The sequence below is a fragment of the Xiphophorus maculatus genome, chromosome 15 (assembly GCF_002775205.1).
Source record: "Xiphophorus maculatus strain JP 163 A chromosome 15, X_maculatus-5.0-male, whole genome shotgun sequence".
NCBI classification, from domain to species: Eukaryota; Metazoa; Chordata; class Actinopteri; order Cyprinodontiformes; family Poeciliidae; genus Xiphophorus; species Xiphophorus maculatus.
Genome location: NC_036457.1, coordinates 6,019,394 through 6,517,786, shown reverse-complemented (window position 1 = coordinate 6,517,786; position 498,393 = coordinate 6,019,394). Strand labels below are relative to the sequence as shown.

Below are 498,393 nucleotides of genomic sequence, written 5' to 3'. Positions count from 1 at the left end.
AAAGAAACATACAGAGACTGTGTTTTTGTCTTTTGTTGTAATTTCCATTGAGACAATAGTTATTGTGAAATTGTGCTGTATAAAAAATGAAGAATTTAACCTAAATGATTTAGGTCAGTGTAACTCCTTGCCAATTTTTACCAGTGGGTTGCCACCTTGTCCTTTCATACCTACATTTTGTAGTTGTAAACAAATCAATTCATACTCACCAATGCATGTAAGATTTTTTCTCTCTTGGTAGGAAAGTGTTTTTGGCCAGTTTTGGAAATCAAGAATCATAAAAATGCTTAAAATATCTCATACAATTTCATATCTTTGTGTGTTCTTTTCTGAAGACTTTATATTATGCTCTATTACCACTGATTGCCATTCTGACTGCCCTTTGGGCCTATTTCCTTTTATGCTGAATGACAGGATGGTCAAACCAAAATAACAACCTCTAAAAGCTTCAGTTTGCAACTTCTACAAAAATATGTTATTTATTTTACTTATTTGTCTAAACTATCACCATGTCATGACAGTATGGTATGAGACATATAATCTGTGAAAAGCTCATACTCCTCCACCTCCTCCAATACTACTACTGCTATCTGCAAAATGCACCAAAAACAACCAATCAGAGCCAGGGTAATGGTCTTAGTGCTGTTAATCGTCCGCATGTACGTGCTGCTTAGAGTGCTAAGGAACTTAAGAACTTACCATTTCAGGAAAATTGTTTATCCACTGACTGGGAGCACAGGGAGAAAGTAGAGAAACTAATTTTTCTCGCAGATTATCTGTATCAAACAATACTGTCACAACATTGTGACAGTTTAAACAAATATTGAAAAAAATACATTTTCCAACAAAGGTACACACTGCAGTTTTCAATCCATGGGTATGAAGTAGTTCGTTTACAAAATGGAAGGAATTAATCAAATGACAGTGCATAGAAAATGAGGATAGGTGAAGGGGGAAAATGAAATATTTAAGAACAAAAGGATTAAGGAACTTATTTTTGGTCAACTGTATTCCAGTGGTAGCTTTAGTTGGACCCACTAACCAGATAAAAGCTCTAACAAGAGTATTTATAATCCCAAACACAATGTGGAGTCCCTGTCCAGCTCAGGGCCCCTTAACCATTCAGCCAATCCACAGAAAAGGGACCCATGCTAATGCTTCAGAAAAATGGAATACAGTGGAGAGCAGAAAAGAGAAAGAAAGAATAATAGAACTGAACCATATCTAAGTCAGACATGAAAAGACACAGCCATTGTAAATTTCAAAGGGAGAACGTACCCAAAGTCAAAAAGCCATTGTTACAATGTGTTTGGGTTAGTGTAAAATTGTGTATATTGAACTCATCCACAGAACAGAAAGATTAAGCAGGAACAAATTCTGTTGAACAAAAATGATGCCTGTGAGAGACAGAAACCAGAGCAGTAAAGGATCTGCAAAGTCATCAGGATGTACAGCCAGAAGCTGCTTCCATTTGATTTAAAAGAAACCTTGGTGAACTGTAACCATTGCTGAATGATTTCTTTGTGTGAGTGTGTGTGTGTGTGTTAAGAACCATCCTTTCTAGAGTGATTTAAAAGGACTGCAACACCCTTGATGACCTCTCTGTCCACTATTTCTCTTCTCAGAACTCATACTTGGAGAACTGCTTATACCACATTAATTTGCAATTAGCTTTATGTTTCGCCCATCCAATCACTTACTCATTGTTGAATTATAAAGTACCAAACTTGCAAGTGTTAACAGCAGTTTTATCTTAGCTGCAGTTTGACTTAAAAACTGCATTTGCCCACATTTCACCGTCTGCCACCACTGGTGACAGCATGTCAGAGTGGGAATGGATAACATCATGACAGGCCTGCCAAATAGACAAAATAGATGTTTTGATTTGGTACACAGCTCTGCTATAAATACAGTAGGTGTTGTGGATAGAAATGTTAGAACAAGGAACAGGCACAGATATTCTCTCAGTGTTTGCTTTGTCTCTCTTAGTGCCACCTCTACCACATGAAAGGTGCAAAAAATCTCTTTTTCTCTGTTTTTGTAGAGCAGGAATACGCAGAATGTTTTGCTGTTTGGAGGAAAAATACATTTAACGGTAACTTTTAAAGGGTAGCTCAATACCGTTTTCCTTATTATGCTAGTGTGAATGTGGCTACATGAAAAAGTTTTCTTTATATTAACCTTTTTTTCTTGTGATCAAACGTCACAGTCATGTCTCAGAACATGAATTTGTTGTCGAAACCCAGCGCTCATGGCTGTGTGGTAGTAGATAGCTATGCTTATTTACTTTTGCAAAGTTGGAGATTGCAGGCTTCAAATGTTTATTTGAAGCAATTTCCAAGTAAACTGCAATCATACATGAAGACAGCCCTATGTTTGTAGGTTTGTTGACAGAAGGCTAAAATTATCTGAACACACATTCACTTTAAACTGAGATGTGATTTTGTATTGACATCTACAACCAATGCAAAAATTGTTTTTAACTACAGACAGACTGTTCAGATTGTACAACATTACAAATATTTTGATGCAATTATTGACAATCACTTGATCTTTGAGGCTAATATGCATTCTGTGCTAAGGCCAAACAATAATATGTATTTTTTATCAAAAATGGCGAACTTTTACTGATGACACCCTTTGTTTTACTCCTTTTTCAATTAGTCTGTTAATATTTATAAACTTGTCTTTTATTTGTTGGTTTGAGTCTCTCACTCTGAAAAATAAACAGTAACTAAACAACATTGTAAGGATGTGCAACAAAAATATAAGGATAAATCTGGTAGATTTATCCTACTGGATCCACAGATCCAGAATCATAGGGAAGAGTTTGACATCACTAAGAACTTTTTCTTGGCTCTGATTGGTCGTTTCTGACTAGGAGCTGTGTGTTTCTGCAGATGACAGTAGGACCACAGAGACAAAGCAGAGTAGTTCAATTTTTTTTTTACAGATTTTCTTTCTTATGTTATGTCTTGGAATAGTGACCGTTTTAACAAATAAGAAATATAAAAGTTACCTACTTCAGTTTTAAAAGTAATTCTTTTGTATGTTTGTTTGCAATCTTTTCTGATTGCAAAACAAACTATCCTTGGTGACATAAAGTTTGCCTTATCTTTGCATTTTTACAGTTTGGAAGTATTTCATGTGTAATGTTAATGTGCAATTCTTTTTTTTTAGCTCAATGTATTAATGACCTATGAACACAGTGATAGTGGTCATTTGCACAATGCATCACTTGACAAACATACAGTGGCAAATTTTAAAAAGAAGCAATTTTTATTCTGCCCAAATTCAAAGGATAAATACTGGTTTGTGGTGATTTTAAAACCTATTTACCTTCATATCAAAGAAAATTACAATGCCACGCCTCAGGAGAGAAAAGATGACAGGTTGTCATTGCTCTGAAATAGCAAATCTTATGTGCTGAAGGTTTGATTACAAAACTCCCATCATGGCAAAGGGAAGGATAGAAACTGTAAATGTATGATCCTTTTCAAAGGCTGTTCATTTAGAGGAGAGTTTTGAATGGTCTAATATATTATTGGGATTGAATTTCAAAGACCAACACACAGTAGCACGTAGTTATGAAATTGATTATATTTTTTACAAACAAAATAAGTAAAACTGTGATGGCCATTGGTGCCCTGTCCATTTTACCACTGTAATTGATCTCAACATAAATGCAGTGTTTCTATTAACCCATCAGACGTTCATGGAACAACATTAATAAACTAAGAAGCCTAAAAACCAAAACACATGCAGGGTAGGTAAAGTGTTAATGTAGTTTAAAGAAGGATTAGATATCTAATAGAGAGCTGTAAAAACCATGAAAGTGGAAAAATAGGCAAAACTGCAGCCCCAGGAAGACATATATCCACTCTGACTCTGCAAAAATGCATAGCTCAAGAGGGAGAATGTGGTCGATAGAACGGTTATTGGTTGTGCACTCTACACCTGGCCGTCTGGAAGATGAAAAAGATGTCATTGTTAAAAAATTAACCTTAGGAAGTCTGATCTAAAGTTTGCCACAAGCCATCGCACAGCACAGCAAAAATATAAAACAAAGTGCCCACATGTAAGTCTTATCTCACCTATTTATCCAAAACTCCACCTTGGAATTGTAGTCCTCAGCCGAGTTTAGTTCCCAGTGAATTCCTCCACATGCCTCCCACATTCTGTTCCTCCAGACTAGTGGCAGCAAAACTAGAAGAAGCTGTGTGTCTGGAGAGCTTATCATACTATTCTCCTAAGAATGGAGGAGTATTGTTGTGATAAAGTAGTGAAGAGTGTCAGAAAGAGTAGGTGCTTCCTAAGAGACAGAGGACATTTCAATTGCCAAGTCATTTTTTATATAAATACAGCATTTTCTATAACAACTAAAAGTATAATGATTTCTTGATTGTGGTATAAAATGGCACTTTGTGAATAAAATCTACATAGAACCCTCCCTCAGCAACTTCTGCTTTAAAGTTCAAAATCTTTAAAGAAATATTTGAAAATACCAAAGATACTAAGCTATCTGTCGTACTACTAGTTTTGTCAAAGAATTTATTTCTGTCAATACAAGGGTTTATTGTTGCAAAAGAAAAGATGTGATAAATTAAAAAAAAAAAATCTGGATTTAACTGCCACGAATAGCTTACTTGTAAAAAAGAAACTAAATAAAAGTTAGCAGAACTGGAGGCCAACTAATTTGATTTTTTTGCCCTAATCTATTCAGTATGAACTCCTTTTGAAATGTGTAACCTTCACTCATCAAAGGGTCCTTCAAAAAATCTTTAAATTTTCCCAGGGAGCACTCATGCCACAAATGAACTTCATTTTAAAACTGTTACTACAGTGAAAATTATTTGTTCCTATATTCAATATCTTGACAATTTGACAAGAAGCAACAATCAAACAGATAGCAAAATACATTTCTGAAATGGCTTAAGTTAAGAGTGAAGAACCTTGTCATAGCTAAAAGCTTAAAATAAGTATTTTGGTATTATTTTTCCTCAAATAAAAAGACAGCCATATTTCATTTCTGTATAGTGTTTGACCAATGCAAAGAAATGCATAATTCATGGTAAAAAAAGAAAAATTGCTCAACTGCTCCCACAGTGAATATCATTTCCAGTGTTGCCACCACACCAAAACACATGCAAAACACATGAAATCAAAAGTCAAAATATCTAGAGTAATGCTTATTACTTTCTATCAATTCAAAGTTTTTTCTAGGAACCTAAAAACAAGGATTATCTTGAGCTCTAGAGTCAACTCTATCTAGAGCTGTGCTGATAAGTAATCTGAGACTATACTATTCAGAATGGAAATGAAATCGCTAGTAAGTAATTTAGCTTTTAAATATATTAGAAACATACCGCACAGTTCATGAAAAACATGTGATGAGACGACATCTTCCTTCAAGTGCAGTGCTTTTCTGAAAGCATAATCTAAGTTATAATTTTACTCACAATTTAGAAGTGCCTGTTTAACCGAAACATAAAAGTAGTTGTGATGTTCCAAGACTCCTCCCTTAAAATTATACTCCACTGGCAGAAGAAGACAATATTTTTTATTATTGTCTAAATGGATTAATAGGCTATAAGAAATCAAAAAGGAAGACGAAAAATAAAAAAATGGGGTTCAAAGGCCAGATGCATAAAAAGCAAAGCAAACAGAAAAAAGGAAGACTAATAAAAATAGATCTGTCAGAAGAAAAAAAATGAAGACAAAACACCTGAATATTTGAAGAACCTTGAGAACATGAATACGTTCAATAAAAAATAAGTAATTGGGAAATGCATAAGGCATAATGCATGACCCTTGAAAAAAAGCTGAATTTCTAAAAGGTTTTCACACCAAAAGAAAATCTGAGGTATTCGGCTTTTCATAATGCACATTCAGCCATTTGTAAGAAGGCACACAGTATGTTTGCACATCAAAGACACTTTTGAAGATGTTATTCTAAGTGATAGAACTGAGTTTAATCTGTATGGTAATTTCCAAAAGCAGCAACTCTGTTGTGGCATGTGTCAGTGAAGCCTCAGGTCAAGTAAGTCTACTCTCATTACCAGGAGAGGAAGTAAAGGGAGTAAATGGGTAAAAAAAAGAATATAGGTACATACAAGTACCTAAAGCACCAAACTACTTCCAACAAGAAAGACAGCAGAGAAATAGAAGATGATAATGTTTTGAAAATTTTAAAACAACTTGGTTTTGCCTATTCTTGGCAAAGAAGCTCAAGCTTGTGTTACCCTGCAACCTCGGATGGCTGAGGGTAATGTAGCAGATGATCTTCCCTCAACGTGTGATGCTGCGATATAGAAAAGACGAGACACACACGTTGAGCTCCTTTTACCTTCAACAGGAAGATTTATTCTTCTTATGATGACCGTACTCCATATACAACACTACATATGCAATACTTCATATCAAATACTTCAGGTATCACTGTATAACTTCAACAAATAACCTTTCGATTCATTACATTACAAATGACTGATATATCCCTTTAAACTGAACGAGAATTATTTTAACATGCTCCATCATGAATTTTATTGAATGACAAAATATTTTAGATAGCTTTTAATTCTCCAAACCAATTAGCTTTGTTTTAACTCAAATATCTTGTCCCTTTTCCTCAGGCCTTTTGTATTTTTAACTGTCAAAAATAAAAATATATGGATTTGCTTTTAACTATTTCAATAGCTTTTACAATTTTTATTCTGCACAACATATACTTTAATATTTAAGCAACGTAGCTTTTAACTGTATCCACTGTTTTAACAACATTACAGTATTTTATCTCTTACACAAAAAAACTACAAACTGCTCCGTTAATACTGTGTCTTCATGCAACCATTTACTCATTGAGTTTGACAACAACGTTGTTTCTGTTATTGAAATAACCCATAAAGAAAAGACACCAGAAAAATATCTTTTACCATTTCAAAAGTGAAAAATACAATAAGTTCAAAATGAACTCAATCTCTAGTCCTTCAACTGTTTCTCAGCTAGCTCAACACATGTACAATGTTCGCTAGCATTAGCATTAGTTAGCCTCCCGAAATACGTCCCGTTTTCTACACAGTGTCCATCCAAAGTTGTACAAAGTGACCCACCAGTTGACTCTCGAGTCTATAACCTCTTAATTCTTAAAGGACACCACATTTATGTAAAAACATACATTTTTACTGACCTGCGATATAGAAAAGACGAGACACACACGTTGAGCTCCTTTTACCTTCCACAGGAAGATTTATTCTTCTGGTGTGCTCAATCTTTTCTTGGTCACTAACGCGTCAGCGCCCCTAGCGGCCATGTGTGGAACTGCACGGACTAACTGAAATAACACTACAGAACTTATTACGATGAGAAATTAAAGATACAAAATGAAAAATTATGTTGGGGTGCCTATTTTCTTACTTCTTGGTTTTGTTTACTAGCAACTTGTTTTTCACCCCTCTACACTTGGTTAGTCGTGTAGGCTATTTACAAACAAGGCTTTTTGGTTTTCAGTGACTCTTTTCACCCTGCCATTTAGGATAGAGAGTTGGGAGTGTGTGTCTAAAAGTTGTTGTGTGAATATATTGTCCCACCTGAGCTGTAGATCTCTTAGCTGTTGTAGAGAGTTGTTGTCTGACTAATTGTCTTTGCCTGGCCTTGATAACTTTATGATAATGCCATTTACCTTTTCATTCAAGTTTGTGGTTGTAACATGATCAATGAAAAAGGGTATGAGTAAAGCACAAATGGGTAAATCAGCAAAAGAGTGGTGAAAGAAATTGGAAAAAGAACCCGAAAATGTCTATAGTGCATGAAAAGAAATACATAAGAAATAAACCATTGTCATTATTTAGATTGAAAATAGACCAGACTCTGGACAATGACAGATGGTGATGTTGAATTTGGGGACTAAAATCTTGAAACTGCTGTAAGTCTTAAGACAGCAGAGAATGATTATTATAATCAGAGGTATCTGAACCCATAAAATTCAAATAGTATGACAATAAATGGGATATTTTCTTGCTGAGTGCGGCAAATGTCTAATCTCCGTTAACAGATTTTACTTGGTAAACAAATGTTTTAAGAATCTATGTTTGTTCTTTTCTATTTGTTCAGTAATACATTCTTTTATAATCAGATTTAAAAACATTCTCACACAATGCAAGAGGAATGTTTCATTACAGAGTTGTGTCTCTTGGTTTCTGCCTGCTGTATCAAGATGAGAATTCATAATATGAAGTTCCCACAGCAGGTATAAACTTGCCCAAATGTCTGACTGGAGCTTGAAACTACAAAGCAAATAAATGTTCATGAAAACAGGAATAAAAAGATAGAAAAAAAGGAATTTGTGTTTGGAACATTTTGTTCACCCATGTTTTTAAGGACAAGAATGACCTTTCTTTCTACAGTTCAAGCTAACATGAAGTCAGGTAGTTAGTTGTGCCACAGCACAAAGCTGGAGTCGGACCATTTTTGGGCCTGTGTGAGAGGTCGTGTTTTTAAAACACTACGTCTGTACTTGTGTGTTGAGAGTTTGTTTATATTTGAAAAAGATAGATAGGCAGGGAAAGTTGGTATGCTTTACTTCTCCGGTGTAATCGCAGGTCTCAGGTATGCAAACTGGTGTGGGAGTGTGTAAACACTCATGCATGGAAATATGCTCTGCTGGATGCTTCACACACACACTTGGACACATACTTGAAGCCAGTTTTTCAGCTTAACACTCAACAAAGCGAAACAGTGTATTCTGCTCACTGATGCACAGAAATGTTGCAAATTAAGCTAACCTGGAGCTGAGAGCAATGTGTATATCCCTGTTGTTTCAGATATAATTGGCTCCTAAATTATTTTTGAAAACCTTTTTAGTCTTCCAAAAATAAAGTGCAAGCACAGGTCTTGATTGTCGTAACAAGTGTGATGAATATTTTCTAAGAACATATGATTTACTCGTGTATACATGTGTACTTCTCATGTTGCAGAACTGATGTCACGTTGTTTTCAGGTGTTAATTTCTCAATAATCAACAGTCAACCCCTTTTTTGTCTTTTATAAAACGCTAATTGCAGTCACTAACGTATAGAGGGTAATTTTCTCTTTTGCAGTTTGTAAGAATGTTCATCCCTTTGAACATTTTCACAACTAGAATCACAACTCCAATGTGATTTGCTGGAATTTTGTGTGGCAGACAAAGACAAAGTAGCAACAAGAAAAATCATGTTTTTAAAAAAACCTTAAAATGGAGTCTGAAAACTGTTGCATTCTTTTGTTTTCATTGTCCTGTACTGTAATCCTTCTAAATAAAAACTAGAGCAAGCAGTTGCTTGAAAAGTCACCTGAACTAATAGATGGAATCCACCATACTCCCCATATCACTAAGTGATGTATTTAACTGTTGCAGCCCAAATCAAAGGGAATTTCTGTGGTTGCTTCCTTATAAGCACACATTTGAGCCACAGAAATAAAATCTGATTACAAATAATAATAAAAAAATGGATATATTTTTTTTTTCTAGTACTTAGAAGTTCAGATAGATTAAAATATAGGATTAATTAATATAAATAATTTAGAGATAGAAACGTCTCAAGCTAAAAAGATTGGTCCACATTATGCACAGTATGGGGGCCTTGAAAAAGTTTTAAAAGTTTTCTAGGTAACACTACTAAAGTTAAATTGCAACTAATGTATTTCAGTGTTCCCAAACATATAAAAACAAACAAAATCTACCTTTTTGTGCTACATTTAATGATATACATATGAAAACAAAAACTTAAAATGTAAATGGTGTTGAGTTGTGAGGTTACTGACCTTGTGTGACTGAAGATGTGGCCATCACATGCACATAGATATGTACACAACTTCATACACCAATGTGCAGATTGATATGCAACTTGGGGGTAAAGGGCTTTGCCCAGGGACACATCAACATGCGGTAGGACCACCAGACTATAGCCCAGAACTTTCAAACTACTTTTCCTACTGAGCCACACACCTAAAAAAAAGGGCTCTACAAAGTGAGTCATTATAAATAATAATCATAAATTATTTTGTGTTCAATGCTAAATTTTCTTTTCAGTTTCACCAACTTTGTCACTTCAAATGCTTTCATCTCTTATGTGAGTCTGTCTGTGTGGCTGTGAAAGGGTAGGGCTTTCAGACTTCAGCTGCAGCCTTGTCTCCCCCACCCTCCTCATTCTGCCCACAGACCCAGCCAAGGCAGACATGGTTGGTCATGGAATATGGCAGTGTTTGGCTTTGCTAAGTGTTGCAAATTTGAAAAGTATTAAAAGTTGATTGAGAGAGCTGCATAGAGATTGATGTCAAAACTGATACTAAATGACATGGTACCAAAGGTATCAAGCAATATCAAGGACAGTTTGGTGCTTGCATGTGTGTATGTGGACCATATGGTTGGCACTGGTCAACTCTCTGCTCTGCTGTTTCCATGACGGTTTCAACCATGCCAGGCCATCCCCATATGGTTGCTATGGTAATCCTCCATTTTTTATTTATTTTTTGGCTAATGCCAGTGAGCCAGGTATATGTGCCAGCTGGTAATGGCAGGTGGATGGTGGGAGTGTGTTATAGAGTATGTTTCTGCTCCAGAGCTGATAAACCCAAAAACACATAAACTAAATGCACCAGAAAAGAGCATAGTGAAATGTATTCATAAAAAATTATTCATTCAGATCCAGCGCAGCAGTGTATGTGTTAACAAGACATTTACATTTACGTGGATCTGTAAAACTGCTCTCCATAGAAACAGAGTGACTTAAGAGGTGTAATATATCTATGCCCAGGCAGACAAAATAACCTATCTCCTTTCAAGAGAGTGAGTCACAACACAAAGTTCATGCTGAAACTTTGTTCGCTTACATTGAAGCCATCTGACAGAAAAATGTACTTCATATTCCAGTGAAATGGCTGGTCTACTTCAGATGTGATATAACAGGCCATCTGGTTTTAAAAACGCCAGTCATTTCAAAATTGGACATGATGATATAAATATTTGAATTATTATTTCTTTAATATACAAGACTTTAAGGGTAGGTAAGAGCAAGAAGTTGTTGAACTTCTTGGGGAAGTAGCAGTTGACATGCCACTAAAATGTCACCTGGTATACTTAGAAAACCCCTTTGTGTGGCAAGGTTATGGTCCCAGTTGTTAGGAATGAAAAAGCCTGTTTCAGCTTTCAATAGACTTCTCAGCAGGTTGATACTAGGGAGGACAGTCTCCAACCCTAGTCATTGAGATCCTGCAGATTTCAGTCATTTTATTCAGCTGTGTTGGTGCAGGAAAATATCCAAAACCTGCAGGATGGTGGACCTCAAAGACTGGGGTTGGAGACTCCTGCTGTAGGGTGTTGGAAAGGAGGAACCTGTTGAGCTGATTGATGATTCAAGAGAAGCGGTTTGGTTTTCATGGTAGCTGAAAACATGAAAACCAAGTAAAGATATTTCTTCTCACAACATTGCTGAGGGGCACGTTAGAGTTTAGTTGGCCTCATGTGCTTCTTAGATCTGGTATTCTGTGGAATGGAGGTAACATTTAAGATATATCTTATCCTTGTGTAGCCAAAAAATAAGTTGTGTCTGCACTCTTTGGACTTGTTCTTTACCAATAAAAGGTTAACTGTTCCATCCCGAGTGAGGAAAGGTATGTGCCAAGTAGAGAAGTCTTAGTGACTTGTTAATAAATGTTGGCAGATTTAAGCATAAGACAAATGCAGTAATATGGACGGTGTTCTGATCGGTTCTGTTAAAGACAGACATGAAACAACATAAACCTGTCTATTTATTAATCTGTTTGGACCATCACTTATTGTCATTAGATATAGATCATGACTGAAAGTGTTCCTGAAAATGTTTCTGGATAGAAGTGACTAAAATGAACTTCCTCCTCGGGCTCCTCACTTTCAGAAATCTGTGAGAGGTTAGAGTAGAGCCGCTTTGCATTCACAAATAGAAGGCTCAGTTGACCCCTGTTATGTACCTTTGAGGGCAAACTGGGAAAACACCATCCCTGTTGTACTGGGAACACACTGATCACCCAGAATGAGCTGGATTGTCACTGGGGACAAGGATATCTGGACTTCAATTCTTAATCTATTATCGAATCCTGGTCATGATGACAGGATGAAAACATGACTGTTATTTAAATACAGCAGCATTAATTCCAGCCGAGAGCTATATCAGAGTTTTTACTTGCTGTCATCATTTGTTTGTAGAATCCCTCACAGCAAGCAGCTTATTTAACAGCTGTGCATCATATCAAGAGCTATTGGCTCTTATAAGCACTAAACTGTGAGATGAATGGTAGATGAAAATGTCATCTAGTCCAAACTTTCAAGGAAGTTAGCTATTTTAGATTCCAGTTCACAGGACAACAATTCCAGTTAAATTAATTTAACTAAACCATTTTTCTTCATGCATTAGCTGCTCAGAGAGTCTAGGTACTTGTAGTTAGTAATTAATGATGTCTCATTTCCCTGGAGTGTAGATAGGATGTAGCCCTTTTCACTTAGCTACTCTTCAGGGTAGGAAAAGAAGACAAGCATGTCAGTCAAGAAAGGCTTATGTCTGTCGATTTGAAGAAAGCTATTCCTTAGCTAAACTTCCTAATTTGCACAGGGAGAGCAACAATCAAAAAGCTTAAAACTAGTGGAACGTTGACAAAAAAGACTAAAACAACCTGAGGTAATCTTTTCATCCTGTCTTATCACTCTGATAAAACAGGGTAAAAGATCTCCAATACTTCTTGTTAGAGAATTTTGGAAAAGAACAACATCATGTGGTCACAGAGTCTCAAAACCCCTTAGACCCCCCCCCCCCCCCCCAAAAAAAACAAAAACAAATTACTCTAAATATTTTTTACGTATATCTGTTATATAAATAAAAAAAATACTGTGCATAATTTGTGAAACTTCCTATTTACTACTGGAGGTTAAACAATTTCACCCACTTTATCAAATTTAATGTCAGAGTCTGATTAAAAAAAACTAGCTAATATCACTTTTGAAATATTTGAACAGTAAAAATTATGTTAGCGTTTACAGGAATTGTTTTGTTTTTCTGTGTTGCATAAGTTGGTAGTCCCTCCCATTTCATTATTGTACCACGATGGTTGAGGTCTTCTCAATGATGTTAAAATTGCATTCCCACTGAATTGTGTCTAATGCATTGTGTCTATTTTTCCAACAGACACAATTTTGTTGCTTTCATTCTTTTGAAACTCAAACTTTCTATTGATGATGAGCAGTGCTTAGTCCCTGAAATATCTCCTAGACTCTGTCATGTTTGCCTTTGTAAAAATGGTCAATGTAATTCTTAAAGGCTGATAAATATGTTAAATGCCTTTCTATATTCATCATTTATTTTTGAATAATTCAAATACTAGGTTGTTTCCATATTTTACTCATAAAGCGTTGAAGCAGTGATAAAAATGTATTTAAATGGAATTTCCCCTGGGCTTCAGAGGTTTTTGCATATGCTGTTGCTCATGCTTGCACTCAATAAAGCCAAAAGGGATCTTAGTCAAACAACTTCACTCCACAGAGCAAAGTGGTTAGAATCTCAACAGTCTATTGTTACTCAGTCAGTGTGTTTGTGTTGCAGCTTGATGGCCAAATTCTGCACCAAGGTTTTAATGGGAACTGGATGTGTACACTCAGTAGGAAGTGTTAGCAGTGAGAGTCAACAGAGGACACAAGATTTCTGCATTGTTGAAATTCTTCCATCTAGTATGTGGCTGCCTGCTTTTCCTGTTAGTTTAGCTAGTTTACATTGGTACTCAGCTGGAAATATGAAAGTGTAAGGCAATACTATACCTAATGCACATATGCTGGTTTGCTTAGAAAGTACATTTTCCACCTGCTGATATTGATCTACTAAACTGAATTGTATCTGTAACTAGAATTTGATGTCATTCTTGGGCTGTATTGTATTAGATTGAATGGTATTATTTTGGGCCTACAGTTATTAGCGGTTGTCTTGGAGTAAGGTCTTGGGTTTGAATCCTGGCCTTAGGTCTTTCAGCATGGAGTTTACATGTTCTCTTGTCATGGGATCTTTTCCAAAGTCCAAAAACACGATTGTTACATTAACTGGTCTTTCCACATTCCTCACAGGCATGAGGGTGCATGTGTGGTTGACTGACTTGTGCTTCTCTGTGCTAGCCTGTCCACAGTGTAACCCATGTCTCAACCAATGGCTGTTTTAAATTAGGAATAGTACTAGCAAATTTGGACTTTGTTTTTAAAACAGTTTGGGGAACTTAATTATATTCTAGTCAAATACATTGAAAGTCTGTAGTGTTTCCTTACTAGATCAATATTAAATTGGAACATAGAATCACTTTAACTTTATAATATCTGCATTATTATAAAGAGCTTCTATAGCTTGCAGGTCAAAATATCCTAATTGCAATCTATATTGCAATTATTATTGTTTTTAAAGTTTTTGATATTTGTCCAACCTTGAAACACTTCTTTCTTTGCAGCTTCACAACAGTGGTCCAAGTCAAATTGCAGATAAGAATTTGGAATGACCATAATGTGTGTATATTTTAAAAAAATAAGAAAACTTACAACACAAGGACAACAGGACATGCATGGAGCATCAGTGGATTAAGGGTCATGACAAAGGAAAGATCCAGTACTGAATGTCAGAAGCTGAAAGAAATTTGATTGTGGACAAGAGGCAGGTGGTTGATTACTAACAGGGTGCAGCTGGGACAGGAGGCAAAGAGGTAGACTGAGGAAAAATGAATAATTAATACTGGGAGCTGAGCTGAGAATTCAAGAAACAACATAACAAGAAGGGAAAAAATCAATATTAATCACAAAGAGCAAAATCCAATGAGCATAAATAACAAAACAGAACAATAAATACAGAACCTGAACAAAAAACTAAAAGGGTAAGACCTTTAGAACAACAGTAGATAAGGAGGTAGGAGTGGGTTATTGTTTCAAACCGCTGCTCCGTCTGTCTCAGTTGTTGTGTCACTGGGTGATACCCTTCACCTTCACCCGCTTTGCCTGGGTCAAAGGGCCCAGTGGTGCCAGTGTATGGTAGCCCTGGTTCTGTCATACTTATCCAGGGCAGCTGTGGCTACAGTTTAAAGCGTGTTGGAGTCCTCTGGATTAGATTAATGCTTCACAGGCCATTTACCATTTTACCATATACTATTCTAGCAATCATGAATACATAAAACGAACTGAATTTAGCAAACTTTGCAAGACCTCGTCAGATGTAAATAAGCAACAAAGAAGAAAAGACAAAAATAAGGAACCCAAGCCCAAACCACCATTAAAAAAACCCATAAAACCAAAAATAACTCTTATTAGAACTGACTTGAAAATATGGGAAAGAAATGTCATTTTTTTGCTCTATAAGTGCTAGCATTACACACCAGTTATGTTGAATGACTCTTATTTTATGTTATAATATATGTTAAAACAGGCAAAAGTTATAATGCATTCACCCATTTACATGAAATTCCAACCAAAGCAGCAAGAAAATCTGAATCAGACATCCAGTTATGTTTAGGTTTTCCTTAAACCCAGGTAATGTTGATGCTTACTGTGAGTAATACAAAACATGTATAAATATTTTTTTTAATACAATGAGAAATAAACCTTTCACTATGCACTATGAGATATACTTCCAAACTTATGCTCATAAACCCTTCAGTGGACATTCTCTGCAGGCCAGAAAGGTCCAAGAACGTTGAAAATAAAATAACAAGAAAAAACTTCAGTGCCTGTCAGAGTTTGTTCTTGCCAAAGGAGAAAGGTGTGTACTGGTGTGTGCTTCCTATTATCTTTTGTGTGCCATAGATGTGTGTGTGCCAATTTTAGCACTTTAAGCATCTGTGTGGTGTTAAGGCGTGTGCATGCGTGTGTGTGTGTGTCTTTGCCTGCAGAGGACAGGAGGTAAATTCATGTCAAAGTGTTTTTGCTACAGGGATGGTAATTATGCCCGTTTTTAATAACAGTGCTTTATAATCATTTAGCGCTGATGATGCACACACACACAAACACCCGCACACGCAATCGCACAGCCTCTCGAGGCTCTAATGAATTTAGATGTGATAGGCACTGAAGCTGAACTTAAGGAAGGGGGAGTGGAGAGAGATAGATGGATAAACAGTGAAGAAGGCCAAGAGACAGAGAAGCTGAGTATCTCTTTTCAGAGTAACAAAATAACTCATCTGTGAAAAACCTGTAAAATTATCATTTTTTATCTCGTTTCCATCTTGTTATAAAAAGATTTCTCCCTGATTGACTTTGGATACTAAGGGACTTTGGAACTCCTGGTGTGCAGCCTGGAGGAGACTCTTACACCAAGAAATGGGGAGAGTATTGTTGACTTTAGAAGTTGAGGCTCAGTAAGTTTGATAACTTATAACACACAACATATGAGCCTCAGGGAGAAATAATAACCATGTTTTGAATGATCTCTGCAGATAATTTTTGCAGAGACCAGTCTGCATAAACTCAGAACTTAATTTGCAGTAATGTTACAGGGATAATATATGATATTTTTCACCCTTTCGGCAGAAGCTAAAAATATAATTTTATATGAAGAAATAAGAGGCTAATGGTGATATTGTTAGATCAGGCAATGTGCTTTGCATTGTGTCATTTGTAATCTCTTCACAGGTGACTGAACCTACAGAAATGGCTCTATGTTTTAGTGCATGTCTTTGCATGCAAGAGGGGCTTTAACTTATTCCCTTCCCAAATAAACGTATTCTTTAACAAATAATTCTCTCAAAAGCCATCATCAAACTTTGCTCCAAATTGCTCAGTTTGATTTGATATACAGAGAAGTATTTGTGCTTTGAAGGGCTACAATTGGAATTGCATTTTTAGTTTGCCTATATTTTCTTTGGTCTTCTAGTTGGACAGTGGTACAGTTGACAAAATTCTTGTCTCACAAACACAACAATTTTCTGGGGTTGCATATTACTCATTTATTATAAATTGGTATAAAAAGTACAAATCACTGGAGACAAAAAAAAATCTATTTGTATTTGGAGCAAGTTTGATCTGAATTAGATCATGAAGATGGAAGAAAAGGAGCATTTTCATTACAGGAACCTACTGTGACCATTATTACCCTAAATGCATTTCCATTGCATTTAGGGTTAAAGCTAATTAACAGGGTGAAACATTTCCTCAGAAAACGCCCTAGACGGATGGGGTAGTACTTTTTATTTACTAAGGATTTTTTGACATAATTTTGTGGAATGGAACTATTTTGAATCAGTCATAAAGCCAGAAAGATGATCACAACCCCTGTGAATTCCTAGTTCACCTTTGCGAATCAAGCTGTTGCTGCTGCTGCTGTGTGTGTGTGGTAAATACCCATTTGGGACACATGCCAGGCCGTATTTATTAAGTACTTGTTGGATGTTATGAACTTAAAATGACTTTGATATTATTAGTATTTGTATTCAGTGTATAAACACTGAGAAATTCTGACATATTTAGGCCGAAACAACGGGTTTTAATCCAAACTGTCCCTTCGTCACTTGGATCAAAACCTCTAGAACACGGAAGTCTGATTTGGCAAAATATCTTCAAAATTATTTTCTGTTATGATTTTCCATGGACTTTGTTATGAATCAGACTCTAGGTTTATTGGTAACAATCGCAGCCTTTATTTTGTTTTGTTTTTTTTACATTTTTTTACTAAAACTTTCCTCTAATACTTAGCAGCTGGTGAAACCTTTGTCATAATACTGCAGTGGGAGGTATTAGCACTCAGAGTCTGAACATAATCCTATAGCACAACATCATTTAAACCCTAAGGGTTAAGAATGGAATGGAATTCAAGTTCATAAATGTGTGAACGCAGATGAGCAAATATTTTGGCAATATAGTGTGTGTTTTAAACAGTTCTCTTGATTAAAATCCACTTAGGTTGCAGAAAATGTTTATAAGCATTTATTTAAAAAGGCAAAAAGTGTTTGCAAAATCAGCCACTGTTTTCACTTGCTGTTTGTTCTAAGTAGATCAGATGGATTTAGGATATTTAAAAAAAATAAGTTGGACCAAACAAAAAGCTGAGTAGGGATAAAGGAGGATCATGAATCGAGACAGTCCTTTTCTCAGCTGCCTGGTTTGAGAGTGCACCAGAGAAACTGTAAGCACTCCCCTGACAGCAGTTCAAAATAACAAATGACAGTGTAAAAATGACCAAAACTAACAGCATAACTCCGATTATTGCTGGTTAATCCTTTACACCGACCATATTTTAAGAATTAACAGGTTGTATTGGAAGCCACATGATGTTCTCCAAATACTGGAAAATATAAAAACCATTCCTTACACAGTATTGGTAAAGTGCTTTTCTTTCCCCTGTGAGCTGCAACCAATGCAATTTTGTCTTGTTCGCTGTTTCCATCTTCCCTATAATAATCTAGAACTAGAGCCTTATGTGTGTCTGATTCTCTATTCTCCCAGTCTGTGAACAGAAGGTAAAAGCTTTTTAGATAAATAAACCAGCCTCGCCTCCTCTCCTCGCCTTCCCTCTACTCTTTCCTCATAGGTTTCGACAGGTACTGAGTGTGGCAGAGCTGAGTGAATTGGTTGCTGAGATGGGTCATTAGCTTTTCGCCCTCGCCATCGATCCGAGGCAGAAGAGACGGGGGGATAAAGAAAGCGATAGACAGTGCACAAGAGAGACAGAAGCGTGGCAGGGCCTTTAAATTGAAACAATTGGAGAGAATGAAACACTGAATGAAGTGACTGCAACAGCATTGGTCAGGTTAAATGGATTAAACTGTCCAGAATGCTTTGTTTTAATGTTATGTCACAGGTAAAGTAAATGGGTCTGATAAGGCCACCATTTTATGCTCAGCTGTGTACGAATGTGTAATAAGCTTCTTTGGAAACACAAAATGGTGAGAACCAGCAGCCTTCTTAAAAGAGGAACGTTTTTGGTGAGTAATTTGTTTATTAAAGCATCTTTTGTGTGGATTACTCATTTAATTGTAAAGTGCTTACATTAGCTGAAGTTCCATTTTTCCAAAGCATATTTTGACATCCGCGAGGTTTAAGTTCTCAGTTGATTCTGTTTGTGCATTTACAAAAAGAAAGAAAAATTAAAAATTGTCACAGAAAGGTGGACACTAAACTTTTGATCTTATGATGCACTTTGGGATATACAAAAATGCATCTCATGCAGGTTCAAGCAAGAAGAATTTGAAACAAATCCTTTTGAATCCATGCAGCATGTGAATCATTTATGATGTGTCATTAATCAAATAAATTGTGAAGTGCCATGAAGGGGTACAATTCACTGTGTGCTAATGTCTGAGGATACAGTAAGTTACTTTTATTGTGGAGTCTCCTTTTCCATTTTCCCCCCTTTTTTGTACAATCTTGGGTGAAAGTCCAATGCTCTACACACAGTCAATTAGTTCCCCCAGTTAGGATGCTTAGGTGTTGTCTTTCTGTCCAGTAGGATCCTTTCAGACACATTCATGCCTGAGAGTTCATTCCAACGATTCATCTAACCACAAAACATGTGTGATGCAGATTTTATCTTCTTCAGCTTCCTGCCAGGTTCCAAGAGGAAATCCAGTCCAGACTTGTGCAATTCCTTCCTGGCAACAACAACAACACAATTCCTGGACAAAGGGTGACACCAAACATACAATAGACAAAGAAAATCACAAGTAAGGCTACAAGCAGAAGAGGAAAAACAGAAGACACTTGGTTTAACAAATAAATGATGATGTGAGCTCTTTTGCTTTCCCCATTTTTGTAATTATTTTTCAAGGAGAACAACAACACTAATTCTGCATCAATATCCTGGTAAAAAATCGACACTGTGATTTAACTAACCCTAAATAGCATGAGCATTATAAGGGCACATGAATTTTCAACAGAAAATAGTTTCTCTGTCTTGTATTGTAAGACTTTAAGTTTAGCTGTGATAATCGGTGTGTATTGTTATGTGTCTATGTCTATTTTAGACTCATTTTTTGAATTCATGTCATCAAAGACTTTTCGTATGATTCTGCCTGCCTCCTGTCTGCGTTTGGGTCTGCCACACAAAGACTGAAGACTAGACGACTTATTACTTCAACCTCACATTCAGATGCCTTTTTAATGCCCTTTCTAAGCAACTAAACAAAGCAGATCTCTGTGCTACACATTAAACTAAATTAGTAAACATTTGTCAAGGGCTTGTTGAAATGTATTAATGTAGGCATCTCATTTTTTCATCAACTGTAAAGCACTCCTACCCTGGAGTAGCTCTTTGCACACGTGGCTGTAGATTTTATGTAACCTGTCCAACACCCCCTTCTTCTCTCTCCACCTTACCTCCTCCAACAGCATTACCATTTCTTCTCCTTGCCAAGACCATGTAATTACCTTGCATAATGGGCTGTGTTTGTGTTTCTCTCTTTTCGCTATTCTTGCGTGCACCAATACACTGTGTACTGAAGAACAGACGTGAAAATTCTTTGGATTCTGCTATATGCATCTCCATTTTCTTCTCTCGTCCTCTCCACCGTCGTTACGATGTGAACAATCTGTGACATCACTGCCTCGCACTTTTAACGGACTGTGACATCACTGCTGTTGTGTTTATTGATTAAAACGCTGGCAGCCTTCAGGAAGTGGAAATAAGATCCCAATCCAATCACGGCTCAACTTAATGGCATTAGTAGCTGCCATTGGCTCACTGGTTGCTCAGTAACCTGATTAGTACTAAAGCATTTTGATGATAATGAGATTTGCTCTTATTGGTGTCTGAACAAATCACATCAGCGATGTATGTGCACAAATACCTAAAAATACACACATACTCCGAAAAAAATTGGAGACTGAACAGAGTGAATGTATTTACATGTTTATTTAATTAAGTAAGTAGAAACAGGAAATAATAGAATAATTCTTTTACAAAGAGACCCTGAAAAATATATTACTCTATTCTTTTGCTACATCAAACAAATAAACAGAAAACCAAATCTCCAAAAATGAGCAGGTACAGAGAAGAAGGAGAGAACATCAGTTAATAAAATGATGTCTTCAAAGTTCGGTTATAACACCAGGATCCACATTCAAGATGATTTTGTAAAAGTTTCTGAATTTTAGGTAAAACATTAAACCAGACAATAGAGATAAATTGGAGAGGATTTTCTATTTTTTGAAGTAACCTTAATAAAATGAATCCAGAACTTCATCAGTCTATCTGCCTGGAGCTATGAAAGAAGGATTTTACATTTTCCAGTTTGTTACACTCTCTCTTTTTATTTGTCATGATCTGGCAGTACCCTATGACTGGTGACCTATTCAAAGTCTACCCTGTCTCTTGCCCAATATCAAGTGGAGATACACACCCATTCAATAAATTAGAATATTATTGAAAAGTCCATCTATTTCACCACCAACTGAAACACACCTAAACTGACAAACAAGACTCACTGGGACGTGTATTGTAATGTACTGAATATGAGTGTAGACACCTGCTTGCTCATGACCATGAAAGAATTGAGGATAGAAAATAGATGGCTGGATGGATTATTCAGGGTTAGTTTTGAGTGGTCTCCTGTCCTCTCATGAGCTCATTCTGCAAATAAAGACCATTAGGAGTCTCCAGACTGTTGGAAGACCCATCTACACTGCTGCAGTCCAGTGGAACCCTTTGATATATTCTCAGTTTTTGTTTTAATTAAGCCAGTGGCTCTTTCACCATAGCGTCCCACAATCTTTCAGTTATTCTCTGGCAGGATATACGCCTCCTTTCATTGAGCTCATCCTCTGTTTTTGTGCTGTAACCACCTACCTCATCTTGCCTACTATGCCTTTTGGCTCTCACATTAACTGTATGAGGGCCAATAGACCTAACAGTCTACTTAACCAAAGCAGCACAATCTTCAAATTCCTTGCCACTTAAGGATATTCCGATAAAACACCCTTTCCAGAATCTACAGAGTCATCCTGTGATTCATTCAGACTTCCCACAAACTTCCCCCTGAGAATACAATTCATATTTGCCAATACCCACCGATTTCTTTTAACAACACTGTTTCTTGCTCTAAACAAATCCAACATCTGGTTGCAGTACAGACTTGTTCGAGTTCCTACTTGACTCATCTCAACACACTAAACAGTTTTTAAATACCTCATCTATGAGTGGATAGCTTTTTCTTCAACAAATTTTCACAGACTGTGTGTATATGTCATTTGACATATCAGATTAAATGCATTTTACTGTGCATGCAGAGTAAAACATACAATTTAACATACAGTACTTATTTTTTAACACTAGCTATGAATACGGAATAAAACCCAAGCATATAATTTGCTTAAAAACTTTATATTTTTGGACAAAATAGGCAAAAAAGCTTCAAAATAAAAGAATGTTGAGTCCTTCATTCAGGGAATACTAATCATACACTCTGGCTTGTCCAAATGCAATCTTCTGATCATTAAGTATTAGTTTTGATGGCTGCCTTGGCAAATGGAGCGTAGCTCATGACAGTCCGCCAACTGGCCAAGACCTGATGAATGAATATTCATGAAGGAAGCAGTCATCTGTGGAGATTTAGATGGTTGAATTTGAACTTGCATCCTTTCTAATTGGGTTTGGCCTGCTATCCACCATAAACCTGCAATTTTTTTTAGATGTTACGGTTCTGCTGAATTAGTGTTTTAGTAAAACTAAATTCTTAAAAAGAATCACTTGGTTCTTGAAACATTCCGTCTTTTGGGTTGATATACATAGGGGATATCGGGGATGATAAAACATTTCTTGTTTATAGTGTTTATATATCCTAACCATATAGTTGGCAATAGTCTTTGTGCAGCGGGTTACCAGGAAAGGCCTAATATTGGCACATATTTAACAGAATTTAAAAAATGTAATAAAATATGAAACAACCCTGTTGCTGGTGGTAAAAAATGATTGCCATTGTGAAAACCATAACTGTAAAATTTCCCATATTAAGTTTTAATAGATTAAAATCGATAGTGTTTGTTTGCTCATACTGATGCTTATAGAGTGCCATGTTATAGATTCTCCTGTACTTCTCTCATATCTCCTGATCTAAATCTTTAAAAACAAAAGGCTACATGTATTTGCATTCCATGGTGGATTTTAATCGGTTTGTAAGCTGAACCTCAAAATGCTAAAAGAAATAGAATAGAATAGAATAGAATTCAACTTTATTGTCATTGCACTGTCACAAGTACAAGCAACGAGATGTAGTTTGCATCTATCCAGAAGTGCTCTACGAGATATAAATATTTATTTACAGATGTACAAGACTATGTATGTATGGACTATAAGGGGTTATAGCAGATATTGTGTATAAATATAAATATGAGAGCTATATGCACAGATTATACAGAATATACAAGAATGTTAGGGAATGGATTATAGATAAATAATGGCAGATAAAATTTAATAAAAAAAACAAGGGATGACCAAATAGATAAATAAAAATATTTAAACCAATTTATAAAAACACATTTAAACTCAAACAGGCTGTTCATGAGCTGAGCAAAGGTGGAAAACAAATAAACAAACAAATCTGAACTGAAAAAGACTCAGCAATGTGTAGTCGCTACTTAAACTGTGCTTAAGCATGCTTGATGTAAGCAGTAGTAGACTTGTGCAAACATTGCTTCATTTGTTGAAGATGGTGTCACGGTCTCTAACCAATTCCATTTTTTTTGTGTGTTTTTTTTACCCTGTGACACATCTTTCTTTTCTGTTTAAATGTCGGTACTGCTTTGCAAAGTTCAAAGGGATTTTTCTTCTCTATGCCCTCCTGTGATAGACGCTGCCTCATGGTTTTTTGGTTGCAGTCAACGTGCCAGCTGTTAAAGGGATTCATATAAATTACTGACACAATTTCAAGCTCAGTTATTAGCAATGCTGTCAGATAATCTCCCAATAAGACCTGCTGAAGTTTGCGATACTCTGTTTGAAGCATGTATGTGTGTATGCACACATGAAAAGCTAGAGAATATCTGCACAAGCCCATACAAAGGTAAAATTTCTCTTTTCGGCGTTTTTGTGTGTGTGTGTGTGTGTGTGTAAGTGCCTCGATGTGTTTGTGTAGGTGCCGGGCTGATTTCTCTTTGTAAGTTGAAATGCCAACGCCTCTTTTCATTCTTTCTGATTCCCTTATAATTAATCAGCCATGCAATTACAGTGTAGAATGGAGAGAGAACAAGAGAGGGGAAAAGAGAGAGACAGTGGAAACATGGGGAGAGAAAGTATAAAAAAAAATCTTCTGTGAGTCTATTGTTAAGGAGCAGGGGAAAAAGTACGGGAGAGAGGAAAAAAGAGCAGGTTTCTAATGAAAGGTGATAATAAGGAACCCTTAAATGAACAAATGAAAATGTCATTTTTCTCTCCACCCGTCGCAGCCTCCCTCCCCTCTGTCCTGGGGAGGGATAATGAGGGGGAAAAGGAGAAAGTGAGTGTTACTCAACAGGAAACCTTTTGTTAAAACATCTCCACACTCTATCAGTCTCTCCTCTCTGCTCCTTGTATCTTGACAACTTTCCTCCTTTCCCTCCCCTCCACTCAGCCCACCTTTTTTTCTCCCTTCCCCTCGCCACCCTTTTATTGTTGTTTCATACATTTCGACAGGTCCTCCACCACCCAGAGCCACCCCCCCTTCTACTTTCATTCATTCCCTTTTGCCTTCACCCAATTATTCTGTGCACTAATTTCGAGTCGATTTCAAAATGATAGATTTAGATTGGGCCAAAGCAAAGGCTATGTCCCTCTCTTCAACCAGTAAAAGGGTCAGGTATGATGATAATACGGCACAGTTCCACATTAGAACTGGCCTCTTTGTTCTACATGAGTTTCATTACTCTGGAGAAGCTCTCATTACAAAGAACAACGCCTCACAGTGGTTCTCTTTTGTTCAGAGGATAATACAAGAGGCAGGCGAATGTAAAACACTATCAATTTGCTATAACAAAATACCATTGCCATGTCCTCGGGCAATGTAATTAACATTTAACTGGTTAATTTGCATAGCTTTTCCCCTGATATCTGTGAAAACATATTTTTGCTTTTGCAAAATTTTGAAACATTCAAAATCTTACGAGAAAAAACACAAGCCCTTGAAGGCATTCAAGTGTCAGAACAGTGCTTTTAGTGCTTCAATCTAAAGGGCTCCTCTGTTTGGTGCTACTTCACCCTCTTTGAAGGCTTTTTGTATCATAAGATGTGCCCATTGAGAGATCAGCCTTCTCCAGCAAAGGTGACCGTGGACCTGTGGGCAGCTTGGCAGGCATAGTAACAAGCAGACTTCCTCATAGGAACTTCCAGGAAACTGCAGGGGAATCATGTTGAGCTTTTTCTTTAACCCGTCGGCACTCAGTTCTCCACTTGACCGATGACATGACAGACCTGATTCCTCTGTCAGAGAAGAAAAGCTCATTTCTGCTGTGCATGGTTCTACTCTGTGTGTGCCGTGCAGGAAGCTGTCCAGAGTCCTAAAGTGTCCAACTCCTTTAGCGCCAATTTAAGAGTACACAGTCAGAGTTTTGCCTGCACTTATCAGCAAGTGGTCATTTTAAGTCACGATTTTCTTTGTATTAACATTTTTTCATTTTGACGTACATTAACATAAGAGGTCAAATTCCTACCCATTCCTTACCCGCACAAAATCAAAAGTTTCTAAGAATTTATTTTAGCAATTGTTTTGTTTTTGGGGTTTTTTTTTGGTGGGAGGACTTTTAAAACAACATGCAATTTAAATGGTTTGTAAAACAATAATTAGTTGGGTTTTTTCTCAATTACAGAATAAATGCTGTAACGCTGCACAACATCTGCATTCTTTCTGTGGCCATCAAAATGCATTTGGTAGAATTCTGGTTGGTTATTCGACAACTCCTACCATAAGAACATCCTTGGCAGATGTTTTGAGCTTAAATTACTTTTTAGTGTTCAAAATTCCTGATTTCTACTTCTGCTACATTTGGTTGGTAATATTTTGCCGCAAAAAATAATTATAAAAAGTTATTAAATTAACAGTAGACATAACTCATATTCCAGTCGACTAGCTTAAGGGTGGAAAGAGACGTGAGAAACATTCAAATGAGCAGACATGAATCAGCAGATTGAGGATGTTAGGTGTTCTGCCTTGTATGATTGCATGAATATTACATCTTCCTGAACAAACCCTACAGCTGTTTTTACAGTCACCTCCATCTATACGGAACGGCATACCGGAGACGGCATATTGGCAGAAGGTGTGCTGCCTAGTTTGTAATTTCTCATGTACCAAAATATGACTCTATTTATTATTTTTCCTTGCATCTCATCGTATTTACATATTAATACATGTGTTAAGATCTTATTAGAGCTACTTTCTTTTTGTCAATCTCATTTTTTTTTATTTAAATGATTGTCTTAAAACATTTTAAAAGGTTGCTGAAGAAGTAACAAATAGTCAATCTTAGTTTCTGTGACCTTGGTTTTTAGGAAAGTATGTAGCATAAATAAAAATGATGCCATTTCAAATATCTACTTTAAAGCCAGAGTATCAGTATTTGCAGTCAATGTTTTAATTTTATTACCTTATTCTCTATTCAAATTTTAAAGTAATATGACCGATTTAACAAGTTGTATTAGAATGAACTGAGCGGAGGCCTGCTTTCTTCTTCTCTTCAGTGTCTCTCACTTTTAAATGTATATGATATTCCTGAATTAATAATAAACTTTATGGCTAGATTGATGTTGAACATAAATATGCTTTAAAAAAGAAAATTGCATGTAGTAGTTAGGGTATTTTAAAGTGTTTTCCATGGGTTTAAGGAACTTCTATGATTTCTGAAGGTTTTATGTGAAAACGTCTTTGTTCTTGAAAAGATTGACCAAAACATGACCTTGAATGTCCCCGGACATTACACTGGGTCGCCTGCTTGTGTCTTCTCCTTATTAGAACAAACTCTCAGATGAGGCAGAAAATTTTGTAATTGGAGGAGCCATGAGAAGTGGTCTGATGCGTGAATCTCAGATTCATCCAAGGGAAGTTACCTAGTCTGATCATCTTTGTCTAGCGTACTGTTACAAACCCTTTGTTATGTTTTCATCGACTTTGTCTGTTTGCCTGCCTGTAACATTCCTTAAACTTCGAGGAGATTGTTCAGGCACTGTGTTCTCTTGTCCTCCACTGGGGAACCTAATTTGATGATCTGTGATGTTATTGTTACACGGTTTGACTTGGATCCAAACAGTCCTGCTTCCAAACATTGAAGTCGTTGGTTACAAACCTGTTGCCTTCTGTCATTTCTCAGAGCAGTGCAGGCTGGTTCCATCCATTACAAAAGAAACAGGGCACAGGAGGCAGGACAACTTGCATAAACTATACAGCCATTTAGCAGCAAGTTCTTTATTTGCCCATAAGCCAAAAAACTGTTTATTTTTTACTTTCCTCTGCATGGAATCACATCCACAGCTGAAAAATAGGTTTTAAATAGCTTTTCCTCTCATTGTCCTTAATTCATTTATGACTCTGATTTGCAGTTATTACATGAGGCGTTTCTCATGAGAAGAAGAATTAGCAGCAAAATGTCAGATCTTAGTTTCTGTTTGACCTTAACAAAAGGATGCACAGGCTTTGAGAATCAGAAAACCCATACAAGATGCTGGAAAATATTCACTTGAATTCTTCAAATAAGAAATAAAAACATCAATGTTTTTTTATTTGTTGCCAGAAATAATGTATTGATTTCTCTTTGAAAATAATTGCCTAAAGTTCCATCCATCCATCCATCCATTTTCTGTTCACCCTTGTCCCTAATGGGGTCGGGAGGGTTGTTGGTGCCCATCTCCAGCTATGTTCCAGGCGAGAGGCGGGGTACACCCTGGACAGGTCGCCAGTCTGTTGCAGGGCAACACAAAGACATACAGGACAAACAACCATTCACACACACACACTCACCCCTAGGGAGAATTTAGATAGACCAATTAACCTAACAGTCATGTTTTTGGACTGTGGGAGGAAGCCGGAGTACCCGGAGAGAACCCACGCATGCACAGGGAGAACATGCAAACTCCATGCAGAAAGACCCCGGCCGGGAATCGAACCCAGGACCTTCTTGCTGCAAGGCAACAGTGCTACCAACTGTGCCACTGTGCAGCCCTAAAGTTATTTCAAGAAATTACGCTACGCACTACAAACATGTCAGAACTTATTGACGGTCACTAACTTTTGATTTATGTGCCTTATATTGCGTTACATCAAATAATTTAAAGTTTCTGCAAACAATGACACCAGCAAATTTACAATTAATAATTTCACTGTCGCTTCAGACTGGATGCTTGTTTGAAAACACCTTCTGCTTCCTCCTTTCGGATCCCCCATGGAGAAACAATGATGTCACATTGATGTGGCGTGGGTCTGCAGGCAACACTCAGCTTATCTTCTCTAAAGGAGTTTAGGCTGATTCTGTTATGCAGCCGCAGGGAGGCTGACTCCTGTTGGATTAGACTGATCACAGATCTGCGAAACACACCGTTGTATCAGACAAGACTATTACTGAAAGACAGAGAGGCTTTGTGGGTGTGTGTGTGTGTGTGTGTGTGTTGGTGCAGGAGAGAGCCTTTGTGCTTGTCTTGTTCTCACTCTGTCCAAAACTGACTGGTGTGAGTAGGGGTGTGTGTGTGCGGGTGCCTGTGTGTAGACAACAGATGGGCAATAGAGGAATCAGTAAATTAATCCTCAACACATCGCAGAGGACTAATTACTGATTAACAACTACTGGACTGCTCTGTCTTTTTCCCATACAACACACACATAGAGATACATGCTCACTCTTTTAGCTATAAAGAAAATAATTCGGAGACGGTTGAAGGAAGTTCAACAGTATTAGAATCAGATCAACTGAGACAATGTGGTGGGTAACAATGACAGGACAGCAGGGTTAGGGACAGGGAGATTTTGTCAGAAGGACAAGGCAATGGATGCAGGGAAGGGTGGTGAATGAAAGTTTATTGTCTTTCATCAGATTACTCATTGTTACTAATCCACTTACGCTCACACACACAAACACACATCGCAGATAGAAAGCTACCGCCGACCAATAGCTCAGTATTGTGAGGAGATGAAGATACAAGAAAGCTGCTTATCCACGCTCCTTCTTCTTTTGAATTTCTCTCTAACATAAAAGGTTAGTTATATAATCTACATTGACTGTCATTGTATGTTTTGCTTTTGTTGTTTGTTTTTTTCAGGCAGACATTAAGCCAAATGATTAAACATTTTCAAAGAGAAAAGAAAATGAACTGCTATAGCCTCTTGAAGCAGAGGATAGGATAGGAAAGACAAACTGGGGTCTCATCTGCAGTAATCAAGGAATTGCTCAAGTTTTTATGGTGAAGAAAGACCAGAGCAAGAAAATGAAGCTGTCTATTTGTCACAATTCATCCTTGTGACTATATCCTCACCAATGGTCCTGATATGTGGATTGTGAGAAAAAGAGCAAAATACAGAGGGAGCTTAAAGTATAACCGCTGCTTTTTCCTCTTGAAATGAGTTGATTGAACAGGTTTGAGCACCTGACCAGGATGTTTCCTTAGTGCCTAGAACATCTAGAACTAGCTGGAGAGGCTAAACATCCTTTGTCACCTTGTAATGACCTAGAGACTGTTGCTAAGGAGAAGGGTGTCAGGATTTCTTTCCTGGACCTGAAAGCCTCACAACCAGATCCCAGATAAGATAAAGCCAATTAATGGATGGATGTTTACTTCAGCTCATAGAGTGGTAAGGTTTTTAGGACCAATGCACATTAATGTGAGCACTTGGAAAAATGAACTTGCTCTGTTCCCTTTGTGTCTGCTATCTGCATGCAAAGAGTCTTTTTGGTTGGAAATATAGAGATTTAAAAACTCTTGTTTGTTTGTGTATTATTGTAAATCTGGGGAAATTGAGATTTTAAGAAACAATGATGGTCTTTTTGTTTCTGTCTGTGTGCTAAAAGTTACTGTAGCATTGGAGCGAATGGGAAATGTCAAGGACAAGGCTGTCTTTATATGTTTTGTTAAAATCCATGCTGAAAATATTTTTATCACACCTAGTTTGCGAGTCATTGTCGACATCATCACTATTGGGCAACAAGACTTTTGAACATTTTAGTTAACAGTTCCACTCCTGGTCTTAAACGTGGAAAGACTTTGATGTCAGGAAATTGGGGAAGTAACTGCAATACATACAGATTATTTATTTCTTAAACTTATGTAAAACAGAACAAAACATGGTCAAGTCTTCTGGTAATTATCACAAACAATTTTTATAGACCTTGACTAGGAGCAAAAGTGACTTCCTCTACTTTACAGTTTCGAATGATTCACTTCACGAGTATCTTCTTTTAACTCTATTAAAGTATCTATCTAAGTAAAGTTTTACAAGCTTGAATGTGCAGCTATCCATAAGAAATAAACATCAGGCACAGGGAAATGTTTTAGCATACCAACATGATGACTATACCAACAAAATTTCACAATTATTATTTTTTTTACAAGCATTAATTTCATAGCAGCATTTTTAATATCTACTAAGTCAGATTAAAGTGAAAGTACCCAAGAGATTCATTACATAGAGATGAAAGGTGAGCAGTATTTTTGGTCTTTTTTGGGGGGGAAAAAACATTTCATATGGACAGATGGAAGCTTCTTTTGGAGATCAGTTTGATGTAACAAAATTGTTACTAACATGACAGATCACAGCAGCTATTTTTATTTTTTTATAATTAAATAAATAAAAATCTGGAGTGACAGGAAACAAACTGTGGCATTTTCTTCCCAGCCTTTTTATTTGCTTAAAAAGTAAAAGAAAACATTTTTATTTATGAAGCAACATGTTAAAAAGTTCTCTTTAACCAAGGATGAAAACATTACTTGTTGAACAATACAGAGAGAGGTTGAGGCTTCTCGCAAACTAAGTTTCACAACTAAACTCATTCTTGGCTGGACGGTTTTGTGATCACTTAGCATTTGGTGTTTTTCTTTAAGAGAACAGTGAGTACTGGATGTAGTAGAAACAGAGCGCTCATTACTCATCATAATAGACAGGCAGAGAGAGGGGAATAGAAAGAGGGTGGCAGACGCAAAGGGAGTTACTGAGAGTGAGGGAGAAAATGTTCCACGCTTGATCATGCAATATTACCTCTCTAATAGATAGTTAAAATTGCTGAGTTTTGATTTTCCCACCTTTCTACTGAACAATCTATTTTACTAACTGCTATAGTCTATGGAAGCTGCTATTCCTACAGGAAATTACCGTAGAGCTTTTCCAAAGATTGACCGTGTTAGCCTTATCTCCAAAAGAAACTACAGTATGTGGAAGGTTTTTTTTTTTTATTGATGAACTTGGATGTAGACTCTGCGCTCCCGAAGTGGCCTTTCCTTCTTCTGAAAGGTAATTGAAAAAAGATAATGGAGAAAAATATGCTTTGTTTGCAATAATACTTAGAGACCCAGCGATTTAGATTTAGAGAAATGTAGTCACTTTAAATGCGCCTTAAGAATTATGCATCTTTAAAATGGAGAAAAAAACTTTTACCCTGCAGAAAAAACTCTGTGACATCGCCACTTCAGTGATTTATAACCTCCCACTTTTAAAATTTATTTCAATGAGAGTGTTCACTCCCTTTCATACGTATGCACCCAAAGATCAATACACACGGTAATCTTAAGCTTTGCTTACATAGCATATCATTTAAAAAAACACCCCAACTGGGGCAATATCAAGCATCTTAACATGATAAATTCACTGTAACATAAGACCATCAATTTAGTTGAAAAATATTTCAAATGAAGCACTTTTTCTTTTTACTTTACGTTATTCAGAATATCTAAAAACACGATGACTTTTTTTTATGTGTGTATAAATTAGACATAACAGAGAAGCTAATTTCTCTTAGCCATAAGCCATTAGACTTATGAGATTATTAGGTCATCACGCATCAGCAAGAGAATAGTAAGAGGGAAAAAAAACAACTAAAGCATAACTTCAGAAAACTGCATCAAAGAGTGACATTTCAGAGGCAACCCAACAAAAGCCTTTCCTCTGTGAACATCACAAACATCACATAAAGACTACAAGACTTTAACTGGATCTTGATCTGGCCAGATCTAAAAGAAAAGGACAAATATGTTGGAAAGCCTCTAATGCCCTCTGTTAAATATGGTAAAAGATTTAAAATGCTGTGTGGCTATTTCTTTTTAAAGATCCATAGAATCTCATCTACATTGCATCATGTCACCCAAACACACTAGTCACAACCTTCGACCCCAGGACATCATCACTGTGTTCCCTCGGTCTGTACAGAATTAGGAAAGACAGCCTTCTCTTTTTCTGCACCATTAGCCTGGAATCATCGCCAAAAGGAACCTAAACGATCAAAACTCATTCCTTTGGGGGAATTTAGTGTGCTGCTCAAAAATATTCATAAAATGGCAGTTAGCTCTGGGATTTGGTCTTAGTCATGCTATTTGTCTTAATCATTAGCTTGAAATTAGACAAATGTTGACACTCTACTTTAATATGCACTTTTACTTTTGCTTTGTATGCTGCTTTTATGATCTTCAATGTTGGAACTGGTGTCGATTGAAAATGAGAAGTTATTTTCTTTAATAACTTGTTATTCATAAATGTCAAATAAATAAAAAAATATATATGTACATATTTTTTAAGTATCAGGGGTCTTTAAATGAAATAATGATCCAGTTTATGCAGGCTCCAAACCTAAATCTAATAAAGAAAACTTGCAGTTTCAGTTGAAGAGACGACTGCATAATAATACTCAGGTCCTTTTTTGATCTAGTGAGAAAGAGCGCAAAGAAAGATGATCAAAGATCCCTCTCTATGTGCTCCAAGCTTGTGAAATGTTACAGGAGAAGACTAAGTGGTGTACTATTGATAAAAGGGACCGTATCAAGTATTACCTGCAGAGATGTCAATAAGTATTGCAATGGTTGCCATACAAAGGAAGTATATATATGAATATGTGGACAAAATTGTTGGTAGCCCTCTGTTAATGACCAAACAAACCACAATGGTCAATAACATTAAACTGAGGAACATTTATGGAAACTTTTACAGTGACAATCAAATGCTGCTTTAGAAGTGTGGTTCAGTAAAATCATTAAAAAAATATATAAACTAATGAAATAGACCTAAACAAAAATCATGGTATGGTCATGTTCTTACCATATATTATTCCTTTAAGCCATACCATTAGCTGTTTATGTAAGTATGGTGACCGCTGGACCCAAATGCAGAGAGGAAGAAGTGGTGAGTATTTGGTCATTCTAATAAAGAAAAGAAGAACAAAAACAACGGGGAGCCAGAGCAGAACAAAAACAGGAATCCAGGTGCAAAGACAACAAGTTATAACGGGGAAGTAACAAGAGGAATCACCGAGCGAGAGAAGGAGATGTACTGGGAGGCCTGACCATGCACAGCCCTAAAACATAGAACAAGATGCTTAAGATGAAGCCTGAATATTTTTTGAGATACTTTGTGATTTTATCTGTGAAAGGTGCAGTGCAAATTAAATTGTACCTTTTAATATATGTATCTGCCATTGGTTACTGTTAACAGAAGACTCTAAAATGTGCCTGGCTGGTTTATGCACATTTAAGAGTTGCTAAGATGTTTTTATTTATTTATTTATTTCATTTAAGAGCAGAAACAATCAAACTAAATGAAGAAAGAAAATTGTTCGTGGTGCAGTTCTGAAAGACTAAGGTTCAGGGGTGTTCCCCATTTCCAATAAATCAGAGCCACACATATCATCCCATATCCTGCTGTTGAAACAGATCAGATTAACAGCTGCTGAGAACCAATATCACTAATGACTGACCCCATGATACACTCTAAGTACACACACACATACACATCAGAATTGCCAAGTGCAGTGTGTATGAGCACATGTACAACGCAGTATGTCTGCATACGTCTGTGTCAGATGTGGGTCACTGTGTTTGTGTGATCTGTGTCAGATGATATTAATTTTAATCAGCATCTGTCTGTCCACATCACAGCTGCTGTGGCATAGAACAGGAACAACTAGAGAAGACTGGTTTTAATGATGTGATGATGTCAGCTCAACTCAGTGTTTATTGCAGTTGGCCTGAAAACGGAGACTATATTTTCATGAGAATCCTCCCTTTGGGCCGGATGGGTGGAAATGGGTGCATTTTCAGCTGCTTCCACTAATCAATGAAAAAAGACTGAATCAGGGTAAAATGAAAGCACGCTTCCAGTAGCCGCCCATCAATAAAGAGTACCTAAGTGCTTCTTAAATGGGTTTCAAGGATGTTGCTCTTTCTCAGATTTTTTTCGACTGCATTATGTTCTAATTAAGCTTTGAAAAGCACATGAGAACACAACCGACCCTGAGTCTTAGTTCAGGGTGCCGATCCATAGCAAAGCAAAAACAGTGGGAATTTGTTACATCTGTATTTCAAAATAATCATTTTGTAATTAATACAAGAGATGGTGGAGTCTTCCCAATAATTTAATTGTAACGTAATAATGCCTTAATAAAGGCCGCAGTTAGGTTGATAAAAGATTTTAGCTTGAAAGAAAAGATGTAGAGAGCATCACTAATGTTTAAATAAATTAAAAAAATCTTAACCACTTGAAGCCTCAGTGTGTAACTTTTTTTAAAAATATATATGTTTTTTTTACATGTATGGTTAAATTGTCTTGCCTTGTTCTAGTTGCAAGTTGGAAAACCACTGAAATGTGCTAACAATTGTGCTCACTTCCATCTTAGTTTTTAATTTTGTTTCCATTTAACCTTTATTTAACCTGAAAGTCTTTTGAAATTTAATTATCTTTTTCAAGGAGCATTGTTACTTCTGCAGAAAGTAAGTCAGGATCGCTTTTTTTTTCATTGCTTTTTTCCCCTCCATGTTCCCTTTCAGGCTTCATACTAAACAGTCCAATAAAATAAAGTATTAAGAATGCCACATTTATAATTTGGTCTTTGCATACCTAACTAATTTTGAAAGGCCAATTATTAAAGAACCAGAAGCTAAAAAAATCAGGAAACAAAGATTTAGTGAAAGCTGCAAAGTGTACCCTTTATGTTTAGTAAATATAAATGACATTAATTGGAAAATATCTAGGTTAACATGGACTGTAATCACAACCTATTCTGAATATCACACAGAAAATTGTTGTGCTGTTTCTGTTTATGGCATTTCCATAATGAGGCATCATCCACATCTGCTGACCCCAAACTCAAAGAGATTAAATATGACCCAGGCTCATTAGGATGTTTAATTATCATAATGCTCTCATTATGCTAAAGTACAGCTAGTGACACAATATTAACATTTAATTATTATCTTTGTGTAACCTTCTTAATTGAGACACAAATTCATATTTCCACTAACAACACCAAGAAGCAAATCAGATATTAAGTTGTAAGGAGGAGATACTATAAGACATCTACTGTATGTTGGGAAATTATATTGACAATAAATAGATTGCTTACTGCAGTCAGTACATTAAGTCTACTGTTATTTCAGTTATAACTCTTCAAATGGTGGCGTGATGGTCGTTGCACAGAACCCATTTCCAAGTGGTATAATTTTGCTAGAAAACAAATCAAAATCCAGTAATTTTGCCATCCTTCAGAAATTGCTGTAAAAGTAAAAAAATGTACAATTGTAAGGATCCTGAACGTGACGCTGTGGGGTAGTTCTGATTGTTTCTGAATGGTAATGCAGCACGTTATTGTGTGTCTTAGTTAGTGATTCTGGCTAGCTTGATTCAGGCAACATGTTTTTATCAATACTGAGATGTGAAATTGACTGTAGATTTAACCCCACTTGGACTGACAGATATTTATTTTACCATCACATCCAAATTCAAAACCACTGTGCTTTATTTGCAATGAGTGCACTGCATGTTTGATTTTAAAAAGAACACATGGTATATTATTTACAATTAGCATAATTGGAACATTGTTTAAAAAAAACAAACAAAAACAAAACAAAACAAAAAAAACGACTCGAAAGGACTTGAAATTCCAAGCTCCCGACTTGAGACTTGACTCGACTTTTGCCTGGCATGGCTTGAGACTTGACTTGACCGTTTTTACTTGAGACTTGACTTGGACTTGAGGACAAAGACTTGAGACTTACTCAAGACTTGCAAAACAGTGACTTGGTCCCACCTCTGCTTGAAAGTACATAAAACTCTTTTGACTCACTTGTCTTTAAGGGATTTGGCTGGGATCAAGCCAAGGGTGTCTTGCTTTAGCGAGGTGGATGAGAGAGAGAAGGAAATTGCCAGAGCTAATGGAGATGTGGACTGGTGAGCTTAGATAAAGCAGTTTCTTGCCAAGGATGGATTTGCAGATGAGTTGCTGTGATGAATGAGGCAGTGCAGAACTGATAGACTTGCAGGAGGTCTACCCATAACTCCTTAATATCTCTGACAGTGCCAACTGACCAAAGTGGTTTTCTAATAATGTGCAGGCCAAGTCAAGTACTCACCTAAAAACTTCACAAAATCCCTGCAGCTTTATTCATCCATCCATCCATGCATCCATCCATCCATTCATCTATCCATCTTCTTGCATCATCGCAGAGGGGTGCAGGATACACCTAGGACAGGTTGCCAGTTCATGTTTACAAGAAGTATTTGTTTTAACCTGTTAATCTCTTAAAACATACAGTTAATCACATCCCTGTGCTCAGAGAACTGGCAACTTCTGATCTGCCAGTTTCTGACACTGATTTAAGGTGACGCTTTGGTCAAGGACAGTTCAGCTGAAATACATTTCTGAAAATGTGTGTCTGGACTAAACGAGATGACCACATTAGCCTCTTCCTGACCTGCTTGCAAGTGCTGCAATTTGAAGCTCCTCTACCTGACATGTTACACAGAATTGCATCATTTGAAGGATACCAGAGTTCACAATGCAAATCTTTTGATTATTTACTGACTTTATATTCAAGTTCTGGTTTTGAACAGCACTTTATGAGAAGTTTGCAGCTGTGTATTGTGGAAAACTGAGCTTACCTGAGTAAAACATCCTTGATTCCATCTATAATGTATACCTGTTTATCCTCAGAGGGTTGGGGGAGACTGGTGTCCATCTCCAGCGGTCATTGGTGGAGAGGTGGAGTCTGCCTGGACAGGTAGCCAGTCCATCACAGGGTCCTAAAATTACTTAATAAGATTGTGATTATGTAACATTGAACAATGAACTCAATGAGAATTTATAGTTTATATAATTCCTTTAATGCTTTAAGTCAGGATTCAGAAGCTTTAGCCGACACAACACAAAAAAACAGCAACAGAAAATCTTACCTGATATATTGCTATTCCTACTGATAAAATATAAATATTAGTTTGTCATTAAGGAAACAGATGGTCTTTTTTTTTTTTTGGAAAAGATCATATATGATTTTCATTTTTATAAGGAAATACAGGTCAGCCAAAGAAAATTTACATTTAGGAAAAAAAACTTAACCTTTATGCATGCATATATTTCTATTTTTATGGGGTTCAATTCCTGATCTTGGGATGTTTGTGTCTTTCCATCTTCCTTCTCTTCCCATTTGCTATATTACTACTGTCAATATATGCCACTCGCACCATAAAAACATCTTTAAAAACTGCTCAAAAATTTTTCAGCAGTAAGACAGTGGGGGACAAAAACATTTTCTTCTAAATGTCATAAAAAATAACGCTTTCAAAGGGATATGAAGTGTTTATTCCCTACTGACGATCCTCCAAAACAAGCCAATGAAGCTTAAAAGTAGCCATGGGCTGCTTTGGTTCCAGTGTGACAACTTCATCAGTCTGAAAGCTGGTTGGCACTGAAAGCACACGCATATACACATGCATACACACAACATAAACATACATTCATACGCATGCTCCCACACTCAACATATGGACTCCTGCAGTGACATATGACCATATGAGAGCTGATATGCAGACTTTCACACTCAAAATGAAACGCTCGAGCTTGTATGCTGCCCTACAATGGCACTCCCACATACATATACAATCACTGTCTTTTCCAGCCAGATGTAAGTAGGATTAGTGAAATTGGCAGAGAGTACAGAGCTCTTTATCCACTGCAGCTAATTCGCTTTACTACAGTAGCGATTCCTAGCTTTTTCATCAGTAATCAGCTTTTCTGTCTTCACCTTTTGATTTCTCTGTTTGTTTCTTTTTGTGTTAACATTTCTCTTATATCTGTCTCTAATCTCATCTCTTTTATTCCTTACCCATTTGCCCTCTGCTGTCTCTGTTGATGCAGCATGCAGGGAACTGAGAGCAGGTATGACTGCAGGTTTATGACTCTGGGATTTAAAGTTTTGAGGAGATAGAAGAGCTTGGATGGGTGATACTACTCCTGCTACTTTTGTCATTAACAAAAGTTGAATGACGAAGCAGTAATAAACAAATATTCAAGGTCATTTTAATGTTCTTTTTTTATGGTAAGGCCCGGGGTTATATTTCCATCTGAGTTGAAATGGTTCAGACGTGACCCCAATTCCAGTTTGTAATGTCTGACATGAATACCTGGTCACAGAGGACAGCGTAACAGTAAAATGCAAAAGTACGTGAAATTGATTCCCTGCATCCTTACAATATAGTTTTACATACTGTTAGATCTCAGCCATGAAGGATTGAGCTACCTACAGAGAAAAAGACTGTTATAGAAACTATTAATCTCATTCACTACCCCCTTTTCAGGAGCAAGAAGAGGAAGAGTTTCAATAAAGGAAGTAAGATTAAACATCTTCGAAGTAACCCTGGATACAATGTAAATATTTAGTCTACCAGAATATTGGCTGAATTCTGACCAAAGAATAAACCTTGACCCTAAGTTGTTTGAAATTCTGCAGAAAGAAACTTTGAATTATAAATTCCCCAAAAAGAGATGCTGTCTGATTCCATCGCTGCCACAGTTCTGAGAGAAAAGAACTGCAGCGCTACAAAGGTGTGACAGCCGAGCGTAGCTTTCCTCAGCCACACGCTGCAACAGCCCCTCTGATGGCGCTTGCCCCAGGCCGGAGAGTGACGCCCGGAGCCAAAAGAAAAAGAACCTCAACCCCTTTCATCACTAGCGCAACAAGTCAGAGTCAGGCCGGGGGGTGGGGCTAATGAGCGGGCCCTTTATACCCAAATAATAGAGCTCATGATAATTTAACTTTACAACATAGACATGCCCGCATCAGTGGAGCTTACAAGTTTTACCATCACAGAGAGCGACTATGTCATTCTGAAAATCCATGTATGACATGTTAAAGAATTGTCTTTTTGCCCTCCATCTTTGTCCGCATGCGGGGAATTTCCTCATGTAAACAATAACATTCAGGGGGTCTGTATTTGTAAATCTGATTACGATTAAGTCAGTGCCTCGCCAGCTATAAATCTTACCTGCAAGTCACTGCAGGATACACACCTCAGCGTTGAACCGGGTACGCAGAGGCACTCACCGCATGCGCAGCGTGTCAGCACCTCGTGCACCTCCATTTTTGTAACTCGGCGCACCGCAGTTCACACAAACTGGACGATCTGGAAGATGCTCTTCCAGGCAGCTCCAATGTAAACCTTAACTATAAACGCCATACTGCTGTCTTGGCCCAAAACGCGCCCTACTCGAACTGTTAAAGCGACTGTAACTCAGCCTTCAGTCCCAGACGACAGACCGACAGATAGAAAGGGGACGTAAGCTCGGCGGCTGGGCTGATACAATTTACAATCAGTCTACAGTTAACTCGCACTTTGTGAATAATGTCAAAGTTGCTACCTGTAACTAGTCCGGTACGGAAAAGGATTAGGGCCACCGAAAAAAAAAAAGAATTATGAGATTTTGAGACTCAGAATTCTGACTTTAAACTCAGAATTCTGACTTTAATCTCAGAATTCTGACTTTAAACTCAGAGTTCTGACTTTAAACTCAGAGTTCTGACTTTAAACTCAGAATTCTGACTTTAAACTCAGAGTTCTGACTTTAATCTCAGAATTCTGACTTTAATCTCAGAATTCTGACTTTAAACTCAGAGTTCTGACTTTAATCTCAGAATTCTGACTTTAATCTCAGAATTCTGACTTGATAGTCAGAAAGTCAGAATTCTGAGTCTCAGAATCTCAGATTTTTTTTTTAAATTCTGACTTAAAAAAAAAGAATTCTGACTTTAAAGTCAGAATTCTTTTTTTTTTTTTGGTGGCCCTAATCCTCTTCCGTAAGTCCGGCTCCTTCGCTGGGCTAGCAGTTTTGGCGGGTCCTAATCGCTGCCAACAAAAAAACTCCAGTTCACCTCCAAGACGAGGAACAAAATATGCATCCAGTTTTTAGCTTTTCCTTGCTCTCTTTTTTCCATCCTTTTCACTTTGCCACTCCATGGAGCTCCACTCGTTAACTTATCTTAGTCCGTAAAATTGCTCTAGCTAGTTTTCCATCTGTTGCCAAGTGACTGATGATGATGACGGCTGGTGACAAGCTTTACCCAGAATACACTTGGAGACATTATGGACGATCCACTTGTAATTTTGTGTGTCATAAAGTTAAATGTAAGAGTGGAAATAAAGTCAGTCATGTAGCACAACATTTTATTCAATATTTTACACCCACTATGTCACTAAAATTACTTGGTCTTGTAAAGTTTTTAGCAATCATAAGTAAACAATGACTGGGGCAGCCTATATAATCCTACATAGACCATACTCAACAGGAGAGGGCCCACTTTCACCAGCTTTCATCAGACATGATAGAGGCTTGGATCCCTGAAGTCATATTCTGCCTCCCATCCGGGCCCCCTCTACGACCGGGCCAGGGGCCCGCTGCCCCCCCCTGCCTTACATATTGTTCGCCATGCCGTTTGGTAGCCGCAGCTATTTTCCGGTTTTGTTTATTCATCTGGGAAATGCTGAAAAGACTCCACTTTATCCAGCCACCGCAACAACTTTTTTCTTTGTTTTCCCCACTTCTGCATCAAACTGCTTTTTTGTTCATTAAATATCCTTCAATTGCTCTCAACAACTGTCATTCTATCCCCCTTCACTAACCAAGTGAAAGGGGTCCATAGAAGTTTTCAATTTTTTCCCTTCATCTCAGATTCTAAAGGTGAAAGCTAAGCACTCTGCTAATGATAAGCTAAGGTAGCTGTTGTTGATTCCACTGTTTACAAAATAGCTTTCTGCTTTTGTGCACCTTCTTTTATCACCGGTATTATTTCAAGCAAAAATAAAAGGTGAAGCGAAAACAAAGCGCATGAACTGCATCATTTATCACAAAAGACAAAAGAACAAATAGCTCCAGCTGGTTAATACATTTTGGGGATGAGTACAATAATAGCTGGTAACAAGGTATTGGGTCTTTGTGATTAATCAATATCTTAAGGTCACCATCCTCAAAACCCAGTACAGGTTATAGAGTAATAGTTCTTTATACTCTGGTATCATACATATAACCAGAACATATCCAAAATATTGTTTTTTTTTGTAATCTGTATGATCTGCAACAATGATAAATAATTTCAAAGGATATTTTTGGAAGTACAAAATGCTGAATATCTTTGTTGAACGGTAAATTTAATTTGCTCCAATGGAAAACAAAAACATAATATAAAAGCAATTCTTAATTTACCAGTCCACAGTGAAGTCGAGGATGAATGTCTTGCTTATGTGGATGGGTTCATATGTCTCTGGACTTTGTTCACAAGTAAAGAAGTGAGTGATGTGAAGATCTAGACATTTGCATGAATAGCAAACTCTTGTAACCAGTGCTTAAGAGGAAACAGGGAAATCTATGGCAACATTTGGACTTCCTATGCAGTCTATTTTCTAAGCATTGCTACTAGCAAAGAAATGTTAGCTTTGACCAGGCCGATTGCAGATTAGTTCAATTTACATTTTGTCTGGGATGAGTCCTGAAGATATGTATGGCTAGAAAGAGCCTTCATCTGTCTGCACTGAAAGGAGAAATGTTTCAGGCATCTGATAACTGACCATGGAGTATGAGAAAAATGACATCCTGAGATTTACAAGTACAATATATTCTTATGGGACTCATTGTAAATAGATAAGTTTATTCTCTTGGACATTGCACATCACGTCTGAATTTCCAAGCAATACAAAAACCCTTTTCAATCCTTATGAAATTTCCTCCAAATGACACATCAAGGCAGAAAGACATCAGCAATACTGGAAAATTGCCCATCTATATATGAAGGTAATTTCCTATAATCTTTCAATAAACCCAAACATTTTAAACTACTGCTAATCTTTGAAAAAGTGAATAACCCTGAAAGGTCACCTGAAGGTCTTACTTTGAAAAGCTGCTAAAAAAGTTTGTCAGTTTTTACATTCTTCAATAAGAAAAAAGAAATGTGAAGGACTGTGGCATTAATAGTTGAGACGAAATAAAAATCTATTTAACAAAGTAATGCTTCAGTAATGCTAGCAAAATTGCATCTGAACAAAGAAGAAACACAAGGTTTTGTCAGAATAGTGTCTCTTGGAAAAAAAAAGAGTCCAATTACAAATATGAGCTGCAATCCCAAGTATTCACACTTGAAAAAATATCTTCTGTGTTTATGTTTCATCTTTGGAAGTATTTGATAAAACTGGCTGTGGTACGGGAGGATTTTTATCAAGCAGAGGCACAGTGACCTTCTGTAGTCATTCAGTCATTCACCAATTGAGAACCACCATGACATCAGCATTGAATTTTAATTTGCATGAGATCTGACCACCAGGTCAAGATTTATTACTTTCAACATATCACATAGTAAACACACCCTGACAGTTTCGCAGACTTAATTTAAAGTTGAATTTATAGATTTTATTTGTATTTAGTGATTTGAGTGGTACACCAGAGGTTTCGGGATAATTCTTCTTAGAATGTCTTCGTTTTAATATCATAAATGTATTCCCTTAGTCATAAAAATATTATTTTTTCTCAATAATTAAACCTCCCAAATGGAGACCGTAAAGGCCTATGTTTGTATCCTGACTGTATCATGAATGTTGTGGCTAGTTTTTATTTTCTGGCAGTGGCATTTATACACTTTGCATTTGTTTCTTTGGTGGCTGAAATTATAAACAAATACAATTTGGCTCTTTGCGACAAAGTTGATCTTGGCAATGCATCTTAATGTATCATATCATATCCTAATGTACAGTATTAGGATATGATATATGATTCCATATGAATCATATTTGAGCTGTCTTAGTCATACTACATGACATCATGTGAAAGCAAAGCAGCATGTTTTTCAGTGCACTACCAGCTTTGTGACAATCTCTTCGTTTTCAATATCAACTTTAACATCTTCAACACATAAGAGCACGAGAAAAGAGAGTTTAAAATTTCATTAGTTTAATTAATGAAATGTCACATTTCTTCTACAAGGACACACAGAACACAGTTGGCAGGAACATAGTTGTAAAGATTATATTTTTTCTTAGTGAAGGTTTACATCTTCAACAGACTTAAGGGCAATATAACCACAGTCTGTAATCTATTTCCAATTATGTACATTATATGTAGAGAAAAATATGTTTCTCTACATATTTTCAAAATAGAGTTTTTGAAAATTTAAAAGAATCCCTTGATCTCCCACATTAATGGTTTGAATTGTGTCCTCACCAGCTGCAGTAACCTTTAACTAAAATTGGTTTGTTCAAGCAGTGGAAGAATATTTTGGGTATTTCTGTGAAGATGTTGACCCCTGAAAAAGAACTCAATCTAATTAACAAAAAATTCAGTACATAAAGAAACGGTTAATGGTGTTAGGCACCAACTGTGTTATAGAATAATTTTTTTGTATTTGTACACATTAAATGCTATTCATGTAGTAAATACATGACGATTTCATACTCATTTACTCTCCAGTCACATATTTTGCCATAATTTATGTCAAGGTTCACCATTACGCACAAGCTTAAATTTTGGTGTGTTTTAGCTACTCGGTTAGTATAATGTATTCTGTTATATAAATACAGTATTTTCACTTATTTACAGAATAAACTATATTTGAGAGGTTAACCAATTTTCATTAAAAATGTTCCATTTTCCTGCAGGGTCTGTTTAAATAGTCCTTTCTGAATGCACACGATTTCTTTCAAGGGTTTGAACAACTTTGACCTCTAGAGAAAGAAAGATCACTTTCCATTTAGAAATAAAAAATATGGTAAAACAAAGTAAGATTGGTAACATAACACTCACAAAAAAACTACCCAAAATTACCTGTTTAATTTATTTTCTAACTTAATTTAGTTAAACATCTTAAAGGTCTCCCAACATTCTTTTCACTGAACAAACCACACCAGCAACACTACATACAACCCCCAGACTCAGAATAGACATATCTATCAGTCGGTCCTGCACAGTGAGTCTTCCCCACCGCAGCTTGAGATGAAACAGACATGGAAGTATGAGTGTCATCGCTGCTCCAGTCACACTCCCTGTCAGCCCCATTAGCAGGGAAAACCTGGGCACTAGCAGGGACAGCAAGTACGAAGACAACAACAAGGCGCCACGAACCATCAGAGTTGGACAAGAGACTCCTTGACTTCTCTGTTTGGAAGAAGATGAGAGGGAAGCATCTGGAGAGAGATCGAAGGAGAAAGGTTGGAAAGAGATCTTTTGCTAGTGGCAAGCTCTGTTGACCATGCAAGGAACTTTTGCCTGTGGTTTGCTCAGCAATGACTCTTGGTTTTCCAAACTGTTTAATTTCATAAAATTTGAGGAACTACTAGATCATATGCATATCTTTTATTAACATTTAGGAGAAGTAGCTCCTACATATGGAAGTACTAAACTAAACTTTCAGTAAGACCTAGGTGTTAACAGATGATGTAATAGATTAAATTTTTCTTCAAATGTTTCAACATCTTTAATTGTTAGTTGATTATCTTCTTATGCTACATTAAACTTCAGACAACTAATACTTATTGCTAAGCTGAACCCATTTTTCTTTTACAAGTTTATGTCAGCATACAAATATGACAATATTGACCTGATCTACAAAACTACTAATGATCTTATCTTCTAACAGAAGTAGTTGTAATCTTAAGTTATATTAATTGAGCTGAAGACCAACTTATATTGAAAAGCCAACCACTAATCCTGGAAACAAGGGTGGAAACTATCAACCCCCTTTGACCACATAAAGGTAATTTTATTTTAGTTAAATTAAGCTCACAGACAGAGTGCCTGTAATCACAGAATGTCATCTTAAATCTACTTTACAAAAACGGAAAAAACAAACAAAAAAAACATCTATTTTTGATGCATAAATATATTGTCAATTCAATCCAATTACATAAATAGATTTAAAGTCAAATATACATATTTCAATCCAATACCAGCTGCTTAACTCTGCTGCAATGGCTTGAAGCTCACAAGGCTGTTGCAAACACCATTATGAGTTGAAGAAGAACAGATTAGCTTTGTGACATTACATTTATGGTCTAAAACCTCTAAACTTTCTTGGGAGCAGCCGAAGAATTAACCTGAAGTTAAACATTTGTTTTTTATGAGACATGGAAAAGAACCACAAATAATTAGTTACGTGGCGGGCTAGACTTTGTCATCTCTGTCCCTTGCTACTCATTATTTTTGCCATTTTTAAATGAACTTTTTTGGAGTAATTTCTGACAAAACTTTCAAGTAAACAGTAAAGACATATGGTGAAAAAAAATGCTATAATTGAGCTTTTTTTATGTTTTAATCAGAGATCATAATCTCTAATATTTGATAAGAATTAACATAGGAACAAACCGATGAGGAGTGTTGTGATCTGTATGATCTTGGTTTCTTGGTCAAAATGAATGACCATGTTCATCCTCACAACTAGATGTGGAACCTTTAAAATAAAACCTTAAAACATTTTTTGAAATTGAATATTATTTTTCTGTATGACACCAGGAATTGCTGAGAGAAGCAATCTGGGTAAGTTTCTATCAATCTCACCTCTAAGCAAACATGTTTGAAGAATTTCAGCAGCGGAGTAGAAGGGCAGAGGGTAGGACAGAAGAGCTTTTGCAAGAAGACACAGATTGACAACAGGTCGAAGGTTAGGGGGCAGGTTGTCAGTGATGACTTCACTGGTCTCTGGTCCCCAAGTCAACACCGCCTGCAGGGAAGAAACACTTCAAAAAATGTGCCTAACCCAGTGTGCCTTGTTTTCTGTCCCATCTGTATCACGCATGCTGTCTATAAGAGCTGTACGTGAACGTGCATTTGAAACTCTGTCTATACCCCGTTTCTTTGTCAGATGCCCCCACAAAATGCCAAATAAATAAATACAAGGCATCAAGTCTGAGCCATCCAGTTGTACCTTACCAGTAATGAAAAAGTAGTTTTCATGATGCATGCAACTCCATGGGTCCACCCCAGCATGGTGTCAAACTGCCTTCTATTCTCCATGCTCCCCTCTAATGCAGGGAGGAAGATCTGCGAGGTGTAGGAGAAGATGATGACACCTACTGAGACAATGAAGTCTTCTGGGTCCACAGAGAGGGAGAGGAAGGACCAGGACCAGTTGCTGGCACAACTCAGACAGTACAATATGACTAACAGGCTGACAAAGAGACAAGAGATAAAGAAAAAGATATAATCTTCTTAAATAATAGTAATAAAATTATTTTTAAACATTTGGGAGACTTTAATTGTTTCCTTTACTGTAACACAGAAAAAACACACTTGAGAGTGGTGCTGGAAAGTTTCCTATCATCAGTCATTCAATTTTTCCTGCCTTAATTCCAAATTATTGTTATTTCCTCAGCTTGCAATTACTCATTAGGCCTTGCCTTTGATTTCTGATTTTGATAGTGGCGTTGTTATGCATAAACTTACTAACCTAACATTGTTCTTTCAGAAAAGTAATGTTTTGAATTACTGACTTTGCAGAATTATTTTTCAGTCGACGTTTCAGATCAACTAATAACTAGGAAATGAATAATCATTAGATCAGTTGTATATATTTAACAGCTTAAACTCAGATTGTGATGAGTATGTCATTTCCATACACATCTTTGTTAATTTCACGTGCCTGTCTTGGTACATAACCTACGTTCTTCAAATTATTTTTCAAAAATATCACAGAAAACTCTTTGGCGAACATACTGAGTGACTAAATGAAGACGTCCTTACTCAGATGTATTTTTTAAAATCATGATGCTGGAATAATGCTAGAATTCCAGGAATTTCAGATTGGTTGATATTTCTGTATTTCAGACTGTTGTAGGTCGACATTTCTAGCCCTTATTCTGCTTAGCTTCCAGGTCATCACACCATTTATTAAACAATTGCTGCTGCCAGTACTTATAAACATTTTGCTGCTGTTGTTTTTAATGTCTTGCTGTCCATTTTTGCCTAGATTTTTTTTCTTACTGCATCCTGTTGAATATCCATTTCCTGTCTGCATTCCTCCATTAGTCTTTTTTACACACGCTTTTATTAAAGGAGGGTTTGGTTGATATGCTCAAACACAGAGTTTTTTTTTCTTGCAACAAAATGCCTTCGGCTATATTTTGGGTTCAATATAAGAAAGATTTTTTAATAACCCCCTGACTTCTCTCTTTGGTTTGTTTATCTGTTTGATCAAAATTATTCAGAAAAATGGGTAACCTTTCAAGCACCACTTTAGTCATATTGAGATATACTGTAGTTGCATGCTTTCGTCCATTTTTTTCTTTGCTCCTGCAAGTTAATTAATCAAATGGTGCAGCAGAGTGGACTGAATAGATTAAAAAAGTGTCTAGAATTACCATAGTCAGAACTAAGATGTAATGTGCCGGTCCACAAGATTAAAAAGCAAAAAAGGGACCAGACAGCTCTCAGAACTCCTGAAGCAGACAATATCGACCCTCATCTTTGCACTTCTTGGCTCAAAACAGGCTCAAAAAGGCATTAGAAATAAATCAAGCAAACAGCAAAAGTAGTCAGCAGCAGGTGAGAAAAGCGCCGACCCAGCAGCAGCTGCAACAAGATTGCAGGAGTGAGAATAAGAGCATATTAGACTGTCCACCTCACATCTTAAAAATGATGCATTGGCCTTACATGTGTGTGGATCACTTTTTACTTTCCACAGTTCTGCGGGAAAAGTAAAATATGTCTCTACTTTATTTCCATCACCTTATCAGTATGTGAGCCAGGGAGCAGAGCAGGCTGAGCATGGAGACTGGTCTGAGATCAGTTAGCAGCAAGCAGGGCAGAAGGAACATCAGCGACATCAGTGAACACGCTGATCTGGGAGGAGCCACTGCTGACAGACTGTCACACAGCAGAGTGGTGGAAACAAGCAGATACAGGGTGCAGGTCATCAGCAGTTCAATTACCTAAAAACAGAGATTTTCCCCATGTACAGTTACTGAATGTTGTGGGAAATCAAGAGGCTATCGTGCCTTAAATTGTCACTATAGTCTTAGGATTAATGCAAGCTTTTTTTAATCCAACAAAGAATAATATTTATTTATAAAACGCTGTACATGATTCACAAAGACACTTTGAAGGTCGGCTAAAAGACTTTGAATTGAATTGGTTGATGGAATGGAAGTCAGTGGAGGTTTTTCAGATATGATCTCTGGTGTGGGAGTGATTGAGAAGGTGTGCTGCTGAACTCTTGGTGTACTGGAGTTGGTCGTGGATTTTGGAGAGTGAACCCCAGATGAACCTGTCACAGTAAACGAATCAAGAAATGATAAATGTGAAAATGGAAGTTTCAGAGGTGAAGAAGGAGACTGAAGGGTAAACGCGAGCAACGTTTGACAGATAGAAAAAGGCAGTTGTGAAGATATTGCTGATGTGGTTCTCAAAAATCAGATTAATGTCAAAAACTAATCCAGGGTGGAAAACCTGTGAGGAGTGTTTTCTGTGGATTGGTGAAGCAGAAGTTCTGAGCAGATTCAGTTTTACCTGGGCTATATTGATCATCCATCCTCCAACTACTGACCAGTTTGGCCACAGTCCTTTACAGCAGGCGTCCATGATATCCTGGTAGCTGTGTCGGACTCTGACTTTTGACACAGAGCTAGATTTTCCACAAAAAATACAGAAAACAAATTCACTATGCATTGCTGTGTAATAAAACAATGTGATCCCAAACATAACATGCAGTAATGTTAGGACCGTGAAACTAGACTGGCTCTAATTAAAATCTTAAGCTGAACAAGTGTACCGTAATAGAAAGTTTACCTGAGTTCCTCTTCGTATAAACAGGCCACCAACCTCCTTCCTGTGTGGTTGCAGACCCAGGCTGATAGAACAAGCACCATCAACCCCATATAACCTGATTGAACCAGAGCAAATGGCAATCCCAATACAAATATACCCTGAGGAAGTAAAAAGAGTAAAAAAAAATTAAAAAATTAATTAAAAAGGAATTTCTGAGATTGAAAAGAGCAAGTAGTCATAAGGCGATTCTAAAACTCTTTGTAATTTAAAGGTTGCAACAAAGCAGATTTAACATGATTCATAGTTTAATTTTCTTTGTCCTTGTTTAAATTAAAAATGATGTAGTTTTTATGGTTTTTGTTACTTTTATGTGTTTGGCAGTAAGAAATCTTTGACAGATGTGTAAAACACAAACCTGAATTTAAATTGTATCCATGTTCATTTTAAAATTCAAACTCAACAAATTTCTGCCTTCCACAAATTTGTGATCACAGTGCAGAAGGTTTAATAATCAAAAATATGGAAAATGAATTGAAAATATATTTTCCTCCTAAATGGTATGGTTAACATGCAGCTCTAAGCTATTGAAAGATTAAATTACTTTGTATGCTGCCATTTCCTTTATCCCCCTTGTTTTCTATATAACAGAATAAAGATATTGCTCTGCAATAAAATGTTAACAGAATGTCCCTTTTTTTTTTACTTCACCTGGTTAATTAGTCTGTAGTTTGTTAATAAAGCAAAATATTGCAACTCAAGCCAAAAAGAAAGTTAAAGGGATCTACAATTTGCTGTAACAGTATACTTTATTTGAGAAATACAGGCTGTTTGGTTTTTTATAAATTTAAATAAAATATTGTCACACGCCATGTTGTTTACACTGCAATGCATTCCTGGTAAATTACATGCTAGGCCTGATTGTGCTAGCTCGTCAAAACAGCATGACGAGTAGCCTAATGTCCTGAAGCCTTTTCAATTTGAACCGGAAATTGATGGATATGTAAAAATCACAAAGGGTAATGAAGATGAGGAAGGACCAAACGGGGGGGGGGGGGGGGGGAAAGAAATAATTTGCTGGTGTTTGTGTTGCTGCCGCCACCTTCAGCTTCATAAATTCAACAATGAATAATACATATCTCCGGCTGGACTGCGTGAACAGGTAAGCAGTTGATGTGCTCTGTGGCTTGTCCCGTAACATCCGGTGTCAGGTCCGTGATTGGAGAAAGTGTTTCTTTATTCTTTATTTTTCTTCCGTAACCGTTAATGCGGCTCATACCGCTTGGTGCACACCTACAAATGAGGTATCAAAACCTGCAGAAAATTCACGCCATTCCAGCTATTACTTCTGGTGGGATTTGGGCTTAACGTGGCGTTCGCAAAAAACTACGAAAAAAAACCCATTATAAGTCAATGGGAAAAATCCTAGAAATACCCTATTTTTGAGGATTTTCTGTGTCGTCACAAATTCACCTAGAAATGCCATTCAAATTTCATTTTGTAGATACGTCTGTGATCTCTTCGAAAGTGAAGACGGCTCGTCGATACCAGTTACGGTTTGTCCACAATTTGCCTCTAAGCGACCCAAAGTTTCTCATTTTTCCTAAAGTTAGAGTGCGTCTCCGGCTGCTTAGAGTGAGAGATGAAGACAACTTTTTCAGCCCAAATCATTTTTGAAATCGCCATCACGCCCACAAATATCGCACGATTAGTATCACAATCGGTCCTGACATTGATACGCCTGTCTGCTCCGGTAAAATGTTTTCGAAATTTATCTAGACCGTACGGTTTTCTGTCACGGTGCTTCAGAGCAAAGTCATGCGACAGGATTTTCTGAGGCTGTCTGAGGCTCTCTCCCATGTATTTGAATAGAATTTCAGATCTGGGCACAACATTTCTTTCTCTCATCACTGTAAATGCTCTGAGTGAGGTACAGATATGAATCTCGGGACTATCGCAGAAGACACATTGACCTCTCATACGCTCGAAACGCTTTTCGAATATGTATTACGGTTCCCGAACAAGAAGGATTTGTTTCCAATGCTTTTTTTCAGTAAACCGTGTTGGCTCAAACACACAATTGTGTGTTTGAGCATGTATGACTCACAGCTCACACCTGCTGAGACCATTATTTACCATGGCAACGGAACTCAAGAGGCTATTGGCTGCTGATTTGGACTACGAATACGCATCGCTGTAGTTCTATCTATCCTCAGTTGAAACAGATCAGGACTGAGAACTGGCCTTTAGAACTACCTGCTGCTATGGGCTGTATATAACTGATTTAACTCAGTAACTGTTACACATGGGATTATTTTGGAACTTTAAAATTAAGCATACTGAAAATTTCAAAATAAAAGCCTTGAATATTTTACATGACGTAATTGCTCTTTTTGGCCGTATATGACTTTTTCATCCAAAGCAATGTTACACATGGGATTAGTTCGGAACTTTAAAATGGAGCATAATAATAATTTCAAAATAAAAGCCTTGAATATTTTTACATCAGGTAATTGCTGTTTTTGGCTTTATGTGACTTTTTCATCCAAAGCACTGTTACACATGGGATTAGTTTGGAACTTTAAAATTAAGCATACTGAAAATTTCAAAATAAAAGCCTTGAATATTTTACATGACGTAATTGCTTTTTTTGGCCGTATATGACTTTTTCATCCAAAGCACTGTTACACATGGGATTAGTTCGGAACTTTAAAATGGAGCATACTGAAAATTTCAAAATAAAAGCCTTGAATATTTTTACATCAGCTACTTGTGTTTTGAGCATTATATAACTATTTTAACCCAAGGACTATTACGCATGGGATTAGTTTGGCCCTTTGAAATGAAGTTTAACAAAACTTCCAAAATAAAAGCCTTGACAACATTTTAAATCGTACTGAATGGTGCACGTCCGCCTCGCTTAACGTTCTTGTGGTTCTCCGCGTGCCACTGATTACGTTGCGGCGTTCTTTAGCGTCGACGCCAATTTGTGGCGTGACGACGCCGGGCCCAAGCCCGACGGGCGCGCCTTGGCAGGCCCCGGCTAAATTTCTTCAGAAATTTTGTTTTTCTAGTTTCACATTTGGTACTGGGGACATTAGTAATAGCTTCATTTTCCTTAAAGAGAGCTTCCAGCTCTTAAGTTTCAGCGTCTTTCGCTTGCTAGCCGCGGCAGTTGGTTTTAGTGTATGAGGGTAACGACCACCTGTTAGATCTTTCATCGGTTTCGCTTGTACAAATTAGTGATGGGTCGGTAACGATTTGGCTCTAGAGTCGTAAACAACGCCAACTGCTCCTCATTATAAGGGCGGGGCTACAAACACAGCAGCTCAACGAGCAGACCCTATGAGAGGTAGAGACATCGCCCCACCTTTTTTGTATTTCGCTGCTCAGCTCTCACTCTTTCAGTGGCTCTACTGAGCGGAGCCCGCTCTGCTCACTTTGTTTTTATTAGCATGGCAGCCTTGTGACCAATCACAAGATTGGCCACAAGGCTGTGATTGGCCACAAGGCCAAGGATTTAGGATCATACCATTATGTGAAAACACTAGAGGGGGACAAACAGGTGAGCCCATCTCCTCAGTCAATAGAGAGTGTTGAGGAGTAGAGAACAAAAAAACATAAATATAACTGTAAGAGAAATAGCACGTGAATGGAGACATGTAATAAGAAATTATTATTATTATTATTATGGGTCTGTTTGGTAGATTTGTTTGCAGTATCTTGTTTGTTTGTATTTCTTAAAAAATAATCGTTTGATTGAATTATCTGCAGATTCCAGTACAGAAAGGGCCTAACTGCATCATTGAAAAAAAATGTTGACCTCCATGGGTGAAAAATATAACAAAAGATATAAAATTTTTGAAGTAACTATGAGTTTTTACATATTACAATCAACAATTTTTAAGTTAATAGGAAAATTACAATGACCAATATGTTTGACTAATTGTGGATCCCTTCAAATACGAAGTCAATTTACCAAATTGAAAAAATCTGCCTTCAGCTAAATTAAACCATAGTTCAAAGAAATCAGAATGAAGTAAAATAAAAGTCTGGGGTTGTGTATTACAAGGCTTTACAGAAATCTGTAGTAGAACACTTAAATTTCACATATTGTTACAGCACAGTCGTGTGTGTATTTAGAGAAGTTTGTTGTGATTTATAAAATGTGCATTCTTATGTCTTGCACAGGCTTGGAATTAAATCTTGGCTTTGACTGAGCCATTCTAAAACATAAATATGGATTTATTTCAGCTATTCAAATTAAAGCAGGTGAAACCGAAGTTTAATTTCTTATCTTTGTGTCATTAAAGCTGATTTGCATTATGATTTAACCTTCAGATCAGTCTCAAGTCTTCTGCCTTCTACACGTTTTCTTTCAGGATTACTTCTATTTACCTTCATCTGTCTTCCCATTAACTCCAACCTGCTGTCTTGTCCCTGCTGAAGAAAACAGTCCCTACAGCATGATGCTGTCATCACCACAATTTCTCACTATGGAGACAGTGTGTACAACTAATCTGTTGTCTGATCCAAGCGATCATGCTCTCCAGGACAAGGACCAAACAATTAGTCTTCACTGTACTGTTTAGTTAAAAGGAGTTCTTAAACACTTTTATAACCCTTCAATTAAATCCCAATTTAGGAACTGCAAAATAGACTATTCCACTTGATCAACCAATCTTCTTTTGATTTGCTGGTTCTCTGACTAAGACTCTTTAACCCTCACTTATTACCCTGCCCTATATTTTTTTTCTTCCACATCGCAATAATGCAATATTGTGTGTTGATCTTTAAAAATACCAGTAAAACATATTAAGTTATATAGTTGCAATGTGACAAAAAATGAAAAGGTTCTGTTAGTAAGATAACCTTTATAAGTCTGTATTTTGTACAGAGACCCATGAAATTATATTAAAAAAATAATAATAAATCAAACTTGCATGGACTAAGGACAGCTGAGCTGGAAAGGAAGAGAAAAGAGATGAAAGAACTGTTCATGATTGGATGATGAGAAGGCGAGAGGAGAGTTTTGGCGAGACGCCTGGAGAGTCTGAGGATGCAGGAGACCAGCAGGAGCAGAAAGAAGAGGCGAGTCGAGCTTTGGCCCGTCACCAAGACAGAAATGTAAGAGACTGCCAGAGAGGGAAGATGGAGGAGAGGGATGGGAGGTGAAAGTGGGATACTGGGGGCTGTGGGGGAAGGGCAGTGGAGGACGAAAGAAGAAGAGGCACAAAAGCAAGAGAGAGGATGGAAGGAGAGGTGAAGCCTCGCTGTAAGAGAGCACAAGGTTGGATGATGAGAGATCAGAGGAGGCAACAAGCTACTTTGATGGAGTTGTTGTGTTTCGAATGTTGGAACATGCAGATACACAGGCTCACTGAGAGATCCGTGGAAGCACATCACACACCGCAGACTCAAACACACACTGTGGATACATAAACAGACAAGTGAACATTCTCCCTTTTCAAGTTTCTATTTGGTAACTGCTGTCTGTTAGGCATATGCTGATGGAGCTTTGATGTTCAAATGGAGCGGCTGGGGATGAAAGCAGTTTGAGAGAAAACTGACACTCAAGTATTTGATTTCATCTCCCCTTGCTCTTCCACGGCACTTCTTTTTCTCTCTGTGTTTTTGCCAGCTAATTGGTTACTCTGAGCACAACCTGAAGCAGCTCCCAATCACAAAGGGCCATAATATAGGAAAGAAATACATCCATGATTGGCTCGAGAGAAAACAAATGGTTGTTTTTTTATCATCTTTTTTCTCTCCAGTCTTATAACTAAGACATCATTTTTATATAAAGCATTCAACGAAGTGTGCACAATCGTTTTCATGTATTACACCTTAAAAGGTTAGAATGGTAATTTGTCAGCACTTTTGCTACAGCTGGACTGTCCCAGTGAAAAATTCCTAATGCTTCACCCTTCAGGTCATTTCCAATGTTTTATGCAGGCACATGTCTTTTCCTTTAAAAAAAAGTGACAGGAAAATGTCTTTTCACTATCATGAGGGGATTAGGTGGAGCTGGTATGAGTAGAAACCAGACAGGTTTGACATTTAAATAACACAAAGTGCCATTTTTTAAAATCACAGTGAAATTCCCATATCCGAGTCCTATCAAAGTGTGTTGCTATTCTAGAGTCAATACAAGACAGGAGGAGTTTCTGTCAAGAGAGACAGGCTTACTTTCCTAGACACTGTTTGAAAGTTAGGATAATTTCTCACTAAATATGAAAAAGAAAAATGTTGCCTTAACAACCTTTTTTTTTACTATTCAGCTGCCGTCTTATTAGGTCAATGGTTAATGAAAATATTAAGCACCAAATTATGCAGGATAAATTGCTAGGCTCATTATTCTTAGTGGTGACAATTACACTTAATCACTTTTTGCAGAAAAAAAAAACCCATGAAAGCTTATTTTTAGTCCCTTGGAAAAGCATTGATACTCCTTGAACTTCAGACTTTGTGACATTAGTCAGATCTTATTTAAAAAACAAACACACATACAACATGCTTGTGAAGTGTTAGGAAACAGATGAATGGTTAATAATTTCTTTTACAAATGAAAATTGTAAATGTTGGTGTAAATTATTTGTATTCAGCCCCTCTTGTTTTAAAACCCCTAAAACAAATTGAGTGTAAATGCCATCAGAAGTGAACAAATAAGTAAAAGAGAATCCACTAGTGTGACATTTGTCTTTAGTATAAATGTAAATTGGTGCAACCAACAGGACAATAGGCTGACTATTTTAGTTTGCCTTTCAAACCCCATGGAAAATTGCACAACAACCTTATCACACAAATCCCAACCAACTTGGCAGTGGCAGAATCATGCTCCCATGTTGCTTCTCTTTAGCAGGGAATAATCTGTTCATGGTTGATGGGAAGCTAGATGAAGTGAAATACAAGAAGATACTCAAAAAAACCCAAAACCCTCTTTCAGAGGAAGCAACAGACTTTAGACAGATCCATCAGTTCACCTTCAAGCAAGACAACTCTAAGCAGACGACCAGAGAGCGGCATTCACACATTTAATGTCAAACACATTCATGTGTTTGAAAGCATCAGTCAAAGTCAAGCCCTAAATCCAGTTGTGAATCAATACAAGACTTGAACATTGATTTTAGCATATGCCCTCCATCATATCTGACTGCTGGTTTGCAAATAACAAACGGGGTCAATCTCTAATTGTGCATAACTGGTAGAAACATACAGTGTGCACGCCTACATGTAGCTCTAACTGCAGCACAAAGTAGTTATTCTAAGACTTTTATAAATTAAATATTCTTTCCATGCTGCTTTACAATTATGTGTTTTTTGTTATGGTGTATTATGTAAAATCTCAAGAAAATAGAATTAATTATGTGGCTGTGGGACGGCAAAATGTGAAATATTTAAGCGTTCTGAATATTTTTGGGAAGCACTGTACAGAGGGCACATTTTCAAAAATCATTTTCAACATACAACTACCAAAACCAGTGAAATATATTTGTAAATGTGTTTTGAAGCAGAAGATTCGCAAGGATAGAGATAGAACAACTGGACTGATTACTGTTGCAAAAACAGGGTTATCTATCCTCACCAACTTGCTTCTGAATTAAAGAATCAGAATTAGCTCAGTTTCTGATTTTTCAAAGCAATTTAAAGAAAAGTATCTCCTCTAAATAGAAAGGTGGTTTTTTTTCACCGACTATCAAATTAATTTCAACCTTTCTCACTGCAATATAAATAAATAAAACAAAAATCTTCTCACAGGCACACGTTCTAGTGCTCCCTCATTAACAATTGGGTTGGATATCAAACTGCGTTTCCAAATATTCCCACCCCGAGAGCGCTGAGAGATGCAGTTGGTTTTTATGCATTTTTTAGCAGTAAATTTGCCCTATAATAAAAAAGTCTATTATGGTGGCAGGCATTTAATTATAAGGGCATCAATAAATAAATCAAAGAAAAATGCTTGATTAAAGGTGAAACTTTTTACATAAGGAGATCCTCAAATTACCTTTATTGTGGCAGAATTCATGAAAATATACACAAACCTTTTGCAAAAAAAGATAATTTTACTGTATTTTTATACAATTTTCTAGCTGCAACAATTAGGAGTACACTATTAGTTTTAATAGGTAGTTTAAAGAGGTAAGATGAAATGGTAAAATGTTTTTTTTCTTTGAGCACGTGCATCTTTGTCTGAACTGGCACAGAAAACTCTCTGATAAGGAAAAAAGAAAAAAATCCTGGCACTCAGATAAATATACTCATATTAACAAACCATGCACATACTATACTTGTTTATCTTGTAATCATTATTTGCTGGATGATAACTGTATTAGGAGCGACTAAAAATAATTTTTTCATTAAAAACACAGACATTGAATGCATATTCCCCCATCTCCTAAAGGGATGTGCACTGTCAGCATTTGTGTGTTTTTTTTTGTGTGTGTGTGTTTGTACGGCTGGATATTGATGCCCTAATGTCATAATGGATTCTCAACGGACCTAGTGACACTGTTCAATTACACTACAGCCATTCATTGAAAGAGTACATTTACATGAGTGGTTGAATACAGCCCAGCATTTGCAGCATAATGAGCTATTAGTTTTACTGCAATGCAGACTCCGTGTGACCAGGAGATTTTTTTTATTTTTTATGATTTGATTCACACTTAATTTGATAATGAAGACGAGAGAGTGTCTGACAAACAGCCTCTGAGACTACAAAGCATTGTCTGGTAATGTATAAAAAAAATACACGCACACACAATAAGAGCAAATTAAATACAATGCAAAATGCTTGATGCTTTTTTAATGCAGTGAGCAGCTTAACACCCGCAGCATTTGGCATTTACATTTTGCATTTGTCTTTTAGAGAAACGGCTTAAAAAAGGTTTCCAAGAAAGAGGGGGAATGGTGTGAAATGTAGTAATCAGAAGAAAAACATTAGGGCTCTTAAAAGTTGCAATTTAGTCTTTAAAGTAGCACTAGTTTGAAATAAATAACTCAAAAAGAAAGGGAAACACTGTACAAATTGATCATTCTGAAACACTTAAGAAACTAGATGAAGGTAAGTTGACCTGAGTGAAATCCTCCCCCACCTCCTTCTTCAAATCAAACAAAATTAGAGTCAAACGTTTGTGCTGGTTTATGCAACAAAAATGTTCTTTTTAAAGATATTAATAAATATTTCCAGAGCTCAACGGTCAACTAGCCCCCCACATTTTCAGAATCAAACAAATAGGGTGTCAATCAACTATGCTACAAAAGGTTTGACACCATCTTTGTTTCATTTGAATAAGGTGGGAGGGTTGATGGCTGGGGGTGACTTCACTCAAGTTCCTTTCACTGGGTGTTGTTGGTTGACCTTTACTAATTTGTTGCCTACAGCATCCGGTGATTTATCTTGGAGGTAGATGATTAAAGCTGTTTGCATAAATAAATATTTGCTACTTTTAATGTTTTTGTTCACAAAATAATTGCTTTGTGTTAGTTTGGATGTTGATTAAATTTGAAGGGAAGGTTTTTACTCTTACATGAAATAAAATGAATTTAAATTAAAATTTTGGGGGAACATGCAACCTGCTTCCACATACCTGGATGGCATTTGTGACGTTCCAGCTCGCCTCCCAGGCCGTGATGGTGGGGTGGGAATTCAGAGCTGTGGCATCAGTGCCGAGGCTCTGAACTGGAGGGGCCAGATTTGTGGTGACATGCTCTTTTTGAAGTGAAATGAATAGCTTATGAGTGCTCGTCATTTCATCTTCTTCATTTTCCTTATTTCTATCGCCAGAGAGTCTCCCTCTAGAAGACCTATGCACCATGCAGAAAGTACTCTTTTTCTCTGGATTCTGGTTTAAACTTAAATTCTTCTCCCTCTTGTTACCTTGCATCTCAGACAATTGTTTTTCCTTGCCAAAGCCTTTCGTATTTTTGATGGGACAGGAGTTTGCGGAAGTGATGTCAACAGATGTGGAGAGTACATCAGCTCCAGTTTCTTCATACATTGGACTCTCCAGCCTGGGATTAACAGTGGATCTTAGACTTTTGTGTTTATCCTTCAAGGTTTTGTCATCTTCATGTGTGAAAACCTGTCCATTTTCACCTGTGGATGATTGGCTTTCTTTGGTGTCATCACTCTGGGGATTATTCCTGCTTTTGACGCTTTTAATAGGCGATCCTTCACCCTCGGTGTAGGTTCGATTCAATTCATCGTTGCATGTCAGAACCAGCATCTCTTCATCTTCTTCATAAAGCCTGTCCAGGAAAACCTTTCAAGTGAGTTCCTCCAGCAGCGTCATTCAACTGATCATAATAAAGAGCCACATTCTTACACTATGACCAAGCTCAGAAGTATTCAGAAAATCTAGGAATCCCCAAAAATTTGGTGAGTAAAATTATGCTAATGTTTATAATTTATAATTTATAGTTTATAACTCATAATTGTGAAAAAGTAAGACATACTATTCCTAATTGAGAAAATAAATGTCCATCAAGTTGTGACTTACCTTGTTGTCCGATCCCGGAATAATCTTGGCACGGCCCGTCCCAACAGAGACCAAACTACCCTCCAGGGCTGCCCAGGGCTTCGACCCCAGAGAGGGGACCCCATCTTCAGCCTTGGCTCCAACACACTCTGCCTTCATGTGTTGTGAGGTTCAGAGTTATAACCCCACTCACATTTGAATAGATATGTTCAGCCAAACACACACACACACGCCCACACACACACACATAGCTGCACACAATGTGGGCCCAAAAGTTTTCAAATAAGGCATTCATACACAGTGATTGACAGGTTGTTGAGCTGTAACTTTATAATATGCCTGTGCTTTCAGCAGTGAAGGACTAAACAGCTTTAATGGCCTTCACAGCAGGTTTGTTTACACTCAAAGAGGCAGTCGATGGAAAAAACCCTTTGCATGTGCTCCTGAAAATAGTCAATCATAGTCTTATATTTTAGTATATAAAGATGTGTGCAAAACTTTCATATCATTAATTTGTTTTCTAAATTATGGTGCTAAAAAGTCAAATAAATCCTTTTTGTTGGTACTATTTTTTTTAAACTGAGAATTTTTAAAAATTTTTTTTTTTACATAATTTTTTGTTGAACTACCAAATTTGGACCTTTAAATCTTTGAGACATTCTTAAGACTACTAAATTGTGTAGTAGATAACTTTGCAAATAATTATTTTGTTACCATTTCAAATTAACAGAAAATACTAATAATACCACAGCTTGACAGAAAAATCTTTTACCATATAAATACGTTTGGTAATTCTAACTTTTGGTCTGATTTAAAAGTATCTTTTTATTCAGTCTATGTAAACTTCTGGTTTCTATTGTATGTGTGAACAACCAAAGTGTCCAGAAGAGCGCAGTCCTAGGAACAGCTAAAATATTTCTTGTTTTATTTTGGTGGTCTGATTTCTTTGTGCTCTGTGTTTTGTTTACTTCCTGTTTTCTGGTACTTCAGTCTTTTGCTGTCTTAGTTACATTTTCGTTTTACTCTTTGAGTTATGCTTTTGTTGCAGGGTATAATACTCATTTTATCTTGTTAATATTAGATCTAATTGTTTTGATTATCTGCATTAATTTAGTTTGGTTTGGGGTGTGCAAGGAATGTAGTTGGGTCCTTTGTCTGGAAGAGGGGTGCGTTGGCGCCATAATCAAAAGAGTCCACTAGGGGGACTAGTGCGCTCTTCTCTACACTCAATAAAAGAGTAAGTGAAAGCGCACTGATTTCATCTTGTGATCATTTCTTCTCTTACATTTGTCCTTTTATAAGTTCTATCACTTTTGTTGAGTCATACTCTGCTTAATTATTATTTTGTTTTCTTGTTTCTCCGAGCTAGTTTCTTATTATCAGGCCTCACATTAAATTCCATCATTTGATTGTCATTTTCAGCAGAAATTAATTCCACCAGTTTTCAGCTTTAGTAATCACCCTTTATATCACTTTTTGCTTCATTCTCTCAGTACTGGATCTGCCAGGTGATCTGCTTAACTGTTGTTGGATTTGTGGTGATAGTTCGAATCTGAATTTTGGACTTGTATTATTAGTAAGTTTCAAATATTGTCATTAAACCTTTTTAACTTGTGTTAACTCTGCCCCTGCCTCTATTTTGGTAATCTCAAAACACCGTACTGACACTGACAGTATGGTTAGTGTCAGTATGGTGACAGTATGGTCAGTGTCAGCATCCCTGGGACTGATAAACCCACGTAAAATCAAAAACTTTTAAAGACCTTCTGAAAGCCTGGAGAGGTAAAGATGCTTTAAAGACTGCAGGAAAGTCTTTCTAATTGGAAGCAAAACAAAATTAGTGTGCTTCTTAGCTCTGGGCAGAAAAGATCTCCTGCAGTGGTCCGTGCTGAATAAACTTCTCACAGAACGCGTTGTCGTCAGATCACGATGCAAAGTGAATGTTGAGTGTTTTCTATAATGGCTAGCATTTTGTGAACCATCTTTCTGTGATTAATCACCTCTCCCACAAAAGAGCCAATCGTCTTTACTAGCTTGCTCAGCATTTTTAAGTGACTGATTCTGATGCTGCTGCTTCCCCAGATGACTGCAGAAAAGTCTGCACTTTTACCAACGGAGTTACAGAAAATGGAACGTTCTTACTACAGATGCTCAAGGACCTAAAGCTTGTTCAAGAAATACAAAAGTGCTTTTGCTGAATTGCCGACCCGTTGACCACGTCACTGTTGCATCTTATGCAATCTGTTCTCCAGGTGAATAAACATTGATTTTTATAGTCTTGTATGCTGCTTTGCAACATAAATACATTAATATCTTTTGTGCAAAACACAGAGTGCTTGGAATTCATGTTTTGAGCTACATGTATAATTTATGCTGTACACACAACCAAGCTGTTTGTTGTTTTCCTTCACTTAACACTTCATAGCAGCATCCAGCTGTGTTTTAATAGGTGTCCATGTTTTGCCCCAGAGTGTGGTGAGTTGTGCAGGGCAGCAGGAGGAGCCATAGAACAGTAGTGTATGTAGCTTACAGGACTCAGCAGGGCAAAAACTTCTCTCATGTTTCAAAGTATTTTTGCGCACAAATAGATTTTTTTCCACATCTACTTTTCCCCCATTGTGTGCTCTGTTTGTATTAACCAGGACGGAGTTGATGTTATATTTTATTTGCTTTGTAGTATTGAGGCTTTTATCTCCAAGCTCTGTTTCAGGGGAAAAAAGCGCTGATGTACTTTTTAGGACCCTTTTAGATGCCATGTTTTAGTGCCCGTCTCACCTTGAGAGGTTTTTATGTCTATCCATCTTCATATCCATCCATCTCTCTGCACTATTTTTGAAGGAGGAGGAGGAAGGAGGAGAGAGAAAAGGAGGAGGCCTGCAGGAAAAGTTTGGCTCAACTTGTGTGAAACTTTTCTGTGTCATTCAACACCAAAGCGCCGGAGAGGACGGCGCGCACTCCGCGGCGCGCAGCAGGGCATCAAACTACACAGCGCGAGATGGATCGAGTACTACTTCTTTCCCTACTGGTGCTTATCGACGCGTTGCTATGGCAATGCTGCCATACCCAGCAGAGAGGTGAGTCATCAGAGAACGATAGGTAATCGATGCTCCAATAGCCGCCGCTGTTGTCGTTTAAGAGTGACAACCAGAGCTCGGTGTCGAAAAGAAAGGTCCTTGTTCATGCCCCGAACTCTACTTTACAGCTAAAAGACCGACTCAATATCTGACACAAACCTATGAAAAACACTTCCTCTGGTCTGGCTTTTCCATTTGTGTGTAGCCGAACCACATCTCGACGCACACTAAGTCCCACGGAAAAGTTTTAAATGGGATCAGATGAAACTCCCGTTATCGATGAACACAGGAACGAACACATGTGAGCCAGAAGGACTTGCAGAGAGATTTTGGCCTGCTTGTTTGCTCTGTTTGAGAAGTCGGAGATTACAGACAGACGTGTTATTTCTAAAGCCATAAATTATGTTGAGTGCTTGAACCTTTCTACATCATGAACTTTTAAAGATCCTCTGGTGTTAAGAGGCAGAAAAATGTCATTTGGCTACTTTGGACTGCAGCAGGAAAACGATTAATCAGTCTTTCAAGTTTAACTTTTTAATACTATCAATCATTTATCCTGCAGTATAGCATAAGATAAAAGGCACGTGTTATTTAGTAAGTTATGTTTTTTGTTAAATGTTGGAGTGTTAGACGTCTTATGTCATTGTGATTTAATACTGATATCAGAATCTTGTCTGACACCGCAGTAAAAAATCTTGAATTTATGTTATATACTTTTTTAAGGATTCAATTCAGGGTATCTAAAGACTCTTTACAAAAATAGTCATTTTTATTCAGCCATATATAAATTCCAGATTGTATTCAGTCAGACTTGCAGCATTCACATTGACATTACAGCAATCTCTAGTACTGAGCATGCATGTGGTGACAGTGGAGAGGAAAAAATTACCACATATTTTGGTGCATCTAAAAGTATGAGTTTTATATAATCTCCGTCTAAATGTACAGAGAAAAAGTGGATTTATAATGTTATAAAGAACAAGTGTAATAGAGAGTGGTATAATGGATGTAGACCCTTACATCCATTACAGTGTTACAGTGTTGTTGATATGTTATCTTGTTTTTCTTCTCGATACTTTATGACCACCTGAGCATGTAGGGAAGAAATTTCAGTGTTATATATACAGTCTAAAACAGTCTTAACCACTTGAAGTAATCAGAAAATCTGACTTTTACACTGACAGAGCCACTTTGATCCTTTGGCAGACCTTGAATCTTCATCACTGTAGATGGAGCACACGCAATGAGCAACATAAAATTAATTAGAATGATGCTATTCATAAGAATAGATTTAATGTTGGTACAATCCACACAAATGTGTAGAGCAATGAGATTAGATTCATAACTATACACACATAGACTCTATTGTGCACAAGTACTATGATGTTTGTACATATTAGTCAATGTTTTTTTTATTGCGTTGGTATTGACTAAAACTAATGGACAGAAGTAAAATTTTGTGGTTTTGTTGTTTGGCAGTCAACATTGTATCTTAATATAGAGCAGTAAATGCTCTGGGGAAAAAACAGCTTTTGAGTCTGCTTGTGTGGGTGCAAAAGGCTTTGTAGCATCTACTTGTTGGCAGTAGTTTAAAGAAGTGTTGGCCTAGGTGGGTGCAGTCCTTATGTGTTCCTTACTGGGTAATTCCTGTGATCTTTGTCCATATTCATACTATTGTAGGGTGATATGAACTGCAACCTTTCAGACATATAGTTTCAGTGCAATTAAATAGGGGTCAAAGTCTCTACTGGTTTGTCAGCAGTAGAGAGAAGATAAAACTTAAAAACTTAAAAAGGAATAATGGGATTTCTCAACATAATGTCAATCCAGTTTATGTTGTCCATGAAACATATACTGTAGTTCTCTGTCTGCAAACTTTAATTATTATTTAATCCATCTATACATACTTTCTGTCCCCTTTTATAAAGAAATGAATAGTATTCATTTCTATTCATAAACCAGACTAATCTAATCAAAGAAAGATAATATGAGTAATATTAATTTCTTTATAAAAACTCAAAACAAAACTAAGGCGCAATTGATGTTTTCCAGATATTTCCAGTTTTATGTTGTTAATAAAATGTACATGCAGCCTTTGCCTTGACTTTGCTGTATTTGTTTCTTGGCACTATCCTTATATATATATATATATATATATATATATATATATATATATATATATATATATATATATATATATATATATATATATATATATATATATATATATATATATACACGGTATAAATATATATATATAAGAGGATAACAGTTTTTCTTTGCCCAAGATGCACAGATCCTTACAATAAACAGCTCTCTGTGTCATGATGAGGCTATGGAGGCTGTACTGGATCAATATGTAGGGAGGCTGAGTTATCAAGTGAATCTGAAGATTTTAATAAAAATGATGAAAATATGAACTTTTAAAAACCATGGGGAGCCAGGGCAGAACAAAAAATATTTTCCACAGAGAAAAACCAGCAAGGCCCCTCGTGTTGCCCCACATGGCGTGAAACAGGGAAGTACGGGAGGAACCAGCAAGGAGTAAGACGAGAAGAGGTGCTTAAGTACTGGGGGATTGAATGCTGAACAAAAAACCTGGGTTAATGAGCTAACAGGCTGCAGGTGTGAGGGGAGAGACAGAGGAAGTGACTTAAGGGGTGAGGAAGAGTACATAGTTAACTAGAAAATAAATCTAATACTAAAGAATAACAAGATCTACGAAACATAATTAAGCTAGAGTAACCAAGAATAACGAGAAACAATAAATAAACTAGAATGTCTAAGGACTGGACTAAAATTAGAAAAAAACAGACAAATCTAAACAAAGAAAGAGACAGAGGAACATAGAATAAACAAACCCAAAACCAACTCAAACAACCCAAGATCACGACACTCCAGTATTAAACGTTTCTTCTTTACGCACTTTCTGTTTGAAAAAGATAGAATTTTTAGTACACTTGGGGGAAAAAAAACAAAACGTGTAAAGAATTTGATAACCTCAATTGAGTAAGGAATGAGACTTGAATTGATTAATCTACTTTTGGAACAAATCGTGCCATGAAATGAACCAGAAAGAGCGACTGTTCTTTTATAGGGCGTGTGTTGTGTGTATTTGTGTGTGTTTAGGTTGTGACATTGTCAACAATGAAAAATGAACAATAGAGCCTAGTTAAAGATGAGGACTGACAGCCGAGATGGAAAAGAAAAGAAAAAAAAACACCAAATAGCATATCAAGAAATTCTGTTGTGTGAAGGTCATATTTTTAATGTGTTTCCTCAAGTAAAAATCAGATACGGTGTTATAAAATTTGCCTAATATTGAGTTGGATTCCGCTTTAGTTTTCAGAAAAGTCCATAACTATCTGAGCGAGCATGGCAGAAAAATGTCACCTGTATTTGTGTTTTCCTGTTTCTGGGATAAAATTCTAGATCGCTGTCGCAACATTGTGGTCTGAAGATGGAGTAGACATCTCTGGTCTCAAAATGTGCAATAAGACAAAAGAGACTTCACTAATTTTCTCAAGCAAAATTGTATAGGAAGACAATGGCAAGTCTGGGTTCCTTTTGAAGGTAATATAAAAATGTGCTAAGCAGGCAGTGGCTTGAACCTGATTTAGCACTGCACATGCTTTGGTCTATCCCCCTCTGTGCATAAGCCAGGATCTAAGTTTTCCCAGAAGAACATTATTTTCTAACTCTACTTATAACTGGTCATAAAGATATAATTGATTATTGAGTTTATTTCCATGCTTAGGGAGAATTTGGTGGTGTTATCTGTCTCCAAACTGATTAGAACAAGGTATTGCTTGCCATGCCTTTTTCTATTTATCTTCTTGAGAACATCCCCTGTTTGTGTTTAACTCAGGAGTGCTGTGGACCTCCTGCGGAGGAAACGGAGGGGGGCTGCCATCAGTATGGGAGCGTTTCTGCATACTTGTGTGTGTGTGTGTGTGTGTGTGTGTGTGTGTGTGTGTGTGTATGAGATAGAGAGAGAAGAGAGTAGAAGAAGGCGGGAGAGGCCATCTGTGTTAGCAGCCTCATTACTAGGCGTGTCAACCAGGCATGCTCTCTGTCAGCAACGGAGCTCAGACAGACACCAGGAGATAATCAGTAGAAGAAAAAAGGAGGGGGAGGAGGCCCAGGTCTGAAAGAGAAAGGAAGATGTGGTCTTCAAGAGTTGTTAGGCATTGGGTGAGATATTAATGAAGGATAGATGAAGTGGGTAGATGGATGGCCCAGAGGAACTAAGGGAGAGGATAAAGTTTTTAAGAGAGATGATGACATAGAGATAAAACTTGTGGTATAATAAAACTGCAAGAGTCCAAAATATAATGAAAGCTTTCCTAACTTTTTTCTCTGTCATGTATTTGCTCTGGTTTTGTTGGCTGATAATTTATTTATTTATTTTTATTGGTGGTGTTAAATGTTCATTCAAATTTACTAAACGTCTTGTTTTAATTTCAAGACCAGATATTCCAACTTTGATATCTGTGGGAGGAGATTTACGTACAGTGTGGTAGGAAACTAGAAGATCCTTTAACCGTCCTACAGTCTTAAGAGATGGGATCATTAAGCCTTTTACTCTGTCACAATGACCCTGCATGCGCTTTTACAAGGCTCTTTTTGTGTGTGGCTTTGAGAACTGATGATCTGATGGGACAAACCCCCGCTTCCCTGCTGTCTGAACACAACATTTGCCACGCTCCTCCTGAGCTTTGCACTAACATTGCAGGAGGGATAATCAAAGACTGTCCTGTAGGGTCTCTACTTAATCCAGTGTGCTTCAGTCTTATTGAGTTTACTCTTTCATTTACTGACTGTGTGTGTGTGGGTAGACCTACTTCCACAGTTTATTGGACTTTTTCCATTGCAAGTAGGTGGGAGGACTTGGTTAGAAAATGTGGGATTTTCCTGGGTTTATCATCATTTTAACCAGAATAGGTTTTTGATTTTCTCCTGATGCATTGGTATTTATGCTTAAGTGTCACTATTTATGTTTTTTTTCAAACTGTAAGTGGTTCAAATGAATGTATATGTCTGTATGTGAAATGAATCTAGATTGTGAATCAACTGGGAAATCAACATTTTATTTGGCAAAACCATGTAACTTACTCATAATATCCACTTCCCTCAGAAGCCTTATTATGCAGCTTTAATAGGCAAAGAATTAGGAAGGCTGGGAAAACTGATTTCCCTGTTGACGTTTATCATATGTTAATATAATCACATCTGCAGAGTGATACGATGATTTGTTGTTTTTTTCCTTCTATCACAGAATTTGCTTGGCAAAATTGACCTTTCTGTGGCTAAAACATCTTTAAGTAACTGCAGGTTATTTTAATGTTGATTTACCCAAATTGGGCAGTGTATGATGTGATGAGACGTCAACACTGGTCATGCAGTGAACATGATGTAAATCCAGCTTAGTTGTATTAGAGATTTTTTTGAAGGTGTGTTAATTTCAGTGTATGTTTCTAAGATGTGAATTTAAGAACAGTTGAGAATTGGTGACTGAATTTGAATGCATAAAGTAGTTGATGAGCCCTTAGTCTTTTTCAGCATTGTTTTAACCTTTACAAAAAAATAAATATGGGAGACAGATTGATCGTTATGTCTAAATGCAGAATTCAGATTTCTGTGAACTCTCTTTCTTCCACCTTTGACTTTGTACTGCAATGATTAGTGTGATTGTTTTGCTACCTTTAACCCAATTATATAAGTTGTAGTTACCAGCATTCAAACCAAAAGTGAATAAAATTGAACAGTCACAACATTTTGAATTTGTATGTTGCATGGTTGCTGCACAAACAAGTCTTACTGTTTCTCCTTTGCTTCAAGGCAGCAAACATATCACCAATGACATTGTGTCAAAGACATTGATCGCACAAACACCAACAGGTGTTTAAATGCTTGGATATTAGAGGATCTTTTTACCTGCTAAAATTAGCCAGGTGCTAATTTGAACTGGTGCTTTACGTCTGCTGACAGTTAGGTTGTGGTCAGGACGAAGGATTTGATTGTAAAGACTTCAAATGCAGTTAATTATCTTGATTTTAGTTTGAATATTTGTCCATACTAAAGGACACTGGACAGATTATGTAAACTCATGCAGTTAAACTTCAGCTGCATGAGTCTATTATTCAGAGCTTTTAGAAAGAAAAATAGACCAGCAACTTTACTGGTTATTCGGATTACTTGCCCTATGTGTATAAAGGACCCTTATAACATCCTTTTCTTCACTCCAGACCCACATGGGGTGTTTACTGCCATAAAGTTCAGTATCAGTCATCGGACAGCAGCACATGGGTTCAGTTGAAGACCTATTCACAGTTAGCTAAATTCACCTTTCCATTTTTATGATGGTAAAGCAGAAAATGTTTTTCCTATTCTGCTTCCCATAGAACTGTTTGGCATTGGGATGGTGTAACTGGTGACCCTGAGATGCCACTCTTTTCTGCAGTTCTATTTCAGGCAGCCATGGAGATTTGTTTCCCTCTCCTCTGCCTTCCATGCATTGTTCGAAAATAAGTTTGGCACAGTGTTTTTTGCTTTTAACATTTTATGTATTGTTTTGACTGTAGATATTGACAAGTTTAAATGAACAACTATTTTCTTGTGGAAATTTTCTGACTTTTACAGTAAGCACACTGGCCATCTACTCTAAGTGACAAGTTTTCGTTTCTTTTCCTATTTCGAAGAGGGGATTAGATAAATGGTCCTCTTTGTCAAATCATATTTAGAAAATTGCTTTAATTGTGCTTTATACATTTCATATATTTTAGCAAAACATTGTCCTGGTTTAGTTGTTGATAAACAGAATGGAATATATCTTAACTATATTAACTTTTGTTATTGCAACTCTATAAGAGGAATACAGTTAACATAGTTTGATACACAATCATTTTAGCAGCCTATAGTTACTATTTATATATTTAATATTGATTTGGTAAATTTAGTTAAAGCTGCTGGAAATATTGTTTTCTCAAATGAGTTCTGAAATTAGATTACTAAAATCTAATATTCAAGTACTTTAATGTAATTAGTGTAAAGTCAATGCAGCTTTTTAGAGACTTACAAATACAAATTTCATCTGATTGTAGTTTCAACTTGTCATACATCAACTGTCTTCCATTTTGAAGGGCTTTGTTGTAGCCCTTCATGTATACTACAGCTATTAAAAAAGGTTTGCTGCTGTGTGTTTTGGAAATGTGCTTATTTGCTTTTATCAATGTGTGGCAGATTATTGGCTTTATTGCAACATCATGGTGTTAGTTGACTTATGGCCTTTTTCTGGTTAAACAGTTCATTCTCCTAAAAACCAAAATCTTTTTTCTTTTTCTTTTGTAAATAAAATCCGGGTCTGTGTATGTGTGTGTGCTACTGTGTGTGTATCCTGGCTGTCTTGTTGTCAGAATAGCATTGATAATGCTGAGGAGAAAATCAATAGTTAATTCTACCAGGGACACAATAGCTGCTCTGCCCAGCTCTATTCCACGATGGGCTTAGACACAGAGAGAAACAGGGCATGAGTTGATGAATTGGTAAGTGTGAGGGTGTGTGTGTGTGTGTATGGGTGTGTTCTTGTGGGTGTGTTTTTGCGAGTTCATATAAGGGGGTGTGCATTTGTGTTGTGCAAAAGACTGTTTGCTGTGAGATATGGATTTGCTGGGAACAATATTGAACTTGAAAAATAAATTTAATGAGTGTTTTCAGGTGAAGGTGCAACATCCAGGTAGGTTTAATTAGATTCCAAATTTAGGATACATATGGCTTATAAATTATTCCATGTGTTTGCATAGCTTTTATAAAGAAATAGAAGGTAAACAAATTGTAATGTTTACCCAGCAAAACCTGCTACCTTCGCTAAAACATGGCCTTTTACGAGGTCACCCCGTATTATGGTTCTCCAACCTGTACTTGACATTGCTGAAATAGATAAAATTACCCATCTTCACTCTGAATAACTGCAGCAGTGGAGTGTGATGGTTTCGTTCCTGTGACCTTTTCAAATTTTTTCACACATCTTCAGCAGCTGTATTCCTAAATTACTTTGCAGCAGAAATTTACTTTTAGTTTACTTGGTAGCATACTTTGAAAAGTAAAGCACAAATCATAAAGAAACTTCTTGGAACTTTTAAGGCCAAATGCCTTTGCAAACAGTTAAAACTTGCTGAGCATGTACAGAAACCAATCAGATGAAAAATTTTGCAGCACTTTATGTCCCGAAGGCAATCATTGTCCATTTCACTTTTAGCTTCAGATCATAATTTGACAGATAATGAGCTGTCACATGGTTGCAGGACATTCGTTTTCAAGGCACACCAAGTTGAGCTCCTGTGAAATAACCTCCTCATGATGTTTTGTCATATGTGTGGTTTACAACAGTATAGTAAACACCGCAATCATGGGAGACATGACTGTTACTAGTTTTGAAGTTCAGAGGAGGAAATAAATTTTAATGAGTTGTAACATTTTATTTTCCATGTTATCAGAAGTAAAGAAAAACAAAAAGAATGCCAGGCATCGTTGGGACGTTTGCCTGCTGTAGTGGACCAGAACTGAAAAGGGGGAGTTCAGTGTTTTAGCATACTTCCTCAGAAAATAGTTCCTAAAAGACTATCCATTCTGACTGAAAAACTGACTTCTGGAAGTTGAGTAGTTGGGGAAATAAACAACATTTTGTCCAATCGTAGTTTCACATTGGACAGAATTTTCGAAACGTTCCCTGGTTGGAAAGTTGAAAAGGAGAAGCAGAAGACATGAAGTTGAGAACAAAATGACTCAATTTTCGTCACGACTTTGGGATATTGGCCCAACTATGCAGATCCCTTCAAACTCTGTCCCAGACAAGTAAGGGTGAATCATCTGCCACTTGAACATCTGCTTTGTCTGATCATTATTTTTATTCTTTTTCATTTGAGTTGCTCTTGTCAGGAAAAAATTTCAGATGGGCTTAATGAATATGCTTCTGAATTTAGGAATGTGTCAAAAGTCATTCATTGGCCACAGTATTTACTTGCTGCTTATGTCCATTCTCTCTATTGGATATTGTCATCATTGTCTAGTGTAAATTCCTACTGTAAATTGTGATGCTAGTTCTTTTCTCTTTTTTTGGAATATCTGAAATTCATAGCAAATTAACAAAATTAACATTGTAATTGTACAATTATTGAAATGTCCTTCAAACTAGAACCTTTATTTATAATTTTTTTATTAATAATGCATTGCTAATCACTTTTAGTTAATCTGTAATAAGCAGTTGCTACATTTTCTGACTCTTTGCAGACTCTTTGCTTGCATCATTTGTATTACAACAAAATCCGCTCCTCGCAGAAAAAACAATATTTAACAGATGTTGGTTGTTAAGTCTGTTTGCAGAAGCTGAGCAGATCTACTCTCAAAATCCCATCAAGCCCAGCAGACTAGAGGTATTTTAAATATTCATATGCCTACAAAGGATGGAAGGTTTGTTAGACAGATAGACAGATCTTTATGTCGGCTGTGGGATTTGATGCCGTGAACTCGCTGCTGCAGCGCAGTATGCCTGACATACAGATGTGCCGCTGAGAAAACAGACACTGCTGACCCTTACACACATAAACACACAAATGTCTGCAGCTGCAAAGAGTTTGGAGTGACCTCCGCCTCTTCATCTTTCTATGCCATTCTCTCATCTTACCCCCCTGTCTGATCTTTTGGGGTGCTTATATTTTCCCAGAGGGCTTCCTGTGGTAACACATGGTGCCAATAATGAGCCCCCCTAGAAAGACGCACACAGACATACAGATACCCCTCCTCTGCATCGCCAAATCCTTTTTTCCTCTCATGTCTGACTCTTTCTTTCCTATCACTCATCTCTTGTTTTTTTCTTCTCCCCTTTCATTCCTTGGCCTCCCGTTTGCGCTCATTTTCCACTTCTCATTTATTCCCCTCAATTTCCTCCATGTTTTCTTCTTTTCCTCCCCCTCCCTTCTTGCACCAAGAACATGTTAAATATTGAATCAGACAAAAACAACTGACAGACGAAATTGTGATTGGCATAAATATTTTTATTTTCTTTAAAAGTGCACTACGTCTAAAAGCATGCAGAACTTGTACGCACTTTCCCCCCATCCACTACTCATCCTTCCTCCTTCCTCCTGCCCCTCATCTCCACCACCCCTTCACTGTCTTCTTTTCATCCTGTGTAGGAGTAACGCTGACAACCTCTGCGGCCGTAGCCGAGCTCCGTGCCTAGCCTGGGATTGTTTGCCTTGCTCCTTCTTCCCCATCAGTTCTGGAGGTCCTATTGTTTTGTTCTTACTTAAATCACTTCAGTTCAAAACCTCTGTTTATCCACAGTGAGCACACTGAGAGCAAAGCTGTCTTTTACAGGAGAAATCTGTCTGACCCAGACAATTCAAAGGGAGCCATACAGCAAGACAAACACCCCCCAGCTTTATTTTTTATTTTGTTTTTCTATTTGTTGGATTTAGTTTGGACTAACTTCTTTTTCTGGGCTCGAGAAATTCAGAAGTTTGGGGAATAAAGCATAGTTTTTAGCTTCCATTGTAAGCCAAGTTGGTAAAGTGCAGATACAAACTGGCTTAATGGGAAGACGTAAACCTGATAAGTATTTGTGATAAGTAGCAACAAATCTTCCAATGAGGAGGAATTTTGACCCACTCATCCTTGCAGAATTGTTTTAAAGGTATTCATAACGAAGGGGTTTTGAGCATAAATAGCTGGTTTTGGTCACACCACAGCACTGAAGTAGATTAAAATCTGAACTTACAGTATACCAGGGCACTCCAAAATGCATATATTTTTTGTATCATACATATTAATCCTGCTTGCTACATGGTGCAGGACTTGAATCTTGCCAATATACATGGCAAGTTGTAGCTTAAATTTTCTAATGCTATATGTGTTGTTAATTTCTGGAGTTAAATTAGAAATTATTCACCATTTTTTGAGCCTGCATAATTTGAGTCAGTTGTAGATGTTGAATGAAAGTGGTCTGCCTTGGGCAGACATAAGGTTTTTATGATTGCTGAGATATTTATCTTTCAAATGAGACAAGTTCAGTCCTGTTTCAAACAAGTTAATTGCTCTCATAAGTTCTATACAAGTTTCCAGTCAGTTAGGATGTGGTTTATGATCTTAATTAAAAGGTAGTAGTCAATTTCCAAACATAGAAAAGCTGCCTTTTGCTATAAACCACCTAACATTAATGACTAACCGATGCTGGCTTTGATAGACTTTCATATATATAGTTTTATTTCTGTTGGCTACCGAAGCTTAACCGTGTATTTTAAAGAAGAAAACTAAACTTTAAGGGGTTATAGTTAATTTTTATTTGATTGGTTTATTACGGCTACAAGAATAAAAAGAAAATTTAGCTGTAATATTTTCTGTGTGATTAAATTGTGACTGAAAAATTTCGAAGGCACATCTCTGTAACAGATTATACCCTCAGACATAATTAAAAAAGTGACTCAACCAGACTTTCACCAACATCACACAATTTTATGGACTGCCTTCCAAGAGAGACATTCTTCTGCGCTTGTTTGCATGTCTGCTGTGGGCCACTGTGTTGTAAGAATGTTTAAGCTGCGGTTTGTTCTTAGAACTGGGTTTCCTCCAAGTCTGTGAAGTTGTGTATTGATACCAGCTGGCTTTAAACACTGCTGGAAATGACCATTTCCCTTGCGTACAACATCCGTGTTCAACACATGGTTTCAGTATGCTTTAAACAATATGAGTTTGTCTCCAAGAAACAGATATCATAGAAGGATGCCTTTGGATATTTTTTGAAGCATTTGTTAGTTTCTTTCTGTGTGTACAGCTGCAATTATTTGGTGTCCTGACCTTTAGTATTAGCCAGCCTCTAACCTGTCACATTTGTGAACCTTGACCTGTCAAAGGTCACGTTACACTGCCTTGTGGTGTTGAGATTACACCCAACTATCTTGCTGAGGGCAGCCCCCCAAATTAACTTGAATTGTTCTGAAGATATGTCTTACAAAGATGCAGAAACTACTTTTTTGTCTAAACAATGAGAAAATAATTGGAAACCTATTAATTACTAAATGGAATTGAAAAGTTGTTTTAATTGACCAAATAGTTTTAAAATTGTTTAGGATAGATTTGGACAGAACAAAAAAGAATAGAATTTTAATGTTAATGAAAACCACAATCTAAAACAGCTATAAAAAAAATGGTTGTTAACCGTTTGGTGTTTGAGCATTGAGCTTTAGTTTGAGAAAACTACTGTAGAACTACTTTCTAGAGCATTTTAAAAATATTCTTAAAGGTATTGGTCACTTTATTTCAAAACTAAGCCTGGGATGTAGGAAACAACTGAAATATAAAACTCTACACTGCTTAAAGTAAACTCCTCAACCATATGGAATATGCATTAAATATTTGGCACGTATGCAAGTCCTGTCACTGAATGGGACCAGTTTCAGCTTGAATGGGTTCCCTGGTGAAGGATCCGATATTCTTAACAGTTTCTGCCTGTGAATGTAAATACTTACAAATATTTTTGGTGTTGGTTGTGAATGCACCATGGTAATTTGTGACATTTCCCTCCTAAGACTTGTGGAATGCTATTAGTTTGATTTTAGTGACACAAACCTAGAAGCTATACATGATACTCTGGTATGTTTGTTCTCATTTTTGCCCACATAAAACTTTGTTTAGATATGCCAAATGGCAAGAGGAGAAACGGTGAAAGCAGCTTTAAAATTTTTTGTCACGTTTAAACATATAGGGAATGTAATTAGGCAGTTGTTTGATTATGCATGATGTTTGAAAATGATCTCACAGTAAAGACTTAAGGAACACAACACAGGTTATTTATGTTTGCAGAGATGCAGAGTTTATGTAGAAATGTGTATATCTTTCCAAGACAGTGGAGAATTTACTTTTTATATTTCTAGTGGCAACACAGATCTTGACAAAACCAGGTTTGAGAACCGCAATCATTGGATCTCTGACCTCTTGCTCGACTGAATAAATTTGACTCAAAGATAAGTTGGAATTAGCTTGTACCTAATATGAAAACATTTTCTCATTGGTAGCTTAAAATGATATTTAGATCTATGCAGTCAAGTTGACCGACAGTACATTAAATAGAAGAATTTAAAAAATTGTTCTTCAAAAACCCAGCAAATGCCATTTCTGTCCTTATTGACCGATTTGTATTCGGTGCACATGGTCTGGGCAGCACAGCTCTGAGATAGAGGGGCACACACATGCACACACCAAGAGGCAGCAAACAGAAAGGCCATTATTTTGGGGCTGAATGTTTGTGTGATTGAGCTGATAAAGCGTCAGAGGAATAAGAGTCTATTAGGCTGGCCTGGTTAGCTATGGATTTAACATTTATACGCACCTCTGTCACCGTGTGTGTGTGGGTGTCTGACAAAAAGAGAGAAAAATGCAGGCAGAATGAATGCATGTGTGGTGTATACACTTTTTGCTTTCCCGTTATTCCAGTTGTTTTTCTCATCAATAACTGTGTGTGTATGTGTAGAACGACATTCTGTAGGTAATTTCCCATTTCTATTATACTTCTTGTATTTCCATTATTCTGGTTCAAGGCAAATCCACAGAGAACCCAGTGCAGAGCAAATGTGTACATGTGACATGAGATGAAATATGTAGAAATATGATGTGTGTGTATGTGTACATGAATGTGTCGACATGACACCTTTGCAGTCCTGTAATAATAGACTAACAACACCAGGGGAATTTTAGGTGCTGGCATGTGATTGGGCAAGACTAAAATGGATAGAATTATTTCAGTCTAATTTCCTGTTAGGCCCAGAAGTAGCCTAGTAGTTTGTCTTGCAAATAACATCATAATGGCTGGAGTTATTTAGCGCTTGTATAAAAGCGCTAAATAAAAGAAAGGATTCTAGATGCCATGTATCAAGTAATGAAATACCAAGACTGACCAAAATTCTGATTGATAAATCTTGTGTATGTAACTGCTAAGAAGAGTTATCTTCTTTTCTTTGTTCACTTGAGTTATTTTATCCAGAACAAATAAATATCTGAAAAATTTGGCTTGTTGAACTCAGGGGTCTGAAATTCTAGTCCTCAAATGGTTTACTTACGTCCTAAGTATGTGGTCAAGTTCTCCAGAGTCCTGCTAATTACTTGATTATTTGGCTCAGGTGTGTTGAAGCAGAGACACATCTAAAAGTTGTAAGATGCCAGGGGCCACCACACATGCCTTTTGTGTATGACATAAAAGTTGCATTAATGGGGCACTACTTTCCACATGCTTGCCGTTTTCCTTACATGGTTTGTGGACTGCAAATGTGAAATATGCCTAATTTTTCTGTTTCCAAGTATAAGAATTGCACTATGCTTTGTTTTACTTTGACTTTTTCACTTCTCTACTTGCTCTATCTGGATGAGTGCTACAGATACTGTTTACCGTTAGAAATTCATACAAGGATGTTTACACCATGGGCAGTAGGGTGCCAGGCAGGAGGGAATGGCACACTCTTAAAAAGTCCTTTGCAGTACTGTTCCCAAGTTGTTACATGTGCCAGCATGTAAAGCGACACTCTTGGCACCCCTCAGACTTTAGCATGATTTTTTTTTGCTATATCCTTTGGCACATTTTTAGATGCTGACTCTATTTTAAAAATATTTCATTTAAATGTTTATTTTTGTCATCTGCATGTGTACAGCAATTTTTTAATCTTGGTTCACATTTGTCTTGTGTGAGAAAGATTAAGGGAAAAGATTCTAGATGTCATGTATCAGTTGCTCATCATGGATTATGGCTTTGCTAGGTTATACAAATAGACACTCACTGCTACATGTGCACATCACAATGTTAAAACTGTGCATTTTATTGCTTTGCTTTTTTCAAGACATCAAAAATATTAATATTAAGCCTTTAATCAGCTGTAGCTTAGGGAATAATGAGTTCCAACCAACAAGAACGTCCAAGAGCAAGTAGCTCCAATGTTATCAGCTGCACTGGCATGTCTACCAGTGCTGAGGCTGTGTGTGAGTTGGAGCACAGGATGGTTGTGAGTCATCTGAAATGTCTCTACTCCAAGTTCCCTTGGGTCATAAAAGTAGAAATGAGCTACTACTTCAGACAGCTCATGTCAATGTTTTTGTTTAAGGATGCTTAATAACTTATCAAAATTCTCATCAAAGGTAAAAACATTTAAAAAAAACCAACAGGTTGGTCAAATAAAATAGTAGTTGACAGAATATAGTCGCTCAAAACTCTTTGACTTTCACACATCTGCATTTGCATAAATTGTACAAAGACCCATATTGGTAAAAAAAAAAAGTTCAGTCTTTTTGTGTTCACCTTATGTTTGTCACTCCTCATTACTTTTAAGATTTGACTATTGGGAAAAATTCCTAAACCAGAAGAAAGTGCCACATTCTCAAATGCAATGGGGAGTTGTTTTTCCACAATGTTTCCCCTATTAAGACCGAAACATTCATCTTTTTAAGATCTTTGGGATTTATACTTTGTTTTTTTCTGCTGACCTTGTTTGGCCCCACAGAAGAAAGCCGACCTAAGCATTCAGCTGCGCCCGAGGCTTGTTCTGGCAGTAGGTGGGAGGTCTGTCAGCACAGTTATTCCTACAGGAGCCCATTGCTATCTTCTTGGTACTCAATTGACTCATTGTCTTCTATTGGATAGGGAAATTCTAACAAAGACGTTGTTCATTTGAAATACATGGAATTTGAAATATTCTCAAATGAAAAATTAGATTTTCTTGCTCTTTTATTACAGGATTTTTTTTTAAGTTATAACTGGAGCTAGTTAATTGGATCTGAAAAATAAAGTTTGCTAAAGATTTTCATTTCCAAGTACACGCTTACTGTTTTGTTAAACTGTAAGCAATACAACACTCTGTAGGCAAGTGATTTTTTTTTTAAAGTTGCACATGTGTGACCAGATGTTGGTTACATAACTTCCCTTCTGACCTTCAGATTTACAGCCTGTGCTGTTAAACTAAACAACATTTACTTTTGTAAAGGTATTGACAATAAATAGAAACTTTCTATATGAAGTCTTTTCCAATGGCCGAAATAATTTTTCAAGTTTGAAAAAGATGTCTAAATGTAATTAAGAGATTTGACTTGATGCATTAAAACAAATCAGCAGAAAATAGATTTGTAAGGAAATCTTGAGTTTTCATGATCTTAATATTACCTTCAGGACCATTATGAGCATGAACACAGTCAATTATAAAAATAGTTTGAAGTAATTTTGTGACTTTGCGGCTTTGCTTATTGGGAATTTAGCAAAAGATTTGTACATAGAGTTGTTAGTCAGAGCGGAGATGAAACACTAGTCATACAATTTTAAAACGTTCAAAGCAAAGCAATAAATCAATGACACTGGAGAACAACTTTTTTAAGAGTTTCTACACTAGAATAACTGGAACTGCACTGAAATATGTTGTGATTCGAATTATGAGTTGTATTTAAATGAAGAGTAAGCTTGCTAAAACTAGCCCAACACCTTGGTAAACTGCTCCGTATGAAATTATTGTTAGGAAAAGCAAGATGTAATATTTGTGAAGTACTTATGTGTGTATTAGACATACTGTATGTTTAGACTCCCAGTAGAAATCTCTGCAAAATATCAGTCACTGTCAGGAATGGTAGATAGGACATGCAGCTACATCTTGCATATCTTGGAAGCAGAGCCAACATACTTATGTACTGTATGTGTGTGTTATTTTACAGAATTTTAAAACTTCTTAATTTTTCAAGTGGATATACTGTATGCCTTTAATTTTACGGAATCATCAGAATAGGACTCGGTATGAAAAATGGCTATTTATAAAGAAATTTCATCAGTGTCTGGGACAAACAATCCTGACTGAAATGTCTTTATGTAATACATTTGTACAATCATGATCTATTTAAACTAAATTTGATTTTTTGATGTACTTTAGTTACCACATTCCATTGGGTATGTAACAAATTCCTGACAATTAGAACCATAGATTGATGTATTTAAACAGTCTTCTTCACCTCTGAGGCGCATCCATCTTTACTTTGAATGTTGTGACTTTTCTCAGTTTGACAGTTACTTTTATCATTTCTTTCCCATGTGCCTCCAATTCTTTTCCTCCCATAAAATTGAGTATTCCTAATGCATAAAATGATCCATCTGTTTCACTGCAGACACGCCTATGTTGTGTTTGTCATATTATCAGCAGCTGTTCACTGACTCAAAGCAATGGGAAAACTTTGAAGCTGTCTATGTTATTGCAGGCATATTTTCTTTTAGAACTTTGTGTATTCTTTTTTTTATAGCAGCTTATTCATAGCTAATATTTCCTTTTCAAGTGACTCAAGACTTTTTGTGTTTTCAGACTAAAGAATGTGCTCATTTCCTGTGACTTTTAGCAATTATGTCTCTAACTAATGTCCCTAACACAACTACTGGAACTAATGATTTGTAAGTAAGATATGAAGAGGGGATTTGAATTGCATGATACAGAAAATTCTTATGATGGCAATATCAGGAGATATTTGCCTTTTTTTCCCATCCATCCATCGATTTTCTTACATCCTTGTCCCAAGTGGGGTTGGGAGGTGCTGGTACCTATCTCCAGCTAACGTTCCGGGTGAGAGGCAGGGTGCACCCTGGACAGGTCGCCAGTCTGTCGCAGGGCAACACAGAAACAGACAGGACACACAACCACACACACAACCACACCTAGGGAGAATTTAGAGAGACCAATTTACCTAACAGTTATGTTTTTTGGGCTGTGGGAGGAAGCCGGAGTACCCGGAGAGAACCCATGCATGCACAGGGAGAACATGCAAACTCTGTGCAGAAAGACACCGGGCCGGGAATCGAACCCAGGACCTTCTTGCTGCAAGGCAACAATGCTACCAACTGCACCACTGTGCAGCCTGTGCAGCCATTCTTTGATATCAAGTCCTTCCTAGACTCCGCGACCTTTAGCATTTTAGATTTGTGTGCCGTGTCACGGGACATTGTTTGTATCTCATGTGCATCTACTGCTGTGAGAGGTTGTCTAAGGTAAAAGGTCTGAAGTGCAATAATTGATGTACATTCATTGATAGTTAATTCTGGATTAATTTAATAAAAAGGAAAAAAGTTGTTAACGTTCATGATCTTGTAACTTGTCTAAGAAAGTCTTTCATATAAAAAGAAGTGATATAAAATAGTTTGGAATGTAAGGAAAATATTTTTTTCAGACTGATCTATTGTTTTCAGAAAGATGGTTTGTTGGAGGTGAAGTAACACTTTTTTAGACTGCATAAGAGAAATTAGCTGGTCAGATGTAGGTGAGCAGAAGATCAGAGAATTTCAAATACTGCATACACAAACTAACTTAAACCAAAGCAAAAACCCCTCCAGGTTTTTTTTTCTAAAGCAATGCATTTCTCCATAGTCCTCTGCTGATGTCCATATTTTTTTGTGTCTATTTGCTGACTCAGCAGACCTGTACACTAGTGGCAAGCTTACACTAGTACACAGCACTGATGATGCATAGAGAAGTCAGAGCTCTAACAATGTGCAGAATCAGCCTTTAACGTGGTAATGTGTCATTTAGGGCCCATTCATTTAGCTAACAACTTGCTTCCTTTTGAAACCTATTAGCAGCAATGGTAAATAGCGTCTCCAGTTTCCACTCACAACTGATCTAGTGCTTGTTTTTCCCTTCAGCTTCAGTGTCCTTGACTTGTTAGTTTTTCATTTCTTAAACTCTCCCCATCTTTTGTCTTGCATACCTTCTCTCTATTACTAATTTCTTAATCCTTCCTCATTTTTAACTTTTTACTCAATGATGTTACCCTTTGTCCATTTGTTTTGTCTTTTTCTTTTTCCCATCCACGCCACACTTCCGCACTTAGGGGCCCATTCATAACCTGTAGCCATTACCCACCAAGCTATTAGGTTTGCTAACAGCCAGATCCATTGGGTGAAAATCAATGTCTATCCAGGGAGCAGTTTGTCTGTAGTGCCACTGTAACAAATGCTGTACACCCAACACACACTCAGCGATTTCCCACTTTCTTTCATTCACACTAAAGTTACTACACACATACAGACTCAAACGAATAATGTAAGCATGTGTAACAGATACTTTGGTCAACCATGCATCTAAACTCAATAGACAGAGCATTGTAGTCGATGCTGTATTGTATTCACTCAACCATATATTAATGTTATTTGAGACCCCTTGTCGAAATTGGCAAATTTATGTTCTTGCTGTTATTCTAAACCTCTCAACACACTCACTGAAGCTGCCAGTTATGGAAAAGGCTAAGAGTGAGTGTGCTGATTTGCTCTGGAAAAAAACAACAACATTGAAATTCCCAATCTCATTAAGCTTAAGACCATTGTAAAGCTCTGTAGACATGGATACACAATCTATTAGTGTCCAGTGCGTATTTTTAATGGATTCTGCGTTTCTGCTTCTCTTAATCTAACCTGAACATTTCCAGTGCCAGAGCTGTTAGCAGTAGCCAGGGGTCAGCTAATAGCAGATGCGAATTCATTAGCTCTTGTTAAAAGTGATGAGGCAGCAATGTGCTGTTCAGATTCAGTTATATCCATAGCATTGTTTTTAAGATCTGTTTGTTCCCTGAAGGGAGCGTCTGTGTGTAAAACAAAAAATGTAATAAACATAAAAAAACACAAAAAGAGAACCTCATTTTTTAAGACTGACAAATAATAGGAGAAATTCAAATGGGTGTTGTTTTAAACAACAGCAGATTTGGAGTCATTTATGAGAAAAGACCTTACAGATTAATATGTTTGTGGACTCAAACATGTTAAACCTAAAATAATTCAGCATTTTGAAGTTGTAGGAAGATGGTATGTTTTTAAAATGTTCATGAATGAGAAACAAAAAATGCTTCAAGCATTTCAGTCCCTTAAACAAGTATTTTGTTGAACCCAAGTTCAACTGCAAGTTTGTTCTAATATCTTGCACATGTAGAGGCTGATAATTTGAGCACATTCTTCCTTACCAACTGATTAAGCTCAATCCTCAAAGTCATATAGTGACCATTTTTCCAATCAGCTTTCACTTTTTCTATCCTCACTTCAAATGTATTTAATTTTCTTGCTTTTGCAAGATGCCATAGATTTTATCAGTTAGAATGAAATAAATTAACCTGATGAATTTTGTTTTTGGCCCATTTGGTTCACAGAACTTCCTTTGTTGTACACATTTCCACAATCAAGTCTTAACATGTGTTTTCCATCTTTATTGGCATGCAGTGATGTTTTCAATGCAAGTTTCAGCTTGCTAGCTTTAAGAAGTTTTGACATCATCTAAATTGCTGCCATCAGAAAAACTAAAAGCTGAGACCTTTGGTCTCATCAGGCCCTTTCTAAAGGTTTGCTACCCACAAGTACTGATTCTTACCCGGATAAAGAAATTGCTCCTCAACAAAAACAATGGAGATGATGTTTGGGAAATATTCCATGTGATTAGTGTGAGTTCCTTTAGGACATATTTAGTTGATTGCTCCCTCCGGATCCACCCACTCACCTTGGATTGTATGTGATTTCCTGTCTGGCCCAGTGGCACTCATCGGTCAGCTGAAGAGCTGACCGATGGATGAAGAGCACAGGAGAAGAGAAGAAATGAGGGCTGAAATCTTGAGGAAAATTGGAAGACCAAGGGAAAAGTAAAAGAATAAGAGGGGTACACAGACAGAGATGAGCAACATTAATGCTTTGGAGCATGTTCAGTTTGATCTCCGCAGCAACCGTCTCTTCCTAGAAGCTCATGCTCATCCATCTGGATTTCCAATTACCCACAATCCCTTGTGACCCCACTGGTCGCTTCTAGAAAATGTTATTTCCTGGCCAGACAAATAGAAAACACGGACAAGTTGAGAAGCTCAGCACACTGGTGCGGAGTACATCTACATGTATACAGCATATTCTCCATTTGTTGCATATTTTTTAAATCTGAAAGTATCTGAAAGATAGTTCAAATCTATACTCTGAAAAAAGTAATCTATCTGGTGTAACAAAAATAAACTGCTATGGCAAAAAACATTAAGTGTTTATTTAATCTAATTTAATTTTATTCCTAAAACCATTTTAGTATACATACTGTCTTATATCTTCATTTTAAAATGTCCGTCTTCAATTATTATAAGTAGCATTTTACATATATCTTATTAATTATATACCGGTACTTAATCAAATTAAATTTTACATTTTGGTCATATTATCGTAATATGGAGATAATTTACTGTTATCAACATACTTTAGCTGTTTACAGAGATTTTCTTTGATGTTTACATCTTTGCTTGTCTTACAACACTAAGATAAAAGCAAGACCAATATATATATATATATTTTTGTGTTACAAAGGACTCAGCATAAGCTCTTCATTGTTGTTGTTGGGGCTCATCTTTAACTCTGGCTAAATGTTCCTGGTTCATCAGTACATTTTAAATTTACTGAGATCCATCTCTAGATTCTACTCCAGAGATGGATGAATCATTTCATTTTTTAGACCCTTCACTAGACACAAGAACACTGTCTTTGGGGAAATTAGAGTTACAAGTAAGATTTTGCAGCATGTCCAGATGGGGTACTGTAAAGCAAACTGGTTGCTTTACAGTATTTCAATCAAGCAATTCATCTTTCTCTAACTGCCTTATGCTTAAATTTATTTTCTGGGGTTGTTTGCCATCAAATAATTCTTAAATCTTTCTGTCTTTCTTGAGGTCCGTTCACTATTGGAGACTCTACCAGGGTCTGAACCTGGACACACAGCCTCTGTGGTTTTAGAGGTATTCTGTGGAAGGCTTGTGTCCCTGTGACCTGTTTGATTCTGATTAATAAAACAGTAACAAATGAATAGGTTCCTGTTTTACTTCCAGATTATTTCGAACTTGAAAGGCATCAACTTCAAGACCAATTCACCTTCTGGGTTTGCTCTGGGGTTTTAATGTAATGCTCATATTTCCATTGTTGTCTCTTACATCTGTGGACAGAGGTCAGCGTGAGCATCCCGACCAGCATGCATCAATTTAGCTTGTACACAATATACTAGCATTCACCTTTTTCAGAAACTGTCACCTTTCCTTGAATTATACAAAACATTTGATCCATGCAGGCACCAATAAGCCTTGACCCAGCTGACTGTGTTACCAGTTCATTCTTTTCCTTCCATCAGACAATTTTGTTAGGTCCTGACCAATACCAGTTGGGAATATCCTTCAAGCGCTGTGGTTGTGAAGAGACAATGAGCCTATCATTTTCTCTCCCACAGCTTGCCTTAATCTAACCTACACATAATCAATATACAATTGAAGCCAGCTGTTTACATACACTGCAAAAAAGACTCTAAACCTTCCTTGTATTAGGTGAGTTAGGGTTACAAAAATAATTTCCATTCTCTAAATGCCACAGAACAATAAGAGAGATTTCTTTAGAAAATTAACTTGTTTCAAAGTAGTAGTTTATATATACCTCTTTAATATTTTTTTCTATAAATCTTATCAGCTGTGCCTACATTTTATTTTCCTGGGGTTGAGATCATAGCTCCACTTCAAAACATTGACCCTGTTCTTCTTAAATTCCTCCCTGGCTGATGTATCAAGACAGTGTTTGCTTAGTGCTCTTTCCTCATTATACCGTCTTACACCAAAAAATTCCCACAACATGACACTGCCACCCTCTTGCTTCACAACTAGGGTGGTGTTTTCAGGCTTGTAGGCATTAAGGTTTTCATTTAAATTATTTTTTCATTTAAAAAATCTCCAAAGACGTAGGGCTTTTTCCCTGTGTGAATTTAACAGTGTAATTTGACTTTTTATCTGCTGTTTTTGGAGAAATTGCTTCTTTTTTGTGTTTAAACTTCCATGTAACTGTTTAAACAGATTAACTTGGTGCCTGAGGCCATCTGCAAATTGTGCACAAGAATGAACTGGTCTTGTGGAGGTCCACAGTTCTCTTCCTGATATCTTGACTCATTTATTTGGATTCCCCCAGGATGTCACACATGGAAGCAGTGGGTTTGATGTGTTCCCTGAAAATACATTCATAGGTGGGCTACAGTTTAATTGACATGTTACGCATTAAGATGTAAGAGGCTTACATAAAAAAAACATCACATAGTTTCATTTTGAGAACTCCATAGCGTATGCTTTTTTATGGCATATTTTATTGAAAAGATACTTAATTCTGGTGACTATAGTTGTAATATGATGCCATGGTTGTTCCATTTTCCTCTCTCCACATCTAACTCACAGATCTTCAGCCAGAGTAAACATAGGGTTTTTGGACAAATTGGTTTCCAAGGTTCTTTGCCCCAGTTGCTCAGTTGGCCAGTGAACATGCTCTGTGAAGAGTTCATGTTTTTCTCCACTTTAAAAGTTATAGCAGCCACTGTGCTTTTGGTGGTTATTAGTAGAGCATTTTTCCCTTTAAAGGTTTTTTGAACTCAAGTCCCTCAACGCAGTCCTTTCAGCCAAGAGACAATTTATTAAACTTCACAGATTGGCTTTGCATGTTTTCGCTTTTCAAAAGCACCACTGGCCATGAAACCGTGTTTGATATTCATATTTTCACACCTTTCAGTTTCTTTTAAAAATAACAGCGTGTAAAATAATCAAGAGTCTGAAAGATTTGTCAGTACCCGATATTGTCCTACTTTTATTTTAAAACTCTGCGAGTTTGAGAAAGATGCTTTGTCTAACCAGCTGCGACTACAAAATATCTAAATAAGCACATATAACAAATTGAAATATTTAGTTATTTTTCCCCCTCTGTGGTCATGTTAGAATTTTAATTTCTAAAAGGTCGAGCAGTGTCAGCGTTTAAGCTTTGCAAGTTTTGAAAGTCTGCGCCCACTCTCTTCTCTCCGAGTAGCATTTAAACTTAAAGAGTAGGAGCAATCAACAGTTTTAAGTGTGACAAATGCAAATCAAAATATAAAAATTTTTATTCTCCCAAGAGAGTCATTCTGTTGTATGTTATTGGGAGGTTGCTGGAGAATATAGTGCTTGTAGCCATGAGAAGATTAGATCGTTTGTGGGATCAGAGGTCAAGTTGCTCTCTCCTGTAAATCTACTCACTGGCATGTTTTCATTACGCGCACCAACATCTCCACTTTATTCCCTTGAGAGTGTGTAGCTGTGTGTGCACGTGTATTGGCCTTGGCTGCAGGTCGGAGTGTAAGTACATACTAAGGCTATCACCAATAGCTCCATCTTAAATCATACACAACCACAAGCATACACATTTATTCGTCCGAGGTGCTTGGGGATGATTTAACTAAGCTCTCATCACTGCCTCATCAGGTATGGATTGGGTGTGAGTATGTGAGAGAGCAGTTGGACCATCAGAGGATAGATTTACTGCCGACTGATCTGAGCTCAGCTAAATCACTTCAAACACTTATCTTGGAGTTATTGCACATAAACATTCCCTCCCCTCGTCTCTGACTTTTCCTTTTTACTTTTTATTTTTGCTTTACTTGACAATTTCTAGATTGATTTTTTTTTTCAACTGTAATTTTCACAGTAAAATATGTTTAAAACAACATTTTTGGTAAAAAGAAAAAAAAAAGTATCCAAACTGAAAACAAGATGTATCTTGTCTAATATATGATGTAAAATATAGACATAAATAAATTATCTTTTCGTCTTTTAATCTGCTTCGTGCTCTCTCAGTTATAAAAAGGGAGAACACTCCCTCTGTTTGAATAAATCTGGTTTCATTCAGACAGCGCCTTTATGCACCCACAGTCAGTCCTTCCTGCAGATTGACCGACACACAAGAATAGGTTGACGGCAGACTATAGAAACTGGCAGGGAAATGTTTCCTCTAATTTCATTGGATTCTCTCGTATTCTACAACTCCAGTTCAGCAGGTTTGCAGACAAAAAATGTTTTTTCAGTATCCCTAATTAAAAAAGCTGCATTCATTACCCCAGCTGAGAGAAACATAACAACTGACGAATGGCGCTTGTTGCTTTTCAGTTCTGGGTCTTCTATTGCTAAACAGTAACAATAGAGAATTATAGATCACTCTAAGTCACTTTATTTTTCTTCTGTCCTGCAGAACAGTCCTTCTGTACCTGCAGAAGGAACCGATTATGGATTTCAGACTTTGATCAGAATAATTAAAAATATGAGTACTGGAACAAATTCGGGGCATTGCATTTAGTAAAAGTACAATGACACAAAACGGAGTGTGATTTAAAATGATTGTTGCATCACCCGTCATCACAATTAGGAAAATGGGATCCAGTGTGTCAAAGAACAGAGATTTTTATTGTGTCAGAGTCATTTTGCCTGAGACCTCCCATGTTGTTTTTATATGTCCATTTAGGGCTTCAAAATGAATTTAATTACTACTAGCAAAACCAGATGCGTCTCTGAGAGATAAACACCCTCCCCAGTTTGCAGCACATTAGTGACTTTAGCCTCCAGTTGAAATGTCTAGGTCCCAGTTTGTGTTTGTTTGTGTCTAAGAAGGGTATTAACTGTCTAAAAGTTAGCTAATTTCCTGTTTAGTCTGAGATTGAGTGTGTCTGGAAGGCGAGTGTACAGATCAAGAATTACACACGATGTGTTTGATGTGTCTCGCAGTACGGGTCATTTGGGAAAGAACAACATGTTAGGCTCTGATTTCCTTCCAGTGAGTATATATCCAGCTAGAAAAATCTTTATTCTATACTCAAAGTGTATTTTTCTAAAATTTTGTATAATTGGATTAATAAACATCTAAACGAAAGAATGTCTGTCAAAGCAACCTTGTGCAGTCATACTACAAAAGTGTGTAATGATAGGACAGAAAATGGTTTTGTTTTCTTGAAATCATTAACACTTTTAAGTGAGATTAATAATGTGATTTCACTTTAAGCCTTTGATCTGACTGTGGTTCTCTTTCCCTTGCTTTTTTAAGCAGTTTTTGATCTCTATTTACTTTGTTGTTTCTTTTTACAAATGTTTGCATTTAATTTAAAACCTCATTGCTGCGAGTAACCCACAAAGACACACACTGCCGGGACAGGAAGTCTTGGTGAGAGCAGGATGTTGACTTAGTTTTCATTACAATTTTCCATGAATACCCCCGAGGTTGACAAAATAGTGGTCAGAAGATGTAAAGACAGATGGATAAAAAAAAATTGATTTATATTCATGTTGGGTTTTTTTTAAGTCTGAAGAAACAAAACCAAGAAAGAATGTTTATCCTCTGCCGTTTGAAGAGGGATCACAAGGAAGAAACAGGCACAGAAAGTTCAAAATCTTAAATGCGAAGTTCAGTGGATGTCGTGTTTCTGTATTATCTTTTAGAGAGGCAATGACCTTTTCAGTAAGTAATTACAGTACAGCACAAGAGCAAATCTTGAGTAGCTCTTCTTTTACATTTTACTTTTTAATGAGCCAGTCTTTCTTGTAGTTTTTAAAAAAGATTATCTGTGGCAGTGGGTCTCCCAGCTTCTTCGCTGTCTTTTGCTATTTTATTTGGATATTTTTAGATTTTGCTTTTTTCACCCAACTGAACTAAGAACTATAAACTCTTAAAGCATAAAACAGGAATAAACCCAAGCGATTAAGTTTTGTGTGAGACATTGACAGTTTGATAAACAGTGTTCTTGGAGCAGTAACTTTATAATCATAAGATTAATTGAACATTTCTTAAAATCAAATGATATTACAATAAACTCTGGCTTCTTAAAATTGATACATAATAAAATATTGGACGGTTCATAAATGTTTTACACTCAGAGGGAAAGCCTTGTCACATTCACTGTGTTGGAGTAAGTATACCTCAAGAAAAGGGCTGAAAACAAGAATGTGATTATGGATCAAAACTGACAAAAACTGTTTAAAAAATTCAAACCAAAATAAAAAAAAAGGTATAGAATAATTAGGCATTCCACATGAATTTGAAAGTAAAAGTGTAACTATTGCAACATCATTCATAATGAAGCTTCATGGCCTACCACATGATTGTGGTTATGAATAGATATCAATCTAATTTTGCAACACATTATCATTTCAACAAGGCAATTTTCTCTGCCTGAATTTAAAAGCAAGCTGGATATCTGAAGAGAATAAGATACTTATGTAAAATATTAGGACTGTGAACGTAAGCGTAGCTGCAGTTTACCTACATGAGTGCATTTTCAAAGATTTGTTGAAGATTTCAGCATGCATTATTTTTTTATGCCCCAGGGCTAACATTCCTTTTCCTGAACTCCAGTAATATGAAAGGAGAAAAGGAAATTGTTTTTAACTTGGCTAACAATGTTGTTTTATGGTATTTTTTAAAGCTAAGTCCATAGGAAGTTGGTGTTTATGTTGCTTTTACTCAAAGAATAGAAACCAATGTTTAATCAAGATCCGTATTCTCCTCTGTGTCTGAGTCTTGTGATGCACCATTGTCTTGAATTCAGATCGTCTTCTGAGTGTCTCTATCCAGGATGTTGCTCTGCATCTGTGTGTTAACATGCATACACACATCAGTATGTTAATACCTGTGTAAAAGGGTTCTGAACGTTGGTGTGTGAGTATTACAGGATTATGGCAGCCTCATCCCTCATTCCTCTCCTGGGCCTGACCCTTTTAAACAGCGCTTTATCTTTCTCTGGGAATCCCTCCATCCATCTCTTGCTCTCCATCAATCTTTTATTTATTTATATTTTTCCTTTCATCCATATCTCTTTCTCACAGCCCAACACTAAGGGAGGAGGGCGAGATGGAAACTTACACAGGGATACAGAGAGAGATGATCTTGTCTTTTTCAACCGTATTTTTATTCCATCAAGCATACATCTAGCCTCAAAACTCCACAATAACACATCCATCACACATGCAATACGTGCGCACGCACACTCACAGAACAAAGAACGCCCTGCATATCATCTTCGACCATGACGGAAAAAGTAAATAAAATTCAGTTCTTAATGAAATAAGAAATCTTTATAGGATGAAACAGAATATGCTGCCACCTTGAGTTTGTGGAAATGTGAAGAGTTTGTCCTTAGATTTAATGGACACTGGACATGTTAATAAATGACTGTTTTCAATGAGATAAAGATGACTAAAGGGTATCAAAATCTGATACGTAGGACGATTCAGTGATCCTATGTTTTCTGTTACCTGTGTTACCATTTAAACACATGGACTGATGTCTGAATGTTGTTGAATGGTGCTTACTGGCAGTGGTTCTTGACCATGAGGACATCTCCTTGTGCTTCACCCCGTAACCAATCAAAATGCAGGAAATATTTTAAATCTTTTAATGCAATAAAAAAAAACAATGTATTACTGCACATAAAACGTGAAATACTCCATCTATGCTCAGCAGCAAGTCAGGGATGCCAACTCAGCATTGATTACACTTGCGTTAAAGGAATAGAAAGCTACTTCAAGGCACAACTGACAGATAAGTTGCATATTTTTATCTGGTGCCCATACACTAATCATAATGTCATGGTTGTCAGTTGTCAGTATTACTTATTTCAAAAACTGTCACTGATGCTTGTGTTGTGTGTCTGATTTTATTGAATAAAAGATAAGGTCTGCTCATTCTTAAAACTACCTTCAGATGAAATGAAACAGCACGTTCTTTCATGATTAGTAAGAAGTTCTCTGTATGGATTTAATTTTTATCTTTAGACAAAGCGCTCAAGAAATGAAAGTCTCCTTTAAGCTTTCATATATTAACAGTTTGTGATACAGCGTATCGCCACTATAAAGGTAACTAAACTGCAAGTTGTAACGTAGTAGTGTTGATCTTCTCACATTTTGGCTTTCATTTAGTAGAAATGTTAGGAAACAACTGATAGAAATTCATTCTGATCCAGAATCTGTTTCTTCACTTATCTGGTATTGGGTCACAGAGGTAGCAGGTCCAGTGTAGACATCGAAGGATCCCAAGATGTCCCCAGATCTAGAGAGATCCCCTTACAGGGGGATAATTCACAAAGTGAGTATCCTAAACAATTTGCTGAAACACCACAACCAATTTACTCTGACTTGGACAAGAAGAGACTCTACTTTGAGTTCTCCCTAGTTAGCAAGTCTAAAATTGTAGCCCTCGAGAGCACGTGTCCTTCAACTTTTAGATGTCTATGATCCAATATACCTTAAAAAGCTGAATTGTCATTCTCAGCATGCAGTCAACTTTTGCACTGTCCTGCTAATGACCTAATTATTTGTTTCCTGTGTGTTGTATCAAAAGATAAGGACATCTGCTATTGAGGACTGGAGTATGACAATCATGCTTTAGATGGAGTTACTCAAATTATCTCTTCAATAAAGCGTTGTCTGGAAGCTCAGTCCAGATCTTCCTGATCCATGTTGTTTATTATGATGAGTAAGATTTGGAACATAGAAGAATAGAAGAATCTAATAAAGGGAGAGCTTTCCCTTTTGTTCCAGGTCTTTCTTCACTGCCTCAGACTACATGAAGGCTCTAATTACTGCTGAAACCCCCTTGTTCCTCCATGTGCGGTGCCATGCTGACAGCACTCCTGAACAAGCCACCCAGCTTTGTAAACTCCTTTACATGCTGTAGACAATCCCCCAAACTGGACGGAGCATTTCACCCTTTTCTGCTAGAAAACCGTGTCCTCAGACTAGAGAGGAAATGACTCATCCTTACTGCTGTACTCGGCAGCAAACTGCAAACTTGTAATCTAGATCCTACTGAGAGAATAAATCTTATTCATTTGCATTGATCGAAATGGTTAATATTGTTAAGAAACATTGCATTCCTAGTTGTATGATCTCATAATTTACCCTCTACAATCCAAGCAAAACTTTAAAATGTTTGGGTTTTCAGCCAACAACCCATAACCCTGCCCATTAATTGGACAATGATGTTTGGACAAATCAGTGTCCTGTGCAGTGTGAAGGTGGACTTTATGTTACAACAATCACCTGTTTGTTTTCTTAAAGCTTTGGTCATCATAATGACTGAAGTTAGTTTGTGACTTTGAAGGAGAAGTGCTTTTTGTCTTTGACTTTACATTTTTGCTCATGGTGCAAACATGGTGCATTTTATCAAAAATGCTCATTACTTTTCTTGTAATAATTGCTAAACAATATACTATTGAATGTTCAATAGTAATACTTCTTTGAATGTGTCTCTCCAGTTTTTACCGTACTTATAGAGGCTAACAGTATTATAATTTAGATCCTTCATAGCAGTTAAGCCTCTGAGACATCTGCTTAACAGAGCGTACAGGTCAAGAAAAAAAAGGCCATCAGACAGACCTACAGACAGGTTACCATGGTTATCAGAGCAAAGAGAAGAGAATGGAAGGTGATAAACCTGAGCTATGTGTGTGACTGTCATAAAACTATAGTCAGACAGCTCTTGTGTCCCTCGTCATTCAGCGAATATGAAACATGAATTCATGTCCTTTCTACACATTTCCCATTTCTCGGTTGTCTTGCCTTGCAAAGAGAAGACAAATGTCATTAGTCTCAATTTAAATCATGCAAATATTTATTTTTTTATATATAATTTTGACTTCTCAGAAGTTGTCATGGTACATGTTGCACAGACTTTAGAGCCAGCTGGTTAGGCCCACAGTTCTCAAACTGTAGTAAGAATACCACAGGAAGTATTTGAGCTGCTGTTGCTAGTAGTAACTACAAAGTAAAGTACAGTAAAAAAAACAGCGAGTTAGTCTGTGCTTTGCTTCTTCAGAACCATCTCAAAGAAAGTGCATTGAAGAAGTATTCCGGATATCCCAGTACAAATGAAAGCATGTGACTGTGAACCAGGAATAAACTCTCTTGGTTTTGGTATTCCGTACCTCTAACGACAGAACTTCCAACTGTGAAAACTTTTGTTGAATAGTGAAGAGGAAATATGATCTTGCCTTCTAACTAAAATAAATAAAAAAAACTGTCTCCATAAAAATACATTGATGCCTAAATGTGGTTGAAGTTGATTTTACAAGCTAACTAAGTCTATCTTTCTGTGTCTTTGTTTTGATCAACCTTGATTGGACATTTAAAAAACAGATGCTGGTGGTCTTCCAGTGTTTGGAGAGTTAAATCTGAAAATGTTACTAAACCAAGATCAACTGTGTCTAATGTTCAAGTTTTAAAATAATGTTGATTTTCAAATTGACATGGCCTATGATCAGATACGCAAGTAGTAGCATACTAGATAAACTAGTACGCTAATATGTATCTATTATTGTAAACCAATAATTGGCTTACAATAAGCCAATTATTGTAAGCCAATTATTGGCGTAATGTAAGCCAATAACCCATATCTCTACATTTTGTATTTTCAAAAACTGTAGCAACATGTTTCCCAAATTAAGTTGGATAAAACTGTATGTGTAAGATTTGATGACATAAAAATTGTCAATAGTGCAAGTAAACTTTTTTTTTTTTACTCTTGCTGTTAAGTTGCATATGTCAGGCAGTCACGTTGCATTTTTAGGAAAATGTTTTGGGTGAAATGTCAAACATTCCAGTTTTTCCAATAATGCTTTCTGCAGAAGCAGGAGAGATGCATCAGTAACTACTGACAGATTAGGAAAATGTAACCATTTGAAAGCTAGTGCAGCTAATAATTAAATCAGACAAGTTGATTTGGTGCATTGAAATGGTAATTGTTGTTAGTGTAAGGCTGCTACATTAACAGGTGTAAGAGGTGGAACCTAGATTATTATTATTATAAAAATTATTATTATAAAAAAAAATAAGTGTTATGTAATGTGCACTTTTTGACTCAACAGGTTAATGTGAAATGAGATACATCTTTAGAGAAAGGCATAATCTAAACATGGGCTTTTAATATTTTCACCTCTTACCACAGTCAAACAAAAATCATGCCACCATCTTTTGATACATTGATTTATTTTTCCCAGCCAGTTTGACAGAGCAAGACTAACCAGATTTATTAATAAGCTTAAAATATTAGCTGACTCAAATGAAGGTACCATAATTCTTTTAAGCTTTTACAGTCTACCACGTGTATTAGTAAGCAACGTCTTTTCCAGATTTTGAATCAAATCTCAGAATACATAGGATATTGGCTTGATTTCCTGGCACGGTGTATAGCAGAGCTATAAAAATAAATCCATGGGAGAAAGTATTTTGATCTAGCGTTAAAGTCTCAACTAAAACTGGAGTTTGAATTATCTGTTTGTCATATGACTAAAAGACAGAATGTCTTTTATTTTATTTGGGATTAAAAGTCTTAGGTGTGGATAGAATTTATCTTTAGAAGACATTAATGCAGATTGTTTGGCTCTTAAGAGCTAAAACATCAGACTGAAACTGTTCAAATAAAAAATATGTCAGCATCAGAATGATGTAAAGAGCAGAGCACACTCTTCTCTGACAGGCGTCTCTAGAGGCTTTACAAATATCAGTTTTAAAATCTTGAGACACCCAAAAGAACAGTTACAATAGATAGATGCTGAAAGGTTTGTGATACAGCATTTAAAAAACAGTTTATTGTTGTGGGCGTGATCATCAGTGAAAAAGGTTGACTTTTTCTCATCTTGCACTGGTCTTACAATCAGTCTGCCCTGCATGGTCAAATAAAGGTTAAATAAAATAATTAAAACATTTATTTTTTTAGATAAGGCTGTAGAAATGTGTGTTTCCTTTTGCTTCCCCGTGTTTTTTGTACTTCAAATAGTTTCCAGGACAGTTGTTGTTCTTAACCTCCCGCAAACACTGGAGGTCCACCATAAACATCTTTATTTCTTTTCATAAAGGGATTTCACATGCAGTGAAATGTGGTTTGCTTCCTGATGCTTGCTTGTCTTTCTTTGTTAGTCAAACAGATTTAGTTAATTCATACTGAGCCATTTACCAATTTGACCAATTTTATCTAAATATTTTGTCATTTTTCAGTGGTTAGTGGTAGTGCTAACATCAAAACCAATATTCTCCTGTCATCACCCATTTACGAAAAGTAGTGACAACCAAAATGATCAGATTCAATGATGATCTCATCAATTCTGGCTCCCTATCTTTGAAAACACTCTAAAATGTATCCAGTCATTGACCATTAATAATGGAATTTGGAAAAGAAAATAAAAGGTTTTGTGAAATATTGTCTGTCTAACACTCTGAATACCAATGCTGGACCAACACTGTTAATATCACTGTTGAAAGACTTGGATATGGCCTGTTTGACTGATTGTGTTCATGATAAGCTGTAGTTAAGCGCATGAGAATGTTTGTGGAAGAGTCTTTTGGTGTCTCAGATGTTCACAGCACATCAGTATTGACATCTGGCCGAACAGCTGGACCCGTCTGGACAAACACACAGAATGTCTGCAGATTGATTTTTTTTTTTCTTCTTCGCTTTAGTTTTCCTTCTATGTAGACATAAGGGACTATGATTTCCTATACATGCTAATTAGCCATAACAAATCAGTTTTATCCAAACCAGGAATTTCTTATGCAATGTCGTATGCAGTTATGTATGTTTCCCAGCTAAGAAATTTGAACCATGTGTATGTTGAGAGTTCCAGTAGATTCAGTCAAAGCATTTCAATCTGGATTTTACAATGGGAACCGAACAGTTGAGCAGCAGTTGGAGTTCAAACTCTTCCACATTGTCCATCTGCACCTGGGTGGTGATGATGACTGGTATGTGTAAATAATCATCAGCCAGGGACCTGGGCCTTTTTTTCCCACTGGTTACTTGCATTTAACTTTATTTTCAAAGATGCTGTGGTTTCATTCAAAAGTTTGAGATCCTCATCTTATTCACTTTGGCATCAGATATTTGGACAGGAATTACAAATTAATATTTGGAAACAGAAGAATTCAACATGAATACATTAAATAGTGCACGATTAGAACATATTGGAGGTAGACCATTATATTGTCTTGAGCTTGATCTTATATTTTTCATTTCCACTGGTAATTCTTTTCTAAAAGGATTAAATATGTTGGTAATTTTAAGGTTAAGACCAATTGCATTTTGGCTAATTCCTAACAATGGTTTTTACTTATTGCTCTAGTGGGACCACTTCAGCAAACCCCTCCTTATGCAGAATATAAAGTGTCTTAAATGTTTTCTCCTTTCTCTCTAGTGCCCTAAAATGACCTGTATGCACAAAAGAAGTACTTCACCTGAGCTTTCATCCTTTAAATAAAAAATAATGATAATTGTGTTTTTGGCTTAATTGTTTGAGACCAAGAATACTTCAAGCCTTAAGAATAAAATGTCAATTGTACTTGACCCAAGTTGGCAAAATTGCAGAAAATTATGAAAATCTGTGCACAAATGTTCTTTGGCATAAATCACTTTTATTAATTCTTAGAGTAAGAGCTATGTTTTTAAGTCAGTAAATTATTATGGACTTGTGATCATAATTTTTCTATAAAAGTGGGATATGACAGTTTTGCAATCTCAACCTGCTCTATTGGGCAAAAGAACATCATATAAGTGTTGCCTGTTAGCAACAATTAAATTATGGAAGTATTTTTAAAATTACCATCAGTTCGTAAATGAAAAAAAAAACAGATAGAAATCTACCCAAAAAATGGCCCAGGTGTGGAGGTTGCCGTTTTTGAATCGAACTCTGAACTAAAGATGGACCTTTGCAGTGGGAGAATGCTACACATTCATTGTCCCCAGCATTTCATGTTAGTCATATCACAGTTTATAATTGTCTGTATTATTTGTTATCTTGAAATTCCAACAGGAGTTCTTTATTGGTATTTGCCAACACAATATTAAGCATACATTAAAGCAATTACTAATGTCCGGTATGCTTGAATTTTAGATCCTGCTTTTGTTTTCTGCACCTTAGACAAAATTTATTTGATCATTTTACTTGAGTTTTTGTTTTATTTTGAAACATGAGATTCTTTTCTTTACGGCCAACTTGTTTTCCTGTCTGTGTTTCACAACTGGGTTCAATCAGTAAATGATCTTCACCTGTTCCTAATTAGTTTTTAGTGTTTATCTGGTTTGCTCTGGTCAGAATGAGATTACTGTTTCTCCAGTTTCTGGGTCCTTTCAGCAGATGTTTATTTCCAGCTTACCTACTCTGCTTTACCTTTAGTTTTGTTCCGATGGTCTGAATTAAGAAGTTAGTTTTTATTTCCATTTTAATTGTTTCCTCTCACTTTTCAGCCTGAGTTTGGAAAATTTATTTTGAAAATTCTCGAAACATGTACTCTCCATACAATGTTTTTAAATAAAATAAAATATAAGATGTAAGCACTGTGATTACCGTGGTTGATAGCGTTACTCTTTGTCTAATACCAGCTAATTCAGGACACCGAATAAAAATCATGTACATAATTTTTCATAGTTAAATCTTCTGTAACTGATTCAGTCTGTGGGGGTAAATGAAAATAATTGCTTTATGCTGTTAGGAGAAATATAATTCATAAAACCCTCAACCCCTCTCTGTTCTCGGCTAATTACTCTTAAACTCGGTAATAGAGAAATTTAGGTGTTATTTTACCCTTGGAAAACTGGGGGAGGAAAATTATTTTATTTATGATTTATGATTTTTTTTTATATGAAATGCAAACCCAGCTGTGATACAGGATGTGCTGGAAAATCCTAATGACTCCAATAGTAGCATGCTTTGATTAGTAATTATCTGACAATACAGCTTCTGTATTCACTGGATTATTTGTTCAAATATCATATTCATTAGTGTGACTGATAAATTAAGGATACTTCTGCCAATAAGTTTCTTTTCTTTAAAAATGTCATTGTTTATCCAAGCAAGAATGTTTCACTTGTTTTGTAGCAGTGCATATAGTTTTTTGTTTTGTTTGTTTCTATTCATCTATTAGTTCTTGTAACCAGGTATGTCTTGCTTTTCTGTTTCTCAGGACTGTTCCCAGCGGTGCTGAATCTGGCTACAATGGCAGACATAACAACTAATGCTACCTGTGGCACAAATGGACCAGAGATGTTCTGTAAGCTGGTGGAACATGTTCCTGGTCAGCCTGTGAGGAACCCGCAATGTCGAACCTGCAACCAACGGAGTACAAACTCATTTGGTGAGAAAGATTCTCAACCCACAAGAGTTCTAGTCTGAGAGATCACACAAACTAATCATGCTGCTTTGACTAATTACTAGATTTTTTGGCAGATGTTAATCAAATTTTTGTTAATCTAAGATTATGATTATCAAATCAATTGAAGAATCAGTTGCTAAATAAAAAGATGAGAAAGGAAAACTACCTTAAAGTTACTGAATAGTTTTTACAGACAACCAGAGTGTTTCAGAATAGATCAACTATTCAATAAGGCATTCAGCAAATCCTGCAGCTGAATGAAAAATAAAGACTTCCTACCAATCAGGCTAACATTATGACCAGAATACACACACTGTCTCACCACCTCTCTGCAACTGTCCACCCCATTTTGCAACAAACTGTGATGCACTGTGTAATGTAACACTTTTCTTTATCAGTGACACTTCTTTAACCTGCTAGTTCTCATAATGTTATGGTTACAACTGTATATGTGAAATAGCAAGTTAAGAAAGTGGAAGAAAAAAAACGTATTTGTCAAATTTTTATCTTTTACATTTCAGGTCTTCAAACAAACCATTTCATCATCATGTACTTAAACCGTGATGTATTGATTTTTTTAAAAACTGTAGATAAGTAGTATGGAGGGTCAAAAATAAATTGTCATAAGATTCAGCTATGTTTACAATTTAATGGTATATTGTGAAATAAAGACTAGATACTGTGCTCCTTTTTTGCTTCTAATCCTCATTGAGCCTGACTAGTTGATTATGACCCCATACAAAATTAAATGGAAAACGTGTCTTGCTGCTGGTAGATATTACATAACCATATTTCCTTATAGCAAATATAGATGATCACATTCAATATTCGATTGTCAAAATGTGTGCAATACATAACCCTGGAAGATAAATTGATACAGTGAAATGGCCAGCATCCGATTATTTTACATTCACTTTTAGATTGGTTTTATATTCCCTGCTTTAACAGCATGCTTTGCTTCTTGTCCAGTATATTTGTCTTTGGGCTTGTGATTTACCTGTACAAAGTCTGAGTTCAATTTAAGGTTATCAGTCAGATATTTTTCATCTTTTTATCTGTTTTCTCATTTTTGACTCAAGGTATTGCCATCTGCACATTCCCAAACAGGTCTTAAATTTGTGCTTTTTATGTCATAAAAAGGAAAGTTTTGAATGGTGTTTGTATTTTTCTTTTCATGATCAAAAAGGAAGTTGAAGAAAAGCTTCATTTGATGCATTCATCTATAAAGTAAACAATTCACATGATCTTTCAGAATTTTGTAATTTACTGCATCCATATTTATAGCCTTTATTCCAACATCCTCTAACTAGAGCTTCATTTATTTCCAAGGTTAGAAACAATCAAGGAAAACAAAATTAAACAGTAATCTAGAAATAAACTAACCATAGGAAAAATTGCAGTTATTAGAGAAAACTCATATCTTACTCCTGCTATTTTAGCAGGAATAAGATACGCAAGAGCGATAATACAACAACCATGAGCCAAAAATGAAGACGGCCAGGCTAAGCTCCTCCACAGGCAGGGTATTGTGAACAATATGTTTTAATTGGCTGTTTACATGACTGTTATGTTGAATATCTCTTGGTACTGTGCAGGGACTTAATGGTGTGTTGTTGCAATTAATTTAGCAGACACTAAAACCAAGATCTCACTTCTAAGACAACTTGAATACATAAGGAAATACTGTCACTTACTGGAAATCGGTGTTATTTTGAAAGAATATCAAAGTCAGGGTAAGAATTGAAAAACTGCAATGTAATAGCAATGTTAGTGTATGAAGACTATGCATTTTGAATATGAGTCAGTGCCACAGAAAATGTGGATGGACACAGATTGCCTTAGCTTTAAAGGTATATGAAAAAATTAAATCCACAATATGCCAAAAATGTTCCTCCATTTGCTTAAACTCAGCCAAAGTTGTGCAAAATAAAGTGAAAAAATAATGGAAGGTTGGGTGCTTTTTTTGACAATCTGACCAAATATTTATTACTGTATTGAACAGATTCTGGTTGTTTACTAAGTACACTGTGTGCACAGTTGTTTGGCGACTGGGGTTAAGTATTATTTTTTATTATTTTACCACAGTACTCTTAGTAAGCAGGAAACATAGACATCTGAGAAAAGTAATATTTTTTTCATTATTTTTGCATGTTGCTCACATCAGTTTTGCAACTATTAAAGTGTATGTTGAACATTTTTTCCAGCTCCATTTGTTGTTATTTTTTCTCTGATAAAGTTAGAATAATAACTTATGTGTTTACAAATAAACATTTCAGACATAATGTCTGACATATGGATAAAAATAACAAAAAATCTGTGCCCAATATAGTCCTTCCGAACTAAACAGGAAAGCTGCAGTTGTGGAATATCTCTTCCAGTGACAGCACTGTAGGAAAGTTGGTTCCTGGAGTCTTCATGCTTGAATCACCTAAAATCTTGGCCAGTTAATTTGTGTGACTCTGCACAAAATGGTTGTTTGTTTTGTGTCTCGACAATTTCAGAGTGCTCCATCTTTGAAAGACTTTTTAAGGTGTTTACCTGATCAGAGTCAGATAAATCTCTGTTTTTACCTTAATATAGGATGCTGGTGCTTGAGCCACATTGCACGAAACACATTATTGCTGATGTGCTGAAATCCAATAAATATTCAAGTTTATACAGCCTGGAGTGGTATGATATAGATAAAACCATGTATATGGTGAAAATGTTAATTTGCCTATTAATTATGCGCACAGTTTAATTTAATCTTTCTCTGTATTTCATGAAAGAAACTGAATTTTGAGGAGAAACTTTGAGGAGAAAACAAGCATGAGAACTTTTTTAAATGCTGTTTTCTTTGACTATCAGCAGTTGTCACGTTTTTCTTTTTTTTTTTGGAAATGTTGAACCTAAACTTCAATTGATTGACAGCTGCCATTCCAGCCTGAAACTACACATCTGTTTGTTTCGTCTGCCTTCTACCAGCACAAGATTCATCTGTTTGGTTTTTTTGGATGCAAATTTCACTGATAAAACATCAAAACGTAATTTAATATTCTACCTTTTTCTGTATGTGTGCAGAGCATCATCCTATTGAATATGCCATAGATGGAACCAACCGTTGGTGGCAAAGTCCTTCTATTATGAATGGGATGGAATACCACTATGTGACAGTCACATTGGACTTGAAACAGGTAAAAAAAAATACCACAGACATTTATTAATTTGACATTCTACATCTCTGAGCTCATTAAATTACAAGTATAGTTAAACTAAACTAAACTATTCAGATTTTTTTTTCTATTTTTGTTGTCTTTAAAAGGCATAAGTGGAAAACAAAACAGTGACTTTTTATTTAGAATGCCTGGCTAAAAAAATCTGAAATGTTTTAGCTGTATGTTCAAGGTTGTTTTCTGTTGGAAGCTTCATTTTTGAGAGGGGAGTTGGAATCAGCTTTTATGTAAGTTTTATATAAACACTTGTATGTCACAGACAATACAATGGGTCTTTCTGCATAAGATAGTTGAAAACAACACAGTTTGCCAAACTGCTGTACACAAAAACACATCAAAACAACAAATAAAACATTAAAATCAGCATCACAAGCAAGCCAAAAGTCAAAAAAGTTTTGTTTTTTTTAGAAAACATTTGCAAACAGGACATGCATATGGTTGTCTGACTTTTAAAGGAAGATAATGTCTCTATATTTATATTTTAAATGGCTTCATTGAGAGAAAAGCGAAACCAAAGTCAAATTTCCTCTGCAAAAACTTAGCAAAAGAAGCTGATTCTGATCTTTACTTCAAAATAACACTGCATTAAAAATGTCCTAATCCCCTCTTAAACTGTGATTATCAATAGGCTGCTAAAATGGTTGTGCAAAGCCTCTTTTCACGTGGTGATAATTGTAGTTTAAAATAGCTGGAGAGAATGTTGGTGGTGACCTTTCATTTTTAAAGAAAATTGCAATTAAAGATGTAGAAATTCTGGGAAAGCATAACCTCCAGAGCACCTTCATTTTCACACAATTTTCTTCCAGCTTGTCCTCATCAAAGTCAGTCATTAAAACGGATGAAGCATATCTGGATCCAAACTATTGTCTGTAATAAAGGACACTTTTTCTGTCTTTCCTGCTGTGGCTTTTCTAATGTACATATTTCACAAGATGTTGTTTTTCAAGCATATTAAATTAGTTATTGCTGTAGTAGGAAACCCCAGAGACATGGGGAAGGCACTTATAGAAAACTTTACAGACAGAAAGCCACATGTATCAGTCTGCAGTTACGTTATTGTGAGTGTCTCTGTTAGTGTGGGAGGAAGCAGACTTGCACAGAGCAAACCTACGCAAACACATGGAGGGATGTATGGCAACTTGAACCGTGGAACTTTTGGGGAGTATAATGATAGCATCTTTCAGTAGCCATATGATACCTTATTGTGTCATAAGCCCTGTTTGGGGAGATTACGATTAGTCTTCCTCTAACAAGCACAAGTGGGCTTTATGATGTTCCGTTTAATGTTGTCATCACCAATTCAACCTAAATTACATGTTCAGTTTAACTGAATCCCATGTCTAATTATTGTTATAGTGCGACACAGTCCACACTTAATGCCATCCGTAATAATGCTGCGTGGGGAAAAACACATTTGTTTTATTGCAAAAACATTTCACACAGAATTCTAACATTTCCTTTGGGGAACATTTATGGGAATGGGTCCAAAATTAATCATATCTGTTGTCGGATTAGAAAAAAAATAATTACTGAGTTCTGATGGATTTCAATGTCACTCGCCACTTTCAGACAATAGGGACAGAATTAAAGAGGACGTAGTATGGGAAATTCACATTTTGCATGTTTTTGTACTTGAGTTTCAACTGCTTCTAAAAGCAGCCCAAGTGCTTAAATAAAACCACCCAGGATTTTTTCCAATAAGTTAATATTTTCTGGTGTCTGAAAAATTACCCATTTCAAAACCATCCAGAATGTAATATCACAAGTTAGCAGGGACTGCCTTTCACCTAACAGCCCCAGCTGAGCTCCAGCACATTTGGTCAGCTGGTTTTACCACTGTATTTGTTTTGTTGTTCACTTGCCATCCAGAAACCACTTGCTGCATTCTTGTTGGTGGTCCAGGAAGCTCTGCTTGTGCTTTTCAAAGATGGATGGTTGTATAACAGCACATTATACAATTGCGACAGTAAATGTTGAGTTGAGTGGCGTGGCCAGCAGCAGCTTGGACTCCCAAGACAGCTCATTCTTAAAGCTCAGAATCAGCAGAACTGACCAGACTAAAATCTCATTATCTAAGAATGATTTTGTGTAATAAAAATAAAAATTTAAATGATTTTATTATGTTTAGCCCACAGAGCTATCCTAACCTGTTCAAGGAGCATAATGGGTCACCTTTAATCAATATGCAAGCTGCCCTGTATCAGTGATTCAGGGTGGAGTTGGTGGTGTATTGCTGTGAGGGTTTATTTCTTCACACACTTTGGACTCCTAAGAACAGGTTGAGCATTGTTTAAATAGGACAGCCTCCACACACAGTCCCCAGATCTCAGTCCAATAAAGCATCTTTGTTATGTGCTGGAACAGGAGATTTACTGCAGCAACTAAATTATATCATTTCAATACGGACCAGAAACTGAGGAGTGTCTAAAGACACAAAGGTCCTGACGATGAGCTAGCAAGATGTGAGAAGGAAAGTGGCTGAGTGTGCATCTAAACAAGAGATGTTTAGATACTCTTGCTTTAAAGCCCATTAATTACAGCATTCAGTGTGGCAATGTTTCATCCTCACAAATAATCATCTTTCCAAATGTGAAAAAAATGCATGTAGACATCTTCATATCTCTTTAAACTCAGTCACAGATTCACTCACTTATTACCTTAATAGTAATTTGTGGAGCTTGTGCCGCATACACTAGTTCCTGACTTCTCTGTCAGGAACTAGACATGTTTTTAAATATATGTGCCCACATGTGTGCGTGTTTTCAGTAGGTGTTTTATGTATCTGTATGTGTGGTGCTCAATCAGTCCAACGAAAAGCTATTTACCCTCCAGTGCACAAAATTTCCCCTGTGACTACAGTCATCTCACTCAGAAAATGACAGTGCCCTTGTGTGCAAGTATGTGTGGTTTATCGTCTATGACATCAGCACTCTCATTTCCTCCCTTGTTATTGTTGAGCCTCTCTGGACAGAAAGACTAAATAATGAGAGAGAAAGTGGGAGCTGAGGGGCCACGTGTGTTGGCGTGTGTACGTGAACGAGACAGTTGATGTCTGTTTATGGTCCTCGTCAATTTTTCAGATGAATTCTTGAACTGTAATTGTGCCTGGAAATCCATCAGACCCGAAAATACACTGGAAGTTATCTAGAGCGACCTGCGGAGGAGGGCTGTGATTCATTTAGCACCTTTTGAGAACTTAAAATTTGGTGATTTTTAACATTTAATGTAAATATTGCATTTGTTATTAGATGTCCCAACTGTTCAATATGAAAACAAAAAATGTGCAACTACAGCAGATGTCTAAAAATCTTTCTACTATTATAGAATTTAATGTATTTTCTGTAGATTAAAATCACATTTAATAGGACTACTTTACCATTGGTGACATAACTTGGTTTAAAATGTGAAAATCTTTTCTCAGCCTCAGACAGAAGTCATTTACACTGCAGTTGTTATGGAAATGCAGCGATCAGTTTGATTGATGGACGGCGGTCAAATCACGAACCGGCTCTGCTCTCTTGGGAGGAAAAGAGAACCTGGTGATCGGGGTCCTGAAAGAGGCTGCCACTCAAAAGATGTTTTTATCCACATCTCAAAAATACCTCAACATACACACACACCTGCAGCCAATTTTGAACATTTGGAAGCTTCCACAGAGTAGATGGACATGACCCACGTTTAGTTAACTTCATTATGTATGCATTAGTGGAAATAGCTTTTATAATTGCAAAATGCTCAGATAAATGACTAAAATTTTTATTAGAGAACACATTAACAATCTTTTATCAGTTGACTTCGAAAAAGGACTCCAACCTGAAGATGAGCATGCTTGGAGGAAAGAGTAATTAGAATTTCTTTTTTCTTGAAGGGCTTATTTTGCCCTTTTTACATGTTTATAATTTTATTTATTTGAATTGGTTTATTTTTTTGTGAGGAAGAAAAAACATTATAGGAGTTCTTCATTACAGCAATTTATCACAAAAGGATCATGGACGGTCTTTGTTAATGGATGGGCTACAGTGAACTTGACCTGTTCCTTTCTCAGTTTGTACCTGGATGATAGGTTTCCATGAGAACACAGCTATTAAGTCTACCAGCTCCTTATTGAAGAGTTCAATGATTATTAATTAGTCGATAGATGTGGTAGCACAAAGTAGGCTTAATGCTCTGCATCAACATGTTTGAAGTGATTATTTCATTTGGCCACATAGATAATCTTTGGAGAAATCATAAAAGCATAAACACACTGTTGGTAATTGAAACATTCCATACAGACCAGCTTCGTAGCTGTCAACAGATTTCCTTAGATTAAATATGGATCTCTGCAGCTCCTCCAGAGTTTCCATGGTAGCTTTTCTGATTAAGCCTCTTCTTTCTCAGCTTATTTGCTTATTTTTTTCCAATTTTTTCATTTCCAGATAATGGATCTAACAGCGCTCCATGCGATGTTCTAAGCTTGGAACATTATTTAGTCTCCAAACTAGTGATAGGCAGATGAGGCCTCACTGGGTGTGTAGCACATTTCCCAAACTGCGTCGACACTGTGCTGAGATTGTGTTGCTTTGTCACTTACAGTGACATCTTCTGGATTTAGAAAGTCATTGCAGGCAAATTAAATAAAGACGGGAGTGTTAACCGGTTCATCATCCCTCATGTTGTGCACGTTGTTGCCTCAGCATTGTGGAAGTGCTCTGGTTACAGTTAGACAAAACCTGGGAGCAAATCCTACATTTTTCACCTACAATATAAATAAAAGTTAATCCATGTAAACTAACTCAAATATCCCATGGAAAGGAATTTGAATAATCTGAAAGAAAAATGATCAAGAGTGGAAATGAGAACTGAATAATTATTTTCCGTGATAAGATCAAAATGATCCCACCGGTAGTCATATACGACCCGAAAACCAACGCAAAGCAAAGAACACTAAGTATCTCCATCCAACAAAACTCACAAACCTGTTGACACAGTTTCTCCCTCATCAATATAATTTGGCGCGGTCACATCCAAACGACACAGAAACTGTCAGTCATGTGGTTTTTCTTAAAGTGATATGCGCACCGACGCAGGGTTTCATCTTGTTTGCTCAGCGCATGTGCCGAAGTTTCGGTGTCATTTGGCCCATCACCACTCCAAACCCTGTTTTGAACTTCTCCACAATTTTGTTGCTGTCTTGGTTGTAATTTCTTTTTTTTTTTTTTTTTTTGCCTGAATTTAACTTGTAGAGGGGTGGACCATATTTGCTAATTAGGTGGCATTGTTGTACTGGGTGTTATTTGAGGTTATTGAAGTAAAGGAGACTGACAGTCCGATAAATTTCCTTGTGCTTTTGCTCTACTTTGCGCTGCTAAATCACACAAAATCACATTAAAACACAAACACATGAGACTGGAGTTTTAACTTGGTAAGTTGTAGATTTTGTAGATTTTAAACAATGCTGAGAAAAACAAATGTACAACAAGCTTATGACAGTCATTTTTAGCACAGTTTGTTTTTGGCGGTTTCATTCAGTAAACATTGAATACACAGAGCCAGAGAAAAATATCAAACAAAAACATTGTTAACTAAGCATCTGTTGCAGCAAATGTAACTTTGTTGGTATAAAGTTGCAGAGTAGATTACGTGGGAGAGTGCGTAGCATCTGGTGCTATGTGTTTGCTAAATAGCATTTAAAAGCTTTAAATGCCAAAGTAACACCCAGTCTCTAGACAATGAATATGCACTTTTTATTGTATTTACATTAAAATAGCGTTTTTTTGTAATATTGATAACAAATTCACATATGGAGGATTTTATAGGTGAATTTTTAACATATCTATTTTATGCCTTATCAAAAGGCAATGATTCAAAATACAGCTGCATCGAAAGTGTCTGCAAATTATTTTGTTTGTCAGCTCAGTTAAAAAGCGGGTAGGCAGGATGGTTGTACTGAATATCTGCTGCTTGCTTGCATTCAGTTAGTTTAGCAGTGGGCTGTAATTCTGGATGATTCACATAACAGAGAGCTGTGCCAGCGCCTGCTTTATTAGTCCAGTGAGATGTTAATGCATTTCATCTGAAGTGATGGTAAATTTTAACAAGCCTGCATACCAGTTCCACTACTCTGACACAACATCCAGCTGTGACACTACAAGGTTGCATCTGTGTTTTACACCTGAAACCGAAACAACAATTTTATACGTCCTTAATCATATTCAGATTTTTCTTCACCTTAATCAGTCCTTTGTTCTCTTGTGTGCAAATTGCGGAGGAAAGTGCAATCTGGAAATGAAAGTTAATGCCAGTTTGTCGAGCCAGAGAGAATTTTAACACGTTTCCATTTGAGTGACCCGTAAACACCAGCTGTTCAGTTTAACCGCTGTAACTGTGTCCAAAGCAAACTGAGACAAAATGAATTTTTCAGCCTAAGTGTGGGCAACCCAACCACGCTGGCCACGAGGCTTAAATGGATTGATATAGCACTTAATGTTTTCATTTGTGTGTTTTACACAAATGTTCCAAAAACCCAGATCACTGATGTTTTATGACTATCAAGTTGAAGAGCTATAAACCCCAAAATGCTTAATCTGTGTGTGAAGGATTTTTTATGCTTTTGACATGTGAATACATCCAAGAGATAAAACCATTTCATATTGGGAAGTACAATCCTGTTCAAAAATATTCATAAACTCACCAAAAGCATTATTTGGATATTGATTTGAATGGTGTATAATGATGAAAAGGGTGTTTCTTAAGGTGGATAAAAAATCGTATCCTATAATTCAAACTTTTTTTTAACAAGTCTTGGATTTGCAAATTAGAATTTATTGTTCATTTTCTCTCTATTTATGTTCATTTCTATGCTAACAGGCATATACATGTACATGCAACCCCCCTAATATAGTTTCCTCTGGCTATAGTTTCAAATAAATTGCATGTTTTTTGTTGCTAGAACACAACTTCTACAGTTTTCAACTTCTTGGTGGCTATGAGATATGTCCTTTGTTACTTGAATTTCTCCAATGAACGACAATACTTAATTGGTATTTGAACAAGTGCCACAAAATGGTATAGTAGAACATTAGTTTAATCTTTGCCTTCAAATTGCCGATTCGGATTTTTTAAAATATTTAAATCTTAGTTTGTCCTTTAACAAGATCCATTAAAACTTGATTGTTTTCACTTGTACATTCCTCTACTTTGTGTTTTTTGTGCACCAAAGTCATTTTGTTTGCTTTATTGTGAGTGGAAGTAGCAGAGCTTTAAACTAACCCTGATGAAACTCCCAGACACCCCGCTGCTATAAGCTTGTACTTCTTGCCATATAAAAGAAGAGAAATATAAAAGAAACATATTTTTTTTAAAGTAGTTGCAGTCTGGCCAATTAAATTTGATCCTGGTAGAATCTCAAATTAAATCTCTAAACTGTCAGTAAATATCCTCAGTTTAAGTGACATTTATCTGCCATCTGTGTGATCTGCAGCAGGACAGTTATCAGCCGTTTATTTGTTGATGCTGTGTTGAGCTTTTGAGGCAGAAGAATTTCCTCGTTTGATCTACATTTGATCAAAACTGAGAATGTGACTCACTGAAACACCCCCTCCCAGCTAAATAAAAAGAGAAAAAAAACACATACACTGTATGAGCTAATTCTGTTTATCAGGGCACAGCTGAAGAGCTGCTTGGCTCTATCAAAGAGTCGTCATATAACAAGATACAGCTGAAAACTTAAATTTTGTCTTTCACTCATGCACACTTTTACACTCTTACTCTATCTCTCAACACACACACACGCACCCCCCCCCCCCCCCCTACACGAACACACACATCCATCCTGCACTCTGGTAACAGTGACTCTTTGTAGGTGGCTTGAATCACTGGTTTAAGGTTACCCCAAAAGACACTTTCTCACACACACACAAACACACTCGGCTGTTTCTCTCCATTCTAATTGCTGCAATATGACTCTGCTTCCCACATCATGAGAAGAAAGAGAGATGTGCCTGCAAAGGAAAAAAAAAATGTGAAGGAAAAACAGGGTGGTGACAGGGAGACACAGGGAGTCCACATTTGACCTACATCTAATCTTTGTTTTTGTTTCATGGTTTGAGCTTTGCCTGCACATCTTTCTGTGGTTGTGTTTTACTTTTTTATTGTCAGATCATTAAAAAAAAAATAAAACAAAATCTGTATTAACTATACTTGTTTTTTGGGCACCAGAGTAATTTTATCATTTTTTTCTTGTCTGCATTTTCCAGGTTTTCCAGGTTGCTTATGTGATAATCAAGGCAGCCAACTCACCTCGTCCAGGTATGAATTCTGGATGCTAATAAGGTGCTGTGGCCACATGTTTATTAAGTCGGCAAAACCCTATTTTGAGTTTCACAGCTTTTGATTATGAAGCAAAGAGCATGTGATTAGAGGGAATGTCGGTAGCATATTTTCAGCCTTTGTCTCATGAACAAATAAATCCTCTAATTACAACCTTAAGAGCAAATGATCCTCTAAGAAGAATTTACATTAATTAAATGATTAGACCGCCATTAAATTATTAGTGGTTTTACTCTAGAATGCATTAGTAATGTTGTGTAGCCTTCTTGGAGTCAAGTCTGCTACAAAGGTGGAATATAAAAGGATCTAACTTTCTCAAACAAATCAGATCTTAATTTAATTATGTTATCCTTACTGACAAAATGTAAGGTTTAACACTTCCCAGGTATCCATACGTAGATTTATTTGATTCATAGATGTGCTGCTTCATGCTGTCTTACCTATTCTTTATCTAGTCTATTTATTTTTTCCATTAACTACACTTCCTTTACTTTGCATGCAATTAGTCAAATCTTGGAACAGTTCGCCACAAGCTACTTTGCTAAATATGAATTAAACATTCTGTCAATTTTTAATGTATTATAATCAGCATGGACCTAAACAGTAGTTTCGGTCATCCATCATTGTTTGTATCGATTCTTTTCTCATCTTCACGTCACATATTTGATGCATTTCATCATTAATATTTTTGTCCACAGGTAATTGGATCTTGGAGCGCTCAATAGATGGCATGACCTTTGAACCTTGGCAGTACTACGCGATCACAGACACGGAGTGTCTGACGAGGTTCAACATATATCCACGAACCGGACCGCCATCCTACACCCGAGATGATGAAGTGATCTGTACGTCGTTTTATTCAAAGGTTCATCCACTGGAGAATGGAGAGGTGAGGGTTTAAGTTACATCACATTTAACAGCCATGTTCATTGTTGATGATCTTTCAGATTCTTTCCAAACACCCCTTCCTGCTCAGGAACCCCGGAAAATGAAATAATTTACACTGTGTTTTAGTGCACACGTAAAATTACAAGGTGTTATGACAAACAAATGGATGGTGAAAAACAAAACTGTTTTTTAACTGATTTATAAACACTGATCTCCTTTCCAGGAACTATTTTAGAGTGAAGTAATCTAAAAATGAATAGGAAGACATTTTCCTTTTACTAGCTAGAACAGTCAGTGTTGGTAGTTGCTCCAAAGTGTCACAGCCAACTTCAGTGTAATACTTCCCTACTTTTAGGAAACATCCGACTGGCATGAAATGTAAAGCTTTGTTAACTTCCATAAAAAATATATAAATATATCAAATTTAAATCTATTGAAGTTTATTTGAATTGTATTAGAAACACTTGGGTGTTTAAGAAAAGTCCGTACAAATGTGACTGGCAATGGCAAAAACAGGAACAGATCTGTCCATAAGCAGAAAGTGTGGATATTTATCTTACTAATAATGTCAAATAACCTGGAAATTCTGTACATTCACATTATTTTTACAACATCCCCTCCCTGCAGCATTGACTGTCAACGGATATGACTGGGACAGGTGTGCAGACAAAAGTGAGCTTTTGCCTTGGGATTCCCCTGAGGAGATAGTTGTATATTTTCTTAAAACGTAAACCTGACTTGTATGTTTTCACTGATTTAAAAAAAAAAACATGGTAAATTAAATCAAAAGTAATAATAGCTGTTGATGTGTGAGTATTATAAGCAAACAAAGTTGTAAAAAAAGAAAAAAAGAACAACAACAACCCTCTAATTATTTTTTTCCAGCAGCCTGTTACCAGTGTCTGGTAGGGTGATGTTGGCCATGCAAATTAGCCATGTGTGTTTTTCAAACGGTTATCTTATTGGCTGAAATCATTAACAAAAGTGTTTAAACATCCATTAAAGCTGGTATGTTAATCAGCTATGAGATTCCCCCACACCCTGAAACAGCTCAGATTTACTCTGCAAACAAATTGAATTCAACATAATAAAAAAAAAACAACTGAATGGGGTGGTTTCTTCATGACTTGGACTAGAAAGCGAAAATCAAAATTTTTTCTGAAATTGTTTTTTTTTTTTTTTCCCACTGCTTCTGTTGTACCAACGTATTCCTGGTGCATCACAAACAACTGCAAAGAGCAGTCAACAAAACATAGAAAATAATATATAATCATAGAAAAAAAAGGTCTGTGGCTATGACACATCAGCTAATCTGGTGTACTAGTGGCTAATTGGAGGTAATTACATGTGCTGAGAAGTGAATGAGGAGACAAGTGATGCTCTGGTGACGTGCATAACCATAAAACATTTTAATCAGTAACAGAAGTCTCATCATTCTTTTTGCTAGGCTCAGACTTGCACAGCTTGAGTTTACCAGTGTTTACTGTGATGCCGTTTTGATCAGCTTTGTGTGATTGCATCCAGGATGAACAGAGGAGGAAGTCTGCAGTAGCTGACATTAATGAAGAGAAAAAGGACTGCAAAACACACAAACATCTTCCCATACACACGAATTCAGGGTGAAAACAAACCAATGGAGTACAAAGGCTTCTAATTGTTGATGCTTTTGTGAAAACCTGTGTGTGAGTACATTTTACGTGTGCTGGTGTGTGCACATTGTGTTTGTGCTGTTCGTGCTTGTGTCCTGCGGGGGAGCGCTAGAGGGGGTGTGAGCTGGGAGATGTCAAGAGCTGCAAGTAACGACGGAGGTGTGTGTGCGTGCGTGTGTGTGTGGGGGGTTGACAGCTCCCTAGCCGTCTGATCACAGTGAAACCATAATGAGTCGTAGGCGATGTGTCACTGCATCGCACACACATTCACAATGTCATCTCACCGCTCAACACACATGGCAGCACACACACACATATATATATATAAATCATCTTCTTCGTTACTTCCAAGTGTGCAGCTTACACCCATCAAGTGTTCCCCCTTGACACACACACGCACACATGTGGGGGTGTACACACGCACGCACACACTCCCGCACGCAGTCAGCTCTGCGTTAGACTTTTTTTTTTACAGATGCCAAATGTTGCTTTTGGCCACATTAACAAGACAGACAGATGGACAGACAGACAATTAGAGCCTCACCCTGCTTACAACATGGCTGCTTGTTGAGGATTGGTTATCTGTGATAGAAACTAAAGCAAAAATCACCTTTCAGGCTTATTTTAAATATAGGTTATGTCAACAATATATGCTTTTGGTTTCCTAATCTGTGTTATCCTGAAAATCCCTTGTTGTGAGTTACTGTGTTTTATGAAAACTTGGTTTCAAAAGTAAGATATAAAACAAAAAACAGAAGTGGAGTTTTTTGAAGCACCCATCTTTCAACTGCTGTTTAAAATGGTCTATATTTTCAAGGCTAAAACTGTGAATATTTATATGATTTTTATATCTATATTGCAGTTTGTCAAAATGATAAGTTTGTAAAAATTGAGATTTCAACTGTTAAATCTGTCACCGTTTCATCTAATTACATGGTTAGTCAACGGTTATTCTACTTCATGTCCACTTTTGTGGGCTCTTTTCTCAAAATCATTTTCTTTTTGCTACAACTTGCCTGCACTCATTTAAATTGAACTCTGACACCTCTATTCTGTAGTATAAATTTGTGAATTGTGAACTTACTTATTTTATTTTACTTAGTTAAATAAAAAAAAATCTTCAGATATTTTGAACACAAACTGGATTATTCTTGACTGATTTCTGTAGTTTTTTGGTAATCTGATTTAGAACATGAAATATGCAAAGACACAAAGTTAAACTGGATTATTCTATGCACGCTTCATTTATGTTTTAACAAACAATGTTCAGTCAATTGTGCAAGTTTTCTGTTGGACTTGCATTGAATTGCAAACAGATGCTGGTATTCAAAATTAGTTTTCTATATTCTACTTGGACTCCTAAAGTTTGGGTAAGATCAGAGAAACTTTCCTCTTAGCACAAGAATTTTAGCTGACCAGTAAATGGGGCACACAAATTCTCATTTAAGTTAGATATTTGAGACGTGTTCTCTTTCTGATTTTGGCACAAGTTTAGTCAGACATGTGTTTATGATGTGTTTATGCACTGCAGGGGCAGGGGGTTATTGTTGGTTCTTGGCAGCATGTTTTTGATTAGCTCTATATATGCCTGTACTTTCGTCTATAGATCCATACGTCTCTGATCAATGGGCGACCCAGTGCAGATGATCCCTCTCCCACCCTGCTAAACTTCACCTCTGCCCGCTACATCAGGCTGGTGTTCCAGCGAATACGAACGCTGAATGCTGACCTAATGACTCTGACACTTAGCGACCCCAAAGATATCGATCCCATTGTGACAAGACGGGTGAGCCTCAAAAGCACAACAATATTTTTGTTTTGTAGCTTTTAATTTTTGCCTCCAATCACTGTAAAATTTAAGATACAGAATCACCATTTTTTAAAGAAAAAATATTCTAGATCTCAAGTTTTATCCTTAGGAAACCTTTATTTGTTTTTAGCAGTTAGTTGTTTTTCTTTCCAAAATCCTTATAAAAACTAAACGATCAACCCTTTATCTGATCGGTGTACTTTTAACATAACATGTTTCTCTTTCTCTTGTCAGTACTATTATTCCATTAAGGACATCTCGGTTGGAGGAATGTGTATCTGTTATGGCCATGCCAAAGCCTGTCCACTCAACTCTGCTACGAAGGTACAGCACTCCACTCTCTGCTTCTAAGTCCAGTTAACAATACCATGAAGGTAATGGAGCACTTCTATAGTACTAAACGAGAGCAAAGAGAACCCTGAGGCTGCACCTTTTTTATGACCTCATATCAAACTTTCTGAGTTTATGTGTCTAGCTGCCTTCAGGGACTCAGGTGACACTGCGAAGGATTGTCTCTCATGTCACTTCAAACACAGGTGTGTTTGATACCAGACATCTGATCTTTCTTTCTTTCTTTCTCTCTCTCTTTGACCACATACACTCACACACATAAGCGTAATCGTGTGTGATTTTCAGATGTCCTGAGGCTTAAATATGCAGTGTAACTCAGATGTGACACTGGTGTCTGGTCCCTCTGCGATGATCTCAGTGAAAAGAAGTGATATCAGTAAAGTGTGTTGAGCTCCAGTTTCCTACTTTCTTTTCTCTTTCCAGCCTTAAAGGTTACCTTGCAGAAGTGTTTAAACTGACTAGGGAAGCAGTGTCAGATTGAGCCACACTGATGCTGGTCTTTAGTTGATTTTTTCCACTGTAAAGCTGTTTGTTTGCCCTGAAAGTGGCATTTTTACATTAGCTTGCAAAAGTATTCAGCCCCCTGGACTTTTTATTAGGATTTTTATAACATAGACCAAAATTTAAAACACTTGAAATGCAACCAAATTGCAACAATTATCAAACGGCTGCTGGTGAAATAATACAGCGTATTAAGTGTAATTATAGTACTGTGGTCTGTTACAATTTTTTGCATCTAAGAACATAGCTCAGCATGTTAATATTTGGTCACCTATTTCATGTATTTGTGGCAATGCAATACAAATGATTCTTAAGCAAATCAATTGAAAAAACAACATCATACACTCTTGAGCCAATCTATCTGATGTAGATCTGTTTTGCCAGAAAGAATCTACAGTACATGAATTTGTGATAAAGTATTTAAGTTTACATTTGTGACTTGACAAACATGAAAACTTTCTCTGATGTTACTTGAATGTAATAAGAATTTTTGTAAGGGATATACGTTAGTGATATTACTGTATTTTAAGATCTTAACATAACTTTTTAGGCCAGTATATATCTAGATTGCTTCCACATTATTCTTAATCCTCATTATCCTAATTTCTTTGACACAACTTCAAACAGCCAATGCAGGAAATTTTGGGTAAGCACATAATGGAACTGTAATTTCTTGAGTGTCTCAGATGAAAGCTCAGCACAATGGCCGCTGAATGTTTTCTGTTTCAGATAAAAAGGGGAAATTTGCCACTGCCAACAAATCCAAACTTGGCTTTCGCCTTTGCTACTGCACTACAACTCCTTCCAGTTAAATCCAACACCCTCACAGAATAACCCAATTCACAGAAAATCCTCAGCTGAATTGCTGAACCTTGGAATTGGCCAGCCTCCTGTTACATTCTGCTTTTTACTGGCCATGTTTTAGCTTAAATTGTATTTCTCTCATGGGGGAATAATAGAAAACCAATTTTCTATTTACTGGCGAGCTGGCAAATTTTTTTAGTGCAACTCGCTCTCCTGTGGATACAATGTTGTTTGTTAGGCTTTTAACAGGTCATTCTTGTTGTGATTCACTGTGTAGAGCTGTCGTTCCTTTTTTTTTTTTTAGATATGTACGACTATTTTTAAGAAAAAATAGCTTATCCTCACTTAATCTGATCTGTTAGATCATATCAGATTTTATATTCTTGCGAAATTTACAATTTTTGTCAATATCTTCAGACGGTTAATAATGGGGGGAAAGACATTTAATTTCAAACATTTGTATTTGTCATTATTTAGTCAGAGTGACAACAAAAAACGCTGAAATAGTCGTGATCAAAACAGGACGTAAAACAGGAATGTCCAGAGTCGATCTTCAAGGCCTGGTAGCCCGCTAGAAGTTTTGAAAACCTTTGTAGCCATGGTTACTAAAGCCAGTGTTGATACTTTTGGCATCGTCCTGCATGTCTTACATGTTTCCCTTACATGTGCTTACATATGCTTCAGCACACCTTACTTCAGGTGATGGCTGATCAACGACTGTCATGCCAAACTGCAATCACCTGAATCAGGTGTGTTAAAGACATGTAGGGCGATGTAACTTAAAGACCAATTTTCTGTTGCACTTTGTCCTTCCATTTAACTTTCCAAGTTGATGGCTACTGGCCAGTGGAAGTACAGTAAGGCAGAAAGAAAATGTTCAATAAAAACTAAATTAATACCAGTCACGCTTGAATTATGTATTTTTCTGTTAACTAAGCAATCCTATTTGACTTACCGTTTCAAAATTTGGATTTAGTGAGCTTGTTCATTTGATTGATATACCTTTCAGACAATCAAAATTCAAGTCTTAATTATTTTAATAGCAACTCAACAGACTCTGGTGAGGAAGTGACATGAGTGGTATTTCAGACTGTGCCTATTCTTTCTGTTCAAATTTGCAGCGATCTTCTCATAATCAGCTTCCAGCCTGCAGAGGACCAATAAATCAAAACAGCTTCAACGTCTGTAAAACACATAGTGACTGTGTTTGTATTTGTGTATCTCTGTAGAAGTTTAGCTGTGAATGTGAGCACAACACATGTGGGGAGAGCTGTGATCACTGTTGCCCGGGTTACCACCAGCAGCCATGGATGGCGGGAACCTTCCTCACTAGACACGTTTGTGAAAGTAAGGAAAAAATTCATATTTTATTTTCTCATGGGCACTTTAGCTTCTATGTTCATCCACAACATGTCAGCCGGTGTGGAAACAAAGCTCTTAGATGCTGTGGTCACTCATGTTATGCTACATAATGTTTCCTTAAACCATATTGAACCATATGAACCAAATATCCTGATGTACTTCAACCTTACATTTGATTAACCTGAAATGACTCTAAAAAAAAAAAGTGTTCAGCACTGACTCCATCCAGCCAGGTGGAATTGGACTTTGGTTTATATTAGACTATCAAAAGTCACCCCTGCATCCTTGATCAACAGCCGTAAAGGGACAATGTCAGAAACCATGATCATAAAACAAATTACGACATGTAATCTTACTTTTATTTTACACAGGCAAAGTTGTAATCACTTTTTGTGCCTTGATACTGACATAACATCGCTTCTATAAAGAAGGTTGTAACTAGAGCGAGCATTGCAGAATCAATCGTTAAAGATGGAGCAGGGCCAGAATGTCTTATTGCTAAACTGTCAATTTAAAAAATTACAGCACCATGCAAAAATATGAATGCATCTTGGACTTGTTCATATTTTGTCACATAACAACCACAAGCTACATTACGTTTTATTGGGACTTTTTGTGATGTATCAGTTTTATTCTTGTTATAATGCAATCCATTCAAGTACAGTGTATTATGCCATTGGTACAAAGTCATCCAAGGAATCTTAGCCAGTGGCATTAAATCAATAACTTTGCAGCAAATTCTCATTTCACAACAGAACAACATACTTTTAACCTCAAGAGGGTTTGAGAAATTGAAATTTATGTTGAAGAACACAGTCCACCTAATCCATCCACTATTAGAAGCCAAGGCGTCATTGTATCTACTTTAATTTAAAGTCAATTCTTAGGTTGTGCATCATATTTTGAGATAACAGTGATCTTACAAGGTGAGAGACCCATTTATAATATATAGCAAATTATATTTTTTTAAATCAAAGTTTAAGGAATTTTGCTTCTTTATAAATTGAACTGGAAGGACCAGAGGATCTGCTGAGGAGGTTGAGGTCTTGTGGAGAGCAAGGGGCCCTCCTGAGGAGCTTTCTTTGACTCCATGGTGGCATCAGCCATCTTCTATGCTATGTAGCATGGTTTCTACAGCTGAGAAGAAGCAGTTAGATAAGCCAATCAGGAATGGTCATGGGTGCTCACTCGGCCCAGTGCAGCTGGTGGGAGACAGAAGAGTCGTGATAAAACTGCATCAGTGTTGGACAATGTCTCCCACTCAGTTCATGCAGCGGGTGTTGCTGAACTGAGAGCTCCTCCAGAGATGGACACCTGCATCTCAAGTACATAAAATTACTGCAGATTTTTCCTCTGTAAGACTTTATAACAGCCACTGCTCCCTTCAAACGCAACAAGTTTTTATAAGTCTGCTTTTATTTGTACATCCCTGTTTGCATAGTTCTCTCACTTTATTTAAATAGTCTGTTTTTTATACACATATATAATCTATCTTGTACACTTTTATCTCCAAATTAAGCTACTCAGCTGCACATTACTTTTAATCTAAGCCTTCTACTTTAGAATAACTGCACAGTATTATTTTTCTTATGTTGTTAATTTGTACTTTCTGTACAGTCATTTATTCTTGTTTTTATAGATTTATTTTGTACATTTGTGTGAATATGCATGTCCCCACTTACTTTGCTGTGACACCTGAATGTCCTCACAGTGGGACAATAAAGGATATTTTATTTCTATTTTTGTTACTCAAAAACCCTTGGGGACTAAAAAGTGGAAAATATTTTTGTCCCAGCCTGTGAACATAAAACCCAAATCAGTGAAAGTTACTCCCGGCTGCATATATTGTGCTGTACTTTTTTTTTTTTTTTTTGACTTTGTTCATGTGTGTTTTCAGAGTGCAACTGCAATAATAAGGCAGAGGAGTGCTTTTTTAATCAGACTGTAGCTGACCTGTCCTTAAGCCTCAACACTCACGGTCAGTACCGAGGTGGTGGCGTCTGTATTGGTTGCCGTGACAACACAGCTGGAATCAACTGTCAAAGCTGCATTCCTGGTTACTACAGACCTACAAAGGTGGGTAGGATATACACAGATATTTACAGTAGTGGTATTATTCCAGTTAAAAATGGTCTTTTTTGCCATCCAGGTGGGTGCAGATGAAGAGGACCCCTGCATCCCTTGCTCTTGTGATCCACATGGTTCTATTAGTCAGACTTGTGTTGCAGATGAAAGCCAAGCTTCGCCCGGTATGCAAACGTTTTCTTCTCTTTGCTCTGACGTCTGTCCATTTTCCTCTGAGAAATTTAGAGCACACACATTTCACTTTTCTTAATTGAGCTTAAAGTGAGACTTAGATCTGAATGTGACACCTTGTTAGTCCAAATGATGTCCTGTGGGATTTATGTTACTGAAGATCTTGTAGAAATGGCTTTGACGAAGCCAGACTATTTATATTAAGAGGTAATTTTGCTCCTTTGAGTATTTTCATTGTTTTTATATCATAGAAGTAGATCTATTTTAGTTTCTGTGAGACTTTGTTTCCTTTTTTTTGTCCTGCTTGCTCATAGTGTCTTCTAAGATGTGTGTCCCTTTGTATGCGTTTGATTGGCAGGTCAGCCAGCAGGGTCATGCTGGTGTAAGGAAGGTTTCGGGGGTCTGCAATGTGACAGGTGAGAGACCCACATACTCACGAACTGAAAGACACAGAAATGTAGTGACAGGTGAGCAGAGCCTTTCAGCTCCTGTCTGCTCAAATTATTGTTTTAAAATTGCCAGAAAGCCATTAAGATCTGAGATAATGATGTCACACTGTGATCGTATATTATGTATGAAAGTCACATAATAAATGATCATGTATACCCATGAGATATGTGGCTCTGCATCCTGATAATTGAAAGTTTCGAAAAATTTATATTGACTATTACATTTTATTCTTAAGCCATATCCATTAGAAAGGTGATTTTCAAAATCTATGAATCTATCCATTGAGGTTTATCATGTTATTTTATTCAGCTTTATCAAGTTAACGTTTCTATATTTAAATACTAGTTTTTGAATAAAAAATGTAACCTAAAATGCAACAGACATTAAAAAAATTATAAATTCAATGTTCTAAAAACATACAAAGAAATGTACATAATTTCTGTCTTTCAGGGAATTAGTAATTCATTGCAAGCTCATTTAAAAAGAATTTTATAGACTTAGTTTTAAAAACAGAGAGCAAACAAATTAAATAAAGAGGCCTGAAATTTAAAAGAGGGTTGCCATTTTGGTGTTGGAAATGCATGTTTTTCAGGTGAAAGGAAATCATGGCCCTCTTTTTTAGTGGAATTAGAGTTAGAGAATATTTTTCAACTTTCACAGATTTTAAGCTGTTTTTGGAGTTGTTTAATATGATGGCTGAAAAATAAATCCTGTTCAAAAACAGGAAACAAAAACAATTCCAAGGTTTTTTTCACAGTTATGTTACAATTTAATCAAAGTTGACTATTTGACTACATAGTGATTCAGAGTCTTTTTAGAATGAAAACAATTACTATTTCAGTTTAATTTTGCTTATTTGTCTTCAACACATCTTTACTTTCCACTGATTACATCCTTTAGGTACCATATAAATAATTTAAAACCTCATCTAGTGAAGAATTATAGTTTATGCTGGGAACGGTTGAAGATGCGTTACTAACTTTTACGAACATGAATCTCAAAAATATGATAACAAATCCTGTTCTACAACCTTGATCATGTTTATTATGCTAAAGTCTTTGTATTACTTTGTAGTCAATAGTGTGAAAAGCTACACTGTGGTCTAGCCAGATTAGCATGCTCAAAGTAGTTGTGTTGTTAAAATCTAATAGTAAAATTGTTGCTTTATCTTCACTACTGCTATATTAACTTAATAAACTTGCGTGTTATAAAATTTCCTACAGATATTCCAAAATAATGAGATTTAGCAGTAATATCTTTAGGATGCAACACATTTTTAAAGTCTGACCTCTTAAGGGAGGCTAGGTACACTTTGTCCTGTTACACTTTGTTTTTGTTTTGTGACATTTTCTATGCAAGCCATGCCATGAGTTTGACGTATTTAATAAATCATGGGCAGACAAAAGTATTTGCACGGTTTATGACGACAACCAATAAAATGATTTGACAATTTTAGAAAGTTTATAGATACACAAAGCATAAAAAGATTTACTCAAACCCAACGTTAGTGTTTTCTCGTTTTGGGAGAGGGGGGACAATTCAAAAATAGGTTATACTGACTCTTTATGATGGTTTTCTTTATTGTTGTTAAATTCATTTGTCTCCAGATGTGCTGTTGGTTATAAAGACTACCCAACGTGTGAGCGCTGTAATTGCAGAGTGGAAGGAAGCATCAACGCTGACCCGTGTGTAACACCGTGTATATGCAAGGTTGGAGACAGACTCACACACACCCTAACACACGCATTCACACTCATTATGCCAAGTACTTTGTGTTAACCTTTCTAGCCTTGTCATCATTATTTTCACCACATTAACACTGCAATGGCATGCCTTTTGCCCATATCTGAGTACAGCTCATAAACTCTGTTCCATGTACCGTACTTCTTTTCTGTGTGCAGGAAAATGTTGAAGGAGAGAACTGCGATCGGTGTAAACTTGGTTTCTACAACCTGCAACAAGATAATCGACGTGGCTGTGAAAAGTGTTTCTGTATGGGTATTGCAAGTCAGTGCTCTCCTTCAACTTGGAACTTTGAGAATGTAAGCAATTTTGCATATTCACATCCTTCTCTGTTTAATGGATGAAGAATATGATGAAATGACCTTGCTAGGAGCTAGGAACAAGTCTCTTCTTTAAATAAAAAGCACCAGAAGGGTGTCTCCTGTAAACAAACAAACAAAAAAAGCACATCCCGAAAGGGAGACTTTTAAGTTACCTTTGTCCCAAAAAAGACTTTGCAGAATGGTGTTGTCCCACTATTAAAAAAAAATATAACTTGAGTGGAAATGATTTTGAAAAAAGCTATTTTTCAATCTGCTCACATTGGTCTAAGCTTAATTAAAATGTAAAAATTACATTTTAATTAAATGTAATTTAATTAAAATTACTTTGAATACATTGTATTCGGAATACTTTAATGTTTGAGTGAAGTATAAAAAAACCAAAAACTGTTGAAGTATTTTATTCTGACTATCTAGAAGCATTTTCATTGTATATATATAATTATACACATAAGACAATTTTATTATTATTTTTTTACTAATGAAATGTTGCATATTAAAGTCGAGGTGCAGAAATGATCACTCTTCTTGGTCCATTTGTGGAAGTCAATTCCCAAGCAAAGATTAAATTGCAGCTGACGTAATAGCATTTACCGAAAACATGGACATTTTCCAAAATTCTGAGAAGATTGCATTTTGTTGTCAAACACAGAAGTAGATCATAAATCAAGGCCAATATATGGGTAGAATGTGGACCTGACAGTTCAAAAGGCTGCTGAAGTTTTGCAGTGCCTAATTAAAAAGTCAAATTGAAAATTGTTTTGTTTTTGTTTTGTGTAAAGCATTTGTGCATATGTGTACTTGCAATTTCCCTTTCTCCAAGCACAAGACCTGCTTATGCCAGCATATCCTAGACTGAGTTAGAAGCACAGGTCTTGTACAGTTTCTTTATGTTGGTGTCAGAATCAAGCTTCTGATATGGTTAAATAAAGCTAAAAAAATCAGTATCTGTAATTGTTAAAATGGTAAGTACAACTGTCCAGCAAACCAATCTATAGATTAACTAGAAATCTGTTTGCAAACTCACTTGAGGAGTATATTAATAATAGATATTATAACAGAATGCATGGCTTCATTCAATATTTATGGTATTGGCAGATGAACATACTTAAAAACATGTTGTTTGGGGAATTGTTTGCAAGCAATGATGTGTAATGACAAAAAGGTAGGGTTGAGGTCAACCAGGGTCAACCTTAACCTTGTTGTCACAGAGGTAAAATACTTACCCTAGTGACAACAAAACAAAACCAGAATTAGAGGAATAAGACTCAGAATTGTTAACTCTGTTAAGATTTCTAGATTCTGGGGAATTCAAGGTCTAAAAGAAAGAATCAGTCATTAGAGTACAGCAAAAAAAGGGGGGGAGTGTAGGGTGCAAGTGAAAGGCAAGGTGAAGTGCAGAAATGTTGTGGGAAGAGTTTAGAGAGGTAAGACAAGTAGACAAGTCTGGGAAGGAGAAGACAAGAGGCAGCAGGGAGGAGAGGGGTGAAGCAAGAGCAAAAGAGTTTTAACTGACAGGTGGGGTGGGACAGGGGGAAAGAGGAGATGCTGACAGGATGACAGCTCTGATTTAGATACTGATAGTGAGTGCGTGTGGGTGTGTGGGTGCCTGTGAGTGTGTTCCAAAGGGGAAACCAAGGTTAGGTTAATTGTAAAGACACGTGTGCGTTTGGCTGGCTCTGGCACTCACACACACACACCGAGATGCACACCATCAGTCAAGGATTTGGGGGAAGAAAAAAAACTCTTTCAAGGTGTCAGTTTTTAGCTGACATGTGACAGATGTACAAAACAAATAAAGGTGTTTCTTATTTATAGCATGCACTGTGCAAATGTGCATTAAACTGACACAAACAAATGGAATATATTTTTGCAGTATTGACATTCTTGTCGCAGTTTGTTTTATGTCGGGCTGTGGAAACGGAGCTCGGATGATATGCGAGCCAATCTAGTTGAACATTCACTACGTTGTCAGTTACAGTTGTATGGAGCATCAAATTAAGACCATCCACTGGGCTTTATAATTAAGCTCAAGGGATTAAAAAGCCTGGCTACCCTATACACGACTTAAATATGTTTTCAGTTGAATGCCACTGATCAGGTGACAACAAGCAACTTACTTCTACTAAAGTACGAGAGTCAGGTCTTTTCAAAAAGCAAAAATATACTAATAATTACCGCGGGGATATTATGAAATGTTAATATCTGCTTTATTTTTGGTGCACCGACAAAGGTTGCAATTTATTCTGAGGTGGCATTATCTCTTGTACGTCGTTTGAGTCACCTGGCAAAATAGGGGAGTATTTAGTGTGACATGGAGTTTAATTAACAGCATTTTAACATGTAAACATAAACTGGATGAAATATCTCTGGAAATTTATTGTAAATGTACAGCTGGTCACCATGCTGTGTGTCTCGTCTGGTGAGGCTGCTGGAGACTTGCAACGATAAAAACTTGAAATTGAAAGCTGACCTCTTTGTAAAACCTTGACTTGCAATATAGCAGGAGAACTGGAGAAAAGGGTACAATCCAGCAAAAGTCCTTTTACAAAATAAGCCCTTTCACAAAAATTACTTCAATTATACTGAGCAATTAGAGTAAAAGAGTTGTCTGTAGAATAAAGTAAATGACCTCTTTTTCTTGTGTGTGTGGTTGCTGTGTTTTTAGGTGACCACTCTTGCTGGCTGGCATCCGGTTGGAGAGACAGGAGGGAGGGTGTGGTCTGTTCACAGAGAGACACCTTCATATCTGACCATCAGACACTTGGATGTTGTGAACGATCTTGGCTCCGCCTACTACTGGAACGCACCTGAAATATATCTTGGAAACAAGGTTAGAGCAGACAAACGTATTTTCCTGTACTATTGCATACCTTCTGTGTTGCTAATGATATTCGTGATATTCGTGAACTTTTTCGCTGCTGTGTTGTTTTGCTGCTCCAGTCTGTCCTGTTCCCTTTGAACCATCTGTAAATACAAAAAGATTTTCCAAAAAACGTTATTATATTGTTCAACCAGACCAGGCACACTCTCTTGATAGGGGTGTGCACTCCTCTGTCACATCGGCATCATGTTTCGTTTGAGTAATTTTTGCTTAAAAACATTGCTTAGTAATTAAGATTACGCTCTCATCGTTTTACAAATGGATAATGAAAACAACAGTGAAAACATGTAAATGCTCCTATGATGCTGCATCATTAGCCTCGAATGCGTAAACACATCCAATTTGTGGTCTCAAAATAATGCCTCCTGGGTGGATATCTGCTGAGAATACACCCCGCTGGGATGCTCACCTCCCTCCCAGGCCTTCTTCTCTGGATCAGCTTCTGCTAATGTCGACCGTTTGATTTTGCACTGGGGTTTTCTCTGGGTGCGATTGGACTTTTATCACTCCAGCTGGTAAATAGCTGCAGTCCATGTTTCTGAAGTTGTTGGCCTACTACTACAACAACAGACCAACTGTGATGTTTGTGTGTCGTGGCTTAGAGGGATCTACCACTGAATTTCATTACATTGCGCCCTGCAGGCCTGGCTTGTCATCTCACTTCTTTGTCTAAGCGTCGATTCCTCCCTCCCCCTAACCATCCCTCCATCCCAGCCTCTTTTCATCGGCCCTGCTCCTCTAACTCTCACTCCATCTCTCCAGGACTCCCATTTTTCACCTTGCTGTTCCTAAATCACCTCCCTCCACCCCTTCCCCACCTCACCTCTCTTGTCTGCCTCTTTCTCTATCTCTCTCACTTGCTTTGTGTCTCACGGGATAAACAGTGTTTCGCCTGTTGAACTCGATAATCAACTGTTTTTCTCTTAGCGCCCGCACACATGCACACGGCGAACACGCAGCCACACACCGTTACGCTCGCACAGACTCCCAGGTCTACATAAGTCAGATAATGATGTGTTTTGGAGGCATTAGGGATGGCGGAGCAGAACTGCATGCCTCCAAACATGGGAAACAAACAAATTACCATAGTGTGTGTGTATTTGCGTGTATGCATCCATGTGTGCGCAATCGCTGGAAGCGCTATATGCTCGTACTGTATGAAAAAGCAATTCTTTGCTCCATTCTGATTGCGTTACAGAGATGGATGCTCTTTGACTTGATGTGACTCTTTCACACACAGTGGAACGTCATTTTAGTGTGTGTCATTGGAAGTGACAAGCTGTGCTTGTTATAACAAGCTAGCAGTTGATGTAAAAGAAAGTAAATGTGTGTGTGATAATGTTCTGCATGGTCTCCAGCTTTATTAATGCAGTGAATGCTCCTGCTCTGTGGCTGCTCGTCCGACCAGAAGCATTTTCCACTCATGCTCGCCGAGTATTTTATTGCCAATGTTGGCCCAAGGACTGCTCATCCACAAAGATGGTCGTTCTCATCTTTAAAGAGCATGCTGTTAAAAGAATATCCATGCAAGGTTTAGAGTTTGTTTGACAGCAGTGAGGCCATAAATGGAGTTCAATTTAGAAAGCCAAAAATAACTGTAAGATGTTATAAAGTGAGAAGTAGCATAGTTTATTTTTAATGTAATTGAATATCCTTCTTAACATCCATTAATATATTTTTGCTACGTTTCTACTTTCTCAGCCTAGCTTTATTTCTTTTCATGATCTGTTCAGATATATGCATGCATTCTCACACATACTGTATTAGGTTAAAAGCCCCCTTGCAAAATGTTACTTGATAACACATTTTTTCATGACAAAAGTCTTGCCTAATTTTGGCTGGAAATCCTCTTAAACGAGCTCTACCAATTCTGCTGAGTCATCAAATATCCAGGCAGAAATTTAACCAAAAATTTTTCAACAGCAAAACATCAAATGTGCTTGAGGTGCAACTTGCAAAGGAACATTAAATCAAGTCTGACAATAAAATCAAATTCATAAGCCCATGTCTTTAAATCCGCATAATGTATTGAACATTTCTGTAACCTTAGGGGACATTTTATTTTTATCTACAAATTTCATAGTCATTATAGAACAAATGCTTCACATCAGGAGAGTGTAATTCTGTTTTTAAGTGCCTGGACCCAAAGTAAATAGGATAATACCATCCTATTTAGTGCAGAATTTACAGCAGCCTTCAACAGCTGTCATATTCCAACTTTTCTGTATCCATCATATTTGGCGATTTAAAACCCGACTTGTGGTCAAGACAGATGATAGCTTCAGAGACACAGAATTCTCATCATTTGGAGAAACAGAGTGCCAGAGTCAGGCAGAAACAGAGTTCTGGAAGGTTGAAAAATAGAGATAAAGTGGTGATGGATGAACATGGACAGAAGAGAAATACTCTTTCCTGACACATGATGTAAAAGCACAATGTGCTGGAACTCATGTCCAAACACACAACTTGGCTTACAATTCATTTTCTCCAAACCTTATCAATAACCTTTCTTCTGGACCTTATGAGAAATGTTTCTCAGCATTTGTTTTGCTGTTTAGCTCCATGAGTGAAGTTGGTTCACGTTAAAATATCTAATGTGCACGATCCATAAGATAATTAGATTTATATATTTTTATCTTCAATAATTTTTTGTTGTATAGATTAAAAAGTACTATTTAAAACTGTAGCATTTTAATGAGCTATTATTTTTAAAGGTTTACTATTATTTTTAAACTATTAAGAATTTTAGAGACCTACAAAGGCTTGGTTGACAATCAACCAGTCAGCTTTTGATTTTGGGAAAAGTTTTAAAATGTAAAAGGTCATCCTTCTCTTTCATTGTTCTGGTCATAAAGGTTTTCCCCAGAAGGATTTGTCATTTCTAGGTAGGGAGCTACATTTTGGAAGAGGTTCCCCTTCTTGATCAGTAGCCTCTCAGTCCATGGTTACATACTGTACATGCATACATAAACACATAACTCAGCTATAAAGTTTCTTTTGTGAGCTTCTTCAAGTAAGATTCACAACACGCTTCTGCAACTGACTTTCAAGACCCAGTGATCCGTGGGAGTGCAGAACAATAATTGATTGGCTCTAAGACACTGGGAGCAAAATAGTGAGTTGCTCTTAGTCTTCAATTTAAATGAGATGTGCATACTGAGTTACAGTTCCTCTAACCTTCTCTCATCTGCCTCCTGCAATAATGATCATGCTGTAGTCCTGCGCACACCCACTTCAAAGTGTGACATTGTTTTTAAGCTTGTTTTTTAAGTTGCACCATCTGCATTACTTGACACTGTATAAAACGTCACAGTTAATACAAAGTTTATATAATGTTCGTAAAGTGAGCACCACCAAAAGTATTTAGAAAAATATATCTAACCAGACAAACCACCTCCTTGTGATTTTATACATCTGACATGTTCATATGTTAATGTACTTTCAGAAAAAACTGAAATGAAATGATCCATCAATAATCAAACGTACATTTACAAAGTTGTAAACCAGTCAAAACTGGCATGGGAAACGCTGTAGATTTTTCTCTTAGTAACTTTATCAAAGAAAGACCTACAAAACTAAAATTGGCAGAATGTGTGTGAAAAGCAAACAAGCTCCCAATCAGACTTATAACTGCAGGATAGTGAACTATAACACCCTATTTTACCCCTCAGCAAATGACTGTTGTGGCTTACTCCCAGCAAATGCTTTGACTGTCAATATGAATACGCAAGAGCAAATACTAAAGTAGTTTTCTTTGATCACTCAATTTTTTGGGAATTCTTTTGAATTGGTAATATTATAAAGTCTTTGTATTTGCAGCAATGCGGAAATAAACATGTTAACATTATTTTTTGTAATATATTTCTTCAAATTCACAACAGATGTCAGGAGTGATCCACCATATAGAGGAATCAAAATAAATAAGTCCATAAACTAAGTACAGTAGAACCCCAGTGTTCACGGGGATCAGGGAATATAGCTGCCAGCAAATTGCAGAAATCCACAAATACTTGAGATTTGCTCTAAAAACACTTCTGCCTGTTTTAATAGTTGTAAGTCCAAATATACCTTAATATGCATTATTACACACAGTGGCAACAGTGTTGGCACTACAAGAGAAACTAATATTTGCAGTCTTTTTGCTAATGGGTATCCATGAAAAAGGAAAGGTGATCCTGGATTCTTTGGCTACTTTGCAAATGCCTCACAATATCATGTCAAGCAGCATTGCACCTCGGCATCCTAATTGAAGGCCTATAAAAATGTTTCTCTAAAGATTGGAGGAATAAGCAAGGTATCAAACAAAATGCTTACTGGGACAAACGTAGATCTACTAACTGAAGAAAGTATGGGGAAATCAGTGAGATATTCTTGATAAAAATCTGAAAGTATTTGTCCATTTTTAGACAGACAAAAGTCATAAACATACAACCAAGGAATCAACTAGTTAAGAGCGGAAAAAAAGTAAGATTTGGGAATGGCAAGTTCAGGTCTCTGATGTGAATCCAATAGGAAATTTATGGGAAATGAAAATAAGAACATCAGGACCGTTCTTCTAAACAATTTGAATCAGAATTGTTTGGTAGAAAGGGTCAAAAGCACACATGTAATAGATTCAACTATGTTTTGTCTTTTCCAAATGGACTATTTTATCAAAGACCAAACCACTTCAAGAAGAATGTTCTATATGTTGGAGGCAAAAGTCCAATTTGTGCTTTAATTTTTCATAAAATTAAATGATTTACCCTAAGGTGAGTCAAAGATTTAACTTTTATAGACAGTAAAATTACATGTTGCCCTACATTTTTTACTGTAGGTTATCCTTACTGCTTTATTCTCCTCATGGCATCAATCTGAAGCATGAATCTGACCTTTTCAGAATACCAACTCTAAAATGAGGATGGAGTCATACTTTGTAGGTCATTAAACTTTTGACTTGGTTATGTAAAGTTATGGAAAAGTTATATTGCATCAAGGCTCTGCTGGGAACCCTGGAGGAATAGTGAGGTGAATAGTGACTCATTTTTTACTCCTCCTCTCACTTTCCATGTCAAACCCACTCCTTGGCATAGGCAGTAAATTAAATATCAAAAGTTTGTTTTTCTAGCACCTTCTAAGCAGAATATTTTTTCCCTTATTTAAGATAGTTTTGGAAAGAATAATTTTTGCTCTACAGAGTGCCTATAACTTAATGTGGTAAAACATCTGTTTCACAATTTTTTTATTATTGGCAATCTTTGTGTTGCGATTACTTTTCTCCCTTCCTTCCACATATTGTATCAGAATAAGCTGTTACTCATAGCCAGTAATAAAGGAGTCACTATAATGAAAATTGAGTCAGGCTCTTTGTTACAGTTTGAACAGTGTGGATTATGACTTCCTTTTCTCCTGACCATTAGTAGAGTTAATAACATGCTTATCTTACTCACAGGGGTGCATCTAACCAATGTCTGTTACAGCAAAGTGTTTATTCTATGATCGTTTTTACCACCCATAATTCTGTTCTCTCTGTAGATAAGTTTACTCTCCTGCTGTGCTTTTTTTATTTATTATTGGTTTGTCGTTTCCTCAATTTCCTTTCTTTATTTCTTCTCCAAGGGTGAAATTGGGCACTCATGTTGCAATAAAAAAGCTTTGATTGTTGACCGGAATTCAAGGGATGGCATCAAGAAAAATTAGTTTTCTGAAAAATATCGAGTGTTTCAAAGAAAGTAAATTAGAAAAGTTAGAATCCGTTGGAGGTTTGGGAACCATCTGAAAAACGTACCGTCTTTAACTTCTTAGCTCAAGGAATCAGACATTCTAGGTTATGCAAGATATTTTTTCTCAAATGTGTTAAAGTTTTAGAGATTTAGTGATGATAAAAACATGATGGTCTTAAACTAAAATCAAGAACATAATTAGCAACATATTTTTAGTGAAATCAATTATTTTCCCTTTTGCAGCAAGTTTCAATGAGCGTATGTCTCTATTGTGCAGAATGTGCTAGAATTGTCCAGTCAAAATCCTCACATAAATCCAATTTAGTCTTTAGCAAGAGTTAAATTTTGTTTTTTTATGCTCACTATCCAGTCTGACTAAACCTAATCTATTTTGAGAAGAATAATGGGCAAAAATCTAGTTTTTAGAGGCTGCAAAACTGAATACATATTCATGCCACCGCTTTAGATTTAAGTTATAAAAAGATTTAAAAATCTTTGGAGATTATTTCCACTGCTCATTTATACACTGATTTGTGGTCTGTCACATATAATCTCAATAAAATACTTGATTTGTGGGCATAATCTGAAAAAATGTAAAAAAGATTCAAGGTTTGGCATCAGTTATGATACATAATTTTGCATTAAAACTGCTGTTTTGACGCAATAATATAAAAAGTTTAAATGCTTTGTCATACTTCAGCTTAGATAATGACAAAAGCAGGTCAAGCAGCAGAAGTGTTAGAGAAGTGGGGGCTGCAGAGTGTAAGTTTATGCTATTATTTTACTGTCCTCTGGGGTCCAAATCTGTAAATTGAGGTAGATCAAGAATAAGTGTTATTGAATAAAAATCTCCACTGTAGCACCCCTGCAGGCCTTCCCGGGGTGTGTGGGCGTGTGTGTAGGGGTGCGCACTCAGGTCAGCTGCCAAATGAGTGATTCCCTCATCCTACTTTAAAAAGTGTGTGTAATGATGCAGAATAGCAGAGGTTTATGGCGACATTATGCCTACGTTTTACTTCTTCACTTACTCTCTCAAGGACCATTTCTTTATCTTTCTCTCCCCCTTTCCAGAGTGTCCCCTTCTCTCAGTTTTATAGTGGCATTATTATCTCACTCCCCCACCCATTACTGCTCAGGATGGAGCAGAATAATAAATTTCAGGATCATGCCGATGCAGCGTTTCTCCAGCTCTAGCTCCTTTTGTGGTGTCAACAGAAAGGGTGCAAAGAAACACCGTTGGACAACAAAGACTGTGCTGAATACCTGTTCTCTGCAACTTTTTAACATTTCAAAATTGTTTTGGTTTAGAAACGGATTTTGATCAGATTGGTGTATATCAGCATGTGTGTCTAATTTTGTGTATTAGATGCTATTTGAAAATCACATGCTAGGACTGTTATAAAACTCATTAATTAAATTATAAGTTTCGTTTTAATTGAACCTATTAGTTATTATAAATGATAAATTCCATCAGCCTTCAACATGCACAGGTTGAACGTTTTGTAAAATAGAGTAATCAAAGCCAGTACTTTGTTGTATTTTGTTGTTTCTATGGGAAAATAAAATATAGGGTAATCTGATTACTGCAATAGCTCCATCAGTGATTCAGTCTAATAAGGAGAAGTCCTGCAAACAAAATCACTAGAACAGGAGTACTTTTTTTAAAACAAAGTACAAAAACATTGATAGAAGTAAAAGTTCATTCATTGCCTTTATCCAGGGATAAACACAATTCCTGGACCAGGTGTTAACCTCTAGCGTTGTAAAAAAAAAAAATCCTTTCCAGGAACAAGATCAGAAGATAAGCTCAACCACTTTGATGAATTAAACTCCAAATAATTGTGACCTGTACTTGTTGTTCTTCAGGTTGCAGCCTATGGAGGTGATGTGACGTTCACGGTGTCATACAAAACAAACCAACAAGCGGCCATCAGAGTCACCTCAGAGCCTGACCTTATTATTGAGGTAAGTTGGAAAAGATGCAAAGTTGAAAAACTTTGAAACATTTACACACCAATATTTAATAAAGAGCAGGTTATCTACACATTATTGTTAAACATCTGTTTAAATTCCAAGTAATTGAGGAGTACATTCACTTTACCATCAGACAGCCATATGATGACAAAAGTAGCATTAAAAATAGTTAGTGTTTTTTAAAATTTGCTTTTATGATACCATCAAAATGTAACTGTATTGCGCTATCTAAATTGTCTTACAATAACTGTTGAAATATTTTAAATATAGCCTCCAGTTTAAGTGTGATTATAAATTAAGACCTTTTTGACTAAATTGAGTTCAGCAGCCACATTCACAGTAATAAAATGCAAACCATCTCTCCAAACAGTCACTATTATCAGCATCTACAGCAAGGTGTACAGTGTTCATGCATAAGTATCTCATACACCGCCACTGAAGGAGGAGGAGGAAAAGGGACTGACATTGAGTGTCACCAAGGCCTAATTATTATTACCTTTTATGTTTGGGAAAAGTTCACATAACCCAAGAAACTCCTGTGCATGTGTAATTTATTTGTGCCCTTTCTTTACTCACTGGCTTTAGCAGGGGTGAACATTGAATAATGCAGCAAAAAAAAAAAGGTGGTAGAAAACAGACATGCACATAGACACAAAAACAGCCACAGCATGCGGAGAAGTGCTGAACTGAGCAATAAAAAATGCAGATGGAGTATTTCCTACCTTCTCTTTTATAATGAGCAGGTTGCAGTATGATGCATGGCAGCAATAAGCAAAGCAGCGACACTATTAGTTAACTGTTAATGTCTTCCTTATCACTAAACAACACTGTAACTGTGTGCCAAATCTGAGAACGACAAACAAACGAGCATAAATAGAAAAGAGAAAAACAAATGAACTGCATAAAAGCAGTGGAATTGTTTTGTATTTCAGAAGACAGATAAACATTTATGTGGCCAATATCAGATCTTAAAATTAAGTTAAAAAAAATGTTGCAGAATAATTCAACACTGATTATTCCATGTCCTTATTTATATCATGAGATTCTTATAAAATTAAACTATAAAAAGTACAACAATTATTTTAAAACTTGAAGCTTTAGATCAAAATAAGGTTTGGACTTAGACTTGAAATTTTTAATTTATTGAACCTTTTATTTTTTTTGTCTTTCAGTCCTTCAATCTGGAGGTGTTGTTTGAATTTAACTTGGGATTTAACTTGAAAGTGGGTGAAAATAAATAGAATTAAGACATAGTTATAAGCGAGCTAAAGCGAGTAATAAAACAAAAGAATAAATATTAAATTAATCAAAAAGATGTAGAGAAATATAAAAAAGAAAACTGCAAGATGAAGAGAAACAAAACAGTAAGCTTGTTATTTAAAGCCATGTCAGTGTGGATGGAATGGGAGGAGGAGGAGAAGAGGACAAGTATCGGTTTTGTTGTCAACAAAAAGCCTCTTCAATGATGACAACAATGAACCACCTACACACTGTCAGCCAACTTTCCCCCTCTTAACCATCTCTTCATCCCCCTTTGTCTCATGTTTTTCTGTTTTTTTACCCTCACTGTTTACTCTCTGCATATCTGATACAAGCTGTGGTGTTTTTTTTTTTTCTCTCTCTCTTGCTTTGATTTTTGTCTTTGTTGTATATATTTTTAAAATTGTCTAAACATAGAATAAACTCAAAATTTCATTATGCTTTGATCTTCTGTAGAATTAGCATAAGGAGGATTTTTATCTGTCTCCCCCTTAAAGTTGCATTCAAGATGATGAGTTGAAAAGAAACGGGCAGTTTGCAATAAACTGAGATAAATGTTGATCATGTAATAGTCGAAATTAACTATTTTCAATGACAATTAGCCATGGGAATGGAATAGATTCAAAGAGTTGAGCTAAAGAACATGCTACATTTTTTTTACTTTTACATGTAATTTTGTTTTCTACCTTAGCTAGTTTGCTGAATGAAGTGCTGGAAATCAGAGTTTTGTTTTTAGTGAGGGCATTGAAATTCAGGGACTACTGTTTGGATCTAATGACCAAATGTGGATCTCTCTGTGAACAATTGCATGATAAGTAACTGAATAAAATAATAGAATTTCAAATTATTATAGTGTAAAAACATCTGGAAGAAAAGCAGTCCTAGAGTGCGTTGTTTAAAACTGTTTTTTCTGAAGCAATGTACTGCTGTCTTTGCATCTTTCACTCCTGCAGCTGTTTTCTCTGCAATGATCTTCTCCTCCTTTTTTCCATTAAATAGGTTTTCCTTAATGGCTTATTGGTGTAATTGCTCCCTCCTCCCCCATTGGTTGTTGTCACTCAGTTAGTTACTACATGCTATTGATCCATGGTCAACAAGAGATGGTCAGATACAAGGTCTTGTCTCAGCTCACTTGCATTTAGTCCATGCCGAATGTCAATAGCAACTTAAGCTCATTACCTAATGACATATCATTCACCCTGTTTGTTTTTTTAGGACTAGCTCTAATAGAATGAGATTATTTTACATCAGACACAGAGAAATGTTCAAATGTCATTGAACTTAAAAAATATATTTGCAACTGTTGTATTTCATGTTTTTCTTTCTGTTAGGGAGGTGGAATGAAGCTTATAGACAGCTGGTTTGGCCAGCCAGTGTATCCGTCGTCTACCAGCACCAAACACATTATTCTCCTTCCTGAGAACTTCGTGGTTTCAGAGACAAGACAGGCGATCAGCAGAAGAGATTTCCTGTTAGTGCTGGCCAACCTGACGAGTTTAATGGTGCGGGCCTCATACAGCACGGAAACCAGCGCTGTCTACAGGTTGGAAGAGCACTCACTTGGATATTGTGTAAAAATAACATGAAGAACATGGTCATCATTAGTGTTTTATAAAAGGCTGTTTATATCTGTAATTAAATTCATGAATGCTTGACCAGGAAGTTCTTCATTAATAAAAGAAATGAGCTCATTCACCCTGTTAAACTGGCAGTAAAAATGTATGTCAGTTGATTTTAATCAAACAGCAAATAGTTTCCAACAATTAAAATCAATCTTAGATACTGCATCATTGTACTGGTGATTAAAGCCAAGGCACAAAATCCTGCAATAAATCCCACAGTGTGCAGGAACTTTATTCTGCTACTAATTGGGTTTGTTCATCCTTCTTCTATGCAGATGAGCAAACAAATGATTAGTTTTACTAAATTAAGATGCTCATAAAGTGTGTAGCTGTTCTTCAATATTGTCTCCAAACAGAGATTTTTTTCAATTTATTTATAGATGAAACTCATTGCTTTTAGATTAGCATAAAAGCTTTTACACTAAACTGACTAAAGAACTGCTTTATTTTATTGCCATTGGTAGTTGAATTTACAACGGGCCAAGAAGTTTATGCTTAATTGTTTCATCTTTTTTTGTATTCTCTGCAGGCTCCATTCATTCTCAATGCAGGTGGCAAATCCTTTAGCCACTGGAAAGAGAGCATCAGCTGTAGAAAAGTGTGCCTGTCCCCCTGGATATGGAGGATTATCCTGCGAGGTAAACACAAATCGTACACACTGCTTAAACATAAAATTGCAAATTCACTTTTGAAATGTTTGTTTCAGACATGCCCTCCTGGTTTTCGGCGAGTCTACGGAAAACTGTATAATGGTGTGTGTGAACCATGCCGCTGTCATAGACACAGCTCACATTGCCATGAGTTCACAGGACATTGCCTGGTAAGGTTATTAATAAACTTAGCATGTCTTGTATTTTGTGCATTTATTATGCAACCAAAAAAAACAAAGGGTTGTCATGCTCAAGTTTTCTTTTGTTTATGACACAAATGAGAGATAATTTGGTAGCAATTTCCTAGCAAATGTTCCTCATTGTTTAGGAGCAACCCCAAAATATAACATTTAGGACTATAAAAGAGCTACATCCTTAAAAGGTCATCACTCTCTCCTACTCAGACCTACAAACTTTTCATATCTAAACACCCAGCAAGCACAAATTTTCATGCATTTCATAAGGATTTCCTATGATAGAGCAGAACAAAATGGAGCATATTTGTTAAGCGAATAGGAAAGTATAAAGGGTTAGCAAAATTCTTTGCAAATAAATTAACATCTACAAAGTGTGGCATACATTTGTCTTTTTTTTCCTGCAACTACCGCTGCAAGTCTTCTCTGCCAGCTTTGCACGTCTGCCAGCTAATATTTTTACTCATTCTTCCTCACAGAATATCTTAACGATAAAATAAGATTTGATTGTGTCCTTAAACAGTACTGTTTAGTGATATTGCAAATTTTCAGTTGGGTAAAGGTCTAAGCAACAGGGAAATTCAATGTGTTTCTTTTTTATTTATTTTTTTTAAGAAGAAATAAAAAAAACAAGCAAAACATTAAATTGCAGTAAAATAAAATAAATGGATGGCAGGTTAAAAATAGAATACAGTTTATGATGTTCCAGTTGCTATTAATGAAAGGCAGCTCTAAACAAAAGGGGTTTTAGCCTTTTTTTAAGGAACACTGTTTAAGTTACAACTCTTCTAATATTTGTTTTAATTAATATTAGTTTTCAGCCAAGTCTGTCATGAAGTGACAGGTACTTTGAACATCATCAGCTACTATTTTATTCTATGTGCTGTATTTCAATATTTGAAGCAAAGTGTACATAACCTAAAGAAAAGTATAACTGGAGCTTTTATGGATCTGCCATCTAGTTGTCATTAGAGGAACTGCAGGGGTATGCACTTTCCTACTGTTTACACACACTCATGCATAATATATGTACAACAGACACGTATATGTTACCCTCTCATGTGGATTTCCACACATTCACTCCCCACTCTTCCCACAGCCTTAGGCTGATTCTGTCAGTTCCCATTCCACTTAATACACACACACTAAAGCCCACACAGATGAACACACACAGAGAACAAAAACCCCACACACGGCCACACACACGCACTTGTGTGTTTGCATTATGATGTTATGGTTCATTATAAATGAGGAGGATGTGTCAAAGGGAGACGTACATTCAGAGAAAGATAGTCGGTCTGTGAGGCCATCTTTTACACGCAGACACACACACACACACACACCCCGTCTGACATTCGCTCACTTACAATCACACGTGCACATGTCCCACCTGTACACACAGTGACAGACAGGCAGCCAGATGCGTCCACGCACACCTCCACTGACACCAGTGATGTGTAGCTCCAGCTGAATGAATGACTGACTGATGCCACAGACTTATAGGTTAACACAGTGTGAATGTGTCAGGGTGTGTTTCAGCTGTGTAAGGTCATTTAATATGAGAAATGAATGGAACATGTTGACATGGTAACATTTTCCCACACACACAGTCCCTGAAACTGTGAAAGTTGTTATAACTGGAAAACTGATTTCTGCAATGGAAATATTTGATAAGGTAGAATATATGGAAGAAAAAAAATCAATTAAGCTACTGTTGAACTGTTTTTTTTAAATCCCTCCTTCGAAACTAGTAAACTTTTCAATTATTTATCTATTGGGCGAGGAACTGCCTTAAGGCAACAAGGTTGAGGCTGTCTACAGTGATGTTTTGCTGGAAAGACGTAAACTGTACAGCTTGTTTTTCGGATTTTATAGACAAATCATGGCCAGTCATAGTCATACTGTGCATCTCATTTGTAGTAAATGAGCAACTTGATGATTTGTGATATTCACTTGGAAGTTGGTATATTTCTTCCTTTGAAAGAATATCAAGTATAAAATAATAAAAACTGATTGACATGAAGAATTCCTCCACATATGGATTCAGTATTTTGATTTAAAGCAAAACTTTGGTAAAGCTTTAATACATTATTGTTTTGGTGTAAAAGCTAATTAAATGGACAATTTCTAAAACTTGATCTTTCTAAAAATATAAAATTTGTCTTCTTTTTTTTTTTAGGACTGCACCCACCATACTACTGGCCACCATTGTGACACCTGCCTACCTGGTTACTATGGCAATGCCACCCATGGGACACCTCAAGACTGTCAGCCATGTGCCTGCCCACTTAATCTTCCCAGCAACAAGTAGGTTCTGGAGAACTGGGGGGTTAATAATATGACCAGCCTGTCTGTGCTGTCTCTTCTCTGCTTCTCTGTTTTTTAACTATTTCTCTTCATAATCTCCAATCGTGACATAAAGACTTCATCATCTTGGGAGGGAATATAATTGTGGTGACATTATAGTAAAAATATCATCACCACAGGAAGAGTGGAGCAGCGTATGACGAGAAGCACCGTCGCTGTGGGACTAAATGTCATCATCATTAGGATCATCAGAATGCATCCACAAAATGAATGCAAAATGCATTCAAATCTTTTAAAAACAAAAGAAAAACTTTAGTAATATTTTTGTGAGAAGCCAGCCACATTGTCCTCCCGCTGTCATAAATTACAGTACCTTGTATCATATTGGCAACTGTCTAATTTAACAACTTTGAACACAGATGTAAAGATGTGTGTATTTACACGCTCGTCAAAAACCAGCATATTTTCTTGCATGGTAAAAATGAATCTCTGGTTGGAACAAGGTTGTGTACTTAAAGCATCTTTGTGGATGCCAGCATCAACTTTGTTTGTTAATTAAGAGGAATGAATTCAGACTTAATTTGAAAATTCCTCATAAAAATAGAATTTGACCTCAACAGTTATTCATAGGTGTTGGAGACATTTATAAGGTTAGGTATTTGGTCTTGTGGCTTATAAAAGAAGCAGACAGATGCTTCAAATTATTGAAATGCTGTTCTGTTGGCCAATTAAGTCAAAAATCTTATTTATATAGCACCTTTCACAGACCTATACATCACAAAGTGCTTCACAAAGGCAAAATCATTAAAACAAGAAACACACTGAGCATCAAATGAGTTGGTGTTTTTCTGTGTTTGGAAAACAAGCAGTTTCACAAACTTCCTGATTATAAAATCACAATTAATAGAGCCTGCTCCATTACCTAGCAACTCCAGCCTAGCTGAGCCTTTCACCTAATAACCCAAGCGGCACTCCAGTGCATTTGGTCTGCTAGTCTTACCTCTGGATGCACTGTACAATGGCCGTATGCAAAGATACAAGTGTTTTGTTGTTGACTTATCATCCAGAAACAGCTGCTACCTCCTAGATGGTTGTGAAGGAGGCTCCAATTCTTCTGTTGCTGGGCCTGACTCATAGTCAAAGATGCACTGTTGTATAATTGTGCATCTGTTTACTGCTATTTTGAAATATATATAGAGAGAGTGTAAACGCAGAGTTGGATGGCGTGGCCAGCAAAGATTTACTTGAATTTAAAGTGACAAGAGGCCCTAAAACAGCTTATTCTGAAAGCAGTTCAAAATGGGCAGAAGTGAAATCTCATTATCTGAGAATAACTTTGTGCAAAAACTTTTAAAAAACATGTTTTCTATTATCCATAGAGGACCCATAACAGATGCCCTTTAAAAGTAATTCTCAAAATGCACAGGAAGCCAGTGCAGGGCAGCAAGAAGAGGAGTTTTGTGCGCTGTTCTGTTAGGTTTTGTCAACACTGCAGCATTCTTCACAGAGCCGGGGAGGTTTTATTCAAACAGGTAAAACGACTATTACAACAGTCTGAACAGAAGGGATAACTTTCTATAACTCACAAATGGCCTCAACATAGAAATGTTTCTCAAATGATTAAAACAGTTACGAACAAGTATTTTACTGTGATTGTGAAAAGACAAGATGACTCCCAGATTTGAGAGACTACAGAGTACCAGCTAAAAAAGAAGATTAAATTATTTTTTTGTCTTAGGAAATAGGAGTTTCTTTTTGTTTGCATTTCACAGTCAATTTAAACATTATCATACAGCCATTTGATGAGGGATGCTCTGTTTTAGACTACAAGTCCCTATTTTATCTTTTTCCATTTTCTTTTGTTCAAGCCATAATGTTGGATTTTGAATTTGGAGTTTACCTCCCAAATTGAAGATTTAAACTTTGGTGGGTGTTCCAGTTAACTTTTCTAATTTATACTCCTATAATTTGCATGTTTGCAGATGTTACATTATTAGAGAAACAATCTATTTTAGGTTGTGCAATGTAAATTTGACCCAAATCAATCTTTCTGACATACACAAAGTCAATACAAGTAAAACAACATTAATTGTGGTTTTAAATGTGGCTACGGGCAAAACAGCCTATCAATGAAAGAAAATATTAACTTTCTTTACTGTTTAATAAATGTAATCTTTAAAATAATGAATGACAGTAAACACAAGAAACAAGTGTCTCTTTCAGTTCTCAGCAAAATGGACACACACATCCCCACAAACAAACACTATTAGCAGCAGCTGAGAATTTTCTTGCAGCCATGACGTGTCATTTCCACGATGCTACGAGCTAAAGAAAGACACAACTGACTGTTCCCCTTCCATGCTTCCCCCAACACTTGCATTAGTGTGAGGTGATATGCCTCCCAGTTCCTTAAAAATAGCCATCCAGCCTCATCTGTTCACTGACACAAGTTGCTCAAAAACTAGTTGAATGTTCTTCATCTAAGCTTTTATGAGCTTAGATGAAAAATAATACCATGTTGGTGTTGCTGTTCTGTGATCAGTAGAAATAACTTTAGGCCTCAAGTTTTGTTAATTTTATATAAACTTGAATTTTTCTTCCAATGTAATAGGTGTTTTAGGTGTTGACATTAAAATTGTTGAACACATTTTTTGCCATTAATAAATGTCACTGTCCCAACACTGTTATAGTTGTTAGTATTAGTCCCAATCGATACTAATACTAATATTAAGTTCACAGATCCAACACAAAGTAGTTGCCTTCAATTTCTCACATTTTGTCTGAAATAGTTTCAAAATGGGCCATGAGATCTTTCTTAAATCAGTTCACTAGCTTTCTAGCTTTATATGAATTGAACTTATAGTTGATACCACAATTTTTTTCTGAGGACCGCCAAAGGGAATCCAAGTACCACTAGTTGTGGTACTAAGTGTCAAAGTTCGAAAACTATGGTGGTGGCAGCATCATGCTATGAGGATGCCATGTGTTTTTCTCTTACTATTCCTAGTAATGTAACTCATTATCTTGGTTTACCAGATGGAATCCAAATAAGCATTGAAGTGTGTTTCATAGCATAAAAAGATGGCAAAAGGTCCAAGAGGTATAAAAACTTTTGCAAGACGTTGCTGATACTTGAATGTAATTTAAGGCTAATAGATACATAACAGAATCCTGTCAAGTCTTTTTGTATTTTTCTTTTAACTATTACCTCAAAAATGCTGGTATTTAACACAAAATAGGCACAATTATAATGTATACCTAGCTGATATAGTAAGAAATATAGTTTGTGAACTTGGTCATCTATATAAAGAATCAGATTTTATATAAAGACTTGGATTTTGTTATGGTTTACGCAGGTGCATTTGCCAAGCGAGCTTATCTGGAACTCAGTGAAAAGCTCATAATGAGCCAGTTCGTCATCTAGTGAGTCAGTCTGGAGCCTGGAACCCAAGCCAGCTGAACTATCTTTAGTTTATGGAAGTGGGAGGGTGACAGAACAGGGGGCAACCGACTATCATGTTACTTTGGTTCCTTGTCTCTTAGTTCGTTTAGGCAATAGTTTGTAGAGAGGCCAGTTTTTTAAATGGGTGTGTTTAGATATAGTTTGTAAGGAATAAATGTATGTTATGTCTGAGAGCAGAACAAAAGGAACTACAAAGTGAAAGCAGGGACGCAGGTGTGTCAGTGAGGTGACAAGCAATGGCCTTAACTCGCCTGTGTCTTCTCTTCCTCCTCTTCCACCTGGCTCTCCCCACTTTGGAACAACGTTTTCGACTTCAACAACAACTTCAACAACGATCACGCCACCGTGGAAACCACAACAGCTTCAGCCCCACATGCCACCTTGGTGACAAAGGAGAGCTGCTCTGTGATCAGTGTCAGCCTGGATATACAGGGCCAAGATGCGACAGGTAAACACATTTTACACTCAAAACATGCCAGCATTAAATTATTAAATCTAAACAAAAAATATGTCTTCTTTTGCAACTTAACTGTCATCAACCTGTTATCTGGATCAATTAGGTTCCCATTAACTTTTAAGATCTAATTGAATTCATTAAAATTGCACAAAGGTGTGCAGCAAAATGAAAGCTGTTACTCTTTTCAGTTCAGGAAAGGTCCATTTGGGCAGGAATTCAATCTGGTAGTGAGGTGTTACAAAACGAAAATGGAATATGCTGCTCATTAACTGTATTCAGGACTTTGTCTCATTGTCCATCCAGCTGTCTATCCATTGCACATTTTATTACTCTAGTTGACTGACATGTTTGTACCATTAGCTGCTGGCTTTTTAAGCAGCTCAACACTAATGAGAAATCTTTCTTATTAGTACTGTCATGTGATGATGGAGTCAGTGTAAACGGTCTCTTCACCACCCAGGCTAAGTGAAATGAAGAACATTTGCTTTTTGTGTATCAAACTGAGGAAATCGGACAAAGAAAAAAAAACCTGTTTACTTAGTTTTAAACAATCTTGTGATAAGATTTTAAAAATTAAAAATAAAAAACTCCCCAGCAACCTCTCAGACCCAAACTAAAACCTTGGTAAATTATAATTTTGTTCTGGGTCAAATAATCCAGAGACCCCACCCCCCTTCAAAACCAACATATTTTGATTTTCCATACCTCTGTCCTGGATCGAATGTCAGGATATAACAGCTGTTAGCAGCTAGCATTCTTATTACTGAGTGTTAAACCTGAAATTAACAATTATATTTGACAATTCAAATTTTTTTGCTTCCATCCTGCTCTTGAAAAATGTTAGCTTAGCTTTAGCTTAGCAACTAGCAGCAGAGATAGAAGGAAAACACGGAATTATTTATTCTCAACAGGCTCTAAAAATTTGCATTAAACACAGCTGTTATTTGGACGGGTATCAGACTCCGGAGAACATGTTTATTCTGTAATAACAGTTTATATGAATTCATCAGGAGGTCATCCTTAGATCCTTTGCTATAACACAGTCGTTAAATTAATAATTTTCAGTTGGTCAGTGACTGAATGTCTGCTTCAACCTGCCTGTGCAAACCATCATGCAGCTTACCCACTATTTAAAATAACCCCATTTGCTGTATATAGTGTCTGCAGTCTTTGCTTTCCCTTTTATAGCCTTCCTAATTCAAATGAATGCACTCCATGTTGCCTACCATCAGACAGGGAGATTAGATTCTTATGTTTATTACTAGAACTAAAGTTGTGATTTCTTAGTAATCCTTGTATACCCATTCACCTGTCAGGATTTTTCTGTTTTTTATCACTGAAGTGTAAATTTCTTAGGTTTTTCAGAAGGAATTATTATTCAATGTGCCTGTTTCCATATTGACCAAAGAAGATGAAACATTTTCATAAGCTGGGTAAATGTAATGCATCACTGTTAGCTGTTATTGCTGATTATTGCCTGACTTAATCTCCAACATTGTGAATGTTGTGCCTGAAACTCTGTGTTCCTGTAAAACTACAGCTGCAAATATCCAGGCTGTTTATATTTGGTGCCACATAGTCTGCATGCTTCGCCTAGCCATGCTGTCCAGTGCAGAATTTCTCTGTCCATCTTTTAGTCTTTTTATAAACCTCATTTGTTGCTGAGTGGCACTCTGACTCACTCCATTTTTATACTTTGCCACAACGTTACCATCCAGCATACGGCCAATATGATCTAGCATTGACATAAGGCCAATCTAATATATTCCTCTTCAATGCCAAGCTTGTCTATATGAATTTTTATGTTCTGTATAGAAGCTGTTAAATGGAATATTACTAACTAATAGCAGTATAAGCAGGTAATCAGCAGTTGTTTTTGTTCTACTAGTCTTATTGATACCTTCCACCTGCTATTCTGCTTCATTATCTGTGCTGTTTTTGTTATTGTTTGTGGTAATTAATTGTAATATGGCAATTTGTCTGTATTATGGGCTGTAACAAAATGGCCACTCTATTCATCCCATGCTAATAGACTATCCACTCACTGCTAAGTGGTTCTGCTTTTCAATTTTCTGTCCATAAACATCCATTTAAAACATAGCTGAAAAGCCCCTGCAAGCCCAGCACATTGTATGCTAAAACACTCCAAGAGTCATAAGCTGCTTTTCAGGGTCTGGCAAGAATCTAAATGCTCCTGCTCATGAGGTATTTCAATTAATACAAATGAATTTAGTCTGACCTAGTGCCAAGTAGCTGTTGATAAAACAGCTACTTTTGCTAATTTTTGTGATTATATTTGTAGCTTATATTTGTTTAACTAGCGGCTTTTAAAAATGTGAGTGATAACTGGAAAGGACACATTCATCTCCTTTGCCCCTCTTAATAACACAAATATTATCTATATACTGTATGGTATTGAATAAAGTGTTTGGTTCACTAAACAGTCAACTTCCAACTATAAACAAACAAGATGTCCATAAAGTGTTGGTGGTTCCTGGGTTATTCCTAAAGATCTGACCAAAATAATTTGATCTGTTAATGACAGTTTGGCTCCGATAGTTAAAATTTTAGAAATAATATAGTTGCAATTTAGTTGCAATAAACATAAAGTGCTATTCCAGTACTTGAGCGAAGAAGCTGATTACTAAAATTAGGGCCCAGAGTTTTGCCTGTTGCCAAAGAAAAGGATTTCTAGTTCCAACAATAGCCCTTTGAAAACCTCCTTATATGACAGTCATGTGAGTGTGCAGGGAAATTGATGACTGATACACAGCAAAAATAATTGTTTTTGATGTATTTTGATGACTAAAACTACATGAACGAATTTGTTGGCAAAAAGCAGGCATTTTATAAAGTAAAACGTCCCTAAAATGGTCAAAAATAGACCACTTAACTTATTTGGTTAAATGTTAAATGACCCATTTAAAATGTTGGACCTCACATAGCCTTAAATTGTTAATTTTTCTACTTTCATGCTTGTACTGCCCTTTTTAATTTTTATTTGCTACTCTGATGGACATAAACAGGTGTTTAATTTTCTCTGTACCTTCACTACAGATTGCAGCTAGACATGGATACCCACTTAATCAATGTGATCTGATTCAATTGAAAAGAACAGAGAGCAAAATGTGGGAATTCATATCACAAAAAAGACTCCAAACAAACACATGCACTTTGCCTCACGGTCCATCCTCCTTGAAAAATTAGATTGATTCCAGTCGAGTTTGCCACTTGATTGGGAAGATGTACTTCTGACATGGCACACACTAAATACTCTCATGTAGACACAATCTGGCAACATGTGAACACACACACACACACAAACTAATAAACCAGCTCTATTGAGTACCAAGGAGGGTCAGTGGTAATAACGGTTTGCTCCTCTTGACTCCTTCCCTCTCTCTGTTCTTTCTCTTCCCTCTTCTCTGAATTCAATTCTCTTTTCAAGACCTTTCCCCCCTCTCCTTCTCACTTGCTTTCCTCTCGCTCTCACTTTACTGCCTTTCTCTATCCTTCTTCTTCTTCTTTCATCTTGATTCCCCTTTTCAACATGTAGAGCTTTATTTCAGCACAGGCTCTTTATTTGGTTTTAGTGGCTCTTGTCCCTGTGGTGCACTCTCAGGTTAATACGTTTTCCCACCTCTGAAGATCCTCTGATTATTATTCATATGAAGAACCTGAAAAGCAAAACATAAAATCTTGTTCCGGTTTGACAATAAACACCTTTTCTTTTTTCCCCTTTAGATCAAAAGTCCTAACATTTTACTTGTGATATATATTTTTTTTATTTTCTTTCTTTGGCAGATGATGCCAAAAAGATTTATTTTACAAAAACAAAAATAATCTTACAGAATCAGATTCTAATTTTACACTTGAGTGTCTTAGGTGTCTTTCTTGTTTTAGATGTGTCTCTGCTCTAACAAAGTAGATTCAAATGGCTGAATTAGCTCCTCTGCGGTTCATTATATTATACAGTTATCTGCTATTGACTCATTATTTTTTTTATATTGAGGACTGACTTTGGACACCATTGAAGTATTATACTGTTTCTGTTTAGAAACAAAATTAAATGACATACATATTATTTTGTTTGGAGTTTTTTTAAGCATTTTTGTTCTTTAGTGAGATTTTCAGATGTATCAACTTTGACAGAAGGATAATTCTACTCTTCACAAATGACCATACACTAGAAAATGTGAAATGTCTTAATACAAATCAAGACAAGATCCATAGTTGATTTGACCTTTTGCTGTAAATAAATTGACTGTTGTGTTTCTGGCCAAATAGTTGGTTTTTTTTTTCAGGTGACATTCCTTGTGTCACAAATTCTCTGACCTTGGAGTATAATACAGAGTTGCACATGATGGAGTCGTCTGGAAGTTGCTTTGCACTTCTAAGATTTACAAAGGGAAAGAAATGATGAGCGCAAACCAAAGTACCTCTAAAGTATTATGAACTCATATTGTTTTCTGGGTTTTTGCCATTGCATTTCTAACCAGTTTAAGAGCCATAAAGGACTCAAAATCTCACTGCAGGCTGTTTTGAAATAGTAAGGATGAAAAACATGAATAATCCCTGCTAAATATGAGAATTAATCTATATTACCTTCTATTAATCCACAGAGTATAGGAGCTAGGAGAAAAAAAACAGACATTTTTGATATCCAAACCACTCTTAAACTGGTTCCCTTATGAAAAAACACAGGACACTCTACTCTGAGCTTTCCGTTATCTCCATTATCAACCCAACCTTTCTTTTGGTCTTGAGACAAAGACAAAAATTTGAGCCAAATAACCAGAGCTTGGATTTTTGTCAAACTGCAACAATGGCCACATTACTAGAGATGAGGTCCTTTCAACCTCCACTCTCCACTCACTCCTGAACAAAAAAACAACAAGACAAAAGCTGACTCTGAGCCTGGAGGGAGGATTTCACTTTTTCACTGGTTAGGAAACACAGCTTCAGAGCTCAAGGAGCACACTCTCCTCCCAGCTTCAAATCACTCATTTATAGTGTGGAATGAGTCCGAAAATCAGACGCCATTTAATGCCACTGATAAAAAACAAACACTTCAATGAGGCTTTTTACTGTGGTCAAGCTGAACTTCATTGATGCTGGTTTGTGATTCCTTTCTAATGATACTTGAATAAGAAGTCTTTTTTTGAGACATGGATGTTTGTCGCACTAACATAGCAAAGTAAACAATAATTTTGATGTTGTATACTAACTTTTCAAGCTGAAATCTACAAGTAATATTATGTTGTTAGATTCATAAGAGTGGTAGTCAATTTCATTGCAGACTTGAAAGCTTAGAAAAACTATATTTTCAAATGTAACTGCTACATAAAAGTGGAGAAAACTTGTGCTTTCAGGGAATATAGCAGTACTGGTTCTTTCAATGGAAAAAAAGAGAAAATAACAGGAAACTACCTGATTGCCACAACTTAGAAGCAACAAGCCGAACCGACGATTACGTCTTGAGATATTTTAAATTGCTCTCACTTATTACATCACATCACTTCTCTCCTGTTGGCATAAGAGTGTGCTTAAAGAAAAGGAAATGTACAGGTTTTTTTTTTGTTTTGTTTTGTTGTTGTTTTTTTCAATTTGAATTTGAAAGATGTTCTCTTAGATATATTTGCTGTGTCTGGCAGCCAAAATAACGAGAACAATAGAAACCATCATTTGAACTGTATTTGAATATTATCATTTTTACCTTATCCTTTCACGGCATCGAAACTGCTTCACTAGCTGATAACCAATGCAAAGCAGCCATATTAGGCATTTATGTCAGAGATGGTGGGATTCATCTCACCTCATCTTTGAGGTCATCCTGTTTGTTTGTTGTTTTTTTTTTTTTTTACTTTAACCTTCAAAATTGAGACAACTAACAGGGATCCAAAAGGAATATTTGCGTCAAATTCTCACAGCATGCAACTATGTGTTCTTACAGTAGACGTTCTGGATGATGAGACAACACATGTACATCGTCTTGTATGCATATTTTCTCAATATTTTTCTGGGAGGACTGATTTGAAAATTTCCACAAAAAATATTTGAAATTCTACATGTTACAAGTCCAAATTTCTACTTTGGTAAAAACAGAGTCAAAGCAGTGAAGACAGTATTTATTAGCTTGTTTGCTACTCTAATTGCAGCATCACTCACTATATCTAATCAGAAATAGCCAAACCTATTCTGCCATTGAAGTTTATTGATGTTTTATAGCTGATTGTACTAAACCTCATTCGCTTCATTTCTTCTGCCACCTAGCTGTTCCAGTGGGTACTACGGCCAGCCTGCTGTACCCGGAGGATCCTGCCAACCCTGCATTTGCAATGGCAATCTGGACCTCTCCATACCCAATAGCTGCGATGCAATCACAGGCCAGTGTTTGAGGTGTCGTCAAGGTTACAATGGTGTGACTTGTGACAGCTGCGCTGAAGGCTACTATGGGGATGCCATGACATTAAAAAGCTGCCAACGTAAGTATTCTTACACCTAACAGTTCTATCCGGGAATTACGTTTCAAATATATAATTTAGGTACTATTCCATCATATTTTGATTTATCTGGGCCAAGAACACAAAAGAAGGTTAGAAACCTGATCATAGTGTTAGCTTAGCCCTGAACTCATATGGGTTCTGTAAAAGCTTTTAACACAACTTCCCAATGTGGGAAATATTTTAGTGCTTGCCACTTACAAATCTACAGTGAAAGATGTTTTGGTTGTAGTAACAACACATTCCTTCAATCTAAACATGGACTGAATCTCATTTACAGGCATCTGTTAATGTAGGACATCACAATTGGCTTATTTATATTGCACAATGAAATATTTTGCCTGTATTCCCCAGTTGCATTGATTGTTGGACATGGGAAACAAGAAGGCATAACATGGTTTTATGCAAAAGTGTGGTAACTCATAAAATTATCTCATTACTATTTATTTTATGTAAATATTCTGCACATATGCACTGCTACTTGGGAATATATGCAATTGCTACTCAAAAGTTGCAGGAATGACCCACTAACAGGCTTAATCTCACACTACTCTATGCAGACACTCTGTCTGAGCTGATGATTAACAAATCACAGCATGGTTAGTTCTTTGGGGCTGTATCAATTGAAAGGAGCCCAAGTTACTTACTGATTAATCCAAATAATATTTATTTGACCACTTGGAGTCACTCACTGTACTTTGAATTTTCAAATGTTCAGGGAAAACAATCGATTGCAAAAGGCAATTAAACAGGAGTGCATCACAAGTGACACTCATACTTTATAGACAGCGTCAGTCTATACATTTCACAAAATGTGCTATATTTCCACACGTTGTACATGAGACGCGTTTCTCGCCAAGCCAAGGTATGGCTGAAGACATGGCATGGTCGAAATAAAAATGACTCGAACAATTTAGAAGAAGGTCAAAAATACATTCGAAGATGAACATTTTTATCAAAACAGGCAGAGGTCGCTCACATTACCCTTCAACTGTCTCATAATTGGAGAAGATATTTTCTTTCACAGTGGGAATGTCCTGTTCTTACTGAATAATTAAAACAATAAATTTTATGTTTATGTGCATATTAAGTATTTATTATAAAATTAAAATGAGAAGTTAATTGGATTTGTATCACATTTCTCTGCAAAAAAAGTCTGTTATATTTTTTGTTTCCTTTTAGTCGTGTCAAATGGAAAAAGTGACTGCACAGTAATCACTAATTCTCATTCTCAGAGATCAAACCCCAACACATTGACACTGATGTCATGTAATGTAAATATACTGACTGAGCAGTTTGTCTTGAGACTTTAAACCAGTTTTAAGATGCTTTTTAAAGAATCTGCAATCAGGAAGATACTCACATGTTGTTAGAGACAGAAAATATAATTAGCATCAGATTTTTTTCCTTTTTGTGTTTTTGCAAAGCGTGCCAGCAGTGTAGCTTTTGTATCTCAGTAGGGGTGTTGCACTGAAGAGCACTTTGTCCTTAAGAAACTTAGCTCAAATTATTTAAATGATACCTTTAATAGTCTCACTAAAACATCGAGTCGATAGTACACCATCTGGAGTGTGGCTGTGAGTGTGTGTCAAGTAGCAGCTGTGCCAGTAGGAGGTGTGATGTTGGTGCGGCCCACCGACTGCCAGCTGTGCTTAAAAGTGAGAATAAGAAACTATACCTGAGAGAAAAAAAGATTAAAAGGGAGGAGGGACAGCAAGGCAGAGAGAGGAGGCAGAAAAAAACAAATGTTCAGATGGCACTTCTTTTTGAAGCTCTTTATTAAAGCTGCTTTGTTGACAAAACCAGAAACACAGGTAGCAAGACAGAAAGCTTTCACTGAGAAACAGACAGAGTGATAAACAGACAGAAAAGTATGTCAAGGCTGCACAAAAGCAGCTAGACAGCCTGACAAAGGGTATTAATGTGCATTTGATAGTTCATTGTTCTGTAGTTGTTTCCCCTCTCCACCCACCTAAATGGGTATTGATTAATCAGCCTGATCTATCGCTCTCCTGCAGTACTGATCAGCTGCTTGCGTCTTTGAGACGGAGGGTTATTGATCCTGTACGAATGACAGAAGACCACCAAGAATTATTAAAAGACAACAACTCTCTCTCAGCCTGCTTCTCTCTACCCATCACTCCGAGTCTTAATGAATTTTATTGAGTGAAGCAGAAGAGTTCAGGCTGAGTCCATTTGTGTGCTATTAGAATGAGAAAATCCTTTTCATGCTTTTCATTCTTTGTACATCAGAGCTGTCGCCGTTGGCCATTTTTGCTTACTCCAAATTGGGCAGATAATGATTCAGTATAAATCCCTTTGAAAAAGTAAAAGAAAAATGTTTGATATTTTGGAGTAAATCTGACTGCCAAGCAATTTGTCTGGTGAGTAAATTCAAAGAAATTAAGATCTTCAAGTATTTTTCACACAAGAAAAAAATCATTTGAAAATTGTGGTGGATTGTTCCCTATTCACTAGAAGTAAGTGGATCTGTTGTAACTCAATAATGCACAAATGGTCCCTATGCAACTAAAAGTTTTGGAAATGGTTTCAGCATTTAAGCTGAAAAAATAGGAAAACTATTTTTTTTCTTACTTTCTGACTGTCAAATGAAGACTTTGACATTCAGATAGAAAATATTACGCTCAATAATACGAATGTCAACCTGAACCGAGATACAAGTTGTGTTTACCAGTCAAAATATAATATAGATAGCAATTCACATGCAAAGGTCAAAGATTTTAGATACAGAAATACAGCATTTATAACTATGTTAGTATGGAACACTTGTGTAATACTATACAGAATATAGTTAAATTACACATGCCCTTCACAAAGTTATTTATCAGATAATTCACAAGGTAAACATTTTTAACTATACTACTATGCTAAGTTGAAGACTATAAAAAGGGAATTTTCAAATAAGTGCATATGAAAGGAATCTAGGCAGTAAATATAAAGAGGGTAGTTCCAGTAAAGTAAATGTATCTGTATGGTTTTATATTTAGAGGTGGTTTAAATAACATGAAGATGTATTACATCATGTAAATGTACATGCAGGAATGCTGTAGACACTTGGAAAAATACAATAGCTTAGATAATGCAATGACTTATCTAAAACTCAATTTGTTTGAGAACATATTTTTGTTAATTAATTCAACACTGGATGTAATAAATAAATAAATAAATAATAATAATGAAAACCAATACAATAATATTATTTTTTTAAATTAAAAAGTACATTGGAATAAGAATGTCTTCTGTCCAGTTGACAGTGTAGCATACACAAATGATCAGCATTATTCCAATATATCTATAACGTGTCAAAACTTCCACCACAGTTTGCACACACCATGTGTCCTGCATATCTTCACCACATCTAAAGAACTAATGCAACTCTCAACATTAATATTACTTAATCTCTAACTACCTTATACTAATTAAAATTCTCTGTTATGGCATGCCAGATGAAATTTACAGTTTGTGCTCTCTGATTAATTCAACTAATAATTATAAGACCACTTGAAGAGACAAGCAGAGCCAACTAATGAATACAGAAGCAAATATTTACATCAAGATGACGTCCCATCAGAAGTTATGTACCTTCTCATGATGCAGCAGAACAGTGTCAGTTCCACATTGTTCCAGTACCCGTCATTCACACACATCAAAAGCTCACTTTAAAGATGCAGTATGACAGGACTAGTTGTTCCACAAAATCATCTTCATTTCCTCACATTGAGGCCACCTCAACAAATTTTTCAAAACCCCAGAATTCACGGCTATAAAGAAAATAGTGTGGATACAGTGTAAGAGTGGAGAAGAGGCCTGATTGTATCCAGACTGAAAATGGTTTTGTAGGCCATGGAGAGAGAAGTAAAGCCCATTCTCCATGGGCTTGACCGGTTTTAACAAAGTCTGTTCTGGTCAGATTTGTCTCCATTTAAAGATGTGGGCCAGCAATGATTTCTATAAGACAAAATGAAATTTCTGGGTTTTATTTGAGTCAGCCAAGGGGAAAGAAGAGATTTAACATCATTTTATGGTTTAACCTTAGCTACTTGACATTTTTGTCTATTTATCTTTAAGAAAAAATAAAGTACTGAGTTTGAGTCCATCAAAACCACAACTTTGTGGTTCTGTATTCCTGAGTGTCACTGCAAATGACCTGCCCATATTCACATGGACAATAGTGAGGAACACACTGCTAATGGAAACACACACGACTTGGCTAGAACCAAACTAGACATTGACCACTAGAGCTGAGACATTACAATGGAGAAGGAACTTTAGTTTTTATCTTGTGTCAAGGGAGAACTAAAGACCTGGTAAAGAGTGACAGCACTAAACATAACATTTAGTTGCTTGCAGCTATTAGAGGACTCTCATGTCTCTGGAACAGTGCTGCATAAAATTCACTTCCATTGTCGCCTACTTAATTTGTACAAGTTTTAAAATACCACGACACATTCCCACACAGTCTTCCTCATAAAGTCTAATTATGATACTCTGCATGACTTTTTGTTTTTTCAAACTTTGAGCTTAAATCCCAGCTGATGAAAAATCACACCTACATACGCCAATCAACCCCTCAGATACACAATTAAAAGCTCCAACATCACAGCTCCCATCTGCTGCAAAAGCCATTAAAACCATAGATGAGTACACACACAAAACACAAAAGAACACTATGTATACACTTTGTAATAAAATTAGTGCCACACACCATATCACACAGCAAGGACACACATGGGTACTAGTCTGTTTTGCCTCCTGCTGTTGCTTCATCTTAAATGAAGAGCAGGCAGAAGGACAAATGTGATTTTGCGTTTGGAAAGAAAAGCGTTAGCTCACCACAGATGTCTGCACAAATACATACGATACCCAGAAACACAAATACAGTCTTCGGAAGGGCACGCATGCCCTCCCCCGCATGTGTACCTATTCATTATTACTGAATAGGTACACACGTGTACACATAAACACAAACATATGCAGTAGAAAGTGCAGGTAGATGCTTGTCTGTGTATCTTACACTCCCCTAGCGCCACCTTTTAAGCACCATCTGGACTCTGTTGTGAGTCGCTATGTTGTAAGCCTTGTTATGGGATAAAATGTGACTTTCTCTTGTGTTATACATTTATTTTCAGTGTTTGCTCTCAAGATTTTTTTCAGCTTGGAAAACATTTGTTCTGTTGTTTAGTAATAAACCATCTGGCAGGTTAACAAAGATAGGTGCTTGTTGTGAACCTGCCTTACATTCTACATCTTTCTCCACAAATAAGTCTTACTTTTTTAGCCTTATTCTGCCTATTATTTGATTTCAAGCCTGTTATTTTTAATTCTTCACCCAAGAAGTCATAATAAAATACAGTGGGAAAGCAACAGAATAGAAAAATATTTGCTGCATGTGTATTAGTAAATGCATGTAATATTTAGGCTATTTACTCCCAAAACGGTCAAAAAATGTTTTAGTAAAAACAGTTTTTAAGGGATTTTGGAATTAGAACTAAAGATTCATGGATTCTGTACAAAATTGATTATATTGAGGCAAATATTAACATCAATATTATTCTCATTGCTAGAGGTAAAACCAGTGTGTACTGGATGTGCCACCTCTACTGAATCTACTCCAGCGTTACTCAAATGTTACAGTACCAATAATGTCACTAAACCTTATGTAACACTATGCTTACACTTTGTCTGCACTGGGAAAAATCCAAGCCAAAGGCTCCCACATACTTCTCCAAAGCGTCCTCTGTTTTGCTTTAACGGAGACAGAGAGAGTACCATACTTTTCTGCAGACAACCTCCTCCATGGAAAAAGCTGGTGCAATTTCCATCAGGCCTTGTGTCGAATGCCTCTCTACGAACAAAATGATGCAATTTTCAAAACTCATCTACGTTAATAAGAGCCGATTTCAGCACTTCGAATGAAGAATGTGGAAGTCTTGATCCTGTGAGAGGAATCAACCCAGAACTTATGTTGCTGTTAAATATTCATATATTTTTTTCTTTCATTTGCAGCCTGTCAATGCCACACCAATGGTTCAGTATCAGAAGTTTGTAACAAGGAGAATGGTCAGTGCCAGTGCCGAGAAAATGTGATTGGACGGCAGTGCGATAAGTGCATGGTAAGCTTTTGTATTCCTTATATTTTTTTGACCAATGAGTTGGGAAAGAGAGGCACTGATCATAGTTTTGGATACCAATTTTAATTAAGGCCCATAAACTTAACATAAAGGAACAGCATTCAAAATATTTTTCTAGCATTCCTCCTTTGAACAACCATTAATTATTTAAACCAGAGCAGAGGTCACAAGTCTCTGTGTGAGAGGAATTTCTGTAAAACAAGTTTTCACTATTTTCAAAAGTAATAATAAGGTTGACAGTTCTATAGCATTCTATGTTAGCAATTTCCACAATTAGTGTGGATAGCATTACTAATATAGCACTGGATATTTAGTCACAGAAACAGATGTTTGTAATAGTTTTGCTGTTGTGTCCACAGAGTTTTACCATCACCAACTTCTTACTTTAACAGAATATCTACAAACCTTTGTTGATATTTGTGCTGTAATTTCTGTTGTTTCTGATAGGTGCTGTGGAAATTGTGCTGCTTTTACTATTTAATTCTCTTTAGCCAATCCTCACTTAATTCTCTTGATTTTAATTTGCTCCTTGCTTATTGTCATCAACCCTTTGCCCACATTCCATCCGTCAAACTGGATTTTGATTGGTCCAGCCTAACTGCTGGTGGGATGCTGAGCTGCAGGAGTGTATGCCCTGTCGCTGCAGTCCTTATGGCTCCATCTCTCAGCGCTGCGACACTGAGGGCCGCTGCATCTGCCGCCCCGGCTTCATGGGCCGACGCTGTGACCTTCGTCGCCTAGGTTACGAAAGGCGGGAGACACGGCGCCCTGTAGAGCGTGTTCCTCTGGAAGCTGTGCAGCAGAGGTGGGGGGGAACCTCCCGCACAACAGGGGGTTGTCCCAGGGGAGCGTACAGACCTCAGACAGGGGTAACACACCCTGAATGTGGATGGCAGTGGTTGTGTTTGAAGCAGCATGGGTGTTTCGCTTTTTAACTTGTGTGGAAAAATAAGCTGTTGAAATATGTGGATTGATCTCGTGGTAAAAGCATTATTTTTAATAAACGTGTGACTTGATGATAATGAATGCTTTCTGATTTCTAATAGCTTAAACAGCATCTTTCTGTGTGCCATGTGGTGTTAGTATTTCTGTTTCTTGAACAATCTTAACCAGCGGTTTGCTTTGTTGTTTTAATTGCTAAAGCCATGGAGATTGAAGACAAGAAAGCACATATTAAGAGTGCCAAATTAACATATTTTAGCTTTTTTAACTTATTCTTTATACATGTGTATCTAAAAAAGTCTTCCATATCAAGTGAACTTGCTTACTTCTCTGAAAGAATTTTCGTTGCTACGTTTTGTCTGTTTTGCTTTCAACCACCTGCGCTGTTTTTTTTTTTTTTTTCAGCCTCAAACTCACGGCGTTACGACAGGCGGGGTGTGTATCCCGTGTCACTGCAACTCATACGGCTCAAAGTCATTTGACTGTGACGAAAAGGGTCAGTGTCGCTGTCAGCCTGGAGTCACTGGGCCTAAATGTGACCGATGCTCAAGAGGATTCTTCAACTTCCAGGAGGGTGGCTGCACACGTAAGATGAAAACTTGAGTAATCTTCCAAAACAAAAGTAAAAATATTTGTTGTTGTGTTTTTTCTGATGATATTCTTTCAATATTGCTTTAAAGTTTGTAGAAGTTATCTTAAATCCGAATTTTGACTATGCAAGGCTTTCATTTATAGAAAGCCTCTACAAAGCAAGATAAACTAAAATCATCCTCCCAATCCACCATCTACCTTAGAAATACTATTGTTGTGTTGGACATGTCTATTGTCATCGTCACCAAACCTTAAAATTGTATTTTACGTGAAGATAAAATTCGTCCCTTGTAGTAAAAATGGCAGAAATTTTTTGGAGTATAATCTATAAAAATAGAATGGAGTAAAAAAGGAGATTTTAATTAAAAAATTACAGATTTGTAACTGTTGCTATGCATTATTGCATCACTAATGCTGCGGTAATAGAAGCGCACACGTGTTTCTGACCAATTTGTTCCCAAAATATTCAAGTTTGCAAAATTTGGTTTGCACAGAGTATCATTTAGAAGTCTGGTTCAGGTGATTAAACATGGCTGTCATTACAGTATGTAGTCTTTCACAGTTGTGAAAAGAAAAAAATAACAATAAAATGTACATCAGTGTTAGAAATTGCTGGCCATCAAGTATTGTTGGGATTCATGGAGAAAGTCAGTCCTGAGTAAAACTAATACAGTGGTGTTGTTCTGTTAGTTTAATAAAAGGCAAAATTACATTCAATTTAATCCAAACATTACCAGTCTTAGGGTGAAATGAAGAGCGCTTCATGAGCTGCTACAAAAAGCTCAAACAAAAGAGCAGTCAGATTTTGTGTAAACACTTCATGAAGGTAAACCACTGCCTTATATCAAAGATGATTGTTTTTTTTTTGCTTGGTGTTGTTTTTAGAGCAAAACAGTAAGACTGTAAAATTAAAAAAATGCTAAAATGTAGGTAGACCAGGCACATTGGCAGTAAAGATAGAATAGGTGATAAATGTTATTTTTGCAGTCCATATAAATGTCCATTTATCAGTTCTTTCAGCTTTGACATTTTTGTTTTTCCAGTTAAATTTTCATTCATGTAGCTTCCCAGCTTGCAAATCATCACACCTGTTTCTTATTGTTAATTAGGACAGCTGTTTCCACTTACCCAATCAGTGTGTGAATGGCAGCTTCACTGATCTTGAAAGATAAACTGCAATATTGTTGAATTTGATTAAAGCAATACAATAAACTTTTCACATGAATAAACTGGAACCCTGACATAAAAAATAAAAATTGTGACTTCTCCAGAGTCCCCTACATTCTTCTTTTCAAATCCTCACTGATACGTCTGTTGTTGTCCTTCCCTCTCACAGCTTGCCAGTGCAGTCATGTGGGAAACAACTGTGATGCGAATACTGGACAGTGTATCTGTCCTCCCAACACAATTGGTGAGAGGTGTGACCGTTGTGCGCCCAACCACTGGGGCCACGATATCACAACTGGATGTAAGGTAAGACAGTTTTATTGTTCAAAAGAATAACTTTGGGTGAAAGAATGTGTTGGATGAAACTGTATAGGATATATAAAAAGAAATTGTGCAAATGCAAACATCTTTATCCCAGTAAGAGGGATATGAATACTTTTCTAAGTGAAAAGGGAACAAAAATATGTGAGAAATCAACTGTGACCAAGTATTTAAAAAAAATACACCCAACTGGATCAGAGCTGACAGGAAGGGGCCTTCAGCAGATAAGCGACTCTGGCCGACTTATCTGTTCTTGCACAGGGATTTACACGGCGCATGGCTCTCTGGGTGCATATTGTTCAGAACATTGTCTTAATTGATAATGAAGTGCATCAATGGAGTAACAGACCAATTATGTTGTCTTATGGATTGTATGTCATGTGTCAGTGATGTATCTATTTAGTACAGGAAAACAACTATCTCATGGTAATTACTGACCCACTATTCTAATCTTGTTGACCTCATCGTATTGTATGAAACTGAATCTGACTCTTAATACATTTCCTGCCCAGGACTGGCCCTTGTTTTGAGTGTGAATAACCTGCCTTTAATGCAAATTGACAAAATCTGCCTAATTTGAATCTTTCTTAAAAGAACAAATTAGAAATACAAAGTTCATAAAAAATGTAATAATTATATTTTAAGCTCTTTATTTCTTGCCACTGATAGGAAATATCACAGATTTTTCTCTTTACTGTTTTTCTCTCTTTTTTGCCTTTACAAACCGCCTTTCTTTAGATCCTTAAGTTGTTTTCTTGGTACAACTTTTTGTATACATTTAAAGAGTCATTTTCTCTCCAAAAGATTGCATGGCTTAAAGCGACTAGAAAAGCAAACCTTTAATTGTAGCAAAAGACTCATAGATATTAGAGGCCTGGCGATAAAAGCACTGTGGTCCTTAGCAGCAAATTATTTCAAAGAAATCCTTCAGGGTTTTATATGGGGTTTGGAATGACTCAACAAATGACAGATCATCAAAGCAATGTCAAACAAAGAAATATGCATCTTCAAAGCTGGAGACTGTACTGAAATTTCTACAAAATACAGAAAATCATAATGGAAAAGTAAATGTCTTAAAGTTCTACATTTTATCTGCTTTGTGCACATCCAAGATTCTTCAATGACAGTTTTTTTAATAAACTTTTTCATCTTCATAAAATAAAGAAATAATGTTTAAATAATCTTTCAAGTCTATTTACAGTAAATGTATTATTATATTTTATACAAGTTTATTTATTTTCATTTTTGAGTGGATCTTTACCACAAATTTCTTGAGACTTAAATTTAATTTCACTTATTGAGATATTTGGTCATTTTTATCGTATAAAATGTTTGCATGTGTTTGAAATAAGGAGTGTGGCTGCAATGTGATCGGCTCGCTGAGCCAGCAGTGCAACGCCAACACAGGCTGCTGCTTCTGTCGCGATTCCTTCAGAGGAGAGAAATGCGATGAATGTCAAATCGGGTACAGAGACTTCCCTGAGGTAAGAGGTCAAACCTGTTTAATGTACTGGTGTTTTCAAGAAAAACATGCACTTTGATTTTGATTTTTGGAAACTTAACCCTATTGTGGAATATTTGCAGGGATTTCACACTGATTTAGCAACACATTTAACTATTAAAATTAGGGGAGCATTAAAAAGTAAGCATCATTTCTTATAAACCGAGTGGATAAGTCACATTTTTGGAGCACCTCAAAGCGGCACAAATTAATAAAGAACATTTCTGTCAACATAAAGTATAATCAAGTGAATCAGAAAGTTATCATGATACCTAATTATCTCACTGCTAAGCTTGTTCTGTCATCAGAGCCCCCTGACTGTTTGTATTCAAATTTCTCTCAGTGCATCCAGTGTGAGTGCAGCGTCGCAGGATCGGACAGCCAGACCTGTGACCTGGAGAGAGGAGTGTGTGCCTGTGCAGACCGAACAGGAAAATGTAGCTGCAAGGTAAAGCTCATGAATTCCTGCCTGTTTTGGTCACCTCCGTTTCAGTTTATGTAATCATTCTGTTACTTTTCTTGAATGATGTCATACTGCTGTATTCTGCTTGGCTTTAATTTATAGAAATAGAAGATGGGGTATGGGCTGTTTAATGGATTTTCCACTTTCATTAAAATTATTAGTGTCCCTGGCAATAGATAGAAGATTTCACTATTCTCCCCATTTCCTTTGGTTAATATTTACTCTTGCTCATCTTGAAACCTTAATTCTCAGACTATATGTAGATATTCACAACTATGTACAAGGATAAAACATGCAGAGCGTTTTATGAATCATCTTTCTTACTGTGACAACCGTCAATCTTGGATAAAATCAAGGCATGTGCGGATTGTCTAAAGATTTGTCAGACAGATGACAGTTTTGATCCCAGGCATCACATTATGCCTTACAGAAACAAGCTAGCTTTTTGTGTTTGCCTTTTTCTCTATTAATGCGCACCAAATTCATAACCTTTAATGAGATGTTAGGTAATTTGTGTTATCATCTTTCTTAAGAGACATGAGTTTGACAACTTGTCACTCATTTGTCACTTGTCTTCTTATTAATCTGTTTGTTTTTTAACATTGCTCGGCTGTCTGAACCTCATCATGAAACCAAGCAGTGCACTTGAGTTTCATCACATATTTTACTCATACTTGAAACTATTTTGATCATCCATATTTGAACATTTTTTTCCATTTCTTTTTCAAAGAACATAATCTACATAAACAAAATTTTATGCTAAAAATATGCAGCTAAAACCAGTAACAATCTATTTACTCATCATTATTTTAAGTCAGGCCAATGACTTTCATTTTAAGAGAATCAGGATAACAGCTTTTATATTTTTCTTTCACTAAATTCTAGTAGTAAAATCAACACAAATGGGTTTTTTTTCTATTTCTACAAATTAGATGTTTTAATAGTTTTGTTAGACTGCCTATAAACTGTGTGACTTGGTGGTATGACTTATCAAACAACAAAGTATCTCTGGCTGCAAATTTTCTATGGGACTGACATCAGGGTTTTGTGGTAGCCACCCCAAAACATTAACTTTGACCTGTTTTCTTTTATTCACTCTGTAACTGAAAAGGTTATAGATTCTTTATACTATATAAGTAATATACCATTTGATATACCATCTGTAACATTACTTTGGCAACAATCTAGTTTGCCAAAATCAACAAATGACTAAACTTGAAATAAAAATGTCTGTTTTGAAAGGTAAATACAGAGAAGGTGCTTAAAAGTATAAAAGGTATAAAAAATGTAATTTGCTTCCTTTTCTCTCTTAATTCAGCAAAATGTGGAAGGGCACAACTGTGATCGCTGTAAAACAGATATGTTTGGCTTATCTGCGAAAAATCCTCTTGGCTGCAGCAAGTGCTACTGCTATGGACTGACTCACTCATGCATGGAGGCACAAGGACTTATAAGGATGTGGGTGAGTAATGGGACTTTTAAAATTAGCAGAACTAAACAACACTTTAGACATCATTGGACAATTTTCCTGTAGAAAATTACAAAATATCCAGTGACAAAATGCACAGTGCTATTCTTGGGAGAAAAATATGTTAATTTATTTAAGGATTCAGGTCTGGAAAATGTTCAACCATAAGTTTGTCTGTGGACACACAAGAAATCTAAGTTGTTCAATTCTTATAATAATTTTTATCTGACAGGAAGTAAAATTTCTGGTCAAAATTTGTGTAAGTTTGTGAAATTACAAAGGGATATGACAAATTTAAATATCAGTAACATGTTTACATTTGATGAGCCTAGGTATATTTAGAAATAATTAGTTGCTGCTATAAATTGTTGTCTGTCTGTTTATAGTTTTGGAATGCGGAGGCTTTATTGAATCAACCGGGGTTCATTTAGAGTTGACGAGAGCAGGATTCAAGGAGGGAAAACTGGTCAGAGAAATACATAAAAATGCGAAGTTTATTGGGAAGAGAGAGATTTTCTCTGAACCACTGAATTGTGAGATTATACTAAGTGAAGTGGGAAATACAAGTGCCCACCCCAAGACTTTGTACACACACATTCCACACAAAGGTCACATTTGCACTAAAACTTGCACTACACAGTGTAACATAAAGTTTAATGAAAAGAAACACATGCATATCAAAGCATTTTCCACATAATCAAGAAGGAATAAAACACTGAAATCCTGATCAGTAAAGCTAATTGTAAAATAGTTTTAAAAGGTTGAATTCACAAAATATATTTATTTTATACATCTCAAATACATAATTAAAGAGTGACATGGATATATTCACCCTCTTTTACTCATAACGTTTAATAAAATCTACTGGAACCAAATGTCTTCACAAGTCATTAATATAGACACATCCAGTTCCCTGGAGTGTAACGTCGGCAAAGACACAGCCATTTTGTGGAGGTCCCAGAAGTTTGTTAGAGTGTTGGAGTAGGTTAAAGTATATTAATGTGTGAAGACAACATTTGAAGTTTATGTCCAAATTCAACTGAGAACTTTTACCTTTGTGAAGAAAATTTGGCAAAAACAAATTTCTCTTTTGGAGAAATATCCTGGACTTTAATTGCAGCAAAAGGTCGTTAAACATTTTTTAATGAAAAACATTTCAAAAACCATTTATCAGTTACATGGATGCATTTTATTTAAAATCAAATTTCAAATATTTCACTATTAATTGTACAAATTCTCATTTAATTTTTTCCCCCACATTGCATGATCAATTATTATGAATTTAAAAGAAAAAAAATTACAATTGTTTCAGTGCTGCAACACTTCTCTATGAGGGATGACACATTACCCACACTTGAACAGATGGCACAACAATCCACACAACATACATTAAAACTTAAATGTCAGTTTTACAAGACAATACGTGTCCTGAGGTTTACTGTAGCTAAAGCTACTTACTTTTGGTTGGTTTTGGTCTTTTTTTTTTCTTTTCTTCCTTTTTTCTTCTTTTTTTCACATAAACAAGAGGAATCTATTTTTAAATTGGTCAACTCAACCACAATAATAAAGTCTGTTATTCAAGCAATATTGAAATATCAACAAATAAAAATTCAAAAGCGAGATTGGGGAAAAAAAAGGAGGGTTGGTTGTTTATTTCTCCAAAATGCAAATAACTCAAATGAAAGTCATATATCAAACCGCATGAGAAAAGTTGACACAATGAGTTTTGAATTATACTCGAGAGAGAAATGCTTTTGCCTTACTTTAACTTCTGACACAAATAGAACTGAGTGAAATTTGAAAAGTACATCGATTTTCCAGTAAACCACGGTTAATGGTTAGTTTTAATTATAGTGTGTTTTAATATAAATATTTTATTACCAAGAAAGATCCCAATAGTGAAAAAGGGACTCTTTTCTTGTGAACTGACTCTAGTGTAAAAAAAGATTTAGTTTTTCACATGGAATTGTGATGATTCATTGAATCTCATTTTGTTAATGAGTTGGTAGTGTGTGAACAAAAATCATTATTTTCACTCTACAGCTGTAAAATACCAAGACTTCAAGTCCATGGATCGTTAATTATGCATTTACTGGTCTTCTTGTATTCCAGTTGACACTGAGGCCAGAGCAGACAGTGCTCCCCCTGGTGGACAAATCCAACACTGTGGAGAAGAGGGCGGGAGTGAGCTTCCAGCACCCAGAGATACTGGCTCATGCAGAAGTGGTCACAACAACTCTGTCTGAACCGTACTACTGGAAGCTGCCAGAGCAGTTCACAGGCTCTATGGTAAGAGCTTGTGCTTTGAAATCAGTGACGTGCGGTCAGGGGAAGCAGGTGAGGCAGTGCCTCACCAGCCATCATGGAAAGAAAGAAAATATATAATCATAAAGTAATTTAAATTGTTATATTCATCCGGTGGTTTGTACTAAAAAATATTTATTTTTCATGTAGCTTCACCAATTTCGATTTTTATTTGTTCAAAATCGCTGAATTTTCTTATTTTCCCATTCAAATGCTTGGAAGCGATGCCGGTGAGGCAGCAGCGAGCTCTGCCTCACCTTGGATTGCGCAACCCCTGGCTCTGTGCTGGCTGCTAAGCGGAGAGAGCATGTTGCTGTACGGCGTCAATAAAATGGTTTAAACAAATTTAATATGTGAACTTATTTCCAATAATTTAGCTTATGTATATAATGTACAGTGCTTTTTGTCACCAACTGTGTTTGTGTAACGTGTTTCGTGTAATGAGCGATTATAAACGGCAGAGAACAGGTTGGAGGTGAGGCAGGCAGTTCTCTTGCCTCATGGCAGGGGGCGCTCAAGATCCCAGACGTTCGTCTTGTTCACTCCTCAAATCTGATTCTGATGACGTCAGTGCCTCACCAGCTATGAACCTCACCGCACGTCACTGTTTGAAATGTACCATATGCAATATTCATTAGGTAACTCTAATGGTAATCAGACAATGCAAAGATGGTTAAGTGCATTGCAATCAAGAATTTCTTTTCAAAATGCCTATCTGAGTTATTTAGGATGCAGTCCAGATCTCCATTAAGTACATAAGAGTGTCATGGGAATGTTTGAACAGTTCAAATACAGTAAAAGAAAAAAAAAACTGCAGTAAAGTAATAAGTTCAATGATTGCATCTCACTGATATTTCAGACACAGTTTATTAGCAACAACAGATGTTTTATCTTAACTGGAGTTTCTGCCCAACAGCATTTAGTTCTTAAAGATTTCTCTCTTTTCACACATACAGCTACACTCTTTAAAAACTTGCATCTTGCACCTGCTGGCAATGTTTTCACATGGAGTGGTGTGCTAAAATTGTGTATGGTAGGTTAATGGTTGCATATTTACTTGTTTTTCATGACTTAATGATTCAGCTGGTCACATGACGCAGACAGGGAACTGCTGATGCTAAAACAGCTTCACTGTAGTATGTAAAAAAAGATCATTTTGTGGGATGGGAGGCTAAAAACTAATAATGAGTTTGGTCAGTTTATGAAACTAATACTCAGAAGAAAAAACACTGTATTATTATAACTATTAAAACTTGCTAACCAGTTTCAACAATAACAAGTCAGTGGAGAATCATAAAATCTGGATCAAATTTGCTCATCTCCCTCCACACATATTGCCAATGTAGAAGAAAGCTGATTGTTCTGAGGGGAGGGAGGAAATGGATAATTATTGTTAATAGGCTTAAAAGTTTGTCTCCAATAAAGTTTTCATGGATCTACTGAAGGGAAAAATAGTTTATCTTGTTTAGATCACAGCCTACGGAGGACAACTGAAATACGCTGTGTACTACGAAGCCAGAGACGAAACCGGTCCTTCATCATATGAGCCTCAAGTCATTATTAAAGGTGGTCCAAACCACAATATCATAATAACACGGCACATCCCAGGACTTCAGATTGGTCAGCTCACCCGTCATGAGATCGACATGACAGAGGTAAAGTACAGAGAATGAAGTGTTGTTGGAGTCTCATGTTTTAAAAATACAATTTTGGATTGCCATAAAGGCTTTCAGAAAGTACTGTCTATTTTTATCAAACGTCGTAATACAAACTGTACTTGTTACACCCCAAGACTGCAGAAAGATAAGAATTTCTCCCCACATTTTATCTCTGTGTGAAGCATGAATGGAAGTTTGCAGATGGCCGGTCGATGAGTCAGGAGGACTTCATGGACGTTTTGTTCTATGTGGACTACATCCTGATTAAGGCTTCATATGGCAATCTGATGAGACATAGCCGGTAAAAAAACCCAAAAAAAACACAAACGCATATCTTCATAGATGTCTATTAGGAGTTTGTCATTAATGGATGTGGAATTGTAAAAATTATAGATAACATTTAACTTCTTGTCAAATATAAAACTATAACTCTTTGGAAATTTATATTTAAGCAATCACCAGAAACTAAATTGGAAATCAGATTTATAATGTCCAACATTGTTTTGTGACTTCTTCCTTTCAGTATTTCAGAGATCAGCTTAACCGTAGCAGAGGAAGGAACACCAACGGAGCAAAACGAGAAAGCCCATCAGATAGAAAAATGTGACTGTCCAACTGGATACTCTGGGCTTTCTTGTGAGGTATGCACACATGTAAAGACTCACTGTAAATAGGATGTATTTTATAGACCCTCTGTCATCAGTTCTTGGTCATTTTTGAAACACCTTGAGACGTTTCTAATCTGAATGGGATCTTCAGTAACTGACAGAATATGACGAGAAGATTTCTGTGATTAAATCAACATATTTCATTGCATTTGGTATAATTCAACCTCAACGGGTTTAATCTTCTGAGTAAATCTTTTACTCAGGCATGATTTTCAGCAGTGTCTTAATATTTGATTTAATTGGAAGTTTATGGATAGAGATTCCAATAAATAGACTCTAAACATCTGCTTAACTTTGGATAAAAGTCCCCAAAAGTTTATTAGGATTTACTATTGATCTCAAAAAACTTTTTTTTTTCGTTACGTTCTCTAACTTGGCGATTAAAATACTTTGTGATCTCTGTTTATGTAATTTAGAAGGTACAGATAGTGTTGAAACAAAGCCAAATAGAAACCAACAACCAAACTGCAGCTAAAATTTAAAATGCTCAGGTCGTGCAGACTTGCCAGACAGATGGCTGTGCTATTTGTAGCTGCCGTCGATGCTAATAAAGTATTTTTAAACGGGCATTTAGAGCTTGCAGAGGGAACAGATGGCTCTTTAAATGGACTCCATTAATTATTGCTGAACAGGAGAGGGAGAGGAATAGAGAGTTACCTTGCAAGTCTATGTGCGTATGAACATGCACGGATCTGTATGTCTGTGTCTTTGTCCAAAACTTACTGAAGTGTATAACTCTTAATTGTGTGTGTGAGAGAGAGAAAGCAGTCAACTGTTGCCTAGGGAAGTAAGCGTGTGATTATTGCCGGAGTCCCTGGACGCATCTGTTTAGTGATGTATTCTAATATCAGTATTATTATGAAAGCTGCTTTTATGAAGTATTTCTAAATGTTTCTCTTTTGCCCCACCTCGGAGCAGGAGTGTGCTGCAGGTTTCTATCGTCTCCGCGCTGGGTCGCCGGTTTCTGTTCCAGCATCCAGGTTGCCAACAGCTGCCGGCATGGGCAGCTGTGTCCAGTGTCAGTGCAATGGGCATTCCTCCACTTGTGACCCTGAGACATCCATATGCCAGGTAAATGAGCATGTACATGTGTGAGCACTCTGATGCTGGAGCCCATCACAGAGCCATATGTTGAGTAGTTTTCAGAGAAACAAGCATAATGAGAAAGTGTATTAAGGGGGATGTCAGGTACTGTAATTAGCCTGGCAATAATTAACTACCACCTGTCTAACTCATATTTTGTGCAGCTTTTTTCATATACGTCTGATTTATTTTAACATATGTTAATTGTAGGAAAGAAGAATGAGTGTGTGTAAGATCAAATTGTAGAGCTGGGATGTTCAAGCACACTCACCTCTCGGGTTTATCAGAGAATGATCAGAAAAAGATAAAATATCCAGTGATCAGAAGTTTGTAGGCCAATATTTAAGGTCAGAGGAGAATGAGAAAAAATAACCTTGACTATCAGAAACAACATATTTTGTAAACATATTTTTATACCTTTTAAACAGTATTTAATCTCCAGCCTAATTTAGAAAATCTACTTGTATACCAGTTCTCTTGTATTATTCAACCTATATTCAAAACTGAAAATTGTATTTTAGTCTATAAAACCAGAAGGTTAATTTTTTTTTCTCTAATGAAAAAAGGTAAATTGGTTCTACTGGTCACTTGAAAATATTCACATTTGAAGTACTTGGACTCCCTTTCATCGTTTTAATGTCTTTTTCTCCCCTCATCAATTGTGTTTGGTTGGCCTACTTTCCCATTCGTTTATTTTTGCTTTTGACTCATTAAATGTTTCAAACATTTGCCTTTAAAGGTTCCACCTCTTACCTTTTGCATATTCATTCACCCTTTTTTCTCTATCATCTACTTGTATGTCCTTTTTCCTATTCACAAACCCACTTTACCTTGTGTCTCATTTTGTCTCACTCGTGCCTAATTTCTCGACATGTAACAATTTGTTTCTCTCTTTCTGCGTCTTCCCTCCCTCTTGTTTAATTTCGGTCTCACTTTGCCTCCCAGCCATTTTTTTTCCTTGCCTATTTCTACCTCGTTTTCCATAACGGCGTCATTAGCATTTTCTAACCGAGCAGGCTAAATTGAAAACGCTAAACGAGTTTGTTTCTGTGGTAATTAGCAGTAACGAGAAATTGAGGAAGGTAATGGAAATGACTTGCCTCGTTAAGAAAAAAACTTTCTGTTGTACCAACTAAAGTTCCCATTTTAAACAAACAAGTGCAACACATTAGATGGGACCTTTGGGATATGAACAGTAGTGAGAAAGTCTACAATAGTTTTGTTTCAGTTGAGTATATATAGTGGGGGTTTTGTTGGTTATATTGCTGACCATTGTTTTTTTTTCTATATTTACTGTGCACATATGCTGGAAAATTATTGTACTTATAGAGTTTTGTATAATTTCTATAAAGGTAATGGAAGATTATATTGTGTATGCTTATAAGGGAAGTTAAAATGAGCTGTAAAATAAATTCTTTGCATATTATTGTGATGTTAAGGCTGTCTGTGCAGTAACAGGTTATGAAAATTGTATTCTATTTCTGTCTGCTTTTGAAGAAGGACGTTAAACTCCAGTGTGTAGGCGTGCACCTGTGTGGTAACAGCAACTTGATTGCTCGGCACACAGTCTTACTTACTACACCTCATCATGCAGAGGTGTGCCTTGGCATCATTACCATGTGGACAAATGCATCTCTTATCCGAAACCGCCCCGGCTAGATAAAAGTTGAGCTTTGAAAAAGCCAAGAAAAGCTGAGAAAATGAGGATGGTGAAGAGAAAGAGGCAATCATTTCCCTGCCGCCACCGTAGAGATACTCAGCACTTTAATGGCAGCTGGAATCACAGTGGGCACTTCCCAGTTATCTTGTAGATGTGTGAATCTGTATGGAACTGCTCAGCCTGTCGTGTTTTCTTCTCTCACTTTATAATGAGAGAAGTCTTTGAGTAGTTTTAGAGATGATTTGAATGGAATTGAAATAACCTTTCTGCCACAATGTTGCAAAATATTTCAGTACAAACCTCTACATGGCTCTCTTTAAAGCCAAGCACACCAGTTTGAGAAGTTTTGATGTAGAACTGACATAATAGGTGTGTGTTACTACGGTACTTGTTATTTCTCCTGGTTTTGCCACAGATCAGCCAGTGGTACCAGGCTAACTATCTTAAGTAGTCACTGACTAGTTTTTATGTTCGTCTTGCTAGCACAAGCCTTCAAAACTACCACAATTCTGTATTCATATATGTCTAAAACATTCTGCAGAGATTTTTGTCCCTATTGATTTGATATTATGCAGATGCAGCAGATTTGCCTAACTTGATGAGCTTTTGCAAGTTGTAGTCTCAGTTTTCTGTTCTTTGAAGACAAACACTACACCCGATGAGGCCTTTTGCTTCTGAAGACTATTTGACTGAATATTTGAAATGATATGCATTCAGAGATTATATTTTACTTACTTTAATTAAAACAAGTGATTTTTTTTGTAGCTTTTTTGCCTTGCTGAACGAGTCTGTCCATTCTTCTTTAACAGAAAGGCTTTTTCATTCACCTCACTGAGATTTATTGTTTAGTTTCTCTTTCTTTCATTCTCTGTAAACCTGATGGGCTGGTGAAAATCCTAGGACATCAGCAGTTTCTGAAGTACTTGGACCAGCCTGTTTTGTACCTCCAACATTTAATTTTTTAAATCCCCTTTCTGAACCATTCTGATGCGTGGTTTGAACTTCTAGTGATCTCTAACGCATCATTGGATGTCCAACCCATCAAGTTACTGCCTTGTTATTGTCCCATTTACTATTTATATTGAGCTATTGTACAAGTGTACCTAAAAAGGGGCTAAAAGTATAAGATTATCCACACTTGTAGAGCTATAGATATTTATTTTTAAAGGATTAAAAACTTTTCTCAAGACATGAGTGCACTTGTACCAATTTTTATGGAGGTTTCTTATAAGCAATCTAGTAAAAACAATTTATTTCTTCTTCATGAATGCCTTGAGTTTTCTTGTGCAGGTAGAAGATAACCACATGTTTAAACTTTTATTTATTTTTATTAGCTACATTCAATGCATCAACATCCTCCTTATAAAACCTACCACACATACCAAACTCATGCTGGGTGGAAGATGGAAATTTCAGGACCTACAAGTTTAAGAGAATCCTGATGGAGGGGGAATAAATGGAGTCTTCAAAACAAAAACACATTTTCTGCATTTATGTTGATAGAACTGTCAAGACAACACGGAGGGGGATCACTGTGAACGCTGCGCTCCAGGTTTCTACGGTGTGGTCCGAGGTTCTCCAGATGACTGCAAACCTTGCTCCTGCCCCCTTTCCAATCCAGAGAATAAGTAATATTTTGGGTTGATTTTTTTTTTCTATGCATGCTTATGATCTCATTTTTAAAGCGGAATACATCAGTAACTCCCTTTTTCTGTATTCTGCATTATGTTGATTCTTTATCTTTTAATTATTGTATAACTACTTTTTTCTGAATCTAGTTTCAGCCCTACATGTGTGGCAGAAGGTTTCAGTGACTACCGCTGTACCTCCTGTGCTGAGGGATATGAGGGAAAACACTGTGAAAGGTGAGACTAGGATAGAGAAACGTAGTATGTATATCTTTGTACAATTGTCTGCATTAAGATAAACTCCACTAAGATTGACATTCAGTTCCAGATTTGTCTGAAAGAAAAAGAAAAGCTAAAAAAAACCTAGCACAGTGCACAGCAAATATTTTGACTTGAAATAGTAGTAGCTCCAATGTATTTAGAAAAAGAGCTGCATCCCACTGCTGTGCAGGTGCACACTGAGTATCTCTCAAATATATCCTGGAATTATTTGGGATGGTTGATAACATTCTCCATTGGTAGAACTTTTGGCTGACCAAAGCTTGATCATCCTTTTCCTCTAGGTGTGCCACTGGTTACCACGGTAACCCAAAGATGCCAGGTGGTCGCTGTGAGGAGTGTAAGTGTACCTCGTGGGGTTCGTTACCAGGACCATGTCACCCTGTCACGGGCCAGTGCCGTTGCAGGGTTGGGACATCTGGAATTTTGTGTGACCAGTGCATGGATCGGCATGTGTGTGGACCGTCTGGGATAATCTGTAAGACTAATATATTAATTTGTGTTTTTTGAGTTGTTGTTTCTCTCTTGTACCACCAAAAGAAAATGCAATACTCACTGAACTTTTGACAATCTGTCATGTTACAACCACAAACTTCAATGTGACTGACTAAAGTTTAATGTTTTGCATTGCAACCCTTCTGAAACAAACAAATTCATAAGAATAATGCAGAACAGCAGCACCAACAGCCGGCATGTCCTTTCACAATACGATGATATATTTAGCATAAATGATTTTGTTCTTTTAATGAATGCAACAAAGCTATATTTGTGAGATGAAAAACCTGTAATTAAAAGGGGATATTTTATGGATCATAAAAGTACTGTTTTAGTCAACTGATCTGCAGAATGTAAGGTCAATTGTGTGTCTTGCTGGGCTTTTGAATTGATATATTTTGCATTGGTAATGTAGCATTTTTTTGTCCCAAGACTGGTTGGTGTGAACCTCCTGACCCTATTTAAATAGCATTTTAAATTGAAGCCATTACACAGATTAGCCTCTAACTGCAGAAGTTATACATAAACCCCATTTGCATCTCAAGGTTCTACACTCCATGAACCCTACATTCAGTCTTGGTCTATTTCATTTATTTTCTGCTGCTACTGTCATTCTGGTGCCTCACACATGTGCAGTGTCACCTGAAGTTGAAATTTTTACTGTATTTTGGCAATGAAATGCAAATCGGAGGCCTTTTCTCTAGTTGCCATGGGAGACGAGATCATGGCAGAAGTCAGATTCAAGTCATTCAGAAAATAATTTAAATGTCGTTTGGAGCTAAATTAAACTTAATATGAACATAATAGCAGTGCCAATTTAGTGCCATTAGCTTGTCTGAAAGTAAGTGTATGCATGTGAATGAGAACATGGAAGAAAAGGTCGTAAGACAGAGGCCAGTGTGAAATCGCTGCTGTCAGGTCGGTAAGAAAATTGCTCGCTCATGTCTTTGCATGTTCTGACATTGAACGTATGCTCACAAAGTGGAAGTGCTGCAGTGCCACCCTGACACCATGCTGCTCGCCTTTGTGTCCAAACCATAATCATAGGTCCTGGTTCTGACGATAGGGCGGTAGTCAAACTGATGCTTACTTGAAAAGTGATGCCACTCGGTGTTTTCCCATGCTCTGGCTTTTCTTGCATTCTGTCTGGCACAGCGAAGCACTTGTACTGAATGGGAGAAATGTAAACATCTAAGCAAGTGCAGAAATCCAGCTTAAATTTAACAAGTCATGTCATACAGTTTGCAGCGTTATTAAACTTCCCCCCATCGACCTACAAAAAGATGCTCAGAATGTAATTATTAATCCATTACATGCAGGTGTAACATATGAGTACCCCCAAGCCCATGTCTGGAAGGGGATTCAGGCCTTAATAGATTATCTTCAGTGGGGAAAATAAAGGAGGTATCACATGCTCAGTATATTGCTTAATACATCAGCTTAAAATTGATCAAATTATATTGGTTTTAATTTGTTTTAGTTTTCCCCTGCTTCTGTATTTGCTTTAAATTTACAAAGAGTTGTATATTTACAATAAGAGCAAAAGACAAATGCTAACTGAAGAAGATAAATCACATTACAAATGTAAATTTAGAAATAAAAGTGCAATTGCTTGAATGCTTTTTTGTATTGCAACATTCACAAACAAAATAATTCAAAGTGCTTTATAGAGGAATATGAAAGGGGGTCTAGTAAGACTAGTAAACACATGTTTAGAATAATGTCATTTATGGAAAATAAGTATGCACCTCTGTCCAGTTTTGACAGAAAACTCATGGCAATGTGTTCATCATGGATTTAAGGTGCAGTAGTAGTCAAAATCTTTTGTGAAATAGACAAATGTAAAAATATTTGCGGTTAAAAACATCATGAAAAGTTTGCAAGTGGAGGTTGAATCTAATTATGTTTCAGCTCCATCTCAAAATTATCCAGGTTTAATGAGGTTTTTCATGTACAGTAAATGTCATTTCAAGTATTATGTCTTTTTGCACATTTTTCAAAATGTTCTTGTACACTAAAGGACTGAGACATGTTTCCATGCATTGTTTCATAGACAGGCATTCATAAAGTATAAAACGGTTAATCCTATAGGACAAGCTGATTTCACTTGTAGAAGATTGTAGGTTAAGCTTTTACACCAGTTAGATTTCTGAACAGCAGAGACAAGCAGGTCTTGACACCGTGTCATATTCAGTGCAAATTTCTGTGTGTGTGTGTGTGTGTGGTGTTTTTGTGTGTACATTTTGCATGAAACTACTTAAAAGCAGTGGTTAATTTGTGTGTTTTAGTTTTGTCAGAGATCGATAGACTAGAAACAGTTTGTATATTATTTAATTTATCTTTGATTTCCTATGTCAGGAGTTTTAATTTCTGTAATAAATCAGCCTCGGGTCGCAAAGGAAAACTATGTTTTCCTAGCACTTTACTAAAAAGTAATTGTGTGTCAATTCCTGTGTGTGTGTTTTTTTTTCTTTTGCCCATAGTGTATGCTCATAATAGGTGCTCTCTCCTCTCTAGGCTGATTTTATGCATCAGCAGCCTTGTCTTTCTAAGGGTAGAACAACAAAAGTGTCATCACATATTGATATATTTATAAGTTCACATATATAAAACATACAGATACAAAAAGACCTTATACAGAAACTTGGGAAACAAGAACCTCACAATGCCGATAATAAATATTTCAGATGAATTTAGTGGGGCTCATTGCACATGAACTGATTCAGAACTGTGTTTCTTTACCGTTCTCCAGCCTGTGACGATGAGTGCTCAGGTTTGCTAATAAGCGACATGGACCGTCTCTATCGCATCATCACTGATGTCACACTGACCACACCCCTCCCGCCACCTTATAAAGCTTTGTACCGCTTTGAAAACATGACAGAGGAGCTCAAGGTAATAAATGTTAACTTGATTTGTTTCTATGTATGTTGGTTCTGGGTAATATTGTTCCATAGAACAAGCTGGGTGAAACATACTACTTATAGATATGTCTAAAAGTCAACTTAAATGTTGCATTGCTTTGAACTTTTTGACATATTTTAGCATGTCTTGTTTCCCACACGAGTCAAAGTGAAACATTTTCATATATTTTGCTTCTTAGAAATGGATCAAATTTACTCTGGTAAACAACTCAACCACACACCTTTATAGTTGGTTTATTACAAATTGTCAATTTACTGTGAATTTTTCCCCTTCAAATTCATTCTAGATTAAATCAGTCTTTCAGTCAGTCTACCTTTAACTCTAACTTAAAGTAGGTAGTAACCTTACAGTAGGTACCTTACAGTAGGTACCTACCTTACAGGTGAACTCTGTAAGGTATCGTCACAATGAGTCAGCTGGTTTTAATAATAAAAAAACATAAATACATTCTCGTACATAAGAATTTTCCACAAAATGCTGTGTTGCCTCTATGTTAAATATTTTAATCTAAACTAATCTAAAGATCATATAAGAAGTAAAACTTTTGCAACACAACAAATTGTTCAGCAGGTAATAGGGTCATACAGGAACTCATAATTATCCTGAATGACAAAAGTAAACATTGAGCTGGCAAAGGAGATTTTAGATTGATGGCTTGACTACTATTTTGAAATAAGGTAAAGAACTATTGCTAAGAGTTATTTATGCATCAACAACAAACTGAAAAAAGTGAAGTGTTGAAACTACTTGAGAAGAACAATTGGCCAATTTTCTGAATTTGATCAGTAGCTGCTGCAGTGTTCACATATTTAAGCAAAGATTGGGCAAAAATTAATGAATTAATTCAATATTTTTTTTCAAGCACATTGTATCCTTTTCTGCAAATAAAATTTTAATATCTTTGCTTAATTCCAATTGATTCCGATTCTCCTTTTGAGTTGAGGCTCATGAACACTCTAGTTTTAGGTTCTGTTGTCAAATTTCCAGCCATCACTTTACACCAATTATTTTCCAGCTTCCCAAGATTGAAGCAAATGTTTAAAAGTAAAATAATTTCCTTTTGTCTGACTGTTTGCGTTTTGTTAGTTTTAAAAGTGTTATTTATGAGAAATTTCTTTGTGCAAGTTATTTTTCTGGTTCTTCTGTTTTTCAGCCCTGCAGCAGAGGTCTGGGTGGCTGCAAAAACATCGCCCGAGGCCACATTGTGTCAGACATTTCTGTCTAATACTTTCATCTTTCTGTTTCCCTCTGAAGCACATGTTATCGCCTCACAAAGCTCCGGAGAGATTACTGCAACTGGCCGACTCCAACCTGGGATCACTGGTCGTTGAGATGGACCAGCTACACAGCAGGGTGCAAATCCTTTGGTTTTGCTTTCAACTTTACATTAACCTGTGTCTGCTTTCTTTTCTTTTCATCTCAATTTCACTCTCTGTGTAGCCAAAGGAATTGTGGAAATTTGAGCTCTGATATTGTGACTCAGTCATTTCACAAAGCAAGACTCCCATATTTGAGTCTTGAGGATGTTCCAAGTGTAGACATATTGCAATCATATTTGAGATGGTGAAATTGTAAAAGATAAAAATATACTGGATTTATATATTGCTTGTTTAGTTTCGTGCACAAATAATTTTTAGACAGCACACAATGAGTGAAGGAAACATGGATAGTAAACTGGAAATGAGTTGACAACCTGAAATGATAACTACTTTACTCTCCAGCTTTAGCCTTATATTGTGTGTTATATTTTACAGAGCTTTATCCTATTAGAACCTTAAATGCTGCTATGTGAACAAAGTGGGTACAGCCCAGTGTTCAATATCCAACAATATTCTTAGTCACCTTTATGTTGTCGAACATTTTCTTGGTCTGTGGTCTCCTCTGGTGTCTATGTTTTTGCTTCTTCAACCACAGAAGCCTCTGTCAGTCTTATTACCTGGTGCCTCTCCACTCCTCTTTAGACATTCCCCTTTGCCAGTTAGGCCTTAAAGGTTTTGTTTTGTTTTGTAGCTTGATAGTGTAGCCCTATTGTTGTTCTGCAATGGACTGTTTTCTGAGTCTCCTCCAGAACATGAGACAAACTAACCTGGAGGTTATAGTTGAAGATTTTCTGAATGGCAGCTTCTACCAGATGTTCTAAGTTCAACCTACTCATTTAGAATTACAAGGTCCATCTACCTTCTTCCCCATCCACTGGATCCAAATTTCTACCAGGTGGTAAAAAGTTTTGTCACTTTCTTTGTCAGAATGCCCAATAAATTACACAGTAAGGTCTGATGATGAAAATTACAACATTGATTATAAACCTTGACTTTTAGTGTTTATGTCTGCCATTAAATATTGTAAATCACATCCAGTCTGACCCCTTCCTGTATGCCATTTTTAATGGGAGGCCCTACAAAGGGCCACAGCTCCAGTCAACAGAGCGTACCAGACCATAACCCTTCCATCTTATTAAGGTGGAGATTCTGTGAAAGAGCAGTTTCATGTTTTTCCTTCTCTCTCACTCTCTAAATATATGTTCTGTCATGGCTGACTGTGAGGGGAAGTTAACCAAAATAGAAAAACACCTTTTGAGTGTAGGGGTCTATACCTATCAAATGGAGAAAAAGAAAACTCACATTCATGCCGTCAAGCTACACCTTTTCAGAGACTGAATGTCTGACATTTGTTGACAACAGTACTGTCCCCCACATCCCATCTCCTACATGCTTACTCACAAAAACACTCTGGCTAAAATTACATAACATGGTCTTGTCAAATCTCAGCAGGACATATAATTATCCTCACTCTCAAACTGTGTGTGTGCATGTGTTAAATTGAGTGTATTGGTATGATTTTCATGCCTGTCAAAACTCCATCCATCCTCTTGTGTTCTTGGACTTGTCTTGAACTTTGTGTGAGGTTCTGTTTTCTCTTCATGTCAGTAAGTTTTCCACCTTTCTGGACGCAGTATTGATTTGTGTTGTTTTTGTATTTTCACCTCACTACAACATATTCACCTATGTAATGCCTGTTTATTATTTTATGATGTAGCTGTATGCGTTTGTGTTACAGGCAACGAAGGTATCTGCTGATGGAGAGCAGGTGGAGGACGATGCAGACAGGATTCATAAACGTGCTGAGGACCTGGAGCAGTTCATCAGAGACACGCTGCTGGGAGCGAAAGGTAAAAAAATGAGCTCTGCCTCTCCTTTATTAGCTCCTTTCGAATCCTGTCAAAGTTTTCTTGAATCTGCTGTATTGTTTCACTTCATTTTTTGCCATAATTAATTTTACATTTTATTGAACTGATCATATTCTAGGACAGATGTATCATTGTGCAAAATATATGCAGGAAAATAAAGAGGGTTGAAGAAACATCTAGTTTCCCAAACATCTCAAGATGTAATGGTCCTTAAAATACAGTTTTCCATCTTCCAAAGAGGGCTTGAAAGGAAACCAGCCAAATGGCTCAGCTAATGGAGGAAAGCACCTCAAAATTGTTACTGAAGGGCAAATTGATGGTACTCCACATAGGCTGCTGGTGAAAAGTGATGCTGTAGCGTTCAAGAGATTCCTCAAGCTGCAGCATCACAAAAACAATCTTGATAAAGAGCAACTGTTGAAGGAAACTAATCCATCAGGCCTCTTCGTCCATAACACAGCATTTTTAGATAATGGGAAATTACTCATTTAATTTTCACTGGTAATTGGCAAGCTAATATACAAGTTAGAACAAAATACTTGGCCAGTAATCTGTTTTTGTTGATGACACACCTGTTTTTGCTCACTTTTAGAATTTATTTTCCTCTGAATATTTATCTTTTCTCTATCACTGATAAGATGTGAATATTTTAAGTTAATCCTTTCCAGCTGAACTCTGACGAGGTTGATAAAATTATGAAATAAAAAAAACTATAATATAAAAAAAACTATAATATAAAATCTTTTGGCAATAGTTATCTTCTATTGAAAAGGGTGATGTTGCTGTATCAGTTTTGATGAATGAAAAAATAACATATTACTCTAATTGTGTTTTAAATGAAAATAATCTGCTTTGTTTCATCTACCCATGCTACAGTGATTTTTTCCCTACATCATCTCTTCTAAACTTGTCCTCAAATTGAGAAAAGTGTCATAAAGACATATACTGACACTTCAATTCCTGTTAATAAATTAAGTTTTATCTCTTCTTGATTTTTTAAAACATCTTTCCTGCATTGACTGAAGAAACAAATGGATACTTGATTTGAATGGTATAAAACAATATCTATGCTATTATTTTCAGCAGCATTAGAGTTGATTTTTAAAGTTTCCAACAAAGTTTTTAATCTCCTGCCTTGTCACAACGTTTAACTAGAATTATCTTCTGTGAAATGGGTTCAGTATTCCTTTAAAGAAAAAAAAAACATTCTTTCATTGTGTCCTCTTGTTGAAATGAATTGACCCAAGACCTCTACCAATGCTCCTCTAACAGGGCAGTCTGAGATACAAAGGTGAAACCCACATAATAGAGACACTGGCCCTGAAGGTGTAGGCAGTTGTACATTTTTTGAGGGACGGCAGTCCTAAAGTTTTGCAGATTTGTTACATAGAAATTAAGAAAAGTTATAAAACTGATTGAACTGCCAGCAAGACATTCAAGTTAGTTTGGTTGCCATATAATCAGAGAGAAAGCACAGCTTTGTAATACATGCATTGTTGATTGTTAACATTGCTCTTTAATATTATAAAATGTAAAATTTAGCCTAATCTAAGACTGAAAAATATTGATCCCATTAACTTGCACAGTCTTCGCCTGAAGCCAGTGCCCAGTTAAAGCTTAGATTTTAAGTTCTTTATTGGGGAAATGTTGAAAATATTCCACTACAAAATGAAAAATGCTTTCCAACCAATAGAGAAAAATCTTGATACATCAGATTCCTTAAAATAAAACAAGCAGTGACAAACAAATGAAAAGGCTTGGGCCGTATAAGAAAAGACTTTCTCTACCAGCACGGTTCAAGAGTGTCATACTTCTTTACCCGTCCTCCACATCTCAAAAAACACAGTTTCCACAACCGCTGGCGATGAACTTGAAAAACATAGTTCTTGATAAAATCAATTAATTAAATTTATTTTATAGAGGGCTATATTTTACAGTCATATCTGACACCAGAGGTTTAAAACTGGACAGACTATAACATACAGGTGGTGAAATACGATCCACCTTTGGTGAAATAAAATAATAGAAATTTCGTACTTTAAGTAACTGAACCTTTCACAATTCAAACTCATTGGAATTGTATTCTAAGCAGTTACACATTTGTAGTAATGCATGGTAGGGATGACAGTAGTCCAACTTATAAAAGATTGTAGCACCAAGGTTTTTTATTATTATTATTTTACCATTATGAAATACTTGTGGTCTTTGGGGGGAAAAGTTGCCAAATCAACTGCAGTGGTCCTCTCTTTGTTGTTGCTCCCAGCTCTCTGGCCCTCTGCCTAATCACAGTGTGATTATAGTGTGTGCTTGTATGTGTGTTTCTAGGAGAGTAAAAGAGAGACTGTGTCCTGGCTCACTGAATGATTGAGAGTAGCAATTAGAGACTTAATTAGTGGCCGTCACAAACACACAAATACACACCAGATACACAAATGCCTTTGCCAGATTCTGCACATTGGTACCACTCTGTACACACAAACACACACAAACACTAAGGCAAGAAAATACTGTACACAATTTCCTCACACATGTTTGCCAGATACCTTAATATGATTCCGTCCACGTTTTAAGTGTTTAATTGGTTCTTAAATCTTACTATGTAATTATACGGCTGTGGCACACACTTTTGTTTCCTCTGTGCACACACTGGTAGAGGAACCATGCACACCCCTACACACATGCCGTACAGCTGTTCATTAGCATGATGGCTTAACTCCTGTCTTGGCTCTAATCACTTCATGTTTACACTTCAAATGAGTGAAATGCAACACTGCCACAACACACACACATGCATAACCATGAAATATTTCAACTTATTTCAGTCAAAGTTTAGATAAAGTAACACATACACAAGCACATGCACAATTAAGGAAAAGGACTAATGGACGGTTATTTTTTTGCTTCTGCACTGATGCACAAAATCCTCATTAATGTCAGGCAGGTTGAGTTTTACTTATGTGAGCCTTGGTATGTTTCATCACTGATGTTTTTGAGATTTTACTGACTCTAATATGATAGAATACAGTAGCTACATGGCTTCCAACAAAAAACTGTCTTTAAATGATGGATTGCTTAAGACTGAGTTTGACTTCAAGTGTGATTAAAGGATTAAAGATCAAAGGGTGAACATTTTCAGTCATGAGCTATTAAAATTATTTAGTGTGCTTACTGGATACACAGAAAAATTAACATACTGTACTGTGTGTTTGTTTGAATTGAGATTGAATCTTATTTTACACAATGATTCTGGATTTTTCTGATCCTTTCCATTTCTAGTTTTGAGATCTTGCAGCTTATTTCACTTTAGGTTAGTAGTTTTTAGTGTATTAAGTTCTAATAATTTATGAAGATAGTTTGTGTCATTATAAACACTGACAGGTGAAGTGACTACTGTCTTTTTTAAAGATGATTGGCTGTTTGCTTATACTAGTAATTTGAAAGGGAGATGGTGGTGAGACAATGTAAGAACTGAACCAAAGTGCCACTGCATTTACACAACAGTTTATTGTGTATGAATCTGCAAAGCCGTAGACCAGTTATGGTTGCCGTGCTGATACCTGTCTGAATAAACAAACATTGAACATGTAAGCATGAAAACAAAGCAATGGAACAAGGTGGCCTTGTCTCAAAATCTTAGGATGCACTTTGGAAAGAAAATAAGCCGACAGAGGCAGAATGAGGTTTCTTACAATGTCGAGCTGGGAAACATTATTCTGCCACAGTGTGGATATTACTTTGAAGCTTACAACCTACCTAATCATTGTGGCACATCAATGTGCCACAATGATTCATTCTTTCAACAAGATGTTTTTCAATAGCACAATGTGAAAATTGTTTCAGGAACAGTTTGAGGAGCAAGATGATTTCCGAGTGTTGACTTTGAATCCAAATTACCCAAGTATTCAGTTAATCATCTGTGGGATTTGCTGGACAACCAAGTCCAATCCATGGAGGCCTCACCTAAGTGATCTACAGCTGATATTTCAGGGTTCCAGTGGCGTTTATTACAGCTCTGGGCTGTTTTGGCATCAAACCTGTGACAAACACACTATTATAGCACCATGACCTGATCAGTCATAATATTGCTATGGTTTCAGAAGGCAAAATATTAAAATCTTGCTGCTCTAATTTCACAAAATCCTAAATTTATAAAAAAGAAATTATATATATAATGTACTGTATATATACTGTATGTATATACCCTATATATACAGTCATCAAATAAAACGTGTCGTTTAAAGAAGCCATAGCAATGATTTTCAAGATTGAAATGAGAAATATAACCACCATGTCATTAAATTATGGCCATCGACCCTTTGATAAGGAAAATAATACCTTGATCTAAGTTGCTGGAAGTTTTTTATATACATCAACAAAAAATATGCCCTCATTCAACAGTATCGGTTGCAAATAAAAACCAAGCTTAAAATGTCTAAAATGTAATATTAGAAATACATATTTTTTGGCCTTTGCACCAACACAGTTTCAACTCCCAGCTTTGTTTTCTCTATTTTTTACAGTTGAAACACAAGACAAGCTGTAATAGTGTTTTCCTTATTGTTTTCACAACTGCAACTACATGAACTCAGTCTGTGCTCCGGCAGCATCCTCACAGCAGTGTCTCTGCGTGTCTCTTTATGTCCAGACCTCCAATCCAAGGCAGCTGAGTTGAACAAGACTCTCTCACGGAAAGATGGAACTCCAGACAAAAGCCTTAGCAAGATGAAGGAGGAGATCCAGGCAATGCTAGCCGAGATGAGAAAACGGCAGCTTGGAGGGATGAAAAGCATTGCAGAGGAAGAGAAAGAGTATGAGGACACACATGCACTCACACCCTCTCTCTCTCTCTCACACACACACACACCCATGGCTCAGGTGTTTTACCTCTCCCACACAGATTTCTTTTCAGTCAAGTATTTTATTCTTTAACACAAAAAAGTGGATACACGGACTCTCTTTTTTTGGTATAGAAAGTGAAAAGTTGTTTCCAAATCATAGAGAAAACAAATATTTTAATTATAGTCATGTATTTTTTTGCATAGTTTATTTTTTGTTCAAACTATCTTTGTATATTTTATCATTTGCAGCACAAGACAATGCTTAATGTATCTGTTTTCATGGTGTCTCCTGTGATTTTTGCATTATTTAATGTCATTCTCTGACTTGCATATCTTGCTTGCTGCTGGGACTCTTCACCACTTATTTTTTCATATTTTGTTTGATAATTTCAACCAACCAACAAAAGAGAATGAGGAACAGATGCAAACATTAAAAACATATTGAAAGTTGGTTTTTCCAACTATTTCTAATACTGAATGTCTTATGTTTACTCTTTCCTCAAAATAAGGCAGCAGTTGATTTTTACAAAACATAAAACTTTTCAACTTTTACATTTATTTGACTTTTCTGTTTTATCTTCTACTTCTAGTATGTTTCTCTTTAAAAGTTAAATTAGAAATCAATTAAAAACTATTATTTTTGCAAAGCAGTCAGCATTTTAGGCATTAAAATGAAAGTATTTGCTTTTCAAAATTGGATTGGTTTTAAGTTTGAGTTGTTGTGTCATAACTAAATTCTTTAAAATATATTCTACAGTTAATAGTTTCTTCAATTACTTTGCTATTGAATGTGATCATTTGCAGCACAAACTAATGCTTTGGACTGACTATTTAGTTTTTCTAGTACATATTCAGAAGCAATTTGGACAAAAACAGGATAAATAATCCTAAATCTCAAAAAATCTATTGATGTATTTTCTTGCTTTGTTTCTTTTTTGACACTGGAGACCTAAAAAGGTAAGCAGGTATTTGAAAGCTGCACATGTGTTTCTGTTTGTTGTAGCAAAGAGGTTTTTCACTATCACTCGTTAACGTTCTCTCTCATTCTCTCTCAAGGCATTTGGTGAAATTAGCAATCTATCTCTTCATACCTCTTTCCCCTTTTGTCTCTCAGCAGTAAAGGTCGATGAGTTAATTAAAAATATCACCATAGGGGCACAAACAGAAACAGTCATAAAGATACAAAGAACATGTAATGAGACAGAAAAAACACAGGAGAGGGGAACATCTGTCGGATGGATAGAGAGAATAAGTGATGGAGAGACAAAGAGAAATCGCTTCAGCCACTAAATGAGTTGGTCTGCACTTCATTATTTCACTGAGGCCTAAGGGGAGATTTCATCCAGAGCACCAGATAAAAAAAACAAACAAACAAGAAAAACAAATTTATGGCTCTATGAAATATGCAAAACTTTCAGCTATGCAGTAGTTTTTGTATATTTTTCACATTGGACCTATTGTTAGTATAGCACTGTCAAGCAAATTTGTTCACATGCTGCAAATTACATTTTATTTAATTCATACACTCAATTTAGAACTCCAGTACACTAGAGCAATAGATGCCGAATGACTAGACAATCCTCAGTTGTTTATATTTTTCTCATGGTATTATTCCCTACAGGGTTCATTAAAGTTTGATCATACCCAATCATTGCATTCCCCATATCCTCAAACACTCTGAAATTTTCCTTTGAATGATATTGTCTGGAGGACACAAGATCCTTCTTGTGGTAATTATTGATGTAAGAGAAGAAAAATAAGACTCATTAAAGAGTGCGATTGTAAACATGTAGCTGCTAAAGTATTTTAAATGCCCCCAAAGAGAGAAGACTCACTAACAGTGCATGCCACCGCAACACACATCACAATGTTGTGAACGAATAGTTGCATTGTAAATGGCTGTATAAAATAAAGCATGTTGCTAGCAGTCATTTTGCATACTTTCTAAGGTTTGTTAACCATACAGAAAAGCTACAGTAAAAGATGCCATCAAAGTCACCTTGCCACCTTAGTGTTTTATATTCTGGTGTGAATTACTGTTATTCTTGGTCTATTACATTTAATACCAAGTACTATCAATGGTACCACCATCCTTTGACTCACCTCTGGTAACATTTGCTCATAAAAAGCAGTTGTACTTCATCAAACTCACTCTGTCAATGATTAAAATTTGCATTTTAATGTCACTGATAAAGCAACTTTCAGATGCATAGTTACCAAACAAAATAGAGAAATATTATCAGCAAATTATATTTATGCTGTAGAAATCACTTCTATATCTAAATTTACTACTCTATCATAACTCAGCCTCATATTTACAAATGTAATTCAATCTGTTTATAGTATATTTCATATACTTTTGTAAATCCTGAACCTTCCCAGTGGATAATTTATATTCAAAATTTAAAAAGGCAGACTATTTCTCAGTGTTATGATTTTATTCAGAGATATTAAAGGTTATAAAAAGATAGTGAAAAGAATCACAATTAATCCTAAGTCCAGTATGATTAATATTATCTATGTACAGTATATTTACACAGGATTGCTGATTAGGACTATAAGGAAAAATCTGAACTAACTACAGATATAAAGAAAAACAGGCAGTCTACTTATATTAAAAAGGATAACAGGGTGTTCAACAAAATAAAAACAGCAGTCATTATTATTGTTCAAAAGATTAAACTCTACTGGTTATTTAAACTTCATCAAACCTTTGTGAAACCTTGTATGAAAAAATGGAAACCTCAATATCTGATCTAAAGTGAAAGGTTTTCACATTTTCACTCCACATCTCTTCTTATCCAATTCCATAACAGACAAGTGCAACTGAATTTTCCCACATTATGTCTCTTTTTTTAAACAGCATCTCTGGCTTTATGAAGCTTAAACTTTCACACAAAATCCGCTTCTTTTCTCTCTTTCTGTTTCATCAATTAAAGGAAAACTTTCTCCTTCTATTGTTGATAAGCTGGACTCCGTCTTTCAGCGTTTAACCTCGTCTCTCTCCAAGACTTGGCTTAGCTCTTGGTATGACTAACTGTATGTGCTCTTATTCATCCCATAGGTTTGAAAACTGGCTCTGAAACAAGTAGAAGATTTGAAGTTTTGTGGTGTTTTTAGTTGTTTTTGCATTTGTAAAAACACATATAAATAAGTACTCCTCCGGTTTTATGAGTCATAATATCGTTATCCAAGATATGAATGCAAATGAACTCTCTTCCTCCTCTGCAGTCTAGCAGAAGAGCTGTATCAGAAAGTCAAAAGGATGTTTGGTGACCCTCATCAGGCCACTGAAGACTTGAAAGCAGAGGTAATCATGATCTCTGCTTACAAATCTTGTTTTCAAATGTATTAAATGACTTTGATTACCTCAGTACCTCCTCATGTGTTTCAAAGATAAAAGAGAAGCTGTCTGATCATGAGGGGAAGCTCCAGGAGGCTCAAGATTTACTGAACTCTGCCCGGGGAAAAGCGAGGCAGGCTGGCTTGCTGACAGAACAAAACAAAGCCAACCTCACCGCTCTGCAGGTGCAGCCCAACTCAAACATACATAAGAATCAGAACATAGCCGTCTGTCAGAATTTAAGGATGACTATGCCAAGTTATATATACAGTAAATATAAATTTTCTACAGTTGTAAATAAAGTATGGATTCAAGTTAGATTAGATTTTCTCTTATTAAACTGTGATATACCTTAAAGTGTTTCTACTCCACCAGCTGTTAGAGTTTGCAGTGTAACTTTTACTGCTTATCAAATTAGGTGTAACATGTACATTAAATCTAAAAAACATGCTTAGTCTGTTGCAGGTAGCTGCAACCGTTTACAACTTGGTTCTCCTGAAATATTTTTTTTTAATGCCTATTAATTTCTTAGATTATTTCCTGGCTTTAGAATGTTTCTATTTCATCAATAAGAACCACAAAGTGCTTTAGATTAAACAAAATAAAGTGATTAACAACGTCAAATACTAAAAAAATGAATGAAATGGACAGATTTGAGAAAGTTTCTAAAAAAAAACAAAACACTGGAATGTTGAAATTTTACATAAAGCTGTAAAATTTAAAACTGTAGTGATGTATGCTCTTTTGGTGCCTTTATCGTTTTTAGTGATGGAACAGATACAGGAGAAACAGATTTATTTCCATTTCAATAAGTTATGATTTGATCACTTTGACACAAATCACTGGTCAGTCCATGCTTTTTTATGACTAAATGATTTATAGCTCAGCTCTTGAAAGTTTAATAGTACTAGTCAGATACTAGTCAGCTATATGTCATGTAGAAATTACCTGAAAGGAAAAGCCAATATCTAGCAAAACTCCTTTTGTGGCAATCATTTTAAAAGAATAGAAGGCTTCTCAAAAAGAAAACTATAGAAAATCTAACATTCAGAAATAAAAATAGTATATTGTTGCAGATGTTAATATTATTTTTTTATTTATTTTTTATAGAGGAAGCGAGATGCAGTCAATGCTGTCAAACAAGACGCGCAGAAGGTCCTTGGAGAGGGAAATGATCTTCTAGATGAGGCAAACCAGCTGTCTGACAACATCAACAAGGAGCTGGAGGTACTAAATCAAGAAAAAACACAAAGTCGTTTCATAGTTGTTCATTCTGACTGAGCTTGGTTGGCTAAGAGTTACAATGAAAAAAAGAAACTTCTTTTATTTTGGTAAGTAATGATGAATTTAATCCTCCGATCTCCGTTCTCAGGACTTGGAGGAGATGGATAGAGAGCTTGATCCGCTTCATGCTCAGCTGGATGACGAAGTTCAGGGCCTCTCTGACGGCTTGAGCAATGGCCGCCTGGCTGAACACGTCCGCGAAGCAGAGGAACATGCCAAACAGCTAAATGAATCGGCAGCCATTTTAGATGGGTGAGTACAGTACAAACAGATCACTGTTTTACCTTCTCTCATGTTTTTTTCACGTGTTAGATCCCTCAGCCATACGGTGGAAAGTGAAATCAAATGATGAGTAATTAAAAAAGATATGAGATATATATTTTTATATTCCAAATTTTTTGAATAGTAGGTATTTGTACGTAAATATTGTTTATCCTAAAGGGTAAAAAGTGGAATTTTATTTTCCAATTCAGTGTAATATTACTCTGTTATTAATTTCAAGACTAAAATTTTAGGATTCGGTATAAATGCCATATTCTTGTAAAGTTGTGCTTAACTACCATTAACACAAGCAAAATTAAGATTTTTGATTGGAAAAAGGTTTGTGTAGAAGTTAATTTAATCTGTCATGTTTTTTTCCTTCTTTCTCACTCTTCACCTCACAGTATTTTGGCTGAAGCAAAAAACCTGTCCTTCAATGCAACTGCTGCTGTCCATGCTTACAGTAATATTAAAGCCAATGTTGATGCTGCAGAAAAAGAGGCAAAAGCAGCCAAACAGACAGCAAATGAGGCTCTGGGACTGGTGAGGAAATTCATTAATACCTTTTGAATAGAGTACAAATTTTATTTTTGGTGTTTTGCATGCATTTGGCTTTTATAAGCGCCTAAAATTAAGACACAAAAGATGATACTTTTAGACATTTATTTATTACAACTTAATTCTACAATCTTCAAATGGAGTATGCAAGTATTTGAACCATCAAGACCCTGAAAGTCTATTCTCAGCACAATCTATTTGTATTCCGTAAGAAAATATATTATTGGCTCTTCATTGGTCATCACAGACATCATAGCAATATTTATACTTTTATTTTTCAAAACTAGAGGACAATAAAGTTCAAGCTCTAAAAGGATTTTGGACAAAGAGCATAAAAACAATCATAGACAAGTAAAATAAAATAAGTAGTTTGGCTGCCTCTCAGAAGATGACAATTTCTTTCAAAGTAATAATGGTTAAATTTAATGTAAAGTGATTAAATGCAGAAAAGTGTTTGTTTTTGTGATGACAGACGTTTTTTTAAGTCTTTTTTGTATCTACAGTTTCTGAAAGCATTATTTCTCGAATTGTTAGAAGGTGTATGTGTTTTTATGTTTTACATTGGTGCTGTTTCAGGCTTTGGGTCCTGATGTCCCTGTGAAGGAGGCAGCTCAGAATGCCCTCCAGAAGAGTCAAATACTGCTGAACAAAGCCAAACAACTTCAGAATGATGTTAAAGGTACGGGTCTACACACTGTGTCTACTGGACTGGAAACATAAACATTTTCTTAAACGTATGAAATCACTCTTGGAAAGTCGATTCTTGATTATGGAGGCCTAAATTGAGCGTGTTTAGCTTGATACTCAGAATTAAGTCATTTCTTTTTATCATCTCACCTTGAGGTAGTAAAATTGACTGTTTTTTAATTGACTGTTTTTTCTTCTGAATTATACTAAAGTTGCTGATGAGTGTGTTATTTCCAAGCACTGTTCAGGTGAAATCACTCAATCAGGTTTATTCATATATTGTGCACAATACAGAGAGCTTGTAGGACAATCAGTAATGAAGCAGGTCTGGATGAACGTATGAACTCTCACCAAAAGAACTATTTGGGCTACATGTAGAAGGTTGGAAGTTGTTTTCTACAGCTGCATCAGAACCAGACTGTCTCGCCCCTTGTTGTTAATTCTTTATCCTTGGCATAAAACTCATGTGTTGTCTCTGCCTGACAGAGCTTTTCATCCAGACCTGCTTCATTACTGATTGTCCTATGAGCTCTCTGTATTGTGCACAATATATGAATAAACCTGATTGAGTGATTTCACCTGAACAGTGCTCGGAAATATATTCTTTTCCACGACAACTGACAGAAAAATTGGGAAGTTTATACACCTGGCTTACAAAATAAAAAAATTAGATATGACAAAAAGGATTTTTGTTTATCCGTATAGTGGCAATTGATTTATCCCTTTGGGTTATTATAGACATTTTCTAAACCATATAATTATCTATAAAAATTATGTTAAGTTTATGGTTTTGAACTGATGAACTCATATTGGGGTAGAGAATGATCAGTTTAATTCAGGATAATTAAACTGAATGATCAGTTTAATTATCCTGAAATTCGCCACTGCAGTTGTTTTTTTCTTGCAAACTAAAGAAGAAAAAGATTTACAGGAAATCATTGATTTTCTTGTTGTGTTTGATGTCTTCCCTTCCAGCATGGTGCAGTCCTGGAGGACTGTAGAAGGGTTACATGGTTATATAGGAAATGGAAGATGTTTCTTTGAAAATGAGCTTCATAAACCAAATAGAAATAAAATGTATGCATTTTTGATTTCCAATTTTCATTCAGGTCAGCTGAGGGCATTTGAAGGGCCAGCTGTTGCTCTCTGACCTTTAAACGCCCAGGTCTGCTGTATTGCATTGATTTCATTTGTTAGAAAGTGAAATCAGTGGGGGGAATGCATAAACATCTATTTGTTTGATTTGATCTAAAAATCATGAAGTGTTGAATGTGGAAAGGTCAGTAAGAATAATGCAAACCAACAGGTGGTGAGTTCTGAAAACTTAAAGGAGTAACTAGTATCATGTGCAATGCAAAAACAAACAAAAAAGAAAACTAAAAAGTTATTTTCAGTTTTTCGAAAGTGAAATACCTTGTTTAAACAACAAAGTATTTCAGCTGTGTATATCACAATTTTATGGCATTTATTGACACAAGTCATTTTCCCACAGATTCTAAACTTTATGTTGATTTCTGTAAAGTGAATTTACATGGAATCATCTCTTATTTTATCTTTGCTTCAGAATATCTGTATCCTTTTCCTTTGTCTGTGATCTCATTGATCTTGTTGATCAGGAAAGGGAGGAGGGATATTTTATTACTAAGGAGATTGTCATAGATATTACCATTTGTTTTGTGTGTAGACAATGCAGACAATGTGGCCGGGCTAAAGGGCAGAGTTAAAGCAGCTAGAGACAAAACCAAAGGCCTTCTAGCAGCTGTTAATGGAACCCTGGCGACACTCAACGCAATCCCCAATGGTAAGATTGTGATTTTTAATTTGTTTGTGTCCAAACAAATCATTCATCTTTTTTTTTAAACAAAGTAAAATTACAGCAATCTTTTAGCAATGTGTGGCATTTCTTACAGATACGTCTGCTAAACTAGCAGCTACAAAAGCAGTAGCAGCTGATGCCAATGCTACGGCCGTAGACGTCCTGGAGCGCCTTGCGGATCTGAACCTGCGCCTCGGAGGCCTGACGCTGAACTGCAGCGGGCTGGAGGACGACGTCAACGCAGCCAATCGGCTGATCCAGGACCCTGAAAAAAACAGTAAAGTGCTTTATTATCGGGTATCTCCATTAACTCGTGAATCAATAAATGAAATTATATAAGTTTGATAAATTTATATTTACTGTAATTCAGTACTAATTCCAAAGTCAACCATTTTAGAAACTTTGGTAAATTCAACTCAATGTTTGATATTTTTCTTCTTGTTTCTCTTTTTTCAATCCCCACAGCAATCAGTATGTATATTTCACTTACCTTAATAAAAATAATTTATTATTGTAACCGGTGCACCAATACTACACTCTAGTAATATGTTTGGCTTTACAGTTTTCTAATCAGTTCTTGTTTATTGACAAAACAAAATACTAAATTCCAATTTTTAACACAATGTGGCAATCATTTTTGTTTTAATAGCCTCAGTTAATACCGATGTAAACAGTTCTCTACAGCTGTATTGATGCACCTTACACTAATTTTTTGGCTGTCTTTAGTATCTGTACAGCTGCTTCTATTAATGCCTCCATTCAAAATGAGCATGAATTCTCAGCTCATTGCAAGGCATATATAACGCCTTTTTGATTTTTAGTTCTTTCTATCACTGTCCTACATAATGTACACTGTAAAATTAAAGCAGTTCTCTTTGAATGCTAAGCTACACTAATTTCTTTGGCTCTCAGTCTCATTTCTCGCTCTTCTTTTGTATTTCTGTTCTTTCAGTTATCTCATATCTGGCAAGCTTTCCACTTTCAGCTGAGATTTACTCTGTAGTATTTGTAAAAGAAGTATTGTTGTGCCAGTGTTTATGCTCATTTTGCTTCATCTCTCTCTGCTCTTAGTCCATGCTGCTGGAGCTAAAGTAAAGGATTTGGAGGATGAAGCTGACAGACTGCTGGAGAAGCTGCAACCGATAAAAGAGCTTCAAGACAATTTGAGGCGCAACATCTCACAAATAAAGGAACTGATCAACCAGGCCAGGAAGCAAGCAAATTCAGTATGCGTTTTTGATATTCACATATGTTATTGCACTCAGTTGATGCTGAATGGCAGTGAAATTGTTGAGTAAATATTCTTTCCATACTTCTGTCTTGTGTGTTTTTGAATGTTTGTGTGTGAATGTTTTAATAATGTGTGTTTTTATAGATACAGTCAAAGTCACATGGGTACATCACACATAGAGTGATATACTTTTTCTGTTCATTTTGATGAACAGAGTTTTGGATCTACAACTCAAAATTAGGGTATCAGAAAACAACAGTAGTACATAAAGTCAAGCATTACCGTTTTTGTGCAAAGAATTGTATTTTTTATATATTCTGTTTTTATTTCAGTTCTGTTTTCACATTGAGCTGCAAATGTTGCTGTACTTAAATACCGTGGAGATGATCTGTTGCAGGTTGTATGCAGAACTGCTGTTCTACTAAAAGTATGACCATGAAATTTACAGTAAATGTAGTGAATACTTGGTTGGGCCTGCTTTTGCCTAAATTACTGCATCAATGTAACGTGACATGGAGTCAAATTAGCCTGTGGCTCTGATGAGGTCTGAGGGAAGCCGAGGTTTCTTTAATTCAAGCCATCAGCTTTTTTGTGTTGTTAAGTGTGGCATATCCATATTTCTCTTATTAACAGCTCATATATTTTTTTTGTGGGGTTTAGGTCAGACCAGGTTTCTGGTTAGTCAAGCACAGTTATACCATGGTCATTACGTTAGCTAGTTGGACCTTTTGGTGATGTAGGCAGGTGTCGAGTCTGTTTGGAAAAAAATAAATGAGCATGTCCATAAAACTTGTCAGAAGAAGAAAGCTGAAAGTGATCTGTAATTTCTAAACTGCTTTGATTTTGGACTTCAGAAAACACAGTTGAGCAACACCAGAAGAAACTCTTATTTGAACTTTGGTTCACAATCCCCTTAAGGCTGGATTGTGAGGGAGCTAGCTTGTACACCTTTTACTATCACTTTGTTTCCTTCCACTCAACTTTAATATGCTTACAGCAATTCGTAAACACCATTCTTATTTATCAAAAATCTCCTTTAGAGGGTTTAAAGGGTTTCATAAGTGAGCAAGTCAAGTGAGCAGCCTCTTCTAGGATTCAACAAGGGTATAACAAAAGATTTCTATATGAAAAATCTTCCTTATAGTGATCTTATGTCATGAATATGTTTTGAAAAAAACATAATTTTGGTTTATATTACCTCTAAACCATAGTAAAAAAAATTAACACAAAAAAACACCTGAAATACATCTGTTTGTATAATTGATCCTCATGAATGACATCCTAATGTAATAAAATTCACCCGAATGTCCATTACTACCTCAAATCAGTCCCTTCATATCAAATTTGATTTAAAATTATTTGAATTTATTCCTATGAATTATTTTTTCTCTCCACCAAAAGAAAAAAATAAGTTTGTTCTGGACAGTCAACAAAAAAATGCTTGCGAAAACTGTTTTTGTTCCGTGTTAAAATAGTTTACAATCTCCCACTGTTTTCCAGATCAAAGTCTCAGTTTCATCAGGTGGTGATTGCCTCCGAAGTTATCGCCCCGATATCAGAAAAGGGAGGTACAACACCATCATCCTTCATGTTAAAACCACCACACCTGATAACCTCCTTTTTTACCTGGGATCTGCCAAATATGTAAGTATAAAATTAGTTTTAATGGTTTGACTCCCACACTACAGCCACTAAATAGGTTTTTTGCAAGCATATCTTCCGTAATATTGCATTAATTAAGGTTAATGTTGTACAGCATTTATCCCGCTTGAAAGTTCAGTTTAGCAAACACAAAGATCTGCACACACAAAGAACCAGGTTGTGTCCGTGTCTTAAACTAGACAAAGAAGCAGCCTACTAATACTCCCATAGTGATTTATCTGTGGGAATAATTAATACGTCTTGACACGTACCCACCAGCACCCTTAAAACACAACACAGCACTGTTTAAAGGTACTACTTATAGTCCCAAAGTGTGTGCACTATATTTGTGTGTGTGCTGGAGTGGAGTGGCAATTAACAACAAGCTTGTGTTGCTCTCAGCTTTACCCTGATTTCCCCAGAGAAATCTTTGCTTTGCTTCATCTGACTGGGACGTCTTCAGCACATATGTGTTTGTGTCTCTCATGGATATTCTAATTTAGTATAAATAATAATTTAGTGTGTGTTTTTGTTCACATCTTACATTTTTACTAATAGTGAAGTGCTAGTTGAATAATAATGCTTCCCTGTGATCTCTGCTAATGAATAATCGCCTATACTCTGGAGAGACTAGAAAGAAAAGTGCGTGCAGTTGTGTGTTTGCCTGTGATTTGTGTGTTCAGATGCGACTTCCTGATAATCTCTAATTGTGCATAAGGCTACATGAATAATTATTTTGTGTAGTTCAAAGACAGCAGAAGAGTCTGCATGCTCAGAATTCACTCATCATTTTTTTAACTCATACATAAGTAATAAGATTGTTAATCAAAATACAACAAAATCCTGTGAAAATCCAGTTAAAGAGGCCACTGGAGAGAACTTCAGCTCTTGTACTGGCTGTGAAATCACTTCATCATTGTATTTTATTTTCACCTCCTGGATAAATGCTCCAGTTGGTTCTGTTTAATAGTATTGAGAATCTGGACTCTTGTTACTATGCCCAGATCCTTTTAAACAAATGTCTTCATATAAAACTCTCTTACTAATGGGTGGGATGCTGCAACATTACCAAATCGTCCCTTTTACAGGTGGGAAAATTGATTCAATTTCCACCAATCAATTTCAACACTGTGAGATTTATGTGGTCTGTAATCTGCTTCACTGATAAACTCAAATCTGACCACATTAATCTGTTATCACAATAACAGTCATGCACATTAATATGAGAGGAGAGTGTCCGCTTACTTTTACACTTTGCTCCATTTATAAAGTTGGATTTGTTGAGAAATGGCATTTATTCTCATTTATTCGCATTGCTGTTACATTGAAAGAATACCAATTTTTACACTTTCAGAGCTGTAGGACTGCAGTACTTTTTGTTCAAGGCCACACTACTGCAGCCCTTTTTTTTATAAATATCAGATTTATCCTCCTAATATTGAGAATGTTGGATAATGAATTTATTACTTTCAACAAAAGATTTCTTATCACCTAGCACATTTAATGAAATGTCAACTTACTGTGCATCATTTGCAGTTTTCTGTTTGACAAATGTACAAAAAATGCCATACAGTTAAAATTTTAAAAAGTTTCGTTCAGCAATGGATACAGTGTTTCCCAAAAATATTAATGCACCTTGAGCTTTGTCTACATTCTGTCATGTTCAAATCACGAGCTTAAGTGTATTTTATTGGAATTTTCCGTTCCATCATTTGGAATTGGAAAATCATACTTGATTTTAAAAATAAAAATATTAATAAAAATGAAAGGGTAGCATGCAGTCAGTCTCTTTTAGGTACATACTCTTAACTGCCTCCAGATGTCACCTACATGTCTGTGGATAAATTAGTTGGACAATGTGAAAAAAATCAGGGTTTGCCACTTAATATGTTGACATGAGACTTGAACACAGCTTACTGCACTACAAAAGTGTGCAGGCACTTTCTTTAGTTTGTTTTCTCTGTACCTCAGGTTGATTTCTTGGCCTTGGAGATGCGCAAGGGGAAGGTGAATTTCCTTTGGGATGTGGGTTCAGGTGTGGGAAGGGTTGAATATCCCCATCACACAATCAATGATGGGAACTGGCACCGGATAGAAGCGTCTCGGTAAGTAACTTGTCCTGATACACATGTCATTCTTCTAATTCATTTGTCTAAAGATTTTGGGTGTAGTACTTAAATTCAAATCTTGTGTTGCACTTTCGGCAAGATGTAGTAAGCCAATCACTTTGCAGTTTATCACAAATATCACAAACTCAGCCAAAGAAAAATATGAAACAATGTTCTGCCTGCTTTCACATTATTTTCCTGGTATCTTGTCTCGTCTTACTCCTCTCTCACATTATTTAACAAATAACAATCAATACCAACAGCAAAGACAAAACAGCAGAAACCCCAAAACATTGTCTTACTCATGCTAGAGCAGAAAGCGTGTTTTTACAGCTGGGAAATCTAGAGTTTGCAGTCTTGTCAGCCTTTGGCACATCATTACATAGATCCACTGCAATCTATTTTTCCTTCCCTCTGTAAGCTGCAGTGTTGTTGTTTACACACTCTCTCATTCACATAAAGGAAGAGTCCCACCTGCTCCATGCATTTTCCATCAGAGAGACTTCCCAAAGGTGTTTACTGATGGCATCACACAGACTTCTCTGTCTTTAAAATATTCCCCCACTGCTGAATGTTACTCCTGCCTTGAAAACAAACTTTCATATGGCTGTGAGGAGAGGTTCAGTAGGCACACAGTGTGTTTTTGTCATTTCTGTTTCCAATCAAAAGGTCCAAGAAAACTAATATCAGGTGAACACATAACATTTAGTCACTGCAGCATCTCCAGAAATCATATAGAACATGTTGAAGTATTTGACCCTGTTGACCATTATATAGCAGTAGATTGGTTTTCAAATCACCTCAGTGCCTATTAGGCCCCCTGCTATTTATAAGCTATATCAGCAATCTTGGTCTAAACCAGTGGTTCCCAAAGTGTGTTGCGTGCCACACTTTGCGCCTTGCCCCCCTGCAAGGCGCCAAGCCCTTGCAGGGGGGGCGCGGGAAGCGGTATGGATGAATGAAAAAAAATATACATTTACACAAAAATGTTTCACTGTAAAGATGGTTTGTAGTTTGTTTTGTTGCAACCTGAAGTGTGAAGTAAACTTCAGTGGAGTTTGAAAACAAAATATGTGTATAGGTGTATGTCTGGTTGAACGATGTGTGTGCCCAGTTGATTCTTTTTTCTTTTTGGGGGGGATTTTATTGTAATCCATAGGGCCAGAAAATCTTTGGGAGTCACTGGTTTAAACATCTCTGATTTTGGGGTTGATAACTTGCTCAACTTCAAACTACATGTAGAGAAACTTAAAACAGAGAACTTAAAACCTTTCTTCAAAATAAGTGGCCTCTTACTGCACCATTTTTACCCCTGAGTAGACATGACTCAGATGACTGAGAGTAAATCTTTTATATATGAGACAATCTCATGTTGCTGACTTCCTATATCTGTTCCCTTCTTGCAATGCAAAATGCTGATCATTATTTTCTTCATCAGCAAGATCACTTGTTTCTTTCTGTCCCATTTGCACACACTGGACTTAGTACAGTACAGTGGCTTGAAAAAACTGCCTTTCATCCTTTACAAGGTTCATTTCATTGTACGCTTCACTGAGTCCTTGAGGTCAATTCCATAGAAACTGTTTTGTTTAGAGTGCTTGTAATTTTAACTGTTTAACTGTAATTTTTGTATTTGTGTTTGATGCTTGCTGAAAAATAAATTTTTAATCTGAGTATGGTATTCCGGGTTAAATATAGGTTAAGCAAATTTTTAAAAAACTAATTAAATTTACTGTACTGCCTTGTTTTCATCTGCAGTAATGGTCTAAATGGCACCATATCGGTATATCCCTTGGAAGGCCCTATGGCTGGCATGATGCCAACCCCAGCCAGTGCCAACTCACCTACAGCTTACACCATCTTAGACGTCGACCAGAATGCCTACCTGTTTGTTGGAGGAATTTTGGGCACTGCAAAGGTATTTGTCTGTCAAAGACATGACTAACCTAGCTGTGCTTTTTTTAACCTTCCTTTATTATTTTTTTTTACCATGTTGGTTTCTTCTTCTGTCCTGTAGAAGGCAGAAGCAGTCAGAGCATCAACATTTATAGGCTGCATGGGAGAGACCTTCTTGGACGGTAAACCTATCGGTTTGTGGAACTACAGAGAGAGAGAGGGAGACTGTAAAGGTTGTGTTGTCAGGTATGCAAATGAATTTCATATTTTACACCAATATTTCTTGTTTATGTTTGTACTTTTGCTGTATTTGTGTTTGCAATTTATCATGGGAGTTAATGGATGCCATCTTCTTTTTTGCATCTTTTTTTTCTGGCTTGTGAAGTGTTTTTGGAAGATGGATGAAAATATTAATAATTAGGAAATTTAATTATTCCTCTGTGTTCTCGTAGTCCTCAGCGAACTGATGGTGAGGGGACAGTTCAGCTGGACGGTGAAGGCTACGCTGCAGTAGGACGACCCACAAGGTGGAACCCAAATGTTTCCACCATCATCTTCAAGTTCCGCACTTTCTCCTCCGACTCTCTGCTCATGTATCTAGCCACTGAAGACATGGTGTGTTTGCAACAGAGACAGATGATAGGAAATAAACCTGCACAATTTATGAAGTCATATACTGTAACTGTCATGGAAATCTTTTTTTGGCATGCATTACATCAATATATTGATCCCTACACCTCTCTCTGTTAATGTTGCTCTTTGCAGAAAGACTTTATGTCTCTTGAGCTGTCAGAAGGAAAGGTGAGGGTGAATTTTGACCTGGGATCAGGAGTTGGAAGAGCTCTATCAGCTAGACGCCACAATGATGGACGCTGGAAAGCTCTGACCATGTCGAGGAACAAGAAACAGGGTACTGGCGAGAATTCATAGTCTTTAGGTCATAAAACCAGATGTAAAAAGGTTACTGAAAATGTCTTTTACCTTTACATAGCCACTGTGATTGTTGTGGACATCGATGATGGTGCTGAGGAAAAGATTGTGGCCATATCTCAGGGCTCAGCTACTGGTCTTAACCTGAAGGAAAACCAGAAAATCTATTTTGGTGGTCTGCCAACGATTGGAAACTACAGGTACAAACATAAAATAAAAATAAAAACTCGGAAAGCATAAATATAGAATTCATTTTTATATAAACATGTTCAATGTTCACAAAATTGTGTTTATGCTGGAGGTGTAAGAAGGATTTGAAATTATTTTAAAAATAAAAACCTCATTTGTAGTATTTTGATGTCCCTTTAAAAAAACAATTAAAATTAATTTTATTAGAAATTTTACATTAATCATAGACTTTTTTTGTATGTGTGCTAATGCTTTATGTTTTGTTTTAACAGCATGGCAGCCAGGTAAAACAAAAAATAAATTTTACGTTCTTTGTTTTAGAAAAAATGTTCAGATAGTTTATCACTGCATGATGCTAGCAACGCTGATAAGGCTGTGCAGCCCACAGTTAATGCAAAATGTTTTATTGGCTTGAATATGAAGGCCTTTGCTGCAAATTACTTTTCTGTCCTTTACTAGCCAGAATTTGATGTTTGTTCAAAAAAAATTGTAATGCTTTTCAGATGTAATCACACATATTCTGTCATTTTAAAAACACATGAGTGTATTTAATTGAGATGTTATGTGATAGAACAACAAAAGGTCACTGGTAGAGACAGCCCCCAAAACTTACAGCTGTTATTAAATAAATACTGAGGGGATCAGTGCATTATGCTTCTCATGATCCTCATATTGTAAACATTGTGGAAGCCGCACATATTTTCCTTCCATTTCACAATTATTCTCGGTGTTGGTCTTTCACATCAGCCTGCAACCTTTACAAATAGTCATCTTTGTTTTCAGTCCAGTTGAGTAAAACTTTCAGGGTCCATATGTTTTAAAATAATGAAGAAATAACATACAGCTTTTTCAAAAACGTGATTGGTAGATTTTTCTTTTTTTTCTTCTATTGTAGAAATGCAGTGTAATTGTTCTGTTAGAAAAAAAACAGCATTTGTTTTATTTATATTTTAAAACATCAGTTGACTCTTTATGATTTTTAGATATTAGGAGCCATTGTGGACAATCCAAAGTTACACCTGCATTTCCTGAGTCGCAGGTTGCAAACTGCTGCTCTATCACATAAAATTCAATAAAATGCATTGAAGTATGTGGTTGAAACATGACAGAAATTTTAAACTTAAAGGATGCTAATGGTTTCCATCCCTGTCCTGTTGACATTAGTATTTTTGCAAATATTTTACACTTTATTGTGGTTTTTGGAGCCCAGAAAGGACAAATCTGCTAAAATAGAAAATGTGGATGATTATTTTATCCACATTTTCTAGACTTAAACATTTGATGCCTGAAGTCAAAATTCTCCAAATCCCTGGTAACTTCAACTTCATCGATATGGACAAACAGCATATTCAAAAAAAAAAAATCTTATTGAATTCCAGTCTTCACTCAGCTTCCAGATCATGATGCAATCATTTCACGGCTGAAGTAATCCAGCTTCACTGCGTAGAGACAAAGTCCAATGAGCTTGGGATTTCTCATGCTAATAATTTCATTTAGTACTATGACTGCTATCATTTTAGGTCAGAGGTGAATCTCAAGAGGTACGCAGGTTGTCTCAGAGACATTGAAGTCTCCAGAACTCCATATAATCTGCTCAGCAGCACTGACTATACAGGAGTCACTAAAGGATGTAATGTCGAGGTAAGTTTTTCATTTGGAGTTTATGTGATATGTCTTTACAGAAATCAGTTAGTTTGTGACCTATTGCGGACTCTAAAATGTTATTAACGTTCACTTGTATTTGCATGTAGATATGGTTGTCTTCTTACAGGTTTTATAAAAATAACATAACACATAATTTCAAAAGGCCTTGACATTTGTTTTTGTCTACTGCTCAATGTTGTTCCATACATGACCCTATCTCTTCTACTGGTTCCACTTTAGTGCATTATTGATTCTGTCGTTCGCTGTGTGGCCTTGCTCTGTATTGATGCAAAGAATAAAACCCAAAGACGGGAAGGACAAGAACGCTAAAGCCAGTTCAAGCTAGCTCTAGCTTTTTTATTCCTTTTCCCACATATTGAAATATCAGTACAGACCTAGTATTTTGCAAACGGCTTACAATCTTCAGAGCAAGAAACAGTCTTCATGATGAATTCAATGCAGGTGCTCAAAACCTAGCTTTGCTCACATAATTTAGAATATGTAAAGGATTAGAAAACTTCTGGGTTTTTAAGTCAATTCTTTATGTTCATGTGAATCAGGATGTATCTTTGCTGTTCGAACATAAAGCTGCCTTTACAGTGAGATTTTAAAGTTTTATTCCCATTTTTTTAAAATAGTTTGAAAAATGCATTTCAAGTCTGCTATAATCCACCTGTTGACTTTTCAATGCCAAGGTTTAATTGTGAACCCTTAACTAACACATTACTTGTTTGTATCTCAGAACCTATACACAGTGAGTTTCAGTAAGCCAGGATACATGGAGCTGGGTGGCCCGTCTCTGGAAGTCGGCACTGAGATCAGCTTGTCCTTCAGCACTCTGTCGGACTCTGGGATTATACTGCTGGCAGTGGGAGGGGCTTCACCCATCAGCCCATCACAGGTTATCTGTTTTATCTCTCTCGTTTCTCTCACTACAGCAGTACTTGCAGAAATAAATCTTATCAGGTTGTGATGTATCGGTATACTGCTAGAAAATTATGTTTGAGGAATTTTAGGAATTTGGTAATGCATATGGTTGAGAAAATATGGTTTGTAGTTTGCTCTTACATATTAAATTGCACAGTTACATTGTGCCTGAAATATAGCAATGAGCAGTGAAAGGTTTATTGTCTTGTTCTGACTCTAAAGGAGATGTTCAAAGTTTTTGTTTGTTCATTCAGTATTTCATACAGCTGACACAAATAAATTGTTAAAGTATAATGACATTCTTCTTTTTTTAAATTCAGCATATAAAAAAATGTACCTTCAATTTATAGAAAGGCAATAGATACAACATAGAACTTGTATTTTTAAGAAAATGGCAGCTTATCAATTAATTGTTAGTCGATAAATAAGATCAGTCAACTTTAAATTAACTTACTAATAGTTAACTTGCATCCCTAATTAGCATATAGTTTATTTAGCTTCTGGAATGTCCTTCACAAACCCCCAACTTGAATGGATAATTTGTGGACTCCTTAAAATTAAGTTTTTTGTTTTGTTTTGGGTTTTTTTTCTAAAAGAAATCTATCAGTCTAACTTAAGTGTATCTATTCTATCAAGGAAGAGAGTTTAGATAAACAGAACTGCTCTAAAAGCTTATATGTGTTAGCGTTGCAGCAAATTTAGGGACATTTCATTAAGGGTTTACTGATGTGCGCATTTATAGTTTTGAAAATTTGCTGTTATGAGAAAATCCATGCTGATTAAACTTGTCTACATACTTTTTCTTCTAAAAATATACCAAATTTGTTGACTAAAAAGTAAAGATCTAAAGATTAGTTGAAAATGCCCCTAATTTAGGAACTTCTGGCATGAGTTATATATGCATGAATAGATGGTTTTTCACTTATGTGCTTTTTTCTGCCTAAAGGTTCGCAGATCAAACTTAAGTTCCAAGAGAAGACGAAGGCAGTCAGGAGAGGTGGGTATCTGTTCCCTAAGTGAATTATGATTACATGAGTGCTTATTAATGAGATTTGCATTTTTTGGCAGCTCTGCTAATTGGATTTGGCTTTATGCAAAAAAACAACAACAACAACAATCCACTCTCACTGCAAAAAGACACAAACCTGAAGATGTGCAGAAGCTGTTTTTAACTGTAATATCAGATTTTAGCTGACTAAAGCATCATTATCTCTCTAAACAAATTAAGCTTCCATGGTTTAGAGGTTATTCCCCAGATGAAAAAAATTACTCAAACATGCATATGTTTCCATCTGTGCATAAATACAAATTCAAACATGCAAACTAGAAAGTGTTGGCGTTTGAGAATGTGATAAGAGGTGGGACGGAGGGTTACCTGCAGATTATCCGTCATCAATGGTTGTTGGGCACAAAATCTATTTTTACAAACTATGCTGGCAGGTACAGAGGCGGTGCGCAGGCATGTGTGTGGAGAAAGGTTAAGCGAGGTTAAAAACACCATCAACTCAAGTTGGCCCTGACTAATGGCTGGTTTAGAGAGGGACGAGGGGAGTGAAGAGGACGAGGAGAAAGGACAAACACTGGAGGGAGATGGGTGTGGGATTCACCGGGAAGAGAGCTGACGCTAAAAACAGGAGAGGAAAGATTAGAGAAGTTGCTAGCCAAAAACTTAAAGTGAGGAGGCATTTGGAAGAGCCTAACACTTCTAAAACTAACAGGAAAAAAAATTTCTCCAGCAAGAAAATTACTTGCCATCATGATAATATGGCTGTTGTTTGAAGAGACAATGTCTTCTCTTTTTTTTGCATGAGTTATTTAAAGAAACGTAGAGAAAAGTGTAACTGTCAAAACAAGAACCTGAGACTTTCTTTGTGACCCAGAATTGAGTCATGAGTCCTCTGCTGTAGATTCTGCTCTTCAGGTTTTTAAAATAAACCTCCCTGCTTTATTTCTCCCAGTTGTTCTTATGTTTCAGTGCAAATTTATCTGCTGAAATGAGCTGCTTTGTGGTTAAATAACACTCTGAATCTGTTAAAAAAAAAAACATTCCAGGAAAAAACAAAACACCTGGAAGGACTGTCTCATTCTGTGGATCTCATGATATATCAAAATGATGCTCCTGATCTACTGTGGCTTGCAAGACGATTCAGACCCCTTAAAGTTTTAGAGCCGCTGACTTGAATGGCAGTCTGTTTGGTTTTGGGAGAGTCTTTGAGTTGTTTCCGATGTTTACAGTTGAGAGTTACTTCCCATTTCTACTTTATAAAGTCTATAACTTATGCTTTAATTTGCTATATATATTTTTATGCATTTCTTTTACACTTGAGCGATTCTATGGGAATCCGCTATCCTCCGACATGTTTGACATGTCTGTTCACGTTTGTTCATCCCTCCCATTGTATCGGCCTATGAGTGTGAGATGGCGCAGCAAGAGCCATGATGTAGCTACATCTCAGTTCAATTTGTCCCCCACCTCAAATTGAAATTCCATTTTCAGGTGGTAAATTGTCTCCCACTTCGCCCTCTGGCACACAGTGAATTAAAATTCAAATTAGCCTGACCCTGCACCGCTGCTCTCTAGCACCTCTGTGACTGTCTCACTCCTCCTCTCCCACCCAATCTCTATCTAGTTCGCTGTTTTGCTCTCTGCCCTCTTATCTCTCCCCCCTATTATCTCCTCCTCCCTGCTCCTCTCATCTCTTGTTATCCTTTCCTTCTTGCTTTCCGCTCCTCTTTTTCCTTTCTCTGCTTTCTTTTGATCCTTTTCTTACACACATATCTGTCTCTACTCATCTCTAGTTTTCTGTTTTCTCCTTAAATCCAGTTTTCTCCCTTTTTTGTCTTCTCACAAGCAGTTTTTTTTTTCCAGATAGTTTACCGAACCTTTTTCTTCTCTCTTTTTGCCATTTTCTTTATAATAGAAGTGTGAGGTAGAGTTATGATGGAAATTTTGATTAGTTTATATTGGAAAAAGCTTTGGGAATTCTTGTAAAGTGAGACGAGATTGCTTGTGTTGATCCAGATGGCAGCTGCCAGTGACTTTTAACCAAGTTTCAAAAAGTTTTCAATAATTTGAATTTATTATGTTTTGTGTTGCGCTTCAAGGTTTTAGAATAAATTGAGCAATTTACTGAAAGATTAGTTTTTGCACACTGAATCAAAACCTTAGGACTTATTGCCTGGAGTAAAATTTCTCTTTCCCTTTGTGCTCAGTGTTTAAAAGTTTAAAACAAGGTTGCTTCAATCAAAAGTCTGTGATCAGTTTGCATTTTTGTGAAGTGATGTGAACATATTTAATTTAGACCCTTTTTGTCTCAAACTAATCACAAGTATTTCTTCCAGTTTTCATTGCTCTCTCAAAATGCAATATTATTGACATAAATGTTTTACCAAGACAATTTTAATTTAATTTCGTAGAGGATTTGATTTCTTGAAATTAAGTCATTTTGTTGTGATTTTTTTTTTAATTCCTGAAAGTTATCTGCCTATTTCACACCTAATTTGTTTCATCTCCATCTCCTGCAGCCCTACCTTTCTGTCATGCTGAACAAAGGCTCTCTTGAGGTTCTAATAAATACCGGCAGTCATAGTCAGCGTCGCGTCGTCAGACGACCTGACCAAGGAAACCTGAGCGATGGCAGAGAGCATTCGCTACGCATAGAGAGGCTGCCTGGCAGGTGATGAATAGCATTCATGGGGACATTTTTCTGTTTATGCTTCCTGCTGATGGCACATTTTGAGATTTTATGAATGGTTCATCTTATTAATGTCTCCTCTTCACCAGATTTTTTGCAGTCCAGGTGGATGAGGAACCCAAGAGGGAGGCGTCGCTCCCCAATGACCAGCCAATTAGGCTGCAGCGCATCTTCCTCGGTGGTATTCCAGCAGACGTGGAACAGACATCCAACAGAGTCAATGTCCCATTCCAGGGATGCATATGGAACCTTATGGTCAATTCAGTGTATGTTTTTGTTTTTCTCCGGTGGTTGGGTTTTAAAAACTTCAAGCAAACCAAAACTTGTCTCTACAAACTACGAGAATGTTCAGTTTGGTTATTGGTCAGATGTAAATAATACCAAATATGAATACCGGAAGCAGTTGCTGTGTTTTGAGGTAGTGTAAACACTGAGAAGTATGACATATACTCAGCCTTGATCATTTTTCTTACTCTCCCTCATCCATCAATGCAACGCACCATAAACAAACCGCTCTAGAGTTCATTTAGCAGCGTACCCAGACCACCTTCTAAACAGTCTCGTTAAAGTTGTTTTGGTCCTCACCCTAGTGCGACGGCTGTGTTTACATCTACATAAATGAACTGCACTAATGGAGAGGATGAACCAGAGTTTGTTTTAGCCAGACTAAACACCAGGTGTGAAAACATCCCTTGAAGCCATCTTGTAAACACTCTGCTGAATTAAAGACTAGCTAATGTTTGCAGATCAATAATGGTATTGCTGCTGTTGATGATGATGAAAGTCGGCGTTTTGTTCTGCCTGAGCAGCATCATTAGCGTTGTCTTATTAACATATTCATAACTTAAGCTACACTTACTCATCTTTGTTTGTTTGCCTGTTTTACCTGTCGGTGACCTCCCATCATCCCACTACTCCTTATGATGCAACATGTAGTTGTTATTGTCAGAGGTTTCAGCTTCCAACACACTCAAACAAAAACTTTGTCATCGACAGGAAATGAGGCGGGCGTCTCTCAAAATCTCAGAAACAAAAGAAATGTCAGTTTTGGAAAGAAGCTGCTTCCGTTAATTTTTTTCCGGTCAGAAAACTCATGTTGGTGACGATTACAATTTGAGATGAGATATGAATATATACTTTTTGGCTTAACTTCAGTATACACAGCTTGACTATATTCCTAATGATTACAGTTCTAATGCATATTTATTTAAATAAATTGCTGTAGAAAACTTCTGGTTCAGTGTTACCTTGAATTTTGGGTTTGTAAGGCTCCCTTCACACCTGATTGAGACCGGTCAATAGGCACCAGGACCACCATGACATTTGAATGCAGCTAGATTGTTTCAGATCTGAAAAAGCCAGTTTCAGTAAGAGTGCAGTCATGGCAGAGTGCTTTTAGTACTCACAAAATTGCTTTTATTTAATGCAGTTCTCCTGACCATAACACAATGCTTTTACTAGGAGTATCTACACTAGGATGTTTAACAATCTACTTAACAGCCATACTGTTAGAAAGCAAACACCAGTAGGATGTCAATCAACTTTACAAAAGCTTTTGTGGATCCAGGCGAGGGGAGTTTCTGTTCAGGTTTCTGGACACATGCATAATAAATCTAATCTGTGCAAGCCTTTTTGTGCAGATCTCTGAGTGCAGTCAAAATTGTGCATACAAAACGTATTATCTGTGTAGTTTTTGTTGATCACTGTGAGCTTATCGCACTAAAGCTCAGAGTCCTGAAATTAGTTTTTGAATATCATCTTACAACCGTTGTATAATTGTAATTCCTATGAGCCGCAATTCACCATGTGCCAAACAGTCATTTGAAATGGGGGACATTTCTATGCAAAATGACAAAACATCAACCTGAAAGGTTTAAGGTTTTAGTGATGTTTTTTCAACATTGACTACTCTGTATGTATATGATTTTAAAAGATGACTTTTATATATTTATCTACTGTAGATGTTGTGGTTCTTTTAAGAAGACAGAACTCTTTCACTTACTACCAGACTTCCTCAGATTATTTATTTTTCAAAGGGTGGTGGATATTTTGACAACTTTATTTTGTGGCTGTGAAAATGAATGTTTGACTTTTGTCTTTTGCATATAAGAACAAAATATCACGGTTTTCTTTTTTTTTCCGCTCAAGCTGCAGGGAAATAATATTCACTGCTCTCCTGGTGTTGTATAGCTTTAAAAAATGCAAACATTATTGAGGAAATATAACACACATCTGACATTGTTCTGTTGCTTCTGTGCCTCACCTCACCATGTAGCCATAATTTTGCCTGTTTATCTGTCAGTCTTTCAGATTTCTCCAGGCCCGTTTCCTTTGAAAATGCCGAAATTGGCCAGTGTCCAAACCTTGCTCCACCTCCTCCTCCGATACCAGAAGAGGAGGAAAAGAAGGTGGACTCAAAACCAGTCCGTCCTCCACTCACCCCAGCTCCTGCCAAACCTCGTCCTGGTCGCCCAGATGTAAGTGGGAATTCTCACACAATCTGACTAACAGACTCATAAATTTGACATGGACCACATAATGCATATATTTACTCATAAGTGTAAGTAGAAAAAAAAAGATTCACACATTTGAAGGAGCAAACAGATGTTCCGCTCCGCTATATTATGTAGTTTCGACTGTTAGAGGCATAATTCAAAGAACAAACATGCTCCTATTTCTTTCGGATGAAACACAGCCACGGCCCACTGTGCTACCTTGGAGATTTATCACGCAGCACTTGTACAGCCCATTAACTCTTCTTTATAGTCGCTTTAGCCTTGAGTCACTAAACTCCACCTTTGGCAGCTTGTCAGGCGGTGCAGAGCCATAGTCTTACACTAGGCTAACTGTGCATGTCATTTCTGTTTTATGAGTGCACAGGAGCCAAACGTTCTGAACTAACGTTTAGACACTATGCTAAGAACCTGGCAGTGAGAGTGCTATTAAATACATACTCTTAGCATTGGGACAGATAAGAGTTATTTTACACATTTAATAAATATCTTGCAGTAGCCATCGGTTATCTGTTACCCACTTAGCTGCTAAACTACACCTATTAAAAGACATTGATCATGAAGCCAAGAGCCAAAGAACTGTGCCACCTCAGCTATAACTCTGTGGTTTGTTGCTTTATGGGCTCCAAGTTGCTTTTATGATAAAGACTGCAGAATGTGATAAGGCATAGGTCTGAGTCCCCCGTCTGCCAGATAAACGGGGCTAACTGCCTCCAATGAACTTCACTTTGCTGGGAACTATAGAAAAATGGAAATTTTAAGACTTCAGTGTGCGGTCATTATTCCAGTGTAAATGACAAAAAAAAATGTTAGCGCGCGTTACACCAACCATTTAAAGGGTTTTACACTAGAGCGGCTTCCATCCGTTAGTACACACATTCACGCAGATCGGTGGGCAACTTGGGCTTAAATTCTCTACCCAGGGTCACATCAGCGTGTGGGAGGAGATGGTGAATCAAATCCACCATTTTTAGATTGCTAAACAACTACTCTTCTTCCTGAGTCACAGTTTCAAAGAGCATTACAGAATGAACTATACAAAGCACTGGTTAATTTGAGTTTGACTATGGGGCTGTATTTATCAGCTGCAGATCGAGGCACTTTGAATGCGATGAGCTTTGTGATTTTTCCTGATGACATCACTGCTTCGTTGCTGTTTGTGCTTTTCTGCTTAACCTCTGCGGCCGTCGTTAAACTCTTCCTTCCTGCTCTTGCACTGCTGACCTTCAGGAGGCCACGCCCCCCGCCCCAGCTGCTGCCACACCCACCCCGCCTGCTGCTGTAGCACCACCTACTGCTCAACCGGATCCTGGCTCAGACATGGTATACGCTCACTCACAGACTGATGTCTCTTTAAGTCAAAACTTTTTGAGAAAACACACGCTTGAACTATCCATCAGTCTGTAAAGTTTTCTGTGTCTGCCCTCTAGTCTTTTTTCAGGACAATCTGATGATAAAGAGAAAAGTAATTCAGGTCACATAAAAGTTATTTATGGTTTCCAGCATTTAGTATACAATTTTTTTTCTCTCTGCTGCGCTACAGTTTGCCATTAGCACAGCTGCAGCAAATCAACAATCTCGAGCTTTTATGCACTGTGGAGAAGGAACATGTTTGTCAAGTTTGTCAAGACGACCCTTCTTTACCTTTTTGGTAGAGGAGGTTATTAGGCTAAATTTACCCTTTTTTAGCTTTATGTCATGTTTTATACACAGAGTGTTTCTTGGACTCATTAATGCCTGTTTCAACCTCCCATGGCAGCCATGGTGCCGTATCACCTGCTCTTGCAATGCTCTGTCTTGGAGCTTCAGTCCACAGCCGTGCTCATGCCCCAGAGTAACCCTCCATCTTTAGCAGTTAGCAAACACCTGGAGGAACTACACATCTGCACTCATCATATAAACTGAAACACTCCTACACGGTTGTAGACAGAATGAATGCATGGCTTGGAGAAGCATTGTTGTGACGACGTGCTGAGGGGAGAGTAACATATGTCCCTTTTCGGACCTTCTACCCTTTGACAAATTCAGATACGGCTGATATGCGAAGTCAAATTTCTTTTATGTTTTATGTTTGAAATATACAGCATTTTTATAAAACTTTCGGCAACAGTTAGTTGATTTTGCTATAAAATGACACGATGTGCCTGGAAAACCCATAATGGCACACCTTTAAGAAATAATAGATCAATATCTGTTAATCTAATGCTAAGTTGCTTAAAAATCCAATTAAAAATACTTTCAGACTTTTGTTTGCCTTAATATAGAGAGGCTTCTATTCAGTCGTCTCCTCTGAATCCTACTATATGTCAGGACATGGTCCATGAGGACACCGGTGTCCTCATGACTGTTAAGGGGTTAAAGCCTTTACACTTTATTCTAATTAAATTAATTTTTAATTCCTCCAGATTTCTGATTCTATTGGTGTGACCTCAAACGAAAGACTTGAATGGAAAACTGCCTTCCTATTGTTAGCTTAATGGAAAGACGCAGAAGGGACGAGAAGGAAGGATGAAAGAGGGTATAAGGCAGAAGACAGAATAAGGTTCAGCCTTGGAGGAAGGGATAAAAAGAGGGAGAGTCTTTCTGAACAGAACACTCCTCGTCCTTTGTTGGCTTAATGGAAAGACGGCAAAGAGCCCAGAGAAGAATTGAAGGAAAGGGTTTCTGAACATGTGACGTCTCTTTTTTTTGTTAGATAGGGGAAGCATAAGAAAGGAAAAGGAGCGGGAGGTTGAGGAGGCGGAGTAGTGTATATGAGGACAGAATGAGATAAGAGGTGAGTGTCAGCTGTAACAAAGCAAGGTCACAAACTGGGAATGTCTTCACTTGAAAGAACAAGAGCGGTGGCGATTGAGACACATACTGCTGTCTCTGAATCCCCTTTTTACATTAACTTTGTTTCATTCTCATAAAAAGTGAAATAACTATCTAACGGTCAGTGGATGAAGGATCTGGCCAAATTGTTCACAACCCTATCTTTAGTACATTTTGCCAGAAAATGCAATTCATTGCATCAGGCAGCCAACACAAAAGCTACATAATTGTAAACATGAAGAAAATAGGCAAGCTTTTTTTTTTTTTTTAATTGTAGATGGTGTGGACGTGTATTTAGTCCAATTTGCTCTGATCAGCGAACATTTCAGATGTTTGTTTGATTTTGACATTTCAGGAATAAATTTGTGGAGAATTTTACAGCAAAGCAACATCCTCACAGAGGATTGTTCAACCCGCCATCTGAAAATGTAAAATGTGGGAAATAACTGCAGATTCCCCAAGATGTATTCATCCATTTCAATTGTCAGGTCAGGAAGGGAAGGATTAATCAAATAATTAGTAGAATTTCTATTGGCAACTCTGGAGGAGCTGCAGATATACATAACTCAAGTGGAACAGCCTGTTACTGTTTAACTATTAAAAACTCTCCCTTCATGGATCAATTTCAAGAAGAAATCCATTGTTAAAAGTCATTTGAAATCTTGTTTGCGATATGTCACAAGCATGAACAAAGGTGCAAACACTTCCAGGAGATTATTTACCCTAAAGATCCACAGCTGCAGCAAAATAGTTTAGATCAAAGCATATCAAAGTGTTTGAATGGTTCAGGACTACATCCAATTAAATCCATGGGAAGTCTTGAAAATATGTTTACTTATATTCTTCATACAATCTGATAGAGTGAGCTGCTTTCCAAGGAAGACTGGACAAATGTTTCAGCATCTGGATGTGCAAAACTGGTAGAGACATAACCCAAAAAGACTTATAGTAGAAGTACAGCAAAGTATTGTCAGTAGAGCTGAATGCACACCACAGTTTTTTGTGATAAGAAATAGAAATCCTAGTAAAGTATGAGATTTTGACCATTTTTAATTTTTACCAGTAAAAAAGAAAAACAGAAGATGCCCTGAAAGAAAAGAAAAACAAGTGAGTACAGAGAGGAAGCTGTTGGTGCTTAACAGAAAGGAGAAATTGAGTAACGGAAGCGAAATTAGAAGATTTCTGGTGAATATAAGGATGAGAGAACATGAAAGTAAGAATATGGAAATGGATAACAGCCACAGAGAAGAAGTGGGCAGAAAGTGAAAATGAGAAGGGAGAAATAACACTGGGGTAATGGTGGAGGAGGACCTGCTCAGGGAGAAAAATATGAGAGCACACGAAGTGGAGATGGTAAAGGATTCAGCAAAACAAGGGAGTCCATGTGTAAGGTTCTGAATTGCAGCAGAAATGGAAAATGTATATTTAAGCATTAGGAGAAAGTAAAGAGTGGTCGCACTGCAAACTTTGTCAGAGGAACTAAAAGAAGAAGAGCAACAGTCAAAGTAATATATGAAAAAAAGGCAGACATGATTAAACAGTAAATTTTAAAATACTTAGAAAGGGGAAAAGAAACCTTGCTATTAGACAAAAGCCCAATTATGGGAAGAAAATGCTTTAACAATAAAAACTTTAAAGATACAAAGAAAAATAGTAGAAGTTAAATTTTGCTCCTGAGAGAAATTTTTAATTAAAGTTCAAAAGTGGTGACAGTTCCAGACAAAATAGAAATTTCAAACCAGATTGAACGAATTAGACATAGATGGCCTAAAAGGAAGTGGAAGGAGGTCGATTAGAAAATTACAACAATGACACCTTGTGGATAAGAGTGGAACTGCAATCTGGGATAAAAAAAAAAAGAAGCAACTAAACTGAACAAATATTTTTAAAATAAATGTTTCTGTTCAGAAAATATAAGAAAATTGCTGAATTTATTAGAAAACTAAATTTACCTGATCAAAAAACAGTAAGTTCTTAAAATCAGAAGTATCATTGTTACTACTCAGGGTGCCGATTGTAATGTGATGCTCAGGAATGTTACTTTTGTTTGAGTTATTGTGTGTACATATAATAAGAAATTATAAATATACAATATGAACTCAGACATAAGTCAGTAACTACTTGTAATTATATAAAAAGCTGCTCTATAATCCAGTGATCTACCAATGCCTCACTTGTTTCCATATCAGAAGCAGGGACCCAATTAGAGTGATTGGTAAGTGTTGAACCTGGGTGATAAGGCTCCTGTTTCAGGAGGAAATGGGAGCAGAGTTGTGAGACCCTGTCAGTGGAGCTGACATGTTATGTCCAATCTCCAGGACTCGTGTGCATCAGCTGTGGCTCCGACGTCGCTTGAAAAGGCATATCAGTTTGGACTGACCAGAAACAGTCACATGAGCTTCGCTTTTGATGACACCAAAGTCAGAGAGAGGTAAGTCTTTAATTTCAGTGCCTTATATTATATTTCCTGTTAGCAGTCTTTTACTGCTCTAACATGACAGGAAACAGTGTGGCTCGTTATGTAGGTGGTAAATCACACAGAACTGTGTACTGGTTAAACTTTCCCACAGCACCTGGAGAACCCTACTGGTCAAATGCAGCATGTACAACATGGCAAGCCCAGTGAGTGAGTGATTCTTTTGATAAGATGAGATTCCCACAAACACATATAAATGCTCTCCGGTCTCAAATCTTGAAGAAGTGAACAAGCTGACTGATATATACATTGCAGTCCTTGTGCTGGTGTGCATTTATGGTGGAAATAGGAAAATATAAACCTGCTATCTAGAATGTATTAGAGCAGTAGTTTTTATATTTTCTATAATATGCATCTGGGAAATTGGGAATTGCATCTACTTTAGCGTCAAATCTGTTGCCTTTATCTTTTGAAAATGTGCAACTTGCCCATTATTAGGCAGCCTGTTTAAGTATATCATACCTTTTGAACTTTGTTTTTAGTTTCATTACAGCCACAAACTTTATTCTATTGGGACTTCATATGACAGACCCAACTGAAAATCCAAAAATTACAAAAGGTTTTCAAAATTTAGTATTTTACAAATAAAAATCTAAGTGTGGCATGCACTCATATTTTTGACTAGAAGAAATGTTGAAAACATAATTCCCAAAAACAATGCAAAAGTCTTTTAAACGTAAATTAACCAATAAAATACAACGATTTAAGTACATTCCAATAATCAAATACACTGTTTTCATATAGTCTTACATTCAGATATCTAAATGTATTAGTATTTTAAATCATATTTTGGCTAGAAAGTCACAAGAGTGCTTTCTATTGCAGGTGCTTCATGAATACATACCTTTTATGTATTCTATATCTATTTTTGATGAAAGACTGTGTCAAAATCTGCAAATATAACACATTTCCCCCAAGAATTACAGCATTAATGTATTATAATTCCCTGCTATTTTTACATTTTCAAAAGAATTGTATTCAAAATGAAAAATGTTTTTTTAAATAACTGGTTGCTAACATGACTATGGTCTGATCTAAACTGGGATATTCCTGCATATTTTAGATGTGCCCCTGCTCCAATGCAGATTTAGATTCACAAAACTATTAATTCTAAAGAGCAATTCAATTAAAGTTAAGCCCATTCATTACAGGAAATAAATTCTACACAGCTGAATTAATGGCTGAATAACATCCTCAGAGTAGAATCAAATTCTGCAGAGGTGATGAACCATTGATTATATTCAGGTGTGTTAACGAGGGGAAGACCTAAATCATGCAGGATAATGGCTGAAGTTGAACACCAATGAGCTAAAACATTTCATTGTAACTCTGTACGTTTGGGGTTATTTTCCAGCATTAGCCTGTTTTTGGTTTCTTCCACTGAGCAGTTTTCTTAGATTTTAGTTTGTGAAAAAAAAATCAGATCATATTTTTTTTTCAATTCTTCTTCAAAACTGTAATGTTCTTTGTTGATCTATTATGTAAGTAACATGAGAAAATGTTTGAGGTACAAACATTTTGTTGTATCTCAACAAAATGAGGTACAAACATTACTTTCAAGATTTATATATATACTGTATATATTTACTCTGTGATGCTATACCAAAACATAAGGGAGTTAAAATTATAGAAATATTTCTGCATCTTCATAGTTGGATGGGTAACTTTTATCGTTTTACAATTTCATCAGAAATTCTCTGTGTAAACATCACATAAAATCAGTAACTGTTTAATGCATAATGTCTAAATGTAGTTTAAACTAATGAAGGATAAACAGTTGTGAGCAAAGGCATAGAACACCATCAGACAGATTCTACCACCATCTCTCTGATCTACTAGATCAATTTTAAGCCTTCATAATCTGTTACAATCCCACCACCCACCCCTACTTTGCGATACAAAATGAAAACATATTGAAATTACAAATTGTGTGCAAATAACATTTTTACAATAAGAGAGTTACTCCAAACTCTATGAAAACAATTTTATTATGATTGCTAAGGTGCATCTTGAAAAAATGTGCCTGCTTGTTTGTCTCAGGTTGATTTTGGAGTTCGAGTTGAGGACCAAGGAGCTTTCTGGTCTTGTGCTGTACATGGCAAGAATAAACCACGCAGATTTTGTTTCTATACAGGTATGGCTGCTTTGTACTCTCATAAATGCTCATTTGATTCCTCATTGACTCAATCACAACAGTTCTAATTGCACTGACAACATAATCAAGCACCCTTTTCAATGTTAGACAATGCAGAAAGACTAAACTAAATACATTTCTTATGTCCACTAACTTTATTATCAATTTCTGCTTATAGATCAAGGAGGGACAAGCCTGTCTTGGATTTGATCTTGGTCATGGAAACATCTCTGATTGTGTTCCTTTCTCTATTAATGATGGTAACTGGCACAAGGTAGAAGCCCTACTTTATTATTATTATAATTTAATAATGAACAGGCCTAAGATGCATGTATAAGATTGCTGTAAATCTAAGAACTGAAAATCCTGGAGTGAGGTTTCTCAGACATTCCCAGAATACATGAAAAACAATTTCAACTTGGATATACTGTACATCTAATATGTAGTTTAAATATTTAATATCAATTTCTATAATACATTCCCATAAATGTATACGTAATATAACCAGATGCTCTTGTTAGCCATATAAAGTTGTTTCAGTGCGTCTTTGCACTTTTAAAAGACTTTATCCTAATAGTTTTAAATCTGAATTGGGAAACTATGCAGAATGTCTGATTTACATCTGACTTCTCCCTAAAACTGTCCTGTTAGATCCGAGTGCAGCGCACTAAGCAGAGAGGTGTGCTAGCAGTTGAAGGTCGATACATGAAACAGATGTTCAGTCCAAAAACGGTAAGCACAGTCTTTCACAGAAGAAAGGAAGGTACACATTACTGCATGAAATCAAGCCATCTTAATACAATTAATGATTTCCTTTTTACCAGGCGGACCTTTTAGATGTGGTTGGAAAGGTGTATGTTGGTGGATTACCGCAGAACTACACCACCAAGAGAATTGGCCCAGTAAAGACTTATTGTTTATACAATAAACAGAGAAATAAGTGCAATTCAGAAAAAAAAATTAATCTCTTAAATTTTCTATCCTCAGATTCTCTATAGTATCAATGGGTGCATCCGTAACTTCACGATGGGTGGAAGTCCTGTGAGCACCAAGTCAGCTGTAACCGGTATGGACTAATGCATATTTTTCTTAATACACTTTATCTTTGACTTTCTGAAACTGTTGCTTTATTAAACATATTTCATGTCTTCCTCCCTTCGTAGGTCGTACTGAAGTGGTTAGTGAGGACTTTAAACTGGACATGGCTGCACCAACCTCCAGTTACATGGTTGGAAGGTGTTTTGTATCAACTGAAACGGGAACCTATTTCGATGGCACTGGATATCTGAAAGCTGGTGAGTTAACTCGGGTCACTTCAATAAAACTTAGTCATTAAGCTGCTGGATTGAAACAATTCACCTGTGGTTTATTAAAACAAAAAACACATAATGCAAGTTATTTCTTTCCATTTAGTTTCCTCCTATAGGGTGGGTCTGGACGTGTCGATTGCATTTGAGTTTCGAACCAGCAAAACCAGCGGAGTCCTTTTGGCAGTCAGTAACCAAGCCAATGATGGACTCGGTTTGGAGATCGTTGATGGCAAGGTAGTGTCAAGATCCTGTAAAATGAATTATGTTTTCTTTGAATACATGTAATGAAGATTTAAAAGCTGTGAAATAAATGCTAGCCAGAAAAACCTAACATAGCATCCCATTTCAACACACTGAAATGCTACTTGTGTCGAGTACAGTTTACACTCAAAAAACTAAAACGCACTCAATTTAAGTTATTAAGCAATTTATTAAGCAGCATAATGTGGCTTTACAAAGCTACAGGCTAAAGGAGCCTTCTGTTTTAGGTATTTTTTTCTTAAACATATGTCCTGTCCCAGAGAGTTTGTGGAAGGCCAACAGATTTATACTTTGACTATGTGTATTCATCGGACCAGCTGTCAGCCTCCGACCACTCTTATTTCTTCACTTTTCCAACGTAAAATTACACATGCCAACAATTTCTGCATGTGGAAGATTACAGCTGACTGATATTTTAACATAGTAACCATCTCAGACAAAAATTATACGGATTTCAGCTGCTGAAATTTACACTAACCTTCCCGATTCCTCAATTTCCATTTCATTTAGCTCCTTTTCCATGTCGACAATGGAGCTGGCCGAATCACTGCAAAGCATGTGCCTGAAGGCAGGAGCTTCTGTGATGGCCAGTGGCACAGCGTTACTGCCAACAAGCTTCGCCACCGGCTGGAGCTGGTGGTGGATGGAGTAACGAGCCAAGCACAGTCTCCCAATGCTCGCTCCAACACCTGTGATACCAACGATCCCATCTATGTTGGAGGATATCCTGGTATGGCAGCTTCCTAAAAATAATTCAGTTAAGATGCCAACATTTCTAATGTACTTAACTTACCTGAGAACACATTTTCCCTAGCTGGAGTTCGCCAGGCAGCTCTTTCTACCCGCTCATCCTTCAGAGGTTGTATGAAAAGCCTGAAGATCACTAAAGCATCTAAGACCATGGATGTGCAGTTCAACAAGGCCCTGGAGATTAAAGGAGTCCAGCCACTATCCTGTCCTGCCGGAGCTGCCTAACACTGCCCTAATCCTATAAACCAGTTTCAACAATGAAAGGGAAATACAGTCTAAACAGCCCAGGTTCAAACACAGATCTGCAGTGAACTTCATGCTTTAAAGAACCAAAAGCTGTTCAACCTCCAATAGATCTATAATTATGTTTTAATCTTTAAATCCCGCAGCCATAATCTGTTGAGCCTGTAACCAAGTTCAACAAGCATTTATCCTATGCGTAACTTCTATTGGCATAAGAATCATTGTTACAGTGCAATATTATGGGTGAAAAGCCACACTTTCAACTTTGAAATATGCAATGTTGCTTAGTCAAATTATATGAATGTTTTGTGTCTCTCTACTTGAACAATTCATTGCATGTCAGTATTTGATTCCCCATACAAACAGAACTTCTACTAAAGATTGATCATGGATGAGTTTTTCATCATAATGACGCAAGATACGCTGCTAAGACACCCATAGAGTGAGATTAGAAAATATGTAAGGTAACTGGAACTTAGTTGCTTGGATTCATGGTTAGACTATAGAAAAATTGACAGCTTCACAGAAAACATTTTTCCACAAAATCATTGATGGTTCCTGTCTGTGAAACCAACACCAAGCTGGACATAATTGTGAAGTGGAAGAAAAACCATGCATGGCTTTAAGAATATTTTACCAATAAAATCAGAAAACTTGGGTTTGTATTCAACTGTTAACTTTAAATAAAGTAGTGCCACCAATCGCCTTCTGAAATAACTTATTCTTAAAACTCTAGTGTGTAATTTAATTACTGTATGAGGTAGAAGTCATATGTGAACAAGAAGTGTCAAGAAAACCAAGGAACACAGCAAACAAAGCAGGGACAGTGACAAGAAGATTAGAAATGAAATCTCTTTAGTGTGACTCAACTGCAAACCTAGACAGGCAAAGAGCGAAACAATCAGCAGCTAGAAGAGGCCTATGGCAACTTTATTTGTTGTTCAGACCACAATTCAAGTCTTTACTGAAGAGTATCAAAAAGAAAGTAGCTGCTTGGAGACAGCAAGCATGAAATTGGTGGTAGTGTTGAAAAGATGGCTTAAGTTTAATAAGAGATTGCAAAAGAATTGACTGAACTATTAACAAGACCATAGCCCTAAACAAATAGTCTATCTCAAAGGATTTTGTTTGAATGACCTGGGTCAACATTGAGATCCAAATCTAATTAAGAATCAATGGCAAGATTCAAAACTTGTAGTTCATTGATAATCTTAATATATTCTGATTACCGATGTGCAAAGCCCATATGGACAGCTGGTGACAAAATGGTGTTTATATAAACCTTTGTGTCAGGCTTTCACAGAAATGTGCAAATGCAGTATGTATTCCTTTTACAAGACACTACAAGTATGAGAATTTCTATACTAGTTAACCTATCAATAGTTAAGTGTGACCAATCCTCACCTGCCATTTGCGTGGAAATTGCACAGTCTCCATCCAACTTGTTTCCCACCTTTCACTCATGGGAGGCCTGGACAGAGTTAGAGACCTTCTACCTGAACAGGATGAAGCAGATTTATTGATTCACAGAAAAACAGTCAGACCTCAAACAGTCTTGTGTTAAAAATAATTGGCTCGTCACCTATATACAGGTGATAACATTGACATTAAATGACATTAAATGTTCTTAAGTCTTGCATAACATTGAAGTTGAGATTTTTACATTTGTTGCCCTAGTAACAAAAAACCTTGATGTTTACCTGCACTTGCAGGTCAAATGCAGCAGAGGGCAGTATGTACCTTCTGCAAAAGCAAAGCATAGACTATAGTTGAAAACCAAACACTTACCACTATCTTTACATGGATACTCCAATGAATTAGTATCTGGAAACATTAAAGAACATTTCAAAATCCATCTTAAGTGTGCATTCCTGTTTATTATCATGGTCCTCTTTACATCGGATGAAAAGATGGTAAGACATCAGCCCACAAATTTCCGCTGCGGCTGCTTGAAGTGGAATGTTTAGAAGACAGAAGAAAGCATACAATCTATCCACAGAACTGGTTTACAGTAACACAGCTGTTTGAGCTTCTGGAATGCTTTTAAACTGACAAGTAAGCACTGATGCACCTGTGAATGAATAGATGTTTAGTTTCAATACACATCTGTATTAAAAGTGTGCAAAGTTTAATTATGGAGTGGAACTTTTCCGGGTTTAGATAAGCATTTTCATTCCTCTCAGCTTCTATGAAACCCTCAGACAGTTTGAACCATGAGTCGTCAGTCACTGCTCAACTAGGCCAAATAATTGGGAAAATTACAAAATACCTTAAACCTTAAACACAACAACATTACAAATTACAGAAACGCTACAACATTAACAAAACGGAAAGGGTATGTCCTAGTTGGAGACTTGAGAAATCACTGATTGGACGACAGTCCTTTTGATGCGATACGCTATACTGTAGCGTCCACATTATTCAAAGCGGCTTATCTGCCAGCAAACTAATACAAGTAAGTGGACCGAATCACGTAAAAAACCGGAAGCAATAACTTCCGGTTCAAAAGCACTGACGTCCAATCAGTGACTTCTCAAGTCTCCAACGTTTTGTTAATGTTGTAGCGTTTTTGTAATTTTGCTTCGTTAATGTTGTAGTGTCTTTCAATTTGTTGTTGTGTTTTTGTTATTTGTATTTGTGCTTTCAATTTGCTGAAGTGGTTTGCACCTCAGGGCCACCATATTTACTTGTTATTTGATGTAACATTTCATCTATTGAAAAAATAAATCCTTAAAAGATAGAAATGTGTCACTTATGGGAATGAGAAGATTTAAACTGCTGACTGAAACTGTATGTAGATTAACCCAGTGCATAATCTGGTCCTGCTTTAAAGTCAGCCATGTATATGCTGCTGCAGCATACAGTATATAGCAGCAATGGACATCAAGGAGAAATACTACTTCATATAACTGGTAATTAGTTTTGTTATATTGAATTTCTCTACTTAGTATCAGAGGATAAAAACAACAGCTGCTTGTTAAAAAAGGGTCCACCCTAAGTATATTACAAAAAGCATTTTACACAGCATATAATTGATATTTGTGGTCTTTGCTATAACTGACCAACATGGACGTAGTTACGATTCTTAAAACTGTTAAAATAATGGTAACCAGTATTGGCGTGTCCTTTGCTTAAATTACAAGCAGGACGCATTTAAATTTCTACCTTTTGTTCCTTAGTCAAGGAAACAATTACTAATGTTCTTCAGCCTTTACTAGCATGTTGATGCACTACTCTACCTGTCATTGTTTCAAGTGTTGATTACTGTAAACCCGTCATTCCACTTTCCCTTTTTACATCCTAGTGAAGTGAGATAAAACACCAAGCTACAGCGAAAATCTAAGTCTCATTTTGACATCAGTCAAAGCATTCGAGCATTCCACGTAAATATCACTGACAATAAAGCATTAACCTCTTCAGCTACCATGATAAAATTAGTGTAGTCAGAGAAAAATCGCCAAGTCTTGTTCGATACAAGCTTCTGAACAAAATCCTCCAAAGCAGAGTCGCTGTAAATCGTCTTTACCATAACAGCACCTCCCTTTGTGCCAAATCTGGTGAGTTATTGCATGCTGTTGGGTCCTCTTCCCTTTATCTGAGGTGCCATCCAGATATGTTGGGTTTCCATTTCAGCAGTTCTAGGCTTGTTTGGCATCTTCACTAGCCTCCCAATGCTACACACACAAGTGTCCTGTTCCTAAAGCTTCTCAACTGTAAGCGTCTGCTTTGGATACGATTCCTCCTACTCCGAATCCAGACCTTGTCAGGATGACTGCATGAGGCCTGTGAGTCGTTTTCCTGTCAGCGACTTTCCCTGGGTACAGAGGAGAGGAAGAGAGACTCAGTGCCTTATAAACTATTTGACACTTACAGACTCCCACTGTTTGTTTTTTGTTTTTATGTATCAGATATGAGGTGATGACGATAGATTGTCTTGACAAAATGGACGTAAACACAAAAGTTCTGATGGAAGAAATACAGTAAGGTCAAAGGAATAATTATACTGTAAACTAATTTGGGAATTTAATGAAAATAGAATTGATTGTTGCAAAAATACTTGGATTTATTATTTCACTCTAAACACTTCAGGTTTTAAATTGAAAGAAGTAATCCCTTTATAGAGCAAAGGGCTCCAAAGCAAAAATGTATTAATCCATTCATGTTTTTTCACTCTTAAATGTTATTTGTTAAACTTACTCCTAATATCCTCTCAGTGTTCTTAATGGCAATTCTTTTTTCACAGTGACACTACTGGACAAACTAATTAGTGCCATAAGCAAGTCAGCTAATCTCAAATCCTTTCAATGAGACCACAGCTAAAAGACTGAGTCCCCCCAGTTATAAGGAACAAATTACTAAATCAAAACATCTTCAGGTAAAAATCCATTGTGTTGCCTCCTTTGTTTTAAATATCAGCAAATATTATAAATGCATTTATCTGCTTAATGTTTTACTATAGAACATCAAAACCACTAACTCTCCTCCATTATAGTTTACCCATAAACACATTATCTACTTCTCACTGAAAGTTACAGCAGCAGCAGTGGATAGTACAACTCACTGGCTTGTTTTTTAATTAAGTTTCAGGAGAGGCAATAAGACTCTTACCACACTGCGAGTGAACTTCTCCAGGGAGGTGCGTCGTCCCTGCTCTGTTTCAGGCTACCGGGTCATAGAAAGTAGGAAAAAAAAAAAAAAATCTGTGAAGTTATGCCTTTCATTTAACAAAGTTAAAAACTCACCAGGTAATTAAAATTGTAAAATGAAAGGAATATCATTCATGATTTTCAAATTTATTACCAAAAATGTATATGATGCGTCATTTAGACCCCCTGAGTCAATTCGCTGTGGAACCACCTTTCACTGAAATAACAGCTACAGTTTTAAATATATAGTGGGTGAGAATGTTGCTCAAGCTCAGAGTGGATGGAGCATCTATACGATTGTCATTTGGATTTAGTTCTGGGCTGTGAGGTTGTTGCACTTTACACACTGATCTAAGCCAATCCAGTTCTGGCTGCTCCTTAGTTGATAGTCTTTTACAATTCTTTAAAAAGTTTTCTTTCATTATTTCCTTGTATGTGGCTCTATTTTGCTCCCCTATACTTGCTGAAGAAAAATATCCCAAATGCTGCCACCCCCATTTGTTTTTTCCTTTAATGGGGATGGTTTGTCTAAAACTTCTAAGGTCTTCACAGGACTGAAAATAAATAATTACTAATTAGGTGATGTCTGACAGCTTTCAGCTGCACTGGATTTTATGTGTCAGGATAAAGGAGGGTAATGCAAATGAATTGTGGTGTGGATGTAATACGACAAATGTTTGCAAGGCGCTCCAAGCTAAACAAATGAGCCATACACAGATGACAAACACTCACTTTCTTCCTTGCCATTAGCAGATCCTGGTAGACATTGGAGCGGAGGAAACGTGGATAGCTGTCACTTTTCATCAGTTTATAAATGTGATCCTATAAAAAACAGGAAACAGAGAATGAAAGAAAATATCTTTGCCACAAACTCTGGGGGTAATAAACCACTGTATGACTGAGCAAATAGCAAAACAAGAAACAAAATTGGCCAAGTCAGAAGAGAAATTTAAACAGGATTTCTGCAGGGCAAAGAAGGTTTCAGTGCACTGCCACGCAAGCAGTAGGGCAAACCTTTTCTCTATTAAAGTCTTTCTTTATATATCTGTAGTATGAAATTAAATTTGATAGACAACCTCAAATATCTCTCCCCATTCTCAATGGTTCACACATTTCTCAGAAAGGCATATTCTCTCTAAATTGTTGCACAATACAAACTGAAATTTATTAACTCTGGTGAAGCATGTAAGAAAGACAAATCAGGCAGACAATGTTGCAGGAACTTCCTTTTGAAAACACATCTGACATGAATCACTTGAACAAATATATTTTTTTTTTAAATTAGTCTGTAATAGCCATTACGATCATAGGACCTTTAAGATCCACTTTTGTCCTATTTGAAATATCTTTTATATAAATGAATCTAGAGGCATTGCTCAACATTGTCAAATGTAAAGTAAAGTCTGCTTTACCAGACATGCTGAAAAGTCACAAATTGACATTCTTTGATTTTTGAAAGGCCGAACGCCAGTATGCACAAGAACTCCGTCTCAACTATCAGTGGATCAATTGGCTCGATGAGTTTTTCTGTCCTGTGCAGAGTGCTGCATATGAACATGAATGAAGCTCACTCTATAAACTTTACATTGAGTAATGCACCTTGTTTACATTATATTATTTGTTTTATTTATCTGGTTAATGTGCCACTACCAAAACCAGCCTCCTTTGGAGCAAGCAAAATTGAAAATATTAAAAACTAGCACTAAGCTTCAAGAAGCCAGAAAACATCCTGGTGTATTAGCAGACAATTGGGAATAAAACCTTTGGTGCTTCAATCAAGTTGATGAATTTTTAAGATAACCCAAAATAGCCTCTTGTTTTTAGACACTGTTGTCTTGTTGCAAACTATTAAATAACACATTTTTTGTTAATCAATCAATAAAATTTTATTTGTATAACCCATTTCAGCAGCACGGCATTTCAAAGTGCTTTACATCATATCAAACACAGAAACACAATGCAACATAGAATCAACAATCAAAACATGACATTAAGTAAAGTTCCATCATTAAATTTGTAATTGATTATGTTACAAATACAATTCTAAACAGGTGGGTTTTTAGTTGAGATTTAAAGGAAGTCAGTGTTTCAGCTGTTTTACAGTTTTCTGGAAGTTTTTTCAAAATTTGTGGTGCATAGATGCTGAATGCTGCTTCTCCTCGTTTAGTTCTGGTTCTGGGGATGTAGAGCAGACCAGAACCGGAAGACCTGAGAGGTCTGGAAGGTCTGGAATTCACTACACAAAGTTTTGAATATAGCACTCATTTGTGTAGTTTTCAAATCTCCAGCCTCACGTCTGAATCAATGTCTGTGTGTTTTACAAGTTTTCTTCCTACCTGGGCATCCTCATAGCTATATCGTCCAGGGTCCTTCAGGTTCTGGCTGGTGATTTCATAGCTATGCGAGTCCAGGTTGATGGAGCTGGGTGCTCCCTCTGCCAGAAACTCTGCCCAGATGTCCTGGACCCTCTGCGCAACATCCTGCTGGGGGACCTTCTTCAGACCCTGCACTGCTACCCAGAACCTGCAACGCAAATCACAAAAGATGAAGAGGATGATTTGGTCAAGTTTATTTATTTTATTGTTATCTTAAAGCTGCTTTTGACCGATGTTGAACAAAAGTTTGTACTTTTTTAAAATCCAAAGTCAAGACCAAGGGGAATAGAAGATGCTAATGATCAACTACTTGAACTCTTTAATCAAAAGTAATCCTTCAATTAATAATCTGTATTTCTTCCTGAAGTGACTGGTTGCTATAAGTCATAAAAGTCCCATACTTCAAATCTGAACAAATGAAAAGGTAAACCCCACATGTGAACTAAACAAATGTTTCAAATGATTTATGAGTGTGACCTTGTTTTTGTCTTTGTGTTCTCCGAGTAGCAAATTGGACATTTCAAGGGTGAGCAACTTAACACTTTGTCTTGCTCTGCATTCGCTTGTTAGTCATTATCAGCCTTTGCCTCTTCACCTGGTAGTTGTTGTGTTGAACTTTATTCATTTAGTGCCTTTCTCTAAACCAAAGCTCAGAAAGTCGATTTAAACTCCTGTCAGGCTCTGAATGTACTTTAATGCGCTTTGTGAGGTTGTCCTCTTGGGAGCACTTTTATATTAAATCTTGAGACCGGTCTACATCGCTTTCATTTAGGCGATTGGTGTTTATTGTGTGTTTTAGGCTTTAGAGCTGTTGCTGCTACCAGACATATTGGTTAGGTGGAAAAAAGAAGTTATATAAAAGCATTTGGTAAGACTATTTGAAGGGGTGTGTATAAGACTGTCATAAGCATGAGCATGACACTAGTCATAGTCTTTATGAATACTTATGACTGTTATCATGAAGTGTCATTTAGTAAATAATGACACTTTTAATGCAAAGTTGACATGTCATGTTTTTGACAGTCTCATGTCAGTTTTATGCACAGCCCTTTAAAAAAAGTGTTACCAAGCATTTAAATGTAATTCTAATAGAATTTCTGTCTTAATTTGTTTTAGGCCTCTTGCTTTTAAATGTGTTTTTGTAATGTATTTAATTTAGAATATACTTAGAGATGGCTGAAAACAATGTGCAGGTCACTGGTCAGCCACTTTTAAGCCTGATGAGAATTACAAAATGAATTATTTTATATCAGTAAACGCACCATATGAAAAAGCTCCAATGCTACCAACATAACCCTGTAGTCAGGATGACACTGCAATATGAATACTCAAATTTAGCATCAATGACATGTATAATTCAAATACATTTTATTTATAAAGCACTTTTTTTAAAAAAGATTCCCAAAGTGCTGTATAAAGCAAAGACAAACCAAAGAATAAAAATCAAGACATAAAACCACATCATAAACAGACAATAAAAACATCAATTCACGCTGAGTCAAAAAAGCTATTACAAAAAAAGATGTATTTCATAAGAGACTTATAAACAGGAAGTGAAGATGCCCATCTAATATTCAAAGGCAGAAAGTTAAGAAGCCACAATAGAAAAAAATTCAATCTCTTCTCAATTTCCACCTAGTTTTGGGAACAACTAAAAGCAGCTGGTCAGATGATCTAAGGACTTTGAAATTAATTCTGCAATATAAAGGAAGCCAGTGAAAGGAGGACGTGACAAGTGAGATCTGCTCATATCTGTGTACCAGTTAAAATACAGGCAGCAACATTTTGAGCAACCGGAAGACGTGAAAGGGATGCTTTACAGCCAAGCCATCTTGAAATAAAGGCATGCATTTTTTCCCAAGTCCTGCCACAATAAAACTGGCTTAATATAAAGCCAGAGAAAGGACAGAAATTTAAGGAAACTATACCGTATTACGCCAAAACATGCCAGTGGTTCATTCAGGCTGCAAAAAAGTGAGAAGGAGCTAGATTTTTAGAAGATAAGCAGAAGGTTGGAACAAAAGTTAGTTCCTCTGTAATATCATTTTGAGCGTTCAACCTCTGTCTGCATTGGAACATACTAGATTCTGAAACACTGGCAGCCTTTTAGACATCTCAGTGTTAAGGTAAGGATTCGTATTCTTTTTTTAAGACATGGAAATTTCTGTTTTTTGCCAGATGTACTAATTTCTACTATACAATGTCAAAGATAGCTCAAAATGTGAACTTTACAATGATTTTGTCTTTATTTTAAAATAAGAATACACTACTATTTCTCATGCTCCTCAAGGTCACTTCAACACCTATTAAAATAATGAAGGACTGCTCGCAACAGGAAGGCTAGAAAAAAGGTTTTCAATTCAGTTATTAGATCTATGTTATAGTTCAGAAAGAAAAAATGAAGTTTGCCCAAAGTCTATATGGGCAGTTCAGAACTTTATGAAAATTTTTTTTTAAATCAGCCACAGATTCTGGCTACTGCATTTTTCATGATACTCCTACAAGTTATCTTTAATTAAAATGTTTTGGATAACGTTTTGCAAATCTTCACTTACCTCAAGCTACAAGCAGTTGTATAGCAGTAAATTGTACATCACAAGAGAACACTATATTTTCATTAGCTTGTTTAAAAAATAAAAAAAACTAAGTGTGCTCATTTAGACTAAATTTATATTCAGCTAGACTAATCAGTTAAAGATATTTAAACATGAGAACAAATGTGTTTTGAACATATATTTTCAAAAAAATCCACAAACTTCCAAGCAATTAAGACAACTGCTGTATCTCAAAGCCACAGGATGACTACCTCTAATATAATTTTTTTCTCTCTATTGATCTGCGGACTGCCTCAGCAATATACAGAGAAACACCTCTAGGGTCTACTTTTCTGATTCACTCTCAGTTTCTCTAGAAATGCTCCAAAAGCTCCCTCGTAAAACCAAACACAATTAAGGGTTTAGAGACTGGAGTCTGAATTCTTGTGGGACAGCTGATGGTGGAACAGGTCTATATCGCTCCTCTCCATCTTGCTGCGTGTGCATTTCTTTGTTTTATCAGGCTCAGAGGCACCAACATCCTCAACTGGAGTTGTTCATCTCTACCACTCCTTCCCTCCAACTAACAGTACAAAAACACAAACATTTATTGCTGCTGTGAGCATGAAAGGCAAAACATTATGTTGTGTGTAAATCTTTTTGTCTAAATGAGGGATGAATTTAATATTTTCTCTGCAAATCAACAAACAGCTACTCTAAAATTAACACATTCATTAACGTGGAGGTGAAGATACACTTTCAATGAAGAAAAAAAACACCACCACAATCTTAATACCATGCCAATGTACAAAAACAGTATTAAAAAAGAGCTCTACTTCAGTGCTTCCACTGTACTTCAGCAGGCAAGCAACAAGGAGCTGCTCTTCAGATGACTAGGCAAGAACCATCAAGGCTGAGTTTTTCTCTAAAGGCTGAATTCTTGGAGCTGCAGAGTATTTAGAGAGGTGGACGTTAGCAGAGACATGTGGTCTCTGCCATGTTTATTTTTAAATACAGAAGAATGCCACAAGGATTATTCTCAATTGGGAACTCAAGACAATTATCCATTGTACCTAGAGTGTGTGTTCACATCAAGGTCAGACATAGCAATATTTATGAGAACATTTAACAAATGGCACAACCATTGGTCATCTAAACCAAACAGTATGTCAATACAAGCAACTTCTACTGTAAACTCAGTCAACTTACAGTGATTAAATTCATTACAGATAAATCTAAATGTAATCAAATCAAATGTAAGACTCCCTCTCTCATACCTGGAGCCTGACAAAATTTCATCTTTCAAGACAATGATCCAATCAAAGCAAAAGCAGAATATCATCAACATAGTGTCTGAGAAACAGCATAGTGTATTAATGGTTCACCAAAGACTTCAATCACTGCCTTGATTTGCAAATTAATAATATTTAATCATAATAAAGGTCAACTAAATTAGATTTGTAAATAAAGCTGGGCCACAAATTCATTACCAACAGCAGGAAATGATATTTACTTACACGAAAAAGAAATGGTTGTACGTAAGTGTAAATGCAAATATTAAATCAATGGATATAACTTTGAAATTATATGTTTCTTTTGCACATTTACAGTAGGTTCATGTTTTCAACAACTTATAATGCTTAAATAGAAAAAGGATGACAACGTTCTGAAAGACTCTAGTTGTAAAACTGATTGAAACATGTCCATTCATCCTAAGTTTCTGTTTTGACTCACCTCAGGTTTTCTGAGCTAAACTCTGACTCTAGGAACTTGAGGAACAGATCCTGTCCTGCTGGATCCATCAGAGCCTCCTCCAGGGAGAAACCCCACTTCTTTACCCTCTGCTGACTCGGTTCTTTGCTAGAAGAAATGAGAGAGGGTGGAGAGAAAATGAAAATAGTTTAAAGACTTTACCCATCTTTAAAAAAAACGATTAATAATAAAGTGGGGTACAGAAGAAGACAATATCTGAAAGAAAAGGTTGAGTGTTGGGTATTCTGTTAAACACCAGAAAAAAATCTATGCTAAAAAAATGTATGTCTGTATTATGACAAAGGTTTAGTTTTGATGGAATATTAGTGACTGCAAAGCTCCACATGACAACGTTCATCAGGAATCACATTGCTTAGATTTCTACATAGAACATATTTTTCTGTGCTGAATCTTAATCGATTCGGATGAATTATTAAGATGCATTAAGCTTCATGATTATGTGTCCGCTCTAATTAATTCCTTCATTATTCAGTGAGGCCAGAAGTTCAGAGCACAGTTCAACTTGTTGAAAGTAATGTTCACCAGCTACATTTCCTGTGTCTCTCATTAATAATTCAGCAAATTATCAGTAGCATCACATGGTTATGTGAATTTCTGGAACAGAAAGCAACATCTTTGATACATCAAACTGAAGAAAGGATGAAGCAACAATTAAACAAATTAAACAAGAGAGTCTGTATTGTAAACAGGTTGTTAAAAAATTACCTGTTGCAACAGTCATTGGTTAAATTCAGTTGTCATTAATATCGTTGGAGACATAGTAAATACATAGCAGCAACAGAGTGCATTTTATTTCATTAGGTTATCTAATGCTATTCTTGGTACAATAGGTATTGTGCTATTCATGGCTGCACACACATTGCATTTCTATACAGAACAAACTCTGCACTCTAATTGCTTGTTTATTTCTAGATAGTACATAAATTACTCCAATATGACATTGTTCAGATGTCGACGACATTAAGACAATTACATTTTTTTATAAAGTGTCAATCAGACGTTTTCACCCCCCTTAGGTATTTTACCCTTTATTCTGAAATTCAAACATGTTCAATAAAATACACAAATAGTCTTTGATGAATTGAAAAATCAAAAATGCAACATAAGAAATTATTGTACTTTTTTTTACAGGAGCTGTATATTCATCAAATGTTTACAGTGGTAAAAGAGGCACACAAATTTATCATTTCAAACAAAGGCTTTATGCCTTTAGCTAGGTTTTTGCAATAGGTTGGGCACTAAATACTGAATTTAAATTATGGCTTGAAGAGCTCCAATACCTTCTTCTGATTTTTTCTTCTTTTGAAAAAAACAGTTTGACTCAAACCCCACCGGTGTGAGATGGTTTGAATGTCAAAGCAGCTAAAAATATTTCAAATGACTTAAAAATGGTTTCAAGTCACTTTTAAGTATCAGGAGCCCTGTCTAATTCATTTTGAGTTATTTATAATAAAAAATAAAAGAGCCCTAATGTTAAACATCTGAATAGGAAATGTGCAGATGTATTAAACAGTTTTTTTCTGAGTTTCTGTGAATACTAAATGGCTTTAAGCAAAAACTGATGTTTCTGCTTTAGTACCTCATCTCCAGGTCCCAGAGAGTGGGGTCATCACTGGTCCAAGGATTAGATGGTTCTGGTGTGGTTACAAATGGGTCATACTCCATGAACTGCTCTGTGTAGGTTATCAGGCTGGCATACAAAAACACACATGGATTAACACAAAAAGATGAGATAATAAAACACTGATACAGTTACTAAACTCTCGCACAAGTTGTGGTTCTGCAGGAACAAAAGTCTTCTAGTTGCCTCTCACCTACTATGTTATGTTGTGTCATATTTGGTAAGATACTAAAATCAAATCTTGAACTCCTTCTTTAAAAAGCCTTTATGTACATATGTACAGACATGGATGTTAATATTTGAATGAATCATAGTTAAAAGATGAAGCCAGGTCACTTTTTTAATCCAGATGTAAATCAAATACAGTAGTGTCAATTGAAGAAAAATTAAAATAAAGAGAAAATATAAGAATCTCTGATAGCACTCCTCTATTATCAACTATTTATGAAAAAATAACTCCACAAAGTAATAATGACTTCAGAATAAGTGTCCATCTTGTGTCACTGTAACCAACCCATTCTTCATATTTTAAGAATTTTCTCTAAAATCAAGGCAGGCAGTAATAAAAAAAAAGCTTTCAAAACTGAATTTTGAATTAACAAATTAATTGTGGAAGCAGAAGTAGCACCATTAGAGATGTAGTAGCAGTCTCTAACTTTTATCCCACAAGTGTTGTAAACACTTCTAAAGGTTTATTTTCTCCCTCTTTTTATTGCACATAACTGCAGTCACCAAAGGCTGAGCTGGAGCATCAACATTTTAAATGATCTCTATTCCTGTTGTAACAGAAGAAAATAGCACATGCTCAATGAATACATATATTAATTGAGAAAAAACAAAGAAAAAATTACTAAAACTGGCTCCCTACTGAGAAAAGAAGTCATCTTGAAACTGTGCAGCCTGCAAAAACCTGGCTTAGCTCTTTAATATCTGTTTTCATTTTGTCTGTGAGGTGTACATTTCTTTACCTTTCAGCAACTTTAGACATTTTCAAACAGTGACGATCTAGCTGGGTGTTCAGAAATAAGATCTGTAAAGAAAAAATTCTGTTTATTTATTTGTATGATAAATAAATAAGATGTTTCTGATTTTGTTGGCAGGACCCATCTCTGGTTTGTGTTACTGTTTCATGAAACAACAGTTATTGTGATAAAAAGCCACGCAGGATAAAGCTGTATACATTATGTCAACACCATTCTTACCTCTTTTTCTACATCATCTTTCGTCCCTTTTCGGCAGTGGTGTAACGAAGTGTGTATGGGACTCTGTGACTGTGTTCCCTCCTCCACCACACCGTACACTGACTGGATCATATGAAAAAGACAGCTAAGCAGGTTATTTGATTAAATGTGCACTTGGTTGTTCTCACATTGCTAGTGGGGTATTTTTTACATAAATGCCGCCTTGGGTTAGCCCCACCTTTGTTGCATTTTTTTTGAGAATTTAAAGATGGAAGCACTTTTGCTAAAAAGCAGAAAGAACATCAAAAATCAACTTATGCACCGTCTGATTTGAGTTCAGTTTGAATTCAAATCAAACAGCCTTGGTTTCTGAAAAAATATCAAAATACAGCAAATGATCTTTGGTCACAGGGTGTGCCTGCTCAACATAGAGAGAGGCACATGCAAAAAACTACAATTTAACTAGAATTTATCAGAAGTATTTGTGTGTAAAGACTCTTTACTTCATACCTTCTTAACTCGATGAGGATTCTTCATGCGTCTGCATTTCCTTATGTCCATTTCTGTGGTGTTAACACATCCAGGCTGAAGGAAAATAAATATAAAACATTTTTTTCTGTTAATACTGGTGGTACATGCAGCACCTGAGGAGTTTCTGCAATGACACAGTGTAAAGATTGTAATTGGAGTCTGCAGATAATGGATAAGTTGGTCAAAAAAAGATTCACCACTGGTCTGTGGACGTCCCAGAAGGCTCTCTCCTGGCTGTCAAGGATCTTCCTCTCAGTTTTATCCTTTTTTCTGTCGATCCTGCAAGTGAGACGAGAAACAGTGGGAAACAAAACTTCCACCTTATCCTCATTCCATCAAAGATTCAAGTCAGAACTCAAGGATATGGAAGAGGAATAGTGGTGAGAATAAGAATTATTTTAAATTGTTTTAGTTTTTAAAAATAAAAATTGAGTAGGTTGAGAAACTGCTTTATTGTATTGTTTCATGTACAATTACTGAAGTAAACACTGGGTTTTAGAAAGGTCACTTTTCTTTTTCACGTACTATAGTTATGAATGCTCACTGTGTGCTTAAATCTAAACATTTGCAATCAAGAGATGCAAATATAGGTTGAACAAATAAGTGGTGTGATGCTCTAACTTCTTTAAATCCATAGAAATCCTTTTGTAAAGTTATTACCATTGCCTTATTGGTGTGTGGAATATTTCCAGTGCTTGTTTAAAAATAGTTACAGCTCATAATTATTTGATAAAATCTGTCAAATTGTCCGACCTTTGGGACAACTTGGGAAAATATCTATAATACAGTATATTTTTTTTACCTTCATGCTAAATGGGTAAGACGATTTTAAAGATTGTTCAAAAATTTATTTCCTATTGTGTTTTTTATCATTACAGTTAAATTGTGAAGGTCCATTCTGAATGGATGTTGATGTGAAAATACTTGATAATTTCTTCTTGCTCCTAATGTCTATTTGTCTGTTTCTATTGTAAATAACTGAAGTTCATGCATGTTATATTCATGTGCTGACTTGGTGAAAAAACGTACTTGACCTGCGCCTCAGCCTGCATGTAGATAAACTCCCATTTTCTTGCAAAGGCCCTCTGCAGTCTGGCTAAATTCTCCTGTTGGGAATAAATAATAAAACCAAGATTCAAACTCTATGAGGGGTAAAGCCCACCTGCCTAAAGGTTGCTCAAAACAAAATAGTTGTAACTTAAAAGAGCATTTCTGCACTTACTGCCTCATAATCTGCCAGCTCCAGCCTCGTCTTATTCTGCATGGTCCGCTTGCACAGGTAGATAGCTGAGAAAAGAGTTTAAAACCAGGAATTTATCAGTAGAACATACCCATAATCCTTCAGCTCACGTGTGTCCTATTATCAGTGTAGACTTTTGGCTCATGAGCGCCTTTTCTCACAAGTAGATGTGCAGAGAATTATCAGTGTGAAGGTGTTTGACGATTTTTAAGATTATTAGATTATGAAGATAATCTAAAATCTTAAACCCTCATCCAAAGCCATGAACCATGTGACATGGTGCAGGAGGTGGAACGGGGATTGATTATTGGTCCTCTTCAAAACACAGAAGTGCTGGCCATGTCTCAGTGTTTTTCAGTAAGTATTTCTTTGTATTTACACTCAGATTTGCTATTAAATAATTTATAAGTATGAATATTAAAACAAATTAAGTTGGAAAACTTTTATTCTGTCTGTATTACATATACATTTTTACCAATACTAAGAAATTGATAGATATTGGTACTATGACAACACAATAAAATATATCTTCAACTACCATTAAAAAAACAATGTTGACAATGTTTTACTTTATTAAAAGCTCTGTTCACATTTCATATTTCAACATGTATCTATGGTAAAATTGACCAAGAGGGTTGCCCTAAACATCCCTTCCAGCAGCAGCAGACTAGACCTTAGTTACTTTTTCTATTTGCAAACATTTAGCCTGAAGCAAAGAGTTAACTGAGCAAACAAAAGAAATATGAGCAGATTTATTGATGTTTCTGTAAAATTACAAACATTTAATGACATAAGAAATGCTATTAACACGTTTAACTTTTCCATTAGCCAACTTTTCTGCCATTCTTCACCACCATGCTGGTATGTTCAGCATAGCAGGTTTAGCATTAAACCTGAAATGTTTAATAAAATTACATGAATCTTCAACAGGCAAACAAGAGCTGTTGTCAGTACAACTGAAACAACTACAGTTATTTTGGTTGCATATCTTAAAAAGTTAAGTCTTCAGTAATTTAAAGTGATTAAAGCAGTTTTTAAAAACTGTTTAAAAACTAATTTTGAGAAAGCCTCTATAGAAATAAAACAAACATTTGAAATCAGATTGATAATTAACCTGGACAAATTCATTGCAGACTACCTCTAAATGCAACCTTAATACATGTTGAGTGGGGTTGGATCTTTATTTAGCACATCCCAGTAGTGATTATCTTGGATGCATGTAGTTTCTAATTTGATAAATCTTAACTAGCCTTTAAAATACATTCAGTCTTTAAAAGGAAAATGTAATTTAAGGATCATGAAGCAACTGCAGAAGCAGCCAGATGCTTAAGTTACAACATCATAAAACAAATACCCTGACAGGCTAATTAGAAACCTTTTTATAAAACAAAACATTTTAAAACTGTGCCACGATATATGTTTGTTAAAGTTTATCCACACTTAAATTAGCTACAATTTAGAAAGACAAACACAGACTTGTACATATGAAGTACTACTTTGTACTGCTCCATCACATACAAAAGCTAATACAGTACATTGAAGTTATGGTTAAGTGGCAAAATTTAAAAGTCCAATGCTATGAATATTTTTTAGCACTGTATAACTATGTAGAGTCTATGTAAGAGGAATGTGTGGAAGCGAGGATTGTTTAGTAGGCAGAAGTAGTTCTGCTCTAACTGCTGATCATAGAGAAATGATGGCATCCTGTGAGAATCAAACTCATTCCATCTGAAGCTTAAAGCCTAATGAAGCTATGTGTTTGCATACTAATCAGGACAAACTGCATCAGCAGAATATCAGCATTAAATTCCTAATTTAAAGAAGTACTTCATTAAAATAAAACCCTAATTGATCATGTCTTCTGTCTCCACCATTTCTTTCAAATATTTAAAAATATTCCAGTGTAAATTTACAAAGGGGTGCAGCAACATTTAAAAGTAAAGTATCATGGGATTGTCTTCTTTGGTCAATTCTTTCAGGCTTATGATGAGTAAAGGTATTCATTTTGTTTCAATGTTAAAATACCTGTTTAAATTACAGATAACGCACAACATATCAAATTAAAACTGAATTATGGTTTGAGATAATCTCATGCAAAGTGCAGGAATCAGATCTCATTTCTTCAAAGCAGTGAATCTGAAGCATTTAGACATTCAAATGAAGTAAAATTAAAATATTTGAAAAACGTTTCAGTTATTTAATGTAACTAGTCCTTTCTCTAGCAATATAGCCTTTTTGTCAGACCTGTAAAAAGGTTTTGCAAAAAAATAGCATTACAAGTTTGCACAAAAACATTAAATTGAAATTTATTACAATTTAAAGCCATTCTTACCATAATCTGTGTTCTCGGGCTCCCAACAGTTGGATGGCCAGAAATATGGCGCCTAAAGCAAAACAATAAAAGAAAATCAGTTATCCTGCTTTGATCCAGACATTGAGACAATCCAAAAATATTTGGAAAACCAAAGAGATGACAATCACCTTTATTTATTTATTTATCTTTTTTTTACTGTGACATCATACAATAATCAGATATATAAGATACAACAAAATAAATTACATCTGGGCCAATATGGTGTAAAGAATAACGGGTTGAACTGACTTAAGTATGTGCATGCACTACCATGTGTTCTTTAAAAAAATACTGATTGACATTTTTGTATAAAAGATTTGTGAATGTCCTTTCAGGGTGAGACTGTGAGTCTTGTCTCTTGATTTCTTTATTATGTGACTCTTTGTCTTGTGGCTTGTTTGCTTCACTTGAATCTGTATTGATGTCGTTTATTAATGTTTTTGGCCCCCTCCAACACTGCCTGCTTCTCCACTTCACTTTGAAAGACAAGAATGAAGGTCAAAGCACCGCAGTGCACTGCTGTCTGCTTTAATTAAACTGCTGCTCCTGTTTTCAACAAAGCTCTACAGGAACAAAGAACATGCTACACAGAGATAACACTGATCTTACCTCATACAGGTTTATAATTGAGGACATACACAAGTTATTTCCCTTTTGTATCATGAAATTCAAGAAAACAGGATTTGTGATTTCATTGCCTCTGCCAGCTGTGATCTGTGATGAATCAAAATCCATCAAAAAAGTGTAACTTCAGATGGAAATTATTGTGTGATTCATTTGAAAACCAAAAAAAAATCTCAAACTCAGACCAAGGGTGTAACTTTGTTGTAACTTTTGTGCCCCTGGGGCCCTAAGCGGCTGCTTATGCCTTGGGCCGGCTCTGCTCCAGTCCTATCTTGTTAGTAAAGAGAAGTTCAGAAGACTCGGATCATTTGTGAATGTATCATCACTATATTGCAGACTTTTGGACACAGTGTTGTCCCATATATGCGACACGTTAGTCAACACCTCCGCACAATAATTCAGCGCAGTGAGTGACTTTTTTTTCCATCACAAATGCTTATGTATCTTTGTACAGCTAGCTTTGCTAACATCACGTCAACGGAGCTTACTTTTCTAAGTGACGTAAAACGTTAGACGTAGTCCAAACCGTCTGTGAAAGAGAAGCGCTGCATAATTAGCTGTCGCCATTTGATTTCTTGTGATTTATGCAGCGCAATTCTATTACTGACGATTAGACAGACATCTTCTGCCGCTCAAAGAAAACCACTGCGCATGTCAGAGTGCCGCGTGCGAGTGAAAGGTGGGGAGGGGGAGAGTAACAAACACATAATTGGTAAGTCAAGTTATTGCTTGCATTTTAATCGGTGCGTTTTGCATCCAGTGAAAACACGTTAACAAATAAACTGAACAGTATGCTGTAAGTTTAGTGATATTTCCACAGTTGCGGTCTTGACTGGTCCTCAGCGTCCGAGGACGCATCATTTTAGACAATTTCAACATATTTTAAATTCAAAGAAAAAAAACACGATTGCATTGTATCAAACAGTTGCAAAACTAACATTTTAATACCTTTGGTGTAATATTTTGTTGATTGTTGCTGTAAAATTGCAATAAAAGTGCAATAAGGAATTATTATTAAATTCAAAGGCTTTCTTGAATGTTCAAAACTTAATATGTGAGTACATTTACACAGCATCAGATATAAAACAATATTTTTCCCCTCTCTAATATGCCTTTGTTCTCCTGGTCCTCTTATCTTGTTACATTTTCTTTGAACAATGACTTTATTGTTAAGGTTAGGCACATTTCCTTTTTGCTCTCGTGTTTTCTCTGCATAATTGATCTTCCTTCTCACCTGGAAGCGGTATAAAGTTCCATCATCTTTGAGGCACAGCACGTGATCAGAGATGGGAAAAAAGTATCCCTGAGCTGCCATCAGACTCCCGATGTGCATGGCTTCAGCTGAAAAAAAAAAGTGTACTAATCAAACTGTTCCGTTGGATGTGAGGCACAGTCTACAAACGTGGTGATCTCTTAGTGAGCACAAAGTTGAAGTACAAAAATCTGAACAGTCATTAACAGCTATAGCTTAAAATAAGAGTCAGATTCCAGGCATCTACAAAGGACTTATTTTAGCTTTGTGCTCTGGGGTATGCTGGTTGAAACACTGATTTATTAAACAAAGCTATGGTCAATTAAACAAAAATCATCATCATTACTTTCCTGGATCAGGGCATTATCACTAAATAATGTTAAACTCTTAACTTCAAGGTTTGTATGCATTTTAATGATAAAATTTCTCAATTTGGTGTTCATTTTCCCTGCTCTTTCAAGCAATTCTTGAAGCACGAAACATAAATGCATTATGAATATATTACTACAGAGGACACAATTTAAGATAAAGCATCTATGGACAAATTGAATAGGGAATAAAGTGAGAAATACAAATATTTGCAATACTTTCTCCTTTTCCAAAATTATGCAAACTTAGAAAATAATATTCCTATGTAAAACTCCATAATCTAAAGACAAAACTATTTGTATAATCTGAGCTACAAAAATATTCTGCAAACATTCAAAAGTCTATGAATGTTTTGTTTATTTTAGACATTTCAAATGTGAAGTGTTTGACTATTAACACAAATATCGTTTTGTGAGCATACCTGGATCCTCTATGGACAAATTCTTCATCAGCCATTGTACTATCTCTGCACCTGCATGAGAAAATAAAACCATGTGATTTGCATAATTAAAAATAATTTTAAAGATTTTTTCTAAGAGGCAAAAGAAAATACAAAAAGGAGCTTAATTAAATAAATTTTACTTTGGCTACTTTTGGGAGTTTTGTAACATCCCTACACCAATTTCAGAATTAGAAAAAGGGAGAAAAATATATAAAAAGATGAATGATGCTGCTAGCACATTAAGAATACTAAAAATAATTCCTTAAAATTTCATGCATAGAAGATCAATATGTTGTAATGTGCATATCTCACCTAGACAAACCTAAAGCCTAAAAAGCCTTTTTGTTTCTCCCGGAGAGAATTATCTCCTTTTTGCTTCCCTGCTGCTCTCCTGAATGAGATGCCGTTTAATTTCCCATCATTCATTAGTTTCCCAGGCTAAGGCACACAGATGCAAACGTATCAGCATCTTCTCTACACATTCATCCACTGCTGTGGTAATTGTGTTTATTGACACACTCAGCTCATGGCATATTGGGTAATACATCTTGCATTGAGACAATGACACAGAAAACAGGGAAATGTTAAAAGCTTCTCTTTGTTTCCATTGTTTGTTTAAGATGCTTCATAGCCTCCCACAATGCATCATTCCTGCGATTTCCAAACACATCCTACTGACAAGGTGGCCGATATACAGTACATCCCTATCACAGTTCAACAAGCTTGTGGTGTCTTTTATATCTGATTTTAAACTGTATTTACAAATTTTAGCCAGCAAGACTCACAGCACTGACAGCACTGAAGCAGATGAAAGTTGATTGCCTTCCTTAAGGGTCCTTTCATAGTAGGAGGACATTACTCATTCCATTCCTGCTCTTACAGTTTCTTTCCCAAACACTTAATTACATGTTGTCCTCCCACCTTCTCTTCAGCTATGCAGATATTTTGCTGTGTAGTAGGTGAAGAGCTTTCACATAACCAGAATGAAATGTAACTAAAGTGAAATGGTGTGACTCATCTAAATATCTGCTTTTTTTAATGTTTGTTGTTATTGTTGAGATGGTCGTTTTTAGTTTCCTTAGTTGAACCCACTCTTTTTCTCTTCTGTGTTTACTGACTTAATCCCTTTATCATCATCATGGCATGTCCAATTTGCAGCCATGTAAAGTATCTAGACATATAATGCCATTTCAGTAAACTGCCAGAAACGGCATAGAAACAGGTTTTAGTTTATGTCACCTTAGCTTTACATTCGATTTGCTGTGTTGCTGCAGGTCATATTTTGGCAAATATTCTCTAGACATTTCAGTTAAATAAAAAATACTTAATTTATTCCAAATGAAAATGAAATGTTGCAAGCCTGATTATCAAAGTATCTTTAAGGAGTCATTGTAGATGGTGTGGGCAGGAAGGAGTAGGCAAGGCTTCTGAACAAAGACTGTAGCTGTATAAAACTTTCTAGACTGTCATGAGAAGTTAATACCTCAACTTTAAGACAGCAGACATAAAACCAGTTGTTGGTTTGAACTTCTTTCTTTTCTGTCTGTTCTTTGATTTCGCTCTACATCCATGAAAGCTCCACTTCAACTCCTTATGGTTTGGGGTTGTAACCATAACTTGTTGCCATAGTTGCACATACATTATAACTGTCCTAAGGTAAAAAAAAAAAAAAAAAAAAAGAAAAGAAAAAAATGTAAGAGTAAAACGCCTTCCAGCTGCTCAGCATTCAAAACCAGAAGGAACATGCAATACCTCAACCAAAAAGTTTAAATGTTCAAGCAGAACTTGTCACTGAACCCCGCAAGAGATACTTCAGTACTGAGAAGGAGAAAAACATAGCTCTTTGGTTTGTGCAAAACTTTGAAGGACTCCAAGTTGTGTTGGACTGTTGCAGTGAAAACAGAGGAGAAAACTCCATGCAATGAAACTCAATGTTTTACAGAGGAGCAGAAAAAAAGCTTTTGCAAACAATAGAAGGGATGAATTCTAAAAAAAATTACTTTGTTTGATCTTTCTGGGCTTTCAACATCTATTTGCTATGGAACATGTAGAGTATGGAAATGCTGGCAGCTTGTTAGAAGAATTACAAAGGTAAGGAATGTTTACAATTTCTAAAATAAAAAGATTGGTTAAACTGAAATATCAGACTTTAACTTTGAAGTCAAGAACACACAAACAGCTTAGCAGCGTCATATTGATGTCTGCTACAGCCCATCCCTTCATCTTAACATTTCAGCACTCATTATGTAAGATAAGATAAGATAAATCTTTATTGTCATTGTCACAAGAACAACGAAATTTAAAAAGTGCCATCAGTCAGTGCATATGCTTAAAAACAAAAAATAACTGTCTCACAATTCACACACAATGTAATCAGTCTTGTAACTATAAGATCAGAATTGGATATTTGTGGAAAATTCCCAAGTCAAAAAGATGACCTTATGTTTTATCACATTATACAACAATATGACTTCTAATTGGGTAAATGTTTGTATCAGCAGCTACTTGATTTCGATATCTTTATCAAAACCAAATTAACAGATTCACACATTTCGAAAAACATAACAGCAAAAACTTCTGGCACATTTTGTTTGAAAGTCATCTTAAACATTCAGTTCCAAACTGGAAACCAAACTGGCTTCAGTTTATTTCCCCAACTACTCTTCTTTAGCTGCTGTAGTAAGATTTCACATTTGACAGCACCGCCACTTTGGCTCCAAAGATACACAAAGATCATATATATATGTTTCTATCACAGAAGTGAAAATGTAAATGTAGCTTGTCAAGTTCTGGGTCTTAGTCAAATTCCTCTAGCTGGTCTTTTAAATAATCATCTTCTAGCCATGGCTTAATCATTTGAGATATTTTCAATAAAAGTAGTGTGAAATCTCAATTATGTCAAATTAATTCATTAGCAACTCAGGAAGCATTTCAAGGAGAAATAGGAAGGTAACACTGAGTGGCTCCAAAATTTCGTATTTCAGAATTATTTTATAATTTACATAACATTTATAAATTGTGCAAAAAAAGCATTCCTAGAAGGTATTAATCTTGGCACAATAGTTTAGCCTACGGTTTCCTAGAGTAGGAGAATTTGGCTTACTGGCAGGTTTAAAGCAGGGCAGTAAGTTGAACTATTCACAGCTGACTAGTGAGTTTTGTTGGAAAAGCCATATTTAAAAAAATAACTCTTTTATGACTAGAAGTCATTTTGATGGCGACCCATTGAAAAATGTTAAACATGTTCCCTCTGACAAGTTACAGAGGAATAAAAAAAGAAAAGAGGCTTTCTCACAGCTTTTAAGCTTTCCAAAAAAATGCTGAACTAAAGAACTGAGCATTCCCCAGGATGTCGTTTTGTCTGTTCACCAGACACTTACTGTCATCCAGTTGTGTATCTCTGCAGGTAATGTTTGTACCACGCAGAGCTTGTCAGTCCAACTCTGTCATTTCCGCCAAATACTTTCTTCACTCCATTTCTTACCTGTAACAACACTGGGGATCTTGGTCATGAAACTTTTGACAGTTCTGATGGGCAGGCCTTCGGTCTCGTCCTGGATGAGAGTGACAATATCTTCAATCTGAAGAGAAAAACACAGAAGAAATTGAGAAGGCGAAACGGCTAAACATGAACAAGCCAAATTGTTAAAAAACAGGATGTTTTAAGTGGGCTACTATTTAATATAAAGTTTGCTTATTGGCCTAATTTCACCTTAGTTCAGCCTCACCATGCTGCATGTAAAAACACACAAACAGAATCTACTAAGGTGCATAAAGTTTTTTATGAAGCTCTGCCAGAATGCTTTTACTAGGACATTAGTCTCTGTGTTGGTTAGCCATACTCTAATTACAAGTCTGACATATACATTATTAACACTGTGGTCATAAGGTGACTGATTTTGAATTGTTAATTTAGTGCACAGGTAATAGTTCATGATTATTAGACCAGAAGAAAAGCTGAATATAAGGAGGGAGATGTGTGTCCTGCTGGCTTTCTGTGATTATGCGACGCCATTAAACATCATCTCCCAGCATAAGATTTTTATTAAATCTTTGTTTCAGAAATGTTTCATAAGAGCCAACTACTCCATATGGGGATCAGAGCCACATTTAATGCGAACAAGTTATGATATATCAAAAGGGAAGTAAAGAACCTGATAAAAATCGTGTGAATCAATGAATGAATTTTAATATAGTTCTCTTATTTGATGTTAAATGGAGGGAGAGGAAAAAGAGGCACCTGTAGAAGGAAAATGTCTGTCATCGCTTCATATTTATCGTCAGTCATTTTTTTTGTGGTCAGTTTACTTTTCCCACTGAGACCACAGAACACTGTTACAAGCTCATAAAGAGAAATTTTCTCCTGTGACTAAAGATTTCATCAAAGATGGATGATAAACGGTGGGAACTCATCTTAAATGAAAGTCGTTTAGTTCACAATACATATTATGCGTTGCTAAGCCGTAAATAGACCGTCCAAATTTAATTTGAGGACTTTATTCTCATTAAAAACAATAGCAACATAGACTATCAAAACAATACCGTCTAGAAACACAACTTACTTGGTTTGTGCAGACGTAGATATTGCATGAGGCAGAGTACAGGTGGCTAACACAAAGCCCAAAACAAAGACATTTATATTCCTTATGGGAAAATTTTTCATCTCACATCTGCACCATGTCTACCTCTCATATTCATTTGTTGTTTTAGTACCAAGCTCATGAGTTACTGATAGGTTTTTATTTTAATTACAAATATAAATACTTAGGACTGTGAGAATCTATGGTCTGCTCTTGGAGTGTGTGTGCCTTTAGCAGCAGGAAGCAAGCCGAATTGGGAGACAGATGGCCTGGAGATAAGAGTGACACCTAACAGGAGACATCAAAGACTAAGGGCCAAAGTTTTATGACCTAGAGGGACACGAGAACTGAAGTTTACAACCTAGAGGGGGACAGGAGCTGATCCAGAGAATCTCAGAAACTGGAAATGCAGAATGGCACCATTGTTTAAGCAGTGACTTGTGATTGACTCTGTGTTGACAACTGTTTTTTGTGTTTGCCCCACCTTCTATGCAAATGATTTGTAACTTAAACCACGCCTCAATGTAATAAATATGCAATTGCAAAGGAGCATGTTAGAACTGGTCCAGAGACAGAGATAAGGAGATGTCCCTGGGCAGAGTTCTCCGTTCAATTGCAAGAAATTTAACCGTCTCTCTGTGTTCTTATTTTTGTCCAGCGAGAATATCAGGTAATAGATCTGACATTAAATATACCCTGAGATTTTTCAATAAAAAATAAACACTTCAAATCAAAGCAGGCCCCAACACCTTAGATTTCATTAATGTAAACATTATTTGTTTTTTACCCTCATCTTTGGATTCATTTAGCTCTGTTTCGTACAATGATACCCTTCAGCCTCTCGGCTTTTGAACTGGATTAACTTCTGAAATCAAAGTTCTGTTCCAGCATCTGGAGTGTTCATATACAGAGTAATCTGTAACTCAATTGCCTTTGCTCTGATATACAACACAGTCCTAATTAAATTGGACCTCTCTAGTTACAGAGTACTAGCATTTCATAGCGATAAGCAAACAGAACTATCACATAAACTGAGATTTGTAGCTTAGATACGGGCATTCTTGTGATATAAGATGGATTTCAGTTGAACAGTTCATGCTTGTGGCCCTTTAATGAGCACACAGATGTAGAATAACATTCCCACTTAATAACATTCCCACTTTGTACTGAAGTACTGAGATGATACTTTGATGTACTTTGGTTTTGATTGCAAGGTTGACACCGCCTCTCTGCACAGATGCTTTTTGTCTGCGTCAGAGAGTGGGAAGTGAGAAGATGGTCGCTTTGGAGACAGCTATCGCAAACTAACACACCACTCAGCAGCTATATTTAAACCCTGAATCAAATGCTGACCTCTGAGGATGAGAAAGGGATCTGTGTTTTTTTTCCTCCCTCAAGTGCACTTGATCAAAATAAATTTCATTGGAACAAAAACATGTGCACACTCGGACATGCATACAACAAGCTCTTAATGAGAACACATTCAGATTCACTGGGGTCTCACCAAATGTGTTGGATGGTACATTTTCTGCAGAGTTGTGACCCTTTAAGCTTTAGGGATATAATGTGAAAGCCAGTAAACAGTAGAGCACGCTGCTATAGACAATTACTGTACGATATATTTAACCAACAGAAAATGTGTCATTTTTTTGTTACACTAATGAAGTAGTTCATATTTTTTTCCTCATAGTGTATAGTCATGAAAATAGTCACCACTAAAATTTAGCTTTCACAACTGAAAACATGGTTTCTTTCTCAACTTCTGTAGATGCCACTTATCCAGGACGTTGCCTCAGCGAACTTTTGCAACCATGTCAGAAGTATTTTCTAGTTTTTTCTGACAAAACATAAAATTGTTGTAAAGTTTTTGAACCTACTACATCAAATCTGCCTCCTGTGCCTGTCAGGTCTATGGGGGAAACCAATATATATTTATTCTCAGTGATACTTTCCAAATTTGTCCCCAAGCCAAAACAGATTATTTTAGTCTCCTCCCAGAGTTTTAGATCCACTCTGGGGTCTTCTTCCTTTGGGAAATTGCTGGAAAATCTTCCAAAAAGAGGTGCCCAGGAGATGTAAAGGTACTCAAACCATCACAACAACTGATTCTGGTGTGAAAGAGCAGCAGCTCTACTCCAAACTCCCTCTGGATGGTGGAAGATTTCAGCAATTTTTTTTAAGTCCAGTCACCGTGTGGAGAAAGTTCTCTTCACTCACTTGTATCTGTGCTAGCTCTTTAACAGGTCATATGAGCTAGCAATGTACCTGGTTTTAAAAATTGTTGACTTATGTGTATTATAGCATGTTTAGTCAATATGATCATGGTTGTATTTGTATTTTTTTTTCTCTGTTTTATGATATTTTTCTGTTTTCTGCTTGAGATTCTTCTGTATGATATTCTGTTGCATGATGTTTTAATGTTTTCTGAACATGTCGTTGAAAATGAGAATGACAGATTCAAGGATTTCTCAAATATGCATGAATGAGTCAAAGAAAAATGTGTTTGATGGCTGAACAACATTATAATGATGCTCAGAAATAAAAGGGGAAAAAACCCAGGTGATAGTTAAGTGTTTTATTCCAAGTTTAAACAAGCTTATTTTACCATGATTGATTAAAAAGGGCTTGTAGTTATAATTACACGATATTATGTAGTTTCTTAGCCTGATAAATACATTTCTCAGGATTAAAAAAGGGGTAATTTACAGAACAAAAGCTCAAAAGCACATTTTGTTCACTTTTCAACTCAGATACTTCCAACCAGGGTGAGATTTAAAAGAAAAGCATTCCACTTTTACCTCACTGACCATCAGACTGCTCTTACTCTCCTCGTCTTTTGTTGTCCAAGAAAGAAGCCCAACTGGACAAGCAGAGGCACAGGCTGCTAAACGCTGCGCTTCACAATCAGTATGATTATAGGATTCTAGGGACCTTGATGGTGAGGGGAAAAAAGCTCAAATGACTTTAATGGCTTCTGCTGTCATGACCGATCTATTTCTTTCCACCAAAACAGCTTTGCACAGCGAGCGTGTTGCAAATTACAACAGAAAATAAATAAGACAAACTAATGAGAAATTAATTAAACACTTCATTTTGTAAAGGCAAAAAGCTGTTTCATGCGAGAGGAAGAGAAAAGCAACCCTGGAAGAAAACCCGTTTGCGGCGACAAAAATTTTGATGGAGAGCTTCACCTTCCAGTAGCAAATAAACCCCAGATCTATAGCCAGAGTTACAGTGGGGTGGTTTGAATTAGAGCATGTGCTTGAATGGCCCAGTCCAAGTTCAGCTCTGCATTCAACTTAAAATCTGTGGGAAACCAGAAAAGCGATGATTACAGATACTTTAAATCCAATCTGACTGAGCATTCATTTTGGGGAAAACATTTCTACATTTGCAAAACTGACGGGTCTACAAAGTATTGACCAGTCTAAATACAAAGACCACACCATAGTGTTAGATCTTTTTATTCTCTTTATTTTCACTCCACAATTAAGCAACTTTTTAAGATTGCCCATCAAACACCCCAGAATATGTTTCAAGTTGTACATTGTCAAAATGTGACAAAATTTTAGGGCCGTGAATATTTTTTCTAAGCCAATATACAATTTCAAAATTTTCTCATATGTGAGTTGCTTGGCTGTCAGTTTCTACATCAACTAATTTACCCAATAAGGGCATTTGAAAAGATAATGGCCTCCTCAGCTGGTCATATAAACTTATGCCAAGATGCCAAAACAACCTACAGCTTAGTCTGAAGCCTAGCATGCCCTCTCAGATTCATGCAGTGCAGGCCAACAAAAGGACATGTTAGTGTAAAGCAGCCCCCCTCTGACTCCCTGACCCTGAAACAGCTGCAATTAGCCTTTCTGAGCACAAAGGAAAATCTGTGAGAGAGAAGACAGACTGTCTTCATAATGAAGCAGGTATACATCCTGCTGAGAGAGAAAATGTCAGCCATGGCCACAAGGGCCAACAATTTCTGAGCTGTGCTACCTACCTAGGCACTGCATTTTAGTGGAGAAAAGAAAATTAGCTCCTCTGAGCCATGAGGTTGCACATGCTGCCTGATCAATGGCTGAAAACAAGCAGACACAACTAGCAATCAAATAGACTGCACTACAAACCACATTTGCATACTTCATTTCTTACTCCGAATTTTCAAACCAACAAGTTCTTATGATTCCCTTGTCAAATGTAGGGCATGCTTTTCCTCTAATTTCAGTATAAATAATAGGCTGACTCACCAAATGCTTGGTTACACAACATCTTAAGAGAGGTTCTCAAAAGAAATGCTACAGGCAGATCCAAGCAGTGAAATCACGACTGCAGCCAAACTTGTAGCCCACTTTAAACTGCCAGCATGGACACTGAGTGCACTCTATTTCATAATCTGTGAAGAAACTCAAAATCTGAGTTTTAGCAAGAGGATTTATCACAACAAATATCCTCATAATCATTGAAATCCAGCTGCTTATGAAGATAAAATTGTGTGTGGGTGTGTGTGTGTAGGCTCACATTTTATTCTCCAGGTGATTAAAAAAAACTGTGGCAAGTTTAAGTACACCTCAACTTCAAACAAAAATAAAAATATTAAAACATTAGTACATCTGCAAATTATCTTCATAAGTTCCTGCTCAATCAACTGATTGCAGCATGTTTCTCAGTGCTTTCAATGGCACTTACAACACTCACAAAAGGTCAAGAGCCCACAAAAGGACTATGGAATAGGAGAGTGCAATTATTGAGAGCAACCAGAAAAGATGGAAGGTTTTATAGCTGCAATTACAGCTGCATTATATTTCTGTCCGAGTTATTCCATTTTTAATATCCACAATAGCTTAGGAAAATCCAATGAAAAAATCTTTTAAAGTCATAAGAACAATTTATCTTTCAGCTGTTTAGTGAAAGCAAAAAATAAATTATGAGCTTAAATACACCATTGAAGATTAAGGGAGGAGTTACTTTCTGACATCAGCGTTTTTCTACAATTTAAAACTTCCTGCCACAGCTTCCTGCCTCCTAGAGTCAGAGCCTAAAGGTTTCTGTAAAGCCACATATAACACTTTCTTCACTGTAAGCCACATTACAATCTCACACAATTTTAAGATTAGGACTCCCAAAACTCATTCCAGAGATTTTATTTATTCATTATATGCATTGTACAGCATTGTATTAGTCTTTTTGCTAAAAATTATCCAAGAACAGTGTGTGTGGGGAGTTTGTTTTTCCTTCAGATGCAAGAATAAAGCCCCTTTATGAAATGTCGCTCTGTATTTCATGAATTTATAAATATATATTAAAATTATTTTAGCAAACTGGAATTTTAGCTACATACTAAGTCCAAAATATGAGCTCATAATATCCTTTTATGCTGCAAAATGAAAAGCAACTTTTTTCCTTTTAGAATGCACTTTTTCTAATAGAGCCTAGATTTTTTTAAAATCTTTCAGACCATCTTCGTTCTTAGAACCACCACAAGACTTTGAAGTAGAGACAAAACATTCTGTTTTTATTGCAACTTATTCCTATAAAACTAATGCAACTTGTGTACATGCATTTTAAAAAGATTCATATTCAGTTCAATTGAAATTAACATGCAATTCATCTTCAAATTCACATATAATTACATACATATTCAATTAAAAACACATAGCAGCCAAATTCAAGCAATCATTAAATGGCCATTTGCATGCACACTCAAAGGACAGCAGTCTCTTCACCAGAATGTCTATGAATAGCCAACATCCTCAGAAAAGCATGTGAATTTTACATAATCTTATTTTTAACCTCTAAACCTAATTTAGAAAATTTGATTAACGTCCTTATTTCTAGCAGCTTAGATAAGTGTCATGATCTAAGCTGCTAGAAAAAAAAAAAAAATCACCCAGCCCCGTTTGTTACCATACGCTTAAGTTTTATCATACCCAGAACCAATTCCTGATCACCTCTTCATCATCAGGAGATTCTTTTGAGTTTGGTTTTAAAATCAAACAATATGTATTGTCACCACATAGGACTTGAAGGAGATGAAGCCAAATTTTTAGGGTTTGTTTTTCCGAATTACAGCTTTCGAAATTATTTCTAAATTGTTTACAATGTCTTCAAAATTCTACTATGTACCAGTGTAATGTTTTATTAATGAATCTTATTTAATTGTCTACAAAATTAGCATTTTAAGTCATTAATTCAGTTACTCCATGAAGACAATGTAGTCACTGCAATTTGTGGATATTTTAATGTCCAACTATTTGAAGGTTATAAAAAAGGTTATCATTTTAACCTGAAAGAATGTCTTGTTACTGTCGCATATCACTAATCAGATTTAATATGTAAAAATATGAATTACATTTTCACAATATATAATTACTAGAAAATTAAATGCATATTTTGTATTCAGATGTACAATAGTGAAGTCCAGATTACAAATCTTTTTTCAAATGGAAATTGCTCAAGTCTGAGCACACCAATATTGTGATTATGCTTCCCTGAGAATTTGAGATAAAAGTACTTTATTCACATCTCATGCAAGACAATATCCTTCTTCATGTGAGACAAGAATTACCATGCCAACTAGGCAAAGGTAAAATTAGCTGCAAATATATTAAATGTGGTGACTTCCATCAAAAATTGGTGTGTGTGTGTCATGTTAGTGCACACCGTCACACAAAAAATGACTTGAGGTTTTCAGAGTGGGTGTAATGACTCATCAGTGAGGTGGTAAAACTGATCGCCTGAGGAGAGCACAGGTTCACGTCTGAAGGTCAGAAGCAGCGGCTGTGTGACAGCGATGATGAGTCCTGCTGGTTTCAGCCCGATGCATCTGGCAGCAGGGCGACGCGACTCTTAATGGAAGCATAATGACAACAGGATGGCTTTACCACAGCTGATCCCACCCCAAAGTCATTTTTCAGGCTTTTCAAGTGAATGTTAAGATTTGTCTTTGCAAAAATAGAGCTGCAAACCATTTAACTGTAGTTGATCAATTTGCGTATGGATGGAGGGGAAAAACATCAACAATCTTTCACTTTTTGACTTTGATAAAATGAGAGAAAGGCTGTAATTTGAGCAACGGTGTGGAGCAGATTAGGGAGAGAAACGTGATAATTTGTCACAATGAATGCCGTGCAATTCATCTAGAGTGGCCTGTGGAAAAATAACGATTCTTTAAATCTGCATAATGGTGTGTATGACTTCGACAACCTTGAAAAGTGTTTTCTATTCTGAATACAAATGCAGACTTGAACACCTGCAAAATTAATTTTTAAAATCTGCTTAAAATAAACCCCAAGTTTGTTGTAAAGCTTTTTTACGTATTGAGCTCTATTTTCCCATAACTGCAAACTGCAATAAGCGTAACTGATGTTTTAGACATTGACCAACACGGAGTACTAACTGCGGAATATAAGAAAGGCTATGCTGGATATTAAGTTTGTTTTAGAAATACAAATCTGAAAAGTGTGGCATGCATTTGTAGTCATCCTCCCTGAATCAAGAGATGTTCAGTGAAATTCTAGTTCATTCTTTTCTAAATTGGTCAGGCTTAGTCTCTAATACACTGGGGGCAACCTTGCTAGATCATTCACTAAAAATAGTGAATGATTGTAAAGTTAGCCAATAAAAAAAAAAAACAATTTAAAGAAGATTGATGTTTGTCTGACATTAGAAGGTTGTCCATACCACTGGACGGTGAACAAAAACTTGTCAGTAAGCCTAAACAAAACAATTCTAATTGGTCATAATTGCATGATAATAAATAATGCAAATTTGAAAGAGTTCAACTACAGTCACAGGAAGTGAATATGAGTAATATTCTGCATGAAAGTTGAGAAAGGGCACCGATTGCCGTTGGAAACAAATCTGGAAATCCATCCCTGTTGAAATCCCAAGAGAACAATTGCTTTCATTCCAAGTGTCAAGCCATGTTTTTAGCCAATTCTCAGTGTAATTTAGTCCTTTGTCTCTTTCTAAAAACAATTCTTCTCATTATCAGCGAAGGGGTGCTGGTTTAGAGGCCTGCTCAAAGACTGTGACCCTTTTAATGGTCTGTTGATCAGGTTTACCCTTGAAGAACAGTCACAAACTAAAGTGTAATGTGTGGCCTCATAACTCAGTCTGGTCCTCTTTTTAATTGGTTTCATTGATTGCTTGTAGTTTTATAGATTTAATTCAAAGGACTTTAAAATTTACAATGACGCCATCACTAAGCTTCAAGTTAAGGTCAAGTGTGTAATGAGAAATGGAGTCTTTACCCTCAACAAGCAAGAGTAAGTGTGAACTCCCCACACAGCCACAAAATTTTGTTTTATTTTTCCATATTTATAAAAAAGGAAACTATCCCAATTATTCATTAAAATTGAGATCGTGACATATCAAAACCCTGCAAAACACCAAAATAATAAACTATTTGAGCACAGAGGTGGTTTGCATAACATGTTGAAATTACACAGCTTCTATTCCATCTATTGGAGAAATGCTCTTTTTCTGAAAAATGTGCAATGTGGCAAATAACTAAAGTGGGCCTGTCATATTCCACAAGGTACCAATGTCCTTCAGGTTTTGGATGCAAATCTGCTATGATAGAATAAAAAGGAATCACTGGAGGCTTGGAGTAATTAGGTACATGTGAATCCCAGATGGAGCCGATACAAAAAAGCCCAGTTTGTACTGATTACCCATCAGAATCCCATATACAGACAAGTTAAGAACAACAGTCAGAATCTCACACTGCAAGCTTTACATGAGTCCACACTTTTTCAAGATGCAATTATATAAGGGTTGTTGCATCCATTAAATCCCTAGTGCACATATTAGGAGGGGAAAAATACATTAAAATACAATGTTAGCATACACAACTTAATTGTAGAAAGATAAACATGTTAGACATTGAAAATTGCAAGTCTGCAGATTCTCCACCTGAATGCTTGGTCACTTAAAAATATCCCAGGAATAATTAGAAAAAATATTCAAAGTTTCTCATTTTCAAGCAGAAGCTGCAGCTGAGATCAACAGATCTTTGTTTCATCCTTATGACAGGAAATGTTAGCATCATTCAAAGTTTGCTTAAATTATATTTCTAACCTCAATGGACTGAAACGTTTCACCAATTAGTGGAAGCAGCAAAATTGCAATCCAACAATCCAAACCAATTATCTCCAACTCTCTCTACAATCTGACATTATGCAGCTAAGATTTCTACTCGTCTTTCTGACACACTGTTTACGCAGTTATATGCTCCACTAAGTTTTTAAACACGTTTTAATTAAAACTGTATGAAACAATGTAGTTTTCATTCATCTTGGATGTGCTTAATCGTTTAGAAACTAGTGAGATTTAAAATTATGGAAAGATGGCTGTGGTCCCATCAACTGAGCAGAAATTAAAGTGAATTTTTTCCATGTTTCACTTCCAAACTCTACAATTATAATTTTTTCCCTCCTTTTCCCAAACCACCTTCAAAATTTCTGTTGGATCGTAAAGCCTAAAATTCATCCCATCTGATTAAAATGAATGGACATTCTTTTTAATCAGATGAAATTATTAAAATGAATGAAAGTGTCTGGAGAACTTGACCTCAAGTGAAGGTAATTTAACTATTTGAGTCTGGTTTGTCAGCAGGAACACCAGAGTCTTCTATGGATCCTAAAGTGTAAAAGTCACGATTTGTGTGCTGTAAAGAAAAGAGACCACGATTAAACAGATTTTTTTTTAATCACAGCCCTCTTCAGATCACTCTACAGCTTTTGTACTGGACTCTGAAAAGCTTTTAAAAATATCTTCTTCTGATCAAGTGATTCCTTCGTTGATTTGCATGTATACTTGAACTCACTGACACTTAAAAAAATTCCTCATCTTCAGCTTTCTTGGAGACATTTAAAGATTTTGGGTCTGAGCTGAATTAGAAACTTTTCACCTTCCAAAGTCCTCAGTTTGATAAGAAAATTAAGTTTCACAGTGGCACTCTCAGAGCCAATGATTTAGTATATAAATCACTGAATGGTTTAGTCCCAACATGCATTTAATATCATTTGTTATATCAACCTTCCAGAGCTCTCAAGTCTTCTGGTTCTAGTCTACTCTGCATCCCCAGAATCAGAACCAAGTATGAAGAAGCAGCATTCAGTTTTTATGCTCCTCCAATGCGGAACAAACATCCAGAAAACTGCAAAAATACTGACACAGTGTGTTCCTTTAAATCAAGATTAAAGGAACACAATCTTCCTTGATTAATAACTGGAACATAAATTGTCTGCTTTTCTGCCTGTCATTTTATTTTTCCACTGTAATATAATGCTTTGCTTGGTTGGCTTATTTACTTTAATCATGTAAAGGACTGTGAATTGCCCTGTTACTGAAATGTACTGTACAAATAAAATTGACTTGGTGGTGCTGGCAGCAACGTGTCATGGTGGGAATTGCATTTGCATAATGATGTTTATACAAAACATATCAGAGAATAGATACATGTTTTTATTTTTCATGACTTTTTACTGCATGCATTATTTCCTTTTGTGCAATTTACAGAAGAACTGTTTTCCTACTTCCTTTTGAAGAAAAGGCTTACATGCAGTTTTAAAGTTTGTCACATTAAATAGTTCCTTTGCTAACTTGACCATTAATGCCAATTCAAAAAAGTGATTTATGAGAAACTGCATTAAAAAAGTAAAACCAACAATGAGAAGCAGAGAGGATTTTCCCTCCAGAGAATTGTTTTTTCCCCTTTTTCCATCAGCACTTGTTGGCTAAATTCATTAGTTTAGAACTGGTGCTCCCCTGCTGCACAAACTGAGTGAATCGGCACAGAGCACTCATTAAAACCTTTTTATCTCAGCTAAAATGTAAAGAGCTCCAGACACAACAAAAACCTTGACAAAGGAAGGAAATCAAAGCCTTACTCATTTTGGGCTTGTTAGGACTCTTCTTGAAGCTTGTTGATATCTCATTAATCTTAAAATCTTTCAGAACAACATTATCATTGACAATTATTTTTCTACAGCAGAATGTTTGGCAATAAGTTTCTTATTCTCGTCTCTCCCCAAACCTCAGATAAAAACGTGCAGAGAAGCATTTGTAGTTTATTACAATGCAGCCGTGCGTATCAACTTGACACTGTCTCCACACATTCATTCAAAACAACTACAAATATTTCAACCACAAGATGAATATGTACGACTTTTTAAAAAAAGAATGGTTCTAATATATTTCAGCTTATATTAATACTTTATACTAAATACACCAAACCAATCAAGTTCACATTTGCTTAATGAGTAACCTGAAACATTCTCTGTTCTGTGTCATGAATGGCAACACCGTTTCCAGTCAAGTCTCACTGCGCTGAAAGCATGGCTGTAACAAAATACTTCAACTTGATAAGTTGTCAGATTTAATTTAAACCTTAGTCTGTATGAAAGCAAAGGAGGTGGTGTGTGGGTGTTGGAAATGGGACTCATTATTTCTGAAGATGGCCCAGAGAGTCCTCAAAGTGCTCTCTAGACTAGAAGAAAAAGAAAGTAAATGCTTATTTAAATCCCCACAGATATGTGTTGAAAAATAATAATAAAAGGTTGAAGCCGAAGGTTCATTTCTATAAACAAAACATGTCCAAAAAAAGTTATGCAAAGCCTTTAGATGAGTGTAAACTATGTTCTATCATCTCTTAAAATAATCAGACCAGGCTGAGACACAACATCCCTTAAAAAGTTGTTTTAAAAGAGCCAGACTTACATACAAAAACCCTGCATTGTTTAGTCCTTCATTTATCTTCAGATCATTTAAAATTTCCACATCATTGATAGCAAAGCAGTGAAGGACAGACATCTGGCTTCTGTTAGATGTGATGCAGTCAGAGTCTGATCAAAGCCCACTGGCAGCACTAAAGAATGACAGACCAGTTTTGATGGACGTGACACGAGGTCTTGTAACCCCGACTCTGGGAAGCAGGGTGGATGCCGTTTCAACATGCACCAGAGAAAACTAAGATCTGAGAAGCTGTCAAAAGGGCCAGCTCTTTGTGGAATTAAAGGCTGAAATTTCAGTAAAAGATCATCTCGCTGGCTCTTCTTGGCGTTTCTTTTTCCTCTGTACATTTCTTTACTTTGCTCATGTTTTCTTCCCTTGTTCTCACTTTTTAAAAAACATCTGCCAAAGAAGGAAAAAATGTTTACAAGGGAAAGATCAAAGACTAAATCCAACATTTTTATGGAGCCCCGCCTCAATGGAAGTAAGAAGATGATGTGAACAGTACTGGATAATTTGCCACTTGTCTCAAAGTTTTAGTCTGTTCATTTTCCTCGTTCATATGGAAACAAACATTTATACATGGGTGTTTTGTTTGTAATCTTTTTAAATGCCAATTAACAAATGCAACATGAGGAGTTTGTTCAACTTTACTGGGATGCTAATTTGAATTATTTGCTTTGATTAGAAAATAATTTAATATTTGACAACAAACACTCCAATGGGATCCATTTAAAAATGACTCATGCACACTTCTGTGTCTGGTGGAGGCTCTGGCATGCTGGGGGCTTTGTTTAAATCTCATTTCTTCTCCAAAGACCCTGGGAATTATGGCTTGCTCAAATATTTGAAATAGCTGGATATTTAAAAATATGGACTCTGCCAAAAAAAAAGTGAAAATGAGTCACTATTGGGTGTTTTAGCAAGATAATTGTCCAAAATATGTCACCAGATCGATAGAGAATTTGAGAAAATGTCAAAAATGTATGTTATTTTCTATATTAATGAAAAATAACTTTATTTTCCATTGATAATGAATTTGCAAATCACTCAAAATTCAAAATGGGGCATTTGCATGTAGAGAAAAGAGCTTTGATAAAATTTGGACTAAGGCTTTAATCAAACAAAATATAGAAAAAGTGAATTGCTGCAAATACTTTCCAGATGTATGGTATGTATTTTACCGGACCTCACTTTTATTCCTGAAACAACCTGTTAAAACGTCCCATAGGAGAAAAACAATATGTAGCATTCAGCACCTGTAATTAATTACCCACTGGCTGTTTTTATTTGTACAATAGATTCTTTATAATAGTAGCTCTCAAGATGCAAATAGCTTCCTACACTTTGCTCTTTATCTTTTAAAGGATGACCTATTAAGTTATAGTGATTTTCTTACTCCAAACACTGCAGTATGTCTTTTTATATAAATTAACATCACTGCTCATTTTCTTTGGAACTTCCAGACACAAGACGACCCAAGGGCCCAGTAAGCCAATTAAGAGTTCTGAAATATAATAAACCAGAAAACATTTGTACAAAACATCTCTGAGAACCAATTAGAGTTGAGACAACTTGCACATATTCTACCTGAGATAAATAAAACAGATCGATACCTTATACTTACCCATAACCTTTAGCCTAAACTGACTGGCCCATTTTATCTACTATCGATTACTTTCTGCAGGTAAAAGCAGAGAAATAAAAGGAAGCCATCAATGTTAATATTCAAGGTGGTCAAACAGGTTTCTTCTGCTATTGTAGAGAGAGTCTACTTTTTCAAGCTTGGACTGAATACTGCCATTGATTGGTTTGACAGGCCACCTAAAAGCTGAGTGTGTGATGGCAAAGCAGCCAGATACCACTCTTGCATCCTTCTGTGTTCCCATCTTCCTCTGTAGACTTGTTTATCTCTTGAGGCTTCTCTCCTTTAAGATAAATGAGGCATTTTGAGTTGCCATCATGTACAAAAGATGCATGGTATATATTCTCCCTCAGAGGGAGATCAGATTTTAACAAGCAGGTTTTAACAAGGTGTGCTTCAGAAAGCACTTTGCAAATGAGCAAGTGAGTCGGTTCAGGGATTTGTAGACAGGAAGTGCACATTGACTTCATCACAAAGGTTCATATACTTACTTTATAAGCTTTGAGTAGGAAGACAGTCTTTTATGTACAACACACTGCAGTAAAACTACAGCCGAGGAGAAGGAAAGCCACTTCCAGTCTAGTTACACAGCAATTACCCAGGATGAAGCAGTAATGTACAGTTGTTGCTGCTTTTCATGCTGAAAGCCGTTTGGAGCCAGCAAATCAATTTCCAACAGTCGTTACACAAGAGACAGAGAATTTAGAGATGATATGAAAAAAATTTTTAAATTAAAATTGTATGAAGGGTAAGCAGACTGAACATTACATGAAATAAGAGTTAGAACACGCTGTTCTCACTACTGCTTCTATTATTTGCTACATAACGTCAAATAAAGCAAAAACACCATAACAAGTAACTTTTAATGAAAGAATGAATTGACATGAGTGTTGAGCTTTGTCGCTCAGGCTTTATTCGTTGCTGCTGAATCAGGCTTGAGCAGTCAAGGAAAGCCATAATGTTGGAAAGTCATTTCTTTTCAGTGCAGTGTAGAGACCGATAGCAGCATGCCATTACCAGGCACAGGGAATGTTCTGGACAGTTATTCCTCAGGGAAGTCATGGGGAGATAACACACACACACACACACGCCGTCACTCTGACACATGCACATACACTGCCCATTTGTTGCAGTGTAAAGTACTTTCTGACAACAGTGTCAAAGAAAACAAAGGAATGAATGAAAATGTGCTTAAGTTGTCACTGTGGTGGGAGTCAGAAGGCAAAAAAATAAAGCAATGAATAATGTTGCCAACAACAAGAAACCCAAACGTTCCTAAAATTAGAAATGCAAATGAAATACTGAAACGGTTGAGCTCATAAAAGTGTAGTTTCACTAATCACCTCCCCCAAGATATCAATGTTTTAATGCTTACAATTCCACCAAGCATGCATATTTTACTGCATTGTAAAAATTAGGGTTATGTCTTTAGCTATTTTAATTTGAATAACTATTAAACTCCTAAACAGTCACATTTTTACTCTCAATGACATATGCTCTGTCTTCTTAAAACAAGACTATTACATCCGGTTGCTGATTACATGACTTGTGTGATGCAAAAAAAAGTGTTATTGCAGTTATGCCAAATATGCTAATTTCAACACAACTCATCCTAGTCCAAAAACTATCAAAAAACTTTTTCAAAATTGCCATAATTTCCGTTACGCTAATTTAGGCACAGCATTGCTTAGATGTTCCACTAGTATGCAATGATTTACCACTTCAACTTAATTGTAGAAAGATAAACATGTTAGACATTGAAAATTGCAAGTCTGCAGATTATCCACCTGAATGCTTGGTCACTTAAAAATATCCCAGGAATAATTAGAGAAATATTCAAAGTTTCTCATTTTCAAGCAGAAGCTGCAGCTGAGATCAACAGATCTTTGTTTCATCCTTATGACAGGAAATGTTAGCATCATTCAAAGTTTGCTTAAATTCTATTTCTAACCTCAATGGACTGAAACGTCTCACCAATTAGTGGAAGCAGCAAAATTGATCCAACAATCCAAACCAATTATCTCCAACTCTCTCTACAATCTGACATTATGCAGCTAAGATTTCTACTCGTCTTTCTTACACACTGTTTACGAAGTTAGGTAAGATAAATCTTTATTGTCAATGTCACAAGGACAACGAAATTTAAAAAGTTATATGCTCCACTAAGTTTTTAAACACATTTTAATTAAAACTGTATGAAACAATGTAGTTTTCATTCATCTTGGATGTGCTTAATCGTTTAGAAACTAGTGAGATTTAAAATTATGGAAAGATGGCTGTGGTCCCATCAACTGAGCAGAAGTTAAAGTGAATTTTTTCCATGTTTCACTACCAAACTCTACAATTATAATCTTTTTTCCCTCCTTTTCCCAAACCACCTTCAAAATTTCTGTTGGATCATAAAGCCTAAAATTAGACAATAAAAATTAACATTCCTCTAGAGCTCTAAAGGTCAAACATATTGAGACATTGCTTAGGATTTTGAATCAGGTTAATTCTGAGAAAGCCTCAGTTTTATTTCAACTTTCAGGTAAATGGAATATATAATTTTGTCCTGGACCATTTACAGCCACATGAAAATGTTTGCATATGCGATTACATATGCATACATGGTTGTGGTGAGACAGAAGAGGACAAATAAGGTGAAAATTTATCATTTAATAAGCTTATGATTCTTCCTACTCATTTTCAGACATGAATTTTAAATATGTAATGTACAATATTAAAACCTGCAGCTGTAAGTTTATTTTAAAAAAATGTTTCTACATATTTTGAAAGCAAATCGATAGGTTTAAATAATTTTAGAAACATCAATCTTAGGTGCATTTACAGGGTTATAGCATTATGGTATTCCTCCTTGGTGGATGTAGGTCTTTCAGCAGACAACTAAAAGTATTAACAGGAAAAGAATACTGTTTTTAAAATAAAATAAAAAATTAAGTATCTTAAACACAGTCCATATATCCTAATGATAATAAAACATCTGCAACTTTTTTTTTCTCAAAACAAATTTGCACAAAAAATAAAACAGAAATCTGAGCAAATTTAAGCTGAAGCTGTTTGGTTGACAACAGAGATAATGAAATGCTACGTTACTGGTTTCAAAATAAAGTTTATAAATATCAAGTTTCCAAGAGAAACCCCATAAACTCTTTTCTAGCTTGGTCTAATGTCACCGACAGTTTTCAAAATTGTATTTCTGTTCAGGGCAAGTGGCCTCTTGCTGCTTTCAGCATGACTGTGAAAGTACTCTGCAGCATCCTTGCAGCACAGCACTGCTGGTAGCATTATTTGCACTTCTAAAATACTGAATCATTGTGGGTGTGTTTTGTTTGTGGCAGAACTAATCATTAATTTGATTAGACAGAATAAAAAAAGTCAGCATTTGACAACTTTACTTTGCAGCATCTTTACTGTCTTTGGAATAATCAATGTTACACTGTACAAACTAAAATGGTAAAAGCAAAAATGAATATAATTTATTTTTCCAGGTGAACTAAAGGATGAAGTTGGGTGAGTGTATCACATTTAATGTTGCAGGAATCTTTAATAAAGAATAGGTACTGTACATCTTTTGTTTACTTCTTCTCGTGTAGCAACTGATCTTATAAGAAAATATTTTGTCAAACTATGAAGAAAGTGTAGCTGTAGAACTTGAACATATCAGTATATGGTACTCAGATTCATCTGTAGTGTTTGAGCTGCAGTTTCTTCAATAATTGAAAAAGCAACTTTGACACAGTGAAAATGAGGCATTTTGTCTCGACTCCCTAAGTGGCATTTCTGTGAAAATGCAAATGCATCCACATTTGAATTTGTGTTTAACCTGAGATTCTAGTAAAGTCACAAACACTGGCTGAAAACTAAATAGTTTATTTTGTGTCCACTGGAAACCAGTGGTAAAGCACCAGGACCAAACAGAGGATATATATATACACAGCGTTCTCACAATTCACAATAATAAACCTCTGCAGCTATTAAACACAAGCAACACAAATACAAGTAAATCTGCAGCATTGAAGGTTTTTCATTTGAAAGGAACTTGAAATGTAACAAAAAGATTATGAGGTCTTATTCACTTATTTTAAGCAACATCAAAAAAAACATTTGAATTTAGCATCTGTAACAGGAAATTGTTATTTCACATGGAGCCATTACCACAACAGTAATTAAATGTTAAATACTGAAATAAAGCAACTCAGATTTCTTATTCCTTTCGGAAGCAATACATTTATACAATTTCCAACACAAATTAGATTTCTTCAAAAATGCCTGGAGGGAAAAGCTTCCTTCAAATCACCGCCTAAGGTTAAGTACGTCTTAGTAAAGAAGTGGAAAAGATGGCAAGTCCTACAGAAAGGCAAGCATAGAAGCATAATTATTTTTGCTGATTTAACATTAGTCCTCTAGTAACTCTTTTAAACCTGAGATGTAAATCTTGAAGAGTAAGACTTGAATACTTGTGTTCTGGAGGTCTTTAAAAGTATTTAAAATCTAAAGTAAATTTACATTTTGACCTATTTTTCTAGTTTATTATACAGATTATATGTCCTGATTTAGGGTGCATGTCTGCAGAATCCAATATTGTAATGGCCCTTTTTCGAGGAAGTAACATTTCCAAATTTTAACAATTTGAGGATTCAACCAGAAAGAAAGTCATTGGACTTATGTAAACATTCAAAAATTAGTTCTAGTTGCCATGTTCCACCTCTCAAATTATAAGTGTTCAAATTAAGATTTTGGGATGAGATTTAAACATAGCCGTAGAGGTTCTCTATCCAATGTGACAGAAGTCTGCAAAGCACAGTTTGCTAAAGATTTTCATTTCCAAATAAACTGTAGAGATGTATTATTTACACTCAAGATGAGAATCAGAGTCCATCTCTTAAGTTATCTCTACATAGGTCACTTAACTTTAAACCCTTAGCCATTTGCTTAACCAAATCCACTTTTATGTAATAAGCCTCACCTTCTGTTTTTCGGTTAATTAACCCGGCCATTACTGTGTTTTCCCTTCTGCTACTCTTTTAACCAGAATTTTATCTAAAAATCTAAAAAATCTAAAAACAAGTTTTCTGAGGCGCAGGAATGAGTTCAACTGTGACAATAGCTTTGAAGCACAGCTTTAATATGAGCTTGAGTTTGGAAACAAGCTTGTGGTCCCCAAACGGCATCAGCACAATGACTGCGACCTTCTCATTAGGAAGTCTAAGCGACATTGCTGCAGCAATGACCCATGAGGCTCGGAGCCGGATGGGAGGGCAACGTTCTGGTCGGCAAGAGGGAAATTGACAGCCTCATTACAGGAAAGCATTCAAGCTGGTGTAGAGAGGAAATGACAGCTCCATTAACCACCAATGCCACAGGAAAAATGAAACCTTCCACATGCAAACACACAATTGGACTCCGATATAAACATGGTTTTCCTTTGTGCGCATGTTGTGCAGTGTAATATTACATTATGGTTGTTTCATCTGTCATGATGAGTCAATTTAACATCGATTTATGAAAAGCCAAATTTAGAAAACCTACATCATCTTCCCAGAAAACCCATCAAGCTTCACATTCTTAAAGATCATAAACATGCCTCTCACTTAACAGCAGTGTTCAAGAGGCATGCTTATGATTTTAGAAATGTTACTTTACTTTACTTTATAATGTATATTGATTCATCTCAACTATGTCATTTGAAGATTTAATGCAATATAATTAAAAAACAAAAATAACAGTAAACTAAATAAATAGCCTCCGGTTTGTTCATTTTTTCTCTTCCTGCCTGAAACATTTTTTAATAATCTTAGCTCCATCCATCTCAACTGAGCAGCTTCCCTGTTTCTGTCACATAAAATTCCCACAGCATGATGCTGCTACCACCATATTTGATAGCAGAGATGTGCAGAATTTAATTAAAAAGTTTCCTTTGTCTCTTCTGACCATTCGAGTTAAGATACAGCTTCTTACCTGCTTCTCTAAAGCTCTTAGTTCTATTTGGGTTTCCAGTTGCACAATGATCAACGGCACTTTCTGAAATGTTCAATTGTTATTTAAACTTCAAACGGCTGAAGTCATACAGAGTAAATTCTTCATGATTCATTCATGTTTATTAATTAGTTGACTAGTAAAGTCAGCTGGTTGCACTAGATTTTAATTTGGGGTGTAAGAGCAAAAGGGGCTTAAAACATTTTCCTTCATCAAAATTTTATGTTACTTTCTTTCTGCTAGTTTATCACAAAAACACTGAGGTCTGTGCCTGGAGCGTGATTAAATGTGGAATACTTTGGAACACAGTAACTGTACCAGTGACCTGCCATTGGAGCCGAGATGAGATAATAAGGTCAACTGTTCCATGATTAGTTGGTGGGACCTTAAAAATTCTCATATTCTTGGAAAAATACTAATTGGGAATCAAATTCAGCCCATATTCTTGTTAAAAAAGGAGGCTGCACAGCATAGAGATACTAAAAATAGGAGGCTAACAATGCACCTCTCAACCATACTATTAAAAGCATTCGTCTAACATTGTTTGGGTAATCCTTACACCGACAGCCTTGACAAGTCTAACATCCTACAGATGAGTTGGAAGAGAAGGGTCTGGTGAGTTTGTCGCATTTTTATGTAATAAATTTCCAGAGCTCCCCTGGGCAAAACCTAGCAGTGTTAAGGTAGCGCTTCAAAAGTTTGACAGTTGTTTTTCCCAATCTGTGTATTTTATTTGCTGGCTTATTTACTTTAATTATTTTCTCAGCTGAAAAGATCAATTTGCAGCTTAATCTAATTTACACAAGCAAGAGTTGTTCAGCAGACAGATGGAGAATCCCCTCCTCTCTCTCTACAGCTGCTCTCACATGTTCTTCACAGCAGAAGCAACATGATCCCCCTTTATTTCACACTATTATGTATGACAAACTGCAATCCCATCAATCTGTCCATCATCTTGATGGACAGATTTACAGTAGAATCCTTTGTGTTCATGATTTCATTTTATTTTTTAGTTACCTCTATTTAACAGATTGACAATATTAGACACCAATTAATTCTTTTCATTTATTTAAGCCAAGATGGACAAGAGGATACATGACAAGTTTTTAATCAAAGTTATCTGCATACATTTTTATAAAAATGACAGTTTAGATTGTTAATCAGTCAAAGTCAACTAGGCAACACATTTTCTACTTAATCTCTTAGCAAATTACTTATATTAACAGCTGGTGAGAATAAGTTATAAAAAGGGTCACATCTTCCAAAAGATTTTTTGATTCTGCATGCTGAGAGCTGCTGTTTGGTTTTATTTATCAACCTGCCTTTTTGCTTTCTACTTGTCAAATAATATTGTGAATACAGTCAAACACATGTTCTATAAAAACATCAAGGAGCCTTATTCGCAGTGGATGTGAAAGAAACGAGTCACACACAAATTGCTTACAACCTTTTTTTTGCCTAATTGGCAGCTGCATAATGTATTTGTGCCATTTTGACAGGGAGACGGTTTTATTTTTCACATTCAATCCTTCTTAAACATCAATAACATTTTAGGCTTCCAAGTCTTAAGTCAAAACAGCAATACATTCTGGATTCATCTATCCAAATCCACACAATACAAAGGGCTTACCCAGTGCATTTCTGACAAAATTGTGATACATGCAGGTTGTTATATGAATAAATCCAATTTATGCTTAAATTTAAAAATAAATTGAAACCAACCATTCTGCAATGACAGCTTGAACAAGGCAAACCACCTTACACAATGAGTTCAACACTGAGCTGAACATGCACCTGTGCACTGACTAACAATTTTCCATGACAACTCTAAATAAAATCACTGCAAACCTTTATAGCCTACTGACAGTTCCACTAGTAATCGACCCTGCATTTCAGCAAGGAGCATCATCTCTGAGGACCAAAAATCCACACATAATTCATCATTTTAAAGATTTGTTGTTTTTGTGCCATGGAGCCAGGAAACGTGTGGTATAAGCCTAAACACTAACAGTGAGGATACAGCTGAAAGAACACTAACACTCCCTGTGAACCCAGAGGCTCAAAGAGTTTAAGGACTCAGTAAACAAATGACAGACAAAGAAATATTCTTCAACTAAAGCAGAATACACCAAGTTCAACCTCTTTCAGATTAATATCCCCTGTATCCTTAAAGGATTCTGCACAAATGAACCAGTCAGACAGACTTTACATTATATTCGCTACATTAAACCCCTTTGCACTACCCTACATCATGCCTCTTCAAGCAGTGAATGAGGCTCTGCATCTGAAATTCATGTCTACGGTTCAGGCAGAGATACAGCTGTCAGTTGCCATACATGATTACACATGATTAGTAATGATCAATAATGGGGCTCTGCAAGCATTGTCCCTCTGATGTGCATGCAGCAGGACTATCTTGACTGAACATGAAGTGATAGTGGAAGTGGAAGTGTGATTGCTGAAATAGAGAACAGGAAAATATCTAATTCCAAGGATACTGTCAACCACAAACTCCAGGTCTGTTCGTTTTCTCAAAACAAGAGGGAATTTTACCTTGAAAAGTCATTTTACGCCTAAATTTAAACAGAAATGGAAAGCATGCGAATAGATAAAATACCAGTATGTCTGGTAGAAAATTAAGCTAAAACAACAGAACATTAGAAACCCAAAGTTCATCCTGAAACACAGGAGAAGGTGTAGACAAGCATTTATTGATTAACTAAAAGGACCCACATGACAGATCTAAACTTATTAGGAGTCTAATTACCTTTTGAATCCATTTGTTGATGGGATTAAATGGTTCAGATCTGACAGCATTAACTCTATTTTGGTTAGTCACATTAATCCGAAGTCTACCACAAAATGAAAGCGCCATAGATTACTCCCATTACTTCTGATTTACCTTTCAGAAAAACTGCAGTCATGGTGCTGAATGAGAAACACAGCACACTCCTCCCAATGCCCAAATCTAGATAACCATTTTCATCTAATAGCAGAACAAAACATTATTTCACAACAATCATTTGCTATAATAGTCATAAGATAAATTGCTATTTTGCTGTTTTTATCATTTCTTTCCCATTAGAGATTGGCTTTTGTCAGGCTTTGTGCACAGACATTAAATAGCTTCCAAAACAGCCAAATATACCAAATATTAGAAATTTATGTTTTTGTATCCATTTGTACAGTAGCTGTATGTCCATCCATTGGATGGAGGAATTAATATACTGTACAGAAGCCTACAAAAAGCAACATGTGATAATGCCAGTGTTACTTTTGTCTGCTTTTCATCAGAAAATATTAAAGAAATTGTTGGATTTATGCATTGTAGTAGAGCTGTAATAATTATTGAGTCGAGTTCAGGATTTACAATAAAATCTATTGTGTAATATGTTTAGTAATCCATACTCTGATACATGGATTCACAGTATCCATCTACTGTGAAATGGGGTTTATGCATTAAATGCATGAACCCCATTTATCCATTTAATGCGTAAATGTGGTTTATGCATTGGTGTCTCTTATAGCTGCTACAGAACCAGATTATTTGCTATTTTCTTGTCCTACTTTGCAATAAAAGTACATGATGCCAGTAGAATCTCATGTTACTTGCATAAGCAAACCTTGAGTACAGCTGCCTCATAAAAAAAGCATTTCCCCCATCGTCAAAACACTAAAGAAAAGTTGGTCACTTTTCTTTAACACATCTGGTACATTGAAATTTGCCTTTAAAAAATTGTTTAGTTGTTTCAATTGTTTAGTTTGAAGAAAAATCTTTCCCACAAAATAAATAGCTCACATCTTTTGCATCCTGATAAATGTTGCAATGCTAAGAAGCATCGCACCATCTTTTTTCATTTTCATTTATAAATTTTAAACGACTCTGTGGCTCCTGCTGAGATATTTCAGACACTTGATTCAGTTATGAACTTAACTAAGCAGAAGACGAAAACGCTTTCACCTTGGCTATATGTCAGCATTTAGTTGCTCAGTAGGTACACCTGCTACTGTTATAAAGACATGGTACCAGACACTCCTGACTCCAGGTGGGAAACTCATTTTCTACGGAAATAAAAAGCTGCACTCGGCTTAAAAAAAAAAACGCAAATCTTCTCCATTTCCTTTTAGAATAAATGATATTTTAAAGATGAAACTTGCCAATCTACTGCAAAAGAAGTGAGAGACGGACAGTTTTCAAAACTTTCTATTTAGCCATTGCTTGAAAGAGATAAGTGTTGTGGAATGACAGAAAATTGCATTTTGTAATATCTTCACATCGTTGGAAAAAATAAAATGAATCACAGCTGCAATAAAGAGAACATTATTCTGAACAACAGGAAATTGATTGTGTTTCCTGTATTTTGAAAAGCTTAACAAAGAGGTGCCCAAGTTTGCTGCCTAGTGAAGGTCAGAGGATGTGTGTGTGGTCCTAATGTACTACTACTTTAAATAAAATCCCAAACAGCCTGTATTAAACAGGTTATAGCAGGACTCTAATTTGCTAATAAAAATCATTCGATGCATGGAAAGTTTCAGGTGTCCTTCTTCATGACCTGACAATAATCTGTAAAGCTCTCAATTTAAAATCAAGGGGGTGGAAAAATAAGAAAATTATTCTTAGGAGAGCAAACTTTTCACTCAGGTGAAAAGTGAAAAGTTTTTTCTAACGTTTCCCATTCTTTGATTAAATAAAGCCTCACTAAAACTAAAAGATGTACATTATGAGTCACCTTTGATCAGTGCAAGTCTGTCGGCTCTCCACTTTGTCCTCAGCCGTTTACCAACTGATGGACATTGATTACTGGGTTTCAGGGCTTTTGGTCTTAGTCTCACCATCTGAATCCCAGCACCACTTCAACCTTATTTAATATTAACAGCAGCAAGCCTAAGTCCATTTGATGATGCATTTCAGTAAATGTAGAGCTGAAAGGGGGCTTAGGTTTTTTTAGGGATCTTTCGGCTTCAAGTCACCTTTTCATTGGAAGTCCTTCATTGGATTATTTCTTTGCAAACTTCATCTGTACTGGCTGAAGAAAAGTCAAAGGACCTAATTATTGGAGTTAGAAAAGATAAAGCTCAACTCGGAATACCAACTCATGAAGAAAAAAATTTGCAAGTAACTTCCCACCTACTTATCCACAAAATAGTAGTGCATTTAGTACAGCAGGGCCTCGTAGGAAACATGGATTGGACAACAGCTAAAGACATTGAAAGGCCTTCCTTATGGAGGAACAACAGTAAGTGAGCTTGAAGCCTAAAGTCAGGAGGATATTTTCAAAAATAATTAAGGATCATAGACCTGAACAGCATTATGCCGTACTGTAATACATCAGACTGACAGGCCAGGAAACTTTGATGAATGACTTAATGTCAGCAACTTAATAGGCTCTATTGATAGAGGAGAAAAAGAGGCAGAGATTCATAAAATCCATACTTATCTGAAATACCATAACAGCCCCTCTATCATCACTTCTCAGAATGTGTGGGTATGCAAGGTAAAGAAAATGGCCCCTGGTGCCCATTATCTTGACAGATTTATCTGAATCACAGTCTTATTTTTTATTCTTGTCAGTTATTTTTGTTTGGATTGAGATGCTATCCAAGACTTTCTGCTAGTCTATCATAGTGTTTGGCAAAAATGGCTCTGTACAACTTCAGCAAAACTACATTTCACAAAATGTAACATTAAAAAAATAATAAAAAGACATAGAAACATAAAATAACTGACAAAAACTAAATTTGTAATAAAACACTTCACAAAACCCAGAAGAAAAGCAGGATTATGCAACAAATTTAAAATAAAAATTTTTTTAAGACCTTTTAAGTGGCAGCAAAAAATTGTAAGATTATAACTTCGTTATTTTATAAACGCAGGGCAATGTAAGAATAATGCTACAAAGAAAAAAGTTTGAAATAAGGCAAATATACATAAAAAAAATTAACAAGAAAATACTTAAAAAATTTTGAACAAAAAAACAATGCTGTAAAACTAAGTTGCAGGAAACGACACAAAAACGATTACCTAAATCTGAAAATAAAAACAAGAAATTTCAGGAAAACTGCATTAACTGCACTAACACAAAGAGAGCACAGAAATTATTTCTGTTTGTAGGGTATATCTCATTTAAGTTTGAAGCATAAGGAACAAAAAGCATTTTGGATCAAAGCACATTTTTGTTTGACTACAACCTGGTCAAAGTACAAATCTAAAATAGGTCGAGAATCTGGAGTAACACCTGAACATTTATCTTCAAAACGACCGAACAGAGGATTTGACTGAACCTGAGCTTTTTTGGGACAAAAAATAGACAAAAGTACCAATTTCTTGCTGTTAAAGACATTCCCCAAGGGTCTGTAGATGCAACAAAAAGGGGTTGATTGAGGAGGTTTATTAAAAACGCATGTCACACTTTACAGATGAAAAAAAACATTAAAACCACGCATGCAAACATATTCTACTTTGTGTTGGTATATAGTAGAAAATTCTAATAAAAATGTTTAGTTTTGCATAAACATTTATTTATTTATGCAAATAAATAATTATTTATTTTTAAGAAGCCCAAATTTAATTTACACTAGAAACAGTGTTGTTCTGATGCAAAGTAACAGAGGAAAAAGGAGATCTCATTCAAGCAGATAATTGTTTTGTGATGGAATAATTAATTAAAATGGTTTGTGCTTGTAGACAAATCAAATGTAAAAGCAAAATATATATATATATTTTTTTATTATTATTTTTTTTTTTTTTTTTCACAATTTATCCCATCAACAAAATTGAGTTGTAAGGGTTGCAGTCCCATTTTAACCAGACATTATGGCACCAAAAATAAGTAGGGAACATTTAAAATGGGCAGGTTGTCTTGTTTTCTGATATATGTCTAAAGTAATGAAAGTCACCTATTTCCTAGTGCCCACTCAGAATGTCAAGCAGATCCTTGAACTCGTGATTGCCAGCAGCTGATGGCACATCAGCTGCTCATGTTGGCTGACTCACTAATCGCACCATCACTCTGCTGATCATATTACTCCTGCTCTGGATGCACATTACAGTCATCTCTCCCCATCAACACAAACACATCTCTCTAATAGCCTTTTCTCTTTGCTGAACAGACCATTACAGAAGCATATCTGGGTTTGGCTACATTAGTTTCACATTTATTTTAAATATTCTGCACAGATATGTCCTTTTCAGCAGGCCTGTTACTAAAAACCTGTAAACTGTTTTTAAACACTTGCCGAGATGCAATGCACATAGTCTTCATGTGGAAAGACAGGAAACAGAAAAAAACGACAGCTAAATTGGCTTCTGTGATGGCAACAAGGAAATTGTCACACTGCAATGCTGTCATCTGAACTCTTATGTAAAGAGCCACTACATAGTATTTACTTTTTGTCTATGATTAAACCCTGTCAGATCATTTCATTTATATGCCAATAACCAGGGTGGACAAAAACACTTAAGTTGTATTGGATAAATCTTGCTGCCATTATAATTAGAGATCAGCACCCTTCCTTTTCTTGCATCATTTTCTGTGTACAGCCTTTTTAAGTTATTGAAGTTATATATTTCCATTTTTGCTTTAAAACTCACTCTAGTGCAAGGTTTATTTTAAAAGAATGATTAATTAATTAGAAAGCCAAAACTTGCAAGGACAATTACTTCATGTTTTGATGGCCATATTTTCAGACATGACTTCAGCCAACTGAAAGAACAGAAAGGCAACAATAAATAAGCAGTCCAAATTTAATTTACACTAGAAACTGTGTTGCTCTGATGCAGCAGAGTAACAGAGGAAAAAGGAGATCTCATCCAAGAAGATGATTTTTTGTGATTGAATAATTAATTGAAAGGGATGTGTTCAATATTGTGTGCAGTTCAATCCGAGTAGATTCATTTACATTCAAACTGTTTCTTTTTCCAAATATGACGGCAACAAATGTGCAAGCTGGTTACAGTTCATACCTCCAAGTGTTAGCTAGCTGGGTCATTCCAGATATGGTTCAGAGGAGCAGCGTGCTTTAAGGTGATTGAAGAGGGGAAATGTGCAAAAATGATTGTATTACTCAGGTAAAATAATCTCCACTGCTCTGAAATGGAAACAAAAACATCTTGAAGGAAACTGCCATTTAAATGGACCAAAGAAGAACCAAAATAGCCAACACTGAGGGGGGTAAAGACAAACTGTTACCTTTTATGGAATGATGAGCGGAAGAGTAATCTTTGTGCATGCTATAGCAAATGTTTCTCATACTATGGTGTCTGATATTTCTCTCATGATAGGAATAAGGCATTATTTTGAACAAGATACCTAAAGAGACAATGTTATGACATGCAACAGATGAAATGTCCTTTAAATGGTATCAATAAGATAATGAACCCAGTCACACCAGTAAATAACTTTATCTTGGTTCCAGAATTAAAAAATTTTAGAGTGGTCAACCCAACACACAGGTCTTAACATATAACACTTGTGTTCAGACATCCAACATCTTGTACCTAAAGGGAAACCCAAGAAAAATGGAAGCATTGTGGAATGTAGTCCAATCACCTCTGCAGGAATACCCATCTACATGTGCCAGACTGTAGTTATACTAGCGTGGTGGTTCAACGGGAAGTGAATCTTCACACATTTTTTTGTGTGTTTTTTCTCTGATGCTTTACAGCAGGGGTGTCAAACTCCAGTCCTCGAGGGCCACTGTCCTGCAACTTTTAGATGTGCCTCTGCTGCACCACACCTGAATAGAATAATTAGGTCATTAGCAAGGCTGGGAGAACTGATCTACACAAGGAGGAGGTAATTAAGACATTTCATTTCAGTGTTTTGTAGCTGTGGCACATCTAAAAACTGCAGGACTGCGGCCCTCGAGGCCTGGAGTTTGACACCTGTGCTTTACAGAGTCATTTGAATCCATTTTATTCATGCAAGACTGGAACAAAACCTGCAGTGTTGCCACTGCGTTTATTCGTGTAGAAAATTACAGCTATTTCAAGAATCTGGAGCTCCACTCATAATTTAAACTCCTATTTTGAACCCAACTGTAAATAGATATTTTCTCCTATTCTCATGCATATCTTTTCAGCCTTCAAAAAAGGCTCAAAAGAAGTTCAGCATACCAATTCTACATAAAATAGCAGGAGAGAAGCAAAATGAAACCATTAAACATGTGACCTTCTGCTGCTCAGTTAAAGAAGGCGGGCCCCAATTTCTGCCACAGTGTTTATCTACCAACAGAGTACGAGAGAAAACAAGGCAGCGGGTGCAGAGTGTGTTACAGACTGAAACAGAGATGGTGCAAGATGCTTAAAAAGTAATTGGGTGTGAGCTCACAAAACAGTCAAGGGAAAGCACTGTTTAGCTTTCAGTGATAAGCCAACTACAATCTACATTTGCTATTGTATTTTAAATCATATTTAAATAAATGTAGCTGGGAAAATGGTCAGTTTTCTTCTCCCTCTTTCACACAAAGTGACTATTGATTTACAGTATTTCTGCATGTAGAAATGACAAGAGATCCTGTGCCTGTTGGTAAACTATTATTTTATTCACTAGGAGCTGTTTTTAAAAAACTTTTTTTACAGATTTTACAATTAGCAAAAACTGCTTTGTAACCCTTTCCAGGTTAATATAGGTCAACATTTATTCTTTATCGGACAACGTAGGTTATCGGATCGAGGGGTTAAAAAAACCAACACATCATACCTTGCTCTAAAGACATTAGTTCCTATTTAAGTAGCTTTTTTGATTTTACAGATCTGGCTGAAATAACATTTTGTTTGGCCAGTGAAATTCAAGTTATAGGAAGGGGTTAATATAACTTCACATAAGGTCTGATTGGATTGGATAGCTTTTGTCCTTAAAGTAAAATATCATTAGAAGCTGGGTTAGCCTAAAGCAATTAAGTGTACAAAAAACTGAAACAGAAAATTACGTGAGCAATTGTGTGATGTAGACTTAGAGGTAAATTAATTTGTTATTCTAATGCCTAACAGATAATATTGCAATATTTTCATCAGCAAGGAATATACTACAATAACTTTCTGGCTATTTTTCAGAGGTGCTACTTTTGAAGAAGCTAACTAAAAACTGTCTTGATTTGGTTTCAGCTCTTCTATAGCAGTGATTCTAAAAACCTTTTTTTAAGTCTCATGTTAATAAAAGTCTAATAATCTTTCAGGTACTACTTTTAGCTCACACATAATTCATGTCTTTAATTATTGCTCTTTAGTGAGTGAGACTTCAGCTCATAACGAAAGATTTACTTTTTCTTAAACTGCTGTAAGAATAAAGACAGATGTAATATTTATACTTTTTCCTCATGTGTTTTGACAGAACTGAATGTAATATTGAAGTCCCCTTTTCCTTCAACTTCAGTAACAAGATGCAGTGTCACATCCATCTCATCACGCTGTCACATTTACTCGTTACAGGATTTCCCACTCCCACTGAAGCTGTAGGTTGACAAGATGTATCTGCAGGAGATTTATCAGCCTTGCCCTGCTTTCATTGCTTTTGTTTAGCATAGACTATGGGGTCCTCTACTGTATAGCTGTGAAGAAGTTACACACAGCAGCCACTGCGTTTTATAATAAGACGCCCCACTTTGCTAAAGCATGTGGCATTGATAAGGGTAAAATGTGCCACATACCTGTTATAGATACCTTTCATTACTGACCATGCATTTTTCATCTTTTTGAATTGAGCAATCTCCCTGCTAGACTGGTCAAGCCTAAGATGAAACTGGAGAGTTTTAACCCCAATAGCTTTTGAGTTTCCAAGTGGAGCTCAGTCATAGGATGGCCTACTTCTCTTTTTGCAAAAGTATTACATCTGTCAACACTGAATTCACATTGTACAATATGCAGTTTATTGTGAAGAGTGAGGGAGAAGAGAGCAATGCAAAAAAAAAGATGAGCTGGAACCCGAATGAGGACATCAACGCAAACACTGAATTAACTTAACTTTGCTGAAGAATAAAAATATCAAACAGACTTTGCAATACTAAGACCTAAATAATGAATCATTTCATTGACAAATGTAGCCTGCTCCAATTATGTTCAGGGAGCTCAGAACAGATTTTCAAAGAATAAAGAGACTTGTCTAACAAGATGTCAACACTGGCCAGGAGAGTCAAATATTTCATCTGCGACATTTAAAAATTTAAATACATACACATTTTCTAAACAATCTAGGTCAAATCCGATACTTGTTATTGAAAGGTTAGTTCACTAAACTGAACGAAAGCTATTAAATGGACTAGCACAGAACCACAAAATGATACCCAGTGCAACCAATTTAAAGACCAAAGAATACAGCAGAAAGGTCAGGGAGAAGGTTGTGGAGAAGTTCAAAGCAGGGTTATGTTGTAAAACAATATCCAAAGATTTGGACATCTTGGGCAGCACTGTTCAATTGTCAGCTCGTTTGATAATGTGGAGTATGGGACAGGAAGATTTGAGAGAGTATGTGAAAACTGCAAATCTAGCCAGACATGCCTGTCCACCTAAAGCGAAAGGCTGACAAGAAGAGCTTTAATCAGAGAAACAGCTGTAGAGATCCACAGCTCAGCTGGAAGAATCTATTGAAAACTATCAGCGTTGTACTCCACAAATCCGGTCTTTTGATAGGTGTGGAAAGAAGAAACCCAGTCGTACGAGAATAAAGTCATACTATTATGAGAATAAAGTCAGAATAACATAAGTAGGGCTCTAACGATTCCCCAAGTGACTTGAGTACCTCAATTATTAAAATTCCTTGAGGCAAATTATCTGTCTCAAAGCTTCGTTAAATTATGTTTTATTTAGAGCACCATGTTTTCTGTCCGGGTGATTATTTGTGTTACACAACTCTCTCACTTCCATCTACGAGTTGTTGAAGAATGCTAACTGTTAGCAGCATAACATCTGATTTTCAAGTTCAGTCCTGGACACAAGAGTTATGAATGCCTGGGCAAAGTGAGAGTTCATCTATTACACTGACTGATGAATACGTAAACTAAATCTGGAGTATTAGACATTTATTTTGTTATGTACCCTTTTCAAATAAAAATATTACCAAATTTTTTATTCAATTACTCTATTAATCATCAGAATAATCAATAGAATACTCAATTACCAAAATAATCGTTTACAACAGCCCAAATACAGGTCATAATATTTCGAGAATAAAGTCATAACAAGACGTTCTAATATTACTTGACGAACAGAAGGCTGCATGTATTTAAACTTGCTAGATTAATAATGTCCTGGGAGTAGTTAGACATGTTTAGCTTTGACAACTGTTTGACATTTTGAGGTTTTATGTCAGAAAGATGAACCAAGTGAAATTGCATGTACAATAATCTGTCAGGAGGCAGTGAAAGCAAGAGCAGTGTCAATGGACTTCTACGGGTTATAAGTACAGAGACAAGAAGACATGCAGCCACTGATTGATCTGTGCAGACAGAATGAGAGACAACATATTGAGAGGAGACACTAATGTAAAAACAGTGTGTAGTCTTACTTCTGGGTCATCCATCAGATAAATGTGGACTGTCTTTTTCATCTATGTTTTTTGCAAGTCCGTCCGAGTTCTCTAATGGACTCCGGGCTCCATGAAGAGCAGGCTTGACAAAAGTTCACATTCATTAATCATTACCTGCCACTTGGCGCTGCAACCTCTACCATCTCGGTTCATATCGCCACATCCAACTCTCTCAGACTGAAAAACCCATTATTTCTCAGCAAGGTCTACTGTACAGCATTTTTGTTCATCTCTAGAGGCATAAAGCCTCATGCATTGGTATTATTCTACCTTAGGTGACTATTTATGATGGACCTGACCATGGGATAGAGCTCTAGAAATACTGCAAAAAGATTAGTCAGCTGAATATTAATTGAATATTGATGTCAGACAAAAGACTGTATATAATTACGTTTCAATGCACAGAAATTCCTATGAAATCTACTATACACTTTTTTAAAATTGTCACAGCAAGGGATTTTTGCTCATTTCTGATGGCATCTAGAGGACAGGAGAAAGGATCAAGCTGATGTAAAACCTGAGTCAACTCTCAGCACATTCTTTTCCTGTACATAAACATTTACTGGGACTTGTGCATGTCTGAGACCCAAGTCAACAGAAAGCAAAAACAGGCTTATCAATAGTACCATACCATTTATTTTTTTACAGGTAATTTGGAACCAGTTCACACTGGTTACAATTTAAGACAAAAGCCCAGCTTCATTCAAATTGTACAATCTAGATTTCTTTGGAGAAGTAGCCAGGAAAATTTATCTCTCCCTAGTTAAAAAAGAAAACTGATAAATGAAGAGTGATTAGTAATGTTCCTTCAAACTTCATCCAAAAGTTCCTCGTAGACAATAAAGCTATGGGGGTAAAAGAATAACTCAGGAAACCCCATTACGAGGCCTAGGGCGGCAAAACAAAAATAGATTTGTTTTCAGACAACTCTGCAATATGAAGAGACAGCTTTGAAAATAATGTACAGTTTCATTAGTTTTGCTCTGTTAGCAGCTAAGAAAAAAAAACACTAAAATTCATCAGGCAGGTGTGATCAGATCAGGGTGAAGCAGCTCTGTGCAGCATTAGCACAATAATGACTGCAGGTGTACTTATTCACAGCTCTGCTCAACTAGCAATCAAAATATTAACACCTTTTTCAATGTATTCAATTTAACTCTGCAGAACTCCCTGCCATCTCCCTTTCTAATGCCCAATTTCTCCCTAATTCATTCTGAATGTGGGGAGGACATGTATGTGCATGTTCATTGTGCATTCAGGGCCCTTTGATGTGCCATCCTTTGTAATTTCTGCCAAATTCGACAAGCGAGTAAGGAGGTTGTACTACGTCTCATTACAGTCCAGAAAACGGCTACGTCATTGTTCTGCCAACAAAACAATATGTTAATCCGGCTAAGGCGTGAATATCTGGGAGATTAATTAGGGATAAAACGATTTTCTCAGAGGGACGAAAACAAAAAACGACTACTGTGTAAACAACAAAGAATTGTGGTGCCACAGACCCCAGATAAACAAAATGCTCACTTATCCTGTGCTGTTGAGACGTTCATTATTTGCAGTTAGTCACCATCTGCATAAATACATTTCACATGCAGAACACAGTCATACGAAAGCAAACCCTGCAACACCCACACAGAAGAGGCTGTAATCCAACACACAATAAAAAGGTTCAAAAACATTTTCTTTTGTACGTTTTCCTTATTATAGCTTCTAATTAAAATGTTGTGTTGCTGGGATTCTGGCCACTGATGTGTGTTTGTTATCAACAATACCTTTGTGTGAGTCGCCTTCTTAATCCCTGGCAGCAAATAAAAGCTCATTTGCAACTCGAATAAACTGAAACTAAATATAGTAGCTTTTTAAAAGTCAATATGACATTTTTCAGTGAGATGGGAGACGATGCTCTTTGATACTGCTTCAAAACTGGTGTATTATTTTTTATATAAAAAACATTCTGATGCCTGATGTAAATAAAAGAAGACATTCAGAGCAGCTGTGGAAGCCTTCACAAAAGATAATATAGTTAAATATGGGCAGAAATGAAAGCAGTGAAACAATTCTAACACTTAATTTTTGTCACACAAATAACAGTCTGACAGCTGGAGTTGCTTTACAAACAGCTTGATGGAAAACAAAACTTAACATTAAATACACCATTGAAATTTGAAACATTTAGCAGGAAAGCTAAACAGATTCGTCTCATCAAGCCTCCACACTTTATCCATCATCAGGAACTATAAAAAGTTTCTCTGTGTGAAAATCTACATTCCTTTGCTCTTTCTACAATGCCTACACCAAACAAATCAAATAGGCTGAAGTCGAGCATCAAATCCTATCTGATCAAGAGATCTAAGCCATGCTAAAATAGTTTGACAATCTCAATGTCTTGCATTTAATGTTGTAGCTGTGTCAGAGTCGTGTTCCTGGTTTTAGATTGAGTCTATTTATTTGATCATTTATCAAATTATTCTCTCTGTCAGATAAGGAAAATGTCATGCATATTTGGCAAAAATTGCTAAACTTTAATGTCGAAGTCAAAAGAAAATCAGTCGTTGATGATTTAGTTAGACTGTTTACTTAAGAGGCAGATCAGAAATCGGCTGTTAAAGGATTACTAGACAATAAATTGTCCCAGAAATTATTGCAATAAGCAATATTGTCATCTTGAGACCATTTTCAAGTAACATAGTGATAATGACATAATAATGCAAGTGCCCTGTCAAATATCAAGCTATAATTTCAAAAGAACGATTAACACTGGAACTGGAAGACATTTTAAAAATTAAAAAAAAATAGAAATAAATGCAACCAAAACCATAAATACAATCGATTATAAACAAAATTGCCCTTTAAAAAATCTCATTAGGCCCAGACAGGTAAAACAATTAAAACTACCAGTTAGGATTTTAAATTATCATGTAATTGATTTATTGTTTATTGCAACAGACTTATGTGTTACACTTCTTAAACACGTCAGATTTAATTAGGGTCATTAGGATATTACTGCAGAACTTGCCGTATTGTTAGCCATCTGATCTAGCATCTAATTTGAAAAGATTCAGGCCAAAATCTCATGAAGAGATTCCTGCAGCTGCCATTAGGGTGGACTTCTACTATTTATACATGTTCTTTAACAATAATATTCTGTTTTGTTTTCCAGACATTGCATTAGTAAGAAAGATTATGTTTTTTAAATACCGTTATATGAAACCTTAAAATTTAAAGCTTATCAAAGCTTCCCACCCTGCTTAGTCTCCTGAAGTACAGCTAGTGTCCAGTCTGCATTTTCAAACCATCTGCTTTGAATGCTTTTACCATACATGTCATTCTAAAACCAAAAAGATTCACAGATGCATTGACAAACCCACCCCATACACACACACACACACACACACCCACTCAAAAGAACCTCTGCAGACTGGTTGCAATCTCAAGCCAGCACAGACAGAAGCAAGGCCAGGTAGGGTTCCTCAGACACCTGCTGTCCGACACAACCAGAGCATGACAAACACATTGATGCCTCAATAGATTCGCAAAACCAAATCGGTCTTCCCTGTCACTTTGGAGTAAACAAGAGAATGACCTTACAAGGAATTCAGACAGCATTTCAGATCAAATCCATTCAAGTGCATCTAGTTGTAAAGTCGTTTCTCTTTGCCAGCTCCGGTGCTTCCTTGCTCAGATGCAAACTAACAATGGCATGCTTTAAATGCCTGGAACTAGCCAATTAGTGGTAGATCAAAAGCAAACAAGGTTTCATCTTTAATCAAAGCCAGCATAAGAAATAACCAAATTCCATTTTGATTTACTGAAAATGTAACATTATTGCTTTTGATCAGAGTCAGAAAATTCTGTGAATTAAATTCTTGGCTTATATCAGAACCAAGTGAACCTGAAAACTGAAGGATTGCTGCAGGGTGTGTACTCTGAGGAGGATTAGTTTGGATTAGACCTGATAGAAACAGGAACTCAGTAGGGACTCAGGATGTCATTATTTCTGCAGGCCCAGGGAATGCTCTCTCTCCAAGGCAAGGACTGCTGCCACTTTCTCGTTGCTGGCACCAGATTCTGCTACAAATAGTCCGCTGCCTTAAATGGAGCATGCTGATGTACCAATATTCACTGAGATCATAACAGTGAGGAGTGCATGACACAATCCAGGATGCATTTTCTAAATGTAAAGGGAAAGTTTTTAAACCAAACATTTTTGTCAATAAGGACAAATTTAAAAGAATAAAAAGTTCACCTCACACTGAAATATTTAGAGCAAAATGTTAAAAAAAAGACAATCTTGTTCAGCAAGAATCTAACACACTTCACTTCTTAGAATAAAGCATAAAAATCAGGCTTTGTGATCAATACAAAAATTTTTGCTGGTATCTTTTCAATTCAACTACACTCCATCTGTAAAAACTGCAAAAACAATAAAATAAAAATCAGGTTAGTACACACTATATTGAAAGTGCCTTGTTTCACAAATTTTGCAAAATTGATTACAAATGATCACAAGGACCTTATGAAATATCAGAGAGAAGAATGTCACCAAACAGCACAAAATAAAAAGTCATGAAATAAAAGGGGAATAACCAGAACAAAGGGTATATTGAAGAAAAAATTTAGTTTCTTCAAATTTGATGGAAAGACTGATCAAGAAAACTCAGAAGGACGTAGAGATCACTCCAACCTCAAATTGGGGCTACCAGAACCAGAAAGTCCAGAGGATGTCTTTTTCTCTTCTCTTTTTTTTGTGTTGAGTCGCACTATTGAAACGCCAAACCCACAGTGAAACATGGCAGCAACAATAATGCTCTGGGTTTTATTTTTCTATGCTTATGCAACCAGATTTATGCAGTTTATTCCATTTGAGGAAACCTACGCTTGGCTATGTCTCAAAAACCAAAGTTTAAACTGTACTGTTTCATTTTACCCAATAAAGAGCCTGGATTTTTGGATGGTTTTGGATGGTAAAATATTCAGAAAGATGCCACTGAATTATTTAGCAATGTAGCGAAATAAAATTCTAAACTTCTCTCAAAGTAATAAAAAAAATTCATTTGCAAATTTGCCATCACCACATTTCTCATTTGACTTGTTGACTTTAAATTCCAACACAGCTTTCCTTAAAAGAACTGCAGTGTGTCAACTTAATTCTGTCATTACAACAATTTCAAAAATTCAATTCAAAACGTTGTTTATCACCAGTGTGCTTGGATTACCTGTCATTTGAATGCAATTTTCCTTGGTAAAAAACCTACTCACAAAGATATTCATTTCAGGGATGCATTACCCAAATTGCACCAATAATTCTCACAAAAACATAAGAAAAAAGGAAAATGTAAAAGTGATGAGTAATCACTTCGTCATAGCGAAATTTGCTATTTCAGCTCCTCCTAATTAGCCTCTTCCCATCACCTTGATTTGATTAGCCTGCCATTTTCCACCTGCTCTGTTGCAAAGAGCTCTTCTCAGAAATCTGCAGCCAGCTGTGCTGTGAATACATGTCCTTATTCATCCACTAAGTGACAAGAAGGATGTAAACCTCAAACCAGCCATACATGAACATTTTCTCATGCAGTGTTACCCATCAGCACTTCACACACACACATTCCTTTTCAGCTCAGTTTTCGCTTTGCACTGATCTTCACTTGAAGTATTTACAGTTTGGAAACTGAGTAAACATTTCTTTCAGTTGTGTAAACTTGTTTAAAGATTACCCTTTACAATAAACAGACGTTATCTGGTGGTCAGAATAGTAGTCTAGTGCTGAATTATTTGCTTGAACACAAAGTCGATTGCAGGGCTCTGCTGGGAATCAGTGAACTACGATTCATGCCCTTGTTCTCCAGTCAACAGCTTTGATATATGAAACTGCCTAATAAATATGCCATGTATTGCAGTTACAAGGCATGACTGGAATTTATGGTAGAGAAAAGAGGATCAAACTCAAAAGGTCCAAAATAAATCAGGACTAACAAATCGTTTTCCAATTAATGTAAAGAGCGGCACTACATCAAACTGAAATGTATTTAAAAGTGTGTAAATCACTAACAGGATGAGTGTTCGCTGAACTAATTTGTGGAAAATTGATTGCTAATATTACAAATGTGTAGAAAATGTAATCTTTGTTATTCATCTGTCATTCATACAAGACAAAGGCAAGCTCAAAAATAACTTAGCAGCAACAAAAATGTATTAATCCTAACCTCCAGACAAAGAATATTGTTATTGCATTTCAGACTGTGCATCATTTATATTTCATAAGTTTGACATTTTATCCGGTCTTACCATATAAAAAATAATGTTGGGGAAATAGGTTGTGAACTTCAGATTGATTGGTTTATGTTCACAAACATTATTTCAATTATGGACAGTTGAAACTAAAAATGTAAATTTCTGAATGTGAAGACATTTAATAAATCTAAGACTCATTCTTTCATTATTGTTGAAGTACAGTCTGATTTAACTTCAGACTGTGAAGGAAATAAAGTGTTTGCGTCTTTTTATTCAATGTATGCAAACTTTAGATTCAACTGTGAATCAAATTTAATTTATTTATAATTGTCAATGCAATTACAATCAAATCTTTTTTTTTTTAGATTTCATTAATATATTTATCGCGAGAGCTGTTATACAGAGGGAAAACATTTCTTGTAGAGACATCTTTGTTATAAGTGACGTGAGAGTTGGCTTTTCTTGTGAGGCTCACAGTGAGTGATTCAAGAGGATGATGGGCCACACAAAAGCTAGATTAGGTAATCGAAGTGTCAGGTCCTTGAAGGAAAGATTTGACAATTGGCAGGTGGTACAATTTCTAAAACCAAAAGCACATCAGTGAAATCACTGAAGTTGTTTTGGCCTTCGGTTCTTTTCCAGATGGGGACAGCAACAACAGGTAAAGAGTTGCAATCAGTTAGGGAGTGCAGAAAGGGCAGTCCTCGTGGGAAAAGTGCGATAGGTGATCTCTGAGATAAACAAAGTCCACTTTTTGTTTATGTGCTTGAGATAAATCCAGTCGAATTTGTTTTTTCCTGACAAGTGACCTTTTTCACTCCTATTATGTTTGTTCTGCCAATATTTTCTCTCTCCCAACTTGCCGGCTATTGATGGGTTTGATGGAGAGTATATTGATCAGATTTGAGAGAGACTATTGATTAGAAATGCATCATGTCACATTCTGATCAACTCTTTTTTTCTAAGAGCAGAAGATACCACATGGGAACTTTTTGTTCTATGGGAAAATGGGTAAGAAACGTAAAATTAAAGTCAATTTCACACTAGTTAAGGTGTGAAAAACCAAAATTTCTGAGAACAAGAAAAGTTAGAAAGTTAACTTTCTAACTTAAAGTCAAATTTCTTGTCTAAGGATCAATTCTGCAAGTAAAATGCAGTTTCTGAATGATAAAAAAGTGTGCACTCTTTTTTTTAAGGGAATTTAAAAACAGACTATTCTTTAAAATCAGCATGGCTGTGCATGTGTATGTTTGATTTCAGATGATTAGAGATGTTGATAATAGTATTAAAACTTGACTAATCTCTGTTCTGCATGCGTCAAGATGGTAATTGGATAAAATTAATCTCAGTGAAATATCAGGTCTGTTTGACCAAGAAAGCTCATTTAGCTGCAGATAATTAGGACTGCTTCCGCATCACTTTAGAAATTTAAAGACTGCGCTAAACTTTTTCTCTAACCATTTGTCTGTCATGCTGCTTCCTCTATTTGCAGTCCTAAAAATATTTACCCCAACTTTTACTGTCTTTTTTCCAAACTTTTAGACCATATGAAGACTCCATCACATTTTTAAACATTTTGCAATTTCAGTCATTGTTATTGAATAAAGTTTACAGAAAAACTACTCACTGAACTTTAGACAAGTCAGAGGAAAATGTAAAACTGCTGTTTGAGCCCTTGAATACTACAGATTCCTCAGGTATCAAGAGGTTTATCCTTTTAGCTAAGCTTTCTCACATTGAAAAAATTATTGAAAATCTGATAGATCAGTATTTGATACTACAGATCATTCAGAGTTAGCATATTAGGTAAAATTTGTATATCAGATTAGTTGCATTATTCTTTAAAAACAGAACTTCCAATGATTTCTGGTAAATTTTAAGGATGGAGTATTTCATGTTTGCGTTCTTGGCCCCCATTTTATTTGTGACTTATTTGATTCTGTCATATTTTGTTTAGGAATATCGCCCATTGCTCAGGTTATTAGCTTCATATTACATTTATCCCTTAAATTCTTTGAATCCTTGGTTTATTATTTGTACAAATAAAGCACATCATTCAACATTTGTGGCCAACTTTTAATAGGTGATTTATTGGTTTGGATGGATGGGAAAAAAATGTTAGTAAACCTAAGACATGATTGCAATTTTGTTCACTTGACTAAACTTCATTGATCACCTACAGCTAATTCAAAATGCAGCTAGTATTTCAAGGATATAGAGATGTACTCTATTCCTACATTTTGTTCTATCGACTCGATAAACTTGCTCAATAAGAAACTAAAAACTTTTATAATAGCTTTACTATATAAAGTCAAATTTCATTATTTTTCTTATCTATATTCACTTGTCATTATATCTTAAAGGCTTCCTAAGTACTTTTTGATAAAACAAAAGTCAGTTGCTTATGCACACACAAGCTTTTGAAATTTATCAAAACTTTGAATACTTCAGCGAAGGTCAGCATCCAAAGCCTGCAGCCCATTCAGAGTGGCCCATAGAAAAATATGGGGAGTGTGTGTGTGCAAACAGGCTGATAAGTAAACAGGCTCTCAGTTCAACAGCTGCTATTGTTGCTGAAAAATCACAAATAATAAAAATGAAGGCCCAATATGCCAGAAGTCACACAGGCCTGTGCACCCCCGTAGACAATAAGCTGCATACACAAATTCACTGCATCTCATTTTCTTTCCTTATGACACATGCACACCCCTACACACACAGGCCCAAGCAGTGTTTATGAGCAGATGCTGGCTGACAGGCTTGAATTCATGCAGGAAAAAATGCGAGTCAACACTCCTGGCTCTTGTCGACAGCGCTGAATCTCCTCAACCTAATATAATCTCTGAGTGTATGTACGCTGACAGGGGAAAATGTGAATTTTGAGATAAAATTTTCCTCATTTACAATCATCTGCAGGCCATGTTCATGTAAGTAGCCTCTTGTAATGTAAATGAATACAGTAACGCAGAACTGGAACTAAGATGATACAACGAATTTGAAAAAAATTGCAATACAGTACAGTGAATGTTTGATGTAGATGAGAGCTACAATAAAACTTGAGAGAGAGAGTCTGTCCAGGGCCTGATTTTAAATTTAAGAATGTGCAAAAAAAATAATAATAATAAAATGTTCCTCACGTTTAGATGGAAAAAATACTTTATACGCTCATGATTACACAAAAATGTATACAGTGCATCAACCAGAGTGATTAAAAGAAGAGTTGGAAGAGTAGGAGGAGGAAAGGGAAAAGTGAAGTTGTTCACCTTTTAAATTGCTCCCTGTAGAAGAGAAAGGCTTCATTTCTCTGCCTAATTATTCCTGAAGCCCTGACCCAGAATCATCTCGCCTTTATTTAATCCTCAAATCACTAGAAACTGACTTCAGTTCAGTTAAAAGTGAGAGGGTAAAACTGGGAGGTTATTATAAAGTTTTAGATAATTAACCATCAGCACCAAGCACTGGCATACTATTGTGGATGTTTGATATTTTAGGCAGAAATCCTAATGAGACTGTTGTGTAGGACATACATATTTCATAGATGCACAGCCATGTGTATTGCCAAATATTGCAAATCAGCTTACAGCTAATTTTTTTACCACAGAGGCAGCAGGTTCATTGTAAAAATAATTTGACTTCCCTGCAGCTGAATCTTCCACATTATACATTATGATTGTCGTTTTTCAAATAATGTTTTGATTATTTTCATATTTTGTTAAATATCAATACGATGTCATCCACCTGGTCATTGGGGATAAGAAATGGGGGTTACACACAGGTCATGTGCCCTCTGTCCCCTGCACTTCTTACGACTGCGACAGTTAATCCGTTTATATCGTACGGTAACATGTTTTTGCACCCTAAGGTCATTATTATGAGCATACAAATGCCAATGCCTGTGTTATACCTGTGGATTCCTGGGAGACATGCTGCTAAGAAGTGATGCACATTATGTGATGCACATAATGTCAGAATTATGTTCAGCAAATCAGTCAGATCTAGCAAAATTTTAAAAAGTGCAATTTTTTCCCCCAAAATAAGCCTTGGAAGTTGAATAATTCAGATGTTAGATAAAGGGCAACTAGCTAACCAATCATTTTAAGCATTTACACTTAATTCTCTGATTTTTGTACATCAAATTGTGGGCAATTGTGTCAACTCAGCAAAAACTGGCAGCTGAAACTTTATATTTTGTTAGTATATACAGTAGTTCAAAGAACTATATACGGTGCTGCATTGTGGCTGGCAGTGATTGTATGTTTTTAGCCACTAAGGAGAGATGCAACAGAATGTGAGATGACAGTAAATCTTTCAATAGAGTATCTCCCTCACTTCTGAGATGATTGTTAAGCTTCTGCTCTCAGGTTTCCACCTTGAAATTTCTACCCAGAATATTCCGGTACATTTCTGCATGCATCCTTCCACAAATTATGTGAAGACTGTTGGTAGCACGTCCCAAAAGACAGCTCCCACACCTCCAAACTTCGCACTTAGTATAGTGTTCTGATTGTGATGTGCAGAGTCATTTCCCCTCTAAAACAAAGACAACCTAAGAGTTTTCTCAGTATTTCGCTGGCTTGTCCAAATTTTCTGCACCAAACTTTAAATGTGCTTTAGCATTTTCTTTTGTGCATTCTTTGTGTATTGTTTAAGGGAAAAACTGCATCAAATAATTCAAAAAATTTTAAGAGCTCATTAATTAAGAAGTAGTCTGATAAATCTTGACAGATCTTGTGAAAACTGACGGGTTTTGACTGGTTTACAGTCAAAAGCTTCTTTCACTTGTTGATGAATACTTTTTCTAAACTGTTAGGACAGGATTGCCTTCCACTCAATTACACAAAATATGGTTTATAGAGTCATTTACATTTCATCACTTACAGACTACTATACATTTCATGTTCACTAGTATAAATACTTCAGGAAAGCTGTATGCAAAACTATTTCTGTTGCATGTTTTTAAGCAGAAAAAAGCAAGAGATCCCGACTGACACGATGATCAACAAGAATGTAGTGGTCTGTATTGAATGTTGCACTTGTATGTAGAGGAGGAAAAGAGAAACTGAAATTCTATTCTGGTCCATATTTTGGTCTATTTTAGTGAGCCTTGAGTGTCAGAGCTGTTGTTTTTCAGTACAGAAATTTGCTGCTTACTCCCAGCAGCCTTTCAGTCATACTGCTAACATAGTACCCATCAGTCTATCCAAGTTTGAGCTTTTTGTCTCTTCACTATTCCAACATCATTTTATTATTTCCTTTCTTTGTGTTTCAGCCTTGATCCTCACTTTCTCTTTCTATCTCTATCCCCTCCTGCACCAGAAACTCATTCATCAAAGCCGACAGCGGCTGTTGGTATCTTGTTATTCCTGCTGCCCCCCCAGCTTATTTTATTTGATGTAGATTTATAAAGCCTGATAGACTGAATGCTGAAATAGTCCAGAAAATATAACTCATCTGTTTCATACAATTTCTTTTTCCCACTTTCACCCTCACCATCATCCAACAAATGTCAAATATATGCTTTTGAGGTCATGAAAATGGAAACCTGAGGTCAAAGACTCTTCTAGCACACATGATAGCAGTTTTGACGATATATATTTTCTCTCAATTTTAGGTTTGCAACAGTAAAAGAAAATTAAGACAAAGAAGAAAACTTTACAGTGATGCACAAACCTTGTGTTAGTCTATTCTGTCAAATATAAAAATGCATTGAAGTTTCTGGTGGAAACAGGACAAAATGTGAGGTTAAACAAAATATGTCTGCATAATCATATGATAAAAACTGCTGCAACATGACTTTGGACAATAATTGTGTCTAAAAATTCCAATCAAGGGAGAAAAACCAATTTGCAATTCAATTTTTCGGTTAAATCCAATTCACTCAAGAAGAAACCCTCACTTTAAAAGTTTTCTCTTCCTCCCAAATACTAGATGAGTATTAGTATAGTCATGAAGAAACTGAAACATTTTAGATTCAACTTCCCCCTCTTTTTTATTTTGCTGAAGTTTGAGGCTTCCTGCTGTCAAGCACTTAAGCTGAGGCACAAAATGTGGTATAAAAATAAAGTAAACCTGCTAAAAAAAAAAAAAAAAATAGGGATTTCTTTTGCCTCCGAAGAACAAATTCCAATCTGTGACACCTCATCTTGTCAACTAGCAGTGCTGCCATAGCTGCATTTTTTCAGCAGAGAGCTGGTAATATTTACACAAACTTGCTGAACAAGCTATAAATCTGACTTAATTTTATCTGCTTAAATTTAGAATCAACATAAAATGTAACTCTTATTAAAAGAGTAGAAACAGGTTTCTACTTTTACATAGGTAAAACAACTAGAAATTATTCAATAATTTGACCTCATCATGTTACATAATCTAAACTACAATCCAGTAGAATGTGTTTAAGATAGCAAGTTAATTTTCTAACCTTGTTGCAACAAACTTTACCAATTTCTGCAGGGAAAACAGTACAAGATACAGTGAGTACATTGTTCAGGGTCAAATAATAAACTGTCTCAGTAGAGGACTAAAAAAAACATGAGCTGAAACTCAAGCTGTGTAACAATCTTCCATAAGAGCAAAATTGGTATTGACATTGAAAAGAGGGACATTGTCCTAAAAGACCAACATCTAGCCGGATTTTCTCCATCCTAAAAATTAATGAGCCAGGCTCTCATCCACTAAGACCAAAGGTGGCTCAGCTCATGTTTTATTTATCATCTGAACCTAAATCTTTTAAGATAATTAATCACGTGCCTTGTAAATCTGCATGTGCAAATAGTGTTTTATGACTGAAGTTGATGTGAAGGCCACATGGGAATCAATGGAAGTCACTGTATTGCTCTCATTAGCAAAGAAAAACAATAAGGGTGATACTGACTTTAGAGGCTGATGAAACATTACAGAACAGCAACACCATGTTGAAGAGGTGAGGTCATCTAGTTCCTCACCCTTTTATGATACATTTTGCTTACAAGGAATAATTATGTCTAAAAGCACACAGATTCAAGAAATATGAGTCAGGATGATGACTGAGATCATATGCATTGTAGATGAATGTTTTTTCTACACATCCCTTGTCTCAGCAAATGCACCTTTCAGATAAATGTTACCTTAGAAAACTCTCAAAGAGGTAACAGGCCAAAAAAAAGAGAGAAAATCAAAGCCTGAGTCCAAACCACCACTTTTATAATTCAATATACAGCTCTGGAAAAAAAACTTAGGAGACCACTTAAAATGATCAGTTTCTCTTATTTTACTTTTTACAGTTATATGTTTGAGTAAAATTAACATTGTTCTTTTATTTTATGAACTACTGACAACATGTCTGAAATTACAAGCAAAAAGTTGGTATTTATTTGCAAAAAATGAGAAATGGTCAAAATAGCAAAAAAGATTCAGTGCTTTCAGAACTCAAGTAATGCAAAGAAAACAGGTTAATATTCATTTAGAAACAACAATACTAAGGATTTAACTCAGGAAGAGTTCAGAAATCAACATTTGGTGGAATGACTAACAGGTTTTCAATGGGGTTCACTGCAGTGGGCTTGTAACTTCTTCCTGTACACAGTTATGCCAGAATTTTCACACAATTCATCTTTTCATGATAAAGGAGCCAAATAACATTGGAGCCAGATAACATTGGAGCCAGACAATATTTTTACAAAAGAAGATTTATAAATCATTTAAAGGAAATTTTCTGTCTAATGGAAATGAACCAGAGAGCATTAAACTGGAGAGCATCTAAAGGGTGTTCAGAGCAAAACATCATGTTATATCTATGTTTCTAAAAACAGTAAGCACATTTAAAAATTTAAAAGAAAAAAAAAGTAGTAATAATCACCCAGCAACTTTTTAGCGAGATGTTATTGTTTTCATGTCTGGAAAACAAGCCATTTCCAAAACCTCACAATTATTAAGTCACAATCACTGTACACTGCTCTGTTACCTAGCAACGCCTGCCAAGCCCAGCCACGTTACCTAGCAACCAAGTGAGCTGTTGGGAATTTTAAGCAGGCTAGACATGGCATATTGTGCTATTTAAATATCTTGTTGGTTCTTCCACAGACAATATGCTCCACAACTACTTCTTCCTCATTGAATAAAATCATGTAAACTTTTTGTCTTGCGAGTCACAGATTTTGTTATCTAACTTTTGCTTTGGATAGAAATTGAATAATGCATACCAAAGTTTAGTGTTCTGTATATAATGTTGCCACTATGACAACTTTTGCCTATATTCTGGTGATTTTTCGCAACATATTTTTACTTCTAATATGGACCTATCGTCTTCTGCAGATCCTAATAATTTTAAAAGTTTTTAAAAGTTTTCTTCGCTCCTACCTTTCTGAAAACGATCATATTGGGGTAGTCATCATCTGGGTCTATGGTGCTCATGGTGCTCATGGACCTCATGGACAGAAGTGGTCGAGCCTTTCTGACGACTTCATTTGGTTCCTCTGAGCCTTCATCAGATTCACTGGTTTCCACAGAGCTTGGCAGCTGCTGCTCCTCTTCCTCCTCCTCCTGCTGCTGCTGCTGCTGTTCCTGCTGAGGTGCTTCAGCCATCACCGCAGTGTCCCTTTTCGGATGCGTCAAGTTATCCTCTCTTCTTTATCAGCGACAGACTTCTTTCTTTACGTCTTGTGCCCTTTCCTCAGTGTCTGGAGGGTGCTGCAGGGAGAGACACAGATTAATTGGACCTTATAACTCACTGGTGGGCTCCATCAGTTTTTTTCTAGGGCTTCTGTCAGGAAGAACAGAATGGATGAAATGAACACATCATAAATTCTGCTTGTTTTCTCAGTTTAACTTCCTGCTTATTCAGCACATCGTATGGTGTTTAAGCATTTTATAAATATTTTTTGCTTATTCATTCATAAACCATATCACCTCCCACACTGTCACAGCAAGACCATCAAACCTCCACAATTTTAAATCAAAGCATTTATTTCTCATATTCAATTACAATAATTTATGGGACTGATTCCAAATCTTGCTCAGATCATTTGGATGACATACTGAACCTGAATATTTGTTGTTTTACCAACCGTATGCTTCCATCTCTCAGCAAAATGAATAAATTTGACCTGACTTATTAGTTTTCGTAGTGAAAGCTCAACTTTATCAATATTTAACATTGCAAATGTGTTGTATTTTATTTAACATAGCCAAATATTAGTATGTCACATCCAACCAAATGAGTATTTTATAAGTGATGGTTTTGTTTTACTATAGAGGGGAAGAAACTTTATGATGCTCTTACTCCTGACAAGAATGTTGCTGTGGTTTTTAATTCTCCCACTTCCAATTTTGACTCAATTTAAGTCACAAACAAGTGGTTCAAGTTGGTCATTGTAAACCCAAAGTAATGTAACATTACTCTTCATGAGTCTATATAAACTTAGGACCACGACTCTTGGTCTGAAAAAACTCCAAGCATTCTTTAACAGAGGGCTGAATAAAAGGATGCAGTGTTTTCTATCAGAGAACTGCCAAAAATAGCAGTCTTCTGTCTCAGGTGGGATTTAATTAAAAAAAAAAGCACAGAGAAGAAAAACAAAAAAAAATGACATAAGGATTTCATATTTATGAATTTTCTTTCCAAATAAAAATAATATTGTTCCTGAATCTTACATGCTTAACTGTGACCAAGTCTTATCCCACTAAATCCACCAGAGATTAGTTGTTCAGCAGGTTTTTTTAATTAAATGATTTTCATCCTGAGACAGATCAGTTCTCACACTGAAATTGGCAACTCACGACTGAAAATCTAAAATATACTCTAAATGGAGCAACACTTTCTCCAATTTTAATTAACACAAGTCAGAGTGAAACTCTAAATCTCATCTAATGCCTGAAGAGTAAAAGTTATAAAATGGAAGATGTACTTCTGCTGAAGATAACTCAATACTTTCTTTACTATATCCTCATGCAACAATCTGCTGAATGCTTTGTGAATGCAACAGAGTTAGTCGTTTTCAGCAACTTGAATTGTTTCTGGCCATCTTCTCTCCGAGCACATCCGACTTAACATGCAGCTATTTCACTGATCTTTATTTCTAGAGATTAAATGAAATCCAAATAGAACATTTGATTTTAAGTGATCTTTAAAAATCAAGACATCTACAGCTACAAAGATGCTTGGAGGATGGTGGTGAAAAAATCATGCTGTGGCGAACAGTTTTCTTCAGCAAGGATAGGGAACCTGGTCGGAGTTGAATGAAGATGGATGGAGCTAAATACAGGAAAGAAACTGGAAAAAACAAGGACGAAGACGAAAAAGGGCAACAAGAACGCTTAATCTTCAAAAATTTGGTCAGAGTGGTCTTGACCAGGGACCCTCAAATCCAGGCGTTGACTGCCAGTGTACTGCAGGTTTTAGATGCTTCTCTGCTTCAACACACCTGCTTGACTGCACTGAGAGGGTAATTCAGATTTGATTGAAGAGTGTTGAACCAGGGACGCGTCTAAAAGTTGCAACACACCGGCTGCCAAAGCCTGGATTTGAGGACTCCGGGTTGAGAATTGAATCTAATTTAGACGGTTACAATATCTGGAATTACCTTGAAGGCTCTCCAGTACATTCTCCAAAACAATGAGTAAAACCTTGAGTGTGTCTGGATGTGCAAATTTGGTAAAGAAACTGCAAAAACATTGCAGACGAATGCAAACCAAAGGCACAGCATTGATTTGTAAAAAGAGTTTCCCCCCCCAATTCAAAAATGTCCACTACTCTGTGTTGCTATTGGTAACGTTAATAGGCATTTTTAACAGGACGAAGTAATGGGACAGTTGTTGCAATTGTGTTTCCAATAAAAGCAATGATGTTCTACATTTGTTCCCTTGTAAACATTGTGGCACTGGTATTTTTTGCATGTACCATTAAAAAAAAACTTTTTTGCCTTGCCTGAAGACTGAAACATTTAGTTGATTATTACAAAAACTCAACTCAGAAACTAGTTAAACATCTTTAACTATCACTGGCCTGGAACAGAAACGGCATCCAGCAACTGCAAGCATCAAACAGAAATTCTGCTACAAGTTTGGATAAGCAAGCGTGTAATGATCAGGATTTTTTTTTTTTAAATGTGGAACAAACTGAGCTGCCATCATATAGAAAAGTTAATCTACATTTCAGCTTGTGCTGCAAATTGTGCTCTCTTCAGTATATGTAAGCCCTGCAGTCAATACATATCTAATATTTGATGCAAAACGAAAGCTGAAAGATTAATTTTACATTTCACTCAAAAGACATACAGACAGCTGTCAGGAGGTTTTTTGACCAGTATAGAAAGATGATAATATACAACTATAAATAGAGAATGGAGCTCCCCACAACAAAACTGTGTGGATCTGTGAAAAGCAGGTCTGCATTCGTTAAAAGGTAAGTTAGCTGTTCTTAGCTGGGCAAATTTCAGCAGGTAACTCATGCAAGCTGATCCAATATTATTTGGGCCCAATGCCCAGCTGTGTGTGTGTTGTGAAGCTCAGACACACATTTAAGTCCACATCAGCTGGCACTTTAGATCAATGCTCTCATCAGCCAGCTGTTTGTTCCTCTGAAATTCTCAGAGAATACACACACGCGCACACAGTGTGTCAGCAGCAGAGCTTCAGAGGGCTGCTTCCTGTGAGGAAAGGAAAATGTGGCGTTTGTTTGCAATTGCAAATTAGAGGGGGACTGAAATCATCTCAGAATTAATGGCTTCCAACCTGCTGTCGTTATTCCAAACATACCATCTGTTTGGTCGGTGCCACAAACCTGTACCTCGCTATGACAGCAAAATGCATGAATTGTTTCCTTGTGATCAAGTTCACACACTGATTGATCCGTCCTCAGCCCAGGATTAGATGTAGGCTTGTAAAACTGGGATCAGTATCAGGAGATTGGCTCTGACTGCTCATTTTGCATGTAAATTAAATGTTCAACGTGAATACTCGCATCCACCTTTATCACCGTGTGAATTAAAGAGCCTGTGGCGTGTTTGCTTTATCCGAGATTTTGGTTAAATCCACTTTCACCTTTTTGTCCTTTATTCTAGCCCACAAATCGATATTTCTAAGCAGCAGGACATCCTAATTGCGTTTTTGGAGTAAGGGGGATGGCAAAGGGTCAATCTTTTTTAGCCCTTACGAGTTTTCAGAATTTTATGTAAAAAAAGTTAAAAGGTCCCAGGTGTACCTGCAAACGCAGAGAAATATATAAAATTTAAAACTTTAGTTTAATGTGAAACCTTGGCACATACTGAAAGGGCAGTTTGCTTGTAGCACCTCAATTTTTCACTTGTTGCAATGTGTGACCTTTCCTTGCTGGTGCATTGCAGCACTGCTGATTTTCTCTTTTAAAAAAAGACAAAGCTGAAGTCCAATTAAATGAACCTATTTGCTAGACAAGTCTGTTTGATTTGTCCCCTACATCTCCACTCTCATCACTTTACCTCAGAGTTGCAGGAACTTACAAGATGGAATTAAAAAGGTAAGATTTTAGATTGTCACTCCAAAATCTTCATTATGACTGAAACAAAATGCACTAAATTAATGCAGATTTTTATTTTGTTGCTCTTTGGTAAAAGTTAATAATTCATTTTAAATTAGGGCTGCACCGATTGCAGTTTTCTAATGTTAATTACACTTGTGCCAAACTTTTTTATTGGTCACAACATTAAAGTTTATTAAAGATTAGTGTTTGATAGTAAATCCACTGTATTCAAATAGGAACAAAACAAGCAATAAATCTTACATAGATATGATTTTCTGGTCCAAATTTCCAGCTACAAAGAACAAAGCAGCATCAAAGACAAAAATAAATAAAAACTTGTCGTGATAATTCATTGCAAGTCTCAAATTATTAACCCAATAAATTGGATCACATTCACAGCTGAATATTACTTTGCCCTTCCATTTTCATCTCAACACACGCTGAGATGACAGCAAGAGGAAACCCAGTGAGATCTCCAGCTGCTTCTAAAAGTCTTTTTTATCAGTTTCCCTCAAGACCCTTTGCAGAGCAACACACTCACAGCTGGTGGTTTCAGCACCTATTCCCACCACCTCCCAGGCAAGACTAAACACTTGGCAGTTTCAACACCGGATGGCTGCAAATCAAGGAAACGATCAAATCAGTGGACTTGGACGGTTATATGACAATGTTCAATTCTTAATTTGCAACAAAAGATTACAGTTACCAGTCAAATTAAAGCTTTCGCTTTCATTTATGTGTATATATTCTGCATAAATCGTAGACAGATTTAAAACGTCCAAAATTTAGATTTTTTTATTTAGATCAAATAAATCAAGAATGAAGGTTTGTAGCTAGATGTTTTCATAACATCAGTTCATTAAGAAGCCATGAAAATCAGTTGGATGTTACTACTTAAGAAAAGGTGAAGATGGGTAAAATTTACTAAATTTATCAGAGATTTTGAGCTTATTTTTCACTTTTTAACAAGACACATTAAGAGCTGAAAAGAAAAGCAAACAAGCAGACATGTTGGTAGAAAGCTGGTAATGTTCTAACGCATTGTTTGCGATCCATGATGATCCCTCACACCTATTAGTACGTTAAACATATTTGTCCTGTTAGGTTCGGTTAATTTGTCGAAGTTTATTTGTTTGAAAACTTCCTTGAAATTTAAAGTGTTCATTATTTTTAACAATCCAGTACAGCACCATAGCGAGCTGATCATCAAGCCATCAATTAATGAAAAATCATGGAGTTTGTCAAAAGTCGCCAATCACTGTAGCTTGCCATCAACTTAGGTAACAATAATGAATGTTTCCCCATCCTGATGGACACAGAACATCAAAATAATTTGGAATCATTAGCAGTAGCAACCCTATCAACAGTGGTAGGAAAAGCACCAGTGCTCATTATAAAACTTCAGTTAAAACACAAAAATCTAAACACCTTAAACTTGTTTACCTATCCTTGTTTTTGCACCTTAATTTTGAGCTTAATTTTGAATCTGTGTTGATGTTTGAGAAAGACTACGATTTTTCCAAATGAACTAAATCAATAATCTGCACACAAAATGTGTATTTGTAGCAAAACAGCTTTTAACATTCTTTCAAATGTTGGGCATATTATTATGCCAATAGATTGCACCCAAACATCACAAAAAGTATTTGATATTTTCAATCTAAGGAAGTATATTGTAAAAAAAATATATATATCTCCAAATAAAGAATTCCTGTAATGTTTTTTTTTAATAGATCTGTAAAATCTCCCGTCATATTACAATATTTGAACTAACATTAATGTCATTAACATTTTACTCCAGAAAAATATATATTTTTAATATAAATCTTTATATTGAAGTTCCAAACATGGAGGGGTTGGATCTTCAGACTCACTCCATTCAATCTGAGCTTTTGCCAAGAATGGACAACAAACAAAAGAAAACAAAATCCCATTCAGGTTGCAAAGCTGGTGGAGGAAAACGCTACGGCTGCTATAGTTGCAGCAAAAGCTGGTTCTGCCAGGTATTGACTGAGGGTTAAAAATCAACAAACTTGAGATTTATTTTGAAAAAAAATCTATAATTTGTTTTAATTTCTTATTTTTTCTGGCTCATCAAATCACATCTCATTAAAATACACTTAAGTTTGTGGATGCAATTTCAAAAAATGGCAGGATTTTTAATACTTGAAATTAGCATGGAATGAAGTAGAGAGTAATTTGTGATCCATTATCTAAACACACATCTTTAACAAAATGCAGTCAATTAAAAACAAGGAGGTCATTAGCAATTAGTTCCCATTCTGTGAATGGAGAACTTTAATAAAAGTCTTCCTGATATGTTTCAGCATGAAACACTTTTGCAGAGATCAACTATGGGTTTTGGGTAATAAAAGTAAGATCAGTGTTGGGCCTCCAGCCATGAAGGACTTAAAGGCAAAACTAAGGCAAGACAGAGAGAAGAACCTGCAAGAACAAAAATAAAACTGGGAAAATAAGTCTGGAAGAAGTAACCACCAGAGTGAGGACAAGGTGAGAAGAGCTACAGAGTAATAGAGAAATGGCAGCATACCTCAGGATACGGGATATTCACAACTAACCTCAGAGCATTACTAAAATGTACCTGCAAGTACTGGACTGCACCGATCAAATTGTGCCCCGATTCAACAAATAGGACACTTTAAATATGTGTCAACTACAACAAAATAAAAATACTCCACACAGTGAGTCAATGCTTTCAGGAATGATGCACTTCTTTTTTTTTTTAAATCATACCATTAAAATTAATGGTATGACAAAAACGCTCGGATACATCTGAATCCTCCCAATCCAGAATGTCAATCGCCTATAACAGTCAAATTACATAAACGTCAGGCTAGCCAACTTAAAAACTGATCATATTAATCTGAATTAGAATGTAATGTACTACAACAGAATTATAAGAGGTTCTGCACGATGGAAACTGAAACATCTCATCTCAGGACGATCCACTCCCTGAACGCGCACGCATCCAAAAGCTTCAATCATCCACTCAGACATATGTGCCCACCAAAACTCTCAACATCCGTGAAAACCCCCCCCCACAGAAACACCCACTGTGACTCAACTGAGCAGCCGAAGTTGATTAAACCATAGTTGCGGTTAATAGGACTGTCCAACATCATCCAACATCCCGCTGATCCAGCACCTCGGCGCATCACTCTGCCAACATCGCCGCACTCGTTATTTTTTGTTTCCCCTCCCAATCTTCCACACATCTTTCTCACTCCACCGCACATCATTCTTCCCACCCCCATCTTCAGAGCCTTGTTTCTCACCTCTTACCGCCCGCTGACGTCCATCCTTCGCTGGGAGCTCCGGAGACAAGAAGCGGCTTCACCACCGACCCAACAAGCGCCTGAAGAGAGAGGGAGAGACGGAGAGAGGCAGAAACGCAGGAGGGAGGGAGAAGAAACAATCCTTACACACCCAAAACCGCTTCAATAGAACATTAGTTGGTACAACGTGCAGCCAAATAAAGTTCAAAGAAAAAAAAAACATAAAACAATATCATTATAGGTCATTTAATAATCAACCAATTAACTACTGTCATGCCAAATACCTAATTTTGATATGGCATTTTAAAATATTTATGAACTAAGGCCCTCTCCTACGAAAACTTTGACGTGTCTTTGCATTACTTCACAAAATATATTACATTTTAAACGAAGAAAAGGGCTCTATCACTTATACATGCTTATTCTTGAGGTAAGATAGTAGAGCAGCTAACTCACTTGATATTTCTTCCCGAGAAATGTGCTGCGATAAAAGTAATAATAATTAAAAAATATCTCTTTTTAATAAAATAAATACGGTTAAGCTTGGAAACTTACAACAAAAGCAGAAAATGAACAACAGGTGTGGCGCAATCAGTAAAAGGAGCTGACCAGTGACAGTGCACGAGTAATGATGTGTTCCAGTTACCTGGGAATTCGGCACCTTCAAGTTAAGTCGAAATTTCAATATGGCGACGCCCATAGGCACTTTATTTATTTATTTATTTTTTGGCAGTACTTCTGACTTTACATAAGTAGACACCACTTTTAATTTGTTCCGTTTATAGTTACAGACAGATTTCAGACGCACTTTGGCATGCGTCATGTAAAATGATCGTTTCTGTTGGTGCCAGGAGGAGCGGCCATGTTGAAAGTCGGCCTAAGTCATAACTGAGGCTCGTTGGAGTTGCTCCCAGTTTTCCAGTGGGAAATCAAACTTTAGTGGGCGTTCCAGTTGACTTTTCCGCATGGGAAATTGGAATTTCCCAGTTCCGAGTACAACAGGAATGTAGCACAAAAAGTAGCCACAAAATAAACAAATAAATCAAAATATAGCTATTTTAAAAAGCACATTTAAAACATTTAAACTTCACCTAAGAGTTGAACATAAAACGAAACTTTGAATAACTTTAAAAGATCAGAGATCAAAAATAACAGCTAGAAATTCGGAAAATATGACCCAAATAAATTGAAGGACCATTTATGTTTTGGACCAGTTTTCATCTTAAATGTAAGAATTGAGCTTTTTTTTTTAAGCTGAACTAAAACCATACTCCCCCATGGAACAATAAAAAAACATGCTATTTTTAAAACAAACTGCTCAGAGGGCAAGCATTTGGGGAAAAAAATGCTTGCACTCTATGCAAACTTTAAAAATAACAAAGAAGCATTTTATAATTAATTTAACATGTTAAGGAAGCAGTTCTATGAGGATTAAAGTGATCAAAATTAATGTCATTTTTAGTGGAAATCAGTTTGAGTTTTGAGATGACATTTGTTGTGATTTGTCACTATATAAATAAACAGATATTCAAGTTGTAATAACTGGATTCTTAGTCTGTGCCTGAATAGTTTGACACGTTTCATAACCTTTTCTTGATAAATTGTCAAAAATGTTAAAATCTTTACAATAGCTATTATCAGCATTTTCCATTCTACAATGGTGCTGTAAAACTGCTAAGCATAAAATCACTGTAAATTATCTTCTGCCTTATTTCTCCAGTTGTAAAATGGCACCTCCAGATATCAAACATTTCTAATCGAGCAGCAAGTTAACAGAAAACGTTGTTATTCCCTTCAGACGCTTCCCAGCTGCAATGTATTCCAACCGGAGGTTGAAATAGTAATTCGTTTCTAAATGCTGGTGGGAGATTTGTTCAGCAGCACTGAGATAAACTCTGTCTGCGCCTCTGAATTTATTTCCTGTCAAGCATCCGGCCTTGTCAGGGTCACAGATGGCGACGATCTTTTAATATTGGCGCTTGATGTTGTCTATTTCGACTCCAACAATTCAGGTACAACACATGCTGGATCAGACCGATTCTATTTGCAGCTTCAAGCAAACTATTTTTTCACAAAGCATTTAAAAATACCTCACAAATATTAACATAAATATTTTCATCTGCAAAGAAAGCAAAAAGTAAATGTGAACATTTCAAGGAAACTACTTCACACATTGTTTGAGACATTTATTAAACATTTTTTCTTTTACAGAAGCTGAGTTCTGAATATTGGCCAAATGAAGGATTTAGTGAGTTAAAGCAGAACGACATATTAAATTTTCTTTCATCCTTCTCGTCATCTTGGGGTTTTAAATTCTCTACAGATTTGTCTTGACTATTACATCCATTCCTATCATCCAATGTCACTGCACTGAAAAATAAATTACTATTGTTCACATTGTCCTTACTCTGACAATTTATTCTCACGACTCCAGAGCTGTTTGTGGTTTCAGAGGTGTTTGTGAGAAATTGACACATTTTACATTCATATGTCAACTATTGCAATTGAAACAAAGGATTTTTAATTTGTTTTGACAAGTTTACAGAAGGATCAATCTAAAAACAAACACACACACAACATCTCAGAGTGCAGAGCTGAATGTTACAAAAAATATATCTTAAAAACCAACGCATCAAAAACTTCTTTTGTGGTTTTGCTAGATCTCAATGCTACGTTATATATATTTAGACGGAACATCCTGGAACACAGACTTTAAAAAAGGTCTGGACACATCATTTGATTGAGAGAAAAAAATAAGAATTTCTTCCTTTCACAACCTTAACGAGTTCTCCACTAACAGAAAGATTTCCTTACTTTAATTTGCAATATTCGAAATACATTACAGTGTATTTGAACAAACAGTTCCAGATCACAAAACAATGCATGTTCTGACAATTTCAGGAACACCATCTGTGGGACGAAAGATTTTTTTCAGCTCAATCTCACATCATGAAGAAGGCTTTCTGTACAAGTCTTGGTAAGAGTGAAAGGTGCAAAAAGTCAGACTTTTGAGGGTTCATGTCTCACAGTTAGGAAGTGATGTTTGTTCCAATTTCCTTATAAATTAAGGCCTCTGCTGGAGGCTGTCAGACCTCTTTATGCAGGGGAATTCAAGGCTTTCCACTGATGCTGTGGGGTTCTGACCTCCATATTGGCAGCCTTACAGTTCCTGTAGTTTTGAAGTTTGCTTTCTAGCAAGTTACACTTCTCAGTGAAACAACAAAATACAGATTTTCAGTACATTTCTTATACACTATAATTGGATTGTGTTCATGTGAAGGCATGCTTGCTATGCTGAAATTAAAATGACGATTAACTAAAAATCCTGAGACGCCAGGATGAATATAATTATGGCTCTTCTTAGCTTCTGCACTGATGTGATTTGCTATTTCTGAAGCATAAACGAATGCTACCAGCTTGTGTGCTTTAGGATGATTGATAAATGCTACAATTTCTGAAGCATGGACTTTCTTTTCACCCACTTCTTTCTTTTTTTTAACCTAACCCTCTGTTTGGAAGTAATCTTCCCCAATTCTTCATCCTGAAAATGGGCAAAGCTTACAGCTCTGCTTGCCTTGCAGTTACAACTCTTAGCTGATGGGGACTTTGGCCGAGCGCTGAGACACATCAAAGCGACTGATGCAATGATGGACCGAGGGAAGAAACAGAGTTTATACCGTGTGTGAAACCCAGTCCCACAATGAGGATATCAACAGACAGCCCATTTACTGCGATTCAGGCGGCTTATTTTCTCAACCGGTGTTGCAGACTAAAAATATTTGGTGCCCTGATTCAATAAGCCATTACTGGGACAGGGAGTGAGGAGGCTGAGGTGGTGGGGGGCGGCAGCAGGCTTCAAACAGCCAGCTGTATCTCTTATTTTTTTGTATTTTTTGCTTTCTCATGTTCACGCTGATCTGCTCTGTACCAGCGAAACAAAATAAGCTTAAAAATCGATAGCATGCACTTACGAGGATACTGTCATCAAAAACAAAATTGATACTAATGGGCCAATCTGCTCAGGCAGACGCGTTCGCACACAGACACACACAGCATCTGCTCATGGGTAGAAGCTATAACATTCACTTCGGACTGAATTATTGAGCATCAGTAAACAGGAAGAGAAGTTCCCACTGGGTTTATGAGAGTATAAATGTGTGTGTGTGGGTGTGTGTGTGTGTGTGAGAGAGAGAGATAAGTGGTGGTAAAAAGTTTCCAGAAGGATGTCCCATATTTGTTCATCTTTTCCAACTAACATCACATGTTTAACGGTATGTTTTGGAAGTGCTTGTGCTGAAAGACTTGAGAATTAAATACATTGCAAAAGTTAATAGTTTACAGTTACAGCTACAATATACTGTGTTTTACTAGGATTTTCCATCATAAAGCACATAACTGAAGGGGGAAGAAATTACAAATTATTATATTCTAACCTTAACCCTTATTTATGAATCTGTCAAATTTTTCCTTTATGAAAGACTGAGAAGCAGAAAGCCCTAAATGTCAAATTTACAGCCACACAGAGTAGACAACGTCAAACCTGGAAGAAAGAGTCCTGGTCAAATGAAACTAAAATGTAACACTTTGGCCTCCCTTTAAAATGATTTATGTGGCAAAATACCATCACTGCTCATTATGTTTAATTCACGTAGAAAACCACCACTGAAAGAAAACCACTTTCAAAGGGACTCTAATTAAATTAGATGAAAATCAAACATCTTAGCCTACCAGCAAATCTTGGGTCAAATAACACTCATATTTTAGAATGGTCTAGTTAAAGTTTTGTCCCTAAACCCAAAACAGAATTTAAAATTCAAATTCAACGAAATAATCCATCCAATATCACTGACCTTCAGCTATTTTGTGATGAAGGCTTTGCCAACACTTTATAAATAACCCATTACTTAACTGAATATCACAATATGACATTCTTGTAGTGAAAACTTCTTGTGTCACATTTGACCTTCTAAAAATGCTGTTTTCTGCAGTTTCCTTCTCCCCCAAGGAAATGTGAAATATATAAAATCCCTTGTGTGCCACAATCTTCCTTCAGGTCTTCTTCCTGTTGAGTGTGCCTGGAAATGAAAACAAAAATGAAATCACCATCACTGATAATATCTACTACAATAATTCAAGGCAAAACAAAATACTTATTGACAAGATACAGCTCAGAGGACAGTGGATTATTTATGTTTAGATGGTTGTTTTGTTTTTTTTCCAAAGAGGCAGTCCACATCTTCGTAAATGGATTCATAAAAGCAATTGTGGAAATTTCAAAGATGTGTCTGAGAGCTTCTGCTGCAAGCCAAGACAAGACGGCGACTGACAGATGATGTGTAAAATCAAAAGGCAGTCTTAAAGCCCGCAGAGGGACGACTCACGTCTCAAAAGACGCAGAAACAACAAGGCTCTGCCGCCGAAGAACAAAACACCTCGACTTTTTCTGGTCTCTGCTCTCGAGCGCTTGATGAGAGCCGAAGAGTTACACAGAGACATGAAGGCGTTTTGTGTGGGCTGCTGGAGTGTGTGGGATAAAAGCACTAAGGGTCCGCACGCAACACATAAGAAAGGAAAGAAAGAGTCAGGAGGTAGCCTCAGTCTCCTGGTAAACAGGAATGTTTCACTTATTTTAAGTCAGTTAGCAGAAAGGAACTGTTAATGCTTCGCTTCGTATTAAATGTATTAGCTGAAATCTAAAAATTATGAGGTGTTCTTCCATTCAGCTACAAAAGAATGCAAAAAAAGGTAGTATTTTTTAATAAAATTGCTTTTTTGATGGCTTAGATGTTATAAAGAAGCCAAGCCAAAGCTGGATTTGCATTTGCGAACTAACAGGCATAAAAGCAAAGCAGGTTACTTCTGTTTGGGATCCTCAAATCTGAAGTCCCTTGTAAGATGGTCCAGCTGATTCTGCATCCACCTGTAAGATGATTCATGAATTGCCACTTCCTCATTTAACACTTTCTCTGTACCGACCCAGGAGTGACTGAACCTCTGAAGACATGTGCATCAGCACAGGTGGACAGAGATAATGTTACGCCCACCTGTTGGCTTCAGTTTATAAACTGTCGCAACTGCAGATCCTGTTTGCGAATCATTACAAAAGTCATAAAAATTTCTTACTTAAACTAAAAGCTTTTTTCTAGGGGGATCAGCAAATGATGAATTGATGTATGGGATAAGATGTGCAACTATTTGCAATCACAGTGTTTTTCCATATCTATTCTGACAACACTACGAGGATAAAGGAAGGGGATAAAAGGAAATAAAGTTTAATTACATGGCTTTTTTTTTTTTTTTTTGCTGAGAATTAATTCTCAGTAAATTGAACCTCAGTGCATACAACAGTTCTGGACGTCTGTTTTTGTTTCCCTGAGGAAAAGAAAACATGTTATTTTAGGATGACTGCATGTATATTTATTCCTAGCACAGCAAGAGAATCTCATCAAAAATGATTTGCTTTCAGGGCAGCGTCCAATCACAGATGAAACAAGTTTTTTCCTGATTTTGCAGTCCATTGTTTGATAAGTCCGATAGTCATGGCTGACAGAAGACTACAAAGTATTTTAATTAGTTAATATAGTATATGAATGTATTTATACTTTTTAATTTAAACTTCCATGTGTTTTATTGGAATTTTATCCAATAGACCAATATGAAACAGTGCATAATAGTGAAGTGGAAGGAAAACTATTACAAGTTCTAAAACCATTTTTACACATTTAAATCTGAAATGTTTCAGCCTCCTTTACTCTGATGCACCTACGAAATAAAACCCTGCAACCAGCTGTCTAAAGAAACAAGGTAATTATTAAACAGACCATCATCAGTAACTCACAGGAAAAGGAAAACCTACCTGAGGAAGATGCAGAGATCTTCAGCTCAGATGAGATGATCTGTTGAAACAAATGCACTTCATTCCTTCAGGTAGAGGCAAGAAGACAATCAATAATCAATAATCAGCAGAAAGAAATCTGATTGGCAGTTTCCCAAAAGTCATGTAGAGGAAATAGCGAAAGATGCTCTGGTTAGATGAGACCAAAATGCAAATTTTGTCTTACTTTTGAATACCAAAAGTATTCAAACTTATGTCAAACTCGAGGTTCGCAGGACATCTCCGGCCCGCCTTAGCCTTTTATTTGGCCCTCTAAACATCAGAGAGCCACATAAACAAAGAGTTGTGTGCTTAAATTTCATTTTAGCAATCAAGTCACATCGGTTTTTATTTGTATTGTCAAAGTAAATCAAGGTGAAAATATGTTAATTTAATTTTAAGAAGCATTCATCAAATCCAGATAAAGATAAAATATTTTAGCAGTACATTCTGCCACAACAGACCTTTAGGGAACATTGGTGATCTTGATGTGGTGTAAAATAAAAATTAGTTGTGAACCATGCATTTAAATTTTTTATGCTTGAATGCATAAAAAGATGCATTAAAAGGAGGCAATTTTAAGGTGTCAAATTGCTTTCCGACTCTTTTGAAGAGTCAGAATGCGTTTCCAAGGAACATGGTGCCAATTTATGGCACAATAGAGCGACTATGTTACCTTTAGCTGTTCGGTTATTTAGGCGTACCAGTAATCATGGAAATGTTGCGATTAAAACTTGTTACAAGTGCCAATTCTTTATGATTGTATTTCTGCTTCCATGTGAAAATGAGAAGCCTTTTCCAAACTGAGGATAACGGATTATATTTTTTGGATGATGTTAGTTCCTTCCCTCCCTTTAAGCAGTGGCTGCCGCATGCTGAGAGAAGAAGAAAATGCAGGTGGAGTGATTTTGTACCTGGCAGTGGGAGCAGTTAAAATCCAATCAGATGAATCAGTGAGAAGAACAGTGGGAGCCTGAGGCCTCCACAGGTCAGATTCAACTTCTCTCTCTGTAGTTACTCACTGCAAGGTGCAATCAGACAAGACCAGAGCAGGAGACAGAAAAGACAGGCCCATCCCACTCTCACTGAATGTGAGCTGCTCCCTGCATGAGGAGCACAAATAACAGCACACCAAGCTGATAGAGCATCTATTTATTTCAGAAACTTTAATACTGTGATCACTGCAAATGTCTTGGTCATACTTCTTTTTTTTTTTTTACATCTTACAAAGACAATGAATCTGGGATGTAAACAGTATTGTTCAATCTTGTAAAACTTCTGGTCCTTCTCTTCATGCTGTGTGCTTTATTTTCTGAGTTTGTTCCTGGAAGAGGAGCGAACGCAGCGCGTCACGACACAGCAGCGCAGCCTGCGGATCTTCCCTTTCCTGCTGCAGTCGCCGACCTCGCAAGCTGTGCGTGACGAGCATCCCGACGTAACGTGCAACATCCCGTCTGTTCTTTCCTTTCCCCACCTGGTCAGTGGCGCATTAAAGAAAAGTAGGGCTCCTGTTTTATGAGGGGAAATAAAATTAAGCATCCTCCTTTGTTGAACGGCAGCCGCACGAAAACATCTGGACAAAAAAAAACTGCATTTTAATGTAAATTAACCCTTATTATATCCAAAACGCGTGAACACTGTGAAAGGATCTCCAAAACAAAATGAACCTAATAAACATCTTTACATTCACATTTCAAATATCCGTCCTGTTGAGCGAAACAAAACAGAGAATTTATGAGTAAACTGTAACTTAATACAACATTTACAGAATAAAAAAAGAAACTTTACTAGTTTACAGAAAGAGTTTTTGTATAAGATACACTTCGCACGATATATTTTGTCATTCTTCATTGCAGAAAGAACAACCACAGTTCTTCCCATGTACAGAAACTTAATTAGTTACTTAACATTTGTTTGAATTCAACAGAAAACAAGTCTTAGTGGATCAATAACATCTTCTGGGCTGATTTCTACAGATGCTTGTAAAACTATTAAAATCAGATGAAACTGTAACTATCTACTGGTGTAACTGTTAAAGACGAACTAGAGATTCTTAAAACAGAACCGAGCTTCTCTCTGCAAAACAACAGAGCCGAACAAATATTTCGCCTATAATAATAAAACATTAAGCTCGTTTCATTCTACATTCATGTTTCTGGAAATTTGTGGCGAACACAGCAGGGTGTTCAACTCAACAATTATAAATCTGAATGCACTCAGCATTTATAAGAACGGGGGATGATAACTAACTATTTGAGAGAGTAAAGCGTTTCCAGAACACACCTGCATGGAAAAAACAGCAGCTCTTAAAAGTAAGCACACCTGTTAAAATATTGGCTTCTTGTGATGCATTTCAAAACTCCTTAAGAGGAAGAAGTTTATTTTGTTTTTGTTTTTTTTAAAAACTGCTAATACCTTGTTGCTTAAGTGTGCAAACAATTTGACTAATAATTTGTTGAACTTTATTTTATTTAGTTTCAGCATTCAGTCTTCTTGAGGTCACCCCTGCCATCAATCACAGAAACTCAGATTACGTATGAATAACATTTCTGTTCTCAAATACTTCTTGAAAGTATTTCAAGAAACTATTTTCTTGAAATACAAGAATAGGTTTAACACGATGGAGTCAAAAGTGGCGAAATTTACCCACTGGCAGGACACAAGATTTAAATAAAAAAATGCAAAGGTTGGTCAGTTTTTTTCCCTTATTACAGTTTTACAATAAACTACATTTTTACAAAACTTGTATATTATTGGAAGCCCTTTCTGATCTAAATCAGCAAATAGGGCTTCTATCCATTGCCTTGGATGATCAACTGTTTTCTATTTTGTTGGGCAAATTCCTTACCATCTTTGACTTGCGGTCAGGAGCCATACATATACTTCAAGGGCCACATGTGGCCCACAGACCACACTTTGAACACCCCTAATCTAATGAATTTTAGTGTACAAAGTTATCGGTCAGGAGATTAAAAAGACAAGATGCTGGTCATGTTCTCCATGTGACAAGATCTCCTGTTTTCCTTATACGTCTAAACTAAAAAGCAGGATTACAAGATATAAAAACTTTTTTTTTTTTAAAGTTCAACAATAGCAACAATCCCTTAAAACCTCGTGGGAGGATCTGTCTTAGTCTGATAAAAACCAAACTGGAACTTCTGAGCCACAAAACAACAGTGAGACACATTGGTGGGGTTACTTTTCTTCAGATGGTGAAAAAAGATTAAGTCATAAAAAGTTGAATTTCTCAGTTTTGACCCCCAAAAAAGAAAGAGTCACAGCATCACATAAGTCCCAGAATGTGAACAGGAGATTTTGTCACTCTTTGATAGATGGAGAACCTTTGTAATGATGATCCTGCTAAAAAGACAGAATGCTGAAATTCAGTTTCAACAATTTATTAGTATATGGGAATTCTCACTAATGCAACCATGGCATGGCAGCCATCCTAATTATTTTGTTTTTTAGTTGAAATACATGGAATGGATAATTTTGGAAATGATCTCCGTCTCACAAAAATCATCCATTTTATCAGGAGCGGGTAAACGTTTGAGTTCTCTCTTTATTAACTGGCTATGTGGCTTCTAAACTTTGCTTTTCAAGCTCCTTTGGCTCAAATTTTCCCACAAATAAAAGGCACACATATCCAAACACTCTTGTGTGAAGACTCGCCGTCTCACGTTACTGACCCGTCTGATTGGTTTCAGTCACCAGACACATTTAACGCCTCACAACAGCAAACTACAAAAATTGTGAAGGTGGTTTAAAACAAAACGAAAAGTGTGTTACTGTATCCAGATGAAGAACAAGAGGCTTTCCCTTCTTTATCTGCTCCCCGGTGCTGTTTCAAAGGCACATCCCTGCTCTGCCTGGCAGTAAATGACCACAAAGTAGCGAGTGTGTGTTGTAGGCACGGCTGGGTAAGACTTATGGACATTCTCACTATGGCAACACATTTCAAATCCTTAAATGTTATATACTTCTTCAACATGTGCAAATTTACTTCCCGACAATATTTTGTCCCCTTAAACCTGAGGAAAACTGTAGATGTAATGCACAAATAAACCTCCACGCACACAAACATCCACACTAAGTCTGCTCCTTTTTTTGTTTGTTTGTTTTTTTATAAAAATCCACCTCTGATTGTCTCTAAATGCTGGCTGCTTATTCTTCTCGTTCTCATTCCTGTTCTAAGAGTTTTTGTGGCCTTGAATCAAAGAACATTTGGAAAAAAATAAAATAAAATACAAGTGATAAGCAGCACATTTACAAATCATGACATTTTTCACTGGTCACCACTAGAGGGCACTGTAAGCAACACAACAGCAGGCTTGGGCACCACAAAACACAACATAATACAGAATAAAAAGCATATAGTCAGGCTTTAAGTAGAATTAGGAAAGAAAGCCATTTAAATAATATAACTATTGACCATTAGTCTTGAAGAACTAAACACTGATGTCAGTTGTACTGTACGAATAGAACAACTCATTTATGGGAATTATAATACAAGGAAATAAATTAACCTGGGATTAAAAAGACCCCAACCGTTCCAGCTCGTAATTGTCTCTGTTATTTATAATCCGCCGGCTCTCTATTTTCAGGCAGTGGGAGGATGAGTCCTTATTTTCCCATTTCTCTCAGAGGAAAATGATGAAGGCTCTTTTTGCAGCTGAGATTTTAATTCTTGCAAATATGCCCTTTTCCATATCAGGTGTTCTGTTTATCCAGCTTCTTTTCAAATAACTCCAGGACCTCTTCCTATTGCTTTTAAGACACATAGAGCTGAGATGGACCAATTAACACAGGATCAGTCTTGGTCTATGGCACTGCTTGCCAATGGCTTTTAATACACTCCTCTTTCAGGTGTGGGTGTATACAAAAAAGATCTGAACGAAGGAGGAGTAAAATGGAAAATAAACATGTCTAAAGCTGGACGTCCAGTGATTTTAGACGCTAAAAATATTTAAAATTTAATCCTTTAACGTGAGATTAAAACCTCTTTCTTCTCTGTTGTGGCATCAGATCTATAATGTGTGTATTTGTTTGCTGCTGCAGCAGATCTGTTATGTACATACTTGTGTGGCGTTTCAGTGGTTTTCTTTTAAGACGGGGTGTCTGAGGCGTCTTCGATTTGGTGCAAACAGTGTTTTCTTTGTCAGAGCAGCTGAGGAATGTTTTAGAAGAAGAGGGAGTAGGAAAATGAGAAAATTGGTGAGTAAAAAGGCCAAATGTTAGCAGATTCTCCATTTTGGCCACTGGAATAAGTGTGAAAGTCAACATCTTGAGACTGAGGAACAGGAGGAGCAGATCTGTTTGGCCACTGAATGAAAATCGGGGGAGTCAAACAAATAGAAACGAGTTCCACAAATTTTATCCTCCTGACTTAAACAGAAAGTCATGATTTAGAGGGGATTACAAACCAACTGAAGATTGTAAAAAGGGTCTAGTAAATCCCACTCTGCCTCTTCACGAACAGTGTGTGTGCAGATGAGCGATGTGTGCGTGTGTGAGGGTTTTTAGATGAGGTCAGTTCATGTCGATAGTGTTGAAGACCCACTCTGTGAACTTCTTGAGCTTGGCAGCTGATGTTTGGGACTCCTCCTGAAGTCTCTGGTTGTCCTCCCAGAGCCTCTTGATCTGAGATTGAAGACGTAACTTCTCCTCCCGCTCCTGCGCAAGAAGAAAAGGTCAGAAAGTAAATCTTAAGCAGTTCTTCAGGGAAGTAAGGAATCGAGTTTTCTTACCAACATGTATAGTGCTATTCATGCAGCCCTCCATTTGTCCTTCTACATTTTGTACATGGTTTTCAAAACATAAAGCTGAAAAGTGTGGTGTGCATATGTACTTTGATTCTGAGTCTTTTGGGGTATATCTGCACCAACTCTGCTCTTCTTAGCCACTCCTCAAGCTCAGTCAATTTTCAAGTCTTGATTTGGATTTAGGTCTGTACTTTGACTGGACCATTCCAACACATGAACAAGACTTTATCTTGTAGTTCTAGGGTTGTAGTCTTCCTCATATATTCATCCTTACAACATGATGCTGCCACTACCATGTTTCCCCGTTGCTCAAACTGAGGCACACAAACAGCATTTTGTATTTAGTAGCTACATTTCCAGCTTTAGAAAATAAAGTTGACTTCACCTGTACACTTTAAGACAGAGAAGTTTTTTGTGTGTGTTTATATAAACATTTCCTGCCTGCAGACAGTGAGTCAGAGCTTGACTGAATAGCTTTGTGGGCCGATTTTGTTTAGTTGACATTTCAAAAAGCCTCCACAAGGTACAACAAAAGTAAACTGCATGGCTGAGGTGGACATAAAAACAGAGACTCAGTTCAGCCAAACAAAGACTGTGATGCTCGTTCTATTTGCCACTTGTGCAAAAAATTATTTTATTACCCAAGCAGTAATTGTCAGCTAAACAAGTACTTAAACAAGAAATACGTGCTTCAAAATGTCTGTAGTATTTTAGACAAAACATTGACATCTAATTAAAAGATTCAAAAGTCTTATAGCATCTAATCCAGCTTAGATTAGTTCTCCTTCATAACATATGAGACGTACACTTGGACTTATTGTCCTACACTATAAATAGATTCTTTAGAAAAATGTTGTCATTTTATAATCTTTTTATTAGGCGACTTAAAACTTTGTGTGGTATCTAAACCAGAACTAGTTTCACAATCATAAATCTTGATCTAAGCAAATCTAGAGATAAAAAAAAAGCTGTGAAAAAGTCCCATTTGGATTTTTGTATGACTATGTCCTTTATCTGTAGTTTATGATGTGGTAAATCAATAATGAATCACATAATTTCAAAATAAATGAAAAAAAATCTTTTAGTTAACAGAATAAAGAATAAAGCCTGGAAAAACATTGTTTTTATTTTTTATGCTCAATTGTCTATTTTATCCCTTATTTGTGTAGATTTGAAAAATAAATTCAACTTTATTATTTTCTAGATTGCTTAGAAATCCTGTTTACAATATTAAACCCCTAAAAAACCAAAAATATAATTTGATAATCCTGTCAGAAAATTCAACTTATTAGGTATAAACTTAGAAAACTTGTTTGAAATTCAAAGACAAAATTTTCTTCGATATAAAACGTAACAATCAGGGAAATTAGCTCATTAAAACATTTGTCAATACATAATATTTGTTTCTACACAAATAAACTGATAAAATAAAGTTTATTCTGAGGTTTTCTGGCAGAGTTTTTCAACACTGGAAGACCGACCTAAGTACTAATACTAGCTATTTTAGCTTTATATATGCTAGGTATTTTTATTTTCCTAGAAATGATCCCCTTCCTATTCCAACTAATATAAATTATCACCCAAGAGGCACTTCAAATGGTAGAGTCGATGCAGAATACAGGTAATAGAAGTTTTATCTTACCTTCTTCAGGTCCTCCTGTAGCATCTTCACCATGGCCTCCAGTTTAGTCACCTTTCTCTCCAGCCCTATGTGACCCTCACTGCAGAAATGCAAAACATCCCAGAAAGTAGGTTTGTAAATCAAAAATCTGCTAAACAGGGGAACATTGTCACATTTTGGAGTGGCTGAAAATAAAAACCTTGATGAGGGTCGTGACAGAGGAGCTGGCTGCAGCTCTATGTGTGGCTGCTGAGGACTGGATGCTCCACTGGTTCGGTGGTTTGCATCTCCAAACACATAACTTCTCTGGACTGGAAGGCGAGAAGGACAAAGGTTCACGTTATTTTAAATTCTGCATTAACAGAAGTCTGTGTGTTGATTAGCTTTAAGGTGTAGAACAAGTATTTTTTGTTTTACTGTAGTGTGTGTTTCTCTCATTCTCGAAGGTACTGGCCACATCCACCAGGTGAGTCCACTCGAGAGGACTGTCTCTACCTGAAGAGGGGAGGGGCATCAGCTCCTGAGGGAGGGGTCCCCGATGACGCTCCACCAAATCCACCAATGATGTGTCAGACGCCGAAAGATCACCTGTTAATGTGGAAAAGAGCACAACTCTCATATCATCAAGCACTTCACCTTTTGAATCAAGAGGGGGCAGCATTTCCACATTAATATGTCCCTGGATTTAAGTTGTTCTTTTTCTTTTTAGATGTTAAACAACTTTAATGTCTTATTACTGTTCATTTGGAAAATCTTCAGATTAAGAATATTCACGTAATTAAACATATTCTTCTGTAAGAGGGACAAAAATGTTGTTACAGAAAGAAAAAGAAATAAAGAAACATGTTCTTTTTTTAAAAGAAAATTCAAGCTTTTTAAGCATTTGCAAGGCAAGTTTTCAAACATTTCCAGCACCCCACTTCATAACAACAACAATACAAATGAATTAAAGAAGACAGTTTCAATCATTTATTAGTGTTATTGATACACTAATAATTATAATTGCAATCAACATCCTACAGCAAGGAGAATGAAAACTAAAATTTTATGTTTTGAAATGTCTCTCTTGCACACACCCTCCACATCTGACCAGTCAGAGAAAAATACAAAAATCCCTTTGTTTTGTGGCATTTAGCAAATAATCTTGGTAATTCTAACTAACCTAAAACAAGTGAAATTTGGTCTGATTTATCTTCAGATAGTGAGAAAATGTGTGTATATGTCATTTTATTAGGTGCATGAAAATATCTGGTTTAAACTGTAAATAACATTTTTCCAAATTTAGGCTTTTAATTAAATGTTAGATTGGACTTCACAAAACTGTGCAGTTTGAATATCAGTTTCAAAAACTTTATACAGATTTAAACTATTTTAAAGCATTTTAAACACATGTATCCTGTACAAAGTAAATCTTTCTCCTTCTTACCATGAAGTTTAACTCCTAGCTTGTAGGAAGGCCGCCTGAGGGGCACGCCGCGAGTTGTGGGAGAGCGAGGAAGAGTGGAGCAGCTGAAGAGGACGTCAGTGGCGAGCGCCGGCTCAGTGACCGAGTCGCTCAGCGAGGGGAGCCGCTGACCACGATAGATGCTCTCATCTGACAGGGTGCGGTGCAGCGAGCGGCGACGGCTGAGCGGCTGGCTTGGAGGCGACTTCTGGCCATGCTGAGTCGGATCGAAGGATGAGAGTGGGGATGAGATCATTTAAATCTTACTTTTGTTCCCTATTCGTTTCTGTACAGTTACCTTTTCCTTGTGTTTTCTTGGTGGTGGTGGAGTGTCATGAGCAGGGTGTCTCTTAATATCTTCCTCCACAGTAGATTTAGCATGAGTCTGGGGGGAGTGCATGTCTCTAAGTGATGGTCTCGCTGCCGGGGTGGGGGCCACATCTCCACTTTCACCTGGAGATTTCCTGAAAGCATAAAGTAAATAAGAGAAATAGAAAAACATGACATTTGTGTAACAAATTAAAGTTTCTGCTGTATAATCCTCAGCCACAAGGTGGCAATAAAGCAACAGATATGTCATTACTGAATGAATTCTGATGAGACTTGCATGTAATAAGGATAAAAATGCTGTCAAAACGTAAAAAAGAATAATAAAGAGGTAGAGGAGGAACTCCAACTAAATATGAAATACATAAAAAGACAAATATATGGTAATATTTAAATTTTTAAGAGAACCCTGCTCAAGTTTCGTCAAACTTTACTCTCGGGAAACACTGTTAAAGATTTGCTGTAATGTTTGTTCATTCTCCACTCTCTTACTTCCGTGTGTCTCCAAAGTCCACAGAGTTGATGGTGGAGCCAGGCTTCCTCCAGCCAATCAGATACTTGGACTGGGCTCCCTGACGGGGATAGAAGGTCTTTGGCCCGGGAGAGACTGAAGACTGAGACGAAGGGGAGGTGGCTGAAGACGATGACTCCTCCCTGGGTGAGCTGTGGCCAGAGTGCCTGAGGAGAAATCAAAGAAATGAGATACCAATGATGCATAACTTACAGTTATCTCAGTAAGGAGAGAACAAGGAGTAAATGTTTTGCTCAAAACAAAATCAAATATTATTAGTAAATAATATTCATTAGTAGCAAGACATCTACAGCAACAGCCTCAATAGGGTATAAATGTGTCCCACACGTAAAAAAAAGTATTAATGAAAGATTATTTTAAACTAAGGTTTGGAGCGATATGGGCTTAAATTTTTATCCTGATATTTTGTGAAGCTGTTGTAAAAGTGACGATACAAAGTATTACTTTTTTAGGTAACTGTATGGCTATGACTGCATGTACACAATCATAACCCCACAAACACAAATACAGGTCTTGAAAAGCATACTTCTTTTGGACATCAGTCGCATAAAAAAAAAAAGAAAAAAAAAAAGCGTGATTTGTATCACTAAACTGCACACAGTAACTGCATTAAATCATATTTTCAAATGTTTTGATATTCATTTAATCACCTTTATTGGGCAAACAGTGGAGAAAAACAGAAAAATATGAAATATGGATAATACACACAGTTTTAGGTTTTTTAAGCATCCTAATTTATCCAATAGATGATTGGATATTTTATCATTTATCGTTTCTAAACAATAAATGATACGATAAATGCTCACCCCTATATTAAACCCAGTATCCCTATTCCTATAAATATGTGCCACTTTGTGCTGATTTATCACATGTAACCTCTATAACAAGCACAAGTAAATGTGAAGAGGCACATGATGTACTTATTGCTTAAACATATTAGCAGCAGCCAAATTTATCTTTGCTACCTCCCTCTCATAACCTCCACAACTCTGACAACTATAGTGTAACTCTGTCTGGACGATGAAATGAACTTGCTCCAACAGGAAGAGCCGGACACAGGAGCTCGCCTCAACTTGAGACACGAGCTCAGCTTTGAAAAGTAGGACATGTGTTCCACATTTCCTGAGGCCTAATGTGGAAAGATAAGAGGGAATTAAAATTACTCTTTATGCTTGGTTTCCAGCAAAAGTCTTGCTGAGAAGGAGGCTGTCTGCTATGTGATCTTTTGGGGTAAAGAAATTTTGGCACAAGTAATGAGAACAGGAATCACGCTGCAGTGGTGAGGCACGTGCTGAGGTTACAAGATATAAAATAAAAGAGTCAAATTCAAAAATCAACGCTGAGATTAGGTAAAGAGGTGAAACTTTTATGTGTTTTTTTATAAAAGCTAAATATATATTTTTTTTATAACTGTATGTCTAAAGTGGCATCTTAAAGTTATTACACAAATTGTTTGCTTTGGCTGCTTGTAAGCAGATAGGAGCCTAGAGTCCATAAATATTAAAAGTATTAAAAAGGAGTGAAAACAGAAAAACAGCAGCTACAAAATAGGCCAAGTGAGTTTATGACTTTAAAAAAAAACACACAGTTTGTGTTTTGCCATCTGCTTTAGATTGTTACCTCGGCCTCTGGCTGGATCATGTGTCTACCAGTTTAACCATGTGTCTACCAGTTTGCACACGTTTTAATTCAGGTCCAAAACATGTGCAAGAATTAATATTCAGAGTACAAAAAAGTCGGGCTGTATTTCAGAAATGGTTCAACAAAACAGTGAATTTCTTTTCTCTCCAACGTTTTTTTGTTGGTCTAAAATTTATAACCAAGTCCCAAGTCACAGGATTTATTTTCCTACTGCTTCAGTTATCCTATTTTCTGGTTTTGATTCTTTATAAAGTGGAGAAAAGTCAGCTCAGAACTGCATGAATGGAGATCTCAGGAATGGGGGTCGTCTGCCAAACACAGACAGATTGAGCGAGTTGTGATGACATAAGCCGAGGTTCAGACCAGTTTCATCTGTGTAGGGGAAGGAGGATCAAGATGGATTTCCATGTTGTGTCAAAAACCGAAAGACATGATATGGGAAAAAATTGATTAATATGACATGATGGCAGAAGTTTTAACAATGTAGTTACATCACAAACATACAGCGCTTTATAAAAGCATTGACAGACATTTTTCTAATTTTGTCATCTTATGAGTCATAAATCACTTTATTGTTTTTCAATGTGATTTTATGTGACTGATGCAGAGTATCACATAATTATGAACCATAAGAAAAAGAATACTCAATTTTAACAAATATTGATTTATTCTCGCCGTCTCCTACAGTTTCCTTATACACTGCAGTTTGAATATCAACACTTCTTTTCAAGTTACTAAATCAGAGCCTCCCAAACTTTTTCATGTCATATCCCCCTATAGCATTAGCTTCTGGGCTACAACATGTCAAGAAAAATCATCTATTTGAATGTTTTGATCACATTTATTCACTATTCAATAATTATTACATTTGTTTAGCATAAGTGCTGCATTTTGCCTTCTGATGATCAGCAAAGCAGCCTGATAAATTTGACTTAATACATTATTTTAACATATATCTTATAATAATGATTGAGACCAGATCACCTTTTATAATTATTAAAAGTATTAGTTTTTTTTCCACTTTTCTCCTCATCTTTCCTCCAGCTTCTTATTCTTTAATGCATTTACTCCAAATGCACTAAATGACTAAAGCTTCACCAAACAAAATAGGCTGAAAATAAAGTTAAATCTGAAAAGTAGTTTAATTCTTTTTCTTTTCAGATTCAAATCTATTCCATTTAAATTTTTTTGTTTCGAAATTTTTCTTTGTCCCAATGTAAATTTTTTATTTAAGTATCAACATTTCTGATTTCAGATTCAGTGTTTTTTTGTTCCAGTTTCAATTTCTTACTTTCAGTTTCAAAACCTTATGGCCATAATTTAACTCCATACATGTACATCTTGCAATATGCTCAAGGTAAATTTTGGTGAGCCAGACCTTTGACAAATATATTAGAAAACCACACAGACTGATGTTGGGCGTCTTTTTTCTTTCGAAGACTGTCTGACTTTTTGAATTAAAATCAGTTCAATAATATTCTGACTGATATGAACCTCTACATCTTGCCCAAACTGACCTTGAATGTGATCCACCATCACCCAGGCTGAAAGTGCTGCTGTCTCTAACCAGGAGATGAGTTGGTGGGCTTCGACCCACGGACTCATGGCTCCTTTCTGACGGAAGCCCCGGAGACTCGGCGGCAGCAGGCGACCTTTCCAGCATCCTACGTCCTCCCTCGGTCGGACTGTGCCACGGAGATGAAGAGCGCTCCCTGCTCTCTCTGCTCCCACTGGGGGCCAGCAAAGAGGTGGTGCTGCCATGGTGGGAGTGGGAATGGGAATGATGCGAGGCTCCGTAAGAGCCGGTGTCGATGCCGCTGTCAGCCGAGGCTCCCTGGAGGTAGCCTCCTCCACCCAGGCCGTTGGGTTCAGGCTCGCCCTGGTCGCCACTGGAGCCGCCGCCGGTCCCCAAGTCGTACCATTTGTCGCTATCGCTGTGGCCCCCACTGGAAGCGGTGCTGGACAGAGTGTTACTGCTGGAGTGGCCAGAGTACGGGCCATCTGACTGCTAGGGCAAAAACACCCAATAAAAACAGTTAAGTTGCCATTAATAGAGAAAACATGAGGTGTTATATAAGTGAGTGACCCATTGTGACAAGACGTTATACAAGCACTAATTTAATTAACTAAAAGTTTGACATTTTAAGGAACAAACTGTACTGTCAGGAGACTTTGAGGAATGCTTCACATCCTGACCTGGCTGCCCTTCTTTGGGGAGAGGTGGATGACTTGTTCCTGCCTCTGGATGCGAGGCGCTCCAGAGTAGCCCTGGCCAGACTTGGAAGCTGGAGCCTCTGCAACAACATCAAACCAAACCAGAGTTGGTGACAAATACGCAGACAGACCCTGCAGCACTGAAAAGCTGCTGATAATTCAATAGATCATTATGCGACAAAACCGCCAGGAAGCACCCAGCACTCTTATTTTCATTTCGTCTTTTCATCGTCTATTAACAAAATCCCAGATCGGTTGTCATCAAAAACAACACACATCAAACAAAAATGCATCCCCCTGCTGCTGGCTTTGCTTGCTCTGGGCAAGATGTGCTGCATGAAAGAGTCCCGAAGTAAACCTCGACATAAATGGGACTATTGTGTAATTGTCTATCTGTTACGCAATAAGATACACAGAGCAGGGAGTTAATGAGCACAGCAGCATGAGACACAGGGAGAGCTAGGGGTGGAAGCATAACATCTGTTGGGATGAATCTAAAAACGTAGTTTCCATCTCATTTAGAATATTTATTACTTTGTACGGTTGCACTGCATCCCACGGGCTCTCTGCACTAATTAGAGCTGGGTGTAAGCCGGATTGTTAGAGTTCCTGTGGATTTATATCTAGTATATTGTAAATTTGACTGATTTAAACTTGCTTTAGATAAGCCAAACTAATCACTTTAGTATTTAAAACTTTCCAATAAATAAAAATGCTCTACTTGATGAATCATCTAAACAAGATAAGAAGTATGTTTACAGTGTCCTTGAACCGTTTCACATTTCTTTATACTACAACCTTAAACCTCCAGGTATGTGATAAACACAAAGTGTCGTAATCGTAAACTGGAAGAAAATCTGAAAACCTCAACATGCATTTAAATTCAATTATTATAAGATTTGACCCTGAAACCCGCAAACGCATGATGGGGTGGATATATTTCCAACAGTGCTGCCATACTTCCTCATTTCACCTGCTAATCTTTTTTTAGGGATGTTTTTTGTGTTTGTATAAATAAGCCGAGCTCTGAAATTTTTGGCATATGTAGGAAAGGGATTTGAATTATGCTAAGGCAATATAATTTACATTCTTAATTGTCATTTCAGACATTGCTAAAGCAAAGCATAATACAACAAATATTTTTGTTATATTGCCCAGCCCAACAGGTAGAAACATACCCCAAAAGACCAAATGGTGGCTTTACAAGGCGTTCTCTCATGTACACCACACTTTTCAGATTTTTAGCTAACTTGAAAAACATTATCCTTTTCCTTCCCCTTTACAATTATGCATTAATTTACGTCGATCTATCATTAAAATCACACAAAAATTCACTGAAATGTATGGTTGTAGCATGACAAAATGTTGAAATGAACGAAGTGCACTTTGTGTGACTTCTGATATTTCTGGACAGAGCCTGGCCACATCATTCTTGCTGAAAGCTAGAGGGTCAGGAGTTAAAAATGGGAGGAAAAGGAAAAGACAGAACTCTAAACCACACCACAACAGAGAGGGCTTTTTGAAGGCTGGAATCTTGGCTGACTTAAGCTCAGCTGCCCCAGTACGGATCGTTCCTCCCTAACCAATCATGACATAAATGCCATAAACAACCACAAAATGACAGACTGAGGCCTTCAACTGCGATTGTGCTGGTCAGCAACAGGTTGAGGACATGGCTGAAACTAAATTGGTCAAAAATCAAAAGCAACATTCTGCTTGGAATCAGAAGAGAAAGGCAGACTTTGGGGAATGCATAAACACGGCTAGAATATAAAGAGAAAGCTTTTAAAAAGTGGATGGGAGAATTCTTGCAACAGAGAATTAAAGGACGAATGAGAGGAAAACGAGAAGCAACGGAAAATGAGAGACAGACAGGAAGCAGGAAGGGAAGGAAAGGCACACAATGATGGTGTGTTGACAAGAAAGACAGACGCGTCTTCCGCTTCTCCTTTAATAAGCCTCAGAATAGAAAGGAGTGTATAAGATGAAAATCCATTCACTCTTACAATTGAACAACAAAAAGAAAATAACATTTTTTCTGGCTGATTTTATTATACATCCACCTTTTTTTGTTTGCAGAGACATTAAGATGTCTGTAAAGGCTTTATAATTCACAACTTGCAGGGCAATGGGAGGAGGAATGAGAAGGGCGATGGGAGGGTTAAGAAAGGCTGCTGTCAGAGTTACAGCTTATGTAATCACTATTCACATACTCCTCACGGTACCTGTCAGTTCAAAGGGTTTTAAAGCACAGATAAATATGGAGGATTTCTTTCGTGTGCCGTCTCCTCCTCATTGCATACATCAACTGCACCCACTCTTTGTATGTTTAAAATTACCTTTTGCATACATTTGCATTCGGACGTACGTTAACAGCAAACAGAACCGGAGGGGAACTCTGCACATTTGAGCTAGTTTTCAATAACATGAATTATTGAATATGGGGTTTCTGCAGGTTTCACCAACACAAAGTTAAGACTTTTTAAAACCATTTTAAAGACCATTAGCAAACAGACTTGTACAAAAGCAAAATGCATATTTTAAATATTAATGGTTTTGGTCTTTTTAAGCACAGAATGAATGCAGCACCGTACAGGTTGGCAACATAAGAGATGTCATCCAGCCAACAGGCGATAAAATACTATGCCCTATCTAACAAGCTAGCTAAAATAAATTAGCATCTAGTTAGCAGTAGCTGCAATCACCTTCTGTCACAGAACGCAATTATGTTTATGGGTGATTCAAACATTTGCCTGGCAGAAAAGTTCCACAAGATACACCACAAAATTTAAGACCTGCAATTGACGTATTTAAGGCCAAATTGCATTTTTTTAAAACACACTTAAGACATTTTAAGGCTTTAATTTTAGATTCATGAATTTAAGTCTTTCTAAGGATACATGGACAACCTGGAATACTTCACCTGTTGACCCTCGTTCACCTCCGCCTTCCTCCATTCTCGACCAGTTGGTGGTGGATTTCCCGCTCGATCCGCCCTCTCCAGCCGCCTCTCGTCTCTCTGACGACATAGGTGAATGTCGGCTGCTCGCAAACCTGTCAAAACAGAAAATCACACAAAATCTGAGCCAATACTTTTTAAACTTGTTACAAGTGATAAAAGATGCAGAGCAAGAAAAGACAGGAAGACGTAATGAAAACTTGCTTCAGGGCTTTAGTGGGTGGAAGTAAAGTGAGAGCACCTTACTTTGAAATATTACAACTGTCTTACAAATATACTGTATTTTCAATGTAATCTACTTCTGTGGGCTGAAATGCCAAAGTCTATATATTGGATGTCCTCTAAATATGAAAAGTGATGATTGCACCATCGCTTTTATGTCACTGAAATAAACATAGGATGAATAATCAGGACAAAGTGAGTGCCTCAGGGCAAGTTATAGGTTTACAGGATACAAATGTTGAGTTTGGGTATCACACATTCGACAAACAATTCCTGTGTCGTTCTTACTGCTCAGGCATGGACTTCTGCCTCCAGTGCGCAGAGCTTCCAGAGGCCTCACTGGAACAAGACAGGTTGCTGGGAGAGCTGCGGTTGTGAGGCGAACGACCCAACGCCAGCGAAGAGGCCAGGCTGTAGCTCTCACTGCCAGGAGACATCCTGCAACACAAACAAGTATAGAGATACACTTTGGAAACGTATTCACTGGAAAGTGAGAAGCTACAACAGTGAATGGAAAAACTAAAAAACATGCCAGAGTAAATACAGTAAATGCTACCTCCAGTCGTCGACTAATTTAGCAATTAATTAATCATTAACTGGAGTATACAAATGCTAAAAAAGGTCATTTGCTGAAATAAGAACACACTCATATCAGTAGTTAAGCCAAAACTGTACAAAAATATATACAGTTTCAAGTTTTAAAAATGTTTTTCTATAATTCTGTTCTACCCAGGACTCCCCTGGTGGCAGCTTTAGCTTCACCTGGTTGAAATTCAATAAAAATAAATACATAAATAAAAAAATAAAGTCTCCTATTAAGCACATTTTTTTCTCCAGTTATTAATCGGTCAATGGGGGGAAAAAAAGTCAATCAGAAAGGATGTGTTTGTTACAAATGATCAAGCATACACTAAAGGAAGAACACTTATATTCCATACTTTCCAGAAAAAAAAAACATTTCAAACCCTCTTTCACTATTTATGTATTTCTATCAATACATATTTAAACAGCTATGACCTCTTGGAGTCCAGAGGTCGTCCGTCACTGCTAACGCTGCGTGGAATGGCGGCGCCTCTCTCCAGCCTCTCAGCAGACAGGGTCTTCCCCACCGAGCTGCCCAGGCTGATGGCTCGGTTGGGGGTGTGGGGCTGCGGTGAAGCGGTCAGGGACTGCTGAGGGCTGCTGGACGTCCTCTGCCACTTGTTGTTATTGCTGCGGAATGGGAACTTGTACTCAAAGGAGCCGCTGTCTGTGCTGCTGCCTTTGTATTCAGACACCGGGACTCGGTAGAGCTCGGAGCAGCCCCTGCAAAGACAGGAACAATCGGGTTGAGTTAAAACATTCCTCGTCATTCACGTGGCTTTGGGATTTGGGAATATTGAATGACACAAATAAAGGTCACATTTGTTCTACTGCCTCAAAGCCTCAGCTTTTACAATTTGCACATTAAAACGATTCGAGTCCCGATGCGCTCATGAGCTGCATCTGTAAAAGTAGATTGATTTTATTAGCCTGTAAAAAGTTCAGACATTAAGTTAAACCATGTGGAAGCAATTCTGAAGCTAATTTAAATTAGGCTTGAAAAGCATTTGTTTTTGTCCAGTCAGATTTAAATTATTCCGCCTTTAAGGAACACCTTCTACTCTAAAGCTTAACACATTGATGCCAAATACTAAACATACAACCTCAAAACCACTATTCACAGAATATCTGGTGTCAAAGTGAGTTTGTTTACATATATTCACGTCCACTTACCTGCGTGGAGTGGCGTCATCATGTGGTGGGATGATGACAACACGCACTGTCACTGAATTTCTGAGGAGGTCAATCATCTGCTCATGGGTCAGAGTCGCAACAGCAACTTTGCAGATTTCGACCAATCGGCTGCCCTGACGGAGTCCCGCCTGCCAAGCATATCCGTACGGCTCCACCTGTGAACAAAAAAGTCTCATTGAAGCTTCGACATATTTCTAGGGTTTGGTTACTCTAACTTTAGAGTCTCTAATCAAGAAAATCACATTAACAGATACAATTTAAATATTGTGATTGTTTTTTTTTTTTGTCTTTTTAAACTGGAGAACATTTGAAAAACATTTTTAAAAAGCCTAAATCATTGTATTTGCAAAAATCCAGGGGTTATCCAACTGTCTGAGTATTAATCACTGTTTACAATAAAAGAGAGACTATTGACTATTGCAGTCTCATATCCAGCCAGCCAAATTATAAGTAAGTTGCATCAAAAACAGAGTTAAATATGCACTGATGAAATGTAGTTTAATGCATTTTTTTTACTGCATATGCTTACGATAGATATTTTTAGCCAATGTAAAATATTCAACAGGGTATCTTTAATAACCCGGTTCCAACTTACACTTTCCTTAGGAAACGCAGGTAATAGGTTTCTGTGTCAAACTGCTTCTTATGGCACTAAACACTTTGATTTGCTGTTTCATGTAGGTAGTAATATGAAAAAAAGTTACTTAAACTTAAGTAAAACACCTAAATCATGACCAAATGTGCAAAATAAAACATTTATGAAACAATACCTCTGCCACAATGCCTTCGTAGTTGACGTGGAAGCCAAGCTGCCCCAGACCATTTCGCCGAAGAGTCATCTCGGATGTCTCACAGCCCTTAGTTAGAAACTGGACAGATTGAGGGCAGAGAGAGAATTAGAAACATCAAGTGATCACAGGTCGAGATGTCCTTTTCCAAGTTGAAATAATATCCGTTTAGGAAAGCTGGAAGGACTGCCTCTGTTTGTAACTGTGAGTTTATTTCTGTGTCTTTGAAAACATGGTTCTACTGAAGCTGAAAGATTTTAGGGGATACAGGTGAGGCCCAAGAGAGTTTAGGGCACAAAGTATGCAGCTACATCACACAGACTGGTTTCTGAATTGATGTGCACTCAACAAATGACACCCAAGACGGAAAGTTCTTTCTTTTGGTGAAATCCGAGTCTGCGTGGAGACAAAGACAAGTTACAAGAAAGAAACTCCTTTGAACTTTTGTTTTATCATGTGACTCCTATTGTTCAGGCAAGGATAGAAGAGGGCTGAGAAGAAACTGTGCTTCATCTGAAGGGCTGAAAATGGGAACACTTGGAAAAAAAAACTCCACAGTGAGAGTCCACAGTGGAGTTAGCTCCACTGTGAGCTAACTCATCTGGATCTGTGAAAGCAAGTGTAATTTACAAATAACTTCTTCTTATTGTTACTCACTACATATATCCTATTTCTTTTCTTATAATGATGCATCTTTGGGCTTAAAGGCACCTCTGCATTTTTCTGTCTCACCAAAAAAGTCAAGCTTCACTGAAAAGTGCCTTATATAAAAAGTTACTGCAGTCGAACATTTCTGTGTTAATAGGGGCAATGAAGAGTATTAGAAAAAAGTGAAAAATATGAAAAGCATAAGGTAGAAACAAATAGTAGAAAACTAATTAAAGTTTGATCACTTCCTCTTTTTAATCAAAAGCCAATTGCATACAAAGCAATATTTTATAATGAATAATTGGACTTTTGTTGAAATTTATTGGTGTGCAAGAGTACAAAAATGCACATAATTTCTGCGTAATTCAAGTTACATAAACACATCATGAGAAAAAAAAAATTCACACGCGTAAACACGCATGCATTTATACCTTTCAAAACCAAAAGGCAACACTGAATGATTTTTAAAGCTCCACTGATTACATAAGAAAACACCTTTTCCCCAGTCTGTTTCCATGGAAACAGCTAAGAACGAACAAGCATCCACTTCACTATATGTGTAGGTGTATGAGCCATTAGCAGAATGTTGTCCAGAGGTGTTTCTGAAACTCCCCTCAATAAAGTGAAACGCATGAAGAGACGACAGGCTCGCATGCGAAAATAAAAATGTCATCATTGAATAGTAGGAGAGTCTGTGAGTAGGCCAGGTAAGTGGGAAAAGCATTTTTGGTATTTAAATAAAAGTGAATTTGATCCAATTTTCATCATGAAGATTGTTTTCCCTTCCTCAAAGCATGTTATCACCATCAAACATGTATATTGAGTTACAACAGCATTTAATTTCTCTTTGGTATTAAGTAAATATTCTGGAATTGTGTAGGTGTGAGTCCTCTTACCTCCAGACGTTTGACCACTTCTTTGAAATCCTCAGTATTATTACTGATGCTCCTGAGAGACGCACTTTCTCCTCGCTCATAGAAAATCTTTAAAGAAGCAGGACTGCTGAGAGTCCAACCAATCACATCCTTAGTGGCACAGTTGAACACCACAGCTTTGGCCTCCTGGTCCAACAGGATCATGAAGTCATTAGAAATAGCCAACAGGGCCTCGATTTCCCCTCCGTTCCCATGATCCTCAGCGTAAACCGGCCAGGTCACCGCTCCGAGACTGCGCAGCTCCGCTCCTTCGTAAGGCCGGGTCTTCTCTTTCTTTTTATGAGCCAAAGAGATGAAAGGAAACTTTCCAGAGGGATCAATCGGAGTGCTGGTGGTGTGGCGCTCTGCCAGGTCCCGCAGGTACTCTTGGCGCGTTCGGGTGGCCATGGCACGAAACTTATGTGATTTGTGAGCAGCATTTTCGGCATTGATCACTTTGGCCAGCAGGAACTCCCGGAAGACTGATGACTTTGGAAAGGTAACGCCCTCTGGGATAGGGGGGCCAAATGAAGGCATGTCTTTGGAACGGGTGACTGCCACACTAGGAAGAAAAAGAAACAAATTAGCCAGGCAGACATGTAAAGAGAGACTCGAGAAGCAGATTTATAAAATGTAGTTATACTCAGTTTGAAAACGCAAATTTGAACCCAGACATCAAGCAGTAGATACTTTTGATTTGATTTATTGTTTTGCTACAGAACAAGGGAACCAGAAAATTTCAATCAACAGCTTAAGCAATTTATAGCACTGAGGGATCCAATTATAATATGCTTAGTATGAAAATGTTTTCATTTTTTTTAACATTCCTAAAGCTTTTCTATTTCCAAATTATGCACTTTTCAGACTTAAATATCTACATTTTATTAAGACTGTGATATTTTAATATAGATAATTTGCATATTTGCAATGTTTTAAATAGTTACAGACTCAACTGCAAAAACTTTGAATGATACATTTTTTTATAATGAAGGATAGTCATTAAAGATACGATCTCCCATCAATTCCAAATAAAATAATTCAGATGTTCTAACAAATTCTACTTGTGAAAAACTAATTGCAGACCAGCTATATAAACGGATGACCAATCAACATTAGCTTGATATACTTGTTTTTTATTAAAAGGAGTAAAATTGAACCAGTAATAACAGTTTGTTAAACAACCATCAAACACTACACCTAAACTGGGGTTTGTTCTATGGATCTGATTAAGCATTTAAATAAAATATAATATATATCATAGATAATGTTATTTTATCCATTTTAATCAATATGTTAGGCTGGTTTAACACAAGCAAGAATAACCGCTGTGTTTCAGTTTTAATAAAGACATTTGTACATGTACATATACTATCTTGCTTAAAATTTCTGCTACACTGTCAAACTTTGGTGTGTTTACTTGAGGTTATTTTTAAGGCATGTATAAGCTGAATTATATGCTTTTTTCCCCTTCAATAAGACCCTGGAAGGGCCATTTGAGGGAGTTTGCCCTTTCTGGTATGTCAATAATTCAGCTGAGCCGTCATGCACAAACAGGAAGAGAAGAAAAGGATGCACCATGACTACTTTTCCAAACCTCTAGCCAAATGTGACTCCTGGGTGAAAAAAAAATGGAAAAGGCTTCTGAGAAAAGAGTGAATAAATGGCTGACGAAAAGGGGAAAAAATGCAAACAGGTGGGGGAAAGAGACAATAAAACACACACAAAAAAAGGTGTCAAGTAACATGCTGACCTAGAGAGCTCATATTCCTACATGGCTTAATTTTTCTAATCTCAACCAAAAGAGCTCAATCACAAAATCCCATCACAGGTGATAATTGCCAGGTGACAAGAGAGGCACAGGGAGTCATAGCCCCCATCCCACACAATTCCCCGCTGACAAGCATCAGCACACATGTTGACACTGGGATTAATCACATTGCCTAATAAGCAATACCTGTGTCACCCACATATTTCTAAACATACTTTAGAGACATCCTGTCCTCACTGGAGACATGTGGTGTTCAATTATACCAGCCTTCAAATTGTTGACAGCTTATTTCCCACCTGAACTTGCTTGTGACAGACTGATATGAAAGAGGAAGCATTTTTCTGGCTGAAATGGCATCGCAGGATGTACTTTTTTTTTTTAATAAATGGAAGCAGTGGAAAAAAGCTAGTGTCTCAAAGGTTTGTCTGAATTTCCTCTACGGTGAAATAGCTAAAGTCTAGTCAATATGACCAAGCAGGAAAGCTTGGACATCAGCAGTCATAACATCGATCATTGACAAGTGAAAAAGATGCATGTTCTTTACCCTATAATGACAGATGTCATTTAGTAGGATATTTTAAGCCACAACTGAACATCCATGTAGGTTGATATGTTGAAACTGAAATAAACAATTATTAAGGGAAGGGATGTGAAGTTTAACAGTTACGATTTTTTGAGGACGTGGTCAGAGACTGCACCGAAGTCTGCCAAAGGCTGCTAAGGTCAGGACCAATTAAAGCGGTCCAATTCGAAAACCAATATTGAACTTTAAAAAGGTTCATGTGTAACAAGAGTCACTGACACATTTAAGGTCCAAAGACTGATTTCAGTTCAGCCAAAAGCAAAGTGTGGCAGAGTTATATCTAATGGAGAACATAATGTTAGTTCCACAAGAAAGTAATTAAATCATCAATCATTCCCAGCCAGATTTATCTTCATTTGCAGATTCTGCGTGATTCTTCCCCATTTTTTGGTACCAAATTGGGGGTGGCAAGAGCCATACCTGGCCAGGTATTTCGTGCAAGCATTTTGATTAGCAGCAGACTGACTTAGTTGATTGGCAACATCTAAATTACCATTTTCTAACCGCAACGAGACCATAGAAGTTGGGGAGTTGCAAATCAACCATGGTCAAACCTTGAGGTTCAAACCTTTTCAGAAGAGTGCATATAGCATCAACTTAACAAGGCAACTCACAACAAACAAATACAAGAAGAGATTTAGGAGAACTTGGCATTGGAAAACAAAAAATGTCCTTTCTTTAATACAGAATTACCTGATGGCACTTGCCTTTTTCGGTTACAAAAGTACAAAAAACTGTTTCTTGGTTTCAGAGACCTGACAACACATTTATCTTCCATGTTTTCCAGGTCTTGGGCCCCGTTCACAATAACACAAATGTTCTGAGAAACAGCTGTGTTTGCACCACCCATCCATATACAGAAAGACTTAAGGACTGTGGGGGTGTCCATGGGAACTGGAAACAATGAAGCAGAAGTAAGCTTCTTGCATTGCTTTCTGTGTTCAAAACCACAAGAAGAGTGGACATCCTGTCTTCTGGCAGCTTTGTGCTTTTCTTTTCCCCACATCTATCTCACTTTGGCCTGATTTCTTCAAAGGCTAAATATCATCATTTTGGTTGTATTATTGCGTCTTACTGGCACAGAAAATATAATATATTTAATACATTATCTCAGCCTAAATAGAAGCATCTATACAATGTTGTTGTATAGATGCTGTATAGATGTTGTTGACAACCTATATTTGATAGTCCAACATATCAATTCCCTGTCAAAAGCTATGAAAAATGGTTAAAAAGGAACCAGCAGAAGTGATCCACCAATAGGGCCAATTGATGCAAGTTTGGAGTAGAGTCTGGCTCCTGCGGTCCAACTCAACAGTCAAGGTCCTGTACCCTAACCTAGTCAGGAAAATCATCCAAGTGTTAAAAGAAAGATGACATTTTGTCTGCGTAGCTACAGACCAGACAGTGCTATTGCTGGCCATAATGTTATGACTGATGGGTGTTCAAGACTTATGCAATGTCAATAACTTACAGAGACATTTAGTAATGCACAGGCAATCTGAAAAATGTTGACAACTCCTACGCAAGAAACTGACAGTACTGTGGCTATATATGCCTGAGACTCTGCAAATGAGTAATGAATCACACGCGGTATTTTAGAGAGGAGAGCTGAAAGTGGCTACAAGCAGGGAGAACAATGAGAATGAGACCTTTTATTTCTATTCTTTTCAATCACTACAGATGCTGCTAAATGCATTATACCGATGGTCTGAAATCACTTGTTCTGATCTCAAACACCTGTGAGTCAGTCAAGCCAGGACCTGTGACTCATGCAGGACAGAGCGCATTGATGGTGATATTTATACATACAGGTAGGGGCAGAAAAGTAAAGAATTACATTGCATACAAGATTGAAATGATTTAAAAGAAGGAGAAAAGAATGGTAAGGCTTAATATGGCAAGAAAGAGAGGAATGCTGCACAATGGGAAATGTTGGACTATAAGGCTTCTTGGTGATCTTCATGGCAGGAGGTTGAGCAAAGAAAATCAAAGGGTAAATTCCTGTGGTTTTAGTGATTTGTGGGCTTATAAATATCCAGTGTGTGGGCAGTCTGCTCTTCCAGTATCCACAAACAGCAGCTCAACAAGCCAAGAAACAGAAAAAGAAAAACAAAACAAAAACCAAGTCAATACCTTATGCTGTGGGGAGTTCAGAGATGGACACGTATTCAGGAGAGAAATATGAGGAAGGTGTATGAAGTTTACCTTGTTTCTCTCTGCTTGCATCAAGTCAACATTTAAAGATAGATTGGAGACTTTAAATTAAAAAAACACCAGAAATCTTAAGATTTTCAAACCCTTCACTGAGAATGTTAAAAAAGCAGACTTCTCCACTAACCAATTCTTTCTTCTTTTTTTTTACTTTTTTATTATCCCTCCAAGGGGGGGGGGGGTCTTTTTGTGGGCTCTAGTGTCCCTTATATGAAAGTAGGCTGACAGAAAGGGGGAAGGAGAGGGGGGAAGACATGCGGCAAATGTCGCCGGGTCCGGGAATCGAACCTGAGCCGGCCGCGTCGAGGACTCAAGGCCTCCAAACGTGGGTCGCGCTATCCCCTACTCCACCACGGCACGCCCTACCAATTCTTTCTTTTATAAATGTCCACACATGTTCATATCAAAAATTCAATGTGCACAAGTGAAGCACTATATACACTACACTCCCAAAAGTATGGCTTTCTAGATGAGTTAAAACTTAATTTTGTTTTAACCCCTTCCCATGCATTAATATCCATGCTCTATTCAATGTAAAATAAATACCGTACATTATTATTGTAAGCTCTATTTAATGCATCATTTCTTAGTCATGTGCTTTTTCCATGGAGACCATGACTCATATTTGACCTGTGAAACTTGAGGCTCTCATGTGTGCATCATGTAAAGTTTTCTTTCACATTTATGAATCACAGACCAAAGACATAAAAACATTTGTTCAATATTCACTGTGCAGCAGGGCTCATTGCTTACGTGTGTTTATTTGTGTTGTTGCTCTGTAATGAAGTAGCCACATGGGGGAAGATTAAGGCCTCACACAAGTTGCTCAGACAGCAATTAAAAACAGCAATGATTGGAGTCAAACGGAGTGTGACAACAAAAAAGAACAGCAAACAGGATAAGAAGTAGACAAAAACCTGAATAAAATTCCTTTCAAAGCTGAACTCAAACAGGAACCTAAAAGCAAGGTTAGCTGATGGGTGTGGGTAGCGTGCATTATGTTCATATTATATATTTCTGACAAAGTAGTAATAATTCTTGAGCTACAGAGACATCTCACAACACTTGCAGCCATTTCATGATGGATTTCAGGAAGTAGAAAACTGCAGGCATCATCAGAGCATCATTCATTCAGCTGTGATGGAGGGTGGTTTATGTGAAATACATTGTTGTGCTTACCATAGATTTGACACAATTTTTTTGAGATTAGAATTTTAGTTGATAAAATAAACCTGTAGAATCCCTTTTTGTGTTTATTTAATCAACTCTTTTAGGTTTTTTATTCATTCCTCCATCATATTATATACCCACTTTTTATTGCAGGGTTTTACAAGTCCTGGAGGAATCTCATGATTAGCGATGTCTGCAGTTGTTTCAGATGGGTTACATTTGTAGACTATTTTTCAAACAGTGGAAGTGCCGATTTCAAATTCTTTTGGAATCTCTTTAAATCATTTATTAGACTTATATGCTGCCACAATCTTCCTTTTTAAGGCCTCAGACCTCTCTTTCAATCGGACCATAAAGTGTACTGTCACTTAGTGACTCAGGAGCACAACAAACTAAATGTAATTTATGGATAAGCATATACTTTGTTATTGATGTATAATTACCAATTGTCCAATTAGCGTATTTTTACAATTGACTAAGAAGAAAAATTACCCAGAATGCTAGAATTTAAAAACAATTAATGAATAAAAATAAACATTACTCCATCTATATAAACAGTACAGTGTTCACTTTGTTTCTGAATCTCACCTATAGGAGGAGTTTTCAGAGCAGGGGTTATGAGCGCGCACAATCACAAAGACATGCTGGAAGTGAGAGCGAATGTTTTTAGGAGTGAAGGGAAGCGCTCCAGGTTCCTGGAACACAATTGTGACGATGTCGTTCCCTATGTGCCGCTTCCGCAGCAACTGCAAGTTCGATGACAAAGAGAGAAAATAAACAATAAGCTGTTAGAGACCAAGAAAATCAAACTGAACAATCAGAGACATCTTTTAGACAATGGGCACCTAGAAAACTGTGACTTAATCCACTAGTTTTACAACACAGGATTTTTGCAGAAATCTCCTACAAATGTCCACCTTTATAGCTTTAATATACACAAAGGCTGTTATCTAAAACTTTCTATTAATTTTCATTTTTCATACCTGTTGCTTATTGTTGGGTGTGTAGGGCAGCATGGTTGACACGTGGAACATGATCTCATAATCCTTGTAAGTTGTATACAAGGAGTGGGTGCCTGTAGAATCGGCTGAAGAAGACACAAGAGTGGGTTAATTTCTCATTTGCTAAACTGATGAAAATCCAATGGAGCAGTGTTTGGGTCTCACACCAAGGAAATACTTCTCATTAATAACAAACTCCACATTCTACTGATTTTCCTTCAGTTTCACAGCATCACATTTACGGGCTGTTTAAAAGCCCATGTTGGCTAAATCAGTTATTTACTGCAAACACTTAATGGTGTTTACTTTACATTGCTTTATTAGTTTCGGCCCAGTATTCTTGGGACTTCCAGACCAGTTTAGCGCATTTAGGTTTACTTAAATAAAATTTTCCAGATAAATATCAAAGTGTTAAGTTGTTTGGCTGTTTTGTTAATTTTCACTTAACTGAAGTTCAAAGTTCTGTGTTGAATTTTTGCTTATGGAAAAATAAAAATTCCTCTGTTAACAATTATTGTATTATTTAGTGAAAACCGTTTGCGTAGCAGTTCCTGTTTCTCTCCTCATGTTCTCTCTCTTTTTTCCTAACAACTTTATTTCAATCATGAAACATACAAGAACTAAATAAAACACAGACAGTAGAAACAAGAACTAAGCGTAATACTTAAGGTCGTAAATAATAATGTAAAAATTAACTGGAGTTGGAGTGTTGGAGTCTTGAATTGAAGTTTGCAATTTGGCATTAGCTTCCGCTAAATAGCATGTTGGCACAGTTCTTTAGAATTAGTTGAACTAATGTTTATAACTTTAGGGTTAGCACAACTAACTTTTTAGTTAGTAGTACCCATCACTACAAGTGGCTAGACATAGTTTTAATTTTCAAGTTGTAATCGCTTTGTCTGTAGAAATCCTCCACAATTCCCAGATCAACGTATTTCTACTGAGACTGTATTGCATTGCTTAGTGCCCTGCAATTTGCCAAACATCTATATAATATTCTGGCTTCAGTGTTTTTGTTCATATAAGAATAATTTTAAATGCATCTAGTGGAATATGCTTGAACAACTTATAAAATAAAAAATGAAGCAGGTATAAATCTTTTTGAGCAGCTCTTTTAACATTTCATTAGCAAAGCAAGCTGAGGAGAAATGCAAGAGAGAACGTTGCTATTCACAACCAATGTACAGAAATGACAACAAAGACCCAGAATAAAAGAAAAACATTAGTTTTCTATATTTTCTAAATGATACATCAGGTCACATAACTTCCACGATGGACAAACAAAACATGCTTTAGATATAATTGAGTTCCTGAATCCACAATCCATTATTTGCTTGGTGGACAGCTAAACCTAAAGGTTACTTTTTTGTTATATCCACACATATACTTACTTTTTGTGTCCAGCTGAGCTCGATACTTGTTGAAACCTTTGAGCCTAACCCGCTCACCCAACAGATGGAGGAACTCTTCCAACGCAGGACCGGCTGCTTCGTTATTGTACATTTCCTCTTCGCTGCTCTGGCCTGCCATGCAGTACATCACCCCCACCTTCCGCTGGAAACTCAGCTGTACAGAGAATACAAATGAAGAAGCAGAGACCAAAACATTACCTGGAGAAGTCATGTCAAAGTCCCCTTGTTGACATTTTAGTCAGAACTTGTGTTGGCATTTCAGAAACAACCTTGAGTTGTACTGTTGTGGTGGTGGTGGTGGTATTTTCCCCCAAGAAATTATGCTGACATTTTCAGAGATTTCAACTTCTGATGATTGCACCAGGGAGGGTGAGCATCGTGAGCATCAAAAAGCTTGTTTTGTGTTTTCCTTTTTTTAAAAGGTTCAGATAAATGCGATGCGAGTTTGCCAAAGACAAGCACAGTTTCACGGAGTAAATTCCACAAAGCAGGTCATAAAAATGATACAGCTAAAAGGAGGGAATGATAAAGAAGAACCATCTCCTGTATAAAGGGGGAAAATATCTCCTACACCAGAAATGATTCATGAACTCAAAACAAGATTTGTTTGCGCAACACATACTATACTGTGTGTGGATGGCTCACAAAGTTCTGTTGGTGAATAGATTGCACCCTTCACACTTATTTTACAGCAGTAGCATAAACCTCACATTTAAAATACAACCTTTTCCAGATTCATTTAATCAGCGAGTGCAAAAGAAATCCACTTTAAGCATCATCTTTAAAAGTAATAGTAAATGCAAAGTTTTAATTGATACTTTTTTATTTTGGTCTGTAGCTTATAAACATTTAATTAGTAGTCAATTACTTCCTGTTCTCACGCGTGTTAATATGCAAGATGGAGGCCCATTTCTCTTGACTAAAAGCCACTAGACTGTACACTGACCCATATTTATCTTGTCATCAGATAAAAAAAGATTTAAAGGGGGTAAAAACATTTACAAAGTTCATGGTTTGAAAACTGCAACAAAGTTGCAGCTTGGAGTCATGAGGTATCCAAAACAACCATTTCATGCCATCTTAATGTCAACTAATTTGGAAGGAAAGTCATTCTTTGTTCTACCACCAGAAACAAAAACACGTGAAGTGTGCTAAATATCACTGAGGCTGAAAATATGTACTGTTATCAAATCAAAACAGAAATTTTTCATTGTGCACAACTTGAAAGAGTATCCAAAAGTTTTTACTCAAGTGAGAGCAGCACTACTTCAACAAATCTTTACTCATGTAAAAAGTAGCCGTCCAAGAAATTACGGGAGAGTAAGAGTATTTGGTAAAAAGTCTACTCTAGTACTGAGTAACTAATTAAAATATCAATCATGTACTATTTAAAAATTACATCAAATGGACCAAAATATAAAGATATGTGGAATTTTTGCATTTTAAAGACCAAAGTAAAAATAACTAATATAGATAATATAACTACAAAATAACTAAATCAGGCTAAAAAAAAAAAAAAAAAAAACTTTCCTCCTCAAATCAGTTTCTTTCAATATAAAACTTATGAAACTAACAAAAACTGCGTTTGTGTCTGGTGAATTTTTGGTTAAAACGAGCTTGTTCTTCATTCATTGAAGTTGCGCCCAATGTGTAGAGTATCCAATAAATTACTCAAGGAAAAGTAAAAAAAAAGTACAGCATAGTAGCACTACTCCTAGAAGTGAACTTTTCCCAAAAGGTCTCTCAAGTACATGTAACTAGTTATTACTCAACTCAGGTTTTGAGCCCAGTGCAGAAGGTTCTAGTTTGGCATTAAGTCATAGTGGAAGTAGCTTGTCCTTCAATAGAAATGATCAAGAAATAGTTTAACAGTTTCTTAAAAACCGCCAAGTAGATGGGTGTCCTTATGTAAATGTGTTATTATTTACACTTGTAGCATTGTTATGTATTAACTACTCTGTCATGTTGAAAGTGAGTGTGATTTTAAGTCCTGTGCATGTTTTGGTGGGGGCATGGATATAGGTTTGGACTACTTATATTAATCTCCATCACTGTAAATTGGAAAAGATGTTTCCAAGTACATTTTTTGTCTGAATGATGTTTTTAAAACAATGTCATTAGGACAGGAAGTCTAAAGAATCCTTCCATTTTAGTAAGCTGATAGTGGCAATCAAAGGTACACAATCAAGAGACGTAATCAAGAAAATGAATGCAGCCCAGCTTATCTGAGAATAAATTTGCTCATTGTGTCTTCTTACCCCCTGCTCATCCAGCTTCATCAGCTGATCAGTGACCTTAGGCGTGTTGAGTGCCAGACGGAGGCAGTGCACATTGAGCTCAGGAACAAGATATTCCAGTACTTCTTTGAGGGGAAGACCACGAGCAAGACCGTGCTTCGCTGTCGATGGCACAGCATCTTCAAGGATGGATCCGCGCAAGGTGGTAAGCTAGAGACGATAGGAAGAAAAAAAGAACACAGTTTGGTAATGGGTTTTACTTCAATGGGTTTATAACTCCAGGTAAAGGTACTCTGGTGATTTAGAAAAATATAGAGATGGATTAGCTAAAGGACAAAGGGAAAATACGTGTAGGTTTTAACAGTGAAGTCTCTAAGGTTTTGAGGTGAGACAGACTAAGGAAGGACTTCCATAAATAAATCAGGAAGGCTGTAGAAAAGTCCAAGGCCTGAGTATCCATCATGAGCAAGTAAACAGAGCTGGTAGTCTCTAGCTGTCTCCAGGCACTTAACAGTGTCTGTGTTTTATGTTTGGTAGTGCCTGTGATGGTGTAAACACACTCAGTTTTATATAAAGTGAAGAGGAAAAATGCTCTTAGCTCAAGAGCAATGGACAGTAGTAAAGGACAGTGGCCCCCGGTGCACAAAATTGTCTTCAAAATGAGAGCATCCCACTCACTCCCCCATATATTCACATGTACTTTTAAACCTGGAAAGTTTTCCAATCTTAAAAAAACAGCCATTATAATGGATAGAGGGATGCAGAGTTGAAAGACAGAAAAATATCACACTTTGTTATGCATCATACTAATGGGACTCCCAAGCCAATTACTCAAGTTATACTTTAATGCAAGAACTATGCTTTACTTTTGATGCTTGAATTCTTTTGGTCTAAATTTAAACTTTTTGGGTGCAAAATGGCACAGCTCAGTCCTTCAGTGATGAAGTTTGACAAAGATTCTGGGTGGGCGTTTAGCTCAGGGGATGAGCACATGGATCTTTAGCACTAGTGTGCACAAACTAGAGAGATTTAGAAGAGACTCTCACTGAAAATGGTTGATTGAGAACACAAAGACTCAACTGGAAGAAAACATTAGAAAAAAAGTCAGATCAAACATGCACAAATTTGAGGTGGTGGCTCAGCAGAGGCGGAGGAATCTTGAGCTGACAACCGTGAGCTGAAGCTTTTACATCGAACCCCTGCTGGGTGAAGATCCTGTGTGTTAACTCCTACACAATCTGAACTCATAATAGCTTCTCTGTAGCATCACTCAGAACAGAGTGTACTAAGTATTGACACATTTAAAAGCATGAACATTCATAGCTATTAATACGGTAAATCTAGGTGAATGGAAAGCTCAAATGGAAACACATTCAGCATAATGAGCAATAAACACACACATGAGGAGTTTTTATTTTGATGTCGTTTTACCTCGCTCGTTCTGAAGATGACCCTGTAATTATACTGCTGGCCATGCTCCTTGTGTTCCTCCAGCTTCTCCCTCCTCAGACTCACCGCCACTGGGCCCAAGTTCTCATCCACCCCCAGATAGTTCCAGTGCTCTAAGGTTTAGATTGAAAATAATGCTATTTGTGATAGGTGTGGTAATGAATGGATCACAAGAAAAAAAAGGCTGAAATCTAAAGAAATTAAGAGAACAATAAAGATTGTAACAATAGAATTAAAATAATAGCAAGGTTACAGTTACATGTTAAATATGCTACTTTCAAAACATTGGCCTGTAAAGGGATATTTCCCAAAGAAAATGCAATGACAAAAAGATTTTCAAAAAGTCCTACTGTGCCGGGAAGTTTATATACACTTATCATGGACATAAATGTTTTCAACTTTGCATATTTTTAATTTTAAGAATCAATAAAGTTGTGGCTTAATGCTTTATCCATTCTAAAACCTTTTGGCATGTTATGGATCGTTGATCTGTTGGAAAAACCTAATTTCGTCAAGGTTTGTTCAAGTTTTGTCAAATTAGGAGCAGACACTTCCTTCTTAGTAGGAAACCAAGCATGGGTTGTGCTTCACTACTGCAGCAACCCAAGATCAACATTTAAATTTGAATGTACTTAAGGATTGGCAAACAAACAGCAAAGATCACAATAAAAGCTGCTTAACAAGGTGAGCAATTTTATGCCCAAATTACTGAACTTCTGATAATAAAGTTTCCTGATCCTTTTGTCAGATTAGTTGTCTAATCGTATCATAACTAAACAGATGCAAATGAATCACATTTCTTCCTTATCACCATTTATTTAAAATCACCCAACCCTTACTTAAACCTGATCAAACTGTTTGGACTATTCTGAAAAGCCAGCTAAGTGTCATTTTAAATTATTTCCATCACTTTTGACCAGAAAAACAGTTAAATATTGTACAAGAATAAGCCATGACATTGTTTATGGCTGCAAGAAGTAGTAAAAAAGCCTTAAAATGCATCATTAAATGACAAAAATTAATAAGACGTTTAATCCAATGATAGGCGTCCAATTCTCTTACCTCTAAGATAGAAATACTTTCTGTAGTAATAGGCACCAAGGTCAACATGTTCCACAATATATCTCTTGGACCTGTCAGCATGTTGACTTGGGCCATCTTTAGCAGCCTCCAACACAGCCACTCCAGCATTAGTGAAATGGGTTGTGAGAGTGGCTTCCAGCGGTCCTTCCTCTGTACTGCCAGAAGAACTGCTGGAGCTCCCGCCGCTACCAATGCTGCCCTGCTGGAAGACCGATTACAAAGAAAAGTGAAGCAAATAATCCTACAGCTGCAGTACGTCATTTTTATAAAATATATGTGCTTTAAATATTTGTTAAAACTGTCACTATGTTGTGACAGTGTAACATGAGACAGATAATCTGTGAAAAGCTCACGCTCCTCTCCCTTCTCCCAGTGCTACTACAGTATTACTGTCAGAAGAAATGCAGAGCTCCCAGTCAAAAACTGGGAGCCAGGAGGAAGGTCTTAGTGCTGCCAGTCATGCTTGTGTACGCGCTGAACAATGTGAGAATTGTGGAGAAGCAACTCACAGTCCCAGGAAATATCAATGTTATTCATATTTTAATCGCTATGCTAACCAGCCCAAGTATTCATGGCAGGCTCCAATATCAGGAAGAAGCTGTAACATAGCAGAGAGCAAGGAATTGATTGACAGCACTAAAACCCTCCTCCTGGCTCTGACTGGGTGGGTGCCAGTTAGCACTGGAAAAAGACAGAGGAGCTCAATTTTTGATTTTTTTTTACAGTCTGTCTCAATGTGCCATTCTGTTATGACATGGTGACCCTTTCAACAAATATGTAAATGTGAATCTTATTTATACACATGTTTTCTTGAACTCAACATACCTGTTTAGCAGGAGAAATGTTCCTTTCCCCCTCTCCACCAATCTCATTCCTGAAACAAGGGCAACTGAGAACCAAATCATTGCTCTTGTCATCCCCAGGGTCCAATGCGGGGCTAGTACCGTGTCCTCCTCCAGTCCCCTCCTTGCTCAGTTCCTCCTGTGAGCCACAAGGGGAGCCATAGGTTCCACTCTGATTGGAGGAAAGGGAGGAAGTGGCAGAGGCTGAAGCGGCAGCAGCGGCTGAGGCACCGGTTGTGGTGTTCTTGCGTTTGGAGCCACATTGACGGTTTTGGATCGCCTCATTGAGGTCAAACAGTAGAGACTGGATGTCAAAATGGGCAAAGCCTTTTTGGCACACCCATGGCTTAGGAGGTGGCCCACTTTCATCCCCTTTCCCGCTATCTTCAGCATCTGAGCCGGCCCTCGATGTGTCGCCCTCCACCTTCACGCTGCGTAGCTTCCGGAAGATAGACTCTCCACCCGTCTCTGACTTTGACCTTCTCTTCAAGTGTTTCTCGCGCTCTTTCAGGCGGCTGGCGGGACTGCCACGAGCTGGACCATCGGGCAGATCCAGGGCAGCCTGTTTTATAGGGGCCACAGTAAGGAGTTCTGACAGTCTTTCTGGAGCTGGGCTTCTCTGATCAGGGGCCTCGGAGGACTGGTATCCCTTCAGCATGTCAAAGAAGCTCTCTCCCGACACGCCATGTTTGTCTATTGAAGAAGTGCTACCGTATTCACGGTGCATGGGCGTCCATCCAGAGAAGGACCAGCCCTCATTGCCATCCCCATCCAGCTCACTGATGGTTATATCACTGTTACTGCGCTGGCGGATCCGTCTCATCCCTTTCCGAGGAGAACCCAGGTAACCATCAGGTGACAGGAAGCGATTGTCCTTTCCTTTGCTATGCATTTTGTTCTTTAGTGTATTCTGGATGTTGCGCAGCATTGATGAGTCTTGTGGGCTTATCAGGTGTCCTAACTTCGCTGACAGATTGCTGTGGGCTGCGACAGCTGACACATTCCCCCCTCCTCTTTCTCCACTACCACTCCCGCTCAATCCTCCACTTCCTCCTCCGCCACTTCCTCCTCCACCCAGGATCCGTTCTCTGTCTCCACTTCCTGATCCTGAGGAGCTGGTGGTGTTCGTAGAGCTAGGCGAGTCCGTTTCCACCGTGATATGCCAAACACCGCCTCCACCGCCATCTTTCCTTGGGGGCCAGTCGGCCACACGAGCTCTAACCCCCATTTTGGGGACACCAGGGTTGGTGCCAGTGGTTGATGCGGAGGAGATATGTGCACTCTCGCTTCGAGGTGGCGGTGCTCCTCCATTGGGCAGTCGGAGGCGGCGGGTGTAGAACTCATCGGTTGCCGGCACAGAGCCCCCAACCGACCGTTCTGTCTGAGAGCGCTTCAGACTAGTCATGACGAAGAATGGGGAAGAATGTGGGGAGAGGAGGTGGGAGGGAAAGGTAAAGATGGGTTGTGAATGGGGGTTAGATTTGGGTCAACATAATGCCCACTGAGTGAAGAGCAGAGGGGAAATTCACATCTGGTTCTGAAGAAAGAGAAAAACAGATAAAAACATAAACAAGTCAATGTATAAACTTTTTTATTTTTATAAAAACAACAAAAACAGCAGGATATCAAACGCTCTGAACTGCTAGAGGTAACATGTTTGTTCTCAAGGCACAAATTTCAAAAGGTGAAAAATTGGGGTGGGGGGGGCGCTTACTCCAAGAAGATCAGGTTATTTTACCTTAAAAAACCTCCAGTATGAAGAAACTAATGTGTGGACAGTATTTTACAGCTGCAGTCTTTAAAAAGCCATCTGCTCTGGATTTATGTGGGAGAAGTCAGGCCGCCTCAACGGAAACACTGGAAAGTAACGACTCAGAACAGTGGTGCAGACAGCCTGTGCACAAAGAAAACAGAGAAAACTTAAGTTAATATCACTATTTACTGCAAAATTAGATTTATAACTCAAACTCAAACAACTTTAAATCTGAAAAAAGAGCATAATGTAATGTGGCTGGTTACAAAAAAAGGTGGTTTAATAGCAAAAGTTCAGTATTTTCAGCAGATTCATGGAAAGAAATCCTCAACAATATGTTTAAAAGATGCATGTAGGTTTTATTAATTTCACCAAATTTCAATAATCAATGACATCACTCGTTCCCCGCTTTACACAATGTCAAAATCGAACCATAAATCAATTAGAAAGTCACTGCTAATGAACATTTGGAAAGCCTTAGGAGCGGAATGAAATACGGAAAATGTTCATGGACACAGCAAAACGGTGTGCAGCTCATTAAGCCAGTCAAAACAATGTGACATGTTTTTCTTCCCGCAGACATTGATGCAGCTTCAGGGTGCCAGACTGTCCGCTTTTCCAACTGGTTTGTCCATAATATTACAACACCTCTCTATTCCGGAACAATCTTTTGAGTCACCATGGAGATAAGCGGTCTTGCAAAGACCATGTTTTTCAGTGTTGCGTGTGTGAATGTGAAAGAGAAAAGGCGATGAGAGAGACCGACTTCTTTCCTTACTAGAAAACTCATCAAGTTCACATTTGATAGCATTCATTTGTGGTATCACTAATGTGTTATTATTACTCTAGAAAAACCTGTCCATGCTTTCAGTTGGGTACAAAATATACCATTAATCTTCAGAATGCTTCCCAAATACAAATATAAAGTATTTCACACATGATCAGCTTTCTGGTGTTCTTCCTAACGTAACTGAACCATTAAAATCAGCTTGCTTTAGATTCTATGGGATATTTTCCCATGACAATTTGCCTGGAACCTGCTAAGTGTGTTTCCCCCTCCCGCATCTCCATCTCGCCCAGTAACTGCTGGGTTACACTCCAGAGCCCTCCACCCACCAACAACTCTGAACAGGATTAAGGCTATGGATGGAATGCTGTTTGGTTGGACTGGTAAAACTACAGTTACATCAACATAAAATGAGGAGATAACCGTTTCCAGTTATCTGACAAACTGTGAAGTTAAATAAACAGCAGATCTGGCCAAACATTTTGAACACAAGTTGATGTTAGAGAAGCAAAGAAACCACACTTATTCAGTGTGTTGTGCCCTGACCAATGGTTGGACAAAGTTGAAGTAAAAAATTAAACCTTTTAATTCAATTTAAAATGTTAATTGAATCTTTTAATTAAACTCTTTGGCAGAGTTTTCTCCAGAAAACTTGCTAACCCTAGTGGGAGGGGTGCTAGGGCAGTCATCCAATGGCCCACCATGATTTTTAGATTTTTTTAAAATGTTCAAGTTGACAGGAAATCTGAAAATATCACTAGGTAATTATGTGTTATTGGAAGACATTAACAATACCTAAGTACTAACTATGAAGTCTTAAAAAAGGCAAACATTAAAAAGCCTAAATAAACAAACCAGCAATGCTTAGCCCATTGGGGCCGTAAGGAAAGCCTGGTGGCCTGCCAGGCTTATAATACACTGGGGGAAACCCTGCTTTAGTGTAGAAGTTTGTACAGTAGGAAGTCTCAAAGTTACCCTGCATCAGTGAGATTTAAAAACCAACTCTGAGGAAGGACGAAGAAATTACGCATTTATAAGTGAACTTTATTTTCAACGGCATGTCCATACATGTTTCAGATGATCATAGAGCAAGACTTTTCACAAACAGCATTAAATGAGTGCAACTAAGCTGCTTAAAGTGGTAAAGGTGTGATTATATAGTGAAGGGCAAGAGTGTCCAAAGTCTGTCTCCTAATCCTTGCGAATACCAGGAGGTTCACTGTTTAGTGATTTTTATTCCAGCAATCCCCATGGTGCAAATGACATGGTTTTAATTCCTATGGCAATGTAACATGCTATTTAAGAAAAGTCTGAACTTAAATATATAATTTGTGGTGCATCTGAACAGATGTAATGTCCAGTCAGTGCATTGGTGTTCAAGTCCAGTCCTCAAGAACTGTTATCAACTTTTAGTAGCTATAGAGGACTGGAGTTGGGAACCCATGGTCTAGAACCATGAAAGGGAGAGACTGAACTAAAAATGACAATCACCAACATTTAGAAACATTAAATCAAAATCTAAATTACTTTAGCCTTGTGCTGAAGACCTTGGGTACCACGCCTGGATTCCACTTTAGACAACTCTTTTTTTTTTTTTTCTTTTTTACACTAATGGTGAGCAATTCAATCAATAAAGAACTGTCATATCGCTCTGCAGCTTTGAAACCCACTGCTCATTATTTTTACAGTGTCTCCTTTACTCCTTTGCAACCTGTAAGCCAGTCTAGCTTTAAACTGTGAAGTGTAACTATGAGAAATTCAAATGCAAAACATTTACGTGTGCACAAAAGGTGGCATGCTGGAATTAGTCATCTCTATTTGTAGAGCCGCTTATATCCAGACATTTTTCTTATCCTAAAAAGGTTTCATGCTTTTTCTAGATAATTATGCTTTTCTACTCTGGTAGGTTTTTTTACTCTATGTAAAAATACACGACTATCTTTGGTGGTAAGAAAATTATTTTCATTGAAACTTGAAGGGCGTTATGAAAAGCACAACTGCATGAATAGACAACCTTGGTTCAAGTTGGGCAAAAATATATTTTCAACAAATGTGGTAGAGCTGCACTTTCAATAAGAATAACATGAAACAATGCATGCTGCAATAAACAATAATATAGTTCTTAAACAACTGCTATTGTGCATCTGAGTTCAAGATTATTTATATTGTAATGTGAAGATAAATGAAAACTTGTCATTAAAGACAAAACTGGGATGCAGAGGCTCCATCAAGTATGCAGTAATGAGTCCTAGTTTCTCTTGTAGTCTCAAAATTCTTACTACGAGTGGCTAGCCAACCACAGTAATCCAAAAACCCATGCAAAGAACCTACGTGAGGCTGATACCACTCAGTTTGATACTGATTATTACTCTTTTACAAAGTGAGGTAAATTTATTTCCTCCTAAAATCATGTGACTGAGATGACATTCTCACAGATGAAATGTTTTGGATTAACAATGGAACACCTCCTGCTCAGTGTTGCATCCTGCTGTTTATTTTGATCCATCCATTTCACTGGAGCACATTGTGGACATGTCACCTGCCCATCACAGGGCAATGGAGATACAAACAGGACAAGCAACCGCACACACATTTTAAATATCTGCCTAAGGGCAATTTAGAGGTTCCAATTTAGCCAACAGACAATGTTTCAGGGGTGTGGGAGGAAACCACAGCACCCAGCAAGAACATGCAACTCCACAGAGATAGGAAATAATGGTCACAACTGTCCCACCACGCATTCAAGTGATATTTTTGATATCACAAAACTGAAGTAGGTCAATGTGCTGCATAGAGGTGTGCTTAAAGTAAATATATTGCACTGAATCCATAGCTGCAATTTTCAACACAACTTTCAATTTTGGTCTTTTGATACTGATAACTGGTTGTGTTAAAGTGAACAACCAAAAAAAAAACCTTAGCATGGCACAAGTCTAATATTAACTGGAGTAAGAAAAAAAAGTGATTTTACCACTTTTCCCACACAACACCCAATAAAAGCACAGAATTAGAAATCAAGAAGCAGCTAAGTGCTAAAATCTAATAAGAGCCAATGATATGTCTGAACTAAAACTTGAATAGTGTGCTCCAAATAACACCTGCAGAGCAGCCTCTCTGTTTTTCCCCACTGATGATTGGCTAGTACTTCTAATGAGAGCTGGAGAGAAAGGGGAAACAAGGCAAAAATAAGAGTTAAAGAACAAAGTGGGTGGATAGTAGAGTATACTATATGTAAGGCAAGCAGACCTGGGAATTGAAACAAACGAGCCAGGCATTGCTTCCCTTCCTGCAGCCACTGAGGGCCAATTACACTGACAGACACTCTGTAACCTTTATCAATGCCTAAATAAGGTCGATGTATGAGGTAAATATGCAGCATCGATGCTCAATGCAGGTAACTGCTTTCGTGGATGTCTGTTACTGTAAAATGTCAACACAATAATGTCCATGCTTCTCTCAGATAATGGGGCATAAGACAGTAAGAAAAACGGCTGCAGCACATTAGAAGTGTTGCCATGACACCCAAGAGAGCATTTGCAGATGGCAAAAACAGCTCCACTATGATACATTAAATAAAAAGGTAAAGAGGGGAATCTATGGAATCAAACTGTATAACCTTTACCATATGATATGATGCTGGAGCCTCCATAAGCATTTTGTTGTCATTTTAAATGGAAAAGCACCATTAAATATACCCAATATCCAAAGTTGATCAAACAATAAATAGCTCAAACACATCACTGTGCTATATTAGATATAGGAAGAGTAGCAGGAACAACTAGGTGTAATATAGGACCACCCAAGTAAAATTCACACAAATTCAGCTTGTCCACCTGCTTGACAAATTTCAAGCAACAACAAAGACTGCTAACCATCATTAGTTTTATATGCAATATTCTTAATGTATAAATATAATACGTTTACCAAATGGTCGCATGAAGCCACAATTGCCTGGTACATGACATTTCTGTGCTTTCACAGAGACCAAATGTTTCATTGGGACAGTTACTCTAATTAATTGAATGAGTATTTAGTCAGCCATGATCTCATAAATAACGTCTGAAAGAAACAAAGCAAAAGAAAACAACAAAAATAGTTTGAAAACAAAGACGAGTAGGTTTTCTATATTTCCACACAGTGGTGGGCACTGCTAACTAATGTTAGCTGCACTAATCGTACAACACCAATCACAATCATTAGTTCCGCTAAATACTAAAATACAACACCAACATGGTATTTATTGAAAAGTAATGTTAAAGCGATAAATTTAAACCTTATTGATGTCCACCATGTGTCAATAACACAGTGTGTAGTTATAGCAACCTTAGCAAAAAATGCTAAAGACCTATTAGCATATTAAAAGAAGTGTGCCCACCACTGTGTCCATATAACTGACATAAATTCTTCAATTTCCAACCCTGTTAACCCCTCTGACAAGACTCAGTTTTACATAACCCAATTCTATTAAATAATACCATCTGGTGCCTCAAGTATTCATGGAAACTTTTACCCCTGAACCAGTAATCAGAGTTGTCTCTAATGTTTGACTCAACATAGTGATTCAAATTAACGTCACATATTAGCAAATGATTTTTGAAATCACCCTTGCTGTAAGGTTTGCTGTCAAGAAGAACAGGTGTGCCAGTGCCCACCACTGAGTGACTACAAATCTGCTCCAGTGCACAGTGAGTCATGCACACCTGAAAATTACAGACTGACTGACAGAGGCTGCAGTCGAGAGCTGAAAAGGACCGGTGACAAACGCTTTTGAAAAGAAGAGGCATAAAATAGAGCACAAGGTGATCAGAATGCATACACAGACATACATACTTGCATATACAAATATACATAGACATGAGAAACTCAGGACTGAAGCCCTGGCATTATCAATTACCTCAAGGTATTCTCTTTAAATTTCCAGACAGCAGACACCAAAATGAAGTCTTTGTGGCTTAATCAGTGTGTATTGTGCTCAAAATGGATGGTTCTCCATAACCTGTACTTAACAAAGATCTCCACCTTCTAATCACAGAACAAAGCATAAAATGACAGGACTAGAGCCCTCTGAATTAAAAGAAAAGTTCAAAACTAAAACTGAAAATCGATGGCGTTTGTTTTTGTTGCTAAATCTCTGACAATTATACACCTGTTTCTCCGCTCAGACATTACTACACGGACCGGTGAGTCAAGTCAAGTCACATCATGTTTGTATCAATGCTGACAAAACATGTTACGTTATGTCTCAATGGCTTTCACTATTTCACAAGAAAAAATATTTTCTGACCTTGCCTAGCAACCAACTCTGAGGATACAGGAAAAACTACTGTCAAAATGTGTCTGATTTTGACTGTAGAGGCAAGCCTTTTTCCAAAAAGGTGTTAAAACCACTATGTGCTTAGAAAAACAAAACAACGATAATCTAGGATATGGCTCAGGCAGTCAGTGAATACCTCTCTCTCCATCTCACAGCAATAACACAAGGGACCCAGTTAATGAGAAATGTTGCATCTCATTACTGCTTCTCACCAAGTCATCCTTCCCAGACTCTGCAATATTAGTGGATCTCAGGTTTCAGTTGGTTTAAAGTATGAGTCAGTGTGGAAGAGGAAGCATCAAATGTTTGAGTCGGTTTCAAACTTAGTTTAGTAATATAATAGTACATACCAGCCCTTTCAGCAAAATATGAACACGCATGATATTAGACATTGTGTTTATTCTTTTTTGTTACACAAAATCTAAGGGAAATAGAAGAGAGAACAAAAGTTAAACCTTTCTTAAGTGTTATCTAACAATACTCAGGAGAGAGACATCAGAAATCACCTTAATGGTGAAACTACAAAACTCCCACATTCATTGAAGAAAATAATCAAAATGGATATTTTAAAGCAACTGCTAATTTGGGTAAATTAAATCTATGGGTGGGAGAAAGATCCTATATTAAGAACAAACCAGTACCACACATCATCCCTCTTAATTTCTGCTGTATAAATACGATGATGTGCAAAAATCCACTAGATATTTGCCCAAACTTTCCCCTGTTAGCTGTAAATGTGACAAACTATGATTTTCTCATTATCTCTTAAGGTCACTGTTAGATCACAGCAACATTTTTCTCAATATTACAATAGACTTTTGCAATAAAAATAAGATTTTTAGCCAATCGAGACGCCATCGAGAACATAACCGTTTAAGTAAAAATGTGGAACAGTTGTAAGTTTTCCAGAAGCAGACAATCCTCTAACTTTAAATAAATTATGACAAAAACAATGCCTTAGTATATACAAGTGTTTTCAAAGAGATAGTTTCAAATACAGATTACAAACAGTTATATATGGTATTATGAGCAAAATGTTGCAGGAAAAGTAATATGTTGTTATTGTGCTTAAATGTAAAAGCTCTGTTCTTGTTTCTAAATTTAAACTCATTTAAAAGACAGACAACTTTTCATCTGACAGCGTAAAGAAGCAAAGACACAATGGGGGAGAACAAGTAGAGAGAAGTAAAAAAACAAAGAATAAAATTTTAATTAAATTAATAAAAGAAAGACTCAAACCTAATTCTCTTTGAAAACTGGTAGGCAGCAGGATGTCCGATTTGTGGTTTCAGCTCAAAGACTTCCACAGAGAAATTATAATTGTGTGCAAAGAAAAACATGATTTGTTGTTTTTTTCCCCTTCCCTCTGCAGACTTTGACAGTGAGGTGGGGTCCATGTTATGCCTCAGTGAAATGTGAGGGGGGTTGAGAGCTCTGAATTTGGCTGCTGTCTTTCCTTCAAATGTGGAATTGTGGATATTGTTTTCTTTATTATTTCTGCTAATACAACCAACCTATGGAAGTAGTGGCAGGAGAAATAAAGCAAAGATTTAAGTGAGGAGAGGTGTTTGTGCGCCTGTGTATGCAGGTCCAAGCAGTGTCTTTGAAAGGTAGTAAATTTAAACTCACAAAACTGCTTTATATAAGTTATAAAACATTTATTATTGCATCAAGCTTTCTCTGTGCATATTTTAAACAGCAGCTAGGGGCAGGATGTGCTTTGCACCAGAGCCATCAGTCCATATGTCCACTTTGCATCACACCTCCATTTCAGCAGCAGCTTTTAACTGTCTCATTAGCCAACAGATGTTTTTGAAGCTCTGACTCACAAATATGCAACATCTCATTTCCATTTGTGAGTCATTTTTCAAAACCCAGTTTACAATTGAATTGCTGTTATTGTTGCTTGTGGTGTATCAAGACCTACTCCTTTTATTTTATATATATTGACATAAATGTTAGTTTTAGAAGTTTTTTTTTTTTAAAACTTACATAAATGAGTTAAAAAGTGGTGCACCTTTGTTTGAAGGTGTCTGGATTTCTTGTCTGAATAAAAAGAAAAACAATTGTGTATATTTATAGATTTTTATCCCTAAAATCCAAACAGTTAGCATAACAGAGGTAGAAAATAAAATAAAAAACATTTTAACTTCAGCATTTATATTCAATTCTTACTGGTAGAGATCCATGCAGAGGTTTTTCTACATATGAAATAACTCAGTTGCTGATTTTCTTTTCTTTTTGTATAAGGTGTAATTTTTGTTTTTCCAAATCAGTAAATGTGCCATAAGTCAAAGTTGGTAAATGTTCCACAAACTGTATCAGAAGGAATTCAAAAGGAAACTAACAAGAGACAGCAGGACTACAGCTAGTTATTTTGGACCAGTTTCGGGACATTTTACCAAATTACTGAGGGAATGAGTTGAACAGGAGGCGCACTAAATTCTGTCTCAATCAGATATTGTAACTCTACGATGCACTGATGTACACAATCAATTTATTTACAAATAAACAAGTTTTTAAAGAAAAATGTGTGACAAATGAAGTGAATATCAATTTTTGTACCAACTTCAGAAGACTGAGGCTGAACAGATCACACCAAAGCTGCTAACTGCAATATCACTACACAATATGCATACCATGAAGAACTGATTGGAGTGTTAGCTGAATATTTTAGTATCACTCATCCAGGCTCTGTATGACTGAAATATATTTGGTGACACCAAAGTGAAGCAGTGTAAATTTTGCTCCAGCTCCCACACAACTGAGATAAAACTAAAACCACACTACCACCAACACTTTATCTGTGTGAAATTTGCTGTGATAGACAGGCAGCTACATGTCTTCTTTTAATCTAGCTGCAGTTTAGTTTATAATATAAACACAGAAAACTGAAGATAAGAAAATAACTGTGAATTTTAAAGTGTAACTACGAGTTTTAGAACTACAGTAAGCAAACAAAATACTCTGAGCCCAACTGAATACGACTATGTTCGTCTGTTTTATGTGAATCTCACAGTTCATGTTAAGGTACTGTCAACTGATATCTAATCAAACTTAAAACGCTAAACATTGTGCTCCAAGTATCAGATAGTTCAGACAGAAGAATCTAGGCTACATGAGATCTATACAGCCAATTGCTTCTTTGACAAGCTGATCAATTATTTATGTAAGCAGAGAAATTTTGAGAAGGGAGAGGAAAGCATGGTTGGAGGATAGGTACAATGATTTTCTCCCTCAGGCTTGTATTTTACATGCCAAAACCAGTGATGTAACTTTGTCACCTCGTAATTATTGCTGCTTTATCATTTCTGTGTTGTGAAAATGAGGATGTCCCTAATAACTTACAAAAAACAACAAAAATAGGCAAATATTTGTGCTGAGTTCAGTGAATGATCACAGCATGAAGTATTTTATGATATGTTGACTAGTTTTCTAGTTCTCTAGTCAACAGTGACTTATTTTTGCATTTGTTTCTGATGTTAAATCATTTATCTGTTTGTAAAGGTATTTTTTCAGTCATGTACAACAATCTTTTCAATGATTTCTGATTGCATTAGGGCTTTTTATACTCTTTATTTTCCAAAAAGGTAATTTACAGTATGGCTCAGCAACATAGCAATTAGTAAACTGAGTCACAATCTGCTTTGGTCTCATTGTGGCAACAGTTTGCCTCCTCCAACATAACAATGTGTGAGTCTGTACTTATCGGGTGTTACATGATCTGAAGTTTTTAGCCACAACGCACATCCCCAAAGAAAAATCTACTATATCAATTTTAATTTGTCTAGGTCTGCTGATGTAATCCAAAACATATTCTAAACTAATGATTTTTTTTTTATCTGCACATCTCCTCATGCCTTAACCACAGTAAGCAGAATGGTTAAAACAAAAAGAAACCATTAAAAGTGGCTAGATATCTAATAATAAAAATTCAGCTTTTTTTTTTCCTGCATATTTTTTTAAATTATGAAATAACAGAAATAAAGAGGTGCTTCAACCTACCGCTAACAATATTCCATCAAAACGTGTAATTTTTTCAATTAGTTACATTAGAGACTTCTAAACTAGTTTCAGATCCATTTCATCAACTAAAAAGACTCCTAAACAGACCAGCAGAGGTTCTGGTGCCAACTTGTTTAAATTTTGTTTAAAAACAATTTAAAAACTTCCGTCATTCGGCATTGCTAAAGCTACAGGCAGACTACAACTATAAAATAATGCAGAAAATTTATGTCATCGTTCACAACTTCTCCTTCTGTTCGATGACTGGCCTGGTTGAATTTCTTCCAGGGAAATCCAAGTCAATGGGAGAAAGTCAATACTGAGATGTAAAGAAAGATGTGAATTGTAGGCAATAGCCAGGCTACGAAAAACACAGTTTTAATTTGTACATTTTTTAAATTCAAATTGTGAAAAATTGGAATTCTAAGGTTTCTTAAAAAATTTAAAATCGTATCTCGTTTTTGCGCATCATCTCCTCTTGAGCTGAATGTGACTTTTCACCTCTTACAACACAGCTTAGAAGAAACTTTGGATTCAAAGTATTTTATAAGTCACCAAGAAAATTACATGGCATTTCAACTTTTCAAAATTTTTATAAGAGTGTATCATTACCCAGGATTCTAATCTAAAATATAGATGATTCATGATGAAACTCTCACACTATGATGAAGAATTATGGCTTCTAAAAGCAAGAATATTAAATATAAAACTTTTATGCCCGTTAAAATTGAAGTTACTTGGCTTTATGCAAAAACTTTGACCCTCCCTGCCCCTCTTCCTCCCAATCCATTCATAGCAAAAAGTGTCATTAAAATAGTATAGACAAATAGCAGAGTGTTTTACTCAGACAGCAGCACTGAAGCCACCTGATCATCTTTGAAAGCTGCCTCCGCACCACCACTATGAACCCTCTAATCTGTGCCAATCAGATGACGCTAAACAACCATTTGTTATGAATTGGACAGAAGTGCACGCCCCCTCCCCATTTCAACAACCACTGTAGAGCTAAGCAAATAGCTGCGATGTAGCAAAAGCAGGCACAGCAGTCACGGTGACAGAAATAGAGTGGTGAATAACAGAGAAAAGGAACTGGTGTAATTAACATGGTGGCTGGAGGCTGATGCGCTGCAGAGAGAGAAAGAATGAAACAGAACAGAGGTTGTTGTTTTTTTTGTTTTTTTAAAGGGATGTTAAATGTGCAGGAAAAAAGGATGAGGAAGTGCTGAAGCATGATGATGAAGAGAAAATAATTCTGGGTAAAAAAAAAAAAAGCACTTTGATCCCATAAACAAAAAATATTAGTTCCACTTGTACACAGCCAATTCAAAAAATAAATATACTGAATTGTTTTAAATAAAAAAACATTGTATAGAGCAATCTAATATGTACAAGCAAATATGTTGACATATAAGAACTTTACACTTTAGAATCTAAATCTGAATCCACTAATATTCTGCAAAATGTTGCATAACTCCTCAGAAATGAGGCAAGACAGTAGGAGAGACACACACCGAAATACAGATAATTGCTTGTTTTCCCAGAGAAAAAACTGCCTCAGTTCATTATGTTTGTCATGCTCAGCTCTATTATAATACTTTACTCCTTATTTATTTCTAATAGCCAATTTAGGATGCTTTTTAGTCCAAATCCTTAAAGCAAATGTAACTGGATAAACTGCAGAGAGAAAACCACTGATTATTGCCATTATGAGAGAGCTGCAGATTTCCAAAATGGCGCAGCATTGCGTGGGCAACAGTGAGCTGGAACAGGGCTGCAGTATGAGCAGAGGGAGAAGGATTGAGAGCGAAAGCAGATCAGTCTTCTGTGCGAAGAGGACGATAAGCCGCAAAATGTTCAAGGTGGAACATAAAATAAACATTTCCAGACTTTGTTGTCTTAAGTTAAACATTTGAGTATTGGCATCTTGCAGCCTTAATTGAACACAGGATGGGTCTAAAACATAGAAACTGGAAACTAATTCAACAATTACAATGCAAGGTATTTAACTAATAAAATAATTAAAACAAACAAATCGTTCTTCCGGTGATTACAAGAAGTCAATTTTTGTGGGCAAGTTTCATGCCAGCACTCATAAATCACTCAAGGTATCTTTGACACGGCAAGTTTAAGAAAAATAAATAAAAGGTTTCTGTGCAACACTAAACCGAAAGTGAAGTGTTTTCCAAGTATGTTCATATTCTGATAAATTAATACGTGCAGTGGAAAACTAATCTAACCAATGATACTCTACTTGTGTTGGCCCATCACATAAAATCATACATGTTAACACACTGAGCAATACATTATGCTAATCAAAAAGCTGAAGGAGTCAGAGTATTACCCTCTGGTGTCTTATTAAAATAATCCCAATCATCATATCACCTGCAAAAGGTGTTCAACTACGTTGGTGGTTTTAAGAAAAAATTAAGAGGACAAATTTTAAAAAGTGATTAAGTGTTTTTGTACTCTAAAAAAGCCACCATGAGGAAGCCATAAATATAATGTGTAGTGTGCCAGCATGTACTTTTGCCAAGGAAGTTGTCTCACATTCCAACAGGAAACACATCTAAGCCACTTCCTGCTTCCTCTGAGGAAGTCACAAGTCGGATAGGGCACCGGTGAGCCAGTCAGCCTCAAAGAATTAACTCTGGGTACGTGTGAATTTCCAAGACTACTAAAATAATCAGCTTAAGTGTTAAGGTATCTTAGCACTACTCTTCTGTTTTCCTAACACATCCTGTTTTCACTGAGAAACATGTGTGCATTGATTCAGTGTTTATCTTTGCTTTCAACTTTAGGTTGTTCTTTTATTACAAATGTTATATGCTGTATTTTTCTATTTACAGCTTCTGCCTTTTCTTAAAGCTCTATAGAGGTGAGCATCTTCAGTTTGTGGCCTTTGCAATAAAGACATGATTTACCCACGCACAAGAAAAACCGAAAAGCAGAAAACATTTGGTTCTAATGGCTGTAGATGAAGATTGCACCTAATTGCACAGTGTTCAAAATATTAGGCAAAGTTATTCTAAAGATCACTTGGCCAAACAAGTATGCCTGCATATTTATTATTTGTTTTATTTCACAAAGGAAAATAGCATTACTAAGCATACAAGTCAGCATGTATTGTCAAAAGGTTTGAAAAATAAATGAACTCAAACATTTCATTTTTTCAAATGCATCCCCTCTCTGGTGACCACAGTCATTACCCATGAGCTGGCAAAGGTGGCGACAGTCCTGAGTAAGATCTGACTCACAATGATGTACTAATTTGCTGGAAAACTGCAGGACAGCATTGACCCAAGGTTACACCGAGGCCACTGTCAACTCCTATACACAGTCGAATAAATTGCATCATTTGCACTGGGACTGCGGCTGACAGGTAGGCAAAGGTTTTTGCCCAATTACCGAAAGAAAGGGATGAAGCTGGATAAAGCGAACCACTAGATCGAGCCTAATGAGGACGTGGTATGATTGCTGTGGGACTCAATTGTGCCCACAACACAGCTATTCGATTGGTACAGAATGGCCAGAATTAAGTAGCAGAGCAAGTGACAGAGATACGGAGGGAGGGAGAGAGATAATGGAAGTGAGAAGGATTGATTCCTCACTCAATGTGAAAGTATGTGGGAGGATATGAGATGCTGCGACCAAAAGTGGGAAAGAGATAGATGCGCAAAAGTAAGTTAGTACTAGTCACTCCATCAAGTAAGCCATGTTCCACTCTTTTATAAAACATCTAACTATTTATAAAACTGTGGAACTGTGTGGAATGCAATGTACGACCTCCCATCGGTCCCTTATCAAGACTAAAAATGGAAGCAATCAAAGCAAGCTCAATTTGTTTACAAGCTGATGTTCAGTCACCAAAACACATTCATCACAAAAAGAAAGTGAAAAGCAACCTTAAAAGACATATTTTATACATATTTCTTAAATTATCTGGGTAGTAAATCACATAGGTAATATCTGGTAGGGACTTTTCTTTATGAGTTTAGGTGTTCCACCTGAAATAGTTTTAAGTAAGAAGGCGCTGTCAACAGATGTACAAGAAATATGTTTGACTTGAAGTGGACACTGAAGAGATGTAAAGAAAATGGGTGATCTGCATAATGACCAATACCACACCGGTGCATGACCTCAGAGTCTAAAAGCATTGGATTGTGGGTCACATACAGTAAGATCATGATCTAATACTAGTCAACTTAAACACTAGGCAAAGTAAACTATGTGCTGAAGCAAATTATCATAGGCACAACAACAAAGAAATAAAGTTTGGACACCAGTGTTAATCATTTAATAATTCGACGCTCGTTTTGTTTGTGTCTTTGACTTGGGATGCTTGCCTGGAAAAGACCAAACCTGCTAAGTGACTGCTTTGTAGAAAAAGAATAGATAGACCAGGACTGCATGGGAACATTGTGCCCCAAGAGTGTGCAGAACGCCATCACGACTCGAGTAATTTGCTTAGTAGGCCGTACACCTTCACCGCATGAACAGATGTGGACACAAACACTGGGTACTGCTTCGCACATGTTCAGATGTGTGTTTACCTACGGTGGCTCGCTCACTCTCCTCTTGACTATTTAGTTCCTAGATTGTGAGTCTGGTGTAGTGTATGTGTAATTTTAAACCTAATATGCATATACTAGTGTATAGGTGGAGTAAGATGTCTCCATTTAAAAGCAAATACAATTTAAAAAAAATATTATACTGTATATGTCTGTTTGTATTGAAAAGAAAAATGTTGTTGGTGATAAATGTTGGTGATGTATTGGTGATAAATTCTGGCTTGTGTAAAGCATTTTATTAAACCTCCATGTCTTCCCTGTTGCCTATAAGTTCAGATGATTAAAAAAATAAAATAAAATAAAAATTTATATTTGATATTTTTGTAATATCAGAAGCTAGATACAAAAAATGTCAATTTGCATTTGACAAAAAGTGATTTCTGTGTAGGATATCTACATACAGAAATATTTAGTACATTTGCTTTTCAAAGCTCAAATGATCTTAGTGTTTTTTTAAAAAACAAAATCCTCGTATTCTATCCACCCCTCTTTTGCTGCTAATTTGTTCCCACTGTCTTCCAGTTACATCCTTGTCTAATTATAAGCCATTCTCCCATTTCCATTATCATCATCTTCTCCTCCCTGGTGTTTTTCTTGAACCCTTCTTAGAGTTTTTCGTTTTTTCTCCTCCCTTATTCCCCCTTATACATGTGTGAAGATAGCAGTTTTTGTATCTGTGTGTGTGTCAGTCTGTGTGGGAGGTGAACAGCATTGCTGGCTGGAGGAGGAGGTGAGAGAGAAAGAAAAAGAAGCGAGAGAAATACGGAGGGAGAGGGAAGCAAAGAATTTACTGGAACAAAACATGCTGTTTCAAACTCATAGATAAGAGCCGCCTACTCACTAGTTTCACTTCAAAGCAAATTAGTCTGTGTTTTTGTTTTATATGATATATTGTCACTGGTATTTAGTTATTACCATTAGTTTTTTGTATTATTTTAGCCCCCTATGGAGCTACTCAGCAATAACCTCACTTTCATCTATAAGTGCACAACTTGATTATTATTTATATCCTTCTAATGTCAGACATATGTTCAACCAAAATGTAAGAAAAACAGTTGTAAAAAGTTTTGGAATGATTTGGAATCAAGAATATTTTTTGTCTAAATTGCTGCATGTGGATTTTAAGATAAAAAGCAATAAAACCTATCACAAACTTTGTGCCTTTGTGTCCATTGAACTGACTGAAGTATGAGAAAATGCATTCCCTGTTATGTATGACTAAAAGATATTAGGCTATTGGGTTAGCCACTTATAATATTGTTGAATATTATGGTAAAGATATCAGTCACAATAAAAACACATTTCTTTCTTCTCTTTATTATGATGTTTCCAACCCTCTCAGTGGCCTGTTGCCATGATCTGTGTCTACTGCAGTAAAACTCAATCCAACTGACTGAATACATTATTGACATGCAAAAAATGAATTTATAGCGCTCAGATTATAAAAGGTTAAGAAATACTTGTCTCATGTTGAGCTCTCTCTCTCTTTAAGACAAAGTGCAACAGAAAAAATTCCCATCTTTAGAATATATTAGCACCTGTTAATATTAACTTCAAAAACAAAGAATCAGAATCCCACCAATTCCAGTGACGCAAGTTAAATACTCACCAGCTCAGTTTATCACTACAGCCAGGAATTCACATTGAATATCTCAAAGTGTGATGGCAAACCTAAAATAAAAAGAGATAGACTTTAACACAAAGAATGTGTAGTAATAAAACTGAAACTCTATAACTCCAAATAAGTCATTCATTCAGTAAATAAAATATTAAAACCTCAAATGAATGACATGGTAAAAAATGTGCTAGTGTTAAGAGCACATAAACAATTCGAGCTTCCAAAGTTAAAAAATAAACCAAAGCATGATTCCAGCCACTATGTGCATTTATCTTTGGAACATTTACTTACTTTTGACTTTTCAAAGATCTCATGAAAAAGATCTGGTCAAAAATGGATTCGGCCCAGTTTCAGTAATTCTACATGTCAATTGCAATAAAATTGTCAGAACAATTTCAAGAATCTCAGGAAAAAATATGACGAGAAACTAGGCAGAAAGTGAAAACTCAGCAGCTTTGGCCATCTTTCTGAGAGAATCTCATGCACTATTTTAAACTGAGATTTGGTATTCATTCATTCAATTTAAATTAATAGAATAGCTTTCTTTTTTTTAAGGTGTTACAGCAACCTTTTTATTATAATGAGTTCTAAAAGCCTCTGGGAAAATGACAGTGCTAATTTTAATGTCTCTCTCGACATGGTAGTAATTCCAGTTCAAGGACCATCACAGACACTAACAAGACCTTAAAAATCATCATGTCTGTAATGAAGCACAAGCTTTAATTGACTTAGCCTAATGAATTACACCCATTAGAGTAGCTACAGAAGTGATCTACATGCATAATCCATTGCCACCACTTATAGATGGATGTCAGAAAAGTGGGTGACAAGTAAAATCCTAAAACAAATGGTACAGTTAGTTAAAGGCTATAAAGAGTGTAGCATCGACAGCTCAAATCAATCCTCTGGCACGGACTTTCAGGCATACACATACACAGCGATGCACACATATTTAATTTCCTCTCCACTCTGGCTGGATTTCCTGGAGGACCAAGGCTGCGGAAGCTGCCAGTTCTACACACTGCAGAAAAACTTGTCATGAGTTCCATCTGTGTGGTGTTGTGAGTCCACTTGACGTGACTTTAAATGCGATTGGTGTTTAAAAATCTTCTGATAGATAAAAAATGTAGCTACAGCATTCTCGCGCCACTGTGGTTTGACAAACACAACCTAAGCAACCTAATATTACATTCAAGAATTATATCTGAGAGTTGGAATTTCAAAAATCAAATTATGCAAAATGTTTCACGTTTAATCAGAAAAAATCAAATTCATCCATAATTAATTCCAAGGTCTTCTGAGAAATTAAAAAGATGTGCAACACTTGAGCATGATGAATCTGCTAAACTACTGGAAACAAAACTATTTTTACACTCGTATGCAACTACCAACACATTAAAGTCCAAGATTTTGGGGTTGGATATGTATTTTGAACAAGAACGTCACTTGTAATTTAGAAGAAACTTCATAAAGAAATTGTGATTTAGTGAACCTACTACCTTTAAGTAGTAAATATCCTATCTTAGATTTTTCATTTGAGAATGCACATACCATTGACAAAATGGTAAAGAATAGTTTCAAACAGCACTTATCCCTTTTATTATGAAAATGATACTGCAAACAGTGAATATGTTTGCTGTTATTTTACAGCGATTTAGAAAGCGTGTGATGCAGAGAGACACTTCGATTTGTAATGAGACAGCACAAGGCAGCTCATTCACATGTGTTGTTGACTCATTCAGATACCAGCAAAGGATTTCTGCAGAGGTGGTATTTAATTAGCGTTGTCTGATAAGCCTGATCAGAATAACAGATATATTTTCTCTTATGATCAGTCACTAAAGGAGGAACAGTTTCTACATACTTGTATATAATAATGATACAGTGAATGCACTTCACCATGTGGTAACTTTCATGCTTAATCCATGAGGTCAGCCTTTTCCTTTACCAATTATTTTATGAAGCATGAAGAATAAGCAGGGTTAGTGTTGAATTTTTTAAATATTATTCGAAAAAACAGTGAAGGGTTTTGCAACATGCTCAAACAAAGAAAAAAAATAAATTCTGGGTTATCCTGTTAGCATTCCAGTCAAACTTTATTACATCAACTCAGCAGTCGTTTTAACCAGTTCTGAGTATAAACTAGTCATCTTCTTTATCTCTCCATTCATCACGCTATTAGTGAACACAGCTGACCTGGACCTTGGACCTCGTTTCATTTCTGCAGTTTGGCATTCACCCTAATGAGGCTTGCTGATAGTCCTTTCATGTCTGCCTGAAAGGAAGCAAACTGTTCAAACTGGAGCAGATATGCGGGTCTGAGGAAAACCAGAACCTGAGCCAAGTATACTAAAAAGATCTGTGACTAATCATATTGATTTCTTCTTTATGTTGCCAATTTTTCCATGGATTAGTTTATTTATGTGGTTTTTTTCCTTTCGTTTCTATATTTCCAGTGCAATCTAGACAATACAAACAATGTTTTCACAGCACCAACTTCATTAAGCTGTAGCTTGGCAGTAATAGATCTAAACATTATCAAGCAATAGTAACTATTGTTAGTGAGCTCTAAAGACATTGATCACAGCAAGAGTCATAACTACAGACACAAAGTACCAATTCTAGTTAAGGTATTCACATTATACTAAAAGGTTAATAAGAAAATTAGTGTTTTGAAAGCCTCTCCAAAGAAATTTTCAGGTTATTTGTAGTCTGACTTGTCGATTGTATTTTTTCAAAATAACTAACGCATAATAAGATTGAAGTATTTTTTGCATAGCTGTTATGCATTACAATACTAAACTCTAAAGTGTATCAAAGAGTATGTTTTTTTTCTTACGAGTTTGTAGACTCAAAATAGTTGGAGTTTTGATGCATCTAAAATAGGAGTAAAAAAAGAACATTTTTCAGTTTTTGACCTTTGACCTCAAGGATAAGATTCCTAATTCTCATCTCAGTCTTCTTCGTAATTAGGAAACCAAAGCTACCATATAATCTTTTTCATTTATTTAGCGAAGTGGATGAAATATAAAAAACATTTGAAATCCTGAAAGTTGCATTGATGAAATTTAGGGCTGTTATAAACTAATATATTAGTAATCGAGTAATCTATCGATTATTCTTACGATTAATCGAGTAATCGGATAAAAAAAAAGATAAAACATTGGTAAATCTAATCAAACAGCAGGGCTACTATCGCATATCAACATTAGTCCAATTTTTCATATTTGAGCTTCCCTAACAATAACTTTTCTGTAGGTTAAAAAACTAACCTGTAACAATAATAGCTCACTTTCTAAGTTAACCTGAAGAAAAGTTAGGAGAAAAGCTGCCGTACTCCAGGCATTGCGCCAGTTATTTTAAGGATGCTTATTGGTCCCCCGAAAAATGACAAAGACCTAGACATTATCATCAATCAAGAAAATCCTCCCAGGCCAAACTTGAAAACTGGACATTATGCTGCTAACTCTTAGCTTTCGTCAACAACTCAGGGGGAAGTGAGAGCGCTGGGCAACGCAAGTAATAACCCGGCCGGAACACGGTGCATTAAATAATAAAATATAACTTAACGAAGCTCGGAGGCAGATACATTTTTCTCGAGGAATTTTAATAATCCCTCGAGGTATTCGAATCACTCGAGGAATCGTTTCAGTCTTAATGAAATTTGTACTGGGAAAAACAAATTTTTGGAGTCTGTTTCAAAGACAAGAGTGTAAAAAGACAAAATTGAAGAAAGATGAAGACCGATGGAGAAAAAAATAAAGGAAGACAGACATGAGGAAAGATGTCAGAAGAGTAAAACCTTATATGTACTGGTAGAGAGTGTTTATCTTGAGTCCAGGTTTATCCAGATCCTTTAGCACCAGCTTTTGTTTACATCAGACATCTAAAAGCCTTTTCAAAATTCAACTTTACACTGCCTTCCATTTTTGCATTTTGGCATTAAAATATTATTAAAAGCGACAACAAAGAAGTGTGAAAAAGTATTTTCCTCCCTTGCTTCTATTTTTGCATTTTGACACTGTTACAATTCAAATAATTTAAAAAGTTCAATATTTCTATATAAAATATGAGTTTCATTTTCTGAAACGAGTGACAAAAAACATTAAACTTTTTATGATACTAATTTTTAATATGTGCTTGTAAATGTTTCAGACAAAACAAATTGAATAACTTTAATCAATCCAAACAGTGGTTTTAAAAGGATGATTAAGTGAAAAGAAGCCATCCTAACCAATCTGAACTTTGACTAGGCCACTCTAAAGCCTTCAATTGTTTTTATTTGAACCATTAAGTGTAGGTAGGTAGGTCTGTAGATCTGCTTTGGACTGCATAATATTTAATATTTTCCCAAGTCTTCAGGATTATCGAGATGCAATTTGCAACATGTGTGGCAGAGATTTGTGTTCTCTTTGGTCAGTTGCTTTCACCTTGGAATGCTCCCATGGACGCCATATTTGCCCGTTAGCTGACTTTTGGATTGTAGCCAATAATCTGTTGGAGTAATTTTAGTAGACCGGCCACTTGGAAGGATCCATGTTTTCGATTTTTGCAAATCATGACGGTGGTTCAATGATGTTCCAAAGCATGAGAATTGGTTTACTTGTTAAAAGATGTCAAAGACGAGCATGTTCTATTGAGGTGGTATCCAAGATAAGTTGTCCAGATATATTTAGTAAATCAAAGTAGACTGATAATTTAACAAGGAGGTTTTTTGGGGGGGTTTTAACAAATTTGCAAAGTTGGTTTGGAAAGCTCATCTTACTTCATTTTTTAAAAAGTTATTTTTATATACAATTACCTAGGAAGCAGCTTGACACAAATCATCTATTTTTTGGATTCATATAGAGCCTTGGCTTATAAAAAAGGTCATAAAGCGGACAATGTCCAGATGTCTGGCAGGATGAACAAGAAAGCAGAAGAAAATTTAAATGCTTTTCTTCCCAGCATACGATCAGACGATCCCTGATATTCATGGGATCATCCACTGATTCGGTAAGACAAACCTTGTACAAAGCGGTAGCGGGGAATATTTGTTTCCAATCATTTTAAAAGATTTCTTTAGCATGCAATGAAAAGCTGAGTCAATTGTTGCACGAGATATTTATTGGTTATACCAGCTTCTTAAACACAGACTGACACCTAGTAGGAAATAGACAAGATATGAAATGCCTTTCGCACAGAAACAGTCCTTCCTATTCTGACATTAAGAAAAATAATTCCTGCTGTGAATCAGACAATGGACTATTGCTGTTCTAGACTACTGGCTTTTACATTTTTAGTAAAAGAAACTTTATTTTTTTTAAAAATCAGGAACCACTGAAATACACTTGAATTTTTCTTACATATCTAATAAAACACATGCACAATTCTTGCTATGAGTGTGATTAGGTTCTCACTTCCTGTCTAGATGGGAAACATTTGAGCAAAAAAGAGTAATTATCACCTTTCAAGAGATTCCCATGTTACCTACTCAACCTCTGCTTGAACTCCAAAGCTCGGCTGTCAATGATTTACAAATGCCAAGACTGTGAAAAGAACAGTTCCAGTACAAAGGTGTAAAATCAACACCTTTTATTAAATAACCCATAAAAATACCAACCTAATAACCCATACGTAAAGAATGAGCCTCATTACAGAAGCAGGGAGAAAGCCGTCACTATACAGAGGGAGGAAGAGAGTGTAATGTGGAAAGCCCCGTGAAGGTTTCTGGAGGGGGGGGATCGGAAAACTCACGGTGCATCAAAATCTCTGCAGATCCCCTTTTCAAAGCCATTTCAAGACAGCAGGAGCAGCTTTGTTCCTCTGCCACCTAGCTTCACTTTCTGCCCACTTTCAGCCCAAATTCATTATTTTAGGCACGGCTCCCTATCTCTGCTAAGTCTCAGCTGTCTGCTCTTCACATTCCTCAGCCATAAGTCGCAGTTTTCTTCCCTCACATTCTGGAAAACAGGAACACGGGCTGGCAGAGAGTCACTGTATCAAATTCGTTTGGTGGTTAAACCTTTTCAAAAGTGGAGCTTGGATTAGACATGTTTTAACTGCAGCTGGTGTTCACAAAATCCAGACCAACTCTTGCTTGCGTTGGCATTCAGTATTAATCGACAAGCCAAAGAATATTTTGAAGTTCACCCAAGGGACACATAAGTTTTAAATTTCAGAGTACGTTTACAACCACTAAACCCGTCTTCTTACAAAAGATGACAGAATAATACAAGCTTTCAAAAAATTTAGAAGGTGTAAACTTGTGATAACGTCAAATATTACTTAAAACGACATGGAAAAGACGACAAATATTAATAAAAAACAAATGTGTGTGTGTGTTCCAGAGAAGCCTGGGAATCATCTGCACAGAGGAGAATTGAGAAAATGTGGCATGTAGGAAAAGCATGACCAAGTAGCAGATCATCTGCTATGACTGTAAATCACACTAGTGCTGAAATCTACAAGCAGGGCAGAGAGAGAGAAGAATGAGAAACAGAAAGGAGGAACCAATGTGTTTTAGACTGTAGCAGCATTCAAAGGCTATTGTTAACGTTGATAATATTGGCATCTCACCTTGGTGTCTTATAACTGCGGCCTAAACCAATGGGAAATTAAATGAAAAACATTTGACTGTCAGTGTGGCTCTCTCAATAATTCAAGTCATATAGAAATAGATGTACAGCTTTGGGCTTCAAAAATCCTACATCCTGATTCTGTTTGTGTTTACATGCAAATTGCTTTGCTAAATGCAAGGCTAAAACTAGACTGACAAATTATTAATCCATCTTGTAAAATATTTCTGCCCTGATTCTACGTGGACAAGAACACAGAGTTGTCCTACTTCAAAAAAAAAAAAAAAAAAATCAAAAAACGTAATCAATCTTTAAACTGGACTCTGCGCAGTTCCCCAGCACATCAGCAGCTGTCTAGACAGAGAATGTAGTGCAGGTCACGTAAGACACAGAGGAAGTGAAAACCAAGTAAATGTGGAAAATGCAGTTTCACAGCCTGTAAAGAAGGTTTCCAAACCGTGCACATGAAATATTCTGTGGCTTTTGATAAATTAGCCTAGCAAAGGAGTTTAGCTTAGTCAGGAACTTCAAAAGGATTCATTTAAAAATGTCTATCAAATCCAAAAGAGACTTTATCAGCAGCATCAACACCAGATTTAGTTCAATTAAGATGATTTGTGGCTAAGTAATATATATAAAAAAAATATATATGTAGGATAAACACTTACACAAAATATTTCATCAAAGAAACTGCTACAGATAGACACCAAGACAGATGGTGGAAAAAGTAAATGCTAAAGATATAAATAAGTCGAAATCTGAGTTCACAAGTTCATCTGGAAACTCTTTTCTCTTCTCTCTACTTCCCCCATCTCAACTCTAAGATGTACAGTATGTTCAGCTTCCACCGAAGAGGCAAACGGCACAAATATCAAAGATTACAGCTTTCTGTGAAGTGTGTGTCCGCTTCCGTGTGCCAAGTGCCCGTCCATGAAGGCTGATTTCCATAAGCTACCTGCACCTGATGTAGACATTTCAAAGCATTACCATTTAGTCTCTGTGATCAAAGCTTCACCACAGAAGAGTCTCTGCTTTTCAGCACCTCTGTCTAACCACAGTTTGTTAAAGTGAAAACCTCAACTGCTATTTTGAGAGTCAGCTGGTCTGTGGGGACCCTGTTGGGATCCAACCGTGTGGTAAAAACTTGATAATGAAAGCTATAAATCACAGTTCCCACATATCAAGCCTCAGACCTAATAAAACTGGAGTCCACAAGAGCCTTATACCAAAAGAAAAAGAAAAAAAAAAAAAACCAAAAGAAACTGCAGCTTTCCATTTTATTTTCTTTACAACAGTTCACACCATAAACCACAGCAGTAACAGAAGTAGCAGTGCCAGGTTGCAATAAGGGCTCTTTGGCTCTTGTCTAGCCTGGGACAAGATCTCCAAGGTGATATGGAGTAGAAGAGCAACCTAATAAAAAGATGGGGTTTTTCTCTTCTTAAAACACCTTGCCAATTTCAAGTATGATCTATTCTACCTATACATTGGGACGGAGATTGTAATTTAATTCTGAGTAATTGCATAGACATAGATATTAACAAGCAAATTTATTGCTTTTTTGGGGGGACGAGGGGTTAAACGTGCTAGAGTCCCGAGCCGGAACATTAATATTGTGTTTCCGGTACACCTGTAAATCTGATGCACAAGCAACAGGAATGGACTACGAAGCTGCTTTTCTTGGTTCATGGGGGGTTGAATTGAAAATGTTGCTTATTTTGTTTATATATGATTCATTACAGAACCTTCAATTAACTCATTACAACATTTTAATTGAGTCTCACCACTAATATACATAAACTATGCCAACATTCAAAATCCACAATACATATTTTGCACGACTATCAGTCACCCTGCAAACTTTGCTAGCTGTACAATGAGAAACTTGCTTAACTATATCAGAAAACTTATCTTTTCTTTCTCACAAAGTCATTAATACCACACTAAGAGTTTTAGCATCTCATTCACTTATAATATACATTAAGTATGAGCACAGGGCAAGGAAAGTTAATCTAACAGACCAAATATGTAATCAGCATGCAAAACTGATTTGTATGGTGATTTGATAAAATTTTACAGCTCTTAATGAATCCAAAATACGCTCTTTTAGTAGCAACAAAAATGCCACTTTCTAAACCAGAGCACATTTCTGCACCTGTAATGTAATCTCTGCAGTTACCCAATTTCTAGCTGCACCACAAGTATAGGATCATGCATACAACTGGTATTTCTGGAGTATAGTGTTAGCTAGAAATATACCACTTTACAATCCAACAACAACAGTTCTCAAACAAATGCTTTCAGCTCAAGGTAAATAAGAGAGGGACGTGTGAAGAATGTGTGCACAAGCGCTTTTAAACCCGACATCTGAAAACACAATCCCTATACTTATAGCAATTAGCTCAGTGTCTTGTTCTCGCTCTCTCTTCTCTTTGTCTGGTGCTTTCAAACCGTTTGGCGTGTCAGCACAACAAACTACCCGGTAGTATCATTACAGGCTGAGACAAAAAGAAAACTGGGCAAGTTTTGCACGAGGACAGTTTGAGTTAACTAAACAATTTAAAAGAAGGTGAGGCGACAACTGTATACAAAAGGAAGAACAAGTTTTCAAGGTCTAACCAACAGGAAATTACTGTTTTATAGGCTAATGTTTCCTGCAATAATAAAACCTGGTTGATCTTCATTCATTCGTTATATTTGAAACTGAAAATTTTCAACTCCACTGTGGAAGAAGTGAGTGGTTCATTCAGGCTGCAGGAGAGAGAAAACACCAGAGTTTCCGCAGAGAATAGGAAGGCTAAACAGAAGGCATCAATGTTCTCTTTTGAGCTTTCAAAGGAAAGTTATGGATTTGAAATGGTGACATTTTGGAAATTTCAGAGTTAAGGTGAAGACAAAGAAAAATTTCTGTTTTCATCAAACTAGCCATGCTAAACGTGTAAATGGCTAAAGTAAAATTTTAAGGCTGCATTGATCCTTCATTTTCTCATTTTATTTTTGAGAAAATGGTATGAAAAAAAACATTGTCATTATTAATAACTGGCTAGAATAAAGATTAAATGCTGATTTTAAATCTTAAAGGGAAATCAGTATTGGATAAAATCACAAGAGGCAGGTAAAAAAAAAATTTAAATAAAAAAAAGCAAACAATTGGTCACTAAATTCAAATGGAAGCGTTGCTCGTTTCTGTTATTTCAAATGTCAATTTTGATGCTGAGCTAATAAAAATATTATTGCCGTCTATGTTTTGACAAGCAGCAGGAAAGTGGGGTTAAAAAAAATCACTATTTTTAGAAATTTGTAAATCATGTGTGCTTGTGTGAAAAAAACATTTCATATAAATAGCAGCTCTACAACTAAATATACAGTGCATACTTGAATTATTTAGGCCTTGCCAGTCAAGTGGCAAAATGCTATATAAACCATCTGAGCAAAAGATGCTGAGGAAGATTGACATGTGCATGCTTAATGGTCGTGAGAAAAGAGTATGGAGGGGTTCCTCGATAAACGCTGCTTTTAAAAAGATGAGAGGGCAGTAGGATTAATGCTGCAGACAGCAAGCTCCATGACACTTTGACAGATGTGATGGTGTGCACCTCCCAAAGTGAAAGCCTCTTTGAATAAAAGGGTTACTGCTATGGTTTCTGAGCAGTGCCCTCAGCCCCAGAGCTCAAACCCAAAGAAAGGGTCAGGCTGTTGCTTGACTACCGGCATTTGGGGCTTTTCTTGGAAAAATAAAACAATTAAGTGCGAGGGCTGAATATTCTTGGGCTTCACCTTTCCCACCCTCCCACACAGTCACCACTCTTTCAGTATTAAAACGGACTCTTTTATTGTCACGTATTTTACTATTTTCAAAGTTAAAAGTGTTTGAAGTTAGTAGCAGGTGGAAAATAGTACATATTTTGAAAAGAAAAGTGGGAAAGCACCTGCTGCTGTCTACTAAATTACAGCTGACCTTTTTTTTTTTTAGTTGAACCAAAGATGATTAAAGCTGGAATAATGTCAATGAAAGCAAAACAAAAGAAAGGAGTTCCTGTTGGGACTTTAACAGCAGTGCCAGAGGCTTCTTTGATAGGTCCTCTGTCTTCCCTTTAGATTTTATTGTGAGGACAGCCAAACCAGAGATAATCCAGTCAAAGTTTTTTACACAGAAACTGGTCTACTGGCCATGAAGTCATTTACTGACCATTTTTGGAAACTGAAGGCACTGAATTTTTTTTAAATAAAAAAAACTAATTCTCTAAAATCATAAACCCATAGTCTTGTGTCCAGCATTATTAAATCACCCCCCACCCCAGTGTATTATAAGCCTGGCAGGCCACCAGGCTTTACTTGTGCCCCCCACCAGGCTAAGCATTACTTACTTATTTAAGTCTTTTAAAAATGTTTGCATTTTTTAAGACTTTATAGTTGGTGTTCAGGTATTAATCTTGCAATCGGTCAATAACACAAAATTATCAAGTCATATTTTAAAATTTCCTGTCAACAAAAACTAAAACATTTTCACTCAAAAACTTGAGAAGTCGCTGGATGAATGACTGCCCTAGAATCCAACCACCGGGCTTAGCAAGTTTTCTGGGAGAAACCTTGTGAATGATGCTAATTTAAATTGTTTGTAATGGCAGCCACATCTACAAACAATTGTTTTCTATAGAACAGTCTGAAAAAGGCGTTTCTTGTTGGCTCATTGCTCCACTTTTGATGAAGCTGTGTGCACAAGAATGTGCCAACATGAGAATTTATTATGTTAAAAAGAAAGAAGGAAAGGAAAAACAGCTTCTAATTACTGTTGTTAGAATCCTGCATCATCATTAAACCCCAAGGTTTCTGACAACACAACAACTGTGCCGCCATAGCAACAGAGTGCTGGAGGAGCAAAGTCGGCACTGTGGTTTCAAGCTCTGCTCGTTTGGCTGACTACACGTGATCGTTGCGGTCCATGTAAATCCGCTCATTGACCTATACTCTAATCCAGATCATATTCTGACGAGCACAGGTGGACACATCAGTCAGCTTGGCTGGCACTCCTTCACCCATGGGCTAAACAACAGAACGCAGCTGGGTTCATCTGATATTATGTAACCCAGCACCACCCCCGCAGGCCTTGTTCACACCATCTCTCTCTCCTCCTACTCCACCTCCCTCTTGTGCACCATTGGCTATTTGAAAGGATAGGTGCATTGAGAGACAAGTGTGCTCAAATAGATAAAACTTGTGGGGATGTGCAGAGAATAATTGAACAAGAAAACTTCAAAATGATGCTTGAGCACAAAGGGAGTGCTTATTAAAAATCATGTTATACAAGAACAGGAAAGTGGCTTCTTATTCCCGTATTTACACATTGTTAGGTTCTCATTACATGGCACTACATATCCAGATTTAAACTCTGTACACTACTGATAAGTACATTAAACCATAATCATTTCTAATACTGATTCTGCCATTATTCTAAAAATCTATTTTGTTACCAAGCAATAGTACCCAAAAGTGGAATAGTACCAGTTGCCTGGCAACATTTCCTTATTGAATCCCATGTCAGGAAGCAATGGCGCTTTGAGCAACTACCCTCTAGATACTTTTCTCATCTCTGGTACAGACTGTGATGTTCAACTACAATCATCCTATTCAAGTCGTCTTAGAACCTATTATAGCTTTAGTGACTGTATGATCTCTAACACAGGCACACACTTCATTTGCAAAGCTATACAATATTCAATGCATTTCTTTATGGAAGGAATGCAATTATTCTTTGCACCCTGCATGTCAGTGGTAAGACTACAAAACACAGATGTTATGAAATGTAAGCTGAAGTGAGTACATTCATTGTTACATTGCTTCAAAAGCAGCTTTTTATGATCAAGTGCATGCAGAAATGTTAAAGGGCTACTGACAGTCGTTTTATTAAAAACCACCCGGTGGGGCCTCAATCAATAAGCTTTCCCTTCCACAAAAGTCTGCCGTCATTAGAAAATACCATCAGAGCAAAAAAACTCTCCTCTGATGAGGCAGTTAATGAAAACCATCAACATCCACAAACCACACATCAAGCCTTTCTCTCTGCCATGGACGAGACCCGATGGAGGCATTAAAGGCTACTAAAATGGATCAAAGCGCTACGAGGTAAATCTGCTCCAGTGACCATTTGCGGCATGAACGGCACAAAGCGGCCCACTCGGTCTGGGTGATTAAGCAGCATACCAAGATCAGCTCATGATGACAGGGTGAGATCTATAGGAGGCAGATGCAACACGGAGGAAAGATTTTTGGAATGCAATATTAACTACGAAAATGACCGTTTTGACAAAGAGCTGTGTCAAAAACTCAAATTTCTTAATGTTCAAAGTCATACACTGTTATATCAGTTCAACATCATGGAAACAAACAACTTTGTTTTCTTTCTACAACCTTGACTAATACGGGAACACAAAATGGCAACAAATCAGACCACGTGGGAGACCAACTCAAAATATGAAATTTTGTTGAGAGGATTATCATTTTAAAAGGTGCTATTAACTGTTACAATGGGTCCCTAATCAGAATATGTACACCTTATTATCCTACAGTAGCAAAAAGTGGAAAAGTTAATTGTGTTCTGAATATTTTCTGGTTATTTTTCAGGCAGCAAAACATTTTCCTTGTCTTAAATGTAAGCGAATGTTTCCAGTGGATAGATTAGTCACATCTAATATAAAGGCTGGAATATATCACAAATATGTGTTTAATAAGAATATTGTAAAAGACTGTTTATAATGTAGTTCAAGTGTCAGAAATTCACATTTTGCATGCAAATAAGATATTCAACCTATTTGTTAGACTAAATATACTACAGTGGTATTTACAGGGGTGAGCGACCATAACCGCTTGCTAATGGCTGAAATCTACGTGAGATTCCTTCTAAAAACATTCTTCCATTTAACAGTACAACCACAAAATATACCTGAATATACATTAAAATGCACAGTGGAAACCATCGTAGCACTACCACAGAAGCTAACATCTTTGGTCTTCCTCATTGCCACTCTTAGAAGTGGGGATCCACTGAATTTCCCAAAGTATTAAAAAGGTCACAAAAAAATCTTTAGAATTGCAATGATAGATGAGAGGAGAGAGTAAAATGTTTATTTGTTGCCACTGATATCAAATTCTAGCATGCACTTCTAGTTTATATTATGCAAAGGGAATTGCTATAAAAATGTGTCATCTTAAAAACGAATATTCCTGCCAATCAACAATTAGCAAAACAATTTGATTTGATATAACCACAAGAAAATACTAATATCGGTTAATGTGAAATTTATTTTTAAAAAAAGAAACATAACTACATATTACTGTAGTATCTATAACTGGGCATGAATTTATGAGCATTAGTAGGTGGTGCATCTACAAATTAGTTGTTTTTTGTTTTTTCTGTGCCAAAAAACCAAGCAGAAGCAAAATGAGCCAAAAAAAAAGGGGGGAAAAGCCTAACGGAACTGAAATATAGACCTGGGGTTTCCAAAGTCCAGCGATCTAAAAGGGCTGTGTTAACATACATATTAAGGATCTAGATACTTTCAAGTTTTTACGATCAAAGCAAAAGTTCTTGTTCTCACCTACTCAAAGGTCACCACAGTTAGGACAGCAGGTGGAGGTTGTTTCTCTGCTGCGTCAGTCTTTGAAACAAAACACTCCAAATCGCACTTGTTCAAATAATCATTAACTAGTTCAGTAAACATTTTAAGAACCTTTCTAAACCAGGAAGTAAATGTACAACTCTGTGGTGAGGACAGGTACCCTTTAAGAAGGAGCAGGGTGGGAAGTGGGGCACACAGATTTCATTGTTTTACAGCATGCTGAGCTCCAACAAAGATGAAAACGGTGAGGTCATCCCCATTGTGTACACACAACACCATCACACATTCCTCTGTGTGTGAATGCAGACCTGAGGCTCAGCTGAAAACGAGATGAAATGAATCTAGTAAGCGAATGATACCACATAACATTTGCACTATAAAAAGCCCTGAAATATGAAACGCAACAGTAGCAGCCAAGGACATTTCCCAAGAAGTCAAAATATTATTTCTTGGAAAGATAGCTGAAAGGTTGCAACAAACCAGCGCGAAATGTTATACAGTGACTGAGCATCTTTTTCCTGTTTCAGTTTCCGTTTCTCTCACCTGCTAGTCAGATGTTGTAAACCAAATTTTTTTTTTACCCTGAGTTTGTCAATAGGTTAAACCTATCATGTTTTATTATCTGTCCTAAAGTAGGCTTGTCTGTTTATGTTTAAAATTTATAATCAAAGGTGAAACAAAAACCCCAATCCTGTTGAAATGTATCTGCAATCAAGTGTAACATGACCATTTAAATCTTACTAAGCACAGTTATAGGGTAGATGATAGCTCAGACTTTTTTTCTGCGTAGCTACTAGAACAAAAAATATTTTAAATATTTTCTTTTTTTGAAAATATTAAATATCTTTCAAAAGCACTCAGTGTTCTGCCAAACATTAACAGAGAGGTTTGTTTAATGCCAACCTCTTTGGCTATTAATATATTGAATTATTTTTCATTTACTACATAATTACACACATTTTAGTCTTAATAAATATAGTTTAAGTGCAACAAAAATGCAATTCTGAAAAATAGAAAACGGAAAAAGTGGAAAAATCTTTTACAAAATTGAAAATAAAAGCTATAGAGCCCCATCATTAAAACTTACCAAAATCACTTAAAATATGAAAAGGTTTCAGAAAATCTCTGACTGATCCACAGGAGTTATGGTTTTTATTTTTGCTATAGAAAAAAAAATCATCTTATCATTTGACGTGAACTGTCATAAAAACCTTAACAAAATGAAAAAGAATCCTTGCTTCTTCTCAAAAATATTACTCATGGACAAATTTTTGTTCAATTCAGCTTCAGCGTTTTTGTTTTTCACCTGATGGAGATTGAAATATCCTGACCAACAGAACAGTTCTGGCTTCCTGCAGCCTGGAATGTTAGTGCCATAAAAGTAGTGAGAGGCAGATTGACCGCTCTCAGCAGGATCCCTCAGTTTGCTCATGGATCTGCAAAGCAGGAAGACTGGTGAAGGTTCCGCCAAAAGCTGTTGCAGCTCTCAATAAATAAAATGAGATTTATGCGTTTTATGAACCATGGCACAAAGCAGGACCTCCTTGGAACTGACAAATCCAAGCAAGATGTCTTCAATTATTAGGCTCTCTCGTCCTTGAATGATGTTCTGTTCACAAAACGATGCCTTTGGTAGGCAACCAGCCTCATCTTTCAGCTGGCATTCTGAAAATAATACCTGCCACATGTGATTTGGTAAAGTGTAGACAGCCACTATAAGTCCGCAGACAAAAAAGAGCAAAGTCTTTACCCAACATTCTTGGACAAATTAGTTTACATAGGGGCTCTTTTCTGAAAGTTAAAAAATCTGTAACTTCTTATCTATGCATAAACTAAACGTCACAAAAATAAGTTGGATTTGAAAGCATCTTTGCAAAGTAATCGTATGTGTTTTATCAGAGGCCAACAAAAGTTTTCTGTTTCTTTCAAAAGACGAGAAACTAACAATAGTTGAGGTTTCATCAAGTAAAAAGGACGTCTGGGACTCTGGAAGAACGTGTAGGTATTCAGGGATGTCGATAATTTCCTGTTGAGATTACAGGAAAAGATTAAGAACTCTATCCCAACTATAGTAATTAAATAAAGCTAGTCGACTGAAGCATGAAAGTAAAAGGTTTACTTCAAAGCTGTTCCTCGGATGGTGAGCGTTTGCCAGCAGCGGAGAGTTCTTGTTTTGACAGATGTATAAAGCAACAACCCACACGCCTGTGTAAAATCTTTGATCCAGTCTCCTAACCCTCCCCAAGCGACATCACCAGAAACCTCAACCAGCCACAAGATTATCCGTTTGGTTTGTTGAGTCTTAGTAAGGCGGGGAGAACAGCCCAGGGGGAGAACTCAAGAGTTACATTTGATGTCAATTACCAGATAAGTAATCAATCAGTTTCAAGGCTGGGATAAAGTTAAAACCTCCATGAGTCACCTCAGTATGCTGAGAACGTCCACACTGTTTGGCATGACGGAACAAGACAGGGTGTATTTTCTCCTGGTTTGTTTCAGTTGTCGTTTTTCCCACTCAGATTTTGCAATATTTCTCACAAAGTCAGATAATACTTCATGGCAGCCCAGGGACATTTTAAGGGATGCTACTTCCCCTTTCAGTCACACTCATGTCCCTGTCAGCTGCCGTGCTGCTCTTTGTCCCCTCTGCCACTCAGTAGACAAACTGCTGAAGTCAGCTGCCACTTTTTCTTGGTGTAGCTCTCTGTGTTTTGATCTTGAAGCATGGGTGTGATGTCCTCCTTGGTTGCTTAGAGCGCCAGCCGGAGAAACTTTCACCCACAGAAATGCTTGACGGTATTTTAAAGTAAAAAACAAAAGGCGTGAAAACATTTTCCACAAAGTCTCTAGCTCCAGCAACAAAAGTGTTCGCAAACTGCAATATTTTCCAGAAATAGATGCACTTTAATTCAGCTTGTGTGCAGAGAATAGGCTAATTTTATCTCCACGTGTTAGAAAGAGAAAGGTGAAAGTGAATGTTTGCTTTAAAAATTAAACATCATACTATGAGACCTACCTACCACTACCCATCTTTCTCTCTTCCCTTAATCATCAATATATAAACTAGTACAGTGACCTGAGGACAAGCAGGGAATCAACCCAGCAGAGCAAATAGTTGCCAGTCTTTTCAAAAGGAAGGTAGATTTAAAAAAAAAAAATAACAATAGCGGCCATTAGTTGGTAAATTCATTGCAGCAACCAAAGAAATGCATTCTTTGAGAAATACTTTAGATTGTTGTGTTCATATATTGTGCAATACAGATTAAATCACATAATAAGTCTGCTGTTATTCTGAAATGTTCAGTTTTGCCTGAAAAATTAAGTAAATCAAAGTCATCAGTGCATCAACTTTGTAAATATCCACATGCATAAAAAGTACAGAACTGGTTTGCTTTATATCACTAGATTGTCAGTTACTTGATTCAGCTTTGACTAATGAAGGATGAATGTATTATTTAGTCCTTAAACAGCAGCAAACATTTAGTAATAAACTGTTGAGTGCTAAATCTTGACTTTGAGGAGGTTAGGGATCAATTGGCTCAAAAATAGCTGAAATCTCTAATACTTGAGAACTCCCCTAAAAACGACTATAACCCTAATATACCTTATTATGTATTAATACATACACAGCAGAAACTATCTTAGGACTATCTCATAAGCTAACATCTACAGTGTTCCTTATTCTTACCTCTTGGGGATAAAACTGTAATATGTTATATTTTGGAAAGAGATGTCTTGATCAAGGTTTCGCTGGGTGATACTGTTTTTAGTCGATTTCTGGGGTTTTTTCCACAGAACGCAAAACTTTGTCTTTATCTAACAATCAAATGCAACACTGACCATATAAGACTGTTTAAAAATGTTAAAAAGTGTATGCAGGTTCCTTGATGAAAGTAATACTTTTGAATCTGATAAGAAAATAAATGCATGAACACTCAAAAGAAAGTGCATCAAAAGACATGTTTTCATTCTTAATGTTTTCCAATGCTGTAAAAATGTGTAGAATAAATGTTAAATGTTAACATGAGACAATAGCAATTAACAATCACAAACGGGTGAGAACAGCACTTCTTTCACAAATACCATCACAGGCAGCCAACAGTAGCAACATCCTTTTAGTCATACACCACGACAGAAATTTGAAGCTCTCTGCTTGGAAACAGATGGCGAGACAGTTGGTAGGAATTTCAACAACATTACCTAGCTTGCTAGAAGTTAAGCTTTACGATTTTTGTCCTCAGTTGCGTTCTTCCTATGTCATAACCGAGGAGAGGAGCGGGGAAGCGCAGCTGGGGAGATCCCAGGAAAACAATTGGTGTCACTAAATCAATACATAAACAAACCTCAAACCTTGACTTTCAACACATTGCAGATATTCAATATGAAGAGTTTTAATTCTGAGTAAAAATATCAAACCTCAGTAACCAAAACAAGCTCCTCAAACACCTGCTTTTTAAATCCAGCACTAATCCAAAGTTAGATCCCAACAATCAGTTCACTGTATAAACCATTATTAAGTTATTGCTCAGACTAAATTATACATTTTGTAACAATAGAGGGAAACCTTGGCCACCAATTAATCTACATTTGACTTTTAAAAGCTTTTTGCAGTTTTTCTTGATATGTTCCATTAGATTTTGGTATGAAATACAAGGTTTCCCCAGAAAACTTGCTAAGCCCAGTGTTTGGATGCCAGGGCAGTCATTCATCTAGAGACCCATCATGTTTCTGAGTTAAAAATTGTTTAAAGTTGACAGAAAATGTTAAAATATCACTTGATAATCGTATGTTGGAAGATTAAAACTTAAGCACCAACTATAAAATCTTAAAAACTGCAATCATTTTTAAAAGATTTACATAAGTAAGCAATGCTTAGCCTGGTGGGGGCACAAGTAAAGCCTGGTCGCCTGCCAGGCTTATAATACACTGGGGGAAACCCTGACATAGCTCATAGGCTCATTTGTAATAAATAAACATTAAAGTGCTATTTTGCTGTAAATATAGGCTACTCTTGTTCTCTCAGGCCTCTCCATCTACACAATATGTTCCCTCTGTTTGCTTCTGAGGGAACAGAAGCAAGGCTACCCTGGATTAGCCTGCGCTTTCATCGTTTCATGATGTTCTTAAGAGTTTTTCCTCAACTATCACAACTGAAACTGGCAGTTGTTTTATAATCCATCACTTCTGTCCACTACAATCCACTTTCAATTGTAATTAAGGAGTTATTTAACTAGACGTACAAAAAATGGGAATGGCAAAGAGGTCCAAAATCAGATACATTTTGCTTTTATGGGTTCACTACTTACTTGAATTGGATTCAAGTAAGTGCTTACCCCTTGTGCCCAGTTTCTCTATTTCCAGCAGCAATGAAAGCCGTTGTCAAAGCCTCAACAGGGCTTCAGTGCCATTCTTTCCAAAACACTATGGATCAAAGAGATGTGCAATTTCACATATCAGAGAAAACACTGCAAGGGTTGTTTGGTGCGAGAAAACAAAAAGCAGGCTTCCACTTCAAAAGAACACACAGATAAAGTAATCCGAGCAAAGCTACATCCATGTCTTTACATAAACTCCTTTGTTTACATTTGAAACATTTAATATTTATGTTGGAATTTACTATTTGACCAAAGCGGTTTGTTTGAGCAAGAAATATGAACCGGTTAGTCATTTTACTGTGATTCCCATTGTAATAAATGGGCTAAAAAAAAGAAGATTTTCTTATATTTATGCATTGTAGGTCTAGTTAATACATCATCTTTAAAGGGTTCTACCCTCTTCCTTTCATCTTTATGTCTGAGTTTATATGAAATTACTTACAGCATACCATTTTTGTGGTTGATTTTATGAAAAATCAACCAATAATTTCATATTTGAAAAATAAATTCCTCTCTTTAGCTGCCATTCCTACTATACATCATCCATCAATCAGAATAAAGATGCTTACATAGATATCCAGATATCAAATGTCAAATGTTTTTCTTCATTAAATGCATTCAAAACAATCTCACCAGTCTATAAATGCATCACTCAACAATAAGTACATGTTAAAGTTAAACTAATTTGACCAACACATAAATATGATTTTTAATAAAGAACTACAACATTTTGTTTCCCTCTTTTATGTGTATTTCTGATTTGAAGAAAATGTATAACCAGCGGGTTAGAAAACAAAAAAAGGAAGAAATTGGTACTAGCCAAGAAAACCCTGACCAGGCCATCACCAAACAAAACCTTTCCTTCTACTTTTTTTCCAAACTTCTGTGATGGATGTTGTTTGAGACATGTAAAAATTCGTCTACCATTTCCGATTATCAAAAGTCAGAATAAAGAGAACAAGTGGGAAGTTCAAAGGTTTATAAACAATATATACCCAAAAGATGAGTGCAGTCCGCCCAAAAAGACTGATGAGAAAGTTAATGAAACGGAGAGAAAAAGGGGGTGAAATAGGGTGAAAGTTGTGGGTAGAAATGATGAGAATGTCAGAGTCCTGGCATGCCTTCCCTAAGAGGAAGAAAGCGAGACTTGAGAAAAAGACACTGGCAGAGATAGAAAAAGGGAGGGAGGGATCGTAGGTGGTAGGGATGGAGGAAAGAGCAACAGAACTAAAACAGTAACCGCGTGGGAGGTCATAAACAGGTGAAACCCCATTACCAACCACTGTTAGTGATGCATTGCATGTGTGTAATAAAAGCTTCAGCTGCAGAGTTGGCTTACTGAAAGGTCCTCTTTTTCTTTTTTATTTCCCTGAAGAAACATTTGTAAGATTCTCCACATGCACAGCCAAATACCTCGTCTTCTCCAGCACAAAATCAGAAGCATACGGCATCTGAAACTAAACTCAAAGATTTGGCTTTTGAGAAATAACCAAGGTCCTGAGAGATTAAAATGAGATCCTCTCCTGTGCTTAAAATAAAGAGCACTTCAACCCTTTTAGAGGAAGGTTTCAGCCATCTCCAGCAGCCTAATCAAGGAACATTAGCAGATAATTCAGATATTCTACATCACCAGGCCTTTAAATAATCTTTTAGCTGTCCATCAAAAGCCCTGATACTTTTCTCTTTTCTGTTTTCCCACCTCCTCCTTTATTCGCCAGCTCCATGTGTGACAGAACATGCGCGCCTCCACCTACACAAGCAATTTCAGCAGCCTACTTAGTATTGTAAATGCGACACAGCCCGCAGATCGCCTCAGCCTTGGTATTCACCGGCTCTCGCCAGGCAGAGCTGATGGCATCAAATCTTTAACAGCTAATGTGTAAAAGTTTCTCGATTTCATGCAGAAAATTCTGCAATGCCACAAACCAAATGCATTCCAGCAGAGAAAAGAAAGAAAGAAAGCATTGGCAATACTGCAGCTGTTCTTTAAGTTGAAAATTATACCCTTTCCAGTTGCCCACAGAATAGAGATGTCATCTTTTTTGACATGCTCATTTAGGACTTGTCAAAAGAAGGAAGCAGAATGGCTCTGCTGTGCATGCTGGCCCCCTGAAGGGCCGGAGCTGGTAGCCTGAGGGAAGACTCCACAGGTGGACAGGGCAATAATAACAAAAGAAAGAGCATCTGTGGGGGGTCCATTTACAATGAACGTTCCTGGCAGGATGCCATCAAAGCAGAGAAGAAGCAAACTTCTGCAAATCCAGAACGTTTGTAAATTACTGTTTGAAGAATACAGTTCATTTCTATCAAATAACTGCATCGTGAAAGCTTCTACTCAACCCTCTATTGTGGCATTTACCACAGCACTTTTCCAATCTGTCTAAACAGACCGCCATTTTGATTAATGATATAGGTCTTGACAGTGACCAACACTGAAACAAGGTGCTGCAATTTCCATGCAAATTCGTCATAGATTAAGCACGACTAATTACACTTTCCAGGAATTTATCTTGCAAGAACTCACGTTTGCGTCCCTATCAAAAGACTGCAACGCAGTTTGGCACCTTACAAGACTCTAGCAATTTCCCCTTACGATAACCTGAGAGGCTTGATGTATACCTTTGCACAAGCACTGCTCAAAGTCCCAAATGAAAGACACAAGCAGCGAGATGGAGACAGACAGGAGTTGCAGCGGTTGCGATTTGCCGTCGCAAAATGCGCTGCAGTCACGGAATGACTTAAACAAACAATTACCATTATCTTTATCCGTTTTGCACCATTTCCTGTCTGTTTAGGAGCAAGGACGAATTGTCTTCATTTTCAGAAGTGGTGTGCGTTAGGGTGATGGACCTGGAAGGGAACCGAAAGCTTCTCACCCTATAAAGGGCGCAGTAAATCAGAATAATTAAGCTAATTGATTTAGACCTTAGCTAACATGCACGACCACAGACACGCGGAGTTACCTGACCGCTAGCTCAACTTTTCTGTTTAGTTTTATCCTCCAATTGCCACCTTAAACTGGAGCATGAATCGGTTCTAAATACGCAGAAACGCTGACAACATAAGGCTTTCTGTGGCGTTTGTGTGTCAACGTGAAGACCCAACAGAGCCGTGAGGGTACACTTACCTTTATTCATTTCCACCTTGTCTGCCTCCTTGGGAAGAAGGGGGGGGGGAAAAACCGCCGCTCTCGCTGGTCAGTAACGGGAATAAATAAACCGCGTCTGTAATGTCTGATATGTTTAACAGAAGAGCAGAAATCCTGCTCCTCTTTATCTACCGCTCCGTGCGCTTCCCCAACCGCCTCGGTTTGTTCAAATCAGAAGTTCATCCAAAGTTGCAGCGGTTCGCTCCGCCTCGCCACGACGATGAGGTCACTGCCTCTCCCCCCTGACGTAGTCTCGCGATACGCGTCAACGGCTCCGTGTTTATCATTGAAGGCACCGTGTGCTCTCGCGATATGGACGGTAAAGGACGAATGGGCAAACCGCTGGGTAAAAGATGGGATAGAGGGAGACCGTTGCTCTAGCAACAGATAAGGATGCAGCTCTCAGCGGTTTCGGTGGTTGGTTTGAGGGCTGATTAGCAACGCCCTGCGTACAGAGAGAGAGAGGGACAAAACTTGTTAAATACAGACAAAAAAAACATATTTTTAGTATTTATTTTTTTTACTTAAATGGCAAATACAATAGTAAATGCAAATGAACACAATGTTTTAAGACAGGGGTCTCAAACTCCAGTCCTCGAGGGCCGCACTCCTGCAACTTTTAGATGTGCCTCTACTGCACCACAACTGAACAGAATAATTAGGTCATTAAGGCTCTGGAGAACTGAACTACACAAGGAGGAGGTCATTAAGTCATTTCATTCCAGTGTTTTGTACCTGTGGCACATCTAAAAACTGCAGGACTGCGGCCCTCGAGGCCTGGAGTTTGAGACCCCTGTTTTAAGACACTGTTTTTTTGTGGAATTGGACTGATGTTACACAAAATGTTGCAAAACCTTCATAGATAGAAGGTTTTGGTCTTAAACATAAAAATTTCTGCATAATTTTTTTATGTTCTCCCTTTGCATGCATTGGTTCTCTCCAGGTACTCTGGCTTCCTTCCACAATCCTAAAATATGACTTACAAATTAATTACTATCTCTGAATGGATGGAAGTTGTTGTTTGTTTGTTTGTTTGTTTGTTTGTTTTCTCTGTTGTGGAACTGTACTGAATAGTAATTCATTGCGAATTGTGAATCTTATCCATAGCTTACCCAATATGGTTAATATTTTCAGGTCTTCTAGTAATTATCTTGTATCACTTAATTTACTCAGGAGTTAAAGTCAAACTTATTTAAAACTTTAGCAAAATAAAGTTAAATAAATAAATAAATGATATAATCTCTAAAGTGTATTTCTCAATATTTTCTTCTTTAAATGCAGATGTTGGATAAAACATGAGACAATGTCTGTAACCTATTAAGATTTTAAAGGTGTTGTTTTTTTTTACATTGTGCAAGCCATGTTCCACCTCCTCACCAACAAAATACGTCATATAAACTGTATGTTAGTCATCATAAACCCCTACAATTGCCCACTGTTCAATATCTAGGTCATGCATATATGGTGTGGCTACAATGACGCTATTTTTACTCACAAAATTACCAAAACAAAAGAATGGATCTGATCATTACATTTATATATGGCTTATTGTCCTACAAATAAGTTTGGCCTAGAAAAAAATACATCTAGTTTTCTATTTAGTGACAACCTTAATCATATGTATTTGATTTGTCTTCTGAAATCAGCTACTTAGTGATTGGATATGACATTAAGAGTCGATCTGAGAACCATAAAAAAACTTCAACACATTCATCATCCAGAAACCCTGCAAACATATATACGTTTTTCTCTGCAAGATATGTTGACAGTGAAAGGAAAAAGCTGTCTTTTTTTTACCATTGAGATCACTATTGTTTAACAATGCAGTTGAATCACTTTTTCAATGCCATTCTTGACAAAATTATTTGTTTCTCAACTAGAATACTCTGAACGAGGAAAAATTAAGCCCTTTGTTATGAACAATAGAGTGACTGCAGAGTAAAATATGAGCATGCTCTCACACATATCATCTCATGGACAAAACATGGCAAGAAAAAAGGCACTCAAGGTTTTTCTTTTATTTGGGATTTAAAGAGAAAGTAAAATTAATCTACACAGTGGTGCTAATTGAAATAAGAAGTTATCTGTTTCCACTAAATGTTTCTTGCACATGAAAATACAATTAATATCAGATGCTTTCATGCACTCTGTACAGTTTCTCACTGTCCAATATTAAATCAGAGTAAACACTTACTGTTTACAGCCAGCTAGGATTATTAAGATTTATTCACTCCTGTCAGTCAATATTACATATTATGTAGAACTTCCTTTTGGTGCAGTTTCATATGGAAGGGCTTGTGGCTTTTTGGGTATGACTCCATCAGCAATGCACATCCAGAGACTGATGTGTTTTTTAACCTTTTTCAGTTTGCAAAATAGCTCAAGCTCAGTCAGGTTAGATTATGCGTATTTATAAATAGCTATTTTCAAGTCTCTCAAAGATTTTATCTGTATTTTTGTCAAAATCCTTTAAGATCTCTTCTAAAGAAAACCATCCCCATAGTAAAATGCTGCCTCTACCATGTTTTGCCATAGAAATGTGCTTTAATTTGATCATAGTATCCTTGTCCATATGTTTGTAGTATCCCCTTACATCATGTATGGCAACATTTAAGCTGAACTTGTTATGGCTTTCTTCCAGCAATGACTTTGTTCATGCCATGATCAGTAATGGTCAGTTTGTACAAAATGAATAGCAAAATCAATAAAGTGTTTTGATGTCTTCACAAAACAGCTGTGTTTTTTCTGAGACTAAATTTTGTATAGGTGCACATTATTTACTAAACCGATGACTTCTAAAATAATTTGGACTCACTGGACGTTATTTGGGGGTGTTAGAGTAAAGGGGGTGTAACATTCAAATGCATCCAGACTTTTCTGACTTTTATTTGCTGAATAGTTTGGAAATCCTGCGCCTTTTTCTGGCCTACTTTGTGTTATGCAGTGTCTGTCTTGTAAAATCTCAGCTACTTATATTAAATTCTCTGGTTATTTTAAAATGTTCAAGGTTTATGAATACGTTTGCAAGACACTGCATGTTATTTTGTATCCTATCATTTTGCACTAAATAACAACACATTATAAATGCATGCAAAGGGGTTGACTAGGTCTTTAAACCACACATGCCCTTTACAAATCCTACCTGCTTGCTTTCCTCACATGCATTAATTATAGAATCATACATTTTTAATTAGATAAGAGAAAGAACATTGGGATAATTAAAGCTGCTCAGCAGGTACCCACGTGAAGAGTGGGCGAATATTATGAGACTCATGGGAATTCATCTCACGTTCTCGCTCATGCATTGCCACTGCTGAATAGTTCTGGATCATATGCATTCTTCGGATTCAAGCTGGTATTTCTTTTCAGAGAATAATATTTTGCTTCCAGTGACAATACTTCATATTTTCTTCAATCATACCACCAATCTCTGATTTCCACTTGCCATCAAGCCATCCATTATTCTGAAATGTCATTCAGGATTGCATTACAATCTAATAAACATAACCAAAAAAATAAAAGAACAGATTATTGTCATTAAAACCAGTCCTGTAGCTATATGAGTCCTGACGCTACCCCAGTCTGTCATGTGGCAGATATTTGTGTAGGCGGTTTGTATTGTTCTCTGGAGATTCCCCCCACCCACTGAGGATTAGCTTTTGGAGTCTAATTGGGTTAGCCACATAATGTAATTCAGTTTAGATTAAAGAATTACAGAGACATATTACCAGCAACTACTGAAAGAAACATTTCACTCTTCTTTATGCCAGTAAACTGGAAATATATTTGATATTTCATAAGCATAAATGAAACTTTAGAAACTTTGTTTGGGAGGCATAAAATAAAATTTACGAGCTTCAACTCATTTCAAAGTGATTTTATAGTGCTAGAGACATTTCAAAACAGATCTCCATCTCTGTTTATCCTTTACTATTTATCCCAAAAGACCAATGTGTGTGTGACAGTACACTGTTGATATTTACAAAAACTCAACCATAATGAGGAAAAGCTTCATCACTTCATTTATGCAAAGACGTTATCTGTGGTTCTACATAAACATAGAATGACTAGCATTTAGTTTGACAAGGAGAACTGGGGCGAAGTTCTTGCCAAAACTCTGGAATGTCCCAATTCTATGCTAATGCCATGTAACACTCGTCTAATTAAATGTGCTTTCATTGGTAGCATGTATTTGTCTTCAGCAGAAGGCATAGGGATTGTGATTTATTAGACTAAAAAGAAAGGTTTTCATGCTTTTAAGTTTTAATTATGAAACCCATTATGTTTTCCAAAAACCAATATGAACTGCAAAGCCAAAGCTCATCATACAGAATTTTCATCCTTCTTTGCAGTCTTATAATGAAGTTCTCTCACTTTGTTCAAAATGAAAATATTTTTATGTGGACAGACATGTATAAAAAAAATCAGGAGCACCATTTCTAATGAACCGATACTACACAAACCTCAGTAACAACATTGATGCAGTAATCCTCTGCACTCATGGTTTTAATGAGTGAGTGCATGTAGAGGACATCTGACTAAAGGAAATCTGTTTTGCTTATTTGTCTGTTTTGTGAGAATGTGATTAAGAGACTTTAGGAGGTGCAAAATATTCCATTGTTTTAATAATTGGTGTGCATTATGAACAACATGCATGTACAATGATGTCTGGTATATTTCTATTTTGATGCCTGATTCTGTGTTTTCCTTTCGGATGTTGTATTTGAGTTTTTTTTTTTCCTTTTTGCTGCTATGTTTTATTTAATTTTTTGTGCTTTGTTAACATAGAATCTTCTGAGGAACAGTGGTTAAGAATATATTCTTATATTTTGCGGCTTGTTTTTTTTATGTTAAATTCTTCCAGCACAGGCTGTCCATATCTAATTGCCACAATGTGCGGCAGCTTGACATTGCAATGTCATAGTTATAATAAGATGTCAACTGGTAAAGTTAGACACACCTACACATAGCTGTGGTAACCCAGAAAGGGAGAGGGGTGAAATTCCTGCTTCTGTTACCCCTGGAAGCAGATGACTGGAAAGAATGAGCCCTATTCACAAAGTTGCACTCAAACAGCGCTCCTGCACTAATGGAGATTGACACGACGAAAGGCGACAAGTTGTGAGCACACACACTGGTTCTTTTGTCCTCATTTCAAAGGGGCGTAATGCAGACAGTGTGCTCTGAAAATAGACAAAATTTGACGCGCTTGTTTTTCAAAAGTGGAGACTACTGCGCCTCGATTGGAGCGTGTGAGCAATTAGTGCTTTGTTGCAATTGTCATTGTGGGAGTAAACTAATGACATGTTGGATGAGTGAAGGTTGTTTCTTTACTTCATGTTGGATTGTCCAAAGGTACGTAAAATAAGAGAACAAACATTTATAGATGGTTTTACAACTCTTTACAACTTGACTAATTTTTCACACTTTGGGTTTCAATGTTCATTTTAACACTGAGAAGAGTCTGCAGAGGACTTTAGATGAGTTGACTCTTCAGCTCCAGGCCAGCAGGGGGACCTAAACAGAAAAAGTTTAGGTCCTACTGAACGCACAAAAAAGGAAACAACTTTGCTATTTGAAAATTAGATTAAGCTCTGCCCAACCCAAATAATGATCCGACCAGAACACAGTGCACTAAAAGATAAAACATAATTTTATGAAGCTTCAAGGCAGATTAATTTTTCTCAAGAAATGATAATAATCGAGGTTATCTCTACAGCCCTAGTCATAATTCAATGTTACTGATTTAAGAGGCTCTCTTGTTTGTGTGTTAGTTATATGGCAAGCTGTTTTAACATTAAATAGATAGGGAGGCTCATTAAACCATATATTCAAAAATAAATACTTCTTAAAGGAGAACATTTCAGATATTTTTCCTATGCACAGTAAACATTTCAGATGGTGCACACGGTAATCTTCTTGAACTAAAGTTGACCCGTTTCTATTGGAACTCATCAGGTCAGAGTAAAAGCTCTACCAGACAGTCAGCACATCATTTTTATACCAAGAACAGAGAATTATAAACACAGGAGAGACAATTTGGCTCCCTACCAGCTGCAGAAAACATCTCCGGCACAGGTTAGCTTAGACAGGATGATATGGTGAAAGTTCATCAGCATTAAATAAGAATACAGCATGACCATCCAATTTAAAAAATCATACAATATTACCCCGTAATAAAATTTTCCTAAAACTCATCTGGAGATCTGAAATGAATTCTCAAAAGGTTTCATTTCAGATGTCTATAATTTGAATTATAGATGTCTATAATTCTATCCAACATAAACTATTATACAGTCACCATTTCTCTACATGTATCTTATTTTTAGTGTCGTAATAATAATGATGTAATAATTCATAGTTTTCATCATTTCATAAATGATTAGCTGAATGCATGTAATCTTTTGCTCTAATCTCCTTGGCTTTTCTTTAAAGTTTTCCTGTTAGCTTGTTTTTGTGGCTACAGCAACCTTCAAAAGTCACTTTCTATGGTAATTTTTGTCATTTTTATGCATGTGACAGTACGTTTGTCACTCTGAAAAATGCGTTGCCTCTGAAGAAGACATTTTTATATCCATGTCTTGTTGTCTGCATGCTACAAAGAGACTGGGGATTACCGTCCAGGCTCTTTGTCAAATATCGTGCAGCACTGTGATCCTTACAAGCCCACCTTTACTTTGTACAACGCACAAACTAGCAGAAATCTTTTTTAACATATGTTTGGAAAAGCAAAGGTATTGTCTGAAGTTCAAAATACCTCCTGGTTGGTGCTGTTTGCACATTTACATTGGCTCACAAAGAGCGCTGGAGCAGGTTGACTCACGTTGGTGTGAAAACACAGAGCATAGGTGGGAGGATGACATCACAAAACCCTGCAGAAGAACAAGTGCCTTGGAGTTGGACCCTTTTCATGCACGCACATAAAGGGACTCACACACACACACACACACACACACACACATACACACACACAAACGCCTATACATGTATAAGTACACACAGTCCTCTTCTGGAGCCTCTCAATCACACTAGCCACCCCCGCTGTATGTGCATGCACAGCACACACAAACAGAACATTTCCTCACCAGAAATAACACTGATTGTCCTGAGGAGACATTTTTGATTTCTAGCTTCACATGGGGGCAATGTGGGCAGAAGCAGGCTGGTGGTTGGCCAGGATATGGATGTGCTCTGATAGGATTTGGGGGTTGAGGTTGGAAAAAATAGATATTAACAAGGGAAAATGTACCATTCATCTCCAATTTTAATGGAACACCACTAATGTGGTGTTCCTGCATCCACCTGTATTCAGTTTGCTCAGCTCCTGCTGTATGGGTCAGCTCTGGTGTTTATGGTACAAGCACTTGGGATTGTTTGTGGGGAAAAAAGAAATGCCATCACATATTCAGAAGTAAAATGCGAGATCACTCCCTTTTGTCTGTGCTTCTAACAGGATTAAAGAGAAGAAATGAGGATTAAAGCTTGATCTGTGACAAGTTGCTGATGCGGCGCTTCATCTGTGCTTTTCATACAAGCTTTGTTTTTTCACTGACGCTGATTAAAAATAGTTATGCAGGCTGAAAAATGTATGTTTGAGTCATGCTGGTTGCTTTTCAGATCTTGTGGAGCTTATCTGATATGATCAGTTGATGTTCTTCAGTTGCATTTTGGTTCAGATTCCCAGTTTCTTTTTTTATGTATGTAAGTGTTTGTTTTACTGGATTCTTTTCTACTAATAATTGCTGTTTCCACAACACAAGTATTGTCTACTCTTTAACAGGTCCTGGATTAACACATCTCAACTAATTTATAATTTACTGTGCTTACATTGCTTTTGTTGCTTATAAAGTTAAAGTAAATGTTTATTTTAATCATATTTCAAAGAGAATATATAGCACCCTTCATCAAAACTGACAGAACAAAATATACAAAGACAGTTAAAGTAAGAAATTCAATATTTTTGAACTTCTGTACTTATTTCAGAGCCCTGCAGTAAAAAATTCAGAGTTTAAACCTAATGGGGTCAGTTTGGGTCTCACAAACCTGAGTTGCAGTTATGCTGAAAATCTATCCACACATGCAAAAAGTGCATATTTAATAATATAAATATAGCACTGATGTGGAGTAGCAAGTCTGATTTGTTCCTGCTTATCTTATGTGTTAAAATGCTTTGAATAATTCTAATGAGACATCTAATCTGAACTGAATTCCCATGTAGCCAAAAAAGGAAGCTCATTTCTTTAAAACAGATCCTATTAACTGTTAGAAATTGTAAAATAACATAAATCACAAACTGCCAAGCTGAATCCTACCGAGTTTGTACATTCAGACTCAGATTTATATCCATTAAACAGATCATTACATAACGTTTTGGAGCCTGGGAAACAAAAGATAGACATTTGGAACACACCTACTTTCTGGTCTGAACTGTTTTTATCTTATTTTTAATGATTCATGCAAAAGGTTTTCCATTAAATTGCATTATGTCATTCCATTTTTTAATAAAATCTAATGAGGGATGGATGGACAGATTAGGTTCATACAGTTTAAATGCAGTGCTGCATTTGAAACAGTGCGATTCTTCGTCAGCTTCTCACTGTGTGTGATTTTTGTTTATCTTCTGCCTTATGCTGCCATGACTATTTCAAGATTACTATCTCTGACATTTCCTCCGTCTCTGAGTCGTTTTGGATTTTGGTTCTGTAATAATTCTTCTCCTTTGCATTCATCGCTGTGTTGACCTCGTATCTGCGTTTGAGTCCTTTAACCTACTCACCAGTTGTGACTCTTGCTCAGCCTTTTTCATACTGTAAAGACGGCCAAATGCAGTTGCTTTTCAACAACATGAGTCACTTTGAAAAGCACCAGGCAGGTACAGGTGGCATCAGAAAATGGAGGACAAATTGATTCAGTGTAAGATCTGGCTGCACAAAACAGCATCCGCCTACACCACTCCATCTGAATGTGTGATTTAGAGTCTATTTTCTCCTCACTGTGTCCATAAAGCTACAGCTCAGTTAGGAATGAATAAATTGATGAGGATGGGGCAGGTTGAGTGTTTAGGAGGGGGGTCTTGTTCTGGTCTGGCATGATGCTCAGGAAGTTAATTAAAGCTGCTGAGCAGGTATTTCTGGATTAGGAGTGGGTATGTTGAAAGGGTCTCTGTTGGCCTTTTTCATGAAGTCATCATCTCATGTGCAACACTGACTGCGAGCGTTAATATGTCTCTAACTATGCTGGAAATTTGCCTGATGTGCTTCATGAGAGAGACGATATAGGCCACCTTCTGTCAAATTTTAATCGGAGTTTGATGGATGAGTGATTGATGACTAATAGATTTTGATTTCCGGTCACAGGATGCCCCTCCCCCACCTTTCCCACCCATCCCCCACACAGATCCGTTATTCCCACGCCTTCTGACCTCTATGGATTTGAATCAGCCAATAGAAACAGACAAGGGGTTCGGCCTTTACTGTTTCTGCTATAAGTAATGTTGGAAAAATCAAGCACTCTACTTGTAAGAGTTGTTCAAGAACTTTACAATGAATGGAACTAAACGAGTTCATCCTGCTGCTGAGAAAAATGGACCTACCTCCTCTGCATCAATTGATACGGATTCGAAGTTACCTAGCCCTAAGACATTCGCTAAAATGATGAAGTCAACACCGTTAACAAACAAATACTTGCTTGCTGAACAAGAAGAAGAAGAACCTGATATTGTATATGAGATCCCGATAGCAGTGAAACCGGATATGTGCCCTGTGCTGGATAAACCTGCAAGCTCACCTTCATCGCCTGATGCATCTGCCTCAAACACTGCTGATAAAAGAGAAATACCGACAGGCGGAACGTCTCTTCTATGCGAAACCCCAATATCCATCTATGACAACTCCAGGTTTGGAGCGGATGCCCCGAAGAAATCGACATTTTATCTGTGTCGTGTGCAGAGCCCGGTATTTGGATCTCTCAAGGCAGACTGGTCTTTAAAACCTCATGGTCGATGGGGGTCATGGGATTATGTTTTCCGTTATGAGATCGGAGAGCTTTACCTGTACCAGCTGGACAAGGATGAGGAGCTTTCACCGATATCAAATACATGCAGCCTCACCTATAACGACTGGGCAGTGCTAAGGCTCGCAATTCCTCGCGCCAATGAAGATATGGAATTGGCCTTAGAGCAAAATACAAGAGAAGATGAGGCTGACCCTCGATCTGCAAAGAAAACCAGAAGACAGTGTTTCCCGACCGATACTGAAATTGGAAAGGGACAAATTCTTTTCAGCGCAGTGTGGAAAACGAAAACTACAGAATCAGGGCGCTGGTCCTTAAGGGCGAGCAGACGGAGGGGGCAATTTGCAGTGACCAACTGACCTGACCGACATGTTTTAGGAGATGTGGGGGGAACCGGAGCACCCGGAGAAAACCCACGCAAACACGGGGAGAACATGCAAACTCCACACAGATGGTGTCTGTGAAGACGCAGCGCTAACCGCTGCACCACCGTGCTGCCCACGTTTTTTCCAATTGGGTTGGGAAGGGATCTATTTTCTAGTTTGTCAATGGGGGGAAGAACTTTTTAAATTTGGTCTTGACGGAGCGTGGCATGGCACCCCGTTCACAGAGGCTACAACCTCCATGCGTTTGATTCCAGTCCTCGGTTCGTCTCCTGCACGTCTTTCTCCTTCTCTAAATATCAAAATCAAGAACTTTAGACACGTTCTTGATTGTCTTCACTTGTTTGTTTCTTTTTTGGCTTCTTCCATCGCAGAGTGTTTTGTACTTTCTTCCAAAATGAAACTTTAGACTTTTTCTTTTTACCATCTGGATTGTCCAAATCCTCCAGGATGGTTTCTCCAGCGACCTCAGTCTCTTCTGAGGATTCTGGATCCGTGGAAGAACCTGGTAAAGGTTCTCCTGAGAGATCCTCCTCTGAAGAAACCTCTTGATTTAATACTTTAACTTGGTTCTGTGAGTTTTCTTCCTTCTCTTGGGAAACTGTGATGGGTTGTTGTTGGAAACCTTCTTCCTCGGCTCTCAGAGTGTCGGCCAGCAGCAGATCGTCTCTCGCTCTTTGTAAATCATTTTTCACACAAATGAGCTCCTCCTGGTGTTTTTCTGCTTGCTGTTTTAATGCAGTTACTTCGGTTTCAAACCGACTGTTTAGCTCCATGTACAAACGGTTAACATTCTCCAGCTCAGCCTTGGCACTTCTTTCCTTGTCTTGCAGGATTTTCTTCTCTGTTGTTGTGATTTCTTGGAGGATGGCATATTCAGCTCTCAGCTTCACTAGAAGCTTCTTGTCCTCCTCTGTTTGCTCCAGGTGAGCTTTTCTCTCACCTTTTCCATGCCACGCTCCGTCAAGACCAAATTTAAAAAGTTCTTCCCCCCATTGACAAACTAGAAAATAGATCCCTTCCCAACCCAATTGGAAAAAACGTGGGCAGCATGGTGGTGCAGCGGTTAGCGCTGCGTCTTCACAGACACCATCTGTGTGGAGTTTGCATGTTCTCCCCGTGTTTGCGTGGGTTTTCTCCGGGTGCTCCGGTTCCCCCCACATCTCCTAAAACATGTCGGTCAGGTCAGTTGGTCACTGCAAATTGCCCCCTCCGTCTGCTCGCCCTTAAGGACCAGCGCCCTGATTCTGTAGTTTTCGTTTTCCACACTGCGCTGAAAAGAATTTGTCCCTTTCCGATTTCAGTATCGGTCGGGAAACACTGTCTTCTGGTTTTCTTTGCAGATCGAGGGTCAGCCTCATCTTCTCTTGTATTTTGCTCTAAGGCCAATTCCATATCTTCATTGGCGCGAGGAATTGCGAGCCTTAGCACTGCCCAGTCGTTATAGGTGAGGCTGCATGTATTTGATATCGGTGAAAGCTCCTCATCCTTGTCCAGCTGGTACAGGTAAAGCTCTCCGATCTCATAACGGAAAACATAATCCCATGACCCCCATCGACCATGAGGTTTTAAAGACCAGTCTGCCTTGAGAGATCCAAATACCGGGCTCTGCACACGACACAGATAAAATGTCGATTTCTTCGGGGCATCCGCTTCAAACCTGGAGTTGTCATAGATGGATATTGGGGTTTCGCATAGAAGAGACGTTCCGCCTGTCGGTATTTCTCTTTTATCAGCAGTGTTTGAGGCAGATGCATCAGGCGATGAAGGTGAGCTTGCAGGTTTATCCAGCACAGGGCACATATCCGGTTTCACTGCTATCGGGATCTCATATACAATATCAGGTTCTTCTTCTTCTTGTTCAGCAAGCAAGTATTTGTTTGTTAACGGTGTTGACTTCATCATTTTAGCGAATGTCTTAGGGCTAGGTAACTTCGAATCCGTATCAATTGATGCAGAGGAGGTAGGTCCATTTTTCTCAGCAGCAGGATGAACTCGTTTAGTTCCATTCATTGTAAAGTTCTTGAACAACTCTTACAAGTAGAGTGCTTGATTTTTCCAACATTACTTATAGCAGAAACAGTAAAGGCCGAACCCCTTGTCTGTTTCTATTGGCTGATTCAAATCCATAGAGGTCAGAAGGCGTGGGAATAACGGATCTGTGTGGGGGATGGGTGGGAAAGGTGGGGGAGGGGCATCCTGTGACCGGAAATCAAAATCTATTAGTCATCAATCACTCATCCATCAAACTCCGATTAAAATTTGACAGAAGGTGGCCTATATCGTCTCTCTTTCATGTCTTTGTTGTGACTGACACTTTATTGGACTAGTCATATTTACAAGAACAACATCTCATAAATATGCTGACATGATGGACGGTAAATAAAAACTTGTTATACTTTCTCAATAAAGTATAAAAGAATATTTCCTAATTTGTAGGAATGCACAGTAATGTTCGGTCCATCCATCCATCCATTTTCACTCATAAAGCAGAACCTAGTATAAATAGATGTTCATTTCATACATGATTTCTGATTATATATTTTAGCAAATGTTGGCTTAAGAATAGTTTTTCTTTGTTAAATAATGTTAAATCTTCTTCTGAAGAGTCAACTGTTTTTGGTCTTTTTAAGAGTATTGATGTTAACGGCCTTATATTTTTGCTTTTCTTATTTCCAGGTATATGTTCTCGGCTGTCGGTTATTATCGGTTAAAGTTATTGTGCATTTTAATGAGAAATAGGCGGGTGATATGTCACAATATTTAGTGGGACTATTGTGAAAACAATTAAAACTATTGTTTTGTTTTTAGATAACTGCATGACAGCATTCATAGAGTCATTTCTATTTGAAACGGGCTTCTTCGGGATGCCACATGCTTGAGGAAATGTGATTTATATCACTAAACTGCAAATAGAGACTCATTTAGTCATTTTTTAAAATTTACCAATATTTATTGAAAAAAATAGGGGAGAAAATTGTAGAGGTAGCATTTTAATCAGGTGCTTTTTTAAATTAAGTGAAATTCATTGTGACAGCGACAAATCAAAATGCACAATAAATGACAAACGGTATGATGAGAGACATTCAAATGATCTCAAATTGCAAAAGATATTCATCATTTTAGACCTATGACACATCAGGGATTACTCCATTAAAGAATCACGTAGCATACAGATCTTCAAGCAATGCTAAAATATCAACGCAATTCTTCCACTTCAGCATCACTGTGAAAAACATCATGGAAATGTGGATATCTGTGGGAATATTTGGGAGTTTTTCTGTCTTCCATCCCACTCCTCCCCACATAGACTCAGTTATATCATCCTAAAACATTCTCCATTTCCTCTCTCACATATGCTCTCTCTATCTCTCTCTCTCTCACACGCACCCCTACACACGCACGCCCACACGCAGAGACGCACCATATGGTTGAATGTCAGACAGCTGCACGACCTGAAGGAATGTGGTTGGGATGGTGTTGCAGAAAACGACGTGGCTGGTGATTATAATTGCTCGAAACGGCAACAATGAGCTCCCCGTCTGCACGCGTGTGTGGGCAGAGCAGGATGTGTGCGCGTGGCTGCGACGTGTCAGCGCGTGCACGCCGACTTGTCATTTTGTACGTGTGTGTCTGTGTGTCACTTAGTGTTGTGAGAGATCCTCAGCTGTCGCATCTTTCCACCAGACAACATTCCCCTTTGAATATTCACTGTTGTGGTGAAATTATCCCGAAAAACCTTAATGAGTTCACAACATTAACAGCTCAAACGAGGTGATGAACAAATGCATTGCAGCTTTTTCCCCTGCTCGCATACTTAAGAAAATCCTGCCACTACACAGTAAGAATTAATATTACATCATTTTATTTATTAAGAATATCCTCTGCGTGTTTTCTTGCATTTCACCAACAATTCTTTTGAGAACAATGTGATCATTTAATGACAGTAACATATAGACTAGCTAATTCTGCTGCGTAAACTCTTAAAGGTCTGATAAAATTCAGGCTATGTCACGTTTTCAGTGCTTACACTGAAAACAGCCATTGACAAAGAAGAGAAAGAGGTAATGGGGCGAATGTGTCACCTAGTGGTTAAATTAAGGCATGACAGAAAAATCTGAAATAACTTGTACTCTGACAGCATCCTTCTGAGTCCTTAAAATCCCGAATTTTTTGTAAAATGTTCGCTGTCAGTGTGTCAAAGTGAGATGGATTGTGGAAACAGAGATACACGTCAGGGTAGTTAAACTTAAAATGAAAACAAGATGCAGTATGAGTAGGAGAAAAAACTGAAATCTCTTGAATTTTCTAAACATTTATTTTTTGACTAAATAATCGGTTAAGAAAAAACGCAAATAGCCTTGCTTTCAATAGAAAACACAAACAAATTTGCAGTAGGTGCAGAAAATAATCTGGAAGTTTTATACGTCAATCTTTACGTTGAAAAGATACCTTGTGATTGGCTTTAAGCATCCTACACCTTTCAGGAAATGACATGCAGCAATGCATGCAATGCAGTTTAAAACATCTGGTTTCCAAAAAGTACCTTGTGGATTTGATGACATTGTCTTTAAATTTAAAGATGCAATATGTAGGTTCCTGCCAGCAGCTGTTGGTCTTGAAAAATACCATGAAGCTTCCAGCAAGTAACCTGTAGGTTTTAAAAAAATAATCCATAAATAAATTCAGTACAATAATCTGGAAAGCAACCACTAAAATTTCTGGAAGTAATAAGATATTACCCTAAGTTCCAGAAACAAAGGTTTGAATTCACATATGTAACCTGTAATTTCTGCCCAGTAAGCTGTAACCTGTATGCTTAAAAATTATTTTATAAATGCATTCTATAATCTATTGAAATAACTTGCAAGTTATAAGAAAATATATGGCGACATACAGTAGATATTCTTCTCTTCACAAGAAGAATATCTTGACATTTGAATAAAATTTTAAACATCTGCAAATGAAAATGACTGAAAGTTTTAAAAAAATGTATGTGTTAGTGTCTCTCTTCGCACCATGACTGCTGTGTTTTCTCTGCTAAGCTGTGATCATTACAACTCACTGAACAGGAGCAGAAATGCTTTAATCTAAACGTTGCCGAGAAAAACACCACAAACACCGTCACAAATCTTCAAATATTTACTTAGACACATTCAGCATATTTTCTCTAAGAATAACAAGTTGCATTTTACATGTTTGCATTAATATAGTTCCACAATTACCACGTAAGTAGTTTACAAGAGGGAAAAGAAATGGTCCTGAAAAGCAACACAATAATACCTTGTGTATCTACAGTCTACATCACTCAATACCACATACTATCATATCACACATGGCACACATTAACACTTGTTTTAGTAGCATTTAGTAATACGAAGTTGCAAAAATGTAGTAGGTCAAGCTCTCTTTTACATGATAAATACTCTGTGTGACCTTCAAAGAGGCAACTCTGGTCAAATGCTCTGCTTGTGTTATGCTGAGTAGATGATTAACTTCACTGAAGTTGCAGTAAAAAAGAAAGAAATGTGACCTACATGCTAAAGTTTCAATTGTTCCTTCAGAAATGGCAAAAAAAGAAAGAAAATTGCATCCAAAACTCTGTACAAAGACACAAAAAGCAAAACATTTTCTCAACAAAGTAAAGTAAAAGTTTTAGACCGTCTGTTTTTTAGGGCTCTTTGTAACAATTTCTAACATTACTGTGGTAAAATTCATGAATATCAGTTTTAAAACACCTGCTATGTACAATGCAAGGAGCTGTCAACCTGTTTTGAGTGCAGCTTCTTTCATGCTAATAAAACAGAGAACATAGAAAAATACATTCTGTTTTGCTACAGGGAAACAGAAACTTTTAAATTCTGTTCACCAAGCTACTCTCATCAAACACCTCAACTTGTCAGCAGGTTGTTTTACAAGAAATCAAAGCAAGGAAATTAAGAAATTAATATTTTATGTCCATTAAAGGTAGCTTTTATCAGTGTGATAAAACAAAAATGCAATGGAGGGAATTAAAACTGAACCTTTGATCATATTATAATAGTCACCTAGCACCCTCTTGTGGTAATATTTCACACAACAGTCTAAGCAGTCATTATCAGAGCACTTGCACCATTTTGGGCAGTAGCCAACCCAATGATCAATATCAGACAATTAATTATAGTTCATAATGAAAATTAACATGGTGAAATAATTCAGATCAGTCACATCCAACAATCTAGGGATGAAAATGGCATAAAACAAAAATGTCAAATCTACATTTTCACCCGTTCCGGAAACATTTGTGCCAAATTGTTGGATAGGAATTGCATTTCATTAAAGTAACTCTGAACTTTGCAGAAAACTCTTTGTCATACGTACACCAAGTGCATTAAGGCAAATTGTCTCTCTATGTATCCTTGAAAAGTTTATCCATTTGGTGAACCTCCAAATCTGATTTAAAGTTGGTCTCATTTATATCAGATTAAAGCCGAAAATCGAGCAGATTTTTCCATCGATGCTTGGAGACAGATGTGCACCGTTATTTAGCACCAGCAGGCTTTCTGCTGGTCGCCACTCGCACTGTCACACAGTCCCTCCTCTTCCTCCAGAGCAGTGAGATTCAGTTCGTCGTTGAGGGATATCCGGAGTAGATCCAGGTCCTTTTTGTTGGCCGCCAGCACCTGCTCAGCCAGTCGTGTAAAAGTCTTTGAACCAAAACACAAAAGAAAAACAGTTGGGATAATATGTTGATTGCGAAACTTTCAGTGTCTTTCAGATGATCTCACCTCTGTTATGTTGTGATTGGTGAAGGCACTTGTCTCAAAGAAGTCCATTCCATAAGCCATGGCCAGCTGAAAGAGAGAAGCGCAGCCTCTTTAATGTAGCTTTTTAGTTTGTGAAATTCAATTAAGTTTAAAAACGATAATTGGTTCCACTTGTTTAAGTTAAGGTACGTTTTCTAATCTAAACAAGGTTAAAGTTGCGCCTACCGAGTAAAATATTGCATGTATTCACCCAAATGTTTCTATAAGTTGTACTAAATACTGTGAATGTTCATGATTGACTACAGCCATATCAGCCACTGACAACATTCTCTGAACTCAGAACAATGGGAAAGTCCAACAGGTGAAGAAAGTCTTTTTCTAAAAACCTGGAGATTCCCTGATCAAAAGATCACAATGTAAATTATTTGTCTGTTTTGTAGTTTTGCCAAGCTCTTGGAGAAAACCCAAACTGAATTAGAGTCGATAGCACAGACAATGCCAAAGCATAAAAGAGTTGATCTGTCGATAAAGTTGGCTTCTCAATTCAAGGTTTGCAGGAGGCACAACCACAGAAATTTTCTGTCAAGCAGATTTTACATTAATGTTCATAAATTAGAAATGCACATCCTCTTTTTGCTTCGTAAGGTTTCCTTGCATGTAAGCCAAGAGAGCTGACATTGTCGCAGTTTGTCTATAGAGAACAATAAAGAGCTGACTGGTAATAAAGATTAATTTGTGTCTTAACAAGATTTTACAGAAGTGTTTCTAACAAAAACAGTTTATGAATTAACCTTGTAGTCAAAAATTTGTAAATTATTCTTTGGGTTTCCAATCTGCCGAAGTTACTTTGCCTCATCTGAGAAAAGAGGACTTTCTGTTCATCAAGCCTTGAGACAAATTCTTATTTCAACTTTTTATTGTTATATCAATAATAGTTTAAGTAACAAGAGGACTCTACGTCTGGGCACTTCACCTGTAATGCAGCGTAAATTCAAAACAAATGGAAGCAGCTCCCTCTTGTGGAAATATTTGAAACTGCATCCACTCGGTGCCAATTTTTCCCTAATTTCAGCTCTGCATAACAAAAATTTTACCAAAAAATACATTACTTCACCTAATATTTCTATATTTCAATCCCAATTTTAACCAAAATGAAAATTTGTGTTGAAAATATTAAGCATGCTGGTCCAAGAATCCTCTGCAAAGCAAGTACCAGACCATAGCCGACTCACCTTGACACCTTGCTCTGTGGCCACCTGCCTCTTCTCCACGTCGTCTGACTTGTTCCCGACCAGAATCTTCCGGACTTTATCTGGAGCGTACTGCACATGTTCGTCATGGGGACATAAAAGGAGATTTTAAACAGCAATAAAGAGACAGAAAGGGAACATTTAAATGTCAGGAGAAGCTGGGTGGGAGAGAAAACACACGAGTGAGAGCATGCAGGAAATGAGAGCATGATCAGACGTAGGGAAGCACGCCAAGATCAATAGAGGCTATATTCAGAAAGATCCACTGAGGAAATTAGGCCCATAATGACTCAATTAACAGACAAAAATAAGAGTAAGGGATTTGCAGTGGAAAGTAGGACAGCTTGTGAAAGACAGAAACCTGAAAAAATTTCATTTCCTTTGTTTATGGAAACACTATTAAAAATTTGCCAGAAACTGGAAATTAAAGATGAAAATCTCACACAACGCGGTCTCCATCTCACCATGTTCTCTGTCAGAATTGGCTCTCTGAACTCTCAGCAGATCTGTTAAAGTGGCTCTGTCTGAAATGTGGAAAGCGTGCTTTCTGATTCTTTAATGTCCCTGATTTATGGAGCTCTTAAAAGCGCAGAGCATGACTCACCTCGTCCACATCACTGGCCCACTTCATGATGTGCTGGAAAGATCGCTCACTCGTGATATCATACACCAAAAAGATTCCCTGCAAAGTGAGAAGAAACGATCGAAGCACCTCAGACCTTCGATTTTATCTCCCTCTGTTTATTTTGTTTTTCTTGAAACAAATAAATTCTAGCGAGCCAATGAAATTTCAACGATTTTCAGAGGTGGTGGCCTAATGTGCTTGAGCTAAGCTAAGCTAAAGTAATGCGATTAGTTTAAGTAAATCAGGATACTGCCTGGAACATTGGAGGCTTTGCAGAAGTTGTAAGCCGTCTGGTCGATGAATAATCCACTAAACAGGAACGAGACAATTTCACTTAAATTTCATTACCAGCTTCTGGTAAAAAGGACAATTTAGTTTGGTCCTTCTGAGCTCACATCAGCCCAAGGCTAAAGAAAAGCAAAAGAGGGCGGTTTTAAGGTACTTTAGCTGCCTGCATAAATGCTGCTCCGAACAGACTTGACTTATAACAGAAACAGAATGGTTTTTGCTTTTAAGAATATAATTAAAAGCTAAATGTGATGAACCAGATATTGCAGATAAATAAATGTACCTGTGCTCGTCTGTAGTACTGCTTGGTAATGGTTTGGTACCTTTCCTGGCCCGCCGTATCCCTGCATAGAAACAAACAAACCCAAAAGTTGTACTCAAGTGAGACTAGCACTACTTCAACATATTTTAATCCAGTAAAAGTAAAAAGTAGCCATCCAAGAAATTACTCGAGTAAGAGTGAAAAAGTATTAAAAGGTCTATTCAAGAACTGAGTAACTGATCTGATTGTCATTTAATATTTAAAAATTACATAATCAGACAGACCAAAATGTAACGTTAAGTGGACATTTCGGTATTTTAAAGACCAAAGCGACAACAATTCACATAAATAACAAAAGATAACAAAACCAGGCAAAAGAAAAATTTTTAGATCTATAAAACTTCTGAAACTTTAAATTTTTGGCTAAAACGTGTTTGTTCTTCATTCAGTAGGTAGAAAATCCAGACATTTTACTCAAGTACGAGTAGAAACACTTCATAATAAAATCACTCAAGTAACGGTAAAAAAGTATTTGGTGAAAAGTCTACTCAAGTAACTGAGTAACTGATAAATTAGCAATCATTTAATGTTTAAAAAATTACATAATCAGGCAGACCAAAATGTAAAGTTAAGTGACGATATTAGTATTTTAATAACCAAAATGCAATAATTAATATAAGTAACAAAAAATAACAAATTCAGGCAAAAGAAAATTTTTCTAAATCAGTTTCTTTCATTAAAAAAAGCTTATGAAACTTTAACAAAAACTGCAGCTGTGTGTTTGTGTCTGGTGAATTTTTGGTTAAAAGGCTTTTTTCTGTCATTCAGGGGGTAAAATCCAGAAATCTTAGTCAAGTATGAGTAGAAATACTTCATAATAAAATTATTCAATTAAAAGTAAAAAGTACAGGGTAGTAAAAATACTCCTAAAATTAAATTCTTTCACAAAAAAAAATTACTCAAGTAAATTAAATTGTGTAAATGTAACTAGTTCCTGCCCAACTCTGAATATGGAAAGAATTAAGAGACCACTTAAAATGATCCGTTTCTCTGATTTTACTTTGTATAGGTATATGTTTGAGTAAAATGAACATTGTTCTTTTATTCTGTGAACTACCGACAACATAATTCCAACAAGATTTGCTCTTTTTAAATCATATCCTGTCAGACAGATCACTGCATTCACACAAAGCCTCGCTCCCATATCTTACCATATCTGTATTCGAACTTTGATACCATCTATTAGCAGCGTCTTCATTTTGAAGTCGACTCCTACAGGAGAGAAGATATGGTTAAAAAATACAATATTGCAGCCACAGGAGAGTTCTGGGTTTATTTAATGTTCTTCCAGGGCTTTAAAACTCTTAGTTGGGCATTTTATTTCTTTCAACAATGTGACCAAAGGAAAACGCCTTTTGCAGATCACCAATTTTCTGCTACGGCTTTGCAAACATCACAGACAGCTTTGACAAAACGAGACTCCCGCTGTCACAGCATAATCAGCCTGTCAGGAGATCAAGGCAATGATCTAGCGAACCGTTAAGATCAGCTTTCTGTACCGATTATAAAAAAAAAAAAACAATTAAATGACAACAGATCAGAGGAGAAAAATACAATAAAAAAACTGGATGGGTTCAAATCGAGAGAGAAAAAGAGAATGTTAATGATATTTTTAAGAGAAGTGGGTGTGCTAAATCTTCTGGAGTCTAAATCAAACACTGAGATGTTTTAGTTTGCTTTATCTGCCTGTACAAAATGACAAGAACTTAATTACTCTGACTGGAAGTTGTTTGTATTAAAGCCCCAATCAGTCGAGATTGGATGATTCCAAGTTCTTTACGAGACTAAAACAATCAAGAATTCATGTTATAAATAAAGTGAAGAGATTCTTTAGTGACACTTTGTGAAATCTATGAAAATATAGACAAATACAATCTGCATAACAATTGGACACTGTAAATATACAATATTTTCTAAAAATGCTCTTTCAAAATATTATGTTAATTTTTAATAATAGGTCTGCAGCTGGCATTTTGGATACAACTTGACCATCTCGTTTCACAGGACAGAGGTCCAAAAACTAAAGGCTCTGCCTCCAGTTTAGGGCTGGGAAATTGTTGGTATAATTAATGTTGTCTTCAGTTTGGTAGGGAGTCTAAGTAAGGAAGGTCAGCACTGATGCTATTAGATCTCTCCTTTTTATTGGGATGTATTGTCAAACTCTGGCTGCAGCATTTTCAACTCGCTGCTGAACTTTTAGAGACTTCTTCATCTAGCTAAAACTGCTTTGCAAAAGTCCAGCATAAAAGTGCAAAAATACATGGAGAAATTTTTCTACATAAGTTTTAGAAAGGATGCTTCTAATTTTGGTCGTGTTTTCTGGATAAAACAAAAACAGTAACTGTACTCAATGAATGTAAATGGAGTCATGTATTTTATTAAAAAAAGCTAATTTATGTCAGTTACTAAGTGAATCGGATTATTTGCATATGTGCTGATGTTTTCAAGCCTTTCCTCCTGTTAATTATGTTAATGAAAACACAACATTTAATATTAAAATATTACATCAGACCAATAAATCTTAAGACAAAAATGTAGGCTCAATGAAACATATGTTTAATATCTCCTGGTTATTTTCAAAATGTACTTTTAATCTTATATTCTAATTTATATATTGAAAATAGTTTCACTAACAAACCAGTTCAGGTAAGATATGCTTTTCATTCTCATTTATTATGATTATTAATCATGTTTGTTGCCAATTAATGTAAATTCTTGTACAGGAGAGAGTTGTAACAGAGCAAAAATACAAAACAGTTATAGAATATAAATAAAGTCTTTAATAAATATGTTATTATATAGAATACAAATGTTCTAAATGAATTGAACTTTTTCCTCCATTGATCTTCTGTGACTGGTGACTTTAAATTACTTTTTTTTTTTTAAAAACTCAGGCATCTAGACTACTTTCATCCCAGAGAAATCAATTAGCAACTCAACCCAATTAACCCGATAGTCTGCAGCATCTCTGTGTCACAGCTGGCATTGCAAGCGCTGAGAAAAATAAACTCACTCCAATCGATTCACATGAGTAGGGAAGCCGCAGTGTGCGGGTGATTTTATTTTTATGGCTGCTTTTCTGGCGGGTTATGCATAACTTGAGAAACTGACAAAAAACAGCTGACGGATGCACAACAGCCTGCCAGATTTTTGCTTGCTTAAAACAAGCTGGAGTCAAGTGAGGGCTCCACGGATACTGAACTGACATCATGAGACCTCATTGAAGAAGAAATACAATGTGTGCTTTAAGCTGCAGAGGACTCGGGCCAACTGAAAGGTCAGCACAGCAATCAGTATCCTGACTTACCAGGGGCAGCAGGGGAGAAGAAGAAGCTTCCTGTATTGTACTTTATTTTTTATTAATTTGAAGGTACAGACAGAAGCTGAAGAAGTAATAGCGTTATGTGTACAAACAAAACCAAACAGCATTATGGAAATCAGCCCAAAGCTTTATATTTGAGTTCAATTTTAACGACATCAAATAAGGGTGGGAAATATGTACTTAAAGTTTTATCATGATGTTTTCTGTACTGCAATAACAATAAAAGCTACATTTTTAGGTCATTGTATAACTATGACTGCATGGCTCAGCAATAATAATCCCAAAATGACATATTTTTAAAATTTTTAATGCTCTAACTGAACAAACAGTGGAATAAAAAAGTAAAAATAGATCTTGGGGAGCTTATAAACATCATTAATTAGAATTTAACTGACAACAACAATTCAAAATTCTTATCATGATAAGGAATTTATCACAATAAATAAACGTAAATGTGATAAATGCACAACCCTGGCATCAAACCGCACAGCATCTTTCAACTTTTTGGAAAAAAATTAAAAGATCTGAATGCCTTTGTCATTAAAACAAATGATGAGAAAACAAAACTAAAGATCATGTCACACAGCAATAATAAATATAAAATTCTTCACTGCTTTAGGATTTAAATAGAATCTCATTTGCAGGTGAAATTTAAGGCTGCACAATATTTTTGAATATTGCAGCCAAGATATCAGTTGCAATATCTTAGTAGTGCTGCCACTGTTACTATGTTTGTAAAAATAAAATTAACTGAAAGGCAGAAAGTTCAGCGGGAACCATGAAACCTACACCGTTTCCTTACACATAAATCCTAGCGATAGCTGCAAAAACAAACTATTTATTTGGACCTCTGAAAGTTTGAGTTTAATAAATCACTAACTAATCGCAGGACTGTAAAATATTTATAAGAACTCAAGAAATTTTTGCAGTAAGACAAAAATGCTGCTAACAAATGTGGCACAATCCAATTTTATTGAAATCAGGTCATGTGTGTTTGGCTTAATCTGTAAGTAAATAAAAAAGGCTTTATGTGGAAGCCAGCGGTCTCCTTCAAATATTATCATTGCAGCTTTTTAAAATATAAAACCTCAAAGAGCAGCTTTAAAAAAAATTTTTATTTGGCTTCCACTTTTACTTCACTCATAATTCTAACAATGGCGTGAAATTTGCACGGTGTAGCGAACACTTTACTTAATCTAAGTAAACCGTAATTTAAGTTGGCAGCGTGAGAGCCATGTAAAAATTAATGTGAACACACCCCTAAACTGACTGAACTAATTGACTGTGCTTGATAATATGAGATGGCTTTTGCAGTAATGCATGTCAGTGATGGCGATGGCCCCAGTAATGGATGGATGAACGGATGGATGACTTTTATTCAGTGGAGGACGAGATTTATCATCCATAACTGTCATAACCAGCAGAGGACAGACAGCAGCTGTCATGCCCCGTCGCCATGTGGGCGCTGGAGATCAAGGGACAAAACATTTTAATTTTATTATTTTTACTTGACTGTCATTGATCTGACCTGAACTGCTAAGCTTTGTGTAAACCAAATTATGAAACAACACACCTATCTCACTCTCTCCACTTACAGGGGTCTCTATACACGCAACTAGGCCTGGATTCACACTGCAGCCGGAAGTGACACAATTCCGATTTTCTTCTCTCTTTTTTTGTCCTTAATGCGACCTGTACCTGATCTTTTCATGACAGTCTGAACAACAGGCCACTTGGATATCCGATACGTATCCGATTCAAATGTCTAGGTCGCGTTTATCCGACCTAAACGTCACTGATACTCGACAAACGTCACAATTCTGCGTCCTGATACGCGCAAGCGGGAAGAAAAACAACAATCACGGCGAACTCTATTGATGAAGTTGTTACTGTGCTAGCTCCGGCCGGACAACAACTTCAAAATCGTAAGCTATGCTCGACAGTTAGCGTCCATGTTTACTTCCGCAAACACCGAGCACTACTTCTTCTTCTTCTTTTTAATGGCGGTTGGCAAAACCACAGACATGAATACGGCCAAAACACTGAGCACGCTCTGTGAATGACGTTATTGCGCCCTCTACTGCCCATGCGGGGCATTTTCAGGTCGTTTGCTGTTCACGCTGGAGATCACATACAAGTCGCATATATTTGGAGGTGTGAACGACCACGTCAAAAAAAAAAATCCAATTTGATAAAAAAAAATTGGATTTGGGTCACTTCAGGCTGTGGTGTGAACATAACATTGGTACTGTTTATCTGTATTCAAGAATTATTCAATTAAAACAAGCACCTACATCTTGCTGAAAAGGTACTTGTATTTCAAGTGTACTAAAATATTTGCACCAGAAATTTGACAACAATATCATAAGATTTTGTGTTTTTACAGTGTAACAGATCTAAATCCAAACTGTTTAAGGTAAAACATCAAAAAATGCTTTTCCAGTCTCGGCACTAGCTATTACCATTCCTGATGTAATAGTGGTAAAACAAAGTAAATTTAAAAAAAAATTTAACCTCACCATGGAAATTTTTGTCAAACAAAACAAAAAAAAAGTGTCTTGACTGAAACTTTGGTAAATCTCATCAGGTGTTTATAACTTCCTTCATGTAAAAAGGGAATGCTGTCTAACACAGTATTTGTTCTTCTTGGCCCCACTGGATATGAACAAGTTATGTAATATCATTTAAAAAAAACATTGTCAAAGTGTTTGAGAGTGTTTTGAAGTACATCTGGTAAAGGCTGAACAAAGTAAGGCCTTCAGTGGGATTTATTAAAAGCTATGAATGTCCTCTTTTGGTTCCAGGTGAGTCAGCATCAGACTGAACACGAAGATTTTTCAGTTTTTCTCAGAAAAACTCAGAAGCTGCAGCTGAACTGCGTAATTCCACCACTCATAATATTCGTGCAGGACTTTGAATCGAAGCAACTGGCAGCTTTTACTGCTGGACCTAGTGGTATTCTCCTGTACGTTGCACAATTACAAGGCATTTCTTTCTCTTTACGTGTTACAGTGCTTTATTTTTCTGGCTCACAAACAAAGACAGGTTTGGCGAAATATTCAGATGTTCAAAGGATAATGAAGTGAGAAGTAAAAAACAAATTTAGCAATTTGCCTGTCACTTAAAAACTATAAAATTGAACATTGTACCAAATGGTAAGTCAAAAATAAAAATATTAATGCAGGAGAAAAAAAAATCTATTTTGTGGTTGAGACCAAAGTATTTCCTAAAAGAGAGACAAAGAGAGAAGTCAAATGTGTTGTAAACAACAGTTTAAATTGCAGCAGATGTCGTGCAGGGCTCTGTTTTTTTATGGTGGAGAAAATGCAAATGCAGGCAGACCTCGGGACGCAGCTGGATAGTGTTATGAATACATTTTATTAAATAAATTGAAAGCTGCAGGAGACAAAGGAAGTCTAGAAGTTTAATCTTGGGAATGAAAGGCAGAACACGGCAGAAACTTGCCTGATATGAAATAAACTGAGATGTTTTCTTTCTTTTTTTAATGTCTAAATTATAGCTTCTGGAAAGTATTTAATTATGAAACATTTGCTGAAAATACTAATGGCTTTTTGATGGATTGCAATTAACCCACATTTCCCTGAATTGTTTCTTTCTTCACGCTTCTTTAAGCTTTAGCATCTCAGCCACTGAAGGTGTATAATATCAGGTGTGGGCATTATGTACAGTTGGCCAAATATGTTATCAATAGAAAGATCAATAAATATAAAAGCATCGTTCTGTGGTTGCAGTAAGGCAGTGGTTCTCAAACTTTTTTCAGTGATGTACCCCCTTAAAAATATATTTTTAGTCAAGTACCCCCTGACACGGGCAAAACATTTTTGGAATTAAAAAGGGGTACAGTGCTGTAAAATCACTGTCTGATTTATTAAAGCCAAACAACTTATATCAGTGAACCTGACAAATACATCCATATTGCAAGCATTGCATGGTTAAACAAAAAAGAAAAACAGAAGACGGTGACCACCAGGAAGGTATAAAACCAGTCAAACCGTTTTATTTTAAAGGATATTGAAACTAAATACTGAATACAAAATTCAGTGCATGAACACACATTTATATTTTATCGAACTTTTCACAAAATAATTTTTCCCAAGACTTATTATGAGGAGCCTACTGATTTTTTAAAGATATTTTGGAAAGCTTCACGTACCCCCTGCAGTACCTCCACGTACCCCCATTTGAGAACCACTGCTCTAGGGTGTCCCTACGCTCTTTCAGGTCTCATACTGATGTTTCCAGTTTTATTAGAGCCAAATTATAGACAGCGTTTCACCAGGAGACCTAGAGTGAGGAGCCCCGCCCCTTTCCCCCTTGCGCCTCAGACAGAGTTTGGGGAAAAAGATGGCGGTCGTTCTCCGTTCGCTAAAGCTGTTCTTGTTTACAGGTTAGTAGTGTGAAGCTGGTGGAAACTGTCCCCGCTAAAATGTAAATTTACAAGTTCATTCGGTGCTGATTTCGTAATTACTTGCTAGACGTGGTTAGACGTTCGAGGGAAAAAGAGTGATTTTGTTTCATAATTACGGTTTGTAGCTATAACGGTCGTAAAACAGCCGTTATAGAAGTTTGCTACATGTATCTAAACTTCGATACACTCTCCGACCCAACCTTATTAAGATTTCGGTGGTATCCTGACGGGTTGTGTTATCTTTTGATAGGAAGTGTTAAAGTTACTCTGTTACATGTACCGGAAATCAGTTCTCATCAGTTTCAAACATTTATTATAGACGTTACCACTTGTCCCCTACTGCCCTGTAATTGATTCTACTGTACTAGCTTAAGCTAGATCTAGTCCTCTAAATATGCCCATATTAAATTATAGAACTAATAATATGATTACATTTTTCAGAGTTATTACAATTCAAAGAAATTAGTAGCCTTACAATTTCACTGAACGTGAGGAATAGTTTTCTTTTTATGTAAATCTGTAAGATTTAAATCGATTGTTGAATTGTTTTGATTTGGCCCATGGATGCTGTCACAGCTGGTGTGGGCTGATGTTGTTTATTGAAGTAGATGGAATATGGTTGTTTTGGAGCAACGGAAGGACACATGGACATGAATGCACAAAGGAATGTTCAATGTATGATTGCATGATTTCATGATTTTCACAATTTGTAATAAAACAGACAGAGTTTGGGGAAGAAAACGGCGGTCGTTCTTCGTTCTCTAAAGCTGTTCTTGTTTACAGGCTTCCCACTCGGAAGAAAGGAGAAGAAGAGACAAAACAAAACAAACATCAATTGTTACAACTGTTTCAATACAGCTGAGACATGTAACATAGGTATAAAAAACATTTTTTCTGAGGTAACAGCCTGCGATGTCATCGATGACATCACGTCCGTCCCTGACTGTCACTGATGACATCAGACCGACAAAACGAACGTGATGTCATCGATGACATCGCAGGCTGTTCCTTCAGAAGTGCTTGAATAAGACGACCACGTGGTAATGTGAAGGCCTGTGAAGGCCCTCGCACCGAACGTGGACGCTAGGGCCTGTGAAGGCCTGGGATCCTTCATGGACCTGGTCTGTGAAGGCCCTTGCACCGCCACGTGGACGCGAGGGCCTGTGAAGGCCAGGGATCCTTGAATGACCTGACCTGTGAAGGCCCTCGCACCGCCACGTGGACGCTAGGGCCTGTGAAGGCCAGGGATCCTTCAAGGACCTGGCCTGTGAAGGCCCTCGCACCGAACGTGGATGCGATGGCCTGTGAAGGCCAGGGATCCTTGAAGGCCCTGGCCTGTGAAGGCCCTCGCACCACCACCTGGATGCGAAGGCATGTGAAGGCCCTGGCCTGTGAAAGCCCTCGCACCAGCACCTGTATGCGAGGGCCTGTGAAGTTGTGTAAAAGTAGTAGAAAAAGTTGAGTACCTTTCTACCGTTTCTACTCTCTGCTCCTTCCATGCGTTGAGTAAGGCATACACTAATGCTGCTAAGATGATTAAATTTACAAGATTTTCTTCTAATCTTTAACATGCACCTTTAAATACAGGTGTATCTAAATACATTAGAATATCATCCAAAAAGTTAATTCATTATAGAAACATATCACATAGACAGATTACATACAAATGAAATGATACATTCTAAGCATTTGTTTCTACTAATTTTGATGATACTCATGATCTCCAAACTTTACTCTCACCTGAAAGGAGGATTCCAGTTCTTTTTCTGCTCTGATCAGGTAAGATGTTTCTGATGTTGTCTCTGGTTTAGGAATAACCTAATACAGGGAATGTAACAGACAAAAGTCGGTCCTCGAGGGCCGGCATCCTGCATGTTTTAGTTCTCTCCCTGGTTTAACGCACCTGCATCAAATGATGGCTCATTAGGAGCCTAAGGAGAACATTGGCTTGCTGAGGAGGTTGTTACTACCACCAGGTGGAGAACTAAAACATGCAGGATGCCGGCTCTCCAGGACGACTTTGGGCACCACTGGTCTAGCCACACCTTCATCAAGCTTTTTAATGTTATTTTGTCTTATAATCTTTATTTCTACCTGACTTTTTTCCTACTACTTAACTTTCCACAGCACATTCAAAAATCTTCTGCAATGACCTACTTTGGCTTACCGTTCTTGAGGAGCATGTCAGTATCAAGTCAACTGTCTTCTCCTTTATTATACTGCCTTAACATAACGTTACTGTGGCAAAGAATTTCTTCTTCATCATCTTTTAGCATTCTATAAACCTAGGACATATCAGTTTGTATATAAATAATCAATATAATGTACGAGTTTCACTTTTTGACCTGAATTAATGAAATAATGAAACATTTCAACAATTATCTAATTCACTTAAATGATGAGACATCTCTCTATGTCTGGATTTTTATAGCCATATGCTCCTAATCTTCTACGGATAGTGTCTTACCTTTGGCATTACTAATTTTTTCTTACAATGGTCTTTTTTAATTGTTTTACAAAGACTGAACAGAAATTAAAGAAAACACAAATAAATCCAGAGAAAGCTCTTCAGAAAGCCTGAAGAATTGTCGCTCAAGACAACTTTGGTAAATTACAGGAAAGCAAAAATATACAGTAACTGCAGATGGCTTAAACACTTATAGAGGTAATGAATAAACAAAGGCAGGCGTTATCTTTAAAGCAACACCCGGTGTGAAGAGTGAAGCAAAACCAACCTAGAAATACCAGGACCGAAACAAAAGATGAAAATCATAGCAATGAACCACAAAAGCATAATAAGTGAAAAACCTTCAGGCTGAGACCAAAACAAAGTAATCGTGACAACATCACAGCGAAGAGACTGTCTCTGAAACAAACTGTGCAAGGCTGTAAGCCTGTTTTTAACTCTGTGAGACTCAGAGAGAAAATACAACTTCAAAACACTCTGAAAGTGAAATTATAAAGACTAAATTATAAGGAGTAAAACACTGAAAAATGTAGATAGAAGCTGAATGGTAGTGAAGATGCTGAAAAGCAACGTAAAATGGCCATGATCTTCCAACTCTAAGACTAAATGATAAAAATGAGCTGGTAATGCACCTGAAAGCATTTAATTTGTTAAACATTTTTGAAAAATACACTTCATCAATGCATCCATGCATGTTAATACTCTACCAAGCATTTTCCAATAAACTCCAGAAACACCAGTGATACATAAATATATTCTGGATTCATACAATCCCAAGCAAAAGTGTTCATACTACTTTAAACCTCTGAAGTGGAAGGAAAATTTCACGTTTTCAATATTTTTTACTAATAAAAATCAGAAAAGTGTGGAATGTTTTTTGTATTTAGCCATCTTTTGCTACTACGGCACATTGTTTTTGTACCTGTAGAGACTAAACTGGTTGCAAAACAAACTGGATGGAGAGCATCTGTCAGCAGCAAATTATAAGACTTGGCACAGATTCTCTGCAATGTTTAGGTCTGGACTTGGACTGGGCCATTGCAAACAACAAGTACCACCTTTAGTTTAGTAAATACTTGAGTTTCTGAGTAACACAAGATTTGCTGCCATTTTGAAATCCTAGATACTGAGATATTAGGTTCTAACATCAAAATCCAATGCATTGCATCTCGTACTTTGATGTAGTAAAAACCAAAGTTTATTTGCTCTTCTTATGATTTACATCTCAACAAATGTGTTACATAATAGTACTATACTACCTTCTTTACTGAACATGCTGCAGAAAGGTTTAAAAATCAGAGGAATACATAGTTTGTGCTATTACAAAATGTGGTAAAATTCAAGATGTATAGATACTTTTTAAAGGCAATATACATTTTCCAGTTAGCTTTTATCACAAAAAACTTGCGAAAGTGGCAGGAGTAGTCCTTGAGGTCTTCAAAACATTAAGTTGCAGAAATATAGAAATACTTTAGGTTTACACCTTAGCTATCCCTGACAAAAACTAAAACTACGGCACAGTATTATTTGTTGCTATTTTCTTTACGACACACTGACCATCAGCGGTGGCAGTGATCCTCAGAGTGATGAGCAGGGGTCAACTGAGTGTTTATGACAAGGCCGTGACCCAAACAACACAAAGAGTCCAACATAAGGCAGCAGCTTATTGAGGTGTGAAGTAGAGACGGGTGGAGGTGATGTTTTATGGCTGATTTCACAGCCATTGGCTCCAGAGGGAGTCTAGGATGGAGATGAAGGTGAGGAAGATTAAACTGCGCGGTGTGACTAAATACCAATTTTAGATCATCTCAAGACGAGCTCTTTGCCAGAGAAATATGCACTCTGGAGACCAGAGAACTGTTTTGTGGAAATAAAACATGACATCTTAATCTGTAAGAGTCTAGTTCTATATTTTCATAAATCATCTTAAAAAACAAGCTACATTCCTCAGGTAAACTTCTGAATTTAGAATGCTAAGATAAGCCGACACCTCTGAGACAACAAACCTTTTCACAAAGTCAAATCCCGTCAACCAGGCTTAAAAATCATCCAGATAAAATCCCAGAAGAGAGAAATGAAATGGGAGGAACATGTCCTATTTTAATCACTCACATCAAGGGCCAGTTTTCTTTCCTGTTGAAGTGCGGCCCTTTTATCGCTCAAAGATGCACAGATATCACCCAGGTAATGTAAAACTAAAACGGTTTGTGGATTCCCGGGTGTGCCAAGGAGCTAAAAAGCAACCCATACTCACATTTTAATGACTGCGGAGTCATTACATTTATTTGTGTGGATAGACAAGATAAAGATAATACAGAAAAGCTGAAAGACTTAGCACAACTGGTGCAAATTCAACCAAATTGAATTTGCCGTCAAGAATCAACATTTTATCACAGTTTTGTAATCTAGTCTGCACTTTTTGGTGCATCATTCTTAAACTTAACAGAACTGCAAACGAAAAGGATTTGCCAGCTGAAAGGAAAATATATCCAACACTGCAGGAATTTGCAGATTATGGCAACTGTTTATGATTTATTAAAGACGTCAACATTAACTCCGAGATGAGTTAATGTTGCTTTATCATGGATGTTTTCAGAAACCAGTGTATGCTTAGATGTCAACAGCTAAAGCCCAGATAAACTGATACATATATATTTTATCCTTTGGAAAAGTTTTAAGCCTCACTCTACTCCCAATGAGTAATATTTAAACTCAGCTCCAGAAACAAACGCCTGAAAATCTGTGATGGACAGAAACTTTAAGCTCTTTTAAATCAACTCCAAAATCGTCACTGCTTAATAAAAGTAATAGTGAAATGCTCAGGTATACTGCAAAGTACTTGATGACATCTGAAGGGGAAACAAAAGTATTTAAGGGGTTAATGTTTCGTGTTTTTGAAATATAACAGGATACGGGAGAACAAAAATTCAGGGGTGAGACGTGTGGGCAGATTTTCAGATAATAAGACCAGAACACGATTGATTGGCGCGTCAGTGGAGCTGATGGGAGATTTGGGTCCACATGGAGGAAAATGTATATCTCTCCGTCACTGTGAAGGTTGGAGGATTATATACTGACCCTTTGTGGGAAGTATTTATTGGAAACTGAAGATTTAATCATTGCAGGTAAAAGAAAATATCTATCGAATCTCATGTCATTCAGCTTTTTAAACATTTTCAAAATGAGAGAAATAAGTCTGGAAATATTCAGAGTAAATATCTCAGTGTAGGGTGAAGCATTATAGGACTAGGACTTAAAATAGCTCACTGCAGACATGGCAAACATGAACATTTATCAAACTGGCTAACACAGTTGGATCTTGTGGTCCAATCATTAATTAAATGCACACGCTACTCCAGGCTATAAAAATGTTGGGAGAAGATCCAGAAAAAAAAGTGTAAATTAAATAGTAACTAAAAATAAATATTAAATCACAAGAGCAATCTAAAGAGTGTGCAAAACGTTTACAGACAGGTGTGATCAGACTTATTTTTGTTTTAGGACAATCAAATTGAAATTTAGGCTTTTTTCAGCTAGATTAAGAGATCCGTGGCACAAAAACGTCTTTAGTGCTTCTCCGGAAAAGGCTTCAGATGACCAAAGAATCACAGCCACAAGGCCTGTGGAGGGTGATTAAGCTCCCATCATGAAAAATTCATACTTCAAACTTCTTGGACAGAACCGGATAGCATGAAGCACATTTTGCAGTCTATGAAGAAGAAAATCTGAGGACCGTGTAAGAAAAAAATGACTGAGCTGCTACTTTGCAGATGGTGACTATAGAGAGATAACATTTATTGTAGCTTATGGGGATGTTGTGGAAAACCAACTCAAAATAGGTTAGAATTGTAAAGTGACAAAAAAAATGTTTTACATGCAATGAATTTTTATTTTTACTGTGCACAGTTGTTGGTTAGAGCTGATGCAACATGGATACATGGCAATCAGGAATGAAAACTTGTTAGAGGATTTAAGACTCAGGCAGAGGTTTTAGGCTTGGAAAAGCCTAAAACATAACAAATTCATTCTCTAGATGTGAAAAGCGAGACATACAGTGAAATCCTCGCAGCTGTAATTGCAGCAAAAGCTGGATCTACAACGTGTTGACTCGAGCAGCTGATTATAAATGGATCCCACACTTGTTTGTTGTTGTAACTTGACAAAATGAGAAAGAGCTCAAGAAGAATTAATAGATTTGAGAGGAAACCTGCATATTTTCTCTACAAAAAAAACAATTTGGATTTTTATTCAATAAGAAAATGAATAACATAGTAAATTCTGTATGTTTTTTTGTATGTATATCTAAATGTTGGGATAGTTTAATGAGCAATGAGTCCTTTCATTTTAGAACTATGAGGTAGAGTTATTTAATGACTCTAAAATAGTTATTTTAAAATACAGCTCTGGAAAAAATTAAGAGACCACTTAAAATAATCAGTTTGTCTGATTTTACTCTTTATAGGTTTATGTTGAACATGAACATGAAGTGAAAGTAACATTGTTCTTTTATTCTATGAACTACTGACAACATGTCTCCAAAATTACAAGCACATTTTTTTTATTTATTTGCAGAAAATTAGAAATGGTCAAAACAAAAAAGATGCAGAGCTTTCAGACCTCAAATAATGCAAAGGAAACAAGAAAATATTCATTTAGAAACAACAATACTAATGTTTTAACTCAGGAAGAGTTCAGAAATCAACATTTGGAGGAATAACTGGGAGGTTTTCAATGGGGGTCAGTGCAGTGGGCTCTTGATTTTTTCCAGAGCTGTACATGTACTGCATTGTTTATCTGTGAGGCAGTTTCTGTCCCAAAGCCAAACTATTAAAACAATCTTCTAATCATATTTTCTAAACAATATTGTCTAAATGTTCCCATGTTTTGCTCTATAAAGTTCAAAAATGGCTTTCTGCCCTCCATCTACAGCACTGACTGGATTTTGGCTTTTCCAGTCTGTGCCCAATTACTGCAAACAATGTCAGAAAGACGCATCTGCAGAGTCTCACAAAACGAAGCTTAGCAGGGGAGGAAATCAGTCTATTACCTGAATATGCATGCACACAGAAGAAACAGGCGCTGAAAGAAAAAGATAAGAGACTCAGCCGCAGCCATGTGAGGGTTGTCAAAATGAAGCTAAGTAATGTGCTTGCCATGGTCTAAACTGAGATATTCTGCAAGCTCAAATTAAACCAAAGGAAGGGGGAAATAGTTATGAGCAGGAGTGTGGTAAATTTACCGGTGGGAAAACTTTTCTGCAAATAGAGAAGGAGCAGAAGAAGCCATAAGCAGGTATTGTACAAATATAGAAAAATTATGAAAATAATCATTGAGAACATAATAAAAGTTGGGAGGATTCAGTTATGTTGCAGCAGAAATGCTAGTATTTGTTTGTTGCATACTGCTATATTAAATCAAGAACAATAAAGACCAGATGCTGAACTCACTCTAGAAACATGATCCGCATGTTTTACTGCATTGGGAATTGTGCCATATGTGGTTTTGCAAAGTGTTGCACTGTTATTGCAAAGTGCTGATACTTTGTGAACTCATTTTCATCCCTCCCAGTGTTTGTTCTTCACCCTAAAAGATGCATATGATTAGTTCAGTCACACTGCCTGCTTTATTTAAATTTAAATCTCCATTTTATATTTTGTTTATAGTCGAATTTGTGGGATTAATATTAAAACATGATGATAAAAAAAGGAATGAGCTGCAAATTCTTTCAATATAAAATGACAGAAGAGCAGTTCGTTTCAAATAAACAGTAATAGCGGTTGATGATGACAAGAAAACACGAGTCTTACCGATGGTGGAGATGTGGGAAGGGTGAAATTCGTTGTCCGTGAATCTGCATAGCAAACATGTTTTTCCAACCCCAGAGTCCCCGAGGAGCAGGAGTCGGAAGAGCACATCGTACTGCTTAGCCATGGTGTTGTTTCATGGGCTATTGAGTGGGGGGAAAAATAAAATAAGAATAAAATAAAAATTGAGATCAGAGTCAGCTAACTGAGCGATGAATGGCCACTCTCTCCCCGCCTGGATGCCATGTCTGTTCAGCAGGACCACTTAAGGCTGTGCGTGTTTTTGTTCACTGGTGACAATAAAACTGGGACGCTCCAGCTTCCCAAGCAGCCTCCAGCTTCCAGTGGGTGCGGTGGACCTCCGTCGATTTATTCTCTGCTATAAAAATGCTTTTCCTGTCATGCCTTTCAAAATAAAATAAATAAAAGTGTAACAGTCATTTCCACTCCATGTTGATTGTAAGAAAGTAAAGACGAGTGAAGATGTTTTTAAAAATATGCATCACAAAGCACTTTGAAACACAACAGAGGACTTAAAAAATTACTAAAAGAAAGCATTTTCTGTAAATCAGTTGCCTTTTCTGCATGAAATGGGGAATTTTCTCATTAAGCCATCGAAATATTAATACACAACTAGTTTATTTTGAAGGGTAAATTACACCATTTCCTCTTAATTTGTGTTAAGAAATAATATTATGCGGTTCTTTTACATATCTTCATCATTGTCTGGGTTTCTCTTTTAATGCTGTGTTGAAATGATATTTAGTGTTATCAAATTGCTCGCAATTATTAATCCTGACGTACTATTGATAAAAATAACAATTAAAAAAACTCTCAGGTGCGACGCGTCCGTTTTCACGTTTCGGCGAATGAAGCGAAATGACGAAGGTTTGTTCCCTCTGACTCACCGTAGTTGGCTTTTCGCGCAGCTTTTTACGCCCACTTCAGCAAGAAATCTGCAAACTATCAAAACAACGTGAGAATCTGGACGTTCCCGTTTCGTTCCCGGAGCTCTGCTGGCAGCGAGTCTTTTTTCCACCACCATGGACGGCGTTCCAGCTCCTTTGCGGTGCTTCGGTGAGCAGCACCCGGCAGAAATGTTTGAGGATGACGGGGTGGAAACGGTGACTTCGGTGGAGCAGGTGAGCTAACGTTCAGATTAGCTACATTGGCTACTTTGGAGCTAACGCTTCTGTGCGGTTCTGTGCTTGGAGCTGGAGGTGAAAGTGGAAAAGAAAGTTGACTAAATTACTCCCGATGAGACGTTTTATTTTCATTCCGTTAAAGAAAGACGTTGAGTCAGTTTTTTTTTCGTTGTAAGCTCTCTGTTGTATCCTTCGCCAACTTTAGCCTCTACTTAGCTAACAATGGACTCATAATGAGATTAAGTTTTTTTTATGCACGGGACCTCACTGTTCGCCTCTTCAGCGAGCGCCTGGCTTTGTTTAAAGACTTATAACAACAAAATAATCTTCTCTCTGATATTTTACAACTTTTTCTTAATACTGGAGTGATATTCAAGTTTCTAAAAAAACCCTGAAAATCAAATTACTTATTTTTATGCTGCTAGTACGAATATTTTTATACGTCATACAGTATTTTTCATACTCTACATATAGGGCTTAAAATGTGCATGCCTTTGTTAAAATGCAAGCGATACGGTTTTTTTTCTCTCTTTTTTTTGCAACTCAAAACCTGGCATTATAAAAGAAATGTGTATACTTTTAATGTATGTTGTATGTTTAATGTCTGTTTTTAATTTTTTTTAAATATATAATTGGCACTTTTTTCAGTTGTATGTCAAAACAATCATAATTCCACCTAATAAAGTGTTAAACTCAACATTTTTCAGATTTTATTTTAGATTTTGAGACTGTTCTAAACATTACATTTAGCTCTTGAAAAACTATACGTCTTTTACAGTTTCTAATTAAATCTCACTCATCTATTTTCTCACTGACTGCTTGTAAGTGCAGTTTGACTGCTGGATATTCATATGATGACCAACTCTAGACATTTCTAAAACAAATGTGAACAAAAATAGAAATATATACACTTTTATATGTTTTAATTGCGTAAGTTAGTTCACTAGCTGTACTGAAGAAACGATGAGAATTAAAATGGCTTAGAGTAAACAAAAACCTAAAAACTTCAGTGTAAAAATTAAAGAAAATGCAGCATTAAGCAAAACTAGTAAGATTCCTCCACAAGTCCCTAGTTATGATATAATCTGTTTTAAAAGTATACAGGCATCTTCTGAATGGAGAATTGGCACCACCTGTTGGTTATTTTTAAAGAGCCATGTCATATAACTTCATAAGACAAAGATGTAAACGTCTTAAAAATATATATTATTTAGAAAATTTTCTATAATTAGCTTCCACAATGTATAGCAATCAATGATGGAGCAGAAAGCAGCAGATGGAAACATAAAAGTGTTGGTAAAATACTAAGTAAATGTATTGTTTTTAATCAAACTAATCTAAAGTAACTATAAAGAAAAGACTAAAAATATAAAGTGTCGAACATCAAAATGACTTAAATATTTTTCCTTCAAAGCTATTACAAAAAATCAGGATTGTGTAAGTTGAAGATAAATTTAATCACTAATTAACTCACAGAATTAAAAAAAAGAACATTGAAAATCAGGTGCTGTCGACCAAAATGTTGCAGAAAAGCCCATAAAACCCCAAAACTCTCTGTTACGCCCCCAAGGTCTAGGGGTCCAGGGGCGGCAACATAAAAATGTGTCCAGAGAAAAAGTGGAATGAAAAAATGGCGTTCACAAAACCAAAACACAATACAACTTAACCCAATTAAACAAAAGTAAAGGACCAACAAATTTCAGAAATCACTGAGTGCAAATTAAATAACAAGATGTTCAAACACGTCCGTCTAAAGAAACTCAAAACAACCCAAAAGAAAGGACAAAAGGGAGCACCAAAACCTCCCAAACACAAGCTTGTTCAAGATGTATCTAAAGCAGATTCACCACTTAGCAAAAGAAGCGAGAACAAAATTGTTCAAACTGTCCGAAAACAGTCACCAAACACAGAAGGTGGGGGTCAGCTTTACACAACCTCTTCCTGCTAGCTGCCCCACTGGAGGAATGAACTCAGACGACTTCTATATGGTGCAGGTGGGCCTCATCAATGTCTGATTGGCTTTGCTGATCCAATGGGGTGGCTGCTGTCCTGCAGCCTCTAGGCAGCCAATCAGAAAGGTGTGCCTGCACAGCTGATCCTGCATAAGAGAAAAAAAACAAGGAGCCTGCACAGCCTCAAGAGGCCAGGGGCCGTAACATCTCTAAAGTTAACTATACCTTCCACTGGTTTCCAACAAATATAAACCAGTATAATGTGAATTTTAACATAAAGGAAATATAAACCTTATACCAACTCTTTAATCTATTACGATGTTCTTATAGCTGTAATGTTAATCATTTATTATAAACTGTTTAAGTAATTCTTAAATACAGCATCCTCGTCACTTATTGGCATCCCTTTAATTCAGTTCAACTTTTACCGCGGGAGCATAATATCACTCAAAAATCACTGCTAGCATATTTACTAGTACCCTTTACGGCGTATAAATAAATCTATTATTTATACGTGGTGAAAATCATTTTTAATAACCTTTAAAAAAATGTAGCAGTTCATAAGTGTTGAAAATTATTTTAATAAAGCTTCCTTGGTGTTTAAATATCACATGACATGGATCCATTTCTCTCGCACTCTTAAAAACTGGAAAGACAAGGAAACATGTCAGCCATATTCATGGTACAAAAAAAAAAATCCACTTCTCTAAATATTCAGTTCTTTTTAAGAAATGTTCAAATGTTGATGCTTAATCATATTTTTTCTGGAATAAAAACAGCAAATGTCTGCTCTCTCTGTATTTTTGAAAAACGCTGGGCTTTTTGTGTTGTTTTTCAAACTACTCCCTTTATTTTATCTAGAAAAAAGTGGAGGAGACCATCGAAGCGGCCATCAATGTTTACAAGCAGATGCACAGCTTTCCTCAGTAAGTTCCTGCAGAACCGCCTGCATGAAAAATGAGAAACTAAATGTCAGCAAATGATCCCTTTCTGTTAAAGTTAAAATTTCCAGATTGCATGTTGGTGGAGACAGTATGTTGATTCTTGAAGTAGGATATAGGCAGTTTATTGACAAACAGGAACGGTGCGTTGAAGCTTCAGGGTTATGGTCATCTGTTCCCTGAGTTGTCACATTCTCAGTCGCGGCTGTGATGTTCGACGGCTGTTATCTAAAACGCCGTGCTGATCGGCCCACATGCGTTGCCGTTGCTATCAGCTGTCATCCCGTCTCCGTGTGGGTGACTCATTTCATTTCTATGACAACTGCTGATCGCAGCCTATGTGGAGGTACATTTGGTTCCATCAGGAAAATTCATGCTATTAGTCAGAGGAGGGTGTGTGTTTATTAGAGAGTGAATGTTCTCTGCTTTTCTTGGCCGTAATTCAGGGGTGGAGTAAATTAAACGCCAAGATTATTTATTATCTGTTTTAACCTGAAAGAACTTCAGTTTGTTTAATACTCACCATTTATATTCAGTTTATGTAGGAATTATAAGAAAGAATAGATGCATTATCCATCCATTCACCAATCCAATCTGTCCATCCATCCACTCATCCGTTTATCCATCCGTCCATCCATTTGTCCACTTGTCCTTCAGACCATCTGTCCATCAATGCATCCTTCCATCCATCCGTTCATTTGTCCACCCAACCATCAATCTGTCCGTCCATCCATCCATTTTTCTGTTCATTCTGCCATCTGTCCATCCATCCAGCCATTCGTCCATTCACTTATACATCCATCCATCCATCCATGCGCCATCATCCATCCGTCCACCATCCATTCGTTCATCCATTAATATTTCTGTCCATCCATCCACCCGTCCATCCATCCTTCCATCTGTTGGATGGGCAGAAATGGCCTGTCCAACGGCCAGTTAAATAAACCAATAAATGTCTACCATTGTAGAAATACCAGTAGTAATATTTGATGTAAATGAATCATGAACTTTTGTCACTGTACATATATAATCAGAAAAAGGAGGAAGAACTCTGGAAACATGAAAAAAGGTGGATTTTTATCATGAATGTTGCAGAACCTTTTGTCCATCGATGAATTGTCACAACATTCCTGGCTTGTTTATCTGATGTGAAACTTGATGTTTAACATTTTCCTGCAGATACACATAAACTTAACCTGGGCTGTTTCCCTGCCTCTTTTCTTTTACCGTAAGCTGGGTACATTGTATCATTCATATCATAGATGTGGGAGCTCATCAACGTTATCCCGAGATTATTATACGTTTTTCATCCTGTCATCTGAGCCATTGTCTGCCCTCCACGTTTGGAAGGCCGCGGTGGATCTTTATCTGATGCAGTGGGGCGACTGGTTGTTGTTGTGCTGCATATTTGCTGTGACAAAACCTCAGATAAAAACCTGTGACTAACCCGGTGTAGGAAGACCATGACTACAGCAGGGCGGCAAACAATGAATTGAAAGGGCAGACGGAGATCAAGATTAGGCGGGAGGACCGGGTTGCTGGTTGACTCATTCAGCATATATGCTTGTTTCAATGAGATAAAGATGCACATGAAGGTTGCAGGCCTTCCTGGTGGTGCACACATGCACTTTGACACAAAACAACCCAGGAAACCATGCGGACGCAGACTTTTAGCCCCAATTTGGCTCATTTTGTTTTGCATATTAATTTATACAAACTAGGAGATAGGAGTGTTTTGCAAGCTTATCATCAAATTTGCACACATTGTGAATACATTGTAAATTGTGGTATCTTTAATTTTGTGTGTACTTTTCATTTAACAATTTTTCTTCAGGTTTTAGTCAAAATTTGGGTTTTCTTTTTATTTGTCATGTTGTTTTTTGTTTTTACAGTAACTTTTAGTAATTTTTGCTACCTATATCAATAACATTATTTTTTAACAGGTTTAATTTCTGAAGATTTTTGTAACCTTGAGTTGTTTTTTTTCTTATTTTTTGATTTATGTATTTTATTTATTGAGTTAGTTTATTATGTTAAAATTGATCTAAGTACTTGATATTTAAATTTTGAGCAGTACCTTACATGATATTACATTTATAGTGACAGCACATTCGGATTCTGTTGTATCCATTTTTGATGCATATTTCTGTTTAACGTTGTTTCTTCAGGCCAACGTTGTTGAGGGAACAACATTACCAGTATCTCAAGAAAGGTTTACGTCACCTATCGGATGCTTACGAGGTACAGAAGTCCCACTTTTCATAAAGAACACCAGCTTTTACCTTTTTTATTCTTATTTATTTGTTCTTTTAAGTCCTTGCATTTTATTGCTGCTTATGATGGATATATCACAATTTTTTTTCTTTTTCTGCATGCCAACTATTTTAGCACAAATGTTTTATATTTTTGCGTTATTAAAGCATCATTATCAGCAACTGCTGCTTCTGATATGATGACAGTTCATTCTTTTATTGGAGGCAAAGCAGCTGAAATAACTTTTTGTGTCTCTAAACACATTTCCTTGTGTTTAGAGACGGAATATGCTAAATTTATCACACATGTTCCCTTTAGTGTCTGGATGCGAGCAGACCATGGCTTTGCTTCTGGATCCTTCACAGTCTGGAGTTACTGGAGGAGTCCATTCCTTCTGCCATCGCCTCTGAGTGAGTCTCACACTTACACACACCACAATTACTGCAGAGAGCAACAGCTTATACCCAGAGAAACTGTAAGAAAACAACAAAACCCATCAGCTGAATCCCTATTTTAATAGTAAAGTGAAGAAAACGAGGAATAAACTCACTTGCCATGATCAAGTCACGAAATGAATTTTGGATTTCAGTTTCATATTAGCAACAACACAATCAAAGAACGTCATACCCAGTGAAAAGTAAACTGAAATCGTGAAAAAACTTGTGAAAAGAATAATCATAAACATAAATTGCAGTAGAAATAATTCTTCAAGCTTATCTAGCTGTTTTTAGTAATTGAATTCAAATTATTTCAATGTAGCTGAATTCTGTAAAATTAGCATTTGTGTTCTTTTACGTCATATTGGGTTTGTTGTTTAGAATAAAGCACTGGTCATAATTAGTCATGTTTTTTTGTTTCTTTTGAAGCTTCAGTATCCACAGTAATCAGAAACTTATTTGTAATTTTAGCCTTTTTTTGTTTCCACAACTTGTTTTTCCCCCTGCATTAAAGAACTAATGAAGGTCTTTGAAGCTTGGAGGATTTTACTGTAATTATCATTCTTGCTCACTAATAATGACAGTGTGATGAGCAACACACTGTCATTGAAGGTTTGTTTTGGACAACAGTTTCCAAGCAGCCAGGAGTTAAACAGAGAAACACAAAAACCGTCATCTGCTAAAATTACTGCCTTTCAGACGCAACGCTTTGCAAACCTCAGTTCACAGCGCCGCCAGGCTGCCGGCCTACGCGCTCATTATGACCGAGAGGGGCGCCACCTGGAGCGGCCGGTCCGGCGCCGCGCGCAGAGCGCGCTGGCCCAGCTTGAGCATTTCTAACAATGGCAGCCCGACGACAGATTGCTTCCTCTGTCCTGTGACTGGGCTTGGGTCAGAACTGGCACCAGCTTGGTCAGAGTTAATGAAGGTGTCTCTTCCAACTCATTTGGCTCCTGGGATCCTTGCAGTTTTTTGATTTCTCTCTGCAGTGGAGGCTGGAAAGAGCGTCCGCTGTGACACGTCAGCCGAGGTGATGCAAAGTTTTGAACTTTGCTTTGTTCTTGAAGCTCTCAAATTATTATTTTAAAGTTTTACTGGAAGTTTTATGCGAGTGTTATTTTGTTTTATAACTTTCTGTGTTAATTTTAGCTAATCAGAATCTTCAGAAATGATCAGAGGTGACCATGCTTGAAATCTTTCAGTGTATCTGAATTACTGGGAAGAATGAGCCAGAATTCCTCCACAGAAGTGAAAAACACTCATTGCCACTTATTGTTGTCAGCAGGTGGAGTAGAACTAGATGTTAGATTTAGGGTGCAGTTACTTTTACTCTGAATACAGGCTGCTTTTTATGGTTTTATCCACATATGAAATTGTAATCTGAAAACGCTTTTTGAATTGACTCCGTTTATCTTAAATCTTCTGTCTCCTCAGAGTGTGTCAGTTCCTGGCTCACTGTCAGAGCCCAACAGGGGGGTTTGCTGGCGGACCTGGCCAACACGCCCACCTCGCGCCCACCTACGCCGCCGTCAACGCCCTCTGCATCATCGGCACAGAGGAGGCCTATAACGTGATAGACAGGTACGATCCGCACTGCAAAGCTACACATTCAGGTTTAAAGATTAATCTGCAGATACTCAGTTTTGCTACTGAACAGCTGTAGATATATCCTGACATTCGTTTTAAATGTATTCCTTTATATTTTCTAGCACTTAAGATTTTTTCCAGCTAGTTATTTCCTCATTTATGTCTTCTACCTTCCTCAGGGAGAAGCTTTTGGACTTCCTGTGGTCGCTGAAGCAGCCAGACGGCTCCTTTGTGATGCACATTGGAGGAGAGGTGGATGTCAGGTGAGTTATGGGCTAACTGCCTCCTGTTTTCTTTTCTCATGTGTATGTTGGATTCTGCGTTCCTTTGGATGGTTTTCGATGAGATGGAGTGATGTCATTGTGTTGGACGCAGATCAAACAGCTAGTAGGAGGAGAGTTAGTGTTTCACAACCAAACAGTCCACCCGCTTTTTGCTTAAAAATAGTTTGCAGTCGTGAACAGAGGTCAGAATTGGAGCATGCACCACTGGGTTAATAAAGTAAAGTCAGAAAAGAAAAGATTCATTCAAAATCACTGGGAAAACTGAACGAGACAAAATCCAAAGACAAAAAAGCTGCTGAATTATTCTGTGCACAAGTGAAAGAAACTGGAAAAAATGTCTCTTCTGTGGTCATTTTTTTCTCCTAAAATTCTTTCTACATTTAATAAATTAACAAAAAGCAGAAGTGAGGTTATTAAAAGACAAATACTTTGTGTTTTCTCTGGCATTTTCCACTGTAAGAAGATTTGAATTTGTTGGTATAAATAAACCAACCGTGGTGGCAGGGTCGGTTTTGTCATTCCTGAACTTCACTCACAAGCCGCACAAAATCAGTTAATTTTTTCTACACATTTTAAAACATTGTTGTTCTGTTTCACTAATTTTGACCGCAGCTTTACTTTATTTAAAAACTCTGAACAGAAAACAAGCAGGTTTCAAACAAACACAGCACCTGGCATTGTGGCAATAGTCAAGCTGCCACAATCTACTTATTTTAATAACTTAAAGTAAAACTTTAGTATTGTTTAGGTAAAACATTTAAGATTATTTTAAAGCTATCTCTGTGGATCTGAATCCGGTTTTTATTTCCTCTCCCAGGAGCGCTTACTGCGCCGCTTCTGTAGCGTCGCTAACGAACATCATGACACCGACGCTGTTTGAAGACACAACCAACTGGATCCTGAGGTACATCCACAACGTCGCCACAGGAGATTTGTGTTTTTGTTTGTTTAGCAGCCGCCCGGTTTTTATTCTGACAGCAGTTTTCTTCCTGTCTTTGTCCTGAATGCAGCTGTCAGAACTGGGAGGGCGGCCTGAGCGGCGTGCCAGGCTTGGAGGCTCATGGCGGTTACACGTTCTGTGGCACGGCCGCCCTCGTGATCCTGGGCAAAGAACACATGCTGGATCTGAAGGCCTTGCTAGTGAGTGGCCGCTCTGCCTCTCTAATTAATCCAATCAAGGTTTTTACCGAGGTTTTGTGACTTGAATATTGTCAGAAATTCACCAGCTGTGATGAAATAAAATAAAAATGGATCAGGAAAGGATGAAAACCATGTTATGCTCTGGTGTTGCTGCTTCTTTAAAGGAGAACATGTTAAAATATCACTCCAGATGCAGTTATAATTCAAGTGTGCATGTGAGCAGCTCTGGTTCAGCAGCCATAAAATGTTAACTACCGCTGAACCACCCGTTTAACGTCCCTGTGTGATAGTTTTTATTATTTTAGTCTTTTGGTCACATCGTCACAAGAAATCAGTCAGAAAACATATAAAGTCACTTGCAATCCGTATGTTTAAAGAAGAATTTAAAGCATAATAGTCATGATAAATCGATTACTGAAATAGTCGCGAACTAATTCAGTATTCGATTAAATGTTACACAAATTTTGGTTTTTATTGACATGATTGAAGGACTTTCTTTGCCCTCACCTCCTGTGAAATATTTAGTTTTTTTCTAAATATAAAAAGTGTTCCTGTCTCACAGGTTAGTGAGTGTTTATTAGAACCCGTGTTGACGGTTTGTCTTTAATGTAAAGGTGTTTCTCGTCCCCAGCGCTGGGTGATCAGCAGACAGATGCGATTTGAAGGGGGCTTCCAGGGTCGCTGTAACAAACTGGTGGACGGATGCTACTCCTTCTGGCAGGCTGGACTCCTGCCTCTCCTGCACAGAGCATTATTCAACGACGGTACGTTGTCAAAGTGATCAGTGTCTTCAAACGAAGCAGACTGAGTAACTTTAAGATCCGTTCCACTGATGCGTAACAATCAGTTGGACTTCATTTTTTTGCTGAGAAAACAAAAAAGGTTGTTTGTTCAAATTTCAGGTAAAGGAAAGCTGTTCAGTTTTGAGATCTCGTCCGTCCATCTTTTTGTCGACCCATCCGTTCCCCCTTTTTTCCTGTTCATCTGTTTATCTATCTCTTTATGTTTTTATCAGTCTGTCAGATTTATTTACTATTTGCAATATGCATATTAAGAGTTTTGCCTCTGTGAAAAAGAAAAATTGCGACATAAATGTAACTTGTATCCATACTATGTAAAACTTGCTCAAAGGCAAAAGGAGCTCTAAAATGTTGAATTAGAAAAAGGTGAAATTTGACATGAAACATGTTTACGAACTTTGTAAACATCAAATTTATTTGCTTTCACTTTAGTGTCTAGATGCATATTTCTCCATTTCATGCTGCAGTGATGCATCTCAATGTTAAAGATCCTTTCAGTTTCATGTAATGATTCTAGCCAGCAGGGCCTAACTTGTTTTTGGTTGTTTTTTTAAGTCCACTGCTAAATTTTGTTTAAATGTAATAAAAGAGAAGCAAGGAAGTCTGTCATATTTGTTAGAATTTTTCAGAGAGGTTTTAAACTGTATTTTCAGTGTGTTTGAACAGAGTCGTGTTTGAGTATTTATTCTTTTTGTGAATGTTTTCTCTGGTGCAGGAGAGTCGGAGCTGAGTCAGCAGCGGTGGATGTTCGACCAGCAGGCCCTGCAGGAGTACATCCTCCTGTGCTGCCAGAATCCAACAGGCGGCCTTCTGGACAAGCCTGGCAAGTCAGTACCCTGCCGTCTGACACACACACAATCAGGTGGGATTCATCATTTCATTATGATTTCTTCCTGTGTCCAGATCCAGAGACTTTTACCACACATGTTACTGCCTCAGCGGCCTCTCCGTAGCGCAGCACTTTGGGAACAAGGAGCATTACCACGAGGTGATCCTCGGCACGGAGGAGAACCGCCTGGTGAGTGGGCAGGGTGGGGTCATAGTGCAAGGAAAAGTTTCATTTTACAGGGTAAAAATGGTGCATTAGGGGTCTCCTGTTTATGCCAAATACAAGGAAAAAACAATGCAGTTGCGCTGTGCAAAGAGATAAAAAGACTTAATGGATATTATTGATTAATCACATTTTTGGTTTTACAGCTTCTAGGTCAACTCTGGAATTTTAGGGCCAAAATAAGATTTTTATTTAGAAGAATAAAGTTGTAATATTAGGAGAATAAAGTAGTAATTTTGTAAGAACTTTGCATTTCCTGTGAAAATGCAGTGTGAATGCTGAAAGCTGGATGCCTCTTGGTGAAAATTGCAGAAGACTTGCAGAAATGTAATTAAGGGGGAGAAGCTGCAAAAATCAAAAACCTGCAAATCGAAAAACTGTAGAAGAGTGAAAATGCAAAAATCCCACAGAACAGTGTTTACAAAGCTAAACAGCAAGGTAGACATTAGGAAGGGAAGAAAGGTTGGAAGGAGGGTTTGGAGGGTAGATTGGCAACATTCAGTCAGTGGGCCAGTGTGTGTTTTGTGTTTTTTCTGAAGAATGATCATAATTTGAGCAAAAACTTGAAGAGGGATTTGAAATCTTCTCCTGGTTTTCATTTTCTCTCTTTAGGCTCCCACTCATCCAGTTTACAACATTTGTCCCGACAAGGTGGCTAAAGCCGTGCAGCACTTCCGCCAGTTGTCGGTTCCTGGCGCCAGCAGGCAGGCGGGACCTCCTGCTGATGCCGAGCCGTCAGAACCGGCCTCTGCTTCCGCTGGGCCTAAGTCCTAGGTCGCCAGTCTCCGGGTACTGAACTGGATCCAATAGGATTTAATAAGGGAGCAGACAGGACGACGGACCCTCGGTAGAGACGAGGGCCAGAGTTTAGCAGCATTATACCTCCATACAGGTCAACAGTATTGTCTGGACAGCTTACACATTCAGAGGAACTCCTGCTCATATTGCAGATGGTTTTATTCCTATGAAAGGAAAAATTGTAACTTTGTATAATTTCAGTATCACCTTACTTAATAAAGGTTTATACAGCAGTTTTCATCATGGTACTGTCATAAATCCTGATAATCCTCAGTACAACCAAAGCTTGTCCTGTTGACTCAAAGTTTTCTGCGAACTGAAGAGTTGTGCTCACCCCTCCAGCAGTGACTTCTACTCTTTTTGTAAACATAAAACATGGCAGACATTTTTCTGAGATGGGAGGTTAAATATGAAACCCAACTGAGGATTATTTTAGTAATCGATTACTCTAAGATAAAAATTCCTATTTTTATTTTACCCATTTAAGCCTCATTTATTCAATATTAAATGCATTACAAATAAACCTATAACTTTTTTTAAATATTACCTAATAAAGCATTATTTAGTTATGCTTGATAATTTGGAGCAAAGGATGAATCTGCAGCTAAAAGTTTTATAACATGTCAAAAGCTCCACCCTGTTTGATTTAATATCAAGTTTAGGGCAAATCTGGTTAACTTTTTCTTTAACTTAATAATCGGACAGAAAAATGTGCTTTTTAAATTTTTTACACAATTTGAACCAAAGCTACAACTGCCAATTGGGTTTTGTCAGATATTTTATTTTTCTTAAATGCAAAATGTATATTTTTGCACAATTTTGGCTTAAATTACTGCTGACTGTTTCGGTAAATTGACTTTGAGTCTATATACTCCAATTAACTAATTGATAACTAAATTAGTTTCTTTCAATAATCAATTTATTTCAACCCTTTTTTTTTTTTTTAGAAATACGTAAATACAAATACTTCCTTTATCAAATAAAAACATTTTAACATTTGCTTGATTTGTATCTAAAAAAAAAAACTGAAAAACCCTTTCTGCTTAATTTATCAATAATCTAGTATAGCGCTGAAACTGAGCCCTAGCATTTTTTTTATATATCTAAATGCAAAATTAATATTTTTGACTTTGTTCTTTCAGCAAATTGATTTTTTCTTTAAATTAAAATGTATTATTTTAATCGATTCCTGACTAATCTGCTTCAGAAAACTTTTTACATCGTGACGTCAGGAACCACAGGAAGCCCGTTAAAGGATAAAATAGTTTATTTTATAGTTTCATAGTAAAGGTAGGCCTCAACTTGCAAGACAATTGTTGGCAGTATGTACAACATACTTGTAATTTCCATGGAATGGAGTCAGACCTACCACACTAATTATATCCTCCTAAGTGGAAATAAAATGGAAACAATATACATACACACACGTCTCCTAGAGATATTAATTTTCCTTGGGAGGGGGGAGGGATGAAGTGTAGGGGTCAGGGGTCAGCAACATTTTTACTGAGTGAAGCACAACACGTCGACAGGGACTCACCTGGCCTCCGTTTACCTGGACATTCAACACCTACTGTAGTTCAAACCCGTTAACACTACGTGCGACAAATTGGTCTTTTCTCCATGAATCGTGTGGTTACCACAAAATAAAATAAAAAATGCATTACATGGTTTTGAAGACATCCAATCTGAATATATAAATGAGATGCCTAACGTATCCAGCCACCTAAAGTCATTCACTACTTCAAGCTAAAAGGACAAAATATGATACAAAGTTTAGGAATATTCTCCTTCAAAACATCAATTTCAACAAAAGGACTTAGATTTTTCTTTTTTTAATATATATATAATTTTGTGTTAAATGTGACGGGCAGAAAACATCTGCACTTCTGTGGACCTGAGGCGGCCATTTGCTCAAAGCAGCTTCACATTCTTGAGTGGAGGTGGGGGGCATGAAAACTAGAAATTTTTTACATTTTTAGAAAGGTGGATTTTCTTTCCCAGGACAACAGATCGAGGTGTGTGTAAAAACTTAAACAGTTTATTTTTTCATTAGTCAAGCATAAAAATAAACAAAATACAACAAAGCAGTGCTTGGAAGAGGACACCTGGTTCCCCCTCTCGCCCCAAAATTTATCTTGAGGAGTAGAGACGGGGAGCGATGGAGGGGTGGGGTACAAAAAGCTTTAAGTCTTTGAGTTGCCAAGCTGCCTTTTTTTGAGTTTTGGATTGTTGTTGCTAAGAAACAGGTCAGGGTGGGCACCGACGACGGAGGGAAAAACTAAGACAAACGGGGACGAGGGGAAGCTGGGGAAACCTGAAGCTCTCTAGACGCACTGAAGCGAGCGGTCGTCCTCCGTCCGTCCGGCTCGCTCCCTCTTCTCTGCTGGAAGGATAAACGGCGGCGGTGGTGGGACATTTCAGGGGACACTCGTCTCCAGCGCGAGAGAGAACGACGAGGGGAGCTCGTCTCACCCGTCCTTCGGCAGTCTTCAGCTTATTGACTCTCTAGCTAGCCTCCATTCGCAGCTTCTTCCTGGTGGGCGGCTCCTCCGCCTCCGACTCGGAGCTGGAGTCGGAGCCGCCGTCGAACGCCGACACGGCGCTGCCTTTGGGGTTGGTGTACAGGCTGCTGTCAGGTGACGAGTAGTTGGTCTGGATCTGGGTGGAGCCTTTCACTTTTTCCAGAGCGCGGACTGAAAGCAAACAAACAAAAGACATGAGCGGCTGAGAACATCAGGCAGAGAAAATAAAAATAAAAAAGACTGAGGAATGCAGAAGACATGGTAAATACACTGCCTGGCCAAAAAAAAAGTCGCCACCTGGATTTAACTAAGCAAATAGGTACAAGCCTCCTATTGGATAAGTACTGCATAGGCGATTATCTTTCAGCTGGCAACAAGTTATTTAACCCCAGCTGACGCAATGAGTAACTCCTCATTTCTTAAACAACCATGGCCAAAGACACATCCTGTGGTCGTGGAAAAGACGTTAGTCTGTTTAAGAAGGGTCAAATCATTGGCATGCATCAAGCAGAGAAAACATCTAAGGAGATTGCAGAAACTACTAGAATTGGGTTAAGAACTGTCCTACGCATCATGAAAAACTGGAAGGATGGTGGGGAACCATCGTCTTCCAGGAAGAAATGTGGTCGGGAAAAAATCCTGAATGATCGTGATCGACGATTACTTAAACGTTTGGTCAAATCAAATCGAAGAAAAACAACAGCAGAACTCAGGAGTGTGTTTAATTGTGAACGCAAAAGCATTTCCACACGCACAATGCGAAGGGAACTCAAGGGGTTGGGATTGAACAGCTGTGTAGCCGTAAGAAAACCTCTAATCAGTAAGGCTAACCAGAAAAAAAGGCTTCAGTTTGCTAGGGAGCATAAAGATTGGACTCTGGAGGAATGGAAGAGGGTCATGTGGTCTGATGAGTCCAGATTTACCCTGTTCCAGAGTGATGGGCGCATCAGGGTAAGAAGAGAGGCAGGTGAAGTGATGCACCCATCATGCCTAGTGCCTACTGTACAAGCCTGTGGGGGCAGTGCTATGATCTGGGGTTGCTGCAGTTGGTCAGGTCTAGGTTCAGCAACATTGTGTGCCCAAAGAATGAGGTCAGCTGACTACCTGAATATACTGAATGACCAGGTTATTCCATCAATGGATTTTGTCTTCCCAAATGGAACGGGCATATTCCAAGATGACAATGCCAGGATTCATCGGGCTCACATTGTGAAAGAGTGGTTCAGGGAGCATGAGACATCTTTTTCACACATGGATTGGCCACCACAGAGTCCAGACCTTAACCCCATTGAGAATCTTTGGGATGTGCTGGAGAAGGCTTTGCGCAGTGGTCAGACTCTCCCATCATCAATACAAGATCTTGGTGAAAGATTAATGCAACACTGGATGGAAATAAATCTTGTGACACTGCAGAAGCTTATTGAAACAATGCCACAGCGAATGCGGGCTGTAATCAAAGCTAAAGGCGGTCCAACAAAATATTAGAGAGTGTGACCATTTTTTAGTGGCGACTTTTTTTTTGGCCAGGCAGTGTATATGTGAGACTGAGCGACAGTGGAGTTTATATTGAGGTTAGGGATAGTTCGGTAGAATCGGTTCGATTGTGGACCAAACATTTGCAACATTTGTTGCATTTTTACAAACAACCCAAACCCTTTGGAAAAACCTGTTCCCCTCCTCACCTGTGGGGGCGCTGCAACAAGAATCCCTGAAGGAATCACCATGAAAACCTCTGAGGAAGACATTGCACGCATGTCTTCATGAAAAGTCTTGTCTCTTGTCTTCAATCTAAAATCCAAGAGCCATTTCTCCTGCTAGCACTCGACTGGTGTGTTTGTTTTGGTTGAATTTACCCAGAATGCTCTGCTTTACAGTCAGCTTCCTGCTGTGCCAGAGTTCACTTCAACCAAACAGAGATCCCTGGGGTTTTAGGTCAGACCAGGGTTTGCTTACAAATTCACACTAAACGTATTTAAAAAAAAATCAAACTCTAGTTGTCTGAATATCTGTGAAAAGCAGCAAGGAGACTGAAGCGCAGGGCATTCTGGGTAAATATAACCAATACAAACAAAAGAGTCTACTGCTAGCAAGGGAAATGTTTCACTGTCTTTTGCCAGAGACAAAAGTGAAATCCAACAACTGCTAAAATCTGACGGCACTTCATTTTTGTTTACATTTCATGAATAAAGAAGTTGCGCTCATGTCTTCTTCAGAGGGTTTCATGTAGTTTCCATCAGTGCAGCGCCACCACAGGCGAGGAGGGGAACAGATTTTTCAAAGGGTTTGGTTCATTTTACAGCGCAGTGAGAAAACAAACCGCAGTGGCTGAAAATGTAACAAATCAGGGTTTTCCCTCATTGTATTATAAGCCTGGCGGGCCACCAGGCTTTGCTTGTGCCCCCACCAGGCTAAGCAATGCTTTTTTTATTTAATTTTTCATTTTTTAAGACTTTATAGTTGATGTTCAGGCATTAATCTTCCAATCTTTCAATAACACAATCATCAAGAGATATTTTCAAATTTCCTGCCAACTTTAAACATTTTTTAACTCAAAAACACGACGGGCCACTAGATGAATGACTGCCCTGGCACCAACCATTGGGCTTATCAAGTTTTCTGGGGGAAACCTTCCAAATGTTGCAATTTCTGTCCCCAAACAAACCGAGTCTACCGGACTTTCAGGTGTGAAAACACCATAAGACCCCAATCCTTGAGGAGCAACCTTTAGCTCAAATAACCGGGTCAACAGGACTCTGACTGCATGCTGATGAGGTCATTCTGACATGTGATCCAGGTACGTTGGACTATCTTAAAGTTGCAGGTCACTGGCCCTTTAGAGCTGAACTTTGAAGCTTAGATGAGGGCACATTCATGTGCTAAAACGGCCCAGTCAAAGTCTGCACCCAGTTTATCAAATGGATTTAGGTCCAATGTGAAAACTGCTCTTCAGAGCGACAAAAGTCCCATCAAGAACTGACTTGGAGCTTTCTAACATTTCTATATTTTTAGTTTCTAAAACCAGAGATTTTTCTTTCTGCTGGATCAAGTTCACCAGGTTTTTCTCTCAGTTGCAGCAACTCTGCAGATGAACACTAACACGTTCGGAGGGTCCGGCCTCCAGCAGCGGTTACCTTGCTGCTCCAGCAGAGCGTTCTGCCTCTTCAGGTCGTCGATGTCCTGCTGGTGCGTGTGGTTTTTTCGCCTCATGTACTGGATGTACTCTGTGGCTTTGTCTAGGATTTGAGCTCGAGACGCCTGTTTGGTAGACTGCTGTTAGTGACACATGCAGAAAGTGAAGCAATGACACACACATCACAGAGGATTCATCACATTTTCACAGAGTCTCCCTGCTTCTGTCACGACTAAAAACGAGAATCTGGGGCGACGCTTTCACATTTCGGGCTGACTGAACGGTTCACAGCGCCGGTTCTGAGCGCGCTCAGTGGCTATCTGTCACTTCACTGAAAATTATTCCCCTTACATCTAAACACACTTATGCAATCTTTAATACATTGGCAAGTATGAACCAGAGATGAGCATCATTTATTCATTTAATAAATTAAATTCTCTAAACAACAATGAAGTGAAGTAACAACTCAAAAAACAAAAATATATGACATTTTTATTGCTACATAATATTTTAAGACAATTACCCTTAGCAAATGTGCAAAATGCATTTTAATTACCAGCAGCTAAATCACAAAACTACATTTTTACCACATGAAAATACAGAAAAGGCATTTATATTATTCTTTTAATTTGATCAGTGTGTAAGAAGTTAAATAATCCATCACTGTCACTCTTTAAAATGTAAAAAAGCAAGAAAACAACCGATTCAATTAGGAGAAAATGTTTTCACAAGTAATAAATAGTCTAAATAAATTTTAAAAAGTTCATAATCTTAACTTACCTTCAACTACAACCAGAGGCAAACAGCTTAGATTGACTGGAAAAGCCTGGATTAGACTGCAGAGATGGGAGGATAATCTCCTAATCTTGCTGTCTGACAACCATCTCAATTTCAGCCAGTTGTTTGAAAAAGCTTTTTTCTGCCACTTCTGTTAATTTGATTGATGTGAGATTTCTCTCTGGCAGCCAGGTGGCTCTGAAGTTAAACTGTTGCGTATGGTAGAGGGTCTGTGATGCTGCGGGCCTCTTTCTGTTCCAAAAGAGCCTCAGTAAAGTGCATTCCTTCTTCGTTTCTTTGAGACAACATCGTATTAGAAATAAAAATCTACTATTAGAGGTGTTTAGTTTTTTAATATGGGGTTTATAATTTATTAAAATGACCAAAGTGAGATTGTGCAACTGCAATAACATAGCGGTTTTAGACGTTTTTCCTCGTGGAGGTAAACAAGTAGTACTACTTCTTCTCTAGATAATTCAATTAGCAACAACAGAAAGTAAAACTCCCAGATTAAAGTTTCAGAATGACTAAGTCTAATCTTTACTAGAAACATAAAGTCCAAGCTAATGCAAATGCTTGATATCTCATACCTAAACATACTGAAATATTGCTACAAATGACCTCCCATGAATTATTTCAGTATTTCAGACAATACGGCCTTATGTGTGAAGCACTTTTTAAGCTGCTTCACATAAAATACAAGCCGCAAAAATATACTCCAGATAAATTACATACAGTGAGAAACAATTTAGAAAAAGTTGATTCAGAGAAATATGTAGAAAAGTTATTAAATGTCATTTAAAACTTCAAACTAGTCCAGATAAATAGAAGCTTGTCAAACAAGATGGCGGCTCTGTGCTATGGAAACCAAAGGAGATCATTAGTGAAAAACAATCTGGATTTTAATTGCTAAAACTGATTTGTTGCCCAGTGTAACATTTCTAAAGCTAACTCAGCTCTGCCTCAGATCCCTGAATGGGCTCTTTGTGGTGTGATGACAAACTCTGCGCCCGATGTGTCCAAATCTTCTCAATGACACTGATGTGAAAACAGGAAGTGAGCAGCAAAATGTTCTCATAATAACTTCCTGACGCCGGTCCAAGTATTTAAACTGCCTCATTGCTGCCAATCTACAATCTCCCACCATCTGCTCCTTTCCCAGTCATTGCAACCATTTCCCTGGTGCACATTCAATTTAAAACAAAAACAAAAATCGGATGAAGCAGTTCTCCTTTCTGAGAGTCTGAATGTTACCAACCTTTTCTCCCTGCAGGGCAGGTACCGAGTCCCGCAGGCTGTGAAAGCTGTCTTTGATGTGGTCCCTACGTTTGCGCTCCAGTGCATTGTGGTGTGCCCGTTTGTCTGCCTGCAATGAGAAGTCACAGGGCCTTCAGCCTGGCAGCAGGGCAGCGTGGGTAGGAGGACAGCGGGCGTCCAGCTGGCCGTCCCCGCTCACACCTACACAAGCTGCTCCGCTGCACAGCGTCGCAACGCTGCTTTACATCCACTCTGTGCTACAGAAAGGCAGAATTATTCATTTAAATTCACTGGGAATTACTGAGAAATAATTCATGTAGTCATCGATTAAACTGATGAACAGAAAGGTGTTAGTTTGGAAATTCAGAAATTACAAAAAACCCCAGAAATTTCTAAAATGTACAGTGGATTAAAACGGAAAGTTCATAAATGTCCAAAAGTTAAAGGAGCAGTATTATATATTTTCTAGGCTTACAGAGCCTTTTTTTTTAGGGATGCACGATATTATCGGTATCGGCCGATATTAGCTGTAAAATTTAATAGGCATTGTCCATTCTGTCAAAATAACTCGCTGATATAAAAGACGTAGATTTTGTAAGATAAACCAGAGACAATGATACCTGCAGAACAGCATAACGTCAACTTTGCACTGAGTGCTGTCATTGTCTTAGAGAGAGCAAAGGTCATAAATAAATTTGACATTACACATAATGCATTTTCAGCCTCCTTTTTACCATTTGCATTTGGTAACAGGCTAAATTTACAAAAATAATGCAGCACTTTAATCCACAGAAAAGAAAGCCATACGGTTTCAGTAAGTAAGTATAGGAAAGATATATCGGTATCGGTTAAATGAGTTTCAGTATATCCAATATTGTGCATCCCTAATTTTTATAGTACAATCAAGTACGGTAACTATGTTACCATAAGTTGTTATAAAAGGGCTTTTTATATATTAAATATGACTTAAAAGAAATTTTACTTTTTCATTTGACGCCTTGTAATTGTATCCGTCTCTTTAAGAACTCCAGTTCTTCCTGAAACTCTGCCTTCAGGATGTCATCACAACATGGCTTTATTTTCAAAAAAAATCCTGCCTTGTTTTTGTACATTACAGACAATAATCACGTCTTTTTCCACGACTGAAAACTCCTTTTGCTCATCTAAAAAATGATTCCGTTATTTCCATCGAACACAATCCAATTTTTGTTTTAATCTAAGGGGCAATATCACACATTTTCACAACACGGCTAGATATTGTTTCATGTCACAATTACGCACAACAATGTGCAAGTTTGCCATATAAAAGCCCATTAAAAACAATTTCTACTTGTAAAGTGACAAAAAAGATGATAAAGAAAAGCAAAGCAGTTGATTTATGAACCAGAAAGTATTTTTCAGTAAATGTTTTCTGCACAAAATTAACCAGACCTGCAGAAATATGCTAGATTCCCAATGTTCATGTGTTAGCCTACACAGAACCCAAGCGTGTTCATTGTTTACCCGTTGTTATGGAGGCATATTGAATCTGTCCTGCAAAAACAGGGAAGCGGACAACAATGCGAGCAAAAATACAAACTGCAGATATTTAAAGTGCGACACAGCGTAAGCCATGTTCAGAAATTCATTTTTGGTGTTTGTTTGCAACCTTTTGAAGCCAAAGAGTTGTTATTCTTTTAAAACTTTAACGTAGAATCAGATTGTGATCGGTTGCAATTTGGGGACAAAAATGTTCAGCGGCACTTGACTAGTTCAATATTGTTTTTGAAACATGTTTTTTTAAACTGAAACATCTTTAAATCATGATAGTGCACTTCTTACTTTGCAGTAATAAATATAAAAAGCTAAAATAATGCATATTTTCTACAAATACGTACACAATTCCTATAACTTACCTCCAATAAGCCAAATATATCGACCCAGATTTTATGCCCATCTGACTAAAAGGATATTTTAATAACCCATCGAAAGATAAAAACAAAATCATAAGCCTTCTGAGGTTTACCAAGCAACAACTCAAAGAGACGACCCGCTAAGCTTTAGTTGTCCATTTGAAGGAATAAATACTTCTTTGCCACATGACCTGGTCACCATCCTGTCACTCCATCACCATGACTTCGTCCTGCAGCCGCACATCAGACCCTCATCCTCCTGAAAACCCACAGCGGGTCCAAACCCAGGTCACATCAACAGCTGTCTCTCAGACCTGCTACGAAATACACCATGAATACCAAACCGGAGAGAAAAAAGGGCAACAAAATCTCACCGAAAGACTCAATTTAAAACGATGTTAGGATATTTTATTGTTTATGGCTCCTGTTCCAGAACATAAAGACCCAAGATGTGCAAATTCTCTGTTCATGCATCATTTAATTATGCCATTCTTGTTTGATTTTGCTAAACTTCTTGTACAATCATTAAACACCAGCTTGAAACTGACACAAAAACACAGATTTGCATCATAATTGCCCTGTACAAGGCACAACATGGCTGCCACTGTTACATGACCAGAGCCAAGCTGGAGATCAGCTCACTTCTATGTTTTTAGGCCAAACCATCAAATCCTCCAATCAAACGTGCTTCTGGACTAATCCATGCTCTCAGGGCACAGACATTAAGCCCAACACTGAAACCAGAGGCGGGACGAGCCAGACTGAGCGTCTTCAATAAAACACACGGCACAAACAATAAATATTACCAAGTACGTTTGGTCTAGTTTCTACCTTAGTACGCTCAAAATAAGATAAAACTAATCTAACAAGCAACTTTTCAGCAAGGCATGAGCTTGTTTAAGTCAATTATTCCTAAAAATCAATGAAAAGTTTAAGCTATGAGTGCAATAACAGTGGAACAAGACATTTTGGAAAGAAATGGCATAACAACAGAAGTGCAGGGTTTCCTCCAGAAGTCCAGAGTGGCAGGGTCCACTCGTTTCCCCACCGTGTTTTGGTTAAAAAATGCTAAAAGCTGACAGGAAATTTTGGAAGTAAATCATCAACAGCAAAAAATATATATATATATATAGCAGCAGATTAAATAAAACAAATCTTTCTGTAGGTTGTGTATGTACAATCAAACACCATCAACTTTTTAAATAGACAATTGTCTGTTGAAGATTGTTGATTGATTTTATTATGTATAGACCTAGCTTAACCTGTCTTTGCTATAACTTTTGCATTTTAAAAAAATACAACAGTATTTTTCAAATAAGGTTATATGTGTCTTTTGTTTATTTAAAATAAACAAAAGTCAATTAGCCTGATGTGGGGGGCAAGTAAAGCCTGGTGGCCCGCCAGGCTTATATTACACTGGGGGAAACCCTGGAAGTTTGCCCTCGCAAAAAACAATAAACTTTAATTTTGCACACTGGAACTGGAAGACATTTTAAATATAAAAAATAAAACAATAAACAAAACAGAAATAAAAACCACTTACAACCAAAGCCATAAATAAAATATATTACAATAAAATAAAATATTACAAACAAATAAAATTTGTTCCAAAAAATATCAGAATGGGAACTATCAAGATCATTTTAATTGCTCTTTGCAACAGGCTTACTTATAACTAGCACCTTTCCATCAATATGAAGGAATTATAACCTTTAACAAGCTCCAATGTCTTGCTGAAAAGTTAGTTTTCTCTTATTCCAAGTGCACTAAGATACTTGCATTAAAAACTAGACCAAAAATACTCAGTAAAACTTGGTGTTTTTGAAGTGCAGAGCTGAGCCAACGTTGCACTTGGTCATGAGATTTCTGCAACCGAGTTAAAGACGAGGTAGCAGACATGTGACTCATGCTGTCAAGCGTCACAATGACAAACCAAAGTGACCACAAATGAGCCATAAAGCAGGCCGAAACAAGTTCAGTTTCAGGGGCAACATGGGAAGGACGCCGCCAAAAGTTTGAGTCTCTGAAATTATACACAACATACGAGGGATTGAAACACGCTGCCCAAAAATGACCCTTAATGTCACTCATCTGAAACTAAAACTGCAGCAAAAACCAGAAATATTCCACCAACCACATCCCGGCGTCTTGTGACGCTGCCATAGCATCAGCTAAACTCCACGTGCCTCCTGGCATCCACTCCCTGCATCAACCCTGCCATAAACAAACACATGACTAACCTCTGAAGGTATGTGCATTTACAAGTCTGGCAGCCGCTCTCGCAGCGACGGTTTCAGCACCAACGGGAAAAAAAGTGCAGAGAGGGCAGCAGGTCGTCGGCTTCCACCGCCACCACAGAAGCCGAAGAGCTAATTTTCCGCACATCTGGAGACGAGGAAAACATTTGCTAAATGTGAGAGAGTGATCTCAGAGCGAGGGGGCTGACGTTTCTTAGAACGGTGACCGAGATCTGGGAATGGGGCCTCTTCTGAAGCAGCAGGTTGGGCTTCAGGCTAACAACTCACATCGGCCTGCTAGCTTCAGATTAGAAGATAAAATATGTCCAACTTTGTGTCCAAAACCTCATTTCATTGATACAAACTACAACAGTGAGCATTATTTAAGACGTCTCTGACATAAAATCACACATTTATAGAGCACACACCTAAATAGATGTGTGTTTTATATTTTATAAAGGCTCTCAGAACTCACCTCTTCTTTTCACTTTACACACCCATGTTAATCAGATTTTTCTTCTTTTCAGTTAATTAAAACGACCTACTTCTGGAGGCTCACTGATGCTAAGTCTGCTTTTATAAATATACACGACTTTTGTGCCTTCTCAGCTTTACAAAAAAGACAAATTGAGTAGGAAAAATTCATGAAATTACTGACGGGATGCAGTGATTATTAACTCATCACATAAAAGTAGCATTTTTCCAGCTACCTAAAAGGACACGCCGACTCCGCTGCTCCTCCATTCTTTACATACTTTGACAGCGAAGCTTTACAAAAGAGGGCTGGGTGCCAAGCCCAAAGCCGCCTTCGCTTTACCATTTGCGTATGGAAACCTGGGCTCCTCCTTAGCAGAGTGCTTTCTTTATGCAAGGAATAAAGCAGAAGAATAAATCTAACATAACTTGACACGTTCCTAACATGAACCCATAATAATTACTGCTTCTATTATATTTAAACTAATGATCCATGCAGATCCAGAGTAAAATCCAAAAACAAAAAAGCTACAAATATATGCAATTTCTCCAGTTGAAAGAAACCGACTTCTTAAAAGTCTTATTAGTGTTATGAGTGAAATGTTTAATATATCAGCTTCTTATTGTTGCGCTACACAAAACAGGTTTCTCTCTTCACTCAAGTTTCAGTTTCAAATTCAAACTAAGATCATAGACGAGATTCCAACCGTGCCGATGAATATTACGTCATTTTAGCTGCATGAATAAAGCAGCTTTATTCATTTAAGATAATTTAAGATAATTTTAAATATGGTAAGTTGTTGCCTTCTGATATTGTGCAACTTTGTAGATTTGGTCATTTCTTGTACAGAAAACCAAACAAACTGATATGCTATTGTAAGGAGCATCGCTTTGAAAAGCGTTGCTTACGGGTACAAACAGGAAGTAGCGAGAGAAAACGACAATGCCAGCGGGGGTAACTGACCTGGAGCAGTTAGAGCTCATGACAGAACGCGCCTATGGGGAATTTGGGAAACACTGGTTCTTGTTTTCATAACTAAAGTCAAAAGTAAAAGCTCCTTTTTGTCAAAAATGTGTCACAAAGAGTCCAAAATTATAACTTGTCTGATTATAAAGCGTCTAGCTGTTTGCATCTTTGTAGAAACTCAAGTAGCATTTATATTATTTTCTTTTTATTTTATTAAACAATTTTCACAAAGAATCTGTAAAGTGTGGCATTCAGCCGTTTTTTTTAGCAAATTTCTTTTATAACATTTTTTTCTTTTTTACAAAGTAGCTCAAGCTCACAATGATTATACAGCAAAAATCTAATTACTGCCAAAACGCTTTTAATTAGGTAACAGTTTGGGACATGAACATGCTGTGAGCTAAACCACAAAACTGTGAAATTCAAGTCTTCAACAACCTCTAGGTTTTCTTACAAGCCTAAACACCGACTTGTTCCTTTTCCCTGCTTAAAAAAAAACAACAAACAAAAAAGGTTCCCACAGCATAATGCCGCCGCCAACATGTTTCCCCATAGTCACGGTTATTTGAAATAGTGCGGGATGTAAAGTTTTCCAAAACACAGACCACAAATTTGTCGCTTACGGTGGATGGCCAGGTGTTGGTGGCGAATATTTTAGCAAATACAAATCTGAAAAGTGTGGCACGCGTTAATCGTCACAGCCACTCCCTGATTGTTCCTGGTGAGGGAAAAGCTCCTCAAAAACTAAATGTTTTGTTTTGTTTCCAGCTTAATGCTTTTAGGGTGAAACTGAGAATGTTTACTTTATAAACTTGATTGTTTTCCGCTTCTGTAGAGTTTAATCTATTCTATCATAATACCAGTTCTAATGCTTAAAAAAAAATATAAAAACATTTTAAATTTAGACGCCAAAAGAAAAAAAAAGGGAGGTGTTTTTCGTGCAGCATCCAAGTTCTGCGCTGGCTGCATCTCTTCCCGGTTTGAGAAGCAGCGATACGTCATTCATTTAGCCGCCTGTAGGGAGAAGATGGCTCTAATCTCTGGCTGCAATACAGGAAAAAACATCCCGCCGCAGTCCGAGATGCAGGCGCGGCTTCACCACACCAATAACAAAACAACATCAACAGAAAAGCCTCTCTCCTCCCCGACTCCCTCATCCTAACCCGACTCTGTTTACCGAGATGATGGCCTGCGTGAAATGCTAGAAAGCCCCGATCATAAGCGGAATCCCCGCGGTGGGAAGTCAAGCGCCGGTAGGAGGGGGAGGAGGAAGGCTGCTGCCACGGAGAACAAACAGCTTTGTGTTTACCGGAAAAAATAACAAACCTGCAACAAAACCAGTCTTTGTGGCGGGATAAAGCTTTGGTCTAAATATAGACGTCGTGAACGAGTGGACTCCGTAAGGGGAACACCCTGCAGCGCACAGTGCGAGCCAAAAACGCCTCAGTAGTAGAAACGCATCATTAATTCAATTCTCGATGCAACAACCACGAATGTGATTGTTTAAATATTTTCCTAGTTAAGCAATACCCCTTAACGCTATAACGTTACAGCCATGTCCTTGGGGCAACATTAAATACCAAAACAAGACAAATTTGATGAATAAAAATAACTGAACAGCAGGGAAAACATTTTCTCGACAGTGGACAAATCCCCCCACAGCTTTACGCACCACAGAGTGATATCTCGGTGATTCTTCCTGCAAAAAAACAGAACAAAAAGTACAATTGTAGCCATAACTGCTCGGCAATTCTTAACTATTACGCTGAGGTTTCTAAAAAGTAACACAATTCAGCCTATTAGCAACAAGGCCGGCTAAGGGGTTTTGTGAATTAACCAGAATCCTGATTTAAAAAATAACTCAAAAAAAGAGCAGCTAGTCAGCTAGCTGGGCAGCTAGTTGAATGCTAAATCGCCAGCTAGCTGCGGATAACGTCCCTAAAAAGCGAAAAAGTGGGTATACTCACGTCACTATCGACTTCGATGTCATCGTTATCACTCATTCTTCGCTGAAATAGTCTGGTTTTAAAGGGACGGGTAGCTACAAACACAGCATGGATCAGTTGAGCACCGAGCGGCGCGGCTAGCAGCAGCAGCTCACCTTCTGTTTGGACAGAACCGTCTCCACGTGATTACACTACACACGCACGACTGTTGCTGCGCAACACGCATGCGCGACATTTATGTGGGAGTTGTAGTCCGACGACGTCGTCTTCTACAAATAATCAAAAACATACGGACTCTCCAAGTATTTAAACGAACAAGTGTTACTTTAATACAATTTCACAACGATTAGCGTTATAGCGATTAACATAAATACCTCAAGATGTTTAATTAAAAACGCAACTTTTGTTTTTTAAACTACAATGCCCCAAAATCCGAACGTCTGTCTGTGACGTCACATCGTTTGTTTTTTCGTGTTGCTCTATGGGAGTGGTAGTCTGAGTCACATTTGTATTCTCAAAGGAGCTGAAAAAGGCCATGGCTGAGACACGTGAATTTCAAGAATAGACTACAGCATGAGAATATTACCAAGACAATGATCTGAGTTTATTTAGACTTACTGGCTGTAAAGTAAATAAATAAAAATTGGAAAAAAAAAAATGCACATTAAATTTTGTCATAATATTGTGCCTCTTTTAATTTTCTTTTCTTTTTTTGTTTTAAAATGGCCGGTATTGGAGTTGCAAAAACAACACAGATGGCTTCAATAAGAATTAGGTTAAAAATAAATAGGGGAAAAAACATTAAAGATTGATATGTCTTTATAATAATTGGTTTTTATGCTGGTTTCCGTCCATCCATCCATAATCAAACTTTTTCATATAAATTGTATAGCTTTAATGTACATACAACCGATTTCAGGTCACAGATCATCACAAATGAGCCTATAAGTAGAAAGCGAAATAAAAAATGCACTGGATTGATTAAAACGTTTTTACAAATATAAATCTCAAAATAATGCTAAATCTGCAAATCTCCCTGAAAAATCATCCTCATGGTGAAACGTGGTGGCAGCAGCAGCACCATGCTGCGCTGAACCTTTTCTTCAGCAGGAATAGGGAAGCCAGTCAGGGTTGATGGGAGGATGAATGGACCTCAACATTCACGTCTTAATTTCCCTTTGGAATTAATACATTTTTGAATTTTTGAATTTTCACAAAGAAAAGCACGAGTTGTGTGAGGAATGTTCTTTTTTTATTAGCAGATTGTAAACTATGTGACCTTTTAAATGCCATTTTCTATGAAAATAAATAAGTTGTTCTTTAATTTAAAAATGTGTACACATTTTCCAGTCTACATACTATGAGAACAAACTATTTTTGTTGTAGCGCAACATGATAGTTCTAGGTCCGGATGGAGCTCCTCACCATATAAGCTTCTTCACTTAGCCCCAAACTCCTTTCATCATGACCTCTATCTTGACCTTTTGGACTGGAGAAGGCCCAGTGTTATTGCAGATGAGGCTCCTGCTCCTCTGTCCATACGTGGATTGTCTTGTGTGGGGAACAACCTCCTCAGTTTTTATTAAAACAGACATCTAACTCATACTGAGTGTAGCACAGTTTTTATTTTTCTGTTACAATTACGCTGAGCTAGAGCTGATTGATTTGGTGTAATTTTTTTCTTGCTTTCTTTTCTAAAAAGAACAAAAATATGAAAGAAAAATATTTTCAAAAAGCTACTTTTATTCCAGTCATCTCGTCTGTCAGTTGTATGAGTCAGAGAGAAGCTACATTAATGTTTGTTTAATTATGACAATATAGGCATAATATTACCAGGACGTCTTAAAATCGCAAGAAAATAAATTGTTTTAATGAGAAAAAAAGTTTTGATAGATTGTGATTCCTGCTGAAAATCATGCTGCTGATAATAATTTGGTGCTGATGTGTTAAAAGATTACATATTTCTATTAATTATTAAGTATTATCTATAAAACTTTACATAACCTCACAAGATTCAGCAGATCTCATTTGACCTTTTTGATATTTTTGTGTTAGGGTCCTCATAAACCTTTTTCTCCTAATATTACGGCTTTCTTGTAATATTATAACTTTAATCTCAAAATTAAAAAAGAACAAACATAGCCTAACCCTATGAATAAATTGTAAAACACATTTGTCGAATAAGATGGCGGTCCTTAGCGTGCTGACATCACTCTGATGATGGAAAGACAAGTAATCAATTGGCAAAAAAGATAATTATATATCTGATTTTCCAAAAATGAAATCGTTAAAAAGAAAAAATGTGATTAATTGATCAAATCAATTTATCGCCCAGCCCTAATTTGAGCGCATCATGCTGGCTAAAAGTGTAATGTGTTTGCCAGATTTCAAATAATCTGCTTTCATTCTTCCTTTTTCACCAAATTACACTGTAGATAAGAAGCTTACAGTGTGGATTATGTGGCACAGCAACGGTGGATCAGAACAAGCTGGAAACATCTTTTCTCTTTTCCACTAGCAGGTCAAGAGGCCACAGCAGCTTCAGGAGACGCCATGCTGTCCTCTCCTTCTCCTGCAGATCTGCACTGGCCTCCATCTTATCATCTCTCTGCGGATCATCCCGCCAAATCGCTCGCTTGCGCCTAAATCGCTGTTGGGATGAATTAAACTGAAGGCCGCGCCATTGAAACGCAAGAAGAGGTTTACCAAGAAATATTGCATGTGACAGCATGGCCTAAAACATGAAACTGTAATAAGGCCAGGCTTTAATAATGCATCTGATCCAGAGAAGCCTCTTCGTTTTCACAGACGACAAGAAGAAACAACAACTGCAAACCACAATTACATTCTTATTCCCAAAGTCATGGATAATGGTGCAGAAAAATGTGTTAATTAAAATGGAAATATTTCTTCAGTCTTGCCTCACAGTCAGTGTATTCCCTCTGGTCTGGGCTCAGTAATGAACAGTTTCAGCTCTATTTCAGATTATAGTGTTCAGTCTGATGGGAAATCACTGATTATAGAACTGAAAGAGGAAGAAAGATTGTAAAAAAAGAGTATAGATTTTAAGTCTGACTGGCATTAGAAAAGCCCAGTCTCTCCTGTAGTTTTTATAAAGAAAAACACAAAAGAGCAGACTATAATATATAAATATTTAGGCACTTTTTTTATGCTGTTGTAAGTGTGTGACTTAAAAGAGATGTAAAATAGCAGGATAGTCAATCAGCAAGTCTCAAGCCATCTACTGCATGCATTTAAGTGTATTTGTTAAAGGAACAATTTGTGCCATAAGGGCAAAAGTATTTTAACAATCACCAAACAAGGAACCTATGAAATATTTTTAAAACACATAAGCAAAATATACTATAGTAGTGACATTTCAGTTAAATGATGATATTTTACCAAACTATTGCTATGATGGTGGGGGTTTTGTCTCAGTTGTGGTGATATTATTGTTGTTGGGTTTTTTGGGTTTTTTTTTAAATATAGTCTTATTTTTGGAATGTGTGCTTTTCCTGTAGCATTTTGAAAAAAAAAATTATTAATGAATTTTGTCCTCTGATGTGTTTATTGTTCATAAATTCTCCTTTTTCTCTAAATCCAACAATCTGTTATCTTACTGTCAGAGAGAAAAATTAGAATTTTAATAATATAATTCAGTTTATTTACCAGTAAAAAAAAAATGCTGGTTTGCAACAAACAACCTCTCAGCAAAGTCCAATTCATAGCATATTTGACTGAATCTATTTTATCCAAATTCAGTCCTCACTGATCCAGTTGGGAACCTAAAAGGGAATCAAATCGCTTTGATTAACTTAGAATCAACAACTTTAAAGCCACAAACAATGCTAGTTTGCTGCGCTGAAGCGTATGTGTCCGTTTTAACGCAACACGAAATGGCGAAAGAAATCGGCGGTTGCTTCTGTGGGGCAACTGTCCCCGCTTATCAACCTGAGAAGGATTATGAGGCAATTTCAGAAAATGGTTTGAAGGCCATTATTCTGCAGCAACAATGAATATTCACGAGTGGTTGAGGACAGCTGACAGTCTTCTCAGGAAGTCCATGTTCCAGTAAATTCCACCCAACGTGAGAAAAACAAAATACAGAAGCTTCATGTTGAACTCTGCGGGCTTCAGTCGGTGTTTTAAATGTTATGGTTCATGAAAAATACGGAACAAGTTTGACTTGTTTACAGAGGCTTCCAAATAAAGCTTCTCTTCTAAAAACAAAACTGTAGCGCAGCAAACCTCATTTTAACCAACCGCAAGAGTTCTCCAACAGTGTCCCCTGGACATTTGAGACCAAAATGGCTGCTTAGCTGCAATGCAGACCAGCATGCACACCTCATATCGGCTGTTAAGAGGGCTGATGATTTGAACTTGCTTTGCAATAACAGGAACTACCTCTATTCTAGCTAAAGTTTGTCTCAAACCAAGTCATGCAAGAAGCATCGATGTGAAACAAATTGAGTCATATGGAAAGCAGATACTGCATGTTCATGCACATAAATGTGGTTTTATGACCTACTGAGTCATGATAAGCTGTAGTTAGTTTGTCCATGTAGTGTTTCCTTTTTGTCTACATAATTGTTTACAGAGGCGGTCCCAGCCTGTTTGGCGCCCTGGGCGAACCACCTTTCCAGCGCCAATGGTATGATGGTCATCTGCGTCTGTGTCATCCAGTTGGCATCTCTTTGTTTTGCAAAAGCTTATTCTATTCAAACATTTCCCTGAGCTCCAATTCCTATACTGTAGTCTCTAATAACTGAAACCTGGGTGCTTTAAAATGTCCCTTTCCAGTGTCTTCAAATAAACTTATTCATAACATCCAAATATGTATCTTCTCAACAATAAACATTTAATATCAATTAAACATTGAATATTTAAGACATTAGACAGCTATGCTGACATAGTGTAAATTACAGCAGACTCAAACTGTACTCATCATTAATAATTTACTCAATAGTAATATTTAAAGAGTTCAGCACGTAAATCTTGGTTTTACTTTCACTCTAGGCATAAACAAAAATAACCTGCAAGCCTTAACTTTAATAATTAACCTTAGACAAGTGAGCACGCTTTGCAAATTACTTCTCCTTAACATTTATGTCTTTACAATTCAATAAAACACATAACATAACTTCACAAACTTCTCCAAATGTGGAGGAAACCAATCTGTTCCACAGTTTGACCTGGGGTCATGCCTTCAAGACAATACACAGGGCAAACCTGACCCACCTCTGCTGGTTCCCCGCCTGTCAGACACAGAGAAGGGCAAGTTAACCTTGGAGAGCAGCGGAGTGAAACGAGACTTTTGTTTAATGTAAAAACTGTTTATGAATCACATTACAACTCTTTCTCTAACATCCGCACAGCTTAGCTACATTTTGAGGGAACATTTCCGAGTTTTTACAAAATAATTCTGTTTTTTTGTTTGTTTGTCTGTTTCCAGCACTGTACTTAATAAAAGTACAAATAAATTGACAAAAATGTACTTTAGCAAAGCTCCAGATTACTCACTCAATGTTTGCTGGATTAAAAGTGAATGAGTAATTGTTTTTAAAAACAGTTAAAGTTTGGAAAGTAGCTCGTTGGATGTATCCCCTAATGCAATGGTCTAAAAATATCATTAAGTGTACTGTATGTGTAATTTATTTAATACATCAGTGCTGTGTTCTTTTAGTGAATAATACTGCAGATAATCATGTTTTTATTGTATTAACTCTTTGTAACACAGTTTACTCTTGGACTTGTGCATCAGAATTTCAGGGATGACTTGCAGAACTAAATGCCATTAAGCAAAATAAGAAAGAGGAATGATAGTATCTTTTAAAATTTTTATTTAACATAAAACAAAACCAATGTGTTATTTTAGCTGCAGTAAAAACATTCAAGTAAAAGTTGTCTGCCTGAATAAAGGGGGAACAGACACAAATAAGCACTGGTCATTTCCACTGACGTTTCAACTCCAAAGTTTAAAAAAAATGTATATTCAAGATTATAACGGGTAAATAGTCTCCCATTTTAAGTTACTATAATGGGAGGCTTATCATAGTGTAACTTATTATATATTTCCTGGACTGGTGTCAGAAAATATTTTAATTTAATGCCAGTTTTCAGGACAAAAGACAACTATTGAACCCAAGAGTTGTTGTTTTTTTAAACTAATTTACTCAAATAAGTCATAGATTACTTAGTTGACCTGATTAATCTCAGAGAGGAGTAAAGTAGGAGGGGAGAAGATAAGAGGAAACGTGTTGCCCAACAGGTAAAAAAGCTGCAAACACATCTCCCAGCTGAGGAGTGATTGTCTCTGGGGAAATCACAGTTTTCCTACAATCTGACCTCCTCAAACAGGTGTGCAATTTTCACCTGCAGCCTTGTACAGTAAGTCTTTTGACAACATTCTTGCATCGGTAGTTTGTTTTTTTTTTTCCATACGATTGTTTAATTTTAAGAGAGAGAAACAGAAATCCTGTGAAAGTTATTTGTTTGCACACAGCATGCGTGTGCGCCTGCAGGGAGGATGTGGTTGTCAGTTCTGGAGATGGAGGCAGAAACAGATATAAATAGAAACACCATATGATGCATATTCTTTGTTGATAGATTTATCAGATTCTATGTTTTCAGTTTCTATATTTTTTTGCTGAATATCACTGTATTTTTAGCTAATTGTTCATATTAAAAAGTCTGAATTAAACCATTTGGATTGATCTAATTCTAACTCGAACCAGTCTGAGCATGAATTATGTCTAATTTCATACTTATGCTATCAGTCTTTTGTTTTAAAGACTTCAGTACAATTACTATTCAATCCAGCTCATTTCCAACAACACAAGGAAAAATAAACTTTCATACCTTAGTGGTTTTCTTGATTGTCACCCAAAACGCAAAGATCCATCTGTGCTTAAATAATGAAAGAATCAGATTCAGAACAGCTCGTGTAACATAAGTTCAAAGGCTCCAGGACTATAAAACGTGTACTCTGAACTGACGTACGAAGCGCTTTTTAATCACTGATCTTAACTACTGAAATAATCCTGCCTGTCGGACTAAAAGCAACATGTCTGCTTTTAGCAAAGACTGAAAAAAGTGTCAGATTTAGAGTATTTTTTTTCTTAATTTGGCTTCATCTGCTCTCTGATAATAATGGGTTGCTATTTGTGGAACAGAGGAAGTTCTAACAGTTTAATGAACCATTAAAGTTTCAGAATGAATATTCAGATGACAGTTGAGGCTGTACCTTTGTTTCATCAGCTTGATCTGTTTTTCAGGCCTGGATCTCGACATGGGCGACACAGAAAATCCGTTTTCTGAGTCAGATTTTCTGAAAAATGATGGCTTCTCGCCCAATCTGACAGCTGCCAACACCAGCTCGCTTTACCCGTTTCTTCTGTCACCAGTGATGGACAAAACCATCAACATAATAATGATTATAGTGCTGTTAACCATCATGGTTTCACTGGGATGCACCATGGAGGTGACCAAGATCAAAGTAAGCAGCTCATCCACATGAATCCACCTGTTTTAAAGTTTCTCTTGATCACATTACTGTAATATTTCTACTCTCTGCTGCTTTCCAGGATCACATACTGAAACCGAAAGGTGTGGCCATCGCAATTCTCTCCCAGTATGGCATCATGCCTTTAACAGCGTTTTGCTTGACTAAGGTTTGTACAGCAGATTTAAATCTGTTCATTTACTAAATACATGTTTACAGGCTTCAATCACATTTGTAAATTGGTTCAAACCTGCAAAAGCTGAGAAAGCATCATCATAAAAACCTCACTACACAACAAAAAACAGAAAAGAATAGAAAAACGTTAAAATATTCAAGCCTGGCGGTGTTCGTTTAGAAGTTTGACAAGTAAACAAACAAACAACAACAAAAAAAACCAGAATGTTTTTAACGATTCTGAAGATAATGTGGGAAAATCTGAGGACTGAAACAAGAAAGTTTCTGTGTAAGCAAACAAATCAGAATTATTTTTCAGGTACTTTGAGTCGCAACATTTCAAGCTTCTGTTAAAATTGTTAAAATATTTTTGAGGAGCTGTGCTAACAAGCTCAAATAATTGCAGGTGATGCTCTGCAGGTCATTCAGCTCTAATGATTTATGTCGCCGCTGACATGTTCTCCTAATCATCAGGCATCTTTATTTATGAGTCTTTCACAGAGACTCATAAATAACTAGTACCCTGATTACTGATATATTGAGTTGAATGACCTGCAGGACATCAACTAAGCTGCTTATTTTTCTTATTAACGCGACTCGTCTTGATATGTTCCTCATATACCCTGTGTTGTTGTGTTGCAGGGGTTCCAGGTGCCTGAAGCCACAGCTGTGGTGATTCTGATCTGCGGCTGCTGTCCTGGAGGAGCCATGTCCAACATCCTGGCTCTGGCTATAAAGGGAGACATGAACCTCAGGTACACAGACATGTTCAGGACAGCAAATAAAACCTCCTGCTCTTTCTGAAACTCCGCCTTGAGGAAGTCAAAACAACACGCTCTCGAAAACCAATGCGCTCCTTTAAAGCTCGTCTAGAAACAGACGTCTGTAGCCTAATATCACTTATATTTAGTTGATTTCACTTTAAAAATGGTCATGGGGTTCTGCATAAACAGGTCTGCATGAACAGACAAGGATAGAAACCAAACGTGTCATTTTATTATAGGCTATTTAACTTTTTAATGAGGAAATTTCCGGAGGCGATGAATAGCTGCTGTCAGTAATAATGACAGCATTCTTATGCTGTCATTATTATAATAATGACAGCATAAGAATAATAATATTATTATTATTATTATTATAATGATGACAGTGTTTGCTGCGGTGAAATTTCGGTGAAATCGCGCAGCAGACACTTTTTACAAGATAAGAAGATTATCGTTCATATACTTTATAAGTAAGTATGATTAGAAAGATATGAAATATCGCATTATGGAGAAGGTACGCGTCTAACCGTTGGTAACCATGGAGACAGTGCCGCACCGTCATGTAGCCTAGCATGTCTGGTTAGCATCTCGTCTCCTGAACGTGTTTAATGCTGCTCCGGTTTAAAGGGAAACGCTGTTTATGTCATAGTGACATAAATCATATGGTGTGAATTCAGGCAGAGTCGGTAATTCGATCAACACATCAGGAGGGAGGAGGAACGGGCCGGTTTCTGAGCTAGCTATGAGAAGCTTTTGAAAATACCTCCGTCTATGATCCCCCAACCAGGCGTGCTACGTTGCTTATACAAATTACTTTGACTAAAACAAGTAGAAACCATGAATAAACTGGCAAAAACAACTTTGGAAAACAATTTAAGTCGGTCTGTTCAATACTCCCGTCTATCACTTCGAACATCCAACATGGTGGATGATTAAGTGGTAATTACAAAGGGTCAATAATGAGCTCTGCTGATGTGTACTTCCACAAGTTGTTTGCTAATTGCTGCTGGATAGTCTGAAGGAGCCAAGTGGGGGGGGGGAGCTGCACCTCTGTCCCCCCCACCAAGGCCTAATGCACACATGAAATAACCTCAGCAACATTCCAGGTATGTTTTTGATGAGGGAATCACATTATAACAGGATGTAAAACTCAAAAACGTTGATTACATAATACTGCTCATTTAATAACAAGTAGGGAATAGTTTCTGTGTGAACTAACCTTTCAAGATGACTGTTAATTGTCATCTTGACAAAAGACTATTATTATTATTATTATTAACATAGAAGAATTTCAACAATAAAGTCAAAATGGTGGGAAAAAAACTTTAAATTCTGCTTTGCACTTAGTCACAATAATAATTAATAATAATAAAGGTTGTTTATGTTTATTTGTGATTAAAAAAGTAGGTAATGTTCTGTTTCTTTTTTTAAATCTTACCATTCTGTGATTAATTGATCTGAATTTAATAAAACTGTGTTCAGTGTAAGGATTGCAGGTTGATGAACTGCTCTTTTTATAAATGAAAGTTAAATCCAGCCTAAATATATTAAATATTGATAAATATTGAAGATGGAAAAGCCTTTCCAAGCATTGAAATTGTTTTTTTTTTTTGTTGTCCCTTCAGCATTGTGATGACCTCCTGCTCCACGCTGCTGGCTCTGGCCATGATGCCTCTGCTGCTCTACCTGTACTGCCACGGCTTCTCCAACCTGCAGAAAGCGGTGCCGTACGTGGGCATCATCACATCCCTGGTTGTGATCCTGATACCTTGCGGAGCCGGCATCCTCATCAACTACTACCGGCCGCAGTATTCAAAGATAATCACAAAGGTCGGTCGACTCAATGTGGAAAGAATTTATTCTAGTTTTTTCATATTTTTCTTTTAGGTAGTCATTTTTTAAACCCGTTTTAAGTTGGTTATAAATGAGTGTAAAAAAGAGCGTAAAATGACTCAGCAGAAAAAATTGAAATAATTGGAGACTACTGTACTACAAATTTGTAAGTCTGATCCATTTCTCGTTTCTGTCGTTCTCAGGTGGGCCTCAGTGTTTTGATGATTTCCATGCCTGTCATCTGCATCATTTCCATCGTTGAAATTGGAAGCTCGCTCCTTAACATGCTCTCGCCTCCTCTCATGGCCATCGCCGCTCTCATGCCCCTGATTGGCTACGCCTTTGGTTACATCATCTCCTGGGTCTTCAGGCTCGCACAGCCGTAAGTACTCAACGGTATTTTATTTTATAGTGGCTTTATGTCAGAGCCACAAACCTTATTGTGCAGGTGACGTAGCACCGAGGTCACGCAATGCAGATGGGGATCAGAAAGTAAACGCAGCCCGTTTACTTCTGTTGATCCAGCTTCAAAATGCCTAAAGTCTATGTAGTGTACGGTTGGTCCAACTGTTCTAATAGAGAGAAAGATGGACGTTATTTTTGTTCTCCAAAGCTAGTCGGTCACAAAGGAGTTAATCTTAAAAAACTTACCAGAAAAAGACGAGAAAAGTGTCAACAGTCTACGGCTAAAAACAGGAGGTGTGGAAACTAACAATGCCAGAGTTTCCACTTTCTAACAGGTAACGATCGCATCGTTTAAATTGTATTTTCAGATATTTTATTGGACAGTTACTGAGAAAGACAAGCAGTCATATGTAAGGTAAGAAATATTATTGCTATATGGTCCAACAGTTTTACTGGGTTTTCTGTAGATCGCTGTGAATATTTGACCTACATTGTAGAAATGCAGAACGACTCAACATTAACATACAACTCTAGCATGAATTTGGGTTTACAGAAGCTAGATAAATTATTTACCAGGAGATCCAACCTTATAGAAATAACATGGGTTGGCTTGTTTTTAGCAATAGGATTGCTATCAAAGACTAATTACAAAAATAGCACAACTCACTACTCACCTGGGTAGAAACAGGTTGTCAGCCATTTAGTACTTCTTTTGATCCTAAATTTGACTCAACCTGAAACTAAATATACGTTGAGATACCTCGTCTGTGCCAGCCCATTTAGGACATTAGCGTACTCGCTGTGATCCATGTTGCTGCTTTGAACCGCAGAAATCCACTTTCTGACCTCCACCTGAATTTTGTGTGTCACCGGGGTCAAGTGTCTGAAACCCAGAAATACAAAGAAGCACAATGATGCATGAATCAAATGTTTTTACAAACTGGTAGCGTCATAGCATAATTACATGAGTCATATTTAGGCAATTTTTCTGCATAATATTGACCTCCTTTCTACCCGGCCTATCATCAGGACACTTACTACAATCCAAAATCCATATTTGCCTAAGTCTTTCTTTTGACTTCGGATTGGTTAAAAATGTTTTTTCTTGTTTACGACTGACCTAGTCAATCGTAAACATTTGACCTCGATTATTGACCTAGTCAATCATGAACAATCTCACCACCTTCTCTGGCAGTTTAGGTCAAAAAATGCACTCTCATGGGGTTATGTTTGTGTCACCAACCTGAGCAAGCAGTGAAACTGGTTTTAGTGCACAATAAGCTGCAAAAACACAAAATCTTACCAAGCATTTTTGGTCTAGTTTCTAATGCAAATATCTTAGTTCACTTGAAATACGACAGAACTAACTAGTTAATTTTCAGCAAGATATGGGAGCTCGTTTTAATAACTCAATAATTCCTTAATAGAGACGAAAATGTCGATATTTTCCTATTGGCAGATTATTTCTCTTACGGGAAAAATGTCACATGTACCAGTGAAAGGCATTGACTCACAGTGGCTCAATACCAATACTAATTTGTGAAATCTCCCTCCGATTTAAAATTATTCACTCATTTGTGTTGGTCTACTACAGAAAAACCTAAATAATACAGCTTTAAGTTTGTGTAAATGCTGATTCTGCGTCAGCTAAGCAGTGAACCATGAACGTTTCTCTACATACATTCATGACTTATGTATAAATCTTCCCTCACCCCTCAGAGAGCGGAGGACCGTTGCTATGGAAACTGGCTGTCAGAACATCCAACTGTGTGCCACCATAGTGAAGGTAGCCTTCCCCCCCGCTGTGATCGGACCCATGTACCTGTTCCCATTGGTCTTGGGGTTCTTCCAGTTGACCGAGGCGGCGCTGCTCGTCGTTCTGTTCAGGTGTTACCACTGGTTCACAACAAAAGGAAAAGGTGAGACCCACTGAAGATGAATTTAGAAAATAATACTTTTATAGTAGGTTTATCTTTAATTTATCACCTTCTGAAGATGGGAATAGCACTGATTATTTCTTTACATATTCATAATTAACTCTTTCATGCAGTGGACAGCTTCCTAAAAGCCATTTTCTTGTGGATTTTTACGTTAGAAATGCACACAGACCACTGAAGTGGACAACAGTGCATCATGCAATACACTGCCAACTACTGGCCATCCACTGCAAGTGCAAGAAAATATTTGTTAAATTCAATATGGCAGACAGACGAAAAAGCGACTCAGAAATATCCAGTCCTTCCTTCTGCTGTAAAACTCTTGCAGGTAAAAATATTGTGACATCATGTAACCCCTATAGACTAATACTGGTGACGTACTTTCCAAATAACAACTTTGTATTTGGAGAAAATTACAACTGATCACCTAGAAAAAAAAATCCTATTAATTTTTTTCTATGCCTCAAGAAAATCAAAAATCCTGACGTAAGGGATCCTAAATCATGCATGAAAGGGTTAAAATAGTCAAAAAGTAGTTTCTGCTCTGGCAAAACTCACATTTGTATCTTACACTGCAACTACCACTAAAATAAATTAAAATTCACAAAGTACCTCATTTTGATAGGTTTTATTTTTAGCTCCTGGTTGGTTTAATCATTTCCTGTTTTATGTCCAGAACTGAAAGAATAATTTTGCTCCTTAGACAAGAAAGGTTGGCTGAAATAATTAAGAAAAAAAAATTAAATATTATAGATTTCCAGGAAGCAAACTTCAGAATAACAAACAACCTTAACATAACCATTTCAAGAGTCCTTTTATGTATTTTTATTAAAGCTTTAGCCATATGCATGTTTTCTTTATTTAATAAAATAATTTAATTGATCAACAGAATCATACCGGCCGACGTCGACAGAGGAGAAGCTGAAGGAGGTTTCTGAAGAGACTGCATGACCACCGCATCCCCCAAATAAAAAATATCACTTTAAACAAGTGGAAAAGTGTCATATAGCCATATTAAAGACAAAACTTATGGTTTATTAAAATTGATTTATTCATCAAGTCTATTTTCAATACACCATACAAACATCTATTGTCACTGAAAATAAAAATCCTCATGTACAAAAAAAAAAAAAAAAACTTTTCCCCTCAGATTCATGTCTATATGTACACACACAGTAACATCTGTCGGAGTACCCTAGTGGTAACATGTACACATCTCAACACTTAGCAGAAGACTGCAGTATGTACATAAATCCCCAATTTAAGAAATATCACTCCAATAAGCAACAATATTGCTCACAGAGGGCAACTGAAGGGTTAGCTTCATCCTCAAGAGTTTTGCCTCTGTACAAAAAACTAGCATACATGAAGAGAATATACAGGTTTAAACCAGTGGAATAATCTGCAGCTGTACAGTTGTGAGCCTGGAAGAGAAGCTGCCAATGCAAGGAAAATCTGTGTTTTGTATTTTAGCTTCAAGCACAAAAAAAGCATGTTTTATGTGAGGTTGGATGAGTGAATCTGGATGGAAAACAAAAATCCTGAAGGAAGGAAGAAAAGAAAAAGAAAAAAGGAAGAAAAAGAAATGACCGGGTCCCATAATTCAGCCAGGTTTATGGTGGCTCACTTTGTAATCGCAACTGTACTGCTGTGTTATAACACATATAGAGGTAACACATAACACAGATTAGAGGTGAGGCGTCACTCCGAGTTCAGAAGCATTCTGGGAAAATCCTGCCAATTAATAATGGAAAAACGACAGCTAATCATTTCAGATGAGCCTGGTTTGTGTTGGTAAAAAAATAACTTGAGGACAGTCACAAGAACAATCCAAAAAGGAAACAAAAATCTGAAACAAAACCTCATCTCGCCGCTTTCGCAGGAGGCACTGGGAGTTTTCTAGTTGCTTTTTTTTTTTTTTTTAAACCAGTTTAGCGTTGACTGTCGGTAGAAGGAGAGCGGGATCGTGGGGATCTGGAGCGAGAACGGGAGCGTGAGCGGGATCTTGAACGAGAGCGGGATCTGGACGACCTCTGAGCCGCCGGCGGCGAGGACGGCGTTACTGATTTGCTGTTTTTGGACGAGCGTTTGGGGTCCTTTGATTTGGGGCTGGGCGAGGAGGCGCCGCGCGCCGGCGTGCCGCTGCGGGAGTGGGAGCGGTGGTGGGCCTTGGCGGGGCTCCGGGAACGTCTGGGCGAGCGGGACTGAGAGCGGCCGCGGGAACGGGAGCGCGAGCGGGACGAGCTGTCCGAACGGGAACGGCTTCTTGACCTAAACAAGCAGAAATAAAACAATTAGGATGGAAAACTGGTGACAACTGAAAGGAAAATCTCACAGTTTGGACAAATTTAAGAACTTTCCAAGGCATGTTTTCAAACTCTTCCAGCAAGTTTCAATTCACTATTAAATGATATGTTAATAATGTCTTGTGACAATATTCTATATCAAAGAAACTGTTCTGAAGTGCCTCTCCTCCAAGAACACACAAAAAACTATTTAAATAATGTTTAATGTATAAACATTTAAATGTTTATACAGCCAATCTTTATTTCAAATACATATCAAGAAGGCACTGAAACAATCCAAACAATTAAGTGTTGAGGTAAATGACCTCAATGCTCAAATTAAACGCTAAAACCAAGAACGTTGCAGTAAAAAATAAATCTCTAAAATAATCTTCTCGCCAAGTTTTCTTACATTTGACAAATATAAATAACTTTGGTGATTCTAACTGGCCTAAAAGAAGAAAAGTTTTGTTAATTTAACTTCAGAGTGAGAAAAAAAGTCTTATTATTAGGTGTATTAAAATATCTGGTTTCAACCATATGTAACGATTTCCAAGTTTAGGTTTTCAATAAAACGTTAGATTACATTTTATTACAAAACTGTGATATTCCGCACCTTATATACTTAATTGAAATTCAAGCTTTCAAGTTATAGCCAATACTTTCCTTGCTGAAACAGTTACTTTTGCAATGTTTAATTTTATAGTAGAGGGAAAATTTGATGCAGGTTTCAGTCAAACTTCATGCAGGAAACTCACCTCTTTTTGGAAGCTTCAATAAGTTTGATTTTCCTTCCATTGATTTCCTTTCCAGACAGTTTTTCAAGGGCATTTTTCAGATCACTATGAGAGGCAAACTCAACCACCCTGAAAGGGGAAAATAGAAGAAACTTTTTTTAAAAAAAGAAAATGAAACGGAAGCCATCAGGTGTATCATCTATTGATATTGATCACTTGTCTGTCATTACATATTGCTATTTATTTATTGCCCAGCCTTAAGATGGCAATAAATCATCATTGTGTGAAGAAAACACGAACAAAAACACAATTTTAACAATGTTTATATACCGTTATTGATTTATTGTGCAAGACAGAAATAAATGTAAATTCTTACGGGAAGTTTTTCTGGATAAATTCCCTCCCGTTCTTGTTAGCACCCTGAGTCTTACCCTTCGTTGAGTTTTGGCCGATGTGCGTCTGCGAATGTCACCTCTCCAGCTTGTCTCATGAAATCCTTCAGGTCCTACACACGCAAACTCAGGTCAGTTTTCGGAGGGGTGCGGCGAGCAACAAGCACAGGCTGAGATATTAACTGCACTGATTTACCCAAAAGGAGAGATAGTTAGATTCTCAGAACTACACAGACTACAGCAATTACAGAGGATGAGTCCAAGAAACTCAATGGCTGCTCACCGACTCAGTGCTTCTAACAGGATTGGTTTTAGAAAAATAAAAAAATACAGATTAAAATAATAATAATGGGTTTGTTTTGATGTAAACCCTTTCTGTCAGGGATCACTGCAGCACAAGGTCAGTTTCTTCCAGCAGCATTGAGATCTGTGAGCTCATCGCTCCTTTAAAACTACACAGATGATCATCATCTTCATCCACTGGGCTGCAGCATCTGGCACCAAGAGCCCCATTTCCCCCCCGACAAGGAGGGTACGGGTGGTGCCGGGCGCCGGGACCGCCCCCGTCTCGGCACCCCACCTCAGTAAAGAGTGAACAGGGTGGAAGAGAGGAAACTACTACCTGAGAGCGATACCCTTTGGGGTGGGCCGCAGGCTCTCCGAGCCCACCATTACCAGGATTACAGCAGATTTTATCCACGGGCCCCTGGGAGGAACTCACACCCTCTCTCTCTCTCTCACGATGAGTGGGGGACACCACGGGGGAAGGAAGGATGGGGGGATATCGATCGATCGAAGCCCCTCAAATTAACGAACCATCGATCAATACGCCACCACCATCGACTCTCGCTCTCTCCTCTGCTTTCTCTCTGCCAACTCTGTTTCCTCTCTCTCTCGCCCTCAACCACACAGCAGGCGGTGCGAGCGAGCGAAGGGCCGCCAGCGCCTCTAGTGTGGAGCGAGCGCTCACATGACCAGCAGGCATCAACTAGGAGTAGGACACACTGGCTGACAGCACAGGCTCAACCCAGACTGAAGGACCCAGAAGGGGTTAACTCCACCATAAGCGAGCTCTTCCACATGACACAACAGTCAAGCTGGCAAATAAAGGGGTGGAGAATTGGTTAAAATGTGAAAACATGAACAAATTTGGTGTTTTGTTGCTTTGTGTTTAGCTAAAACTGCATTTAAAAAATATCAATAAGTGTTTAATTCTGAAACAATTACAAAATTACTGAAACCAACTCACCTGGCTAAGTATGATAATACAAATACATTTTTTAAAGTTGGTTTTTAGCAGTCAATTGTACAAGAATGTGTATTGTTGGAATTAAATAAATGCAGGTGGTGATATTTGTGAAAAATAATACATTTAAAAGAAATGCTAACCTGCCAGCTCACGCGGGAGGACAAGTTTTCCACAATCAGACGGTTCTCAGTGCGCATCGGAGGCGGGTTTCGGCTAGAAGGAAATTAAAAAATAAATAAGAAGTAAACCTTTATTTCAAGACAAAAAAGTAGCACAAAACTATTCCCAAGAAAAAAAAACAATTATAGAGTTATGTGTTCACAGCCAAACAGACTTTAAAAAGAAGGGAGGAAATAAACAATATCTCAATGATCAATAAACTTTAAATTCTAATGAACATTTAAACACTGGTACAGGAAGACATTTGAAATATCCAAAAATAAACAGAAACAACAAGTAAAATAAATTATGATGTCTCTGTAACCAAAATTATCTTTCAAAAACAGGGACAGTTGAGACCAAAACACCAGACTGAAGACTTTTATCATTCAGGTTTTGGTAAAAAAGAGAGGAAATAAAAGAAAAAGATGATAAATCAAGCAAATGAAAATGATTGAGTTTCTTTTCTTCTTTCATGCGATTAATTGATTTGTTGTTTATTGTGTCAGGGGTATATTTAGCACATAGAAATAACCTAAAACAAGTTCAGTCTGCTTTAACTTCAAACTGTCTTAAGGTGTATCAAAATAAATGGTTTCAACTGTAAATAACACTTTCCAAGTTTAGGCGTTTGATCAAGATAAGACAAGATTTATTTGTCATTGTCATCTACAGATTACAACGAGATTGAGATCAAGCGTTAAATTGGACTTTATTACAAAGTTGTTCTGTTTGAATGGATATCTCACACCCATACAAACCCATAAAACAGAAACAATAGGAAAGTAAAAGCCTCTCTTTACCTCCGACTGTTTTGGGAACCTCTACCGTAGCGGTCAGAGAAACGTCCTCCTCCTCCGCCGCCGCCTCCTCGCCCGCGGCCCCCCCGCAGACGCACACGAGCATGCTCAATGGTGACCCTGCGGTTCACAAGGGAAGATTTTGGATTTAAAAAATAGAAACTCCATAGTTATACAAACAGAAAAGCTCAGTTGACAGGCATGATTTAGAAAGCCAATTAAGGGCCGATGTGAGTAGGAAGCTGGTGCTTATTTACTCCCTAAACTCCAAGCTACAACCACAAATGATTCTAATTTAATGTGATAGAATGGAGTGGCATGCATTTACATTGAACCCTTCCTGAGTCAATACTTCAGAATCATAATTCACCACAAATGAGTGTTTTGGTCCAAGTCTGCACGTCTACAGACTGCAGTATAACAGGATGTCTTACAATTACTCACCACTGTCTTCTCAAAATAAGTTTGTTTAGTTAGTATTGCAACTGCTGGTATAACAGTATATACCTGCAATTTCTATTACATTTTCAGGGTTTGTACATTTTTTCCCACAGTAAGGTTCAAGCACTTTTCCAGCACCAAATATATGATATTCTACAGCCAAGAGAAGCTTCTTGCATAAAATAACTCCCCTAAAACAGTCAGTAAGAGAAGTTTAGTCAGACATGGACAAAAAAACGTGCAAGCATTTTTATTATGGGTATGAAAACATCTGATATCAACTTTAAATAATATTTTCCAAATTTAGGCTTTTTACAAAACTTCTACTTTTAACTGTTCACTTTTAATAGAAATCAAGCAATTTGTAAACCTTCAAAACAAACTATTTGAAATTCAAGCGTTTAAAGATTTTAAGCAGGTTTTATTTGTAAAAACAATCCTTTTCTTTCTGCTTTTTTTCTACATTACTTGCAGCCCTGTACATAAAACCCTATAAAATACACATTAGGGTTTTCCCCAGAGTATTATAAGCCTGGTGGGCCACCAGGCTTTACTTGTTCCCCCACCAGGCTGAGCATTGCGTATTTATATAAAAAAAAAATTTTTGTTGCATTTTTTAAGACTTTGTAGTTGGGGTTCAGATATTAATTTTCCAATAACGCATCATTATCAAGTGATATTTTCAAATTTCATGTCAACCTTAAACATTTTTTAACTCAAAAACATGGATGAAAAAGCTGGATGAAATACTGCCCATGTGCTCTGAGCACAGGGCTTAGAAAGTTTTCTGGGGAAAACCTTGCACATCCAGGTTTGTGGCTATCCCATCTGTACAGAAACAAAGAACTAATACGGCCTGAAAGAACATTGTGTAAAACAGAACCAAGTTCAATAAGTCCATTAACTTAAAACAGGAAAATCTCACCTTTCATTACACAACTCTTTGCCATCGAGTTCATACACAGCATCTTCAGCATCTCTAGGATCATCAAACTCCTAAAAAACACAAAGAGGCATTCATAAAAGAGCTATGCAACCTCAACATCTTACTCTTGCAAGATTGGTATTCTAACACATGCATGTTTGAGTTAATCATTGCTTGCAAAACTGATGTTTTTAATTGCTCAACTTGCCCGCAAGGCGTACATTAATGTCGCTTCAGACTCATGCGAAATGTCGGGTTGGTGCTTGCTCAGGCTAGCAGAGAAGCATGGTGAGGTTTGGAGAGGGGGCAGGGGCATCCTTTCCTTTTTCTCATTGAAAATTCAATAAGAGGTGCAAAAAAAAATCACTCCCTCTGCAGTCAAACGTTAGGTTTATAAGGTGGAAATCTCTGGAATAATTTAACCCCACTTTGATTAGACGCTCTCCGGTTCACAAACAGTAATTTCACCGTGACCTACTTTCTCATGCGGTGACTCACCACGAAGCCGAAGCCTCTCTTTAGGTCAATGTCCCGAATGCGGCCGTATCCTTTAAAAAACCTCTCCACATCCTTCTCTCGGGCCGACGGGCTCAGGCGGCCGATGAAGATACGACATCCGCTCATGTCGACAGTTTTTAGTTTAATTTGCTGCAACCAGAAGATGTTTTAAGCATTTTTCCCCCGTTAGCATATGCTAGTCAACGGCGAGGCCTTAACTGTGTTACAAGCTACTGCATCAAAAATAACAGCTGAAACTATTTATACCGCTTCTTCTAACTATGCAGAATCGCTATAGTGAAAATATAAATATTCTAACTTTATGTACCTACCCCAGGAAGATTGTAGACCTATTCTTTCTTATTTTTATTTTTTTCTTTCTATCCCCTCAACCGTCGACTGTAATGCAAGATGAAACAAAATGGTGCCGCTGCTGTTTCAGGGCGGAGTCTTTTTAAAGAAAAAGCCTCACGTGACCTAGAGCGAAAGCACAGACTGCAGAACACGAACAAACCCGAAACGTATTCCGAACTTTTCCGAATATGGCGTCATAAACACGTCTTTTCCAACTGATGTAGTTAAGTTTTTGACCACTGGGGGTCACTGACACACTACTGAGTTTAATCAAACAATGGCTGCTTGCGTTTTTAAGACAAAAGACGTGATAAACGTCGAAAGAAATATTTTTTAACTCTTTAAATATTCTTTAACTTTTCAACAACCTAAATAATAGGCTAAGAAAGATGAACTGCGTTTTTTAGACTCACAAAACAGCATGTATAGAGACAGTCCTAAAATAAATCTTTAACTATGACATTATGGTCTTCCACGATAAATTCGCAAATGATTTATGAATTTATCAAAGCCGAAGGAAAACATGCGATGTAACCTCAGCTGCTTGAATGTACTTGGATTTATTCAACACATTCAGGTATTTCTTACATTAAGTAAAGTGGGATTTATGTGAAAGATAACTATTTTTTCCAACATTGTTTTGTAGTCAAAACTTTAAAAGTGCATCATGCATTTATTTATTATTGAGTGTGTAGTGGTTAAGTTATCAGACATTACGTTCAATTGAACAAACACTAAATGTTGTAACTCATAATATCCATGTTTCTTTTTAGAGTTGATATGGCTGTGGGCAAGATCTCCAGTAGCAGTCTGTCTTACAGAGATTCTGTTAAGCCTCTGACTAACAACAAAGCTTTTGTATAACAATCCTGTAAAGAGGATGATCATAGTCATCCATTATGTTCTCTATTTGCACTCATTTTCCCACTTCTCAGACATTCATTTGTCAAATTGTTTGTAAAACATATAGTGTTCCTCATAAAACTGCAATAAATCTCAAATTACCTCAAATTGGCTTAAAATTTGTAGATATAGCATAGCAAAATGTAAAAAAGTTACTTGCAACCCTGCTTGCATGATACACTTTCAAAAATTATGTGTGCATTTGTTTAAAACTGGTCTAAAACTGCCCATATAAAAATGTTTGCAAGAATATTTCCTTAACATTCAGTGCATCATGAAAAGAAATAAGGAGGACATTGAACAAAATTCACACCTTCATCCACATTTAAAAGAAAGCTTTAATTAGAAAGTTATATACACACTGTAAAATTAAATTAAACTTTATACAAATATTAAATTACTATCTTCAAATCCACTGCCATGTTCAGAGAGAAAAAAAAGTTTAAAGCATTGAAATTAAGAGTCCAGATGGGTAATTTTAACCTGTTATTTCTGGGGAATAAACACCGTACAACAGTGCTTCTTTAGAACTTTTGTTTTCCTCCAGTCGTCTTAAAACTTGAAGCCTTGCAGCAAAAGAAGCCAAAAGGTAATGAAATATAGGTGCTTTCAGGGTCATTGTTATTATTGTCAATCATCACAGTTGCTGGAAAAACAGTGGGGGAGAACAGAAAGGGACAGACATTCGCCTAGTTGAGCCCACAACAGAAGTAAACGTATTGATAAATAAAGACTTTTTTATGCATAGAATAGAAAAAGAATAGAGTAAGGCAATTGGGAAAATAACAAGTTGCAAAAACTGTAAAGCAATCAATTTGGAGGCTTAAGATTATACATATTAAAAGAAAAGAAAATGTACAAATCTAAGGCAACATTTTGTTTGCATGAATAATGTAGCCACTGACAATGACAGGAAAAAAAAAAGCCAAATAAAAACTAGAACAACTATTTAGACGGCTCGTGTGTGTCTGTGTGTTTTCAAAGCTCAAGAAGTAATTGTCAGGGTTTGTCTGAGCCATGCTGTTTCCACTGTGGCCAGCTCAAAGCTTTTCAAGTGGCAATGAAAACAGATAATGACTTCGAACAGAAGGACATGTTTCTCTCTTTAATTTGCACTTGGCGTTAAGAGTGAGTGAGTATGTTGAGGGGGACAGAAGGGGGTGTATTGCTATCTAACAAAGCCTTTTCTTCATTTTACTGCAACCAGTTGCAGTTTGTTTCCACAATTCTTAACAGTGGACAGTCTTTAGTTCAGCATGAAAACGGGTGAGCCAGTTCCTTTAAGGAGAGTGAAGTTTTACAGCCGTATTCTAGCTTGAGAGTGGATAAATAATACCCTTATTGTGTTGCAAACTCAATGCCACAAGTGAAGCTGGTTTGTTCATGTGACTTTTTTTTTTTTAAGCGATGGGAGGGATGTTTTCCTATGGTGAAAGACTGGGACATTGTCCTCAATCTGAGGACAAGCAAACCAGGAAAAGGGCTGCATCAAGGCCTACCATATCTGGACATGTTTTCTCCTGCCTGGCTACACAAGAAGTACACACACATACACACTCCGATTCGGCAACTCAAAGCAAATAGTCACACGCAAACAATAAATACATTGAGGAAAAAAATTTAACGATAGGAACCTTAAAAAGTTTAACCAGCTGTCCGATCACAACAGGCATCTCACTTCAGCTCAGGCAGAAAACCACGTCACCCCTCTCCCTGTACGAGAAGTGTAAGATGTGCAGCCAAAACACCAATCAATCCCACTCATGCAGCAGAAGCAGTGGCCTCTAGATACGGCTGCAGCTGGAGGCGGAAAATAAAGAAGCAGGGCTTTTTATAGCTGTGATATGGTGCTTAATGAAACGCCGCGCGCTGCTTTTAGCTTTTGTGACACGGTTGTCACTCCGGCTAATCCATTTGCTAGACAGCGGCGGTGAACAGAGAGCGAAGGAAACAGAGGAGGCTTCATGCGTCGTTCAGCGCGCCGTGACAGCAGTGAACTGAAAAACAACATGCAGCATTCGCAGAAGAGGGCCGCGAAAAGTCAAGTGTGACTCACGACTTTTCAAGTACAGCGGGAAGACGGTTCTGAGTGCCGAAGCTTCAGGAGCCAAAAATCACAAGTTAATCAAACTTTTTTTTTTTTGTATCAACAAAGATTCTGATCAGAACTGATGAGTCTATAGCGTTTGCTGAAAAAAAACAACACTGTTTGCAGTGGAGATACAGATAACTACACTGGGCGAGAGGCAAGTGCATGGTAACAATCCTGACTCAATAAGTAATTTTTCACTCTTATTCACAGGATCTACAGGATTTACGTCAACTGGGTTCCACTTAATGCATCTGGCCTTTGCGCATGTTCAACCAGTATTTGGGTCCGGTGGGCTCCATCATTGCTTATATTGCAGTATTGGTTGTTGGTTTTGCTTGAAAACAGTAATAGCAGAAGAGGCTGCAGTAGGAGATTGAGCATTGTTCTAGTCACTTCTCTGCTGGCTGCTCGGACGACAGAGGGGAGTTGTGGGGAAGTAAATAGACAGCCACAGTCAGTTCTGGACAGCAGCGACAGATAGAGGAAGGAGCTGCTGCTGCTGCTGCTGCTGCTGCTGCTGCTGCTGCTGATAGAGGGTCGCAGGCTTCATGCTTCCTTCAACAGAGGGATATCTGCAGGGGAACAGAGGAGTCATATGAGAGCAGAGCGAAGGTTATTCCGTCAACTTTGGTGCAAAACTGCATCAGTTTGTGCAAAGCAATGTTTTCACTTCCAGCTTTGCATTTTTCTGTTACAGATTGTGTTTCTGCTTTCCTCTGTGCAGGTTATGACATTAAATGTTGCTTTTCTTATTGTGTGACTTAACTTTTTTTCTGCACCAAGAAATTAAGGGTTGGAGTACATTGAAAGTAGAGCAGGGTAAAAATGTAATCGCAGATTTTTTCATACCAGATCCAATTTCTTGATTTTAATGGGGGGGTTTTCTAAAATAGAAATTACAAATGACAGAAGATGTTTTCAAAAAGTGTTTTTTATTTCAATCAATCCTTTGTGGATTATTAATAACAAGGTTATAGTTATAATTTCAGCAAAAAAAATTATGCAATTTTACCAGAAAGACTTAAAATTACATGAAATAAAATGAAGAAAAGTTTAGTAATTTTTTGTGGTGAGTTATTGTGAAAATAATATTTGTATTCTTAATATATCATGCCTTCATTCTCATAATTGAAAGGGGAAAAAAAGAAGAAAAAAATTGTAGCCTTACATAGACTCCATTATAGAGTTGACCTGAATTCAAAGTTCAAATAAACAGAAGCTGAAAAACACGCCTGTCAAACAAGATGGCCGCCTTGTGTGTGCTGACATCACTATGAACTATGGTAACCCAAGGGGTGCATTGGCCAAAAAAATAAAAAATAAAATAAAAATCAGGTTTTCCAAAAATTAAATCTTCAAAAACCAAAAATTACCAGCTAGTATAAACATACCCTGAAGAGTTGCTGCTAAAAAGTGATTTTGACTTAAGAAAGCTGAATATAAGTGCACATGCGTACATAAAATGTTAAATTCAAGGGATGTGAATATTTATAACATATGTAAATAAAAAAATGAATCAGTCAAACAGAAAATGTAAACAATGCATCATTAAGTCATATTCGTAAAAGATTTGAGTAGATTTTCCTCTTACCGTCAGCAAACTCGTCTACAGAGGCGACTGAAAGCAGACTGTGCTGGTCGCTGCTCTCAGAGTCTCTACGGAGAGGTAGGGGGCCCGCCCAAGCACCCGCAAGGTGCTCTCTAGCCCATGAAGTCGAAGAAGAGCAGGAGGAGGATGAGGGGGCCTGATGAACCAACACCGTCTCTGCGTGACGGCGGGAGGAGAAGGAGGAGGAAGAGGTTGATGGGAGACAGAAGTCTAATTCTCTGTGTTGGCGGCTCCTGCTGGAGCTTTGGCCCCCCGCGGCTCCCTGAGGAAGCCCCTCGGAGAGCACGATGGGGACCCGCGACTCTGGTGAAGCTGCAGCCGGTGGTGGAGAAGGAGGAGGGCCAGACATACCACAGGGTCCGCTACTTCCATATACCGCCTCTTCGTAGGAGGGCAGGGACACCTGGACGCCCTCCACCACGATGGAGCTGGTCTGGCCTGAGACGCCCTGCTCCCTCCTAATGACCAAATACAAACGCAGAATAATTTAACACTTAATGCTAAACCGAATATGGACAAAGTGATCTAAATCTGACATATTATGCTTCCTATGGGTTATACAAAACATGTTCAATACATTTTTGGATAATGAGATTGTAGTCTGCTTACGTCTGCCTATTTTGAGCCTTTGGCAGACAAAAATTGTTACAATTATACAACCATACATCTTTGAAAAGCATTAGTAGAACCTTCTGGATAACCAACAAGAATGCAGCAAGTGGTTTTTTGGATGGCAAGTCAACAACACTTGTCTTTCCAGCAGCCATTGTACTGCACAAACAGCTGTAAAACCAGCAAACTAAACATGCTGGAGTTCAGCTTGGGTTGTTAGGTGATGGGTTTGGCTTTTCTGGGGTTGCTAAGTAACAGGGCAGTGCCCTATAAATGTGAGTTAACAATCAGAAGGTTTTTGAAAAGGCTCTTTTTCCAGACACCAAAAAACATTAACTTATTGGCAAAAAAGTTGTTTTTTTTTATGCATCTAAAGATGTATAAAATATTATTTTTTACATAATAGGTCCCTCACACGAAACTCAGTTTTGGGTTAAGGTCTAACATGTTGTGAAATGCAGCAAAATCTCATAGTGATTAGTGTTGACTGTTTATCGGACTGTACGAAGCCATCTGGTCCATTACACAATCAACAAGACTGCCAATGAGCATCAAATCAAATCACCCTGGCTTTTCTACCACAGAGCACCAGCAGATGCAGTTGTCAAATGTGATCAGATTAACTTTTTGAAATGCTTTTATTTTTATTGGCCAGGAATGTCAGAAATGAAAGCTTGCAGAACAAGTCATACACGAGCTAAATTACACAACAAGAGTCAACCAAAACATGTGACTAACAGGTGGGAGCGCAAAAGAAGTGAACATATGGACCTTTTAATTTGATAGATTTAATACATTTTGGTAAAAAAAACACTGTAATTACCAACTACACCTAGTATAAGATGCAGAAAACATTCTCTTCAGTAACAAACAAAACACAACATAGGCTAAACTGTATGAAACCAGTTTAGTTTTGTGGTATGAGGAAACGAAAAAGAAAAGCTTTGACGTGGAAGTTATCTTACCTGTTGTGATGGAAGGACTTGAGTTTTGGCTGTACAAGGACAAACAGCACCACTAAGAGCAGGATGAGTAACACAGAACTCGCTGTGGTCAACACGATGGACAGAGCTGGCATCCCCAACGGCAGGCTGGGCTCCTTGTCTGGATGACCCAAGACAGATCAGAGTAGAAGTAGTTAAGATTGTTGACTCATACGCACATTTCCAGAGATCTTCGGACTTTTAACCAATTTTATAAGAATAAATAGAAAGGTTCACAATGAATTTGTAACTTGCTAAAATGGGAGTGAGTGACTTAAAATCAAATATACACGTTATTCAAATCTTTAATACGACAGAGTATTAGGGCCGGACTGAGTTTTTTTTTTTTTTTGCAATTACAAGAACAAAGTCATAATGTAATGAGAATAAAGACAAAATATTAGAACAATAATGACACAATAGCATCATAAGAAAGACATATTAGAATAAAGTTGTTTTAATGAGAGAAAAGCTTTGAAATTGATCAAGATCTGACGTGGGCAGCTTGTCTAGTTCACGATTCTTTCTTTGAAACAGACAGAGTAGTTTGCACAATTCTTTCCAAATTATAATTTTATAAGATGCACAACATAACTAATTTTTATTTTGTATAATTTTTTTTGGTGTAGTAATTATCATAAAATTACTGCTTCATTCTACTAATATTACAGCTGTATTCTGGTAATATTATGACTTTACTCCCATATCATTTTGACTTTATTGTCATGTGACTTTTTTCTTATATTATGACTTTATTCTCATAATGACTTTTTAAATCATATTACAACTTTCTCACAATATATGTTTATTCTTGCATTATTACGACTTTGTTCAAATACGACTTTTTTCTTTTTTTATTGTGACCCTTATCCTCCGTCATAATTTTACACATTTTCAAGCCTTCAAAGAAAAAAAAAGGAGAGAAAATTAAACAAATAAAAAAAAAAAAAAACAATAAATAGGATAACAAACCTTGTGTTAGTCTGCAGCTGATCTGCATGGGATTGTCCCACTCGCCGTTAAGGCAGGTGAGGTACTTGTAGTCGCCCTTCATCGTGTATCCCTCATCACAGAAATACTCGATGACGGTGTTGTGGATGAGACGGTGGCAGGGAGTCGGGTGGCAGCGGTAGCCTCCGTTCTCTGGTTCCGTAGGAGGCGAACACACTGGAGAGAGCAAGATGAAATGGATGTTTGATTAATATTACTGTGGCCAGAAAATCTGTTTGTCATCATTTCTACCTGTGGAGAGACTTCAGAGCTCAGAGTTTACCGAGAATGACACGCTGCTTCCTGCCAACTCTCAAGGACAAACGTTTCTGTCAGTGTTATTGTATTGTGTAGTGGCGTGGTGAAGAGAATTTTCAGTTTGGGTTTGCTCGTGTATTATGTGCTGAAGTTCGACTTCAAAAGTCTGTACTACTGTCTGAAAGTAACCATGCATCACTTTACTTCAATTTTGTGATAAATATAGAAAATTGCAATACATCAAATACACAACATTTTACCAAGCATTTTTGGTTTAGTTTCCAGTGCAAATATCTTAGTACACTTGGAATAAGACAAATGAACTTAAAAGAAACTTTGCAATTTCAAGATATAGGCACTTGTTTTAAGTAAATAACTCTTTAATATTGATGAAAAAGTACTAGTTCCATTGGCAGATAAATTAACTTAACACATGGGGAAAAAAATGTTGTTATAAGTTTAATAATCTGCCAATGGAACTAGTACTTCTTTATGAATATTAAGGAATTATTTACTTAAAACAAGCCTGTTTATGTAGCTACAAAGCTACTTTTAAGTTAGTTTTGTTTTATTTCAAGTGAACTAAGATATTTGCACTAGAAACTAGACCAAAAATACTTGGTCAGATTTCTGTTTTTGCAGTAAAATATTAAAGATTTTAAGGGGTATGAAGTACTCCATCTTTAAGTTTATCAACATGAAATAACATTTCTTTTAAATCAGCAATAAGGTTGCTGCTCACCATAGTTTTTGATACAATTTGGAGGTGACCGGGACCAAACTCCATCGCTGGTACAAAAGACAATAGCTGGTCCATCTGGAGTATATCCTGGATCGCAGCCAAATGTGAGCTGGGAGCCAGGAGGGTAGGAGACCTGCTTGGACTCGGTCTGGTTCAGCAGGCTTCCATGCTGCACTCTGAGTGGCGGCACACAACCTAAAGTCACACAACACAATGACAGGAATATTTATCAGCTCGCTGCTGGAAGGATTGGGAAACAAATGGGATTTGAGCTTCACTCCTCCGGCTTACGTAACCAACTCCCTGCAGCAGCCTGGCAGCCAATTTGAGATCATAATCCACATTTAATAATGCAAGATAAAAAAGTAATTATGTGCTATGTAAGTAAACAGAGTTTAGCTTGCCTCAAAACAGGAGGTGTATATTATTTTTTTATTTAGGAAGAGATTTTCATGTGCCAGCCAAGTGGAGAAACAAATTGTTTAGCTTTGGAGAAATGTTCTGTTTATAATTTGGATTTACTTTTAAATATCACATAAAATTTACTCAGTGTGTAGACAAGAATTGTTTTATTGCCACTCTGGCATCTGAGTGCTGCATTAATGTCACTGCGCTGTTTTATTACGCTGACATAAACCTTGGCCTGGTCTACCCTGAAGGCAGCTGTCGTCGGGTCAAACGACCTTTCAAAAGGGAAACTGTTGACAAGTAGAGCTGATAATTAAAGTGCACTGGTATTGTAACTAAAACTCTGCTGCATCTCACACCACAAAAAGAGGAACACTGGATCAAGATGACGAGTTGGATGGAGGAAGTCTCGCTACTGTGCAGAGGATTAAAATGTCACAGTGAGCTCCGTATAGATCCAATTCTTCTAGATTAGCTCCTGCTCATTAAACCACCCTCTTCCCAAACTGGTAATGGTTCAATCTGGCAGTAGGTCTGGGTCCTACTCTGGGTTCATTTATTTTCTGTTAATGGCAGACTTTGATAGCTGAGCAAGCCAAGAAACACAGGATGAGGCAGTAGCCTAGAGTTAATCATGTTTTGATCCACCTTCCCAGGCTTCATCTACGGCGCAGCAGGGCAATGCCAGCTCCTTGTGGAGCCTTGTTTTACCGCGGTGAGAGAAAATCATCTAAATGTGTGTTGTGTTCCTCGGAATAACCCCCACATTTAAAGCTACGATCTGGCGAGGGAGAGCGTCTAAATCCAGCACATCTGACACAACATTGCAGCACCTGTGTAAACTGAGTAAAACTCGGGGCCCAGACAGTAATCTGAGTAAATCTGGTGTGACGCCACCTGATGGCAGGTAATGTAGAGCAGCTGTCACGCCGTTTCCCGTCGTCCCATGTACGCTGGTGTATTAAGGAGGTCTAAATGTGGGGAAACGAAAGGGATTTTGTGAAACATGTCCAGTCATATCTATAAGTAAGTGCTCCCCTTCTGAACAGTGCATGTGTGTTGGGATCAAGAGTGTGGAATCCAGTATTCAGACCATGATATTGTCATTTAATTCGTTTCCCCCCATATCGAAGGATCAACTGACCATCTAGTACAGGGGGGTTGAACTAATTTTTATTACGGGTCACATCAAAAACCTGAATGTTCTTAAAGGGCCGGTTGTGCCAGAATACATTGATAAAACCAATTAAACTGTTAAAATATAAAAAAATAGCTGTTCCTCCAGGATTTGGAGATTGTTTTAGTGTTCTTTTTTCCAATCAAAATTGCAGATTCTGTGGTGCCAATTTAGAAAGTAATTTTTATGATATTTGCGCTAATGTATGATGTTAAATCTGACTTTTCATTACTTGCCATATCAATTATGGACTATAACTTGACATCACGTAAGGCTGCAGTCACTTAAACTCAATATTTTTGACCAATTTTGAGAAAATTTGCAGAACAATCAGAAAAAAAATGTGGAGATTTGTTGCTTTTGTGTGAATTTTGCAGATTTGTGAAAAACTGGAGGAACTTATTGATGTAATTTGGAGTCTAAAGGACCACATAAAAAGCTGCAGCAATAGAGAGCTTGAAAGAATGAGACTTAAAGGATTTGTTGCAGTTTTATGTGATGTGTATATTCCATACAGTTACTGCTTTAATTGTGATATATTGCTCAGGCTTATTTGTTAAAGTGTCAAATGCAAACAAAGGCGATCTCACAGACCTTTTTCCTTTGGCTTCATGATTTCCTATACAACTCAAAGTAAAACAGGTGTGTAAGAATTAGAGCTTGACTTCAGTAGAAACCAAGAATGTCATGATGAGATATAAAAGGCTATTACCGGATCTATTACTATTGCATATATAAATTAATCTTCTAATAATAGGTTGATGTTGGCATTGTAACTCTTTGTTTCACTTCTTTAATCTGTTTTATAAAGTTAAACATTGCATAGTAATCTTTTATTAATTAAAATGGGAGTAAAAATCTACTTTCCTCATTCAATTTGATAAAAATCTTATTACCCATCCTCTTTTGAAACTTTTGACAACTTGACTGTCACAAACAAACAGTAACAGAGCAAACAGCCACATCGCCCCACTTCAGTGTGTATTTAGAGATTGAAAAGAGACCATTTCCACAGCAGAGCCTCAGACGTTCTCTAATCTCCAGAGAGAAACGACGCTTTAAGCTGGCACCAGAAGATTAAATGCAAACACTCAAATGTGTGAGGCTTTCTCTCTCTCTCACATACACACACACATGCAGGGAAACAAAGTCAACACCCATAAACAAAGGCACGCCCAGGGCTGACAAGACTGACACCAGTGGGTGTGTTACTGAACTCTGCTGCGGAGAGACTGGATGTGTTTACTCAAGAGGTTTAAAGATGAACAAAACATTCAGTTACCACAGGGTTATAACAGCTACGTCATAAAATTCAGGTTTCATGCTGCTTTAGAAATAAAAACATGCTGCATAACTTGGGGATTATATATTTCATAGGTCATAAAATGTCTTGCTCAACAGATATATCGATTATCAACTCATTTATCTGGGAGTGAGAACAGTTCTTTTTCTAAAATATTATATATTTACTTGATTAAATATTATAATTTTAACTTCCATTAATTCTACAACATTTTTTATAAAATGCAAAGTTACAGAAATCCTTCTTCCTCCAGGATCCTTTTCGGAAAACGATTTCCAGTGATAGGTCAATCTCAGATTTGTCCCCAAAGTGTGCTTCATGTGGTAAAACAACACCAAGATGTATGCATTTAAAGTTGAACTTTCTACATCCTTCCTTTTGACTCACACACCCAAACGCCGTCTGCACATCCACATTTCAGGATGTTATTTGACACCGTGACCAGAGCAGTTGTTCCCTGGAAGGCATCGGGGAGAATAACGGCTCTCCAAGGAGAAGATGGAGGTAATGGAGGTGGTAAAGGTGATGAATTGATTACGTCTGACTGAGAGGCAGGAGGGGACAAAAAAGGCCTTAGGGGGCAGTTCAGGGCAGCAGCTTTAACCCCTGTTGTTATCCTTTGTGGTGACCCACAAGGCGGTCAGTAGAGCTGATGTGGACAGATGAGTTGTAATGATACTAATCTTTTTCCCCCCCTTTGAAATGCTTTTATTTGGGGGAGAGCCTTAAAATTAGAAATGCATGGGTGCCTTTATGTATGGCTGCTTTCCCAATAACCCAGGCATAAAACTGAGTTAATTACATAGATCTTAACTAGAAGAAAGGCTGGATTGTTAATATTGTTTTACACCATATTGAAATGAAAGGCTTTATGAGAATGAGTTGAAGGCAAAAAACTTGGGACGCTCCGATGTGAACATTTGGTCCAATATCAATAACCAATATAAATATTGCTGTTATGGCCAATAATCAGTATTTATTGATATTGCATGTTAAATATATTTCACCACCCTTTGAAACTTCAAAGAAAAAGCAAAAAAAAACCGACTTCATCGCTACTTCAGTTAAACTCCTACGGAGCGCTGGACCATCACCATCACAACACTCATATTTTACATAATGGTTTGTTTGTTTTTTATCAGGAGATTATACATTTATTCACATTATATACTTTTTTCAAAACTTCCATAACTTTTCCTTAAACATAAATCATCATACTGACGAAACAAAAATAAAGGAAAAATAAATCCCCAAAAAAAAATGTATTTGTGCTCTCAACACAAACACATTGTTGAGAGCACAATTAAACCACCATGTGAAACTAAACAGTTTCAGTCTGAATTAATCACAATCAGTGCAACCAAGTACGACACCACAGCTTGCATAAGAACAGACACAGAAAACAAAGGATCTAAATACAATCCGGCTAAAAATAAAACCATTCCTCTCCAACAAAGACACTCGCACACAATTTCTTTAAGAGAAATTGAAACGCAGGTCATCTGAAAAACAATCCCAAAGGTGGGAATTGTACATTTATGCCACTCTGGCTACTATGAAACTTAAAATGCTTTAACTACTGCAACAGAAAGTGATATAGGGTAAATGGAAAGATGAGGCCATAAAACAGCAAACAGATGGAGACAGGAGGAGAAATGTGACAACATCAGGAGGAAAATAGGGTATAAGAAATTACAAGCTACAAGGAAACATGTTTTGGCAAGTTAGAATGAACCAATACTTCTGGATGTAATGCATGACAATTATAATAGCCTGAAGGTGAGGCTGAAATCCTGATGAAGAGGTTCTGTTAGCTGAAAGAATGAACTCAGTCCAGATGGCCAGAATGTGTGCAATGTTTACGATTCAACCTGTGCGTCTCCCTGTCAATTAGCCGAAAGTTAATATCGAAACAAAAAGATAAAAAGAACCGACCGAGTTGATTTCCATTGCCTAGTCAAACTTTAGCACATCATGTTCTGTGGTTTTCAGGGAGGGAATGAGTCACAGGAAAACACAAGCTGTTATCTGAGTCTTGCGAGAGAAATTTAATTTAAGAAATGGCAAAAAGCAATAATGACTAAAACAGAGTTGTGTGTGCTCTCTGAAAGCTACTGAAAGACAATTTTTTAAAAATAAGATAGAAATCCAAGCTCTGAAAATGAAGGAGACATTTAAAAAGGTTAAACTATTAGAGTCCATTTGAGCACACAATTGTAAGCTGATCAAAGCACTTAGTTGCTTAAAGATCAGAGAATAACTTCACATCGAAGAGAGACTCTGCCTGGACACACCACCCGTGAATCTGATTCCTAATCCCAACAGCTAGAGCTGCAAAGCTGTGCTGGAGGACACTCAGCCCATGGGCGGGGGGGCATCAAAATCCCCTTCCTAGCCCTGAGGTGCCGGACTGCCTGTGAATATCTCTCCTTTCCCATCTGTCGCTAATGGCACACGTCTGGTGAGTGCAAGAGGGGGGTGGACTGGGATGAAGAAAGAAGAAAAAAAAAAAATCAGGGTGGGAGAAAGATGTGGGTTTTAGCAATCATTGCCCAGGCAAATTAAATTTCTAATTGTTCTCCATTACAAGCTGGGAGAGCATTACAGCAGATCAGATACTGATTACTTAAACAGTCAGCTGGCTATGCTGCTTTCTACAATGGCCCATAAAAGAGGGTGTGTTTTCCTCTATGTGTGTGTTTACATAAATAACGGAGCGAGGGGGGCTGTGCTTGGATTAGGCTACAAACTGAAAAGATGAAGATGTGGTCCATTTTTCCTGATAAATACGTTTTGTATATTAGTTGGCTTCAGCCCAATCCCTTTGTTGTTGTTGGGTTTTTTTTGATGATACTGCAATCATTTTGGAAACCAGGATGTTTTTGTTTTTCCATGCTCTCTTGTCTCTCCAGCTAATCCGTGGGATTTTTTAAGCCAAGCTGTTGTTATTAGAGTGTAGTACAGTGAAGCAGAGCCCACGGTGTGGTGGTGTCAGAAAAATAACAGCACTTGCACTAATTTCTGCCACTAAAAGATAAGCTCAGTCGTAAATATTAACAGGGGATTAAAGCTGGGGTTTGTGTTGTTACTCTCATATAGGTTAGAAGCATTTAAAAAGAATGCCTGAGTAAGTTTAGTTGTGGCTTTTCCAAGTGTGTTTAAATTGGAGGTAACTTAATAAAAGCTGCACAGAAAATATCTTTTATTTTTAACTTAAAAATTTGTAAACATACCTGAAAATTTCAACTGAAGGTATTTTTGACTCCCCCAATTAGTCATGAGTCTGTTGGAAGCTGAAGGTGCTTTTACATCTGAAAATTTCCTGAAATTTCCCATTAAAAACACTCATTGGTGATAAAGTTGCTACTTTGGAATATACTACAAAATTTTTACCAGCTTCTAAAAAAAAAAACTATTTTCTGCAGACGCATGTCAGCTGTTTCATCAGGCTGACAACAGGGAGTCGAGAATTCAACAATTCACAGAAATCTGAACATTTTAGAACAAAGCTGATAGTAATGCTTCTAAAAAGTCCAATTCAGAAGGAAGATGATTGGTATTAGGAAATGTTGGAAGTCTACAGGAAATCTAATAGTTAAGGTAAGCATCTCTTTATTTTATGGATAATGTATATACAAAGAAATGCATTTCTATGGCTAGCATTAACCTAATTAACTGCAATAAATGAACACTAATGATACGATGCTAAAGACGGTTTTAAAATGCCAGATACAGTTTTTTATCTTTGTGTTGCTTAAAGTTTCTTTGCAGAACAACAAAAACCTAAGAAATATCAATAAATCAGAGTTATTCCATCTTTAATATCAACATGGACACAGCTATTTAGGATCACTTTAGGTGAATTTTATTTATCAATACCTGTTTTCAAAAACATCTATAACTTTAGGCTTATTTAAAGAAGTCAAAATTTATGGTAAAGTTCAGCATTGAGTGAAAATCTGATCTTGTATAATAATTTAATATTTTATTATAAGTCGTCAATTACCAAATTGTTCTTTGTTGGAAATAAAAACAATTAAACCAATAAGTTAACAAAAAGCCATATGACTCAACTAAACCCCAAAAGTCTGGACTTTTGGTTTGACAACTGGTAATAAATATAGAAAAACTCAATATTCTAAATGTCCACACAGAACCGTATTGTGCGACACTAAAGGATGCATTTCCAACTCATGCAATTTAAATCCCTTTTTTCCATCTCACTTCAACTCAAGTATCACACATCAGCCAAGGCAGTCAAACATGGTTCAAGCAATAAGAGGTGCTACTTGAGCTGAGAGACTCACACGAAACAGATAGTGTGTGATTGATACTAGCAGGGTCATTTTCTTTTCAGAACAACTTCTAAGTTTCCTTCCTACAAAACCCACTGCTTCTCTTATTCACCTCAGGAAAACCTCACAGTAGAAAGACAGAAAGAGGACCAAAAAAAAATATCTGGGTGTTTAGTAAAAGAGAATAGGTATGAACGAAGCATGCTGAGAAAAAAAATGAGAACATAATAACCACAAAAGGGTAGGTTGAAATCTGCAGGGTGGAAATGATGCAGAACAAAGCTGAAGCCTCAAAATATTATGTTCTGCAGAAATGAGTTTCTGAGAGAAGATTTAGCAACCTGATAAAGAGAGAAGTTTAAAATGAGAACAATGAAGAAGAGAAAGGAGTGTGTGGGAGGTCCTAGCACCAAGATAAAAAGAGTTTCGAAATGTAAGAACCAGTCAAGACTAAACTTTTCAATTTCTCCTAAGGTTTGTTTTCCTAATCTGTGTTTCATGTGTGATATACCCCTTAAATATCAAACGATATTTATTAGTTAGTTACCAGATTCATTGTAACAGTTAATAGGCAACCATCCGGCAAACATGAGTCAAGCAGCTGCAGGTCTCAAAAGATCATTTATAGAAAACACGTCTTCCTGCAGCTGCAACACAAGGTTGCAAAAGCACAGGCAAACACCCAGAGATGGAAGCGTCTAAATGCAGAGGAAAATCCTCCCTGTCCTCATTCAGTCCACCCCTGCTGTTCCGATGCATTTAGTGAGCCACGTGTGCTGCCCGTGTGCCCCATTGTCCTCGCTCGCCGTGGACGGGGCACAGTGACAGATTTAAGTAGCGTGCCTCTGAAAAGGACAACAGACAACTTTGCATTTGAAGGGTTAAATATGCATGTGAGGCCAAAGCGGGTGAGGGCAGCCATTGTGTGACCCCCCAACATGCAAACATGTACACACTCTCGACCCTCACACAACAGATGGGAGGATGTTCTGAGGTGGCGAACAGCGAGCGCTCCCTTCTTCTCTTCCATTGCCGTCTCCGTTGACGACAGCTGGGAGGCAGACATTCCTACTTCTAGGCTTTCACAAGAAAACAAAAGAGTGTGTGGGACCCCTCCCACACACACACACGTGCATGTGCTCAGCCGATCACATCCCCCTCACTGAAAAACTGTCAAAGTAACTGTGGGCTGATCGTGTTTCAGCGGCTCGAGCCTGCCAGCTAGAAGAGGAATGAGCGCCGAGTCCGGGACGCTGGTTGAAGGTGAAAGTCGGCTGAAGGCAACCCTGGTTATCAGAGTCTGCATGTCCTTTGTGGTCAGGGTCTGGCTATATGAATTAAAAATAAAATCTCTGATTTTTTATCTAACAAGATCCAAGTTTTTTCTAAAAAAAATTAAATACAAATGATGGAGAAGTGTTTATTTGAATTATACGGAGTATTTGATTCAGGCTACAAGAATCCTTGTTTAATTATGAAAAGTTTGTCATAAAATTACCAGAGTACAGATGCAATTTTACCAGAAAAATGTCTTAAAATGACAAGAGTAATTTAAAATAATTTTAATGAAAAAAAAAAAAAAACCTTGAATAATAAATTATTTATTATTTTTTTGTGTTGGAGTTCTCATTAAATTACTTCTTCATTTTCTGAATATTACAACTTTATTCTGGTAATATTAAGACTTTATTTTCATGTTAATACAACTGTAATCTTGTAACATGAGGATTTTATTTTTTAAAATCTCAGCCTGAACCCTTACATTCCTGAATTCAATGTCCAAATTATACGTAGAAGCCATCTTATTTGACTGTCAAATAAGATGGCGGTTCTGGTTGTGCTGACATCACTCTGAACCCAATGAGTTAATTCTTTTCCAAAAACCAAAGTTTCAGTTAGTCAATAAAATCAATTTATCGCCCAGTCCAAATGGTGGTTAAGAGTAACGCAAATAAAATGTTATCAAAATTTTGTGTCTGAAACAAGTTATGTTCACCGATATAATCTAGTCAAAATTTCATTGTAAGAGAAGTGCAATCCAAAAGCGAAAGGAGACAGAAATAGTTCTCTACAGTTTGTTATGCAACAAAGCTGTTCCTGTTCGAGCCCTTTGTCCATCATCACAGTAATGAAGTCCAACTGGACTCTCAGGCCAACTGCTCCAACGAGTCTCCATGAGGGCGAACAAAATGGCAACAAGCATCTCTGTGTAACCTCTTAACACAAGCAGCCTGCTCTGATGAGAGAAAAGGCATGCGGTTAGCTGTGTGTGTGAATTTGTGTCACCTTTCAGGCAAACTGTGTGTTTTGCAAACAATCACAAATTGCAAACTCTTTCAATAACCCCTGCAGTAAATTCAAACCGGAAACCGCAACCACTCTCCTCCAATCAACACAACTTCAATGTTATGACATTTTTTAAACAATCCAGCAATGGAGCAGTAATTTACTCAAATATAAATATATTCACAAAGAGTATAATATCATTTTTCTTTCAGCAATTACAAATTAAAGTGCTCCAATAGTTGGCTGGAGCGTTACAAATGCTGTAACTGGGATTGTCACCATAACAGATTTTGCTGGAAGATAAAAACAATTATTGCAATAAACAATATTTGTTATTTTGAGACCATTTTCAACTAAGATAATGATAATGGCATAAAAATGCAAGTTTGCCCGTCTGAAGACCAATAAAACCTAATTTTGTAATGAACACTTGCTGTTCATTACAACCAAAACATCCAAAAACAATAAATAATACAGAAATAAAAACCACTTGCAACCGAAACCATAAAAAAATATTATGATGCGTCTAAACAAAATTGCCCTTCAAAGAATTCTCAAATTTTCAAGCTCATTTTAATTTATCATGCGATTAATTGATTATTGTGACTGGCTTACCTGGTTCTCAATACACAGCAGCACACAGTTAAATGCTGACAGGATGACCTAAATGGAGTCACATCAAGCCACTACAAAGATCATCATCGTTGAGGTTTTGTTTGCAGATGAGGCAATAAGGACAGAGGGCATCAGTGTGGAGGAAAGGCCACTGGTCACAAAATATTTCAGGGACCGGATGAAGAGTCATGTGTAAGTACTGAATGCTGTTTAGGGCCTCAATAGGGGAATTTCAGCAATGTCAAAGTGCAAGCAATGAAGCTACATTTAAGAGAAAACTCCAGTTCATATCTCTAGTGTAACCGCTCTTTAAAAGCAGGGCAGATGGGAATCAGGAACAGTCATTGTTCGCCTCTTCTACTTACAATCACTATGAATGAAGAAGAAATGTTCTCATAAAATAAAAGCAGGGGGTTAAAGTGAAACAGCTGTGCGTTGACTCCTTCATTTTCATGACAACAGGTTACGTAAATGTAGCAGGCTAGCACATGTACACCCCAGCCCTACCCCTTAAGCAGCGTATCAGCTAGTCTGTCATACCAGCTAGATGTCAGTTCTTAATATACACTCACTTTTAGCCAGTTATTTAAATAATACAAAAAAAACAGGCCTTTATTTATTTTCTTAAAGCTTTCCAAAGTTGAAGATGTGGCAAAGAAAAAGCTGAAAAAACAGGAAGGACTTGACGGAAAGTTGTGGGAACTGTTGCCATATTTCCACTCTACCCACATTGAGACGTGCTGGGGCCTGAATGAATGTTAGCTTTGTACTGCTGCAGAAGATAACCAACCAGACATCATGTTTAGTTCCAATCATGATAACAACTAGTCAGCAAAGGGAACATTTTGTTAACAGTCAAGTAAGCTGTAAAGTAGGGAAATCTTACTGTAAAATATCTTAACGGTAGGACAAAGGAAAGCAGCTCGAGATGTTCAGATAATATTTTAAACGTGTTAGCGTCATGAGCTTTGGTCGTGGTTGCTCTAAAACAGTTTGGACGTCTCACCAACAGGCAAAGTCAGCATGTGTGTAGAATGCCTTGTGCCTCGTGTGCAAGGCGAGGAGCTTGTTTGAACAGGATGCTGGTGTTGACTAACCGTGTGACGACAAAAACAACCCACACTGTCGGTGGGTCTGAAAAAAACCACACACGAGGAGACCAAGCAGCACCGAGGAGGAAGTGAGATAGGAGAGGAGAGAAAAGCTACAAGAACCAAGAAAAAAAGAACATTGGGTACTTAAAGCAGAACTGAAATCCAATCTCAAAATATTGATATTTATAATATAATTTAGTGACATTCCAGAGACTTAACTCGTCAATAAATGCCATTGTGACATTTCAACCTCATCGTTAGCCTAAAAACCCATTTCAGTTCAGGATATCAGATAAAATTCAAGAATAGGAGCGACTGTTTCGATGTAAGCAAAAAAAAAAAAAAGTGAAGTAAAAGCAGCAGAAGACAGGAGAGGCTGGGGGATATATTTAGCAGCTCATTAGTTTGAGATGTCCTCTACTCAGCGGGCTGGTCCCTTCGATGAGACCCTTTGGAAATCATTACGACTGCATGCTGCTCCAGACAACACTCGCTTCCCAGAAAATCTATTTACAAACCGTATCTCTGCTGCTTGGCTTTATTGTTTCCTCGAAATTATTGTCAAATTCAAACAACTGATCCCAAACTAAAGCTTTAACATACAAGCTCCATCTTTCAATGAAAACAAAGCTTCAACAACACTCATGAATAATCCTTAAAAATTAGACGTGGGTATTTTATGGCAAACAACAAAAAAGGAAAAAAAGAGAGAATAGAAAGATGTATAAAGTGTCAGTTCTGAACAAACGTTTTATTTTGAAGGCGACATATTACTAATGTGGGCCAGTGTCAAGTCACGCCACATGAACGTCTAAGTAAGGACTCCACAATGTGTCAGCATTGAAATATCAGTGTGTGAAATGATAACAATTTGCTGTTCATCATTTTTAGCTGTTATGAACACACTGTAAGCCCATGAGCGCGTTGGTTTCCTTGCCGCAAGAAATGCTGACACCTGATACATGACTGAAAGGTAGAAATCATATTGCAGTTCAGTTTCCTAATATGGTAGAATAAGATTTATTTACCAAGGTCAAAGTTTGTAGAGAAGAGACTGCTTGTCTGGGCTGCAATAAAGATGACCAGATTGAGTTTTCGATCAAATAATTTCTAGTAGGATATTTAGTTATAGAGTTATTATTATTTAATAAGTAATAAGTAAGCTGGGTAGAAGGGAAACAACTGCTCTGTTACACAAAATAACCTTTGTATGTGAGCACAATTTTATAACACTGTATCTAGTGGCATCACTTCCTGGTTTGACATTCATTAACATTTACAGTACAGCAAGTGTCACAGGTATATTTCCATGTTCCTCGTATTTCCAATGAGCTAAAACAGTGGAGTTGAAATGATTACTTGTGATTAATCGATTATTGAAATAAACTACAACTAATTTAGTAATTGAGTAGTCTTTAACTGCAACATACACACAAAAAATGCCATTTGGTGAAAAAAAAAATAATTATTGAGCAGTAATGAAGCCATTTAAGATGAAGACAACATTATCTGTAAATATGTTTTAGCCCAAACTCCTAAAGTGGTATAGTTTCCACTTCACCCAGTTAATATTTCCTAAAGGAATGGTGTTGTATTTTAGGGAATAAAATTGTTTTCTTATTTAAAAAAGGATTGGAATTATTTGCATATTTTAATGCATTTCCAATCAGTGGTCAAATGAAAAATCTGTAGAAAGTGCCAATTTTTTTAGTCAGTAGATTAATCAATTACTACAATAATTGTTAGTTGCAGCTCTGTTAAGTAGTAATCAGCACAATGTGAATTTTGGACATCAAGAAGAAGCATTGCAAATGGTAGAAAGCAACAAGAGTCAAAGCAGTACAAATTGCAATCTCCAATAAGCCTTGTGCTACCACGCTGTGCGGTTGCACTGTGTGGCCAACAATAATCCTGACCATCTGTGATCTTCTCTAATATTAGAACAATCCAGACCACACTTTAAAGTGAATGAAATGCCCCTGCGTCACCTGTCCACACTGCAGCATCTGTTTTTCCTTGCTTGGTGACCCGTCTAAAGTTTGCCTTTAGGGCCTGATTGGCTGGGAGAAACTGCTAAATGGCACAGGGTGAGAGCAAAGATTGATGGCTCAAGTGATAAACACACAGGTAATGAAAGGGAAAGGCTGATGGATTTGAGCAGGCTGCTCTTAATGGCCCTCTGTGTCACCTGGCTAATGGCTGAGACCTTTTGCGAGATGGAGGAAAACAGAGAGACGGATCGTAGAAAAGGGGCCTGGCACAGCGCACAATTTGCTCTGTCACAACAGAAACGGTGAGTTAGCAGATCTAAATGCTGACTGGCGATGCAGCTTACCATGGCCTCCAATATCCTCTAAATGCACTGTTTGTTCTTGGACTTCAGAAAGGAGAGAGAAGTCAACGCATTACTTTACTCCCACCCGTCTGCAAAGTGCCTTGCTAATAAGACTTAAGGGAATCGTCCCGAACGAATAATTGCACTGGAAACACTATTCCCCACATCCCCATGCCGTACTGTTACTGCTGCAAACACTGGTAACTGAAATGACACAATTAGTTTTTGATGTATATACAGATCATTCTGCTGGTACATGAAGCAACATACTTTAAAGACCGCTGGAGATCCCAGAAGAAGGCCATGGCACATTCAGATATTTTCCTCTGTGCTCAGTGAGGCTTTGCTCTGCTACAGATACAGTAGAGCCATCAAGCCCTGTCCCTATGACCAATCTTCAAGAAAACAAATGCATAAAAAGTCCTTCCACTGGCTCCCCATAGCTCAGAGAATGGACTTCAAAATACTTCTGTTAGTTTACAACAGAAACTAACAGAAGGCAAAAAAATATATTAAAGATCTGTGGTTATTGCAACAAACTTCCAGACTAGGGCTGGGCATTTATCGTATCATTTATCATGATAAATTTCTTATAAGAATTTTGATTTATTGCTGTCACAGTAAACACTAACTGATGATGTTTAAACCACCTAAAAACTGTGCTTATTGTCATTGATAATTTTATTATTTTCTCCACTGTTTCTTCAATGAAAGCATCAATAAATACTATTAAATTTGAAAATACAGTTACAGTGTGCAGCTTAGTGATACAAATCACACTTCTTTATGTGACTAGTGTCGTAAAGAAGTACAGTACAACTAGGCCTGTTTTTCAAGAGCAGTATTTGTGTTTGTGGGGCTATCATTGCTGTGACACACAGCTGCAGTCGTACAGTTGCTTAAAAAGATTGAATAAATAGTTCTTATTGTCACTAAGGATGCACGAAAACATATCTGCAAATATCAGTTATCAAACAAATCACAAATTGGATATGAATATCGGCCCGAATTTTTATATTGGTGCATTCATAATTCTCACAACAGTATCTCAAAATATTGAGGTACAACTTTAAGTCTATACCACCTGTCACATTCCAGACCACTCAGGTTTTCTGGTTCTAGTCTACTCTGCAAAAAGAACCAAACATAGAGAAGCAGCATTCAGTTTCTATCCTCCACGCATAACATTGAGTTTCTTTAAATCAAGGCTAAAACTCCACTTCTTTAGAGTTATAAGTGGAACATTGATCAACTTATTTGATTTGTATTTGCTTGATGATTTTGATGAAGGCATTTGATTAAATGTAATGTTTACTGCTGGTGTAATGCACTTTGAACTGCCTTGTTGCTGAAATCTGCTACAGAAATAAACTTGACTTGAATAGTGGAGACAGCTCAACACGTTGATTCATGAGCGAACAGAAGAATCTGTTCATACAATAGTCTTTGATGAGGCTGACAAATATTTCTTCATCTTTCACAACTCCAAATATCAAAAACAAAATGCCACATAAATGCAAAAGGCAGCTTTCCACTCCCACCATCTCTCCTCCCTCTTTCCCTCTGATATGTTCTTCTTCCTAGGATTTCTTTTGTTATTCCACTTCCTGTTTTCACGAACTAACATATCAACGTCGCCAGCATACGGAGAACACAGCAGGCTCGCTTATGGGAGATTTCTGTTCCTTTACTCGCACTTTCATGCACAGCTTTAGATCAACGTCAGAACAATGGGTTTCAGAAGCCAATACTTATCTTTTTAACTGCTTACAGACGGAAGGTTTGAACCTTTTTTTCCACTTCTCACCAGATGGAACAATGTTAAAGCTGAAAACATGCTGTGCAAATCATGGGAATTGACCCTTTGGTGCTCAGAGTTCCCATCTTTACTCTTCCAGCTCTGACTCACTGTCTGGGCGTACTTCCTCAGAAACATGCCACAAAGGCTTACTGTAAGAAATTGACACCATATTAGGAACGGAGCTCCACTCAGCTAACTTCAGCGGGGATGTCATATATGCTCAGAAAAATGTTAAGAAACAAGCAACATACACGTAATTTCCTGAAAATCCTGCAGAATGAAAGCCAGAGGTGCTTCCCAGCAAAAGCTTGTTTATTACAGCTCCGTTTCTACGAACACTTTGCTTTTTTCAGAAGGTGACTACATCTGAAGCATGTCCAAAACATAAACATAATCATGAGCAATGATGGCAAACATGAATTTTCATATTGGTGCATTCATAATTCTCACAACAGTATCTCAAAATATTGAGGTACAACTTTAAGTCTATACCACCTGTCACATTCCAGACCACTCAGGTTTTCTGGTTCTAGTCTACTCTGCAAAAAGAACCAAACATAGAGAAGCAGCATTCAGTTTCTATCCTCCACGCATAACATTGAGTTTCTTTAAATCAAGGCTAAAACCCCACTTCTTTAGAGTTATAAGTGGAACATTGATCAACTTATTTGATTTGTATTTGCTTGATGATTTTGATGAAGGCATTTGATTAAATGTAATGTTTACTGCTGGTGTAATGCACTTTGAACTGCCTTGTTGCTGAAATCTGCTACAGAAATAAACTTGACTTGAATAGTGGAGACAGCTCAACACGTTGATTCATGAGCGAACAGAAGAATCTGTTCATACAATAGTCTTTGATGAGGCTGACAAATATTTCTTCATCTTTCACAACTCCAAATATCAAAAACAAAATGCCAAAGAAATGCAAAAGGCAGCTTTCCACTCCCACCATCTCTCCTCCCTCTTTCCCTCTGATATGTTCTTCTTCCTAGGATTTCTTTTGTTATTCCACTTCCCGTTCTCACAAACTAACATATCAACGTCGCCAGCATACGGAGAACACAGCAGGCTCGCTTATGGGAGATTTCTGTTCCTTTACTCGCACTTTCATGCACAGCTTTAGATCAACGTCAGAACAATGGGTTTCAGAAGCCAATACTTATCTTTTTAACTGCTTACAGACGGAAGGTTTGAACCTTTTTTCCACTTCAAATCTTTCCCACAAATCATGGGAATTGACCCTTTGGTGCTCAGAGTTCCCATCTTTACTCTTCCAGCTCTGACTCACTGTCTGGGCGTACTTCCTCAGAAACATGCCACAAAGGCTTACTGTAAGAAATTGACACCATATTAGGAATGGAGCTCCACTCAGCTAACTTCAGCGGGGATGTCATATATGCTCAGAAAAATGTTAAGAAACAAGCAACATCCACGTAATTTCCTGAAAATCCTGCAGGATGAAAGCCAGAGGTGCTTCCCAGCAAAAGCTTGTTTATTACAGCTCCGTTTCTACGAACACTTTGCTTTTTTCAGAGGGTGGCTACATCTGAAGCATGTCCAAAACATAAACATAATCATGAGCAATGATCGCAAACATGAATCCCAAGAAAGTCCCTTGTGCTAATTCAGGAAATATGCTGCCGGTAACTTCATCACAATGAACAATTGGACAGACAAAAAAAAAAAAATAGACAAGGTTTGAAAGCGATTGATTCTAAAAATATCTTGGCTCCACTTCTTCCTAACTGTGAAGGAAAACTTTAAGAAAATATATAATAAAATTAGAGGCTCGGGCTATAAAGAAACCAAGCAAAATTATGACTGAAAGAAATTAATACTCAACTCTCCTGTCAATAAAAAGAAATTCCTGGCAGGGGAAAAACTCCACAACATTGATACAGTCAACTGCTTTTTATTCATGCCTGTAACAGAGCAGCTACTGGTGCTGAAATTCATATTCACTCACCATCCATGGGACATATCAAGGGATTACCTATGTAAATTATGTATGCTGAGAGGAAGAGAGAGAGAGGTTGGTGATTGAAACGACTAATGACCACTTTAAAGCCTTGGCGGTATGATAATATGTCTGATTAGGAATTCAATTTCATACTTTCACATCATGAATGCTGCAGTACATATTTTTAATGCTGTTGAAGCTGGCATGCATCTTGCTCATTTGAAGTTATTTTAACATTTTGTTCATCGCCATTTTTTTGCTTCTCGTAATAAAATGTAAAGATGTCTTATAATACATTCATATAAAAAGTAATGTTTTTAACATTCCAAACTGCTTAAAATCTGTATTTAATCTGCTGATATGATCAAAAAAAAACTTATGAAGTTATTTTTAAATGATTTTTATCAGATTCCCAATCCCTGTTGAGGTTATGCCATCTGTGTTTTTATTAAGATAACCATTATAGTCCATACACATTATTTTATGAATAATATGCCTTTTCTTTCATCAAACTGATCCCTGGCTCGATCAACAATATATCATACTCAAACTGAGATTTTATTTTTTTCTGTTTTTGCATTAGAATTACGACGCTAGCAAAAGGTAATGTGAGGAAAAATGGTGAATATAAATTAAAGCAAAAACCAACACTGCAGTAAATAACAGCCCAAACAAGACAATAGGCTGTATGAATCGTATCTCATATATCTTTATAAACGCATGGCTTTCCTTTGGAGCATTTATTTCAATAAGGAATCAGACTGGGCAAAACAATTTTGATTGGTGCAGCCCTAATATTAGCTGCAGCTACAATTGGAAAATAAAATTATTCTAGAAATTAAAGCTGAACAATATATCTAACAGCAATAATTGTGGCAATATCAGTGTGTGCAACATCACATATCTGGCCAGCTGCACTGACTCTAATTGCCATTAATGTCCAAACCTCGTTTACATCTTTATGTAAACGAGATGAGATAATAAAGATAATAAGCTCAGAGACCAATGGGGACATTGTGTTCTCATAAAAAGAGAAAAGTGTCAGGAAAATGAGGAATCACCAGACTCCAGTTTTGGATCAAAAGGCACATTTTAGATAATCGAAAGAAAAAATGCAAGCTTGTTGAAAGCAGAAACTAAGCACACTAACAGCCCCTTTGGCCTTTACATGAATCGTGTGTTACATAAGACAGGACGGGATGATGCGCTTCGGATCAGCACCTCCCTCCCTTCTTTGCTCAGAGGCTCATCTCTGATTGTTTTATTTCTTAATGTTGCCTTTTCTTCTTCCCATAACAAATTATTTAAAACAATAAAAGAATGACAAACTGAACCCTATCTATGTGTCAGGGCTTCACAAAAACAATCCTCACATATTCTCACAGGCACAGTGGCTCTCAGTGGCAAGGACATCTGGCACATTTCACAAGCTTGTGATGTGTGGTCTGTGCACGTGAATGACTGGATAATACATGCAAGGAGGCTGTCAGTATGGGGAATGACTCTCCAGCGCTTACAGGTCAAAGAAAGTAAACTGGGTCTTCAGTAAAGAAGTGAAACACTGGTGTATTGGAAACTGGCACTGTTAACTTCAACTTTTATGCATGAAATAAATTTCCCAACATAATATTTCAAATTAAAACATAATATTTGATCTCTTGGAATGACAAAAAAGGACTCACATTAACATTTAAAGTTAGTCAGATGTCCTTAATCTCTGAATAGACAGTAGATGTTATGTTTGAATCAAACTTCATGGTCGGAGTATGACCACAGGCAACATTATCTCCCCATTTAACTTAATAGTAAAGGAAAATTGTTGGGCCTAATTAGTACAGCAAATGAATTCACGCAGCACAACAATGAAATCCTAAGCAACCTGAATGACCCAGAGGGCAGAGAAAGATGATTTAATCTGACTGGAAAGGCAAGGTGAAAATACCTCAATCAATTCACAAGAGATGGTCAAAGATGGCGGTTTATTCTGCGTGCACCATGTGGGAACACTGACAAAAAGAGAAAGAAAAAGTGTGTGTGTGTGTGTTTGGGGGTCTGACTTACCTGATGCATGACCATGAGGGAGCAGGATGAAGAGGAGAAGTGCAGAGGCAGCCAGTCTGTGGGCTACAGAGGAGGAGGACGGGGCTCTCGTCGGAAACGCTACCATTCCATCGCACATCTTTTCCCCCCCCCGACAGCCAGTGAGAGTCCTCTACGGCTTAACCTGTCCGAGCCACATTGACAGGAAGGGACGCGTGGGGAGGGGGAGAGGAAGAGGAAGAGCATGGATTACCATCAACGTTCAAGCCGGGATTACGTAACCAGAAGCAACAGACAGCAAGACGGATATAATGAGAGTCAGCTACACAGATTGGTTGACAAACCAAGCGTGTCAGAGAGAACTCCATGCCCTCAGTTCAATATTTAGTTAGCCTGGTAAAACCCACAACTTTATGGATAAGTGTATTCCTCCCCTATGAGTTTTATAATTAGTGTACACCAGCAACAGGCCATCGATCTGAGTCTTCTTCTCATCTTGCTTCAATCCCTAATCTTTGCTTTGGCACAGCATCTATCTGCATAAGCCCGTAAGTACACTATGTTGTATATGACGTAACAACAACACAGATCAGAGTCGCTAATAAGGTGGCAAAAGGCAGATGGAGGGGTGGAAAAATCTGATTGTGGATCACATTCAACTTTGGCACAGAAAAAAAAGACAGTTCAGAAAGTTATATTTGATTATAGCATTGTCATAATTAAACAATATTCTATCTTAAATGTATAATTCATATTGTTTAAAACTATTACAGCAAAAAGGAAGGTAGAAATATTTACTAAATGTTCATTACAAATTACTAACAATGTTTTCAGCAGAGACCTTAAAATGTTATGTTAAAAAGTGCTTGGTTGTGTCAGTTCTGTACACTGTGCTGCAGGCTAGTGCTGCAGCAGAGTTTAGTGCATAAAACAAGGAAATGTTAAGACAAAAATATGGGCCGTTGCTTGGTTACTCATATCTTTTACAACCCTTATAAAAACCATCTACAAAGTTTCACTTTTGTTTTTGTTTCAAAGATTATTTCAGACTTTGAGTACCCATTTTCTGTACAGGTTAGTTTGAAACAAACCTGCATAGAAAATGAAGAACACAAGGCTAATTTGAATCTCCAACACATTTCATTTAGACAGTTGAAAAGGTAATCAAGTCTGAAAATACTTATTTTTTCCCCAACTGTTTTGCTTCTTTGTACTTATCCAGATGTGGAAAACACTAATTAATGCAACACTGGACACAAAATTAAATCTTATAAAGCAGCAAAACTGCCAACTGATAAAATCCATTTGGTGAAATGAGTTAAAATCATTAAAAGCAGGATTTGGATGAAGATCCTAAGACACATTTTCTGAAGAACCTGCTTGGTAAAAGGTTCTCAAGAGAGGGAAAGGAGCCTATTAGCATTCCAAAAAGCTGAAGTGTTCATGCCAACATTAATGGCATGTTTTCACTTAAGTCCCATTCCCATAGGTCATAACACTAGGTAATGCCTAGCTTTGGAGTGCAAGTGTGAAATGTTGAACTGTCATTCAGCCCTGCTTCAAAGGATCCAGCAGTAATGGATATCAATCGGATCCTGATCACTTCGAGGTGAATGTGGCAACAAATCATCCAGGTGCAGAGGCTAGTTTTCACTGAAGTTGCTGAGCTTCAGGCTGGAGGGGGTGATCAAAGCGCTCCAATTCTTTATAGAAAAGTGTTACTGGATGGCTCGCGTGGAGGCTCGGAAAATGACAACAACAACTGGTGGACAAATCCAGACAGCCGGCAGCAAACACTTGCTTGACAGGATGAATATGGCAAAAAAGTAAAAAGTAACAAGACTTCCTTGTTGCAAATAGTTGCTATTCAAAGTTATGTGACACAGCTTAAAGAGGATACTGTGTATTAGTACTGTGTATTAGTGTTGTTAATCATGTCATATATTCATAGAATCTGCAAGATTGCATTGCAACTGAGTAAAAATGCAGGACATAAATCTGGAACAAACTTCCAGACAACTGAAAAACAGCCGAAACACCGAGTTCAATTAAATCAAGACTAAAAAACCCACCTGTTTAGAGTTGCCCTTGATTATTAATAACTATAACGTTGATCAATATATTTGATGATGATTGTTCTTGATCTTTATGACTTGATCAGCAATGTTTACTCTTTGTATCATAATTGTTTAAAGTGTTTTAAACTTCCTTGTATGGGTGGACATATATCATATCTATGTTTTTTTTGTGACAAATTTCTTATGACAATATTTTGATTTGGCATCATCATGATAAATTCCAATTAATAATATTTACAAACCCCTAAAATTGTCCATTTTTCTCCACATATTGTTCAAATAGTATCAACAAACATCAATAAATATGATTTAATGCAGTTGCTGTGTGCATATTAGAGATACAAATCACACTTTTCTATGTGACTGGTGTACCAAGGCATTACAAATGGGAATATTTTTTAAGAGCAGTGTTTGTCTTTGTGCTGCTAATGACTGCTATACCATATACAAAGTTATACCAAAAAAACTACAAAAAAAACTTGCTTAGATGTCCAACTGGGGTAAAAATGTTTTATACATAGTCAAAAAACCAAAATAGTTGCATGACTGACAGCAGCTATTTTAGTATGATGCAGTGCCATTTATCTAATCATTTGTCTTCACATCAGAAGGTCATCTGCTTCTGCAAATTTAGATTGATCATCCTCTTCCACAGAAAAATCACACAAGCATCAATACCCTCGCTGCATGAGCAGGACGGAAGCATACCTGCATGTGGCGCCTGCTAGTGGGAGAGAGTGACGCAAATTAGTTTTGGCAGGACAATTTGGGTAGTGTGTTCAGCCAAAGAGCAGGTAGTCAAAAGCACACAGGAGGGACCTGAGCGTGCCATCTGATGCATTGATATTTCCTAGTTGGTCCATACTGTAATTAGACCACATTTGGGTTGTGTAAAGGCTTTGCCATTTTAGATGTTCTTTATAAACTGCATGAGAAACATCGAGGATAGAAAAGATGCACTTTGTGGCTAAAGCTGAACACACTGCTGGACTGAGCTCTTGGAAAAAGCTTAAAAGAAAATATTGACCGGCCAGATCATCAGAAAAATCAAAACTTAAGCAGAATTATTCTGCTTTCACGTGAAACACTTATCTAATCAGTGCGAAGGCACTTTGTCCAAAAAAAAAAAGGTTTGCAGATCTTGAGATTTGCTGACTGGATGTTACTGGTATAAATTAATTAATATCCCAGCAAGCAGTTTCACAGGGGGGGAAATCCTGCATGCTTCAAGTCTGGATGTCAACCTGACCTGCAGCAGCATTTATGTCCTGTCAGATACCAACAGCAATGCTGAACACAACGCATCATGTTAAAATGTGTTGTATTATTTTAAACATGTTTTGTTTACCATGGAGGATTTTGCATCAAGCTTTACTGCAATGTAATCCTCAACATTAGCTGATTTAATATGTCTTAAAAATCCAAAATCTCTGAACAACATCACAACTATCAAGATTTGAGAAGGAGGACAAAAAGAAGGGATTTCAAATGACAAAATAGATTTAAAAACAACTACAGCACTGCATACGGATGCACCAGAAAATAAAAATCAACTTCCTTGTTTTATTACTAAACAAATCTCTGTGGTTGGGACTTTTAAGTAAATGAAATGTAAATTAGTGACCGGATTGTGGGGAAAAAACTGCCAACGTTAGCAGTCTGATTTCCAGTTTTATCTCTTCTATGTTCCCAGAAACTGGCATAAACTGCCACAACCTGCCATGCAGCTAACCATCAAAACTGGCAGTACCAGTTTTACTGTCCTACTACGTTTCGATGTAGATCCACAGTAATTAACTAAACATTGAAAGTGTCAATCAGCAAAAGAAAAAAAAAACAGACCTCAGGATTTAAGAAATGGAAATTTTACAAGCCAAGACAATCGTCTGTAGTCATCCACTTGCGGGGGGAAAAAACTATGCAACTCCCCACTTCAGATAGCAGCAACACAAGCAGCCGGCCAGCCAGCCAGCCAGCAGGCTGCTACTGCAGTTTTTCAGCTGCCCGAGGCTCCTGGAATGCAAAGGGAGCCAAGGCAAGCACCAGCACAGACATGTGTCCGGGAACAGAGAGCACTCAGTGTGCCAAAGAAACAGCCAAGAGGAGGTTTCCACCCAATAGGACCCAGTGCTGCTGCTAGAGCCTGCGTAGGCCTGTGGAGGGAGCCCAGAGACAGGACTCTGCATGGCAGCAGAGAAAGGAGCCTTTGTTATGCAGTAGTATGTACTGTTAGGGCCCACAGCTACTCAGCATCCCCCCTCCAATGCTGCAAGCAAGGGACAGAAACACACAGAAAGACTAGAGACAAGACAAAGAGGGAAAAATAACATGTAAGAAAAGTGGGATGAAGCAAATGAATAAGAGATAACATGTCATAGCTTAACGGTGCACCTTTTTCAACAAGCCTATATGTGTGTTGGAACTAAAAAAAAAAATAAAGACAAAACTTAAATCAATACTTAATTTTCCCACAACTCACCTCTCAATAAGATTTCAAGAACAAATGGGACTTGCTAGTCATTGTGTATTTGTGCTGACACATGGAAAATAAACAGCTTTGGGTCAATACACATTCTGCCAGTTTTTACCTCCATGTTATGATTTCATACTTGTAAACAAAGACAAAAAGACAAGTTGTCATGTCTCCTATTTAGAATCTTTATGAACCTAGATATGCCTATAAGAAAGTAGCTTCTTACCCAAGATTGCCACAACTGATTGTTATTTAAAGAACTAATTACAAAGTTCAATACAACTGTAACTGTGAAGAGGACCCGAGTTTACCTTGCTATTTCAAACTTCCTAGGCATTTCTCACCCATGTGCTTAACCATCAAGCAATAGTCAGTTTCTTCTGAAAGCATTTAAATTAAATCCCAAAATCAATCAGGCTAAAATACTCAAAATGCATGTAAAATGTTATATTTCATCCAAATTGCATTGACTGCGGTTTTCTTAGCCCACAATCCACAAGCCAAAAAAACCTCCACAACTTTATGATAGCACATATCTATTGTGGTCACAAATCATACTTCCTTTTCAACATGCGTAGAATGGAGAGCTTTACCTTTAATCACTGTTTTGATGAAGGGATTAGGAATGCACTGGTATAAAACTTTTGGGTGATATCAACACTTGTTATGGCCAACAACAGATATTTATTTCACATTTAAATGCATTTATATTTCCCGTCCTGAAATGGATACACAAACGACAACACGATGGAAATAAACACTGCTTTTTTTATTATTAGCCAAACCAAAAACAGCAACATTTCATATAACAGCTGATTAATGGTTTTCCAGCTTTCATTTTGTATTTTTTGTGCTTTTGTCCTCTCTCTATCTTCATGCCTTATAAATCAAAGTCCTCCTTCAAAGATGCTTATAAAAACTTTTATACCACGTTTGAGAACACATCTGGAATTTCAGCAAAACCTTGCAATATTGTGCCCCATGGAAAGTTTGTAAGATTGTGTTCAAAGTATCTAGTTTGCAATAGTGTTTACTGATGCCCATCAGCTTGATTCTTGGGTCTCTTGTGATGTAATCAACCCAAAGACACAAAAATAGACTTTGCTGTATTTTTTTTCTTGTTTAGTTTGACCTTTTAAAACTTTCCATTTTATGAAATGTTGCAGTGGAAATCCATAATTTATTACCCATGTTTTTACTATCAGTATGCATTTGGAATTGAAAAACAAAAACACCACTAGACAGTACCCTTAAATCATTTTACAATATAAATCCCAATACACAAGTCTCTGCTAAATCAGACAGCACAACAAATTGTTATTGCTGGAGGAACACTACACTTGGGCCCCCGCCTTAACTTTATCCTCCAATGTAAACACGTCACATCTGGACTTCCCTGCTCTTTGCAATATCAAATGTCATAACTTACTAAACACCGTTAACAGTAAGCCAGTCATACTTAAACTGGAACAAAGGCCAGTGAATGGGAAATGACACTACTGAGAGGTTCCCCTGTAAAAAAAAAAAAAAAAAAAAAAAAAAAAAACGGGGCATCCAAGCTCGATAATAAATCTTTGCTACTGTATCAAACGTGAGTCAAAAGCAGAGTCACACGCTTCGACACGTGTAACTGTACTGTGAGGTATTTAAACAAAGAGTGTGGTGGTGGGCTGCCAACATCACACACATCGACACACAGAAGTTAATGATTAGAACAAAACAATCCAACTCAAATAGCAGGACACACATAAGAGTTCAGGTCCTATTTTACTGACTCACCTCAGATAAAGTCGACACACCTATGACTTCCTCGTACCTTTTATTGTTCATGTGACTGGTCTAACAATACATCAGCCCTCACAGCTGTTAGAGCGAACCGACAAGATACTCTAAATGTTTACGTTCCATCTCCATAACATTAGTTTAAGCTTTTTTCTAAATATTAAAACTTAAACACGACATACGTGCGTCAAAACAGACACATTGCGTCTTTGGACAAACGTTTACGGAAGAACACGGCTAGCTTAGTTTCAGATCGAAAAGCAGAAAACTGACAACTCATTATTCTCTTTGGCAGAACAGTAAATGTTTGCCAGACATGAGTTGTTTTTGTCTTGTTTGTTGTTTCGAAGTGAACTAATTCAGACGGACAAAAGACGGAACGGGAGACTGTTTGAGATCTCCTAGTGGCCTATGTGTGCTTAGCTTGCGAAAAAAGACGACAACAAAAAAAAACTCACCAACGTAAAGGTTAACAGCGGCGAGCCCTCCTCTGCCCCGGTTCACAATCGAGGCATTAAAGTCAGATTTAAAGACGACACCCACAGACTAAAGCTGTAAAAAGAAAGTAGAATAGAAGTATTTCGCCGTCGAGGTCCCGTCTGCCCTGCTCCGTCACTCCTTGTCCTCCTCGACTCGCCAGCTCTTTATTTTAGGTGAGCGGAAACACTCGCTGCTGTGAGAACTCTACAGGGCTGCCTGCCTCGCTCTCGCGCGGTCTCCATGGATACCTCTATAAAAGGGGCGGTCCTACAGCTTGTCATGGCGCTTCAAAATAAAAGCTCATGTGCTAGGTTTGGAGACAAAAGAATTAAAGAGCAACTAATCAACAAAAACAGAGCACAATACAACAAAGAGATCAAATATTGTATTTATGGGGGGGAAAATGTATCTATGTACCAAGAAAATTTTTAATCACCTTATATACAATAGAAATTCAATTTTGAGTAAAATATTTAAGATGTTTAAAACATACATTATGATGATAATTATGAAGTTAAAAAAAATATGGAATATGCCAAAACAGATTAACATTTTTATGTAAAACATTACTGGTCAAAGGATAAAGTAAACACCTTTAACTGAAACTAGTTCCTCAGAAAACCAGGTCCTGAGTTGTTTTTTTATTTATGACACAAATCACAGCTTTGTATCGTAAACATAAACAACTGTAGCTAACAGAGAACAAACATTTTAAGCACAGAATGATGACATATACAATAATAAATGAAATAAAAGCTTCACTTCATATATAAACTTTGCTTAGGGATCAAATTAAACCAACCAAAAACACCATCTGTCTTTGTAAAAATGTCAGCTTTGATCCCACAGGAAGAAAAAAAAATCTGCAATGATACTTCAGAACCATAGTTTTGTGTTTATTCTTCAGCAAGTTCTTCCTATTATTTTTTCATAGCTGCTTCAGTTTCAAAAGACATACTGTCCAGTGAGATACAATACCCTTTGATTAATTAAACTCAAAATGCTAGAGAAACTTCTGGACCTGGTATCATATCTATCCAATGTAATAATTACATACATTAAATAGAATAGTGGTGTGAAATTACGAAAAACATTATTGCATGATATGGAATGCAAATTAACCATCAAGTAAAGATTATGTAAAAAGAAGTAGCACTGTAAGCTTATATGGGCCCTGATTCTGCATATCTTCATTTCCTAAATTCACATTATTCATGTCAGCCATTTTTGTCATGCTCCACACTCACCTTTATTCTGTGTTTGTATATGAAAAATTAATTTCTCAACCCCTGTCTCTTCCTTGTCACAGCACTGGTTTTGGAGCTCAGCA

General features: G+C 36.9%; 10 protein-coding genes across 27 annotated transcripts; 3 read left to right on the top strand and 7 right to left on the bottom strand.

The window, feature by feature from the left end:
- Positions 1–43,535: 43,535 nt before the first annotated feature.
- LOC102224172 (vesicular inhibitory amino acid transporter-like) lies at positions 43,536–59,762 on the bottom strand. Its single transcript, XM_014471060.2, has 8 exons — positions 59,659–59,762; positions 58,747–59,407; positions 49,181–49,317; positions 48,902–49,052; positions 48,122–48,324; positions 46,328–46,565; positions 45,956–46,118; positions 43,536–44,586 (listed from the first exon to the last, which is right to left on the bottom strand). Exons 1-8 carry the CDS (start codon positions 59,760–59,762, stop codon positions 44,267–44,269), a joined length of 1,977 nt encoding a protein of 658 aa, XP_014326546.1. The 3' UTR covers positions 43,536–44,266.
- A 2,765-nt stretch (positions 59,763–62,527) lies between these two features.
- On the top strand, positions 62,528–219,285 carry lama2 (laminin subunit alpha 2). Of its 9 annotated transcripts, none has more exons than XM_023347281.1 (75): positions 62,528–62,711; positions 98,529–98,699; positions 101,778–101,890; positions 110,167–110,218; positions 110,938–111,128; positions 114,383–114,562; positions 114,821–114,910; positions 117,472–117,589; positions 119,502–119,680; positions 119,754–119,853; positions 120,219–120,276; positions 121,918–122,020; positions 122,212–122,352; positions 125,042–125,206; positions 132,826–132,924; positions 135,525–135,736; positions 136,345–136,453; positions 136,522–136,635; positions 138,839–138,966; positions 142,791–142,877; positions 149,160–149,371; positions 155,417–155,523; positions 156,135–156,410; positions 156,889–157,069; positions 158,411–158,547; positions 159,915–160,046; positions 160,407–160,511; positions 161,845–161,988; positions 164,107–164,283; positions 165,768–165,953; positions 166,139–166,257; positions 166,480–166,597; positions 167,543–167,695; positions 170,871–170,995; positions 171,146–171,232; positions 171,559–171,752; positions 174,522–174,664; positions 175,949–176,047; positions 177,752–177,863; positions 182,527–182,689; positions 185,951–186,029; positions 186,116–186,247; positions 187,173–187,289; positions 187,435–187,598; positions 188,012–188,150; positions 188,742–188,844; positions 190,537–190,653; positions 190,763–190,945; positions 191,134–191,139; positions 191,740–191,894; positions 193,400–193,543; positions 195,512–195,645; positions 197,407–197,566; positions 197,666–197,790; positions 197,997–198,159; positions 198,310–198,454; positions 198,536–198,674; positions 198,936–198,947; positions 200,184–200,304; positions 201,050–201,208; positions 202,181–202,231; positions 204,760–204,911; positions 205,019–205,195; positions 207,232–207,406; positions 208,673–208,765; positions 212,575–212,687; positions 214,773–214,866; positions 215,045–215,140; positions 215,518–215,598; positions 215,691–215,768; positions 215,854–215,932; positions 216,030–216,161; positions 216,280–216,410; positions 216,948–217,167; positions 217,252–219,285. In XM_023347281.1, the coding sequence occupies exons 1-75, from the start codon at positions 62,633–62,635 to the stop codon at positions 217,410–217,412; spliced, it is 9,789 nt and encodes a 3,262-aa protein (XP_023203049.1). In that variant the 5' UTR covers positions 62,528–62,632; the 3' UTR covers positions 217,413–219,285. The 9 variants fall into 9 exon arrangements, with proteins under 9 accessions (XP_023203049.1, XP_023203050.1, XP_023203052.1 ...); XM_023347285.1 differs by having other exon boundaries at positions 62,529–62,711; positions 171,559–171,614; XM_023347282.1 differs by lacking the exon at positions 191,134–191,139.
- A 2-nt stretch (positions 219,286–219,287) lies between these two features.
- LOC102236760 (regulator of G-protein signaling 6-like) lies at positions 219,288–296,928 on the bottom strand. Of its 3 annotated transcripts, none has more exons than XM_005805177.2 (18): positions 296,832–296,928; positions 289,398–289,727; positions 241,856–241,952; positions 238,351–238,401; positions 237,543–237,649; positions 235,664–235,715; positions 233,314–233,378; positions 233,121–233,197; positions 232,289–232,370; positions 232,071–232,145; positions 231,582–231,683; positions 231,348–231,409; positions 230,338–230,448; positions 228,720–228,845; positions 224,413–224,599; positions 222,809–222,898; positions 222,039–222,092; positions 219,288–221,244 (listed from the first exon to the last, which is right to left on the bottom strand). In XM_005805177.2, exons 2-18 carry the CDS (start codon positions 289,620–289,622, stop codon positions 221,194–221,196), a joined length of 1,614 nt encoding a protein of 537 aa, XP_005805234.1. In that variant the 5' UTR covers positions 289,623–289,727; positions 296,832–296,928; the 3' UTR covers positions 219,288–221,193. The 3 variants fall into 3 exon arrangements, with proteins under 3 accessions (XP_005805234.1, XP_023203058.1, XP_023203059.1); XM_023347290.1 differs by lacking the exon at positions 296,832–296,928 and adding an exon at positions 296,622–296,717; XM_023347291.1 differs by lacking the exons at positions 289,398–289,727; positions 296,832–296,928 and adding an exon at positions 274,809–274,889.
- A 7,914-nt stretch (positions 296,929–304,842) lies between these two features.
- On the bottom strand, positions 304,843–379,252 carry LOC102236503 (signal-induced proliferation-associated 1-like protein 1). Of its 4 annotated transcripts, none has more exons than XM_014471070.2 (25): positions 379,033–379,252; positions 356,349–356,410; positions 340,051–340,206; positions 338,296–339,849; positions 337,450–337,672; positions 336,370–336,500; positions 334,960–335,148; positions 332,681–332,855; positions 331,272–331,375; positions 330,877–331,034; positions 324,536–325,115; positions 322,974–323,072; positions 322,183–322,358; positions 321,445–321,732; positions 320,716–320,865; positions 320,170–320,300; positions 317,229–317,326; positions 316,550–317,040; positions 313,352–313,537; positions 312,831–312,996; positions 312,515–312,749; positions 311,506–311,676; positions 311,288–311,399; positions 311,110–311,188; positions 304,843–309,378 (listed from the first exon to the last, which is right to left on the bottom strand). In XM_014471070.2, exons 4-25 carry the CDS (start codon positions 339,715–339,717, stop codon positions 309,235–309,237), a joined length of 5,508 nt encoding a protein of 1,835 aa, XP_014326556.1. In that variant the 5' UTR covers positions 339,718–339,849; positions 340,051–340,206; positions 356,349–356,410; positions 379,033–379,252; the 3' UTR covers positions 304,843–309,234. The 4 variants fall into 4 exon arrangements, with proteins under 4 accessions (XP_014326556.1, XP_023203412.1, XP_023203411.1 ...); XM_023347644.1 differs by having other exon boundaries at positions 311,584–311,676; XM_023347643.1 differs by having other exon boundaries at positions 316,550–317,037.
- Positions 379,253–394,574: 15,322 nt separating this feature from the next.
- Positions 394,575–415,058, bottom strand: rab15 (RAB15, member RAS oncogene family). Its single transcript, XM_005805176.3, has 7 exons — positions 414,704–415,058; positions 399,830–399,890; positions 398,640–398,700; positions 398,048–398,125; positions 397,426–397,515; positions 396,215–396,280; positions 394,575–396,133 (listed from the first exon to the last, which is right to left on the bottom strand). Exons 1-7 carry the CDS (start codon positions 414,825–414,827, stop codon positions 395,972–395,974), a joined length of 642 nt encoding a protein of 213 aa, XP_005805233.1. The 5' UTR covers positions 414,828–415,058; the 3' UTR covers positions 394,575–395,971.
- A 538-nt stretch (positions 415,059–415,596) lies between these two features.
- Positions 415,597–427,326, top strand: LOC102235994 (protein farnesyltransferase subunit beta-like). The gene is made up of 12 exons (XM_005805175.3): positions 415,597–415,842; positions 418,659–418,723; positions 420,907–420,979; positions 421,310–421,401; positions 422,863–423,009; positions 423,195–423,278; positions 424,117–424,203; positions 424,310–424,439; positions 425,071–425,203; positions 425,955–426,066; positions 426,143–426,257; positions 426,903–427,326. The coding sequence occupies exons 1-12, from the start codon at positions 415,744–415,746 to the stop codon at positions 427,062–427,064; spliced, it is 1,299 nt and encodes a 432-aa protein (XP_005805232.1). The 5' UTR covers positions 415,597–415,743; the 3' UTR covers positions 427,065–427,326.
- Positions 427,327–428,337: 1,011 nt separating this feature from the next.
- Positions 428,338–442,469, bottom strand: max (MYC associated factor X). 4 transcript variants are annotated; one of them, XM_005805171.3, is made up of 5 exons: positions 442,312–442,469; positions 442,017–442,043; positions 434,776–434,883; positions 432,742–432,880; positions 428,338–429,781 (listed from the first exon to the last, which is right to left on the bottom strand). In XM_005805171.3, exons 1-5 carry the CDS (start codon positions 442,345–442,347, stop codon positions 429,594–429,596), a joined length of 498 nt encoding a protein of 165 aa, XP_005805228.1. In that variant the 5' UTR covers positions 442,348–442,469; the 3' UTR covers positions 428,338–429,593. The 4 variants fall into 4 exon arrangements, with proteins under 4 accessions (XP_005805228.1, XP_023203526.1, XP_005805230.1 ...); XM_023347758.1 differs by having other exon boundaries at positions 432,742–432,865; positions 442,312–442,441; XM_005805173.3 differs by lacking the exon at positions 442,017–442,043 and having other exon boundaries at positions 442,312–442,441.
- Positions 442,470–448,566: 6,097 nt separating this feature from the next.
- LOC102223649 (sodium/bile acid cotransporter-like) lies at positions 448,567–456,060 on the top strand. Of its 2 annotated transcripts, none has more exons than XM_023347779.1 (8): positions 448,567–448,677; positions 449,565–449,785; positions 449,874–449,960; positions 450,608–450,720; positions 452,355–452,559; positions 452,933–452,944; positions 454,687–454,886; positions 455,794–456,060. In XM_023347779.1, exons 2-8 carry the CDS (start codon positions 449,579–449,581, stop codon positions 455,840–455,842), a joined length of 873 nt encoding a protein of 290 aa, XP_023203547.1. In that variant the 5' UTR covers positions 448,567–448,677; positions 449,565–449,578; the 3' UTR covers positions 455,843–456,060. The 2 variants fall into 2 exon arrangements, with proteins under 2 accessions (XP_023203547.1, XP_005805264.1); XM_005805207.2 differs by having other exon boundaries at positions 452,766–452,944.
- Positions 456,061–456,810: 750 nt separating this feature from the next.
- On the bottom strand, positions 456,811–462,835 carry LOC102234962 (serine/arginine-rich splicing factor 5). Its single transcript, XM_023347780.1, has 8 exons — positions 462,723–462,835; positions 462,391–462,540; positions 461,893–461,963; positions 460,530–460,646; positions 459,708–459,780; positions 458,358–458,431; positions 457,948–458,055; positions 456,811–457,175 (listed from the first exon to the last, which is right to left on the bottom strand). Exons 2-8 carry the CDS (start codon positions 462,514–462,516, stop codon positions 456,836–456,838), a joined length of 909 nt encoding a protein of 302 aa, XP_023203548.1. The 5' UTR covers positions 462,517–462,540; positions 462,723–462,835; the 3' UTR covers positions 456,811–456,835.
- A 1,132-nt stretch (positions 462,836–463,967) lies between these two features.
- Positions 463,968–497,288, bottom strand: susd6 (sushi domain containing 6). Its single transcript, XM_023347526.1, has 7 exons — positions 497,042–497,288; positions 490,272–490,434; positions 470,934–471,128; positions 469,916–470,110; positions 468,926–469,064; positions 467,331–467,806; positions 463,968–466,311 (listed from the first exon to the last, which is right to left on the bottom strand). The coding sequence occupies exons 2-7, from the start codon at positions 490,387–490,389 to the stop codon at positions 466,286–466,288; spliced, it is 1,149 nt and encodes a 382-aa protein (XP_023203294.1). The 5' UTR covers positions 490,390–490,434; positions 497,042–497,288; the 3' UTR covers positions 463,968–466,285.
- Between the last annotated feature and the right edge of the window lie 1,105 nt (positions 497,289–498,393).

Excerpts from the sequence above, each read along its gene's own strand:
- LOC102224172 (XM_014471060.2), bottom strand. The coding sequence starts at position 59,762 with ATGGGGTCCCCTCTCTGGGGTCGAAGCCCTGGGCAGCCCTGGAGGGTA. Across the intron at positions 46,119-46,327 it reads AAACTACTTTTTCATTACTG|GCGGTGTTGACTTGGGGACC; the intron begins GTAAGGTACAAC and ends TCTTCCCTGCAG. Across the intron at positions 44,587-45,955 it reads TCAAACATGTTTGCTTAGAG|ATGCTTCCCTCTCATCTTCT; the intron begins GTGAGATTGATA and ends ATCTCTCTCCAG.
- lama2 (XM_023347281.1), top strand. The coding sequence starts at position 62,633 with ATGGATCGAGTACTACTTCTTTCCCTACTGGTGCTTATCGACGCGTTG. Across the intron at positions 182,690-185,950 it reads ATTGCAGAGGAAGAGAAAGA|TCTAGCAGAAGAGCTGTATC; the intron begins GTATGAGGACAC and ends CCTCCTCTGCAG. Across the intron at positions 216,411-216,947 it reads TGGAGATCGTTGATGGCAAG|CTCCTTTTCCATGTCGACAA; the intron begins GTAGTGTCAAGA and ends CATTTCATTTAG.
- LOC102236760 (XM_005805177.2), bottom strand. The coding sequence starts at position 289,622 with ATGGCTGAAGCACCTCAGCAGGAACAGCAGCAGCAGCAGCAGGAGGAG. Across the intron at positions 241,953-289,397 it reads ATATGATCGTTTTCAGAAAG|ATTGAAGATATTGTCACTCT; the intron begins GTAGGAGCGAAG and ends TTTTCTCTTCAG. Across the intron at positions 232,371-233,120 it reads CAGGCTGAGGCGCAGGTCAA|GATCGACAGAAAAAAGGATA; the intron begins GTACGTTTTTTC and ends TCTCACTTGCAG.
- LOC102236503 (XM_014471070.2), bottom strand. The coding sequence starts at position 339,717 with ATGACTAGTCTGAAGCGCTCTCAGACAGAACGGTCGGTTGGGGGCTCT. Across the intron at positions 311,400-311,505 it reads TGAGAGAAACACACACTACA|TCCAGAGAAGTTATGTGTTT; the intron begins GTAAAACAAAAA and ends CTCGCCTTCCAG. Across the intron at positions 311,189-311,287 it reads CTGTCACGACCCTCATCAAG|TGAGGGTCACATAGGGCTGG; the intron begins GTTTTTATTTTC and ends GCATTTCTGCAG.
- rab15 (XM_005805176.3), bottom strand. The coding sequence starts at position 414,827 with ATGGCTAAGCAGTACGATGTGCTCTTCCGACTCCTGCTCCTCGGGGAC. Across the intron at positions 399,891-414,703 it reads TTCCCACATCTCCACCATCG|GAGTCGACTTCAAAATGAAG; the intron begins GTAAGACTCGTG and ends TCTCTCCTGTAG. Across the intron at positions 398,126-398,639 it reads AGTACTACAGACGAGCACAG|GGAATCTTTTTGGTGTATGA; the intron begins GTACATTTATTT and ends CTCACTTTGCAG.
- LOC102235994 (XM_005805175.3), top strand. The coding sequence starts at position 415,744 with ATGGACGGCGTTCCAGCTCCTTTGCGGTGCTTCGGTGAGCAGCACCCG. Across the intron at positions 415,843-418,658 it reads CGGTGACTTCGGTGGAGCAG|AAAAAAGTGGAGGAGACCAT; the intron begins GTGAGCTAACGT and ends TATTTTATCTAG. Across the intron at positions 418,724-420,906 it reads CAGATGCACAGCTTTCCTCA|GCCAACGTTGTTGAGGGAAC; the intron begins GTAAGTTCCTGC and ends TTGTTTCTTCAG.
- max (XM_005805171.3), bottom strand. The coding sequence starts at position 442,347 with ATGAGTGATAACGATGACATCGAAGTCGATAGTGAC. Across the intron at positions 434,884-442,016 it reads CACCGAGATATCACTCTGTG|GCAGACAAACGGGCACACCA; the intron begins GTGCGTAAAGCT and ends TTCTCATTGCAG. Across the intron at positions 429,782-432,741 it reads CGCTCTGCTGGAGCAGCAAG|TCCGCGCTCTGGAAAAAGTG; the intron begins GTAACCGCTGCT and ends GTTTGCTTTCAG.
- LOC102223649 (XM_005805207.2), top strand. The coding sequence starts at position 449,579 with ATGGGCGACACAGAAAATCCGTTTTCTGAGTCAGATTTTCTGAAAAAT. Across the intron at positions 449,961-450,607 it reads CAGCGTTTTGCTTGACTAAG|GGGTTCCAGGTGCCTGAAGC; the intron begins GTTTGTACAGCA and ends GTTGTGTTGCAG. Across the intron at positions 454,887-455,793 it reads GTTCACAACAAAAGGAAAAG|AATCATACCGGCCGACGTCG; the intron begins GTGAGACCCACT and ends ATTGATCAACAG.
- LOC102234962 (XM_023347780.1), bottom strand. The coding sequence starts at position 462,516 with ATGAGCGGATGTCGTATCTTCATCGGCCGCCTGAGCCCGTCGGCCCGA. Across the intron at positions 461,964-462,390 it reads AGAGAGGCTTCGGCTTCGTG|GAGTTTGATGATCCTAGAGA; the intron begins GTGAGTCACCGC and ends TGTGTTTTTTAG. Across the intron at positions 460,647-461,892 it reads AAAGAGTTGTGTAATGAAAG|GGTCACCATTGAGCATGCTC; the intron begins GTGAGATTTTCC and ends TGTGAACCGCAG.
- susd6 (XM_023347526.1), bottom strand. The coding sequence starts at position 490,389 with ATGTGCGATGGAATGGTAGCGTTTCCGACGAGAGCCCCGTCCTCCTCC. Across the intron at positions 471,129-490,271 it reads CCCTCATGGTCATGCATCAG|GTTGTGTGCCGCCACTCAGA; the intron begins GTAAGTCAGACC and ends GTGTGACTTTAG. Across the intron at positions 466,312-467,330 it reads TGTAGACGAGTTTGCTGACG|ATATCCCTCTGTTGAAGGAA; the intron begins GTAAGAGGAAAA and ends GTTCCCCTGCAG.